General features: G+C 46.4%; 4 protein-coding genes across 18 annotated transcripts; 2 read left to right on the top strand and 2 right to left on the bottom strand.

The window, feature by feature from the left end:
- Window positions 1–161,459: 161,459 nt before the first annotated feature.
- On the bottom strand, window positions 161,460–163,357 carry LOC119456603 (serine--tRNA synthetase-like protein Slimp). The gene has a single exon (XM_037718434.2). The coding sequence runs from the start codon at window positions 162,960–162,962 to the stop codon at window positions 161,523–161,525; it is 1,440 nt and encodes a 479-aa protein (XP_037574362.1). The 5' UTR covers window positions 162,963–163,357; the 3' UTR covers window positions 161,460–161,522.
- A 24,529-nt stretch (window positions 163,358–187,886) lies between these two features.
- Window positions 187,887–402,185, bottom strand: LOC119456537 (WW domain-containing adapter protein with coiled-coil homolog). 8 transcript variants are annotated; one of them, XM_037718372.2, is made up of 16 exons: window positions 402,001–402,184; window positions 401,783–401,816; window positions 400,619–400,799; window positions 355,654–355,701; window positions 347,891–348,048; window positions 332,612–332,835; window positions 323,985–324,163; window positions 288,778–288,957; window positions 276,495–276,695; window positions 236,292–236,342; window positions 226,648–226,716; window positions 220,713–220,890; window positions 213,458–213,635; window positions 194,531–194,658; window positions 191,648–191,732; window positions 187,887–189,158 (listed from the first exon to the last, which is right to left on the bottom strand). In XM_037718372.2, the coding sequence occupies exons 1-15, from the start codon at window positions 402,039–402,041 to the stop codon at window positions 191,657–191,659; spliced, it is 1,926 nt and encodes a 641-aa protein (XP_037574300.1). In that variant the 5' UTR covers window positions 402,042–402,184; the 3' UTR covers window positions 187,887–189,158; window positions 191,648–191,656. The 8 variants fall into 8 exon arrangements, with proteins under 8 accessions (XP_037574300.1, XP_037574305.1, XP_037574309.1 ...); XM_037718377.2 differs by having other exon boundaries at window positions 220,716–220,890; XM_037718381.2 differs by having other exon boundaries at window positions 332,612–332,829.
- LOC119456594 (piggyBac transposable element-derived protein 4-like) lies at window positions 297,824–298,624 on the top strand. The gene is made up of 2 exons (XM_037718427.2): window positions 297,824–298,050; window positions 298,191–298,624. Exons 1-2 carry the CDS (start codon window positions 297,847–297,849, stop codon window positions 298,578–298,580), a joined length of 594 nt encoding a protein of 197 aa, XP_037574355.2. The 5' UTR covers window positions 297,824–297,846; the 3' UTR covers window positions 298,581–298,624.
- An 18,253-nt stretch (window positions 402,186–420,438) lies between the features above and the next one.
- On the top strand, window positions 420,439–552,753 carry LOC119456501 (TGF-beta receptor type-1-like). 8 transcript variants are annotated; one of them, XM_049664791.1, is made up of 9 exons: window positions 420,439–420,696; window positions 487,521–487,638; window positions 500,290–500,450; window positions 522,101–522,334; window positions 533,491–533,721; window positions 535,730–535,897; window positions 541,811–542,092; window positions 550,510–550,628; window positions 550,692–552,753. In XM_049664791.1, exons 1-9 carry the CDS (start codon window positions 420,651–420,653, stop codon window positions 550,815–550,817), a joined length of 1,485 nt encoding a protein of 494 aa, XP_049520748.1. In that variant the 5' UTR covers window positions 420,439–420,650; the 3' UTR covers window positions 550,818–552,753. The 8 variants fall into 8 exon arrangements, with proteins under 8 accessions (XP_049520748.1, XP_037574252.1, XP_037574261.1 ...); XM_037718324.2 differs by having other exon boundaries at window positions 420,440–420,696; window positions 550,498–550,628; XM_037718333.2 differs by lacking the exon at window positions 500,290–500,450 and adding an exon at window positions 499,821–499,978 and having other exon boundaries at window positions 420,442–420,696; window positions 550,498–550,628.
- The last annotated feature ends 23,963 nt before the right edge of the window (window positions 552,754–576,716 follow it).

Raw genomic sequence — 576,716 nt, 5'->3', positions numbered from 1 at the left:
TTTTAAGTGCCTCTTGAAGTGCTGAATCACTTCCTCTTCTCTCCTGGTTTCTTTCTCAGGGTACTTTATGCCTAGATTTTCAATATCCCAGAAATGGCTGAGTTCTGTCTGCATGTCGCAGTTATCCACGTTCACGTTAAGTACTATTACGGTTGACTTCTCCATTATTGTTGCTGATATCTTTGCTTGACCCTGTAATGTCCAGCCGAATATGGTTTCTGCTGCTGTCAACCTTTCTTCTAGTCTTCGGATCCCACCTGTCATTACTTGCCAATACTGGTCTGATCCAATAAGTATTCCGATTTCCATGTATGATGTGCTTCTACATAAACCGTCAGCCAGCTTGAATCCGTCCTCTTCATACTTCTTTTGCAGTGAAATATGCAGGAACGTTAATCTTTCTTTTGAAATTATGTCTACCTCCAGTGCTTCCAGTACCACTTCTTCACTACTGGAGATACTTTTCAGTTTAACTTCAACTGAATTCATGACTCTTTCATTTTGACCTCCTCCGAATGAGCCTATCGTGAGTCTTTCTTTTTCTTTAACCTTACAGCCAAGTTTCTCAGATAGGCTTTTCAGTTTGAATGATCTTTGGCTGCCAGTATCCAATAACCCAGGTTCGAATCCTGGTCACGGCGCCATGTCGCAGAAACGAGACGTTACGATGCGAACGAAATCAAGCTTCTTCTTTTTCTTTTCTTCATTGCTTTTCTTAGCACGCGCGCCTTTGGAGCCCGCCGTCTTCTTCTTTCTCGTCTTGTCCACTGGACTGGACTGGACAAACTTTATTTGGGTCCTGCAGGACGCGCTTAGGGTGTAGTGGGCGTCTCTCACGTAGGGACCGACAGGGAATACCTGGCGGCCGCTTCGTGGGCCTGCTGGACGGTCCATTGCTGGTCGGCGAGAAGCGAGCTTCTGAGGGACTTCTCCCACTTGTCCGAGGTAGAGTCGGGATGAGCGTTTCTACACTCCCAGAGCATGTGTGTGAGTGTCGCCGTGTATCCGCACGAGGGGCACGTGTCGCTGGGGTACGCGTCAGGATAGAGTTTGGCGGGGTTTGGGTACGTGTCTGTTTGTAATGAGCGTAGGGTTAGCGCTTGCGGTCTGTTAAGTTTGGGGTTTGGGGGGCGGAAAGATGCGGCGTCCAAGGTAGAAGTGTTTGGTGATTTCATTATACGTAATGGGTGCATCCCGGTTGTTCTCTATCTCGGCGAGGTGGGCTTGCCCTGGGACGGCGCGGTCAGTAAGCGCACGCGCTGCGTCGTGGGCGATCTCGTTGAGGTTTGGCGGGGCACCCGGCACCCGTCCGAGATGGGCGGGGAACCAGATGACGGTGTGGTGCTTGAGGGTACTCTGATACGCGCTGCGGAGGATGCGGAACGCCTGGTCCGAGACAACGCCGCGTTCGAAGGCTTTAATGGCCGGTCTGGAGTCGCTGTAGATGACATCCCGTTAGCTGTCGAGCACAGCTAGGGCTATGGCTACTTGCTCAGCTACTTCGGGCTCTCGAGTGAGGACCGTGGCGGAGTTGAGGATACGCTGCGAGGATGAGACCATGATCGCGGCGAAGGCTCGGTTGTTGCGATAGGCAGCGGCGTCCACGAACGAGATATCGTCCGTTTTTCTGTATATGCGCCTGAGAAGGGCGGTCGCTCGCGCAAGGCGCCTGCCTCTGTTTAGGTCGGGATGCATATTTCGCGGAATGGGAGCGATCGTGATAAGATCTCGGATCTCGCGGGGGACCGGCGTCAAATCTGGGGGATCCCTGGTTATCGAGGAGAAAAAGCCGAGCTCGCGCAGAATGTGGCGGCCCGCCTTAGTGGTCGTGAGTCGGATCATCTGCTTTCGCTCCTGAGCCTCGGCGATCTCTTCTAGCGTGTTGTGCACGCCAAGCTCAACGAGTTTATACGTGGAAGTGGTGATAGGGAGGCCGAGGGCTCGTTTCACAACCTTTCGAATAAGGGCATTGAGTTTGTCGCGCTCCGCACGTAGCCAGTTGTGTACGGCGGCGACAAAGGTAAAGTGGCACAGAACAAACGCATGTACAAGACGCAGTAGGTTGTCTTCTTTCAGGCCGTGGTGCCGGTTGGCCACTCTACGTACGAGTCGTATTGCATTTTCAGTCTTAGTCATTAGTTTCTGCACCGTTAGGGTGTTGGTTCCGCGGGACTCGATGATCATACCCAGGACCCTGATGGAGTCTACCCTGGGAACTATACGACCGTCTCTTATGCGGAGTGTGATGTTGCGTTCGGCCAGAGGTTTCCACCCTTTGGGCTTGGCGCCACGGCGTTTGGGCAAGTACAGCAACAGCTCCGACTTGGTGGGGGAGCACTTGAGACTGGTGTGTTCAAGGTAGGACTCGGCAGTTTCAATGGCCTCCTGTAGGGCGAATTCGATGAAGCCATCCGACCCCGCGGAGCACCAGATCGTTATGTCGTCCGCATAGATGGTGTGATTTAGCCCGTCGATCCTCGAGAGTCGTTCGGAGAGCCCGATCATCACTAGGTTGAAGAGCGTCGGCGAGAGGACGGACCCCTGGGGAGTTCCCCGCTGTCCGAGGTCGACTTCTTCCGACACCAGGTCTCCTGCGCGGAGGACGGCCCTGCGCCGGGTCAGGAAGGAGCGGACAAAGTCGTAGAACCGACGCCCGAGCCCGAGGTCTGCGATCGCCTTCAGGATGGACGAGTGGGCGATCGTATCGAATGCCTTTTTTAAATCGAGGCCGAGTATGGCACGGATATCCCGAGTGTTTCCTCCGTTGAGAATTTGATGTTTTAAGAGTAACATGGCATCTTGAGTAGATAGCCCAGGTCGAAAGCCGATCATGTGGTGCGGGAAGCAGTTGTGGTCCTCGAGATAGCGACCGACCCTGTTGAGGACGACGTGCTCCGCCACCTTGCCCACGCACGACGTGAGCGAGATGGGCTGGAGGTGATCTAAGCTAGGCGCTTTTCCCGGTTTGGGAATAAGGATCGTGTGAGCGAGTTTCCAGGCGTTGGGTACCTCGCCCTTCTTCCACGTTACGTTGATAGTATCGGTGAGGTAAGTGACGGAGGGCTCATCCAAGTTGCGTAGGAGCTTGTTGGGGATGCCATCGGGGCCAGGGGTGGAGCGGCCATTCAGTTCGTGGAGAGCTCGGCGCACCTCTTCGACGGAAAAGTCGGCATCTAAGTGGGTGTTGTCGGTACCAGTGTATTCGATGTGAGGAATCGACGGGTCCGCGGGAAGCGGTAGATATTTCTTCACGAGGCTCTTGGCGACGTCTTCGGGTGGTGCGGTCCCTTTGGCCTAATGGAGTATCTTCGCAGAGAATGGTGCTGCTTGGTGCGGGTGTTGGTGTGGTCGAGCAGGTGTTGTCCAATCCCATGAGTTTCAATAGCTACTATCTCCACCGTTCTCAGAAGCGAGGTGGTGGTATTTCTATGCTGGTCTCGAGGGTAATGAATTCTGAACTGCTTTGATTTTACTTGAATTTCTCTTAATTACGAAGTTCTTGCAATTTAGTCTGGTGCGCTAATTTTTTGTGTGTGTTATCGGGCCCCTGGAAGTGAATTTTCAGGCTTTTTGTCGAATTTTTCTCAAAGTGACTGGGCAACTCATAATTACTTAATTATTAACGTTAATAAAACCAAAGCAATGCTTTTTCGTCCACGCAACAAATCTGTTAAGCTCCCTCCTGTTAAGTTAAATGACACTGAGATAGATCGAGTGTCATCTGCAAATACGCTGGGAGTTCTTTGATGAACACACGACTTGGGATGACCATGTTAGGTATGTTGTTGGTAAATTGTCTAGAATCGTGGGTATACTGGGACGCCACTCTTTTGATATTCCTATGTCAGTCAACATAATGCTATACAATATCCACTTCCTACCCCCAATTAATTATGGACTTCTCGTTTGGGGAACTACAACAAGCGATCACCTGAATAGAATTACACGCTGCCTCCGTCTCGTACGCAACATCGAACCAATACCGGGCAAGCGTCGCCAATACCTCAGAAGCCTTACCGCGTTTCGCCTTCTGAGAGGAAAATCATCGCCGAGCAGGGTCAAGAAATGTTGCGGAAAGAAGTCATACAAGAATCATGCAGTCCGTGGGCAGCTGCGGTGATTCTCGTCAAAAAGAAGAACAACTCGCGGCGGTTTTGCGTGGACTACCACCGTATCAACGCCGTCACGAAAAAGACGTGTACCCACTGCCACGTATTGACACGTATACATGTTTATCTTTCACCGGTGGCCGCTTTCGACCGGCTAAGAAATGTTAAACGTTATCGCTCGGCGCAGGTCGCGCCTGCATCGGAAGCTTCTCGAACGTTATCGATGCTTCTATCCATCGTCTGTGGTCACCGACGCTCATGTAATCTGATTGTATGAGCGACGCGAATTGTTTAGAACTTTCTAGAAGACACGCGGGCACCAGGGATTAATCTGGAACATTCGATGACTCACGTATAAAAGCCGACGCGTTTCACCACTGATCAGATTTTCGACGATCGCCAACTGTGTTCGCCGCTTTCGTTGTGCTTCGAGTGTAGCTTGCTTTTGTGGGCACAGGTTCGCCTAATAAAGAATCAGTTTCGTCATACACAGTTTTACGACTGTTTACTTCAGCGTCACTACTACGTGACAGTATAGATGACGCCGTCGACTGTCTGCACTCCGCGTCCTATTTTTCTTCCGTTGACTTGCGGCCAGGATACTGGCAAATTCCTATGCACCCCTTGGACAAGAAGAAGACAGCCTTCGTAGCACCCGACGGCCTCTTTGAGTTCAACGTTATGCCTTTCAGCTTGTGCAACGCTCCGGCGACATTCGAGAGGTTTATGGATACAGTGCTCCGCGGACTTAAATGGGAAATTTGTATGTGCTATCTAGATGACGTGATTATTTATGGTATGACGTTTCAAGAGCATAATCACCGCTTGTCGATCGTGCTTGACTGCATACGGCAAGCTGGCCTTATTTTAAATTCCAAAAAGTGTCACTTCGGTGAGCGTGAAGCTCTTGTACTAGGCTTTCTGGTCGACAACCAGGGAAAACGGCTAGATCCACAAAAGATTGCGGCGGTTCGTAACTTTCAGCAACCAAAGACGGTGAAAGAACTCCGAAGTTTCTTGGGCCTTTGTTCATAGTTCCGCCGATTTATCAAGAATTTCGCACAGCTTGCTTCTCCTTTGACGTCCCTTCTTAACAAGGACACACCATACGTGTGGACGGATTCCTGTGAGGCTGCATTTCAGCAACTGAAGTTTTTACTGACTTCCGGACCGGTCCTGATGCACTTCGATCCCGCTGCCTTCACTGAACTGCATACTGATGCTAGTGGTATTGGTGTTGGCGCTGTGCTCGTTCAGATCTGCAACGGTCGGCAGCATGTCACCGCTTATGCCAGTCGGACACTTACCAAAGCGGAGAAGAACTACACCGTCACTGAGCTGGAGTGCCTAGCAGTTGTCTTCACCATTCAGAAGTTCCGGCCGTATTTGCGCGGCCGCGAGTTCACCATAGTGACTGACCACCATTCACTGTGCTGGCTTGCTGGGCTCTGCGATCCGTCCGGCCGATTAGCCCGTTGGGCGTTGCGTCTTCAAGAATACAGCTTTTCAATTACCTACAAGAGCGGACGATGCCACACGGATGCCGACTGCCTCTCGCGCCTCCCGTCACCGTACGCAAACGCAGAGGACGATGACTTCGACGACTATTTAGTTTCTATTTCGTCCGACTTCCCAGACCTCAGTAGCTTCAAGAGTAAGTAACTTCGTGACCCTGCCTTGAAACATTTATTGGAATCTGCGCATGATTCACCAGGGCAGCCATTTACTATTTCTAATGGTGTGCTGTACAAGAAGAATTATTCAGCTGACGGCCCTCCATTGCTCTTAGTAGTGCCAGAAAACCTGCGCTCTGCGGTTCTTCGTTCGATACACGATGACATTACGTCCGGCCACCTTGGCTTCGCACGCACACTACACCGGCTCCACCAGTGGTTTTATTGGCCGAAACTCTGGAAAACAACGAAGCAGTACGTCGCCAGCTGTGCTGTTTGTCAGCGCCACAAGCAAACAACGACTGGCCCTGCAGGTGATTTGCAACCTGTCACGCCACTGACGTCGCCTTTTGAAAAAGTTGGCATTGACTTGCTCGGACTACTCCCGAAGACATCATCTGACCACCGGTAGATTATCGTGTGCGTGGATTGCTTAACTCGTTACACGGAAATAGCGGCACTTACATCTGCCACAGCAGCTGATGTCTCTTCCTTCCTGCTGCACCGCGTCATCTTATGTCACGGTGCTCCACGAGTTGTCATCAGTGATCGTGGACGGCAATTTACTGCCGATGTTGTTGAAGCGCTTCTGCGGCTTTGTGGCTCTTCTTATCGGCATTCCTCTCCTCACCACTCGCAAACTAATGGTCTCACTGAGCGGACGAATCGCACCCTTACCAACATGTCGTCCATGTATGTCGACGCTGAACTGGGCGGTTCATCGTACCGGACTGGTTTTCGCCTTCGGCTGCTCCCTTCATGTGGTTTCATGTATCATCACCTGTAAATAAACTCACACCTTCGTAACAATATCATTATTCTTTCTTTTCTGGGGTACAGGGTCGACCACATCTAAGGTGAACACCTCATTAGTATTCTAGACATCATAGAAGCTGATGTTCAGTACATGATTCTAAAAATCGTTATTGTGTTTATCGACACCATGATTACACATCGCATAACGAACATTTCACACGTGAAGTAGAATAAACGCTGTAGTTTTACCGGCTTGAATATTAATGAGGTGTTCACCTTAGATCTGGTTGACCCTGTACGTGCCCAAACCAGTTCTGATTATGAGGCACGCCGTAGTGAAGAGCTCCGGATTAAATTTGACCACCTGGGGTTCTTTAACGTGCACTACAACGCAAGCACACGGGAATTTTGCATTTCATCTCCATCGAAATGCGGTCGCCGCGGCCGGGATCCGATCCCGCGATGTGGTGCTCAGCAGCGCAACGCCTTAGCTGACTGAGCCACCGCGGCGGGTATTATTATTATTATTATTATTATTATTATTATTATTATTATTATTATTATTATTATTATTATTATTATTATTATTATTATTATTATTATTATTATTATTATTATTATTTCGCAAGGCGGCACGGCAGGTTTCATCTCTGAAGTATCTCTCACCTTCGCGACGGACACATCTGTTCGTGTTGACGAACGAGATCGTTAGGCACGCCGTTTTCCATACGTTTGCACGTGGTCCGGGCATGGCCGCTCTAAATGAATCGTAACAGACTGCACGTGGTTCGGGCATGGCCGCTCTAAGTGAATCGTAACAGACTGCCTCGCCGCCGAAGGAGATCCCGATGGGCAGGGGACGGCATCCGCTGGCCAGAGGGATGGCGCAAGTCGATGCTTGCAGTCGTCGTCGGTTGTCGCACAGCCCTCTTGAGCACGCAACACTGTGGGTGTTCTGCAACGTAGCTCAACATCCCGGTCAGAGTCTAGATGCCTCAGAAGGGTCCGCAACAGTTTCTCGTTCACCGCATGCGTCTACAGAACTTCACCGAGACTCAGCCGCTCAGTCAGCAAGTATGAGACAAATCCTTGCTGAGCTCTGCCAGGCTTATTTCCCCGCTCAAAAGTTAGTTTTACTAACTGACAGAAGCACTAAATTCATACATAAATTTGTTATACGCTTCACAAGACATGACTTAGCCCAACTGCGTAAACAAAAATAAAACCTTTCCAATCCTACGTCAGGAAAAAAAAACATGATTTTGATGAAACGATCGAGGCTAATTCTGGATCTAGGGACTTCGACCATCGGCATTGCCATTGAGAGTTCCCTTTTTATAGCGTATCTCGAAAGAATATTGCTGCAAAGCGAGACTCCAACGCGGCCGTTTTTGTAGGTCGTTGTCTGCAATCATTTGAGAGGACAATGATCCGTTTCGATGACGAACCTCGAGCCCTCAAGATAACAAGACAATTTTTGAACACCCCATACTAGACATGCGCACTCTTTCTCAGTACGCCTGTTCTCGACTAGTGAGTTTCCGACTGGCGTAAAGGACGGGCTGTTCCTCCCCGCTCTCTCCTTTTTGGCATAGTACCCCGCCCATGCCTCGCTCGCTCGCATCGCACTGAACCAGAAATCCCCTCGTGTAGTCTGGCGATCTTAGCGCGCTCTAAGACGTAGAAAGCCGATTCCTTTTTTTCGTCCCAGAGGACGCGCTGTGGCTCAGTTTTTCGAAGAGCATCAGTCAGAGCGCTAGCTAGTTCAGAATACCTCGGGATGTACCGCTGATAGTACCCTGCGACTCCTAAGAAAGATCGGATATCGGTCTTTGTACGGGGCTACGGGAAATCTCGTATCGCAGCCACCTTTAGCTCAGAGGTGGCTGCGATACCATAAACGCTTACCATAAACGTTCCGTGTAGCAGGTGTGAAGGCGGGGTTGCTAGTGTGCGGGCGGTAGTAGCAGCCATGGGGAGACCGAGGAAGAACCGCACTCCCGAGGTGCATTCCGGGAATCACGCCGCTTGGCCAAACAAGAATGCAATCGCCGGCGTCGACCTGATCCTGCACAGAGAGCAGAGGAAGCCCTAGCCAAGCGACGGCGCAGAGTCGAAGACCCCGAATACGCCAATCGGGAACGAAGGCGGATCGGTGTGCGGAACGTGAAAACCCAGACTACAGAGAAGCCGAGGCATCACGACGCCGAGCTCGTAAGTCTATCGGAGGAGCATACGGCCGTTTCGAGCACCAAAAACCTAGCAAAAACTCAGTAAAACTACAAGAAGTACATGATCGTCGCTCCGCTGTTCTTAAGCCTTTTTTCGAAAGGCCACCCGAATTTCAACAGCTTTCAGTTAGCAACGCCGAGAGGGTGTGCCTTTTTAATATCATGCATATTTAGGGCACTTATTAGTAACTGTCCTGCTGTGTTATAGCAGTGTTTTAATCCTCACCAAAACAGCGCTATAAAGCATCAATGACAGCAAATAAAAACAGCACAAGAAACCCAATACGACAAGCGAAACACCCAATACGACAGTCACCACCGGAACGTTCAGTTCTTTCCTCGTTTTTCTATGGTCTCCAAATCACCGCGTCGACCTGTCCGGGAAAGCGTTTCCATGCTATATCGACCCCTGCTAGATCTTACGAAGGCTTAGCAACGTTAATGCAGGGCCGGTATTTTGTAGCGAAGCCTTTAATGTCATAATGCCTTTTCGCGCTTATCGCGCTTTGTCAGTGGTCAGAGCGACGGTCCGCTCGCGTTATCAACGTTGATATCGTGAGCGGACCGTCGCTGTGACCAATGACAAAGCGCGATAAGCGCGAAAAGTCATTATTACTTTAAAGGCATCGCTACAAAATAGCTGCCCTGAATTCGCCCCCGTCGATGCTATCAAGTCGCCTTCCACGTTACAAAGTGATGCCGTCCACGTATCTCTTCCATTTAAATTGTAAAGCTAAGCGCTTTCTAGTGGCTCTCATGGGAACTGTTTTATTGCGATAGCAATTATATGGACACTCCAAAGCAGATTTCTGCCGTCGGCGTCGCCGTCGCCGTCGCCGTGAGGTTCCGTATGACGTCAATGGAGATGAAATCGTCGCCGCGCGCCGAACGCTGTATGTGCGAGTGAAAGGGCGCGAGGGACGCGCCCTTTCACGGGGAGTGAACGCACGGCGGAGAACAAACGCGCGTTCTGCGCCGTGCTCCCTTAAGGGCTGCAGAAGTAGGCGTCTCTTTCCTCCTCTACAATCACCATATATGTAGAACAACCGCCTCCACCATGCTCCTGATGGCAGAGGCCTGCTGCGTCGCCTCCAGTCCCGGCCTTCCTCAAGGATGGGTCAGCTGTGCCGCCTCTACGAAGAGGTGGTTGGCAACCCACCGCCGAATGCGGTACAGCTGCCCCCACCGCAGAGGCCTCCTGTCCCCATCGCCACGCAGCTGCCCGGGATTTCGAAGAGGCGCTCGCCCGCTTGCGCCCTGCAGCAGACGGCCGCCTGCCTCCTGGACGAGACCCTCGGAGACCACCTCCTGGTGTACGTCGACGGTTCGGTGGTACCGGACACCGGCTCTGCCACGGCGGCCTGCACGGCACCAGCCCTGCAGAAGAGCAGGCAGTGTCGACTGCCCAGACACGCCAGCTCGACTGCAGCGGAGGTGGCAGGCCTCCACCTGGCCGTCGACCTACTCTCCGAGGAGCTTCCTGGGGTACCAGCGGCCATCCTCTGCGACTCCAAGGCAGCCCTCCTCGGCCTGCAGAGGCCAGAAAGCGCCAGCCTTGGAGTCGCACTGCTGTCTACCCGGCTGACAGCGCTGCAGGACGCAGGCCACCCGGTGTCCCTGCACTGGATCCCCGCCCACGTAGGGATCCCGGGCAACGAGGCAGCCGACACCCTGGCGAAGGACGCCCACCACACCACTGTGCCCCTCAGTCGGGCCGTGACGGAGGGCGACTTCACTGAACTGAGGCTGCGGCGACACCTGGCGACCCACCACCCAGACAAACGGGTGGCACTGGGATGCCCCCCACGACCACTCCCCCAGCGAGGCCTGGCTCGCAGGGAGACCTCGCTCCTTCTCCGGCTCCGCATCGGCTGCAGCTGGACGGCAGCACGCAGCTACCGACTGGGACGAGCGACGTCCCCGGCCTGCAGCTCCTGCGGGGAGCCGGAGACGATCGAACATCTCCTGCTGGCCTGCCCGGCGTACCTCCAGCAGCGGGGCCCACTCCTGCAGGAGTTCCGCCGCCTGGGCCTCCCCTCTGGCAAGGAGGAAGATCTCCTCTTCCCCGGCCGACACCACCTTTCTGCACTTCGAGGCGTCGCGGAGTTCCTTGAGTCGTCAGGGCTCTCCGCACGCCTCTAAGGACATTTCTACAAGCGGGAAGGCCTCACGGCCTCCACCCCACCCCGGGCCTGACCGGCCTGGCACAACACCCCTGCAGACTCTGCAGCACACCAAGGCCTTCCATCTCGGCCTGATACGTGCCGCCTATGCCTGCCGGTTTTGCTTCGCCCAGCCATGGCGACTCCACTCTATCCCTTCTTTCGCTCCCACTTACCCCTCCCCGTTGGCGCTGAGCCGTGCTCCCTCAAGGGCTGCAGAAGATAGCGCCAACCTTTCCCTTTCCCTCAAGAACCACTTATCATAGAACAAACGCGCCTTCTTCCGACCCGCGAAAGGCCGCTGGGGGGGGGGGGGGAGGGGGAGGGAAGGGAGGCGCCGTTTAGCTGCGGCACCAAGTGCCTATTTATATCAGAGGCTCCGGCAACAGTCACCAACGCCGCACGCATTTTGTGCGAACGCGGGCAAAACGCCGACGGCGTCGACAATAGTTCTGCGTGTTGCCGGTGCTGCTGCATGTCCAAGTTTATACAGCTGATAAAGCTACTATCATTACTCCGTATAGCCCTCTACAAATTTGCTATCGCAATTGATGCTTCACCTTTAAGGTGAAACGCGACAACTTTTTTCCTGGGTTAATTTTCATTTCCCAGGTCTCGCACCATTTTTCCATGTGATTAAGAGTTTCATGTAATTGGACCTGGTCGGGAGGATTATCAATCTTGTGGTAAGTTATGCAGTCATCTGCAAACAGCTTAATATTTACTTATACTTGATTAACAATGCCATTTATAAATATCAAGAAAAATAGCGGTCCCAAGACCGACCCTTGGGGAACGCTCGACCCTACAGCTACAGGGGCCGAGCAGGCATCTTCTATTGATGCACACTGTTGCCGGGAGTACAAATAGTCTTCTATCCATGACACTAACATATCATTTTTTAGTATAGCCTTAACCTTTAACAAAAGTTTAGAATGCGAAACACAGTCAAGCGTTTTTTGAAATTCTAAAAAAAAATGGCATCTATTTGAGATTGAGCATAAATAGCAGCCGCGAAATCGTAAACAGTTTCAAGGAGTGTTGTCACTGTGGATTTTTTTTTTTTTGCGGAAATCGTGTTGCCTATTGTCAATTAGGTTGTTCATTTCATGGAATTCCGATATATGCTTGAGTATGCGCTAGAATTTTCGAACCTGATCGGCCTGTACGAGGTTATTCGACGCGAGTCGCCGCGTTTAGGTATAGGAATTATCTTACTGTACTTCCACTCTACTGGTAATTGAGCTTGGGATAATGAGTTTTTAAATATCAGACATACGTACTTCGAGCACCATTCAGCGTACCTAACAAGAAAAGTGTTGGGTGTGCCGTCAGCTCCCGGTGTTTTCTTTGGGTCCAAGTTTAGCAACTATGACAGCACACCTTGCTCAGATACGGAAATGTCACTAATAGGCGGAACATCAATCTTAGGAACAAAGTGCGCTTTGCTGCCATTGTCCTCAGTAAAGACTGAGCAGAAAAATCAATTAAAAGCCGATGCAAGCTGTGTTTTCGCACCCGCATTTTCACCATGAATGGAAAGACTGTACTGCGACTTTCGCCCAGAAGAAAACTGCAGCCATAACTTAGCCTTAATATTTTTGCAATAGAAACTTGCTCCTGGTTTCTACAGGAGATTTCAATATTAATGTGATGGAAGAAAGCAATGTCAGCTGTGATTTACGCACCCTGTTACTTTCCACTGGATTTACTAACTTATTTACTATGCCAACGCGTATGACATGCTCCACAGCATTGGCACTAGTAGATGTTATTGTGACAAATATTTACACCGTTATCTACAGCGCAGGTACTATCGTACCTGATATTAGTCACCACTGTCCTGTCTCATTAAATTACCAAATAACGAACCACTGGATAGAAATACGACAGGTACTGCTTATTATTTAACAAATTACAACTCAGAGTATTGAATTATTCAAAATCGACATAACGAATAAAGGCTGGTGAACTGTAAATAAGAAGAAAACTGAGAATGACGCTTATGATGATTTCGTGAAAATTTTTATGCGTGTTTACGCAGAACATCGGTTATCATTTATTTTTGCGCACATGCTCGATGGAAGTATTGAAAGAATTTAAGAAGCTTCGAAATCGAATAAATTCAAAACTTAGACGTCCTAAACAATCCTATTATATAATCTTTTGGTATAATGCTAGTCGACAACGACCTAAGGCTACATGGAAGCTCATCAATAATATACTCGGCCGCGAAAATAAAAACGCCCGGCCGGAATTCTTAACACTTGGCGGTCGCGAATTAACTGGCACATCACTCGCAAATCACATGAACGACCACTTTATGAACGCTGTTACTCCATGTAATCATCATGTAGGTTTGGTTACCGGATGCGGTAATGTGAAGCAGAGCATCTTTCTTGATCCAACTGATAAAAATGAATTACATCACACTTTTATGTGCTTCAATAATACTAAATCACTCGATGCCGATAGTTTGCTGATCTTTACAATAAAGAATGTTTTACACTTATTCACAGAAGTTCTTGCATATACCTTTAACTTAATTCTCGAATCTGCAGTTTTTCCAGAAACTATGAATAGAGCTAGGGTGTCAGTCATCTTTAACGGATGACATCGTAATATAGAAAGTAATTACAGACATATTTATGTCCTCCCTGTCCTCTCTAAATGCCTATAAAATTATCTTTTTTCGAATAATGCAGATCTTTCAACAAATTTAATGCACGAACAGATGCACAATTCGACTGCAGAAGCTGCAGTTCTACTGAAGCTGCATTGCTGACATTGCAAGAAGCTATAGTTCATAACACTAAAAAAACGAATTCACACTCGGTATTTTTTAGATATCAGCAAGGCCTTTGATTCTCTTGACCATAGTTTTTTTTTTTTTTTGCACAAGATAGAATCATATGGCATTCGTGGTATTTGCATATCTCTGCTTCAATCTTACCTTCAAAATAGATGCCAGTATGTACACATCAACAAATGCGTAGCTCGTCGTTCTTGCCTCTCACCTACGGTGTAACGCAAGGGAGTAATCTGGGCCCCCTAAGTTCAATGTTTATCTTCTTTCTTCTTTTATGAAAGTTCTGATTATGAGTCACGCCGTAGTGAAGGGCTCCGGATTAATTTTGACCCCCTAGGGTTCTTTAACGTGCACTACAACGCAAGCACACGGGCGTTTTTGCATTTCGCCTCAATCGAAATGCGGCCGCCGCGGCCGGGATCCGATCCCGCGATGTGGTGCTGAGCAGCGCACTTAGCTGACTGAGCCACCGCGGGGGGTATCAATGTTTATATCAATGATATTGTAAACACAGGCAGAACAGTTAAATACGCAATATACGCAGATGATTCAACAATACTTGTCTCTGATATTAACTTGCATCATTTAATATCCAAAGCTAACGATGTGCTTTCGGAGATTTCCTCTGTGTCAAAAAGGAATCGGCTTGAGATCAATCCAAACAAAACTAAAGCTGTTATATTTCGTGATAAAAATAAAACAGTCACTACTCACCATCCTTCAATTCACAGCGAATTGATATTGTTGATACGCATAAAAGGCTTAGGGTTTACTTTTCAACGAACTTAAGTTGGTATGCCCACGTTAAATACCTCTACCCGCCGTGGTTGCTTAGTGGTTATGTTCTTGGGCAGCTAAGCACGAGCTCGTGGGATCAAATCCCGGCTACGGCGGCCGCATTTCGATGGGGGCGAAATGCAGAAAACACCCGTTTAGCTAGATTTGGGTGCAGGTTAAAGAACCCCAGGTTGTGCAAATTAATACGGAGTCCGCCGCTACGACGTGCTCATAATCAGATGGTGGTTTTGGCGCGTAAAACGCCATAATTTAATTTTTTAATTACCTTTGTAAAATAGCGAGCAATAAATGGGAGGACGCCATCTGAGAGGATCTATTCATTTTTTCCCCACTTTGTTCAAGCAGACGCGATGCATCGTTGTGCTCATTTAAATACCTCATCTGGCCTGACAATAAACCAGTTGGTAGTTTCCGCTTCTTCGTGTCAGTTTGTATCTGCGTTCCCAGTCAGTGTTCCACTTATCCCCTCTAGTGCGTGTCATACATAGCGCAGCAAAAATGAATATTTTACTCGATTACTACCAAACAGAGCGTAGTTACCTGGCAAACCATAAAAGGATAAATAACTTTCTAATCCGTCACCCCGTCATTTCTGGCTATCACGTGCTTTTTTATTATACTGTATGGAAGTCGAGAGCAAAATTTAAATGTTACTCACACGTTATCCTAACGGTGAAATATGTAGTTAGTTTCGAAAGCATTGCGAAACCAAAGAAAAAACGCATAAAGATGTGTTACTCCACTTTAAGCTAATGGTTAAATATGTAATGTGCTCGGAAAGCATTGCGAAAAAAAAAGGTGGCTCTCCAGTAATCGAGAGTAGATGTAAGCATGAAATGGCTACCAGCAAAGCACACGGGTGCTGCGACGCAGGCCTGAAAGCTTACTGAGCCGAAATGAACCTGTTTTGAACTGAACCTCGTTGCAAGTCTCGTCTCGGCCAAACAACCATCCGCGGCGGCCTGGTCGTGTAATTCATTTTCCAGGGCAGCTGGGCCCTCGTGCTGTGGCGCCGCCGCACGGGAGAACGTGAATTATGGTGGTGCCTCGGGTTCTGTTTGTGCCTCGGTGGCCGCGGTGCCGGGCGCCGAAACGAAGCGGCGGTCATTGGGGTGTTGCGGTGCGCAGCGTAGCAACACCCCAAATAAGAAAATACTGCTCCAATCAGGTAGACTGCTCCCACCCTGACAGTGAGATTATATTTTGATCATCAAAACAGTGATACGTTTATTTAGGAATAGCCGAAGGACGGGAAAAGGCAGACCACTGTCACCTGCCAGACTTGTAGGCACAACTGTGGCTGCTGTTAAGGTATCGATGCTATTCCTAAATAAACGCATCGTGTTTTGATGATCCAAATATAATCTCACTATCAGGGAGGGAGCAGTCTACCTGACTGGAGCAGTATATTTTTATTTGGTGTGTTGCTACGCTGCGCTCCGCAACACCCCAACGACCGCCGCTTCGCGTCCACGCCCGGCACCGCGGCTTCCACCGCGGCACCGGGGCACAAACAGATCCGAGGCGCCGCCGTGGTTCACGTTCTCCCGTGAGGCGGCGCCACAGTCCGAGGGCCCAGCTACCCTGGAAAATTAATTGCGCGGCCTGGTCACGCAGCGTGGCGTCATCTCTCGAAGGAGGCGACGCAAAACTCGCGCCGTGGAACTCACGGACTGCTGGTGTTGAAAAGAGCACAGGCGCCACTGTCTCAGCGCCAAAAGATGACCGTCAAGTGTATGGGGCCCTGTATCTGCCTTTTGAGCGTCTGTATTAGAAATGACAAATAAAACTTCAGCGTACTAGAAGTTACAGCTTGAGTGATATTGTGAACAAACATTGGACAGAAATCGGAAGCAATATTTTTTTAACTTGCTTGGGGCAGTAACCAGCGTACGTAATGCAGTCCTGTACAAGGGGTTGGGGAGCAGAGACCGCATTTTCTTAAGTTTTGATCGGTTGCCCGGACGATCTCGTTTTGCTCTCGCAACGGGGCCCGGATGTTCGCGCAGGTTCTCGTGTCGTTCTCGCGCCCATTCTCGTATTGAGTGCCCGGATAACGGCTCTGGATTTTCGCTCAAGGTCTCTTGAAGGTCACCGATGACAAGAGCTAAAAGCATTTCATGCTTTAAAGAAAAGTAAGCAATTGTCAAACGTTTGTGAAAGGTGAAGGCGCAGTTTCGCCAAGGTCACCGCTAGGTCACCGCCAAGTCACCGCCAAGGGCAGCGCCAACACAGATACCTAAGGCTTTCGCCTTTGAAATCTTATCTGTAGCAGGAGTCATGTCTTGCTGCCGCAATCTGCTGCCGCTCAGGGCAAAACTGCAAACATATCAAGCGTTGGTTAACTCACATTTAAATTATTGTATGTTGATAATTGGTACAACAAAAAACAAATAAAATTCTTTCCTTCATTCATTCATTAAAAACATGCTTTTTGTTCTACTAAAAACATGAGTAGCGACACTGGAAACACTGAACGTTTGGGAACCACCTGGAAAGCGTTTGAATGACTCAACACAATACAGGTTCACAATTTACCCATATCGTGTGTTGAACACACTCCACTTTTTCCAACAGAGAACTCATGAACTTCATTACAGCCTTACCATCGATAGAGCGTCGTGTTGTTACAGTACCTACAAGAAATACCCATATATAGCTTGGTTTCGTACTTATTAGTACCAGACTTTCACATACGATACCAGGTCGATTCAAATGGGTCACCAAGCTTCGAGCGAGAAGCGGTTCATAACCAACTGTCACCGACACCAGCAAGGGCGTTTATGGGAGCAGCGATTGAAGCGCGACTAGCTGAGGAGAGAACACGCATTGCTACACAAAACTGTTTTTATTGCGATAGCAATTACATGGACACTCCAAGCGCATTCCTGCCATCGCCGTCGTCGTCGCCGTGAGGTTCCGCATAAAGTCCAACGGCGATAAAGCGCGGCGCCGTATGCTGTATGTGCGAGTGAAAGCGCGCGAGGGACGCGCGCTTTCACGGAGAGCGAACGCACGGCGGAGAGCAAACACGCCGTCTTCGGTCGTGCGAAAGGCCGTGGGGGGGATGGGAGGAAGAGAGGGGAGGCGACGTTTAGCTGCGGCACTAAATGCGTATCTTGCGACCGGGCGCAAGGGGAACTGGCGACTCAATCTCCCACGCGAAAGGAGGACAGCGGGAAGGCAGCGCGGGAGGGAGGGTGCGCGGCTTCTACTCTGCCTGGAACTGCGTACTTGTGTACTTTGCGTGGCTGAAGGCTGTCGCGCGCACCGTATCTTGGAAGCGATCTCCACACGGCTCTGACCTTTGAATGCGCTCTGCTTTCGTCGCTCAGTTTTCGTCGAAGCGATAGACCAACGAACCTTTGGTCACTGCTCCTGTCGCGCTTGCTCGCGCCAGCGTTTTTACAGTGCTTGTCTGCGGTCATCGAGTGTGATCTATTCATGTTTGCTTGAGCGCGCTGACACCATGCTTGTTATTCAGTTAGTAAGCGAATGTGTCCAAGTTTATGCAGCCCACAAAAAACTATACTGTGCTAGTAAATTTGCTATCGCAATTGATGCTCCGCCTTTCGGGCGTAACTGTGTCTTTTTTAATGAAAACCAAGACACAACTTCAATTTATTCAACGGAAATAAATTTTCTAATCAATTTTATATTGTCACGTACGAGTTTGTACCGCTGTGGACAAAATTACGTTGGTTGGTGAAGAGGAGGTTGAAGTGTTACCCTGGCCACTGAGCTACAACCTTCTAACTGTATATATTGTAAATACATATATTTTCTCCCCATAACAATATGATGTGGTGAAGAAAGAAAATTATTTTAGCTCTATTGTCAAGGAATGAACACCCGTTCTTTAGCGCTCACTAAAAAAAAAAGGGGGGGGGGGGCTGTTCACACCGCCAGCAGTTGCAATAATTCAGCTCGTGTAGTATGCAGAAAGGCACGCTCGTAAAGTTCCCCCTTCACATGTTTTGTTGCTTTGCTTGTCAACGTTTGCCAAAATTCTGGTGGCGTTGCACTTGCAAGTTGTGTTTCATCGTGGTCAACGTATCCAGTCAGAAGTAGTGAGTTACGGTAGCGCTATAATTTTTCACTTAGCTGCCTTCATGCGGCTGCGCTGGCCGACGGGGTTGGCGTGCGACGATGCGACGAGCACTAAGCACCGAAAGCCTTTCTTCAGCCCACAATGAAACAATGCTCCGTGCATGGGTGCAGTTGTGACCCCCGTACGGCTGGCGTGTCGCTGTATCGATTTCCGAGCGAAAAGCTCGAAACGGCCATCGTGTCGACTTGCGTGACATTTGAAAATATTGCCCAAAGGAAGGCCACGAAAATAAATTTCGCGCCTTTGATAACTAAATAGACGTCACATCCTTTTTTAACAGATATGGCGTCACTTTATTTTTTTTTTTTTGTTCCGTCGGAAGTATTTCCTCGTCACGCAGATGGCGCTAAGCACCATGGACCGCCAATGAACCGCCATGTTTTGAACGTATGGGCTTCTATGGAAGCTTCGCTACCAGGTATATTTACCTTACACAACGTCCCAACAACACTAAACACAAGATTCAGTATCTATACCTGATATCAACTATACTGCTTGCAAATTATTCATTGTTAATTTTACAGCGAAGCTGTTTATGGATAGTCTTCCGTGCATTTTTGTTGTGAGTGTGCAATAATGCGGGCCGATCTTGGTGATAGTGCAGAAAGGGTCCAAGCGCAATGGCACATACCCCTGTGTACTCCGGGTGGTGGGCTCCGGGGCCTGTAACGCGCCCTTGCACTACCCTTGTCACACCTGGGACCTCTTTAGCACAAGAACCGAGGTTTTTAGAAAATGTTTGTTACATTTTTTTTCAGAAATAACTGTTAATAAATGACACAAGACACTTCAGTTTTGGTGTTAGTTTTTCAGCAGGCATGAAGGTGCGTGTTCGTTTAGCGTTAACTATTTGTTGGAAGTTTTTGCGCTGGCATGGAGGTGTGTGTCAGTGTAGTGTGTGACTGCCTAGAGAAGTTTATTCACTTGGCGGCGATGTGCTTTGCGTAGACGTCGGGAGAGGCTGCGATGGTATCGCTGACTGCGAGACACTACGATCGGATCTTAGCCCAAAAGGGCTACCTGCGCCGGCCATGTCTACGTTCGCACCGCCCTCTCTTTGTCGGCGATACAAGCGCTTGCGTACCTAGTTTCCTTCCGCTCTCCTGTGGTGGCGGTGTCGTTAAAACGTCACGCGTGTCTAGTTTCCTCTGGCTCCTCCGGGCGGCGGCTCCGTTATTCACGCGATTGTATATAAAAACCAGAAAGACAAGTTGCCATTCTCCATTTTGAATTTCAATTTTCATCTGTCGTCGTAATGGGGAGGCCACGTATAGTCCGGACTCCCGAGGAGCAAAGAGTCTACGAAGAGCGACGTCCCGCATGCGCTTGGCGTTTTGTGCACGATTTTCATCGGTGGTGTTTGCCGCCCGTCGAGGACGATTGCATTCTCGTCTCTGTTCGTGCCGTCGCCTCTTCGTAGGCGCATTGCTCCCCGAAAGTCCGGACTATACGCGAATATGGTGGAATTAGTATGTTAAGGCGCAACCAAGAGTGGCGCCAAAGTCAGAAGACGACGGTCTGACGTGTCGAGGTCTAACCGGTCTCGACAGCCATCTTGCTGTACATCGTTGCCTTCCTTGTACATAGTGTAAATACACCTATACGTGTGACTTCCGCAACGTAACAAATTGGTTGAGGTGCTGGGAACCCATGAGAGACAACAACGGAGCTCCGCAGTGGTCTTCACCTCGGACAAAACAGCATCATGGACGAAACAGGTCCCGAAATGGCGCGACCCACTTCAACGCCTACAACACCGACAGTTGTCCTGGCTCAGCCGCGGGATCCAGGAACGTTCTGCGGCACCGACGTACGACCTCGACGTGGAACCCTCGATCGCCGCGTATGAGCGTGTATGTGCCCACAACAAATGGAATCCGACAATTATGTTGGCTAACTTGGTGTTCTACCTAAAAGGCACGGCGAAGGTGTGGTATGATAACCACGAGGAAGAACTTGACTAGGACACGTGCAAGCAGAAGCTGAGGGACTTGTTTGGCCGTCTCGCCGAGCGGAAGAGCGTCGCAAAGAAAGGACTAGAGACCCGCGTCCAAACGGCCACATAATCATATCTTTCTTACATTCAGGACGTGCTGGCTCTGTGTCGCAAGGCCGACAGCGATATGGCCGAGTCTGACAAGGTTGGACGTGTACTGAAGGGGATCCGCTGACGATGCTTTCAACCTGCTCATGTGCAAAAATTGTGAGATGGTACAGGACATCATAAAAGAGTGTCAACGCTTTGAGCAGGTCAAGGGAGGCCAAGAGCCGCCGCGTTGCAACGCCGTTGGCACGTCCTGCCGAACACAGCTGTGACATCCTCTTGGGACGACAGGCTAGGAATGGAGCGACCATCATCAGACGACCTGGCGCGGATAGTACGGCGAGAACTTGAAGACATGGCTCCTGCAGCCTTTCTTTCCCGCCCCAGTGAACCGAACAACGTGCCTACAGTACCATTTGTGCAGGCAATAGTCCGCAAAGAACTCGCTAATCTTGGAGTTGCTCGCCATTGTAACAACCGTACTGTCTTCTCCCATCAGTGACCGCCATTCCCCAGTTATTATCACCCTGACCAGATCCCGCGTCGTTACCAGCCTGCATTTGACGCCCAACAGCCCAAAAATGACCATCGTACCACTTGGAATAGTCACTCGACGTCATTTCGACGTCACCAGTCCCGTTCGCCACAAGCTCGTCGACCATCGGGACTATCGCCGCAGGCTTGTCGTCCACCCTCCCCGATGCAGCCCCGACGCCCGTCTCCGGAAAACTAAGCGATGCAGCTCGCGGGGGTGACGCTGCATTGACGACTCGACCGCAAAACTCTCTGATCACTTTGCCGACCAACCAGAACTTGATGAACGTTGTAGTCGATGGCACCAGTGTCCCAGCACTCATTGACAGTGGCGCGCACATATCCGTGATGAGTGCCCAATTGCGCCGACGGCTGAACAAAGTGCTCACAACTGCTGCACCAAGCCCCCTCCGCGTCGCCAACGGAGGAACGCCTACCGTGCTTGGTATCTGCACTGCTCGCATTGGCATCACGGGGCGCCTAACCACTGTGTTTGCCGTTTTGGAACAATGCCCTTACAACGTTATACTCGGCCTAGATTCTTATCGTCCCATACAGCCCTCTTTGACTTCGCGTCTAGCGTCATTCAGCTTGAGCTACCCCACGGCTGCTATAGTCCACCTGTCACACCGCCACGGTTATGCTCTGCCGAAGACATCCGTCTGTCCCCCCTAGCCACTACGTATATCACTCTAATGTCGTTTCCATCTGTTCCTGACGGGGTCTACGAGCTATGTCCCACCCCTGACATACTGTTTGAAAGGAATTTGGCCGTTCCCCATACCGTGCTCACTGTTACAGGCAATCAGACTTCGCTCCCTCTCCTCAATTTTAACTGCTCGACTCAAATGGTACCCAGAGGCATGTATTTGGGTGACATCTTGCCTGTGAACGATTGCGAGATATCAGCGCTTGACACCGATATTCCGCCGCTTTCTACAGGAACCTCTGATTCACCGACTCTCACAGACGAACTTAGCAAGATGACCGCCCCTGACCTTCTTCCTGCACAAGCTACTGACCTCCGCCGTTTCTTGTAAACTTACCGCAACATTTTTTTACCTTGACGGCCGCCCTTTAGCCCAGACATCGGTGGTCACCCATCGTATTTACAGCCGGAGACGCAATCCGATACGCCTCAGGCCGTACCGTGTTTCACATGCTGAACGACAAGTGACACAACAAGAAGTCGATAAGATATATATGTTGACTAAAGGCGTTATCGAGCCATCTTCCAGTCCGTGGGCGTCCCCTGTTGTCCTTGTCAAGAAGAAGGACGGCAGTTGGCGCTCTTGTGTCGATTACCGGCACCTCAAAAACATCATGCGCAAGAATGTCTACCCCTTGCCACGTATTGATGACGCTTTGGACTGCTTGCACGGAGCCGAGTACTTCTCTTTCATAGACCTTCGATCAGGCTATTGGCAAATCTCGGTAGATGACATGGACCGTGAGAAAACTGCCTTCGTAACACCTGACCGCCTCAATCAATCCAAGGTTACGCCTTTCAGCTTTCGTAATGCCCCGGCTACCTTCGAAAGAATGATGGACTCCTTACTACACGGCTATAAATGGTCTACATGTCTGTGTTATCTAGACGATGTGATAGTCCTTTCACCAACTTTTGCGAGTCATCTAAAGCGCCTGTCGCCTATTCTTGCTGTTTTTCGACGCGCCAGCCTGCAATTGAACTCATCCAAGCGCCACTTTGGGCGGCGTCAAATTACCGCTCTTGGCCATATCGTCAGTGCCGCTGGCGTTCAACCCGACCCGGACAAGATTCTCGCTGTCCAGAACTTTCCTCTGCCATCTTCTACCGCAGATGTAAGAAACTTTGTTGGACTATGCTCCTATTTCCGTCGTTTCATCAAGAATTTCGCCGACACCACTCGCCCACTCACCGACTTACTGAATAAGGACGTTGCATTCATGTGGGGCGCTGCTCAAACCAAAGCCTTCTTCGCCCTCGTACACTTGCTAACGACTCCCCCATTGCTGGCTCATTATGATCTATCTGCCGGCACTAAACTTCACACGGATACCAGTGGCCATGGCATTGGGGCTGTACTCGTTCAATTGCAGCGTAACAAAGCACGCGTTATTGCATACGCCAGACGCCTCCTGTCACCCGCCGAGAGAAATTTTTCAATTACTGAACGGGAGTGCCTGGCGTTAGTTTGGGCAGTAGCTAAATTCTGCCCTTACTTGTACGACCGCACATTTTCCGTAGTTAACGATCACCATGCCTTGTGCTGGCTCTCGTCACTGAACGACCCCACTGGACGATTGGGCAGATGGGCGCTACGGCACCAGGAATATTCATTTGTTGTCTTGTACAAATCATGCCGCTTGCACAAGGATGCTGACTGCCTGTCCCGTCATCCTGTTGACCACCCTGAATACGATGTGCATGACACCGGCGCTTGCGTCCTAGCCATTTCTGATCTGCGTGACATCTGCACTGAACAACGGCGTGATGACTGCTTACGTATTCTCAACGATCGTCTCGATGCTGGACATTCGGAGCCCACTCTGCGAACGTTCGTACTCCGCGACAACGTTCTCTACCGTCGCAGCTTACGCCCCAGAGGACCAAAATTTTTACTCCTTGTACCACGCCATCCCCGGACATCCATTCTTGAGCAGTTGCATGACGCCCCTACTGCAGGCCACCTCGGAGTTTCTCGTACTTACGACCGCGTACGGCGCCGCTTTACTGGCCAGGCCTGTACCGCTCCGTGCGCCGCTACGTTGCTGCCTGTGCGAGCGCCACAAAAAAAAAAGAAAGAAAAAAAACCTGCTGTGCTGCCCGCTGGACGCCTTCACCCCATGGATGTGCCCTCAGAACCTTTCTTTCACGTCGGCCTCGATCTTCTCGGGCCTTTTCCGACGTCCAAATCTGGCAATAAGTGGGTCGTTGTTGCGACTGACTACGCGACCCGCTACGCCATCACGCGAGCTTTGCCCACAAGCCGTGCAACTGATGTGGCGGATTTCCTTTTACATGATGTCATCCTCCATCAGGGCGCACCCCGGCAACTCCTCACTGATCGCGGCCGCACCTTCTTGTCCCGCGTCGTTGAAGACTTACTTCATTCCTGCTATGCCGAGCACAAGCTTTCCACCGCCTGCCACCCGCAGACAAACGGACTCACGGAGCGGCTCAATCGCACGTTGACAGAAATGCTCTCTATGTATGTTTCTGACGACCACAGTGATAGGGCCAACGCGTTACCCTTCGTGTCTTTCGCTTACAATTCGTCTCGTCGCGAGACCGCTGGCTTTTCATCCTTTTACCTTCTGTTCGGCCGCCACCCTACTTTGCCCTTTGACATACTGCTTCCTTCCTCGATGAGAACTCCCACTGAATATGTTCAAGACGTCTTCGCCCGGGCTCACACGGCGCGCCAGATTGCCGGTTCCCGGCTCACCAAATCTCAGGCCGCGCAGAAGATCCGGTATGACAGCCGACATCGGGACGTTCAGTTTTCCCCTGGCTCCGTTTTCCTCCTATGGACAACGGAGGGACCGAGCCAGCACAGTGAAAGTAAATAACCGGATGCGTGGGTGAGGCCGGCGTCTGCGATTGGTCCGCTTCCCTTTACTTAGCTTGAGGTGACTGGTCGAAAAACGTGGCGGCGTGCAACGGAAGGTTAAAAATGCCGATAAAACGGATCCTCAGCAAAGAAGAGTTGGCAAAGCGATGTCGTATATTTGCCGAAAGGGCTCGATAACGTTATACTGCCACGTAAAAATGTTATTACACGCAAATAAATCCATGCTCCCCGGCAGCTCCGAGTTGCCAGTGCCACAGCGATCGGCGGGCAGCCATCTTCTATTTTTTCGGAAAGGGGCTGTGTCCGGCTATTCAGAAAAAGTTCAGTTTTATTCGGCATATGAATGCGTTTTTAACGCGTGCAAGTTACTTTGACGCGGTGAGTTTTCGCAACATTGTGACGTCGCGTGACAGACCAGCGAAGTGGGCGCAGCCCGAAAACGTTTGACCAATAGCAGAGGGCTAATGGTGAAAAAGGCGTCTAATCAGAAATTATTATTTTTATTTCGTTTGGACTAATCATGCATAATCAGTGTTTATGTATCATATCAGATGGGGTGTTTTCGCTGTTTTCGTGACGTCGCGCGACAGACAAGCGAAGTGGGGGTGGCCCGAAAATTTTTTCACCAATCGTGGAGGGCTGACTGCAGAATTGGAATAGAAAGGTTTGGAATAGCTTTAAGTTATAGCGCCCAAAGTTAGACTCGGCATTGTGAGTTAGCAATGATAACCAAAATGATAATTTAATTACAGTGTGAATGACACCTATGACGACGTGCACGAATCAAAACTACCATTCTACCCGTAAAATAAATTATTCATTATGACTATTGACATCCTTATACCGGTTCCCAGAATGCCTCATTGTTTAACCACTCGTGTTACATTTCATTTTATATTCATGACATACTTGGTGCGTAAAACCAAGACAACTTAGTATAGTATGTTAGTAACTAGTAAGCACTAATGACTATAGACCGATTAGTTCGCTGCATTGTGTTTTTACTTAATTAATTGCTATGGGAAACAATGTATTAAATACATAATACCAACACTGTTAAATTACTATAATTAGGTCCGATTTGATCTTTTTACGTCATCATCCAGGGAACTAAAACTGATGCATAGGGTTTCGATGTAATATCTGGTAGCGTTATATGTATCTGTGTTTTTGCGTTTGTTTCTTAACAATAAGCAAAGTGTCAGTGAGAAACATGTCAGTGAAGCTATGTATGCAGCTATATATGTATGTATATGTGTGTATATGTATGTGCGCATGTGTTATGCTGCCTGCCTGCAGAAACAGGGATTGTAGGACACGTCAAGCTGTTGAAGGATAGCATTTTTTCTACAGTTCCCCCATCTGTAAATGTACAGGATGGCAAACAAACAATTTCAATTTCAATTTCAATTAATTCTGTGTATTTAATTATTGGTTTTTCTGGGTTAATGACGTAATGGACGTAATGTTTGCCTTTCTAAATGTCAAATAAAACATTTTACCATGCGCCGAAACGATAAAAATATGGCGCCCGCAGCCGGACTTCTTGCTTGGATGTCACCCCATAAAGCCATTCTGTCCGCTGCTTCTTTCAGAATCTGACAGTGGCATCATTCCTTATACGTCAAAGCGCGAATGTGCATCATAGCTGCACATTCGAGTCCATGAGTTTTAGCATGATCGACGAGCCCTTTCCCGTCAACGACGTACCCCTGTAGTGCTGTTGCGCATAATAGTAGCCGAGCAAAAGCGCCATAGGAAAGCATTTCAACCAGCGGAATAAAACCAAACTGAACCCACATAGAGGGAAACCTCGAGTATATTCCATTAGAGTGCAATTAGCGGATTAGTTCTCGCTGCGCTGCAATCAGCAATTAAAGTGTGCAGGGAAAAAATACGGCCTGCGGAATTAAACTAGAGGCGACATACAGCGTGACACCCTTGTCAGGATTAAGTGCCTAAAGTTCAATTTACGAAAAACGAGGCATTTATCAGCAATCAATTTTTTTAGTGCTTCCCATAGAGTCACGCCGACTGCATCACCTCAGGGTCGGCTTCGCCGCAGTAGTCGATGTCCCAGTTTCCAGTATACTTGTTTCAAAACCGAGATGTCAATATTGCTTTCCATGAGAATGGAAGATGCCCAGCTGCCCAGATAGCATTAAAGAGTGTGAGTAGTGGGATTTTTATGTCTCTGTGAACGTGTTTAAGTAGGTCGTACATAACTCCGTCGGGACCCGGAGCAGAGCTCTGACATGCGTTTAAGGAAGCTTTCAAAGCTGAAAGGACGGTTAAAAGGTTCGTTTGGGCTACATTTACGGTCGAGTGGTTTCTCTTCCTCCGTTTCATTTCATTTCAAAAAACGCTCGGAATAGTGCATAGAGCTAGAAACGCACTCAAAGTGCTCACCAAGAGCGTCGGCCTGGTCTTTCAGACTGTTTCCTTGTCCATTCACCAAGGACAATGAATGAATTTGCTGAACCTTCTTTGCCCGTTCCGTAGTTCCGCCTAATCCTGTGTGTACGAATGTATGCCGGAGAGAAACCTCTCTCAGCTTGCCCCCCTCGCTTGCCTTCGCATCCGCCTTCCCTGCGATTTGATGTGCTTGAATACGATGAGGTTGTCCGCATTTGGGTATCGACGGGAGTATGCCCCATGCTTTATTTTGTTTCATTTGCGCCGGCTTGCAGTCATCAGACTGCATCAGACAGGTGTTTAGAATACTTAATCCAACCTCATCAACAACTGCAGAACTGGCAGCTATTGATGTTGCTCTGAAGTGCGTACACGAAGAATTAAACGCATTGAAGGTCATCATTCTTACAGACTCCCGTGCTGCCCTCAGTAAACTGAGATAAGATGCCGATAGCCCAATTTTATGCAGTATCCTAGAATCTACCGGCAAAATTACTTCGCGTATAGTGTCCGTCATTGTCCAGTGGATACCCTCACACGTGGGCATCGCTGGAAATGAAGAGGCTTATCGCCTCGCTTCAAGTTGTGCCCACCCCGAATGTGACTGAGCTGACATTTCCTGTATGTTTGAAAACGATCGTCTTCCGATACACCGACACCTCCTAAAGCAGCACCCAGACCAGCGTGTTGCAAACGGATCGTTCCCTCCCCGTGTTCGTGGTCGAGGCTTGCCCCGTCGTGCTAAAGCACTGTTATATAAGTTAAGGGTTGGATCTGTGTTGGTGCTCGAACGCCTATACCGACAAGGACGTGTGGACAGCCCGTCGTGTACGTTTTGTGGCTCCTTTGAGACACTTGAACATCTCGTTTTAGAGTGTCGCGCATTCGTTGCGCAGCGCGCATTGCTAATTAAGGAATATAGACTTATTGGAATGCAACGTGCTACCCTTGACGATTGCCTGTTTCCAAGGGGGTGCGCTGCTCGACGCGACCAGGCCCATCGAACGCTGCTAACCAGTAGCGCACCCAGGATGTCTGCCAGGGGGGGTTGAATTTTTGTGGTGGGGGGGGGGAGCAAGCACTTTGCATAATATGCAATTTTCTTGCTTTAACCAGAGGAATCCAACAACAAATAAAATGCCTTATCATTACAATAAAAATGACACCAAGGATGATGACGATGTTTATTTCTGCAGCGTTTTACTCAAAATAATTTAAGAGTCAAGGAATAAATGCAAGACAGTGACAGAGTGTTTTTGTTAACAGAGCACTGAAGGTACACGTTGGACTGGCAGCGCTGGACGCGTGGGGTAACTCGGCCTCAGGGGGGGGGGGGGGGGGGGGGGGGGGGTTTACAGCACCCGAACCTCCCCCCCCCCCCCCCCCCGGTCGGTGCGCCACTGCTGCTAACATTTCTGAAGGATACTGACTTGACCTCCCGTTTATAGACATTATTTTTGTTTTGTTTTGCTCTGTCTGTGTCTCCGTTAGTTCTTTATTTCCTCTATTCCCTCCTCCTGAATGAGTAGGCGTTGTGCCCCTCTCGGTGGCAGTTGTCAGCTTGCACCCTCCCTATTTCCTTCGTGCCCTTGTGTATATATGTGTACATATACCAAATAATAATAATAATAATAATAATAATAATAATAATAATAATAATAATAATAATAATAATAATGATAATGATAATGATAATAATAATAATAATAATAATAATAATAATAATAATAATAATAATAATAATAATAATAATAATAAGTCATCATTCTGCCAAGAGAATCGTCTTTTGCATGAGTTACTGTTTGTTTGTGGAATCATTCTTCTGCGGGGTCTACTATAAAAGCTGTGAAATAAGCTACTGCGTCGTCTATACCAAATTCGGTGATCAAGTATCCTGGTAAATAGTTTGATTCATTAAAGCCATCCTAGTCGGCCAAGGCTAGTTCCAACGAAGCGACATGTGGAGGGCATTGGTGTTGCTTTGTTAGGTTCTGTGCAATCGGGAAGTGGTGCCTCCCAAATGAATTTTCGAATACGCTCCATTCTAGTTCAGAAAGAAACGTGGAAGATCCAAACACTAAATCTACAGAAGAATAGTAATTGTTTGCAAGATTGTAGTAAGTGGGCTTTTTCTTATTAAATAGGCACACGCCAGAGCTCACGAGAAATTTTTCGATCAGTCGACCTCTCGAGTCCCACGGGAGTCTCCCCACAGGCTGTTGGGAGCATGAAAGCTGCCGACGATAATATAAGATTCAGGAAGTTGGTCAATGAGGCCATAGAATTCCGTTTTGCTCAGATGATAGATGTAAATTGGCAACCAGAGATGGCAACCAATTTATTGAATAGAATTGCTCGCACTGCGACTGCCTCGAGTGGCGTCTGAAGGAGCAAGTGTTGGCAATCAAGTTTTATTGCGACAGCAATTACATGGACACTCCAAGCGCACTTCTGCCATCGCCGTGATATTCCGTACAAAAGTCCAAACACGATAAAATCGTCGCCGCACGTAGTAAACTGTACTATATGTGTGCAAGTGAAGGCTTGCGAGGGTCAGCCGACAATTGCGGCTCAATCTCGCGCGCGTGAGGGACGAAGGCGGGGCGGAAGCGTGCCGTCTTCCTTCGGGAGGGGGGGGGGAGCATCTTCAAAGCGATCTGCGATGTGGACAAAGTACGCCACGCCGAGTGCCGGTAGGTTTGTATGCGCTGCTTTCGACGTTTAGTTTGCGTTGGCGCGAGAGACAGCACGGAGGTCAATTCGCTCGCTGCTGCTGCCGTGCTTCCTAACTCCAGCGTTTGGACAGCGAGTTTCCGCGGTCATCGAGCGAGATATGTCCATGTTTACCTGTGCGCGCGTGACACCGTACTTGTTAATTTAGTTGGTAAGCGAATTTTTACTAGTTTATACGGCCGATAAAACTAACATCCTTACTTCGTATAGCTGTCTAATTTGCTATCGCAGTCGATGTTTTGCCTTTCGGGCGAAACTGCGAAATTTTTGTTCACACAGTCGGACGAGGCGTTAGCGTCGTCACGGTCTTTCGGGAAAATTGTGTACTGCCGTAGAATTTTTGTCTGTGTACGTTTTAAATGAGTCTCTTGAACACACAACATTCTGGATTATATTCCTTGACATCGCCCACGTTTTAGGTTGGGTTCTCGAACCACGCTTTGGCTTCCAATAAGAAAAGATCACAGCTATGACCGTGCTGCGTGTGCGCGGCACACCAGCACAGTCACAGCGTAAGCTGGTGGAGCGGCTCAAGAGTAGCTCCAATTTGGGCACCACGCACAACAGGGTCTTCGCGGCAGTCTGTTCGCCTCCTTTTGACGAGAACGATCTGAACTGTCCGCCCGGCGTCGACGGCGAGCTGCGGCTTGTAATGCTCTCTGCACAGCAATCTGCTGAGCCCGATCAAGCCTTACAACTGCAACTTACATGTAGGGCACGCTACGTTTGCAGGCATCTTAACTAGATGGCGCCACCATACTGGCGGAGGCTGGGGATCGTGTTTTTTTTTTTTTTTTATTTATTGCGCGTCTCTATTGAATGGCATCTCGTCGTCTGCGCCTGCGCACAATGCGCTTACAAGCGCCTTAACTAGATGGCGCCAACATACTGGCGGAGGCTCGGATCGTCTGCGCCTGCTTTAAAGGGACCCAGAAACGATTTTGACGATTTTGTACAAACGTACCGAGTCGTTAGAGTAGGTCCTTCTGATCATTTATTTATTTATTATTTATTACAAATACTTTCAGAGTCCGAAGGCATTACAGAAAGGAGTGGTTAATACATATACAAGTGTGCAATAATACAATTTATGAAAATACAAGTTAACAAAATAAGTAATCTTGAATGGCACTTCTGAACTTAGTGTCGATAATGGCAGTGATGGAGGCAGGAAGGTGGTTCCATTCTGCACTGGTTTTGGGAATAAAAGAATCATTATATAAGTTGGTTCGGCAAAATGGCACACCAACCTTAAACTTGTGGTCCACGCGCGATGAAATGTGCGTCGGTTGAAGAAAAAGGTTGCTTTTTAACACTTCATTTTGATGATAATATTTGTGAAAGCGGCAGAGACGAAGACATTTACGACGTAAGGACAGATCGGGCAGGTTTAGTGTGTTCTTCATTGTGGATACAGAAGCGTAGCGGGAATAATTTGAGAGAATAAACCGGGCTGCGCGATTCTGAACAGATTCGAGGGTAGCGATTAGTATGGATTTACTGGGGTCCCAGATGCTGGATGCATATTCTAGTTTTGGACGGACTAAAGTTTATATTATAAAGAATTAATTTTAAAGAAGATGGCGCTTTGGAAAAGTTACGGCGCAGGTAGAAAAGAGTGCGGTTAGCATTGCGGGTTACGTAATCAACGTGCATGTTCCAGGATAGGTCGTTAGTAATATTAATGCCAAGGTATTTCTAGGAGTTAACGGAATTCAAGGGGGCTCCTTTAAGGTAATAACTGTGGTTTGTACTGTGAAGGCGCCGGGTTATTCGCATAGATTTACATTTATAAACGTTTAATTGCATAAGCCATTTGTCACACCATAGAGATAATTGGTCTAGATCTTTTTGGATATTTAGTGGATCAGATGAGTTTGTTATTTTGTTGTAAATTACGCAGTCATCTGCAAAAAGCTTAATTGATGAAAAAACAATACTGTCAGAAAGATCATTTATATATACAAGAAACAAAAAAGGGCCCAGTACAGACCCCTGTGGTACACGGGACGTAACAGAAGAAAGAGCAGAAGAATAATCGTTAGCAGTAACATATTGAGCTCGGTTTGAAAGAAAGTCTTTAATCCAGTTAAATACGCTAGTGTCGATATTAAGTTTACTAAGCTTGAAAAGGAGTAAGTGATGAGGTACTGAGTCAAATGCTTTTGCGAAATTGAGAAAAATGCAGTCTATATCAACACCAAGGTCAGTAGCTATAAATAGATCATTAGTAAACGTTAGTAGTTGGGTCTCACATGAAAGCATTTTCCTAAATCCATGTTAAGAGTTATTGAAGAAAGAATTGTTCTCCAAAAATTCAATTAGATGAGAATCTATGATGTGTTCTATGATTTTGCATGGTGTGCTTGTCAGTGAGATCGGACGATAGTTATATGCTGAATGAGCATTACCTGATTTGAGGATAGGGACCACCTTCCCCCCCTTCCAGTGGCTGGGTAATGTGGAACACTGTAACGATTGTTCAAAAAGTTTTGAGAGGATGATTGGTGAGTACACTCCAGTTATCTTTAGCATCTTTGAGTTGAGTAGGTCAGCACCAGCGAAAGAGGAGATCTTCAGATTGTCAATGAGCTTGGTAACGCCAACCCAATCTATAACAATGGGTTCCAGAGGGGGAAAGTTTTGGTCAGGTAAACGTGGTAATAATGCAGGAGCAGCTGTACTGAAGAACGAAACAAATGCGTTGTTTAAGACTGTGCAAGACTGGCTAAGCGGAAGGATAGTGTCATCGCTATCAGATAACTGTACGGGTCGTGTTGTTGAACCGCTGACAATTAATGCTCCAAAATTTGCAAGGGTTTCTTTGAAGTACCGATGGCAGGGGTGTTATTAAGAAAAGAATCTTTTGCGCACTGAATCGCACAGGTATATTCTTTGTGAACTCGCTGATATGCTGCCCAGTGATCAGTATTGTTAGTTCGCTTTGCGCGACGGAACATTCTTTCCTTTTTATTTGATAGACGCTTTAAAGAAGAGTTGAACCATGGTGACCGGGGATTACAGGCTATTTTCTTTTTCGGAATATATCGTTCAATTAGATGTAGAATCTTTTCTTCATACATGGTCCAGTTTTCTTCTACAGAATGTTTGCCGAATTTGCTGATATAGCCTTCTGTAAGCAATTCTAACTCAGCTATTATTGAACTTCTATCAGCTCTGTTGTAGTCCCGTATTATTTTATATTTTTTTCGCAGAGGTGTGTCATGTTTTTAAGGTAAAGTTAATTAATGAACGATCACTTAATCCTGCGAGATACGTTAGCTCAGAAACTAACTCTGGAATCGTAGTAGATAGTAAGTCAAGAATACTGGAAGATGTTGCGGTTGTACGAGTCGGCTCATGAACGAGTTGAGTAAGGTTAAAGTCAGCACAAAGATTAAGGAATTGCATGCATTCGAAGGAAACATTCTTTATGGTAGTGGAATCGTTGCTCCATAGTATTCTAGGAAAGTTGAAGTCGCCTAAAATAAACAGAGGCGAATTGGGAAACCTAATTATAAGGCTATTAAGAACATCATAAAGATCGTTACAAAAAAGATGAGGCAGCTGGAGGACGGTACAATGCACAGAAAATAAATTCACGATTTTCAATAGATACATTAATACAAACAAGTTCCAAAGACGATACGACTGGAACAGCCGAGGATGCGAACATGTCACTAACAGCAATAAGTACACCGCCCCCAGATCAAACGTCATGGTCCCAGCGGTATATATTGTAATTCTTTTCACATTGGAATATTTCGGAGTCCTTTATCTTAGCAGAGAGCCAGGTCTCAGTTATAACTATATCAGCAGTGCAAGAATCTATGGCTGATGATAGCGCGACACGTTTGTAAAGAACGCTTCGTGCATTTGTAAACAGCAGCGATACATCGTTTCCGTCTTTCTTATCGGTTCTTAGCTATGATGAACTTGAAGTTGCGCCCCCATTGCCCCGCGCGTACGTCTTAGCAACAGGTTCAATTTCGCGCACTGAGTCAGTAACTGCGCAGTAAGCATGGGTTTTATTATTCATGATGAGTTTGTTATATCGCAGTGAAGCTGACTGGCCCTTCGGCTTAATAAATTCAATTAACAAAATGGGTTCCGAAAACAAAGAAGGTTAGAAGATAATCTGTTCTCATTGACACAGTGTATTGAAATAGCAGAAAAGGAACACAAGCCCCTATGGCTTGCCTTTCTGGATATCAAGGCAGCCTATGACAGTGTAATCCAAAAGGATTTGTGGGACATACTGGGCACTCTAGATGTGGAAGATGGAGTAAGAAATCTTTTAAAAGATATCTATAAAAGTAACAGGGTGCTTATAAAATGGGAAAACAAGGTATCTGGGCCTATAGAGATACAGCAGGGGCTTAGGCAGGGGTGCCCTCTGTCACCTCTGTTGTTCATGCTGTATTTACAAGGATTAGAGAAAAAATTAGAGAGGAGCGGACTTGGCTTCAACCTTTCCTATTTCAAGCAAGGAGAATGGATTAAACAGTCATTACCAGGACTGATGTATGCAGATGACATTGTACTTATGGCTGACAGCAAGGAAGACTTGCAGAGATTAATGGACATCTGTGGTAAAGAGGGAGATAGCTTAGGTTTGAAGTTTAGTAAAGAAAAATCGGCAGTCATGACTTTTAATGATAATCAGGGCAGCGAGCATAGGATACAGGAGGTTACGCTGGAGGTGGTGGATAAGTACAAATATCTTGGAGTGTGGATAAACAATGGGGCTGAGTACCTAACGGAACATGAAAAATATGTGACGGCTAAAGGTAGCAGAAATGCAGCTGTGATGAAAAATAGGGCACTGTGGAATTACAATAGGTACGAAATGGTGAGAGGAATTTGGAAAGGGGTGATGGTCCCTAGTTTGACTTTCGGCAATGCGGTCCTGTGCATGAGATCAGAGGTTCGAGCAAGGTTGGAAGTTAAGCAGCGAGGGGTAGGTAGACTGGCTCTGGGAGCACACGGAAATACACCAAATCAGGGTGTACAGGGGGACATGGGATGGACGTCATTCGAGGGCAGGGAAGCCAGCAGCAAGATAGAATTTGAGGAGCGATTGAGAGAGATGGCAGAAAAGCGGTGGGCAAGGAGAGTTTTCAGTTATTTGTACATGAGGAATGTTGATACAAAATGGAGGAAGCTGACCAGAAAACTGTCAATCAAATATTTGGACTGCAGGAGGGGTGCAAACCAGGAAACAGCGGTTAAGAAAAAGGTTAAGGAAACAGAGAGGGGTCTGTGGAAAACAGGGATGCAGACGAAATCAGCACTGGGCACATACCGAACTTTCAAGCAAGAAATTGCCAAAGAAAATATCTACGATAATTCTAGGGGAAGCTCTTTGTTGTTTGAAGCCAGGACGGGAGTATTGCGGACTAAGATGTACCGAGTCAAGTACCAAGGTATAGACACGTTGTGCTGTGCGTGTGGAGAAGAAGGGGAAACGACTGAACACCTCATACTTTTCTGTAAGGGGCTTAACCCTACAGTGCAAGGCAACGGGGCTGATTTTTTCAAAGCATTGGGTTTAGGGACAGTGAAGGCAAAATAGACTTTAAGCGGGTAGAAATAACCAAACAGAGGTTATCTGATTGGTGGATAAAATTAAGGCAGGGGTGAAATTTCACCCACCACAAAGTACAAATTATGTTAATAGCCATGGCTAGGTGGCGTATGCCCCCGCCCGATTTAAAGGGTTCAGCCTCATCCATCCATCCATCCATCCATCCATCCATCAGGCCGCTCACGTACGTCTACGAAGCTCCTTCATCACAGCGGTATGGAGGGGCTGTCGTTTAGGCCTCTGGCTGTCCGCCAAAACACCCAGATCGCCTGTGGTTACCGGAATACCGGACACGCTCGGCGCTGCGACAGAACGGTCGCAACGCACGCTGCTCGATCGCTCTCGCTGGGGATCGACCAAGGTGGTTATAAAAAAACTGCTGGAGTGGAGATCCCCTATGCGCGCCCATGCGACCGGCTGAAGCCTGGAAAACCGGTTGGCGGCCATCTTGCTCCAGGCAAGAACGAGCGCTGCTTGCGCGCTGGTAGCGTAACCAGTGCGATTTCGTGGTGGCGTTTTATGATGAAAGCGGGAGAATTACTATGATTCATTTAGCGCAGATGTTTTTTTTTTCTTTAATGCGACAGCCTTTTATGCATACCTCATGGTGGGGTGTCCGTCTCAAGGCCGTTTCAAAACCGTGCTGTTGACACGAAATGATCCTTAGGATAAGAGGTGATAGCGCGCGCAATACCACTATTAAGTATACAATATTAATTAAGCATGTGAACTGCAGTAACAATGAATAAAGATAGGTGAATGAAGTGTGTTGAGACTGTAATAATGTTAAATTAGGAGTAAATAATCGTGGATTAAAGGGGTTTAGCTGGGTGATAGGAGTTCAACGAAAGGTAATGATGGGAAGAACACGCGGTGCTGGGCTAATTGATGATGATGGGAAAGCCACATTTAACATTCTAAAAGTGATTACGCGATTGAACTGAGGCGATAATGCGTACACAGAGAGGTGAATTAGGCGAATTTAGAGTGACTTTTTGCTGAAAGAATTGTGACGAAATAAAGTGACGAAGAAGTGGAAAGCGGCCGTCGTATCATTGAATTAGCGACGCTAGGGCTTTCATGTCGCCTAGTTCTATGATCAGGAATCCCCGGTAATCTTTGTCATGTCAGGCTAAGGACAAATGCACAAGGCAGTTGTTAACGCAAGAATGCGTGGGCTGAAGCTGTAACGCGTTTCATGCGCATCAGCTTGCCACATTACCGAAGTGACACGAAGTACAAGGTGAAATCAGTAAAGTTGTAAATAAATTTTTATTATGTACTGGCTATTTTGATAAAAATAAGCATAAAACAACATGGTGGAAAAAATGAATAAAATATTGCATAACTACCTGGTGCATCACAGTGTATACTACAGGAAAACAATACCAAACAGGCATACATAAAATGCAAACACATGAAAACAAACTTATTTTTGGCTGCGCAAAAACAAAAAAATTGGACCAACGCCCAAAATTAAAGGCATGCTGATAATGTCACTTCTTAAGGCGCACGGTTCAGTAACTACGAATAATGGCTTTTAAATATTGTAAAGATCGTGAGTCCGCAATAGACGAATTTGTATGAACTCTGATTTGTATAGAGCTTTACACGACGGCATGCAACAGCAACTTGATCTCCGAAAACAGTAATATTCGCGATCCAGCCTAAGTTAAATTACGCCGAGATAGGATACCTATGGCTGCACAAGAACTGTTGTTGCTCCAGGCACATATCGTGTTGCTACACACACGATATGTGACTGGCAATACTCTTTATTTGGCAGTTAGGTCAGTTTTCTTGTTTTGATGCGAAACAGTTGCGTGCCACGCTTATAAACAGTCAACTTGTGAGACGCAGCTACGACGTCCGCCAGGTCTGTGAGCTGTATCATTTTATATAAATAAGTAGTAAATAATTCCTCTCGACATGCGGAATCTCATATGCAAGCGCACCGGAAATATATACGAACAGCAAGCATTTCTTACGAACACGCTTTTTATGCGGATGTGCGGAGAACACTAGAAAAATGATTGGAGTGCTGCCCTGTCGCAGCCTTGTCGTTTGACCAGACCTGTCAAAACAACCCTCTTCAAAGTGCACCGAGCAAAGAACATCCGAATCTTTAGGCGCCCAGCCATCTCTGCGAACAGCGGGCTGCCATGCGCCACGCAGCGCTTTCTCTTTCGGGAACCTGTCGCACAAACATGCAGAAAAAAGCTTGTTTCAGCCTATATTAGCCAATTAAAAGTAGATTTCATGTACAACAGCGCTCCTCGACGGAGATAGTGCACAGCAATGGTCGAGCGATCGAAGGCTTTCTCGCGCTACATATACACGTGAAACGTTACTCCTGACTTTTGCTTCGCACGATTCGTGCGACGCAGGCGTTCACCATCCCGTTCAGCAGAGCTTGGATGTTCCCTTACAAACGCACAACTACCGCTCAGTAGACCGTAACTAAGCACTATAAATGCCGCAACTGCCGAACTACCGCAAGGGCCCAAGTGGCGCAGCTGCGTTTTCTGCCCGGAGCAATATGGCGGTCGCCGGCGTCAGCCGCGGCGCGGCATCTCCACTCCAGAAGTTTTTTTATAACCTCCTTGGGATCGACGGCCAGGCGGCTAGCGGAGAGGTCGGAGAGCCTTCGCGCGCTGGCTCCAAGACAACCGGAAGTAGATGACAACACGTCACAACATGACGTAGAGCCAGCGAAGGCGGAGCTTAGCCCCGATCACTCAGCGAACGAGTTGAGGAGGAAATGCATGGCTAGGGAAGAGGGTAACTTGTAATCGTCCATAGCTCTCTTAATATGAGACGCTTCACTTAAATTGTGAGGCGAATGTTTTACTGTACCTCTACTCTACGCGTCTACAAAATTTGTCTGAACCATTTCAGGGACCCTTTAAAGGGAATTTTTCCGGCGCCCGATAGCCAGCGCTTGCGTGGTTCGGTGGTAGAGTATCTGGCTCCCACGCAGCGGGCGCGGGTTCGATCCCGGCGGGAACCGGGTACTTTTTTGGCATTTCCAGCGATAGCGGTTACGTTCGCCGGACGCCGTCGGCGGCAGCGGCGGCGGCAGCGACGTCGGACACCAGCGCGAACCGAAACGGCTATTGGAATGAGCCCATAAAAGCTTACGCTGTAAAAGACATGGCGCAGCTTGTCGCTGTTGTCAAATGTAGCGACCCTTTCGTACAGCCAGCTTTCCGGGTCCTCAAATGTTGATCCGTGGGACGTCAGTGGCTCCTTGGGGAGCACGATCGGTGTAGGCGGCAGTGGGGTTGTCAATCTTGCTAGTATCATGGCCGTGCACCTCCTTGTCTTCTTATGCTACGAAACCTGCCCACAGAGTACGGACAATTCTTTGAATAATTGGATTCCGCTTTCGACAGCGACCGACTAGCGTAGGACTCAGCGCTTTCATAGTCCAGAGGAAACACGGAATTGAAAGAGTCACATCTTACGCTAGTCGGTCGCTGTCGAAAGCGGAATCCAATTATTCAAAGAATTGTCCGTACTCTGTGGGCAGGTTTCGTAGCCTGATACTGGTGCGGGATGACGTTGGTGTTGTCTTCGCGGTTCGGGCTTGTTTCACGGCTTTGCAGGGACGTCCTGTACATGAACACAAATATACCTCCACCAGAATTCAAGGTCAAGCCATTTGGTCTTCGCTCGGCACCCGCAACTTTCCAGCGTGTAATGGACACGGTATTGGCTGGCGTGAAATGGCAGACCTGTTTAGTCTACCTTGATGACTCCGTTGTCTTTGTCTCAAACTTCGACGATCACGTTAAGCGCCTTTAGACAGTACTAGAGGCCATCAAGTCGTCTGTGCTGTCCCTGAAGCCGGAGAACTGCCGCTTCGCTTACAAAGAACTTCTGTTCCTGGGCCACGTCATCAGGAAGTCTGAAGTCCTTCCTGATCCGCAGAAAACAGCTGTCATTGCAAACTTTCCGCAGCCCATCGACAAAAGGACAGTGCGCAAGTTTCTTGGTCTGAGTGCCTATTATAGACGATTTGTCAAGAACTTCTCTAGCATCGCCACCCCTCTGACTCTTCTCAATAAATCCGACGTCGAATTTAAGTGGGAAACACCGCAAGTCAAGGCATTTGAGGAATTAAAACGACGCCTGCAGTCACCACCAGTACTCGCCCACTTCGACGAAGACGCCGATACCGAAATTCACACCGACGCAAGCACCGTAGGCCTCGGCGCTTTCATAGTCCAGAGGAAACACGGAATTGAAAGAGTCACATCTTACGCTAGTCGGTCGCTGTCGAAAGCGGAATCCAATTATTCAAAGATGTAAAGGGAATGCCTTGACATAATTTGGCATACCACAAAATTTTACCCTTATCCATGTGGCAGGCCGTTCAAAGGCGTAAGTGACCATCGCGCACTCTGTTGGCTAGTCAATTTAAAGGACTCTTCCGGACCCTCGCATGCATGGGGGAGCCTCCGACTGCAATAATTCGACATCCCCGTGATAAAGTACGGACGCAAACGCTCTGACGCCGACTGTCTCTCCTGCGCCCCTATTTACCCGCCGCGGCAAGACGACTAGGACCACAACTCTTGCCTAGGGACAATAAGTGATGACGACTTCGCCGAATAGCAGCGAGCAGACCCGGAGCTCTTTAAGGAGCCTTGTCGAGTTCTTGGAAGGGAATACCGACTTTGTCCCAAGGGTACTTTAAGCGTGGATTATCTTCGTTTTCGTTGCAAAACGACGTCCTAGCAAAGAAAGAAAAATCACCGACGATTACGATACTCCCTAATTTGAGCGCAGCTCTATGTGTGTTTTCATTTAGCGATGCACTGAGGCATCACACCGATCATCGCACCGATTGGCAGGGCCGCGACGCACGGTGCCACACATATATAGACCGAACACACAGTTGCAGCTTATGCAACCGTAATTACGGTTGCATAAGCTTCAATGCATAAAACGACGTTTTGTTAAGAAAGTAACTGGAACGCCAGGGCATTTCTCCGCAAAGTTCGGGAATTAATATTTCGAAACTGGCGTCCTCCTGAGAATTTGTTCCAGGTGGATCCGGATCGCCTTGCGAACTCCACGGACAGAATTTGTCAATTGCAATATGGGCCATAACGCAATTAGTTAAACTTCGTGAATTTTTGTTAATTAGGCGATTATGCATTTCAATTTTTTGTGCAAGTAATGTCCGCCTCTTCGAGTAGACCAGGTCATGAACTAGAATTGTGCAATCCGCCACAGGCAACATTTAATTTTTTTGAAAGTGTTCACTGAAACAACCTGCAGGCTCTTTAGGTGGGGACACTTCTCGGCTTGCTTGAGAGGTGCGATCGACCAGATAAAGTAGCAATAGCGCGCGTCCATCGGTCCGGTGACTGAAACGGATACCCATCGGCGGTACGACGCACCTTTAAGACAGAAAAGGTTTTATCTCTCATTGGTATAGCAACCGGCGCATCGCGGGAAATCCGAAATGATTGAGTGACGCGCGAGAGTAGGTCACCGTGGTAAGGGGCGTGAGGGGAGAGGTCATCGCCTCGATGGAGTAGATACGGCGATGCGAGGCCGCGGGCAGACACTGTTCTCTGGTTCCGCGCGTTCCTTGTCTGCGCAAGTTCTCATCTACGTTATAACTGAAGTTGCGTCGTTTCGCTGATAGGTATTCGCTGCCGTCACCGAACCGATGGACGCGCGCCGCTGCTACTTTATCTGGTCGATCGCGCCTCGCGAGTGTCCTCACCTAAAGAGTATATATCTTACATCGTGCTCTGGAGTCAAAGTCCACGCTGCAGCAATACCGAGCCTGGAATACGGACATCTGCTGCTCAGAGCCAATATACGACAACAGCGTTGGTAGCAGCCTGTTGTTCGAGGCGCGGGCAGGAGCCCTTAGATCTTACCGCAGGCGCTTCGACACCACTGTCGAATGCACACTGTGTAAGGCATGTGACAAGGCAGATCAGGACGTAGAACACATCGTCAGGCGATGTGCAAGCCTGCAAACACCCCCGCAGGAGGAGGCAGCACACCCGACCGCGCTAGGTTCAAGTCTGTGCAGATGGGAAGGGCACCGGGGCCTGGCAGCGGCAGTGGCAGTGACGATGCCTCGCGGAGTGGTGGATTCTAGTGCACCGACAGGCCAATAAGATAGGTGACGCGACAGTGAGCGCTACCTTTGGGCATTTATTGATGTGAAAGCATCAAATTGAGCGAAAAAGCCGGCGTCTGTATAGCAGCGAGACGGTACCTAAAAACCCATTGGATGCGACGTCACGTCACGTGCGCGCCTCAACGCGCCAGAGTGGGCGAAAGGGAACACCTTACGAAACCCTCAGGTGGACATTGCCGCGACGCACGTCACCCTCGCTCTCGGAAGCCTGTGTTATCCGCGCAAGCTCTCGCCTGCGTTATAACTTCGGCTCGGTAATCGCTATAAATTATTGTATAAAAAGATAATAAATTCCGAAGGAAACGCGCTAGCGAGTTTCGAACCTGCGACCCCACGCTCAAAAGCCGAGTGAGGCGAAGCGTCTCAACGCGCTTGCTTACCTGCCAGCAGTTCATAACTCGAAGGCCCGCTCAGCCATTCTCTGGCTCAGCGGCGTTCAATTGGACATTAATGCTTTCGCATTCACAACTCATAAGTGCTTAGCTGTCCTCAGAATTTTTATTACATTTATTTATCTGTTCAGACCAGGGTAACAGTTTACCCGCCGGTTACAAAGGGAATGGTCAGAAATCAGCAGCAGCAGCAGCAGCGGAAATATTTTTTTTTCTTTTTCAACGCAAAATCTAATATGGCTGCTTTTTACCGATAGCGTACTCTGTAAGCGCCGTGCTGGCCCTGCTGGCTTTGCAGCATGCCTCGGTGCCTTGGCTACCGCGTAGCTTGTGCGTTCTAATTGCCAGGAGACCAAAGAGCCCAAACAAACAAGTCACAAGCGAGTGAACTGGGCGTCCGGCTTTATTGACAGAATACAAGCAATGCACCTCCTCTTACAAGAGCAGAAATAAAGATTACATGTCGAGATATGCTGAAACCATTAACGCGAGCTCGTAAACGGCTCCCCTTCGTCGTCGCACATAGCGGAGCAGTCATGAGTGACAACCAGCAGCTCAAGCAGATTGTACAGAGTGTCCCACCTGTTAGCACCGACAATCACCATTGAAGATAAGCAACTTGCATTGCGAAGCAATCGGGTGACGCAGGCATCTGCTGCCGCAGCCAATACAGCAACATGGACTACCCGGCATTTGCGTTACCCCCTTTCCAACTTGCACGTTTCTTTTTGTTCTTTCGGGGGCCGCTAATGTGTCACTCACACTTGGTGCCCCACTTTGTCTCAATATGGACATGGTCTGTTTCGTGGGCATCATCTTCGGCAGCCACTTTTGCGAGCCTTTCCACCTACGTAGCTATCAACTTCATACACTTCGGACCATTTAAGCACGTATGCTGGTCTCCATTCACGCCAAATCACGGCCGAGGAAGGTCACAAGCACAATTTGCCAACGGCTGCAGCAGGAAAGGACGAACAGGCAGCTCCTATTACGGTGCGTGCAAAGTCATGTCGCTGTGCATACTGCAGGAGCAGGTGCTTACCTCGAGAGACTGCTTCTTAATGCAATCGACCAGGCCGCCACATCCAAGAAACGTAACCCGGCGACCACAACCAAGTGGAACAGCAGCGAAACCAGACTGCGATTAATCACTTCAGCGTACCTCGCGCAAAAACCGAGGCTAGGAATTAACTAGGAATTAGGAATAGGAACTAGGAACTAGTAACTAGGACTAGGAACTAGGAAAACTAGGAATTAAATGTGGGAATGAGAAAGCTTGCATTCAAGAAAGAGGTCACTCTGCTCTGCATGCATTGAAGGTCAAAAACATTAAGAAAAGTCAAACGCTGCATAGCATACGGTACAAAGGTATGCTGATGATAAGATACATGCTGATGGCGCATCAGCTGTTTCAGGAGAGGAATTGCACATGGCAACGTACGCTAGACAGTGACTGGTATTAAGGATGAGCAAAGAATCGGTTGACCTTTATGTTTGGGTGAGGAAGAAGAATGATCTCGAACAAGAATGGGAGAATGAAAAAGCTTGCATTCATAGAAAAAGAATTCATACTTGACACAAATGGAATAATCTGACAAGGCCAGGAAGCGGATTAAGGAAAGGAAACTGAAAACCACGAGTCGTTGAAGCGAAAAAGAAAGAAGTATTATGCTTAGTTTTGCAAGAAACTCCAACAGCTATCTCCTGCAGCTGTCTTTTGGCAGCGGATTGAGATGCTTTTGACGAGCTTAATTCGTGTTTTTTAAACCATAAATGCCAAAGAAGCGAAAGGTGGACATCAGGCCCATAGCCAGGAATTTTTTTTTTTTTTTGGGGGGGGGGGGGGGGGGGCACTTGCAGAAGGCCTTGACTATTTGAGGAAAGCACCTATTTTTCAGTAAATATTTCCGGTAAAAATCGCTGGACGCAAATAATGTGAATTTTTAAACACAATTTAATAATAGTAGTTTTATATTTTTAGTTTTGAGATGAATCTTCCGAATAGTATAATATTTTTATACGGACGATTCATCTCAATAGATTTCATCAATACAAATAAAACAGCGTTACCCACTAAATGAGACACTCACTTTTAGTAACAGCTAGCGTTGCTGAAATTTCGGGGGGGGGGGGGGGGGGGGGGGCCTAGCACCTCCCCCTGGCTACGGACCTGGTGGACATAGAGCTGCAGATGTTGCTGCTTGCAGTCTGAATTGCAAGATGGAGGATCGCCAGTCTCGTCTGCCGCAATGGAGAACAATTCACTTGTACCACCTTGATGGTGTGCAATAGCATTTATTGCATGAGTAAATTTGTCCTTCAGCCTCACGACATACTCATATGTGCCTCGATTGGCATTCTTAAATGGTCGAGGGCTTCGCCCTTTATTTCAACAGCTTTAAACATCATAAATAACTGGCTAGGTCTTGCAAGGTCCTGGCGACTTTCCCTCAGGAGGTCATGGAATGAGTTGCAGTGTCTTTTTTTTTTTTTTTTTTGGAATGTGTGTACCAAATGTCCCCACACATAGTAAACTGTTTGACTCAAGCACATCTTCAGTTGCTTCTTCACTACTGTCAGAGAGCTATTTTGTAAAAGCAGCACTCGTGGAGCTAGGAGCCCTTTCAGTTCCTCTGCTAAGGTTAGTCAGTGGAAGTGCCCTAAGCTGAGTTAAAAGAATACCCTTGTCCTCCTCGCAATTGCTGTTGTCAGGAAGCCTGAAAAGCTTTGACGCAATGTGCCCAAGTACGGCAGAAAACTGGCAGACATTTGGAGTTTCGTTGCAACCGTGCTGCTGCCGAATGAGCCCGAACATATTCTCAAAGTGATCCTGATTCAGTCACTGTGTCAGCAAGAATTCAAACTTAAAAGATTGCTGGAGGTCTTTCCACAGCAACAAGATTGCTTTGATTGTTACCCGCCATCCAAATATAGTCCTAAGTTGGCTAGGGCAATTGAACTTCCAGGATTTAATTCAAAGCTCGTAAGCCTTTAAAAACTGTGCTCTGTGGATGAGGCAAAGGCGTGTCTCATTTTCCACTCTTTTATGCGCACTGTTCAGCTATTCCAAGGCATCGATCAGCTTGTCCATCCTTTCTACAAAGCTGCCTGTGTGTGTGTGGCAGAAGAAGGCAGAACTTTAAAAGCAATGAAGCCTGCAATTGCCAAATTCACACTGATACTTAAGACTTCCGAGGCAAATTTTACCTTCCTGCTGCCGAAAGGAGTTTTGTACAAATGCCTTGGCAGTGATTTTTGGTAGATATATCAGTTTGAGGTGATGGATGGACTCGTGTATTTTGAGTATGTTTTTCCATGGAACAACATCCCTGCCAATGTGGAGGTCATATTTCCACAACTTGTTCGTAGTACATTTCAACAAGTGTGGCGGATCAGAAATAAGGTATATTTTTGTCCCATCCAGTTCAAAAAAAGGATCCTGTGGGGTTATTCCAAGTGTTGTCCCAAGTGCACAATTACATGTGCACTTTACATAGAGACCGCAGTCCTTCAGCTTACTTACTAGTTCTCTCAGTAAACTCAAAACGGGTCCAAAATGACCTGTGCCGTCACCTGCCATGGAAGCTACAGGCTGGAGCCACCGCTTCGCTATGCCTGACACCAGAAACAAGAGTGCTGTGTTTGCTACACGACCAGACCCTTCAGTGCCGCTGTCAACATAACCGACAACATCATGCTTAGAGTCATTCTACAGGTTTTGTTTGAGAGAAAATTCGTCAAAGATGAGGACGCATTCCCTGTATATCACTTCCCAATTTATTTTTATTTTACGAAATCCAGGGTCTCTGGCATCAATCCAGGTTTGAGTGATATTGCTGATAACCAGGTTCTTAACGTTTTTACTGCTGGAAGGCCCCGCGTTTTTGCCAGGTACCTAGCCAGTGTCGTCTCCGTGCTTGTTCAGAGGTTGCAGGTGCATCTGAACACAAAGAATTTTAGGAAGTATTTGTTGAGGTACCTGGATGACTCGGCTGGTGGAATGATGGCTGAGGCTCTTTTCAGTCTTGACACAGTCCTCCGTAGACTTCATATCCAAATACGTATGCATCCACTTCTTTGTTTGTGGTGTAAAAAGCTTGCAAATTCGGCTCCAGCCCCTTCCTGTTGTAGATGGGGGCTCCTGTGATGACGACCAAGACGTGCTTGGTGCAGACTCTATTGGGGCAGATTAGTAACACATAAGACAAGAACACAGGCTAGGAGGTCAGCAGTTCGTCACACACCATGCGTGCAACTGTTCAGTACATTGAAGGCCGTACTTTCACTTCAATTTACCAAAGGGTTATTTGGATTCGGGGACGAAAGAAGCTGCCAGCGGCAAAAGAAAAGTATAAAGCTACTCAGTCGGCCATACGTCTACAGCTACAAGATGAAAAATGTGACGCGCATTCCGATATCGCTCTCTCGTTCTTTCGTGATTGTGTGCTTATAATGACGGCCTGCTGCGAGTATGCGGAGTTTCTCACAACCACGGTGGTACGCAGTGTCCTTCATGTCAACAAACAGCGCAAAAAAGGAGGTCAAGAATTAGAAGACGACAAGCACTGACACTGACTCGCAACTAAAGGTTTATTTCGAAAACAGCACCCTAGGGTCCTGACTGCCCATATGTACTGCAGGATCTAGTTCGTTAGCTTGTTTGCGCCTGTAAGTTAACAAGACGAATATTACATAACGATTCAGGTAACAATGTTCGTCGACTCACCGGTATCGCCGTCCTCAGTCGCAGCAGAATCCGGCTCCCGTTTCGATGCAGACGTGTTACGCATGGCTCACGACAGAAACCTAGATTTCGGGCTTACATCTCCACTCGCAAATGCGTCACTTCACCTCAAATTAAATAACGCAATATAACAAAGCGCAATAAACTGGTTTTAGCACAGAATAAGTTACCAGCTGAAGTGTGCGAACCAATGAATCCGTGCCTGCCCTACACGCAAACGTAACGGTAAAAATTTTAAACTCAGTCCAGAGGACACGTGGGTGGTCGATGATGCTGAACGTTATTTTGCGTTTATGATCGCTAAAAAAACTTAGTACTCAAGAGTGCATTGTATAAATAGAAATAATAATTTTGTACTCTTTGTCATGTAATAAAAATGCTTCGATATGTGTGGAAGAAAGTAAGTTAAAACAGCGCCTCCTCTATTTTCTCGAAAATATAAAGGAGGCACTGGTTAAAATTGCGCTTATTACGGCGCCTCTAGCGGGAGATATTTTGCTTATAAGGGAATATTTTGAGTGGAGGTACCGTGCTTGTTTTATTAGCAGCACCATGGTTCGCCCTCTGTGGAGATTTATTGAACTTGAGAGTGTGCAACCCCTGGCAGCAGCTGGTGTCGAGAGTAGTGGCGCGGCAGACAGTCGCGCTACAGTTTAAAGTATGGTTGAAAGTGAAAAGAAGATAGGGGCACAATTTGAACAAAAAAAAAATACAGCATGCATATACGAGCTGCATACTTATCGGTCAACACGAAAACAACTGAAGACACAGAGGTAGAAGGACACACGACGAACACTGTCCTGTGATATATACAAGCTGAAACTAGTTTTTACTGGAAGCAGTATTCATTCCTAAAAGCTAACATATTCAGCTTTTTTTATAAGACCGGAGAAATGCAATGTGGCAATTGCTGCACTTCAATTGTTTGGTTATATTGTCAGGTATTTAAAGAAAATACAGTGTCAGATATATAATACTGCTGCGTAGCAGCTTTGTGGCGAGCCATATGAGATGTTGCCTCCACCCGAATAAGTAACAGTTAAATGATGTAGTTCTGGCATTCGCATTCGGTTGTTCAACAATTCCAGCACAAAAATACGGGAGCATGAAGGAACAGGTGGTGCATGAGACCTCTTCAGTTCTGTGTTTTATTTATTTATTTATTTATTTATTTATTTATTTATTTATTTATTTATTTATTTATTTATTTATTTATTTATTTATTTATTTATTTATTTATTTACTTATTTGTGTTGCGCTGTAGCCATAAATGCTGAACGACTTGCATAACTAAATATACTACTCACATTTTATGTTGTGCACTTGCTTTGGAACTCATGCGCAAAGCTTTAGTCAAGCATATTGTGCAAAGCATATTTCACATTGTTCCTTGCGTTGTTTCTTGTATTCGCTTCATACAAATGGTTACCTCAGTTCCCTGCCTGTTTGCTCCGTGCCACAACTCGGCCGTTCCGTAAGCCAACGAAGAAAGTGACATGCACTGTTGTGCCCGACTGCTCCTTACCAAATTTAAACACATCAAAGGCATGACACCACCATATAACAGACACATGTACAGCCATTTATGTTATTTAGTTAGTTTTGTGTTGTTTCACAGTTGTTCCGGTTGCTTCACATGCAGTACTGCGCGTATGGAGCAAGTTCACATGCGTGGATTATTTTTGTCGGCTCGGCAAGATAGCAGCCAGCACACACCCGTAGTGGCCCAAGCTAGTAGTCAACTTAGGTCACTGGGTGAAAGAGCTTAGATACAAACAGCTGACATACCGCAAAGTGGGTAAAGTTCCCAAAGAATGCTAACCACATTAAAACAAATATATTTCATCCTTTCTCATAAAATCACATTCTAATAGCCAATGGTTATTTAAGAACCTTAAATTACTCCTGAACTGCAAGAAATGCCTCTACAGACGAACCAAGATGAATAACAATGCTATAACCTGGCAGCATTACCACCTCTGTGTAAAGCATGTGGAATACCTAACGAACCTAAGCGAAGCGATAGCTGAATTCCTGTCATCAGCCTTGCTTTCCGTCCTTCAATTTGGGCCCCCAAGTAAGTCCTGGCGCAAGCTTTCAACAAAGTCTGGACCCAACCAAACCGACCTAGTAAGCTCTGCTGGTGCGCCAATCAACTCAGAAAATATAATGCTAAACGTTCACTTCTCTTCAATGCTTAGGTGAGACTAGCTACTGTAATTAACCAAACTTCTATCGAACAGCCATTTTACACTATCCCTCAGTTAATGGCAGAAAATGGCAGAAAATGAAGTTACTGCTGATGGTACAGCAGACCTCATTCACTCACTCACACAATCATCATCAGCTGGTTGTGATTAAATCAATAGCAAACTCCTTAAAAATATTGTCCTGTGATCAAGTCAGATAAGCCACCCCATATTCGTTCAGTCATTCGACATGGCCAATGTACCAGATGACTGGAGAAAGCTCAGGTAGTACCCATTTTTAAACCAGGAAACTGGCTTGACCCTTCTAATTATCGTCCCATATCACACACCAGTGTACCTTTAAAACGACTTAAACACATTATGGGATAATTCGTTCGATGAAGTGATGAATCCCAACGGGGAGTAGAATTAGGCTGGTTTATACTTTCAATGAATTGCAAGAGTAAAGTGCAGGAGTACAGTGCCAAAAAAAAAAAAACTTGTTGTTTGTTGTTCATTTATACTGTCAGCCCAATTAAGGGCCTTTACAGGAGTGAAAAAAAATAGAAGAAAAGATACAAAATTCTGCTACATCTCGAGCGAAAAAGAACTTACAAGGCAGTATAATGCCAGTATCTATAAAAAGTGACATGCAGTGAACAAAGACAAAATAACTAGTTTTATGCGCACCAGAAACAAAAATACATGCTAAGACGCATTCATATCGGAGAAGATAACATTCTCTAAACTAGCAGTAAAAGCACTGACTGAGGAAGATGTGATAACTGAATTTGGTAATTCATTCCATTCCTTAATCACCCTGGGAAAAACCTATACTTGAATGTATCATTTCGTGTAACTGGCGGCTGTATGTATAAGCTGTGCCTGTGTCTGAAGCGTTGATCCGGTGAAATTACACAGTATTCAGATAAATTTATTTTAACCTGGTTATAAATAATTAAAAACAAAATTTTAATCGGTCAAACTTAGTCCTTAATTCTAACGTGGAAAGGTTTGCACGACTGCATAGTTCAGTAGGAGAGTGCACGCGCTGATATTTATTAAATATAACTCTAGAAGCCAGTCGTTGAACTTTGTCCAATTTATGACGGTTAGTAGCAGTGTGTGGGTCCCAAACTATCCTAGCATATTCAATGATTGGCCATATTAGTATCTTATACGCCAGGCTTTTCACTTCAGGAGTTGCGCTATACAGTCTTCGCCTGAGGCCCCAAAGAACTTTATTTGTCCTTCCACAAACTTCATTGATGTGAATGTTCCACCTCAAGTCTGAGGCACATATTAATCCTAAATATTTGTGTTCTAAAAAATTAAATTAAATTATGGGGTTTTACGTGCCAAAACCACTTTCTGATTATGAGGCACGCCGTATTGGGGGACTCCGGAAATTTTGACCACCTGGGGTTCTTTAACGTGCACCTAAATCTAAGTACACGGGTGTTTTCTGTTACTCTGATTAGTTCATGAGGACCGATACTGTATTTATACCTCAGGGGCGTCTTTTTCCTTGTTATAGTCATAAAACGTTATTTTACTGAGTTCAGTGACATTTGCCATTCATTACACCATTGTCGAATTTTATTTAAATTATTGAGGTCTAACTGTTCATTTCAAAATTCAATTCTTTTATATATTACGCAGTCGTCTGCAAACAATCTTAGCAGGACGATTATATCAGTAGGCAAATCATTAATAAAAATAAGAAATAAAAGAGACCCCAAAACACTGCCTTGAGGTACTCCAGACAAAACTGTTTTGGACGTGGATTTCAGTTCATTTATTTCGACATACTGCTCACGAGAGTGAAGGTAGGTAAGTGGTTTCCACTTATAGTCGGATACAACTTTAGAAGACAGCGGCATTTGCCCCTCAAATGCGGTTGCACACGACCCGGCACCAATAGGCGCGCACTTCAGGTGACGTCATGAGCCGGACGGCCGGTGTCCCCGCCGACGGAGAACATGCCTAACCACGGCCGGGCTCGACTGGCGCGCGCGCTCGCTTTTTTTTTTTTTTTTTTTTTTTTTTTTTTTTGCGCCAGTCGAGCCCGGCCGTGGCCTAACATGGCCGCCCTCGCTTCGAACTGGGCCGAGTCGCGTCAGCTCTGTGCGTCTCCCTTCGTCAGAGAGAATTCGAATTGTTTGTGGTGGTCTGTCATGCCGGAAATATTACTGTGAGCTTACGATGCAAAATTTGTGCCGCGTGCGTTTGTTCTGAGCCGTGAGCCGGCGAAGAAAGCAGCGAACATCGGTGGCGCTGCGCTGCGCTTCGTGTGGAAACAGGGGCCGTATTCTGAAACATTCGCCTAGGCGAAATTTCTTTTTTCGCTTTCAGGCGTGCGCCGATTGGCTGTTTTAGCAAAATTGGATGAGCTGATTGGGTGGTTGAGCCCGACGTCATTCAATTTGCTCAACCAGCCAATCAGCGCGCATGCTGATTTCGCCTAGGCGAACGTTTCAGAATACGGCCCCAGGATCCCGCGGCGACATACCGCTGCAAACAAACATCGTACGTGTTTGTTCCGTGGTGTTTTGTTTTGCTCCTAAGTGAAGTTACGACGAGGAGAGTTCGCCAAAGTCTGGTACCTACTGTGAGCGGCGGGTGTGTTTGTGTACTGTGCCCCTGCGTTTCTCGTCGGACGTGGTGAAGTGATGGAGCAAAACCATTATCAGGATAAATGAGAAAAGCGTGCGCGGATGAAACCAACCTGCGAGTTTCTCAACAGAAAAGATTTGTGAAAGCAACCTCCAACGCAAAGATTCGTTGCTGCCAGCTCAGCGTGAAAACGACCGATCGTTGGCAGCAGTGTGATAAGATAGCCGAGCGTCTAGCAGCGTCGTTCGAGTGTTGTGTAGCACCGTCGATTGATTGCTTTCCACCAATGCTAACAATCAGTGACTAACACGCGCTGCTTGAGCGAATGTCATTGGATTGTTAACGGTCAGGCGTTTGGAAGCAGTGTTTGTTTCCTTAATGTCAGCCTGAATGCTAATATAGAATCATGACTGATACACTGGTGCCGTTGCAAGGCAGCTTGGCATGAATTCTCGTCGCTGTGTGGCTTAGAACTCTTCACTCACTGCACGCGCCAGCTGTAGAAAGCCTGCTGTGACAAAATCGCGCATAAGCTGTGCTGTCAGCGCTCGACTTGCTTTCCCACAACACAGCTTTGCGCTTTGTCGTGATATGTCGCTACTAAAAAAATTCCTATGACAGTGAAGGCAACAGAGTCAATATGTGCATTAAATAAAAGTACGACCAAGTAGGCACAGCTGCTTGTGAACTGACTCCTAATAGTTCTACTCGCGTCTGCGTTAAATGTGTGTGCGTGTTTTATTGTGTGTTTGTGTATATTTTTTTTTATTTGCCCCTTTTTTGTATTTTAGATCTTAATTTTCGCGTTTGTGTTCATGTGTGTGAATATGTGAGTTCTTCCGTGCGTGTATGTTTTTATTCCTATTTCTATCCTTTTATTTTTGCGTTTGTTCTTGTAAGCATGCTGCAGCCACATCTTTCTTTACAATTTCATTAACGTCTCATTCAAAGCACCAAGTCCTGTGAATAGCAGGGCTGGCCTCTTCAATGTCATTAAGGCCATTCTCTCGTGTCTACCTTGCCTCCTCAGTCTGTCACCTTGCTTTGTTTTCTCCTACTATTCTGACCTTGCTTCTTGTGCTGTTGCCGCAACGTGATTAACCAACTTGCACCAAAGAAAGTTCTATCAGCTGTGACAACAGAAACATTGACAGATACAAAATGTTAAAAGCATCACGTGGCTTGCGCAGTTACTTCGTCTCTTACCCCTGTTAATGTGTTTATGCATCAGTGCATACGGTAGCTGGCCAGAAGTGCACATGAAAAGGTGCCATATTGTGAAACAGCACCTTGCTATGGTGTTGCATTCAGTCTTAATAAACAAATGGTTTTGCTGCCCGTCAGATGTGATGGTACACACATATAACATTGTGCAGTGGGGTATCATTTCCTGTCTTGACGCTTTCATCATTAGAAATGCAGTTTTCTAGTGAATGGAGTCCAGCAAAGCAGTGCTGTGAGAACTTTTGCAACTTTCACCATTTATTACTTCCCCAATATTTATTACTTCCCCAACAGCACTCTGAATCTGTCCGTCACTTTGCCTATGGCTTGTAATGAACAAAGTGACTCACTAAAACACGTTCAACTTTACTGAGCATTTCTCCGGTACGTAAATATGACAAAAAAAATGCTAGCAAAGTTAATCACGTTAATAATTGTGCTTGCATTCGCATTACTTGCTCGAGTCAAATTAATAAATTGAAAATTGGATATGACAACACTTCAGTTTTCAGTGCAGACTGCTAACGGAGCCATAAAGCGTGCTCCGACTTCTGCTATTTCACTATGGGGCGCGTCAAACTCGACGGTAGCTGCCTGAATGAGCATTTTGGGCCTCACTAAGCTAATGATGTCTCATATTTGTTCTCTTAATTGCATTACTTGTGTGAGCCAGATAACAAAATAAACAATGCAACCACATGAATGTGCTTTGGCATTCAAGCTGCTGACTGTGGCTGTCAGTTTCGTGTTGTGTGCTGCTATTTCACCACCACTCGCTATGACATGACTGCGATTTCCAGTGCAGACTGCTAACAGCACCATAAAGCATGCTCCGATTGCAGCTATTTCACTATGAGGCACGTCAAACTCGACGGTGGCTGCCCGAATGAGCTTTTGAGCCCGCCAACGATAATCAGGGTTAACAATAGTGTTTCAATTCAGATATGCCAGCATTTAAATGTGTTTCTATGCCACTTCTTAAATCGAGCACAATGTGTGCAGGACGTTGTTCATCATAATTGAGCTTCTATTATAAGGAATATGCCATAAATGGAACTGCTTATTTATTTGAGAGGTCAAGGAATGGATGGTTGTTTGTTGCGAATCCACCAGCAAAATTTTCGTAGCCATAATAAGGGCTGTTCTTTTGTTAATAAGAAGCCTTTATGCTTCGTCGAGTGGCTCAATGCCAGACAGCTCACAGTCGGAGTCGCTTTCTTCAGTGTCATCTTCACCCAGCTGGATGATGATGGGTTGAATGTGCTCACTCCCAGACGTGTCAAGTCATGAACTTTGCCTCCAAGTCCATCACATACTGAATGCTCTTCCTCCAGTCTTCCGCCGTTACCTGCTTGATTTTCTCGCTCAAGATGACGTCGACCGTGGACAGCTTGAAGTCTCTGTTGTCCGCAGCGATGCCATTTTTGACCTTGGCCCACAGAATTTCAATGGGATTAAATTCGCAGTGGTACGGCGGGAGCCTGAGTACAATGCAACCGGCCCTTACAGCTGTGTTGTCTACGATGTAGCTCAGAAAGCGTGACTTTACAGATGCCACCAGCTCAAGCAGCTGCTTCTTTATCATCCTTTCACCGTAGGTGATGTTCTTGCTTGTGAGCCACTCCTGCACCTTTTCCTTCTTACAGGCCGTCGTCGGCAATTTCTCTTCTCGCCGGCTATGGTAAGGTGCATTGTCTAAAACAATGACGCTACCAGCTGGCAACTTCTGCAGAACGTCCTTGAACCAGCCCTCAAAGCGATTGCCGTCCATTTCTTCGTGGTAGTCGCCTGTCTTTTGGCCTCTGAATACATCCAAGCAGCCGTCGACGAAACCATCCTCGCTGCCGATGTGCGTCACGATCAGGCGATGACCTTTCCCAGAAGGTTGTTTTTTAGACCCGTCGTCAGGCCATTTGCTCGAGCGAACAGGCGTCCGCGCTTCTGCACCACGGTGTCTGTCCACACGATCGACCGAGTATGTCCCGCCGTCACCCATGTCTCGCCCAGGTAGAAGATATTTCGGCCTTCCGCCCGGTAGCGCTCCACGTCACGGAGGTAGCGATTCCGCCAATCGGTGATGTCATCCCGGTCGATAAGCAGCGAGTTGCGGCTTCTCTTTTCGTGCTTGAAGCCGATCTCGGCAAGCAGGCACGCACAGTATACCGCCTTAGTGATGGGAGTTCCATACGCTCCGAGAACTCTGTAGTTATCTTCTCGACCGTCGGTATCTCGTTGCGGCAAAAGAAATCGTGCACACATGACCTCAGCGCGCACAGCGTGAAGCTGTCAAACTTCGCGCTGCGTCTTCTCTTCTCCGCGCTGCGTCTTCTCTTCTCCGCATTGCGTGGGCGCTTTCGCGATGGCGTCGTCAGTTTGCCACCCGAAAAATGCGAAGCTTTAACTTCCTCCCTCACCCTTAACACAGTCCTTTCGCTGACACCGAGCATGTCGGCGACAAACTTGCTCGTGTCCTCCACGCTGCGTTCAGGCTGCCTGTTACGCCAAAACGTGTAGCAGTGGAAGGTCATGTTGCGTGAATCGCTGTTCAGGATGTGGCCGCTCTTGTTCTTGCCGAGGGTCCTTGGTGGTGTGGTCATCGAGGCGACACAAGGCTCGTTCGGCAACAAAGGATCGCGTTCCGATGTCACCTCGCTGGGCTCCATGGCCGAAAACTGGCACGGAATGCCGCGCGCGATCGTGCCCGAACTCATGAGATCGCAGGTTCGCAACCGCGAAAAAAAAAGAAAAAAAATTAGTTAAAAATAAGCCCAACACATTAAAACATGTCACAGTTTCGCCCTAAGGGCGAAGCAATGAATGCGATAGCAACACAGCAATGTCATACGAAGTAAGGTGAGCGGCTTTGGTAGCAATATGAATTGTAGTAAACATGAGCTGATTAAGTAAGCAGGTGTGCTGCGGCGTAAGTAGACCGACATGAAGAGACACTCGATACAAAAAGTATATATGAATCTTATGCTATTAAGCCAGCGACTGCTACGCCCGGTGCCGTCGATCTTGTTCCGTAGCAGACGACGCACAGCGTTGTAGAAGGCACGGAGTTATTTTTCTCTCGCGATCCGGCATGTGCGGTAGCATTTTCATCATGATAGTTTTACCAAAACCACTCGTCAAAATACACAAAGCTTATTTATAGCGACACATATGCGTTTTAGAAGCAGTCACAATTTTTTGAGCGTGACTATTTCTTTAGTCGCGGAGGAATTGGCTGCTGCGCTTCGGTCAACTGGGCGGGGCCTCCTCCTGTCTTCTAAAGTTGTACCCGACTATAGTAATGTTTGGATTTCTAAATACTTCAGCCTTCTTCTTCTTCTTTCTGGGGTTTTACGTGCCAAAACCAGTTCTGATTATGAGGCACGCCGTAGTGGAGGGCTCCGGAATACTTTTGACCACCTGGGGTTCTTTAACGTGCACTACAACGCAAGCACACGGGCGTTTTTGCATTTCGCCTCCACCGAAATGCGGCCGCCGAGGCCGGGATTTGATCCCGCGACCTCGTGCTCAGCAGCGCAACGCCTTAGCTGACTGAGCCACGCCGGCGGGTGATATTTCATCCATTTTTAGCAAGAGTTTAGGATGCAAGATTTTATCAAACGCTTTAGCGAAGTCTAAAAAAAAATAGGTCAATCTATCCTCGGCTATTTCTCGTTAGTGAAAGATCGTGGACGATCTGAACCAGATGAGTTATTGTAGACAACCGTTTACGAAAGTCATGTTGCACTGGTGGTAATAAATTGTTAGTTTCCAAATAATTTGAGAGATGTTTACTGATTATCTGTTCAAGAAGTTTAGAGCAGGTGCTCGTAAGAGAGATGGGCCGGTAGTTACGCACGTCTGATGTGCTCCCACTTTTGTGGACAGGCATTACTTTACCTTGTTTCCAGGCTATAGGAACTGTTCCCTGGGTAAGCGATGATTGAAAGATTATGGTGAGATATTTAGCGACCCACTGAGCATATCTATATAGGAACTCATTCTGGATGCGGTCGGGGCCAGGAGATGTCTTAGTGTTTGTGCGCAGAAATAGGTTCAGCACTCCTTCCTCGTTGATCAGACGCTGAAGGGTGATCGGAAGTGTCAGTAAAAGATGGAAGTGTAGCATCATCTTTGGTGAAAACGGAGGATAAAAAAAGGGATTGAAATGTTCTATACGTTCCTGGATATTTCTTTCATGATCAACTTTATGTTGTTTTTGTAGGGTTTACATTTCTCCAAAATTTACTAGGTGCTTCCTGAAGGAAGTTTTTCAGTGTTACATTAAATAATCTCTTCTTGCTTTCCTTGATAAGAGGATTCAAGTTAAGCTTCATGTTATGAAGTGAGGTCTTCTTCTGTACACTTGGATCTCGTGAACAAGCTTTCCTTTTCCTTTTCATCCTCCGTTTGACATGAATTATTGTCCTTGTAATCCAGGGGTTCTTTCTTTTGCACTTTTTTAAAGCTCTTAGGAACAAATCGCATAATACAATGCACGGTAATCTCGTAAATAAAGTCCCACACATTTTCAGTGACACCATTTGATTCATAAATAGACATGAAGTTATCAAACGATTCTTCAAGGTAATCCAAAATACTAACATCATCAGCAGCTTGAAAGTTTAGATAATGGATACTTGATTCCTGGTGCAAGGGATACGAGGACATGTTCGAGGACAGAATGACCATTTTATGGTCAGATAAACCTTCTTTACCAAGACAATCATTCACATACGTTGTCAAAGCACTGGAAATTAAAATAAGATGAAATACAGAAGAGCTTGTTGCACACATCCTCGTAAATTTCCTTAACTATCTGAGTTAAATTGTATGAAAATAATAAATCCAAAAATACCTCAGACGAAGTGACATCTTTGTCACCGGCCACATATGAAACCCAATCAATAGCTGGAAGATTCAAATCACCTAGTAACAGTATGCTGTCTTGCTCTTTCATGTACGTTTCCATGAATTGTCTAAGTTGCAAGATATGTTCGACAGGAGAGTTCGGAGCCCTGTATACCCCTCCCACAAGTACAGTTCGATTGTTCAATTTTGTTCTAATCCACACTGCCTCAATATCACTTGGTACTTCTAAAGGGGGGAAAAACGATGTTTCGCTTGACGAGAAGAGCCACGCCTCCGCCTCTTCCATCTCTATCCCTCCTAACCAACGTGTAACCAGGGGGCGCGATTTCGCTATCAGGTATATTTTCATGTAACCAAGTTTTCGTAATTATGGCAACATCAGGTTCATGATCATTAACTAGAGCTTCAAGCGCGTGTTTTGTTTAATATACATTCTCGCGTTTACGTTATTTTGACGCCTACATGTTGACCCGGCATATGTCAATTATCTCTTGTTCCTGAATGACTTCCCAACTTGCACCTTTCCTCACGCTCTTCATTCCAGCTGTACAACGTGTTGTTTACCTTCAACTTGTCAAAAAAAAGAGCTTTACTTTTTTCCTGCCTTCCTTTCATCACTTGCCGAGTCTATTAGCTTTTTTCTTATTTCCTGTACTCTTTTAGAGACATCCTCGCTGATACTGTGATCAGTATCCTTCAGTTTTGAGCAATTCTGCAGAACTTTCATTTTATCTCTATAGTCTGCCACCCTCAAGATGACAGGACGAGTTCTACCAGAAAGTTTCTTAATTAATCTGTGAATGTTATCAATAAAATTTACATTCACTTTCAGAGTAGTGTTGAAGATGTCGTCTTTCACTTTTCTTACAAGTGTTTCTTCATTTTCATTTTCATCTTCTGCTACTCCGCTGATGATAAGGTTATTTCGTCGAGAACGATTATCCAAGTCATCCACCTGTTTGACCAGACTAGACGTTTCGAGACTGCAGCCAGCCACAGTTACTTCAAGAGTTGCAGTCCTGTTCTGAGTCTCGTCTAAGCTTTGAACCTTATTTTCAATAACAAGAAGCCGGTTCTGCATGTCTAGGAATCTTGTTTCAAACGAGTCTTGGCTTTTCTTGAACCGCAGTAAGTTTAGACAAAATTTCTTTCTGATTCTGGAGCAATTCCCTGCACACATCGTCCATTATTGGTCATGTATTCTTCTCCACATCCCCAGACAGACCCCACAACAGGCCCGCAATGAAAAAACAGTCACATATACAGTCAAAGACAACTCGTGGGCACGGCAGCACTATAAGACCAAGAACATTACTATGAAAGCCATTTTTTGGTCACCAACCTGCATGAACACACCACGTCAGGCGACATTGTCACGGCGGTGCTGCCGTGTCCACTGAAGCCGGTAGGCGATGGACATGCATTTATAGCATGCAGATGATCCTTTGTGGGCATGTGTCGTGACGTCATCGTGCCCCCGGATGGAAAGTGGAAAAGGCCATCTACGTTTGGCAGTGATGGCAGTGGAACAGCGCATCGATCCTGGCCTTACGCACGATTCTTTACTGCGCAGTTATCCGTGTTTCGACGCATCGACAAGGACCCGTGGACGCCAGCCGCTTTATCGAGGAAGCGACCCTGCTGCACTGTCATCGACGACTCGTGTGGAGCTGCGGTCATCCATCTGTCTTCGCAATGCGGGGATAGTTGCTCTGCTGCTCCGCTAGGCACTTCACTTCGGCTGGCACCACCATATAAAGACACCGCGATCGACGGCTGGGCACATTTGGCAGTGACGACAGTGCAACAGCGCATCGTTCCTGGCCTTACCCACTATTCCTTAGTGCGCAGTTATCCGTGTTTCGACGCATCGACAAGGGCCCGTGGACGCCAGCCGCTTTATCGAGGAAGCGACCCTGCTGCACTGTCATCGACGACTCGTGTGGAGCTGCGGTCATCCATCTGTCTTCGCAATGCGGGGATAGTTGCTCTGCTGCTCCGCTAGGCACTTCACTTCGGCTGGCACCACCATATAAAGACACCGCGATCGACGGCTGGGCACATTTGGCAGTGACGACAGTGCAACAGCGCATCGTTCCTGGCCTTACCCACTATTCCTTAGTGCGCAGTTATCCGTGTTTCGACGCATCGACAAGGACCCGTGGACGCCAGCCGCTTTATCGAGGAAGCGACCCTGCTGCACTGTCATCGACGACTCGTGTGGAGCTGCGGTCATCCATCTGTCTTCGCAATGCGGGGATAGTTGCTCTGCTGCTCCGCTAGGCACTTCACTTCGGCTGGCACCACCATATAAAGACACCGCGATCGACGGCTGGGCACATTTGGCAGTGACGACAGTGCAACAGCGCATCGTTCCTGGCCTTACCCACTATTCCTTAGTGCGCAGTTATCCGTGTTTCGACGCATCGACAAGGACCCGTGGACGCCAGCCGCTTTATCGAGGAAGCGACCCTGCTGCACTGTCATCGACGACTCGTGTGGAGCTGCGGTCATCCATCTGTCTTCGCAATGCGGGGATAGTTGCTCTGCTGCTCCGCTAGGCACTTCACTTCGGCTGGCACCACCATATAAAGACACCGCGATCGACGGCTGGGCACATTTGGCAGTGACGACAGTGCAACAGCGCATCGTTCCTGGCCTTACCCACTATTCCTTAGTGCGCAGTTATCCGTGTTTCGACGCATCGACAAGGACCCGTGGACGCCAGCCGCTTTATCGAGGAAGCGACCCTGCTGCACTGTCATCGACGACTCGTGTGGAGCTGCGGTCATCCATCTGTCTTCGCAATGCGGGGATAGTTGCTCTGCTGCTCCGCTAGGCACTTCACTTCGGCTGGCACCACCATATAAAGACACCGCGATCGACGGCTGGGCACATTTGGCAGTGACGACAGTGCAACAGCGCATCGTTCCTGGCCTTACCCACTATTCCTTAGTGCGCAGTTATCCGTGTTTCGACGCATCGACAAGGGACCCGTGGACGCCAGCCGCTTTATCGAGGAAGCGACCCTGCTGCACTGTCATCGACGACTCGTGTGGAGCTGCGGTCATCCATCTGTCTTCGCAATGCGGGGATAGTTGCTCTGCTGCTCCGCTAGGCACTTCACTTCGGCTGGCACCACCATATAAAGACACCGCGATCGACGGCTGGGCACATTTGGCAGTGACGACAGTGCAACAGCGCATCGTTCCTGGCCTTACCCACTATTCCTTAGTGCGCAGTTATCCGTGTTTCGACGCATCGACAAGGACCCGTGGACGCCAGCCGCTTTATCGAGGAAGCGACCCTGCTGCACTGTCATCGACGACTCGTGTGGAGCTGCGGTCATCCATCTGTCTTCGCAATGCGGGGATAGTTGCTCTGCTGCTCCGCTAGGCACTTCACTTCGGCTGGCACCACCATATAAAGACACCGCGATCGACGGCTGGGCACATTTGGCAGTGACGACAGTGCAACAGCGCATCGTTCCTGGCCTTACCCACTATTCCTTAGTGCGCAGTTATCCGTGTTTCGACGCATCGACAAGGACCCGTGGACGCCAGCCGCTTTATCGAGGAAGCGACCCTGCTGCACTGTCATCGACGACTCGTGTGGAGCTGCGGTCATCCATCTGTCTTCGCAATGCGGGGATAGTTGCTCTGCTGCTCCGCTAGGCACTTCACTTCGGCTGGCACCACCATATAAAGACACCGCGATCGACGGCTGGGCACATTTGGCAGTGACGACAGTGCAACAGCGCATCGTTCCTGGCCTTACCCACTATTCCTTAGTGCGCAGTTATCCGTGTTTCGACGCATCGACAAGGGCCCGTGGACGCCAGCCGCTTTATCGAGGAAGCGACCCTGCTGCACTGTCATCGACGACTCGTGTGGAGCTGCGGTCATCCATCTGTCTTCGCAATGCGGGGATAGTTGCTCTGCTGCTCCGCTAGGCACTTCACTTCGGCTGGCACCACCATATAAAGACACCGCGATCGACGGCTGGGCACATTTGGCAGTGACGACAGTGCAACAGCGCATCGTTCCTGGCCTTACCCACTATTCCTTAGTGCGCAGTTATCCGTGTTTCGACGCATCGACAAGGACCCGTGGACGCCAGCCGCTTTATCGAGGAAGCGACCCTGCTGCACTGTCATCGACGACTCGTGTGGAGCTGCGGTCATCCATCTGTCTTCGCAATGCGGGGATAGTTGCTCTGCTGCTCCGCTAGGCACTTCACTTCGGCTGGCACCACCATATAAAGACACCGCGATCGACGGCTGGGCACATTTGGCAGTGACGACAGTGCAACAGCGCATCGTTCCTGGCCTTACCCACTATTCCTTAGTGCGCAGTTATCCGTGTTTCGACGCATCGACAAGGGCCCGTGGACGCCAGCCGCTTTATCGAGGAAGCGACCCTGCTGCACTGTCATCGACGACTCGTGTGGAGCTGCGGTCATCCATCTGTCTTCGCAATGCGGGGATAGTTGCTCTGCTGCTCCGCTAGGCACTTCACTTCGGCTGGCACCACCATATAAAGACACCGCGATCGACGGCTGGGCACATTTGGCAGTGACGACAGTGCAACAGCGCATCGTTCCTGGCCTTACCCACTATTCCTTAGTGCGCAGTTATCCGTGTTTCGACGCATCGACAAGGGCCCGTGGACGCCAGCCGCTTTATCGAGGAAGCGACCCTGCTGCACTGTCATCGACGACTCGTGTGGAGCTGCGGTCATCCATCTGTCTTCGCAATGCGGGGATAGTTGCTCTGCTGCTCCGCTAGGCACTTCACTTCGGCTGGCACCACCATATAAAGACACCGCGATCGACGGCTGGGCACATTTGGCAGTGACGACAGTGCAACAGCGCATCGTTCCTGGCCTTACCCACTATTCCTTAGTGCGCAGTTATCCGTGTTTCGACGCATCGACAAGGACCCGTGGACGCCAGCCGCTTTATCGAGGAAGCGACCCTGCTGCACTGTCATCGACGACTCGTGTGGAGCTGCGGTCATCCATCTGTCTTCGCAATGCGGGGATAGTTGCTCTGCTGCTCCGCTAGGCACTTCACTTCGGCTGGCACCACCATATAAAGACACCGCGATCGACGGCTGGGCACATTTGGCAGTGACGACAGTGCAACAGCGCATCGTTCCTGGCCTTACCCACTATTCCTTAGTGCGCAGTTATCCGTGTTTCGACGCATCGACAAGGACCCGTGGACGCCAGCCGCTTTATCGAGGAAGCGACCCTGCTGCACTGTCATCGACGACTCGTGTGGAGCTGCGGTCATCCATCTGTCTTCGCAATGCGGGGATAGTTGCTCTGCTGCTCCGCTAGGCACTTCACTTCGGCTGGCACCACCATATAAAGACACCGCGATCGACGGCTGGGCACATTTGGCAGTGACGACAGTGCAACAGCGCATCGTTCCTGGCCTTACCCACTATTCCTTAGTGCGCAGTTATCCGTGTTTCGACGCATCGACAAGGGCCCGTGGACGCCAGCCGCTTTATCGAGGAAGCGACCCTGCTGCACTGTCATCGACGACTCGTGTGGAGCTGCGGTCATCCATCTGTCTTCGCAATGCGGGGATAGTTGCTCTGCTGCTCCGCTAGGCACTTCACTTCGGCTGGCACCACCATATAAAGACACCGCGATCGACGGCTGGGCACATTTGGCAGTGACGACAGTGCAACAGCGCATCGTTCCTGGCCTTACCCACTATTCCTTAGTGCGCAGTTATCCGTGTTTCGACGCATCGACAAGGACCCGTGGACGCCAGCCGCTTTATCGAGGAAGCGACCCTGCTGCACTGTCATCGACGACTCGTGTGGAGCTGCGGTCATCCATCTGTCTTCGCAATGCGGGGATAGTTGCTCTGCTGCTCCGCTAGGCACTTCACTTCGGCTGGCACCACCATATAAAGACACCGCGATCGACGGCTGGGCACATTTGGCAGTGACGACAGTGCAACAGCGCATCGTTCCTGGCCTTACCCACTATTCCTTAGTGCGCAGTTATCCGTGTTTCGACGCATCGACAAGGACCCGTGGACGCCAGCCGCTTTATCGAGGAAGCGACCCTGCTGCACTGTCATCGACGACTCGTGTGGAGCTGCGGTCATCCATCTGTCTTCGCAATGCGGGGATAGTTGCTCTGCTGCTCCGCTAGGCACTTCACTTCGGCTGGCACCACCATATAAAGACACCGCGATCGACGGCTGGGCACATTTGGCAGTGACGACAGTGCAACAGCGCATCGTTCCTGGCCTTACCCACTATTCCTTAGTGCGCAGTTATCCGTGTTTCGACGCATCGACAAGGGCCCGTGGACGCCAGCCGCTTTATCGAGGAAGCGACCCTGCTGCACTGTCATCGACGACTCGTGTGGAGCTGCGGTCATCCATCTGTCTTCGCAATGCGGGGATAGTTGCTCTGCTGCTCCGCTAGGCACTTCACTTCGGCTGGCACCACCATATAAAGACACCGCGATCGACGGCTGGGCACATTTGGCAGTGACGACAGTGCAACAGCGCATCGTTCCTGGCCTTACCCACTATTCCTTAGTGCGCAGTTATCCGTGTTTCGACGCATCGACAAGGACCCGTGGACGCCAGCCGCTTTATCGAGGAAGCGACCCTGCTGCACTGTCATCGACGACTCGTGTGGAGCTGCGGTCATCCATCTGTCTTCGCAATGCGGGGATAGTTGCTCTGCTGCTCCGCTAGGCACTTCACTTCGGCTGGCACCACCATATAAAGACACCGCGATCGACGGCTGGGCACATTTGGCAGTGACGACAGTGCAACAGCGCATCGTTCCTGGCCTTACCCACTATTCCTTAGTGCGCAGTTATCCGTGTTTCGACGCATCGACAAGGACCCGTGGACGCCAGCCGCTTTATCGAGGAAGCGACCCTGCTGCACTGTCATCGACGACTCGTGTGTAGCTAGGGTCATCCATCTGTCTTCGCAATGCGGGGATAGTTGCTCTGCTGCTCCGCTAGGCACTTCACTTCGGCTGGCACCACCATATAAAGACACCGCGATCGACGGCTGGGCACATTTGGCAGTGACGACAGTGCAACAGCGCATCGTTCCTGGCCTTACCCACTATTCCTTAGTGCGCAGTTATCCGTGTTTCGACGCATCGACAAGGGCCCGTGGACGCCAGCCGCTTTATCGAGGAAGCGACCCTGCTGCACTGTCATCGACGACTCGTGTGGAGCTGCGGTCATCCATCTGTCTTCGCAATGCGGGGATAGTTGCTCTGCTGCTCCGCTAGGCACTTCACTTCGGCTGGCACCACCATATAAAGACACCGCGATCGACGGCTGGGCACATTTGGCAGTGACGACAGTGCAACAGCGCATCGTTCCTGGCCTTACCCACTATTCCTTAGTGCGCAGTTATCCGTGTTTCGACGCATCGACAAGGACCCGTGGACGCCAGCCGCTTTATCGAGGAAGCGACCCTGCTGCACTGTCATCGACGACTCGTGTGGAGCTGCGGTCATCCATCTGTCTTCGCAATGCGGGGATAGTTGCTCTGCTGCTCCGCTAGGCACTTCACTTCGGCTGGCACCACCATATAAAGACACCGCGATCGACGGCTGGGCACATTTGGCAGTGACGACAGTGCAACAGCGCATCGTTCCTGGCCTTACCCACTATTCCTTAGTGCGCAGTTATCCGTGTTTCGACGCATCGACAAGGGCCCGTGGACGCCAGCCGCTTTATCGAGGAAGCGACCCTGCTGCACTGTCATCGACGACTCGTGTGGAGCTGCGGTCATCCATCTGTCTTCGCAATGCGGGGATAGTTGCTCTGCTGCTCCGCTAGGCACTTCACTTCGGCTGGCACCACCATATAAAGACACCGCGATCGACGGCTGGGCACATTTGGCAGTGACGACAGTGCAACAGCGCATCGTTCCTGGCCTTACCCACTATTCCTTAGTGCGCAGTTATCCGTGTTTCGACGCATCGACAAGGGCCCGTGGACGCCAGCCGCTTTATCGAGGAAGCGAGCCTGCTGCACTGTCATCGACGACACGTGTGGAGCTGCGGTCATCCATCTGTCTTCGCAATGCGGGGATAGTTGCTCTGCTGCTCCGCTAGGCACTTCACTTCGGCTGGCACCACCATATAAAGACACCGCGATCGACGGCTGGGCACATTTGGCAGTGACGACAGTGCAACAGCGCATCGTTCCTGGCCTTACCCACTATTCCTTAGTGCGCAGTTATCCGTGTTTCGACGCATCGACAAGGGCCCGTGGACGCCAGCCGCTTTATCGAGGAAGCGAGCCTGCTGCACTGTCATCGACGACACGTGTGGAGCTGCGGTCATCCATCTGTCTTCGCAATGCGGGGATAGTTGCTCTGGTGCCCCGCTAGACGGCTTCACTTCGGCTGGCACAACCGTATAAAGACACCGTGACCGACGGCTGGGCACATTTGGCAATGTTACGATTGACGTGTGACACCCCGTTCAAAGAGGATGATGCTGTTAAGATTGACGTGTGACACTCGTGCGGAGGGGATTATCGGAGGACCATGCCTAAACTAACGAGGATGAATCCCTGATTTTCTATGGTTGTCTCGAGTGGTCCTCAATCTGGCGGGCGAGTCGCAGTAATTAATGGCCCCCTTTGTGTGCGTGCGCCCAGGAGGCGAGGGGGTCCACCTTCCCCGAACTGTGTACCACCGGGGCCTCGATTCGCAGTGTTTACTGGCCCTTTGTGTGCGTGCGCCCAGGAGCGAACGGTGTACGACAGGAGCCTCGAGTCGCCGCTAGCGGAGGCGGGCCCGGGAAACGTCACCTAGGAGAGAGGGAGCAGCCGCCGAACCCCCGACTGGACTCAGTACCTGTCACGTGACGTTGACGTGACCGAAATCCCGCCTACGATTTTAGCGGGCCTATTTAAGCGGTCCCGCCATGTATTTTCTAATTATTCTCTTCGTTTGTATCTTTCATCAACCATGAAATAAACTGCAAGTTTCGCACTAGAAATCGTCTTGCCCCTGCCTGGTCGCCATGGTCTACCGGACGCCTGCAGCCTGCCGACAACGCCACGCTACCCAGCAGTAACGCCAGTCGAGCTTGAAGGAACCGGCGTCGCAACATTGGTTCACAGCTAATGGGATCGACCACGCTTCATCCTGAAAAGAAGGTCTCGGAATAGCAACTTCAGAACGATCGTCGCAGGATTCATGATTGCAGCAGGTGAGTGCACGGCCTTTATTCACTGAGATATCACCAGGCTTTTCGTAATTTGGGGGGAAGTATACAAAAGCAGTGATAGTAGTAACCGTTGACGAGTGTTTTTAGAGTACGTCACGGTCGTGTAGAAGTGAAGAAATAGAAGCACTAGGGACAGCCATGAACCTGAAGGCGTTAAAGAAGCCGGTATTGCTAGAGTTGGCCAGTGAACTGAACATAGAAATTTCAGAGCGACAGATAAAGCCAGAGATAATTGAGGCGATTGAGGAAGTCGGGGCAGACGACGAGGAACTAGAAGAATCCTTAATTAGTATGAAGAAAAAGAAGACCGAATAGCACGTGAGGCCAAAGAGGAACGCGTAGCACGTGAGGCCAGAGAGGAACGCGAAAGACGTGATGCGCTCGAAATGAAGCGCATTGAGCTTGAGATTTTGAGGGCTCAGAATACCGGAGAAGCGACTTCCATCTCGAGAGAACGCGAGCAAAAAATGAAGGACTTGATGCAGTCATACCGAGTCGGGCAGGATGTGGGCGTCTTCTTGGTGAACTTTGAACTTTACTCCCATAATCATCTTCTCCATTGAATTGTTTTTTCTTGGATTACCACATAAGTTACATAATCTAATGAAATGGAGTGAACACTTCGTGAAAGGCTATGTTCATTATAAAGGTATCAGTCAATCAATCAATCAGTCAATTTATTATTACAATGGAGGTTAAATACAGCATATGGAACATACAGATGAGGGTCTGAAGGTACAAGACTGCAATGAGACTCTCGGTAAGTGCACTAATTCGAACTCCCCCGTCATTAATGTAACATCAGCTGTTCGTCAAGTCACGAGATTATCGGCATTATTATTCAATAAATGATCTACTGATTAACATTACATCAACTTTAGGTGTTCCTCAAGGAGCGAGACTACTGGCATTATTATTCTATAAACGATGTACTGACTAACATTACGTCAACTTTAGGGGTTCATCAAGGTCGATATATTGGCATTATTATTCTATAACCTACTGAATAACATTACGTCAACTTTATGACTCTTTCCCAATGACTGCGTCATTCACCATGCTATACTAATCAATGAAACCAATGCCCTCCGGTATGACCTGGAGATAATTACTATGTGGGGCAATACATGGTTCATGTTACGAAGTGATGCGATTGATTTTGATTTATTATTGGGTTTTTATGGTGCAAGGGCCAGTTCTGTCCAAGGAGCGCCAAACACATGGTGCAATGTGTTAAGAATGGTTCATGAAGTGAAAGATGTAACATGGCTGTAAAGGGGCCTAAAATTAGTCACTGTATAAATGCGTAAAGTATATATGCACTAAAAATATGACAATGACAAGTGAGGTGTGCTGTGACCATAAAATACAGGTTGCGAAGTGATCACTTCGCAAAATACAGGTTGCGAAGTGATCATAAGATAACCCGCCGGGCTGGCTCAGTCAGCTAAGGCGTTGCGCGCTGCTGAGCACGAGGTTGCGGGATCGAATCCCGGCCGCGGCGGCCGCATTTCGATGGAGGCGAAATGCAAAAACGCCCGTGTGCTTGCGTTGTAGTGCACGTTAAAGAACCCCAGGTGGCCAAAATTAATCCGGAGCCCTCCACTACGGCGTGCCTCATAATCAGAACTGGTTTTGGCACGTAAAACTCCAGGAAGAAGAAGAAGATCATAAGATAAAAATGTAAGAGTATGCAAGTAGCACTAATGCCTCACCTGGGCCCTTGAGCGCAAGGACCGGGAAGCACGTGCTCTTTCTTCCTTTCTTTCTTTCTTTGGGTTTATTAAAGGCAAATTCGGTAAGAAATGGCCTTGGGAGACACGGCTAAAGGCTGAGGAAATGCCTGACTTGGCCGTGCCACGCTGGCAGCAAAGCAGCGACATGATACAGTGAGAGAAAGAAAAAAAAACGCGTAATAAATGCATGCTTGTGCTGTACAGGTCAAAACAGAAAAACGAGTTGATTGTACATGCAAGTAATCGGTGTCCGCATGAGAGAAATCGCAGTACTAAAAAAAATTGTAAATGCACTATTAGCACTATTACACAGCTATAAGGTACAACATGTCAAAGTGTTAAGGTACGTCAAGTGTTTTAGACATCGTGAAAACGTTCGTATTCTTCAGCTAGTAGTTCTCTTCTTATTCTTTTAAATGCTTTAGATGAAGTTCCACACTCCAGTAGAGGTAGTATGGTTGGGTATTGATTTAGCATGTCTGGTATTTGATAAGTTAATCGTTGGACTCCGTAGCTTGTGCGTGATCGAGGTTTGTATATTAAGCTCTGGCGTAGTTCATACGGGGTTTGCTTCACATGATATGTATCCAATAAAAGTGATGAATTTAACCGATACTGACGTAGTATCTCCAAACATAGCTTGTGTCTGTATAACTGCTTGATAGGCAATATTTTATAGGTTTTGAAATATGGTCGTGTGCTTTCGCGGAGTGAAATGTTTGAAATTGCACGTATTGCACGCTTTTGAAGAATTAGAAGGGAATTAAGGTTTGTGTCAGTCGTTGTTAGCCACACCAAGGAACAGTATGTTAGGCGGGAACGAACTAGATCATAGTAAATTTGAAGCTTAACATTCGATTGAACGTAATACCTTAGTCTATTTAAAATACCGATTATCCTGGAAAGATCTTTTTATCGTGTCAATTTGGGGGGACCAAGAGAGATGTCCGTGGAAATGCACTCCTAAGAATTTTATTGTTGTCGATTGCTGAATCTCGCTACCTTGGAAGTAGATTGGTCTGTGTGGAATGTTTGTTACTCCTTTAGGTTTGAAAAGCGGGTACTTTGTTTTAGCTAGCTATGTTTAAATGAAGTTTGTTTGCATTTAACTACATATATAACTTGTTCATCCACACATTAGCCTCTTTATACAGTTCGCATACGTTTAGACCTGAGAAAAATACGTTTCTGTCATCAGCATACAATATTATTTTCTTATATCCCTCAATATTTACTATATCATTAATCAACAGCAAGAACAGGACAGGTCCAAGGATGGATCCTTGGGGGACACCATACTTAAATGAATTCAACTTGAGACTATATTATTTACTGAAGTGTATTGCTTTCTGAATCCTAGATAACTTTGCATCAGTTGCAACGAGGTACCGCGAATACCATAGAAGGGAATTTTCCGCAAAAGCGGGTCGTGCTGTATGCAGTCAAATGCCTTTCTGAAATCCAGAAATATCCCAAGTGTATATATTTTATTTTCAATGTTGTCGAGAATGTATTCTTTGATGATAAGTAAAGCGGTCTCTGTAGGCTTGTTTTTGAAGAATCCATACTGCTCTTTTGCGATAATACTGTTTCTCGTTAAAAAAACTGTAATCCTCTTATTTATAATGTGTTCAGCAATTTTTGCAAATACAGAAAGGACAGATATCGGTCTGTAGTTGAGTTCGTCAAACGACCCACCTTTAAAAATCGCAGACACTCTAACAAGTTTCATTTCATCGGCAAAAATGCCTGAAGTTATAGTATTAAGTTATAAATGTGCGTCAGAGGTACAGCTAAAATGTGACATAGCTTTTAATGGCTTCGGCTTGACGTCATCAGGGCCGCATGCACAGTTATCCTTTAATGACAAAATTAAATGTTGCACATCGTTATGGTCAGTAGGAAACAGGAAAACACTGATCTGTGGTTATATAGTTATCACAAGGCGTTTGTATGTTGTCATTTGTAAACCCTCCTACAGTTAGAAAGTGTTTATTGAAAGTATCGGCGATTTCTGCATCCCTCATGCCCGGCTTTTGAAACTTGACTCTTCTTGTGACTGCATTTTTGTTAATTAGCTCGTTAATTGTGTCCCACAAGAGGCGTGGATCTGCTGAATGAGCAACAAGTTTGCTAATATAGTATTCTGACTTAGCTATTTTCAGGTCTTTGTTCAGTTTATTACAAAATTTTTTGTAATTACGTAAATCATTTCCATCTCTGGAGGACAAAAATACTTGAAAAGGGCCATTTCTGAATTTAATTCTGCTGTAAAGTTCAGCTGTTATCCACGGCTTCCGACATTTTCTGTGTTTTTTGAGGGGCTTAGGAGGGAAACACTTTTCATAGATGGATGTAAAGTAGTCTAAGAATAGGTTGTAGGACTTATTGGGATCGGTTTCTTCGGTAATAGTGCTGCAATTAACACCAGTGACAAGGTTCTTGAAAATGTCTATATTATGCTCCGAGCAATTCCTAAATAATACTTCATCATTATTTTGGATTACACAGTTGCCTGGTAGGAAGCAATATATTGGGAAATGGTCACTAATGTCGGACATAATGGCGCCTGCTTTCACATCCTCAGGATCGAAGCTTGTGATACATAGATCTAACGTTGTTTCAGGTGTAGCGGTTATTCTTGTTGGTGTGTTTATTACATTTGTACAGCCGTATGTTTCGATTAATTCATTTAGGCGTACATAGCAGTGGTTATCTGGAGACACATTGATATTGAAATCACCAACTAAGACAGTTTGCAAGCGAGATTCAAGAGTTTTTTCCAGCAGTTTCTCAGTGAAATTCAGAAAACTTTCTATTGATCCAGAAGGAGGGCGATAAATAACAGAAAATAACATATCGAAACACTCTATCGTTATAACTCATAGCTATCATCTACGATCTTAAATTCTGGAATTAATCTATATGGCAGGCTTGTGCGGATATACATACAGACGCTACCACCACGCTTTCCTAATCGGCATGCAGAGACGCAGTCGTGATCGTCAAGCATGATACTATCATCATCTGATGAGAACCATGTTTCACGAAATCAAACAGATAATTGAATTGAGATAATAAAATATTAATTTCTAGAAATTTGTTCCGTATGCTTCTCGCATTTAAATGAAAAGCAGAAAGTCTAGAGCCATTTCTTAAAACAGGGATATGGCGTAGGAATTCGGTAGTGGATTACGACATCAAGGTCACCAGTGACGTAGTACGTGCCGCCTTCGTGTCATACGCCCTCGCTTCCTCGCGAATGACCGTCGCCCTCGCTCGCCTAACACTTTACCGTTTGTATGCCATACGAATGCACAACCTGATTTCGTCGCCCATTCCTTGGCCATTGAGAGCAGCTCGCGTGCCTGTCGAGTCATGTTCTCGCATATGTATGTACTGCTGTTTTCGCTTCTGAGCAGTCACCTTTTTGAGAGCCACTTGTCTCTTTATTCCTGGTTAGCAAATCGCACAATAACACCGCGTGTCCTGCCTGGTTTAGCGGGTAGCCGATGGACGCTTTCAAGCTCACATTCGGGACACGGGAGGAAGTGACATTTGTTTCGCAATTTCGTTCACTTTTGTCATGAGATCCTCATTTTCAGTTTTCTAGATTCAAACGCCGGCTGCGGTATTCTAGCTTATCTAAATCCTGCGCTATCAGAGCTAGATATTTATTTACCTTGGTTTCCTCTAGCTTATCGACTCTTTTCGTTAAATCTTTCGTAGCTGCTTCTTGGGCGTGCAGCCGTTCGCGAAATTCGTCAAATTTATTTAACAGAAGCTGCACAGATGTTTCCATAGCTTCAATTTTGCCCGGTAAAGCAAGGAGTGCGTCGATTTTGCGTTCGAGCGAGTGGAGCTGCTGCGCAACAATTCTGTCGGTCAACGCCCCTTCCGTTTCGGCCCCTGATTTCTGGCCACCGCTCTTGCACTTATCACACTTCCATGGCTTTTTCCCTTGGTTTTTGTACGCTTCTTCCGAAACGCCTGAGCATGCATCTAAGTGGAATGCGAATTTATAGTGAGTAAATCGGCTGGGAGCGTCCTTCTTCTAATTCAAGACGGCACGCACAACAACGTAATTGTGACATATCACTGCGACTACAGTGTCATCAACAATGCACCAACGCTTGGCAGCAGCGGCATAGTCTATTTTTTCGGTGAAAGAATGGCGCCACACAGGTGTCCAGGAGCACCGGCCAGGTACGGCAGTCGATGTCTAGCGTCCCAGCCTTTTTCTTGATGCAGCTGTAAAATACGGAGCAAAATCTCAGACCTTTGCACGCTGGCCGCTGCCGCTGCTGCCAAATGGTGGGTCACGACAAGAGGCTGTGCTAGAGATCGCTTGGGTGTATAGCATGTAATACACCAACATCACTTTAAAAAGCTAAGACTAATTTACTGTCAAAGAACGGGTCACTGACGTGCTTCCCTAGGCAGTGACGTTCATTTTGGCAGCAGCGGCAACAGTACCGTGACGACGTACTCACAACCGTATGGTTCTTCCACGCAGGCCTGTGCCGCATCAAGTTCTTCGGCTTAACTTACCTTATCACCTAGCTGTGCGCTCGTCGTATCAGCAAAAGCCTCGTCACCTGGCCGTCTGACACGTGCTGCTAGAGGCCTGTGACGTCAACTAGCCTGTCATTTCCAATGGCTCTTCGAAGAGAAGACCACTACAAAAGCGGCGAGCGCTCCCACTCAAGGTTTCATTTTGGCAGCAGCGGCAACAGTACAGCGACGACGTACTCACAACCGTGTGCTTCTTCCACACAGGTTTGTGCTGCTCTATTTTACTGAAATTATTTTTTGTTAGGTTTCCTGCTGTTGCAGCAGCTGCTACAGTGTAATTCCACAGTGTATTTGCATTGTAACGTCTAAAAAAAATCGGGGTTCTTTTTGAGGAATTGAAACGTGAACTTCATGCAGAGTTTAAAGGTTTTAGAGACACATTTGACTGAAATTATCGGAAATAAATGAGGGAGGTGAAGGCCAGCCTCACAGTCATTAGTAATGAGTATGATAAAATGAAAGTGGAGAACCAAGAACTGAAGGAGGCGAACGTTCAACTTGAAAATCGTTGCAGTGACCTTGCGCAGCAGTTGAAGGCTCGTGAAAGTCGTCTCCTCCATGCCGAACACAAATGTTGAAATTAAAGGTGTTCCTTGCAGCATGCCAGAGAACCTAACCGACATTATAGGTAGAATTGCTGCAAAAGTGAATGGCCTCTATTTTGCTAACTGACGTTGACGTAATTTACCGTGTCCCGACAGCAAACTCAGCAGTAAAATATATACTGGTGCAGTTCAATCGGAGACAGGTCCGTGACGCTTTTCTTCAGAAAGCGCGCGCTGCAAAATTGGTATGCTCTGACATTGGTTTCGATTCTGAAATGTGAATTTTTGTTAAGGAGCACCTTTGCCCTGAACTCAAGCGCCTTCTGGGTCAGGCAACTGCACAGAAGCGCCCAGCCAAATGGAGGGCATGTTTGGGTGCGCAATGGCAAAATCTTCGCACGTCAAACCGATGATACGCCCACACTCAGAATTACATGCAGAGAGGACATTACGAGGCTCACTGCATCGTCAGATAGTGTCTAAAGCAAGAGGTGTTACTTGCGCGGAAATAGTAACATTTGGAAGCATGGCACATGTCTATGCTTCCGAAACCAAGCGCACTTGCAGTGCGACTTCTGTATTCTGTGTAAAGTCCATCAGTGTAGACATTTGGGCTTGTTCGTGTAAGTGTAACATGTTTGCAGATTTTCTTCTTGTAGCGCAAAAACACACGGACGTAGAAGAAGAACGGAGACACACACAGGCGCTAACACAAATACACAGCGCCTGTATGTGTCACCGTTCTTCTTCTACGTCCATGTGTTTTTGTGATACAAGAAAATATTCTGTATAAGTTTTGCCATGTCCTCGTATATTGCTTGTAAGGATATTATACCCAAAACAAATTGCGTCATATATTACGTTGCTGTAGCCCTGTGTTTACGGTAATGGCAGTGAACAGTTTCAGTTGTGATGAAACACCCAGTTTGATTGCCTAATTTTATCTCGTATAATTTGACAGCCTCACGTGGTTATTGTTACTGTATCAGAGATATCTGCGTGTGTCAGCAAGAACTCTGCTTCGCAGTTACACATGTTGCGCTTGTCAACCATTTTCCGTATGTTCACATACTTTATTCTTGTTATCATTTCTTGATGACAGTCAATCGGTATTTTAAACGTGTTCGCCCCTGTCAAGAGGATCCAGTATATAAAAAAGGCTTGTTCTCAGCTGTAGTATATCAGTTTGTTTGCCCTTACACGCCACCAGTGGCGCCAGTGTTGTCATCTGTATATACAGGGTGCAAGGTCGATCCACATAGGTGGCGAAGCTTCGGGCGAAAAGCGGTTCAAAACCAATTGTCACCGACGTCAGCAAGGGTGGTTATGGGAGAAGCGATTGAAGCGCGACTATGTTTGGAGGGAATAAACACTGGGAAGGAAAAAAGCGTTGCTTAATTAAAGCGAGACGCAGTTAGATTCATTCAACGAAAATAAAATTCCTAATCCGTTTTATATACGCATGGCGAGAAAAGAAGATACAACTCTATTTTACTTGATCATTATCAGTAAATGCCTTTTTTCAGCGCCCACCGTGAGAGCGCCCATCGATAGCGGCGGGCGTTGACGCCGCTATCACTGGTAATGTAATACAGCTCTTGCAGTGCGTGGAAAGGCGCGCTCGTAAAGTTCACCTGTTACAATACGCCCCCCTCACATGTTCTGTTGTTTTGCATGTCGACGTTTGTCTGAACTAGGTGACGCGGGTAGTTTTATTGTTTCTTAACGTGTGCAGTCAAAAGTAGTGAGTTGCGCCTGTCAGATACTTGTTTACTTTAGTTGTTTTCGTGCGACAGCGCTGGCCGACGTGCTTGGCGTCCGACGAAAGAACGAGCACTCTACGCAATCTACGCCCAAAGTGTTCGTCGGTCTCCAAAGAAAGTATGTTCTGTGCAGCGATGCGATTTCGACACCCGTACGGCTGACCTTTTCCTGCATCGCTTTCCGTGCTGAAAACTCGGAACGCCCATCAAGTCGAATGGCGGGGCATTTGAATATACAGCTCTAATGTCAGGCCTCCGAAAACAAATTTCGCGCCTATGAGAACAAAATGACCATGGACACTTCTGTTTTTAACGGATATGACGTCTAATTTTTTCTTCCGCCGGAAGTGTTCCCCCTCACACAGATGGCGCTAAGCCCCATGAACCGCCGATAAGCCGCCATGTTTTGAACGTATTGGCTTCTATGGAAGCTTCGCTACCAGGTGTATTTACCTTGCAGGGTGTTTCAGCGAACACTTTCAACATTTATTCAAGGTTGCCTGTGGCAGATAGCCCTATTCTAGTTAATGAGCTCGTCTACTCGAAGATGCGGACATTACTTGCACAAAAAGTTGAAATGCATACTCGACTAATTAACACAAATTCGCTAATTAAGCTTGTTTTTAACTAATTACCTGATGGCTCATATTGCAATTTACAAATTGTAGCCGTGGAGTTCGCAAGGTGGATCCACTTGGAACAAATTATCGGGATGACACCAATTTCGATATATTAATTCCCGAACTTTGCGGAGAAATGCATTGGCGTTCCAGTTAATTTCGTGCATCAGTGAATAAAGCGACGTTTTGTTAAGAACCTAACTGGAACGCCAATGCATTTCTCGGTAAAGTTCGGGAATTAATATCTCTAAACTGGCGTCATCCCGAGAGTTCGTTCCGAGTGGATCCGCCTTGCGAACTCCACGGCTACAATTTGTAAATTGCAAAATGAGCCATCAGGTAATTAGTTAAAACTTAATTAGTGAATTTCTGTTAATTATTCGATTATGCATTTCAATTTCTTGTGCAAGTAATGTCCGCCTCTTCGAGTAGACCAGCTCATGAACTAGAATTGTGCTATCTGCCCCAGGCAACCTTTAAGAATTTTTGAAAGTGTTCGCTGAAACACCCTGTATACATGCCTCTGAACAAACAGGGGGCCTTGTTCCGTTGCGGCCGTGACTATGTTTGTGGTTCTTCTGCGGCTTCCGCCGAAACACAACAATGGTGACGAAGATGGGATCTTTTCGAGGGCCGCAACCGCGCCTGAACTTTTTTTTTTTTTTTTTTTTTTTTTGCCAAGAGCTGTATTGGGCTCGCTCCACCGCCCCCATTCCTGCCTGTACCCGGCCGCCCTCCTGTTCCCTGGCCGCAATGGCACCGAATAACTTCCTACTGGCATCAGGAGCGTCCGACTTCAAGCCCGAACGTCGCAAGGCCCTGCTGATACACAGCCTCGGCGTTGAGGGTCAACGTGCACGTCTTCTCCAGTCTACTGCTTACATCGGATGCCGCCCACAGCGGTGAGTCAACTGCCGGCGGTAAACGTAGTGAGGATAGCGCGGACGCCGCTCAGCCTTCCGTTTACGACGAAGCTATCGAAACCTTAAAGCAACATTTCACAAGCACAAGCAATGTCGTCGCAGAAAGGCATCGGTTTCAGCCGTCGTATTCAGCAACCGGGGGAGTCTGTACAGAAGTATGTTGCTGCATTACGTGCGCTCGCCGTAGCATGTTCTTTTGCGTCTCTGGAAGACTCGCTTCGTGACCAGTTCGTGGAAGGGGTCGCGTCACAGCAACTTCGCGAACGCCTTCTTCTTGAGGGCTCGACCCTCTCGTTCTGCCGAGCAGTGGCATTGGCTTCACAAGTCGAACAGGCCAATGAGGACATTCGAGAATTTGCTTCCGGCAACGTGCAGCGCATATCAGGGCACTCTCGCTTGGCGTTAAACGACCATAGAGGCACTGGAACCCGCCACCCTTCTTCGCGTGACGACGCGCCCCTGCGTGCACCTCGTACCGAAGCGAGCCTGCAGCACGACAGCCGCCAACCTGCCTCGTACCTGTGCCCATACAACTCATCCTCTCACTGCTATCGTTGTGGTTCGCGCCGCATCACCCTCGCTGCCCAGCCCAAGGTCAACGTTGCTATCATTGTGGTCTCATTGGTCATTTCAGCGCGGTTTGCAAAAAGAAGCAACGGGCCGTTACTGTTCGTGACCTTAGCGACCAGACATTACCCGACAACTGAAACTGACAATGAAGCTGTGAACATTCTATGTGTGACCGCGTCCGGCCGCGCCTGAATTCTAGTCGAGGTAGCCAGGGGCGTAGCCAGGGGGGGAGGGGGGCGTTGGGGGGGTTCCAACCTCCCCGAAATTTTTTCCGCCGCACCCCCCCCCCCCGCCCCACTTACCCACCCTTTGTTCTCGTCGCTTCGCGCTGACATAATTCAAGGAACCGGTGCTACTATCACAATTTCATTCCTGGGCGCTTCCGTTTGGGGTGGTAAATTACAGCGAATCATTTCTGCATATGGAAAAAAAACTATCACGGTGTTTGTCAAGGCTTTGACACTCTCTGAGGTTTTGGGCGAGAATGTGGCGGCCGCATCCTGAAGCAACAAATGCGGCAGCCGCATTTTAGATGAAGGCGAAAATGCTAGAGGCCCGTTTACTTAGATTTAGGTGCACGTTAAAGACCCCAGGTGGTCGAAATTTCCGGTATACATTTCCGCCGCTTCCCTTCAGGTGCCGGTTAAGCCGCGCTCGCGCAGGATCTTAGGCTACGTTCACATTTGGTCTCGGAGCTGTCTGAAGCGGCAAAATCTTGCAAAAATCCACCCGCCTAGGCGGCAAAATAGGCAGAAAAACAAGCGGCGAGCCAAATTGGTCTCGGACGAATTTTTTCGCTATGGCGAAACGGAAACGTGGCGGAAAGTCGTTCTGCTCGACCGGAAGCTACACTAGCATGTAAACAACCTGTCCTAAAATTGAACATGGCACCAAAAGTGTAGGCTGCAATGCTGATCGACGCGATCGAGAACCACCCCTTGCTCTACGACAGGAGTGGTACTAAAACGTATTGTCAGCAATACTCGCGATAGTATTCAATGTCGCGCGACCGGAGGTGCGGCAACGAAGCCTTGGCGTGACCCAACTTCTCGCGCTTTTGCAAAGCCAGGCAAACCCACCACCACCGTTTCCGAGGTGTCCGCGTCTTCCGTTTATTCATTGTCCATTTCTAGAAAACAAGTAGGTAGAAGTATAAAAGCCACTTCCATGGCAGACAATAGTTGGGCAGATTCCTCGTTGGCGCTCCATAATTCGTGCACGTGCACGTTATGTTGCAGAAGTCGCGGGGTGCTTTTCTCGTCGCGACGATAGATTGGGAGCGTAGGTCTCGCGTAGGACGCGCAGGCATTGGCGAGCACCAACACAAGGGCCAGCCCGGGCTTTAGCTTTGGTGTTCCCGTTGCCGCTTTGGTGTCCTGGAGGCGCCGACAATAATACGAAATGATGACACATTATTAGAATTAGTAAATAAAAGCTATTAAAGAAATATAATCACACCTAGGCACCAACCTGTACATGTGACTCAGCGCTACCGCGCCCGTGTGCGGAGAATTACGGAACGCCAACGAGGAATTTACCGAAGGTCGCAGATGACACGCGAAGTTGCGTAAAATGATCAATTTTGATGACGGGTGGGTCAATGAATGAACATACCGCTCGAAATAATGCGATAATGAGCGCCACCACGCCGACAAATGTACGCAGACTAGATGGATGTGGACGAAAGCGGCAGCGGCGGTAGCAAAACAAATATGAATAACTTGGACATGCGCGGAAAAGATTTTCCGGCCGCTTTGGCCTTTCCGCCCGCTTGCCGCTTCCCAAGTGTGAACGTAGCCAGTCTGCGCGCGAAACGTCTCTTCTATGCGATTGCGCCCCTACGGAAGGCTGGTTGTTACTGTTGTGTTGTTGATCCCAAACCAGCAATTACGCAAGGCTGGTAGTTGCTGTTGTGTTGTGGAATCCCAAACCAGCAATGTACACACGAAGGGGTTGATGCCAGCAGTGAAATTCCACCGACTCGCAACAGAATGCACGAAACAGACAGCCAACAAGCATGGATTACTGCTGTGCGCAGTACAGCGTAAGTAAACTCTTGTTGCAGGCGCTGACAGTTCTCGTCGGAGTTCACGTGTCCTGAGAAATTGATTATGTGCACTATGCACTGAACAAGACCGGAGTTCATTCCTGCATCACTAGTACACCGAGTCGAGATTCTGTGAGGTACGAGGCCGCTTCCTGTTTGCACCGGCGTAAGTGAAGCAGAAATGAGTTGCACGCACTACTTAAAATGCGTAACACATGTCATATCTATGCTGTGCGGTGAAATATTCTATACAATTCTGAATCTGTTGACGTAAAGGCAAATGACGGCTGCACACTCGCACACAGCGGAAGACACAGCGGCCCATGCACTTGCCGCAGGAAATGCAACCCTCTCGTATGAGGGAGCAGGGCGACGAAAGCTTCGAGAAAAAAAAAAAGCCTTCCCCGTTTTTGCGCGTACTTAAGTTTTCTAGCGCAAAGACGCAGCGAAAGAGCTATTGCTATGGGAGTAGGTATAGCCTGGTCACGCATGCATTTTCACGTGTATAGCCGGCCTTGACTTGTGAAACGCACTTCGCCCCGACGAGGACGACGCCATCTACACTTAACGAAGATGAACAATTAATGATGGCTTCTCCGATCGGGCGGGTCGTCTCAATGATGCGTTTTCGAAGACTGGACCATTCAGTGGCGCGATGAGAGACCGTTGCTCCAAACGCCCACTCTACCTGTCGTACTTACTGCAATTTACTGAGCTTACTTTACTTCTTACTTAATGTCCCCACAAGCACACGCACACGTGAGGGGGGGGGGGGGGGGGGGTCCTATGTTTTTGATATACATGTAGAGAGTCTGCTTAAACTACCGACAGTTATTATCGATCACGTCGCGTAGCGGAACGCAGACGCTTGCCCCCCCCCCCGCGAAAAAATTTCTGGCTACGCCCCTGGAGGTAGCAGTTGGTCACGCGACTTAAACATTCCTTATCGACTCGGTAACTTCAGTCTCCATTCTAGCCGGTGATATTTTTGATAGGCATTTTGCCGGAAAGGTGCTGCTGTTCGCGCCCCGTGTGAAGCTGTTAGATTATTCGAAAAAGCCTATCCCAGTGCGAGGATCCTTTCTTTCGAAAGTGTTATACACGGAACGCGAAGCGTCGATTCTGTTCGACGTTGTCTCGCAAGGCACATCGCTTCTGGGTGTCGACGCCATTATGGCTCTTGACTTCCAGATTGATGGCTCGTCCCTCCGCTGCCTTGAGACTACTACGTCAACTAGCAGTACTACCAACGTACAGGTTCCAGATCAAGAACCAGTTTCATCTGCACTTCTTCCAGCACAATTGCGCAATGGATTTGCATGCCTTTTCGACTCCACCCTCGGCTTAGCCAATCGGTTTGTGCATCGTGTCAAAGTACGGCTCTCGATTCTGCCCGTTGTAGCAAAACTTCGCCGCCTTCCTCTTTCGCTCCGAGCTCAGGTATCTGAAGAACTTCGTCGGCTAGAGCAGTTGGGCGTGATAGAGCGCATTAACGCTTCAGAATGGGTGTCTCCGATTGTTGTTGTTCAAAAGAAGGATGGAGGCATTCGTGTTTGTGTTGACTTACGAGAGCCTAACAAAGCTGTCGTGACGGATAGCTTCACTCTTCCACACACCGAAGAACTCCTCCAGTCTCGTTGGGGCAACGCATTTTTCTAAGTTAGATCTCGCATCGGCCTACTACTAGGTTTTGCTCGATCCTGAAAGCCGTGACTTGACCGCTTTCATAACTCACGATGGCCTCTTCCGCTTCAAACGCGTCTGCTTCGGGCTGGCATCCGCCCCCACTGCATTTCAACAAATGATGTCGAAAATCCTTCAAGGATGCTCTGGTGTTTTGTTCTATATCGACATCATTGTTTTTGGGAAGAGCGAACAGGAACACTTGACCAACCTGACCGCTGTACTGCGGGGCATTAAGGAAGCAGGGCTCAATTGAATGACAAGTGCGTATTTGGCGTACAAGAACCTTCCTTCTTGGGACACAGGATCACACTGCAAGGTATCTCTCCTTTGCAAGAGAAAATGGCTTCCATTATGAATACTCCAACGCCCACTGATAGTACTAGTCTGCGCTCTTTCCTCGGACTGATCGAGTATTATGCCAAGTTCGTTCCCATGCTTGCTGACGTGGTAGAACCTATGCGAGCTCTTCTCCGGAAGAACCAGGCATTCATTTGGAATGATGCTGTAGACGCCAGTTTCGCCCGGTGAAGTTTCTGCTCTCTTCCAGCAAAGTTCTGCACATGTTTGATGCGTCCCTTCCGGTTGTAGTGTCCACTGACGCGTCTGACTGCGGACTGGGTGCTGTTCTCCAGCAAGTGGATGGCCACAGGCTGCGAACTGTTGCCTTTGCTTCACGCACACTTTCACCAGCAGAGAAGAATAACAGAGTAGGAGAGCGTGAGGCGCTGGCGTGTGTTTGGGCCTGTGAGCATTGGCATACGTACTTGTGGGGACGGCATTTCACGTTGCGCACGGACCACCGAGCTTTGGTCTCGCTACTCTCTTCTCAAGGCACTGGGCGCCGCCTCCTTCGCATTGCACGCTGGTCGGAACGGCTGCTTCGCTACAATTATACTGTAGAGTATCGGAAGGAGTCTGAAAACCAGGTGGCCGATGCCCTGTCCCGCCTTCCAGTTCCGTCTCCGCAGGAAAATGTCTCATTTGATGAGGTTGTGTCCTTTGTTGAGTTACCGTGCCTCACTAAAGAGCAGTTTCAACAGGCCCTTCGTGAAGACTGCATGTTAGAACAAGTCAAGACCTATGTCGCCACATCTTGGCCTGCACATAAGAAGCTCTCGAGCGAACTTCGGCCTTTCTTCTTGGTACGTGAAGAATTGTCCGTCGTTGACAACCTGCTCCTGCGCGGCGAACGAATCGTCGTTCCCTTGTCTCTCACACCGCAAGTAATCGCTGCTGCCCATGAAGCTCACCCTGGTATAGTTCGAACAAAGGCTTGGCTACGAGAACAGTTCTGGTGGCCAGGCAAGTGGAGCTTTCCATCCAGAACTGCAGCATCTGCGAGATGACCGACAAAAGTGCGAAGACTGCTGCTACTCCCTTGCAGCCAGTACCCCTGCCAGAACGTCCATGGCAGAAGCTTGCCGTTGACATCGTCGAGAGAGCACCACATGACTGCAGATACGCCATTACGCTCATCGACTATTTTTCCAAATGGCCAGAGGTTCAATTCTGCAGTGAAGTATCATCCCGCACCGTCATAAACTTTTTGCTTTCTGTGTTCTCCCGTGAAGGCTATCCGGAAGTGGTAGTCTGCGACAACGGGCTCCAGTTCTCATCTGTGGAGTTCATTAAGTTCCTCAAAGATCGCGCCATCCGCATTGCGCACTATTCCGTTTACTACCCGCAAGCGAACGGGCTTCTCGAGCGGTTTAACCGTGTCTTCAAGAATTTTGTGCAGGTCGCCATGCTGGAACAGCGTCCGCTTCGCCAAGCAGTAACCGAGTATTTGGGCATATATCGCTGCACGCCACATGCCACTACGGGAGTTGCACCGTCTGTTGTCCTACACGGACGGCGACCGAGAACACGCCTTGACGTTGTGGGTCACCCGTCACCAGTTTTCTTCAGCGATCCTGTTTCCGAACTTCATCGTCTGCACCAACGAGTTAAGAGCAGGCAAGACTACAGCAAAGAGTACACAGACCGTCGCAGGGCCGCGAAGAAGACAACAGTGTCTGTCGGTGATTACGTTAGAATTAAGAAACCTGGAATATCGCTTAAGGGAGACCTCACGTTTAGCCAACCGCGGAAGGTAGTCCGCCAGCAAGGTCCATCATCGTTTCGGCTTGATGATGGACGAACCTGGAACGCGTCGAAGCTATCCGGGTACCTGCAGCTTCAGCCACATGGAATCTGCAGCATAATGCTGTGTCTGAACCCGCGACTTCGTCGTAGGCATCTCGGCAATCCAACGACTACGCCTCAACAACTCGACCCGAATCCTCGCCAGCTACACCCACGCTTCGAGCTCCAGCGCCAGCTGTGTCGGAGGACCCTGTGTTTCAACGTCGGGTCCAACCACCGAGGAACAGAAGGCCTCCAGATCGATACCGGGACCACATGTAGCTTGTGCGCTAGGTGCAGACGGGTGCAGTGCCATGAACTGTGTGCAGACGGTTGCGTGTCTCTGCGAGCGTTTATTTGTTCGTATTTTTGTTGTGTATTGCTTGTTCTAGGCCTTGTTGTTCCATACAGTATTATAGTGAAGAGCACATGCCATTTATGGTTGCAGATATTTCTAAAATTTTGTAAATACTGTATATCTGTATATCAATACTAACTACTATTACTTACCTTGTTCTTGTAAGGAGGGGAATATGTAGTATATCAGTTTGTTTTTCTTTGCCCTTACACGCCGCCAGTGGCGCCAGTGTTGTCACCTGTATATATACATGCCTCTGAATAAACAGGGGATCTTGTTCCGTTGCGGCTATAGTGATCTAGATAGGGGTAGTGGGACGAGGGCGACCCGGGAGCCGAGGTCGTTTGCACGGAAACCGGCAGGCGGCGCTACTGCGCCTTTCACCTAGGGTGCCTCGATGTCCTCCTCGCCCGCCGCTCCGTACAGGGTGGAGACAACTGCGTCGTCTGCTACGGCGTCCGCCATGTTCTTGCCCGCTGCGAGCGGCGCGTTGTAGGCGCGCGTGTGATGAGCGGTTTGACGGAAGCAATGCGCTGTTTTTGTCGACGACAGCACTTCAAACAGGCACTAACGCGTCATGACAGTAAAGTAGCAATATATTTTATGGCATCCGATTTAACGGAACAGCTAAATAATCTTCGTCACGTTATTTGAAGGGACACTTACGAGAAACCGGAAGTTGAGCTGTATACTGGTGGATTGCAGTCCTGTTACGATTACAGTCGTGTCATTCTTACTGCGAACAGAGCTTTAATAAGCGAGTAAACAGCAAAGAACTGAAGGATCCTACAATACTGAATCAGGGACGACAGAAATTGAGGAAGAGATATTTGAACTTCGATTACGAATTTCTCCACTAATAAGACATCGTTTTGCACCGAACAAAAACTGTGCGCATTCCGTAAGACCCCTCTTTTATTCCAGCTGAACTTCCAGTTTCTGTTTAGTGGCGCTTTAATGCTGTCGTCTGGAAATACCCTCGTAAAACGCGTTGCAACCGCTCATCAGCGTGGCGTGTTTTGTTTACGAGCTGTAAATACAGAAGTTAGGTTGCGCGGCAATCACTGACTTTGTTTCAGAGTGGGAAATAATGCTTTTAACACAAGCGTTCGTAGAGGAATGCAAAAATTGCTACGTTGCCAGCATTGCTGTTATTCGGGCGCAGTTACGCGGTGAACCTGTGTTGCTGTGTTGTTGTTGTGTTGCGGCCGGACAGCAATTTCACAAGTGCACTCCGCTGGCATCTACCCCACATAACAACAGGTTATGCCCTTCCATATCACCCCGTCCAACCACCGTGGGTGATGGTTCAACCTTCGGTATGCGTGCATGTCCCCGACATACTAAAGAAATCATTAGTTCCCGTTAGCGGACTATACAACAACTTGCTCTGGCATACACCTGGTCAGAATACCAGACCTATGTTCATGTTTACACAGACGGGTCCGCGTCACCAAATGCATCGACAGCACCTGTGGTGATACCAGCCCAGCAGATGACTCGAGGCTTCATTATAGATCACAATTGAACATCAACCGCTGCAGAGCTTGTGGCTATTCGGGAAGCGATTCGCCACATCTGCGGGGAAAGACCTCAAGAATGGTGCATTTCACGGACTCAAAACCCGCGCTGCAAATTTTGGGATGCTACCTGCGCCACACCGCATATCAAGTTCTGGCACTACAGATTACCGAGCTACTTTCATGCGCTCAAGAAAAACACCACCGCATAGTGTTCCAATGGATCCCGGGACACTGTGGGCTCAATGATAATGAGATGGCCGATGCTGAAGCAAAGCGCGCCCTCAGCAATGGCCTACGAACTGTAGTGCCGTTCTCTAGACCGGACATCACATGCCTCCTGTCAAAATTAATGAGTGCGACGACACAACTAGACGCTCGTCACGTCCGCCTTAAAAGGCTGGATCCCGATATGCAATTTCCTGTTCTGCGTGGAATTCTACGCCCTCATACATGCCTAATACACAGACTGCGATTAGGCGTCGCTTTCACGCGCAAATACTTGCACATCATTGGACGGACAGACTCCCCGGACTGTTCAGTGTGTGGTGTTATAGAGACTATACACCATGTGCTCGTGGTGTGCCCTGAGTATGCGCGCGCAAGACTGACACTGGCAGCTACCTTGAGGCATTTATACAATGGACCACTGTCGGAAGACCTCTTGCTGGGCGCATGGCCACAGACTTGGCAGACGATAGAGACAATGCGTGCTATTTCACGTTTCTTAGGCGACACGGGCCTGGACTCACGATTGTGATAAAATTTATGCAATGTATCCTTTCACCTCGTTCCTCCCATTGTCATCCCCCAATGTGACCCTCTTTCTTTCCCTCTTCCCCTTCCTTTACGTAGAGTAGCAGGCCAGATGTTCCATTTTCCGGCCGACCTCTCTACATTTTCAAATCATTAAACTACTTCTTCTTCTGTGTTGCTTGTCAGCATGTTCTTATGCAGCCCTGGAAATTCCTTACATAAAAAAAATGCCGGTGCTAAAGAAAAGAGGTCAATAAGTGACGAGTAGACACGTGATTTCTGTCATGACGTTTCAGTCGCCATGCAGGTTTTTATTATGTCAGCTGTCAGGAGGTGTCAATTGCCACATGTCTTTCGTAGATCTTAGACCAGGCATTTTGTACCGACGACACCCAGCGAACTCGTCGCAGCGATGTCCTACCACCTGCACCGGGCAGCGTGCGCGGCGGGCATGAACATGGCGGCGGCGGCTGGAACGAACCGGTTCTGGCGGCACCAACGCCGTCAAAGAATGTCTCCACCCTGTACGGAGCGGCGGGCGAGGAGGACATCGAGGCACCCTATTTCACCTGAACCGCCCCGCAGTGCGCGCTTATTCGCCGCGCACTCATCGGAAGAGTATGATAGATCTGAAGCTCATGCTTGACTCCTGAATGCTTACATTGCTCACAATGTCAGCAAAAGGAGAATAAATATATTTCTATAGTGTTGTTTATAGTGAATAAACAGTAAAAAATGATGTACAGCGTGTAGGACAAGGGCTGAGATGACACACACACAGCGCAGTGCGTTTCGTCTCTCTCAGTTCCTGTCTTTCGCGCTGGATATCGTTTTTTACCATGGATACCAACTAGCCCAAGCAACCACCTTTGTGTAAATAAATATTTTTGTAGGAAAAGCTCCCAGCCATGGGATTTTAGGTACAAATCCGCCTATGATAAAGTTCGCTGAACTACGCGTGGCTACTCGAAATGAACGGGTGTACCAGTACATCGAAAGGGGACCGCCGGGCCGTGATTGCAAAAAAAGAATAGAAAAAGAGAGAGAGAGAGAGAAAGCTCTGAAGGAAGGTACTAAACCATTTTATTCAGGGCAAACGCTTAGATCACAAAAGCGGCGTCAAGTAAAACAATTCCCCGCAGGGGCGTCTGCGTCAGCAGGCGTTTGGTGAGTTGCGCCACCACGTACCCGAGCACATGAGGGTTGGACCCTCCCGCGTGTAGCCGTGCGTGGCTTAGCCGTGTCTGGGGAAAGGGGGATCCTGGAGGTTGAGCTGATGCCGGGTGTTCGGACCTTTAAGGCCCCCCGGCGGAGGCAACACACCTCTTCGGCCTCTGCTTCACATAGACGGCACCCCTGGGCTGACCCACCCAGGGGAAATCGGCAGTTGCCTTTTCCTGTCCTCCTCTTAAATCTTCGTCTTTCTCTCTCGCTTTCAATCTATCCTGTCTTCTTTTCACTTCCCTTTTACTTCCGTTTTCCCAGGCAGCTAGGGTTAACCTTGTGTGGGTAGCCAACCTTGGATACTCCATATTTGGTTATAGTAGTGGCGTACAGCTGGCGTTTGCAGGACCTGGCTTTTCCAGTTTCTGCAGCGTCCCCTCGTGGGGCTCCATGGTGGGTGGCTGGCGTCGCTGCCGAAAAATGCACCAATACTTATGGCTGAACCTTTCCCCCCACTCCATGATCGCCGTCAGAAAAGAGGGCGCACCGAAGATGTTTTCCAATTTTTTGGGCGCCAAACGCATAACTTCCCCCGCTTTCATGTTATTCACTCTGAAACCTCAAACAAATCGGTACGAACAATGTCACCATTCCTTGTCTCAAAGTCTTTGACTGATATTTTTGGACCAGGCTTTAAAGCATCCAGGATGGCAAGCGGAGATCTCCTCTTGGAGCTCCGTGATGTCAAACAATATGAGAAACTGCCCAATCTAGTATCATTTGGGGACACCCAAGTAACAGTAACCCCGCACCGTACCATGAATACCACCCGTGGCGTTGTATCAGATGATGACCTGTTGCAGCTGAGCGAAGCTGAACTCCTAGAGGGCTTCAGTGAGCAAAATGTAATCAAAATGTAATCAATGTTAAACGGATCAAGATGAGGCGCGACGGCAAGGAAATCCAGACCAAGCACCTGATACTAACTTTTAACTCAAGTGTTCTGCCCGAAACCATCGAGGCCGGATACATCAAGCTTCGTGTCAGGCCATACGTGCCAAACCCTCTACGATGTTTCAAATGCCAGCGGTTCGGCCACAGTTCACAGAACTGCCGAGGCCGACAAACATGTGCTAAATGTAGTTCCGGTGACCATGCCTCTGAAACATGCGAAAACACTCCACACTGTGTCAACTGTGATGGCGAGCATGCCGCATACTCGCGGTCATGCCCATCTTGGAAGAAAGAAAAAGAAATAGTCACGATCAAAGTAAAAGAAAACTTAACTTTCAAGGAGGCACGCAGGCGGGTATCGTACCTGCCAAAAACCAGCTTTGCCGAAGTGGCGCGACAGGGGGCAGCGCCACATCGGCCCCTGGCGGCTGTCTGGCACACGCGCAGTGGGCCGGCGGCGACGCCATCCGCCCCCTCGGCGGGTGCAGCTAGTGCTGCTCTGCCAACTCACAAGAAGGGGCCATCGACCTCCGGGCTGTTGGCCTCGAGGGCCTCGTCTCTCGAGGCGAGGCCTTCTAGTCAAACCAACCGCTCGCAAGAGCGCGTGTCCAGCGCCTCGCAAGAGGCTATGGACACAACAACCAGCCAGACGGCGCCACTTGCGCCTAAGGAGCCGCGAGAGTCTCGCGATCGCTCCAAACAAGAAAAACACCGCATCACAGCGCCCGGAAAGGGCTCTGTGAAGTAATTCCTCTTTCTTAACACACAGCACAAAACCCACATTCAACATGGATACACAAATATTACAGTGGAATGTCCGAGGACTCCTCCACAATCTCGATGACATCAAAGAACTCCTACATAAGTATAATCCAAAGGTGCTGTGTGTCCAAGAAACACACCTCAAACACACGCAAACAGATTTTCTCCGACAATACGCCATTTTTCGTAAGGACCGCGATGACACAGTCGTGTCTTCCGGTGGTGTGGCTATTGTAGTCGACAGAGGTATTGCCTGCCGGGAACTAAAACTTCGTACGCCCCTAGAGGCAGTTGCTGTCCGAGGGGTGTTGTTTGACAAGCTGGTCACTGTCAGCTCTATATACATCCCTCCCAATTATCAACTACATAAAACCGAATTCCAAAACTACATAAATGAACTTCCGGAGCCATACATAGTTGTCGGAGATTTCAACGCACATAACACTTTGTGGGGAGACTCACGTTGCGATGCGAGAGGTCGCCTGATAGAAAATTTTCTGTTTTCTTCAGGCGCATCATTACTTAACAAGAAAGAGCCTACGTATTACAACGTTACACACGACACATATTCATCCATTGACTTAAGTATAGCATCGGGTACACTAATGCCATACCTGGAGTGGTCTGTTCTCAAGAACCCCTTTGGGAGCGACCACTTCCCAATTATGCTAGGCTTAACAGAACACGATAGATGCTCGCCACACGTTCCCCGATGGAAAGTTGACTCGGCTAACTGGGAACTTTTCCGACAAATAACATATTTAAGCCGTGATGACATCGCCTCTTTTAACATAGACGATGCTGTGGCGTATATAACAGGTTTTATCATTGACGCATCTGAAAGGTGCATACAACAAACTAATGGACTAGCTAATAAACGTCGCCTGCCTTGGTGGAATGATGAATGCCAGAAAGCACGTAAAAAGCAAAACAAAGCCTGGGGATTGTTTCGCAACTCCCCAACAGCTGAAAACCTGATAAATTTTAAACACACAAAGTCACAGGCCAGAAGAACGCGTCGACGTGCAAAGAGAGAGAGTTGGGAAAGGTACATTTCCAGTATAAATTCATACACCGACGAAACAAAAGTCTGGAATAGGGTAAATAAACTAATAGGCCTGGAGTCACATCCTCTACCCTTAGTAAGTAGCCAAGGTGATAGCCTGGAAGACCAGGCGGATTGTCTAGGTGAACACTTTCAATATGTGTCAAGTGAATCGCATTATACAGACACTTTCCTGAAGCTCAAAGAACGCGAAGAGCGGCAGCCTCTTAACCGCAAAGGTTCTTCGAGTGAGGCTTACAATCAACCATTTAGCTTAGCCGAACTTAAAGCATCTCTCGCTTGTTGTAACAACTCGGCGCCAGGTGGCGATCGTATCATGTATGAAATGGTTAGATACCTACACCCTGAAACACTGAAAACACTCTTATCTCTGTTTAATGCCATGTGGGCGGCTGGTTGTATCCCGTCCTCATGGAAAGAAGCCATAGTCATCCCTATACTTAAACAAGGCAAAGACCCGTCCTTAGCCAGCAGCTACAGGCCAATAGCTCTAACGAGCTGCCTGTGCAAGCTGTATGAAAAAATGATAAACCGGCGTTTAATCAGTTTCCTAGAAAATAACAAAATACTAGACCCCTTCCAGTGTGGCTTCCGAGAAGGTAGGTCGACGATAGACCACCTTGTTCGCATCGAGGCAAACATCAGAGATGCATTTATTCATAAACAGTTTTTACTTTCTGTATTTATAGATTTAGAGAAAGCGTACGACACGACATGGCGCTTCGGAATTCTGCGAGATCTTTCTGCGATGGGGGTCCGCGGAAATATGTTAAAAACAGTCGAAAGCTACTTGTCTAACCGCACGTTTCGCGTAAGAGTGGGCAATGTTTTATCTAGAACATTCACTCAGGAGGCTGGCGTGCCGCAAGGTGGTGTACTTAGTTGCACACTCTTCATTGTAAAAATGAACTCCCTGCATACAGTGATTCCACGCAGCATGTTTTATTCTGTGTACGTCGATGATGTACAGATAGGTTTCAAATCATGTAACATCGCTATCTGTGAACGACAGGTGCAGCTTGGATTAAACAAATTGTCTAAATGGGCGGATGTTAATGGGTTCAAAATAAACGCACAGAAAAGTACATGCATACTCTTCTCAAACAAAAGAGGCGTGACACCGGTACCAAATCTCACGATCAATCGAGAGGAACTATCCATGAGCAGTGAACACAAATTCCTGGGCATAATTCTGGACTCTAAGCTTACCTTCATCCCCCATCTTAAATATCTGAAGACAAAGTGTCTGAAGACTATGAACCTTTTAAAAATTATCTCGCACACAACATGGGGTAGTGATCGAAAATGCCTCCTAAACTTGTACAACAGTCTTGTCCGCTCGCGCCTTGATTACGGAGCTATAGTTTATAACTCCGCAACGCCAAGTGCATTAAAAATACTAGACCCCATTCACCATTTGGGTATCCGCCTCGCGACCGGTGCTTTCCGAACAAGCCCGATCCAGAGTCTCTATGTAGAGTCGAACCAGTGGTCACTCCATCTGCAGCGCTCATATAGCAGTTTCGTATATTTTCTGACAGTACAAGCAAACAACGAACATCCTTCTTATTCCACCATAAACGATATGACCGCCGCTGCACTCTTCCATAACCGACCTGCAGCGAGGAAACCGTTCTCTTTACGTGTAAGAAATCTTAGTGAGCAAATGGGTGTTCCAGTGCTTGAACATCGTCCTATGGCTCCTGCTAAATTGTTACCGCCGTGGCAGTGGCAGATCTTAGAGTGCGACACATCGTTCGTAGAGGTCACGAAAGACGCTCCAGAGGCGCACATTAAAATGCATTTCCTAGAGCTTCAATCCAAGTACTCGTGTACAGAGTTTTACACGGACGCTTCTAGGTCACATGCCGGGGTTTATTATGCAGCCATCGGTCCATCGTTTTCGGAAACCGGTGTACTGCACCCGGAGACAAGTATCTTTACGGCTGAGGCCTATGCAATATTATCGGCTGTAAAGTTTATAATGAAATCAAAACTCAAAAAGACTATCATATTTACGGACTCGCAAAGTGTTGTGAAAGCATTGCAATCACTCTGTAAACACAAAAACCCTGTACTTAATGAGCTCTATTCCATTTTGTGTAAAGCGTATATATCTAACCAACATGTGATTTTATGCTGGGTACCGGGTCATAGAGGCATTGAGGGTAATGTTCGAGCAGATCAAATGGCCACATCAGTTACATCTCAGGCTATTAACCCTACAACTGCTGCTCCTGCAACAGACTTGAAACCTTTCTTGCGAAAGAAGGTACGAAGCCACTGGCAACACTTGTGGGACGCTGAAACAAATAATAAACTTCACATGATTAAACCACAGTTAGGTTTCTGGCCCTCAGCTACGAAAACACGACGAATTGATGTCCTATTCTGTCGTCTCAGAATAGGACACACGTACGGCACCCACAATTTTTTGCTCACTGGTGATGAACCACCAACCTGTGGTAGATGTGGTGAGAGGCTGACCGTGCTCCACGTCCTGCTGGAGTGTCGGGAAGCCGAAACGGAGAGAAGAAAATATTTTCCTGTAGCATACCGCTATCATATCCCTCTTCATCCCATGATGTTTATTGGTGAAGAACCACTTTTTAACGCCAAAGCAATCCTCGGCTTTTTGAACGATGTTGTGCGACGTGTTATCAGCCCAATAAATTCATAGCGCATCCTCCCTCCAGAGGATGCTGCTGTGATAGTAGTTTTGTATAAGCACATGCCTCCAGGCCCTTGTGGTTCAAGGGCTCTGTTTAGGCCGTAGTGCTTCTTTCCAATTACTACATCTTCAATATTTTAAATATCGTGTCATTCTTTCTCAATGCATTCTCCATTTCATAGTACACCTCATTAGTCATTGCCATGATTTTAGTGCATGTATATTTTACGCATTTTACAGCGATTATTTTTAGGCCCCTTTACAGCCACACTTCATCTATTTCTCAGAATTCATCGCTCCACTGCACACTCACAAACAATGGCATGGCGCTCTTTGGCCATAACTGGCCCTTGCGCCATGAAACACCACACATCATCAAGTAAAACAAAACCAGGCCCCTAGGTCGTCCTGCTCAGCTTAAGGTGCTTAGCTCTCTGTGGCTTTGGGCTTCTCGAGCTGTTAATACCTTTGACTAAGAAGTGGAGTCTCGTGACGACATAAAAAGAAGCAATTCTCATGCTTACTTATTCATTGTGAGCGTCGCATCCAACACCATTGGAGCAGAGCCGCAACATCGCAGATGCTGTTCGTGTGCAGCTCTAAAATGCTTAAGCATTCTGTAAATATGTTCTCAAGAGCTTCAATAAATGAGTACAAATCTTGCGACGGATACAAAAGTCCTCCCCAGTCACACTGCTCAGTGTACTCTGAGGGTAACAGGTGTGGCTTCTGTTCGCCTGACGAGGAGGATGTGCTCACATAAAAAACAGTCAAGTTTTAGGACGCACTTTCTTGCTACGTAGCCTGCTACGTAATATATTAGCCGCGACTGACTCCTCGCCATTACTAATTATGAGTGGCTAGCACGGGGAGCTTCTGCTATGGCTAGAGACTCTTCAGCTTCTTCTAACCTCACTTGGGCGAGCAGATCATCAACACTGAAGAAATGTTGGGAGTTTTGTCGTCCACGATGAGAAGTGTATTTATGATATCAGGGGTGCCATTTTCACCGTCCACACTCCTTGCCATGTTGTAAAATGACAAACATGTTTGTCATTTTACAACATGGCAACATGAACTGCAGTTCACTGCGATGAGAAACTGATCTGGCGATGGGTGGGCATTACAGTCGCTGGACTGGTGGATTATGCCAAACATGTGCTCTACGGAGTCGGTGCTGGGACGAGCAGTCATCAAGTACTTAAACCCTACATTCTCTGCCAAGTACTTCAGGAGAGACAATGTACTGGCAATAGTGATTCTCAGCCCTGTCGCCGTGGAGTTCCAACCTGCCTGCTCCCTTGCAATGAATGTGCTATACCTCCAGCACCTGCTTTGCCTCGTCCATCGTCCGTGACACACTCTCACATACAAACGTCTTTCGTATGTACAGTACGTGCGGCAAATTACTGCACTGGCCGCTCTCGCCGTGGTTCATCAGCACAGTCTTCTCAACGCCGACAGTCTTTTTCTCACTGTCCAACGAAGCCAAAACAAACCCAACACCATCATAGTCCGGAAACGTGAGCAGTTCCTAATGCTCAGTGGGGTTTGGGAATTTCACTCAGCACAAAGGCGCGATTTTCAGCGCCGTCAACTATGTCCACAGTTTCACTGGTCTGCAGGTCATCTTCTTGCAGGCACCGCCTTTTTGTCTGGTCGGCATGGAGTTGTAAGGCAGCCCTTTTCCTTGTGGGCCGTTCGAGCGATGGATTTTGCGAAAGGTACATGGGGAGATTAGGCAGAATCGTGGGCACGGCTTCTGTAGAGAGAGAGGGCTTTAAGCGTGGTGTACCCCGCAGGGGCGTCTGCGTGGGCAGGCGTTTGGTGTGTTGCGACACCACGGACCCGAGCACATGAGGGTTGGACCCTCCCGCGTGTAGCCGTGCGTGGCTTAGCCGTGCCTGGGGAAAGGGGGATCCTGGAGGCTGAGCCGATGCTGGGTGTTCGGACCTTTATGGCCCCCCGGCGGAGGCAACACACCTCTTCGGCCTCTGCTTCACATAGACGGCACCCCCGGACTGACCCGCCCAGGGGAAATCGGCAGTCGCCTTTTCCTGTCTTCCTCTCCAATCTTCGTCTTTTTCTCCCGCTTTTCATCTTTCCTGTCATCTCATCTTTTCTATTCACTTCCACTTTTCCTGGCGGCAAGGGTTAACCTGGTGTGGCTGTCCTACCTTGGGTATACCATATTGGGTTATAGTAACGGCAAACTGCTGGCGCTGTGCAGACTTGTTTATATGTTCTGCCACGTCCCCTTGTTGGGCTCCGTGGTGGGTGGCAGACGCCGTTGCCGAATAAATCACTTCTTTCCATGGGATCCTCAAACCCCTTTTCTACCGATCGTGCCTCGAAAAGGGTACGCACCGACGCAACCTCGCTATTCCTGGCCCAAAAACAAAGAAACTTTCCCCAAATTCCACGTCCTTCACTGTGAGCGGTCATCTACGAAAGCTAGAGCAATTTCCCCATTTCTTGTGGCCAAGTGCCTAAAAGAGACCATTGGAGCTGGTTATAAGGTAACAAAGATGTCAAGTGGAGATTTGCTCCTCGAACTAAAAGACAAGGAACAACACAACAAACTCGCACACCTCGTAGCTTTTGGTAACATACCTGTTTCTGTGAGTGCACATCGAACTATGAACACAGTGAAAGGCGTGGTATCAGATGAAGACTTAATGACTTTGAATGAAGAAGAACTCCTGGATGGATGGAAGGACCAAGGCGTAATCCACGTGCAGCGCATCAAAATCAGGCGGAATGACATCGAAATCCCAACAAAGCACTTAATACCCACTTTCAACTCAACTACTTTACCTGAGACTCTCGAAACCGGCTATGTAAAACTTCATGTTCGAGCTTATATTCCAAACCCGCGACGTTGTTTCAAATGTCAGAGATTTGGTCACGCATCCCAGAGCTGCAGAGGGCAGCTTATTTGCGCAAAGTGCGGCACAACCGCTCACTCTGCTGACGACTGCAATAATGATTAGCTACATTGTGCGAACTGCGACGGCAGTCACCCTGCATACTCCAGAGCTTGTCCAGCCTGGAAGAAAGAAAAGGAAATAATTACAGTAAAAGTTAAGGAGAATATAACATTCCGTGAAGCTCGACAACGGATCTCATCATTATTCTCACTGAAAACATCCTTCGCCGAAGTGGTGCAACGGGGGGGCGGCACCACAACGGCTTCTGGCGGCAGCCCGGACCACGCCTAGCGTGCCGAGGTCAACGCCATCCGCCCCTACGGTGGGAGCAGCCAACGCTGCCCTGCCATCTCTCAGTCTCCACACCAGTGGCATCTACAAGCTCCGGCAGCAGCAAGGGCACCGCAGAGGCCACAGGGGTCCTTTCGACCTCCGGCCCGGCGGGGACAAAGACTTCGTCGCTCGAGATGAAGTCTACGCGACGCACACATCGCTCTCTGGAGCGGGTGTCCAGTGCCTCGCAAGAGGCTATGGACACCAGTCCAAGCCAAACGGCGCAGGTAGCGTTGAAGGAGCGGCGAGGTTCTCTCGACCGCTCCAAAAAAGACAAAACACCAATTAGAGGGCCTAACAAAGGCCCTGTAAAGTAAAGTCACTCTCCTCCCTTTCGAGACACACAGCACCTTTTATTTTTCTCCAACATGAACACTATAATGCAGTGGAATGTTAGTGGACTAATCCACAACCTAGACGACATCCAAGAACTTATCAATAAATTTAATCCAAAGGTGCTGTGTGTTCAAGAAACGCACCTAAACTCCAGAAACATCAACTTCCTACGTCATAATATTGTTTTCCGAAGAGATCGCGAGGATTCTGCCGCATCATCTGGTGATGTGGCCATCATACTCGACAGAAGTGTAGCCTGTCAGCAACTTCCCCTCAATACGGCACTTGAGGCGGTAGCCGTTCGTGCTGTACTTCTGGGTAAGCTCATAACCATTTGCTCGCTCTACATACCCCCACATTATCCTTTACACAAACATGAATTTCAGTCATTTATAGATGAATTACCAGAACCTTACCTCGTTCTTGGCAATTTCAATGCACACAGCAGCTTCTGGGGCGACACGCGTACCGATGCGCGAGGACGCCTAATCGAACAATTTCTTTTCTCCTCTGGTGCGTGTCTCCTGAATAAAAAGGAACCCACCTACTACAATCTCGCAAACAAAACGTTTTCTTCCATTGATCTCAGTGTAGCTTCCCCGTCTATATTTGCTGAACTTAAATGGGAAGTTATAAAAAATCCTTACGGGAGTGACCACTTCCCAATAGTGCTGAGATCACCACTACAAAACGAACCTCCACCACAGGCACCCCGCTGGAAGTTGGATACGGCAGATTGGGAGAAATTCCAAAGTCTTACAAGTAGTATCTCGTGGTCTGACATATCTTCGCTGGGAATTGATGCTGCTGTCGAGTATCTTACATCTTTTATAATCATTGCCGCTTCTCGATGTATACCTGAAATAAGTGGTGCGACCTGCAAATGCCGTGTCCCATGGTGGAACGACGAATGTCGGAACGCTCGTAGGAAACAGAACAAAGCGTGGGGGTTGCTACGCGACTCCCCAACTGCGGAGAATCTTGACAATTTTAAGAATATAAAATCGCAGGGCAGAAGAACGCGTCGACAGGCCAGAAGAGAGAGTTGGGAGAAGTTTTTGTCAGGCATCAACTCGTATACAGATGAGGGCAGAGTCTGGAAGAAAGTTAATAAGATAAAAGGGCTACAAACTCATTCACTCCCGTTGGTAAATACACAAGGCGACAGTCTGGAAGACCAAGCTAACTGCCTGGGAGCACATTTTGAACATGTGGCCAGCTCATCCCATTATTCGCAAACATTTAAAAGACACAGGGCTGCAATAAAAAAACAGAAACTAGAAAGAAAATGTACCGGACACGAGGCATACAACCAGCCATTCTGCATTGCTGAGCTGTATGCATCGCTTAGTTGCTGCAACAAGTCTGCCCCAGGCCCTGACCGCATAGCTTATCAAATGCTGAAACACCTTCCGCATGAAACAAAGAAAACTCTGCTCTCCCTATACAATGCTATATGGACCTCCGGCGAAATTCCCTCTGCCTGGAAAGAGGTCATTGTCATTCCTATACTGAAGCAGGGCAAAGACCCATCGTCTGCTTCAAGTTACCGGCCTATAGCACTAACCAGCTGTCTCTGCAAACTGTTCGAAAAAATGATAAACCGACGACTAATACATTTCCTTGAATCAAACAAACTGCTTGACCCGTACCAATGCGGGTTTCGAGAGGGTAGATCCACCGCCGACCATCTGATACGTATTGAGACGCAAATTCTTGAAGCTTTTGTCCATAAACAGTTCTTTTTGTCTGTATTCCTTGATATGGAAAAAGCCTACGATACCGCGTGGCGGTTTGAAGTACTTAGAGACCTCTCACACGTTGGTATACGTGGTAACATGTTAAATGTCATAGAAAGTTATTTATCTAATCGCACATTCCGCGTTCGTGTGGGAAATGCTGTATCAAGACCATTTGTGCAGGAAACTGGAGTGCCACAGGGCGGGGTGCTCAGTTGCATTCTCTTTATCGTAAAAATGAGTTTTTTGCGTCTGTATATCCCAAGAAACATGTTTTATTCTGCATACGTCGATGATGTACAGATAGGTTTCGCCTCGTGCAATCTCGCAATCTGTGAGCGGCAGATTCAGCTTGGTCTGAACAAGGTTTCTAAGTGGGCAGACGAGAATGGATTTAGCCTTAACCCACAAAAGACCACCTGCGTCCTGTTCTCCAGGAAGAGGGGTCTGCACCCCGATCCTGACATTGAGTTGCAGGGACAACGTGTGGCCGTAAAAACAGAACATAAATTTTTAGGTGTGATTCTAGATACGAAACTTACGTTTGTGGCACACATACAGTATATAAGAAACAAGTGCATAAAAACAATGAATATTCTAAAAGTGTTGTCACGCACCGTTTGGGGTAGTGACACAAAGTGCCTTTTAAATCTGTATAAGAGCCTCATACTCACACGACTAGATTACGGCGCCATAGTGTACCATTCCGCTACGCCAAGCGCCCAAAGGATGCTGGATCCTGTACACCATCTAGGCATCCGCCTAGCCACTGGTGCCTTCAGGACAAGTCCTGTGTCAAGCTTGTACGTAGAAGCGGACGTGTGGTCGCTTGACATGCAACGTTCATACTTAAGCCTTACCTATTTCCTGAAAGTAAATTCGAACTCGGAACATCCGTCCTTCTCAATCATAAATGATATGACCAGTGCCACACTCTTTAATAACCGGCCCACAGTAAGAGAACCCTTCTCACTACGTATAAGAAAAATTAGTGCAGAAATGGATATCCGACTAGAAAATAATTTGATGGCCCCAGCAAATCCAGTGCCACCGTGGCAGTGGCAACTCATAGAGTGTGATACTTCGTTTGTAGAGGTCACAAAAGACGCTCCAGAGGCACATATCTAGATGCATTTTCTAGAAATCCAGTTCAAGTACTCGTCCTGCACTCAGTTTTACACTGACGCTTCCAAGTCACATGCAGGGGTTTCTTATGCAGTAGTCGGCCCATCGTTCTCCGAGTCCGATGTACTGCACCCGGAAACAAGCATTTTTACGGCTGAAGTCTATGCACTTTTATCAGCCGTGAAGAGTCACTTTTATGCACTTTTATCAGCCGGCAAGTCAAAACTCAAACGATCAATAATATTTACAGACTCCCTAAGCGTTGTGAAAGCTATCATGACTCTACATAGACACAAAAACCCTGTACTCATTGAACTGTATTCTGCTCTGTGCAAAGCATACATGTCTAACCAGCATATTATTTTGTGCTGGGTGCCTGGCCATAGAGGCATCGAGGGCAATGTTCTGGCTGATCAAATGGCCTCATCAACTACATCGCGAGCCCTTAACCCTACCGCTTCTATCCCTGCCGCAGACCTCAAGCCCTACTTGAGAAAGAAACTTCGAAGCCACTGGCAGCGCTTGTGGGCTGCCGAAACGAACAATAAGCTCCACTTAGTTAAGCCACAGATAGATCCCTGGCATCCCGTTACGAAAATACGAACAACTAATGTCCTATTCTCTCGTTTGAGAATAGGACATACATACGGCACCCACAATTTTCTTTTAACTGGAAATGACCCACCAACCTGTGGTAGATGTGGAGAGAGGCTTACCGTGCTCCACGCCCTCGTGGTGTGCAGGGAAGCCGAAACAGAGAGAAAAAGGCACTTTCCTCTAGCGTACCGGTACTGTCTCCCTCTCCATCCCGCTATGTTTCTGGGTGACAAACCCCTCTTTAACACCAAAGCTGTCCTGGGTTTTCTTAGCGATGTTATATTGCATGTCATTTGCCCAATAGTTTCATAGCGCATCCTCTCTCCAGAGGATGCCGCTGCGATAGTAGTTTTGTATAGCACGCGTCTCCAGGCCCTTGCATTTCAAAGGGCCTGTGAAGGCAGTAGTGTTTTTTGAAAAGACTTATCAGTGATAAATTCTCATTTATCATGATTATCTTGCAAATGCATTAGCCATTGCCATAATTTTATTACATATATATTTTACGCATTTTACAGCGATTGTTTTTAGGCCCTTTTACAGCCACGACACATCTATCTTTCGCAATTCATTGCTCCATTGTCAACCTATTAACACTGGCCTGGCGCTCTTTGGCCATACCTGGCCCTTGCGCCATTAAACACCATACATCATCATTAAGCGTGGTGTACGTACCTCTTTGCCTTCGATCACGTGTACGTAATCTCTCAGTACATACTTTCCTTCAAAATGTAGCTCGCATACGGCGTTAGTGGCATCCAGCGGCTTGTTCTTGCGGTGTAGATTCCGCTCCCATGTCAGGCGCATTTCTTCATCCTCGGGGGCACTGAACAGAGACAACTTCGGGGCATCTTTCACTCTGCTGAACCCAGTCTTAAAACCAGGCGCAAATGAACAGTTCTTTCGACGAGGTATCCCTATCTCATAATTCAGTATTTCAGCCAACTCAACGCGCACACGCCACCAACAAAACCGCGCACGTGCAACTACAATCACACGTCGGGGCCTGTCCGAACGCGTGCGGCGGGGATGCGGCTTCAAATGAAAGGCGCAGTGGCGCCACCACACAGCGCGCAAATATTTCCGTGTGTTTCGCCTAGCCGGCGCGGCCCCTACCCGCTCTCCCTCGACCCACTACCCCTATCTAGTTCACTATTGACCCTTTTCGCGAAGCAGTTTGTTTTAGAGAAACGAGATGGCGCTCACGGCGGCGCGCCATACCTCTCCTCAGCGACCGTGCACGAATACGAAACCATTACCGCTTCTACCTTGCTTCTGTGCGATCAGCTGTCGGAAATGCAACTGAGTTTTCGCTAACACACTGCGCTCAAATCATGCTAGATTGAATAATGTGGATTGAAGACGTGAGAAGTAGTTGGCTGCAAAAATAGTGACTGGCATGTTAAGGAATAGAATGAATCTGTGTGGCCAAGTTCGCGGACCGCTGCTGCAACTGTCCGAAAGTGTTACCGGCACTTCGTGATGTACGGCTTTCCTCGAGGATACAGAAATTTGCTCATCCGCCAGCCTTGTATCGCTAACCTTTAAAAGAAAGGGCGTCATCCCCAGAACGTCGGCAAGAGCACTAAGTAACACTCGTTAAACAATGACAAAGGGAGTAGCGCCGCTTCCTGTCATAGTAAGTTTCGCACACGTTATCTATAGACATCTATCCCAAATGGCAGGAAAACTTACGCCCACTCTACCGCCGACGTATCAAGAATAAGTGAATGGGCGCACACTTGAATATATGCGCACTGTATACGCACAATAAATGACAAACTACACCTATGGCGCACGAATAGTCGAAGCTGAATGTTTCGTGACGGTCCACAAGAGTAAGCGAGTTACTAGCTGTAATATATATTTGCTACAAGGTATTACAATGCACAAAATAGCTACGTTTCAAGCCTTGTGCGCAGCAAGAACAAATCTATCGGAACTGAGCACACCCGCGAGCGCTTAGGCAGAAAATAATGATATAGTGGCCGCACCGAGGAACTTCACTGAGTGAAACTGACAAGCCACTGCTTCAAAATATTTGCCGAATAAAGACAAAGAGCAAAACATACTAATCCTGACTGAATTCACAATCGGAAAGCTTGAATAGCTTGGAATACATATTTAGCCCGCTTTTAGAACAAGCACCATATACGCTGCTTGCGCCGTTTGGACATAGCTTAATAAGCTCCGAAAGCGCTTTTGCATGTTCTCTGAAGCTGTGATCAAAGCTTCGTGTCGTCCACCTAGTCACCGTCTACGATATCTCCGAAAACAGCTTTTCTAAGCCGCGCCGGCGTCATACACTTCCATTGTAAACAAGGAGGCGACGGAGGCAGTTGAGGCAAGCAATGGACGCGTCACCACGTGATCAAACATGGCAGCGCCCACGGGATTGCCGCGAAAAGGGTCAATAGTTGCGGCCGTGACTGTGTTTGTGGTTCTTCTGCGGCTTCCGCCGAAACACATCAACGTTGCATTTAAACATTCACTCCATGAGGCATAAACACGAGCAACTAGATCAGCTCATTCATAACCTTCCAGTATCCTTTGATTGTTTCATGTTTACTGAAACATGGTACGCACAAGAAAATGATCTCATATCGATGGAATCATTCTCGTGCTTTTTCTGGAACAGGGGGACCCGAGGGGGCTGTCTGGCAATCTACATTAAATCTCGTTACGCATTCGAACTTGTTGATGAATTTTCACTTATAACAAATGACTATAAAAATTCTAAAATTACGTCATAACCGTCCCATCGGTAGTTTATAGGCCCCCAAGAGGAAACAGGGACCAGTTTCTGAATTATGTTAACAAATTTCTAGACTTTTGTTCTATTACCCGTTATATTGTGATCTTTGGTGGCGATTTCAATATAAATATGGCTGAAGATAATTACACGTCACTTAGTCTTGTCAATCTAATTGAATCAAATGGTTTTACAAAAGTGATAGTGTCTCCCACAAGAATTACTGCTTCCAGCCAGACAACTCTAGATCTGTACGTCGGGAACGCAGACACTACTGTCGATTGTGCTGGTACATTGTCGTCCAGCCTTAGCGATCACTGTCCAATTTTTGTGTCGGTTGTAGAAACACCTTCCACTTGCACTAGAAAAGCCGTTACTACCCATCAATCGTTTAATGACGCAAATCTTAATAAATTTAGAGAAATGATAAACAGTGCTGACTGGTCCAAAATTTATACTTATAGCAGTGTAGATGAAGCGTATTATACTTTTATAAATAAATTTCGTAAAACATATGATGCATGTTTTCCGTGCACCACAAAGCGCCAATCTAAAAAAAATTAAAAAACTATGGATTACGCCGTCTCTTTATAAACAGATAAAAGGAAAGACAAAATGTATCAAATTTTTATCCAGTGGAGATTTGGCCGACCTGACTGCATTCAAACACTACAGAAATAAATTAAACATCGAGTTGCGTAAGGCGCGTGAGGAATATTATACGAATATATTTGAAAAAAAAAGGCAGCCGCTGTGATGCGAAATTAGTTTGGAAAACAATAAACGCAGTCAGTAACATGCCCAAGCTCTCTCATTCTATAGGAGGTCTTAGAATTAACGGTGTAACCTTAATGAGTACTGAACTAGTGAATAACTTTAATAAACACTTTATTGATCTCCCTAAAACAGACTACAACAAAGATGCTACCTGCCTGATTTCTGTACAGACACCTGACACCTTTTTCCTCCGCCCTACCGTGACGCCAGCCTTGGCAATGGAAATTTTGGGCCAGGTAGCATGACGTCATAGATCGGAGTGCGTAGGCCTGTGCTATCTATAGGTGCTGTTGGCCCTACCCACCCATTCGAAGTTCTTGCTACACTAATGGCCTTTAAGAATAGCTCGACTGCCTTGACGCAGAAGTTCTTTCAATAAAACCAATTAAATTTGTAGCAGACCTTCTTGCACCTCACTTATTGTATATATTTAACCTATCGAAATCCTCGAACCGTTTTCCCAAACAGTTTTGGAAAACACTAAAAGCTGACGAACCGCGAGAAATCGTACTCACCAGTGATGTGAATGAAGCGATTAGTGACGTGGATTGTGCCAACTTGTTCAATACCACGTTCGCTACAGTATTTTCCGATGAACTGACCGCACCCTCCCGTTTACCTTTACTTCACTTTGATTACGGCATGTCAGCGATCACTTTCTGTGAAAATGGAATTTCATCCATAATAGAAAATAATAAATTGTCATCCTCAGCTGGAATGGACGAAATTAATTCCAAAATCTTGAAAAACACCAAACACAATGTCTCACTTTCTCTCACCCTAATTTTTTCACAATCACTTTCTTCAGGAGTCATTCCAGTCGACTGGAGGGCAGGGAAGGTCATTCCGGTCTTCAAGTCAGCTGGCAGAAATTCCCCACTTAATTACCACCCTATATCTCTAACAAGCGTCCCCTGTAAAATCATGGAGCATGTGATCTACTCCCACATTAATTTCCTTCACAGCAATCACTTTTTTCATCCTTCACAACATGGCTTCCGCAGGGGATTGTCATGTGAAACACAGCTTGCCGTTTTTCTACATGACATCCACACTAACCTGGATGGTAACGTACAGACTGACGCGATCTTTCTTGATTATGCGAAAGCGTTTGATAAAGTTCCTCACCAACGATTGCTTGCGAAGCTCTCCCAGCTAAATTTACATCCTACTGTCTTAACATGCATTACAGAATTTCTTACTAATCGATCGCAATATGTTGTTATAAATAACCACCTCTCCACTCCGGTTTCAGTAATGTCAGGCATCCCCCAGGGATCGGTTCTTGGCCCGCTCCTATTTCTAATCTATATCAACGACTTACCTTTGCATGTATCCTGTAATATACGCGCATGTTCGCCGATGACTGTGTTATCTACCGCGCCGTAATAAACACTCCGGATCAGCTAACCCTACAAAGTGACCTTGCTTACATTTCAGAATGGTGTACCACTTGGTTAATGACATTAAACGTTGACAAATGCAAAAGCATGTCGTTCACCCGCAGCCATAACCCTCGGAGGTTTGCGTACACAATTAATAATTTGGTTCTAGAATCAACTAACACTTATAAATACCTCGGTGTCACTGTGTCAAGCGATCTGATTTGACGTACGCATGTGCATAACATCATTTCAGCTTCTAACAAAACTTTAGGTTTTTTAAAACGTCATTTGCGGAACGCGCCAAATCACGTAAGATTACTTGCTTATACATCACTTGTGCGACCGAAACTTGATTATGCCTCCGCAGTCTGGAATCCGCATCAAGCATATCTCATCGATGCTCTTGAAGCTGTACAAAACCGCACCGCTCGATTCGTCCATTCTTCATATTCATATGACATCAGCGTCACGTCACTGAAATTACTATCTGGGCTTCCAGACCTCGCTTTACGTCGGCGCATCGCTTCCCCTCTGTCTTTATCACAAATTCTTTTACAGTCCTACCCTTCAACAAGCACCTTATATCACGTCCGCATCGCGCATATCATACCGAACCAGCCACTCGAAACAGGTTTCACGACCACGTTCACGAACATCAACATTTTTAGCCTCGTTTTTTCTCCGCATGGCGGCAGACTGGAACGACCTCCCTCCTGCCATTGTCGAAATAATCTGCCCATCCGTATTTTTACGAGAGGTCACTGACCATCTGCAACTACGTTGTACTTGAATTTTCATTATATATGTTGTTTGTATTTACATGCGTGTATGTATATGTACATATATAAGCGTTAATATGTGTATACATGTGTGCATGTACTTGAATATGTATATGTGTACACATTTGTGTGTGCATATGTTACTTGAACAAGTGTAAAATCAAATGTTGTACCCACCCCTCATGTAATACCCCTGAAGTCAGGGGTCTTTAAGGTAAATAAACTGAACTGAACTGAACTCGCCGTGGTTGCTCAGTGGTTATGGTGTTGGGCTGCTGAGCAGAAGGTCGCGGGATCGAATCCCGACCACGGCGGCCGCATTTCGATGGGGGCGAAATGCAGAAAACACCCGTGTACTTAGATTTAGGTGCACGTTAAAGAACCCCTGGTGGTCCAAATTAATCCGGAGTCCCCCCATTACGACGTGCCTCATAATCAGATAGTGGTTTTGGCACGTAAAATCCCATAACTTTTATTATCGATATCCTCCTCTGCCTTCCCAGACAGACTAGCCAAAGTAATTGTTATCCACAAATCTGCGATGACACAAGACATGGGCAAACTATCGACCAATATCAACTCTGCCAATTTTCTCCAAACCTCTAGAAAAAATTTAGCTTAAGCGTATGGAAATTTTCTTCAATGATAATCGCCTATTTACAGATTCCCAATTCGGTTTTAGACAAGGCTTATCTACAGAATCTGCGCTACCCCAAGCAACCACGGATATTTGTGGGACGTCCGCCAGAAGTCCGAGTGTCTATCCATCTAAATATCCATCATGGACGTCCATAGACATATATGGACAAGAAATGCCCATATTTCGTTCAGATATCCAGGGGACCTCCTGTTTTGAACGTTCCCTGGCTGTACATAAATGGGAATGCCTAGGACATAAGCTGGCACATATATATGGAAAAAATGTGTCCTAATATCGAAAAAAATATAGTTGGAAATTGTAAAGGTTTGTAATTCATTTTACATTTTCATGTTGCTGCACTCTATTGAACACATAATCTCAGTTATTAAGGCGGAAGCCTTAAGTGGCTCATTGATCGAAAAATGCGATGTCCGGCGGTATGGCATTAAAATTCAATGGCACCAAAATTGAGGGAAGTCCAACCCACGACCATTGGTGGTAGTCGAGCCAATGACCTTTGGTGTTAATTAAGGTGGAATTAACACAAAGTTAATTAAGATATAGATAATTAAGGCTCTCGAACCCACGACCTTTGATGGGACCAAAATTCAATGCCACTAAGATTAATGGTGCTACCATTAATGGTCGAACGCACGACCATTGGTGGGGGTCGAATCCACGGCATCAGGTTTTAATTAAGGCACAGTTAATTAAGATAGAGTTTAAAATTAAGGCACTCGAACCCATGACCATTGGTGGGAGGAAACAGGAAGTAACAACGCATTCGAATAGAATGTCAAGTAATATAATGAATGTCTCTTGAGCGCGCAGGCGTTCGTCTTCATCCTTCTTAGCGTATTCTAAAGTGACTGTCAACTTTTTTTGCAAGAGAAAAAGAGTAGCTGACACATTCTTGCAACTTAAGACAGCAGTTATGCAGATTTTAATATTTGGGTAAACCCACTGTAGCCTGCAGTGTAACAGATCTCAAAGGCTATGCTTTCACTGACTGCATGTACAATTACAGAAACAAAAAAATACATCATAGACGCCATGTAGTGGTACACTATCTCTAAGGCTATGCTTTTCCCATGGAGGAAGAAATATAATTTTGCGATTTGAATTCAGCGGAAACGATTTCGGGAGCCGGACATACATCATAGACGTTTGGTTTTTGGACACCACTTATTTTCAAAACAAATAGTTATTTCACTGCCTAATTTTATATATAATAAATATGTTTCAAGAAACCTATTTATATTTGCGTTCATGTGTCAGAAAGCTTTGGCAACGCATTGTGTTATAAGTTATTGCCAGCGTTCGTAACGCTGGCACGAACGCTGGCTATTTTTTTCATGCATTTTTCAGAACGATCGGATGGCTATTTAGAAACTTTTGATGCAAAATTGACGATGTCCTACGGTGTCCTACCATACTGATGGACGCTCGGAATCACGTTGCTTACGCGCCTCGTCTGAATCGCATCTCGTCGTCTGCGCATGCGCTCCTGCATAGCTAGGGTAGCAACATGAAAGCTTCCTTGCGGTTCCCGATTTCAATACATGGGCGCTATGGGGAGCTTTTCCCTTAGAGTTTGTTATATTAACTACAATGTACTAGATTGCAATCTAGTACACTCTATATTAACTGTATGCCGACCGTCCGGCTCATTACGTGAGTCGATAGCGCGCGCCCATTGGTGGAGGTTCATGTGCATACTATAGTCGGAGTATCGGTTCGTTTGCCATTTTCACAGCCTACCCGAAGTCACCTGCTCAGCTAATGAGGTGTGACAGCTACATCTATCTCTATTTGAGCCATTAGAGTATCGAACATGTTTTGTTCACGGCCGTGACTGATGCAATCGGGTCACAGCAGACAAAAAGGGCCCAAAACGTCTACGTTTACCCATGACGTCACGTCCGCTATAACCCATGATGTCACATCCGGCCAGTTGCATGGCGTGTGTCTTGCGGAACCGGTCGCATTGTGAAGCGGTCCGCATTCCGTGCCCTCTTAAAGCGTAATTCATTTTTCCATTCTAAATGTGTGTAATGAAAGGTTGGGGCTGTCAGCTGCTTGATGCGTTACCGTTAGTTATCTTGCGCGCATATTTTGCCTCGTGGCCGCGCCAAATTGCAGCCGGCCTGTGGAGTGGGCCATGGCGTCCCATATAAAGCTGATTGTGTGAGTGGTATTGCCTCCGTCAGGATCGTTAGTGCGTGCACAGAACCATCCAGTAGTCTGGTTCAGTGAATGATGCATGAAAGAACGAGGACGTAAGAAAACCCTGGCATGGTGAGCTGTTCCGCCATATCGTGTTTAATCGCGCTTTTAGACCATGGTCGAACAGCTTTGCTACGGCTTTTCTACAGCTTTGCTGCAGCTAATTTAATCATCACTTCTTTTTAATATGACAAATGGCATTACTGCGCGAAAGAGCGCCTCGAAGTTTCCCAACAACAGCCGGTGCCGCCGTGCCTGTTGCATGCACGCTTACCAGCTGCACGCTGTCCTGATACAGTTAAAACGATTATGACGCGGTATCAGCATGCTACTGCGGGATGCAGGGTCACTATGACAATACAATAAAACAGAACAAAAGAAATGAATGCACTGTGATGTTCAAACGTTGCCAAGCGTGATAAGCGGACCTGCCTCGTAAAATGCGTTGAATTAATCGGCTTCCTAAAGTGAGCTTCGCCGCAGTAGACTTGTGTTACGCGGTGAAGCTTACCCAAAATTATTGCCGTGAAGCATACAACCAACACGCCGGTGCCGGCTCCTGCTGGGGAAGGACCATGGCAATCAAACGTAGGGCGACAGTGGGTAAGCTTAAGAACACAGAAACTCAGATAGAGGAGATTAAACAAGCGCTGGATGCAGTGACGGAGAAAATCAAGAGGGTGGCAGACAGTGTAGCTAGCCTCACGGTAAGCGTTAGGCAGATACAGACTGTGCTCAACGACCCCGTCAAGGGGCTAGGAGCTCGAAAATCGCGCCAAAATGCATAAATCTGGATCGCAGGGAGCGTCGGCAAGCAACGTGAAAATGACCACGCCCGGGTCCGTCGATAGACCAGGGGTCCCCCAGGCAGAGGGACAGAATCTTCAAGCCCTACTGACCTCCTAGAAGGGAGATGAAAGTCGAATTAATAATGGACAGCGATAAAGGGAAATCTCCGCATTTGGCAATGGAACTGCAGGCGGTACGCTGGTAAAAGAGCAATCCTGCCGCAGTGCTTTAGAACATTGATGGATAAACCTCAAATTATAGCACTGCAAGAGACCCTGGCCTCTGCAGCGTGCCTCACTGGTTACATGGCAGTCCCCGGACAGCCAGACGGATGAGGGATCTGCACACTTATAGATAAGAAGCTAACACACCTCTCGCACGACCTGAAGCTGACGAGCTGCAAGGTCGAACAGGTGATGGTGGAGATCCTCCTTAACACACCGTGGCACAACCAACGCAGAAACAGTGTCTTTGTGCTGAACGTTTACAGTAATCCCAAACACAGGCGCCAGCAGTTCAAAACGCTGCTCGAGAAGGCAGTGTAACTGGCAGGCCCCCGCCCCCTCATCATAGTCGGAGACTTCAATGCCCCGCATGGCTTATGGGGATACGTGTACGAGTCAAGCAAGGGTCGGGACCTCTGGCAAGACGCCAATGAACTAGACCTAACCCTAATCACAGATAAAGCTTTCCCTGCGCGGATAGGAAATTCGGTGACCAAAGACACGACGCCAGAGCTCACTTTCATCAAGAATGTTGAAAGGACTACAGGGACCAACACCGCCATGGATTTTGGTAGCGACCACTACGTATTGGAGATCTCAATAATGGTGGATCGCAGCAGGATCCGTGAGTTCACGGTGATTGACTGGGATCTCTTTCGCAACATCCGTAGTACAAGGGCCGATGCTCCCGACAATTTAGAGGAATGGTGTGAGGGCATCCGCAAAGATACCACCGCTGCCACCAAAAAGGTAAAATCGGACCTAAACGTGGAGAAGATGGACAGCAGACTTGCCCACCTGCTGGAAGCCAAGGAAGCCCTATTACAAAGATGGAAGGAGCAGAAGCACAATCGTAGGCTGCGGAAGAAGATATCAACGTTGAAAAAGAAAATAGAGGAACATTGCAACACATTGTGCAAACAGCAGTGGGACGAGCTCTGAGTCCGTCGACGGGAAAATCAGAAATGGCAAATCCTGGAACCTTCTGAAGCACCTCTTGGACGGACACAGCACTAAGGCCAACCAGAGACACATCCTAGCCCGTGCCCTACATGACGCCACCAAAAGGCAGGCGGTAGAGGAGCTTGTTGCTCGATTCGATTAGTATCCAAGTGCCTTCCGGTCGAACATGAGGGCGAAGACGACGTGTTCCCAGAATACGGCGGCCCCCCTCTACAAGAACTAGACGTAGGCTTTTCAGAGACCGAAATTTGGTGAGTGGTTCAAACTCTCAATCGTAAGTCGGCTCCAGGGCCAGACGGAATCACCAACAGGACCCTCAGAAACCTCGACGACGCGTCCATAGAAAGACTAACCAATTTCATCAACGAAGCATGGAAAACGGGTGAAGTCCTGGAGGAATAGAAAGTAGCCGACACCGTGTTGATCCCCGAGCCAGGGAAGTCGCCTAGCGTCGAGAACCTTCACGCCATATCCCTCACGTCCTGTGTGGGTAAGGTGGCAGAGTACGCGATCCTCAACAGACTTAACGACTACCTGGAGGGAAACGACATTTGTACACATAACATGATCGGTTTTCGGGCCAGCCTTTCAACGAAGGACACAATGAGGCTCATTAACCACCAAGTCATCGATGGGTACTCCAGGGATACCAAGGCCATTCTTGGCTTAGACCTGGAGAAGGCCCTTCGACAACATCAAGCACGAATTCATCCTGGAGACGGTGGCGAACCTCAAGCTTGGGCCCAGGCTATACGACTACATCAGATCATTCCTGTCTGGGAGAAGAACGAGGCTGCGCATCGGGAACTTCTTCTCTGAATACGTACCGCTAGGACATCGAGGCACGTCCCAGGGATCTGTGATTTCTCCGGTGCTTTTTAATCTTTGCATGATTGGACTGTCCAAGAGGCTGGCCAGCATAGACGGCATAAAGCATACCATCTACGCCGATGACGTCACGCTCTAATGCGTTGGAGGCAGCGAAGGCCGGGTACAAGATGCCATGCAGGAGGCAATCGTTGGGGTGGAATCGTGCTTGCGCCCAACGGGACTCAGATGCTCATCCACCAAGTCGGAGCTTCTACTCTACAGGAAGGAATGGGGCTCCAGACCAAAGATATGGAAATCCGTGGAAGAATGTGACACATCTTTACACCAGAGACGGAAAGGAAATTCCGAGGGTAGACACCATCAGGGTCCTCGGCATGTTTATCGAAGCAAAGGGTGGCAATGCACCGCTCTGCGCAAGATAGTCGCCAAGACAGATAACGCTTTTCGGCTCGTCAAAAGGCTCTCCGGGAGACACCGGGGCCTTAGGGAGGAAAATTTGCTAAGGTTCATCAATGCATTCGTGCTCTGCCACTTTGTCTACACCGTCGCCATGCACAATTGGCTCAGGTAGGAATGGGACAAGCTCGACGCTATCATCAGGAAGATTGTCGAGAAAGCATTGGGGCTTCACGTACGCACACACACCAAGAATCTACTCAAGCTTGGTGTGCACAACTTTGCGGCCGAGATAGCGGAAGCACAGCAACGCTGTCAGCTGGCCAGATTGTCCACCACGACGACCGGTCGACACATACTTGCCTAATTGGGGTTCAGTCCGATGCAGTTGGAAACAAACAGCGAGCGTATATCCAAAAATGTACGAGAAAACGTCACCGTTGCTCCCATACCGCGCAACGTTCACCCCATGGACAACGAAGGACGGCGTCGGGCGAGAGCGACCGAGAGCGACGGCACTATACTCAAGCAACTGGGAATGGGTAGTAGAAGTGCAAGCTTCGTCGACGCTGCAGCATATCGAGACGGCAATAAGTTCATGGCGGTGGTCGTCGACCAGACTGGCTCGACTACGAACTGCGCCACAGTACGCACAACAAACCCGCAGGTGGCCGAACAAGTGGCCATCGCACTCGCTCTGATAGATGGTCGGTGGGGAGAGGTGTACAGCAACTCAAAGGGCGGCAGTCAGAACTTTTCAAAAGGGTCGCATATCAATACAAGCGGCCAAGATCTTGAACACCAGCGATGGGATTGTCCCTCACACCTTTTACTGGTTTCCCGCGCACGTAGACTCAGTAAAGGGCGTCGCCCTGAACCCCAACGAGTCGGCCCACGCAGCAGCGCGCGCGCTCACCGGCCGCGCTGTTGTAGAGATGGGTGACGGCTACAGCGCCGACGACGACGCAGCATATAAAAATACTCCAACCACACACAACGAAATTACCAAATATTACTACATGGCGAGGAGGGTTTTTCCGCCCCCACACTCAAAACTAAACAAAGCACAGGCCGTCTCACTGCGCTTACTCCAAACCCATTCGTATCCGTCATTAGCATATTTAAATGAAATCTATCCGACAAATTCCCTGACGCCGCCTGCACCACTTGCGGGCAGACCGCTACGTTAGCACATATGCTCTGGAAGTGCGGGTCGCTCGGCCCGACTTGCAGAAAGACCGAGTGGCATGCGCTTCTGCACAGCACAAACCTTCAAGACCATATCCTGGCCGTCCAGCGCGCCCGCGACAGGGCCGGTAGGCTAGACCTGCCGATCCCCACGTGGGAGTAGCCGGGTGGCGCGGGGCAACCTCCGCGTCTGCACTGGGCCCTAATAAAGTTATACTCACTCACTCACGCGACATGTAGTATGTGTTCCTTAACTATGTACGCGCGCACTCGCCGTCTCCCATCACATTACACACACAGAGGAGCGTAATAAGTGTACTAGTAGGTGTACTCACATATATGAAAACTGCCAAGAAAAGCAGTGCCCTGACCATAGGCGGAAAGTTTTCTTTTTCCCAGGGAGGGGAGGGGGGGGGGGGGGGGGGGCTGACCAGCTTTCCGAACCCCACCCATGTATGCATATATATTGTGACGTCACAGTAAGGTCGGACCTTTATTGAGCCCGAGAGACGACACGGCGAAGAAGGGCGGCGTCCACAACCAGCCTGAACAGCCTTCGACAGACCACGCTGATGATGATGCGCCCGCATGCGCGATGAAGATGAGAGGCACACGCATGATGATGATAATGTACAGATGATGAAGAAGTGCACAATAAATGCCCACACTAATTTCCCTCGCGCGAAAGCGGACATCCTGGCCGCTGCCTAAAGGTACGGGGAACGCCGCGTGAAGGGCTTCATACGAGAAACGTGGACCACTTCGGTAGAGCGGCAACGGCGGTCAGTTGAGGAAACAACAGGGGTCACTCGATAATTAACTGGAGAAGTCATTTCCAGGACCGTGTAGGGGCCAATAAACTGGCACTGAAACTTCTCGCACAACCCAGGAGTGCGAACTGGTGTCCAGAGCAGCACTTCATCGCCAGGCTGGTAGAATACTACGCGATGATATGCGTCATAATGATCCTTGCGATCCCGCTGTCTGGCTGAGGTGTTGACGCGGCCATGCTGGCTACAATGGACGAGGTGGGAAACATATTCTTCGCAGGAAGATCGAGATGGACTGGCAGGGGCAGAGTGGATACGGCGGTATACAGCACGAAGTTTTCAAGCTTAAATTGTGTTAGCTGTCGACGAAGCCGGGCGTTAGGCGGGTGCGAAGCTCCACGAAGGTGGTCTATAATACAGCGACAGTACGAGTCAGCGAGTTGTTGAGACGAAAATGATTCATGGTCGTGCGAAGTGAGATGATCAAGAGTGGCGAAGGACAAAACCGCCGTAGAAGAGACGTCAGTGAGTGCGTCACTGGAGGCGGTGGCGGAACCATTGATGAGTGCGGCTGTAGGAAGCGGGCAGCGAGAAAGAGCGTCTGCGTCTTGGTGCTTCTTACAAGACTTGTAGATGATTTCAAAGTCATATTCTTGGAGACGAAGAATCCAGCGGCCAAGACGGCCTGACAAGTTCTTGGGTGTGGAAAGCCAGCATATGGCGTGGTGATCCGTCACGATGGTAAAATGGCGACCGTGGAGATAAGGGCGAAATTTCTGGACGGACCAAACGACAGCGAGGCACTCCTGCTCGGTGATGGTATAGTTTTTCTCGGCAGGTGTGAACACGCGGCTGGCATACGCAACGACTCTCTCACGCGAAGAGTTGTCTCGCTGGAGGAGCACAGCACCGATGCCATGGCCGCTAGCATCCGTGTGCAATAGTGTGGGAGCAGTCTCATCAAAATGACACGAGACAGGTTCAGATGTGAGGGCGTCCTTTAGCTGGTCAAAGGCAGATTCACATTCAGTTGACCACACGAAGGGAGCACCAGAACGAAGTAAGTGGTGTAAAGGTGCAGCTATAGAGGCGAAATCGCGAATACATCGGCCAAAATAGGAAGCGATGCCGAGGAAACTGCGTAGGTCCTTGGTCTTTTCTGAACGAGGAAAGTGAAGCACCACCGAAATCTTGTCAGGATCAGGTCGAATACCATCCTTGCTTACAATATGACGTAAGACCTTGATCATCTTGCTTGCAAAATGACAATTTTTGGTGTTGAGCTGAAGACCAGCACTGGCTATGCACGTGAGAACCTCGTCGAGACGTTTCAGGTGCTGTGAAAATGTCGACGAGAAAATAATGATATTGCTACAGAACAGTATTTGCCTTGACGAAGAGGCGAGCAGTGTAAAGACGACGACGAAGATTAGAGGCTACTGCGGGCTGTGGCTTCTTGGCCAAGTGCGGCGCATTTATTTGTAAATATACTTGTATATAGCTTTTCGTCTGCGTCTTCCTACGTAACATATCTGGTGGAGGTGGACGTTCCCTGTACCTCCTCACGGAGCTTCGCAGTGGACGGTACGTCGAGCCTTCCGTCATGGCTCCCGCCGACGACAGCTCGACTCAGCCGGCTCCGACACCTGCTGCCACTTCGACGACCTACATCGCTCTCCCCGCTTCCCGCGATCCTGGCGTATTCTCGGGCAAAGATGGGGAAGACGTCGACGACTGGATCAGCCTGTACGAACACGTCAGCCGCAATAACCGGTGGGACCCTACTATCATGCTCGCCAACGCACTCTTTTACCTCGGTGAAACACCTCGAGTTCGGACACACGAAGATGAGATCACCAGTTGGGATTCGCTTAAACAAAAGCTCCGAGACTTGTTCGGCAACCCCTACGGTCACCAACTTGCCGCGCAGAGGGCGTTATCCGGCCGTGTGCAGACGTCCACAGAGCCCTACGTCACGTACATTCAGGACGTCTTGGCTCTGTGCCGCAAAGTTGACGCACACATGACTGAGCCAGACAAGGTTTCCCACATCCTCAAAGGCATTGCCGATGACGCCTTCAGCTTGCTCGTATTCAACAACGTGGCGGTGCAGTTATCAAAGAGTGTCGCCGCCTGGAACTCGCTAAAAGCCGACGTATCGACCAGCAGTTTGCCCGTCTGCCCAACACCCTAGCGACATCTTCCTGTGCCGACGCTCCTCGTCCCAACAACACTGTTGATGTTACCAGGATCGTCCGGCGTGAGATTGAGGCTGCCTATCCGGCTGCCTTCGACTCCAGCTCCTCCAACGCACCTGCAGTCTCGGTTTCCCTGATCCAGGCAGTTGTCCGCCAGGAGTTCGCGAACATGGGTCTTCACACCGTCTGCTCGGCCCATCGCCCTGATACCCATCCGGCTTCTTCGATTACGCCCCGTCCCACATCTTATTACCCACCACGTTTCCGCAACCCATCTGAATGGCGCACTGCTGACGACAAGCCCATTTGTTTTCACTGCCGTAGAATCGGTCACATTTCTCGCCACTGTCGCAGTCGCTGGAGTTCCCCGACCCGGTCTCCTTATACTGCCTACTCTCGCCCAGGTGGCCCTTCTCGACCCTATGCCGCACGCTTCGATAATGCCGCCACTGATTCTCCTACGCCGAACCGCCACTATTCTCGTTCGCCTTCGCCCCAACGACGACAATCTCGCTCTCCTCAGCCCCGTCGCTCCTATTCGCCGACTCCCTTCGGCCGCCGCTCCCAGCCGGAAAACTAGACGATGCAGCGCCTCGAGGTGACGCTGCATTGCTCCCTGCGCCGCCAAATCCTCTACTGACGTTGCCCACTCATCTGAACCTTCTTGACGTGCAAGTCGACGGTGTTTCTGTATCTGCTCTTATAGACACTGGGCCGCATGTATCCGTAATGAGTGCTGACCTTCGTAACCGGCTGAAGAAGATACTCACACCCCCCACGACGCCTGTTGTCCGTGTCGCCGCTGGCGGAACAGCCCCCGTAATTGGTATGTGTGCCGCCCGCGTCTCCTTCGCCGATCGCTCCACTATCGTGCTATTCACAGTCATCGCCCACTGTCCCCACGACATCATCCTCGGCTTGGACTTCCTCTCCGCGCATTCTGCTCTCATCGACTGTTCCGCCAGTACTCTCCGCCTTGACCTGCCTGTTCTGGATCCCTCTGAACCACACCCTAGTCGCCTCAGTTCCGTCGACTTCGTTCGCTTGCCACCTTCGGCACTGACCTACGTTGACTTAGTGTCATCCCCACCAGTGCCCGACGGTCACTACATCGCGGCTCCCATGCAAGACGTCCTGCTTACACACGGGATCACTGTGCCTCATACAGTTTTATCTGTTACGGCGAATTGCGTCTGCCTGCCAGTGGTCAATTTTGGCTTGATGGCACAAGTGCTGCCACGCGGGATGTCTCTGGCCCAGCTTTACTCATTCGAGGATCACTCAGTAGCATCTATTGCAGTAGACGACAATTCAGCCGATCCTTCTCTACCATCGCAGTCGGCAACTTGTGCCATTGCCGACTTACAGAAAATGATTGCGCCCGACATGCCGTCCGAGCACGCTTGTGAGCTCTATCGCGTTCTGTTATCCTACCACGATATTTTTGACTTTAACAATCGTCCCTTGGCCCAAACTACAGCTGTTAAACATCGCATTAATACCGGCGATGCCCCTCCTATTCATCGCCGCCCGTATCGAGTGTCCCCAGCTGAGCGTCAAGTTATTCACTCTGAAGTTCGCAAAATGCTTGCCAAGAACATTATTGAACCGTCGTGTAGTCCATGGGCGTCACCTGTTGTACTGGTAAAAAAGAAGGATGGCTCATGGCGCTTTTGCGTGGATTATCGGCACCTGAACAGGGTTACCAAAAAGGACGTGTATCCCCTACCTCGGATTGATGACGCCCTTGACTGCCTCCACGGTGCTCGCTATTTCTCCTCTATTGACCTTCGCTCCGGCTACTGGCAGATTGCCGTGGACGATCTAGACCGCGAGAAGACTGATTTTGTAACACCCGACGGTCTTTATCAATTCAAAGTGATGCCTTTCGGTCTATGTAATGCTCCTGCCACTTTTGAACGCATGATGGACTCCCTTCTTCATGGCTTCAAATGGTCCACGTGCCTGTGCTACTTAGACGACGTTATAGTATTCTCCCCAACGTTCGCTACACACTTGGAGCGCCTCTCAGCAGTCCTGGACGTTTTTCGTCGAGCCGGTCTACAACTCAATGCATCGAAGTGCCAATTCGGCCGTCGCCAGATTACTGTCCTTGGACATCTCGCTGACGCGCACGGAGTGCAACCGGACCCAGGCAAGATCCATGCTGTTACGCACTTCCCTGTTCCGAAGTGTGTCAAAGATGTGCGGAGCTTCGTCGGCCTTTGTTCGTACTTCCGCCGTTTCGTGAAAAATTTCGCGGCAATAGCACGACCACTAACGGAGCTTTTGAAAAAAGACCCCTTTCCAGTGGGGCGATAACGAGGCCTCTGCGTTCTCGCATCTAATCGACCTCCTCACAACGCCACCCGTTCTGGCCCATTTCGATCCTTCTGCGCCTACCGAAGTCCGTACTGATGCCAGCGGCCGCGGAATTGGCGCAGTACCGGCACAACGCCAGCGCGGCAGCGACCGTGTTATCGCTTACGCCAGCAGGCTCCTTTCACCCTCCGAGCGCAACTATTCCATCACTGAGCGTGAGTGTCTGGCCCTAGTTTGGGCGGTTGCGAAGTTCCGTCCATACTTATATGGCCGGCCCTTTTCCGTTGTCACAGACCACCACGCGCTTTGCTGGTTATGTTCACTGAAAGATCCTACAGGAAGACTTGGTCGCTGGGCCTTACGCCTCCAAGAATATTCGTATACTGTTACCTACAAATCCGGCCGACTACACAAGGATGCTGACTGCCGGTCTCGCTACCCGGTAGACGAGCCTGACGACGCCGACAGTAGTAACGCCAACGGTATTTTCTCTGTGTCTGACTTCGCACACATCGCCGATGAGCAGTACCGGGACCTATCGCTGCGAGCACTCATCGAGCGTCTGCGCTCTACGCCTACCGATGCCTCCGTTCGCCGATATGTCCTCCACGGCGGCATTCTGTACCGAAGGAACTTCCTCCCTGATGGATCTGATCTTCTTGTCGTGCCAAAACATCTACGACGGACTGTGCTCTTTGAGATGCATGACGCACCCACTGCAGGTCATCTTGGAGTAACCCACACGTACGACCGCGTCCGGCGCCGCTTCTATTGGCCTGGTCTCGCTCGCTCCGTCCGACGCTATGTTGCGGCCTGTGATCCCTGCCAGCGTCGGAAAACACCTCAGGTGCTACCTGCCGGTCATCTCCAGCCGATCACCGTCCCTGTGGAACCGTTCTTTCGTGTTGGATTAGACCTCCTCGGCCCCTTTCCCACGTCATCTTCGGGGAACAAATGGGTAGCCGTCGCAACTGATTACGCCACCCGATACGCTATCACGCGGGCTCTCCCTACCAGTTGCGCCACTGACGTCGCGGACTTTCTCTTGCGTGACATTATCTTGGTTCATGGCGCCCCGCGACAGCTGCTTACTGACCGTGGTCGCAACTTCCTGTCGAAAGTTATCGCCGACGTGTGCGTTCCTGCTCCACTCAACACAAGCTGACTACCTCCTACCATCCTCAAACGAATGGCCTGACGGAGCGGTTAAACCGTACCCTTACCGATATGCTGTCCAAGTACGTTTCCAAGGACCACCACGACTGGGACATTGCCCTTCCTTACGTCACATTTGCGTACAATTCTTCCCGGCACGACACCGCCGGATTTTCTCCATTTTATTTACTGTACGGTCGCGAACCGACCTTGCCCCTTCATACAGCACTTCCTCCTGCTGCGATCTCAACAAGCGAGTATGCGCGCGGCGCCATCGCCCTCGCCGACCATGCACGCCAACTTGCCCGTACTCGACTGACGGCCTCGCAAACCACTCAGCAGCGTCAGTACAACGCCCGCCACCGTGACGTACAGTTTTCGCCTGGTGCGCTCGTGCTGCGCTCGTGCTGCGCTCGTGCTGCGCTCGTGCTCCTGTGGTCGCCCTCTCGTCACGTCGGACTATCAGAGAAGCTGCTTTCGCGATACACAGGGCCCTACCGCGTGCTGCGCCAGGTGACGCCTGTGACGTACGAAATTGAACCTGTGAGTTCGACCTCGTCGTCTACTCTGGCATCTAGTGATATCGTGCACGTCAGTAGGCTCAAGGCCTACTGCACTGCTTCCGAGTCCGGCCTTTAATCGCTCCGGGACAGCGCTTTTGCCGCCGAGGGTAGTGCTACGGAACAGTATTTGCCTTGACGAAGAGGCGAGCAGTGTGAAGACGACGACGAAGATTAGAGGCTACTGCGGGCTGTGGCTTCTTGGCCAAGTGCGGCGCATTTATTTGTACATATACTTGTATATAGCTTTTCGTCTGCGTCTTCCCTACGTAACAATATCATCCAGATAGCACAAACAGGTCTTCCGCTTCAGGCCACGCAGAACGTTCTCGATCATGCGCTCAAAAGTTGCGGGAGCATTGCAGAGGCCGAAGGGCATGACGTTGAACTCGTAAAGACCATCTGGGGTTGCAAACACTGTTTTTTCTTTGTCGGCTTCGTGCATCGGAATTTGCCAGAACCTGAACGCAGATCAAGACTGGAGAAGTACTCGGCACCTTGCAGGGAATCGAGGGCATCGTCAATGCGAGGCATGGGGTACACATCCTTGCGCGTGATCATGTTGAGCGCTCGGTAATCTACACAGAAACGCACGGAGCCATCTTTTTTCGGACCAAAACAATGGGAGACGACCAAGGGCTACCAGAGGGGCGAATTATCTCACGTTGCAGCATGTCGGCGACGTTTTGCTCAATAATTTTGCGCTCAGCTAGAGAGACGCGATACGGCCGGCGACGCACGATGGATCTGCCGTCTGTCTGAATCATATGCGCTGTGACGGTCGTCTGTACCAATGTCGAAGAATGGGCGTCAAATGAACCTTCATGCTTCTTCACCAAGGCAAGGAGCTGTTGCGTCTGCGAAGGGGTCAAGTCCGAGCTGATTACAGCAGCAAGAGCGGAGGTAAAGGCAGAATGTCCAGCAGGAGGGATTTCAGAGGGAGCAGCCTTGAGGGAAACGAAAGAAAGAGGCTCTGAATCAGCAACGCAAGCCAAAGTGGTGCCTTTAGGAAGTAGAATTTTCTCAGGTGTTGTGTTCCTTGCTTCGAGAAGCGCAGAACCATTATCAAACCTAACTAGGCCTGAAACAATGGCTATCCCTTGTGTGAGCCAACGCGCACAAGGTAACGTTAACACATCGCCATGGTCGACGGCGTCGGACGTGATGGTCAGAATTTGCGGACAGCCTGGAGGTAGCTCGGTATCTTTTGCAGCGAGTGGACGAAGTGGCTGGTACGGTTCATCGCTGAGCGAATAGTCGGTGTCGGGCATATGTACGACGCCTTGCCCACAACATATAGCAGCAGAAGCAGAGGCAAGGAAATCCCATCCTAAAATGAGCTGGTGAGCGCAGGGCGACAGCACAGCAAATTGTATGTAGTGGACGATACCATCGATGGATACACGCACTGTACAAAACGCGGAAGGGCGGATTGTTTTCCCTTGAGCTGCAACAAGCGCGGGTCCATCATAAGGCGTCGTAACTTTCCTGAGACGCCTACACAAATCGGAATGCATAACAGATAAAGTCGCACCGGTGTCCACCAAAGCTTCACCGTGCACACCTTCAACAAACACGGACATCATATTACAAGGGCGCGCTGGAGGAATTGTAGTCCTGTCGGTGAATGCAGTTTTTCCTCCGAAAACTGCATTACTTAGTTTTCCGGGCGGCGGTCAGAGGTGAAAGAGGCAGGCCGAAGCGGTGACGAGGAGCGGCGGAAGGGTGAAGGTGATCGGCGTCTGGTTGTACGATAACCATTCAGCGTCTCGGTCGTTGCGGGCGGAGATGGGGAACGGCGCGGAGGGGAAGTGTAACGACGGCTTTGGTAAGAGGCCCCACCAGAATACGCGTCGCGTTCACACAGGTCGTACCCGCGACGCTCATCTTGTTGGCGCTGGCGGCAAAAACGTGATATATGGCCGCGATAACCACAGTAATAACAGGTATGACGAGACGGTCGCCAAGGCGGGTTAGTAAGGGGCGCTCGGTGCGCTGTGAGATAGTGCGGTCAGATGGGGCGATGACGGCTCAATTGGTATTGAGGGGACATAGGCCGGAGGAGCCACACCAACCTGCGTGTATGTGGGTCGAGGCAACGTTGGACGTACACTAGTTGGAGGCGCGGCAGCAACCTGCGCGTATGTTGGTACGGTGCGAGGGGCCGAAGGGTCCACATTCGCAGAGCAGGTCATTGACGCAAGTTCCTCTCTGATGACGTCGCGCAATGCTGCACCAGAAGGCTGAGCAGGAATCATCAACGGAGATGACAAGCCAAGTGATTGCCGTTCTTCGTGTATGACCGCCCGGATCATCATGCGCAAGTCGGGGTCTGCCGCAGAACGGTGTTCGCTGAAGTCCTGCTGCAAGCGTACGGACTCGAGCTCGTCGAGGCGCTGGCACGTCAAGACGATGTCAGCGACGGTAGCCGGGTTCTTGACGGCGAGCGCGTTGAAGGCCACAGTCCCAATACCTTTAAGCATGTGGCGTATCCTGTCTGACTCAGCCATGGCAACATTGACACGGCGACAGAGTGCAAGCACATCCTCGATGTACGATGTGTAGGACTCGCCGGAGTGTTTGCGAGCATCCAGAGTTTTCTTCGCAAGGGCGGAGCGAACCGCCGGCGAGCCGAAAACTTGCCGTAGTTGCTGCTTGAAGTTCGTAAAATCGGTGAAATCAACCTCATGGTTGAAAAACCAGGTCTTCGCCACACCGGTCAGGTAGAACGAGACATGGCGGAGCTTGTGTGGATCATCCCACCGATTAGCAGAGCTTACGCGCTCGTAATCATCCAGCCAGTTCTCAGCATCTTCACCGCGAAGACCAGCGAACAGATGGGGATCGCGCTGGTGGCCGCTGATGATCGCAGAAGGTGCGGCTTGTGGAGGCGGGATGGTTAGGGTAGAAGCGCCAGGCTGCTCGTCCTGCGGCATGCTGATGGACAGTGGGCACAAGTGGTGACCCGAACGAAGCTCCAGGGAGTAGGCCAGGGGCGTAGAGGACGGGGAACCAAGAAGCACTTCCACCACTTGTGACGTCACAGTAAGGTCGGACCTTTGTTGAGCCCGAGAGACGACACGGCGAAGAAGGGCGGCGTCCACAACCAGCCTGAAAAGCCTTCGACAGTCCACGCTGATGATGATGCGCCCGCACGCGCGATGAAGATGAGGGGCACACGCATGATGATGATAATGTACAGATGATGAGGTGCATAATAAATGCCCATAATATATATATGCATGCGACCTCGAAAGATTGTTCACTGCAGTGACGAGCTTATATGAGTATTTGCAAGACCTCAGAGCAGGAGACAGTTCAGTTTTACAGCCTTAGTCCCCTCGCACCGCCAAGAGACTGGCGTCTCTTGGTTGAGCCATGCGACAAGCGGATTCAGTTAAACACGTTAGGGAGATACAAGTGCGTATTAAGTCGCACAAGTTGTGAGGACTGAGGGAGGCGCCGGCGCCATTGCGCGGGCTTTACCTGTTCTGCCGTCCCTCGCCTTTCCCCGTCCGCTCCCAACCGCTTCTAGCAGTGATGCTCCACTCGCGGTGGTTTGCAGTGAGGGCGGTGCGCTGACGTCACGGCGCGGCCGCGTTTCGGCTGCTAGCGGCGGAGCGTGGCTCTCTTATCTCCGGGACCGGCGCAAGCTACGTACATGCGTTCCTCTCGTCCGCCGGCACCTTTGTGACTAGGACTGGAGCTCGCGCACGGTGCCTTTGCCCGTGCGGGGGGCGCGTACTTTGTTCTGATCCTTTCCCGACGCTAAGCCGACGATCGGTGCCTAGTACTCGCGCGAGGTCGTACCACGCCGAACCGCACTTGCCGAAAGCCTAAGCCGAAGGATATTGCCCGTGCTCTCGGGAGTTGACCCATTGGTTATCGCCAGAGCAAGTAGCATAGCCGCCGGGACTTTTCCTAGCGGCGTGTCCCAGCTTGAGCCTGTGCTCTCGCCGCGACGTGCTATATAGGCACCTGTTATTGTATTTTCGCCCTTGGTGCGGGACCCCTTTGGTTCCCCGCCGCGCGTGCGTTTGTGCAGTGCTGGTGCCGACGGATTCAGTAAACGGTTTCCGTCAACTCAGGGCTTTACTGTATTTTTGCGTGCGTCGCTCGGTAGCCCCTTGCGGCCTCTGAGCTCGCGCGCTAGCGGTGCTGGAGGCGACGGCTGACGCGGCCCTGTGGCTCGTTAAGCTTGAACCCGCGGTGGTTGGTCTCCTGCGAGACACTAAGAACCCACGAAGTACACATCTATGAAAAAGCAATGTAGCGCCTTGTAAAAGATTTAATACAAAAGATACAATCAAGAAATCTTTTCCTGATGAAAGGTCAGTAATTGAAAAGATTATACATAACATATATAAACACTAAACGATATATAAGAATTTCTGAACACAACTTATGACTAGATTTATTAGCATAAGTATACGAGAAGAAAGGGAACCGAGGGGCCCGATTTTTATTATCATAACATAAGAAGCCAACAAAAAATGACACGAAGGACAACATAGGGGAAATTAGTTGTACTTACTAATTGAATTAAAGAAATGATAAATTAATGGAAATGAAAACGGATGAAAACAACTGTCCGCAGGTGGGGAACGAACTCACGTCTTCGCATTACGCGTGCGATACTCTCACCATTGAGCTACCGCGGAGCCGTTTTTCCATCCACTTACTGGGGTATTTGTTTTTTACAAGTAGAACTAACCCTGAGAGTGTTAGCCAGCGCCACCACTCACAAACCTAGGGGCGGATGTGGAACATCCTTTCTGCCGCAGGCGTCACGTGCTCGTGACGCCTGCGGCAGAAAGGATCCTCCCATCGCACTATGGCTCTACACGAACCACAAAAATTGCCAAATATCGTTCGGAAACAGGACGCACAGGCACTCCGGGCGGCTGGAGCGGCCGGATAACTACAAGTACCAGCATGCACCGCGGCAGCGGTGGCGTTGTAAAAATGGTCGGTGGGATCGGTCTATTAACAAGCGTGGTGTCAGCGCGCACAAGCAAACATGAATAGATCACACTGAATGACCGCAGACAACGACTGTCAAAACGCTGGCAGCAAGCGCAGCCACCGCAGCGGACGAAGGTTCTTGCAGTCTATCGCTTCAACGGAAACTGAGTGGCGAATGCACAGCGCATACAAAGGTCAGAGCCGTGTGGAGATGAGACGGTGCGGGCGACCACCACAGCCGGGCAAAGTACTACTACTAAGTGGTTCATTTGGAAAAGGAAAGGTTGGCGCTATCTTCTGCAGCCCTTGAGGGAGCACGGCTCAGCGCCAAAGCAAAGTACGAGCGCAGTTGTTGGCAGAGTAGAAGCTGCGCCCCCCCCTCCCTCCCGCGCTGCCTTCCCGCTTTCTTGCTTTCGCGTGAGAGATTGAGTGGCAAGTTCCCCTTTCGCCCGGTTGCAAGATACGCCTTTGGTGCCGGAGCACAGCGTCGCCCCGCCTCCCTACCTCCTTCCCATATCCCCACGCCTTTCGCGCGACGGTCGCGTTTGCTTTCCGCCGTGCGTTCGCTCTCCGTGATAGCGCGCGTCCCCCGCGCGCTTTCGCTCGCGCATAGGGCGCGCGGCGACGATTTTATCGCCCTTGTTGCGTCTCAAATCGGCAGGGCGCCTTCTTTCGTTGTTTCCCATCGAGGCAGGCCCTTTCATCAGCGTCGCCCAGACGGCGACAGTGCCCGACACCGACGAGACGGGCAAACAAGCGCCCCAACTGGCAGAGCGCATTCTTTGGGTGCTTCCCCCGATGCCACCTCCTTCATCAGCAACCTGGCGACGGGGCCCGACACCGGCAGTGACGCGATGACAAAGAAGCTCACTTAGAAGCGACCGACCACAACCGCCACCCTTCGTTAGAAGCGGGGATTAGCGCGAAGGCCATTCTCCCGACCCTGGCAAGATGACTGTCGGAGGGCAAGAAACTAAGCCATCGACTTTCGTTGAATGAGTGTGAACCCCCTGTTTCCGGATTGCCTCGTCCTTGCTTCGAAGGTGCAACAATAGAGGCGGAGTTTAGTGAACAATACGACCCCTCTGATTGGCCGCATCAAGGCCATCTGATTCCCTAGTCGGGTCAACTAGGGAAGACGAATGTTTTATAAGGAGACACCTTGCGTGCAGTGGTGGGTCCTGACGTGTTCTGATATGCGCTCAGACATGTAGTGAGCCGAGACTTTCAAAGTGCTCCTTCATGGAGTGGGCTTCCATATTTGGAACCACTGTAAATATGTAGAATAATCCCCTTTTTTATCGCTCTTACTCCCGGACGTACTCATCCCTTTGACTGAAGGATCACCGGCCTAAACGCTACCCGAGTCTCAACAAACTGGTAGCAACGGCGGGATAAATCCTAACCCCGAGGCGCAACACCCTTGGACTTTATACGGAACCTCACGGCGACGGCGACGCCGATGGCAGAAATCCGGTTGAAGTGTCCATATAATTGCTATCGTAATAAAAAGGAAAGTCACAGTTTCGCCCTAAGGGCGAAGCAATGAATGCGATAGCAACACAGCAATGTCATACGATGTAAGGTGAGCGGCTTTGGTAGCAATATCAATTGTAGTAAACATGAGCTGATTAAGTAAGCAGGTGTGCTGCGGCGTAAGTAGACCGACATGAAGAGAGACTCGATGACCACGAGAAGGCGCGTGTGAAACGGTGGTGTTGATGAGAAGCGCTTCCCGTGGGCAGCGCGTGCGAAGGGACACACCTGTAGCGCTGCACTGCCGATCCGGGCAGCATTACATGTGTAGCGTGCGTTGGAAAATGTGGCCCGACTATTTCTAACTGAATGAACAAGCGTGGTGTGAGCGCGCACAAACAAACATGAATAGATCACACCGAATGACTGCAGACAACGACTGTCAAAACGCTGGCAGCAAGCCCAGACGCTGCAGCGGGCGAAGGTACGTGCGGTCTATCGCTTCATCGCTTCAACAGAAACTGAGCGGCGAATGCACAGTGCATAAAGGTCAGAGCCGTGTGGAGATAAGAGACGGTGCGGCGAGCGACGAGCGCGGTTGTTGGCAGAGTAGAAATGCGCCCCCCCCCCCCCACTCCCTCCGGCGCTGGCTTCCCGCTTCCTTGCTTGCGCGTGGGAGAGATAAGAGACTGTGCGGACGAGCGACGAGCGCGGTTGTTGGCAGAGAAGTGCCCCCCCCCCCCTCCTGCTCCCTCCGGCGCTGGCTTTCCGCTTCCTTGCTTGCGCGTGGGAGATTGAGTGCGTTCGCTCTCCGTGATAGCGCGCGTCCCCGCACGCTTCCGCTGGGGCATACGGCGCGCGGCGAAGATTTTATCTATACGGAACCTCACGGCGACGGCGACGGCGACGGCAGAAATCCGGTTGAAGTGTCCATATAATTGCTATCGCAATAAAACATAAATACCCTGGAAAGTGGATGGGAAAACGGCTCCCCGGTAGCTCAATGGTGAGAGCATCGCACGCGTAATGCGAAGACGTGGGTTCGTTCCCCACCTGCGGACAGTTGTTTTTTTCATCCGTTATCTTTTCTATTAATTTATCATTTCTTTAATTCAATTAGTAAGTACAAATAATTTCCCCTGTGTTGTCCTTGGTGTCATTGTTTGTTGGCTTCTTATGATATGATAATAAAAATCGGGCCCCTCGGTTCCCTTTCTTCTCGTTCATTACATAACGAGGGCTCGAATCCGGCAACATTGATGCCTTCAAGTAGCATATGTGGTTTTATTGACCAGTTGCCCTCACCCAAAAAGTTCATGTGCTCGTGACGCCTGCGGCAGAAAGGATGTTCCACATCCACCCCTAGGTTTGTTAGTGGTGGCGCTGGCTAACACTCCCAGGGTCAGTTCTAGTTGTAAAAACCATAAATACCCCAGAAAGTGGATGGGAAAACGGCTCCGCGGTAGCTCAATGGTAAGAGCATCGTACGCGTAATGCGAAGACGTGGGTTCGTTCCCCACCTGCGGACAGTTGTTTTTTCATCCGTTTTCATTTCCATTAATTTATTATTTCTTTAATTCAATTAGTAAGTACAAGTAATTTCCCCTATGTTGTACTTGGTGTCATTGTTTGTTGGCTTCTTATGATAGCATAAGTATAATGCGATTCCATAACGCCATAGTTTTATTACATGTCAAAGCAGTCCTTATGCCACTAGTTTCGTTTATTTTCCGGAGGCAGAACAAAGGATTATAGAGTAAGAATTGTCAGGCGCCCAAATAAATAAGACAGCGATATCTCAAAAGCGCAAAAGGTCTCGATAGCAAATATGGGAACAACGTGGATTGTGTTATTGAGAGGAAAATGCAGCATACTACGAATAAAAATTAATAAGGAAAATGCACAGATAGACTAGGGAGTTTTACAAATAGTGCAACCACACGTCTTTTCTTACCCAAATGCCCTCACTCTGCTTGCGCTGTTATGGACCCCCATTTTCGTTCCTTTGTATAACTGTTTGCGTTGTTTTCTAAACCAGGTGGTTTGCTTTGACTTGTAAGTTGGTGCCTTTCTCTCTCCTATTAGAGACATCAGTTCGTTGTCTGATGCGATGATTTCACTATCATTGAAAAAGTGTTCGTTCGGGCACTTGATCTGCAAATGAAGACGTCGGCAATCTTATTCAAATTGATTTTGCGGGATAGTTCTTTGTGGGCGTGCAAAATTGCCAGATGGTTCAAACGGGCTTGTCCAGTCGTCGACCGCAAGTACATTTTCAGTCGCCGAAGGCAAGAAAAAGACCTCTCGGATGTGGCCGACGAGGCCGGTATGGCCAACGCAATTTTTTAGCTTGGCCATTTCCGGCAAAAGGTTTCGCAGGTGTTCGTCCTTGCCCCCCGTAAACATGTGCACGACGTCCTCAAATGTGTGCAATGATGCCGACCTTTGCTGGCTTAAAATGTCATTCAGCATATCTCTGTGCAAAATCAGGCGTCCTAGTTCAAGGTCGTCACCGTAGAACTATGTTATATATGCTTCGTATTCCTTCCCTGTGGCAAGCTGCTCAATGTGGGACTTATGCTGCCACATATCAGGTGGATACCTGTTGTTTAACGAAGACCGCACTGTGTCAAGTACTTCATAGAACCTCTGGCGGTACATGTCACTCACTGATTGAAACACGTGAGCTGAGGAACCTTCTTGATAGTGGCGTGGAGTCTTCTTTCGCCTAGCAGCTAGAACACACGGGTCCTCAACTTCTACTTTTCCTGCCTCTGCCATACATATGTGGGTCACGCGCTTCATTTTGGAGACCATCCGAGATGGCTGGTCCCTTCGCATGCGCTGTCTCCCCGCGCGCCTAGTGTTATGTTTCCGCTGGTGCTTATACGATGGAAAATGCGCTTCCTTTTCAGCGTCAGACGGGTTCTGGCGAAGTACCGATAAGCGAGGTGCCCACTATTGGTTTTGTCGTTGGTGATCATGCCGTGTTTGTAGCCGGTGCACATTGCAACGTCCGCGGCCGCGTAGAAGCGAGCTCGACGCCTGTTTTCTATTTCTCCTTTTATTGGGACAGAAATTGTATCGACACTCCAGGCAAATTTTCGCTGTCGTCGTCGCCGTGATATTCCGTATAAAGTCCAAAAGTCATATGAGTGAGCGACCCATACACTACGGGTGCGAGAAAAAGCCCGTAACGCTGAGCCGTAACACTTGATGGACATTCGCACGCGCACAATATTCGGGTCAGTTGGAGGTCACGTGATCAAATGCGCACATGCGGAGGAGAGCACGCGTGTTCTCAGCTAGCCCTGCCGCAGCTGCAAATTACTGTGTGCGGTTGACGCTTACGCGGCCCGCGTGCCGTATCCAATTGTTGGTAATCTTTGGAGGGTGCAATGATCAAGGGCGAGCAGGGATGGCTGCTAACTTCATGCGCGCTGTCTTCCTTCTTAAGCCCAGACCACACGTACGCTTGCAAACGCGCGCAAGCTCGCGTCCGCGCGCCCACGCATGCGCAGACGGTGCGGCACGGCTCTTACGCGTCGAAACGCAGCGCGATCTCGATGATCAGCTTCTCTCAGTTATCGCGCGCCTGGGCTGCCTCGCGTCGGCGCGCCTGGCTGCGCAGCGACGGCGCGGTACATTCAACTCTCAGTTAAGCAGATTTATACCATGCAAGAAAGTGCTTTTTCTTTACTTTTTCTGCTGATATAACAGCTCTAAAAATATAACAATTACGTTTATAGATATCGAAGCATTTTGAAACACTATCAACAACGAAATACGAAGTGGCGTCTGCCAAGGCGTCAACGAGTGGGCCAGTGGCGCGCGCTATCGCGCGTATTTGTGGATGCGAACCGCCATTCCTCGCTAGGCGCGGCAGGTGCAAGGCGCGTAGACGCGAGCTTAGGCGCGTCCGCAAGCGTACGTGTGGTCTGGGCTTTAGGTTGTTTTTCCGCGCCCCAAGTGTTGCAGATCGCATAGCCTGAGTTAAGAGACAGGGGTAATTGGAGATCGCTGACTGAAGCTGTCCTGTAGTGGGCATAAAGATATGCAGATGATGATGATGAATCTAATTTTCGGAGTCACGGTGAATCGCATATGACTCTACGCACCGTAAGCCCCCGCTGCTGGCGTTCATCATAATGGCAGCGTTGTGATAGCGACTGCTCGTGGTCATCATGCGGGATATTTACAGGTTTACATGGACCGTGCATTGCACGATGTTTGTTATTTTAATTAGTGAGTAAATGTTACTACAATTCATATAGGGGATATAACCAACGTACAGACTCGTGTGAGGGCCGCACTTTTTTGCCGCAATTTTGACGAGCATTACGAGGGACCCGGGCCATTTTATCTAATTTTTTCAACTACGAGTATGAAATCCGCCGTAAACCTCCGCGATCGCCTCCTCTCGCCATCTATAGTCGTGTACAACTTTAGCAGGCAGCGGCATTTGCCCCTCAAAGGTGGATGCACATGAGCATGCATCCACCAATGGGCGCGCACTCTAGACTGACGTAATGAGCCGGACGGCCGGTGACCCCGCCGACGGAGGACATGGCAGCCCGCGCTTCGAGCTGGGCCGAGTCGCCTCAGCGGGACTATTTCTTTAGTCGCGGTGGAAATCGGCTGCTGCGCTTCAATGGCTGCTAACTTCATGCGCGCTGTCTTCCTTCTTAAGCCCAGACCACACGTACGCTTGCAAACGCGCGCAAGCTCGCGTCCGCGCGCCCACGCATGCGCAGACGGTGCGGCACGGCACGATTTTTTTTTTTTTTTTTGAAATCCAACCGAGAAGCAATCGCGTTCAGCGCGATTCCGATCCCGCTCCACTGCGAATTTTCTCGTGCAGGGTACTTTTGCGCGTCGCAACTATAGAAAAATTACTCCATCTCCTGCTAAAGGGAACCATGTGTGGATGCGAAGCCGCGGGGAGATGGTTAGCTTGAGCGGGAGATGGTTTCGCGGCAGCGGTCCGAGCGCTCGTCGCGGCGCTGCACAGGAGAGAGAATGAGGCGCGCGCGCTCCGTCATTTTCATACCGCGGAACTACTGTGGCGCCCCCAGCGGAGTATGCAGCTGTCGCACCACCTGTCGAGCGCGCCGCTCCGGATTCCTAGAGGAGAGAAAGGGGGAGCGTAAGAGAGGAGAGAGGGGGAGGGGACGCGCATGCGCTGTGGGGGTGTGGCACGCGGGCGCCACTCCGTAGAGTATTCCTAGAGGAGAGAAAGGGGGAGCGTATGAGAGGAGAGAGAGGGGGTGTGGGACGCGGGACAACAGACAGAGCCGCCGGCAAAAAAACTCTCATTGGCCGTATGCTGTATGTGCGAGTGAAAGCGAGCAATCGAGGGCGAGGGACGCGCGCTTTCGCGGGGAGCGAACGCACGGCGGAGAGAGATTGTGGTTGTGAAGTGCGCCGCTTCCTCGCTCGCTTTCACTCGCACATGCAGCATACGGCCAATGAGATTTTTTTTTCCTTTTTTTTTATTGCGGAGGCGACGATCGAAAGGTGAGCCGTTAACAGCTTCGCTGTAATATTTGCTTTCAAGTTGAAGGTGCGGCTCTTACGCGGATTTATACGGGAAGAATCTTTTTCGTGTAATTGTCTTATGCTTCGCTTTCGCCTTTCCGGCAAAACTGCAGCCTCTTTTTTTTTCTGAGTCCTAGTAGAAGCTCTGCTGCGCATGACTGCTATTGATTCTGATTTCGAGTGAATCCGGCTTGGCCTCACTTCGGTTACTAAATTAAGTAAATATATTGCTACATGCATATTGCGTGTTTGTTCTGGACGATGCATGCGGGCGCCTAGACGAAGAAGACGAACTGCTCTGGGCTCGCAAGCTATCGGCTGATCTGACCAGTGCTGCAGCTATTTTTTGTAAATATACTTGTAAATAGTCTCCAGTACTTAATCCTTCGTTCGCGTAACATTTTGGTGGAGGTGCGGGGTAGACGTCTTGTTTGGTAATGCGGTTTAGATGACGATAATCGATGCAGAAGCGCCACGTGCCATCTTTCTTTTTAACAAGCACAACGGGTGACGCCCAAGGGCTCGACGAGGGTTCAACAATGCCTTTGGCAAGCATCTTGTGCACTTCATCTTGAATAACTTTACGCTCTGAAACGGAAACTCTATATAGCCGACGATGAATAGGACTGGCATCACTGCAGTATTGGCATCACCTGCGGAAATGGTGAAGAATCGGAGCAGCCGTCCACTGAAAACGCCGTGACCTGGTCATCTCCTACTGCACGCAGCGTTGGAACCGATATGCCTTGGGGTAGAACTTGCTTTGTTAGGCCAAAATTGACGACGGGGAGGCATGTCCGGTTATCGGCGACGGATTACGACGGAGTGGGGCACAGCATGGCATCTGCGTGCACGTTGCGATATTTCCATCCCCAATAAATGTCGTAAATTATTATAAGTTTTTTTTTTCATGCGTCGCTAGCATTACCTACAGGAAAGAGAAGCAATGCTGAGACACATATCATTCACGTGCATTTCGCACACCGTTGATAAAAGACTCCGCCGAAGGGGTCACTGAAGTCTGCAGGTCTTTTTCAGTGTCAAAAAAGTGCGCAAAGCAATTTGTAGCGAGTTGAACATACAGCAACATATTGATTCTCTAGACATAGCAGTGGCGCACCCAAGGAGGTTTTTTTATAACCTCCTTGGGCGCACCGACGGGGGGGAATTCGGGGGTTGTAACCCCCCCCCCCCCCCCCCGCCTTTTTTTTAACCCCTTTTCTTTCCTTACGCATTTGAGTGCTGCAACTAACATGTAAGACGCGCAATCGTCTGCACACTCGCAAAAAGCGAATTTTTTTGCCAATTTCCCGTGAAGAAATCGAAATTAGTGCTGTATAGATGGTACTGGCAAACTGTCAACCTGCAGAGATCCTGAGTGCGCTACTGAGACATAGGCTATCCATATCATTAGACATAATTGTTAGTTGGCTACCAGGTAACTCAAAAGAAACCATAAACGGTTTGGGTAACAGGACTCTGGTAATGACATTTTAGCTAGGCAGCAGGGGGCTTCGGCATCGCGGGGGGGGGGGGGGGGGCAGAGCCCCCCTCCCCCCCCCCCCCCCCCCTTCCATAGTCGGCGCCTATGGCTCTTATGAAGGCAAGCTCTCTTGTCGAAACGTTTGCACCAGCCTGTTCGGCCACTGTTATAGGCACCGGGCGGCCGTTGTAAGGCGCCAGCAGCGCGCCGGCGTTATGCTGGGGAACAGCTTCGCGAGCGGCAGCTGTCGGAGCATTGGCATGTGAAGCAGACGACGGGACGAAGGCGCTCGGTGCTTCCAGTGATTTGGCACTGCGGGTTTTAAGGGCTGACACACCGGAAAACGCATTTTCGTGTGTCTGCTTTTGAGAAAGGTCGTCACTTGTACGAGGCAGATCACATTCGTGGCGTCAAGTAGTATATAAAGCAGAAAACGAGCTCCAATTGTGATGGAAATGCACCACGCGAACGGAGCTCTGCGGCAAGCTAAGACGTGGAAATCCCGCAGTTATATTGCACATGTTATTTTGCTGTGCGCGTTAACATTCTCGCGTATTTAATCATGTAAATAGGCGAAGAACACAAAAATTATGGACAGAAAAAACAGGAGACATACGTCTTCCTTATTCTGTTTCTTGAGCTGCTTCGCCGATCGCACATGTGTCAGTAAGTTCCCGTTCTCTGTCCGTTGTAGTTCTTTTATCTTTGCAATGATTCCCCATTCTTAATTGCTTATAAACTAGCCCAATCTTCAGTCACGGCTCATTTTATATAGCTTAGCGCGACGGGAGCCGTCGGTGGCGGTGAGTGTGAACACGCCACTGCGTTGGCGTTCGCCGTCGATGCACAGCACAGTCATGTGCCGGACGCAAACAGAGTTGGGAATTGCTAGAAAGGAAAACGTACATTAAAAGGAACACTGATACACTGATAAGACGGCAAAATGACTACAAATCTGAGTGTTCGCCTTCGGTGCCCACACTCCGGAGCCGTTACACTGCGGAGGCGAAGACAGGCAAGTTGGTCACGAAGCTCTTGCGTATGAACGGCTATTTTATTAACGTTAGAACAACTAGACCATAGCAAATCAGGGTCGGGAATGACAGTGCCCAGCGATTGAAGCGCTGGCAGCGCGGAGCTGCCGCCGTTTTTTTTTTTTTTTTTTTTTTTTTTCGCCACAGGTGAGCGCAGTGGGACCAAATGCAGTCATAATGCGTTACGAAGGTTCTCGCTTTCACTATACACCACAATGCATCAGTTAGGCGTCCCCAGCGCTTACAGGCAGTGCAAAAAGCGCTGGCGACCATGCGATTCGAGTATCGCGTTTCAATTGCTGAGCACTGCCCACGAAACACAAAACGTCTTGAAAACTTCTCGGAACGGCTACAAACGGCTATAGACGTCTTGGTCTACGCGAAGACGTTAAAAAGATGTTCTTGGAAACATTATGTAGAGGAATTACGGTTAATCAAATATGCTATTGTGTTTCAGCTGTGGTAACAGCCCACCTCTGGCGTCACCGGAGCATATTTTGATGAACGTCTTGAGAGCGTATAACTCAAGAACTTTTTTAGATGTTTTTGTTGGAAAATATGCGACATGCTTGGGCGTGCGCGTGAAAGTGAAAAAGATTTGAAATGCGCGTGCCCGACGTGCAGCGTTACATTACGTGCGACTTTAACAAGCCATATGCAATCCATTAACGTCGCATCATATAGCCTTTCGCTGCTTTCTCCCTTTGGGTGAACAAGCAGAAAATGCCTGCGGGGTTATTTGATTCCTTTCCGATTTTTTCAATGGATGAGCCCGTCACGACAGTCAAAGTTTAGACAAAAGAAAGCGGCCGGGCACACTACGTGCGCGCCCGTTCAGCGTCCTTATCAGAGCCGTGCCTTCCTTTCCCTTTGCGTGAACAAGCGGTGAAGAAGCCGGAATTGCGATACCAGCTATCGTCACCAACAGATCTAGCCGCGCGCAGTCGCAAACGTGCGCTCCGTTTGAGCGAACTGCTATCTGCTCTTGGACTGCACATGACCGCACCAGGGGGGAGCGCTGAAGTTTCCGCGAGTAAAGCCCCTATATAGGGTCTTTATCCGCGAGCGATTCAAAGGGTCGTGCTCATGCTCGCAAGCGTTCGCTCGCCAGTGCTCATGCTTCTCTTCCCAAGTCTTTTTCTCACGTTCAAGCCTTGACCAGCGCCTGCAGATACGGTGCAGTTCCTTACGGTACGTATACGTTTACCTGCTATAACTTGCACGCCACTTTTGTTTTGGCGGGCCCGTGCTGGCGCGAAGTTTAGACTCGAATATATTTGCATGCGCGGTATGTAGCAGAACGTTCTTTTGTCATCTCGGAAGCTGGAGTTTCACATAATTGGTTGAATTATTACAGGAATTCTAGCTGCGTGTGGCCTTTAAGATGGCAGCAGCGTGCTGCATTGCGTAGTATACCGGGGCTTTGCTGTCTTGGATAGCTTCCAGCACGCTAGCAGGCAGGAAAATAGTCTTGCATTGGTGTGGTAACTTCACTTATAGTTGAAGGATTGGAAAACTTTTGCGGCATGAGATTCGTGAGACGACGTCCTTTAATAGTGAGGCCATTCTATAATTATTTAAGTGTTAAGGGTCCCTTTAGGAAGAGAATGGTTTTGTTGACATGTGGTACAATACCGCAGTGATATTGTAAGAGACACCCGGAAGGAGCAGTTGCCGGCCTTGATTGTCAGGCTATAAGCCCACCTGTTGCTACAACACACCAACACCACTACTTAAATAAAAGTAGCATACTCTTGTAAGAGATTTGTTTGCAAACCATCCAACTGCTAATGACCTACTGCAAGTCCTGTGTGGATCAAACCATTTGCCAGTTTAATTTCACTATACAGTAGCTTTTTCATAGCATATCTGCAACATAATTCTGAACGTCATCGTACAGCATAAGATTTTGAGAGAAAGTATTGCTTACTTTTATAAAGTAAATGTGACTGAGGTAAAACATCGGCACATATTTTGCTATTTGAAATACCGAATTGCACATCTTTACTGTAAATCAAGTGTGGCTTACTCACTTTTTTCTTCACTGTTGTATTACAGAGCAAACTTCTGTGGGCAGCCAGTGGTATCCAAGAGGGAAGGGACCTGGATTGCTGTGGTTACTGCAGCTACGTGTTATTTTATGTGGTCACCTTTTCCACTGTATTTAAAAATGTTGTAAAATCATTCTGCATATCCTTTAATTTATTAGTCAATAAAGCCGCTTTCTCACTAAGGTCAGGTAATTTTTCTGCATGTTGTTATGCACATTTGCTTTGGATGTGTATTGCACACTTGACATATGTTAATCAATTTTATGCAAGTTACTATAAATAATATAATGTAATGCTTCAATTTAATTTTCAGTTCTATATAGTAACATGTGTACTATGAAGCTAGCATACGGATGCATGGTATGCTGAAGAAGTGCAGGCTTTTATAGCTTAATTAAGAATTTTGTTAGATGTCCCCAGAGTTCTGTTATAATTTATAACATAATTCTGGGAACGTCTAATACAATTCATAACTTGTTCTTGTCAAGATGTTTTGTAAAAGCCTGCATAATGTTTTCGAAGCCATTATTACAGATTTCTGGGAACGTCTAATACAATTCTTGAAGTTGTTCTTGTCGAGATGTTTATTAGCCAACTTTTAGCGTAACGTTAGCAGGGCTTACCGAAGTACCTGTAGCCGTCCACGGCTAGAAAATGTCTTGACCAGGACAGATATTAGACTTTTGAATTATCCGTTCAAGACGCCTTTTAGACATCAAATAGCTGCTTGTGCGTTTCGTGGGTGTACGCGCTGTTGCCTACACACCGCACATATACAGACTTTCCGCCTGATAAACGCGATGCCGCGATGAACAACGATTGAATTGAATGGCCTAACGAGCTTCAGTCATGTTTCAGTAACTGTTAGTGCACCTAAAAACGCAACATGTTTGATCAGACTTGGTTTCACGGCAGCGCCTGCTGCGCGCGGCCCGGCCGCCACATGCCATTACATTCGCTGGGCCGCCGCATGAAGGCGCCACCGGTCCAAATTCATCCCGCGCCCGGTGCCTATAGCACCGCAACATATTTGTGTATTGCGGTGAAGCATACCGATAGTGGGAAGGATTCACGCGAATAAGGAGTGTAGGGTTTCAGTCAGCAACAAACCCTACAAGTCTCAACGTTCTAGTCTCAACAAAGCATATTTTCGCGGCAGGATGATGTCTCGACAACTTTTGTTGCCTAAATCTTTACATGCCAAGTTAGCTCTTGTCACTATCAATATGCTTTACCGCAATACAGAAGAAGCCTCACCACAGGACACGTCCACCGTAGTTTGCCAAAACCCTGCGTAGGTTCACCCTTGCCGCTATTAGTATGCTTCACTGCAAAGCACATTGTGTATTACGGTGAAACATACTAAAGCACATTTGTCAGCTCAGAATGCAAGGACCCTTGCCCTTTCGCTTTTGTTATATTATGACATTCATTATAATGACATATTGCACTGCTAAAAACATCCACATTGAAATGGAGACATGAAAATTGATGGCAGCATGTGTGATGTTTTATCCTTTGCTTTGTTGTGTACCTGCCATACTGCTAATAAATGTTCCTGTACTTTGTAAGGTGCTTACGTACATCACATCGCAAGGAGTCAGTGTGTAATTAGTGGCCTTGTCATGTTCAAAAACCAGGCTCTTCTCAAGAGAGGGTGGGGTAAGTACCTGTGAAATTTTTTATTGCGATATTTTTATTGCGATAGCAATTATATGGACGCTCAAAAGCAGATTTCTGCCATCGCCTTCACCGTCGCCGTGAGGTTCCGTATGACGTCAATGGAGATGAAATCGTCGCCGCGCGCCGAACGCTGTATGTGCGAGTGAAAGGGCGCGAGGGGCGCGCGCTTTCACGGGGAGTGAACGCACGGCGGAGAACAAACGCGCGTTCTGCGCCGTGCTCCCTTAAGGGCTGCAGAAGTAGGCGTCTCTTTCCTCCTTTACAATCACCATATATGTAGAGCAAACGCGCCTTCTTCCGACGCGCGAGAGGCCGTGGGGGAGGGGGGAGGAGGGGGGAAGGGAGGCGTCGTTTAGCTGCGGCACCAATTACGTATTTATATCGGAGGCTCCGGCAACAGTCACCAACGCCGCACGCATTTTGAGCGAACGCGGGCAAAACGCCGACGGCGTCGACAACAGTTCTGCGTGTTGCCGGTGCTGCTGCATGTGCAAGTTTATACATCTGATAAAGCTAATATCATTACTCCGCATAGCTCTCTACAAATTTGCTATCGCAATTGATGCTTCGCCTTTCAGGTGAAACTGCGACAACTTTTTTTAGAGGGTTTGTTTTCTGAGAAGAAATCAGATGCCAAAAACAGACCTGTGGTATCCTGGGTACGTATCCAGATTTAATAGTGGAAATGATACGAAATACATTATATTTCTTGCCCGAAACCAAGAAGTAACTGAAATATGTAAAATATATTAAATAGCGTCCATGAACAACTACAAGCTGTGCACACCTAGACCCAAAACGCACTTCTCTTGCTCCAATACATGCAGGCTCTCAGCTGCTTTGTTGAAGCCTCTGGTACATTCTCAGTGACGCAGTAATTTCCGTCCGCATTTTGCTCAAGTGTGCCCTAGACATAATTGAGTGATTTGCAGTTGCAACTGGACTGCAGCCTCAGCTTGGGAGACCAGTGGTAGGGCACATTTTGTAAAACTAAACTACACGTAGCATTACCAGTTTGAGCAGAGACCTGTTTATATATGTGTCACCTTTAACATCTAGATTTTTTACCATGAATTCAGAAAAATCTCCAACACATTGAGTTCCTAGATTTGAAATGCTGTACAAGTTTTCTTCTTGTTCACTGCAGTTGCGCTTGGCTTCTGTCCAAATGGGAAAGCACTTCTGCATAGCACATCAGGGGCCATTCTTATTTACATGCCTTCCTTTTATTTATCTTACCTACGATCAAGAGCAAACGTATATAGCACATGAATGTGCTGTGCGTGAACTTAACTTACATTATCATGTTTAGCAGCACAGTGCATGTAGCTGGTGTTGGTTCATTCAAGCTAAGCATTACTACAACCTTTAACTGTAAGTATTATGGTTTGAGAGCAGAGAAATGGATATGCAAAGACAGTTGGGCACGTTAAGACGACATCTTCTTGTGTGTGAAAAGGTGAAAGATACACAAAATGGCACAGGACACATGCACTTTCATCTTTTCTCACACACAAAAAATGCCGGAGGAATAAGGTTTCTTCACTGTGCCATAGAAACTATTTGTTTGCTCTCAAAGGTAATTCTGATTCGTTGGATTTGTTCTTGTGCTGTGTTTATTTTATTGAGTGTGCTTTACTTTTTACATGTTAATGTTTCAAATTCGTTTTTATTTTCACAGAATGAACATCCTACGTCTTGGTTTGACTACCTGGTACAGGATACTTGCACTTGGCATGGAGTGATGAAGCAGCACGGTGTACCTTTATTAAAAGCACGGATTTCACCAGTATAGAAGCAGTTCATCAAAAAAACACGTGTGCTGAAAATAAAGTGTTCCTACCCACATTCCTCTTTGTCTAATTATGCTTGTATCCCTGTATTCTCTTCAGCATATGGGGAATTGATTGTGATAAGTGCTTGTGAGAGTTTTCAGGAAGAGCTTTGAACTGCTTGGGTTTACAGTGCCTTACTTTTACATACCTATTGAAGCGTTGAGTTATTCGAAGATTGATTAAGGTGACCAACATACTGAACAAGTAGTTTACTGAGTAAATTACATGGGGAAGGGCAAAAAGATAGGACAGAGCACAGGAGGTGTATTCTGTAAGTGTCCACCGAGTGGACATATCTATTTCAACTGCTGCTTAAGTTACTGGTGCACTGGTAAAATGTGTACATGCTGTAAAATTGAAACACAAGGTCGAATAGCAAACACCAATGCTTGATGCGGCATTTGTCGGACTTGTATGTCGGCAATTTTTCCATACAACAATATACTCTAGGGCAGAGCATGCCAGCACTACAAAGCACCCATCTTTTATGTTAGGTATACATTACTACAAGCTCTTTACAGATGGTCACAAGAGAAATGCTGGCTTTAATGAGAAACTAGAGATGAAGGAAGCTGTGAAAATGTATTGAGAAATTATGCAATCTGTAGCGTTTACTCAGTTCAGATAACGTCCAAAGGTGCCATAAGGCCTTGATAGCTGTGGGTGAGGGAAAAGTTCTAGCCCTATTTGGAGCATGAGAAATAAATTAAGATGGAAACCTGAGTAACAACTTGTAATGCAATTAAAGAATCTTGCTACACTCCTAAATATGAGGCAGTGAAACGAAATTAGTGTCGCAATTCCTTTTTTATTTTACTTCATTTGGGTTGAATATACCGATTTTAGCAACAACAAAAAGTGGAGGGGGCGGTGCACATTAGAGAAATGTTAGTCTGTTTTTATATTCTGCCTTCTCTACATTCGAAGCTCAGTAAAGTTAACATAGAAAGCTACAGTGAAGCCATTGGTTGAGCCTGTATGGTAGCAATCACCAACCTAACTGCTTGGGTTTACAGTGCCTTACTTTTACATACCTATTGAAGCGTTGAGCTATTCGAAGATTGATTAAGGTGACCAACATACTGAACAAGTAGTTTACTGAGTAAATTATATGGGAAAGGGTGAAAAGATAGGACAGAGCACAGGAGGTGTATTCTGTAAGTGTCCACCGAGTGGACATATCCATTTCAACTGCTGCTTAAGTTCCGATTGGCCGGGCTGGGGCACGCGTGAGAAGGAGACAGGTGCCCCCAGCCAATCAACACTTCAGCAGCAGATGAAATGGGCATGTCCACTAGGTGAATACTTTCAGAAAATGCCCCGCAGTTCTGTCTGTGACCAACATGCCTGGTATGCCACTCTTGCTTTCAATGTCCGTCTTTATAAGCAAAAGTGTGAAAGAACCAGGTTTGTACTGCATGAAAAGATTTCCTGAGGGTGTCTGCCTTGAAGCCCATGGTGGTAATCACAGGTAACAGGGGTGAATCCAGAGTAGCACCAAAGGAGAAGCCTTCATCGAAACAAATATGGAGGGGGGTTACTGCATGCTCAAATTTGTGGGCTCACAAGTTTGCCAAGACCAAGTCTGTCAGAAGTTGATGAAGCCTACATGGTTAATGAATAACCACATAGGCTAAAATTATTTAGGTACTGTTTATGAGGACTACATATTTGCTGGAAATCTCTGAAAATAATTTCGTAAGTGCAGAATAACACCCTCCACTAGTGGTGACGTCCTTGAAAGAATGAAAATGTATGAGTTGTATCTCATACAACTCATACATTGTATGAGAATGAAGTTCCATTAAAAAAAAAACTCTCGGCAATGGAAACAAAATTCGAAGAGTAGTACTCCAAATATATTGCCTCTTCTTTAGGACTAGATGAATGCAATTAATTATAATAATCAATTGAAAATTGAACACTAATCACAAAAATAAAAAATATGACATGTTTCAGCTCCTACATGAGAGCCATGATTGCGTTCACAATGATTGTGAACAAAGCACCAGTTGAACCATCTCTAATTTTTCATTTTTGTGGTTGGCGTCCAATCTTAAACTACTTACCATGCCTCTTTCGACCAGACCAGACGAGCTTCCGTCAAACTTTTCACTTTCAATGCAAATAATTAGAGGTTGGCAAATATCAAATTTTTCTAATGGGAATATTAAGTATCAAATAGTCGAATACAGATGCATAGATTTACAGCAGGCATATTTCTCTTGGTATAATTAAGCACCATGCTTGTACTGACTAGAAAAAAAAAATACGGCTAACTATCAGGGAAGATTAGGATTATTTTTAAACACAACATCACAAATTGTCATTTAAAAAACTGCACAAACACCTCTCAAAATATTTAGAGCCTGTTGGCAAACAAGGTTTCTAAGAATGAATAGCTGCTGTATGACTAGCTGTAAAAAAGTACTAAATAAATGGTTGCCGAAAAAAAAATCAGAAGTGACGAAAACGGAAGACAAAAACTGCTGAAGGACTTGTTTGTTGTAAAGACATGTAAAAGGACTTGTTTCAAGAAAAAAATCACTGGTTATAAGAAATTTACATGACTAGAGTGTCAATAATATTAAATGATAGACTATAAGCAACAATCGGGGGTTGTCATGTAGCCTTCCACCATGAAACCAAAAACAAAGCTTGCATTACCCATTTTGTTTCTGCATTGCTTCGAAAACTTTTGTTGTTTCACTTGTGATACATTATTAGCAGACGGAGAACAGTAACAACCTTAACATTCGGTTACTGCGAAATATTTGGCTAGTTTTACTTAATCAAAAATTCCTAATAGTCATAATTATTTCAGAATATGAACAGTTAGCATGTAAAATTCGATCCATATTCATAACTTCAAATATTCTTCCACCCCAACAAATAATACTTCCTTTACCAGTGTGCATGCTAAAGGTGCCCCCCCCCCCCCCCTCCACCCTACTTAATATGTACTCGGCATCCACCTCTACAATCCTGAGGCATACTGACGTTATGCCGTGTGGCAACCCAAGCAAATAAAAAAAAAATCCTGAGGCATGATAAGATTTGCATTGTGTGGCAAGTACCAGTCTGCAATAGCTTGGATCTGTCTGCTGTGCTGAGTAATACGTCACACACTTGTGAAAGTCTATATATAGTGCTGCTCAAGAATCGTGTTCCAACTGCACACACTAAAACATAAGCTGGGATATTCAAAAAGACAAGTACGTGTTTTGCTCGCCAAGTGACTTTTAGTATGCTCATTTACGTAAGGTGTGCTATTATATGATTATTGTAATTTGCTGATGCAAAGAAAAAGCAAGCCAGCATCTCTTGCTTTATATTCAGGGTGTTTTAGTGAACACTTTCAAAATTTATTTAAGGTTGCCTGTGGCAGATAGACCAATTCTAGTAATGAGCTGGTCTACTCGAAGAGGCGGACATTATTTCCACGAAAAATTGAAATGCATAATTGCCTAATTAACAGAAATTCACTAATTAAGTTTTTAACTAATTACCTGATGGCCCATATTGCAATTTACAAATTGTAGCAGTGGAGTTCGCAAGGCAGATCCACTTGGAAATAATTCTCAAGATGACACCAGTTTCGAGATATTAATTCCCGAATTTTGTGAAGAAATGCATTGGTGTTCTAGTTTATTTTGTGCTTCAATGTATGAAGCGACGTTTTGTTAAGAAACTAACTGCAACGCCGATGCATTTCTCTACAAAGCTCGGGAATTAATATCTCGAAATTGGTGTCATCCCGAGAATTCGTTCCAAGTGGATCCATCTTGCGAACTCCACGGCTACAATTTGTAACTTGCAATATGGGCCATCAGGTAATTAATTTTATTTATTTATTTATTTATTTATTTATTTATTTATTTATTTATTTATTTATTTATTTCAAAATACTGTCAATCCTCTCGCGAAGATTGTTACAGGAGTGGGAACAAAACATTACAAAAGCATAGGAAACAACTCACTCAAGCAAAACTTTCACAATCATGCGCAACTGTCGCTTATGCATACTTTCAAGGGACCATTTGTAATATATATACATATAATATACAAACATTAGTACACAGTGGTTTTAAATGAGAAGAACACAAGACGGACAAAGAAAAGAAGCGTTAAATGCAAAGCCTACAAATGGACGAAAATGTATTAGTATTAGGAGCTTGGGAGCTTTGGGATATCCTCAATTCTTTCTAGAAACCTTTCTAGTTTTGTCTGGGCTACAGTAAGTGGGTCAAGCGCATTCCATTCCCTTATTACTTGAGGAAAAAATGAAAAACTGAATGTATTGTTTTTACAAAAATATTCTTTAAACATTTGGTCATGTTTCTGGCGCATTTTCACTTTTTCTTTAGCAGTAGTGAAGGCTGTGGCATTGATTTTAAAGTGACCGTTTAACAATTGATAAATGAACTTCAGACGATGTATTTTGGCTCTGTCACAAAGTGTGGGCAACTCTGCTCGGCGCAGTAGCTCAGTAGGAGAATCAGTTCGCTTGTAGCTGTTAAAGATAAACCTTGCTGCCTTGCGCTGAATGGCTTCTAGCATATAAATGCAGGTTTTTGTGTGGGGGAACCACACTATATTCGCGTATTCCAGCATCGGCCTAACAAAAGTGATGTACGATAAGCGCTTTGTATCTGTAGTAGCGTAACGTAGTGTTCATTTGAGGAAAAAGAACTTATTCATTCAGAAACTTCAGAAAATTCAGAATCTTAATTAGTGAATTTTTGTTAATTATTAAATTATGCATTTCAATTTTTTGTGCAAATAATGTCCGCCTCTTCGAGCAGACCAGCTCATGAACTAGAATTGTGCTATCTGCCACAGGCAACCTTTAAGAATTTTTGAAAGTGTTCGCTGAAACACCCTGTATGCACTGAACCAAGAAAGTAATTAAGGAAGACAAACATCAGAAATAAACACACATATTTGTGCACCTACTGGCCTAAAATAATTATCAATGCAATATTTGAATGAGGCACGTAGCTTGAATTAAAGCCACGTAACATGCTTTCCAAAGCATTCCCTAACGTACCTGTGTTGCTCAGCACCATTCAAGGTTTCACCAGATTAATTTTTCATTTGAATAAATTAGACAATTCCGTCCCATAATAGGTCGTGCAGTTAACTTCATTTTTGAAGTCACATGTCAAGAAATCAGTGCTAGAAGAGAGTATAGCATTATGCACAGCTGCATAACATCAAGGCTTTCTAAAAACACACGACTCATGATAATTCACTATGTTAGTAACTATACCTTCTACTGAAGCAGACTGAGAACACATCTGGGCATTAATGCATTCAATAGCTGATGTAAAATGAGAAAATTGCTGCTTGTATGTATGAATGAACCAAGTGAATAAGTAATATAGGTTCTCAAGCTTCTAGTATTGAGTGTGGCAGCATTTAAGAAAAACACATTGCAACTGAAAGTTGTAAAACATGTGCTGAAATAATTGATATAGCCAGAGTTTAATAGACCAATAAATAAGAACTGCAAATTCACAAAATTTCTGAATACTTTTCCTCACACTCACCTCATAAAGATGGCTTCCCTTAATTGCTCACACCTCTTCCTTAATTCCATAATTCCTTGCTCACGCTGCTTTTCCCATGCTGACTGACACCTTGCACAAAGGTTAGGGCAAAAGCGGCTTGTGTTATGAGGCAAGCTGTCCACGTCTGGTAGCCACATGTCAGTTTCTCAGAGTAAATGAAAGGGAAGCCATAAGGATAAGCCATAGAGAAGACGGATACCTTGGTTCAATGATAAATGAAAACGCCAAAATGGAACTATTGGACAGCCCAGAGAATCAGAAAAATTGACATAGATTAGAATAACTGAAAAGATACATCATGGTGTATATTTATGTTACGCAGGTCCCAGTCAACATGAAAGATTTTCACTGCATGTCTAATAAACTTATAAGACCTCATAGACCTCATAGGTTAGTGAGGTCTAGGATTTCTCTCAATTTGAAGAGAGAAAGAGTAAAATTAGTCAAGAAGAAACAGGCCAACCTAGACACAGTAAGGGTAAAAGCAGACCAATTCAGGCTGGTACTCGCCAACAAATATGCAGCTTTAGAACAGGAAGATGAAAACAACATAGAGGTAATGAATGAAACCGTAACTAGGTTGATCTCAGAAGCAGCAATTGGAGTGGGAGGTAAGGCGTAAGGCACCAAGGCAACCAGTAGGTAAGCTCTCCCAAGTAACAAAGGACCTAATAAAGAAACAACTAAACATGAAAGTGTCAAACTTGAGAGATCAGATAGAATTCGCTGAACTGTCGAAACTGATCAACAAGAAGAAAGTAAGGGATATCCGAAATTATAACGTGGAAAAGATTGAGGTAGCAGTAAAATATGGACGCAGCATGAAATTAGAAGAAAACTGCATAGGACAAGGCAAGATGAATGCACTGAAAGATAAGCAGCGTAATATCATCAGCAATTTCGATGACATAGTAAAATCAGCGGAAGAATTCTATACTGACCTGTACAGTGCCCATAACAGCCAAGCTACTTTCATTCGAAGTAGTGATGAGCAGAATACAGAGGTGCCTTTATAACTAGTGATGAAGTTAGAAGGGTCTTGCGAGACCTGACCAGGGGAAAAGCTGCTGGAGAAGATGGAATAACAGTCGATTTAATCAAAGATGGAGGAGATATCATGCTTGAAAAGCTTGCGGCCCTTTATACGCAATGCCTCATGACTTCAAGTGTTCCAGAGAGCTGGAAGAACGCCAACATTATAATACTAATCTATAAGAAGGGAGACGTTAAATAATTACAGACCCATTAGCTTGCTTTCAGTATTCTGTAAAATATTCACCAAGATAATTTCCAGTAGAATCAGGGCAACACTTGACTTCAGTCAATCAAAAGAACAGGCTGGCTTCAGGAAGGGATATTCTACGATGGATCATATTCATGTCATCAATTAGGTAATCGAGAAATCTGAGGAGTACAATCAACCTCTCTATATGTATTTCATAGATTATGAAAAGGCATTTGATTCAGTAGAGATGCCAGCAGTCATAGAGGTATTGCGTAATCAAGGAGCACAGGAGGCATACATGAATATCTTGGCAAATATCTACAAAGATTCCACAGTTACCTTGGTTCTCCACAAGAAAAGTAGAAAGTTACCTATCAAGGAAGGGGTCAGGCAAGGAGACACAATCTCTCCAACGCTATTCACTGCATGCTTAGAAGTATTCAGGCTCTTAGACTGGGAAGGCTTAGGAGTGAGGATCAACGGCAAATATCTCAGGCAACCTTCAGTTTGCAGATGACATTGTCCTATTCAGCAACAATGGGGACGAATTACAAGAAATTATTGAGGACCTTAACCGAGAAAGTGTAAGAGTGGGGTTGAAGATTAATATGCAGAAGACAAAGATAATGTTCAATAGCCTGGCAAGGGAACAAGAATTCAGGATAGCCAGTCAGCTTATACAGTCTGTAAAGGAGTATTTTTATCTAGGTTAATTACTCATAGGGGACCCTGATCATGAGAAGGAAATTTACAGAATAATAAAAATGGGTTGGAGTGCATACGGCAGGCATTGCCAAATCCTGACTGGGTGCTTACCACTGTCGTTGAAAAGAAAAGTGTGCAATCATTGCATTCTACCGGTGCTAACATATATATATATATATATATATATATATATATATATAAAGAAGCTCAAGAACAAGTTAAGGACCCCACAAAGAGCGATGGAACGAAAAATGTTAGGCCTAACGTTAAAAGACAGGAAGAGAGCAGCGTGGATCAGAGAGCAAACGGGGATAGCTGATATTCTAGCAGACATTAATAGAAAAAAATGGAGCTGGGCAGGCCATGCAATGCGTAGGATGGATAACTGGTGGACCATTAGAGTTACAGAATCGATACCAAGAGAAGGGAAGCGTAGTCTAGGACGGCAGAAAACTAGGTGAGGTGATAAAGTTAGGAAATTTGCAAGTGCAAGTTGTAATCAGCTAGCGCAACACAGGGGTAATTGGAGATCGCAGGGAGAGGCCTTCGTCCTGCAGTGGACATAAATATAGGCTGATGATGATGATGAAACTTATAAGACAATACATGACCAGCAATACTGTATAGAACTGAAACAATTTTAATAAAGTCATCTAGAAGTCAGGATAGAGAAGTGACTGAACTGAGGACGCTAAGGTGGATGAAGCGGAGGCAGAATGTGAAGATACGTCTTAAAAAATGACATCCAACACACTCATAAAGGTGGCAAAGGTTGCACTCAATGTTCGAGAAGAAATTGACTAAGATAATTTATTGGTATACACACGAGAGAGCAGCAGCAATACAGCAGAGATAACTGTCATGCAAGAGGAAAGGACGTTAGTCTAAAAATTAACAGTTGATCAGAAGAATGATTAAGCATGGACACAGGCAATGATGCAGGCTTATGTAGAATTTCATATGGTATGCATGATGTGAGAGCTGCACCTCATAAAGAACCGTGGCCTTACACTCCTCGAATATGAAATGATTTGGGCTAAGATGAGTCTATCAAGAATAGCATCAAGATGAGGCCTCCTCCAAAAAGATAACAAGAGGGGGAGAAAGACATTTTCTCCGTTACAGGTACACATCATACGTGTCACAAAAATTTCCGACATGTCTCAGGGAAGACACAAACTTCCAGGGCCCTCCACCTGAATCTGCCAATGGTGTAGGCAAAAGTGGTATATATATATATATATATATATATATATATATATATATATATATATATATATATATATATATATATATATATATATATATATTCCAGTGTGATAGGCATAAAGTACTATATTTTTGTCATACTGTGTTTTCCTTTAAACTTAGGCCATTGTTGTTTTAATATAGCAGTTGCCAACTGGCAGATAAAAACGTCAATCTGCACAACTGAGTCTTCGACTGGAATATAATAATATAGCCGTTTGCTGCTTATAATTAATAACCACATCTTTCATTTTTGCATGCAAATAGTGTGCTCATATTTCCGAAAGAGCATCATACAGTAACTTAATGGTGCTTAGTTAAATAGGGCACAAAAAATGCTTTACTCAAACCTGCATACTGCAATTGTTTATATGAATGATTAGTTGTCGAACTTGTCGATGAGGACTTTATATTTACTATTGCAGCAAGATATTGGCAATATTACATGACTGAAATGTTGCGATCTCACTCAGCATGTACATGGCCCCTTCGTACATGAATTATGGTGCACTGTCAATAAATGTGTTGAAGTCCAGCTCCATGGAATTTTATTCCATGGAGCTGGAGACTCTCTTGAAAGGATGCAGAGATGGCAGGAATATCCTTTCTGCATTGTTTAGGGAGTCCTTGTTTAATACGGAGTAATAAAATTTTGACTTGATGTACAGTCAGTATAATGCCACATTTTTTCATAAAAAGATTCAAATTAGTGGCCCGAACCACATGAACAAGTTAATTACTAGCTGCAGGCATAACAAGGATTAAGAAAAGTGATACTTCACCATAGCTGACAGAACAAAGCATTGAACATGCGCCGAAAATTGCCTTTCCGTGGTCCCTTAATTTTTTTAGTACAGCTGTCATGTGTAGCAGTACTCTGCAGTCTGATTGAATGAACTGGAGTAACATTGGGTAAGCAGCATCAACTGACCCGAGCTTAGTTTCTGTGTTTCTTGGCACTATATTAGACAGAATTGGCAAAAAGAATTTGCACCAACAAATTATGTGGACACAATGACTCAAGAAGCAGCACAACAAGGTATACACATTCATATATCGATATAATGAAATTTTCTACTCTCTACAAAGGTGGCGATGTAGGCTTGTTGGTTGATCATCATGGAATAGCACGCAGCGTAGTGCAGCAAAAGCAAGGATACCTGAAGAAACGAAACACAAGCACCTAATTATGTCTGCGTTCCGTTTCTTCTCGTATCCTAGTTTTCGCTGTGCTACACTACATGCCATTTTATACTCTAGCTGTCCCATTCATGAGCACTGGAAACCTAGAATCAACTAACGTCTTGCCTGATTTACCATAATTAAAAAGCAGAATATGGGTATACTAGGTCTAATTGAGTTCTGGTGATTTTAGCATCATTTAAGAATGTTTAATTGTTTCTCCCGTGAAGGCAGAGTGCATGCTCAACTGCTACACTTAGTGTGAACATAGGCAAAAATGACATATTTTTGGCTCTTTCATAAATTTTATAGTATGTTGCATGATCTAATCAAGTTGTTTCGATTTAAAGAAGTTCTCGATTATAAAACCTCCGATATACACCAATAAAATTTGTTAACTAGACTTACTGTACTTTATAACCAAAGTACTGTAAAATCAAAGCATCTACAGCCGCTGCGGTGGCACGCAATATTGAAATGACATTGCTTAAGCAATTTGCAGTAAGCATTAAGCAATGAGTAAATTTAGTCAAAACACGCCAAGCTCTGCTGCGCAAGAACACGCCACATGCATTGGTCGAGAAAAGATCTGCGGGGGCAGCAGTACCGCGCACATTCATTCAAAGCACATAAATGTGCCGTGGGCTTGATATGCATTCGGAAGCAGTCTTTCAATTACTCATTATTACTATCAGCCATACGTGCGCGTAACATGGCCACGTGGCAAACGCAACCGTGCGGACCCTTCACTGTGCGCGGATCGGCTGGTTGCGACATTAGGGTACTCCACGGGTGCATGTTTAAAGCTCAGCTTATTTTGCCTATCACCTGATCTTTGCGGGTGCTCCATGGCTGCGTGTGTTGCACGGTACGGAATTGGCCGCGGTACCGAAAGTATGCAGATCGGGCAGTGCGCATAGACGAAGCGCAAACGTTAGCTTAATATAAACACGTCGCCATCGTTATTCTGTTGCGATTATTGGTGCGAAAGCATCAAATGGCCCATTGAGCGAAAAAGCCGGCGTCTGTCGTCTCAGCGCAACGGCATCTAAATTCCCATAGGCTGCGACGCCACGTCACGAACGCGCTTCCACGGAGCAGAGCGGGCGAAAGGGTACACCTGCTGTAGCTCTAGCGCACCAGGTACTGCGGGAGGGGAGAGGGCATCGCCGCGACGCCACGTCATCCTCACTCTCGCAAGTCGGCGCGCCATCCGTATCTCTCTTTCTCACCCCCACTGGGCTCAGCTGCTGCACGCACCTGCCGTCTTTGACCTCTGCTGCATCCTCGGCCTTCATGCCGTGTCGCAGATCACGCAATCGTCATGCATGCAGTCGTCATCCCACAGTCGTTATGCCTCCCCAGTCAAAAACAAAACAAAAAACAATTGACTCCAATTAGCTTTTCCATTAGGAATCAACTGGAACCAATAGGAACCAATTGGATAATCCTTACTTCCAACCGGTTACGATTGGGTCAGAAGAGAAACCAACTGGAGTTACCAATTGAAATGAACTGGACCCAATTGGAACCAATTGGAAAATCCCTAGTTCCAACTGGTTAGGATGGAGTCAAAGTGAAACCACTTGAGTCAGATTGGACTTGCCAATTGGAATCAACGGGGCCCATTAGGAAATCCTTACCTCCAATTAGTTATGATTGAGTCAGCTGGGATGCAACCAATTGAGTCCAATTGGCCTTGCCAGTTTGAACCATGAAATGAAATGTGGTTTTGGCACAACAAAACTAAGAGGAAAGAAGAAGGGACAGAAAGAGCACCAACTTGCAAATGTTTTATTACATAGAAACACCCATATTTTATACAGACAGGATTGACATGCGCAGAACCATGCGTGAACCACCAGCATGAACCAACTAGCCCAACATCAGGTAATTTTATTCCATGGAGCTGGAGACCCTCTTGAAAGGATGCAGAGATGGCAGGAATATCCTTTCTGCATTGTTTAGGGAGTCCTTGTTTAATACGGAGTAATAAAATTTGGCTTGATGTACAGTCAGTATAATGCCACGTTTTTTCATAAAAAGATTCAAATTACTGGCCCAAACCACATGAACAAGTTAATTACTAGCTGCAGGCGATTTGCTGGTCAATGTAACTTAAAAAGATATTACTGAGCACAGGCACAACACAGGAACCTATGCAGATGCCAGCTTTCTGGACAAATATTTTACCCTCCTACCCGACCAAAATTGTCTTTAAATAGAAATCAAGGAGCTACAAAAAGTTTGCAACTGGAATTTTACACCTTTCAACAAATTCCAGTTCATCTGTTTGATTGTGTATGCAGTCCTTAACAAACTGCAGGAGACGCACATGCGGCAAAGGATAGTATAGATCTTCTACATCTATATTAAAGCCTGTGCATATCCCCAGATTATGCTCCTGCAGGATGTGTACAACACTCAGAGAGCTGGGAGCAAGGAATGGGTCCTCGATACTCAGCCTCCGCTCGCAGAGTGCGGTCTTCCACCGCCAGCCTCCGCTCGCGTTGGAAGACCGCACTGCTCAGCTCGAACCTGGCAGTACAACTCCGGGCCGTCCAGCAAGCTGAGGAAGCCGCTTCGAAACAAGGTCTTGGAACCGGGTCCGTGGCGGGTGCCTAGACCCACTAAAAAGACGCCGGACTCAAATCTGATTGATTTGATAATAAAGTTTACGTTATTCTTCTATACAAATACAGATTGCACTTTACTTGCACAAGTACTGTATAATTATTGTCACACATTAATGAAACTCTTTGACTAGTAATTTACAATTACTGACAAACTGCATTCTTCCATTTTTAATCAGTTTGGTTTGTTATTGTTTTTTTATTGTGTTAATTCTCTGAGCTATTTAAAGAAAAGTTAATGCCTCCCCACATGTAATGCCTTCTGGCCCTTAAGGTGGAAATAAATAGAATGAAATCACACTTGTCTTCTCGATTTTTTCATTAATGTTCGTGTGTTTTATTGTTTTCCCCTAAGATATGCAGTTCTTCACACTGCTGGCCTTAACTATGATGAATGGCATTGCTGATGTGTGTTGTGACACGACAGCTGTGTGACGAAAGTGACTAACCTGCTGTCATAAATATTTAGTGATGGCTGTAAGAAAGATATCCGAGTGTGAAAAAAATGCACGAGAACTTTCAGAGTTTTCAGTGTTTTTATTCCTGTGTTGATCTTGCTCAGATGTTATGAAGCTCAACGATGTGACAAGTGCAACCTTTCTCGGGTGGAGGAAGTCTCTTCAAAGACTTTGGGCAGGGGCGTTCCTTACATCAGCCATCACTTAATGTGCTTGGGATCAACCATGCGACGATGAAGTCCAGTGTCCGAAGTGCTCTGCTCCCGTGTCTTCAGCGGTTGCCCGCCACTTACTTTGGACATGCCCTGGGACAAAGGCAATCAGCGAAAGTGTACTTGGAGGTGTGAAGTTGAGGTATGACCAACCTGAAGACTATGAATGATGGATCATGGACAAGACATACTATAAGTTGCTTTTGCAGTAACTGCATGAAACGGGCCTACATGCCTATATAGTTTTTAATTTCTTCCTGAAGTTATGCCGCGTGGCAACCAAAGCAAATAAAAAATAAAGAGAAAGTTCAAGTTGCCGGAGATTGCTTTGCATGGCGTGATAAATGAGCTTCAGCCCTTACCCCTAATTGAAAGCACCATTTCTGGTAAACGTGGCTCATTTGTAATTTTACAGATCGGCTCAACGGTATTGTTCTTCAGCATGGACTATCTGCTAGTGTTGTAGTGTTGGTAGATTGTCGAGCTTGCACAAACTTGTATACATGCACATATGAAGTACCAAGGCAGGTTTGAAAATTAATGTGCAGGAAACTATAGTTCGACAGCCTCACAAGGAACAAGAGTTGGTGATTGGTAGTCGGTATCTTGAAGCTATGAAAGTGTACATTTATATTGTAAACCAGCTAATCACAGAGGGTCATGCGAAGCAGATTTCCAGATGAATGAAAATGGGTTGGAGTACATATGACAGGCACTGCCATGTCACGAGTGGCAGCTTACCAATATTCTTGAAACGTACGCAATCAGTGCATTCCACCAAAACCAGCTGACAATAAGAAAGATGAAACAGAAAGTGATAGGTGTAAAATTAGGACACTGGAATATGCAATAGAGAGCAAACTTGGGCAGCTGATGTGAGAGCGGAGTTTGTGGTGTACAGAGCAGATAACCTATTAGAGCAACAGAACGGGTGCCATAAGAAGAGAAACATAGCCATGAAGACTAGGGCCGGTATTTTGTAGCGATGCCTTTCCGGTGCTAATGCCTTTTCATGCTTATTGCGATTTGTCAGTGGTCAGAGCGACGGTCCGCTCGCGTTATCAACGGGATCAGCCAGCCATGAGCGGTGGATGATAAGACTAGTATGGAATAAGTCATAAGGCATCACTACAAAATACCGGCCTAGGTGGTGCGTCTCTTCTGGCATAGTCTGCTCATACAAGACAGGAGTGATTGGAGATGGCTGGGAAAGGCTTTCATCTTGCGGTGGACCTACTATATAGGCTAATGATGACAAACTTTTACATTCCTGTTTCATCTTTTCAGTGATATATTTATGTCCTTTATGCAATCTAACAGGGCGCGCTCAAAACAGTGCTCCATGTGATGCAACTAGAGTACTTACTTGATCCACTGTACTGCATAACATTTGTAGCCGTTAAGACGAAACATTAGCTCGAGGCCAACTCCCATTTGCCTATTCAAATATACATGTAAAATGCAGAAATATTTTTGCGAGACTGATTTAAATTAATTTTGTTGCATTTAATGAAGATAAATTCTAGCAGCCCGAGGAAGCAGAATTTTGATTTAGGACATCAAATTTTTTACAAAAGCTGCCAAAAATTGGTAAAACTTGGGAAAAAAATAATAGAAGCACGAAGTTTACACATCCGTAATGCTGCACCAAAAACAGATATAACAGTTCTGTAAGCTGTATCTGTAGAAAATCTGAAGTAGACAAATCTGATATATAAATTTACAGCTTACGAGAGATTGGAACGAAGTTTACAAAGGTTTTACAAAAGTCCTATTAAAAATTAGTGGTATATTTCAGAGCAGTGTCTAATACATCAATTTTGACCACTTTAGATTTATGATTAGGAGCAGTTTACAGAATTGTGATATCATTTTTCATTGCCGAGTTGTAAACTTGATATTTTTGAAAATTTAGAATTTTCAAAAGCTTTAAAAATTGACAGACTAATCTGCTTCGTACAGTCAGTAGATTTTAACTTTTAAGTGCAACAAACCTAATCAATATCGGTTCAGTGGTTGCCAAGAAAAACAATTTCTCCCTTCCCATATATTTAGGTAAGACCTCCGAGCTAAAGCTTCCTCTTAGGGCCAGAATTCAGCAATATAGAGGGGAGCAATAGAAGCACATAATCATATGTACGAAATCAACACATGAATGCGTGCGAGGCTTCAGAAAGCTGTGACTTCAATATCAACATATCTTGGCAAACAAGCCTCAAGATCTAGCCAGAAAAATGTGCACTGGCTGCATTTAGCTAAAAGCCAACGACTTTGTACGCCATATTTATCGCCAAACAAAATTTCTCATATGTCAGAACGCACAGATTCTTAGGAGTAATCATTGATCATGACCTCTATTGGTGCCCCATGTGGCCCACGTGAAAAAGCACCCAATGGCCATTTCTCATTTCAAATTTCTTGGAGGGAAAACTTGGGTTACTTCAGTACACACAATGATGCAACTGTACAGGACACATTTTTCTCAGGTATCTGTGATACAGTTTGCCAGAACTAACATTCCTACCATAAAAAGTGCTCAAGCCGGGGCACTTAAGGTTTGTCGTGTGTTCCCACGGTGTGCGTCAACAGTAGAAATCACTGCAATTGTGCACGACTACCCAGCTGACTCGCATGGCTAGGGGCACATGTCAGGCACCTTGCTCGCGCCTCTCCCCACCATCTCGTCTCATTGCCAAGAGACCGATCACGTGCCTATTTTTCTCAGACAATATTGTCTTATCATGTGCACCTTCTGTCAGGTTACGCAGCTGCTGCGATAGTTCTGGTTCCCCCTTGGTACTTGGCTCAGCCACAAGTTCGACCGGCAGTATCAGGAACTCAGACGCAGGCACAACTCTCATCACCAGCTTTCTGCTCCTGCTGTATGAGGCACACAATGACCACCATCATCTTAGTGAACTGATGGTTCAACCACAAAGGATGAGTCTGTGGGATCAGTGCTTTTCACTGTGAAAACCGCTACTCTAAAGTTTAAGGCATCCCACCAGACAATATCGACAGCTGTGAAGCTTGCTGCTTTTTGTAGTGCACGTCATGTTATTTGGGAGGAGCTACCCCAAAAATGCAGTTTTCTGACTCTAGGGCAGCTCTACATTGTTTTCTATCCTCATTATGTTGTGGAACATACAAGCAACTATTTATTCAAACTCGATAGTTCCTTCCCCACCTTGTTAGGCTAGCATACAATGTCACGTTTCAGAGGCTTTCAAGCCCTTTTGCATAATGAGGAACAAGCACGCCGATGAAGTTGCTCGATATGCTCATAAAGACGGCATGCAGGAAGCCATCCCACTGTCAAGAACAGATACAGCAGTGAAACTTCACGTATTTGTGAATGATGCCATACAATACTTATGGAACACACCAATTCCCCAGCACACGTCTGCATTGCCTTGACCCCTCTCTTCCGAGTCCATCCTCCTTGACTTTCCCAAACAAAGACAACAGTACTTTGCAGACTGTGGCTTGGCATTGCTTTCATAAAAACCTTTGTTTTCTGCATGAGAAGGGATGACATTGATGACTGTGTGACAGTGCTGATTGTGATGACTGCAGCAGCGAAAAAACGAACTATTGAACATAATTTTTTATGTTTTCCTTGCTACAGAGCATACAGACAGTCACTCAAGACCACGTTGGCCTGTCTCAACGACTGACGGCTTTCGGAGCAGACAATCCTGGAATGGCCGGCCTATACAGTCGTCACATCAAGGCGCTATTGAAGTTTCTGCATTCGAGTGGCCTAATAAAGACTTTGATACTCCCAGGCATTCCCCACCCATGTATTTTTCAAACATTTGCTTTCTTTCTCTGCTATTCCTTCCATCTTTCATTCTCCACTTGCACTTCCCCCAGTGTACGGCAGCAAACCAGAAGCTTCTCTTTCTCCCTGCCCTTTCCCATCACCTTAAAAGAGGTGATCGACTGAATGCTTCTAACTGCCGACCAATTTCATTACCATTCTCCGTCTCCAAGCATTTGGTTGCCAATTACATTCTTCTTTTCTAGATAAAAACAAAATTCTTTCTTTCTTTCAACACGGCTTCAGGAAACGTTTATCTACCATCACCCAACTAGTCACAACTATTCATGAATTGGAACTAGCACTTCATAAAGGCGAACAAATTGATGTCGTATTTTTAGATTTCAGTAAGGCATTTGATTGCGTTTTGCACAGCAAACTTGTACTAAAACTGCAGAATATTGGCCTTCCCTCTGTGGATCTATTTCCACATGCGTGACCGCATTCAAAGCATCGGTTGTAACTCTTGTCAAATAGATTCATTCTTACCTCTCAAACCGATTTCAGTTTGTTCAAGTGCAGTGCCCTCGAGGTATCATCTGGTGTTCCCCAGGGGAGTGTTCTTGGCCCTGTACTGTTCCTCATTTGCATAGATGATATTATCACAACACTCGACACATCATGCGTAGGCAGCAGGTCGTATTTGCAGACAACTAAAATCTCATTAAAGCTATCACTTCCCTGAGCGACCAAGAATGCTAACAGATTAGCCTTAATGCTGTTCAAGAGTGGTGCCAGGTTTGGTTGATGAAATTAAACGACACAAAATCTGTTTTTCTTGAGGTCTCTAGAAAGAAAAATACTGTCATTTGATTATAAACTTAACGAGCGCTTACTAAACCAAGCTCATGGGTTTAAATATTTAGGGGTTACTATCACTGACAATCTATCATGGTCCTGTCACACAAATAAAATTTGTGCGTCCGCCTCAAAAAAACTTTGGTTTATTCGACAGAAACTAAAAGCTGCCCCATCTCACATAAAAATGCTCGCGTACCCAACTAGAATGCGCTGGCATAGCTTGGGATCCATACTTGAAAAAAGACATTTACAAGCTTGAAATGATTCCAAGAAAGGCAGTTTGTTTCATTTTTAACTCCTTATCACCGCAAGGATTCACCAACTCGGTTCATGGCTAACAACATTTTGTCTTTAGGAAAGAAGAGAGCTGTCGCTAGAATAAAATGTTTGTTGTTATTGCTCGCTAATTAATTTAACATCAACCCCAACTCATACGTTCACCCCCGTTTATCACGACCAACACGTCACGCTCATAATCTTTAGGGAGCACCATATTTTGCTTGCACTACGCTTTTTCAGCATTCATTTTTTCCTCGCAATATTCTCCAATAGAACGCGCTGCCTGAAAGTGTGCTAATGATTGATGATGTGAAAGCATTTGAAAGTGTGTTATTGAACCATTTTTCTTTATATTGATGCTGTATTTTAACGCATTTCTGTGTTTTCTAGGGTTACCACTCTTCCTTTTTTTTTTCACGTCTTTGAATTTTGTTTTACACTGTGTGCTTTCGTGTCTTGTTGTATGCCCACCTGCTTGGTCCTGGGACTGCAGTATATCTTCAATAAAAATTAAAAATAATCTTAGCACATGAACAGAGTCCAATACATCCAGTGACATGTCAACATGGTTCACAAAATAGAAAGAGGAAAAAAAAAACAAGAAAACAACACTTGTGGCACAAAAGCACAGGTTCTTGGCATAATTACATAAGGCCACTAAAGTGAATACTTAAACCTGATCTAAACTTATCAGGAATAAAAACCATCAACTGACGAAGCCACCCCCCCGTTCCACTCATTCATCATTTATGGTAGGAACAAATAATAGAATGTCTTTGTGTTGCAGAAAACTGGCACAAGCTTAAGATGATCTATGTGCCGTGATGTCTACAGTGGGCTAGACAAAAGCAAGTTGCCAAGTACATCACAATGAAAAATTTTGTGAAGCAGGCATAAATATTGTATTTCAATTTGAGATGAAAAATTTGGTAGAAGACTTGACTTTGCTGGCAATTCAGTGATAGTTGGCAAGAATAAATCGAGAAGCACGGTTCCGTAAGCATTCATCCGTGAAAGTTGGTTATTCAGAGTTGGGATCCCACACAGAAGCTGCACATTCAAGTTTTGAGTGGTCAAGCATCTTTAAAGGGACACTAAAGAACTTCTAAATCAGTTTACACTGATAAAGTATTCTTTGAATTTACATTACTTTAGTGATAAGAGGCTGATTATTACAAAAGAAAATGAAGGCGAAATTTCGCATGAAATCAGTGTCGGTACACAAGTGTGAAGTCACAAAAGTATTTTTTTGCAGTTGGGCTGCCTTGGCTCGATAGTTCCTGAAACTTGTCATGTTCAATCTTCAGAACACAATATAGTCCCTATAGATAACTAGAACTAGTAGACGTCGTCAAAATGCACGGCAATCTCGTGCAGGAAGGCACCTGTTTGTCCTTTATCAGCTTACGAAGCCTTTTCTCATGGTAAGAGTGGCGTTTTGGTATTGTAGAAGTGTAATTTACTAATACAGGTGAAATCATTTTTCCCTTTAGTGTCCCTCTAAGGCTGCAGTTATATGAGACAATGTGAAGGAAATTTTGCGTTTTAAATGCCCAAGCGTGCGGCTGTGCGTGGCTCTGGGAAGCATGTTGGGAGACCATGCAAGAAGGCTGCTGAAGTATTTTTGACAACTTCGTGCAAAAATGCAGCCCAACTTACTATTGGTATACCATAACATAAGCACACATATTTGCCTTGGTACCTAGTCGTGCTACCCTAGCCAAGTGAAAACCACTTTTCACTCCTGCCTACCGACAGAGGCTCTGCACTAGAGCTGGCCAGCTAGTCAAGTGGAACTGAAAGCACCGAAATCACGCAAACATCTTGGCTCTGGGCCATCACAGCTGATTGTCAAAGCTCTAACTCGTGACCCATATCATCACTGGTGCATTGGCTTTAAAGGGGCCCTGAAACATTTTTCAAGCCACCCTATTTCTGAGGTCGTGTAGACTGACGGTTGGAGCTGCTTCTAGCATAGGTCAAAGCAGCAATATCAAAATATTTAACATTTTAATCACCCAAACAAATAACTACATCGTTGCCAACCGCATCATCACCCAATGATGCTTGCCAGACCCATCATCGACATCACAGCTCGCGCTGCTCCGTGATTGGTAAAAAACTAAGTTGAAGATCACCATTGCATTGCAGCAATAGCGTAATAAATTAACAATTTATTTTATTTTTATTTGCTGTAATCTTTATATTGACGCAAACAGTAAAAAAAAAAAAAAAAATCACTACAACTACAAAACTAGGTAGGGGCGCTGGCTGTTCTTTCACCTCTGGTTTGGTGGCATTCCTCTGGCCTCTGAACACAAAAGCTTTTCTTCTCGCTTTTGTGCACTCATGAGCAACCTGGTCGCCTCACTGCGTTTTGCATGTTGTTCTTGTGGTGCAGGTTTCTTACCTCGGTGCATTGTTGCCGCACCCTTTTGTTGTTCGCGGTGCTTCACTGAACTAAAGCTGAACTGAAGAAAAGAGGCATTGCGCAGTCCCAGGCTGCTCGACCACCATTATCAGCCCTCCGGAGTAACCGGAATCCGAGAACATAGAACATGTATGCAACTATGGAGTGCGAACTTCCACTACGTAGGCGTTGCAAGCTCTTACCATTGGCAGCAAGGGGTTACGTCAGTGGGTGAGAGAAATGGAGAAAGGCTGTGCATAATTTGATTTGAGGGCATGCATTTTTTTTCCTCGTATTTTGAAATTTCTCGGCTGAATAACTTCAGACCCCTATCGCTGCCATTCTTGTTGCAATCATCTCCCCGACCGTCAATCTACGTAACGTGCGACCGATAAACAGTGGCTTGAAACGTGTTCAAGGGCCCCTTTAACAACAGCTAAGCAAGTTTTCAGCCACACGTGGCGGGTGCTTCAAGGGTTGGAGTGGTAAACAGTGGCCTGGCAAGCAGCGAAGAGAAGCTTGTGAGCCTGCCATAACAACAGTGCACAAGAGCATAACAGCATTCCCGCCAAACAAGTCATCAGACCGGGAAGCATGACTAAAGTGTTGCCACAAGTACTCTTTCTATGCCTGACACCAAAAATGGCACTTCTTCCATTGGCAACTGTGCTGGGCAGCCACCATGGTGTTCTCACCAAGAAGTCTATTTTGCTGCATATTTGTGCAGGAGCATCAAGCACCATCAAGAAACCGAACATGCCTACAGTAGTCCACATATCCTAATCCTGATTGGAGAGACGTAAGGCATTTCCCAGAACAGGTATGCTACCGTTGCGCCACCGTGTGATATTTCCCAAAACAGAAAAGGCAAACCTAGGTGACTTATGACCCCCCCCCCCCCTTGGTTGACTCAACCATATCAAAACGTAGAAAAGCTTGATCACACTTTTACAATAGCTGATTAAAGCAGAGAAGCAGAAGGGGGCAGACTAATACAGACATTAGACAAGCTGGTTATATAGTACAATTTATGCGACTTTATTCTGGCTCTTAATCTTGAATGCTGCTTTGGTACCCCTATGGTTCAGCCATGAGAAGTAAATGAGCTTCCATAGGTATCCTTGAGATTTGCTGGAAATGTGAATGCCTTTTCCTTTGTCTGTGTATTTTCCATAATGCATGCCACTAAGGCATGCACATTGGCAATGCAAGCATAGGCGGTGTGTAAAAATTCTGCATCTGATGCTTTGGTTCCAGAAACCATAATGAGCCTTCTGCTCACAAAGTCATCGTGTAGGCTGAGGAAGCCACTAGGTATATACCGGTTTTGTGCAGACGACCAAACTTCAATGGACACGCGTAGGCTTTCAATGAAGCCCAGCTCTGGTGGCTCAGCAAGAACAAGGCGAAAGGGCAGTTCCAGTTCTTGATACCACTGCTTGGCAGCTACCAACAGCTTCTCAAATGCAGGCATCAACTCTTCGCGACGGCAAGCCACAAAAGCAGCCACCTTCGTAGATTGGGTGAGCGAAAAGAGACCAGGCAGGCGTGCATCGCACTTAGCTATGTAACGGCGGCCGACTGTGTGGAAACTCAATGGCACGTCTTTGGGCTGGCGCCTCGTCAGGTAGGCTGCAAACGACTCTAGTGCTGACGATCCAACCAGGTGCATCTGGTGACCTCCGCTGTGTTCCTTGTTTTCAATGGCCATGGTGTGGTCTAGGTTGTTTGGATCGGTGCCACAGCCCTCTAACACGGTGTCCACGACCCAGTCTGGTCCGCTCATTGGTGTGCTGTCCAGTGACAGCAAACGTTCACTAAAGAACCTGCATAGCTGAAGATGAAGCAGTGCCGGCGCACCCTTTAAGTAGCACAGCCGAGGCTCATGCCGCAGGATGATGTCAGTGCTGCCAATATCGACATGCGATGCTGGGTGAAATGGAAATGTGGGTCGAATGCCGTATTCCGAGCACTCCAACTTGATCACCTCACTTGGCGGTTGGACAAAGTTGGGCAGCCGCAGTATTAAGGGGATGACTTCTTCCTCCTTTGCATACAAAGACTGCTTTACTTCTCGCTCGGTCATGTAGTGGGTTTGAAGCCGTGTTTTGAGTTCCGATTCACTATTGTGCTCCTGGTCTTCAGTACTCGCCTTCCAGTAGTCTGCCAATGCTCGCGTCAACTGTACAATCTCCACTTGGACTCTTTTTAATTCATTCTTCACAATCCTTAAAGAAGGCAGTTTTGTACCCAAAGGAGATATGTCCAAACCGATGTTCCTCAACTGCAGAGTCTTCTGCAGTGCTGGAAGATCGTTAACTATTTTGTCTATTTCAATGTATGGTAGGAGGAGCGCTCGTCTGTTTCGCGCTTCCTTACCACGAATGTACAGTGCCGACGTCCGCATATCTGTCAAAGCTCTTGCCGGCAATGCGCACAACTCTGGCAGGGAGCTCCGCCGGCCAGGCAGCCGCATAAGCTCCCGGACACAGCCCCGGTAATTCACGACTAGTCCTACTGCCATTTTCCGCGTTTGCTAGAGGTACATCTTCTGCATAAACAGTTCCCGCTACTTACGCACCAAGGCAGCCGCACGTGCCGCGCACACGCGTAGCTTTACAAATGCGCAGTGGCTACGAGTAGCCGCGACTTGTCGTTCCAAATAAATGTTCTTGTTACGACACTGTGTAGTCTCGCCGCTGTCAACGTTGTCGCCGTAGGATCGTTGGAACTGTTACCACTGAACACCTACTGCCGACACGTGCTACTTCTCCAGCCACTGGATGGAACAAGCGGCATTGAAATTAACCACGGCGCTAAAATAACGAAGCCACGGAAGCCACCTTAACACAGAAGCACTGAACACCCATACAGAAGTAGATTGTACTAGTCGAGTGGGCCGAACGGCGCTCTCCTCCCGCTGAGGCATGGAGGACGGGGCGCTGAGGCGCCCCGTGTGGAAAAATTGTGTGAGGGCGCTGCGAACGAACTGGAAATAACCAAACAGAGGTTATCTGATTGGTGGATAAAATCAAGGCAGGGGTGAAATTTCACCCACCACAAAGTACAAAATATGTTCATAGTCATGGCTAGGTGGCGTATGCCACCGCCCGATTTAAAGGGTTCAGCCTCATCCATCCATCCATTGGGGCGGAGACGCACTCCGCGGCATAATCAACGTACTTTCGCTGCGGGCGCCGAGGCCGATTGCGCATAGTACGCTCTTAAAATAGTACTTTATTTCAACTGCAAATTTATGTTTACACCATTTTCCCAAACATATATATTTGAGGCATGGATTATACAACACGACGTCTTCAATTTTGCTGTCGTTGTCAAGCGCGTCGTCTGATAGCGAGCGCGCGTTCGCTACGCGTACGCTGGCGGACGCCCAGTTTTTCTCGCAGAACGTCTGTGCAGAACATTTTTTTTTTTTTTCAGTTGCTTTGGTGCGCCCATGACTCTTGACGGCCGGTACCAAATGTAGTTTCAGCCAGGTGAACTGCTATTTTTAACACTGTCTTCCAAAAGTAACTGGTAATAAGTCTCATATCTGCAACATGAAGCTGTACGTAAGAAACTTTTATTGATATCGTGTCATTTTACGCGCGCTTCTTGTTGGTGGATATTGATGAAGGACAATGATCGAAGAAAACAATATTAGAGTGAAATAAACCAGGTTTATTAACTCTGTGGCGCGAAGAACGACCAATGCGTTTCTTGGTAATTAAATCAAAAGGTACATAGACATATACAGGGTGTTTCATTTTAGCTGCGCCAAATTTTTTTTAAGATTGCCTGTGGCAGATAGCACAGTTATAATCCTTGATCTAAACTACTCGATGAGGCGGCCATTACTTCCAAGAGAAATCAAAACGCCTAATTGAATAATTAAGATAATTACGCTAACTAACGTTTTAATTAATTATTTTACGGCAGATCTTTCAATCTACGAATTACAGCCACTGAGTTGGCAAAGTGTATACACTTGGAACGAATTCTCAGGGTTGAACCAGTTTCGAGATATTAATTTTCAAAGTGTCCGACGAAATGCATTGGTGTTCCAGTTACTTCTGTGCTACAATGCATAGAACAGCGTTTTCCTCAAAAAGTTAACATGGAGCATGGAGGAAGAAAGCTTTTTTCCTTCCTCCGTGATGGCTAGGGAGTGGCTAGGGAGGGGGGTAACTTCTAATCGTCCGTAGCTCTCTCAATATGAGACGCTTCACTTATGGCGCTTTTCACTGGTCGAATCCAAACTTCTCTGGTCGAGCTGGAGCGGGTTCGCGCTTTCCACTGGTCGTTTCCGCTAGAGTTCTAGGTCACTCTAGTTACGGATCAACTCGCTCCGCGCCGGATCGCTCTCACTTGCTCCGCTGCCGAGGCGCGGATTCGGGCGGAAATAGGACGAGAAAATACGTCACATCCGCTCGCTGAGGGACGGCGATTTTGGTGGCCATGGAAACACACAGAGCGGAAGTCGAGTTTTGTGACGTGTGCGCACAGACTTCAAGTACAGTGTACAGAAGTACACTGTACTTCTGGTATGATCCAGCGCGGAGCATTTTCGCTCTCCGCTGGCAGATTAGGATTCGTGAAATGCGAGCACTCGCTCCAGGATTTCGGCGGCCGCTCCAGATCGACCAGTGAAAAACACCATTAAATTGTGACGCGAATGTTTTACTGTAGCTGTACCCTACGCGTCTACAAAATTTGTCCTAACCGTTTCAGGGACCCTTTAACGCAAACAGCAATTGAACGCCGTAACAGCCGTGGGAACGGAACGGTGATGGCTGCGCTCACACGGCACTTCGGTTCACTTCCATTTGGACGATTTATCACGTGACTCTTAAAATATTTACCTCGCGAACTCGAAAAAATTTTGTTTCTCTAATTATTTACTAGGTTACATGCTGTAGAGTGTCTTTTTTTTAACTATTTGCAAGAGTTGTTTGCAACGCTGTCCAGGCAAAGAGTTTTTGCGCCGGCGCGCTCGCCTGCAGTGAGGACACGTTATGGTGGCTCGACCCCATGGAGGAAGAAAAATATTTTCCTTCCTCCATGCTCGACCACCTCACACGAGGGGTCTACAAGCAAGCACATGGCCTCCCGCATTACACCAGTACTGAACTCTTCAACCAACTAGGAGTTCACAACACCCTTGCCGAACTCACTGAAGCACAACAACGCTCTCAGCTTGAACGGCTCACCCTTACTGAAACGGGACGCTTTATTCTATTCACGCTTGGCTTCACTTACCATCAGCAAGAGGGCCCCAAACAATCGATCCCGACTGACATCCGTAGCTGATCCACATAGATCCTATCCCTATAAACATGCACCCTGAATATAACAGGGCCCGGCGCCAAGCTCGGGCCTGAGCTATCATAAAAGACGTACCTTTCTCATGCACCTGGCGCCACATTTGTTGATGTAGCCCAATATTCCCATGGCACACGATTTGTGGCCGTCGCCACACGCGATGGAGTCCTATACCACACCTCCAGCGTCACTACCCCCACTGCCGAAACGTCTGAAGAAGTAGCCATCACCCTGGCCACTCTAGATCCCACCTGTCACACCATCGTGTGTGACTCTCGCTCAGCCGTCACTAACTTCAGCAAAGGCCGTATTTCTCCTCAAGCTCTTCGTATCCTCCGCCAGGCACCACACTCTAAAGACAGCATGATCTCCCTGACATGGATCCCGGCCCATGCGGGCCCCCACAACTCCCCAACCTCAACGAGGTCACCCACTCCATTGCGCGAGGCCTAGTCAACCGCGCCGGAGACACTGGAGACGAGTTGGACACCAGGGACAATCTGACTACTTATAACGATCTCGTTATATATAAGGCATTTTACCTTAGTCGCCGAACCTTCCCCCCACCCCACCCCAAGTTCAGCCGGGCGCAGGCTATAACCCTGCGTCTGCTACAAACAAATACGTACCCTTCACCCGCCCGCTTCCACCTTATATTCCCTGAAGTTTACAGTACCCCCAACTGCCGGTGCTGTGGCACTCAACCGGCTACGCTTCCGCATATGCTGTGGGAGTGCCCAACACAGTACACACAAATTAACACCACGACCCTCTCGTCGAGGTTGCGTGAGGCTCTGTGGAGCTCCGCGCCTCCGCCCTCGACGACCAAACCTGGGCGACCCTGCACGCCCGTGAGGCGGCGGCGAGGCAAGCCCTCGATCGTCCCCTCATGGGAGGCTTAGGCCCGGCCATCATAAAGTGCTGGTTCCACAATAAAAGTTTATTCCTCCTCCTCCTCCTCCTCCATCCTAGACCCTGCAGTCTCTGCAGCACTCTATGGCCTACCACCTCGGCCGATACGTGCCGCCTCAGCCTGCCGGTTTGCCCCGTCCAGCCATGGTGACGACTCCACACTACCCCCCTTTCTCTCCCACTTTCCCCTCCCCGTTGGTGCTGAGCCGTGCTCCCTCAAGGGCTGCAGAAGATAGCGCCAACATTTCCCTTTCCCACACGAACCACTTACTACTACTAGAATAGGGGTAGCTGGGCACGGGCTCAGCGGCGCCGGGCGCTTGATGCCGCTGATGTCACCTTGAAAACGGAGCCGCGTGGTGGCGCTGCTTGCGAATGCAATGATGACAATAAGTTAATGACAATATGTTAATAGTCATGGCTAGGTGGCGTATGCCACCGCCCGGTTTAAAGGGTTCAGCCTCATCCATCCATCCATGATGCAATGTAGAGTGCATCGATGCGCGCGCCGAGGAGCGCATCGAGCACTCGATGCACTGGAACGGGGGAACGGCGAGGCACCAGCAGCGTATGTACAGCGTTCGTCCTTTAATATTAATTTTTCGACAGGAAAACGAACTGAAGTGACAATCATATTGTTTTTTCTGCATGCCAAGGGTGGGCCGAATCACGGCGGCATCGCGTTTTGCACTGACACGCAAGTTTCGGGCATCTATTGCGCGAAAAGTTCGGCAATTTGAGGAGATACGTCGAAAGAACCCTTAACCAAAGTAAGCGTGCGGTGTTTTCCTGCTGAGGTTCTGTTTCGATATACTAAGTCCTTGTGCTTTGATCAAGCTGAAACAAAGCCCTCTGAACACTTACAATGCTCGCACCTAACTGCAATTTCATTCCCGAAATGGGCCTGTTCACCCGCCGTGGTTGCTTAGTGGCTATGGTGTTGGGCTGCTAAACAAATTTGCCGGAGTCCTCCACTATGGCGTGCCTCACAATCGTATCGTGGTTTTGGCACGTAAAACCTCATAATTTTTTTTAATTCCCGAAATGGGCATATTCGAGTGCGCGCGATTGAGTCAAAGCTGATTGAACTTAATCCAGATCAAATGCTGTTACACGGTGGCTTACACATGTGTTTGACTACGAATCTCATTTTGCTTTGCTCAAGAGCGCTCGGAAAGTTCTTCAATCCAAATTGACTTCAAGCGCCACTTAAAGTACCAATGTGACAGCAATATTACTATTGTCCTGGAATTCTCAGTGGTCTTTTCTTGGGCACTTTCTTCGAGAGATAGTCAGGCAGGTTTGGCAAGAGCGTCGGAACAGCGTTAATGTCCAGCGCTGGCTTCCCACGAGGGAGACGAATTTCCTGACCCTGTATAAAATGCGCGTTATCTCCAAGCACGAAATGTGGCTCAACGTGCAGCTCGCATACAGCGCTGGTGTCATCCAAGGGCTTGTCCTATCGTCGAAGCTTTTTTTTTCCCCCATTCTCTTCTTAACTACTCCCATGGCCAGTTAAAGAGACGAAGGCCCGATCTCGGCCTTCTGGGTCGGGCTGGGCTCGGTTTTTGCACGTGGCCAATCTGTTTGCCGACGTCATGGCCTCCGGTTACTTCATTAATTGTGATCGTGGTTGGCCGCCGTACGGGCCGACTTCCGCACGACGGTCAGAACGTGGCTTGTCCACGGCCAGCATTCTTTTGCCGGCATTTATATGTAGGCTTTTCTTTTTTCTTATGTCGATTTTTTAAGGCCCCTGGTGCTGATACCAAATAGTCCTCTTGTTCAGCAGAGTTACCTTAACTGCAGACATTACATTCTGGATAACTTGCAAGTGCAGCTGCATTTAATTGAAAGATCGAGTCGTACTAATTATATTTTTAATTAATCGCTTTAGGCTACATGTGGTAATGGCGGAATTAGAGGCCGTAGTGCACAGGACCTATTCAATCGGAACCAATTTTGTAACCAGCACCAATTTCGAGGTATACGAAGTCGAAGTCAGCAAAATGAGTTGGTGTCCTGAATACTACCCTCGAGCATTGCATATATTCACAGTGCAGCAAGAAAATACAGATGACACCAAGGCATTTGTGCCCCATACTTTGACGTATACCTTGAAACTGGTACTATAGTTACAAAATTGGTTTCCAACTGAATAGGCCCTGTATGTTAACGGGCTCATTTCCACCATTCCAACATGTGCACTAAAGTTAATCATTAAAAAGATAATTGGCCCGATTTTGTCAATTAGCAGCCTGTGCACTATACTTTTAGAAAGTAATGTCCACCTGTTAAATGTAACCCAGACGAAGAAACGGAGTGCTGGTATCTGAAACAAGAATAAAAAAATGAGTTTGACATAAGAAAGGACACGTATAATTCGCTATTTAATTCATGCACACGTTTGTGTCCTTAAGCGCGCTATATAAAGAAGGCGAGCGCTTTGTAGACAAACTATCACTACAGTTGATTTTGTCGAATTTTATTGAACTATTTAGATACAAACACAACAGAAACTGGAATACTGTGTGGTGAAATGTGTGGAGATGGGTTGCACAAGATGGGTTTGCCTACGAGCGACGGTCTGGAAAAGGGCACGACGCTCCTCCACTCCGTAACGCACAAAGGCGCTACGGCAGGGTTCGTCGACCCTCCGACACGGCGCAGAGAAGGCTCCGGAGTCAGATCGCCAACAAACACGGGTTTATTCACCCAAGATACAGCGCAGTGCGACAGTCACGGCGCTTACGGGCTAAGGCTCACCGCAAGACCGATCGAGTACGCGCGCCCGCTGCGCTAGGGCTAACCGGGTAGCGGTCCGCCAAGCGCGAGAACGAGGAGTCGCGAGAACAAAGGTCTCACGTAACCACCTCGTTGAGGGCCTGTGAGCATCTGCCGCGGCGAGGTCTTTATTCTATGAGTCTTTATTCTATGAGGGAGCGCTCAGCGCACGAGAGCTCGGGCGGAGAGAGTGCCTGGGGGCCGCCGCGCGGGAGGCCAATCAGGGCAACGTTTATAGATACTATAGTATCTATGAACGTTGAATCAGGGCGCGTCCCGGTGACGTGTTCTCGCGGGGTAAGTCCAATCCCGGGGGGAGAAGCACGGTTTGCGCGGGAAAGTAGCTCCAGCACGCTAGCCGTGTCCGCCATGTTGCCGTTACGGCGGCGGTTCCCGGAGATCGAGCTAAAGCGCCACGCGCGAGCTGCGGGACGAGGCGTGGGAAGGCACCTCGATGCTGTAATAGTAGGTTAGTGGTTGCGGCAAACATAAAATGGGCATTAATCAATGACAGTCTTGTATGGGTACTTGAAAATGTCCTTCTTTGAATTGCGTAAGCCCATTTACCAGAGAACTGTGCAGCCAGGTCACTTGAGTGATTCTGCTATGGTCCCGCTCTGGTATCTGAAATACAGACATGTACAACGTAAGTTTCAGAAATCGGACATGTATAACTATTGTTTGGGTGCTGAATATTGGACCAGATGCTTCGTGGCCTCTCAATAACTCTTTAAGCATTGTACTTAATTATAAACAGGTTCTGACAAATCCATGATTTTTCCTGACAAACCCTAAATACGCATCACACGTGCAGACGCAGTCTCACATTATTTATCCTCAAAACAAGCGTCGCGAAATCTGATGCTAGCGCGGGACGAAATTCGCCTTTTTTCAGATTACCTTCACCACGATTTCAACGCAGTACATACATCGTGCGCATGGCATATATACTAGTATAGGGTGTCCCAACTATCATGCACCAAGATTTTAAAATATGCAAATTCCACGTAGCTGGACAAAACCAAGGTAATGTTGTTTGCCGTCGCTTGGAGATACTCAGATTATTTTTTGCATTCCGCCTAATTACATATCTAGTTCTAATTAATTAATCAACTTCTCAAATATTATCATTAGATGAAAAGTGTGAACGAGAAAATTGTAGACCAACATGAAAAACTCCCCATACAGTTTTCTGTTGCTGAATACGTGTTACATAAAAGTGTTTTTCCGAGCGTTAAAGAAGCCCGCGAATACACGCAAAATTCGCTGCTCGAGGCACTTTGCGTGTATTCGCAGGCTTCTTTCACACTCGGAAAACACTTTTATGTCGCACGTATTAATTGCAACAGAAAGCTGTATCGGGAGTTTTTCATGTTTCTCTACAATTTTCTCATTGACACTTTCATAATATTTGATAAGTTTAATAATTAATTAGGCCTAATTATGTGATTAGGCGGAATGCAAAAAATAATGACTATCTTCAAGCGACGACAGACATTACCTTGGTTCTGTCCAACTACGTGTCATTTGCATATTTTAAAATCTTGGTGCATGATAGTTCGGACCCCCTGTATATATAGTATAGGCTACGGGCACTGCATGCACACATCGGTGCTCCATGCATATCACGACGCACCCAGTCTCTTAATTCGCTTTGGCATATATGCCAATCTTAACAAGCTTTGGCATATATGTGAACTCTTGCACATTGAGTGCAGCTCCGTAAACCACAAGACATGACATTTTGGCCGCGCTAATATAATGCCGCTTTCAACAGATCGAAAAGCGCAGACGAGCTCTCGAAACAAAGAAACGCAGCCTTACGCGCTCTCCTTCCAAATTAACGCTACAAAAGATAGCCTCTAATAGCATAAATAATACGTGCAACTTACGAGTAAATGTGGACGTCCGTAGGAGGTGAAAATCCGCAGGCTGGAAATGTCCAATTTTCGCGAACAAGAAGTGCAGCGCCATAGAAACCGTGTGAAGCTGCGCCGTCCAAGCAGCCACTGAACGTCTCTGCCCGCCAAAAGCTCCCCCGAACAGCCACCATCTACGCGCCTGCCTCTTGCCCGTTCCTCCCCGTGAATGCTGTAGTAAGTGGTTCGTATGGAAAAGGAAAGGTTGACGCTATCTTCTGCAGCCCTTGAGGGAGCACGGCTCAGTGCCAATGTGAATGCTGCCTCAACCGACTGCCACAGACGGTTGAGGCGACCTCCTTCTCTATTCTTTCGCTCCCCAATCCCGTCCCCCCAAGTCGGAAGTCGACGCCGACTAGGCGGCGGGCGGGGGCATCCTATATGGTCGGCCAGCATCGTCAGGCCAGCGTGAAGCCGACGTCTCTTGCCAGCCAAAACTTTCGTGCTAGGCATTATGCAGCCCTACGCATCCGGGGCAGCATCCGTGACCGAGTCAGCGCCGACGGGGTCGGCAACATAAGTCGGCCACATAAGTCGGCCTTATTACGGCCTAAGCTACGCAAGCCGACATGATCGGCTCCCAGCGAGCTGCCGAGCACCACCCGATGGTCGGCCCTCGGCCTATTTTGCTCGGGCCAGCATACCCCATTTATCTCACCGAACAGGCCGTACCTCTCCCTCCTTCGATGAGATCCAAAATTACAGTAGCTCAAATTCCCAAGAACATGCATCCCGAGTACAACGGAAAGGCGCAAAGCACGCGCACAACATATTCAATCGATGTACTCCAATAACTCGCTAGGTACAATACGTACTGCGTATGCAGAGGCGACCGGGCAGCGCTACCAAAGGAGGTACGTCCTGGCAGTCGTGAACGTGATCTGCCAGCAGCAAATAACCGCATCGGCCACGGCGGAATCCCCCACCTCGGCCGAAATGTTAGCAGTGGCGATCGCCCTAGCTCACGCGGAGCATTCGGAAAGGGACTCGGTCGTGGTCACGGACTCCCGGGAGACATGTCGCATGTTTCTCAAGGGGCACGTGACTGCGGCTAGCCTCGCAATAATCCCCAAATCGTTCAACCACCGCCATCGCCTACTCTGGTGCCCGGGACACGCGGGGGTACAGGGGAATGAACAGGCTAACGCGTTAGCTCGAGGGTCTACTAACCGAGCGGTGGCGTCCTCTTCTAACCCCAACCCTTCACACTTTCTCTCACAAAATCCCATCAATTTAAATGCCAAAGATATCCTTGCTCATTAGCGCGGAGTCCACAGAAAATACCCGCCGCCTCACCCACAACTTAGCGGGGAAGAGGCCGCCGATCGGCGCAAAATACAGACCGGAGTATTCCCCCATCCAAAAATGCTAAACGCCACGTATCGCCAAGTGCCCTTGGTGCGGTGGCATACCGCACCAAGGGCACGGGTAAGCCACTACATGTAACCTGGGAGTGCACTAAGCACCCACATAGGCCAACTAACGATATCACCATGGAGCAGTGGAAGGCACCGCTCGCCCGTTCTGAGTTGGCAGGACAAAAGTCCTTATTAGCCAGGTCAGGCAGGCGGCAGAGGCCAGTGGACCCGGGCCCTGGACTGAGGCGTTTCGACCACCGCTCCTTAGAATGTTTGCCCGCGCAGACGAGCAGACGATTGTACGACAATATATATATATATATATATATATATATATATATATATATATATATATATATATACGTACGTTCTGGGTGGACGGGCAATTAGTGGTGTTGCGTTGTTAGCTGCACCAACTTCAGCACTCGCCAGCCGCACACACAGTTTGAGCCGATACCGATCGCGTTCAGGGGCCGTATTCTGAAACGTTCCACTTCGGCGAAATTTCTTTTTTCGCTTTCAGGCGCGCGCTGATTGGCTGGTTTAGCAAAACTGAATGACGTCGGGCTCAACCATGCAATTAGCTCATCCAATTTTGCTAAAACAGCCAATTATCGCGCGCCTGAAAGCGACAAAGAAATTTCTCCGAAGTGGAACGTTTCAGAATACGGCCCCTGCCCAGGTTAGGCTTATCACAGTATACAACCAGCGGACCTGAGCGACTGACCTCGCTGAAGCTGAAGTCCCTAGATAATTTGAAAGTACCGCCACTCTTTGAACTCTGCCGCCGCCGCACGACCTCCTCGCCCCTTGCGCGCCCCCTCCGCGGGAACCGGTTCTGCGCCCGTTTTTCTGGAAGACGATTGGTCTCCCTGCCGTCGCCCTTGGAAACGCACGGATCTTGCGTTTTTCTTTTTCGTTGGCGCCATTTTTCTCCTTAGCTCGGCTCAGCGAACGCTGAATGCTGTTTCCTGCGGTATTGTGCTAGCGCTATGCCGTGCTGTAGCGCTTATAACTGCAGCAAGTAGCCTGAATATGGTTATATAATTTTTGTGATACCACAAGGAAAGTGTGACGGCTTGCGCAAGAAGCAGTGGCTGCACAACTTTGGCCGAAAGAACTTTGTTCCGACAAAGAACAGTAGTGTTTGCGACTGAAGGCGCCCTTATTGCTCGTATCAAAGCATCCCCTAAAGCTACATTTTTTAAATTCTTCCGACCCGCTCATAAACGTTTTTGCGGCGACAATTTGTACGTTGCATAAAAATGCGATTGTCCTCAGTATGCTGAATATTCTGCTGCTACTCCATCCCCTCGCACGTCTTCAACTGTTATTCAGTCGGAAATGCAGCACTGTTTTTCTCTGTGAACAATTATGTGCGAAGATAAAGCCTCTCGATCGCACTTTTCGTGACTATTAGGATCCGTTGCCTGTTTTACTGAAAATCGAAGTAATGGCTTGAAGAGGAGTTTTTTCCAGCTTACTTCGATGTGTGCGTCAGTCACTGTATTCAAACCCTGAAAAAAATTAATGGCAATAGCTAGTCCACATTGCGATTTTTTTTTGGTCTTGAATTTGCTTTCAATTGGGCTGCCAGGCACGCATGAGTGAGTGACGATTATTATTTGGTTTTCTCACGGATACAGGCAATGTGCAGGGGGGTGTTCACATGATTGCGCACGCTTGTTCAAAAGTTACTTTCACATTGAGAAGACAAGCACATGGACGGACGGTGCACTCGTGACTAATTTATTATAAGAAGGCACGCTGAATGTAATAAACTGCGGTGCACAAGCGCACACAGACAAGAAAAAAAAAAGCCAAACACAGAGGGATGTGCCACAAACAATACGAGATCAGATGCACAAAGGGAAGCACCTTATCATGCGGCAGAAATAACGTCTGGAGTAGAGAACTCGCCTCCAAGCCCTTTTTACATTTCTTCTTTCTGGGGTTTTACGTGGCAAAACCAGTTCTGATTATGAGACACGCCGTAGTGGAGGGCTCCGGATTAATTTTGGCCACCTGGGGTTCTTGAACGTGCACTACAACGCAAGCACACGGGCGTTTTTGCATTTCGCCTCCATAGAAATGCGGCCACCGCGGCCGGGATTCGATCCCATGATCCCTTTTACATTTTAAATTATGGGGTTTTACGCGCCAAATCCACGATCTGATTGTGAGGCACGCGGTAGTGGGGGACTCTGGAATAATTTGGACCACCTGGGGTTATTTAACGTGCACCTAAATCAGGTGTTTTTGCATTTCGCCCCCATCGAAATGCGGCCGCCGTGGCCGGGATTCGATTCCACCACCTCATGCTTAGCAGCACAACACTATAGCCACGGAGCAACCACGGCGAGTGTCTACTTTGACATCAGTATGGCCCATTCATTCTGCTCTAAGAAACCAACCTCCTCATAAACGGTACTTTCAGCATGCTGGATGCGATCACCATTTTTCAAAATTTCCTACACCACTGGGGCGCGCAACTGGCTCGAAATCATGCGCCTCCATCGAATGCTGCGGCCCGTCCGCGGGAGCCAAGGAGAAAAAGCGTGCCGTGCGCATCCGGAGAGCGATGAGAATCGAGGAGGAAAACGCCACGGGGAGGCGAGTGTCGCTACTTTCAAATTATCAAGGGGCTTTAGCTGAACCTAATTAACCCATCGGGATGAAGGAAACTGCTTTTGCGGTTCAGTTTTGACCATACGGATTTGAAATAACATTTCATTTCGTACAGTGCATTTAAAAAGCGAGAAGTCACGACACGACGCACTATCAACATCGGTACGTTGCCGTTCTCGACAGAACTAGAGTGACCTAGAATATGGGAGAGTGTCCAAAGCGCCGGCTCCGGCGAGGGCCTTTTTCTGTGAACTGCCGCGCCGTGCCGCTGCTGATCCGGACCCGTGGGCAAGGAGAATTTGAGGAGCGATTGAGAGAAATGGCAGAAAAGCGGTGGGCAAGGAGAGTTTTCAGTTATTTGTACATGAGGAATGTTGATACAAAGTGGAGGAAGCTGACCAGAAAACTGTCAATCAAATATTTGGACTGCGGGAGGGGTGCAAACCAGGAAACAGCGGTTAAGAAAAAGGTTAAGGAAACATAGAGGGGTCTGTGGAAAACAGGGATGCAGACGAAATCAGCACTGGGAACATACAGAACTTTGAAGCAAGAAATTGCCAAAGAAAATATCTATGATAATTCTAGGGGAAGCTCTTTGTTGTTTGAAGCCAGGACGGGAGTATTGCGGACTACGATGTACCGAGTCAAGTACCAAGGTATAGACACGTTGTGTTGTGCGTGTGGAGAAGAAGAGGAAAGGGCTGCATGAACACCTCATACTTTTCTGTAAAGGGCTTAACCCTACAGTGCAAAGCAACGGGGCTGATTTTTTCAAAGCATTGGGGTTTAGGGACAGTGAAGGCAAAATAGACTTTAAGCGGTATTGCGACTCGGGGTCCGGGACGAGAGACGGAGTCTTGAAGCAGGCGAAGAGGAGACGAAAGCTTTATACAATATGTACAAATATGTACAGATATAGCAGGAATAGCAGCTAATAGCTGAATAGCTGGTAATAGCTGCCCTTAGCGGGTGATAGCTAGTAAAAGCAGTAAGAGCTGGTAAGAGCGCACCAGACCGACGGGGCGGCCGGTGGCGACTCTCTGGCTTAACAATGGGCCGGTTCTTCCTTAAATCCCCTTGGCGGCGGCTCCTCGTCGACAGGAGCCAGACGGGACGGCTGCTGACGTCGCCCGCGCCGTATTGTGTCGTCGCGTCCCCTTGGCGACTCGTCGAGAGGGCCCAGACGGGCGGCTGCTGACGCACCCCTGTCGTATTGTGTCGTCGCGTCCCCTTGGCGACTCGTCGACCGGGCCCAGAGGGACGGGTGGCGATGATGGCAGGTGCTGCTTGCAATTACCCGCGACGTTTCCATTCGACGCAGATAAATCGGAGTTCCTGTCGCCTCCATGATAGGGTTGGCATGTACTATGGCACAACAGCGGGTAGAAATAACCAAACGGAGGTTATCTGATTGGTGGCTAAAATCAAGGCAGGGGTGAAATTTCACCCACCACAAAGTACAAAATATGTTAATAGTCATGGCTAGGTGGTGTATGCCACTGCCCGATTTAAAGGGTTCAGCCTCATCCATCCATCCATCCATCCATCCATCCATCCATCCATCCATCCATCCTTGGGCTTTTCGCGCTCGCGAAGCGCGCGGGAAGCGAGGGTCGTCTGCTACGCGCTGTAGTTTTTTGCGTTCATTTTCCACGTAAAGCACTTAAACTCTATTTAACTTCAACAGTGTGGTGCTGCATGGAGCTCACCAATCTTTGAGCGTTTCTTTGTGCTTGGGCAGCAATATAATGCAAAAACTAACGTATCAAACTCACCAGCGCGGCCTAGCTCCAGTGCTAGAGTTCGGGAACGGTATTACGGTAACTGTGCGTGCGTAGAAACGCGCTAAATGAGCCCGCGCAAGGAAGGAACGTAAAAAAGAAACGTTATTCGCATGGTTACGCGGGCAATAGCACCATGCTTGCAAGAATAAGAGTAAGAAAAAAGTAAATTACTCGCGCAGTCAAGTGAAATACTTGCGTGCGTGCAGTGACCGCTTCGCTCACCATTACGCGCTTTTCACTCACGGTTAGTAGTGGTTTACAGCTATATGCATATGTATTTATTCGAATATTTTTTAGCCACGGCAATATTTTATTATGAACAGAGCAGGGTGAGAAGGTGTAAGAGAAGCAAGAGAAAGAGCAAACACGGCCCTAACGCCGCAATATTGTTGGCTTATTTCGCTTCAGAGATTGCGTACACAAACAATTCTTGCTGTGCGCTATCTCTTCAATACAAACTTCGCGCATGATGTACCTTAAGGTTCACCGTGAGCGAAGGTTTTTTCAAATTCAGAAATTCGAAAGAAAAGCCATTCGTTCCAGCCAATATAGCTAAACAAATATATTTATTTTTCGACATTGAAATGAATAGATATAGCTACTACTGGCCTAGCCATTTACTAATTTGTTATGTAAAAGTTATTACTGCAATAGCCTTGTTTTAATATTCCGTGAATCCTCTCTGAAATTACCAACATGTAACTTCTCATTATATCATAGTTATTGCGTAACGTGTGATTTTTTACGTAAACTAACAAGCCTTCATGGCGCGTGACGATGTTTGTGCTTGCATTATATTGAGTGGAAAATCGTCTTGAAAATTACTGTCTTTGATGCACTACAAATATCGCTATTGATTCTACATATCCCTACAATAGTTACCTTCAATAACAGCAAAAAATTAAAAAGTTTATGTTCTGGTGATTTGTTGCCTCTTTCATTACGTAACTACAAGTACGTAGTTAGTGATCAGTAAGTATATTTGCTGTGTACGAACCAGCGAGCATACGCAATAAATATTCCTATAGTTACTTTCGTGTTAAAATTCACTTAGTGTTTGCGCTCTTGCAACACAAGAAGGCGAAAGACGAGTTGCACATACGTAATCCATCATCTTCGTTTTCTGACGCTTGCTCGTAATTATGAAATGAGGCATACATATACAATGTTGCACTGTTAGCGTTTCATTTATTTCGGTTTGTCTTGTTTTTGCCGCGTATATGTCTCGCGTACCCTTTACCTATACATGCCGTGCTATAGCTTATTAGTGGCTTTGGTAGGTTGTACTGCTAAGCTCGAGGACGTGGGTTCGATTCCCGGCCACGGCGGCTTACATTTCGCGAAATGCATAAAACACCCGTGTACCGAGATTTAGGTGCACGTTAAAGAACCCCAGGTGGTCGAAATTAACAGAGCCCTCCGCTGCGGCGTTTCTCATAGCCATGTTGTGATTTTTGGGTGTAAAACCCCAGAAATAATCATTACTATTATTACCCTTTACCTGTGCTCTCAGTTCTTCATGATATATGGGCAAGTTCGACACGTTGAGATCGAGATTGGCATTCAACACGTTTTTATCGTCACACCCACAGCATCAGAGGGATTTCTGGACGTCGTCATATGACCACACGTCATATTGTTATCGTTAATCGTGACGTGAGTGCAAGTATGTCAAGTTACTAATGCCATGACCCATCAGTCATCTGATGGTGACTAATGCCACACATTAGTGCCTTTCCACACTATACTTTGGTACATATACCAAGCCACGAGAGTTACACGGTTTGTATTTATTTTTGGTACCGCGATATCGGCCAACAGACACATTCCGCTTCCCAAGAGCCCAGTTAAGGATTTCGCCTTAATAAAGAAACAACAGAGCACGGGATGCAGTCTTGTAAAGCAAATCGAATGCAATAAATAAATGAAAGGAAACGATAGGGTGTAAAAAGCGTTAGCATGAGCTAGCCATATCTGCTACGTTCTCTTGGTTATTATCGCGGTCTCCAGCTTATTTTCTTCTGCAGCACGTTCACGTTGCTCATTCCACGCATAACTAAATGAAGTAAGCGCGCGGAATGCGTTACTCAAACAGCTGCGTAAGCGCGGACCAAGCGAGCTAGAAGGAAGTAGACGAAATACCCGTATTCACAGCCGGCAAACGCGTTCTCTGTGCGGTAAGTCACTGCGGTATTACCTTGCGGTGACGTGGTACTTAATATATCCCAAATTATCGCGATGTTGGCTAATAGCAACGAAATACTCGTAGCAGACGCCCACCGCCTTGGCGCGGCTTCCGCAGCGGAGAAAGCCCACGATGGATGGATGGATGGATGGATGGATGGATGGATGGATGGATGGATGGATGGATGAGGCTGAACCCTTTAAATCGGGCGGTGGCATACGCCACCTTGCCATGACTATGAACATATTTTGTACTTTGTGGTGGGTGAAATTTCACCCCTGCCTTGATTTTATCCACCAATCAGATAACCTCTGTTTGGTTATTTCTACCCGCTTAAAGTCTATTTTGCCTTCACTGTCCCTAAACCCCAATGCTTTGAAAAAATCAGCCCCGTTGCTTTGCACTGTAGGGTTAAGCCCTTTACAGAAAAGTATGAGGTGTTCAGCCCTTTCCTCTTCTTCTCCACACGCACAACACAACGTGTCTATACCTTGGTACTTGACTCGGTACATCTTAGTCCGCAATACTCCCGTCCTGGCTTCAAACAACAAAGAGCTTCCCCTAGAATTATCATAGATATTTTCTTTGGCAATTTCTTGCTTCAAAGTTCTGTATGTTCCCAGTGCTGATTTCGTCTGCACCCCTGTTTTCCACAGACCCCTCAATGTTTCCTTAACCTTTTTCTTAACCGCTGTTTCCTGGTTAGCACCCCTCCCGCAGTCCAAGTATTTGATTGACAGTTTTCTGGTCAGCTTCCTCCATTTTGTATCAACATTCCTCATGTACAAATAACTAAAAACTCTCCTTGCCCACCGCTTTTCTGCCATTTCTCTCAATCGCTCCTCAAATTCTATCTTGCTGCTGGCCGGCTTCCCTGCCCTCGAATGACGTCCATCCCATGTCATCCTGTACTCCCTGATTTGGTGTATTTCCTTGTGCTCCCAGAGCCAGTCTACCTACCCCTCGCTGCTTAACTTCCAACCTTGCTCGAACCTCTGATATCATGCACAGGACCGCATTGCCGAAAGTCAAACTAGGGACCATCACCCCTTTCCTAATCCCTCTCACCACTTCGTACCTATTGTAATTCCACAGTGCCCTATTTTTCATCACAGCTGCATTTCTGCTACCTTTAGCCGATACATATTTTTCATGTTCCGTTAGGTACTCAGCCCCATTGTTTATCCACACTCCAAGATATTTGTACTTATCCACCACATCCAGCGTAACCTCCTGTATCCTCCCACGAAACACAAAAGCAGCTATTTGTTGTCTAAAAGATGTCTTGAACGGATAATTGAAAAGTCTAATAGCTGTCCTGGTCAAGACATTTCCTAGCCGTGGACGTCTACAGGTACGCCCTGCTAACGTTACGCTAAAAAGTTGGCTAATAAACATCTCGACAAGAACAACTTCAAGAATTGTATTAGACGTTCCCAGAATTCTGTAATTATGGCTGTGGAAACAATATGCAGGCTTTTATATAACATCTTGACAAGACCAAGTTAATAATTTTATTAGACGTTCCCAGAATTCTGTTATAAATTGTAACAGAATTCTGGGGATGTCTAACAAAATTCTTAATTAAGCTATAAAAGCCTGCATATTGTTTCCGAAGTCATAACGTATAATGGCTTCAGAAACAATATGCAGGCTTTTATAGCCGTCTTTAAAGCAATATTTATAGATTGTCATTCTACAGTGACGTGGTAAGCAAAATTATTGGCCACTTCTTCCGCATACCATGCATCCGTATGCTAGCTTCATAGTACACATGTTGCTATATAGAACTGAAAATTAAATTGAAGCATTACATTATATTATTTATAATAACTTGCATAAAATTGTTTAACGTATATCAAATGTGCAATACACATCCAAAGCAAATGAGCATAACAACATGCAGAAAAAAATTGCCTGACCTTGTGAGAAAGCGGATTTCTTGAGCAATAAATTAAAGGACATGCAGAATTATTTTACAATTTTTTTTAATACAGTAGAAAAGGTGACCACCGAAAATAAGACGTAGCTGCAGTAACCACAGCAATCCAGGTCCCTTCCCTCTTGGATACCGCTGGCTGCCCACAGAAGTTCACTCTGTAATACAACAGTGAAGAAAAAAAGTGAGTAAGCCACACTTGATTTACAATAAAGACGCGCGATTCGGTATTTCAAATAGCAACATATGTGCCGTTGTTTTACCTCGGTCACATTTACTTCATAAATTAAGCAATACTTTCTCTCAAAATCTTATGCGGTACGATGACGTTCAGAATTATGTTGCAGATATGATATGAAAAAGCTACTGTAGAGTGAAATTAAACTGGCAAATGATTTGATGCACACACGACTTGCAGTGAGTCATTAGCAGTTAGATGGTTTGCAAACAAATCTCTTACAAGAGTACGCTACTTTTATTTAAGTAGTGGTGTTGGTGAGTTGTAGCAACAGGTGGGCTTAGCCTGAAAATCAAGGCCGGCAACTGCTCCTTCCGAGTGTCTCTTACAATATCCCTGGGGTATTGTACCACATGTCAAATAAGACCATTCTCTTTCTGAAGGGACCATAAACACTTAACTAATCATAGAATGGCCTCACTATATTAAAGGACGTCGTCTCACGAATCTCATGCCGCAAAAAAGTTTTCCAATCCTCCAACTAGAAGTGAAGTTTCCACACCAATGCAATACTACTTTCCTGCCTGCTAGCGTGCTGGAAGCTACACAGAGGAGAAGCCAAGAGAGCTTAGTCCCGGTATACTACGCAATGCAGCACGCTGCTGCCATCTTAAAGGCCGCACGCAGCTAGAATTTCTGTAATCATTCAACCAATTATGTGAAACGCCGGCTTTACCTCCCAGATCACAAAAGAACGTTCTGCTACATACCGTGCATGCAAATATATTCGAGTGTAAACTTCGCGCCAGCACGGGCCCGCCAAAACAAAAGTGGCGTGCAAGTTGTAGCAGGTAAACGTTTACGTACCGTAAGGAACTGCACCGTATCTGCAGGCGCTGGTCAAGGCTTGAACGTGAGCAAAAGACTTGGGAAGAGAAGCATGAGCACTGGCGAGCGAGCATGAGCACGGCTCTTTGAATCGCTCGCGGAAACTTCAGCGCGCCACAAGTCACGTGGTCCAAGAGCAGATAGCAGTTCGCTCAAACGGAGCGCACGTCTGCGACTGCGCGCGGCCAGATCTGTTGGTGACGATAGCTGGTATCGCAATTCCGGCTTCACCGCTTGTTCACGCAAAGGGAAAGGAAAGGACGCTGAACGGGTGCGCACGTGTGCGCCCGGCGGCCCCCGGCCGTTTTCTTTTTTCTAAACTTTGACTGTCGTGACGGGCTCATCCATTGAAAAAATCGGAAAGGAATCAAATAACCCCGCAGGCATTTTCTGCTTGTTCACCCAAAGGGAGAAAGCAGCGAAAGGCTATATGATGCGACGTTAACTGATTACATATGGCTTGTTAAAGTCGCACGGAATGTAACGCTGCGTGTCGGGCACGCGCATTTTAAATCTGTTTCACTTTCATGCGCACGCCCAAGCATGTCGCACATTTTCCGACAAAAACACCTAAAAAAGTTCTTGAGTTATACGCTCTCAAGGCGTTCACCAAAGCATACTCCGGTGACGCCAGAGGTGGGCTGTTACCACAGCTGAAACACAATAGCATATTTGATTAACCGTGCTTCCTGCTACATAATGTTACCAGCAACATCTGTTTAACGTCTTCGCGTAGACCAACACATCTATAGCCGTTTGTAGCCGTTCCGAGAAGTTTTCCAGACGTTTTGTGTTTCGTGGGCTATGCTCGCTGCCCTGATTATCATTAAAAATCATGACTGCCGATTTTTCTTTACTAAACTTCAAACCTAAGCTATCTCCCTCTTTACCACAGATGTCCATTAATCTCTGCAAGTCTTCCTTGCTTCAGCCATGAGTACAATGTCATCCGCATACATCAGTCCTGGTAATGACTGTTTAATCCATTCTCCTTGCTTGAAAAAGGAAAGGTTGAAGCTAAGTTCGCTCCTCTATAATTTTTTCTCTAATCCTTGTAAATACAGCATGAACAACAGAGGTGACAGAGGGCACCCCTGCCTAAGCCCCTGCTGTATCTCTATAGGCCGGCCCAGATACGTTGTTTTCCCATTTTATAAGCACCTTGTTACTTTTATAGATATCTTTTAAAAGATGTTCCACATCTAGAGTGCCCAGTATGTCCCACAAATCCTTTTGGATTACACTGTCATAGGCTCCCTAGATATCCAGAAATGCAAGCCATAGGGGCCTGTGTTCCTTTTCTGCTATTTCAATACATTGTGTCAATGAGAACAGATTATCTTCTAACCTTCTTTGTTTCCAGAACCCATTTTGTAGTTCCCCCAGCACCTCCTCGCTCTCCACCCATGCTTGCAGTCTGTCCTTTATAATCTGCATCACAACCCTGTAAACCACTGACGTCACTGTTATGGGACGGTAGTTGTTTATGTCGGCTTTGTCCTCCTTTCCCTTATATATCATGCTCATCCTGCTCAGTCTCCATCCGTCGGGGGCTTTACCGTCCATTATCGTTTTGCTCACTGCCTCTCTTAATGCTTTCTTAGATTTTGGGCCCAATGTCTTTATCAACATAATTGGGATGCCATCAGGACCTGTCGACGTGCTACTAGGAACCCTCTTCTCTGCCCTTTCCCACTCGCTTTGTGCCAGTGGAGCCACTGCACTGACTAGTCCATCCTCACCTGATTGAGCACATGCTATGTTTCGTTCTTTAAATTTTTCTGTCATCATTGTTCTTATATGTTCCACTGCCTCATCTCCCTCTAGTCTAACACCTTGAGCTGTAACTATAAACCTCTGCTCTAGGCTAGTCTTATTACTCAAGGAGTTGAGATGTTTCCAAAATTTCTTCGCTGCTTTTCTATCCTTTTTGTTTACTTCTGACAACCATTGGCTCCCCTTTCTTCTGATCTTCTCATTGATCAAATGGGATGCTTCCCTTCTACAGTTTAAAAAGTTATTCCATTTTCTGCCTACATCAGCTTCTGGTTCACCCCTCTGCTTTGAATATCTGCGTTCCCTGGATGCTTCCTGACGTTTCTCTATGGCCTTCTTAATCTCCTCATCCCACCAGCTCTTGGGTTTAAGTCTTCTGTTCCCTTTTGTCCCGACCTTAGTAAGCTCTAGCTCAAATAGCCCTGTTAAATTTGCATATGTCCATTGTTTTTGCATTCTCTGAAATTACTTCCTCAATTTGCTGGGTTGCTATTTCAAGCTGTTTTTCCGAGTAAAATATCCCACCTGGCTGTTCATCTTGCCTCCTACCTACTTTCATTTCCCTTCTAAAACTCACCTTAATACGTTTGTGATCACTACCTAGACTTCTGGAGCCATATTCATCTATGCTCATTACATTTAGCCTATTGTGCATCCTATGTGACATTAGTGCATAATCTATCGTCGACTGCAGGCTCCCTACCTCCCATGTTATGTGCCCTTTACACTTCTCAGTACTGTTGCATACAACTAAGTCATGCATTTCACACATATCCAGCATCATGTTGCCTGTTGAGTCTGTGTACCCATCCATGTCTTTTATGTGTGCGTTCATATCTCCTAGTATAATAATCTCGCACCCTTCTCCTAGCTCATTAATGTCACTTGATATGCATTCCAGCATTTTTTTTTTTTGTTTTCCTCCTTGGCATTTGCTCCTGTCCACAGGTATACAAAGCCAAGGAATGTCTGCTCTCCTGCAACTTTCCCTTTTAGCCATAAGTGCTCCTTGCATTCCTGTTTGACCCTTTGCCAATTCATACTTTTATGAATGAATGCACTAATTCCACCCCCTTTTCTGCTGCCCTCTGTTCTATTGCAATATTCCTATGCATAGTCAGGATTACAGGGAGGTTGCTCCATGTCCCTAAGATGAGTCTCCACAAAACCGTATACCATCAGCTTTTCCTGCCTTAGTTGCTCGTCTATCTCCTCCCACTTCAGCCTATTCCTGCCACCTTGCACGTTAATGTACCCTATGTCAGAATGACCTTGCCCCTGGTGCTTACGTCTATTTCTTCTCCTACCGATTCTACGTTTCTTGAATCTTGGGGCCTCTCTGGGTCCGTCTTTGTCTACACTGGTGGTCTTAGGGCTCTGGGTCCCCCCAAAAAAGCCGTAGCTTGGCGCCCTATCCTACTACCTACCCTCCCGCCCGTGGCACCACTGTAGTGAATGCCATCCTGTGCAAAAGGGTGGTGCAGCAAAAGGGTCCGGTACAGCAGCGCCGCGGCGCGGGAGTTCACACAAAAAAGGCCCTTGCTCCTCCCATGCATTCGCGTGGCGCTTTGGACACTCTCCCATATTCTAGGTCACTCTAACAGAACACTGCCAGTCGCCTTCGCCGGCACTTCCCTAAATTGACTACGCACATGGGTGTATTTTCATGTATTGTTATGCGGACTCATTATTAAGCTTCCGAGGTGCACTATTTGTCTCTTATCCCAAATGGGCAACAAGCGCGGAGGCACCTTCGATACAGACGTGTAAACCACAGTGTTCAGCTGCCAACGGTGTCACTACTGGCATCGGCGTTTCCGCGCAAAAACTACCTTACGCGTTATCTAAATGAGTGATCGTAGGCGCAAAGTCTTAATCTATGTCTACTTTATGAAACACATGAATTGCGTACATGAAAGGAGTACGAAGAACGTGCACTAAGGTCTCCCGCTCGCTGTTTTCGAAGGTGTCCAGTCGCTCATAGCAGCGCGACTAGAGAGCGACTAAAGAGTGCACAAAATCTTCGTGTTCCGCTATGTTCTGACATGATTTGATGTCACTGATGCGTGGCTTGTATTATATTTCAAGCGCACGACGAGCGGTCGCCTGTAACATGCCGATATAAACAACTGAACCGGCCAGTGCTTTGGACTCACCGGTGTTCCGGGGAAAATTGTGCGCTATATAAATCGACATACAAATGCGGAAAGCAGCGCTCCAGAACATCTTATAGGGAGTGTGCCAAACGGTTCCCTGAGAAAGGATAAAATACCTAAAATAGCAAACAGCACGTAACAAATCAATGGTTAGGGCTACCCTTGGTCTTTATGTTGCAGCGCGATATGGCACGCTGGGCGCTGTCTCTTGTGGCAGCTGGTCGGATGCGAACGGCGATTCATATTTACTGAATTCGTCGGAATAGTAGCCATCACTGTTTGACAGCTCCGAAGAGCTGGTGCAGTTGACATTTTCAGCCATAGACGTTGTGCCAATGGTCCACCGCGGTCACGAATCAGCCGAGCGTCTGCTCTTCACCGCTTTCGTTTTCCACGCTCCATTGGTATGCCGCTTGTGACGTCACACAAAGATGTTCGCTCGGATGCTCGGTCAGGTTTCAATTTCGTTTTGGCGCTTTTTTGCTTATTATTGCGATAGCAATTATACGGACACTTCAACCGGATTTCTGCCGTCGGCATCGCCGTGAGGTCCCATATAGATAAAATCTTTGCCGCGCGCCGTATGCCCGAGCAGAAGTGTGCGGGGACGCGTGCTATCACGGAGAGCGAACGCACTCAATCTCCCACGCGCAAGCAAGGAAGCGGGAAGCCAGCGCCGGAGGGAGCAAGGGGGGGGGGGGGGGGCGCACTTCTACTCTGCCAACCGCACTCGTCGCTCGCCCGCACCATCTCTTATCTCCACACGGCTCTGACCTTTATGCGCTGTGCATTCGCTGCTCAGTTTCCGTTGAAGCGATAGACCGCACGTACCTTCGCCCGCTGCGGTGTATGCGCTTGCTGCCAGCATTTTGACAGTCGTTGTCTGCAGTCATTCAGTGTGATCTATTCATGTTTGTTTGTGCGCACTCACACCACGCTTGTTCATTCAGTTAGTAATAGTCGGGCCACAATTTCCAACGCACGCTACACATGCAATGCTGCCCGGATCGGCAGTGCAGCGCTACAGGTGTGTCCCTTCGCACGCGCTGCCCACGGGAAGCGCTTCTCATCAACACCACCTTTCACACGCGCCTTCTCATGGTCATCGAGTGTCTCTTCATGTCGGTCTACTCACGCCGCAGCACACCTGCTTACTTAATCAGCTCATGTTTACTACAATTCATATTGCTACCAAAGCCGCTTACCTTACTTCGTACGACATTGCTGTGTTGCTATCGCATTCATTGCTTCGCCTTTAGGGCGATAATTTTCGAATTTATGGAATAAATCTATCAGAAGCGTGACAGGGGGGCCTCGGGAATCAAAAAAATGCCATGACCTTGAAAGGGTAAAAAAAATGCCGTAGTTGTCCTTTACGCAAGCTGCGTTCACTTGCACAACAGATGCAAGCATGACTCCCTACTTTGTTTTACACCACAGGTCTGCTTACGAACAATGCTACAAACTTGCAGGTAAACAAGCGGAGAGGTGCAGTACGCATTGCAGGCAGTGCACTGTCATGTGTGCACTGTCATGCTGGAGCCGGCCCCAGGGCTAACTCACCAACCAGCACACATGCGGCAGCAAGCCAAGTGCATACAAACAGTTTGACTCAAAGCTGCGCAACAAACTCGGTTTATTACACTCCTTTTGAAGCATTGTATATTTTTCATAAATGTCACCTAGGCGAGAAAAGGAAAGATGTATGGACACCAGGAAAATAAAAGTACCCCTGCTTTCAATCCCATTAGCAGTATGTCACAAATCTGTGGTGTGGGCACTTGAAGAAAACAGAAGGAAAGACAGGTCATTCGGCATTTCTTGACATTTGTAAAGCAGCGCTACTCCATTTGTCCAACAAAAGAGGCCCAACACGGAAGAAATGGAAAGCACTAATCTTTTACAGCAGTGGCTTACTGCACCTCTGAACACAACACAGCTTCAGGCTAAACAGTAATGGAGCCCATCAACAAAGTGCACAGAGCAAGAAAACTGGTTGTTGGGCTGTCTCTTTGGACGCACACCTGGTTGCAACGTAAAACAACTGGCTAGCAGAATCAAAGTGCTGGTGTGTTGTGCAATGTTTTTAAGTTGCCAACCACAGCCCGACCAGCTTTGCACAGCATGGACACGCAGAGGAAGAGAAGGTGTGCACTGTACGCCAGCATCCCACACATGGGACAAGCTCAAGTATCAGAATTGAGAAAGCATTGCACACGTCAGTTTATTAAATGTCCATTCCTTCAACCGCATACCTCCAGTATGAAAAACCATGTAGTACAGTTACCCCAATGCGCAGTGATGAAAAAACACACACACACAGAGCAGAGACAGAGATGTTATGTACACTGCAAGTGCTGGTTTCAGCCAAGGACTGAAACCCCTTTTCAAGATGCTATCGAAATATACAACAAAGGAAACAGAGAAACCCGGGAGAGTGGTCGTGCATGACCGGGGTTGCGCATTATATGTACAACACACACATGGCAGCCAGACAGATGTGCCAGCCTTTTGTCAAAATTACCAAAATGTCCACAAGCGTGCAAGGCACACGGAAGGCTATGCACATCCAGACCACTCCTTGCATCACCGAGTGGCTATTCACCGCGCATGCGGCCACGAGGCTAATTTTTATTTGAGAACATTTTTCTCCCGTCAAGTGTGTTATGTACAGAACTCGGCGCTCGTGACCGATGACGACGAACTCGGCATAATGGCGAGCATGCCGACCGCCCCGCTGTGACGGCAGGACTGGTTGGGGAGGGCGCACTGCTCGAAACCGGGCGCTGTGTAAAAAAGAGGTGGTGTGGCTCGGCAGGCTGCTGCTGGTGCTGCACGCCGGGTCCGGCCGGCGTTGCTCCATGTGGCAACTTGGTTCCTTAAAACTTGACCTGTGCACACGGACAGGATGGGACCTTGTTTGATTCAGCACATTGGTCTCTGCAAGCAGAGCTCGTACCAAATATAGAGTCAAAAAGACAACACCCAGGGGAACTACAGTGTGATCCACTTATGGTAATAACAAAACCAAAAATTTGTTGCTACAACTAGAGTTAACTGCACTCAGGTTGACACTCTACATTCAGGATAATGGGTGGAAGCAGCACATGCATCTTTCGAGCAAGCATGAGCAAGTGAGATCGCAAGGGGCACTCGCTTGATGCTCGCCTAATGGTGAGGCTAAACATGGGCATCTACAATGGGCGTGAGAGTTACGCTCCTTGCCACATTAGTTTCAATTTTTTTTTAAATTGGCGGGAATTAATTACGCTGTAAAAATTAATAGCATCAACTGTCTGAAAACAGTCACAAGCTCCTCAGATGACGGGCTTCCATTGCGGTCAATTGTCTGGCTCTTGTGGCTAAAAGGTTAATTAATCTCATATTTATTTGTCGAACATTGACAGATTAAGCAATGTGGGCGTTATATAATTTAACATGGCAAAATCATGAAAGCATATTTAGTTCTGCATGGCGGCAACAGGAAGGTGTCTGGGATTTTGGTTGAATAAGATGTTGTTCTGTGTTCAAACATTTAATGATACGACCAGAAAGGACCATTTTAGGTAACTGTCTTATAGAAACATTCTAATTTACGATAAAAAAGTTAGGCTACTAGCAATACACTAAACCGTTCATAAATGTAAGTGGGGTGGCAATCATAAGGAACATAAGCAATACTAGTGTGTAGCTTTTACTTTTGCAATGCGAGAAGTTTTTAAGTTATTCACGCAGCACCACTGCCTCAAACAGGTAGAATTTATATCATGGGTGCAACAGTTAAAATGGGATTTGGAGCAGGTTATGCCGAAAGAAAACTCCATTTTGGAGCACCAAATTCCAAATTTGGAGCAGTTTAACTGAGAAGAAATTATGCATAAACCATCGACAATAATTCTCACTGTAAGCGAATAACCTGAACAAACATCCCCTCTCTTCACACTCAGCTGCCTGAGAGGACGTGTCTTTTTCCTTGACGTGTTTCCTCGCCTTCCCTTCCCCAAGTTTGACCACAGCCGTACTACTGACCTACCATGAAAACGGCCAGAACAGCCAATGAAAGCCATTCGCTTTAAAAGCTGCGTTGCAACCAGAAAGCAGTAGTGCAAGAACAACTCTCTGGGCACCCAACACCAAGCACGCCCATGCAACTACTAGTACACTCTACCCGCGTCTTTCTGTTGCTGCGTCTCCATTACTGGATTGGAATGGCAACATCTGACACAAAAATGATGATAATGGCAGCAGGGTGCTAATATGGCTTTTATTTTCTGCTAAATCAAGCGCGACTGAGAACTTTTGCAACTAGGCTGGGCATTTTGGCGCAGCATGGTGCAATTTCAGCATATTTCACGCTTTTGGTGCTACTTGGCGCAGAGACATGCAATGTATCAAACAGCACAATTGGCGTAGCTGCTGCACCCCTGATTTATATCTATTACGAATGTATCTTTTATAAATATACCCATGCACTCAGGAGCAAATGGCAGAAGGCTTTGCATAATGCATTGTGAATGTTCAGTGCCATTACACTTTCAGCAGTCCGCTTTCATACAGAGTTGCGACGGCTCACTGCAGTTCCATCAAATCGGGGTCATGGCAAAAGCATTTGACAAGACAAAAAGGAAAATTGTTGAAGCTTTTTTCATGAGGCAACATAGGGACAAGTGCGTAAGCTCACCTTCAATTTTACTCTCAGACAGGGAAGTTGCTTTTCTCGATGGCCATACATAAGTTTTAAAGTTTTTTGCACTCCTTTGGTCATGTTTTCATCATCATGTGCTTTTCTGTTCGTACTGGCGTCAGATATTGTTAACTTCGCATATGCTTTTTGTCAATTGTTCTTGTTAGTTTTTTTGTTTTTACTATGTATCTGTTTTCGTTATCTTTTTCTTTCATCTTCTTTTTTTCGGTTTTGCTGTTGATCTGTTTTTAATATGGCCTTGAGGATGAGCTTTCCCCTGTCGTATCAATTTTTTTCACTAGTGACAGATAGCGTGCACACTTCATTTGGTAGTCGCAATCTGGTTGTCTAGTTTTGCACATCCGGGTGGCATATTGCTTATATAAAGGCTACCTGTTGTTTCATACAATAAAGTTGGTAGTCTGTGCTGGTAGACTGCAGCATCTCTGGGATCTGCCCACAAAAGAGGCTGGAAACAGGCACATAATTTATGGAAAAGTGGGGCAGCTTGCCAAGGAAAACACTGTCTTGAAAAGTATGCCTTTGTAACAGCATGTATCAATATCTGCTCCTTTTAGCACATCAGTTCCACCACTGAAGCGGGCCATTTGACCCAATCAATGAACATAGTACATACACCATATGCCTGCATGACCACAATGCCCTGTTCAAGACAAGTCTGAAGGTGGCACTCACCTAAACTCACTATGAGTCAGACATAAAGTTCACCTGGCTTTTCAGCTCCTCCAGCTCCTTAATTAGTTGTCGTAAAAATAGGGACCTGCAAGAAAAGCAAATCAAAACAAGGACTCCATTTTGCCCAACAGGTATGCTATCAAAATGCAATCGATGGCTGTAGCTGCTTGCTAGAACTAACCTCCATTGCCAAGTAACCATACTGTACAAAACAAGTGCACATGTGTCAAACACCTTCCTGTACTTTCACAATTATTACAAACAAGGCATGATACAACTTAGCTGCATTCTAGCTAGTGCCTCCCTGCACGAAGTAGTACTATGAAAAACGAAGGCCAAAGTTGCTTAAAAAGAGAAGCTGCACTCCTTTCTGCAACAATTCCTGCACAGCACAAATGCAACTGCTTTGCAGGCAGAAAGATGAACACCATCAAAATCTATGCTGCATCTTGAGTCATTCTCTCATTCCTCTGTGCAGATGCCAATATTGGTAAGGCAATAAGCCAATACATGGTCAACATATGCAACCCAAGTTGCTAAGCCTTTTCCGTGGCTCATTAGACACCCAGGACAAAATGCTGAGGAGCAACTAAAGTAAAGCAAAAATGTCAGCACAGTGCACTCAGCAGATCACTGCTGCTGACCAATGCTTTCACCTACAGCCAAGGTGTGAGAGCTCTCATCGCTGTCGATGGGTTGTCTACTATTCATTCACAGACTAGTTTGCAAACCCATCTCACATGGCAGGTCTGTGCACTGCTTTGCTGCACTGCAAGATGTTTACACACAGCAGTGCAAAGGAGATAGAACAGGGGATAACACAAGTACATCTTGTATCCCAACACCTGCTTGCTTCAGTGCTTAATACAAAAGCTCATGCTTGTAACATGTGTAACCTTACTATTATGCATTCTAGGAAGTTAATTTGAACAAGCAGGAATAAAATGGTGGTGTTGCAACAGTCTGATAACCTCAATTTTTCATTTCACAGTATCCCCAGAAGTGCAAGATCACTTGGGTTAGTTCTTTGCACGGATAGGTAGTCTCTTAAAAACAGAGGAACTGACACATTGTCATAACATGAATGTCAACTCACCAGTTTTAACCAATTTAACACACACAAAAAACATTCACTGAGAAAACAACTACCAACTGAACTGATACCACGAACTGTTTGATTTGAAAAACTTTTGTCCAGTAGGCAGGATGTGATGCTATTACCATGGCCGCCACCATGTACATATTTCGAGAAGTAATTAATGGCTGTATCTGTTCGTTTTGATAAGTTCAGTGGTAGGCTGCAGAAAAACAGCTGTTCCATCAAAAAAACAGCTGCAGAAGTATCACTTTTCTTGTCAGTACATACCCCTGCACTGCACTGGCAAGAGTAACACACTTAAGGAGAACTGCATGTCGAAAAGAGGCAATTTTCTAAAAGAAATTGATTTCTGAGTTTTATACCATTCTAATTAGACTTTTAAGGGTAACAATGTCAAACCAACATTTGGACACTCTTCTCTTGCCCAACGTTTAGAATGCTCTCAGTCTTGACTCAAGGAACCGTTAATTTTGTTGTGTTGCAATGCCTTTTGACACACAGGTATCATCTGCCACAAAGCTATCATCGATTCAATTTCTAAACATTCTTATTAGCAAAATGGTTCTTTGCATCACAACTCCTCTTTATCAGTATTGCATGTGAGAACAGTCTTGTTTACAAAGGAAAATGAAACAAGTGAAATTATATTGGGCAAAAGCAATTTATATCTTCAGCTTTCAAACTCCCAGAGAATACTGTTTATTTAAAAATAGCAATAAAAGACCTGTTTGCAAGATCTTGTGTGTGTGGCAAGTTGTGGTGCTTCCTCTTGCATGCAGGAACATTCTTGTGCACGGCTGTGGCAGCAGGCATTATGAGAAGCATCACAAATTGTTTGTCAGATGGGTGTTCGTGGAACAGGAAGAAGTTACTTGAGTGCCTACTGACCGAAGCAATTTCTTCATCACAGTTCACTCATCAGTTCAATTTCTTCATCAAGCTTGCTTTCTCTCAAGCCATTCATAGAAAGAGTTTTACAGCAAAGCTGCTATTGCAGCTTTTTAGGAAATTCATTCAGAGAACCACTGCAGCTGTCCTAAAGGGACACTAAAGGCAAATATTAAAGTCATGTTAAAGCGATAGATTAATGCTCGAGAATGTCTAAGGCCTGTTCATCCATTGCACAAGACCCGGGTCTTCATCCGAGCAGACATGCTTTTCCCTATCATCCCGCTTACTTTTTTGTCAGTGAGATATCCAACTGCATTTGTTTTTGCTGTACGTTCATGCAGTGTTATGGAATGCATTTAGTAAAAGCGAAATGCTTGTGCACCGCTTACTCTCGATGCAGTCTGGATCGCACCTATTTAGACACCTAAATAGATGACACCTGAAGAGACACTCGAGCTAAGTTTATTGCCACAATCTTGGCACCTGCTTGTTCCTGTGTTCACGCCTTGCCTTTTGCTTGTGTTACATGCAGCTCTAAATTTGTACCAACTATTCCACTTGGCAACACCTGTCATGACCTACACTGCAATGTGCCTTGATTCACATGCCATGGACCAAGAAAACTTAAGTGTGACGAAAATGTCATCAGGCAGGCATGACTTTCCGAAAGAATCAATATAAAACTGCACCAATGTACAGAGACAAGAATAAGCAAAACATCATGCTGACTCATGCGGAAAACAGACTGTGTGCTGATGGTACGCAAGGGCGCTGCACATTCCAGCCAAAGTTTCAGCATTGCTCCTTGTGGGATGCAAGCACCAGCTTCATTTACTCCCCCATCATTACAAAAAAAAAAAAAAAAAAAGGACACGAGTGAAAGCCCTCCTTACCTCTGTTCTTGTACTGTTGCTTGAATTTCAGACAATCGAACAAGAGAGCGGGCCATTTTGAGCTCAGCCGAAACTCGTGTGCAGTTTAAACTTCCTAAGCTGTGCGCTTCCTCGCTGTACCGGTTTGCCTGCAAAAAAAAAATTGCAGGAAAATAAGCATGATCACACTTATTAGGTCTATTATAGGCAGCGTTAGCCAAAAATTTTCAAGGGGTTAACATCTTGTACGAAAGGGGAGGGGGGGGCAGTACACTCGCACAAATAAGCGTTCATTACTTCTTCCTGGGGGTTTTACATGCCAAAACTAGTTCTGATTATGAGGCACACCATAGTGGAGGGCTCTGGATTAAATTTCGACCACCTGGAGTTCTTTAACGTGCACTACAATGCATGCTTTCTGTGCCTCCTGTTCGCACTTGTACAACAGCTTGGGTCACTGGGTAGCTGCCCAAATAGACGAGTAGAACAAGAGGCATTAACAGACGGCAACAGAAGTAGCTAAGTGCGAAGAAAGAAGTGAACAAAACGAAACCATGATGATATATGGGGTTTTATGGCACAAGGGCCAGGCATGGCCAAAGAGTGCCAGGCTAGTATTAATGAGTTAGCAATATAGTAGTGAATTGCAAGAGGTAGATATGATGCGGCTGTAAACGGGCCCTAAGACAGCCATTGTAAAACCTGCAAAATGCATATGTGATAAGATTATGGCAATGACTAATGATGTATACCATGAACACGAAAGATACATTCTATAAATAAAACATATATTAAATATATCAGTAAACGACAGTGCACTTGTAAGAAGCACTACTGCCTTGACAGAACCCTTGCAACCCAAGAGCTTGGAGGCACGTGCTACAAATTTCTTGGGCTTATAAAATATAATACGTCGCTTAACTCTTTCCTTACCACGGCACCAGGCATCGGTCACCAGTGACCGACGTTTTTTAGCGCCTATTCTGTGCTCCTGGACTCGGTGATCGCCATATCGCCATATCGGCGATCGTATACAAAGTAGAGTTTCCGTTTCTGCGCGGTTCACACTTTTACCGCGCGGCGGAGATTTTTAAAGGGTGCGCGGGCTCAAAGGTTGAGGCGCACTCGAGCGGCGTGAAGGCGTAGACATTCGGTACTGCGCACGCTCGAAAGAAAGCAGTTTTGCTTGATCCCGACGATCCTAGAAACGGACTTTTGGACTTTTCGAGCAGTGGTGACTCGGACATCGATGTCGCATCGTTGGAGTTTAGTTCCGATGAGAAAACTTCAGCAGATCAGCAGGGAATATCAGGAGGGCTATTCTGTAAGAGTCGACCTAGTAGACTGTCCCCTTCGGCTGTTGCGACTGGCTCCAGCAGCACGAGCGAGAAGGAGCTAGCCAGTCTCCTTCTTGCTTGTTCAGCAAGAGCCAATCGGCGACAGCCAAAGTGGGCAGTTCACTAGATGGACTCTTATAGAATACCCCCCTAGCTCTTACCTGCCGGCAAGTTTTGTTTTCGTCTCCCGTTTTGTTTATTGATATCTACAGCTGGTTCAATTGCCCTGTTGGTGTCCAAACTATTATTTTCTTTATTTATGGTGCATCCACTTCATTTGCACAAGACATGCTGCCACCAGTTTTGGCCCCAGAGAGATTTGGGCATTGACCTCGGGATGACTCTCCATAGGGGTTCGAAGCGGTTGGCGAGAGCTCTTGATTTTTTTTTGCTTGTCCTTTACGGCGGAGGTCGTTCATGCTATATGTATAAACACCAACAAATATGCACGGACGCATATCCTTGACAAACCGACGTAGAGAAATTTTTTCTCTGAAGATGTCTATCATTAGGAAAGTTTGATGTGAATTTCATTATTTACTTGTGTTTGGTAATTTTTATTACATATTTTATAATCACTATTTCTGTTCCGAAATGTACTTTTGAAATATGCATTTAGTACTCGTGTTTTTGTATATATTATTATGCTGTAAATTAATATTTTTCTTTAAAAAGAAATCGCAAGTAGGACCAACCAAGAACTTGAATGTTTCACTATGCGTCATGTAATTTTTCTTAACTCAGAGTACTTTATCTATGGGTATAATTCTTTAAAGAAATGTTGCCAAGGGATATATCAACAATTTGTATATTTTGGACATCTAAAAAGTTTTTTGCCAGAGATGTTACTTCTTACTAAAATTGTTTTTGAAAATTTTTTGGGTTTTTTTTGTTTAGGAATTTTTTAATGCAAATTGACATGTCGCGCTAGAAGAAGACGACAACGAAGTGCGCGTGCAAATGCACGGGACGAGATGGCTCGAGCGCGAGCTAGGCATTGAACGCTGTCTAGTTGTTGACTCCAACGCCTAAGCTTTGCCGCTTAACGTGCTCATGTTTCCTTATTTGTAATAAATCGTCGGCAGCCACAACCTGCTGCACAGACGTAACACAAATAACATTTTTTGTATTCTTTAAAAATAAATATTATTTGAAAGCACGCTCATTTACCTTCACTTTTATATACTACATGACACTGTAACCTTATTGACTGTTGCACAAAAAATTCCCAAGTCAAACACACAAAAAACAGCCACTTTCCCCATGGTAAGGAAAGAGTTAAGAAATCTAGAACTGCTTTGGTGTCAAAAACGGTTCTGCACCAAGAAACATTACAGGATGGAGAGGGATGTGTTTAATAGAAAAGTGTTTCTTTCTCTCAGCTTCTGCTTCCTGACACTCCAAGAGGACGGGTCAGCCTCTCACTACATCTGCCACAGGTTGGAGGTTCATTACCAGTCGGCAGAAATTTGTGGGTGCCATACCTTTGTCCAATCCCGAGTTGACAGAATAGGACTTCAGTTCATCGTGTTTTAGTTGTGGAGGGCCAGAAACCTAATAATAATACGTACATGGTGTTTATCGGCGCAAAGGCCAGATATGGCCAAAGAGCACCATGACATATGGTGATGGGTTCTCAATGTACAGTAGAATCTCGATAAACGGAACTTCAAGGGACCGAAAAAATTAGTTCCATTTAACAGGAGTTCTGTTTACTGAGAGAGATGTGCAAAAATGCAGATTTATGTGAGTATACTCTTTTCATACCATTTTATGGAACTCTAAGCTCATACCTCATAACAGAACTCATACCATTTACGGAACTCTAATGCACCTGATAATTTTTCAGAACGCAAGAAAACTGCAAGAGACAAAGTTTATTTGGCAACAATTAGTCACTGTGCACTAAAAAGTGCACCAATTTTGCTTTGTTTAAGTCCTTGGAACCGCATCTTTAGGATAGTTTTTTCCATGGCACTTAAGCTTTGGACAAACGTTTCAGATCCTGGTTCCTTCCGAAATTTTGAGATTCCTCTTCCAGCTCACTTTCCTTTTCATCACACACCTCAGCAACAATGCTCTCCACCGTGTTCTCAGGGCAAGTTGCACCATCACTGTCGATGTGCACGTACTCATCAAAGTCCAGATGGATTTCCTTTAAAGCACACTGCTCTATTACCTCCTGCCTCTCAAAGGCATCTTCACTGTCACATTCAGGCAAATCCTGCAAGTCGGATGACTGGTCACTTGAAAAAAATCCTGCATGCCTAAAGCAATTTGCTATCGTATTAGCAGTCAGCTGCCTCCGGGTATCGGCAATAAGGTGAATGGCGCCAAGAATGTCCACCTTGTATTCCTTATTCTGGTTCATACAAACAAGCATCCTCTGCAGGAGACCCTTACGGAAGGGGGCTTTCAGGGCTTGAATAACTCCCTGATCCATGGGCTGCAACAGTGCCGTGGTGTTGGCCGGGAGAAACTCCAACTGAATCGAGTTCAGTCCTGTTACAGTCCCATGTCCAGGGCAGTTATCAATAAGGAAAAGTACTTTCCTCTTCTGCAGCGAAAATCGCGCATCCTTGGTGTGCAGCCATTTGCTGAAGAGGGCTTGCTTCATCCACGCTGTTGAGTTTGAATCGTAAGTCACGGCCATATTAGTTATGCCCTTAAAACAGCGAGGATTTTTCGATTTGCCAATCACAAGCAGCTGCAACTTGTCACTGCCCGACATGTTCGCTCCTACAAGAACAGTTATTCTTTCTTTGCTCAGTTTGCCACCTGTGCATTTCTCACCTTTGAAAGTGATCGATTTCGTTGGCAGGAGCTTAAAAAAAAAGCGCCGTTTCATCTACGTTGTAGACGTCATCGTCCTTGAATTGACGCATGATCTCCGGAAGCCGCCCTGCACGCCAGCCGCGACACGCTGTCGCATCAGCTGCTGCAGCTTCTCCTGCAATGGTGCGGAAAACGAGGCTATTTCTGTCTTTAAACCTTGTCAACCAGCCCTCACTGCACAAGAAGACGGATTAGTGGTCCGTTGATGGGAATGTTCTGGCTCCGGACTCTCCTAAGCCACAACACGAGACATTTCTCCAGTCCTTCGTGGTCGCCTTGTCGCAGACGCTTCCTCTGGGGCCTGAATCGCGAACGTTCGAAGGCATCCCGAAGCTTCTCCTTGCCGTGCAGGATCCTCATTAGGCTGCTTTTTGGGACGCCGTGCTTCGTCGCGAGCGCCGACTTCGTGTAAGAGCCGCTTTCGAAGTCAAGAATGATGTCCATCTTTTTTTCTAACGTAAGCGCATGGTGTGCACGCTTCTGTGCCGCCATTGAAACAACAGAGGCTAGGCCTCAACTTCGTGAGCGCTTACAAGCCACCGATGTTAGAAGAGGCCAACATGGCAATGAAGCACGAATGGCACCACGACGGCACGAACGAGGCGGTGAGGGCTAAGCCCTGTAACCTTGGCGACTTGAACCAAGACCAAACGACTAGAACAAGAACGGCGCTAACACAACTAACACAAGAACTGCGCATTCGTTACGCTAACACGGCTGACTAGCAACGAGATGAAGCTTACGACTAACAACAAATAACAGCCTGTAACCAGAATAAACTGATGCTCATGGCAATGGGTTTGACAAGAAATTTCATTTTCGGTTCCGTTTACATGGTGACGCGAAAATTTTAGTTCCGATTACCAAAAGTTTTTTTACGCTATCTGAATACAAAACCAACCAAATTACAGGCGACTGTTCCGTTTAAGCGATTTCCATTTATCGAAATTCTACTGTATTATAAATGGAGTAGACAATGAGTTGCAAATGGTAGATTAAACGTGCCTGTAGGAAAGCTTTTACGCCTTCCTACAGTCGCTGTATATTGCGTAAAATATATGAGTATCAAAATAATGATAATGGGTAATGATGTGAGCTATGACCATAAACATTCCGCTATGCAGAGATGATATAATGAAACGTCTACAATAGCACTAGTGCCTCACGAGGGTCCTTGAAGTCAAGGGCTGAGAGGCACATGCTGTGAAAATTTTTGCACTGCAGCTGCAGCCTGCAAGGCGAGGCTGCGCTACAGATAACCTGCCAGATGATTTGCACAGTGTTTACGTCTGCTAAAAATCAAAAAGCGGCTTATGGCTCATAATCCTGGGTGAGAAGGGATGTGCTCACAATATGCAGAATAAAAGTACTTTTTACGCTGGGCTTTTACTTCAGGGCACTGGACAAGAACATGGAGGACTGTAAGAATGTTGCCACACCTATCACATGTCGGAGGATCACTTCCAGTAAGGAGGTAAGAATGTGTTCCATAGGTATGTCCTATCCGTAACCTGCAAAAGAAGTACTTTCTTGTGTCTTGTTGTTTTCTTGGATATCTATTTTCCTATTCTTGGTTTGATCTTATTTGACTAGCTTATTTGACTTATTTGGTAGCTTATTTGACACTTCAGTATCCCACTGCCTTTGCCAATATTTCCCCCATTCATGGTGCAAGAAAGGATTTAGGCCTGTGCGACGGATAGCTATGTTTGTGCCTGTATATATTCCAAAAACTACTGCTTTCGTCTGCAGCTACATTGCCTTTTATGCCTCTATAGCCAGGATGCCCAGGTTAAGCTCAGCTCACATGGGCAACCAAGAGAAGAGAACGCACAAGCTTCCGTACTCCCAGGCAGCCGCACTGTAACCGGTATTTCGTGTCCCACAACTGCACTATAAGCGATTCGCGTATACATAGAGTGCTATGAGAAAATTAACGGGAGTCTGAAAAGACCTTATTATATCAGGTCCTGCACTATAAGCGGTTACGTTGTAAGTGGTCTATACTGTAAGTAGCCAACCAATATTTAACCTCAGTATAGCTACCGACTCCAAAGAATCAACTTGTATGTTGGTTCGACGATCGCGAAACTTCGGAGCGCGCTTAAATATCACCACCTCATGGGAAAAAAGCAAACTGCTTAGAAATCTAAAGTATAGTTCTCCTCCTTCACGTCCGATAGCACAGTATGTCCATGAGCGGCGCGGAAAGTCTCCAAAGCGGCGTTTCAAACCACCGATAGAGAGCTAACCATGCCCAATGGGCGCGGTAAGGAAAGAGTTAAAGTGAAGCTTTATTAGCAGCGTCCGATGGGTTTTGATGTTGTATTGGTTGGACTGTATTGTGAGCAGTTTGCTGAGGTGAACACAGCACCTCCATTATTGCCCTACTCGGGGCAACAATGTTGGCAACCTGTAGCGTCAAAGGAGACATGAAAGCTTCGCTTACACCAATGTGTAGTTGAGCATTGTTTTCGGCTTTCCGAGTGCCGCACAGCCATTGTGAAGCGCTGACACACCATCAAACCGAAACTCAAATTCAATTAAAAATATATGTTTTTGTATTGAAATTTTTATATTTTTTTTTACTGCCTGATTTTATGTGCTGATGTTTTTTATGCCCCTTTCATGTAAAAAAATCAGTCAACCACTGTACTTCATTGGATGCAAGGTCGAACTTCGAAGGAGCGAAATTCTTATATGGCAATGTAAAATGCTGATTTTACCAACTTTGCTATATTGAAATTAATGGCATGATATTTTTAGATTTTTTAAAAGCCTATGACTGCATTCCTCATGCTAAACTTTCTTATAAATAAATGGATAAAAACCCGCTGGATTGCAAACTACCTTTCAGGCTGTTATAAGTTAATTCAATTACAAGAAATACACTTCCAGCACTGTTGAGGTCTTGTTGGGTGTTCCACAGGGCTGTTATGGCTCCTTTCCCGATTTTATTTTAACAAAACTACAGTTGATGTCAAAATTATGCTACACACTGATCACTGCATGATATACAAAGAAATAAATTAGCAAAGCGACCAAATTGCCCTTAATAATAACTCTGTGATGTTGATATTGGCAGATGATGGTCGACGCAGACAAAACAGTTTCAATGTTGATCGCTAGGAAAAAGCAGACATTAACATTTCTCTACAGTTTCAATAATGTCAACCTAAACGAGTACTGATCCGGTAGACCTTGTATTAATTTGACTCCAGTTAATTCAATTTCTTAATTAATTCAATCTTGACCAAAGGTCCTGGCCTGCACACATACAACGATATGGGTCCAAACTTTCATTATTTTGATCTTAGATTGGCCTTCGCAGGATAATTCGAACTTGATTTGTCAGCACGCGCGCACCTGACCCCAATGGTTCAGCCCAATCACTAACCCTCTAGCTGCAGCGTCTGTCTTGGTCGAGCTTAGGGGACAGTGAATATGTTGAACACATGTCAACTCTGCCGAAAACGCATACTTTCAGCCTGCCATAGGAAAGTTTTCAAGCTAAAATGGTAGCTCACAATGAATGCTTACATTATTTACCCGATTCTAACGAGCCTTTCTTTTTTCCCAATAAAATTTTTACCAGAATTACCTGCGCAGTCCAATTGGATACGAAACCAAAACCAAGTTTTTTTCTACCTCTTGCTTAATTTGACCTGCCGGATAATGGCACCAATTTCATTGGTCACGTCAGAGTCGAATTACCGGAAGTAGACTGTACTTAGGAATTCTAATATCGCCTGAACGAACGCACTTTTGAACCTGTGAAACCCGCCGGCTGCCCTAGCAGCATTTCCTCAGGAGGGGTTCCAGGACTGTTTCAGTAAGTGCAAAGAGTGTGGCACTCCGTCTGTAGAAGCAGGAGGAAACAACTTTGAAAGGGACTAGGACGACAAAAACTCTAGGCGACGCTTCCATTTTCCCGGGAGCATGGTCGTATACCTTTCAGACAGGCCTTGTAAAAATCAGACAGGCCTTGTAAAAATGCTTCCTTTTCTTTGTGCAGCAGCGGCTGCAGAATCGGTATTATTTTGCAGTGATGTACAGTGCAGTCCACTGTTAAAGGGAACACTTGAGTGTAGAACACGCAAGTGTACAATTCCCTGGCTATGCAGCAGATGACTTGTGGTTATAGTGGTGCTGGCACCTTTCTACACACCTGTGCAGTGCACTGACATAGCTTCAGCAGGCACTGCAAGTACAGCGCCGCCAGAGTGAGGGCTGCACATAAGAATGTTCCCTTTAACAGTGGATCGCACTGTACCCCCCAACAGAGCGTATGTTACTCAGTGTGTGCAGATGCCTGCCACTTCCCAAGTAGAGGCACCCGTGGGTTTTGCACAGCAGTGCCTCTGGCGGTTGCTAACCACAAAAGTTTCCCCGCTCCTCCATCTATTTGCCCGCCGCTTTGGCCACTGTTCCAGTATTCTAGGTCACTCTAACCTAGCAATGGCGGACGTGCTAGTGGAACGGACCAGCAGTGGCGTGCATACAAACTATGTATCTCCTTTTGTACTAATATGTTATTTCTCGTTACATGGGTCAATATTTTTGCCGTAAAATCAACTTATAGCACGCCTCTGAGGTGAATTAGAGCCAAAATTCATGCTAAAATACTTTTTCTGCGATGTGCAGATGCCATTGCACACATGTTATCGTGGTGATCCAGGTCTCATTTGAAAGAGTGGGCCCTCATCTGCATTTTCTTACCACCACTGGCTGCCCTTGCTCATTGGCTTTCTACCCCAAAAAATGCATCATCAAGATGCACCAACGTGCAATCGTATCAGCTACTTGGTGGACGTGACAGCAGCATACCACCCGAGTGGCCAAGCAACGTTATGTTGTCTGTGTGTAGGGTGTCGGTGCACACGTTTTATTTTGGTGTAGTTACAAACGTGTGCAGCTAGGGAAGAAGTTCGGCATTAAGCACAAATTTGGGGATTTAGAAAATGCCTGAGGTGGTCGCTCGCCGATAACTTCAAGAAGCGCCCCAGAACAACTCAAGACATTCAGGACGCTGGGTGGTGTAGTCGCAGGGCATGCTGCAATAGGCCTAACACTGGACCAGTTAAACTGCCAGCTGCCAACAGCATTGCTGACAGCAGCCACGTGTGTCACGACATGCAAATCTTGCAGCCACATCAGCTAGAACATGACCGGAAAAAGGCAGAAGTGAGACTACAGTATACGCCCGTTCCAGCACGCATTCCGGCAACAGAATGAAAACGAAACTTTCTCCTCGCCGAATTCGCCAATGCCGCGGACCTACCGTTCAATGGAAAACTGTTCCCCATTGTGTTTAGAGGTGACAAGTGCCTTGCTAGCAGTTGCAAAGTATGTAACAGCGAAGTAGAAGATGGACAAAGAAGAGTGGGAGTACAGCTGCTTGTGTGTGCGAACTGCGGTGAGTTGCCTGAGCGAGTTTACCGTGTATCCTTGGGGAGATCAGGTCAACCCGTTTATCGGTTGGTGTCGGACTTGCTGCCAATACAAGCGCGCAGATGGAAAGGGCGAGTGCTCTCACACAACATAGCGACCGAGATGCTGGTATGAATGTGCTCACCACAGGCTCACCATATGAATGACTAGCAAATCGCTACAGGCTGACTGGTATTGCGGCCTGGCACCACCTCGCAGAGCTAATGTCTCCTCGAGGCTGCCTGTTGTGCCATTTTGGGTGATTTTTTTTTGGATGTCGGTTGTTGTCAGGGTAGCGACGCATTAGGCCTAAGGCTTTACGAAGCCGCCTGTCGCACGTTGAGGGATACAACCTGGTGTACCGTGGTGTTGAGGTGTCGCACTTTGCTTCCCTCATTCTAGTTAGCCTCGCATTAATTGAAATTACTCGTTTGACTCAAGAAAGTGAGCTTTGTTCACGTGAACTTAGCATCTGAAATGCCGCCTAAAGTTTTGCTAGCCGAATTGGACATCGTACCACGTGGGCGATGCATATGCCGAATTCCTCTCCCTTGCACTACTTACTTTAGTGTTTTTCGAGTGCGTTGAGTGTACGCAGCGTGAGCGGAGTCACCCCTGGTTTGCTGTCACCTGCACATCGTCAGCGCTGCTGCCCTGGACTACAATCGAGCTACCCCAGGCAGTACAGATGCCTGTGGCCAGTTCGGCGCAGCGATTTCGGCGGCCGCCTGTGTCCGGCTAGCAACCCTCGGCGGCTGGGAAAAGAACCGGCAGTCACCAACGGCTACAGCGGCTCTCGCCGGCAGGGCGCGCTGGCGCGAGTGATGCTTGCTCGTGCCGACTTCTGCGTCGCTGTTTCCGGAGTCCTGGGCTGGAGTCGTGCCATCGAATCTGCAGACGTGGTGTTGTGACCAACGGACGCCAGCGGTGAACCCCAGAGACAATGTCGGCTCGCATGTTGTGGATAACGTGTGGAAAATTCCTCGGCGCGGCCACTGTCGCATGTACTAACTTTTGTTCGCGACGCGCGCGTTGATAGACCATGTGACATGTTTCGCCGGAGTATGTGTAGTGATTTAAGGTTGGGGGGATGTGGGGATGCGAGACTCTCGCGTGTCTCCTGTAATCCAGCTTTTCCGCGTGGCTAAGCGCCGGCGGCAGTCGTAGTGGTTGCGGCGCATTGCGAGAGATGGCGCGAGTGTCGCGATGCTAACGCCACCGAACGGCGGGGTGACTTGGGAGAAAAAGGTCGAAGGCGCTTCCTCTTGGGGTTGGGATCGGTGAGCGATGCGGACGTCCCGCGCGTGCGCCGATCCATGCTTCGCGAGACCGTCTCGCGTGGCTAGGAGCTGGACACCGGTATGGACGAACACGGATCGTTCGAACGCGCCACCGTTCGCGTGACCGTACATGTGAATGACTAGGCGATGGTGTCATAGAGTATGAAAGGCGCAATAAATGCCCTTTTATTTATTTGCACTACCGTGTTGTCGTTCCTTTGTCCCAAGAGCCTGTGTGAGAGCCCACAAGAGAGAGCGGGAAAGGGCCAAGAAGGTCAAGACAAACCCTAAAGAATGGCTCCGATGGTACGTCAAGGGGTTGAAGGCGGCCATCTGGGAGTACTGCTGGTTTCTTGCGGTGCTGGCATTTTTCACAGGAAGTGACGTAACGGCAGACGAAGCAGTAAATGCCAGGCCAAAAGAAGCTATGTCGAACACGGTCATACGTCTTAGAGACTCCGAGGCGACCGGCGGTAGGAGTGTCATGTAGCTGTGTGAGGACAGTTCGACGCATGTGTGCAGGAATAACCAAGAGCAGTTCAGGACCATCAGGGTGCATGTTGTAGCGGTACAAGACGCCATCCTGCAGCACAAACGTACGCAGAGAAGGGGAAGGTGTTTCTTTCTTTCTTTATTTGTTTCCATTGCTCAAAATACAATGGCAGGGGCTAAGATAAAAGCTGCAGTGAGGCAGCTTGAGGTGCCCTTAGCCCCCGTGTTACATGGTGGCAGTGAGTCGCCGTGTTATGGTGGCAGTTTCAGAAGTCAGCCAGAGAATGAAGTCTCGCAAGTAGGGGTCACGGCGTTGCTCATCTCCGATGTTCTGAAATGCCGTAAGCGACAGCACACAGGTATACTCGCAACTGTTGGGAAGCTCTGGTGGGTCTACTGGATGGCGAGACAAGGAATCAGCATCTTCATGCAATCGGCCGCTCTTATGCACAACTGTGTATGAGTACTCTTGGAGTCGTAGAGCCCACCGACCGAGACGACCAGTAGGATCCTTTAGGGATGAAAGCCATCATAAGTCATGATGGTCTGTGATAACTGTGAACCGCCGGCCGTACAAGTAGGGGCGAAATTTACCCACTGCCCAAACGAGGGCAAGGCACTCGTGTTCAGTAATGGAATAATTACGCTCCGCTTGGGACAGAAGACGGCTAGCATACGCAATAACACGGTCGCAACCTTGCTGGCGCTGAGCCAAAACAGCGCCGATTCCATGACCGCTGGCATCGGTTCGAACTTCCATTGGAGCAGTCACGTTAAAATGGGCTAGAACTGGCGGTGAAGTGAGCCGCACGATAAGCTCAGCGAACGCAGTAGCTTGTTCCGGGCCCCAGACAAAAACCGCGTCTTTCTTGAGAAGTTCTCTGAGAGGACATGCAACGTTAGTGAAATTGCGTACGAACCGGCGGAAGTATGAGCAGAGGCCCACAAAGCTTCAACGTCGGTGGCACAAGTCGGCAAGGGGAAAAAGAGGTTTAAATTATATTCACAGAACATTTACAACTTGCATAGTAGGCATACAAGATGCAAAACCAGTCCGCGCAACATCAGAGAGCATCGTCGTCTTCTGTGTTGTCCTCAGCGTTGTCTCGAGCATTGCCTGGTAACAATATGACGGACACTGTATCTTCGTCCGCTGTCGATTCTCACAGCCTGCGCTTCGTCGCGTGTACAGACTGTTTCATTCCCCCGGGCAGTGAGCATATTCTAACATTGACTTCCGACACGATTGTAAATGGTGATGTGTTCCTTGCACTGAGCGGTCGCTGCATATCTAGTGGCTTAGCATTGCTCCTAGCCTGGTGCGGTTTCAGGACGGTAGAGCGTTGATCGCTGTTCGTAACCCTCCTTCTTCGCCAGTTGTGCTCTCCCAGGGCACCGCTGTGACTTGCTTTACTGACACCGAACCTCTTTCGCTGGTACCCCTTCACACCGAATCACGACCTTTGTCTACCACAACTGATGATCATGCTGTGACCGCTGCTTTAATGGCCGTGATAAATGATGATCTGACTGCTGCGCAGAAAGAAGATCTTATGGCCCTACTGCAAAAACACAGCACTTTATTTGACGTTTACTCCAAGCTTCTGGGGCGCACTTCCGTCGCAGTGCATCGCATCAAAACTGAAGGCAGTTCGATTGTCCACCGCCGCCCGTATTGCTTGTCTTCCGCAGAACGAAAAATCATTGCAAACAACGTTGACGACATGCTTAAAAAGGACATCATTCGGCCATCGTCCAGTTCTTGGTCGTCTCCTGTTGTGCTGGTCCGCAAGAAAGACGGCTCTGTGCGATTTTGCATCGATTATCGGGCACTTAATAAGATCACGCGCAAAGACGTATATCCGATGCCAAGAATCAACCATACCATTGACTCCCTCCAGGTACTGGCAAATACCCATCACGAAACAGACAAGGACAAGCCAGCCTTTGCAACACCTGACGGACTTTACGAGTTCAACGTAATGCCCTTCGGTTTATGTAATGCTCCTGCAACATTTGAACGCATGATCGACACAGTTTTTTTTTACGCGGCCTTAAGTGGAAGACCTGTCTGCATTATTTAGATGACATCGTTATTTTTTTTACAATTTTTCATTAGCACCTTGAGCGTTTGGACGTGCATTTCTAATGCTGGACTCCAACTCAACACAAAGAAATTCCATTTTGCCCGAAAGAACATCGAAGTGTTGGGCCATCTCATCAGTAAAGATGGCGTTCGATCGGATCCTGACAAGGTTGCTGCCATGATTCGCTTCCCTCGCCTTAAAGATCAAAAATAATTAAGAAGTTTCTTGGGCCTGGCTTCCTACTTCCGCCGCTTCATCAGTCATTTTGTTGCCATGGCGTCGCCGCTGCACAAGTTGCCAACGCCGGGCACTGCTCTCACTTGGACAGACGACTGCAAACGTTCTTTCCAAGCCCTCAAGCAAGCCTTCACATCCGACCCCGTCCTCCATCACTTCAATGAGAACGCACCAACTTGTTTGCACACCGACGCTAGTGGCCATGGGATTGGTGCTGTCCTTCTACAGCGTGATACCACTGCACGAGAGAGAGTTGTTGCTTATGCCAGTTGCGCATTAAGAGAATTACTCGATCACAGAGGAGGAATGCCTTGCAGTAGTTTGGGCCATACAAAAATTTCGACTCCTATCTTTATGGACCCCACTTCACTGTCATAACCGACCATCACGCCTTGTGCTGGTTGGCATCACTGAAAAATTTGTCTGGACGCCTTGATCGCTGGGTGGTCCGATTACAAGAGTACAGTTTTGACAGTGTGTACAAGTCTGGCAAAAAACACCGAGATGCCGATGCTCTGTCTCGCTGCCCCCTGCCACTATTATCTTCAAGCACGTCTCTCCATTCTGCGCCACTTGATGGTGAGACTATGTCTCTACTTAAGTTATTACCGCTAGCGGTTACTGACATGCCATCTTCTAATCGCGCCACTCAGTTTGCCTCGTGTCAACGTTCTGATCCCTACTGCAGCAGCATCATCCAACGCCTGTGCGGTACTATTTCTGCACCGAATGCCGAATTACGTCGACAACTGCGACTATTTAAGCTCGACAACGATGTGCTGCACCGCTACATTTACAAAACCGACGGACACCGCTGGGTACCTGCTCTTCCCTGTTTGCTGCGCATACAAATCCTTGAAGCCTTTCACTACGACCCATCTCCTGGCCACTTGGGTTTCCACAAAACATACCACCGCGATAGGAGCCATTTCTTTTGGTCAGGCATGTCTACCTTTGTGACCATCTACGTCACTTCTTGCATCCAGTGGCAACAGTGGAAACGACCGACTTCGCCTCCTGCTGGCCTTTTACAGCCCATCCCATGTCCCGAGACCCCTTTTGCCATTGTCGGAATCGACCTGGTCGGACCTCTGCCCATAACGCCAGCAGGTTTTCGATGGATCGTGACAGCTGTCAACCACTTCACACGGTATGCAGAGACCGCACCTCTATGCTCTAGTTCGGCCTCAGAAGTTGCCAACTTCTTTCTGGATGCCATTGTGCTGCGTCATGGTGCACCTCGTGTACTGTTGAGTGATCGCGGCAAGACTTTCATGTCACAAATGATCGAAGAAGTACTCAGAGCTTGTGGCACAGTTCATAAAATGACATCCGCATACCACCCCTCAAACAAATGGCTTAACAGAGTGATTTCATCGCACGCTAACAGATATATCAAAGTATATTGGGCCAAGCCACGACAACTGGGACAAATTTACCTTTTGTGACGTTTGCTCACAACACTGCTATCCAGCGAACTACAGGCTACTCACCCTTTTACCTCGTTTACGGCCATTCGCTGACATTCACCATTGACGCCGCTTTCTTAACTGCCCCAACTAACACCTCGGCCAGTATACCCAAACAGTTCGTCTCGCGACTTCACGAATGTCGTAACCGTGCTCGATTCAACACAGAAGTCAGTCAACTAGACTGCAAGCAACGTTACAACATCTCTCGTCGAGACGTCTCCTTTCGTCTCGACCCCTGGTTTGTGTGAGAAGTTTGAATCGCGCTTCCTTGGCTGCTACATTATTAATGAACAAACATCCCCAATGAACTATCGTGTTACTCCCGTCGAGGTTTCTTCATACCATCATTGTCGTGGTTCAGAGATCGTTCACGTTTCGCGTCTCAAACGATTCGTTCGGCGTTTCCCTCCTGGCTAAGTCGCGGCCTGCCTGGCCGTTCGCGCGCAAGGAAATTAGTGTGACCATTATTCATACGCTTCATATTCTCATCTGTACATACTCATCATCACCATTTTGGGCCTGGTGGTGGGGCTCTCGCTTAGGAGAATACAGAGTGTGACGGCCTAAACAAACTAAACAAGACAGTGCAGCTTCATCAAATTTGGTCAAGAAATAAAATTAACTCCATCAGACCATATCCCATGTTCCCTCTATCTTGATTTGTATTTTGCAATTTTTTCACAATGAATTTTTCGGACTTACTAGCAATCATCTGCCTGCCTTGATATCTCGGTACCCAGAGAAGATCGAATAAAATTTATTTTTTTGCAACAGAAAGCTGCATGCATGAGTGGTATAGCTGCAAGCCAATTTTCAAATTTTGGCTTCAAATATTAATTATTTTACCCCATTTCTTGCTAATTTATTCCCACACTGACAAAAGTAAAATTCAGTGTATTTTAACGGCACTTATATTGACCACTTAAAAAAAAAATGCTAGCATCATTGCAATCTTCACCTTTCGGGCCACTGACCCAGTGATATAATCTCGACCGGGTGAGGTGGGTCGTCACCGCAGGAATCAGGAGACGACGATGAAGGCGGGCATCAGGATGATGAAAAATAGAAAAGACTGTATTCACTTCATTGGTATTGGGTTTTGACTCTATCCGAGTCTCGAGCGGTTCTGTCTAACACGGGGGCCAGGACGGCCTTAAATCCCCTCGTGGTGGCCGATGTTTCCTTCGGGGAAGTCCTCTCTCCGGTGGTCAAGTTGACGACCTCCTCTCCCTCGGGTCCTCCTCCTTGGTAGCTCGCCGTTTTCGTCTGCTCCGGTCGTAGAGGTGAGACGCCTTCTCGGGGATGAAGGGGATTATCTCGTCACGGGAAAAGCGCTGGGGCTTGCTTCCCACATTTGAGAGATACCGATTCCAGGAAGATCATAACCTGCCGATGACTCCTTCGGGGAACCTGTGGAAGTGTCAGACCTCTGTCGGGCGGTCAAGTTGACGACCTCCTCTCCCTCGGGTCCTCTTCTTTGGTAGCTCGCCCTTTGCGTCTACTCAGGTCGTAGAGGTGTGACGCTTTCTCGGGGATGAAAGAGGATTATCTCGTCACGGGAATGTGCGCGGGTTTGGTTTCCCACAACTGAGATGCGGAGTTCCAAGCCGATCATAACACCAGCATTAAAATTAAATTTTTATTTTGCCATTTTCTCACGCCTGAAGCAATGGTATGGGATTTTCAATTATTTGTGGAAATAATTGACCTTCACAAAGAACTAAATAATATTTGAAATTAGCATGAAAGGATGAAAAGTACTGTATACATAATTTCATCAAGATTGACTAAAAATAAAAGTTCACTTTGAAAACGCAGGCTCCTCCCCCCTTAGAGCAATCTGCACTCTAATTTCCCACTAGTTTTTAAACATCTTTTATGAATGGTATGTATTTAATATTGAGAGAATCTTGTCGCAGATGCCAGATTTCAGGTGCTGCCACACCCTTATGGCTTTCCTTTTCATTATTTCTGTTGCACTCAAAACTGTGCACCATCCCCATCTGCCACAGTGCCAAGCTCTTGTTCTAGCATGACCAAGTTTAGCACGCACAACCCTTCATCCTTCTGCTACCGATCTCAGAATCCATGCTATCGATCCCGTGGTATTATTCTCTGCTATCAGATGACACTACCACATTATCAGTGATGAAAATTTTCCAGTTTTGCTGGAGGCACTGCTTAGTCGACATTTAAATAAAACCACTTGGTTTAAAAGTAGGCCACATTTTGAGCAAAATTGTGGGCTGCCTGCTGGCACAGTTGCCTGTTAAATGTGCAACTTTATTTACCACGTTCAGAACACAGAAGGTGCAACGTGAGGCACCATGACAATATGAACACAAGTAACATTCTCCTCTCCCAACGGACACAGCAAAGAATGTAACTGCCCTCCGGTGAAACAAGGTGGCAGATGAGAATTCAAGAAGTCATGCCATGCTGCACAATTAATATAGATGCTATTGTGTTCTGTTGCCTGCATTCCGTCGTCATTCCTCTACCATATCTAAAAGCAAAACCATTCAGCTAATAGTTGGTACTTCTGTCAACTGTTACTTAGAACCTTAATAGTTTCTTCGCGCTGCAGTTTACAAGTCCAAAATATCAGCGTGCCCATCTTTAGCGTGTAAAATTTTTATTACTACAGTCGATACCGTCAAAATTCAACAAAGTGTTTCAAACAGCAGCTACTCTGACCACCACTATAAAGATACTTTAATTACTTTGTGCAGTCAATTAGATATAATCATGCAATAACCATACCTGCCAACCTGTGAACATTGCAAAGGAGGGGGGGGGGGATTTTAAATTAATCTAATTATAGGGTTTTAGTGCAAATAGGATTGGCTAGCGCAAGACAGGGTTAATTGGAGATCGCAGGGAGAGGCCTTTGTCCTATAGGCTGATGATGATGATGAGTGCCAAAACCACAATCTGATTATGAGGCACGCCGTGGTGGGGGACTCCGGAATAATTTGGACCGCCTGGGGTTCTTTAACGTGCACCTAAATCTAAGTACACAAGGGGGGGGGGGGGGGGGGGGTGAAAGCCAGCGTTTTATGAAGTTTGCTCTGAGCACACACACCTTTACGGGATAGACACGCACTATATTATAGATCATCTACCTTTAGACTGACTAGCAACACATAATTTTTAGGTCACAGTGACTTTTTCAGCAACATTGTTGTTGCCTATTTTGCCTGCTTCAGGAACTTCTCTGAATAAACTTGCTTGAAGCAGGTACCACTCTAGTATATGGCGACTACAGTGCTGCCACAAAAGGCCGACATATATATCACAAATTCTTTCCTGTACGCATATGTTTTTTCGTGATCTTGCGCCGCCCCATCCTTCGCCACCTATAAATTTATTTTTTGCAAACTGAACCTATCTTTCATAAAACTTGATGCAACCTTTGTAAAATCATAAAACGAGTTCAAGTTCGTAGACCTTACGAAAAATTCGGGAGAGTTGCCAGGTATGAAAAATTATGCAAATTTATCTGTATGAAGCTAAGCAAGATAATGAAATGCATAGTTTGGATGTGACATCTTCAAATGGTTATTTCAATGCTCTGGAAGTGCTATAAGTCATGAAAGACAGCTTTATTGCCATATTATGCCAATTTAGTAATGATAACCTGGCTTCATCATTGCCCCTCCACTTTGCTAATACTAAAGTGTAGTTGCTCTTGTACAGAATACTTGTAGCACACTGCCAGAGAAACAGTGTGCCGCCAATATGCAAGTGCACTCTATAGGTTCAACACAAGACGCACCTGTCGCTCAGCATGGTCGGCCTGCCAGCCTGTGACATGTTCAATGAGTGACTCGTTGTAGTAGTTCGCCAATGATGGGGTCAGGCTGGGGGCCGAGGGCTTGAGCACAGCAGATACAAGCGAGCCTGTGCCGCTGAGGCTGTGTAGACTGCTCACGCTGGAGGTTGGGCTGTCTCTCCTGCACACACACCATTGGAATGTGTCACATGGCCATCAAAAGAGACATTCCATACATTGGTCGTCCAGTGTATATCGCCTGTTGAGTGAAGCAACCAAGTCGGCAATGGGCGGGGCATTCACACTATGGGCATGGCCACCAGTAAAAGAAGTCCCATTTTGGTGTACCCCACCCAACCTGCCCTCCAAATTATGGCACTTGGAGAATGACATGTCATATAGACAAGTCGCACTCACACGGTGGCGTGCAACCTGAAAGTGGGACTATCAGAAACACTGCTAGAAAAGGCAGCTATGGCCTCCGAGGGCAGCATAACTTCCTGATCACTCAAAAACATGCCTGCAAATGGGCAGTTCCTTATTCTGCCACTCTTCTTAATGAAGGCATCATGGCATCCTCCAGCAGGAGGTCGCAACTGATGGAGTTGTAAATTTAATGCACTTGCTGGTGCAAATAAGAAGAGGATGGTGGTATTGCTCATGGGTATCATCATCTGTGGCCTTCATCAACTGGATTTCTCATCAGATGTGGTCCCACAGACTACTTCTGGTGCTGTGAAACTTGGGAGATGCTTGCCATCCTGGACAGCTGATGGAGCACATGGCATGCTTGACGAGATCACTGCCTGCTATGGAACAGCCACTGGTAGAAATGCGCAAGCTTGCTTGCCTCGAAGTGATCTCCATCATTGTGGCCTGTGCCTTGCAGCACTGGCTTCGTCAGAGCTACTGTGTACAAGCAAAGTGCTCTCACATTAAAGAGCAGTTTTGAAGTGCATTGACGGGCAGGTGCGAGACCATACATTTGATGACAGCTACCAATTAGAGACTTCAACAAGGCGTTTGAGTAGAAGGTGAGCCCATAATCTCACTCTCATTCGACTCATGGCAGGACCATACAAGCACCCTGTTGAAGCAAATGCAATGATACAGAACTTCTGTGCCGATTTTGTCGTTAATGTGCAATGAAGAAGCTCCCATCTCAGCAGCTGTGTATGAAAAATGGGCAGAGAAACAACATTGTAACAGGATGCTCCACATGGATCAAGAAAGAAGAGGACCTGCCGCTATACTGTTTCAGTAGTTCTGTGCAGCATTGTGGAAGCTACAGGCTGTTTCGACCAACCAGGGGAACAATCCCATCTTAATGATGCCCTTCCGTGCCCTGTCATCTGCTAGTGGTGAGCGCTGCAGTGCAAGCGGTGGCAGCATCTACTAAGACTGCAACTGCGCAGCGAGATCAGCTGATGTGATAGCAGTGGTAGAAAATTCATTCCATATTGGCTTTGACAACACAAAGGCCTGCGTATTAAAGATATTTCGAGATACAGAGTAGGGTTACAGACATGGCGGAAGCGGAGGGCTCAGATGAACCACCCGGCCAGTGTGTCACACAGGATCGTGGTGCCATCTCTTGAGCCCTCTTGTAACGTCAACTTGCACATGGTGCGCTTGCTGACATTCTTAAGTGCAGCTGTTTCTTAATTAGAATTCGTACATGTTTACGCACTGTTCCAACCATGTTCAATGCCAACTTATTCGTTCCTTTTGCGTAACAGAGCAGCTTGGAACGATACCACACAAGCAAGTCTGTGGGCGTCATTTTTGCAAAGGGCAAAACACTACCTAGGAACGATTCCTCCGCAGTGTTGTGGCTGTGCAGACTACAAGTATGAATTTAGCCACTGTCAAATGAATTAAATGTTCGTATTTTTAAAATGCAAATTAATGTCTTTATGGCAGCATTGCATTAATTTTATTGTTCTCTGCATGTTTTCATTCAAACAAGTGGAGAACTCTATTTTCAGTATCTTTCAACCTCAGTAATTATTTTATTAAAGAATGAAGCAAAATTGTGCAATAAACCGCCCTGGGACCCTGCAGAGAAGCTTTCAAGTAAACACCTGCCAACAAGACCACTTGTCGAGGCCATTTAGTTGTCCCACAGGTTTCAAACTGTAGCACCACATCTGGCTGTGCAAGAATCTGCGCACATGGGTCACATAACCTTGGCTCTGCTGCACGGAAATACTTAAACAGAGTATAGCATCAATGACAGATTGGGCCACAGGAAAGGGCACTTCTAGTTGGCCATGCCATTTACATCTGCTGCTGTGTCGAGAGATCTGGTCGAGGGAGCATCCAGCACCAGCCGACAGCCAAGACAAGGTGCGGCTTGCACTGACATTCCTAAAAAATCAAAAGGACCGCGCCTTGCAGCACTGCGCCTTGAAACCGTGCGCAAGGCATACTACCACCTCAGCTCTTGAAAGGCTCATACTGGCATGCATCTGGATTGGCAACCCAGAAACCCAAAGAAGAGTGATGTTTCTGTGAAAATCAAGAGTACAGGAAACGAGAAAAAGGAATGAGTCACTGCCTGCAGGGCACTGCCTTCAGAATTACCAGAAGGCTAGAAGAAAGAAGCTACAACACAATAACAGACTGGAAAGCTGAAAGAGCGCGAGAGGTCCTCTTACCAAGACAATGCAACAACACAGCAATATAATTTGATTGGGTCTATAACTCAGTCCCTGTACAAGACTGTTAGAAGGAATCTGCACAGATGCTTGAAGTAACGTCTGAGAAGGAAGTGCTTACACACATCAGAAGCTGACCTTAAGCACCGAGAGATGAAGGACATTCTAGGGAGCTCATCGAAGGAAATAGGGAGGTAGAAGACTTCTATGTATCCTTTCCACGCACTTTTATGATTGCTGGTGTGTGGTTATGTTAGACGTGACAACTGGAAACTTAAGTGCAAGGTATTAGATGCAATGTAAATGCAATGGCCGTTGACCATGAATGGAAACTGGCACGCACACTTTAAGAGGCCACACCTCGGACAACATTGGCTCCGTCTATATGGCAAAAGGCCATCAAGCAGCTGCAGCACATTGTGTGCAACCGCGAGTTGTAGACAGTTGGACAAGGCGGTAGAAGACACACCTGTGTACAGAAGACTGTGGACAATCTCACAGCATCATCATGGGCATTGTTGTTGGTTCAATTACACCAGCAATGGCCTTCCTCGACCAGATTTCTCATCTGTCGTGGCCCCCTCTGCGACACTTGTCTAATAACGTACAGTGCTTGTGGGTACTTGCTTGATGCACAGCAAGATTAGCGTAACTTCTTTTGTCTGGTTGCCTCCCATAGTTAATGCACTTGTCAATACACTTATGCTCAGACTTCCAGGAGGAATAAAACTTAGAAGGAAACAAAATAAAATGAAAAGGTAAACAGTTCGGTATTACAACAAGCCGATGAAGAGCTTAAGTAGCTAAGAATTGACACGCTTGAGACAATTCAGTTGTCTGGTTTGTGTACCGTGAACGCCCAAGAAAGGGTTTGCAATGCAGATATAATGTGCCAATTTAGAAAGAACCGGTGGGGAGGTCAAGCCAGCAGCTGGCACCGTGCGAGAAAAAGTGGCTGTGCCAGCGGAAAACCGGCCATGCTTTCATAAAGGTTGTTGTGGTTTCGATGAATGTGTGCGTTAATAAACCCATGAAAGATCAGACGCTGTGTAACGACTGGCTGATAAACGGCAGTCACGCTTTCATGCCAGGCCGAAATGTGCATCTGTAGACGAACTGGCTAAGTGGCTAGTCAAGGTTTGGGCGACCATCCCATCCACGATGGTTGTGAAACCATTCAAAAAATGTATGGCAGGGAGGACGACATGGTCTAGTCAGTCGAGAGTGACAAGGAGCTCTTCGACAGTGATGATCGGAATTGCGAATACAACATTTCCTTTCTGTGAAGGTAAATTCTGTACGTCTCATTTCTTTCTGATCACGAACGTGGCGGGGCATGCCATATTTTTTATTTTACAAATTACATACATTTACATTCAGGAGCACTTTTATTTTTTTACTTGGAAGCTGCGAAAATTGGGTGCACGTTAGATAAGGGAGTACGTAAGAACCAAGTAAATATGGTACTTGTGGAAATGCACAACTAAATTATCATAAAACAGGAATGCCATTAGGAAACTATCTGGGCAAATGTGTGTTTTTACTCCTTCAGTTGGTTGGTAGGTTGAAAAACTTTATTGTTTACTCCTTCAGTGACACGATAAAATGCAGACCTCCAGTACAATGGACATCTGGACTAGGAGTTTCTGTAAGGTGTTGGTTCGCCAAGCGTGCCTTGGCTGCTGAACTATAACCACGATTGCCAAGAAGCTGCTGAACTCATTATCAGCAGGGGTTTGCAGAAAGCAAGTGGTCCTTGCAAGGCTACCTACTTGCCTTCTGAGATCACTGCTCTAAGTGCAAACTTTTCACCCGTTGAAGGCAGGAAAACCTTTTTGATCATTTCTCAGCAGCTGCCCTCAAAGCTGAAATATACATCAAGTAAATCCCAGTGATCAGTAAATAGAACAAAGATGTGTTGAGAGAACTGTTGTTCAAACTCTTAGTCACATGAACTCTTCTGTTAGCTTTTTACATGATTTCTAGCAGCAATCACAAGAAAATTACATTAAAAATAAGGTATCAGAGAGGCAGTGCCAACGCACAACAAATGGATCCCCCCGCACCATTACAATGTTAGGATGAATGCAACATTGTTTTCTCTCTCAGTCTCTCTTTCTGTGTGTGTGCAGGGAGGGGATGCAAATGGTTGAACGTCTGCCTCGTATGTGGGAGTTGCTCGGATTGAATCCCCAGTGCCGCCGGGAACCCACCAGTTTTCCCATGGAGGAAAGAAACAAAATAGGAGAGGCCCTAATGTCACGTTTTTTGAAGCAGGAAGTGCAGCCATGTTGGTGTGCCATCTGCCTTTGCACCTCCATTCAGTTCGCCGGAGCAGATAGGCGTGAGCTCTGAACTTGCATTGCTATGAGCCACTGGAAGTGTGTGCTGCTGACGCACGTCAGAACAAAGCCTACGAAACTTCTGTAACAGTTTTAGTGAAGCAGAGGCGCTGCTGTGTTTTTCTGTGGCACGTTGAAGAAGACGACGAAGACTGTAGCCATGTAGCTTGAGTGTCTCTGTTGCTGGCTGACACTGACATCACAGACACAAAATACAACTTTCAAGCTTACACATCGCACTACAAAGTCAGCTTGTCTCGTTAACAGAATGTGATGAGAGAAAGACACCGGCCAAAAAATCTTATGTCACTTTTCAGAGGCCGAGAGCAGCAGCAAGCGCTTCAGGAGCGCAGTTGCTATGGCAACATTGATATTTGGCACACCAGTCCCAGTTGAAAAACACCCACGTGACTTCTGCCCCACTCTCGAACTGATCTGGGCTAGCCGGGGCCTCTCCTACTCTTTCCTTCCTCCATGAGTTTTTCGAATGGGTAGAAATGGAACTCTGCTGCTTGTAGGGGTTCTCATCTGGAAAGGGGGCCCTATAGAGATTTACAAAGGATTGCTGCCAGTTCGCCAGTTCCATTCTGGCTATTTCTCATCAGGGGGAAGTCCTTCCCAAGCATTGGGGTCCCGTATTGGCCAAGCACCTGGCCAGGAACGCGCCTGTACCTATTTTACCGGTAGGTACCCAGCGGCAGCTTTTATCTGCCTCCCACCGCTGCGGCGTATGCTATACAGTCTACGCTGGTTACAATGGACCCACATACAACAGACTTTCTTTCGGATATAACGGACTACATTTCAACCTTAATTTGCTCTACCTATTTTAGTAATACAACGAAGTTCGCTTTTAACGGATTGCGCTACGACGGAATGACAGACTATCGGCTAAAGCGGACGAAATTAGCGGCAATTTTTTTTCAAATTCGTGGACGATCGTGGAAATCAAATCATGATCGTGGATGATCATGGCTCAATCTCGCGCGCGCGACGGAGGAAGATGGGCTGGCAGCTCGCCGTCTCTTTCGCGCACAAGGCACGTGGGGGGGAGGGGGGGAGGCAAGGGAGAGGGAGGGGGGCGTACACCGGCGGGAAAGCGATCTTATCTTGAAAGGACAAAGTGCGCTCAGTGCAGGTAGCTTCAGATGCGCTGTGCTTTCGACGTTTAATTCACTCGCTGCTGCTGCTGCGCTTCCTGACTGCAGCGTTTTGACAGCGACTTTCTGCGGCCATCAAGCAAGATGTGCTGATGTTTACCTGTGCGCGCATGACACCGTGCTTGTTAATTTAGTTAGTAAGCGAATGTTATACTTTATACGGCCGATAAAACTAATATCTTTACTTCGTATAGCTGTCTACTAATCTGCTATCGTAATTGATGCTTTGCCTTTCGGGAAAAACTGCGACTTTTTTTTTTCTTACTTCGATGTTCGTCACTCACTCATTGCATAATAGCGTTGTTAGACAGCACGTTTAAAGTTTCGGAAGTTAGGCGTTTCGGATATTACGGACTTCGACTAAAACAGACCTTTTTGTCCGAATTATGAGGGTCCGTTATAACGAGAGTTGACTGTAGTAGAAAGCCATCTGTGGTTGGACAAGGGGTGCCCAGAGACCACGCAGAATCCCCCCTTTGGAGATGCAAAAACATCACAAGTAGCAGAGCACCAGGTCGGGGGCCATCTTATTAGAAAAACTGGTGGGTGGTACCGTGATTCGAACCCAGTACCTCCCACATACGAGGCGGATGCTCTACCTATAGGTGTGTGTATGTGTGTGTGTTTGTTACAAACTTGGGAAGGAATTTCACATTTACATCGTTTGAAACCATGCTTCAAATATAATTGGAAAATTTTCTTCTAGTTTTATGGTTATAATTTCAGACATGCTCAGCTACGTCCTGTCAACAGTGGTGTGCACTGCTTTGAAATCACACTGTACTAATTATTTGCACATAACCTGCACTTTGTCTTTAAAAAGATTCTTTTGGTGTGAGTTATGCAGACATACAGTGCAATCACCAGCATCCCTTGTTCTAGTTTTCCCAGGAGAGGTCTGTCACAGCAGTGTTGACCTAGCACTGGTCACACTTCCTATGCATTCCGCAGATTGCATCTATCGATTCTACACCTATGTCCTAGCCTTAGCCTGCCTGACCCGCATCTAACCCCAGCTGTGCTGGCTGTGGCTAACTACTGCTAACAAATTCCTGAGGACAAAGGGTGACACTGATAGGACTGGGTGAATAGCAGCGACCTGGCAGAGTGAGCACTGTAGTCAGAGCCAGGTGAAGCACCACGTCGGTCTGCATCTACCAGGAGCTTGTCAGCTGGCACCAGTTGCTGCTGCAGGGGTGGTAGGCTGCGGCCAGGGTGCAAACCCTGGTAAGGTGATGAACTGGCAGCCTCCTTGGTCGATTCCACCTGAGCCGCTGTGTGCACATCAGTCACCATCAGTCCCTATTTTAACAACATTTGCGCCTTTATTTACTGTATCCACTAGTACCTTTAACAAGAACATTTAAAATTTTGAGGTTTCCATACAAGCTAGATGGACCAGCACAAAACTTGCTCAGTGCAACCTACAAGAATCCTGTTCTAACGGTATAGGTTCAATAAAAATACTCGATTTTTACTGCTCCACACACATCAACAAGTGGCAAGATATGCATCTAAACTGGTTAATAATAGTTTTTGATCACTGCATTGCACTGTTAGCAAACTGAATTCCTTCAAAAAATATTCCCAAGGCAAATATCAGTTTGATTCGTGTGCACCTCCTGCACCAGTTCATGGAGTGCCACACTACAATCTCTGGTGTGAAAGCATGTGTATGCAGTACAAAGTCTTGCAGGTGACCCTCAACAAGGTCATGCTTGCCTACACAGCAGACATTTCGAGATCATGCATGAAAGCTTCCTGAACTCTGAAAATATTTCTAAATTGCCAAACTAGCCATGGTCACTTTAAAGCTTGTTTCAGGCACCTCATATTAATATGATTTCCATCTGCTATCAGGTTCTTTCAATTATCCACGCCGTCAAATTGAGCAAGATTTGTGACATCTGCCACAAGGTTATCTTGAATCCACCACATTGCCCTTTTGCAAGGGACAATACACGCATTATTGCAAGCATGTCAAAACATCAACACCACTGCTGTTCTTGCAATGTAAGAGTTCCTTTCTATTGGCCTTCCTACCGTACAGTCTACAATTTTATAACTGTGCTCTAGGTGAGGACAGTGCAAGTTTTGGTGACTAGTATACCCACAACAATGCAGGATGCACAGTCAAGTTTTGCCTTCGTCCACACACACAATGCACATGTTATTCTTCTGTACACTTGGACACTTACAATTGAGTATGAATGGCAAAGAAAAGTTGGAACCCACCATATGGATGCCAAAATAGAGCACCTCACAACACAGACATTAATGAAGCATCAGTGAATATGTATGCCTAATATCTAGAGAGAAATGTGACAAACAAATGTTGGCGCATGTGCATCAGAAAAGCTTGTTGGTATAGTTGGCACTTGATGCAGCACATATTTTCCACTAGAAGAAAACACATATGCAGAAATGGGTGTACAGATCTAACCTAAAAAGAAAAACATAAAAATCTAATCTCCAATTGAAACACAGAATAAATGAGTCAATTATGCAGCCGTCCTTTCTTGTGTCATATGCTTCCATTAATTCATGTAAACTTTGATCCCTGCTCTTGGCAAGTATCTTTAGCTCATGAAAATGCAGCTTACACAAACATTCATCACAATGTGCATGCAAGTCTGCTGAGTTTGCTTTTAGGTTTAGAGCATGTTCCCCAGCTCATTCATTCGGGCAACCGTCCGTGTGAAGTACGACAAAAAAACTTTTGTTTCCGGTGCACAGTAAGCATATTATAGTTTTTAGGCAATTCTTGTAATAATTAGAGGCCCTAAATGAAGATCCTGCTTACACCTGAATTTCATTCAAATTGTTTCAGCTGTTGTCTAATGACAGAGCCTTTGTTGTGTTTCCCGTGAATGGGGCCGCCTTAAAAAAATGCCATCCACCACCTTGATGTGTGTAGGATGCACACATTTTAGCACAGGAAAGGCTTTCCTTAACAGAGCAGCATTGAAGACAGGGTCTAACTTTTCTTCTGACATGAAAGTGACTTGCGGTGAGTTTGTGCATTAACTAGAAGTGTGGAAATATTTGAGTTTTACATTCAAATTGAATGGAACATCCCTGTATAATTTTATTTAATTTTCAAATGCCTAGCATTCAAACTACTGATTCAAATTGCCCCAGATGGCTATTGCAAGGTCACAGCTACAGTGACTTTACACTAACCAAAGTTCCCTTATTAAACACAAAGGCTCACAGGTGATTACCACACTATCACTGCATCAGACATTCAAATGTGGTGGTGAATGCTGAGCGAAAAAAAGTCGCAATAGAAACAAGGTGCCTGAGCAGGCATAACTTGTCACATGCATGCGAAAGATGGGCAGCTAGTGTTTAGGTATTGGTAGAGAAAAAGTGTTGACACACAGTGGAAGTAAGTAGCAAGCTAGGAAGCAAGTAGCATACCTTAAACAATGAGGAGAATGCAGATGCTGAACACAAGGATATAGTAGGGAGAATATTGGAGCCCACTTAACATGTTTTGTAAGTATTCATCCAGAGGGTGCAACTGACATGATCAGATTTGCTGTAACCCGTGAAAAGGTAGCAGTGGAAAAGTTGTCTTGTGGAATCCAGTGAAGGACTACTGGAGGATTTTTGGCAGAAATATGCATGGAGGAAACACAGAAAGCACTGTACAAGCCAAACTCAATCTCAACATTCCTGGTAGCCAGTTTCCCCACATTAGATATAGTTTGACGAAAAAAAGAGCATGGTGGCCATGGTGTAATGTCTCAAAACGGCAATGAGCATTCTTTGGATGCTTCTCACGAAGAGATTCCTTCACCAGCGCCCAGATAGATGACGACAGGGCCCAGCAGTAATAATTATTCACGGGTAAACAAACCAGCTCCCTTCGAGGTGACATCTGCCACCGCATTCTGTGGAAATGGTAACAACCGTCAAGACCAGGCTTCTCAGACCACTACAAGCCGACCATTATGGAGAGCTCACTAATTGATGCAAGGGGTGAATGACGATGACTTACGTGGTAACAGTGTCTAGATTCCCTATTGCCTCATGGCTGCGTTGTAAGCGGGGGCGGGGCGACTGTGAAACATCAGAGGTGTAGTCCAGCAAGTTGGTGTGACATAATGGTCAGAGTCCTGTGAACACTTCAACCCTTCTGATTGGCCGAGACAGAGTAATCGAATTTCCTCCTCTAGTGACCAAGGGGAAACGATGGCTTAAAAAGCGGATCTTTGGCGCAATGTAGTGTGCTCACACATGTAAAGTGCCCGACATGCAGCCAATTGCGAGTTTTAAATATGTAAAATAAACCAATTCGTTTCCTTCATCCTCCTGCCCTCATCTCCTCACCAACCAGCAACTCTCGGCAATAGAGACAGACGACTGCGTGGGTCCGCTTAGTTGGCTTAGTGCGATCCATCAGTACAGCGCAGGCCAGTTTCCATGATTTAGGCGCTCCAGTGGCGTAGGTAAACACTGAACCCCAGATCAGGATCTTAACAATGGTGACTATCCCATTCGAAAGCGTTCATAGCATCCACTTACACAGATAGAAACATCATGACTAGAGAATGAAGTGTTTGTCCATTAAACTCCATTTTGGTGATTTGCGCAGTTGCTGATCCTAATTTTGAAGTCTTTCAGGGTGAAAAAAGCTAGGTCTAAATGCACAAGTAGATTTGCTCTCATGAATGCACAAGGCCCACTACACTTGTCAAGATGCTGATGTTAAACCTTTGAGGATCAAAGACGTAAATATACGGCGCCGCGAACAACTCCCAAATGGTCAATGCCATATATTTAGAGCGCTGTCTGCATATTCGAAAAAAAGCACCAATTTTTCAACTCTTTGTTGCTCAGCAAGTGCGGCCACCCTGTGTCAATACAAGGAATTTTCTTTTTTTGCTTCGTAGTCTTGATTTTTCATTCCATGGCTTCTTTATGCTGGCGTTTCAGATGCGTGTGTGCGGGTGCACAGCGGTTAGTTTTGGTTTCCGTCTCACAAGCTGTTTCCGTTCGTTGCACTATTAAAAACTGATGCTGTCGTTGGCGATGGGACGAAGGATTACTGCAAGTTTCTGACTCGTTTGATATTTCCGACGGGCACACAACCACAGAGTTTTCTTGCAAACGCTCACATAGCGTGGCTTGATTATGCTGTGGGTGTGCGCGCTGGTTCTTCTGCTGCAAGCGAGTTGAGCGGCGATTATTCCAATGCAATTCTGACAAGTGCCGAATTTTAATATAGCTATTCCAGTGTATCTACATTTTTATTCTTATAATAAGTATCTATGCAAGCCCATCTGTATTCATGAATAAACAATGCATGTTTACTAAGATAAATTTTTTTTGTCACTTTATGGTGACACAAAAAATTGCACTACATTTTTTTCGAAATAGGTCAGTCGGAAGATTTCAAATCTGCAATTAAAAAAATTCGACCTTGGGGGGGTTGCATTTGGCGAAAAAAAATTTACCCTCAAAGGGTTAATGGTGTAGCCACATTTCTGTCATGCATACTTATAATGTTCGAGAAGAAAGGGAACCGAGGGGCCCGATTTTTATGAATCATATCATAAGAAGCCAACAAACAATGACACCAAGGACAACATTGGGGAAATTACTAGTACTTACTAATTGAATTAAAGAAATGGCAAATTAATGGAAATGAAAACGGATGAAAAAAACAACTGTCCGCAGGTGGGGAACGAACCCACGTCTTCGCATTACGCGTGCGAGAGCATAATTTATCATTTCTTTAATTCAATTAGTAAGTACAAGTAATTTCCCCTATGCTGTCTTTGGTAATTGTTTGTTGGCTTCTTATGATATGATTAATACTTATAATGTTGAGGCAGAAGTTAATTTAAGCTGTTCTAAAACATGTTGCAGTTTCGCCTGAAAGGTGAAGCACTGATTGCGACAGCAAATTATTAGACAGCTATACAAAGTAAGGATAGTAGTTTTGTCGGCTGTGTAGACTAGTAAACATTCGCTTACTAACTAATTTAATAAGCATGGTGTCACGCGCGCTCAGGCAAACATGAACACATCTCACTTGATGACCGCGGACACTCGCTGACAAAACTGTGGCGTGAGGAAGAGCAGCAGCGAGCACATTGCTCTTCGTGCTGCCTCTTGCTGCAACGCGAACTAAGCAGTGAGAAGACAGCACACATGAAGCCCTTAGCGCACCTAGACTCTGCACTGGCTGCAGATTGCTTTCAAGATAGGGGCCGCGCGTCCGCACTCAGCCACGCCATATGCAGCCGCCGCAGGAGTAGACCCCCCCCTGCTGCCTTGCGTGTGATGGAAGACGGCGCACTTCCTCCCAACATTTCTCCCTTGCGCGCTCGAGATCAAGCCACCACCCTTCTCGACTCACCTTTGCATGCTTTCACTCACACCCAAAGCATATGGCACGTGGCCACAATGTTATCGCACTTGTACTTTATATTGAACATCACGGCGACAGCGGAAATGCACCTGCAGTGTCCATATAATTGCTACCACAATAAAATATTGCTGGATGAATGCACACACAATTAACAAAAACTACGGAAAAAGGCACCATGGTTTTCAATAGTGCTTGTCCTGTGGCGCATGTTATCTCCCGCTTAAATTAAGAGTTTTATGTTTCAATGTATAGTGAAGATGGACCAACTAGCTGTCACCAAGGCATCAAGATGTTGGTAGATATGTGCTATTATACAGGTTGTCCTTTCCACACAGTTTCTCAAGGACCTTGGAGGCACACTTTGTGTGGCAATGCATGCAACACCATGCTAACAAAATCATAGCCGAACATGTCTTTCCAAGACTGTTCATGGTTTCTTATACTGCAGCTTGTTATTACACACACGCACGCGTACACACAGCAGTATGTATGGAGGGACACTGAACAAGCAAATAAATTTAATGAGACTGTCCTTCTCCAAATTTTCTCTAAGCCGTATTTTACTCTCGATAAACTGACACCAGTTTCATATCATTAAATTATATTTCATTTAATCTTAATGTTTCTTATTTTATCTTTTACATACTCATTCCAGCCACTCCAGTTCCTCCGTCATGCCTTTGCCCTGAGCTGATGAATAAACACTTTATTTTTTCTGGAAAAAAAAAACAAAACAATCTGTATGTGATTTGTTTTTCTACTTTTTACACCATTATCTGAGATTCTTTTGTTCAAATTTGATTTGAGAAGGAATTTACCATTTGCACACCACTAGCACATGGCACGCAACACAGCAGTGGCGGACGTGGCAGTCACCTTTGCATGCACAGTGCAACTTTCACAGCTGGTGGCAGCTTCATGCAGCATCTCCTTGCACAAATGATGCAATGAACAATCTCTGTTGATTGGGGTGACCAAAGCTGGTGTCTGACATTATTACTGTTTCAAATATATTGGGGGAACGAAAAGGAGAGCAAAAAAAGTCATAAAATGGGATAGAATTGGCTGCACAAGTCTAGCACAGTGTACATTACATGCTTCTTGCATTAGCCTCGGATCTGACAACCTCTGGAAGTCATCACATCCCTGTCTTTTTGTCAGCCTTGTCTAGTATTAGCTAAGACAAGTTTGAACAACTCACCCTAGCTATGAACCAACTAGCTCAGTTGAATACTATTCCGATGTTGCCTGGTATTGTTAGTATTTTTTTGTGTTCTTCTCAAAGGTAGAACAAGTGGAATTAAGACAGTGGCACAAAATGCGGCGGTTATTCTGACGGTCAAAAGGTTTTGTACACTGCCTGTTAAGTTCATCTTCTGTTTTGAGCTGTCCCCCCTACCTCACAGGAATGCAATGGAAGACGTAATGTCTGGACTAGGATGATTACAGAGTAAACTTTTGTTTAAATTTATACTCAGTAGATATGCAGCAGAAAGACAGGCCAAGCTATGATTTCCTAAGCAAATACTTGCAAAAAAGCATGAATCCACTGGTGCACAGCACAAAAGCAATTACGCTCACGTTGTGATATCTTGCACCTTGCTACTAAGCAGTTCTGTGCTAATGAAGCGACAGGCTATGCTTGCAGTATTCACAATTCTTAAGTGTTTTATAGAGGCGCATTCATGCTAAAGATTCTTCTTGGCTATTGCATTCTTAGCTACGCAACAAATGCCATCCAAGAGCAATGCAATGAACTTCTCCAGATGCCCACACATTTCAGCAACATTGTGATTATCCTAACATCCACAATGCCACACTACAGTCCATACATGACAAGCGAAATCTGCATAAGAAAGACGACAGTATGTGGGCCCCTTGTTCTTACTGTCGCTTTTGTTCACCCATGGCCTCAGTATGTGTTCCTTATTAGATGCCATGGTTCATACAGTCTGTGTACAAAATGCTGGTGATGTTCTCCAAAATGCCATCTCTGAAGATGATTGCTGCGCAGTTCCAAATGGAAACCAGGCAACAGTGCGAGACTTCCACACAAGCAGAGAAAAACGTGGTTTGCAACGCTGCCACCTCAGAAGCTTTTCAAGGCACTGATAATTGCACTGCCAATTGGTTTTTACCAGGGCTGGACAAAGATACCTTAAAATTATTTTATGATACAAGATACTAGCGGATTGTGTCCAATACAGTACTCACCATTTCTGTACTTTCATACATTTGTTGATTCCTCGTTCCATGGCAATGTAGGCTGGTTTACAGTAGCTGGCTTGCCAATTTTGTAGCTTCCCGTTTTTTGTGAATTCCATTTATTAACATGCAAATTTTGTTCAATGCTCTTACAAAGTACTACGTATCACCATTCCACAACAGTCTATGCAAGGCAGTAGTATAAGTACACCATGGTAATTCAGCGAGTCCATTCACAGCTCCTGTTCACCTCCCACCGCTCCGACTCACTGCTGAGGGGCACTCAGCAGTGAGAATGGTCAATTTGATCAAATTCTTTTTTTTTCGCGATTCCCAGGTGTCCCTTTGTAGCATGGGGAAATATTAAAAAGAAATCTAAAAGTTGAGAAAATTGCATTTTGCTAGTGTGCAGCCGCCTATATAATCAAGTACAAAACAGGAATTTTGGTGTTTCTATCGAACTGTGGATTGCGCAGCTTTTTGCTGCCACAACGCCGCCATCTTGGTACCATCGTAAAGAGGAGAGAAGATGGTGAGATAGCCACAGCGCCGTATTTAGCAAAACTAAAGGCAAAAAAAGCAAAGGAAAGGAGGAAGAACTGGCATTGCAATTATGGCTGTCACGTGCTCACTGGAAGCATTCTTATTGGCTGACACGGATTTGAATTGCTGATGCGGATGTCGTATGCATATTGAGCATTCCGTGCGCATTTTGACAGCAGTGAGCTGTGCATTTCTTTAACCCAGCGACACTTGGAGATTGCGGTAGGCTGTGTCGCTGGCTCAAGGACACTCAAAGGTGATCACTTTTTTTTTTGTGCTACAGGTGTATGCAGGGAGTGTGCATAGTACAAGATGCGATTGTTGCGTGTAAAATTCCTTTTTAAGGTCACCACGGTAACAAGAAAGAACCTGCTGGAAAAAAACGCCCTTAGTATAAACCAATCAGAAGGAGACAAGCGTTACTGGACAACATACGAGTTGACACTGCAGCTTGAGAAGCAGGGCCATTTCTCACGGCTATCCTCCCGAGACCCAAAGAGAGCTCAAGAATGCTTTTCAAGTTGGTTCTTGTTACCAATGCGAAAAAACTTATTTTTTCTTCATTTAAATAAATGCTGAAAGCAGCATCTCCGTGTACAAAGTGACCGCCACGTTTGTTACATTTAGTACTGCTTCTCATTGTCTAAACATTGCGTACCTGCCAAACTGCGAGCTGTGAAAATTCATAAAAATATCCACGGACAGGGGGGCCCCCAACATGCATTCTTAAAAACTGTGCCTCGAGCACACACCTTTTGTGGCATACGTACACACTTTAGATGCAGCAGCAAAACTTGGCACAGCAGAGACTTACAAGCAAAACATTGTCTTTAGATCGCACTGACTTTTCCAGAGACTTTACGATTGCCAATTTCGCCAACTATAGATCAGAATTTTTAATGCTTCTAGGGAGCACTTTGGATCTTTGGAGGAGACTGTGAAAACTGGCAGAAAGAACAAAAGAGCAACTGCAGAAATGCTCAGCCTGATCTTATTGCATGCTCACCACCAATGTTCACTCACCATGGCTTTGTCGTCAGCTGGCCTATCATCAGCTGATGAGTTGGGGTTGAGATTAAGTGTGCTTGCCCTAAACAGGTGTGCGCCTATATTAATAATCCCCCTGCATCTTGCACTGCCACGAGAAGGTGGGGCAAGTACCATCCCAGTTTTTTTGCAGCCTCGCGCCATTCCATTTTTAAGAACCTTTAAAACTTTTTCGCAAACAGAAGTTTTTTCACTAAAACATAATGCAGCATTCATAAAATCGTAAAAAGAGCCCAAATTCGTTAAGTTCATGAAAAAATAGGGAGCGTTGGCAAGTAAACCAACGAGATGAAAGTGTGTTGGGTTGCGATGTTGATGCTGCCGAAATGAACTTCCCGGTTGCTTTCTGCTGTTTGTGACAACAAAGCGGACTAAATCAAATTGCTGTTAATTTTCTCAAAAGCCGACAACAAAAATATGACCAAACCATTTTGACGCAGTTCCACATGCATGCAACTTCATATCTGGGATGAATATACACTCAAACCTTGTTATAATGACGTTGAAGGGGAGCCATAATTATTTCGTTATATCCATTATTTTGTTATATCAATTATAACAGTTTACAGCAATGTATGCTCAGTTGGGTGCACAACTACAGTAGAACACCAGTGTTACGTTCCCGGGTGCTACGTTTTCCCGGCTGTTAACGTCGTTTTCGGCCAGTCCCGGCATACCTCCCATAGGACCCAATGCATTGGCAACCCCGCTGTTGCGTTGCAACAGTGAGACCATTCCCGCATCATGCGTTGCGAACTGCCGCCCCGCGGCCGCCCGAGCAGCCATGTTGACTTTTCATGTCGCTTGGCTTGGTGGCTTGACGATGAGATTGGCCGCCCAAAGTGCCGGGAGGCAACACCTATGACGTATTTTTGGTTTCCACAAGCAAAACCATGGCCTTATAGATGCGTATTTGCCACCTAAAGCTGGTGACTATGACGCATTGGGGCGCAAAAATTTTTTTCGCCGCATAACAGTTTCGTATAAAGTCCAAGAGCGATAACGCCGTCACTGCGCGCCGTATGCTGTATGTGCAAGTGAAGGCGTGCGAGGGTCAGTCGACGATTGCGGTTCAATCTCGCACGTGTGAAGCAGAAAGGCGGGGCGGGGCGGAAGCGCGCGTCTTCTGTTGCTCGCGAGGCATGGGGGAAGGGAGCGGGGTTACTCCGGCGCCGTATCTTGAAAGCGATCTGTGTTGGGGGCAGAGTCTAGGCAGTGTAGGTGCATCGGCGGCTCGTAGCTTTGTGCGTGCCGTGTGTTCTCGGCGATTAGTTTGCGTTGAAGCAATACACAGCACAAAGGTCACTTTGCTCGCTGCTGCTGTGGCGCTGCACCGCTTGGCCACTTCTCACTGACGTCACGTGGCCCACCCGCTCGCCTGCTCATTTTGCCCCGCTGGTTGAGCGAAGAGGATGGCTTGCTCGGCCGCGCGTGGCGTGGATGCGCATGGCCGCGAGGTCGACGCGGGAGTTTTAAAACAGCCACGCCGAACGAGTGTCGAACTCCACGGAATACTTCACGCACCGTGGTCATTTTTTTTTGTAGAATAATATAGTTTTTATATCTATTTACAGGTCAATTTTACTTTGTTACAATGAGGTTTCAAATGCATGGTTCTCTATGGAGATTTCAAGGGGAATTTCATTTACTTCGTTATATCCATTATTTCGTTATATTCCGTTATGTTATAACGAGGTTTGAGTGTATTACACAGTTGCTTCTGAGTTAATTTTGTAAATAATTGAATGTGCAATACAACATAACCTCAGTGTGCTATATCATGTAATGTACGCCTCTTATAAGTACAGCCTCCAACAATTGCCTGGCAAACATGTCATTTCTTTTGCCGAGTATTCAAATAAAGAGTGCTGTGGCATGCACGGGACGTGTCTGCATAATGTGCGGACATTATTCTGTGCTCTTGCATGCCTGCGATCCTCCTCTTTCCTATGCAAGGAGCCAGCCAACCAGAATAAATGCTCTCTGAGTGTACATGCGGTTGTTGTATGTAAACTGTTTCCTAGAACCTGAACTGGACCGCGGCACATGGAGTGCCCAAGCGTATCTGTACTTCTTGTTGGGCTATTAGATAAGGGGCGGAAATTAAAACATACACAGACGACGTGGGCAGGACAGGTGCCACGAAAGTGCACTCATCCCGACTACATCATCTTTAAATGGAAAATGAGACATCCACCCAAGCGTAGCAATTGCTACAAAGGAAACCCATACGGGCTCCTCGAAAGAAAAGCCTCGCAGTTGAAGAAAAAAGCAATTGTAGCAATTGCCACACTTGGTTGGATGTCTCATTTTTCATTTAATTACTTCTCTCCCCCCCTAGTGGGTTTCCGCTGAACAATTACGTCAACTACATAGTCTGTGTACATCTTAATTTGCACCCCTTGTCTAACAACCAAGCTTCTAGCACGCCCGTATCACAAAATTATTGGTGTCCAGCATGGGGCCCCAAAAATGATACATCTAAATATTCTGAGCACTGTGGTTGCCGCACGCCTGCTCTAGTCAGCTCTAGGAAACAATGGAAACAACCACATGTACACTCAGAAAGCATTTATATTATGCTTTTAACTAATACAATGAGCAGGCCAGCTAGTTTATGGCACTGAGGGATTCCTGGAAGAGGATATGCATAGTAAGGAGGGGTTTCTGAACTACTGGTTGGGGTATGTATGGGTGGCCTCAGCATCTGCCGTGGCAAAACATGGATTAGAAGAAGGAGCGGTGTAGAATTGCACACTCGAGACCAAACTGAATTTGGGGCTGTTTTCACTTCCTGTGACAGAAGTCTCACCCCGAACTTGCTAGCCTTGGGATACAAGGATTCCCACAAGTGTCACAGAAGACTGACCACGTATAAGCCCCATGCATAGATGCTTTCACATGCAGTAGTAAGCCTGCTACACTGTGTCTTTGCATACTTGGAAGACAATGTGGTCCTCTTCAAGTCCTTGTTCTGTGTTTGCGTGCCTTGCTGTATTATGTTGTAATACTCATAAGCAGACAGCCATTTTCAAGCGTGTTTTCTCGTATGCTCAATTTACAGCACGTTTATTTTAAACTCTTTTCCTACTGTGAGAAAAGTGGCCGCATTTTGTAGGTTACACAATTTTTTTTTTCTGAAGCAACCATTAACAAAAAATTTTATGCAATACATGAAAAGAAAACTGAATAAATGTGCTTTTCAAGCACATGAGTTTTATAAACGAGTTCTATATTGGAAAACAAAATTTTAATTGCTAAAAAGGTGATTGTAGAACAAAATTGAAAAAAAAAAGCTAAAATATGCTTGTAGCTAAAAAGAAAAAATATGCGATAAAGATTGTGAAATATACAAAATGATTCACCATCCAATAGCCCCTATCTGTGAAGAAATCAAAATTTTGTTTGGGACAGTACTGCCACTAGAAAAAATCTGCTGGATGCTCTATAGTTGCATGTGCCATGTGGCAAAGCAGTTTCTTGATGTAAAACACAGGAGAATGTTGCAAGTCTTGCAGTAAATTGTTGTTTTAAAAGTGAAGCTTTTCTTTGCGAACCTCACTGGGTTTCGTGACAGTGGCTGTGACCTGGCAGTTCTCTGGCCGAATATGCCAACCAATCACAGTGGAGTATGCACGCTGCTTGGTTCCTTGAAATACCCCCAGATGGCGCTCACCTCTGCGCATCCACAGAGGTGAGCATATCTGTGTGTTTTCTCAAAAATGTAGGTAGGAAATTAGGCAAAATAATAAGAGTTTGGTGGCACAACCCACAACCTGGTTTTAAAGGGGACGCTCATAGCATTCATCCATCCATTTGCGGCACCGGAGGCGCGGGGGACACAAAAAAACAGAAAGCTCGCCTTCGCGCATCCGTGGCTGCGCAGTAATGAGGAAGTAAATGTTTCTTGTGGATATAATGGGTCTGAATTGCACTACGTAAGTATCCGCATGCTTGCTGTGAAACCATGACTTTGTTTGTTTGTGTATGTGTGCATGTGCATGCGTGTACTCATGTTTCGACCCTATGCACTCACACAAACCTTCGCTGTATATAGACTAACTCATTGGATCTGCTGCATATTTTTTTGTGGGTTTTGCCGACACTGCATTTCTTAAAATTCTGGTGTGTATCCATTTTAGCTAGCTGGTGCTGAATGGCTTGAGATGGTGGAGGAGTCCGAACTTGCGATGCACCTGCCGTCATCATTCTCCAAATTAAATTCTTACAAAAAGGCAGCATCCTCTGACTCATTGCAGCGCAGGCCATTGAAAAAATTAACCGCAGACATAACAGAATTGCGAAATTAGCAATTATCCGGAGCATGCGCGATGCTGTTGTGTGGGCCGGCCATTTTCGCTTTCAAACTCCCCCATCTTCCGAGCCCGTTCAAAAATCGCTTGTGCATGCAGTATGCTTCCGCATGCCACGCATGCCACGCATGCCACGGAAGGTCTTGAAAACGGTGCTCAATACCATTGCTAGTGGGCTAGTGATGCCGAATGGGCACACACAGTAGAAAAAGAGAAAATGCACATCCTTCCTTAATCGCATGTATGTACCAGGTGTTTTACGTAACTTGAGCCAAGGATTTTGAATAAAGCGGTGAACCACACTTGGATGAAACCAACGACATATTGTTTGCCGTCATGTGGAACTCTTCGTATTATTATTAACATTCTGCTTTATTTGGTTTAAATGACTAAGCTGAATTATGCAAAACATTTTAATATTTGCTTTATGACCTAGTACATCTCGTTGCATTGTAGAGGGGGTTCAGTAGCAATTAATCCAGTTTTTTGTGGCAGCGGAACTTTTTGCGTGGTGCTTTTTTCCAGCATTTAAAAAAATATATGAAAATGAAAAAGAGAGAGAGAAAAAAAAAAGGAAGCACGACGGCGCTTATGCAATATCATATTGCAGGGCTCTCAACAGTGTTTCAAGCAACGAAGCATGCACGTCGACCGTGGTGAAGCGAGAGGCCATTGCTCCGCAAATTCCATGATGGTGCACAAAGGACGTGCCGTAAGCGATAGCCATGCTTCATTCACCCGAAACACGGTTGAAAGCACTGCAATATAAAAACGCAAAAAAAAAAAAAAAAAAAAAACAGGATCGGTTGCTTCTGACTTCGCTTTACAACGTAGTGAAACGCACTTGGTCCTAAAGTGAATAGTAAAAATTAGTCCATAATTCATCTTAAACCCCCCCCCCCCAATTAGGTGGAATACAAAACAATACTCTTAGGAGCACCACATGATGGCAAACAATATGTCATTGGTTTCACTTAGCTGCAGCTAACCACTTTTTTTTTAATATCCTTGGCTCAAGTTATGGGAAACACCCGGTACAATTTCTCATTTATTTTAAGACAAAAAGTGATTCATAAAATTGTAATTAGCTGCAAACAAGGATAGAAAATCTGCAGGATTCTGTATTAGCACAGTACTGTGGCTTGCCATTGTGTTTTTTTCCTGTACAGCCAAATGAATTCTCTTCTGCATGCAACAAGCCATTGTGAAGGAAGAATAGCAATCCTTGTTTAAAGCTTGGTGCAGAAGGAAGGTGGTAGTTGTCCACTGCATGTACTGCATCCACCTGATGAACGTCACAAAAGTGTGCCTATGTCACAGGTTGCCTGGGCCGGTATTTTGTAGCAATGCCTTTCCGATGCTAATGCCTTTTCGTGCTTGGTCAGTGGTCAAAGCGACGGTCCGCTCAGGTTATCAACGGAATCAGCCGGCCGTGAGCAGTGGATGATAAGACTAGTATAGAATAAAGCATAACGCATCGCTACAAAATACCGGCCCTGCATGCCGCATTGATGTCGATGCTGTGAGGTGCTGTAGTTCCAAGTCAGCTGCCTGCAGTGTCCTGAAATGGCCTGTTCACAACTAACGTGTATTTCAACTCCACATTGTGTAAGCACCATTTTTTCTCATGATGTGTGTGCAGATTGGGCACTAATTTATGGTGTACCATTGTCATAAATTGAAATGTTAAAAAAAAAAGATTGCCTTATGTTCATGATCACTTCAGGTGGTAACATAACACAGGTAGTTTCTAAATACGCTCTAGCCCCAGAGATAGTCATCACAGTCTGCATCCCATCAATGCCAAGCCACTAATGCTGGCAAGTGCAGAAATGAAAACATTGCAAAAAATTTTTGACTTGTTTACAATTATGCTTATGGCTTACTGCATCGAGACAGTATGCAAGTCAAGTATGTACTATAGAGAGTGTCTGCACATGCGCAGTAAAATTTCGATACAAAAGTATACAAAGGATGAAATATTGGTGGATTAGTGGATTAACTATTTTTGTACTTAATACCAAAAAAATTATAACACTGAAATATTCTGAATAGCACAATTGATGGCCTTAACATGTCACAACAAATTTCCATTCAAAGCCGCTGTATGTAAACTGTGCCCAATATATACACTTTGAATTTATATGTTAATGGAGGAAGGTAAGCTTGAAAGTATACTCACTACTTTGTGCCTGTTTTGTCAACTGGATAGCTTGCTGTATGGTTCTAAATGCTGGAAAAAAGGAGAAGCAAAGATTAAGCTTTATATAAAGTTACCTGTGGAGACCTTTTCAAGCAACACGTGTACATTTTTTTTGTCATTAGCTGACAGGCACTCACTAACTAAATGCAACACACTTGGAGTCTTTTACCAGGCCTTGTTAGAAATTTTGATTATACAAGACAAGTTGCAGAGCACCAACCAGGTACCACGAGATTTTCTTAAGGTGGTAGGTGAGACAAATGAAATGCAGCAAGGCCATGGTGCAAAAAGGTAACCATCTAATCAACAGCCACCTTTACTGTCTTGCTGCATATGTGCTCTCTGCTGGCAGCTCCAAGAAGAGTTACGTTTTTTATAGTGGCCTTCATCGATAGAATACTTTGCAGACACAATCCTCACTGTGTAATCTTAACACCCCACTAAACCTGGTGGGGGGCCACCATGTGACCATGAAAAAAGAAATTTCGGCAGACACACATAAGACTGCTTATATGTGGGAATGCGAAAGCATTATAGTTGCTTTGGTGAATGTTTTTTTCTGTGTGCTTCTTGTCTGCACAAGCTCTCGCCTGTGTTTTAACTTTGCCTCGGTAAGGCCAAATGAAAACACCCCAAGCGTTTCAACGCGCTCGCTTGCCCGCGGGGAGTTCATAACTCGCAGGACCGCTCAGCGGCATTCAATTCGGCATTAATGCTGTATATTTTATACACTCATGACGTGGCCCCACCTCCCACCCATTGGCTGCACTGTCTTGTGCCCAACGACGCACCATACTCTGTCTGGCACCTTGTTTGTAGGAAAATTTCTCAACAATTATTTCTGAAATTCATTCACCTTCTTCGGTGCTCTTTGTATTTTTTTGTCTGCGTGGAACTTTCATAATGAGCTCATTGTTTGTGTTTTCTCGTCTGTCATTCTGCTGATTATGATGTAATTCTACAGATGGCGCTACCATACTCAAAAGGAATCTACATAAGGCTATGCCTCGGCACATGCAACAGGGTGTTTGTTCCATGTGTTTTCAACTGATATAACAACTACCACTGCACAAATGTAGGTATTTAGTTTGTAGCCAAGCATGCTCGAGCATTGCAGACAGTGCATAGAACAATCACTCTTTGCTGGTGTTGCACCAAGTCAAGCATAAAGTTTTGCTTTCCTATGTTACCCTAAAGAAGAAAATGTGCAAGAAAGATGCATGACACATGGGTGATTTTTTTATTGACGCGAAGGCAATGTACACCAAGTGTGTCAGGAAAAATTTAGGCAACAATTAAACTGAACAGTGCAAACTGAACACTGCAGAAAAAGGAAATTTTTTTCTGTCAACACATGGTTTGTGGTGGTGGCATGTGGTGGTGGCATGTGGTGGTGGCATATACAGGGAGTCGCAGCTAACTTTAGCCAAGGTTTAACAATATGCCAAAGTACTCGAGGACGCAACGCATGGTGTTGGCTCTTGCATGGAGCAAGTCACGCTATTTTTGGTTTTCTACTTAATTGCATCATTGGTCAAGATTAACCCTTCCAGTGCCAGGTTTTTTCGGAGGTGACACACCTCCAGCATTGTTTTTTTTTCTCCGATATTATAAAATGACCACCAGTGTATCTTTGGTTATGCAGAAGAGAAAAAAAATGACATGGTTAATGAAAAATTCACTCTTAGTACCCAGGGGGAGAGTGTGGAGAACATAAAGGTATGTCAGTGACATCGCGGGAGAGAAACGCGGAAATCTATCAGCACGCTAGTGATGTCGCAAATAACAAGGTCAAAACTTCCAATAAGAAAGTTGTGGTGTTCTAGAAAGCATCCAATTCAGCAGCTTTGAACTTCCTACTTGTTACACAATAACTTATTCTGCATACTAAAGAAAACCCGCAAAATATGGGGGGGTATGTTGCGTGCCGCCATTGCAGTGCTCTCAAATGTGCCACGTATGAATGATGAATAGCACATTGAGCCTGGTGTGCTGCCTGGTCTGCTTATTGCTATCATGAACCAGCACAAGGAAAGCACATCATTGGCGTAAATCCACAGCCAACGCCACTGCCCTGCCACTTTGTAAGTGGCAGCACACCATGCTTAACTGCTGCCCAGACAGGAGCATGAGAGTAAGATGACGCCGTATTTGACTACATCAGCCCCACCTTACACAAATGCCTATGAGCGTAAATGGACTTGCCAACTTACAGAAACAATGAAGGATGTATAAATTTTATACCAATAACAACCCATAAATTTACCCTTGACCAAGCCAGCTATAAGAACAACTAAAGTGCTGTTAAATTCAAGCGCAGTTGGCACCACATTGGGTAATATTTGATGCGAATTGCAACATCACAGAACATGCCAGCGCAAGTGTGCCCTTGGAGCTGAACGCTGTGCAATTACATTGTGGAAGTGCAGCCCACAAGTCTATAAAGAGCATAAACATAAATCAAATCCCCGCAGCTAGAGCATGTAAGACAGTTGACACTGTGCGGCAGGCAGCGATTGAAACACGGAGCGCACTGCAGCGGCGAAGGTTCACCTAAATGATCACATGATTTAAACAGTGACACACTTCCAAGATTCACAGCATAGACAATTGAGTCACTGACTTGCAATATATGCTTTGCTTTTACATACCCAAGTAAAAATGTTCAACATGCATTCCAAGAGGTAGCTTCCAGATTAAATTATTTGGAAGTGTTTCCAGTACATCAGACTCACACTTGTAACTGGTCCTAGCTACAACTGGAAATAATACCCCTGTCACACTGGCAAATTTACTGTCACTTTGAGCAAGTGCACTTTGGCAGCGCACTGCTACACGAGAAAGAGAAGTGCACTTTGAAAATGATGGTGATGGCGATGAGTGAGTCAGTAGCACAGCAAATATTTGTTATTTTAGGCAATACTTGCTAAGTAATAATGTATTATAAATATGAACAAAATTTAGAATAAAATTTAGGTGGAAATAAAGTGAATCATTGCAATCACATTAGCGCCATCGATCATCATGAGCCAAGACAAGACGGCATCGTATCTGAGGCGAGTGCATTCAAAATGGCGGGTTTCGTTGCAGATGACACGGAAAGTAGTGACGGGCGTTTGGAGTGTCATTTGGCAGCACTTATTTGATCCCGAATGAGGCGCTCGCGGCTAACGTTGCTCGCGGCGGACACGGCCATTGCACGGCATGTGCTCTGGCATGCCGCCGGCGGCCGTGGCCGTCAACAGCCTGAGAGCGAGAATAGTAAACCAGTAATTTTTGTTGTAAAGTACGTTTTAATACGTACTAGTATTCCTAATAATGAAAATAATAGTTAAAAAAAGACTACTGACTCAGCTTTTGATATTAGTTTATTTATTTCTGAGCCCCTGCTGCTGAGACTACGCACTTCGGCGGAGCGAAGTGAGTTGGCGAATGCACTCGCCAGCGAGTGCGCTTTGCAGCAAGTGTCACTACGCGTTCCCCTGTGACAGCTTGCGAATGACACTTGGCACACCACCCCTCGGTCAGGCGGCTGACCCTGCCTACCCTGTCTGATGGCCACTCACAGCATGGAGGTCACTCGGGACGCTGACCCTCCCTCTCATCCAGAGAATCAGCGCCAACTCCACCACTGAGCCCACATCCGAAGAGGCATCCACGCAGGTCAGAGAACTCACGACCGCTGCCTTTTCCCTTTGACGACTTGAAGATAGTCATATGCCCAAACAACGGCCTCCGCATCGGCGAGTGGCCAAAACATTTCGTGGCCCGTGCGATTGGGATCGGGGCTGGGCTACCCATCAACGAGGCCAACAAACTTTTCCCAAGCATCCACTCTGAACAAAACATAGCTACCATGAGCACTCCCGACGAGACGCTAGCCATGAAGCTGAGCACCATCACCTCGGTGTCCCTCGGCGTACACGTGTATCCGGTCACACCTACGTTGCAGTGTCGGATGACTCGTGCAAAGCAATCATGACTGGACCCGACAAGGGCACTACCGTTGACCGAGCTTCTCGACCACCTGAATGCACCCGGCTACGAAACACTCTATGCCCGGATGATGGGAAAGACCAATAAAGCACTGATAACCTTCACCTAATTGCGAGTTCCCTATTATGTCAGATACTATGGGGCGGAACACCGATGTTATATCCATGTGCCTTGCCATCAAGTGTGCAATGCCTGCCTACAAGTCGGTTATTGAGCCGACGTATGCCCCACGCCTGAAACCAAGCGCCACAGTGAAAAGAGTGCAAGTGCTTGGACTATGTACAAGCAGACGGCGGGGTGAATCACAGTTTCATCCTAGAAAAACAAGCAGATCAAATAATGGCCATGATACAATGCATTAGTAATCGAAGATCTGGCCTCAAGGAATGCAATCTCCTTAGGATCACTGAGGCATGTATCTTAAGCCAAATTACATACCACCTTACCACCGGCTCATCCAATCACAAGAGAATAAAATCAACGCCATCATACGCAAGGCAATAAAACTAACTCTGGGAATCCCTATCTACGCCTCAACTGAGCGGCTCCTGGCACTCGGAGTGCATAACACTTTGACTGAGCTACTCGAACACGATCTGTTAGTCAAATGCAACGGCTCGTACTCATGCCCCCGGACAGGCACCTCCTAGGACGGCTAGGGTACTCCCAGCATTACCACCCCCACCGAACCACGCATGAACTACCTGCCCCTCTATTACCCTTAAGTGGGGGACACACAGTCCGATTTGGCATCCGACACACGCTGGAACGGCATCCGGAACCGAGGCGTCGAATTGGATGCACAGCGTGCGACAAACTGGACAGATTTTCACCGTCTGACGCGTCTGACAACCGCACCGTCATTTGGCTGCAGCCAATGACAGCGCTCCTGGCATGTGACATTCTCTGATGTTCCCTCGACAGAGGCGGCGCCAGCGGGCCAATTTCTCTCCATTTTTTTTTTCTTGCCGGCTACAATGGCATTGCTACAATTCCTGCCTGTTCTGCAAAGCAGTGCCTAGTACACTAGTACTCTGCTACTGGCGAGATCGGCCGAGAGCCGCGATGCGAGAGCATTTCGCAGGTAGACGGCACACACCGGTTGTCTGAGTGAGGCTGGTTGCTAAGCTTGCACGCTTGCCCTTCGCATCGGCATCGAGTAATCCAGTTGTATTTAATTACGAGTAACCTAAGTGTACAGTGTTGATCGTGTTGGCAAAAATAAGCGCACTTCGATGAGCTCGGGCTGAATCGCTAAAGCCGTCGGCCGTGGTTTGCACCGAGCTAGGCCTACCGGCCCTATCGCTGGCTGTCAGCGGAGCCGTCAGTGAACACACCGTTGCGAATTGTTCTGTCACTCACAAAGTCATAATTTTAGTGACATTGTTAGCGTAAAGCGAAGCGCATTGCCCAGTGTTGTTTATTTTGTATTTCTCGATGAGGATATGAAGTCTTCTGAGCGTACAAGCTGGGGCGCAGGATCTGGGCGGAGCTTATACGCCGCTCGCTCGTTCAGATGCACGTCCCGTGTGCCCCAAATGGTCGTATGTCGCATGCCGGAGCATGCAGCGCCGCACGTCGGATCGGACACAGAATCAAACCGTGTGTCTCCTGCTTTACTCCAGGTAGCACCGATCCCGCGAAACATGCACTCTGATAACCATGAAGGAAGACGAAAGGGCTGCGTCAAATACCTTCGTAAGCTCATTGAGTCCTAACCTCCGGGTACGGTTTACTACACAGACACTGCCTCCGACCAGAATAGGCAGGTGGCTGTAGTTATAGATGACAAACACAATGTCACATCATCAGTCAGTCGTTAACACGAGCCCCAGTGAGGGTGAAGAGGTGACCATAGCAACCGCCATTTTGCACATCCTAAACAATAGTCCCGACGTGCACCTCATAATTAAAGATTCGCAGGATGCCTGTAGGGCGTACCTACGGGGCACTAACCTCCGCCACGCCACACACCCCGTGCAGTGAGACAGCCAACCTAGACCCTGAATTGTGCAACATTTCACACACGATCAGAGACACTCATTATTATTATAGACGGAGCCGTTTCATCAGATACAAGCCACCTCCCAGATCCTTTACCCATGAAGAAGCTGTTTCCTTGAGACGCCTTCAAACTATTCCTTTCCGAACCTACTGACTCTACAACACTTCTCCCCTACCTCCTATCCCAATAGATGTCCAAGCTGTGGCGCCCCACCGACTTTTCATGTCACGGTGGAGTGCCAACACCCATCTAGTGGCATAAATCCTCCAAACATCCCTACCCCAAGCCATCTGCAGTGAGAGGCCGTCTTGTGCCACAGCGACCCTCGGGACCTGCTGGAGCTCATCCAGCGGGCCAATGACGTGGCGGTGGCCATCGGGACCCTGGAACAGGGGCTCCGACCAAAATAACTGAACCCTGAATAAATGTTTTTTTCTCTCTCGGTAAGAGCGCCAGTATGAACACTGTCATAAAGAGAAGCACGTTCCTTACAAACACCAGCGAACGCTCCCTGTACCAGTGGGTTTCTGAACATCAAAGAAACGGCAAGGTGGCGTCCGTGAAGAGGTTTTCCCGTGGTGGCAGAGATTGTGAACGGAAAAAGATTTCGACTTGAGTGTGCTGCAACAGGTAGTGCTTGACTATTTCAAGAGGAACGAAATTCCCACGGTGCCAAAGCTTGCCTCTCGCTTCAACGAGGATGAAACGCTAACTTCAGTTTCACCCACAACAATGCATCACATGCTCATGAAGATAGGTTTCCGCTTTTTTAAGAAACAGTCCCACAACGCCCTCCTTATTAAGGCTACTCACATAGTTCAGTGCCGCCGCAAGTACTTGCGGCAAATTACAAAATTGCGGAGGCCCATTTTCTACACTGACGAAACATGGGTTAACATAGGGCACACGATAGATAAGGTGTGAGTCGACGAGAGTGTAAAAACTGCTGAACAAGCAAAAAGGGCTGCACTCTCAGTTGGCCTGCAGACCCCAAGTGCTAAGAGGGCCCGATTGATTGTGACACACTGCTGAAATGAGAATAGCTTTGTGCAAGGTGCTGGAGAAATACTTCAAGTGAAAAAGAGCAAAGGTGACTCCCACGAATAGATAGACGGGCCCCACTATGACAAGTGGTTCCAAGAAACGCTAGTACCACGCCTTCCCCGGACAGTGCAATAGTCCTGAACAACGCGCCGTACCCATCGGTGAGGCAAGAAAAATTTGCCGTGGTGGAACGCGGTTAAACCAAGTTTGTCAAGCGATAGCATGGTTTTGCTTGGTTTGGGAAAGGACACAGACGCTGCTCGGCGCCGTCAGAAGCCCGTGAATACACGCAAAATTGCTGCACGACTGGCCGCTCGAGGCACTTTGCATGTATACACAGGCATCTTTCACGCTCGGAAACACTTTTATGTAGCACGTATTGAGCAACAGAAAGTCGGGAGTTTTGTCATGTTGCTCTAAAATTTTATCATTCACACTTTTCACCTAAATGTAATACTTGAGAAGGTGATTAATTTTCAAGACTAATTATGTAATTAGGCAGAATGCTGAAAATAATCTGTATCTCCAAGCGACGGCAAACATTACCTTGGTTCTGTCCAGCTACGTGGCATATACATATTTTTAAAGTTTGGGCCAAGTTAAGTGAAACACCCTGTATGTCCTGTGACATAGCATTGTGATGTGAGCTGGCGCAGGAGACTACTTGGTGCAACAAGCCTCAAACGGCAAAGGTCGATTTTTTTTCCCACCGCGGCAAGTTGGTTCCGCTAATGTAGATGGCACTGCCGTGCCCCCACAAGCCAGATAAAGAAACACCTTATTAAATCCAGCAGGCTAGGTGACTATATGACACCGCCTCGTTTCCAAGGGGATGCCATTAAATCATAATCATCATCAACAAGTTGTCATTGCAGGACGTATGGGCCAAGTGTGGAGGAAGGAAAAAGATAGGAGGGAGCATCGTGCAATGCGATTGAAACTGAGTGTGGTGGCCAGAGAACAGAGGACACGTCAGAGCGCGCGGTAGGTTTTAGTACTCCCGGTTGATTTTTTAAGCGAAGCTTTATTGGAACACTGGTGTTGGGGTTGGTGTACGCGGAAAACTATCATCAGCACTGGCTCGAGCGTCGTCGCCGTCTTTCACAGCTGGCTGAATCGCAAGCGGTAATGGCGGGCGAATGCTGCTAACCACGCGCTGTCGAGCAAACTCGAGACATCGAATGCAAGTGACAACAGCGACGACCAGAGAATCGTACAAGGCAACGGAAGAAAAAGGAAGGACAAGTAGTATGAAAGGGAAGGAAAAGTAGTAGGTCAGGTACACACATGACAAGCTTCGCTTACCCCCATTTTTTCGACAGGGGAAGGGCTGGTGATTTCTTTTTTTTTTTTTTTTCAATACCCATTCGAATCCATTTAAAGCTCTTCAAATGAACAAAAACATGTTTACCTTCAAGTAAACAAAAAAAATGAACAAACCGCGGCACTTTCGCTTAATGCTGTGCCCAAGTTTCTGGATTGTGGCGTTGAATCACGGTGTTGCGCTATGTATGTCTGTTCGGCGAGCTGAATCAGAGAGAAAAGAACGCATTTCAAGCGAGTCAAAAGTTGAAGAAGGCAAATGTTGCAGGCCTCTCCGAAAGGTGCACAGTGTTGCTTCACTGCTACACTGACTGCTTTTGCGTTAACTGTGCGCTGCGGCTCGTGTTGCAGTAAATTGCATAGTAATGTCTGTTGTCATTGCAGAAGTTAAGCACGCATACCCTTCAGTTATAAAGGGAGGCTAAAATCTGTTTTGTAAACTGGTCAGTTCTCTTGTGAAGGATAAAGCAAAGTTTAGTTTATGAGTTTGAGTGCGCCTCTCTCTTTCGTTCGCCGATAAATGTTATAAGTTTTACCCGCTGTGGTTGCTTAGTGGCTATGGTGTCGAACTGCTGAGCATAACTTTAGCAGAAAGCGTTCTAATACACCCACAAATGTTGTGTACGCAGCCTGGGCCGGTATTTTGTAGCGATGCCTTTAAAGTAATAATGCCTTTTCGCGCTTATCGCGCTTTGTCAGCGGTCAGAGCGACGGTCCGCTCGCTTTATCAACGGGATCAGCCGGCCGTGGGCGGTGGATGATAAGACTATTCCAAAATAAGTCATAAGGCATCGCTACAAAATTGCGGCCCTGATGTGGCTTTCCCGATCATGACTTCTCCCTGCACACACTGCACAAATATTCCACTGACTGAGAGAGAGAGAAAACTTTATTCAGAACAGCCCACAGCTCAGTCTCGAGGCAACCAGCCGCTGAGCTAAAAAGTGCAAGATCTGATATCGCCGCTCCCCTGCGCTTTGCTTTTATCGTAAGCTTAAAGGCCCGGGCGCTGCGTTGAAAGAACAGAAAAAATCTAACAGCAGATACGCAGCACGTCAGTAACAAATGCAACTCACCTTCACATTTGAAGACAACAGAAAAAAAGAATCGGAGCACCAACACGGAAATGTTGGTGCACCAAGAAGGTACTCTATTTTGTGCACACATCATTCTTCATTTCGATATGTGGCGAATGCGAATTGCCAATTATCCAGCGGCAATGCAAATCAATAATGCTTGCATAACAGGGCAAAATACACATGGGCAAGGCTTCGGTCAAAAATGTGACGAATGCATATCGCTTATCATCGCTCACAACGGTCTATTTACTTTGGCCGAAGTATACCTGTAGCGTAAATGTGCTGACATTAAGTGAACTTCTCACAACTCACCCAATGCGTGGAAAATATGCCTCATAGGAAACGACCGAAGCGGAACAAGCATTCAGAGAAAAAAGTCGCAGTTTCGCCCGAAAGGCAAAGCATCCATTGCGATAGCAAAGTAATGGACAGCTATATGAAGCAAGGATAGTAGTTTTATCGGCCATATAAGCTTGTCAATATAGGCATGCCAACTAAATTAACATGCATGTTATCACACGCACAAGCAAACATGAACGCATCTCACTCGATGACCGTGTAAACACTCTGTCAAAACGCTGGAGTGAGCCAGCGCGCAGCGAGCTAATTGAGCTTTGTGCCGGCGCTCGCATCAACGGGAAGCTGCGACAACACACAGCGCAGGGAGGAAGGACTTTGCCCCCGCCGCCGCAGATAGCTTTCAAGATACAGACGCCTGGGTAGAAGGCGGCCTCGCCTCCCCCACCTTCCCCCTGGAGCCTTGCCACCCCGACGGGCACGGAAATGAGGCCCCCCTCCTCCTCGTGTACGTTGTGCGTGACTGGAAGACTGCGCGCTTCCTTCCCGCCCTTGCATGCGCGAGATTCAGCCGCGATCGCCGGTTCACCCTCGCACCGCTTTCACCCGCACATAGAGCATACAGTGCATGGCGAAGATTTTATCGCCCGCGGACTAGATACGGAACCTCACGGCGATGGCAGTAATGCACCTGGAGTGTCCATATAATTGCGCAATAAATGCGACCAGAGATACAGGCAGAGCCGCTGCCGGTCAAGCGCGCATCGATTAAAAACTACCGGGCACCAAACGTCTCCGCAAATCTCGATTCTCTGTGACCTCGACGCAAGAGGTCACGTGTTGGGCTACCACTGCGCAAAGGGACTGGCTTCACGGAGCGTTCGCTTGCCAAGGCTGGCTGCGTGACGTAATGCTCTCTCCTAACCTTTTCCTTTCTCCAGGAGCCAAGGCACGGTGGTAAAATAGGAGAGGTGGACAAACGAGCGCCGCACACCTCAGTCGCCAGGTGGCGAAAGGGGTTTTATGGGCTCAAGGACGCGCATCGCAAGCTTTCGCTGTGTTTTTTGCACGACCTCCTCTATAAATTTATAGAGGAGGTCGTGTTTTTTTGTGGCTTTAAAACGTTGTATATAATATTAATAGCTTGGGCAAGGCCCAAAATAAGTGTACCAGGCTCTATGGAGCTTAAACATTTCTAATCGGCGCGGGTAATCTCGACAAGACTGACACGGTGCGGCGATCGCAAGGGAAGGAGGAGGAGGAGGAAAAAACTATTAAATAGGTAAAAGGTTTAACGGCAGGTCTGGGTGGGGCCCTCAGTCCAGGGCTCCACTGGCTCTAGCGGCTCGCTGAGCTTGGTCCAGGAGGGCCAGTTGGCTCTCCCGGTCCTCGCTTGCGAGCAGTGCCTCCCACTGCCGTACGAAGTCTGTCAGCAAGGGAAGCACGTGTATTCTTCTGGAAGCGTGAAAATTATTACCGGCAAGTGTACAGCGTAAAAAAAAAAAAAAAAATGGTTTGCACGTCATTGTGGGTACCATTGGGTTTCAGTGTTTCAGGCGCCTGCGCCAGTAGCATCAGATGGCGAGTGCAAGCGCTGCGCACGTGCCTACGAAATGCTCGAGACTGCAAGCGACGGGAGTAGACGCCATGCTGTCTAGACAGAGCGGCGTCGCCGAGCCTTCGTGTTCGCGGACGACCTTGGCCGACCACTCTGAGCAACAACGAACAAACGGCGTGTAAGACCCAGTAAGTGAAGCCGCGGTGGCCGTTGTAGCCGCAGCGAAGTGGACTTCACTTGTGATGCACACTGCAGACAGATCGCACACGCTGAAGCTTCTACAAGGAATATCACGGTGTCGCAGAAAGCGTCGATGAACTTTGCTTTTCAAGTCAGCCTGTCCTCCCAGTGATTTAATCTTTCAGTAACGTGCTTGGAAACTATTTCACCACCCAACGTTGTTCACTATATATATATATATATATATATATAAAAATAAAAGGATTTCTTCGGATCCTTTGTTTAATAAATTCAAAAAAGGTCAGGCGCACGTAGAAAAGCAAAAGCATTTAATTTGACGTTTCGGCCGGGGTCGGGTATATATATATATATATATATATATATATATGTGTGTGTGTGTGTGTGTGTGTGTGTGTGTATTACAGGTTAACACGCCAACAGTAGATTTGGGAAAACAGTAAAACTGTTTCTGCATAGTCGCACATGCTCACAATTGAATGATTTCTTATTACTATTGTAATGAAGAAGAAACATGTCCTTGATCATTAACATAACAAAACGATCTAGGCAATGACGCATTAGTCCCCATATAAACCAATCTGTATCCCGCAAAATAAATAAATAAAACACATAAACAAGCAATAAACGACGCGTCTGAAGTCACGCTGCTAGCGTAAATCCGCGCGAAAAGTCCATTTTAAGCGACGGTAACTATTCAGTGTTATTAGACAGTTTTAGTTTAGCGTTAACGTAATAGCGGGGTTACGGGAAATAGCGTTACCGTTCCGCAAAGGAACTTTGCAGAAAGAGAGTTTTAGTATAGCGTGACTAGCGTAGTTTACGTGCGGGACGCTATTCCATTACGCTTTGAATTTCGCATACACAGGGCACCTAATTCTATGTGTGTGTGCGTCCGGAAAGTGCGATAGGCAGCGCAATGGAAGCCAGGAGCGCGTTGTATTTTTACTTCACATGTCCGTTGATCTGCAACGAAACAGACAAGCAGTACAAGCTGTCTACCATAGCCTCCGAAATCCTCCCATCTCAGAGGCCATATGCCGTCGTCGCGCCTATCTCCCGACTTTAGCGACAGATGGCACTCGGATCTCAGAAAAAAAATTCTCTCGTTAGGCTTAGGCGCGTTCGAAACGAGAAGCGATCTCGAAAATTCCTCAAGATTAGCCATAACACTCTCTCGGCGAAGCGGCATGAGACTAAGCAAAAGCCGTTTACGCAGTCATTTGCTACGAACGAAGTGAATTCTACAAATACAACGCCAAATTCAGTTCGAAGCGGGCGGCCGGGACCGCCGCCATGTTTTACGTACACTACGTACACCACCAGGAGGCACTGACAGAGGAGGAGGCACTGACACCACGCTAACACGGTAACGTTAACTCTGAGAAATAGCGTGCGCACGGTAAACGGTATGGGTCGGTTAGCGTTCTGCGCATGCGCACTTCGATCCCGCTATTCCGGTACGCCCGCTATTCCGGTAACCACGCTAAACTAAAACTGTCTATTGAAGACCTCTCTGGTGTACGGCACGACGACGCGAAGCTCTTTCTCGAAAGTCAGAGACGTAAAAATACAGTTTGAATGCTCGCGATGCCCGCCGGCTACGTACTTTCAAGTACTGCGGGGCGAAGTAATCAACCCAGCCTACCCCTGGAGTAATGAGCCCAAGGCTACTCCTACTGCCACCTTACGCAAAGCGGCAGCAACTCGCAAGCCACATCGCGAAGCGCCGCCGTTTGTCCACCTATATTATTCTACCACCGTAGGCCAAGGTACTATAAGTAGAGTGTACTAGATAGGGAGAGTGGGTTCAGCGCGGGCTCCCCGCCGAGGCATTTTTTATTGAAACGTTGATGGCGCCACCGTCGCCTTCACCTGAATGAGCGGCCCCGAGGGCCAGCTGCACGCTTGTCGCGTAGGAGACGCTATACCCTACCGCAGCTGCATGGATCTTTGACAGGTGTTTCACCCTGCTGCATCAATACTCCATCTCACAAGCTGTTTGCAGCACTGGGGAAGCTACAAAATTCTTAGCCAATAGGAACGCCGAGCGCCCCTCCAGACGTGGTCATCAGCGCCGCATCGTCTGCTCAGCGTCTGCTCACCATATAGCGCATCTTCCTCTTCGCAACCACAATCTCTCTCACCATGGTTGGTGATTGATGAAAAAAAAAATGTTTTGACGCCGTAAGCACGAGCTGCGTTTACATGCATGGGACAGCAGAGCTTCACTTTCCCTGCAGTTATCTTGCAGCCTCCTTAACATGTAATAAGGACGAACGCCCTCATAAATGTTCACATGCGGCACAGCGTCTGCTCGGCGTATAATACTTGGCGGTTGCTCGCTATCGTCATCCAGTACCATGCTAGAGCGGGGTAGTAAATTAAATAATTATGCATTGAACAAGTAGGCCTTTATAGCATTCCGCATCGCCAATGCATCACCAGTGCTAGTCCTGTGGCGCCATCTCCTAACTAAAATCAAACCAGTTTAAAGGCTAGGCGTCATGCCCGCAGTCCTAGCAGCGTGAAAACAGCCGATCTCAATAATTACGACAAAACAAACCTAATGCTTTGACCTCAGCTTGAGAGGAGACTGCGATGACAGATTTTGACACATGTTTCTTGCTGACAGGGCGGAGAGCCAGTAACAAGCGCGAACTCGGATCGAAGCGGGTGGTCGGCGCTGTATGGGTGCTGCAATGTTGCTATATATGTGATCACGGTTAGGGGTGGCTATTACGGTCACCGGCGGTAACTGTCAGAGTACTTTCGATACACGACGTTCGTGCGCAAAGGCCATAACGTGTCACATATCGCTGTACCGTATCGTGTAGCGAGCAAAAATAAAACTATATGTAGCCAACAATCGGCCAGTTACGCCCGGAACTATATACCGCTGCGCAAGGATATTGCCCGAGTACGCCTCCTACCTTCCACAGTGCAAACAGCTTGCGAGATGGAGTATAGCGTTGATACTCGGTGGCGGAAACGGTGATTTTATTCCCCACCAACCTGTAGTCGATGAAATGAAGAGCGATGGAAACGAACAAACGACGGCGCATCGAGCAGCCGACAGCTATTCAGCCCCGAGTTCGCCTCAGCCTGTGGGCGGTGCCTAAAAAGCCGGAGCTTCAGGATAAGGCGACGGCAGCGCCGCCGCAATTTCGGCGTTTTTCGCTTCACCCTCGGCACTTGCCAAGGGGTCCGCTGTACCCACTCCCCCATTCTAGTACACTCTAGTATATGTACTATCAGCGTCAAATGAAACTTGAACAGCAGAGCGCTTGGCCCAAGAATAAGTGAAGGTATAGTGCGCGCCGTCCAGTCATCACCATTGACAGGTGCGCACATCCGGTTTGGCCGCACTGCGCTCGTTCGTTCGCAAGTCAAACGGCCAAACGCGCTCGGCATGCCTGAAGTCCCTAGATTTTTTTTTTTTTTTTTCAGGAAATCTAGGTACTTTAGGTATGCCCACGCCGGCCACCGTCGCCTGCAAGCGATACCGAGCTGCTCAAGTTCGCCGATCGAAAGAATGAATGTGGTGCCAAAGCGGCAATCTGCATGCTCGAATCTATCTTTAATGATGACGGTGCAAACTGCACTACGCGCACCGCTGTTCGCGTTTCGTTTGACGCCGATAGCACTTATGGTTTCGGAGAACTGTGCGACAATAATCGCCGTAAACTGCAGTATTTTAGCTTGTTTCTTTTATTTTTATGTTCTACCTTTGAAATATAGTACCCAGCAGTGGCGCACCGACGGGGGCGGTTTGGGGGTTGTAACCTCCCCCCCCCCCCCCTCCCTGAGGGTGACTCCCTTTTGTTTAACCCCTTTTCTTTCCTTGAGCCTTCGAGTACTGCAGCTAAGATGTAAGACGCGCAATCGTCTGCACACTCGCAGACTTGCGCAAAAAGGGAATTTTTTCGACAATTTCCCGTGAAGAAATTAAAATTAGTGCTGTTTAGATGGTATTGGCAAACGGTCAAAACGGTTTTTTTGTCAGCGGTGGTGCGTCGTTGGGTGTCGTGCATGGGGCCGTATTCTGAAACGGTCGCCTAGGCGAAATTTCTTTTTTCGCTTTCAGGCGTGCGTCGATTGGCTGTTTTAGCAAAATTGGATGAGCTGATTGGGTGGTTGAGCCCGACGTCATTAAATTTTGCTCAACCAGCCAATCAGCGCGCACGCTGATTTCGCCTAGGCGAACGTTTCAGAATACGGTCCCCGGTGTCGTGTTTTCTATTGTTCAACGAACGTGTCTTCAAACAATGGGAAGAAAGTGCTTTGTGCAGCGTTGTAACACCTTCTTAGTGCCAAAACCAGTTCTGATTATGAGGCACGCCGTAGTGGAGGGCTCCGGATTAATTTTGACCACTGAGATTCTTTAACGTGCACTACAATGCAAGCACACGGGCGTTCTTGCATTTCGCCTCCATCGAAATGCGGCCGCAGCGGCCGGGATTCGATCCCGCGATCTCGTGCTTAGCAGCGCAACGCCTTAGCCGTAACACCGGCTACAAGTCACGCCAGCAAGAGTTTTCGCTATTTTCGGCCTCGAAAGACGAAACACGCCTGAAACTGTGGAGGCACACCATTTTGCAGAAGGACATGATCCTTCAATCGTCGGATCATGTCTGCGAGACATTTCGAGCCTCGTTTTGTCTCGAAGACTTGGACTGCTGAGTAGAACGGCAACGTCCTTGCAAGTACTGCACGTTTTTGTACAGAAAACTCCTGAGGCACACGACATGTTCAGCGTGCAAGCACGTGCTTGTCTCACCGACGCAGTTCTCACAAATGCCTGAATCAGCATTTGTTAACAGCAAGATCTGTGGAAAACTCCTGCATCCCACTACCAATGTATTTAATCTCGTTTCTGCCACAGAAACTTCCTTTCAGAAGCACTCTGAAAGCAAGTTCGCTTACGAGCGAACTCAGGATGAGGTCATGGACACCTTTCATTTCTCGTTCCCCTGCGCCACTCATAAGATTGACATACAAGCAGTCTGGTACTACTATATCTCAATGAGAATGAGGCAATACTGCGAGCAGCAAACGCGTGAGAAGGCAAAAAAAAAAAAAAAAAAAAAAAAAACACGAGAGCTGAGAAAACAGTCTAAGCGGGTCTAATGAGCAATTTTCGCAGAGATGACTCATTGTGCCAGGGATAAACAGTATTTCAAACGGAAGTACAGGATATATATTGTGCCAGGGAAACCAGTACTCCAAATACAAGTAATAATAATTTCTGTGGTTTACATGCCAAAACCACGCTATGATTATGAGGCACACCCTAGTGAGGGACTCTGGTAATTTTGACCACCTGGGCTTCTCTACCATCCACCTAAATCTAGATAAACGGGTGTTTCTGCTTTTCACCCCCATCAAAATGCAGCCGCCGTGGCCGGGAATCGAACCCACGCCTTCGAGCTTAGCAGTCTAACACCATAGCCGCTGATCTGCCACAAAATAAAAGTTGTTGTAATATATGTATTATACCAGGGATGAGCAGAATTTCCACGGGTGCACAGTATTCAATGGCCTTCGGGTATTTCTTTGTTTCATTGCACATTAGGGGATGAAGTGGGTGATTGCATCCAAACACTGAAAATGCAAAAAGAAGCGAGATACCTTTCCTATATGGGCCGGGACTTTTCTCGTGTAAAAAAAGTATTTAGAAATAAACATGTCTTAGTTGTGTTTACATTATAATTAAGACATCTTTCAATATTGCATATGATACATGCATATTATACATCTTGCCAAAGTGGTTCATGTTCTACCACATTTCTGCACATATTTCCCATGCCTGTTTCATACCTTCAGTTTCATTTCCCTGCGCTTTAGACTATTCTTAGTTTTGCCATTTATCGGAGCCCACCGCTGTGTGTATTCAAAATAAAACTTGTGTTCGCTTGTTTGAACTACTTCTTAAATTGTAATGGGACAGCAAGAATAAGGAGCCAGATCAGCCTACTTCTACTTCAAAAACCTACTTAGATTAGCCTACTTAGAAAACAAGCCAGGAAAGTGCATGCCAATAATATCTCGCTATTGCCAACGATAAATGACGGGTTGCATTGTTTTTTATTTTTCTACTAACCTGCAATACGTTCTGGAGACGTTAACAACCGCAATGCTAACGTACTTGTTGTGTAGGAATCCTTGCATTGATATGCGAACACGGCACATCGCGACTGATCTCGCCTTACAGTACAGCCGCTTTAGTTCCCCTGCCCCCCCCAAAAAAACACATAAGTATTGAAATGTTTCGTTCGTAATGCATAGCACGGTTGCTTTTTTGCCTATTTGCACGAATGAAGTTCAATTAATGGGCCTGTCCGCTAGAAAATGTGTATTCTTCAACCACTGGCACCCACGCTGCGCTTTCGCCTCCTAGCTCACAGCGTGTAGCCATGGCCCGCAGTACGCTAGCGCCATTTGCCGAGTAAACCTGGAAACCGAGTGTTAACTCGACACGCTTGCAGCCTCCGTTGACTCACCTCTCCTATCTTACACCACGCTCGTGGCAATGCGTGCTGAGATATGCTGAAATTGTATTACCATATTTAAAACTCTAGTGTCATCAAAACTCTCTCATGCAGTAATAGCAAAAGTAATAGCAATATATATAGTATTAACCTTATAAGATTTGATCAGTAACTTTATTTTTTACCTGCCTTTTCACTAAATAATATGTCTTAGCTATGTCTTCAGTGCCAGAGAAAAACAACACGTGGCACGTGTGCTGTTAGTGAAGGTTGAAGTTTGGTGTTTGCGAATTACCTCAATGTAATGTTGATTTTATCGTAACACCGAAATAACAGGTTTGTGTTGGTGCTAAGAACACATGTATGACTTAGGTCACAATTTGTGTGGGTCCATTGCTCTGAATTCATGCAATACTCTCAAGGCTCACGGGTATAACACCTGCCATTACGGAATGAGGGCTATATATACATATGGGTATATTCACAGAGCTAATTAATGAAACCGTAACTAGGCTGATCTCAGAAGCAGCAATTGAAGTGGGAGGTAAGGCACCAAAGCAACCTGTAGGGAAGCTCTCCCAAGAAACAAAGGACCTAATAAAGAAACGACAAAACATGAAAGTGTCCAACTCAAGAGATCAGATAGAATTCGCTGAACTGTCAAAACTGATCAACAAGAAGAAAGTAAGGAATATTCGAAATTATAACGTGGGAAAAATTGAGGAAGCCGTAAAATATGGACGCAGCATGAAATCAGTAAGAAGAAATGTAGGCATAGGACAAGGCAAGATGTATGCACTGAAAGATAAGCATGGTAATATCACCAGCAATTTCGATGACATAGTAAAAGCAGCAGAAGAATTCTATACTGACCTGTACAGTAGCCAAAACAGCCAAGCTACTTTCATTCGAAATAGTGATGAACCGGATACAGAAGCTCCTTCTATAACTAGCGATGAAGTTAGAAGGGCCTTGAAAGACATGACCAGGGGAAAAGCGCCTGGAGAAGATGGAATAACAGTAGATTTAATCAAAGATGGAGGAGATATCGTGCTTGAAAAGCTTGCGGCCCTTTATACGCAATGCCTCACAACTTCAAGTGTACCAGAGAGCTGGAAGAACGCCAACATTATACTTATCCATAAGAAGGCAGCCGTTAAAGAATTTAAGAATTACAGACCCATTAGCTTGCTTTCAGTATTGTATAAAATATTCACCAAGATAATTTCCAATAGAATCAGGACAACACTTGACTTCAGTCAACCAAAAGAACAGGCTGGCTTCAGGAAAGGATATTCTACAATGGACCATATCCATGCCATCAATCAGGTAATCGAGAAATCTGCGGAGTACAATCAACCTCGCTATATGGCTTTCATAGATGATGAACAGGCATTCGATTCAGTAGAGATACCAGCAGTCATAGAGGCATTGCGTAATCAAGGAGTAGAGGAGGCATATGTGAATATCTTAGCAAATATCTACAAGGATTCCACAGCTACCTTGGTTCTCCACAAGAAAAGTAGAAAGATACCTATCAAGAAAGGGGTAAGGCAAGGAGACACAATCTCTCCAATGCTATTCACTGCATGCTTAGAAGAAGTATTCAAGCTCTTAGACTGTGAAGGATTAGGAGTGAGGATCGACGGCGAATATCTCAGCAACCTTCGGTTTGCAGATGACATTGTCCTATTAGCAACAATGGAGAGGAATTACAACAAATGATTGAGGACCTTCATCGAGAAAGTGCAAGAATTGGGTTGAAGATGAATATGCAGAAGACAAAGATAATGTTCAATAGCCTGGCAAGGGAACAAGAATTCAGGATCGCCAGTCAGCCTCTAGAGTCTGTAAAAGAATATGTTTATCTAGGTCAATTACTCACAGGGGACCCTGATCATGAGAAAGAAATTTACAGAAGAATAAAATTGGGTTGGAGCGCATACGGCAGGCATTGCCAAATCCTGACTGGGAGCTTACCACTGTCGTTGAAAAGAAAAGCGTACAATCATTGCATTCTACCGGTGCTAACATATGGGGCAGAAACTTGGAGGTTAACAAAGAAGCTCGAGAACAAGTTAAGGACCGCACAAAGAGCGATGGAATGAAAAATCTTAGAAGTAACGTTAAGAGACAGGAAGAGAGCGGTGTGGATCAGAGAACAAACGGGGGTAGACGATATTCTAGTTGACAATAAGCGGAAGAAATGGAGCTGGGCAGGCCATGTAATGCGTAGGATGGATAACCGGTGGACCATTAGGGTTACAGAATGGATACAAAGAGAAAAGAAGCGCAGTCGAGGACGGCAGAAAGTCAGGTGGGATGATGAGGTTAGGAAATTCGCAGGCGCAAGTTGGAATACGCTAGCGCAAGACAGGGGTAATTGGAGATCGCAGGGAGAGGCCTTCGTCCTGCAGTGGACATAAATATAAGCTGATGATGATGATGATATTCACATGTCGTGGTGAAGCGATGAAGTGGCGAATATTCTCACTTACGCTTCATGTCTACTGTTGTGTGTTATACGTATGTGATGCGATACGAGCTGGCGCAGTAGACTTCGCGCAGCAAGCATGGCAAACATTATTTTTTTTTTCACCGAGAAGTCTGCCCTGCGACATGTAGATGGCGGCGCTGCCGTGGCTGCAGAATTAAAGCCCCTCAATTTTACCAAAGTAGCGTCATTCTTCTATCTTGCCGCCACTGCGCTCGCCCCGGCGTTTTCTCCTCTCCGCCTCTCGTCGCCCCAGCCTCCTCCGCTCCCCCATTGGCCAATCCGTGTCACGTGGAAGCACGCATTGCGCTTTTGTATATATATTTTTTTCTATCCAGCGCGCTCCGACCGCCATTCTCGGACCTGTGTGAGGAAAGTGCTGTACACGCAAATGGATCAAAATTGTGAGGGATGGTGTGCTGCTGCGCCTTCAGTTGCCGCAACCAGCTTTCTGCGGATTTCGTCGGGTAGCGCGCTGGCCGTCTGCTACGGCAGGGTTGACATTGGCAGCGCCACTGTCGAGATCGCGCTGGCCGTGCCAAGCGGGACAGGTGAACGAAGGAGGAGGGAAGTGTTTGGCGCTACTTTTACATTGAGGGATTTATCCACAATGAGAGTCACTGTATATTCTCCCTTTCGGGAGCAGAGTTGCCCATCTGATTGAACTTGTGCCCCTATTCGCCAAATCTGGTGGCATGCGCAAAAAGCATCCTTTTTGAGGGAAAGCCAACTTCACGGCTGCGCCTGCACCATATAGTTTCTATGGCCTGCGTTGCCGCCAGCCACGCCATCGCGGAGTGAATGAGCAATCACACTCGGCAGCTGAGCCGCGCCGTATCCTACATTCAAGAGGAGTTGCATTTCAGCTTAACACGGATGCACCGGTGGACAATGTGGCGGACCTATGCACAACTCTGCTCCCCGTAGGGCGCATATAAAGTAACTCTATCCACAATTAGGGTGCTTCGATGTCCTCCTCGCCCACTGCTTCGTACAGGGTGGAGACATTCCTTGACGGAGCTCTCACCGCCAAAACCGCCATTGCCATGGCCAGCTCGCGTGTCTGTCGAGACGTGAACGCTTGCCACTTTTCAGAGGGCATAAGAATGGCGGCGGTTGTCTCCACCCTGTACGGAGCGGCGGGCGAGGTGGACATCGAGGCACCATATCCACAATCCGCCATTGCAGGACGTATGGACTTCTATGGGAGCTTCGCTACCATGCGTACCATGGCCCATCAGTCCAGCAATGGCGGCTTATGGAGCATGGCAACGCCATCTACATTTGGCGGGGCAAACTTCCCAGTGGAAAAAAATCAACGCTTGCGTTCGAGGCTTGTTGCGCCAAGTTGTCTACTGCGGCAGCTCACATCACATCACATGCAAAGAGCAAACAACAGTAGAAATGAAGCGTAGGTTATAAGATTCGCCAGAACATCGCGTCACAATCGATTTATGAATTTATAGATCTCATTCTATAACGGCAGGCATTACACCGGTGAGCCTTGAGAGTTTTGCAGAGCAATGGGCTCACACAAATGTTGACCACATGCATCTCTTATTTCGGTGTTAAGATAAATCAACACAAATACCACAATTCAACCTTCACTAACACAGCACACCTGCCACCTGTAATTTTTCTCTGCTACTGAACACATAGCTAAAAAAATATTCTTTAGTGAAAAGGCAGTTAAAAAATAAAGCTACTGATCAACTATTATAAGATTACTGCAATACATATTGCCATTACTTTTCATTCATGGCTACGCATAAGAGAGTTTTAATGCTATTACAGTGTTAAATACAGCAATACCAACTTGGCATATCTCAGCACGCATCGCCACGAGCAAACTTCATTAAGCCAGCACAGTTTTGTACTCATAATTATTTGGGGATGAAAGTAAATAGCCTGTGACGTTCGCGTCGGGCGCATGCGCGCCAGGCAGGGTAGGAAGAGGGGAAGTTTTCCTTTCGCGAGCGGCGCACGGGAATCGCAAGTGCTATCGGCACCACCGGGTGTGTCACGTGAGATCCCGCTGACATCGCCCAGCTCTCTTTGGTCCCCAGCAAGCGGCGATAGCGGAAGTCTCCACCGCCACTCGCATTTTCCAGCACGTGGTTAGTCAACTGCATTCTTGCCGAGGCAATCGCCGCAGCTGCCTGTATTCCCCAGTTGGTAAGTCAGAAGCCCTTCTTTACCTAGTGTATTTTTCTGTTCGAGGGAACCCTCAGCGATGACAACTATAGCTAGCTGGCCTGCTGGAAGTGTTAGTAGCAGTCTTAAGAAATGCCGTCCGAGTGTACACGTGGTTGTCGTCTATTGCTTCCTCGAGCTTGTACCAGACCGCGGTTGATGGGCAGGCATGTGCCAACCGCGGGGCTCGGTGTGTCGAGGCAGAGCCCGTTGCCCCCCATAGCTCGACGCGTATTTCCAATTGCTAGTAGATACAGCACTCGACCGCTGGGGCCACGCTGCGCCGCTCGCGTGTACCATGTTTCTAGCCGCCGCCGTTGGAACGGAGGAGGCGTTGACGGAGAAAACGCTGGCCTGTTGTTGGGATCGGTGGTATTATAAACGCATCACTGTTTTGATGATCCAAATATAATCTCACTATCAGGGAGGGAGCAGTCTACGTGACTGGAGCAGCATTTTTTTATTTGGGGTGTTGCTACACTGCGCTCCGCAACACCCCAACGACCGCCGCGTGCCACAGCGGCAGCCGTGGTGCCGGGCGCCAACGCGAAGCGGCGGTCGTTGGGGTGTTGCTACACTGTGCTCCGCAACACCCCAACGACCGCCGCTTCGCGTCGGCGCCCGGCACCACGGCTGCCGCTGTGGCACCGAGGTTCAAGCGACTGCGCTGGCAAACAGAAAGGGAAAAAAAAAAGGAAAAGCGTGATATTAAGAAAAAAAATTCTAGCCAGGGCGGTATTCGAACCCGCGTACCCATGATCCCCGAAGCGAGCGCCGTAACCACTCAGCCATACAGGCACGCTTCGAAGGCTTGCATTCATGCGAACCATATGATTGCGTTCGAGCGCCCTCGGCGAAAGAAACCACCTAGAAACGCAGTACGCGCGAGTGGCGCAGCGTGGCGCCAGCAGTCGAGCGCTGTATCTACTAGCAATTGGAGTGTTGCTAGCTCGACGCTGGGCTGTTCCATGCTCAGGAACAGTACACCTTATGGCAAAAAAGTAAAGCCCATGGCGGCGTTATCCTAATTGATGCGGTAGTTTGATTATGAAGATCCTTGGCAAAAGCGCTTGACGCTTTCTTGTTCTTGGAGCGCTCTGATCTTTGAGAATTTGCCCGTTTCACCGATGTAGTGCAGTTGCAGTCAGCACATGGTACCTTATACACCATGCTGGGATAATCCTTGCTTTCAAAAACCCCGAGACTTCTGCAGCACCAGCAGGAACCTTGCCAAATTTTCAACTCCACCGAATGCACTAAAATTTTGCTAGCTTGCTGTACAATGAATATGGTTTCACATCAAATGCATGATTCAAGCTCAAAAACTTGGTATCATGGCCCATTCTCATCACATCAGAAAGCTGACAAATGCACAACCTTTAAAGCATGTCTTGCGCCAACTTTTGTGCCAATGTTACGCGTCAACTTTTGTAGTACTGGATACCCATGAAAAAGGATGCTAGGTACAAAAGGTGCTGAATACACTCAAAGGAAATGCATGAAACATGTGCTGCTTGTATAGTGTAGTACGCAGGTAGCCATTATTGTGGGTGTGTCGCAAAGACAGACACAAGGACTGAGGCTCGGCACATTTAATCCCAAACAAACAAGTGCCGCCTCTTTATTCAAAGGCCAACATATATATACAAGGAATCCAGCAGCCAGGGAGCACCACGGACTGGTTACAGTGGCTAGAAGGGGGAAGTGCGACAAGCGGCACACAGCGCCTACGGCGCATTGAAGCCACCGGTAGGGAACCGCGAGGGGGCGCGCACTCTCACTGACACGTCGCCCGATGCGAGTCGCGCCGGCTCTGCTGCTTCAGTGACGCCGTGCGCCCTGACCTGTGGAAAGTTACGTTCATTTCTTTTTGTGTTACAGCGAGTCTATGTGTACTAATGGTGCGAAAACATTGTTTCGTGTCTGAATGCTACTATCGTACTGCGGCCCAATTTTTGCTCACCGTGAACTGCCTTAGTTAATTTCTACGATTTGGTCAAAGCTCCCAGCAGTGGCAACTGTGAAGGGGGCGATCTGACACTTCAGCATTGAGGATGCAAACCATGAACTGGACGCACTGCTGGATAGTGGGAAGGTTGAAGCAGCTTCTCACATTATAAAGAAGTCCACAATGCTTTATTTACGAAGTCTATAGCGCAGAAGCACACGGACGGTGAAAGCAACAAACGGAACACAGCTCTAACAACCGAGTGTTTATTGGACGAGAGCAGATATATATAGCCACACAAAAGGAATGTACAAGAAAGACACATAAACACTCAGTTCTTAGTGCTGTGTCCCATCTGTTTCTTTCGCCGTCTGTGTGCTTCTGCACTACTGTGTAAATAATGTCATACCAACTAGCCCACCAGTGTGTCGTTTTGAATCCGCAATGCTACCCTACCATGATTACCCTGAAAAGATGAGCGACTCGCGGCTAGTCTTCTGCATGACAGGGTAAATACCCTGTAGTCTGTGTGCAAGCAATGTTTTGACGAGCTCCTTGTTGCCACCGGCAAAGCCATCGAACAGGTGGTGATGTTAACCAAGTTCTGCGTCAAATGGGGCCTCATTCATCATTCGGAGAAGCTCTTCTCATTTGTATAGACGCCCTTGAAACCACTGTTTTTGATGTGGTTCAGTTACAACGAGCTGCACAGTGACAGCTTGGAAGAGCTTGTCTACTGTCTGCACAAAAACGACGTCATATTGGGCTGTGCACCACATGGGCCCCAGCCTTACCAACCAGTTACAAAATTATTTTTGGTCATCCGTTTTCCCTTCTGCACGAAGGCACTCAACAAAGAGTCTTCCCGTGAAAAGAAGAAGCACCTGAAGCTCAGTCGCGTCACTTAGCAGAGAATAACATAAGGCTGACAACGTTCTGTTTCAACTGTTTGTCAACAATTTAAAAACATTTGTTTTTCTCGTGAGAAAAAAAAGCACCAGCTCAGGTGCGTTGCGTAGCAAAAAATAATCGATGATGGAGAATGGTTTGTTTTAAACGGATTGTGAGCCACTCTTCAAAAATTAGTTGTTTGCGTAAACAGTGCGTCAAAAAATAAAATGTTTGTTTCCGAGTTACCACTGGGAATTTTCTTGCTTTGCGTTCGACAAGGTGTCAGCCGGAGTAAATCGTCTAAAGCAAGCTACATTCTACCATCGACGCGCGCTCAATCGGATTGTTACCTTGGCGCCTTTCAATTACGAAAGGGCTAGCATAGCCACTCTACCGCCATTTGCCGCCATGCACGAGCGAGAATATATATTACGAAGCTTTCTTTTTTTGTTATTGCATATTCAGCTACGCGGGTGGACGATCGCATTCCACGCAGTGCCCTTGCACTGTGGCTGCTAGCCGCCGTCGCGGGCGAAGTGTAAGCGTGCGTCAGCGCCACCTGGCGGTTTCCTCCCAAAGCACCATGTGCGAGCCGGTGCATTCAAGACACTTCCCCATTCTAGCCACTGTAGACTGGTGGCATCCTAAACAGTGGCGACCTCTACAGCCATGAGGAGGTAAAGTGGAAAGTGCATAAGTACGGCTTGATGGATAGTGAGACACTCAAGTTCCACTTTTTATACAAAAAGTTTCTTTGCTTGTCCTTTTGTGAACATTTGATTTAGAAACAATTCATTGTGTCTGATGCAATTTATCCTCTTGTCTTTGGCACTTATGAAGTGAGAAATGGTGTCACCATGCAGGATGGCAGAGTGCAATGGTCTAACAAAGAGCTGCAATGCAAAATTACTAGCTACAAGCTGTACATCTTCTCAAGGAGCCTTTGTGTTGCTGCAATACAGTCAAACTTTCTAACAACAAGCAGGACATAATGAACTATGAATATAATAAAGATCCCTTCAAGAAACTCACATGCATCATGAGACAGAGCATAGATTGCATGTGCAATATCCAACATATGACTGGAAGTGAAGGATAATGTTATCAAACTGCAGTGCTAGTTCGGGGAACACAAGAATGGTTTCAACGATTTGGCCAAGGAAGATTTTTTCTCATGTTGGGAGTTTTTAAAATCTACTGCAGACTGCAAAGCACAGTTAAAGAATGGCAGCCAGGTTACGCATTCATTTGTTACGTTTGTACTGCAATAATAAATAGTCACGTACCAATCCTTTAAATACAGTGGCAATCATGGCCGCAATGTACAAAAAGAAAATGCGGGCAATAAAAAAAATTGCAGCAATAAAGTATTTACTGCAGTTTAGTTCCCTAACACCTCAAAAGCAATCGATAATTATTGCAGTGTTGCATGGTCTTCCATTTTGCTGACAAGTCATGACATAACATGGTGGCACGAAGTAGTCGCGTGCAAACTGGCTGTGTGTGTCTGGAACCTGTGTGGCCAGCATCCTTTCCACTTTCCAATTAGCACACAGAGCAAAGGATGCAGCGCTTGTCACTATTATTGAGGTGGTTGGCTACAGTTGAGCTGAAGTGTTGCTTGTTAGCAAACTATGGCTGCACAATCTCAGGTTTGACTGCACTGGCACATTGTGCCAATGCAGCTGCAGTACTTCCAGCTTACAGAGCATGAATGCTATATCCGCGCATGTTGCAGCAACTGGAGTAAGACATTTAAAGCTTAGCTGCTGTTTAGATTGTTTCAAGTTCAGCAACTTGTAGCGAAAAAGTAAAGCCCACTGCCAACAACAGCCAACTGGCCTTTATTTAAGATAGGTTGTACATAAAATCAATGCTGATGCTTACTATCCTAAAAAAACTGCACACAGCAACAACATTACCGACATGGTATGTACAGGGTTCGTACACTATTCGACTCCAAATTCATAGGACAATTCAAGGATGCTGAAGGCCAAATTTCAGAGAAGAGGTAACAAGCCTTATTCATGCACATGAACAAATATTAAAATATTTTGCATGGCTACAATTTCTTGCAGCTAAGCAGCTGCAAAGTTGGACACGTGCTTCAAGGTCTTCAGGTGGCTTTTGATAAGACTTTCCAACTGCAGCAATATCAATCACCTTCTGGCCCATTGCACATTTCATTTGATGAGGGTTACTAGTATCGGTCTGCACCCGGTTATGATGATCGTCATGTTAAACCAAATAGTTAAAACCTCCAACCATTCCTAAAGCCCAGGGCTCAAGAACCCAGCCACGATGGCCGTGATCTGAAGCAACAAACAACGAAAATGGTGACCCAGCTTGGTTGTTTGGCCTGGTTTTGTACAGCTGCACAATGGCAGTGGTTATGCAGCCCTATCCTTCCGAACTACCATGTTTATTCGTCCAAGGCCCACCCTTGTATAAGGCCTGCACACCCACATTGGAGCTCGAAAATTTTGTAAAAAAATTCCGGCAGAACCAACATTGGGTTGATATCTTTGTAAGCACCTCTCAGCACTCTTTCTTACTTAATGGGATTAAGCAGTTTGTACATAAGGAGGTTGCGCACAAGCTTTTCCTTGTACCCTTGATGCTGCCCCATCTATGCTGCCGCCCTCAATACAGTGCATCGTTCAAGAGCAAGTTTCTGAGGCGCTACCCACACCCCTGCAATAGCGGTGACTGCTCCGCTCACCTGCGCCAGATCCGTGGTCACGCCACGGTCTCCACTTACCTACGCCGAAGCCGTGGTCACAGCTCAGGCTCTACCCAACGCCAACTCCTAAGTGACAACACGCACCTTTCTTGCGTCACCTCAATCTGTGCACCAGGCTGTTCGTCCATTCTCACGACCGGCACCACGTTTTCAAAACCCGTGGCGCACCCCTTACAACTGCTCCATACGCTAATCGTGCAGTATCCCAGGTTACGCATGTAGCGTGGTGTTGCCACCGGCATGGATTTCTCCCTCTTGTGAGGACGTACGTCCATGTAACTACGCTTTTGCACCGACACCGCAGAATGCTTTGTCTGGTCTTTTTGCTGGCTCCTTCAACTCTCTGAGACTTCCAACGCATGCCGGTCGCCTTCACCACGTCCCCGTTCCCTTTCCCTTTCACCAATTATGCAATGCCCTCAGCCTGCCCCCGAAGAAAACTAGAAGCCAGAGTTGCGGGGGCAAGAACTGCACAGCTTTCTAACTTTTCAAGACCTCGTTTGTACCCCTCCAATGTTGTTGCCATCTGCGTAGAAGGTGTGCCCGTTCTAGCCCTTGTTGACACGGGAGCAGCAGTGTCTGTAATGACTGAAAAACTGAATTGCCATAAACTCCGAAAAGTAACGATGCTGCGTTTTGACTTTTATATTTAGCACTGCAAGCTCACAACGAATCCGACTTTTCGCGGCGTTATTAAAGATGTTTTGTACACCGCCGAGTTTGTTACGCTGTCGCAATGCTCCCACGACATCATACTGGGCTGGGACTTCCTCTGCCTTCACCACGCCGTCATCGACCGCATTCGCGTCAGTCGTGTTTTCGCCGTTGTGCGACTTCGCTTTTGTTGACTTGCTCACTGCCTCTGCCTGCAAAAGTGTTTGTTGCCGCCAACCCAGCAAAACCCTCTTTCTCATCTGCTCTAGTACCTCTTTCTTGCGATGTCCCTACTGGCTCAACTGTACTTTTACAGCGTAAGCTGTTATGGGCTAATTCCAATAGCCGTTTCGGGTCGCGATGATGCCGCCGTTGGCAGCCATGTAACCTTTATCGCCGGAAAAGCGAAAAAAGTACCCGATTTTCGCCAGGATCGAACCCGCGCCCACTACGTGGGAGCCAGATACTCTACCACAGAGCCACACAAGCGCTTGCTATCGGGCTGAGGTAAATACCCTAGGCAAATGCAGGTTGAGACGACGCAGCGTCCGCAGGCGACGATATGCGATTCAGACGAGGCACGCAATCAACGCACTCCCGAGCCTCCGCCAGTATAGTGGCGCCATCTAGTTAAGGTGCCTGCAAACGTGGCACGCCTGACATGTAAGTTGCAGTTGTAAGGCTTGATCGGGCTCAGCGACTGCTGTGAAGAGAGCATTACAAGCCGCAGCTCGCCGCCGACGCCGGGCAGACAGTTCAGATCATTCTCGTCAAAACTAGGCGAACAGACTGCCGCGAGGACCCTGTTGAGCATGGTGCCCAAATTTGAGCTACTCTTGAGCCGCTCCACCAGCTTACGCTGTGACTGTGCTGCGTGTGCCGCGCAGGCCTGTGACTTTTGCCCCTCGCAAGTGCTTTCTGGTTCCTTTCGCCGTAATGACAACTGACAATACTTCCATTGCCATCTACGTTGCCAATCCGTTTCCCTGCTCTTCCACTTCACTGCGGGGCAAGTGGCTTGGCAGTGTTGACAAACTCAATCCCTTTACTACCTACATCGTTCCGCATTACCCGTCTTCTTTTCAACTTGACGCCATTGAAGCTTCCGTTCTACCCTCTCGACCATTCTTTACCGACGCCCTTTCTCGATATGTCGACGCCCACCTTGCACAGCAGCGTGCACAGCTCATCTCCTTAAAGCTTTCATGCCAGCTTCGATTACCTACAACCATCTTTGGTTTGTATTACAACTGTAGCTCACCACATCGACACTGGTCTCCAAGCTCCGTTATGTCAGCGCCTATATTGTGTGTCAGCCTGAGTGCCACATCATCACAGAACAAGTTAATGACATGCTTCAGGGCAGCATCACACAGCCCTTGAATAGCCCATGAGCTTCACCAGTTGTTCTCGTAAAGAAAAAGGACGGCTCAATAAGGTTCTATGTTGAATACCGCCGGCTGAACAAGATCACATGCAAGGACGTCCATTCGCTGCCTTGCACAGATGACGCCCTGAACTGCTTACAAGGAGCTGAATTCTTTTCTTTGTCAGACCGATGGCTCAGGCAGACCCCCCCTAAAGCATCCTTTGTTACTCCTGATAGCTTATATGAATTGAATGTGATGCCATTCGGGCTCTGCAATGTGCCTACCACTCTTAAGCGTTATGATCGACAACATCCTTTACGGCCTGGCCTCAAGTTACCTGGATGATATTGTAATTTTTTTCACATGACTTCGGGACTCATCAACAACGCCTAGAAACTGTTCTCACTTGCCTCGGTTCCGCTGACCTACAACTAAATCTAAATAAGTGTTGCTTTGGTGCTCGGAAGCTGCTTATTCTTAGACATGTCTGTATCACAAGATGGCGTCCTTCCGGATCCAACAAAACTATGTGCCGTTTCCGAGTTTCCTAAACTGAAGACAATGAAAGAACATCGCAGCCTTTTCGACCTTTCTTCCCCATAACAATATTTTCATTACATCCATATCTTTATCTCCATCATAGCACCTTTCACTGATGTTCCCCGCAGCAGCCGCAACCTTTTGGCATAGTCACCAGCATGCAACGATGTATTCAACACACTCCGCCACCTATGATCCTGCGAAATTTTGATCCACTCGGCCCGATTGAAATTCACACAGACGCTAGTGGGGTTGGCCTCAACGCTGTGCTTGCCCAGTGTAAACCTAGATTTTATGACTACGTTGTTGCTTACACACACCGTTTGCTCACTTAAGCCGAAGCCAATTATTCAGTTACAGAAAAAGAGTGTCTAGCCATCATAGGGGCCATAAAGTTTTGCCCTTACCTTTACGGACACTTATTCGACGTGGTTACAGACCATCAAGCATTACGTTGGCTCTCCTCCTTGAAAGATCCATCTGGTGGGCTTGCCTGTTGGGCATTAGAGCTCCAGGAGTAGGACATGCACATCATTTACCAATTGGGACACAAACATTCTAATGCAGACAACACCCTGTCTCGCTCACCTCTCCCACCTGGTGTTGAGACACCACCTGTGTACATCTACGACGTGTCCTCCTTAGCCATCACCGACATGCTTCTGGAGCAAAGAAAGGACCCCTGGCTTGCTTCCCTTATCGACTTGTTGATTCACCCTTTGTCGTGTCCCGTGTCACGGGAAATACGTCGTCAAGGGTTTGCTATACCTTCACAACTATCTTTCCGAAGGACGGCAATGGCTCTTGTTAATTCCCCATCATCTATGCTCAGACATATGCACCACCTTCCACGCTGACCCACAATGTGCACCTGCCGGAGTATTGAAGACTTAGACCCACCTTCGCCTCCACTACTATTGGCGTGGAGTGTACTGCTTTGTTCACTGCTACGTCCATTCTTGTCTTGCTTGCCAGCAATGTAAGAGGCCTCCGTGCCGTTCAACCGCTCCACTACAGCCGCTGCCTTATCCTGCGCGCCCCTTTGATCGCGTCGGCATCAACTTGTACGGACCTCTTCCCATCACTCCTGCTGGCAACCGCTAGATAATCACTGCCATCGATCACCTCATGCAATACACAGAGACTTCACCATTGCCATCTGCATCAGCAAGTCATGTTGCCTCTTTAATTTTAGAACACATCATTCTACGGCATGGTGCACAATGTGAGCTGCTTAGCGACTGAGGACATGCCTTTCTGTGGGACGTTGTCGAAGTGATACTAAAGCAATGCCACGTTCACTGAACCACCACTGCTACCATCCTCAAATGAATTGACAGAACGATTTAATTGAACATTGGGCGACATGCTGGCGATGGACGCGACTCTGACCACTCAAACTGGGGCCGTGTTCCTCCCTTTGTAATGTACGCCCATAATACTGCCACGCAGACCACCACTGGATTCTCCCTGTACTTCGCCAGTGAATTATGTCATTGAGCCACTTGAGCCATCTTGAGATCAACGACACCAGGGGGTGAGACCGTGCTTACGAGCTGCTGCCCTGATGTCGTCGTGTCCTGTCCCTAAGTCGCCAGGATGGCTCTTTTCCGGAGGGGAAGTAAATTTAGTCGAGAAAAATACCTCTATTTGGAGAAGCAGAGTGCGCTGCTCATGCAGGAAGAGGACGATGATTCAGAAGTTCGAGACTCGCTGTTTTCTGATGATTCACTTACTGCAACTGCTTATAAAGAGTGCTAATCCCAAACATCCCATTACAGTGGCGTTAAAAAAAGACTTCTTGAAAAATATACAGGCATGCTGGAAAGCCAATGGTAGCCAAAGTGCGTGCCATGAAAAAAAAAAAAGGCGCAGCAGAAGCATCAGCAACCTCATGCTGCTATTTCTGTGCAAGACAAGGCACCTTGATCATGTTCACCGATAACAAACAAGAGCTAGTCACTGTTCTAGAGAGTCTTGAAAACAAAACCAAGAAATTCACCTAAGGAATGATGTAATTTTTTTGTCATCCTTTATGATGTTTGTCCTCACGGTTTCCTATTTGTTATGCAAGGTTTGTTATGGTTTGTTATAGGTTTGTTATTTGTTATGCAAATAAAAAACAGAATACAGTCCGCTGTATTTATCAACAAATTCTAATACTGTAAAAGAGCATAGAAAAAGAGATAAATAAATATTGCTCTCCTGAGCAAAGATCACAGATACATATGGCGGGGAGCGGGGGGCATGCATCTCTGTTCTTTTCAAGGCACACCGTTTGAAAAGGTGCCATTTTACAATTGGGACACTGCTGTGCAGCTCAACATGATAACTAAAAAGTCTGGCAAGTACAAAACATTCTGCATGGGAAGCACGCGTGTCATAAACAGAGTAATAGTGTATACAATATTTAAAGCAAAAACTTTACACCATAGTAACCTAGTAGGAAAAAAACCTTAAAAGGACCCTGAAACGATTTTGATGATATTGTACAAATGTACTGAGTCGTTAGAGTAGGTCCTTCTGACCATTAATTGACGCATCTAAGAACTCCATGCAAAGCGTGTAATTTATTATAAGGTTTTAAAAAGGTACATCGCTACCGATCGCAGCATGCCAATCGGCTGAGTTTTCAGCCGCCCCTGAACAAGTGAAGCGATTTGACCATATGACGTCAGTAGGGCGAGCTATCCAATTGGCTGCCCAGGATGCGTCCTCAATAATTTTTCCAACATTATGGTGAACAAATGTTTGTAATAGTCCCTACGTGTCTACTAAATTTGTCCGAACTGTTTCTGGGACCCTTTAATTCTGGTGAGTATTTGCGAGCTTTCTCATTCAAATAAAAATATATTCAACTTAGATTTCCTCGAATACTTGTCTCAAAGAAAATTGCATTGGCCCTGTACAGTCTCACAACCCTGTCAGTGTAAGTGCACTTCAGCATTAGTGTCATTAGCAGGCTGTCACATGTAAAGGTTGAGTGGCACTTGCCAACAAGTGTGATTAATTGTGAACAAATTAAACAAGCTTTTCTTCATATCAGATATACCTTAAGAAGCCCCAAGTTTCTAAAAAATGCATGATTGCAATTTAATTAGCAAGAGTAGTCGCGCATCATGCAGTTACAGGTGTATTTTGTGACAATACAGAACTGCCAACGTTAAAATTTGAAAAACAACACAGCGGAAGCCAAGAAGTACTAAAATTCGTTGAAACATACTAAAATTATTTGATTATTCAATACGTTGAGTGTTCATTAAAGATTAACAGACTTTGTTCTCTAGGGATGCTGTGAACAGGCACTCTGCTCCATATAGTCACAGCAACAATGATCTGTGCTGCAGACAAGCCAAAATATTTAGAAGTTTAGTAATACAATATTAACGAAACAGCTGTTGAAAATTTGATGTCATTATACATTGGTTCTATCAGTTGATTTTGCTGCCACACAGGTACGCCCGTATAATCAACGGGTCCAAAAACATGGTTCGTAAAGAAACCACGCTGCAGCTGTATTTGGCTTCTTTTTTTTGAAAATGGTTTTGCCCTAAACCATACGTAAAACAAAAAAAAAAATCGTAAAATAACTGTGTCAATATGACAATCGCAAACAAATGGAAGAAACCAGGCATTTTACGATGACATCGTAAAAGTTAGCAGGTATGAGAAGGGCATTTGTATTTTACAAAACCTGCAAAAATATTCTGACGGGGATAAGAATAGGCAAAACAAAAGGGAGAGAGCGAAGCCGAGATTGCGGAACAACCACCACACGAGCGCTTCTTCGATCGTCGTCTTCCTCCACTTGCTGGTGCCTTCTCAAATGTATGGGAATGGTTTATAATATATGACCCCTACTGGTGGGAGCGCCATCTCGGTGCTTAGGGAAGGAAAGGGTTAATGTCGAAGAAGTAGGGCTAGGGCCTCTGACGGGTGACGTGAACGAAATCACTAGGTGGTATGGACGATGACGAGCTACCATCCAACGGAGAACACTGTAGGGGCTAGAGCGGCTAGTCAGAAACTTCGAAGACAGGCCCATGTGGCGGGACGGCGTCCAAGGAAGGACCAAAGAGCCTGAAGAGAAGTGAACGGTTCTGTGGTGGCTGTAATAGCAGGCCTTTTGGGAGATCTGCGAGGCAGAGACGATCGCGTGCAATCTGGCGAGTGGTTCGAGCCCTAGCAGCAGTATCGCGAGTGTACTCTGTAGGACTGTCGGCAGCTGATGGCAGGAAAGTCTCAAATAACAGTGTTGGGTGGCGGCCAAACAGGCAGAACGAAGAAAAGCCGGTGGTGTTGTAGCAGGACGAGTTGTAAGCGAATGTCACATAAGGCAAAGTGATGTCCCAATCACGATGATCGCACAAGTTTTTTGGTTGCTAGATTTAACAAACAATAAAACACACGAGGCGCGTGCAATCATAAACAGTAGCCATTTGCCACAGCAGCTTCCCCACGATACACACCCGCTCGTGTGAAGATGCTGGCACACACTCAATTTCTTATTCCGGTACCAGCAACCACCTCCCGGGTCGCTGCACGCCCCACTGACAACAACTGCCACCAACCCTATTGCAATAACCATCTTCAGCTATTTCACAGTGCGTGAGGCGTAGTGCCATTGGAAGCCTACTGGACGCTTTTATTGGCAGTAACTAAAACCGCTTGCCGTTCCCTGCTACACGTGGCACGAAGTGTGCATCATATTTCGCTCTGGCGGAATCATAGGCATCATATTTTGGTGTCTCCCACCAGCTGGATTTCATTTCCGTTTTCCGTCGCCGTCTTAAAACACTCGCAACAGGAAAACGACAATGTGCGTCTCCGGTCAATGGGGCCTCACCAGCTAGACGTGCATTGGCATCTCGTGACACAACGATTTGCTCGGTGTGGGCATGTGAAAACTTCTGGCCAAAATTCCCCCCTTGAAGAGGTGGCTGACCCAGGCCGAATTCGAAAAGTGCAAAAGTAAGCTTGCCAAAGCCGTAAGAATGCGCATCTCTGGTTGCTTGGGCCCTACCAGCTCTGTGCATGTTGGCGTCTTGTGCTGCAAATGATTTGTGCAATGCTTCGCATTACGTAGATGTTCCCTTAAGTCTGGCAAATTTTTAAGTGACTTTGGATTATGCATTTCCCCGGTTAGTGCATATTTTCTCGCCTATCCTACTAAGGTTAACAGAGGAAGACTCATCATCAGTGTGCCCTCCCTATCAGATAAGGATTTATTTGAGCAATATTCATGACAGAAGCTGCATGGGCCCTGTACAGATTATAGTAAAGGCCAGCTGGCTGTTACCATCAATGACCGATAGGCTTTACATTGTTGTACCTGAATAAATGTTTTAAGTCGTGCCTTGGTGTGTCTTTCCCTCTGCCTTTCAGGGCAAAAAAGACACCGGACAACAACATTATTAAGCAACCCAAACCACCTTATATGCCACATATGTTGGATATAATTAAACAAGACAGAGTATTGTCGCAAGGGCAATTCAGCAGTGAAGAAGGTGCAGATAACTGGTGTTGGATGAGGGCAAGGAAGTCAATGTGACCAACGGCACCGCCAGCAATGCGTGTGTAGCTTTGATGCTGCATGAGTACAGCCCTGCACAAATGTACCACTCGTCATTGGCAACGTTAATAGAACTCCGCCTTTTTTCTAGTGCATGCATTGCCAAAGCAGTGTAAAATGAATATATCGATGTGCATAGGCACCTTGCACAACAACAGCAAGCAGATTTATTTATTCAGTTAAATTGGGTAACATAACAAAAGCTATAAGCATCGTTCATGTGGCAGTTGTGCTGGATGAACCATTCCACCGATGCTGCATCAAGCCATTTATCACCTGTTACCCAGCGCATGGCTTGTAGCTGGCAGATAAGTCATCAAAAGGACAATGGTCAACTTAATGTGGAGGCCATCAAACAGCCAAAATGCAATAGCATCTCCAACTAATCACTTCGGAGCACTCCAGCAGAGCCACAAATATGCAACACTGTGCAGGCCAGAAACATCAATCTTGAATTACTAAACAAGCACAATTTTAGTGATCATAAGCATGTGCTGTAGGCATAAAAGTGCAGAGACGTTATCACATTAGCCCAAATAGATATGTTTTTTTTTTTTTGCAAAAACGTGTGCACACCTCTGCACCACGCGGCCAATGAGATCAGGACCCTTTGCACATGAGGGGAAATTTGATTGTAGCGCCCCTAGCTAAAGAAAGCACTTAGTGCTTGAGGTCCACTTATTCAAACAGTGTTCAAAAGTACCTAACTGTTCATAATTTTCATGCAAATCCTGAATATCTTTCCTACAGTATTTCTGAGTTAGTTCGCACTGTCAGTTTTTATGTTGCTTATATATTACGGAAGGTATGTATCAAATTCTCATTTCACAATGAACAAACATTTCTAACATATGGACTCAAAAAGCAAAATAGTAGTGTAGTACAGTCAACGACCGATTTTCCGGATGCCCGATAATTCGGACGCCTTTGCGTAACCGCCACATACCCCATAGAGTCAATGTACAAAAATGTAAAATTTCGAATGTAAAAAACCTTCGCCGTCCAATTTTCCGGACTTTTTGCTAAGACCACAGGCCTGAAACGGCATTAATTATAGCCACCACTGCTGCCATTTTGATTATCTCGCCTCCTCGAACTGGCGCTCTGGCACGCAAATCCGCTGGCAGCCGTAGCCCCCACTGCAGCAGCGCTATGCCTAGCTACTTCTGACGTTCGCTACCAAGCTTCTTGCTGTTCGGTGCCGTGTTTTTTATTGAAACAATTTGCTACTGTTAGCAATGACGGCGACTCCGCCTTTGTAATCCTCGCCAGTCTTGGAAGCTCGGAAAGCACAAAGCGTTGCATAATGCTGGTTCCCGATAGCTTCGCCTCAATACAGCAGTGTTACGCAGTGAAGCATACCAAGAGTGGGAAGGGGGGGGGGGGGGGAATTGTCACGGGACTCGTTTTGTATTCCTTAATTATACATGCGTGCACCCGCCATCTTCGATCGCAGTACGAGCTACGATACGCCTAATACATGTACTGGCAGGCCTTCAGAGCTATTTCGGACGTGCCAGTGGTGATTTGAGCCCTTGGGGGCAGTAAAAGGCATGCATTAGTTTTTTTGGACTGCCTAATTTTTTGGACATTTTCGCGGCCCCTAGGGAGTCCGAAAAATCGAACGTTGACTGTATTTCTGAGGGACAGATAGCTGTACTTTTTTTTACTGGTTGCAGGCTAAAACTGTGCAGAAATTCATTGTTATTGCAGAACCCACGTCCTGCAAACACATTGCCACGCATGCAACTTTCTGCAAATGATTGGTTTAACATTATCCTCACTATTGCTCTTGTACACAATGCACTTGCTTTACCTGAAGCTCTGTGGGGGTTGTCAACCAATTTGATAGTGAGACAAACACTAGTGATAACTCTGGAATGATGTATAAATAGCCGACAGATGTGAGCAGAGCAATTTGACAGTGTGATCACCTGAGTTCTGTTTTCCTTTCTGGGCACAAGTTCGTCCAATACAGAGTTTTACTTCTCTATTCACCTTCCTGCCTCTTCAAAGTCGCTACACTGCGCTGGTACTAAGTGGATGTGTTACCACAAGCACCACAGTATCTTTCCTTCGGTCACTGCAGTCTTTGCACGCCAAGCCGTGTAAAAAGTGGTTAGAGTAGTCAAATTGTGCACCCAAGTAAAGATATTTTCCTAATACGCATAGATACCCAAATGTGCCTAGATATGATATTACCTAATAATTACGCAATTGTTACAAAGATAACTGCAGAAACCACAACACGAAAAACAGAGGAACACATAAAACAATGCAGCTGCTTTGCTACTGAATGTATCCATGAAGGCTATGACACAAGAGGTGAATAAGCTACAGAAAAGAAGCAAGCAGGAAAGAACACAGTAGCATGATGTGCAAGTTGCCATCTTCAAGAGTTCAAATACTATTCCATTTGCTTTCACAAAGCTGTTTCTGTAATGCTAACTATGAGCAGTCCTCAAAACTGTTCATACACTATGCATAACAATGCACATGAGCAGAGCAAAGGCAATGCAAGCAATTCGGGCCACGCAATGGCGTGCAAATTTCACATATTTTGCTACAGCATTAAGGCAGTGTTCCAGTTATGCAATTTGGCAAGCACACTTTACAAAATGGGTGCCAGGCAGTGGCAGCTCCTTCCGAGTTAAGTGAACTTCCAACAATATTGATGCTGCGACAACCACACAGATGCACTCTTCACTTTTAATAGGTTTGGTCAAAGTGCTGTTCTCTTTGTCATGCTTTTTCCAGGCTACACTGGTTTTCATCCAAGTATCAAAATCGGCTCCCAAACCACCTGAACAACATCTCAGCTACCCAAGGGAATATTTATGGATCCCAGCAGGTAAGCACAGCATGTAGTGCATGAATTTTGCTTCACTTCACAGTTCCAGAGAACCTGGACAGACTGGTTCACAGGAGAACCTGGACTAATCACCTAAGTTATTAATGTTACAGCACCAGAGCTGTATATGAAGTACAAATCCATAATATTGCATGCTCCACAGTTGAATTCCTTGGCTACAGTTTCTTGGCTACTTTGTGGGCTACAGCCCACAATGTCTTTACACTTGTGCGTCATAAGCAAATGTAGGATTAAGAACCACATCAAAGTGTGCTGTAAGCACTAAATGAGGAAATGGTGTACACCTGTAAGTGTTGTAACAAACTTAGCGTCAAAATGCTATTTCAACAACACTGAAGATAATGGTAAAGATGAAATACAAAGATGATTTCACATGTGCAAGTATTGGAACATGTACGCATATGTCGGTGCTTAATATATGAAGTGATTGATGGCCACGATTTTAACACTATCTCTCATATATAGAGCAGCCTTTTAATGCAAAGATGTACTCACAGTAATCACAAGGAGTCATTAAACACAAACAAGCTTTGCCAGCTGTATTATTGGAAGCACCAATTCAGGTGACTGCAGGCCCAAACCTTAATTAGAGGAAGGAAGAACATGCGACAAATAATATACACAACTAAGTGAAATGCCTTTATAGCATGCAAGGACTACAGCAGTCAAAGCGGCAGTTGTGAGAATGTCCTGGTACGTGGCAGCAACCCTTCTACCAACCCTGTGACTTCACTTAGTAGCCACTACGAACAGGCACTGCAGCCATGCCAGCTGGCAGTGCATGCACTCTTCCCTCATGCACCATAGGCACCGCTGTGTGCAGCCCAGACAAGCACATGCATGTGCAATGAGCCAGTCACCAAGCTGCGTGCAGTGCCAAGCAGAGAGAGCAATGTCGACTGGTCTTTGCTGACCTTCCTGCGGCGACATGTCATCCAGCTTGGGGAGTCCACGTGTGCCAGCCAGCTGCGACATCATCTTGGGCAGCTGGGCAAGCGTCACTGGCGACTGAGGCAGAAGCATCGGGGGTGCTGCGCGGGCTGGATCAGGTGTACTGTTTGGCGTGTTCCCACCTCCCCCTGGTGGAGAAATGTCCATGTCCTGTGTCTGCGCATCTGCAGGGCAAAGGCTATGAGCATGCCGCAACACAGGTCACAATACATTGCATTTTCTTGGAAGCTCTGCTGTCATTCACGACTTGGCTCCGAGAGAGGGTGACACAAGAATGTTGGATGCCATTCCCTCAAACAATTGAAAGTGGCTGTGACCAACAACCACAACAGCCACCAACATTTGAGCACAGTCAGTAGTCCGACCCTGGAGCCGATAGAGATAAGGCACTCAATTGTACCTTTCCTTTATTCCCCTTCTCAATTAAGGCCCACGCACCAGACAAACGTGGGATCATTCCTGTGCCACTTTTGGCAATAACGAGTTGTGAGAGTTGCTACAAGGACATCTAATGCAGCACTTCCAAGTCAAAGAAACAAGTAATATAGCAGGAGAAAGGAGGTACCAATGAAACCATTCTTGGCAGAGTTCGCCTGTCTGATTCTGCCTTATCTCCTGTTTACAGTGGAGGCAGGGGTGCAAAACAAGAGCCACCAGGGGACAGTAAGAAGCCAGCGTATTAGACAAATGAATTCTGAAGATTTTGCGACCCAGTCATGACAACAACATTGACAAGTGGAAATCAAGTTCCATGACATGCAGTGGCTAGAACAACTGGTGATCATCATCAGCAAGGACCACAACCTGCACCAAGATGTTACAGGAAGATTTAAGAGATTTACTCACACTGTTTACATGGGGAGACAGCAAGCAGGGTGACAACATGGTGCACTGAGATACCACCTCACCCTTTTTCTCATATGCTACACGGTAAGAGCTTCCTCTTGATCTGCACTGGCTCATAATATTATAGAGAAGTGCCTGAGCACATTAGAAGCCCAAAGACTGTTCTCCACATCAGTGCCAAAGAAGCACTTGAATTCATGGCTTCACATCAAGCTGTCTCAAACATTTTTTAGACGAAAATGGAAGGTGACCGAGAATTTTTTCAAAAGTTCCAAGAACCTAACGAACAATTCGGCCAATTCACAAGTTTACATAAGGGTCCAAAAATGTGTGTAGAACTGTGTGTGTGTTGCCTTTTTTCTCTGTCTTTGTCTAGGTGTGGTGCGCAATCTAATCAATAATAAATGAGGCCGACTGTATTTGAAAGGTACCTGACAGTATGTCAGGTACCTTTATAGATTACATCCTTTGTAGCAATTGCTACATTTGGGTGGATGTCTCATTTTCCCTTTAATTTATAGATTACACTCGAATACTACAGAGTGAACACAATTCTGTGCATAGCAAGAATTTCTTCCTTCTTATTTTGTGGCCCACAGACACAAAATGTGTGCAAAAAAGCTTAGCAAGCAAAATAGCTACTCAGAGAAGTGCCCGTGAGTGCGACCAGCTGATTCATAAAGCAGCAGCTAATGAAACCATATGGCATCGGTGCTGTCCACAATTTGTGTGCATTCCCCATGGTGCAAAGAATGATTTGAAATTATGACAAAACGTTAACTCTGAAGAAACTTGTTCTACATAAAATTACCTATTCTGACAATAAAGTGACTGTTGTGTGTGCACAAATTCGGCAAGTGCTACATGTAACCTTCACACAACAGGGGCATTGTTGTCAACTGTTGTGCGACAACCATGCATATCAGTCACTCTGTCTGTCAATGGCTCGGTTGATTGCTGATATATTAGGTCACACTGGCATCAGTCTTGTGTTTGCCTCGCATGACCAATGCTGATAACTGAAATCAATACATTTTTGAACAAATTACAGTCAAACGCCTTCATAACAAAGTGCTTGGGACCTCCAAAACCCTTCTTTATACAGGTCACTTCGTTGTAATGATTGCACACCATTTCTCACAATTGAGCAAGTTAAGCATGTCCAACTAGACAAAACCTTTATTGGACATTCAAGAGAGACTTAGTGAAATAGATAGCTTATTTTTTGTGCACACTTCGTCTGACAGGATGCGAGACTGCAGTCAACTTTGCTGCACCGAGGTTCATAGCATGCTCCACAGCAAAACATGGCAATGACGTCAGGTAAAACTACGGATCTTGGCTCGCTTGCAGGCTCTTCATGCCTATTGCTTTCACATCCATTTCACATACATGCGTGTCCTTTCCACCCTAGATGGATTCGAAGACTACGTTGGTTGCCAGTTACGATTGCATCATCATATCGTCATCAACTGCGATGTATTCATCAGACATCACACCTGCTACAGTGTACCAATTCAGCGATTCCTGCAGCAATGCAGCAGGACTGTAGCACTCGCTGACATCACAAATTTATCAAGTGCGTCGCTAGTGTTGGCGTTAGCGCTAGCGCAGCTCAAGAGCATGTGTAGAGGTAACAAACACCGTTATGTGGCGTTCGTCGTAAAGCAATAAATCAGCAATCGAGGATGCCTAAATTCCTTTGTTACATAGGCAAATTCGTTGTAGTAGTATTCACAAAACATATGAAAGACAGGAATTCGGCCAGGAAATGATTTCAACTCGTCATTATATAGGTCATTTCATTTTAATTGCAATCTGTTACATTGGTGCCAACCCCCAAAAGGCAAGAGCACAGCAGTGGGCCTCTTCGATTTTCGGAGTTGTGGCAGCCAGACGGCAGCCAGCTAGTTTCCGTCCCGATAGGAAGTCACGTGGGCTGAGATCCCAAGACAACCCGAAGCTGCTCGAACTTTGCAAAATCGAACGCTGTGACAGCTGGCCGCGGGATAAACGTAAACATCCTACCAGCATAGCAGTGGCCGGCATGGCCGGCGCGCACTCGGCATAGTCGGCCCATTTATGCATTGCCAGCTTGAAAATATATAGTTGAATTCGGTAATACGATCAGTTTTCCGTCATTTTGCACGTCTCGGCAGAGGACGTGCACTAGGCACCTCACTTTGCACAGCGCAACAAACGGCCTCCAACGCGTTGGACCCCAAGACGCAAAATCGCGCATATGGGATCGCGAAAGTGACCGCTCTAGGATGCCTCCTCACGGCGATCTTGTCAGCCACCAGCAACATTGATGAGTTGGCGTTTTGTCATCATTTTAAAAGACAGGAAAAAGCAGGATATTGGGTACGCGTCTTATACGCATAAAATTTCGTGCCGACATGTTTGAATTTGATTTCAGAAAGTTTGTTTCGGCGGATAGGGCTTCTCTTCTGCCCCTGTGCTGAAGGAGCTGGGGCTGCAGTTGGCACATGAAAATGCACACTGCCTGTGACCAGCGAGAAGTTTCACAAGAAAAATAGTACTGGTCGATCATGAGAGCAATAAGCTAATATACGTGTGGCCATTAGTCAACCAGTACATTCCTTTAACATCAACGGCCTATAGTTAGAACACATCGGTTTCAATCTGACAACCCAAGCATACGACGGGAGAGATGGAGCGAACACGGGTTAGCTGGAATGCCTTCGCAAACTATAGAAAAAGGAGATATCACCGCACATGCGCGAGAGTTGTGAAAAGGCATACCACCACTAAAACAAACCCAGAAGACACCGCAATGGGCGGGAATGAGCGTCTACAACTTCGCGGACTACAACTTGCTCGGAACATGATGCAGATAGCATGCACGCATTAACGAGAGCATGACACGCTGTTCATGGCCGGGAAGAAGCCTTCACAGTGGGACACACACACATAAGAAAGCTTCAAATGATTCGCCGCCATTTGAATGACAATACCTCGCAAGGCAGAACAGTGCGTTAGAACCTTAGAAAGATAACGCTAGAAGTAATGCGATGTGAAGGTGACGCGATGCGAAGGTGACCAAAGCCAGCTGGCTGAGCTAGGTAAAAGTCCTCAAGCGGCTGCGTTGCAATCCGTCAAGTCCCCACAAAGACGGCGACGAGCGCGCATCACCTCTTTTCGTCGTCTGCTAGCCAGAGCACTTCCAGAGAGAAGCCAGACCAAAATCGTCCTGGCTGCTTCTGGCAGCCCGTGGGTAGCGTTATAACCTGCTTGGCATTCAGTTACCATCTACAACAGGGCACTTTCGTGCTATTTTTTAATTACCTCATATACTGGACTAAGGGCCGGTGCGGCCCTTAGTCCAACATGGCAATTTATTTAAAAACATGGCAGTTATTTCAAAAATTGTTAAAACAAAACTGGCTTTGGGGCTCTTGCATGTTCTCGTGCAACAAATTTATGCTGGTTTTAAGAGGAAGTTTAGCTTGAGGGGCCTCCTTCTAAACACATGAGAAAGGAGAAATCGTTTTCCTCGGCAACCATTGCACTAAATTTGATGAGGTTTGTTGAATATAAAGAAAAAGTTAAAATCTAGTGACTGCTGGTTATGAATTTTTTATTTAGGTCGTCAATTTTTTAATAAAAATTGACAAAAATTGCAAATTTTCAGAAAACTAAACTATCATGTTTACAACTAACTCAGCAATAAAAATTATATCACAATTCTGTAAACTGCACCTAGTACATCTAAAGCAGATAAAATTTATATATTATAAATAGCTACTAAATAGACCACTAATTTATGGATAGAACTTTTGCAGAACCCTTGTAAACAATGCAACAAATTCACATAAAATATAAATTGACATAGATTAGTCCGCTTTGGATGCTCTAATGGAAGCAGTTTACAGAGCTGTGATATCTGTTCTAGGTGCAGAGCTACGAATTTGTCGACTTCGTGCTTTTTTTTTTTTTCAAACTTACCAATTTTTGAAAATTCCACTAAAACATTAACCCTAAATCGAAACTCCGCTTCCAACAGTCACTAGAATTTAACTTTCTCTCTCAAATGCTACAAATTTAATTAAAATCTGCCCAGTGGTTATCTCAGAAAAGTGTTTCTGCATTTTACATGTATTTGAATAGGCAGCATTGGAGTTGGGCCCGAGTGAAAGCCTCCTCTTAAGAATTTAAAAGAGTGATACCTTGTAGAAATACAAGGAGTCTGCACATGGCAACCACGGTGGCATAACAAAGCATTGCCTATGTGAAAAAAAAATTGTGTGCGTGAACAGTTAATGTAAGTTTAGGGAATTCAAATGGCCTGACAGATTGCGTCACTGGCAATTTCTAAAATCTTGCATGAGAATTTGCGTGTTCTTAAAGTTTCATCCTGATGGGAGCCTCATGACAAATCAGCAAAAGTGGATCTGTCTTGAATGTCGAACCCATTTATAACGAGCTCGAAAGTTCCGCAAAAAATGGCTATATCCAGCGTTCGTTATATATGGACTCGCTCTTAAAAATGCTCAAAAATAAACAGCACTGAAGCTGGCGTCAGCAGTTACAATTCTGCAGCACTTTGGTCCGAAAACCAGATTTTCAGTGTCATTCTTGTTCCATGTGCGTTACCGCACGCAGCTGTAAACTTCCATTATTGGAAACGTCCATCTAAAGAACGAAATGCGGCGCCATGTAGCTCTTTCAAAACGGCACCCGGTTCCCATCACCTGTAATTTCAGAACTGCAAGTGAAGCCGCCATTTTTTTATTCAAGAGCTTGATACATTTTACTACCAGCGGGACATGACTGTATTCTGCACACGAGAGCAAAGCGTGATGAGGCAGCAGTCACTTTTTTTACTCTTGTTGGGGGATTCACAGCGCTATGAAATATAGAGCACGCCGAGTACGCAAACGCGCAGCTGCTAATAAGCGTTGGAGTCGAGAGTAAGCACGCGGATTCCGCAAACGGCGCTCCGGCTGTGGGAATGCGACCTAACTCGGCTGTGCCGGATTCAAGTGATCACGTGACTGTTTGGCCCACGGAGCAGGCGGGATTTTGCCCTCGCATGTGTATCCACCTTAAGGGGGGATGTGGGTTTTAGAAAAAAAAATTTTTACTCTTCAAGATATGGTGCTGAAAAGTTGTACCTATATGCAATGATGCGCGCTTATGTTGAATATGTAGTACATTTTTGGTTATCTCCCCTGGTTCTAATTTTATATGAGCTTCCTTGAAATAATTTTTTCCGTAGGTTTGCAAAATATCTTATGCTTAGATTTCTCAAAATAGGGTATCTATAGCTTCTGTATGATTCAAGGAGTGCCGTAAGACCAGCCTTATTGCTCTGCCTTAACTAGAACACGAGTTGCGAGACTTCAAAGTTAAGCACCAGAAAAACACTCCTTCGAGTTTCAGCTTCAAAGCCACACAACTCGTGTTCTAGGTAAGGTAGAGCAATAAGGTTGGTCTTACGGCATTCCTTGAATCATACAAAAGCCATTGATACCCTATTTTGAGAAACATAAGCATCAGATATTTTGCAAATCTGTGCAGAAAATATTTAAAGGACACGCATGAAATTGCAACCAAAGGAGATAAACAAAAATGGACCTCATATTTGAAATAAGCACAAAGAATTACATATACATACGAGTTTCCAGTGCTATACCTCAAAGAATAAAGATTTTAAAAAATCTTCGGTCAAAGGCCCACATGTCCCCTTAATGGGACGAAATTTGTAGTGAAGAGGGACCAAAGCGCGCTAAGTTGGCTGATGCGGCTCCGTGAGCCTGTGGGCCAGCTGGTGCGCTGGGCTCTCCTGATACAGCATTACGACTTTTCAGTGCAGTATGGAAAGGGGAGCACCGACGTGGTAGCTGAGGTATCTCACGCCCCACTGTCTACCCGGAGCCTTCCTCCAGGTGCGACAGCCGCTACCGGGAGCTTTTGCGCCAGCAGGCGTCGGGGGCAAAACGAGCGGACCTGTTATTCCACTCTCCAGGCAAGCAGCGCACCCCAAAGCAGGCAAGTGGGGGAGCTTCTTGAACGCAAACAAATGATGCCGATGGCTACAGTCCCGAGCGGGACGAGACCAGACTCCCCTGGGAGAACTGGGATCGCCTTCAGCAGGCAAGAGCTACTGAAGGCCCAGCAAATTGATCCATTTTGTCGCGGACTGAGTGGCAGTCTCAGGGAGAGGGAGCACCAAGACGCTGCTGGTAGTGCAGCAGGCTGCCCAGGGGACCGGAACCAGTGTGTGTCACTGAGTCCCCTGCGGATTCATGTTTGCTGGACTCTGTGGACCCGTTTAAGGTGGTTATCCCCAAAAGTCTGAGAAGCACACTGTTGCAATCCTCTCATGACGAACCCTTTGCCGGTCATTTGAGTGGCTCCAAAGTTTTTGCAAAACTGAGCCAAATGGTGACCTGGCCTGCATAAAGCATGACATTTTTCGCTATTGTCGTTATTGCCGAATCTGTCAAACAGTGAAATCAAGAGGTGGCAAGCCACCCGGGCTGATGAAACCAATTGACAGTGAGCATCCGTGGCAGGTGGCCACCTGCAATCTTATAGGGCTTTTCCCCGGGATGAAGCTGGGGTTCACACACCTGATGGTAGTCTATCATTTTTCCAAGTGGGTAGAGTTGTTTTCACAACGGAAAGTGACAGCACAAGCGGTACTGGTGAGGCTACAGAAAGTGTTTTGTGGGTTCGGCTTTCCGAAAAGTCTGATTATGGACAACGCGTCCTATTACACCGCTTGGGTGTTTGGGGCTAACTGCGATTCCCTGGGAATTAATCACTGCACCCCTTCGCCCTACCATACCCAGTCCAATTAGACGGAGAGACTCACAAGAACTCTTAAACCAATCGAGCAGACCACTTGAATGAGCTCGCGTTCGCAATCTCAACCGCCGAGAATCGCTCGTCTAGTTTCTCTGCTGCCTTCCTCAATTTTGGAAAGGAGTTGGCCAATCCCATGACCAGTGTCATTCAACGCCAGCTTGGGGACGAGGAGACGTCGGCAGACTGTTCTGCTTACGCTTCAGCACTTTGAGACAGGCTTTGTCGGGCTCTCAGTAGAGCAAGGCAGAGTTTGGCGTCGGCCAGGGCCCAGCAGAAGGCTCAGTACGACCGGAAGCATTGCCATCTTTCATTTAAGGTAGGTGATCTCGTCCTGAAGCGCAACCACGCTCTTAGCGACGCAAGCAATGGGTTCTCGCGCCTCGCTCGCTCCTAAGAGTAGAGAAAGTTTGGTCTCTGCACGCGTACTTGCTGAAGGACCCCCTTCAAGGGAACTCAGCAGTGCCCATGTGGCCGTCCTGAAAGCCTTTGCCTCACGGTCCAACGAGCGCGTACTAGTGCCCAGTGGCATTATGCGCAAGCAACGGCGTACACCTGGGGTGTCGGACGACATTCGGACCACGCACTGGTACAATCTGAGGAAGCGGTCACCTGTGTGATTTCACGCCAGACGGCGGACTCTTTTGTGCAACCAAAGGCCCTCAGTATCATGCTTAGCCTAAGTGGGCTAGCTTCTTTAGGGCCAGTACACAAAAAGAAGCCAGTCCTAGCCCAGCTTGCTGGTAGTCTTGGTTATGTAGTATTTTAACAGTGTGCATTTTTTTTTTCGAGGATGCATGCTCAGTGCAATTATTGTTTGAATATTTGAAAGTGTGTTTAATTTACGCGTGTACAGCTTATATAGTTAAACTTATGTTCTTTTTTTTACTTGTAAGTAGGGTGGCCACAATTGTTTTTTTTTTCCCCCTTTCTTTCTCTTTTTTTTTTTTTCTTTGCCGAGAAGGGGGTAGGTAATTTGCACAGTCGTGAAGCACAGGGGGGACAATGGTCCCTTTGACTCGGTGGCGCACGGGGACGAAGGACGCTTTGTGCCTTCTATTGCACGGCACATTGTGGACGGCAATCAGCATTGCGGGGTTTCAGAGTGTTGCACAGTGGTGGCTGATACACTGAGGAATGTGTGTGCATGCGTGCATGGGGCCTATTGCTCATTGAAGCAACCAAAAGTTGCACCAACTGCTACATCAGATCATGGAAGGTGGACGAGGTCACTGACCCTTTGACGTTAGACCTAGAGCTTGGCTCTCTGCAGTAGCCACCGAAGTGCAAACGCCTTGCAACCGCGGTTGTGGCTGCCCCGACTACAGCAGCGTGGCCAGCTGACCTGGCAATGTCCTGTCCCATACGGCTGGAGTTCGTGACCGCCACCACCATGAAAGCAGCACTAGTCGGGCTCGCGAACAACTCCAATGTAGCAACGGTGAGCCCGTTCCTGTATTAAGTGGCCTGCAATCAAGCCTTCCCTCGAAACTCCTACGTCTTCAACCACCACCACAGCCCCAGACCTTTACGCGCAGTGTTCTCTTCGCACCCTGGACACTGACCCACACGAGCAGCAGATATTATGAATATTTCTCTCTCTCCCACACCCCCCCATTCACAGCGTCATTTTCTTTTGTTATAGAACCTATTATTTTTTTATTTTGCCACTATCCTTCTATGTATTTTTTTTTGCATATATAGTGCAAGAAAGGCTCAAATGTCTTAGGCACATAGCCCCTACCAACCGCTTTGACAGACTGGTAGGAGGGCAATTAAAGAGAGAAGGATGTGGGGATTGAGGTATGCACCGACGCCTTTGTGCGGGCATTCACCTGTTCTGCTGTCCTTAAAGCCAAACTACATGTACATGTGCCGCGGGCGCGACCACGCGCCTCACGCATGCGCAAATGATGCAGGAATGATCGGACACGTCAAAGCGCGGCGCGAGCACAGATATCTCGCGTTTACGCACGCTAAGAAATAGCGTGGTCCAACATGGTGGCACCCATGGCTCCCGCTTCAGTGTGAAATCTCGTGATGGCTATGTTCTCACTCACTTTGATCGCCATTAACTATTGAAATGAGCTTTCGCTTTCTCTAAACTCACCTGAAACGTTATGAGCGCACAGCGCGTCCAACTTATGAGATTGATCTGCGATTGCGGCGTCCGTAGGCCTAAAGAGACACGTCCGCATAGCAACAACAAAACAGTTGCAAATGGATTTTCTTGGCTTACGTATGTTTGGCCAGAGGATCCAGGCGAAACGATACAAAACGATGTCTAACCAAGGAGAAAATGTGAACCAAGTGGACGGGCGCTGGCTTGCGTATTGTAGGTTCAAACCACCATAAATCGCGAGGCGCAGCAAACGCAAGGCGCACGGGCACGAGCTTTCACACGCCAGCACGAGTACGTGTAGTTTGGCCTTTACACAACTCCCTGTTCCACTCACAACTGCTTTGCGGTGGGGGCGCTCACGTAGCGGCCCGGCTGCTGTTGGCTGCTCACGGCTGAGTGCGGGTCACTTACCTCTGGGACAGCACTGGATACATACATGCTTTCCTCTTGTCCGCCGACAACTTTGTGTCTAGGACTTGAGCTTGCGCACGTTGCCTTTGCCCGCGTGGTGAGCGCATACCTTGTGTTGATCCTATCCGGATGCTAAGCTAAAGAGCTCGCGCAAGGTTGTACCACGCCGGGCCACACTTCTCGAATGCCCAAGCCGAAGGGGATTACCCGAGCTCTCGCAAGTTGGCCCGTTGGTTATCACGAGAGCAAGTAGCATAGCCGTCGAGACTTTCCCTAGCGGCATGTCCCAGCTGGAGCCTGCTCCTTTACTCTCGTAGTGACCTGCTATAGGTGTCCCTGTCTGTATTTTCACCCTTAGTGTGGGACCCTTTTGGTTCCCGTGGCGCCCCGGGACTGGGCATTTGTGCAGTGTTGGGTGCCGCCGGAGACAAACGATCTTCGCTAACTCAGGGCAATACTGTGTTCTCGCTGTGCGTAGCACTCGATAGCCCCTTTGCTGCCTGTGCAGCGCGCGCTAGAGGCGACGGCTGACTCGTCCCTGTGGCTAAGCTCAAACCCGCGGTGTTCGGTACCCTGTGACACCGTAAGACCCCACAAGCTGCAGTTTTTTCCTGCAAACTGCACATCTCTAATTCAGCCCTTACACAAAGGGGTCATTAACAACTTAAGTGCTGCAATCACCATCGCTTGATAGACAAGATTCTACTGGATTTCCATTTCGAATGGCAGACGAAGCTCGACATCTACCCAGCTATCGAGATGCTTGCTGCGTCCTCAAGAAGTTAAGCAGAGACCGTCTCTAATTGCTTTGTGAAGGCCCAGATATCTACGGTTACCCAAGCTGGAGTCTCCGAAGACGAAGAGGAACCTTGAAACCCACCTGATGTCGCCGTACTGTGGGAGGCACTGCGCGTGAACGGTGAAGTGCCCAACGACTTCGGACTTGGCGACTTTTTGTATGCAGATAATGGCTCTGTATCTACAGGAGAGATCTTGAATGCGGCACTTGTGGAAACCATTCAAGATTGCGGTGATGGTAACGGTTTGTCTGACAAAGATGCACTGTTTACGTTGCCTACCGCGAGGAAGGTTATGGACGCGTGGGACGTTTTGCACCGTCATGTGAGCTTACAGGACGATGAGGCAATTTCAGATGCTTTACAGTCAACGACCAATTTTCCAGACACTCGATTTTTCAAACATTTCCAATAATTCAGACACCTTGGCGGCACCGCCACATACCCCTTAGAGTCAATGCATAAGAACGTCGGAAATTTCGGACGCAAAAAACCTTCGCCATTTGATTTTGCGGACTTTTTGCCATCCGAAACTGCATAAATTGAAAACGCCACCACCACCTCCATTTAGATTAGGTCACTGATTTCGGACCCTAGGGAGTCTAAAATTGGAGGTTGACTGTAGTTTCATTAGGGGGCCGCGTAACGTCATCCCTTGAGCGGAAACAGCAATAAAAAATCATGTTTTTTTTTTTTTTGCTAAATAAATATTTCAAAGGTGCGTTGACCAGGATTGACATCAGTCGCATTTTGTTTTTGCATGATCTATACAACTCTTTATTCGAAAACTGCATGTAATGAAAACATGGTTACAACGAAAAATTGAACTTTTTCAATTTCGTTTCATCCAGGTTTAACTATATTTGGAATTTCAGGTGGTCCCCGTCGTGACTTCATTATCAGTTGGAAACTCTGCTATTCCATATCACTAAAATGACAGAAATAAATTGGTATGTACAGGAAAGTGCTTATGAATGGCTAGTAGAGATGCCAGAACAACATCCTTCCACCTGTGTTGACTACAGCTCCCGATTTGTAGGATGGATGTAGCAGCATTTTGCCACTGCATCATTGTCACTGCGTGTCCACGCACTTGTTTGAAACTCGCAAACCAGGTGGAGGGCTTGCTGGGCTACGCAGCCATGCTCGGCATTAGCCAAAGGCCAGCATGAGCGACTACAGCCGATTTTGGGCAAAGGCTCCTGTGCTGACAATAAAAACCCAAAGACCACACACCTTTTCGAGGATCCACGTTGCGCTGCTGCAAACACTTGCGGGTGTCATTCTGTTGCCTTGTTGCTGGCTGCTGGTAAGCTCGGGTCGAACTAGACACCACAGAGTTGCTACTGCTGCTGCTGCTGCTGCTGCTACTGCTACTACTGCTACTGCTGCTGCCAGTGGAATGCTTCTCGTTCTCTGTAAAGGTACAGAAAAATAGGCTGCCTCAAAGGATTATTAACACTTTCCTGTCCATGCCTTTACCCATCGACACTTATGTTGTCGATGGTTTTCAACTTGAATTTTACCGCATTCGGAGCACTTATAGACAGCTAGCGCCATCCAGCGCATAAAAGAACTATTTTTCAAGTTTTGCTATTGCGTTTCCTTTTTTCACTGCGGGGGGATTTTTAAAGTGCCTTTTATTCGTGCTTGACGAGCGCACATAGTTTCCGACATGGCGTCAACATCGCGCGCAGCTGCTCCCCGGAAACGGAATTCTGCATCAGAATTTTGTGATTGCGGTAGCAGCGGAGACTCTGAAGATGATTTTGATTCATCCGACTAGCCCCGTAGTAGCCGAGTAGCCCCGGATCGTCGACAGGTATCTGCTGGTAAGTTCCGCTTTCAACTTCGAACTGTTTCACCGCGGATGCAATCAGATCTAAAGACATCCGGTGTGTTCTAAAGGTCGCGGTTCTAATCTGCAGGGTGTCAACGTCGTTTGGACAGGACCACTTGGCGGCGGCACAAAGATGTAGAGTTTTGCGCGAGAAAACGGCCGGGAGTTGACCTCAGCATCGCACTCCGCAGTGCCGCTTGGCGCTTCGTAACAGCCGTCGACTTCTTCACGCTGTTCTTCACGTCAGAGATAATCGCAGAGATATGCAACATGACTAATAAATATGCGTGGATGCATATTTTGGAGAAGCAGTCGTATAGTGAGAGAGACGGATCATGGAAAGAAGTGACTCCCGATGAGATGGAGAAGTTTATCGGACTTCTCATTTGCATGGGTATCGTACAAGTGCCGCGCTTGCACTGCTACTGGAACACGCGGAAATTATTTTCTGGTCTTCTTCCGCCTTCGGTAATGCTAAGAAATCCATTCAAAAAATTGCTTGCATTCCTCAATGTGTCCGACCCTGACAAGACAACTGCCGCATCCCATGGCAAGCTGCATCGCGTAGCTTCGCTGCTGAAGCACATCAACGCCTCCTCCGCTCAATTTTTCAGCCTGATCGAAGCCTCTCCGCTGACGAGAGGATGGTGAAGTCCAAAGGCAGATCCGGAATTCGACAGCACATGCGGGACAAAGTTATCAAATGGGGATATAAATTGTGGGTTTTGGCGGATTCCAAATCTGGTTACACTGTTCAATTCAGTGTATACACGGGAAAGCGTGAAGCACCAAGCGCACGTGGGCTGGCATTCGATGTTGTGACGCGGCTGGCAGAGAACTACCTGGATCAAGGCTACATAATTTATTTGGATAACTTTTACACGTCGACATGCTTGTTTGTACACTTGTTGGAGCGCAAGATGCTTCCTTGTGGCACAACACGCTTGCTTGTGTGTGGCACAACACGCAAGGATCGTCGGGGCTTTCCAACCGAGCTGAAGGACACTCAATGGGAGAGAAAAAGCAAAAAGAGATGTTCAGTGGCTACGGGAGCAGGACGTTCTATACTTACAATGGAAGGACAAGCGTGTTGTTCACATGATGTCGACAGCCCGCAAAGCCAACAAATTCGTACTTGCCAAGCGCAGAACGAAAGTGAACAATAAGTGGGAAAAAGTATCCGTGAAAAAGCCGAAGCTGATTGACAAGTACAATGTGGGCATGCTCGGCGTCGATAAATCAGACCAGCTAATTGGGACCTACAATGTTCTGATGAAGTGTGTGCGCTGGTGGAAAACGCTGTTTTTCCCCTGTATAGATATTGCTGTTGTAAACAGCTTTATTCTATTTGATGAGAACCGTCGGAAGCATCCCGAAGTGCCTGAATTGTCTATAAAACTTGAGGCTTGGCTAGCACCAACGTTATACACACCTAGGCTGATTTTAGTGTCACTTTCTAGCTTTTCAAGAAGCAATGGCTGATGCAAGCCAGGCTGTTCACGCAACACTTTTTGGGCATAGGGTCATTCCACACCAAATCAACCAGTATATTTTCGAACATAGCAGATATCGGTGAAAAAATTTTCACATGTTCGTTGCACTTCAGAACTATTTCTCCAAATATTTGAAGCTTTGAAGGTTCAGCCAATCGCCTCAAAAAAAAAAAAAAAAACTGTGGAGTTCTAATCTTTTTGTAAGAAGCTTCCTGTTCCAAAGACAAAAAAGTTGCTTTTGGTGGTCGGCCTAAAAATATATGTGATACATCATTAGATAGACTTGATAGTTATACATGTCTGCTATGCACGTGAGAAGTTACAAAAAGGTATTTTTAAATGAGAAAAAAAATTTTTTTGAATCTGCGTGTCAGCACCGGCTTTTCTCCTACGTGTGCCCAAGCTTGTCGGCCTGGGATGCAGACGACGAAGCTGGCTTTGTCTGCAACGCAGGTGACAGGAAGACAGTGTCATAGTCACCGTTTTATTGCCAAGAAATGCACGCTATAACACATTGCGACTTGTGCTTAGTGTGTGTCAGGAGAAACCATACAGTCATTGCACATGGAATATCACAACGTGTTATATTCGTCAAGGAGTCCTGCAGAGGTAAAAGGTACAGTTATCAATATGAAAAGGAACAGCAACTTTTTTTAAACAACAATAACTTGTGGTCCATTAGTTAAAATCTAGGAACTTGATACATAATAGGGTTTCCTGTTGAACTTTTAGTATCACTGAAGACTTTTATGCAGGGCATGTGTGTTTAGCCCTTCACTCTTTCTGTACCGTGCCCATTGGGCATCGTTAGCCTGCTATCGATGGTTTGGAACGCCACTTTCGAGACCTTCCGCGCGGTAAATTCCTCGCTGGCATAACCTATTTCTCATTGCCCATACTCCTTCTCTCTTTTCCTTCTACTCTACCCTTCACCACCAAGCCGCAGGGTATCCAAGGCCGACGCCGCGGTGCGCGCTAGGCGGGGTCATGCACCACACACTGTGGGGTCATGCGCCAGACGGCAACCAGATAGTTCCGGTTCTGATAGGAAGTCACGTGGGCTGGGATCCCAAGACAACCCGAAGCTGCCCCAAGTTTGCAAAATCGAATGCCGTGGGAGAAATGTAAACAGGCTACCAGCATGGCAGCGACTGGCGTGGGCGGCGCGCGCGCGGCGTAGTCGGCCCATTACTGCGTTGGCACCTTGGAAATATATAGTTGCATTCAGGAATACGATCACTTTTGTGAGATTTCGCGCGACTGGGCACAGGACGCGCACTGTGCAGCTCACTTAACACAGTGCAATAAACGGCGTGCGACGTGCCCGATTCCAAGACGCGAAATCGCACCTAAGTGATCGCTCGCTCGAGGATGCGTGTTCGTATGGCGATCACGTCGGCCACCGGCGACATTTGACATCATTTGACAAGACACGAAAAAGCAGGATATCGGGTACGTCTTATACGCATAAAATTCTGACATGCTTGAATTCGATTTCAGAAAGTTTGTTTCACCTGATGGTGCTCCTCTTAATTCTGCTACTGTGCTGAAGGAGCTGGGGCTGCGGCTGGCGCGTGAAAATGCATGCCGCTTGTAACCCGCGAAAAACTTCACACGAAAAATCGTATTGTTCGATCATGAGAGCAATAATAAAGCTAATGTACGTGTGTCGTCTCATCTCAGCCAGTGCATTCCTTTAACATCAACGGCCTAGATATATATATATATAGGTAGAAAGCATCAGTTGCAAGCTGCCACCCAAGATACGACGGAGAGACGGAGCGAACACGGATTAGCTGCGATGCCTTAGCTAACTTCAGAAAAAAGACATATCACCGCATATACGCGAGCAATGTGAAAAGGGATACCACCAGAAAAAGACATGAACCGAAGAGGCACCGCAATGCGCGGGAATGAGCGTCTACAACTTCAACAACTTGCGCGGAACACGATGAAGATACCATGCAAGCATGATCGAGAGCGCAGCACGGTGTTCGCGTTCGAGAAGAAGCATTCACGGAACACAAACAAAAGAAAGCTTCAAATGGTTCGCCGCCGCTCGTACGGCACCGCCTCGCAACGCAGAACGGTGCGTCAGAACCCTAGTAAGATAACGCTAGAAGTAATGCAATCAGCGATCCACGCAACGCGCCGACATCGGGAATCTCTCCGAGAAGTACGTGAATTCAAAACCACGCCAGCCGGGGGTGGCGCGCGCTCGCGCTGCAATCCGTCTAGTCCCCACAAAGATAGCGGCGAGCGCTCATCGCCTCTTTTTGTCGTCTGCTAGCCAGAGAACTTCCAGAGAGCTACCAGACCAAAATCGTCCTGGCTGGTTCTGGCAGCCCGTGGGTAGCCAGAAGCTTCCAGCCCGAGTAAAACGAACGCGCGGCGGAAGCGCGTCACGCGGTGGGCGGAGCAACTCGAGAATAACGAAGGCGCTCTGGCTGGCTCTGGCAGCTCACGGGTAACCAGAAGTGGAAAATCGAAGAAGCCCACTCATTCACTCCATCATAATGACCTTGAGCCACCGGCGTCGTAACTGCGCTCGCTCAGCCGCTACTGTACCGCGTGACTAGTAGGCGAGGGTTTAACAGCTGCTTCGCCGGCGCTTGGTCGCCGAGTCTCGCGGCGCGCCGGCCGGGCAGTCTGTGCGTCCACTTCAGCACAAGCGACAGGCTGAATCCAATCATCCAGTACAGATATCACTAGACGTCAGGCTATGAAATCTCAAGCAAAACTGGCTGCTGAAACACCGGAGCAAAGGCGCAGTGTGTCCGCGGTGCTCACGGACACACTGCGCCATCGGACGTGAAGGAGGAGAACTACACTCGAACCTCGTTATAACAAAGTTGAAGGGGGGACCCAAAATTACTTCGTTATATCCATTACATTGTTATATCCATGATTTTCATTTGCTACAAAATGTGCCCAATGGGGTGCATAATTGTAAATATGGAAATAATAAGGCGGCTTTGCCGCACGCGAAACGCTACACGGCCACGCGTGCAATGAAATTTGAATAAAACAACAAAAGAATCTTCAGAGTGTGCAACACGTGAAGCGAACGCCTTTAGATAGCTGCCTTCTGTTCCATTGGGATGATCTTTCGCGCCCGCTTTCCACTTGGCTCGTCGTGGTCGAGCAGCACGTGGCACCAAACACAGCGCTCCTCTGTGTGATCGAGGCAAGTGAACTTCGCCACCCGGTTTGGCTCGGCCGAGATTGCACAAATGCGATCTCGGAGGGCACGTGCAGCTATCAGCCCGCACGGCACACTGCAGGAAGAAGTGAATGCACGGCCTGAGCATGACCCCCAAGATTGGGCCGGTGAGGTCTCCGAGGCCAGGCTCAGCTGCGGCTGCCTGCTCGCCGCGTAAATGCATCAAGTGAATGCACCAATTTCGCGCGACCACGCGTAGCCACGCAGCATGACGCCACTCACGCAGGCTTTTTGCATGGCCCCCCCCGAGATTGCGCTGGGGAGATCTTGGAGGGTGTGTCCAGCTGCGCCTGCCAGCGCGGTGGCGCAGAAGTGAATGCACGAATAGACCGTTTTATTTAACGTTAGCATAATAGAGGGGTTAAGGGAAGTAGCGTTACCATTGTGTGCATCCGGAAAATGCGAGAGGCAGCGCAATGAAAGCCACGAGCACGTTGCATTTGTACTTTCCATGCTCGTTGATCTGCGGCAAAACAGTACAAGTGGTCAACCCCCATAGCCTCCAAATTTTGCTATCTCAGAGGCCATATGCCGTCATCGCACCTATTTCCGGACTTCACTGACAGGTGGCGCTGACATCTCCGAGTGACAGGTGGCGCTGACATCGAGTGGCGCTGACATCTCCGACTCTCTCGAGTGAAGCCTACGGGAGTGGACGTGCCGAGTTGAGGTGCCGTTTCAGCGCAGCAGGAGCAGTGTGCCAAAGAGATAAGTTTTCTTATTTTATAGTTCCTCTTTGTTTTGTTTATTGTAGGAGGGTTAGCCTAGCCAAGCAATCTTTATAACTTATTTTCATGCTTTTTCACTTTCTTGGTCTTCGAGCTTAGGTAAAACTAGGTAACAAATTGTTGTTGTTTTTTTTTTGGTCACATCCACGCCTTGATAGTACGAGATGATGGTTGGTACTCGGGGAAACCCACTCGTGCGTTGTTCTGAGTGCGAGCATTCTTACGCGTTGGAAGAAACGCGGTTTAAGTCTGCCCGCGAAGCGAACGGTGCCAATTTTATCTGTAGGATGTGTGTGCTAGGGTCGCGGCTAGACCGTCTCGAGCAAGAGAAAGATAAGCTAGCTAAGCGGGTTGGAAAGCTTGAAAAGTGAGCAGAAACAGAGGGAGGAGGTAGAAGAAAAGCTAGTTAACGTAGAGATGCAGCTGAGGGCCACCATTCAGCAAAGCAATGGTGAACCCATCGAGGCGAGCACCGTGAATGGAGCTGGCTCCGACGCGAGTGCAGAGACAGCCGAACCCGCCACGCCGGGAGGCAGTGGCGGAACCATCAGTGATAGTCACGAGGGGGATACCACTGACACAGCCGCGGAAGAGAACAAAGCCAAGGGCAAGGATAAGACAGGAGGGGAGGGCATTGTGACCTCGGAGGCAGCTTTCGGCGTTGAAGCGGAAGAAAAGCGTCGAGTAGTCTTTGTTGGGGATTCCAACATGCATAGAGTAGAACCGGCAACAACAGAGAGGGTAGGTGCAGGCGAACGAGTCCAGGTAAGCGCGCTCCTGGGAAAGCCGATTAGAGAGGTGATAGCGAAGGCCAAGGAACGCATGTGGGACACAATTGAGGAGAGACACCTAGTGGTGATAATGGGTGGAGTGATTGATGTACTGCACGGATGAGGAGCAGGGATCACAAAGCAAACAGCCAAAGGGGTCACCGACCTGCGGAATGTTTCAAAGGAAGTGCAAATCGCGGTGTGCACGGTGCCAGAGGTTGCAAGGCAGGGCTATGAAATTGAAAGGGCAATTCTTGCAGTAAACAGGGAAATTTGGACTCTAGCTAAAGCAATGAAATTTACGGTCATTGACATCAACCGAGAAGTGCACCGAGCAGGCCGCGAAGGCGCTTTTGTGCGTGACGGGATACATTTTAGCGAAAGGGTAGCAACACCGGTCGGGTGTCGATTCGCAGCGCGAGCTGTAGCTTTTTTAGGCGGGCCCCAGGCAATCAGGAAGCACAGGAAGCAGGATTAAGCATTGAACGTAGCGAAACACCAGTAAAGGACAGAATTACACGACCAGGAGTCAGGAAAAGACGCAGAAAGGATAAGAATAGAGAAGGTAAAATTTGCTACAATAACATGCAGGGTGGTCGCAAGCAGGAAAAATGGCTGGAAATTCAAGCGCAGCTGAATGATGAAGCGATTAGCGTGTACGCCTTGACCGAAACGCATCTAAGAGATTTGGAGCAGCCACCTGTTATTCACAATTTTGTATGGGAAGGGTGCAATAGAATGACCGGGTCAAGGAAAGGCGGAGGCGTAGGCCTACTAATTAGGCGAGGTCTGAAGTGGCAAAGGGTAAACGAGACATGTAAAGAGCATTAACCCCTTAAGTGCTTTGGACGAGCAGAGCTCGTCCTGCCCAAACTGTCCCCAAACTGCTTTGGACGAGCAGAGCTCGTCCTAGCGGAATAGGTACACCCCTATAGCGTTCAGGACGAGAAGCGCTCGTGTACTGCTTAAATTGCGTGTAATCCGCCAGATGGCAGCATTTACTCGATGATTTAGTTTTGTTCTGCGGTAGGAGCACGGTTTTTGTATAAAAAGATGGCGTGCGGTGGCGGCGACCCATGCATAGCTGGTCCGTCAACGCGAAAAAGAAGCTTTTCATTTTTGTCATCTTCTTTGAGTGATGATGATTCGGATACAGATGTTTATCTTGTGTCCGGAAGTGATGACAGCGATGACGGTGAATTGAGCAGCTCCTCCGGTGATGATGAAGACAGCTCGGAAACGAACATTGCGAGTGCTCGCCAGTGGATCCTGCTTGATGTGGACAATCCTCCTGTGAAGCCTCCTCGCTTTCCCTTCTTGGCCATTCCAGGCAAGACTTTCAACTTGTCATCGTCAGATGACCTTATGGAATATATTCAGCAGTTTCTGGACGATGAACTCATATCACTAGTGGTAGACGAAACCAATCGCAAAGCGGTTGAAACGTTGAAACGCTCTCCTCAGAGTGAACACTCCCGCCTCAAAAAATGGGTGCCGGTTACAAAGGAAGAGATGTGGGTATTCCTTGCACTCCTGCTACTGCAGGGAATAGCTCACAAGCCTCGACAGCAGTGGTACTGGTCCAAGAACAAGTTGTTGTCTACACCTGTTTTCGGAGAGGTTATGTCTTGCCACCGGTTTCTGCTAATTATGCGAATGTTGCACTTTGTGGACAATGCCAGCATCACCGATCTTAGTAGCCATCCACAGCCGAAGCTGTGCAAGATATGGCCATTTTTGGAGCGATTGTTGAAGAACTACCGCTCGGCATATATACCAGAAAGAGACATATCAATAGACGAAAGTCTAATGCTCTTCAAAGGAAGACTTGGATGGGTGCAATACATCCCGCTCAAAAGAGCAAGATTTAGCTTGAAATTTTTCTTGCTTTGTAAGGCATCTTCGGGATATGTGTGGGATGTCTTGATCTATACAGGAAAAGGCACAAATCTAGGCACGCCAGCAAATCTTCAACCTTGTTCACCAATGGGTACCAAAGTTGTTATGAAGCTCATCGAGCCTTTCCTAGGCAAGGGGTACTGCCTGACCAATAGACAACTTCTATACTTCGCCAGAACTCGTCGACCTCCTCATCCAGCACCGCACGGATGTGTATGGCAACGTGAGACCAAACAAAAAAGACATGCCTCCAGATTTCCAGACGAAGAAGCTGAAGAAGGGAGAGGTGCAAGCCTACCAGCGTGGTAAATATATTGCTCTCCAATGGCGAGACAAAAAAGTAGTCTCCGTCATGAGCACAGTGCACACTGCAAGCATGGAGACTTTCAAAGATTCTAAAGGGCGAGACGTCACAAAGCCCAGCATCGTGCGTGATTATAATCACACGATGGGCGGTGTGGACAAGTCAGATCAGATGCTGTCCGACTACCCTGTCCCTAGAAAACAGCAGAAGATCTACTACAAGAAGATCTTTAGACACTTGGGGCGCGATCTTGTACGCGTTCCAAAATGGAACGGAGGCGTTCCGTTCCATCGAGCCGCACACGATTGGTCAATTTCAACCACGAAAATTGACCAATCGTGTGCGGCTCGATGGAACGGAACGCCTCCGTTCCATTTTGGAACGCGTACAAGATTGCGCCCTTGATCGATGAAGCGACGTTTAACTCTTTTGTCTTGTACCAAATAGACGGAGGGAAGATGAGCCACCTTGACTACCGCCTCGCCCTAATTGAGGCGATCCTGACTAGGTACCTTGATCCTTCAAAAAAGACAAAGCGCAGCCGACCGTCTGATGTGCTTGACGCTGTGCGTCTCAAGGAACGGCACTTTGCTTCTTACATCCCGCCAAGCGACACCACAGCAGCGCCAACAAGAAAATGCTTCATTTGCTGTCGGAAGCGAGGAGAAAACGGGAAAAAGTTGAGAAAAGAAACTCGCTTTTGGTGCAGGAGCTGCAACAAGCCGCTTTGCGTTATTCCATGTTTCGAAATTTTCCACACAGTCCCGAAGCTTCTCGAGTGAAATAGCCCAAGGGTACTTAGCCTACACAAGGGAACAAAGATGTGACGTCTGTAACTGTTTTTTATAAGGTTTTTATTTATATTAGCAGCAGGTAGCTGGTCTCCTATGTATTGTTCCAAAATACACTTTATTGTGTTGATTTGACTAAGTATGTGGTGCAAATATTTTTTCAACATCGGCTAGCTGCTTTTTAGTACAATCAGATTCGAAATCAGCAATAAAAAAAATAGGCACTTTTGGTTCGGAAATTGTCAAAAAAATAGAGCACTAAAGGGGTTAATGGATTAGTGGCACATGGCAAGGTAAAAAGACGTGGCTGGGAGTAGCTTACCTATGGACAGGTAGTGATAGCAGAGAAAAAAATAAGGAATTGGTTGATTGCATTAGAAGCGATATTAATGAGTTCTGTAAATCGGGCCAGGTGATATTAGTGGGAGATATTAACGCACACATGGACGATTTAGACGGATATACTGATTACAACGGCTCTCTAGTGCTGGATCTGTGTGATGAACAGAACCTTATAGTAGTTAACAGGGAGAATAAGTGTCATGGACAGGTAACGTGGCAATGCGGAAACAGGCAGTCATGTATCGACTACGCCTTAGTCTCGGAAATGGTCTACGAACACAACTAGACCAAATGATAATAGACGAAAATGGAAAAAATAGCCTGGGAAGCGATCATAGACGTTTAGCATTAAAGTTTGGGCGAGATACTAGCGCAGAACATGAACCCATAGCCTCAGAGTTCTTAAAAATGAATGACAAGCAAATAACAGAGATCACAAACAATATAGAGAAGAAAATGGAGGATTTTCCTACAGCAGTCTGGGAATATAAGGAACTGGTGGACGTTATGCAGCATGAAATAAGGCGGGCACGGCAAAATAATTGTTGGATTGGCAAGAGGAAACCACGTAAGTGGTGGAACAAGGAAATAAAACAAGCTATAGAAGAGCATAAACAGGCATCTAGGGCTCATCGAGAAGCCAAAAAGTTGGGATTACAAGAAGAAGAGGTGCTCCTTAGATGGAATACATACCGAGAAAAGAAAAGGGTTGCGAGTGAGCTCGTGTAAGAGAAAATTAAATGCGCAAGTGAACGTTGGGTGCATAACATTCACAAAAGAGACAAAGGCGCTCCAAAAAGATTCTGGAACCATCTAAAAGCACTCGGAGCTCCAACTAAAAACTCGCAAACGGCTATAAGGGATGAAGATGGTAACATCTACGAAGGAGATGATGCAATGCGGTACATCACAGACGTTACTAGGGATAACTTCGGCACGAGAAAAAGCGTAGTTCAGACAACAGATCCAGCAACAGCAGAGAGGCCACAGAGATCAAAATTTAGCAGAGAAAGCTTTTATTAGAAAAAGGCAACAGAAAACGTCCCTAACAACACGGCAGCAGGACCCGATGAAATCCCAATACAGCTAATCAAAAACCTCGGTCCAAAAAGCAAGACACTGCTGACTAATGCCATAGAGCAAGTGATTAGAACAAAGAATATTCCTGTTGGATGGTGTGAAAGCAAGATGAATCTCATCTACAAAGGCAAAGGAGATAAGGATAAGACGAGCTCGTACAGGCCAGTTACAGTAACATCGGTGCTATACAGAATGGCAATGCAAGCCATAAAATTAGAACTGTCGAAGTGGGTGGAAAAAAACGATGTATTGGGGGAACTGCAGAATGGGTTCAGGCCAGGCAAACGCTTAGAAGACAATATGTTTGTACTAACTCAGTGCATAGAGATTTCAGTAGCTCAGAAAAGACCTTTATGGATAGCATTTCTAGATATTAAAGGAGCTTATGACAACGTAGACAGGGAATTGTTGTGGGATATTCTTCAATACGAAGGCATAGATGGCGATTTCGTGGAGCTGCTGAGGGAGATATATAGAGACAACCAAGTACAAGTGGTATGGGAAGGTAGAAAAGAAAATGAAATGGTGGGAATTCACCAAGGATTGAAGCAAGGATGCCCTCTGTCACCATTGTTGTTCACGCTTTACGTCAAGGGTATAGAAAGACGACTGGAAAACAGCGAATTAGGTTTTGATTTATCCTACATGCGTAATGGACAAATGGTGCAACAGAAGGTCCCAAGACTGATGTACGCAGACGACATTGTGCTACTAGCGGACAATAAAAAAGATTTACAGATACTTGCGAATATCTGTGGGAATGCAGCGACAAATATAGGCCTGAAGTTTAGCACAGAGAAATCAGGAATTGTGATCTTTAATGAACACATGAGTAACTTCGTGGTGTCAATTCAACAGCAAGTAATACCTATAGTGAAGCAATATAAGTACCTCGGCGTAGACATAAACGAAGGAAAGAATTACTCAAGCAACCACCAAGGTAATCTGAAAATAAAGGGGAAGCGGAATGCAGCAATAATGAAACACAGAGCACTGTGGGGCCACAATAAGTATGAGGTGGTGCGTGGAATCTGGAAAGGAGTAATGGTGCCAGCGCTAACATTCGCAAATGCCATTATATGCTTAAAATCGGATATATTGGCGGGTTTGGAAGTTAACCAAAGATCAGTAGGCCGGTTGGCTTTGGGAGCCCACGGTAATACCACAAATGAGGCAGTGCAGGGTGACATGGGTTGGGCCTCTTTTGAAGTCAGAGAAGCACAGAGCAAAATTAGTTTTGAAGAAAGGCTCAGGAACATGGATGAAAATAAATGGGCGGCTAAAGTGCACAAGTATCTCTACATGAAAAGCGTGGACAGAGAATGGAGGAAGAGGTTTCAAAGAGAAGAGGTTTCAAAGTGGAAGGAAACAAACAGATCAGCCGTAGAGATCAGCAAGAGACGATTGGAGTACTGGTGGAAAAAAAGCAGGGAAAAGATGGATACGACCTTATCTCTTAAAATCATAGGCAGCGGCACAAGGTAAATTTTTGAAAAAGAAAAATAATAATGAGAGGTATACAAAAATGCTAGATAAAGAACATGTATAGTATACCTGATTAAATCAAGCAGGCTAGGTGACTTTGTCGCCGCCCCGGTTTCAAAGGGTATGCCAATAAATCATCATCATCATTTCCCTGATTAGGCTTGGACATGTTCTCAAGGTTATCCTTGATATCTCAACGTTATCCATAGCACTGTCGTCGAAGCCGCCCGAGACTAAGCAAAAGCCGTTTACACAGTGATTTGCTACGAACGAAGTGGATTCAACAAAAACAACGCGAAATTCAGTTCGAAGCGGGCGGCCGGGACCATGTTTTACGTAAACTATGTAAACTACGCAAAGATGTTAACGTTAAATCTGAGAAATAGCATGCGTACACTAAACGGTATGGGTAGGGTAATTTAGCGTTCTGCACATGCACAATTCAATCCCGCTATCCCGCTAAGCCCGCTAAACTAACTGAACAAGTAACTTGATGCAATAAAAAACACAGACACAAGAGAGAGAAACAAAGGCACGCACTACTCACAACCATTTATTGGAAGGAAAGGATTGTATATATATATACACACACACACACATATCCTGTCACGCATGCGCATACCGAACATTAAGAACGGGCACGTGCACATCAAAGGCGGTTGTGCTAGAAGCCAAATTCAGCCTCAAGTAAAGAGATAGATAGCTCACTTATGCGCCGATCTCTGTTCTTCTTGATAAAGAAGGCCTCCAGTGTAAGTTGAGAAGCGGCATTGCCGCTTCTGCCCAGAATGGTAGCCTCACAAAATCGAGCGTCACACCTACATGCGGTAACATGGGCCTCCAAATGTGCGTCCTTATCCTCCGTTTTGGTAATTTTTTTCGCATCTTCCCTTAAGCGGTCGTTCACGCAACGTTCGGTTTGGCCGATATACAACTACCCACAAGGGTGCAAGGGGATGGTTTAGACAACCCCTCTGGAGCACTTGACAAAGGGCTTCTCATGCCTAGTGCGGCAGCCCCGCCTGCCCTCACAGCAAACTCGAGAGCACAGCTTGGAAAGCTTGTTGGGTGCAGTAAAAAAGAAGAGGTATACAATAAAGGTTAGCAACCTTTTTAAGGTTGTGTGACACTTTGTGCACATAGGGTATTACCTCCGGCCTCAACTTCGGTCGTGTATCCTCTGCTGTTGCCCTTCGTGCACCTAGCTTTACTTTTTGCAACAGAGGCTCAGCTACAGTATTGACGACCTCAAAGGGAGACCTGCTGACAAAAGGCGGCCTACTTTGTTTGAGAAACTAGACCGCATTTGGTGCTCACACGATTTTCGCAGAGCTGATTCTAAGCGCAGACTGCCACCTGCTCGCTTGACCAGCCTGGAATGCGCGGAATTAAAAGGCAATAAACGCTTCAGGGCATGCGGTTGATACGCCCAGCAGACATGGCCAACACCAAAGGACAGCTTTAAATCAAGAACTGCAGGCCTGTGGTGTCAGGAAGTTCATGCGTAAAAACGAGCCCTTGGCCTTTGTTGTTAAAAGCTTCTAAAATGATAGCAGGGGATGTAAGGTCACCCTTTTTGTTTAAAAGCACTAAAAAATCGTCAACATACCTAAAAACCTTTAAAACTTCCCCCCATTAAAAACATGCTCCAAAGACTTGTCAACAAAGGACAAAAATATATCGGATAAGATAGGAGTGACACATGAGCCTATACAGACTCACCGGCGTTGTAGATATGGCTGCTCGTTGAAAAGAATAAAAGTGACACTTAAATAAAACTCAAGTAATGTTAAAAAGTTGTCCACTGACAGGCCCGCCGAGTTCTGGAAGTCTACCACATCATTATACTCAATACATTCCCTTAAAGGCCAACTCCGGCGATTTTTTTACTATGTCAAGCTAATAAAATATTTACATTCCCGAGACCCTCCTGTGACGCACCCGATAGGAGAATTGTTCCGCAAATTCGAAAATAATTTTAAATAAACAAAAAAGCGTAAAAACGAAACCGGAACCTGAGCAAGCAGACGAGCGAACCTCTGCGTCTGACATCACGAGTGTAACCCCGGCGGGGAAGGCGCGCAACGCATGCCGGTCTCGCCTGCGGGGTGAACAAAACCGGCGAAGAGCAGACGCTCAGCTTATTCGTGACCACGCCGGACCTTCGGGGACCTTCGGGTGACATTGTAAATGCACCACCTATTCGGATCTGTCAAACAGTGACAGTTATGATTAAGACGAATTCAATAGCCACGAATCGATGTCCTCCACCACTAGAGCCAGCACCCATGCGCAACATATCGCGCTGCAACATGAAGGCCAAGGGTAGCCCTAACCACTGATACGTATACGTGCTGCTTGCTATTTTAAGTGTTTTATCTCTCTCAGGGAACCACTTCGCATGCTCACTGTAAGATGTGGAGCACGACTTTCCGCATTAGTATCCCACAAGAATGCCGCTGACAGTCCAAAGCACCGACTGGTGCATTTGTTTACATCGGCAGGTACAGAGACCACTCGTACATCTTTCACTTGAGATAGCCGCTCATCGGTGACATCAATTAATGTCAGAACATATCAAAACACGCAGATTTTGTGCATGTAAGCACCATTACATCACTCTGGGTTGCGCTGATACGTGCGGCCACACACCTTCGGAAACGGCAAGCGGGAGACCGTAGTAGGGAAGCGTTGTGCAACCTGCTTATCATTCTTCGTATTCTCTTCATGCACACAATTAGTGTTCCGTAAAGTAGACATAGATTAGGACATTGGGCATATGATCGTTCATTTAGAGCATGGGTTCTCAAAGTGGGTTCCGCAGGCCCCTGCTCGGGGTTCCGCGAGCCACTGATAAATTTTCCCTGGTCCCGCTCCCGACAAGTGTCTAAAACGGCGAACACGAGGTGCGCTTGATCCAAAGAACCTCCATTACCCATGCCCGAGTGTCAAAAAGCACATCACAGTGCGTAACAGCAACGCGCAATAAATACGCAAGCAGCTTGTAGCCACCCAACCTCTGAGAACGGGCAGCGCGCCTAAGCTTTCGCACTTGAATCTCGGAGGCCGTAACTTACCACCATGTGCCTTTCTCCTATTTGTAGATAGGGTAGGTGCCGATAGCGTGCGCACTGACCTATACGTTGAAGGAAAAAAAAAAAAAAAAAAAAAAACGCGGAGCTCCGCAAATGCGCGCCGCAGAAGAGCAAGAACGGCGTAGCGTCCAACCGAAACGAAGCGACGCAGTCCGCATCGCCGTGGTCCTCAGCGGCAATCGTACGCGGCACGTGACTGACAGCAACGCCGAAGTGCTTCGTGCCTAATTGTGCCTTTAAAGCCTTTATTCTTGCGTTTATCGCCGCGCGTAACATCGCGTTGGCCGCTAGCCGCGTGCCTCCGTAAGTGCGTAGTCGCTATCTCTGATAGCGTCGATAACCACCGCAGTTTCGTCCGCAGCGGTTGCGGCAAATAGTAGTTTCGTTTTCACTCGATGCGCGCGTCGGCTGCGTGCCTTCACAACTGCGTAGTCGCCTCCCATGGCAGCGTCGATAGCGACCGCAGTTTCGTCCGCACTTCTTGCAGCGAAAGGTAGTTTCGTTTTGACTTGGTGCGTGCGTCAGCCGCCTGCCTTCTGAACCGCAAGATCGCCGTCCATGATCGCGTCGATAGCGGCCGCGGTTTCGTCGACAGCGGTTGCGGCAAGCAGTAGTTTCGCTTTTACTCAGTGCAAAGCTGTCAAAGATAAAAAGCACCGGCTACATCGCGATGGACGGACAATTTGATGGCGAGCAGCTGAGTGGCGAAAAAATAATCGAGATGTGCGCCCGTTGGTGCAAAGCGCGTCTCAGATGAAAACGCGCGCGGCGAAGGATGTCGCGAGGCCTTCGCCGCTGCTAGCGCTAATCAGTCATGAGATGAAGAGAATTTCAGCTTCCGCACTGGTCTTGTGCTAAATAGAAACAAGATTTGACGATTCATTGAGTAAATAAAAGCGTGTTGACGTAGTGCAGCATTTGTTTGTTTTCTGGATACCCTCGATAATTCGGTTAAATCGGGGGGAGGGGGGGGGGGGGGGGTTCCTTGGCACTTTATATGGAGCTTAGCAGGGTTCCCTGGGATGAACGTACCTGAGAACCCCTGATTTAGAGAATGCATAGTTTTCTCGCGGAAACGCCGATGTCATGAAATATGCAATCGTTGGCAGCTGAACGAGATGGTTGTTTACGCATGCTGTATCGAAGGGGCCTCCGCTTGCTGCCCATTTGGGATACGAGGCAAACAGTGCACCTCGTAAGCTAAATAATGAGTCAGCTTAACAATAGGTAATAATACACCCATGGATGTGCGTAGTCACATTTCATTTAGGGAAGCGCCGGCGAGTGCCACTGGCTGCATTCGAGAACGGCAACGTATACGGATGTTGATTGCGCGTCGTGTTGTCGCTTCTAGCTTTTTCTGTGTGCAATGTACGAAATGAGGAATGGTTTATTTCAAATCCGTATGGTCAAAACTGAACTACAGAAGCAGCTTTCCTCATCCTATTAGCTTAATTAGCTTCATATCAGTTGGTCTGGTCCACCCAGCAGCAGACGCGCGAACTCAGCCACTGTGATAGGCTTAACCTCGACTGAATGCGATCGGCATGGGCGCAAACTGTGTTTGCGGATGGTGAGGGCTGAAGTTCATGCAGCCAACAACGCACCACCGCTTGCCACCCCGCTTCACTTGCCCGTCAACAGGGAATGCAACTTCGTGTGACAGCAACATCTCACGCCAAGCGCTCGCTCATGATCGTCGGCTCCTGCACGCTCTCGTCGTTGTCGTCTGCATGATGCCGGCATGCTCTGCGTGGACCATTCCTGACGTCATACACAATGTGGCCTGTAACTGAGGAGGAGGTAAGGTAGGGTGCTCGAGGCAATAAATTAAATTCATTTGTAAAAAATCTGTGCAACTCCCAAGCCTGCTTTTTTTAGGACATGACGGAGGTATTCAGAGGAACAGACCCAGTGAATTTCATCGACATCCGTTGACATCGAAAAATCGCCGGAGTTGCCCTTTAAGGAAACTAAAAGCTTATCCCGAGGAATTGAGTAGAAAAGATCTATGTCAACAGAGAAACCATACTTAACGCCATCATTACACTTAACAAAATTGCGCAACCTCCGAAGAACTTTTCCCACGGAAAAGATCGTCCACATCAAGCTTCTTTAGCTTTTTCAAAAGAAAAAGGCTGACGCAGTGCTGCCACGCACTCGCTAACAATAGTTCTGAAAAGAATCTTGGGCTTGTGCGTTTTCACGGTAAAGAAAACCGTCGAGCTGTTTTCTTTGCTGTTCCTGATTTCTTTAGCAAGGGTGGTCAAGTCCAAGCTTTTGCAGAACTCAATGAACTTGACCCTAACGGCACTCTTTCTGATAGGGACGAAATTCTTATTCACTGCTGCCAGCGCTTTCTCATTGAACCGGACTTTTGGCAACACAACAAAACCAACTTGCTTATCTGACTGCAAAAACATAAGCTCGTTATGTCAGAAGAACTTCACCACACCTTCACCACAAGCTAAACTAAAACTGCATAATCCTTCGCACAGCCGCGTGTAGCTGTGCCGCGTGGCTCACGCAGCCAGGGGCATGCGCAGAGAGAGAGAGGTCAGCGGCAAAGTGCGATAGTGAGCTGCTGCTTGTACGCGGATGTGCAGCTACACGGGGCGGTGAGAAACACCAGTGTTGCTGGATGTATTCGACGCAGAGAAGCGGGAGTTTTGCACTGCAGCCGCGAATGAGTGCTGAACCCCACGGAGAGTGATTTATGTACACGGTGCACCAAGGTTAGGTATTTTTCGCTTTCGGAGACTAATCTAGTTCATTATATCTATTGGCAGGATAATTTCACTTTGTTAAAACGAGGTTGTATATACATGGATCTCTATGGCAATTTCAAGGGGAATTTTATTTCCTTTTGTTGGAACAACAGCGACAAAGAAGAGGACGGAGCGCTTGTGCTTCGGACAACGTGCAACAGCAGCTATACCCACGGAGTCGTTCCTCGGTTTATTCTTAATAAATAAAGCCCTTTTCCTATGGTCTATGGTCTTGATTTCCTTCAAGTGGTGCCGAAACTCATCGGAACAGTGAGCCACATCGATGGTACCAAGGTAATCACCTTCCTGCCTACCGATTCATCGTACCAGCCTTTGGCTGCTCACCACGGAGTCAAAAGCATAGAATGGCTAAAGCTCAAGCCGAGAGATCACAGCTAACACGGCTTAATAACGACATCGAATCAACGCTTAGCCAAGACAGTGTTACGGAAGAGCAGCTTTGCATCCTTAGTGAACGCCTCAATCATCTGCACACCGACTAGAGGGCAACTGACTGCGACATCGTACCTCTGCTGTCTACCATGGAAGCTGAAGCAGAGTTTGATCGGGTTGTCGACTACAATGATCGAGCCACAGCGACGTTCGCGAAGCTCAAATACCGTATACGTCAGATTCATGAATCACTCAACCGTACATCACCGTTGACGTCAACGAACCCGTTCAACGTATGCAGCAACCCGGTGTTCATCTTCCGAAGATCGAACTTATAAAGTTTGATGGTCCACCATCAATGTGGCCGCCTTTTTGGGAACAGTTCAACCAAGTGATCCGCAACAACGGTGGCCTCACCGACGTCGACAAGTTCATCTATCTACACTCAGTCTTGACCGGCGACGCAGCGTTAGCGATCGCAGGACTTCCAGCAACCGCAAGCTGCTACAGTGATGCCCTGAACATTCTAAAGAGGCGCTTTGCTACGGACGACTTGATCATTCAGGATCACATGCAGCGACTCATCAACTTGCAACCCGTTCGATCACCCCAATGACTTTCGTGAACTTCGAAGCCTTTACGACACTGTGCAGTCCCAGACACGTGCCCTCAAGACTCTCGGGATATCGGAAGATAATTATTCTTCAATGCTCTACCCAATTCTCCTGAAATCGCTTCCTCACGATATTGTCCTCGATTTCAACAAGACCATCGCACGCCAAAGTTCCGAGGAAAGGGGAGGAGTTGGAAGCACTGGCGAACAAGCACAGCGCACCCAGCAACAGAAGGTGAGCATTAAGTCTTTGCTGCTTTTTATTCAAACAGAAATAGAGTCTTGAGAACAAACAGTTCTGCATGTTTCTGTACAAGAGGACGCGTTGATGAGCAAAGATAAAGCCCAAACCGCATTCACGCGATTTTGTGCGCAACGGCGACGAGCGACGGCTTCGAGTGACGGCTTCGAGCGACGAAACGGGCCGTCGCGTGAACAGATCGCTTGGTCTTTTCGCTCAATCGCTCGGTTCTAAAAATCTAGAATTCGTCGCTCGTCGTCCGGAAGTGCTATGAGCGACTAGCCAATAGCGCGAAGCCGGAACTGGATATACATCAGTCAAGTACTACCGATTGTCGCACAGAACGAGCAAACGACTAGATTTTGATACGTGCAAGGATAATAACGTAGTGCAAGACCTTTAGAAATATTTATGCTGCTCGTTACACTAAAACACATCAACTTAAATTAATAAAGCAAGCGTCACGCCAGTTTCGGCGAGTATTTTCTGCCCTAATACCGGCAAAACCGGAGAGACGTCGCTCAAAGTCGTCGCTTGTCTCGTCGCTTGCATGCGGTATGAGTTTTAGGCGACGAGCGAACGCGACAGCCTTCTCCATCGCGTCGCTTGTCGCTGTCGCGCGCAAGATCGCGTGAATGCGGTTTATACTTAAAGAATTCGCACTACCGCGACATCCACATCGCGACCTTTATCCTTAACGAAACAGCTGTGCCATCAACACTCAACCTTTCCTCACTCAGTCTTTGACCTCATCCACTAAACCCGTTCGTCAAAAAAGGACTGCTTTTTCTGTGAATCAACGACCCATTGTACAGAGCAGTGCGACTCGGCAATTCCTCTTGAGGAAAAGAACAAACGCCTTCTAGGTGCACGTCGCTCCTTCCGTTGTACCCTGGAGCATCATGTAGCAAAAAATTGCATAAGAAAGGTAAAATATGGAAAGTGCAATCGGCGCCATGCGGAAACAATATGTGACCCAAGGTTGATGAAATCGACCGCCGGACCCCAGAAATTCCTTAAACAGGTATAACTCGAGATGACTGGAACTGGCACCTCTAAACGGCTCATATATCTTCAAACAGCTGTTGCTTGGGCAGCCGGCCAGGATAGTAAAGTGCTGGTTCGCATTTTATTGGATGGAGGCAGCCAGCGCACTTTTGTGACCAAGCAATTCGCTGAGAAACTTAATTGTCAAGTACTCGATCACGAGTGTCTTACGCTGGGACATTTTGGAGGGAATCATGACGAGAAGACTTTCCGGCGAGTGTCTGTCACTCTGAGTTCAGTGCATAGTTGCAAGACAATGTTGATGGAAGCTCTCGTCATGACCAAGATCTGCGACCAATCCGTTCCGCGACCGAGTGGAGACTGTACTGAGAAGCTAGAGAACCAAAGTTATTACTTCCCCGATAACGATCAAGCTGAAAGCCGAAAAGCTGTCGATGCATTAATCGGCAGTGACTATTACTGGTCGTTTGTCACGGGCAACGTACGGAATTTGGAGAACGGACTTAAAGCTGTCGAGACTTCCTTAGGCTGGACTCTGCACGGACCAGTAGCCTCTTGTGCTACCGTAACACACTGCAACGAGGCAATTGTACTGAAAGCGGCAGTGGAAGAATTTAGGATCACCACAGATAATTAATGGGACCTAGAAATTATGGGGATGAAACCCGATGGACATATCAAGACACAAGACGCAGACCAAGTTTTGGACTTTTTCAACAGCACAGTCAAGATGGAGAATCAAGATGGAGACGGAAATGTTGACATTTTAACAGGAGTGGACTCCCTCGAAGACGCGTCCAAGCTGCGGTCAGAAGCCACCGAGATAATCGCAAGTGCCTCTATGAAACTACACAAGTGGGCTTCGAACGACCCACACGTTCTTGGTACTCACTCGACGCAACCTCAGGAGTTACCTCTCGGACAACTGCCAGGAGTGCTGAAAGTCCCGGGATTGGTATGGCATCCTGACACCAACGTACTGTCGTTTAGTCCGGGAAACGCTATAGAGTTTGTTCAACAAAGAACTGATACCAAGCGGTTCATGCTACAGACGACCTCTCGCCTATACGACCCTCTTGGTATGCTGACTCCTTTTACAATAAGGATGAAGATGTTTTCAAAACCTTTGGAGAAAAGGCGTTAACTGGGACGAACAGTTGCCACTGGACGCTCTACGCGAATGGAAGAGTTGGTGCAATGAACTTCTACAGCTCTGTGCCATTGAAATTCCTCGGTACTACCAACAGGGCGCACATGGGCTTGGCAACAAATACGAACTCAATTTTTTGGCTGACGCCAGTAAATCAGCCTACGATGCCGTTTGCTACATTTTCACAGCAGGAAGTACAAACGCCAAAAGCTCAACGATAGTCTTGTGCAAGTCCAGGGTGGCCCCAATGAAAGAGACAAGCCTTGCCAGACTCGCTACTAGCCTGTCTCGTCTCGGCACGAATGTACGAGTACGTGTGTCAACAGATAACCGAGGACATTACATCAGTGCAGTTTTGGACTGAATAATTGGACTGTACTGGATTACCAGCAATCCTAACAGATGGAAAGACTTCATTCGCCATAGGGTAACCGAGATTCAGAGTAAAACGGACATCACATTGTGGAGACACTGCCCTCGAGAGCAAAATCCTGCCGATTTTTTGACAAAAGGAGTTTCGGCCCGTGAATTAACAACAAACTCAGCCTGGTGGACAGCACCCCATCGGCTTACTTGTGAAGAAAATGAATGGCCACCACACTGTAGACCAAACTCAACCAATCTTCCACCGAGTGTCACGGAGGAGCGTACTAATCGGGTACCATGCTAGCAAGTAGCCATGCAAACCGAACCACCTATTATGGACATTCACAACTACAACTCTCTTACCCGACTACACCGTGTTACAGCTTGGATATTGCGATTTACCTTGAATGTGAAGCGGAAAAGTGTGTCCCAGGGAGCCCTGAATGCAGAAGAAGTACAAGCCTGCGAACTACACTGGATAAAGAAGGTTCAAAGTTCAGCCTTTTCTCCTGAAATTGAACACGTCTCCGCAGGAGCTTAACATATAAAGGATTCTAAATTGCGGGACGCGACATGCTTCCTCAACAATGGAGTTCTTTGAGTAGCAGGACACCTACAATACAGTAAGAAATCCCATACGAAGAAAAACAACCAATCGTCCTACCAAAGGACGACTATTACTGCGAGCTCCTCGTCATGCAGCACCATCGGCAAACTTCTCCATGCAGGAGTTCGGGATACACTTGTACAAATAAGGGAAAGATTTTGGATATTACGAGGACTGCAGCTAGTCAAGAAGGTCTTCAGAGGATGCATCTTGTACCAATGCTACAACGTCAAACCTTTCTCCGAAGTGACTGCACCGTTACCACCTGAAAGAGTGACCGCTTCAGAACCCTTTCAAGTAACAAGACTAGATTTCGCCGGTCCCCTCTACGTTAAACATCCACATGACTACGCCAAAGTGTATATGTGCCTGTTCACGTGCGCCGTGATTAGAGCTGTTCACCTCGAACTAGAAGAAGACATGACTTGTGTTGCGGCGGGGAATTCCTTCTGTTATAAATTCCAACAACGCCTTAGCATTCAAGAGGAGCAAGAGAGAGCTTTATAGAGATTGTGGCTGTCATTGAGAAACGAAGAAGTTTGTAACTTCATCGCGAACCATCACATAAAATGGAAATTTATCGCCGATCATGCACCGTGGTGGGGCGGTTTTTGCGAGAGACTTATCAGGTCGGTCAAGCTCACGTTGAAGAAGCGCATCGGCAAGGGATATCTTACGGAGAAACATCTACAAACAACTTTCACTGAAGTAGAAGCTGTGATCAATTCCCGGCCAATCACATACGTTTATAGCGACTGTCGAGATCTGGAACCTCTCTCCCCAGCTCACTTTCTCATTGGAAAGCGAATATCTGCACTTCCCGACCTAACACGCGGCGAGATCACAGCCGATGGTCACCATATACTACCTATGTGGGAACAACGCGAAAGAACTCTAAGAACTTTCTGGGAACGGTGGTCTAAAGAATACCTCTCGGAGTTAAGAACAATGTCAAGCTCCAAGTCAACGACATCGTTCCACAGAATTAAGAAAGGCGACCACGTCCTTCTACAAGAGCCCAACAAGCCCCAGCAACTATGGAGCATTTTTCGAATAGAGGAGCTCCATAAAGAAAGGGATGGCAAGACAAGAACCTGTACCTTGAGACTACCGGGCAGAACTACTGTTAAACGGGTCGTTCAACACCTGTACCCGCTGGAATCAAACTTTTTGTGAACTTCTGCGCGCGGGGCAGTTTGTTGGAACAAGAGCGACAAAGAGGAGGACGGAGCGCTTGTGCTTCGGACCACACGCAACAGCAGCTAATACCCACGGAGTCATTTCTCGGTTTATTCTTAATAAACCCCTTTTTCTATGGAACGGGAGGCTTTAGTTCCTTCAACTTCGTTATATCCAGTATTTCTTGACTTCCCAAATACTTGACTTCAGCCAACCAAGAGAACAGGCTGGCTTCAGGAAGAAATCTTCTACGATGGATCATATACATGTCATCAATCAGGTAATCGAGAAATCTGCGGAATACAATCAACCTCTCTATATGGCTTTCATAGATTATGAAAAGGCATTAGATTCAGTCTAAATACCAGCAATCATGGAAGCATATAGCGTAATCAAGGAGTACAGGAGGCATACATGAATATCTTAGCAAATATCCACAAGGATTCCACAGCTACCTTGGTTCTCCACAAGTAGAAAATTACCTATCAAGAAAGGTGTCAGGCAAGGAGACAAAATCTCTCCAATGCTATTCACTGCATGCTTAGAAGAAGTATTCAAGCTCAAGGATCAGCGGCGAATATCTCAGCAACCTTCGGTTTGCAGATGACATTGTCCTATTCAGCAACAACGGCGACAAATTGCAACAAATGATTGAGGACCTTAACCAAGAAAGTGTAAGAGTGGGGTTGATGATTAATATGCAAAAGACAAAGATAATGTTCAATAGCCTGGCAAGAGAACAAGAATTCAGGGTCGCCAGTCAGCCTCTACAGTCTGTAAAGGAACGTTTATCTGTAAAGGAACATTTATCTAGGTCAATTACTCACAGGGGACCGTGATCATGAGAAAGAAATTTATAGAAGAATAAAATTGGGCTGGAGTGCATGTGGCAGGCATTATCAAATCCTGACTGGGAGCTTACCACTGTCGCTGAAAAGAAAAGTACAATCATTGCATTCTACCGGTGCTAGCATATGGGGCAGAAACTTGGAGGCTAACAAAGAAGCTCAAGAACAAGTTTAGGACCCCACAAAGAGCGATGGAACAAAAAATGTTAGGCCTAACGTTATGAGACAGGAAGAGAGCGGTGTGGATCAGAGAGCAAATGGGGATAGCTGATATTCTAGTTGACATTAGGAGAAAAAAATAGAGCTGGGCAGGCCATGTAATGCATAGGAAGGATAACCAGTGGACCATTAGAGTTACAGAATGGATACCAAGAGAAGGGAAGCGCAGTCGAGGACGGCAGAAAACTAGGTGGGGTGATGAAGTTAGAAAATTTGCAGGCGCAAGTTCGAATCGGCTAGCGTAAGACAGGGGTAATTGGAGATCGCAGGGAGAGGACTTCATCCTGCAGTGGACATAAATATAGGCTAATGATGATCATCCATTATTTCGTTATATCTCGTTTCGTTACGAGGTTCGAGTGTATATTTTTGTTTGCTAAGCAGTTCGCTTTTGTCCCGCCAGGCGGTGATATTTAAGTTCCGCAATGGTAAAAGTAGAAAACGAAAATGGCTGCCTCCGAGAGCGGCGCGCCTGCTTCAAGCGATCGCAGATCTTGTGATTCCGTTACGTCTGCGGTTAATTTTATCGATGGATCAAGCAGCAGCAAGTCTGAGGATGGTGCTTTTTCGTCGGACTTTGAGAGCGATGACGACGCAATCCAGCCTGAAACATCGGCGGCCGCAGCCCGGCACACCTAACTGTAGTGCGTGCAGTTAAATGTTTTGTAGCGGAATACCTGTTCAATGAAACAGGAGACAGTGCCTATTAGACGGCAATGCATTTTGTATATCTCATAATTTTCATTACATTTTTTTCTGAGTAGATACAAGCGTGTCTTTACAATCTTTGTTGAAATTTTATCCCACAATCTTGATTTTGAACGAGAAGAAAGGGAACCAAGGGGCCCGATTTATATTATCATATCATAAGAAGCCAACAAACAATGACACCAAGGACAACATAGGGGAAATTACTTGTACTTCCTGATTGAATTAAAGAAATGATAAATTAATGGAAATGAAAACGGATGAAAAAACAACTGTCCACAGGTGGGGAACGAACCCACGTCTTCGCATTACGCGTGCGATGCTCTCACCATTGAGCTACTGCGGAGCCGGTTTCCCATCCACTTTCTGGGGTATTTATGTTTTACAACTAGAATTAACCCTGGGAGTGTTAGCCAGCGCCACCACTCACAAACCTAGGGACGGATGTGGAACATCCTTTCTGCCGCAGGCGTCACGGGCACGTGATCTTTTTGGGTGATGGCAACTGGTCAATAAACCCACATATGCTACCTGAAGGCATGAATGTTGCCGGATTCGAGCCCTCGTAAGTAATGAACGAGAAGAAAGGGAACCGAGGGGCCCGATTTTTATTATCATATCATAAGAAGCCAACAAACAATGACACCAAGGACAACATAGGGGAAATTACTTCTATTTACTGATTGAATTAAAGAATCTTGATTTTGGCAATTTATAACTTTTTCATGACATACATCTCGTTAATAAAAGCTTTATACGTGAACAATGCATTCATTCTGCTTTTTGTTTATGTATTACATAAAATATTTGGTGCAGTAAAAAAAAAAATGGGGCGTAACCTAAAAAACCGCTTATTTTCCCCATGGTATGGAGGAGTTAAGGGGGTTTGAAAATGATTAGGTGTTCCCTTTCATATTGATGACTATGTTTTGCGTAGTTAATAAAAAGAAACATTTGCCCCTAAGTACCCATTAAATTCATAATGAGTGCCGATATCATTCACGCAAACCATTTTAAAAGACAGGTCGCACTGCAATACAGTGCGACATACAGGGAGCAGGAAACTGTGCCTTGATGCTCCCTGGAATCCAATGATTATAAGACGACGATGCAAGTAGAAAACATTCATGTGTGCCCTGTTCAGGCTGAGGTGCTCAGACGAGGTTGACTTCACTTTTTCGCATTCATGAAAAGAAAAACAAAATATGAATCGAGGCTGCGGCACTTGACGTCGCTTGTCTTCATATTGGTAAAAAAAATATAATCACAGTTTGTTGAATAGTTTCTGAAGCCCACATTATTATTAATCTCTCCTTGCTAGAAGGCAAGGCTTCATATATTTATGCTGTCTGTGCGATCCACAAATGAACATTTCAAAAAATTATTTTAAAAATTAAATTATGGGGTTTTACATGCCAAAAAACCACGATCTGATATGAGGCACACCGTAGTGGGGGATGCCGGATTAATTTGCACCACCTGGGGTTCTTTAACGTGCACCTAAATCTAATTACATGGGTGTTTTCGCATTTCGCCCCCATCGAAATGCGACCGCCGTGGCTGGGATTCGATCCTTTTTCACCTTTGAAAAGTAATACCTTTTTGTAACTTCTCACATGCACACCAAACATGTAGAGCTATCCAGTGATGTATCACATATAATTTTAAGCCTACCAACAAAGCAACTATTTTTTCACCTTGAACACGAAGCTTTACGCAAAAATTTAGATCCCTAGTTTTTTTTTTTCCTCAACTGATAGGCTGAACCTTCAAAGCATCGAATATTTTTGCCGTATCTTGAAAGCGATCTGCGTTGGTGCCAGAGTCTACGCAGTGTAGGTGCGTCGGCGGCTTGTAGCTTTGTGCATGCTGTGTGTTTCTCGGCACTCAGTATGTGTTGAAGCGATAGACAACAGCACGAAGGTCACTTCGCTCGCTTCTGCAGCGGCGCTTAAATTCCTCATGCCAACGTTTGACAGCGCGTGTCCGCGCTCATCAAGCGTGACGTGTTCATGCTTGCGTGTGGGCACTGACACTATGCTTGTTAATATAGTTAATAAGCGAATGTTTACAAGTTTATACGGACGATAAAACTACTATTCTTCTTTTGTATAGCCGTCTAGTGATTTGCTATCACAATCGATACTTCGGCTGTCGGGCGAAACTACAACTTTTTTCACACGTCAGAATTAAAATAATATTGTGTGCAGTTCAACACTACTCCCATTTCTAAATTTTTCCTGTTTCCCGGGTCTTGCGTTGTTTTTTTACGGTCCCGTGAAAAACGTATCAGCGGGGTTCTACTGTAATTAATGCTGATGAAACGGCACTGTCTTTTAAGGCATTGCCCAACAAAACTGACTATGAAAGGAGATCCGTGCATCGGGGGGAAACGAAGTAAAAAAAGAGTGACCATGCTTTTAGCCGCCAACAACAGCGCGATGTTGAGGCCAAACGTCAGCGAAAAGCCACCAACCCCGAGCTTAGGGCAAACGAAGTAGCACGGCTGCGACAGCATCGTCTTGCCAGACGCTTTGCTTACTCACATTTTAACGCGACAGCGTTAAGGGCCCCGTGTCGCAGAAAACCCGGCGTCAACGTGCATGTTGGCGTTCGTGGCGGAGAAAATCATTCGCAGCCACCCCGACCACACAGGCCCTCCGCGTGGCGCAAGGTGTTAGTGCAGAAGTAAATCATTCCGAACCACCCTGACCGCGCAGGCCCTTCGTCGGGGTGCAAGGTGTTAGTGAACAAAAATTGAACTTCTCACAGTGAAATCCATCAGAAAAATGGCAAAGTACAATTTAAGCATAACCTACAGACATGGTGGCGTCACACTGTTATTTGAATTTACGAGAAAACAATTCTCTTACGAGGAAACTTAAACACAAGCCTGTTTTGCCAGCATTTCTACCACACCAACACCGGCTCACTCGGGGAGCCTACTGAAAACCTTATCCAGATGGCGCTGGCATCCTCGGCAAGTCAAATTTGGACTTGGCCTAAGAAATGCCTTTTGGACATGCGTATACGTCGGGGCAATAGCAAACAATTATAAAGTAATGAAAAAAAGTCCCAGGACCTTCATATTTTGATATAAGACGAGTTATATTGCCCCTGGAAAAACGTCTTCCCAGCAATGCATTTCTGTTTAAAAGTGAACCCGACTCGGTGTAAGCTTGGTCTTTGTAAGCTGGCTTTCCTATGTTCTGTGTTGCAGTGAATGAAGCCTACTTGGCGGGTCCTACTTGCGAACGGGTCCCGATAACACTATCATGTTCTACTCTTAAAGGCGAAGCTTAAGCGTCCTCCACTTTTTCTCAACAGGGAAAGGGCTGGTGATTTTTTTATCAAGCATCTGTGTATACATATCTTTAATCTTTTTTTTTTTTTTTTTCCACCTTAAAAATCTACCTTGTACTGCTACCTATAACTGCAAGAGATCCGGTCGCATCAATTTTTTCAGTTTTTTTTCCACCAGTACTCTAAACGTATCTTGCTTATCTTGACTGCCGACCGGTTGACGGTTCTGTCCACTTAAAACCCAAGATCTTCTGGAAGGTGTAAGTTACCTACGGTTCTCACTGGGTGAATCCCTTCGCATTCCCTTAGGATGTGCTGAGTGGTCTCCAGATTTTGGCTGCAGCATCCACATGCCTAATCTAGTTCCGAATATTTGCTCCAGTATGGTTTTGTCCTTAGGCAACCGGCTTGAGCCTCAAATAGCAAGGCACTACCCTTTGTGTTATCGTACAAATTTTCCCTTCTAATTACTGTCTTCTCCAATTAACTGTCTCTGTTTCTCTCTCTTTCTGATGACTCCTTGGTTGTCTATTTACACTTTCAATTACCCTGTACTAGGTTGCCAACTTTCTTGACCTCTTCCTCCATTCTGTGTCCACGCTTTTCAAGTACAGATACTTGTGCACTTTAGCCGCCCATTTATTTTCATTCATGTTCCTGAGTCTAAGACTCAGGAACATGAAGGAACTAAACTTAGAGACTCAGATAAAATATCAGGCACAGCCGCCAAGCACATGGCTGTGTTGGGCAACGTCCTTTTCTTGTAAGTTTGGAGAAACCGATACCTGGCTTCGCTACAGGCGTTACACTAGCCGTATAAGAGGCGGATTTATCGTGAGTAGAAACAGTGAATTTCGGCAAATAAGAAAGGCTACTATCATCATCATCATTATTGACAGAGGCTGACCCCCCCCCCCTCGGAAGAAAGCTGGATCCGTCCCTGCATAAACAACCTGAAGGCGATCGACATAAGTGTTTTTTCCGCCAAATACTGCAAGTGTATTGCAGCCAATGGACCAGGGCGTGATTAAGGGGGGACGTGGGGACCAGATCGCGAAAATCTTGAGAAAAATCGATTTTTGGAAACCACATATTTCGGTATCTGCAACGCCTAATCTATGCTGTATCAAAATGGTTTGGCTGAAAACACACTAAAAGTGCCCGAAAAAAATTATTTTGTCAGTGTGCAGGGCGAGAAAACAGCTAAAAATCACGCAAAATCACCGCAGTTCACGGAGCCATACCTCGTCTTTCCCACCACCGAGCGCCGCCATCTTGGTATCGTTCGAAATCTCAAAGTTTCGCCGTTTCACTTCTCAATTCGTCGGTCGTCTCCATCTTCAAATGCACAAACACAAAAGTGCGGGTCTGCTGGAGGTAGACACACGGGCCATCCAATGAAAGCGGGCCTCCGATTAGCTGCCGTGCTGGTTATTGCAGCGGCTGCAGGCAAGATGGCAACCGCAGTTGTCTGCTTTGCAAACCACGCCGGTGTCTTCACTTGACACGCAGAATTCGGATTTCTTGAGAGCTCCCAGGTTAGTGATGGATCGGTGCTCGTTCGAGAAGAAATTTTGGACGAAGCACGCCATCGCAATACGGAAGCGCGAGCCTCCTATGGCGAGAAAAATACGGCGATTAGCTTGAGAAGCGGAGGAGCACCCGACTGAACGTGCCGCGCTATCTTGCACCGTGCGACTCCAGCAGCGAAACCGACAATCGCCCTGTGCCATCAGCACCAATAACGCAGTCGACGAAAGACGCGCCAACAGAGGCTCCCGCGCCTCTGCGTACGGCCACGCGAATCAGTAGCCGAGATCGCATCGTTAGAGGCGACGCGGGTCGAAGATCACCATCACCGGCAAAGACGGTGTACTTAGTTTCTGATGCATCGTGCGACACGGACACACCGCCTCCGAGCGAGCCCCAATTGTCGACAAGCTACAGTGTAATAACCAAAGATTCACCGGACAAACAGTCGCCCAAACGGCGCACCATTCAGACGCGCCTCGAGCTGCGTTTCCTGTCAGCGGTGATGGCAGAAGTGCGAGCAGGCAGCGTTGGAGACTCCCTTCGTGCGGTGTCCGCAACTGAACGGAAGTTCAATTTGATGGACTAGCCAGGCTATGAAATTTTCAAAGCCCACCACACGAAGAGGCAAAGGTGCAAGAAGATGCCCGACAGCAATGATGCCAAAAATTAGAAATGCATTCTAATAAACCTGCACTGCTTGCAAAACTTTGCAGCCCGTTTTCTCAATAGTGATTTTTTTTTTTTTTTTTTTTTGTCGGTCACCTCGCTCGTGCAAAGCATAGCACAACAATGGCTGGACCGATTTTGATCCAGTTTGTTTTGCTGTGATCCATAAACTGTGTTGCACATCAATACAGTCTTAAAATGTTCATTTAGCTTTCCATTATTTAATTAGTTCAGAATAACTACATGGCTCTATGCAGTGAAACACAAGTCACATGCATGTCATGTTGGGCAAGAAATTATGAGGGAACTAAAAAACAATCTAACACTGTCTTGATGTAGATTAGACATTTAGGCAAACATACAAAGTGTTCCCTGTTCCATACCATGTTTCGTTACTGTGCCAGGCTTTCCATGAGCAAGGAACTTGGAAACTTTTGTAAATTCTCATAAAACAAAAACTAATGAAATATCTTAATGAAATTTTAGATTTGCCTCCCTATTGCAATGTAAAGTGTGTGTGCCAAATTTCAGCCCTTTCTGCCAAGAAACAAAAAAAGTTATTTTTCATCCCTTAAGAACTTGAAGGTTGACTACCGACCGCGCCTTTTGAATCGTGTGCTCTTGTGTGTGGACCGCGGCAAGAACTAAGCTGTCGATGTGCTCTCAGCCATCAGCATCCTGTCTGATGCTCGAAAGGCAGTGATGGTGAACACAATCCACAATTGCTTTCGCCATGCAGGATTTGTCCTTGATAGTGAGGACAGTGCCACAGGCCAGGAGCCCCGCGCGGCTGAGATGCCGCCTGATGCGAACATTATCGACAACCTCGGTGCCAGTGGCGTCGATATCCCTGCTGTTACGTTTGAACAGTTTGCGAACTTCGACAGTGCCGTCCTGCCTTGTTGGATGATGAGGAGTTCGTCCGTCAGGTTCTGGAGCCATCGCAAGTGGACAGCGACTCTGATGACGACGCACCACCCACACCACAGCCATCGAGTGCGGACTTAGCGCAGGCCTTGATGACGCTCTTGTCTACTTATAGCGATGGTCAGACACTGTTGAATATACAGACTGACCAGATCGCGCAAAAGCGTGCATGTGTACAGTCGCGCATTGACAATTTTTTCCGACCACTGGGACCATAAATGTACTTTTTTCTGGCGAATCCTTTTATCCGGACTCAATTATTCGGACTTTCAGCCGGTTCCTGTTGAGTCCGAATAAACGATCGGCGACTGTAGCTCTAAAGAGCTGCCAGTACACATATTAGGCGTATCGGTGCTCGTTATGTGACAGGAAACGGCGGGTGCATGCCTGTGTAATTAAGGTACCGTATTTACACGATTGTAGGTCGACCCATTTTTTCAAATTTGGCAATCCAAAGTTGGGGGGGGGGGGTCGACTTAGAATCGAAACAGAACCGTGTACCGCTAGTAACGGCAAGAGAAACGAGAAATCAGGGGTGCTACGGCGTGGTTACAACTTTGCACCTACGTTTTTATGGTTACGGTAGAAGCGTAGCGTAATAATTTACTTTATTGCATACATTTTGATTGCGCGCACCACAAGCGCAGGGCTCTTGTGGGAGCATCGATCATGGAAGAGCCGCCGTTTAGGGGGTATTGGTAGATGGCGGAAGAGCCGCCGTTTGGGGGGTATTGGTAGCTGGTGGAAGAGCCGCCATTAGGGGGTATTGGTAGTTGGCGGAAGAGCCGTCGTTTGGGGGGTATTAGTAGTTGGCGGAAGATCTTTTCTTTGAGATACGATTGTTTTCGACGTCCGCGCGCATCTGTCACTTCTGCTGTCGTGCTGAATCGTCGGGCCTGTCATGAGTGCCAAGAACTTTCGGCGCTCATTCTCAGCAGCGTTCAAACGGGCTGCTATCCTCCAAGTTGAGAAAACTAACAACTGCGCAGCGGGACGCAAGTCTGGAGTCAGTGAACGTGTGGTGCGGCAGTGGCGGATTCAGCGCGAGAAAATTTGGCCTCACTGGCTACTGTGTGTGGGTGGGTCTTCTCTGCGTGGGGGGCTGTACCGCGCGATGTCGTGGTGCGGTCGATCGCGAAGTGTGGACTCACTTTTGATGACGACGTGCTGTGGGACCGCAGCAGCTATAACGGCAGCAGTACCAGTGACGTCAACTCTAGTGACGATGAGTAGTCTTAGCAACCCCATCAATAAATTTCCCTTGTGTGAAATGCACTCGCGTGGTTTTTCTCCCCCCCCCCCCCCCCAATTTTTTTTTTTTTTTTTGAGACATGCAATTTTGGGGGGGGTCGACCTACATTCGAGTCGACTTACAATCGTGTAAATACGGTATACTACTGTGTCCTGTGACAATTGCCCTTCTTACTCTTGGTACGCTTCACCGCATAAACTGCTGTTTCGAGGCGAAGATGACTTTAAGGAACCGGCATTATGCATTGCATCGTGCTTCCTGAGCTTCAATGCCTTGCCAAGGATTACAAAGGCGGAGTCATCATCATTGCTGACAGTGGCTAATACATTCAAGGAGAAACTTAGCATTGAACAGCAAGCAGCTTGGTAGCGAACGTCGAAACTGGTAGGCCTAGCATTGCTGCGGTGGTGGACACAGCTGTAAGCGGATCTAAGTGCGAGAGAGCCGTTTTGAGACGGTGAGATATAAAGCTGTTTTGGACCTGTGGCCATGGCAAAAAGTCCGGAAAATCGGATGGCAAAGGTTTTTTGCGTCCAAAATTTCAGACGTTCAGACTCTATGGGGTATGTACGCCGCTGCCGAAAATTTACACCAGCAGAGAAGTAGAATACACTTGGGTTACAGCAAAAGTAGCTCATCCAGCTCATCCAAGGCAGAGTAGGGGTTGATATGTCTGCGAATGTGGCGCTACCACAGAGTACCACTGGCTTCAATTCATTTGTGACCGCGCAGGCACTGAAAAAATACAGGATGCAATGCTTGAACACAAAGCCCATATCGTGGAGGAAGCAGAAGGCCAATATGCGCGACTGGTATGGCTCAACAAGTTGGGAAGCAGTGCAACTGGAGTTTCGGTTTCGTCACTAATACATGTTAGCCTATTATGCATAAGGGGAAAGGCGTGTGTGGCACAGGAAAGGCTTTTTGAAGCGCGTGCATCAATACCCACAAAAAGCAGAATTACGCGCACCATGTAGCAGCTTTTCCTTTACTGTGGTTTGGTGAAAGGTGCAGCACTTGTATAACTGCAAATGCAAAAACTGCAGTCACCACGATCCATAAAAGTGAAATGTGAATGCTAAGTCAGCATGTGTACATATCTCAGTCCCGAAAAATAATGTGCAAAATTGCTTCACATAAAACAGCCACTACGTACATCTTTTGCGGTCTATTCAAAGATGGAAGCACCTTTGAGAGGCCAAGACATTGCTGAGGTGAATGGCAAGTCTCTATTGCGTCCCATTACGCCAGGTCACACTTGAAATACGTTTTTAGCTTTTTCTGAAGGCTGTACCTCCCCCTGAAAACCGATGCCTTGTAGGAACATCATTAACTCTGTTCACAGGAATATGTACAGTCACGGACAATTGAAATACGAACAAGCTAGGGCTAGCTAGAGTACATTCCTTTTTTTTTACTACGGCAATATGTCTAATATAATCATGGTTACGGTTTCTATGCCTGTTGTGGGGCTTATACTATCTTTGGCAACCGTATAACTAGCTGTGTGAAATCGTGCTCTCGAGTTAGTACTTGCGGAAGTTGTTCTACTTTATAATTTCTTGTTTTTGGTTCAATTGTCCATGACTGTACATATGGTCTGCACACTCACGCTGGATGTTGCTGTTGGAAGTAGTGACAGTAGCTGTGGTAGCACCCGAAGCTGTTGTGGGTGCTGGAGAAGCCACGGAAGTCGGTGTCCGTTGCTGTGTGCGCGACTTAGGCCGCCCCCCACCTGGGTCAGTGGGTGTAGGCTGGCTGGCTCCACTGCTATTGCTGCCAGGCTGTTGTCTGCACATGAAACGGTGAAATCAGCCCTTTGGAGCAATTTATCTGTCAGAAAAAATGCATGTATTACACTTAAACCTTGATACAAAAAATTTAGCAAAATCAGCACTTTCCTTTATTATATCAAAATTTTGCTTCACTGAAGTTCGACCTCGCATTCAAGAAGTACAGTCGCCGACCGGCTTTTCTTACACGGATGAGGCATTAAAACAAATGGCCAAATAATGGGGCAGTATATAACTAAATTAGTTTCAATCACATAAAAAGGTATCGTAGAATTTGAGTGATGGCGATCAATGTATGATGCTGTGCCGACAAAGCTCTCGACACAGCGGCCGTGTGGCACTCGGAAAGGTGAAAGAAATGCAAGGCACTCTCACGACTAGTGCCAGCGAAGTTTTCGTGCCCACTCCTCCGTTTGCTGACACAATGTGCCTCCACAAAGTTGAATGACACCGAGCGTACACCTCAGAGAACCACCCTCCACACAGTTTGACCAACACAGCCCCATCACATTGTGATGTTTTTTCATAAACAACTTCCACAATGAAACAAAATATATTGAACAATAGGCATGTACGAACATTCAAAATTTTGAATACAAATCAAATATACTCTACTATTCAATTCATATTCCATGTGAGAATGTTGAAACTTTCGAACATACGGCACTGGAAGTAGACATAACGATGGCAGGAGAAGTCCTAATGATTCTGCGACAAAGAGAGCTGCACAGAGGCACCAGCTGAAAAGTGAGTGCACAGGGATTTCTGCTAAACAATTTCCAGTGTTTCAATAAGAATGGCTTTATTTAGGCAGCTTGTATACACATTTGTCCTCTATTTGTTATTCGGCCAATGTGCAGTGCTATAGTATCAAACTGCTCTCACTCAACGATGTGCATCGGGAGATGTACATAGTGTCCCACTACTGCCATTCTCATGGTGCTCAAGATAACTGAACATTGTTTTTTCTCATTTACAAGCTCATCAGTTGTCCCAACAGCTAACTGCAAACGGTATGACATACATGTTTAAATATGTATAAGCCTGACTTTTTTACCAAAATAGACTCTGCACAAACTTTATATTTCACCAACTTTGTTAAGAAATAAAAAAAATATTTTTTATTCGGAGGAAATGTTTCTCAAATATACGTATTAGATTCAATTGGGAAATTTCGCTGTTAGAATATCCCCTTAATGTATGCATAATGGATTTTAGTCAAGTGAACTGAAAAATATTCTAAATAATACAATTGCGAGCAATATGCCAGTAAATGGACCCGAAAAAGATTGTGACAATTTTGTGCAAACGTACAGAGTCATTAATGCAAGTCCTTCTCATCATTAAGTTACATTTAAGCACTCCGTGGAAAGCGTGTAATTTATTATAAGGGTTTAAAAATGTGCATCGCTACCGATCGCAGAGGTGCCGCTCCGGTAAGTTTTCAGCCGCCCCATTCCCTGCTAAATAGCAGGAATGCGTGACATCAGTAGGGCTACCCATGTTGCATTTTCGGGATTGCTTAAAACATGCGGCTGCATTAACCCTTCCAGACGCCAATTAGTTGTGTTGATTGAAAACTTACTTTTACCGCATTTCTCACATCTTCATAATTATAAAAAGCTTTCAGCTGCAGTATAGAGTAACAGTTTTCAGTTTTTTAGTGAGTTTTGTCAAGTTTACGGAATGTGGACTCCATGCGAAAACTCACGGCAGGACCATCAGGTATGCGAACATTAACTATTTCATGTCTACGAGGCTTGAAAAGCACCTATCCAGCCACTCGAAAATTATGACTAGCGTAACACATTATGAAAAACAATGAAAGAAGTGAACCCACTACATTCAATGACATACTCACACCACGCAAAATACCCAACCATCTACCTTCATGCTCGATTTACTAAAACAATTTGCCTGTGCAGTTCAAACTTGCAGCACTATTTCAATCAGAAGCGTTTCAAGATGCATGGGACACATTTTAAATATCCTTACTTTAATCAATGCTTTTGCGGACAATTGCAATATCTTAATGTGCACAATTGTGTACATAGCGTGTACAAGCTAATAATATTTATTAGCATGTGTATGCATACTAATTTGTTCCCACTTTTGCCTGAGAATGCAAATCGTCTGCAAAAGCTCTGGCAATGGGGCAGCCAATAGGACGTGGATCAGTTGTCCTATGAAAATAGCAGCAGCGATTAAGCTAGTACGAGCGAATAGTACGCTCGTTTTGCACTGCGGGTGTGTGCCGGGAGAAAAATGGACCGACTACACACTGTCAGCACCAATGTCAATGTCAGCACCAACCTCGTTGGTCAACACAGCTGTCGCCCGCAGTTTTTACACTCTCAACGGTAACCGCAGGTTCTGTATTTATCAGAGAGCCAAGTTTTGTATATAATTTGGACAGAATGATAGCAGAAAAATATCCTAACAAGCCAAGGAGTTGGAAATAAAAGTGCTGCAAAAGAAACAACGTGCTTTACCAAAATGTCAAAACATCCATCAGAAAGCCGCCATCTTGAGTTAGACTTTGGTGTAGACGTACTGTCTCCGCCTCCCACGCAGGAAATGTGGGTTCGATTCCCAATAAATGTTCTTTTTTAGATTCTAGAGTAGCGAGAATGTTATCAATAGCCCATTTCACCACATTCACAAGTTAGTGGCAGCGCTATCGTTTTCTGCTGAGGGCCACAAGAAATCTGACGAGTGTAATGTAGAGGCAATCGTAAACATACTTATTCAACATTTTCATGTTATCAGGCAATAATCAAACCGAAATACTGTATGCAGCTACTTTGTAGCTTGTACATTACACATACGCTCAAAGCAATACTGCGAGCACCCATGGCAACACCCTTCTATTTTCGCGTTATGTAGCCTTCAAAAAAAAAAAAAAGCCAGCGAGCACTGCGCGCAGTGGCGCCGCGTCTACATCTGCTGTGCGCAGTTCGTCTTAAAATTTTGCTGCATGTAGCTCAGGCTTGATAATAAAAACTGCGTATAAAAGAGACGTGGGCAGGCACTCGGTTCAAATCAACCGGAAGTAGACAACACTTACATCACCGCTTGAAGGAGGGGGGACTTAGCGATGGCCGCACGGTGTAAAGGTTGAGGGAAATGGTCGTGGCTTAGGGAAAGGTAATGTTTAACCACTCGTACCTGATGTTATAGTGCGGTCACACAAAATTCTAGAAAGAAAGCATTCCTTGAGAGATACCCTCTGTATCTAGGAGTACGACAAACACTGTTTCAGGGACGCTCTACTTGCGTCAAACCTTTTCAAAGAACTGTCAAACCTTTTAAAGAACACATCATTAATAAATGTTTCACACATAAAACTTTGAAATGTCCCCACCACATTCCCCTATACAGTTCATACCACTTATAATACAACCCCCTTACAGTGCAGGACCAGCTATAACGCGGTTTTTTCTGACTAACCTACAACAAATTTTTGACGGGTGGATATATTGCAACCGGGTGGAGGAGAGGGGGGGGGGGGGGGGGTGCACGTACCATCTAAGCCTTTCTCTTTTTCTCTTTTTTTCTTCTTTGATGCAAGCTTTCTGCCACACGAAATTGTAAATTCACAAATTTTGCATTTTGTAAGTAACATCAGCTAGCAACACATACTAACACGATCCAGCGACGCATACTACTGCGATCAGCAAACTTCGTCGGGGCAAAAATGTACAGCACGACACTATCAAAATGCACGTAAACCACGTGCCAGTGATTCAAATCTGCGTCAGCCAATAGAAGCACTTTCTGTGTCTGCAAGGCAGCAGTAATGAATCGCGATGTTAGTACTTTCATTTTTCATTCACTTCCTTTGCTTTATTTCAGCACGGCGAAATATGTCGTTCTGACCATTTGAAGGTCAGATCTTTCCTCTTTACGATGGTTCCAAAACCCCGGTGTTGCGTCAACGGAAAGTAGCGTGCTCCATGGTCCTCCCGACACCCAATTTGCAACAAAATTTTTGTCGACAGCGCACTGTAAAATTGGTATTTTCTTAACTTCTACGTCACTTTCCCTTCTAATATTTCCCCACGTGATAAAGGAACACCCAAGGATCGCGAAAAAAGACGAATTGGAAATTCTGACTTGTCAACAAGAGCGGTGGGCAGCATTCCACCCCTCACCCTGCGTCCCATAGAATTCAATATATGCAGTGGAATCTCGATGATACGGTCACGGCTAATACGAATTTCATGATATGAATTTTTCTGTGGTCCCGGCCGAGCCCCATTACTTTGCAACGTGCTAGAGAACGGTTGTTACGAATTGATTTTCAAACCGCGTCGGTAGATACGAATAAACGCCGCCCCACCGACGGCCGCGAAAAAAATGCGCCGTCACGCGCTTTTTCCCTTTCTCTTTTCATGCGGAGGCCGCGGGCGCGAAGAGTTTGAAGCAGTGGCGCTTTTGTTACTTTCGTGCTTTTCCCCACGCAGGCGTGGGGAAGCGCGGCCGCCGCAGCAAGCGAAGGTTTGTGTGGTCTATCGCTTCAACGGAAACTGAGCAGTGTAAGCACAGCGCATACAAAGGTCAGAGCCATGTGGAGATCACTTTCAAGACACGGTGCGCGCGACAACACTGACAGCCGGCACAAGCGTAAAGTACAAGAACGCATTTGTTGGCAGAGTAGAATCCGAACTTGCAAAATTGTCCATAAATCAGGCAAACTGAAAGAAAAAAAAATTTATACTGTAAATTCATAAGTTTATTTTTAAAACTCCACCATTGCGAAAAAGATCATTTACAGAATTGTGCTTTATGTTGCACTTTATTGAAACAATACCTTCGCCGAGGATGCAGGTGCGTTTCACATTCGCCCATCGTGAAGTGCAGATATCGTGCATATGACCTTGACAAGTATGCGCACATGCATATGCAGTAGTAGCGAACTGATCGCCTGAACACAAACTCCACTTCACACGTACTGGAGTACGTGTGACTCACGCCCAATCTCCATGTAATCATCTGCGAGTAGAAATATATCAAGGGCGAGCTTCCTACAACGGCACGCCTCCCGACACCCCCGCTGGCTAGACCCAACCAGCACCACCTCATTGAGAGTCGCTGACCATAAAGTCGCGGTTCTGTGCGAAGTCGATGAAACTCTTCTAAGCAGTTGTACGGCCTCGGAAAATCAAAAGGAATTTCCTGGCCTCAACTTGGAGAAAGATGCCGTGTTCATCAGCACTGAAAATGCTGCACGGCTCGTACCCTGTGAGGCACACAGGGAGAACCTCAATTTTCCAATCATCTACAAGCCACCTTTTCCCACTTGGTATACTTCACCGCATAACAAAGCTGTATTATGGCGAAGCTAACTTTAAAGGCAAATACTGTCAAGTGAATCAATGTTATGTTCAGCGTTATTTCTGACTTTTGTTTAATTCAACCCACCAGATAATTTAATTATAGTTTCATCAATTCCATTAGGGTTGAATTAACAGAATTCGACTGTACCTACTTGTCCTAGGATAAAAATTTAATTTTTGGAATCAGCACATCAAAAATACACACGGTTTGCAAATATGGCTAAGATTTATCCATAAATAAGGAAGTGATTTCAAGTGTACCATATCCCCCCCCCCCTCCTTAAACTTGATTAATTCAAGCTTCACGAGTGCAACATACCGTTGATTTCTAAACTCCCTAATTTCACTAGTCATCATTTGTAGTTGTAGCTGTGGTCTGGTCAGCAGGAATTGGGTTTGTTACAGCCGTTTCCTTATGCGCGACTTCAGCTTAGAAACTGTCTGTGTGATCTTTATGTTGTATTCTACATTTTTTTCTACATTATTCCACATTGTACTTTTTCGGTCTCAGGCCGGGTTCGGGCCAGTTTCGAGCCGGGCTTGAGCCTAAGGTAAAGGGGTGGCGGGCCAGGCCGGGCAGGTAACATAGATTATTTCCGGGCTCGGGCCAGGCCCGGGTCTCGCCATAAAGCTTTTGGTCAGGCTCGAGCGGGCAGCCCAACGTAAAAACGGGCCCGGGCTGAAAAAAAATCGGCCCATGCAGTGCTCTAGTTTGGTCATTTTTATTACGTATTTTGTAATTACTGTTTCTTTTTCAAAATGTACTTTTGAAATGTGCGTTTAGTATTCATGTTTATGTATATAATATTATGCTGTAAATTGATTTTTTTCTTGAAAAAAAAATCATAAGTAGGACCAATCAAGAACTTGAATGTTTCACTATGCGTCATGTAATTTTTCTTAACTCAAAGAGTACTTTATCTATGGGTATAATTTTTTAAACAAATGTTGCCAAGGTATATATAAACTATTTGTACATTTTTGAATTTCTCTAAAAAATTTTTTGCCAGAGATGTTACTTCTTACCGAATTCCTTTTTGAAATTTTTGGGGTTGTTTTTGTTTAAGAATTTGCTATGCAAATTAATTTTTTGTATTTTTTTACAATATTATTTGAAAGCACATTCATTTACCTGCACTTTTATATACTGCATGACACTGTAAACTTATTGACTGTTGCACAAAAAATTCCTAACACAAACATACAAAAAACAGCCAATTTCCCCGTGGTAAGGAAAGAGTTAAGCTTGCTGCTGATAATTCAATGAAACTCCAATTCCTAAGAACACGCATTATCTTACTGAATAAATCAGTAAATCCTGTTTCTACTTTGCACAAGATCAGTGTGGAAGGGGCAATTCTCGCCATCTTGTCATTGATTAGTGCTTGCAACGGCAAAGGCTTCACGACTTCCTTCATAGTGCAGCTCTGTCGAGAGCCAACATCTTCATCAGAGACATGCTTTTCAATGCAACGGACACATCCCAATTTTTTAGCCGGTGAGGTGGTCGGCAACAGATCGTAGAATCGCTGTTCATCTTCAACAGCTGTTGCCATGTTTGTGACAAGGCGCATACATTGCATTGAGTCAAAGCGAAACTACTGTTTGCCACCACCGCTGCGGAAAAAACATTGATTGCTATCGATGTGATTATGATGAATAGTGACTACACAGTTCAAAAGGCACAAGGCCAATGCACACATTGATTCAAACCAAAACTACTGTTTACCGCAACCACTGTGGGCAAAACAGTGATTGCTATCAAAGCAATCATGATGGATGGTGACTAAGTAGTTCTAAAGGCACGCAGTTTCATGTGCAGCATTAGAATCGTTGCGGCGTTCCTTTTGTTTTGGTATAGTTTTCGTTGACTATGGTGATACAGACTCCGCCGCTTCGTTTTGATTGGACGATAATCGCTTTTGCTCTTTGGCATAGCTCTAGATTCAAAAGGTTGTCCGAATTAATCGGTGTGTGGCCAAATATGTCTGAACTAACAAGAGTTTCGTGCCATTAAATAATGCATACGCCTGCCAGGACCACAGGATGAGCCCGAATTATCCAATTTTCCGACTTAACGAGGGTTGAATTAATAAGTTAATATGCCACAAAATATGGAACTTATATGGAAGTATATAAGCTGGTCAGAATTGCACTGCATGGTTCATAACATCTAATTACAACTGGCACAGAAATATTGCCACCACTAATGACACCAATTTGAAAATGCAACTTTACCCAAAAATTTTTTTCGCCTCAGTTGATGTGCCATTCATTGAAACATATTTTGCAGCAAAAGTCATGCTCCTGCGTTTTTATGCCCACACTTGCGACACTGTGGTATTGGTTTCAAGGGCAAGTTTAAAATGGCCGCATTGTGTGTTTAGTATTTTCAAGTTTTCTTTTTTTTATTTAATATTCAAACAAGTAATGAAAAGCATTTGCAGCAACTTAACCAGATTGCAGAGCACTAACTTTGCTCTGTAATCTGGTTAGTGCTGCTGGTATAAAGTGACCGCCCCAGAAAGGCATAACAAACTTTTCTTCAACTGCGACGCTTTGTTTCTCAGAAACCTGTGCTACAGTCGGGTGAATAACAATTTTCCCTATCAAGCACTTTTTTGCATTTATTCCATGTGGTCCGCTATTCGAAAGAGGAAGCCAGGAGGTGCTCAATGACGGTGCAGTTGTGTTCAAAAATGGCAGCAGCCATGAAGCAGCACTGTAAATAGTCTTAAGTGTGTCTTGTACAAGCACATCAATGAAAAGGAGAGGTGAGGGATTCCACAGCACTCTGGGAATGAGACGATCCCCATAGCCCGTAGGAGCCAGAGCCACTGGATTAGTAAAATGTTTCATGTTTAGGTGCAAAGCTTTTTATTCAACCCTAGAGTGTTTAATATTGCATGTCAACAAGACATGATGAATGTGCATGCGTGCTGGCTGATTAATTGGAGCCTCTTTCTCAGCAACATTCAGCTCTTGCTCCTGGTTACAGAAAAGAACTCAGAGTTAAGGCAAGAGCTCCTGTAGCTCCGAGATTCAAGCCTTCACTCAACTGCAGGAGTCCACATGCATAAGAAAGGTATGAATGATGCAGTACTCACTTTTCCCAATCAATCCACTCCTTGGGCTTCTCCCACTGAGAGACCTCAGTCCTGCAGTTGTAGTAGTACTTCTTCCCAGATGAGCTGACATGCTCTGACCAGTCCCCCACCTGCTGACGCCTGTCCTTACACTCCGCTGGCTGTTCCTGCTGCAGCTGTGGCTGTTGTTGCAGCAGCTGCGGCTGCTGCTGCTGCTGCTGCTGCTGTTGCTGCTGCTGCTGTTGCTGCAGCCACATGACAAGACCTATGTGTCACACACTCAATGGAAGGTACGTCTGTCGTATCATGATAAATGCAGCCACAAATGTTAGAGGCAACAATGAAGACAACATTGTGCACTTGGACAGATGTAAAAAGAGTTGGTGTCGATGATCAGCAGCATGTTGTTAAATACATGTTAGAGGGGACCCTACTCTTCAAGCTACACAACACTCCATTTCAAACAAACTAGAAGGTAACACAGTGGATATAGCATCTTTTCGCACTATGTATCTCTACCAGTCCGAACCCGCTTATAACGAACTCAATAGTTCCACGAAAAGTGATCGTTATATCAGAAGATAATTATATATGGACTCGCCCTAAAGAATGCTCAAAAATAAACAGCACTGAAGCTGGCGTCGGCAGTTACAATTCGGCAGCACTCTGGTCCAAAAACCAAATTTTCAGTGTCATTCTTGTTCCAAGTGCGTTACTGCACGTAGCTGCAAACTTTCATTATTAGAAACGTCCATCTAAAGAACGAAACGCGGCATCATATAGCTCTTTCAAAACGGCACCCGCTTCTGATCACATGTCATTTTGAAACTGCAAGTGCAGCCGCTATTTTATATTCGAGAGCTTGTGATATATTTTACTACCAGCTGGACATGACTGTATTCTCCACATGAGAGCAAAGTGTTCTAGCTGGCCAGAAGCGTCAACTTCAGAAACTACTGTGGCATGCCGCCATTGTGCGAAGGTCTCAGACATCATGGTCTCAGCATTACGACTGTGCGTCAGCCACACAAGAGCGGTAAAATTACGTTATCTATGTCGCTTCTCGCGAAAAAAAAAAAGTGATGTTCGAAAGGTAAAACGTCACCGCGAAACATTATCAGCAATCAGCAACGCATAAAGGACGCGCCGCCGAGCCGTGATCTCCTGGTAATGGCGTAGTATCCGTTGACCCTTTAGAATAATGTGTGGCAGCAGCACGTCGTGCAACGTTCTTGCCGGCTCGGACCACGTCAACAGGAACGCTTCAGCGGCCATTGTTCCCATGATGGAAAGACGGAGATGGTCGTTCTAAATTGTTGAAACAGGCGTAATGCACATGGTGCCGCACGGGCAATTGCACGAAAACAAGTGACGCTGTCGTGTCATCCGATATTGCACCAGCACACACCCAGTGCCATGCTGTCTATGCTGTACACAGCACGCCATTGTACTGGAGGCGTGCCTTAAAAACACGTGACCACACATAACCTTCTTGGCAGCTTTTGAAATCCATCGCGAGGCCGTCGCTCACTCATCTTGAAGGCTGTATCATTGTCACGGTTGGACGAGAGCAGGGCGCGCGCCGCCGTGTGCCCAGTTTGGTTGCACTTCCGTGCTTTGGCACTTTGCGTGTGCTCTCTTTTTACCGTGACCGGGTTTGAAGCGTTCGTTGTATCAGTACGGCGATTTAAAGAACGTTCTGTTATATCTGGAAGCAGTTTCCATAGGGAGGGTCGGAAAATCGTTAGTACACTGAAATGTGTTCATTATAACCGATAGATCGTTATTTATTTATTTATTATCATACCCTCAGGGCATAATGAGCATTACAGAGGGGGTGGGTACACGGTTTACAAACAACCAAAAACATTCGAACCTATAAGTTGTGAAGATGGGTTTGCACAAGGCTCACCCTACGAGCGACGGTCAGGAAAGAGCCCGACGCTCCTCCCCTCCGCAACACACAAAGGCAGGGTTCGTCGACTCTCCGACACGGCGCAGAGAAGGCTCCAGAGTCAGTTCACAAAACAGACAAGGATTTATTCACCCAAGAAACAGCACAGTGCGACTGTCACGGCGCTTACGGGCAAAGGCTCACCGTAAAACCGATCAAATACGCACGCCCGCTGCACTAGGGCTAACCGGGTAGCGGTCCGTCAAGCACGAGAATGAGGAGTCACGAGAGAAAAGGTCCCACGTAACAAATTCGTTGAGGGCCTGTGAGCATCTGCAGGGGCGATGGGTCGCTCAGCGGAAGAGAGTTCGGGTGGAGAGGGCACCCAGGGGCCAGCCCTGGGGAGGCCAATAAGGGCGCGTCCTGGTGACATTTGCATGGGCGGCAACTCAAACCCAGGAGGGAGAGAGAGAGAGAGAAAAGACTTTATTCCAGGTCAGACTAAGACCTATAGATATTCCTCCGCCAGGAGGACCATGGCCAGCTGGTCGAGAAGGCCGTCGACGCCATCCACACCCGCCAGTGGGGAGGTGGGGGGTTAGGGTACTGAGGGGATTGTAGGGCTGTGGGGCAAGAGAAAAGGATGTGCTCTACATTTGCATACGTAGAGGGGCAGTTGGGACATGAGGGGTCCGAGCGGTAACAATAAAGGTATAGGCGTGCTGGAGTGATCAAGGTGTTGAGTTGGATGGCCCTGAGGGTGCATACTTGGGCAGTGGAGAGACGAGGGTGTGGTGGCGGAAGCAACTGCAATGAATGCCGGAGGTGTTTCTAGTGCTGCTTCAGAGTTTTCTTATAAAAGTGTGCCTCGTCCGCTATGGGCGGGCAAGGCCAGGGGATCGTTGACGCCCGGCTATTAATCTCGCGGGCAAGCTCATGAGCGAGCTGATTGACGATAATCCCCGTATGACCTGGACCCCACACCACAGTGACCAAAGCAGGGGAGAGAAGGGAGAGAGCGTCAGAAAGATTGTCATGAAGATTATCAGGAAGCCTGTTGTCGCGAAGAGCCCTGATTGCCGCCATGGAGTCCGAGCAAATGCGATACCGAGGAGAGGGAGGAAGAAAAGTTAGTTCGTGCGTCGCGTGAACGATCGTGGCCAATTCAAGGGATAGAGAAGAAGTAGGAAGTGAGAAGGGGCCAGCAGTGGAAGTGATCGGAATGCCAAGGGGGGTCGGCATTGTCACACAAGCAGTGGAGCCATGAGCCATGAATGGGCCGGATGCCAGCCCGCTGAAGTAACCAATGACCCTGCGCAGAGGTGGATAGGCAGCCAAGTTGTCGATCCCTATGGAGGCGCAAGAGCTCCGCAAGGGGAAGAAATAGGCCTGTTGCGTATAGTTTGGCTGTGGATGCGTGTGTCGGAAGATGTAGGGCAGCTTTATAGAGACTGTTTAAAGCCGACTGAATGCGATGCATTTGCAGTAAGTGTGCAGTATGGCAGGGAATAAAGGATTTTGTTCAAGGCAAAAGCTGTTACAAGTTGATTGGCTCTGCATTCGTCGAGGCCGCCGCGCCGCTTGACCACTCGTCGGCCTAAGTGAGTTACTTGGTGGCATGTGGTGATCGTGGACTGTATTGCGCGGGTGAGAGTGGTCTTGGAGGGGAAAGCCTAAAACCCGGCAGGATGACGTGCGGTGGATGGGAGTACCGGCGAGAGTGAGATTAAGGAGGGGGTTTACAGACCGTTGGTACTTAGTAGCGGAAAGGAGCAGCAGCTCAGATTTCTCTGGAGCCGCTTGCATACCAGAGCAGGAAAGGAATTCAGAAATGAGGTTGAGGCCGGATCGTAATGTAAATTCCACCCCTCCCCCCCCCGGTGAGCCGTGAGAACACCAAAGGGTTATATCATCAGCATAGAGAATTGACTGTAGGTGCAGAATCGCAGACAAGGATTTTGCGAGAGGGGCTAGCCCGAGATTAAAGAGGGTTGGAGAGAGCACGGCACCTTGAGGTGTTCCACGGGTGAGCGCGATGGGCGGGGACAACATGGTCCCGAGTCGGAAGTGAGCTTGTCGAGAACGGAGAAAAGAAGCGTAACAGTATAGACGGGATCCACAGCCGGTGTCTTGGAGGAGGGAGAGGACAGCATCATGAAGTAGGGTATCAAAGGCCTTGCGCACGTCCACAGTGACAAGTGCATGAACTTGACACCTCGAAGGTTGAAAGAAAGTTTCCTGTAGAAGGAGAAAGAGGTCTTGAGTAGACATGTGGGGGCGGAAACCAATCTGATTGTGCGGAAGGAAGTGAGTATCGTCGAGAAGATCCGTAAGACGTGTGAGTACCATGCATTCCATGGTTTTCCCGACACGGGAAGTAAGTGAAATGGGTCGCAGGTTGGAGAGTGTGGCGGGCTTGCCGGGCTTTGGTATTAGAGTAATGATGGAAGAGGTCCATTCATCGGGATGAGGTCCATTCACCCAAGTGAAGGGGCTGTCCAAACCGCTATTGGGAGGCCCTGTGTACTCAGGGTACAGGGAAGGACGTGGGGGAGGGATGTACATATCCGTGACCTGTTGAAGGAGGGAAGTAGCACCATGCTCGGAGAGATGCTTTTGGATTGTGGGGAAAGGAGCAGGTTGAGGGCCAAGGAGGGACCGGAGGATCAACCAGGCTGATTTAGTGTGGAGGGAAGAGTTCATAGAATCGCATATGCGATTCCAATTTGTTGTCTCAAGGATGGAGCAGGGTTTTAGTATGTCAGTGTTGAGTGTGTCTAACGTGTGTCTAGGCTGGATGTTATAGGGTTGGTTACGGATGCGACTAAGGAGGCGTTTACGGAACGGGACGGAGACACGGTTTGCACGGAAAACTAGCTCCGGCACGCTAGCCATGTCCGCCAAGTTGGCGTTACGGCGGCAGTAGTCGGAGATCGAGCTAAGCACAACGCGCGAGCCACGGGAGGAGGCGTGGGAGGGCACATCAATCCCACATTCCCCCATCCTAAAGACCGAGGCCAGCCTCCAAAGTTGGCTGACTGAGGCCAAGTAGCAAGTTTGACTCAGCCAAAGAGGGTTTAGTCAACAGCAAAGTCCAAGAGGGTGTCGTCGTCTTCCTCAGGACCAGGTCAGGGAGAAGGGGCCCCAGCAGTCTGAAAAGGCGAAGGTGTCGCTTCTCTTGATACGAAGCCAGTGACCTGCCCAGGCCACCAATGTTCCACACACCAGGAAGAGCCCGCTGCTAGAAGGAAGGATCAGCAGCCCAGGAAAGACGGGGCGGGACAGCACCAAGGGTCGGCCAGCAACGCTTGAGGTAGGAGCTGCCAGGAACGCGCAAGGCATGGCTACCATTTTGGCACAACAGCCACCACAAAAGTCACTGGGCTCCCTCGATTGTGATTGACAGGAACAGCAGGCCGGGATGACCGGCAGCCAGGTTAGCAACAGAAGCCGGAGTGACCATCCTCGGCCAGGGGTCAGCGCTTGATTGGGTGGACCAGCCGCAGTTTGCGGAAGCCTAGGCAGCAGGAGGCAAGGCTGGCACGGGTTTGTGGCCCTCAAAGCGGGAGTCAGTCAAGTAGGAAGGACCAGGAGCAGCAGGCCTTGTGAGCAACAGACTGGCATGGTAGGACCAGGGACAGCTGGCGTCGTGGAGAGAAAGACTGGCAGCACAGTGGAGCCAGGCACAAGGAGAAGACTAGACGATGCAAGGGAAAGGACAGGAAAGCGCCCCCGGCATAGCTGGCGTGCCAAGAAAGCTGCCCACCCAGCTGATTGCCCAAGAAGGGGCGTTTGCCAAGCTGAGGCTTGGGCAACACATAAGAGGGTATACTAGGCCACATGGGCCTGTCACCGCTTCGATGTGCGCCCCCTCGCACCGTAGCTACATTTCTCCATTCACCGGCGTGTAAGGAAATAAAGTCCAGCTACTTGCTAGTGGGAGAAAGCTGACCAGGCGCGCCAAAAGGCGCGTGAGCACGAGAGGGTATTTTAGGCCAAAAGGACCTGTCGCCACTTCAACGTGCGCTCTCGCACCTTAGCTGTGTTTCTCCGTCAACCAGCGTGGTAGGGAATAAAGTCTGGCTACGAGCTGGTAGGATAAAGGCTGCCTAGGTGAGTTTCCACAGGTTGTACTGGTGGCATGGCCTGGGGCCAGCCATGTCACTGTTTGCCTGCGGTTTGTTCACCGCCTCCCCCTCTCCCCAGTCGCTGCTCCTGGCAATGAAAGGTTTGAGGTCCGAGACGTGAACTGGACCACGGAGATGGTCCAGTTCCCTTGGGAGTCAGCCAGCTTGTATACCAGAGGGGACATTTTGGTCTCTACTTGGTACAGGCCCAACCATTTGGCCAACAGGGAGGCAGAGATGCCTTTGGTGACGTCACTCAAGACATGGTTGCGTCTGAGGACGAGATCACCGACACCGTAGTGCATGTCCTGATGTGACTGGTTGTATGGGGCCTTTTGTCCAGTTCACGCTTTTGCCAGGTTGGAACGGGCCAGGTCAAGCGCCGCATCCATCCGTGAGCGCAGTTCCGCCATGTAGCCGGAAAGGCCAGCTTTCGTGGCGCACGCCCTGCTGCCGGGCCGCAGAACGTGGTCCATGGGGTTAGGCAGCTCTCTCCCGAAACTGTGGAAAGCGGGCGTGTACCCGATCGAATGGTTCACCGTGGACCACAAGGAGAAGCCTATCTCTTTAAGACAGACATCCCAATCCCTGTGTTGCTGGGCAAAGGCCGTGATAGGATTTCCTGTCATGAGCAGAGCCACAGGGTTCCCGTTCTCGTACGGGTCAAGAGCACGATGAGAAAGGTCATGCGCATCTCGGTACTCTCTCGCGGCCTCGTATTTCGGGAGATCACAGAATAACGAGTCACCACCTGCCCTCGCGCAACGAGGTTCGACAGAGGCGGAGGGCGGCGGCGGCGGGCAGTAAGCTCTCGCTGCCAGTATGTCGCCCTGAATACACTTCGCATCGGAGGCCAACTCATTTAGGTCACGATAACAGCCGCTCCAAAGGTAAGTGGTGAAGGTCAGGTGGGCTTGACGGATGGCCCGCTACACCTTCTCGGCATCAGAATCAGATGCCCTAGGGTCAGAAAGATAAGAGCTCCTGCATAGCCCTGACATACTCGAGCAGAGATTAGTTGGAGTGTTGGGTTAGAAGCTCTAGCTCGCGACGCATGCGGCGCTCATAAGTCAGGAGGGAGGAATTCGCTGAGGAAAAGCGTTCTAAACTCCTCCATCGAACAAGCTTGGTGGTCGACAAGTCGGTATCATCGTGCCGCGTGGGCTGTTAGCGAGGCGGGCAATACAGTTCCTAGCATCACACTGTCGTCCAGCCGCACTGTCTGTTGATAGCAGTGCAGTGCCTCGAGGTACTCTATAGCACTCATGCGGTCCGAATAACCGCCGTACTCCGGGAATGGTACCCGTAACTGCTCGGCACAACTGGCTGAGGGGACTTCAGCTCTCCCTTTAGAGCACTGGGCTGCGAGCGCTCTGCTCCCATCAAGACTTGGAGAAGCTAAGCGGCTGCAGTGTGCAGTGGCACTTGCTCCGTGCCAGGCGCGGCGGTCTGAGAAGGGCCAACCTGCGCCTGTTCTCCAAAATGTACGCTCGACTCAAAGGGGCCAGTAAACGCCACGGAGGAGAGCTGGGTTGCCGCTCCAACAGGTGCACGAGGCCTCACGCGACCGGCGAATGGATCGACAGCTGAGCAGGGTGGCTCACACACGTCGAAAATGACGCTACGCAGAAGGCAAGCGGTAGTTGGAAAGCGTGGTGACTTTGTTGGCTGAGCAGGGCGGCGGCTCATGCTCGACATTGCCTCCCAGCTGCGCCCAGGACAAGGAGAAGCCAGCGAGTGGTTTTGCACCAACAGCGAGGCAGGGAGGCTCATCTGCAGCACACCAGACACCGAACTGCACTCGGGACAAAGAGAGGCCAGCAAGTGAGCTCACGCCCACGGCAGGGCTGGAAGGCTGCACCGCGGCGCATTCGTCCGAGAAAGGCGCTCGGGACAAAGTTAGGCCAGCCAGCGTATGCATGCCAGCACCTAAGCAGGGTGGTTCCGAGGCGACACACGGCGTACTCCGCTGCGCTCGGGACAAAAAGTGGGCCAGCGTGCGGGAACAGTACGTCAGAGGGGCAATAGGCACCTGCTCCGCACGCGTCGCAAACAGTTGAGGAAACCCAAAACTGGCATGGTGATAGAGCCCGATCTGGATGAACCTTCTCAGTCGCGATTGGCTTCTTTGCTCAATCTGCAGAAAGGAGCCAATCGCGGTCAAATATTCCGATCCAGATCGGGCTCGATCATGATCAAAAGTGGCCGTGTGACACCGGTATAAGAGAAATTGAAGCATTCTGCAAAGAACTAGTCGGTAAATACACCTCGCAACGATCTGGAAAACTAGTGTCCTATGGAAGATGTATGCAGCCCCTGTGTACGCCAAAACATTGTCTCAGGAATTCGCACGCGCCCTGCACGGCCCTGCAGATAAAGGTAATTTCGAAATGTAGCACCTGGGATGTATCACCAGACCCACTGAGCGTTCACGTTGGGCGGTTATATGAAAGATACATTTATTAGACAAGGTTTGTTGTTCTCATATTGCTGGCAATATAAAACTAACACTAGGAAAAAATACAGATGGTAATTCAAGAGCGCTATACTACGTGAGCACCCAGTCAGAGCGCGAGAAAACGCATGAAAATGAAGCTATTCTAGCCGAGGCGTAGCAGACGACAAAGGCGAGTCCTCCCTCTAACGTTACGAGAGTGCCGTTCACAGCGATACCATCGGTAGCGCACGAGGCCAATAGACAGCATCCAAGGCATAGTCTCTATGCGGAGTTTGTTACTCTGAATGTGCAAAAGTTGCCCTCAACCCAGAGTCTTAAGCAATTCAAGTAGCATATTTATTAGGGAGCTTTAAGGGCTTGTGAATCTCCATTTCCAAACTTAAGGGTGTTCAAGGATTTCAAGAAGGTGTAAGAACCCTGAACATAACATATGCTGTGGGATGCTTACGAAGGTTCTACCGTAAATGTTTTCGTGTATAACCATATTGAGCCCTCTAGTCTCAGTTTTAATGATAAACTGAGAATAGTTAGACAACTGTGTTGTGGCCCCTTCAATGTGGCAAAATCTAAAACTATATATAACAAAATGACATGATATTGGGATATAGTTTGCGATCCTGAGAACTGAACATGTTGGGCATCAAACAGATCCTAAAGAAGATGGAAAACAAGGGAGCGCACCACTGTTTGTCTTCTTTATCGTGTTAGTTCTACGCCCAAAATGTTCAATTCTAGAGCAATACTTTATTTGTAAGAAACTTGGTTTTAAAAAATTTAATTGCCATGCCAAAACCATGATACAATTATGAGGCACGCCGTAGTGGGGACTCCGGAATAATTTGGACCACCTAGGGTTCTTTAACGTTCACCTAAATCTAAGTACACGGGTGTTTTCGCATTTCGCCGCCATCGAAATGCGGCCGCCATGGCCGGGATTTGGTCCCGCGATCTCGTGCTTAGCAGCGATACACCATAGCCACTAAGCAACCACGGTTGGTAAATGTGCTTTTTGGTTTAACATTATGTGATGAAAGTGGCCCAAGCATAGTCCCAACCTCGTCAAGCCTCCATCCCAATGAATGGATGAATTTGGGGCAGCCAGCATCCCATGCAGTGATGCTCGCTGCATACCTGCACATTTTCATGCCAGTGCGGGCAAATCATGTACACAATCAGCCAAGCAGTATCAGTGAGACATCATGGGAAATGGATGTGCCATATCAATTGTGTGTCACTGTGCGTGAATTATGGCACGCCTGTACCATGACTGCAGATCTCACACTTGCACTATAAAGGATTGTGTACCTACACATAAAGTTTCAGTGTGTTTAAATCAGAGTGTCAAACCGAAAAAACCAGTTCGATTCGATTTCGTTCCAGTTAAGTTCTGGTTTGGAGAAATGGATATATTTATAACAGTTCGCAAACTGGTTCTGCAATCTGTCCCAAAAGAAATTCTGGCTACCGCCACTGTTGACAATAAGTCATGCAGCTGAACTCTAGTTGAACTATGTTCAACTAGAGCCGGTAACTTCGTATACGCTGTGTTTTCGACGTTTAGTTCGCTTTGAAGCGAGAGGCGGCACGAAGGTCAATTCGCTCGTGGCTATAAGCTGCGCCTCCTTCAGCGTTCTGACAGTGATTTCCCGCGATCATCGAACAAGATGCGTTCATGTTTACCTGTGCGCGTGTGACACTGTGCTTGCCTATTTAGTTAGTATAGGTGAATGTTTACAAGTTTATACGGCCCATTAAACTACTATCCTTGCTTCGTATAGCTCTCTACTAATTTGCTATCGCAATCGAAGCTTCACTGCACTCACTCGCACTGGCAGCCACATTTTCTTTAATACGCCAGGGAATATCTATGGGGTGGAGCGCTGATGGCAGACATATCCAAATGTGACTGGCAAATTTTGCCATGACTTCCACTGAGTGAAGATGCTTAATACCGTGTGATTTGCTACACCTTCGCTGGTCACCCGCGTTCAGAGGGTGGAATGGCTCTTTTTCTTCGTGCTTCCCTCCTAAGCGTACACGTACAGGCTCCTTATATAAACAGGCAGAGCAGAAGAGAGACTAGCCAAGTTAGCACAGAGTAACAGACACGCACACTCGCATACATGTCGAAAAAGTGAAGATGCAATGATAGATACCGCTTTGTTCTCCCTTTTGTGTTTGTTTCGGCGTTAAGTGGTTGACTAAGTATACGGACAATCAATCTCTCCCACTATTTCCCGCTCTCTTGGCTCAATCCGACCGAAGGAGAGCTTAGTGAGCATGGGTGGCAAGCATGCACACGTCTAATGCCAATGACACAGAGATGGACAAAGAGAGGTTGGGGCTGACGTCAATGTTTATGTCACCATGAATAAATTGAAACGAAAACTTTAGTCGTGCTAGTTTTGCTCTACCTTTCAGTGTTAATAAACCAGCTCTCTTTAATAATTCAGTCAATGAAGCCGTTAACTTGTACTTATTAAAACAGAACCTTATTGCCTTTCTTTGCACCCCTTCCATTCTTGCAGTGAGTTTATTTGTGTACAGCACTGTTCGAACAAGCATTTCGTAGGCCAGCAAATTTTATCTGGGGGCGCAAGATGAAGGTGTCATCTCAGAAAGAAGAGTCGCCTTAGTGCTCAGCATGTACATTGATTTCCACTTGAGGTTATTTTGTTAACATGGCTTTCCCATCGGAGAACGTATATTAAAGTGACACCTAAATATTTACACTGAAATGCACAAGTGAGAGGTGTGTCATTAATAATGTAAGTAAACTCAGATATCTGTTTCTTTTTTAATATTAGCGTTACAGATTTTTGTGCATTTAGAGTCATCTGCCACTCCTGACACCAAGAAAAGGCAGAATTTTGTATATGGTGATTATCACTGTGATTAATTTCGCGGTACGAAATACAATAGTTGGCGAATAGACGGATGTTACCATGTAATCGGGAAGGCAAATCTGTTATGAATATTAAAAATAAAACTGGGTCCAACACACTGCCTTGGCGCACTCCCGATGCAACAAGTGCTAAATTGGAAGCTTTGTTATGAATATACACGAATTGTGAGCGGTATAGTTCGGCACAGTGACTCATGAGTGCACTCACTCACACTCGTACTCATTTCAAAGGGGTGAGTGCGAGTGAGTGCCAGTGAGTGTGAGTGCAGGTGAGTGCGAGGGAGTGCCAGTGAATGTGAGTGCAGGTGAGTGCGAGTGAGTGCCAATGAGTGTGAGTGCAAGTGAGTGCGAGTGGAGGTGAGTGCGAATGAGTGCAAGTGAGTGTGAGTGGGGATGAGTGAGTGTGAGTGGGGATGAGTGAGAGTGAGTGGGGGTGAGTGCGAGTGAGTGTCTGTGAGTGCGAGTGAGTGTCTGTGAGTGCGAGTGAGTGTGAGTGGAAGTGAGTGCGAGTGAGTGAGTGTCAGTGGAGGTGAGTGCGAGTGAGTGCTGTGAGTGTGAGTGGAGGTGACTGTGAACGTGAGTGAGTGCCTGTCCCAGAAAAAATTATGGTGAGTGAGTGTGAGTGAGTATTCTCCCACACAGCTGACCTATGGTTACTAAATCTAGATAAACTGGATGAATACGGAGTGCTGCATAAGATGATGTCCTCGGGGAGGGATTTCAACGAGTTTCATCTACATAAATGATTTGCCGTCCAACATAAAATCAACAATCAGATTATTTGCTGATGATTGCGTAGTTTATCGCCAAATTAAGACACCCGACGACCACATCGCTCTTCAAAAAGATCTAGATGAAATTACAAACTGGTGCACGCTATGGCAAATGTCACTAAATACAGAAAAATGCAAATTAATGACCATCAGCCGAAAGAAAACAAACTCTCTTTACACTTACTCGCTTAATAACAGTGTTGTCACTGTCACCCCCTTGTACAAATATCTCGGTATCCATATTACAACAAACCTATCATGGAAAGCACATATAAAACATGTTACAGCAAAAGCATCTAGCACACTTGGTTACCTAAAACGAAACCTACGTGAAACCCCTTCAGCAACTCGTGAAATAGCGTACAGAACCTTTGTTCGTCCTCAGCTCGAATTTGCTTCCGCCATCTGGTCGCCACATCAGGTATATTTAATAAATTCTCTCGAATCTGTTCAAAACCGTGCCGCACGTTTCATCGCGAAAGATTACAGTAGGCATTCTAGCGTTACTGCTATAAAGAAATCACTATCACTCCCATCTCTTGATAGCTCTGCTTTGCTTACTGCACAAAATCGCTCACAGTCAACACGCAACTACATTACCCCTTTCCCGCCCACTTCGCACATCTCGCCGCTTATATAACACACACAGTTTCACACGTGTGTTTGGCCACACAAATGCATTTAACAAATCTGCATTACCTCTGGCCATAGCAGCTTGGAACGAACTTCCAAGCCACATTGTTGAAATTAATAATCTGGAATCATTAAGAGAAACATTAAAAAAATGATGCCTTAGTCATGCGCACACGTTTGTTTCATTTGTACCATATGACCTAACTGTCCTCATTTCTCGCTTCTTGCAAGCAGTTTATAGGTTACATGCGTTTGCAGTTCTTTGCCATGAGTTTGATGAGCCGTGCGCGCTTCTGATCGTCCAGAGTGCTGTTGTTTTTCGTTTGCTTGATGTTAAACAGCATCTTTTCTTCAGTTGTTTTATTTGCTGTTAGCTATGTTCTCCTGTTTTCGCTACATGTTGTTTCTCTTACCCCCCTCACGCAATACTCCAGTTGGAGCCTGTGAGGTATGTGTATAAATAAATAAATAAATTCACGTCGCAAATCGATTTGAAGAGGAGGCCCGCGCGGGCGCGCACTTTTCCACGTCGCAGATCGCTTTCGAGATACGATACCCACGCGGCCGCCGCCAGAGCAAGACGACCCTACCCCCCCTTCTTGCCCCGTGCCTGACGCGCGACAGTGCAACAGAAGCAGCGCGCTTCCACCCCGGAAAAGCTTCCACCCCGCATTTTGCCTCGCGCGCGCGAGATTGAGCAGCAGGTGTCGGCTGACCCTTGCAAGTTTGCACTTGCATACGCAGCGTACCGCCGGCACGCAGCAACGATTTTACCGTGTTTGGATTTTATACTGAACCTCACAACGACGTCCACGACCACGGCAGAAGTTCGCTTGGAGTGTCCATATAATTGCTATCGCAATATAATATATCCACTCATTTCATTATACATTGTCTTACTCGTACCTGAACCTTGGATTATTACAACCTTAGTGAGCGGTTTCTATCTTGGCGTGCACAATCTGCTAGCACGATAAGTCATCACCGCGGGTGAGCTTGTACACACAACGCGCCTCCATTTTTCCACAAGCAAGGTGAACCGATATCACCTCTGCTTATCGTTCAAGCACTCACCACGTTCACACTCACTTCCACTCACAAGCACTCACTCATGTTCACACTCACCTGCACTCACACTCACGTTCACACACCTCTATACACCCAGAAGCACTCACCCACGTTCACACTCGCAGCACTCAGTCATGTTCACACAGCACTCAGTCAAGTTCACACTCATCTCCACTTACACTCACAGGCACTCACCACGTTCACACTCACTTCCACTCACACTCATTGGCTCTCACCTCCACTCACACTCACTGGCACTCACCTCTACTCACTGGCTCTCATCTCCACTCACTCAGACTCACTGGCACTCACCTCCACTCACTCACACTCACCTGCACTCACACTCACTGGCACTCACTCACACTCACCGGCACTCACTCCCACTCACATTTACTGGTACTCACGCGCACTCGCACTCACTTCCACTCACAGTCACTGGCACTTACTCGCACTCACCTGCATTCACACTCACTGGCACTCACCTGCACTCACACTCACTGGCACTCACTCGCACTCGCCTGCACTCACACTCACTGGTACTCACTCACACTCGCACTCAGCTACACTCACACTCACTGGCACTCACTCGCACTCACACTCACCTGCACTCACACTCACTGGCGCTCACTCTCACTCGCACTCACCTGCACTCACACTCACCTGCACTCACACTCACCTGCACTCACACTCACCTGCACTCACACTCACCTGCACTCACACTCACTGGCACTCACACTCACTGGCACTCACTCGCACTCACACCTTTGAAATGAGTGTGAGTGAGTGTGAGTGAGTGCACCGACCTATGTTCGTAACACATTGACCTAACGGCCGAACTGGGAGCATCACCAGAGCCCCTGAAACAACTTTTCGGCAGCTGAACACAACTGGCGTGGCCAACTTAAGAAGTGGTAGCATCTTGGCCAAGAAGGTCGCAGTTACACACATTCTCACACACAAAGCAACTCGCGAGTCCTAACAATCTGCTAGTAGTGTGCACCGATTGGAGAATAGTTAATCAAAGAATAGTGCAAACTACTGAGCACTCATTGTTGCCTTATATGCTTTAACCGTTTCATGCCGAACAGGTAACCAGTATTCTCTTTGGTTCAGGTTTGGTTCGGGTTCCGTCACGTTCCAAAATATTGGTTCGGGTTCGGGTTGAGTTTCCACCCAAAATTGCAGTTCGGGTACGGTTTTCGGTTCGGGTTTGGTTGGACACCCTGGTTTAAACTTAGCCCACCAAACAGGTATAAGCTGCATCTCAAGCCTGTTTACAATAGAGTATTTTTCAAAATGTTACCGTTCTACTGCAGCTGTCCTATTAAATACAGCGATATGAATATAAGACATTTCTACAGTCTGTGGAAGTAAGGAAAGCCTTGTTGCACCAGACGATGCAATCACTCCTCCTATCCCCAAAGTCAACAGTAAGCTCTTACCTCAACATGGCTTTTCTCGTGATTGGTACGATGGGTAGTGGTGTCCACTGGCCGAGGTTTGGACAAGTGCACATCTTTTGCACTGGTGCTTGAACTGCTGCCCAATGCTGCTGAATTCTTGCTGAATCGGTCCTTGTAGGCTGGTGACTTGCTTGACCCTGTGTAGATCATGGCCACTGATCATCCTCCCCCTTCAGTACAGTATCTGAATGTGTCATGAAATAAGTGTTTATGCAAACGAAATAAACACAAATGAGTGGAGCACACTGCCAAACTTGGCACATGTCAAAAACACAAGAGGCATCCCATCCTGCCCATCTCCAGTGTCGTGTCTCATGCCTTTCCATACTTCCACAGCACAAAATTAATGCTCAGAAAACAGTCCTCCCCAACAAAATGACTACCTTCTGTGAGCACACGCTATTGAGGGCAAGCTCCACCACTCAAAAGGCTGGTGCCACTGTCAGCGTGACGTGGTATGCGGGATCACGTGGACACAGCGGCCGCGTCAGCTGCTTTGGATGCGCTGAAGCAAGCTGAAAACGAAAGTTTAAAGTTCCACCTGCGCTGCGGTTCTCATTAAGAGGGGAGGTTTTCCCGCTTCAGGTGTCTGCTTGACAACACTTGAAAGCACTATAATAGGTAGTGGACTGCCTTTGAAGGCGCGCAACATCGTAGGCCAATGCTCAGTGCCGCAGACATACAACAGAGCTTTGCGTCAGCCTTCACACATACCCACAGGACAAAAAGCACATTAAAAAAAAAGGCTTATAGCATATGCTCATGTTTGTGTTAGCACCAAATTATGAATGTACTGGATTAAGAAAAAGAAGCTGCGGGAAATTGCTCGCTGAGAAGACCGATAAACATACAGTACGATGCAACTTGAGAAATAATGTTATTGAAACGTCCAAGAATTTAGAAGAAAAAAAGATTCAATTGTCGCGACGGCATATCACATGATGTCGTAGGCCTCGAAGTATAGTTATAACGAAATTATTTTTGAACAGCTCTGATAGCATCCACGCAACCATGGTTGCTACTGTACTGTCAAATGCTCATATACTGGGCCTAAAGCTCACGGCATGGTGCGAAAATGCACTCGCAGCGAATGAGAAACATTATGCGCGGACATGCATGCCGACGCGCAGTCGGTTGCTGAGAAATCATGTGATCGCTGCATTGAAGCTTCATTCTGTTATTCTGCATTTGGTTATATATACAAACAGCCCACTATAAGAGCATATTTCACATAGTTTGCTTCTAAAGGGACACTAAAGGAAAAAATTATTTCTGTATCAGTAGATTACCCTTCCACAATGCCGAAGACACCACTCTTACCGCGAGAAGCAGAGCGAGTGGCGACGTCAACTTGAAGTTCCCGCACCAGCTCACCGTGACGGCATGGATTTTGACAGCGTCTTCTAGGTCTCAGTTAATTCTTTCGCGGTAAAGATTGCCTACATTGTATTCTAGAGGAGCCAATGACTGAATATGGCAAGTTTCACGAACTTTTTCTGAGCCAACGTGGCCCAAATACGAAAAATAACTTTAGAAGTCGTGACGTCACACTGAAGTGCTGACGTCGGGGTTTCCGCGCGAAATTCAAAATATTTAACTTTGAGCTTCATTTTTTCTTCTAATAATTGACCTATTGCAGTGTAATTAATGACAGCAGAGTTTTAGAAGTATATTTTATCAGTCTAAGTTGAATTATTGTTTTGCTTTAGTTTCCCTTTAACAATTGCCTACTTTTCAGGCAAGTAACCGTTTTGGGGAACTCCGTTGCGGCGACCACGCGCAGTGAGCTCTAACTGCATGTACGTATTCGGTAAAGAGATATATCGCCTGTAAACCAGTCGGTGCTTTCTGTTTGCCAAAGATTATTATTCTGACAGTAAAAAACGTCTGTCGTTTCTCGCAAGTACCAACAGAAATGTCCAGGAGTGCTCCCGCGTGGTGTTTTTATTGAGTGCCGACAGCCAAACCTATGAGGAGCACGCCGCGTTATCCCTTATACTACGCAAGCGAGGCACTTCCGACAGATGGTGACTCCGTAAGTCCTTGCTGCCAATAGGCAGCAGCAGGCACATTTCGGGGGATGAACAGTTTGTATAGAAACAGGGACACGTCCTATCTGTGTCACCTGGTACAAAGCATCGAGGTAGACCCCAGAAAGCTGAAGCATCATTAGCCTTTATTTCTGGCCATGAAGACTACAAAAAACAACAATGCATTTGCCTTATATATTAATCAATCTAGCTTTTATTAATTGGTTTGTTAAACTATACACAACTGAAATCACACGACTTTCCCTTAAGCTTATAAACTGAATTTTCCGGTATCAAATTTAGCTTACCAAAAATGATACTAAGCTGGGCTTTGTGGGAGGGATCAGGTAAAACATATTTCTCGGTCAATACTCTGTTTACAGATTCTTGTCCCACATTAGAAGTGAAAATAAATTTAGCTTGTTAAAATGAAAACTGGGCCAGCTGGTTTTCAAAAGAACAAAAGGCACATCTGCACAAAATCAGTGGGAAAAATACATTAAGCGAAGTAAATTTGGTTATACCCTAGGAGTTGTAAGGGGCTCTCCAGGGAGCACTCCACCACAAGAACAGGGCTTTAGTAATAGCTGAGAAAGAAAGAAGCTCTCTCCAGTTACCTCAACCAACAAGCAGCACCCCTCCCACCTCTATTTTCTTGTTGCGTAGTGCATTCCTGACTCCAGAAAAGCATCAATGTGCAGACTGTCATTGTAGGGTCTATTCAACACTGTTTGCAACAATGCCCAAACATGGCGAGAAGGTGGAAACCAAGAGGTCAACATTTCTCTGTCGGCATCAAATACACGGAGACCAGCTCTGCCAAACAACAATAAAGAAATGCGAGAGCCTGAAAATGTCGGGCCTATGTCAAGTTGATTGGATATCAAAAATTAATCGAGAATGCAGAATAAGTGCTTTCAAAATTGAAACACAGGAAAAATTGCTGAAGCAGTAATGTACCATAAAATGAGCAACAAAAAATTAAATTACGGGGTTTTATGTGCCAGAACCACTATATGATTATGAGGCATGCCGTAGGAGGGGACTCTGGAATAATTTGGACCACCTCCTTAATTGTGCACTTAAATCTAAATACACGGGTGTTTTCACATTTCGCCCCCATCGAAATACGGCAGCCGTGGCCCGGATTTGATCCCGCAACCTCGTGCGTAGCAGCTCAACACCATAGCAGCTAAGCAACCACCGAGGGTAATCAGCAACAAGATGACTTGGCATTGGCTGAAACAAGATGTACACACCCAATGATACTCCGACCATCATAGACGCCAACATAATACTAACGAACATGACAGGAGATATCACAGATGTGAAGAATTGTATATCCCTGACACATGGGGACTTGAAAGGCCTTTTGGACATTTGCACAGGGCAACACAAGGCAAAGTAGTATTTTCTTTTTGGCAGGGTGCCTTGTGGAAGGAGAAATATCCTGTCTCCTTTAGCATGAAGGGGCAGCCTTGTGAGCAGCTCATCAACGGAAGTTTGCCAAAACACATCGGTGCCTTATAGTTTTATAATTTGCAAAATTTTTTATACTAAGCAGCTGCACAATTTCTCTGTCACTGAACTTTTATTGCAGTGATACTCTCAATCACATGCACTATCATAACCACTATGGTCGCCACCATCGTATACCAAGAGTGCGGGAATCCTGTTGTCCCTCGACAGTCACATCCAGGGCAAACATCGCGTTGAGCACAAGTGCCAGCAGACTTGGGGTGTGGGGATAAACCTTTCTTTCACAGGCGGTACATGAGAATTGCAAGCACTATCAGCATCACCTGGCATGTCACGTGAGATGCCTCAGACATCACCCGAGTCTCCTCGGTCTCCAGCAAGCAGCGAGTGCAGAAGGCTTCGCCGCCACTTTTTATTTTCTCGCACGTGGTTAGTCAACTATGTTCCTGCCGCGGCAGCCGCCGCGCGACCGCCTTTATCCCAGCTGGTCAGTCGGAAGCTCCTCTTTACCTGGCATATTCTCTTCGAGAGAACCCTCAGTTATGTAAACTATAGCTAGATGGCTTGCTCGAAGTGTTAGTTACAAGCGTAATTAACGCTTTCCAAGTGCACAAGTGGTTCTCGTCTGCTATTTCCTCGAACTTGTACCGGATCGTGGTTGATGGGCAGGCGTGCACCAACTGTGACACTCGGTCTGCCAAGGCACAGTGCCATCGGCACCCCCAATGGCGCTATGTTGCGGATGCCAGGAAAAACCCGAGCACTTGGATGCAACTCATCCGTCGCCATGCATAAAAAATGGCTAACAGTAACAGGAATAGATGTAGTAAACATACACAAATACTCAAGAAAGTGGACGAATTGACAGCCCCCATCGTATCTCAATTGCTAAAGCATGCCAAATATGAAAATCCGCAAGGTGGACGAAGATTCCAAAAGGGAAAAATGTCAACTAGTAGCACAAAGCTACAAAGAAATACTGTATTTGAGTTTCTCAAGAAAAACCTCCACCCGCAAAGCTTTCTTTCTGAGAAACCCACTTAGGTTTTCCTTGCAGCAATTGGTAGAGCATTGCACGTGGTATAGCATTCCCCCTTCTTCATTACTTGTACATATCAATAACAAATTATTCCCACTGTGCCTTCCTTGGCTTCATATGACACTTTCCTGATCAAAGTTTTTATTTTGCAGTGAAAAATGTCAGCTGGAATGGCAATATACTTTGCTACTCATTGAGTATGTATTCCTAAAAAATGCCAAAAGGTTGGGTGGTTCAATAATGCAATATAGCTGGCTTTTAATCATGCATAAACACACCCCAAAGCTTTTTTAATTACAAATCAGTAATTCCGTTATTCCTTCCAACCGTTACTGGTTATCACAGAGTAGTTGCCCCTACAAATGATTTGTTGCCATTGGCTCAATTTTAATTTTAATTTTTGTTACGACATGAATCCCATTGTTAAATGCTGTATGCCTGAAAAGCAGATTTATTCTGCTTTGTTTTCATGTCTTACATAAATTTGAGTGCAATAATTTCTTCAGAAAAAAAAAATTTTGTGTGGCCTACAAAACCAGGCCATTTTTCCCACGGTAGAGAGAGAGTTAAAAACACTATGAAGTCCATGCTCTGCTGCTGTCATTAGGCGATCACTTTTCTTTTATCTGCTATCAGAGACATAGCTTTCCCCCCAAACAAGTTATTTTCTTTTTCATCATATGCTCCCGAATATTGCTTTTATTTGCCGAGCAAGCACGGTGCAGTCGCAGTAATCATCTCATCTACGGTATCCTACAAAAGGAGGACCAACCTTAACTGTCGTTGGTAGAACTGTGAATCAGTTTGGACAAAAATAGTCGCCAATGCCATCAAGCACTAAGAATACCAATATTGGCTGCATCTATCGTTCACCATCATCATAATTTTGTAATGAGTTAAAATACAGTCCTTCGCACTTTGGCTGCAGGAGATAAAAACATACGTCATCATGGGAGACATCAACATCAACCTTTACTAATATGGTACTTCTGATTACATGCATTACACTAACTGCTTCTTTCGTTACAGTTATGAACCTGTCATAACACTTCAAACAAAATGTGTTCCTGGTACTTCATAAAACCCTCATTGATCACACTAATTTTGTCTCATGTGATGACTGTGGTGTTCAAGTTCGCATAACTGATCCCTACCCTATTTTCTTTCGGCTTCCATACAGTTACTTTAGGCAAAATTAAACTTTCCACAGGGACTAAACTGACAGAAAATGTTTCATTGACTGCATCAGCAAAATAGATTGGTCACCGGTTATTTCACTTACGGATGCTAACTTGGCTTATACTGAGTTTTTGTTCATTATATAAAAAAAAAAGTCTATAGGGGTCATCCACTGCTGTAAAGTGCACAAAAAAATGCACCCTGCCCAGCACAATCCTTGGCTGACTAGTACGCTGTCAAGTTTGATGTGGGGGGGGGGGGGGGGGGGAGAGTTCGAAAACACCTGATTCCAAATGGAATCACAAAGACTGACAGGTTTAATTAATGCTAAACTAACACACTTACTAAAGTATTAAGAGTAGCCAAAAGATAGTACTATTATAACAAGATCCATCAAGCGAGTAATAATGCGAAGGAGCAATGAAAGCTACTAATTTCTTTCTTGAATTCTTTAGGTGCAGTGTGATGGCGAGCCTCTTAAACATCCATTCCCAATGCACTTAGTTACTTTTTCACTGATAATTCTGCAAATCATCTCAATAAATTAAACAGGTAATTTAATCAATGTGCCCAATCATTCTTCCCCTTTCCCACATGTCTTAAGGAAATCGACACCATTATCACACAGCTTAAACTAATGCCAGCCTTGATGATATTCACCTAGCAAATATAAAACCAGCTGCACACATAATCTCTTACACTCTTTCCCATATAGCAAACCTCATGTTCAAGAGAGGTGTATTTCCAGAAGAACAAAAAAAAAAGCAGAAATAATCCCAATTAACACACACACACACACACACAAAAAAAAAGCAGACCCCACGCTCATTTCAACCTATCACCCGATTTCTATCCTACCTTACTAATGCAAGCTACCTGAAAAATTAATAGAAAGTCATTTAATTAAATACCTATCAAAATTTGACTTGCTATCATCCCATCAATAATGATTCAACCCAGGTTTTTCAAATAACCTAGCAATGCTTTTGTTTACGGACCAGATTAAGTTTGCAATCAACTCAGGCTTATATGTAGGTGGCAAATCCATTCAGCCATCAAGCATATGCCATCAGCTTTATATGTAGGTGCACTGTTCCTTGACCTTACTAAAGCAATTTATTCCATCAGTCATAAAATTTTTGAAACTTACCAGTTTAGGAACTGTTGAACCTGCACTAGCATTTATGAAATGTTACTTATCGGACAGACGACAAACTGTTTATATTTCTAGAGTATTCTCTAACAATAATATTACCACAAAAGGTGCACCTCAAGGCTCTATGATTGCACTGCTTTTATTTCTGATCTATATTAACGATATCTCTACGTCTTCACAAACCTGTGCCTTTTTTCTATGCAGATGGCACTGCAATAATAGTAATAAATTTATCAATTGAGTCTTGTAACTACAAAAGCTTAGTAATGAGTAATGACCTCACAAACTTACAGAGTGGTGTGAACTCAACTCTCCTGATTAACCCATCTAAAACTACCCCCCCCCCCCCCCCCCCAGTTATGATTTTTTAATTTTACTTCCAAGACTCCCACCTACTCTCTACAAATACATTTCAATCCCTTTGCCTTCATTTCGGTCCCTTTGCCTTGAACTATGGGAAGTTCAACAATAAATATTGATTATCAGTATGGTCAACAAAAATACTATGGTTTAAAATCAACCACATTCCCATGGTTTGCAGCCATCCACATCAGCACTGATGTCCCTTCTTTCTGCTTTTTATACGTTTGAACTTGGGGTCCCAAGCATAACAGTGGCCTATACAGTAGCCTAAAAGGTGGTGATACATTGTCGAAATAAAACCGGCTTAAGGTTCATTTTATTTCCTTTCAAACCTTGGGCGAGTGCCTGTTTCATTTCAACAATGACCTATACAATGTGCTCAACATGTAAAACCTCACTTTTGTGACCCTTCAAAAGGATTACCATGATCTTGTCACCATCCCCACCCCTTTGAGAGACCCAAAACAGGTCAAGCATGAAGTAAATAAATGCATACCTGATGAGGAATTCTTGTACTTGCTTTCGTGAACGTACCTAATGTACCCTGAAATTAAAACAGCAAAAACGGGAACAGATGTACAATTAATGAGGTGAAAACATAAGACTGAGGAAAGGTTGGGCGCAGTCTGGACAACAATCATGCCAACTAATCACGCTTTCTATGTGGTTATGGTGCTTTACCAGAATGCAACAAACTACTTGAGAAGCAGGACATCGAGGCTACTGATAATAATAAGACTTCACACACAAGGTATACTTGGAATATTAACCCTTCCACTGTCAGTAAAGTACCGGTACATTTTTGCATTTCTGTCACGTCATGACGTCAAATAGGAATGTGGAGACCATACCAGAGAACCATTTGCCATTATCCATGTCATGTTTTCCCCTTCTGCATAACTAAAAATAAACTGTTGTGTTTGTTTTATAATATCCGAAAATACACCCAACCTTGCAGGTGCATCACCTCCAAAAAAACCTGACACTGAAAGGGTAAAAGACATTGAAGTGCAAGGCTGCAGATTAATTTTATTCAGCTGGTAATATTTTCCATTTTGCACCCACTAACGTGTGACTACCACGGAAAGGAATTGAACCTGTGACTTCATGCCTACAAGCAGAACGGTTAGGTTACATAGACTTGGACAATACAGGGGTTAATAAAGTGGTACTACTAAAAGTCTTAAGGCACAGCCAGGCCACAATGGGAAAACAGACTGCGCACAGCAACAAACCTGACAATGAGCTGTTTGACGGCTTAACGGCTTAACGTGAAGGTCATGTCCCTACCTGTCTTCTAAAAAAGTGACAAAGAGTGCTATTGTCAGTCTAGTTGAATCATACGATTCAAGAAATAAGTTCATTAACCCATTGGCTTCCGCAGACAGCGATCCCCCGGCCGTTACGTCCGAGGCCAAAAGTGCTTTGACCGGCGAACCGTCGGCCGCTTAGAAAATGATTGTTTTTGATGATCTTTCATAGATGGCAACACATTTTTTTGGTGTTTGTCTTTGCTTGATAAGTTCTCCACTAGATAGACATAGTTGTCCGCTGTTGGAGCTGTTTGTGCGTTTTTTTTTTTTTTTTTTTTTTTTTGCGGCGAAGGGATCGCGTTCCTGTTTTGTTCAAAACATGCCGTCGTGGAAAAAACGTGGTTTAACAGAAGAAGAAATTTTTAAACTTGTGTTTCACAGTGACGCCAGAAGTGACATCTGTGATGACGACGATGTTCTGCTAGACGATGGGGAGTACCAAAGTGATGAAACTAGTAGTGATGAAGAGGAGAATGTGTGTTCAGCAGGAGCTCCGATGGATACTTAGCCACCATCTCCAAAGAAGCGAAGGATGAAGACTGGCAATGGGAAGAAGATGACAGTGTGGAAAAAATTGTCAAGCACCCCTTCAGCGGTCAGCCAGGCATGAAGAGATCCATAGAGCTTCAAGTAGGTGCAAGTCCCAATGCTCTTGGAGTGTTCAACGCGCTTCTTGGAGAGGAGATTTGGAACATCGTCGCGTTGCACACAAACGCCTTTGCAAGCGAGAGGCTACACCAATGCGCCTGCAAGCTGCCGAGTGGGCTCATTTTCCTCGTCAGGTCCTGCCAAACAAAGTAAAAAAGAATCCCCTCAAGGCTGTACTTAGTTTCCAAGGCACACGGCAAAAAGTCCCGAGAGCCAATGCGAGTGCAAAAAATGTGCAGTTCTGCTTGACATGCCTGTGTGCTTCAAAGCTTTTCACATACGAAAAGCGTACTAAAAGAGTTGATGCAGCGAAGCATTGCGAACAGAATAAAGCAAGATTTGTTCTTCTATGACGTTTCTTGCGGACTTTATTGCCAAGTGACAGCAATGTTCGGTATCTGGTACTCATGCACTCAAGGCATGGCACATATGTTTCTGCCCCAATCAGCATGGAGCCCGGAAACGAACCCATGACCTCTGTTCAGCAGCCAGGACACATGCAGCACAGTTTTGCATACCTGCCAAGTTCGGAAAAAGCAAATCTGGGAGCTTTTTCCGACTGGGGAGGGGACCGGTTCCCTCCCTCCCCCGATTTTAAAATAAATTCGTGCTACGCGACTCGGCCAGATGTGCACACCAACTGTTTCATAACTTGCAGCCTAACTGACAAACATTATTTGCAATATGATCCCACCTACTGCCACACTGAAACTCACCCACATGGCACTTGTCTAACAACTCGCATCAGAATGAACAATGCAGTGTCTGTTGTACAGCTATCACTATAAAAATAACGGCATGCCTGAAATGAGCAATTTTAGATCACACATGGAGACCCACTCAACAGCTAGGCATACCCATTACAACCGACCCATTTACAACAAGTAACATTTCTCTCTTTGTGTGATCAGCTAAACTAGCATCACTTTTAATGGACCCAAACTTCTTTTGACGGAGGTATATACAGCCAACTTTGCTGCAATGTTTGCTTGCTTACTTGAGTTACCTTACATATGAACAAAAAATATGTCTAGAAGCAATGATAATTGTACCTGTCCAAAGCCATTCCCACCAAGCCTCCAGCAATGCTACTGAGATATGCACATAACACAGCTGCTGGATCAAAACAGACAAGGTGCAACCTGCCGCGTTGCATGTCCGTCAATGGGAAAGGCCGTTGAGGCAGAGTTTACAGTTGTCACCACATTTCCCACCGAAAGAGCTAGTGGTTTCGAACATCCGTACCAGACACTGGCAGCAAAGGAGTGAGCATTTGATATACGAGGTGTGTTCAAAAAGAAACCAAACTTTTGCTATAACATCTTTATTGCTTATTGTACAACAATTTGGGCGCTGTCCCCCTCAAAGCAGTCCCCTCTACTGGCAATGCACTGTTCCCCTTGTTTCTTCCATTTCTGAAAAGCCTCCTGGAACGCCCTTTCTGGGATGGCGTGCAGGTCTCTTGTTGAATTGTCCTGAATCTCTTCTATGGTTTGGAAACGACGTCCTTTCAACGTGGTTTCAAGTTTGGGAAACAGAAAAAAGTCTGCTGGGGCTAGGTCCGGAGAATACGGTGGATGGGGCACAACGGGAGTGTGATGTTTCGCTAGATAGCTGTGGACAAGGAGCGATGCGTGAGCCAGCGCATTGTCATGATGCAACATCCCAGTCTGGTTTTCCCACAATTCAGTCCTCTTACTGCGCACAGCTACCCTCAAACGCGGTGGAATTCCCTGGTAGACTTCCTTGTTTACAATCTGCCCCCGTGGCACAAATTCATGATGGACAATGCCTTTAGTCAAAAAACACAACCAACATCCCCTTGAGCTTTGACCGACTCATGCGTGCTCTTTTTTGGATGAGGAGACCCTCTGCCCGCCCATTGCGACTGCACCTTCGTTTCAATATCATAGCCATAAACCCACGTTTCATCACCTGCTATGATGTTCTTGAAGAAGTTTTAATTCTCACTGGCAGTGGCAAGCAGTTCCTGGCTGATTTCAACATGGGTCTGCTTCTGATCGTCAGTCAACAAACGCGGCACGAATTTCCCACAGGCACAAGGCATCTCAAGTTAGTCACTCAAAATTTCATTTCATGATCCTACGCTGACGCCCACTTCGTCAGCAACTTCTCAAACAGTTAAACGATTTCCACGAATCACAGCATGAGCACTCTCAACACGTTCATCTGTTGATGTGGAAAGTCATACAGGCTAGGGATCGTCACCGATCGACATTCTGCTGTGATCAAAACGCCTAAACCACTCATAGCACTGCATGCGACTCAGACAGTCCTCCCCGTATGCTTAGCTAAGCAAGTGAAATGTCTGTGAAAGTCTTGCCAAGTTTGTAGCAAAATTTCACACACAAGCGTTGTTCTTCAAGCTCTTTCATTGTCACTTTGGCACTAATCCGACGAACAGCTTGTGCACGTGCTCACTTCAGAGGCTGTAGCTCGCCAACTAACGGTCAGAGCTAAATGCGGCAAATGGCAGTTTGTTGTCTAAACCTTGTGGGAATCCTCGGGTCCCATAACCGCCACACGGGCAGCGAACGTCGCATCAAGCGCATGCGTGCCAGGGAGAGTTGGGAGAGGGGAAACTTTCCTTCCGCGGGCGGCGCGCGGGAATCGCAAGCGCTATCAGCGCCACCGGGTGGGTCACATGAGATCCCACTGATATCGCACGGGTCTCTTTGGTCAGGCCCCGAAAACTCACGAGTTCACCAAATGGCCACAGAGGGCGAAAAAATCGCTGCTAACAAAACAAGCATAGTACATCCCCTCGAAAATATGCCTAAGTGAGTTCAGTAGCTCCCGCTAGAGGCGCCGTAATAAGCGCAATTTTAACCTACAAACTATCTCCTGCGCTTATCAAAGCGTTTTTGTTAATTGACAAAGAGTACAAAGCTATTATTCTTAATTAGAGATCGTACTATTGAGCACTAACTTTGTTCTTTTTTTGCCATTGTAAACGCAAAATAACGCTCAGCATCATCAATCTCTCACGTGACCTCTGGCCTGAATTTCAAATTTTTACCGGTGTTTTCGCGTACACGGCAAGCATGGATTCATTGGTTCATACACTTATGTGGGTTGCTTATTTTGAGCTAAAACCAGTTTATTGCGCTTCGACACCTCGCGTTATTTAACTTGGGGTGAAGTGACGGCTTTGTAAGCGGAGATGTAAGCCCGAAAGCTAGGTTTTGATCGTGAGCCATGCAGAACAAGTATGCATCAAAACGGGAGCCGGATTCTGCTGCGACTGAGGATGGCAATACCGGTAAGTCGTTTAACACCGCTGCTGCTTGAATCGTTATGTAATATTCGTCTTGTTAACTTACAGGCGGAGACAAGTTGACGAACTAGATCCTGCATTACATATGGGCAGTCAGGACCCTGCGTTGCTGTTTCCGAAGTAAACCTTTAGTGCGAGGCCGTCGTTATGCAAACACAATCACGAAAAAAAGAGAGCGATATCGGAACGCCCGTCACATTTTTCATCTCGTTGTATCCGTGGCCGTAGGCGACTGAGTAGCCTTATCAACACATATATATATCTTTTTTTTTCGATTCCGCCGGCAACTTCTTTCGTCCACAAAACCGGATAACCCTTTGGTAAATTGATGTGAAAGTACTGAATTTAATGTATTAAACAGTTGCACGCATGATCATTTACCCATATTTCGTACTTGTTGGTTCCAAGTGTTCTTGCTGTTCCGTTTGATTTACCTTGGGGCATTTATTTTTGCATTAATGAAGTGGTGCATCAGGTTCGTGCAGAAAAAGAATGCAGCAGTTCTAATAGCTTCATGTTTGTCTTGCATTTGCTTGTGAAACCAGCAGTGTGATCTCTTCTAGTGTATAAATGGGCACAAAAATGTTCTCATTTGTGATCCTAATAATACTTAAGATGTTGACACGCATTGTATTTAAGCAGACAAATTTTATGGACAGTACCAATATTTAATTAACATGCTGATGAAGCACCCTATAGAACAAACAGTGTACATTTGCATGTGTTCTGCAGTCTAAAACCATTACAATATATATGTCTCACCTTCTTGCATTTCATATTGCGAAATTGTGCTTTTTCAATTTCTGATGCAGTCAAAATTTCTGTTCCAGACATGCAGTAAAGAGGATGGCACCAGTGTAAAGCAACACACTCCACACACCAAAGACAAGCTATTTCCTGCTACAACAAGGCCATTGTGTGGACTTTGGCTGTTACTACAAGGTAAACACCAAGTTCAGAAATAAATATGCTTAATATATACTGTATTGGCTCGCTAGTCTTGAGATGCATGTCATTTGTTTGTAGCAGATGATATGAATGTTTTTCCACATTTACGGTTCAGCATAATTGGTTCAAACGCAAAGAAAACACTACATGAGTTTGGCTAATGTGTGCTGTATCTCATGTGTTACTGTTCTGCCCAACAGAATCTGCCCCAAGCACACCATGGTCCTCATCACAGGAGCCCCCATCTACCCTGACAGGAAGGGGCTGGAGCTGAATTTACAAGGATTTTACACCACAAACAAAGAAGCAGACGCAGAAGTATTTGGATGAAATATCAAGTCTACGGAGGACTGTGTCAAGACTGAAAAGAGCCTCAGCCATCATTCCACCAGCACGGATATTGGCCGAGTCATCCAGGTACTTCAACAAAGACTTTCTAGAAATTCATGTTGAGATGCACCTGCAACCATTGAACAAGCACGGACGACGCTGGCCAATAGAGTTCCATCAGTATGCCCTTCCTTATCAGCTTCCTGGTCATGTCAAATTCCATTTGTGCCAAGTATACATTTTTTTCTATACATGCAAGCTTTTTCATTCCCCACTCTTGTTAGGGATAATTCTTCTTCCTCATCCAAACATAAAGGTCAGCCGATTCTTTGCTCATACTTAATGCCATTCACTGTCTAGTAGCATACCATATCTGTAGCAGTATTTCTTAGTGTATGTTGCCATGTGCAATTCCTCTCCAGAAATAGCCAATGCAGCATTGGCATGCGTCTTGCATTAACCGTTGCACCGTGTGCTATGTAGCATTCGACTTTTCTTAATGTTTTTGGCCTTCAGTGCTTGCAGAGCCGAGTGGCTTCTTTCATGAACCCAAGCTTTCCGATTGCCATATTTAATTCCTAGTCTCATTCAGCATTGCTCTTCTTGCTCGATAGCCTGGGTGTAGCCTTGCCTTGTTCGATAACCTTCAGTGTAGCACAAGCTAGCTACACTGAAGTGATTGATTACAGAGTCTGGTTTCGCTGCTGTCCCACTTGGTCGTGGTCACCGTGTTACGTTTCTCGGATGTGGGGACCTGGTAAGTTGCATTGGGAAGCAGTCTCTCGAGGTAAGCACCTGCTCCTGCAGTTCGCACAGCAACATAGACTCCCAATTTACACGCACCGTGATTGGTGCTCCCCGTTCTGTCCTTTCCTGCTGTAGCCATGTGCAAATTTTGCTTGTGGCTTTCGTCAGCTGCAATTTGGCATGAACATAGACCAGCATATGTGCTTACATGATCTGAGGTGTATGAAGTTGATAGCCACCTGGGTGGAGTGGCCCGCAAAAGTGGCTGCCGAAGGTGATGCCCACGAAACCGACTTGTCCATAATGAGACAAATTGGGGCACCAAGTGTGAGCCATACATTAGCGGCCCTCCAAAGAAAAGAAACGTGCAGGCTGGAAAGGAAGTTAATGCTAAAATGCTGGGTAGTCCATGTTGCTGTGTTGACTGCGGCAGTAGATGCCTGCGTCACCTGATTGCTTCGCAGTGCAAGTTGCTAATATTCAACAGTGACTGTCGGTGCAAATAGGTGGGACACGCCGCCCAATCTGTTTGCACTGCTTGTTGTCGCTCATTACCAGACCACCATGTGTGACAGAGGCAAGCACTATGCCTGTATTCGGACAGCTGAATGTGCCCTAAGCGACCCTTGTACGTGAATGCTCACTGTTGCCATATGGATCTCCACCAATGTATAATGTATTGTGTGGACCTTATGCAGTCATTGATTGCAGAGTCTCATTTCACTGTTATCTGACTTGGTTATGGTTGCCGTGTTACGTTTCTTGGATGTGGCGGCCTGGTCAGCTGCATTGGGAAGCAGTCTCTCGTGGTAAGCATTCGCTCCTGCAGTCCACACAATGACAGACTCCCAATTTACATGCTCCGTGATTGGTGCTCCCCGTTCTGTCCTTTCCTGCTGCAGCCGTGGACAAATTCTGCATGTGGCCTTCCTCGGCCGCGATTTGGCGTGAACGTAGACCAGCATTTAGAAGAGTGTGGGTGTAGGCCAGTTGGTGATTCATGATTTGGGAAGGTACCGCAAATAACACACCAGAAAAAGAACGAGACAACACAAAGCGGTACTGACGACTGTTTATCTAATGAAATGATTGCCGAGCTGATACAGATCCGACACACGTGTGCACCCGAAAAGCAACGAGAAAACCAATAATAAATAACACAGAGCGACCTTCAAGAGGGGTGCGATACAAATGCTAAGATACACGCTGAGGCACCTAACACGTGTGTATCACGTGGAAAGAAATAAAAGTTCTTTCTGGGTAACAGCAGATTATCGGCAGAAAAAATGGCCAGCCGAAAAGAGGTTGTAGAGGCAGTAGCCATGCGACGCTTTAAGGATGGTGGTTGTTAGTTTTCAGTCAGTTGCTGTTACCCAGAAGGAACTTTTGTATTTTTCTACGTGATACTCACGTGTTAAGTGCCTCGATAGTCTACAAGCGTTTATCTTAGCATTTGTATCGCACCCCTCTTGAAGGTCACTCTAGTGTTTTTATTGGATTTCTCGTTGCTTTTCGGGTGCACACGTGTGTCTGATCTAAATAAGTTCGGCGTTCGTTTCATTAAATAAACAGTTGTCAGTACAGCTTCGTGTTATTTCTTCTTCTCGTGTTTTTTTGCAGTAGTCCTAGACCAGCATACATGCTTACATGGTCCGATGTGTGTGAAGTTGAAAGGCCTGCAAAAAGGCTGCCGAAGGCGATGCCCACGAAACCGACCATGTCCATATTGAAAGATAGAGGGGCACCAAGTGTGATCTACACATTCACGGCCCCCGAAATAACAAAAAAGAAACGTGCAGGTTGGAACGGAGGTAACGTTAAATTTCCGGGTAGTCCATGTCGCTGTGTTGGCTGCGGCAGCAGATGCCTGCGTCACCCGATTGCTTCGCAATGCAAGTTGCTCATCTTCAACGGCGACTGTCGGTGCAAACGGGTGGGACACTGTCCAATCTGCTTGCACTGCTTCTTGTCGCTCGTTACCAGACCGCCATGTGCGACAACGAAAGTGAGCCGTTTACGAGGTCGCATTAATGATTCCAGCGTATCTCGACATGCAATTTTTATTTCTGCTCTTGTACGAGAAGGTGCACTGCTTGTCTTCTGCCAATGAAGTCTTACGTTCCGTTCACTCACTTGTGGCTTGTTTTTATGGGCGTCAGTAGGAGGCTCTTTGGTCTCCTGGCAATTAGAACGCAAACACTACGAGGCAGCCAAGGAAATGAGGCGTGCCGCAACGCCAACCGGGCAAGCGCAGCGCGTACCAGCGTACGCGACCGGTAAAAAGCGGCCATATTGAATTTTGCTCAAAAAAAAAAAAACTACATTTTCGCTTCCTGTCTGAGCAGTGCCATCTGTCTTACGCCTAAGTAAGTTCCATGCGCTGCCACTTCTTATTTTCGTACCACTGTGGAAGGTACAGTTTCTTCTCTAAAGTTGGTTCTTTATTCTATGCTTTGGTCTCCAGCAAGCGGCGACGGCGGAAGTCTCTGCCGCTGCTCCCGTATTCCCGCACGTGGTTAGTTCAACCGCGTTCTTGCCGGGACACCCCCCCCCCCCCTCCGTTTTCTCCAGTTCGTAAGTCGGAAGCCCGTCTTTACCTAGTGTATTATTCTCTTCGAGGGAACCCTCAGCGATGTCAACTATAGCTAGCTGGCCTACTCGAAGTGTTAGTTGCAGTCGTAATAAATGCTTTCCGAGTGTACACGTGGTTGTCGTCTTTTGTTTTCTCGAGCTTGTACCAGACCGCGGTTGATGCGCAGGCATGCGCCAACCGCGGGGCTCGTGTCGAGGCAGAGAGCAGTGGGCAACCCCCCATATCCCGACAACCTGCCACTACGTGCGCTCAGTGGCAGTAGCGCACTCCCTCTGCCGGTTGGCGCACTACTTTAAAAGTTCGGTTTCTTTTTGAACATTACTCGCATATCCCGATAAACATCCACTTAGAGAAAGTGAGTTCAGAAACAAGCACACGACCTCACTTTCACTGTCAATGTAAGGAGGACAGCCGCACCGGCACCATTCCGAGAGAATGTGATGAGCACGGAAGAGGCCGAAAAAGCTGCTTTGCTACTTATTGCTGTAAAAAATGTTGGCCACTCTATGGGTGAAAAATGGCTTCATAATAAAAGAGCAGCTGTGTGTCCACTTTAAAGGTCTAAGCATTAAAGGCCGTTTCCTCCCTTATCATCGACGCCCAGCAGAGGGACCAACAGGTAGGCAAGCATTTCGGCAGTCCTTTTATACCTTTTTTTTTTCTGGTGTCAAAACTTCAGGCAAAGTTTGCTATAAGGACAGGAGCTTCCACCAGCGGCACCACTGCAGACAAGGAGGCTACGATAGCCAACGGTGTCGTCTACTTTCTTTGATGGCATCCGTTGCGAAGAGTTGCTCACATAGTTTTGTGGTCACCTTTTAAAGCTTTTTCCCATTTTGGTCTTCGTGGATATTGTATAGGGCGCTAATGAGTACACTTGTGTATATAAAAGACGGAGCGAATAAAGGCGCGGTCTATCACCATTCAACGTGGGTCGTGCTCGCATCTCTATCAGGATCTCGGCCCATGCAGTAGTTTCTGTCCTCCTCCTCTCCACAGATATGAGCAAAGCTTTGCAGTGAAATAGCTTGCAGAGCACTTGAGTGACCAGTGGGTGCTCTTTTGTGACGATGTATTGGCAGTGTGGCAGTGTGAAGGAATCCTTGTCCTGAAGTGGTCTACTGCGAGACACCCAAAATTTGATTTGATGTTACAATTTACCTTCGGGTACCTTATGGCATCACAACTAAGATCGGAGTAGTAACCACTGCGCTCGAACATGCCACTGAAAGCAACTGCACAGGCGCATGCAATGCCCTCACAGCATAGCTCTGCATCAGAGCATGGCTATAGATTTACACTTGAAGGTCTCTGACAAATAGCACCCCGTATGCTGCTATCAGTAAGGTGTGGGTGGCAAAGAAATTTCTATCAGGGCTTTACAAAAATGTCGCAGTTTCACCCGAAAGGCGAAGCATCAATTGCGATAGCAACTTAGTAGAGAGCTATACGGAGTAAGGACGGTAGTTTTATCAGCTGTATAAACTTGGACATGCAGCAGCACCAGCAACACGCAGAAATGGTGTCGACGCCGTCGCCGTTTTGCCCGTGTTCGCACCGAATGCGCAGGGTGTTGGTGACTGTTGCCAGGGCCTCTGGGGGCGGCTCGGAGGTTTTCGACGAGATCAGAACGGGAAACTCGTCGAGCAGCATCGGAAGTCTTTACCACCTTCTCGCCTCCCAACGTTTTTATATAAATACACATTTGGTGCCGCAGCTAAACACGTCGCCTCGCCTTGCCTCCCTCCCTCCCTCCCTCACTCACTCACTCACTCCGGTCCCCCCACGGCCTTTCGCGCGACGGAAGAGGTCGCGTTTGCTATATATATATATATATATATATATATATATATATATATGGTGATTGTAAAGGAGGAAAGACGTTTAATTCTGCAGCCATTCAGCACGGCATCGTTCGCTCTCTGTGAAAGCGCGCGTCCCTCGCACCCTTTCACTCTCACACACAGCGTGCGGCGACGATTTCATTGCCGTTGACGTCATGCAGAACCTCACGGCGACGGCAGAAATCCTCTTTGAGTGTCCATATAATTGCTATCGCAATAAAACAACCATGCGCATGTCACTAGTCATGCTATTATCTCCCATAGTTTACGTAATTATTACAGCTCTGAATCCCAGCACAGAATATTTTTTGTAGCGTGAGCCACACTGGCCGAGGTTGGTCAGTTTCGCGTGGCTCCTGGAAAGGCGTGCTGCGCATGCGCGAGGAGCAGTGACGTCACACGGCGCACAGCTGGCGCATCGGGCGTTTGCCCAGCGTTTGCGCTGGGCGTTTGCCAGTGTGGTACAGCCATGGAGAAGGAGAGCGAAATTGCTGCTCAGCGGCGCAGAAGAGCGGAGAGCTTAACTCATCGGATCCCAAAGTTGTTGCCTGGCAATAAGCGGTTGAGCGTAGGAAGAACGAACAGAAGAAGGCTAAACAAGCTGCGGAGACACCGGAGCAAAGGGATGAACAACGTCTAGCAAAGCGGCGGCGCCAGGAAGCTGAGCAACATGCCCGACCATCTCAGCAGCAGCAACAACAAGAGGCCGTCGATGACGTCAAGGCTCACCGATTGACTGACTATACGGTGGAGCTTAACGAAAGCGGCAGTACGACTTGTACCTTCGAGACGGACTTCGTAAACAATCCCTTTGGGTATGTGTGCGATGTGTGTGAAAGACTGTGGCACATAAGACTTGACGCCGATAAGTAGTGCCAAGCGTGAAACGTTGAGTTTAGCGGCGCCACCTGAGTGGGGTGAAACCGTGGCCGGGTGTTTGTACAACGTGCAAGAACTTTCTCGTTAAGCAGAAGATTCCACTCTTTAGCGTTACCAATGGGTATCATTACCCGCCCATGCCACCAGGTCTAACGGTTCTGAACGATCTGGCCGATTTAGCTCGCGCTACGTATATCCTGGCATAGCCGAGCTAAGCCACTGCTAATTTTTTTACCAGAAATTGAACTGGTACTGGCTGAACTTGATTGAACAGTTGAACAGAAATTGAACTGGCTGAACAGTTTAACGAATTAAGAGCTGCAGAATGTGGCTACTACCACGCAATGCACCCAACGATTTCTCCAGCTGCACACATCACTCCAACAAATAATCGATAATTGCAGCATTGTGCGGTTGTCATTGACAAGGAGCCGCTTTATGCAAACTGGCATGATTGAGGCTGCATGCAAAGCACTTAACTGATTACTTTGGCTTTATCCTAACGTAAACAGTCCCCTGTTTATGCGCAGAAATGAATGGAAAACTGAATTTCAAAGCCCTAGCATTTTGTGCATATTGTGCATGACCCATGGCCAATGCAATCACAAGGACCAGCACAAGAAACCTTTCTTCACAATAGAGGATAAGCCATCTTGAATAAAAGTAGACTTTATTATACAGTTAGAACATTGTCTGCAAATCAAGATGCAGAATCACAAAAGAAACGTACAAGGCAACAATTGCAACAACTAGATCAACAGTAGCACTAATTGAGTACCCTCTCGACCACATAAAGTGAGTGCAATTTTTACGCCTTCTTATAACAGCATTGTGCCCCAAAATTAATAATGTTCAATGCAATTACTTTTTTCTGCAGCTTCCACTATGTTCCAACTAGGAGCATAAACATCGACCCCATGGAATCATTGTTCAGCCGCTTCATGCAACGCAAAACAGTGGGAATGACAGAGTCCGGGCACATGTTTCCGTTTTGTCAAAAGCACAGACACGCGAGAGAGATGCGCTGCATTTTCCTGACCCGCGTGCGCATGCGCGAGTTGCGAGATAAAAATGTGGGGACTGCGCCTAGGTACTACAGACGCGGATGCATTTTCGCCCATTTGTCCCTAGTCGAGCTGCACTAGGTGACCATGAATAAATACTCCGGAATAAGCTCTCCCTCTGGTTGTCTGTCGTGGCATAGCGGTCACAGCACTGCGCTCGTGATTGGGAGGTCTGTAGTTCGAATGAGTGTTTGAAGGGCATTTTTTATTTCTCTTTTTTTTATCAGCATTATATAATTTCCTCCACTCCCTTCTGCAGAAGTTGCTTCTGACCTATGCTTCACCACCACATCTGATGCGTATGGCTCTTGCCAAGGGGAGCGAAGCGAACCAGCGCGAAGCACGGAGGTCGGGGCTTAGGTACATGCCACTTTAGCGGCTGCAGACCAACGGATAATGACATGTTACTGCAAATTTGTTGCTTTGTACGCTTCCCCATTACGAACTCTGTATCGGCCGCTGTGATCCCATTTGAACGGAAGTGAAATGCCGGTTCTCTCATAGTGCCCACTGCCATCAGCTAGGGACGAACAGAGCAAAGCGTGTACTGCTACGTAGTATCTAGGCGCCGTCCCCAAATTGATTTCTCATAACTCACATGCGCAACAGCGTTGGGCAAAGGTAGCGCAGCTCTCGCTTGTCTGCGCCATTGACAAAGCAGAAATGCGCAGCCCGGACAGCAGTTTTTACAGCAGAGAAACCTATAAACTGGATTAAATTATCAGAGGAAGGAAATAATGCACACACAAATTCACTCAGCTTTAAGAGATCATATAAATGTAGCATTCGGTGAGAAAAAAATTTAAGAAATACCTTCGCACAACAATTTTATTTATACTTGCTGTCACCATGGTCTCTGTTAGCTCTTTGTCACAATAAGGCAAGGGTGTGTGTGTGTGTGTTTTTTACATACACTGGCTATATGTGGAGGTAGTGTAGGAGGTCACCATTCTTTAATCGGTGCAGAAAAAGTAGCTCCGCCCACCTACACGCAGCCATATTTTATAGCTGAAGTGTAGCATGCAAATTACACTTTCTCCACCGCAGTTTCAATATGTGCAGAATCAGACGACAGACAAACAGGCTGGCATTGCAAACGCATGGCGCCATTCTGTCCGAGAGTGTCAGTGCTGTCGATATACATATTATGTGGCGACGACAGTGAACTCGTACATTGGCTTTGAGTATCAAGCAAAGGCACATACGCAGCCAGTTGGTGTAAGTCGGGCGAAGTGTGAAGGCAAGCGCTTTTTGTCTGCTAAAGGAGAAGACAACACACAGACTGCTCTTATTGGCTGCAATTCAGCCAGCCAAGTGCAGCCCATGTTTGATATTCCTTATTTATTTTATGACTTTGTAATTATTGCAAATGTGAAGCTCGAGACAAAGCAGTTTCATTTTTTTGCCACTGAATGCAAGTGATGGCCACCGTATCTCTATGGAGTTGTGTGCAGCCAGTTTAGCGAGTGCAGACTAGTGTCCATCTTTTGTGGCTCCTTATCCCACCAGTAGAGTAATAATTATGGCAGAACCCATCTCAGGATGAATATTGACGTTAATGTGATTAGCATAGAAGCAATGCAAATACGGTGTGCTTCATGGATGAGGTGTGTATGCAGTTGGGCTCCTCTCCGTCGCGCAATGCACGGAGACGCTGCACCATCTAACAGCACCGCCGCAATGTCCGCATGATAATATGTACAGATGAGGTTGCCTGAATATATATAGCACGAGCTCATTTGCACATAGCACCACAGAAATCTTTTTTTTTTTTTTTGTCATTGCAGAGCACCCAGTATCCACACCCAGTGACCCAAGTTGGTTCGATGGTTGGTTTTGAACCCAGTATCCTCAGCACAGCAGCCTAATGCTCTACCCATTAATTAGACCACAGCCTGCCCAGTGACCGAAATAAGAAGGGAAATGGTTAAAGTGCCCCTCACCAGGCCACATAGTATATTTTGGTTATATGCTAGAACTCCTTACGTGCCCTCTAAGCAGTGTTCAAATTTTAAGCAGAATTTTTAAAATTTAGTTCATTAATAGCAGAGATGGAAATATTTGAAGTGGCGCGAACCCATGATTTCAGGAGGCAAGGGTCACCACCAACATAGAGACTCTGTCCACTTGCCCCCGTCTAGCCCACGCAAGCGAATTTCCTTCCCTGCATTGTCCCATACCGGAGACGGAGGATCGCGTGACGGATACGCCACGAGCCTCGCCTTCTTTTCTTTCACGTTTTTGCCAGGTGGCGCACTTCGGGTTACAGTCTCGCGCGCGAGCTGTTGCATTTGGCTTGTTTTTTGAAGAGCACAATTTTGCGCGCTCTGCACGAGAACACCTGATTAGTAGTATAAATCAGTGCCACAACCACGAGCCCTGAGGCAGGCGCAAGAGAATGAAAGAGCATGATCGCGGCACTGAAACACTATAGAAAATCATTTTCTGCGCGTACGACTGCACGACATGAAGTACATCTCTTGTTAGGGCACGGAGTAAAATGAAGACTCGCAGACATTCGGTTCGTAAGTTCTATTATTTCTCTAAACTTCAAATCGTCAACTGAAGCAACAGATGAAACAAATAACTGATGTTGCTTTGAATAATTCTTGAAGTCACATGTCACTGTGAGTGAAGTCACAGCACTACAATTTACATAGGCGCACTTTTGCAATTGATGACTCTCCAGCTGGGAGCATGTCACCTGCGAAGAGTAGGGTGCATGGCGTTTGGTTTGATATTTCAGCTCTTTTCACAGTGCGTAGCGGTGTAATACTTGTCAGACACAATCGTTAGTGCGCATTGTATGCACTGCACTTGTAAGCTCAAAATGGCCAGACCTGGTGAGGGGCCCTTTAAAGAGAGTGTCATAAGTGTCCTAAGAATGCTAATCACATTATTACAATTGTATTTGTTACTCTTAGGTTGGAATACTGCAAGCTGCAAAGAATGGGAAGACCCTTATCAGTTCAGAGGCCGCAGCATCCATTAAGAAGGTTGGAAAAGATTACTGCATTGCTGCCATGCCATCAGGTCTTGTGCTTGCTATGAGAGAGCTGTCCAGTTAACTTGAACTCTTTGGTGGCTGGTCCGAGACCCAAGCTGATCTTGGCAACTCCAGAATCCGTTACTTATGCTGGCAACGCTGTCCAAATAAACGAAGATGGCTACAATATCTACGTCCATGGCGGCTCTTTCGCTTGGTGCTGTGCTCAGATTTCTCGTTTGCGACGTAGAATCCAGGTGTTTTTGTTGAAGCCGATTACCTTACTTAAATTTTATCGGTCTCAAGGATTTCAGTGACACAACTGCAGAAATCATTGTACTGTGTGTGCAGACGTGCGGCCTGCCTAGTGAGCCAAATCATAAACACAAAAAGCCTTTCAAGCGAGCAGCAGGTTAAAAAAGGAGTTTGTGCGTAGCGGGCCTCCAAAAGGTGCAAGCGCTTGTTCGCGGCATTGCATCACTGCTACAGGTACGATACTGGACATTTTTCAACCTTCATCGCATTGAGACTCATGTTGCACGTATATAACATAGCATCCCACAATATTTATGCTGTAACGTCTGTCATACTTTGAGAAGGTAAATATGGATATTGTGTACTGATAGCATGAGTCTGATAGCAAGAACTGTTCCCTGGTCAGTGCATCATGGGATAAAAACAAATGTGAGTTCAGTTTGTGAGTCGGGGTGCACCGTTCTCTTTAGAGGTAGGTCATCTATGTGACAAGATAGTCTGCGTATGATCACTGGCACTTATTAGTGCTCGCAGTACGCAGTGCTTGAGGTAGGGTCCAGGCTTGAGAGCACAGCAGAAACGCACCAGCCCGTAGGAATTCTCAAACCCCAGTGAAACGTGAGAAGTAAATAACAACCAATCGAACCAAGTTGCACTTCTTGCAATAGGTTTCCGAAATTTAGCGAGGCGTTTCTTTTGAGCAATGTCACTTGTATTAGTTACTGTAAATTCATGACTTTGAAACGAATCAAACCAGTTATAATGGAATTTGGCTGTGTGCATAGTGTTGGAAAGTAAACAAGCGGTGCTGTGGCCAGGCCGAATGCTCCGAATCTGGAACCAGCAATGTCTGTAGTTGCTTCTAAAATTCTTGCGAGCAAATCAACTGACAACTGATGGACCACGCTGAATGAGAAAACGGCATCTTTTGCTTACACCGTTAAACTAAAGCATGCTATCAAAACGATATGTAGCCTCGCAGCATAACATGTGTCAAGATCAACTTCAGACCTTCCGAGCTATAGTTATTGTTCCGCTACCGGTGGCTGCGAACAAAAGTACATTAGCGAGAATATTCCTGCTGCTTAAGGCATTAGTAACACTAAAGCTGGGGTAGAAAACTAAACTAACCAAACCAAGTTAAGTTTAAGCGTACATCACTAGTTTAATAAAGTGCCTGCCTAAACAAAGTACACTCTGCGATTTGAAGCGCCAGCAACGTACTTAAAGTATATAAAAGAAAAACAATGATCTACTCGCCGGGAATAAAGAAGTCGTCCCAAGTGAAGTGTTTCGAACAAACCAGCATAGTGTCAGCCACCTGTTTCCCAATGCGGAAGTTTCTTATCCATGTCGTTCTTTGTTGTGTATCGTCTGCTATTTTTGGGAAACGGTGAATTAATGAACTGCTGTCTTTCCAGCGCAATGACGCAATATAAGGTACACAGCAAAATTTTTTCAACATCCATCTTTTTTTTCTCTTTTTCGGGTTTGTGCATGGCGGCATCAGAACAATTTGAGAACTTCGTGGCAACGTTGCAGCGCACACGCTGTAATGTGAGAACCTGTGGCTGAACCTAGATGTCGGCAGGTTCTTGGTGCGGCCGCTAGGGAGCGAGCGTTTAGTTGGAGTTGCAAACAGAATAAGTTAGAACTGCCTACTTGGCTGGGTACCTTATGTGTGCTTGCGAAAAGAAGGCAAGGGCTTCTCGTTTTGCATAAGAATTGAGGATCTCATAACCATCTTTCTGCACTCCATCTGTAATAGGCACAGTTCTTGAGGAGGATCCTTTTGAGAATATGTTCTTGAAATGCCTTTATAAACACAGTGCAAGGCATGCAAGGCTCAGCTGCAGCTTAAGTCGCACTGTACAGGCTAAGTGAGAACGTTGACAAACTAAAGTACCCGAGGATGGAAATCACTGGAATTTGCAAACTGATATGTATCTTTATATAAAAAAAATGGAATGATTCCAGAAGAACTGCCAAAATTTGCAGCCATGTCAGCACTTCTTCCATACCTCTTTAATGGGCCCCCCACCAGGCCCCATTGCAAATTTTGGTCATCACTGGAAGTTGCAAGTGGTGTTCTACCAAACGAATTTTTCAGATTAGTTCATTTTGGAGGACGTAGAAGAAAGTGAATTGTCCTTTTACCACATTACCAGTAGGCAAGTGCGATTGCCAATAGACACTCTATTTGCCACAACTAACGTCTTCAAGCCACGTTCCTTCCGTTTTCTCCCATACCGCAGCCAAAGGATCGCATCTTGATGACCTGACGAGCCCCGCCTCCTTTTTTTTCTCTTCCTTTTTAACGAGATAGCGTTAAAGGCTCCGTGTCGCAGAAAATCCGGTGTCGGCAGCTAAGAAAATAATCCCGAACCACCTCAACCTCGCAGGCCCTCCGCGTGGCGCAGAGGCGCCAGTGAACTAATTGAACTTTTCAAAGTAAAATCCCTCAGGAAAATCGTAAAGTATGACTTAACCACCAACCTACAGACATGAGAGTGTCGGACTGTAATTTGAATATACGAGAAAACATAATTCTGTTATGAGGAAAATTAAACACAAACTCCTTTTCCAGCATTTCTACCATTCATACAGCGGTGCGCGCGCCCAGGTAGGTTACTTGCAAAAACGCCATCCAGATGGCGCTCGCCTCGGCAGCGGCGCACAGAGGCAAAGGTGTAGAAAAAAAGGTGCAGTTGCCGGGAAGCCCGACAAACATTCATGGATCTTTGAATGCTATCGTGTTCCACTTTTAAAGGCAAAGCTTAAGCCATTTCATAATTTGCAGACACAATCGACCATGTGATCTACCCTTGTTGGTTTGCAATGTGCAACCTCGTATATTTAGTGTCCATATATATGTAGTGTCCCTTTAAGGGTAGGTAAAAGAAAATACGTCGAGCTAGAGTGAAAGATCAGGCCCCCTTCTGTAATAACGAATACGTCCTTCTTAGCAAGAACAGAGTGAGAAAATGACGTAAATGGAAAATCGGAGCTGCACCACCTGTTGCGGACAATGGTACCTCTCATGTGACGTCAGCACTGGGCAATTTACAGAGAGCAGCATAGAGGGAGGTCAAGTGGAGATTACGTCAATTCTTCCATTCTGGCACAGTTGAGGAGGTTCAATGTGAGGACCAGCAGTGGGGCCTTCGGTGGCAATTTTTACACAACAAATGGACATGTTGGTACATAGAAATCCATGATGGATTTCTCGACAAGTAATATTTCGATCTAGCTCAACTTGATATTTCCCTTAGGTTCCCTTTAAGAAAGCCCTCAGAAACTTGGCAGGAAATGTCTGTAGAGAGACTTGTATGCCTGGCCCAAAAACTGTCAAATATTGTGCCTGCAATTTTGACAAGCGTATTGTTTATCCAAGCAAATTGCTCTCATTTTTCTGCAAATGAGGTCTCCCCCAACTAATTTACAATTAAAATCGCAATTCTGCAGTAAGTAAAAGCAGATTTGCACCGCTGGCACATTTCTCAATCGAGTGGCCATGCTGTTGCGACAACGAACTCACTAATAGAGAGGTATAGCTCAGCGAGTTTACGGGCCAGCGGAATGAGCGGGAGAGTGGAGACGGCAGTGAAGCGCCGCACGAAAGCAAGAGTAGCTCAGCAAGCCCTCGCTCGGTTGAGTGTGAGCTGAGCGCTTTGCTGCACCACCTGTTGAACAAGGTTGGAGTCTGCGTCAGCTCGCGGCCAAGCACTGGCTTCAGGTTTTCAGTCGCGGTCATCCACTTTAAATCGTCGCCATATAGCCTCGTTGCTGAAACCTTTTGCAGGATACAGAGGTCCTCTTCAGTGGTGAAACACCTCCAAGGCTTTTTCGCTTGCAGGGGAGCGAGCGCCACGTTTGAAGACAATGACAACGACATGCCACCGATCATGCTGGTGGTCACAATGTTTGTTTCGCAACAACGCTGGTTCACTGTGCGTGCTCCGCTGGGGTAAGGAAACCAGCAGAGCAAGTAGCCTGCTCCGTAAACACGCTGGCCGCCCCAGCATACCGTAAACCAGCTGAGCTACAACTCATTAATATGTAGTACAAGCATTGCTGCCCCTACACTTTAGTTAGCCACAGACTAATACTCACAATTAAGGTGACTTACTAATAGTACTCATGATTATTACTCACAATCAACTAACAAAGTATAATGTGACTCACTGATGAGCTCATGCGCACTATCATACCATGAACCGCTGCAATTATCTCCGGCCACTGTCCCAGACCCGTGGTGGCACGGCAACAACCCAGAATACTAAGCTTTCTAAACCAGCTCTAGGGCATACAGCATTTTTCCATCATTTATCACAGCTGGGAATGTGAGCAGTGAGAATGCAGTCAGCATTTTTGGCCTCCTTAGGCCACTTTGTGTCTATATCTATTTAGCCTCTTTTTCTCACTCTTCAATTTATAAAACGCCTTTAAAATTTCTCTGGTGCTGACAGGATTCAAACCCGCGTCACATGGCTTGCTAAAGCACAGCGGCCCGATACTTTAGCACTGCACCACAAATGCCAGCGGAAAGCAAGGAATTCATTCTCACCGTTAGCACACACCGACATGCCACTGATGCACTCTCGATGCAAAAAGGGGGGCTTCAGAGGATCAGAGTGATGTGTCCAGAGGATCATCATCAAGCATGACAGAGGAGCCCTACTGCATTACACAGCTCATACACGATGTGTTTTCGCAGTGGTAATACAGCGTGTTGCAACATTGCTTGAATGCTATCGCATTAACATCAACAGTCACCGTTAGATGGGTTCTGCCAGTTTTTTTTTTTTTTTTATTAGAAGACTTACATATTCACAGATACCGAATGCCACTTAAATATCCGTCAAAGATGTACTTAAATACTTTTAAGGCCAATATAAAATTAGTAACAATGACCATCCACAGTCGCAGTTAGCTCAAGGCTCAACATATGAGATATGCCTAGAGACACGCCCATCATTCATCAGACCAAGGCAACCACCACCAAGATTGGAATAAGAAGCTAGGAGAGACAAAAGAAAAACGCTTGCATAGGTCTAAGTCATATTAACGCATGCTTAAAGCATAAACATCACTTGGCACCATTTGAGAGACATGACTTAATAGCCTTCAAGGTTCTGAAGGCTATTCTGAACCGCTCTGGGTAGCCCAGTGGCTATGCCGTTGCCACAATTTTTCTTGCATCTGTACTGTCCTTTTATCTTTAATTTTTCACTTCACATATCTCTTGCCTATTATCTGGCATGCAAATGTCACGACCACATGCAATTTATAACAAGAGATATTATTTCAGCCCTGCTGTTTCTGTACCCTGCCCTGGTGGCTTAGTGGCTCTATGGTGCTGCACTGCTAAGCACGAGGTTGCTGGACCAAATCCCAGCTGCGGCAGCCGCATTCCGATGGGGGCGGAATGCAAAAACGCTCGTGTACCGTGCTTGAGTGCACGTTAAGGAACTCCAAATGGCCAAAATTAATCCAGAATCCCCCACTAAGGCATGACTTAAAATCAGACCGTGGCTTCAGCCTGTAAAACCCCAGAGTATAAATAATTTCTCATCTGCTGCGACAAAAGCAAACTGATAGCTGACATGTTTCAATGTTTTCACCCTTAGCTACCTATTCCTGAAAACAAAAAGCCATGATGACAACGAACCTAACGATGCAAATAAACATTCCTCATTGCAACAGAATCTTTCAGTGCTGTCGATACCTTTATCGCAATGCCTACACACACGAGTTGGAAAGAGACCTTCTGACATCAGTTATCGCATCAGTTTTAACTGTCATTCGCAGCAGTAGCACTATACAATCACCGCGTGCAGATGCATAGATTAAAAAGTATTTTAAATACACACGCACATTTTATGTTTAGCCCATTTTACGATTCCCCCATGCAGAGACTAAACTGTCTGGCTCTTTTCGGAGCCGGCCAATCGCGGCCCATAAGAGAAACCGTTGCAGTTGCCAGCTCACAAATGACCGTCTGCATGGCACTGCTTAAAAGGCCTTGCTGCTTTCCGTACGGTTTGAGCAGTCGGGTGCACTACACCCCACCCCATTGAAACACAAGTTGTGTCAAATATGACATGGTTCATACCACTACACTGTGCCACTATCGATACCATAGCCAATGGATGAAATTCACACTAGCTTCTCACCAGCGCCGGATCACGATGTCAATACACTGAAGTATTTTTAGCACCTAGCAGACTCACATATCAAGCCCAATATTCGTAATGGTAGAATTACATTTTTGTATAAAGAATGTGATAGATGCTCTACTTCGCCCCCAATTTTTTGTCAAGGTTAAAAATATTCTTAGGTAAAATAAAAAGTTATAACCTACAACAGTTACGCAAAATTGCCGTCTGCAAATTTAAAAAAAAAAGGTTTTCAGTAATAGGTCAAAGTGGTAATAGTATATAAACTCCTCTGCACGACATATTTTTACTTGTGTGCATAAAGTTATAAGAAGCCTCACAGCATCGGAAGATTTTTTGCGGGAAAAAAAAAATCACTCATACCATTACTTCTCAGTTTGAGATAAAATGCCATGATTTTTTTTAGCTGAGTCAGAGGTGGTCGAAAAAACACCTGGTACACGAGATAGAAAGAGAGGGGGGTTGAGTGGGGGAGGCAAAGAAGCAAAAGTTCTTAAATTTGCAACTTGACACATTCAAATTAGCAGAGCGTTTATGAAACCATAGTGCACTTAAACCATTGGAGCTCCGATCGTTCACATTCCTTAATTACTCAGGTCACACTTCCTGCATTGTGCACCTGCTATGTTGCTTCTTAATTTAAAATACTGTGGCAAAATTTTGTGCAAGAACTGAAGGCCGACCCACATGGAGCGAACTTTCCTGAAGAACTTTTGGTAGCGAGTACCGGTGCAGCGACAGTGGCATGCCTTCGTCGTGCTGCACACATGCAACGAAAAACAGGCCGCCGCCGCCATGATTTCAGTGTTGCTAAAAGCATTGTGGTTCATTACACAATAAAATGATTACACAATAAAATGATTACACAAATGATTACACAATAAATTACACAAAACAAAAACAGTTTTGTTTTTACAGACGAACCTTTATCATTTAGTGGCGACATCAAGAACTTATTGTTTAGCTTTCATGTTAATTTAAAAATTCTAACTTTTTTTTAAAATCAGAACCTAGACTGCAGAAGGCAGAAAAATCACTCAAGTTGCTCACATTGTGCAGTGGTAATCGTAATCGGATGTAGTGGTGGCAAAGTTCCATGCACGTGAACAATCCCATAATATTGGTCGCATCTGGATGGCTGTTATTAACCTGTCATTATACGCGACGCATGCAGCTTTCGTGGCCATATTCATTTTATGGCTAGACTGCGTCAAATTTTGGCTGCCCAAAGTCGGATGCAGTCGAGCCCTGATTGGTCTGCACTGCCTGCCTGCATTCGCCACCGGCTGACAATATGAAGCGCCGCTTGATCAGCGACTAACAGCTACGTTTTGGCTGGCAGCCTCCGGGCGGACGCCATCCGACGGCATCTGCCTGCTTTTTTGCCGGAAGATCGCTCCACGTGGGTTGGCCTTTCGACAGTCTATACAATGCAAATATCCCTCACTTTCAATGAGCCGCTGATCGACTTGGCATCTTTCTTCACTATAGAGATCTTTGAATGGAACTCAAAATTAAGAAAAATGAAATCTGGGGGTTTTGCGTGCCAAAACCACAATATAGTTACGAGGCACGCCATAGTGTCTTCACACCGATTTGGACCATCTGAGGTTTTTTAACGTGCACCCAATGCAGGGTACATGGGTGTTTTCGCATTTCGCCCCCATTAAAATATGGCCGCCTCAGCTGGAATTTGATCCCGCGACCTCAGGGGCTTAGCAGCGTAATGCCAAAGCCACTATGCCACCACGACTGGTATGGAACTCGAAGTGGCTTTGTGGCCAGTCAGCACTCTCAGTAATCCTAATCGCGCGACGCGACACTTATCATTAATTGATCACACTCGAGAATAAATGATGCCAGCAAAGCTAATAAGAGCTACTTTTTGAGTTAGAAGATGTCTTTGTCAAAATTACGGCATCAAATTGTCGTCATCATGCTTGACACATTCTTGACACAGTTCTTGACACATTCAAATAAGCAGAGACCTTCTGGCATCAGTTATCACATCAGTTTTTTTCACAGCAGTTGCACTATACAATCATCGCGCGCAGATGCATAGAGCGATGGAACTAGTTCAGCTAAGTTCATCAAAACCGAAGACGCCTTGACTTCATTCACGAAAGTGCTCGCTGCCTTCATTTTGATTCGAGCGTTGCTTGTCCTTCTAGGGACAAGTTTCACCTTCCGTACAACGCAACAATATCAATGTCAAAGCCATCATTCAGCGCTGCCTTACATGAAGTGGTTCAGGTGATAACAGTCACAAGCCAGCAGTCATAAGCCAGTCATGCCAAAGGCCAAAATTTAGGGAGAATAAACATTCAGACACACTAGAAAAAAAGTTGTCTTCTTAGCTGCAATTTCTTGCTGCTAAGCAGCCGCTAAGTTGAAGACACTCGTCAAGGGGCTTTTCAAAGTTGAATTCCCCATTGTAATGGTGTCAATCACCTTCCAGCATAATCCACACAGCATTCTAGCATGTCCAGCTAAGGCCAAAAATACTCATCACATTGAAGCCAAATGGTTGAAACTTACTTTACTGCAGGCATTTCTAGAACCTAAAGGGTCAAAAATGGACCCATAATGGTGGTGCGAGCCAACTAGCAAAAGAACAAAAAGTGGTAAGGATTCGTCGTTTGATCTGCCTTCATCTAGCTCCACAACCACGATGGTAATTTAAACAAGCTTGCTGTTGGTGGCTGGGGACACGCCACATTGCATTGCTTAGCGACGCTCTGAAAAGAAAATATCTAGGATAGTTTCCCGATAGAGTGGCAGAGCCTCGATGCAAAGATTGGTACATAAATTAAAATGTTCAAAGGTCACCCCCAACCGTAGTTACAAGGAATTCAAAGAGTGCATTTATTTTGAAGGAGTTTGAAGCATCCTTGAGTTTCTTTTTCCATGTTCAAGGGTTTACGAACCCTGCTCAAGTCTCATTCCCCCCCAAGAAGCGTTGCCAGCACACTGCTTTGATCAAAAGTTATTGACTCTTTGACAGCACTGTAGATGGTGTTCCATGCTTCTTTTCAAGAAGCCACAACTAGCTTTAGACCAGCAAAACATGGCCACGTCCAAGCAGGCACTGGCTGCTGAAGAGCTCAAACTTTTTTAAGGCAAGAAAATTGTGGAACAGGGAGGCAGAAAACACCCAGAGAACACTGTGGCAACAAGACGCTATAACTAGTTACCACCATAACAATGCACCAGACGTGCAAGAGCAATGGAACTAGTTCAGCCAAGTGCATCAAAACCGAAGAAGCCTTGACTTGATTCATGACAGTGCTCTCTGCCTGCATTTCGATTCGAGTGTTGCTTGTCCTTCTAGGGGCAAACTTCACCTTCCCTACAGCGCAACAACATCAATGTCAAAGCCATCATTCAGCGCTGCCTTACATGAAGTGGTTCAGGCGATAACAGTCATAAGCAAGCAGCAGTGCTTTCTGCTTGCAACTGACAGCAAGCCCAGCACCAAGACAGCTTTCTCATGCCACTGCCATTTTCCAGGTGTCCTTGCTATAAGGACCGAGCCCAGCCCAGCGCGACTTTCAAAATAAGGATGTTAATTAAAGGGACACTAAAGGCACATACTAAGTCGACGTGGACTGTTCAAATACCTTTCCAGAAACTTCAAAATGCTTGTTTTGTACCAAGAAATGACTTAGTTTACGAGGAAATTGCACCTGAAGGGCCCGAATACATTTATCGCAATTCAAATCTCCCGCCACCCAACCGGGGAGTGGTGACGTTGCATACGCCATCACCGCCCTTTGCTGCCGTCGGTAAAACGGCACCCGACAGAGACGGTACAATTTTTTGTACAAAACGCAAGTGCACGACCATGGAGAAACCAAGCCAAGACAGAGTGGTGGATTCACCGCTGCAGCTGCTTTTGGTCAAGTGACGTGAACCATCCAGGCATCCCGCAACATCACACAGAAGTGAAATTATCTGCTCCTTGCAGTTTGTGCAAGTTTCATGAGCCAGCAAAACCAACGCAGCACTACGCGATAACGAAACTACTGAAACACGAAAGCGCGAAATGAGGAGTGCCTTCATCATCAGGCAAGTACTTGAATGTCCCTTTGGAGTCTCTAATCGTGTCCTGCATTTACCTCAATTTCTCGACTACTAAGGCTCTGTTCGCGATAATATTGACGACTTAAGAGATTCTTGAGCACTAATCTATCAATTTAGCTTGACTCGATATTTTAATTTAGTGTCCCTTTCAAAATGACCACATGATGGAAGAGCAGATGACATGCAAACATGCAGTAGGAAATGACACTGAAGCAGACGACAAAAGACACGGCCCATGTGCGATGCCACCTAATGGCTAAAGAAAAAGAACGAGGCTAATAAATTGTTTTAACTTTCATGCACAAGTTTTGCAATGCAGATTATATGTTGCAAAAGTAAATTAGTATATAACCAGAAATGTCCCCAAACAAAGCACAAATTCACGCAATCCTTCTCCAAGGCTGCGCTCGCTCATCTGTGCCCTCCCTTGTGTTCTCAGAGACATAGGAGGCGAAGCAAACCTTAGGTAATTCACCACAGAGCTCTGCTCCTTTGAAACTTTCTCAAGGTGGATAGAGATGGAGCCACAACGAGTCAGATCAGAAGCAACAAGAATTTTTCCACTCTGTCGATTTCTAGCAAAGATAGCACTTGCGCGCTGCAGGAAAGCCATGCACAGTGGGCATAACTGCCGTGACCCACCGACGACCGCAGTCAACGTGTTAACGAAACAGCCATGTTCACACAGTACACTGCAGCTGCCCGCTCAATGTGAAAATTTGCAGTGATAACTAGCAAACACATTATGAACTGAACATATTTATCAAGTTGCTATGTTCAATAAAACAAACAAATACCCCGGCCAAGACAGCTAACAACATGTTCATACACAAACCACATTTCTGTACTCAACTCAAAAATAAACTAGCAGAGCAGCAGAACCTACGGGGCGCGCGAGCCAGAAGCAAACAAGTAGATGGTGCCAGCCAGCGAAATATCAATGCCGCTGTCCTTGAAAGAACGGAACAGATGACGTGGCAAGCAAGTGGTGCTCTTGATCATCCACAATAGTGTTTGTCACAATGGATGTGTACAAGTAATTAGCATATGTGCAGTGCCGTTGACAATGCTGGTGGAGGGGAATTTCCTTGGAAATATCATGCAGGTCCCGCATACTGTGGCACCTGCATGATATTTCATGCAGGTGCCACATGCATTTCTGAGCATTCTGATCACGGTTACCTGCATTTCATGCAGGTGACCGCGATCAGAATGTGTCGGTGGAAAAAAAATCCAATTATTACGAGAAGGCCTGCAGACCAACCTTCAATTTATTGCAAGTTTTCTGATATTTTTGGATATTTGGGCCTTCTTGTGCAGAGATATAGCTGAAAGCTTTTTAGCCGACTCACTCCTTATGCAATGCAATCACTATAAATGAAAAATTAAGTAGTTCCCAAGCTAAAGCTTTCAAAGTAAGCAAAAGGTGCGTGTCACCACTAATCTTTCATTTCTGCATGCTTTCTGCATCACCAAGCCCCTAATACTTCCTTGTTGTTACTCACACTAATATATTGCCACACTTGCCGTTTTGGTGATGGCAATAGCCTCAGTGTTTCAGCAAGTGCTCATTGTTAATGGCCAAATCATGCATCCAGAGCGTAAAAAAAAATCACAGAGCACACTGTCAGGTGCCCAAATTTTGTCGTGATGCATTAGTACACCCATAAGACGAGTGGTGGTGGTGGTGGTAACATGCATACCTGCCAACCTAGCAATATAAAAATTCGGGTGACCGCCGCACAAGGGGGGGGGGGGGGGGGATCAAAAAAAATTTTGACACCATGCGAAACGGTGCACGTGGTACAGAGTCCACACTTGTCACCTCTCCGCGAAGTGACAAAGCACGGAAACTCAGTCGTGTATCATCATAAAGCGCCATCTATCGCTCTAACTAAACTCTGGGAAACAAACAGTAGTTTGGCATTCCGCACTTCCTGCGACAACCTGACAAAGCCAAAAGCGTAGCGCACTCACAATCCTATAACAACTGAATTGCTAAAGCGTGAGCCAGGCAGAGCCATGCCAATCCAGAAAATCCAATATGGCAGCACCCGTCGGTTGCTCGCATTCGTGGTAGTGCCAGCGGCCGTTACCACAACTCGAGGTGCATGCTGGTGACTAACTGCTCCCGCGCTGCTTTCTCGCATGGTTATATTACAGGGTGTAATATAATTATAGCGATAGTGCGTTAAAAAAAAAAGCTGTGCTGTGGCAATTACTTTTCAGAAGATTTGAGGTCGCATCCGTACAATCGGGAGATGTGGGTAAAATTCGGGAGGCTCCCGGAAAATTCGGGAGAGTTGGCAGGTATGAACATGTCTTAACAATTCAGCATGTCCAACTTTTCAGCATCCAAAACTTGGGCCTGCGACAGTACAACACGAGGCCATATTGTGGTGCTCCTCTGCCAATACTGTGGTAATTAAAGTCGCTGCAAATGGTAACAATAGCTTAAACAACTTTGACCAGTCTTCATTTGTAACAACAGGCCTTTAACCCACTAACTGTTAGGAAATATTTTTATGGCTTGATATGAAAAACTGCAAAGTTGACAATGCAGACCAGCATACAAATAGGCACCATATTGTATGCATGCCCCTTGTGAATTTCTCAAAAACTCGGGACAGATGCAAGCTTCCATCCATCCAGATTTTTCACACAACTGCACAAACCCCATGTCATCATCAACACAAGTGCTGCAACACCAGCTTGCCCAGTTCTCCATAATGTACGATTTATGAATGTCCTGTCAACACACGCACCTATACTCTTTACCGTTGTCTTTCTTAAGTAAATGCAGACAGCAAGGGTGACCCTGGTATATCATGGTGGAAAAAAGCATGCTTAAAATGTAAAGCTTTATTGTCGTGCTCCCTATATTCCTGAAAGGTGTACCAGGTAAAAAGGACATCACCTGGGGACGTATTCTGCGACAATAACTTTCGGCAACAGTGTCGCCGAGGTATCGCCATTAGGCATTGGCTAGTTGAGCAAAATCGGATGAGCTGATTAGCTGGTTGAGTACTACATCCGATTTTGCCCAACCAGCCAGTCAGCGCGCACGGCTGATGGCCAAAACGTGGGCAAGGCGATAGTATCGCCGAAGTATCATCGCAGAATACATCCCCATGTCTACATAGCAGTGATCTTAATCATGTTTCTAAAGAACTAAGCTCACAAGAGCATCATAAAAAAAATTCAGAGCCCTTCCACTACTGTGAAGATGAAAGCTAGCGAAGCTGTGACTATGGTGGGTATGCTGTAGTGAATATTGCTATAGTGAATTTATATATTGTCACTATTGACTATATTGAGCGTCTTCAGGATGTTCGTCAAAGAGCAAGGACACCGGCGTCTTGTTTTCGCCCGGCGCGATGGCCAAGTAATGTGTTTGCTGCACCAAGTCCGCCCCATCACCATAGACTAGTGTACGAGTCACAGCGTTCATAGCCACGGCACACTGCACGACACCGTCAGGATCGTGGAAGATGTGGTTAAACAAGCGTTCGTCTTATAGTGAGTCCAAAGAATAATCTCTCATAACAGCGCTAGCATGATCTCTACGTCACGAGACAAAGGGGCAGAGCGATTGGGAGGACGTGCCGCCGCCAAGTATCGCGACACTTGTGAAAGAAGCATCGGCGCTGGCGAGGAGTATATCAATGGGCCATCCATCATCTGTTTTCACACCTGTGCATTCATAAGCTTGACCGCAAAAATGCTGATCTTGAAAATAGATCCCGCAGGAACAACTTGATTATTTACGGTTTCAAAGAACCATCAGATGAAACTTCTGAGGCATTGTTAGCTTCTGTAACGGACTTGCTGTCTTCCAAGCTTAGTATCCAATGTGAGTCCATTGAACGCTGCCACAGACTTGGCACACGAAGTAATGAAAAGAAGCGGCCTGTAATCTTCAAGTTGCTGGACTTCAGAGCTAAGCTTGAAATACTTGGAAATGCCAGAAAACTGAAAGGATCTAATATATACATGAACGAAGACTTTTCTGCACGTGTATGGCAAATCCCCAAGGATTTGTGGGATCACTCAGTTGGTATCCGTAAGCAAGCAGGCAAATATAGATTACAGTATGATTCATCGATAGTCGACAATGTTCGCAAAACAATCGTTCAGGCTCCTCATGCCACCGTTTCTAGGCGCACAGAGTGACTTGATAATGAACAGAAACTTACACTTTTGAACATAAATTCTCTACGCTTGCTTAACAAGGTTGATTTCAATTGGCTAGCAGAATGTCACAATCCGTCAGTAATCTGCGTAACTGAAACATGGCTAAACAACTCCATATCGGATTCTGAAATTTTGCCTCCAGCTTATTCGGTCGTAAGAAACGACAGGTGACTTTAAAGGTCCCCAGGGGGCCTAGCTCTCTTTATTAAAAAAGGCACTGAATTTTTAGTACTCCCAGAACTTCCGAATGCCGAGTCTGTTTGGTGCCGGATAAAGGTTTCCGGTATTGTGACAGTAGTTGGCGCTGTTTATCGACCGCCTGGTTCTGAAAATGTAATTTCCCATATTACAGAATACATAGCCCAAAACAGAATTTATACTCGTAAAATGATCATTACAAGTGATTTAAATACTCCTTGTATTGATCGGGCCTTATTAACTTCAACAGGTCGAGGAAAGGCAGTTTGTGACTCCCCGATTATTATGGCTGTTTCATTTTATTTAACAAGTGGTTGAACGTCCAACTACAGTAAACTCTGTTCTTAACCTTGTTTTTATTAATGAACAACTGCTATAGTACGGTTTTGAGTGTGACATAGTTGATTGTTTATCAGATCACAAGGGTGTTTTAGTACAAATTAACGTGGTCTGCAAAATTTGTAACCCGAAATTCAACGTTGTTACCGACTTCGCCGATGCTAACGATCATGATATTGTTGAACTGTTAGAATCCTCCTTTGGTGATTTCGTGGCAAGCAGTGAAACATGCAATGTTGATGCTTTGTTAGAACAGTTTTATAATATAGTGCATACCTGTGTGCTGCAGTTTGTTCCACAAAAGTGTGTAAAACATAACCCGAAGCATCAATGGTACACACGTGACATAATCCAGCTCATACGACGCATTAAACACATGCACAAGCGTAACCGCCTTCGCAGCGAAAGTCACGATTCACTCCTTTTCTCGCTCAAGTCTGAACTAAAGACAAAGATGATAGAAGCTAAAAACGTTTACTTTAACACGACATTAACAAAGTTCATGAAAGAAAACCCATCGAAATTTCGGTAAACAATACTTCCCTCCTACAACAAAAAGACGCAACGACCGGTATCTTACAGTAATTTTCAATAAATCGCTGGACATCCCAGTATCCCAATCATCCCAGTATTTAAATCTGGCGATAAACAACTAACAGCTAATTACCAGATCAATATCTCTTATTTCCACTTGCTGCAAGCTTCTTGAACCCATTATTCATAAGCACATGGTTTAGTATCTAACCTGTCACAATCTACTATCCGAAAACCAGCATGGCTTTCTAAACGGTTTTTCCACTGTCAAGCAGCTCATTCAATTTACGCATGGCATAGCTTCTGCACTCAATAACCGCGATCAAATGGACGCAATTTTTATTGATTATTCAAACACATTTGACTAAGTCTGCAATAAAAAGCTTTTGTGTAAACTGCGTGCAATATTCAATGGGTCTAAATTATTAGACTGGATTACTGACTATTCCCCCTTTACAATTAAGAACTCAATTCGTCACTTTTAATCGCGCACAGTGTTCATCAGTCACAGTCACGTCAGGCGTGCCTCAGGGTTCGGTGCTTGGACCTCTGTTATATGCAATTTACATTAATGATGTAGTAAATGTTACTAGTAACACCGCCATCAAGTTGCGTCTCTATGTTGATTGACTGTGTCCTATACCGCACTAATGCTAATGAGCAACAGGAATTAAACTATGTTTTTTCATTGTTTGTGAATGGAGTAACACTTCGCAAATGAAAATTAATTTCACTGAAACAGTCGCAATGACCTTTGGTAACAAAAAGAAGTCACTGCATTTCTCTTACAATGCCAATGGTAGTTACTTGTCCCATGTTAATGACTTCAAATACCTGGGTGTGATTTTTTCACATAATTTAAAATGACGTGCTCACATTAATCACACCTCTGGGAAAGCACTTCAGAAACTGGATTACCTTAAAAAACTTTAAAAAATGCAACAAAGGAATGTAAACTAACTGCTTACAAATCACTAGTTCGCCCAATGCTGGAATACGCGTCAACTGTTTGGTCCCCTCACTGTGCTTGCGATATTGACCTTTTGGAATCAGTTCAGGAAAAAGCAATCAAATTCATCTACGGTCGTTATGAACGCAACTTTTCACCTTCATCACATGCTCACATCTCATCATTGCAGACTTTCAAACATAGGCGCACACGGGAAAGAATCGTCTTGCTTCACAAGATCATTCACACGTCATCCGGCATTCAGGCACCCTTCTCTTTTAGATCTCCTAGCGCATGCGCAACCCGACATAGCCATGCACTAAACATCGTTCCTTTCAAGACACCTATAGACTGTTTTAAATTTTATTTTTTTCCACTCACAGTTGAAATATGGAACAACTTGAATGGTTCACTACGTGCATTGGCTTTTGCAGAGTTCATTGAGCAATTACCTAACCATATCGCCTGTTAATCTGTTTGTATAATCTTAGTGTTTGTTCTTTTGTATGAACTAAAATCTTGCACCCACTCCTGCTATGTCTCAAAATAGAGACAGCAGTATTTGTAAATAAAAAAAAAATTTTTTAATAAAAAGAACTTGTGAAAAAGTCAGTTTCGCCCAAAAGGCCAAGCACCAATTGTGATAGCAAATTAGTAGAGAGCTATACGGAGCAAGCATAGTAGTTTTATCGGCTGTATAAACTTGGAACACATTCGCTTACTAAGTGAACTAACAAGCATGGTGTCAGCGCGCACAAGCAATCATGAATAGATCACACTCGATGACCACACACAACCACTGTGAAAACACTGGCGTGAGCAAGCGCGCCAGCAGCAGCGAGCGAAGGCTCGTGCGGTCTATCGCTTCAACGGAAACTGAGCGGCGAAAGCACAGCGCATACAAAGCTAGGAGCCGTGTTGCAGAACACTTTCAAGATACAGTGCGCGCGACCGCCTGCCGCCGTGCAATGTACAAGTACGCAGTTGTTCACAGAGCAGAAGCTGCACCCCCTCCCTCCCACGCTGCCTTCCCGCTTTCCTCCTTTCGCCTGCGAGATTCCAGTTGCCCTTGCGCCCTGTCGCAACATACGCATTTGGTGCCGCAGCTAAACGACGCCTCCCCTCCCTCTCTCCCATCCCCCCACGGCCTTTCACGCGAAGGAGATGTCGTGTTTGCTCTCCGCCGTGCATTCTCTCTCCGGAAAGCGCGCGTCCCTCGCGCGCTTTCACTTGCACATACATCATACAGCGCGCGGCAATGATTTTATCGTCGTTGGACTTTATATGGAACCTCACGGCGACGGTAGAAATGAGCTTGGGAGTGTCCATACAATTGCTATCGCAATAAAAGGCACAGATGCACTATTGTGTGAGGAGAGGCAAGCGCAGGAAGATGAAGCATGTGATTTTAGGGCAGTAACACTGGCGTGGTAGGTGTAGCTAGAGAATAAATATGCAGGCACGGTTCTGGAACATTTCTAACATGTTAAGTTAGCTTAGCGAGGATCAAAAATGAAACTAGCATACTCAAGCTTAGGTTGGACAAGTGCCATATAGGTGAGTAGCTTGACAGAAAGTGATGCAAAGGGTAGTTTACAGCTTAAGTAGCCTAGTACACGATCTGCAGAACTGCTGATTTGGATAATACGCTTGAACCAAGTAAGATCGCAAGAAAGTTGTATGCCAAGGTATTTAACTGAGTCCGTATCGTAAAGATGTGTAGTTTTGGCAACAGTTTTGTTAGTATTTAGACACAAGTGAGTTATCGCACCATTCCTGTATTGTTCTGTAGGGTAGAGACATTGTAAGTATTAAATACAATGCAATCATCAGCAATGAGTGTTAGATTGAACACACAGGGGTTAGTCATTAATATGGCTAAGGCGTCTTGGTTCCGCTGCACCCTCCTCCTTGCACTCTCTTCGCTATCGCCGTTTTTCACCGCGCTTTGCACTCCGCATTCGCCCTTTCATTCTTTGCTGTGCTCATTCGCTCGGTTACACCGAGCGACAACGTCGACACTCAACTCGGGATTGGGCACCTACGAGCTGTGCTCTATAACAAACTGCTGCCATTTTCCATCTAAGTTAACTTGAGCAAAAGGGGATGGTAAGGGACTTCATTAAAAACTCTCTCAAAGTCGAGAAATAAAGCATCAACAGTAATGTCAAAGTGCGAGAGAACGTCTTTTAAAAGAAGAGCAAGTTAGATTTCGTAAGTGGTCATGACAGAGTCCATGTTGATGCGGATGAAAAAAGTTCACAGATGATTAAAATGGCTGTTAACATTTCTACATTTGAACTAAGCACAAGTAATTTACCCTATGCTTTCCTTGGATTCATTGCCTGCTGGCTTCATATGATTGTGACAAACAAAAATTGGGCCCCGCGGTTCCCCTTCTCATTCACTCAGTAGAAAATATTCGATATGTTAGATTCACCTCTTCATTTTAAATGAACATAATCTATTCTAGGACTTCCAGTGCAAGCAGCGAAAGTACCAATCAATGAAAATTTCATTTCTAACAGAGACCAAAATAACATAAGCTAGACAACGACTGATTTTCCGGACACCCGATTTTTCGCACATGCCCGAGAACGCCTTCGTGGCACCGCGAAGAGTCATTGTATATGAACATTTAAAATTTCGGACGCAAAAACACCTTCGCCGTCTGATTTTCTGGACTTTTTGCAATATAACTGCGGGTCTGAAACAGCAATAATCGAATCCACCACCACCACCGCCATTTTGATTATCTCGCCGCCTCAAACACAGATCCGTCGGCAGCCGTAGCCACCACAGTGTCAACGCTAAGCCTACCGACTTCCGACGTTCACTACCAAGCTTCTGGCTGTTTGCAGCCATGTTTTTCATTGAAACAACTCGCCGCTGTTGGCAATGGCGTCGACTCCGCCTTGGTAATCCTCACCAATGGCTTCAAAACTTGAAAAGCATGGCGAATTGCATAATGCCGGTTTTCGAAAGTAAGCTTCGCCTTAATACAGAAGTGTTACACAGTGAAGCATACGCAAAGTATTACGGTAAAGCATACCAAGAGTGAGAAGGGGCAACTGTCATAGGATACGATATGTATTCCTAAATTATACAAGCGTGCACCCACCGTCTCCTACCCCAGTACGAGCACTGATGCGCCTAGCAAGTGTACCAGCAGGCCTTTGGAGCTATTTCGAACATGCCTGTGACGATTTGAGCCCTTGGAGGCAGTACAAGCGTGCACTCATTTTTTCGGACCGCCCAATTTTTCGGACGTTCTCACGGCCCTTAGGGAGTCCGAAAAATCGTACGTTGACTGAAGCTTACAAAAAAATGTATGATAAGCAAGCGTGCAGCTATTTTTTTTTAGTATTTCATCTCATCGTCATTTTTTAATGAAAGCTTCATAGATATGGCACCCATGTATAGTAGCCATTAAGTTATTAGAATCAAGCATTAAATGTGATGCATTAACATAAAAGATGAACATCTTGACTGCAAAAGCACAGACAATGCAAAATTTTAGTGTACTGATGATGGTCTCATCTGTGATTAAATTGCAGTTACAGGTGGCACTGCGATAGAAGCAATATCAGAGCAGCTCAGAATGGTTGAGAATCCCTCTCCTTGAACCAATGACATGATAAATGTCAATGTGGTAAGTACCCCTTACAAATGTCTTCCAGTTCAAGCTTGTAATTTATTTACAAACTTTGATAGAGTAGTACCAGGGAGGGTATTGTCCAGTGCTTCATTATTTTTGCGGACTGAATCATCACACTGTTTACACTGAGCACGATCGTTTACATGCATTTCATGGTGCAGGAATTAATGTGGTTTTCTTGGCTGTGGGTCTGCTTTCTACAGCTAGCCATTGCTGTTAACTGGTACCACTTGTACTGCCAATGGCAAAACATTTTCACACCTCGGCTACTTGTATTACAGGTGACAATTTGAAAGGTGGTTTGCTGCATGCATTCACGAGACTGCCAGGTGTGCGAATGAGTGTTCATCAAAGAGCCCACTCAAGCTGAGGTTAATTGTCATCGCACCACTTCTATGGACAAAAACAACTCGTCATCCACTACAACCACTTGGATGCTATTCAACTTAGGTGTTGCAAAAGCTTTCATTGCATGCTATATACAATGCCTGACATCAGCAGAGCATGGGCTGCAGTGCCCTGAAAGATCATCGCAGGGGAAACTAGACGTAAAAATATCAACGAGATATCTTCAAAGCACAGACGAAAACAAAAAAAGAACATGGAGTAGACAAAGAGCACTGCCAATGTTTACCAACTGGAAGTGCAAAGTTGGATAAGGCCAGTGACACTGAATTTTTGTGTCCTTCCAAATATGCTTGATGCTATGATGCTATGCTACAGGGCCCACTCGATGCAATCTCAACAGTTGGAGACATAGTATTTTATCAATAAAAATATATAGTTGTGCAAAATAAAAGCTCACAGCTTAATAAACTCCTCTGGACCTAAATGCAAGCAATCTTAATATTTGAAATGTCCCTTTTGATATTTCTTTTACTGTGTTACCATGGTTACTGCTGCCGGCTTTGGAATGACGCAGCATCTACTTTAGTGAGCAGTGGCTGTCACCGTGCTGTCTGCCCTCACCGTGACATATTGTCTGCATGAAGAGCAAGAGACAGCTGCCATTGCATGTGTGCCGGTATGCTGTGGACCAAGACAGTTTTGCAGCAGCAATAGATCAGCAAACTTTTTTTTTTTTTGTCTGCAGACCTATTGGGAATTTTGTGCCTCGCCGTGTACTTTAGGACGAATTCAACCGTAAGCGCAAATAGAAACCATTCTGCCTGACTGCTCCCAGTGATGCAAAGTGATAGGAAAGAATTTCTTCCAAATTAGAAAGACAAAAGGTTCGCCATCGTATTTCTTATAGTCTTCACTTAATGTGCATGAGAAAACTACTACTATGTTGCAGTATCAGGCAAAGAATCGAATTATATTGTTTGAAAGTAGACGAAAGTAGAACCAGTTTGAGCTGTGTTTTCTAAGCAGGTGGCTGGACTGCATCATGCAGTCGAGGGTATTAACAGTGTTGCCAAGGAATTTTTCAATAAGACCCTACGCGGCATCCAAAAATACTGTTTATTAGCCTATGCAGACTTCCCCAAGACCCTATGTTTTACCCCATGCTGTAATTTTGTGTTAACATCATAAAATACATTATTTAAGTTGGAAGAATGTTAATAAATAATGGAGCGCCAATATAATGAACCAAAACCATAAAGTAATCGAGACAATTTTGTGTAACTTACGTCACACAAGTTTGCCAAGCAGTCTTTAATAGCTAAAATTGAATCTTCGGTGAAACCGCTGCAATACTGCCTGAGATAATGTTTTGCAGACTGTAATAAAAGAAAAAAAAAAGACTAATATTTTAGTGTGGCAACAAATGGCAGGGGCAAATAGGTGATTTAGTAGCACTTTTGTCCTAAAATTGTGTTGTCTTGCACAGCTATAATGAACTCAAACATAACAAAAGCGAAAACATCTGTTAAAACAATACCAAGTTCCTCTGTTCCGTACATTTCCTTTAGGTGCAGTCAGGATTCTCCCCATGGTGGGCGTTGGTGGAAATGTTGCAGACCGCTTCAGTTTACTGCCCACTGCTTCGATTTACCACCTACTGCTTTGGTTTATCGCCCATCGCTTCGGTTTACCTCCCACCACACTGTGTTTACCGGTCACTGCACTGGGTTTATCGCCCACTGCTCCGGTTGACTGGTCATAATTTTCTATTCTTTTTTTTTTGCGATCCTCGGGTGTTTTTTTATGTGGATAAATATTAGAAACAAAAGTGATGTAGAAGATGAGAAAATAGCACTTTTCTAGTGCATGGTTGTAAAGAAATAAGATAGGAAATCAAGCGTGAGGAGCTGCCATCGCACCGTGGTGCGCATGGATTTCCGTTGACGCAATGCCGCCACTTCGTAACCATCGTACAGACAAGAGATCTGACCTTCCAACAGTCATAGTGCAGTAATTCGCCGTGCATAAATAAAGCAAAAGTAGAGAATGAAAAATAAAAGAACTAGCGTCGCAATTCGATATTGCTGCCGCACGAACCCAAAGAGCGCTCCTATTGGCTGATGCAGATTTGAATTGCCGGTGTGTGTTCTACATTCATTTTGACTGCGGCGAGCTCTGCATTTTTTACTTTTTTTTTGACGAAATGTAATGATCGCAGTAGGATACGTCGGTGGCTTGATGGTCATACCGGGGGAAAAACAAAAGGAAGTGAGACAGGCTCATTCGAGTGTATACCACTGACACCAAGCAAAAACACCCCACCATCTAACTTCCCACTAATCTTACTAAAACATTTCGCACATGTTATCCAAAATTGCAGCAAATTCCAATCATGAGTGTTTCAAGATGTGTGTGACACATTTTAAATATCATTACTTTCATCAGTTCTTTTGCTGTTGATGGACTATCTTGAATTGTGTAAGCCCAAGCCTGGCCCGACCCCGGCAGAAATCGCTCTTCCCAGCACAGCCTGCAGGCCAGGTACATGCAGTGCTTTAAACCGCCTTTCTCTCTCCTTTTGTCTCGCTAGCGCGCTGGAGGCTACACAGCAGAGAAGCCAAGAGGGCAAAACTCCGGCCAAAAATTTTGTGTCGTGGTGAAAGAAAGGGCTCGTCACGGCACCCCGTGGCGGCTGCAGTAGACTACGCAGCACGCCACTGCCATCTCGGAGGCTATGCGCAGCAGAAGCAGCTACACACAGTGCCAAGACAAAATGTTTCTCCTGTGCTTCTGAGATCAGAGACATATATATAATTTTCCTTTATTTAACTAAAATTAGCAATTGCGTATTACTGAGAATGCTCTCACGATCACGAAATCAGCTGATCACTAAATCAGGCAATCAGCCTATTTAAGCTTACGAAGCTTAAATAGGCATCAGTGATGTAGTTCATGTCACTCAGGATCTTCTCGACCACAAAAACATGATCCCTTACGGCTGCTTCTTGGAAGACAGTCTCAGCATATCCCATGCTTCTAATAGACGCTCAATGCATTTGTGAAAGACGAAGCATCGTGTCTGACACGGAAGCAGAATTTTTTAGTTTTTTTCTCCTTTTTGAGATATTCCTGAAAAGCGGCCAGCTGAGCTTGTCACTTGCTGCTATGGCCGAAGTAACCCGCAATATTGCACAAGATATCTTCAACCTACCTTGGTAGCTTAATTCATTGCAGCTTTTCTCACAGCAATGGGAGCCGCGATACACATGCAGCGTATGACTATGAAACTTTGGTCTGCCTTTTCCTGCAATTGCTGCATCAACTGAATTGTGTTGGCCAACCATTACACTGTCACAGGCAAGGCCAACTGGGTTTTTAAGAGGGATGTTCCTGTGTGGAACACTTTTCAACAGCTGATGCAAGTACCTCGGCAGAATAACTACTGTCGTCCAAGGCAACCACTTCGAAGAGCTGAGTCTTTACCTTTCATTTTTCGATTCAAAAGTACCGCACAATACATCCGTGTTTTGCCTCTCTCTATTAAAAGGGCCTTGAACCCCCTTGATTTGAAGCCTAGAAATAATCAATTTAGATCTATCTTATGCAGCATCACAGACGGCCTCACAAAGCACCTCACCGGACTTTTGAATAAAGAATGCTTCAGCAATCTCCCGCGCAGTCCTATCTTTGTGCCTTACAACACTTTAGTTCCATTCAGAATTGGTTTGCACTTGCACTCTTTGCAATGTAGGCACAAATTAGATGGCTGCCCTTTCAACGAAACCCTGTGGTCCATTAATCGGTTATTTAAACAACGTCTGGTTTGGCCATGTACCACTTCCCGCAGGACAGGGGAATGCGATGCTGCATAAACTAGAAATTAATTATTTCGCCGCTAATCTTTAAGCTTTTACATGTCTATGTACCATGGTATACATTTGCGTTTCCGACAATGAACAGTTGCTAGTCTGCGCTTGTATTGTGCCTCTTCCTCGTCCCTTGTTTTTTCGCACTTTTTACGTGTCAGCATGAAATAGCAACTTGCCCAGCATTTAGTACTTCTAAGATCCAAACATCCTCGTTGATTGATTCTGCCTATCAGCCAATAGCAGCCATCCATGGGAATCTTGCATATGACAACATATACAAGTTGCCAACAGCTTTGAAACGGGCTAGGTGAACGCCTGTTTGAGGAGAGTGTGTTTGAGAAAAAGGTAACCGCACTCTACGCACTGCACACAACTGCAAAATTTGGCCGAGCTGTTCACCGCAGCTTATGCTGCCCGCAGAATGCGTTTTTCACCAAGCCCAAGGGGTGGTTCTGGGCCCCTCTAGGCGTGTTTTATTTGTATAGAATTTATTACAAGGAGCCTTTGAAATTCTTGCAAAGGTGAACACATGCTGTCCTGTAAATGCTTCCTGTCACATTTATTAAACAAATGAGAAATTATCTGCTGTCTTTCTTAAACATTTCTGTATCTGCCTGCTGGTACAGAGCGACATCCAAGACCAAAAGGTGAAAATTAATTTTGCCGCCTGCTCAAATAAAATGGTATCGCCCTATGAGTATTCTGTGTCGCCATCTTTGCTTTAGTAGTGCCTCCAAACACCAGGGCACTCATGTAACACTGCGAACACTGATCTCGGGGACTATGGTGGTATAGGAAGTATCATCAGCCTGGTCGCCATAGCTGCAGAACGGCTGCCCCAAAGAAGCTTGGCATAAAGCTCATCATACTGAGACAGGGTGTGCGATATGCACAAAGAAGGGCACTTTCACGTCTTGAGTGTTTCTCATCATTTCGGAATTTTCCACGCACACCAGACAAAGCCAGCCCTGACACCTGCCACCACAAGCCGAGACAGCACAATCATGTGAAAGAAAATACAAATACACTTTAAAAGATGAGAGTTTACACTGCTGCTGGCAGCTGCCACTAAAAAGGCAGCTCACAAGATGACAGCACTGCTGCTACAATATGATGCTATGAACAGTTTAACGAAATCTGTTCAAGAGCATGAAGTGCACACGTCAACTTTTGTAGATACCATGCATTGCGGGAATCGGTGTATGCAAAGCTTTCATGAGCCAATTACGCAAAAATGGCGCATCACAACAAGAGACGTGCTGCAGATTGCAGTGACAAACGTGTCCCTCAGTCACCATAGTGGACCTTGCAGAGAAAGAGCAACTTTTATTCAGCATTAAAAAGTGTTAAATCAAAAGACATGACGTGCTTGACCTTGAACAAGTGTGCCACAGTGCGGTGAATGACGTGCAGCAAATTTCAGCGACGAACACGTCCCTAACTTCTACCTTTACCTTCAGGTAAAATATGTATGCGCTTACTTTTTATAAGTAAATTGTCAGATTACAGCTCCTAAGTGCAAGAGGCTACACAACCTGCAGTGACACAGAATGTACAATTTTGTTGAGATCCATGCAGCGCAGCTCTCTGCAAAGCTGAGATGCCACTTGCTTCCTCTACTAAATATCTTTTTGCGAATCCTACCTTATTTGCTGTCCTTGCATTAACGACCATTGATTACTATCAAGTCTGCCATAAAATGGATCGCTTACTATACATTCTTTCCTCACAAATTTGTAACAGAATAAAACCAGGCAGAGCTTTGGCATATTCCCACAGTTCGAGTATACATACTGTTTCAGATAATCATTAAAGTACAACATGCCTACTGTAATGAAGGCACTAAACAACAAGAACTTGTGCATAGCTGTGAGCGTGTAAAACTGTTGGTATCCTATGTTAATTTTAAGTGTCAAATGCAGCTAATTTTGACATACAATAACGTAATGCCAGTAATTTAGCAGCAAGGAGGCCCCTGGGGAATAAAAGGATGTGAGCATGGCCTACCCTCCTGCACTTTAGAATACACTCACTCACTCTACAAGCTTGCCCAGATGCCTCTCAAGCTGCAAGCATACATAAATGGAGGTCTAAATAAGAGGTAGCAACGAAGTGGCTACGCAGGCCTTGTTTTGCTAAAGCTGAATGGGCCTCACACTACTTGCTAGCAGCAGGCCTCCTGACCCATATAAAACACTGTAAAAGCATCATCAGAATGGAGTCTCTTGAGCTATTTAACAAAGTGCTGGTGGACAGTGCAGCACAACCTCTTCACTGTCACAGAGCTGGCTTCATACCAGTGCACCCATCACGCATTGCACCATTCTCTGATCATATTTCCTGAACTCCATGGCATGAGAGTATGGTGCGGATGCCCCTACAGGGAAATAAGTTCCCTCATGCCATAAATTCATTGTCGAAAGAGAGAAGAAATTATCCCGATTGCTCCTTGAATCATTCTGCATACAATCTACTACTAACACAATAAACCAGACACGGGGCCCCCTCCCCAAGTTGTACGCAAGCGCATTACGTCTTCCGACGCATATATAATAAAGACCATCATGCATTCGTTCATTGTGAACAAGGCACCCGTACTGGGCACCAAAACGTCAATCTGTTGTTTTGTGTTCTTCAGTTGGTGAGTGTACGTTTATTCAGCCATTATACAACATAACCGTAGAATGTAAACAATCCATTAACAGCTTTCAAATGCTAAGGTGGCCTTGCCAAAAAAGGGGAAAAGTGGCATTGATGACAACTCATTAGCAGCAGCAACAACCCTTCATTACTTACTGCTACAATGTATTGCCAAGTTTCACATTTCCTATGATCCAAGTAATCTCTGCATGATATCTCAACTTTTCTCTTTGAGCTCTACCCATTTAACCTATGCTCCAGAAAATGTTGACACATCAGCTACTTACAGACATGAGCTTTCAAGCAAAGTGAAGAATCTCATCACATTCATTCTACCAGTTTTTATAGCCCCAATGGCCTTTTTTTTTTTACCTGTGTAATACCCCAGTCAGGCAGGGCACATTCAGTTCCAATTTGAGCAAGTGCACTGCAGCAAGTGCAACTTTGGCAAAGGTGAGCTATCAGATGGGAAAGTGTCATTTGGGATTGATGGCAGTGTTGATCCATAAATCAGCCAGAACATTATATATTAGTTGATGTAGGCAATATTTGCAAAATAACATTAACATGATCAATCATCACGAGCATTGCATCCAACACCCAAGCTGCACATTTGGTAGTGCTGAGAGCGGTGAAGTGCCATTGCCTAAAAAATGTGACTGCTTTTGTCGACAGAGGAAGTACGAGTTTTGATATGCTTAGAACTTATGAAATCACAAAAAAGTGGTTTCAGAATTAGTGCCGACGCTGCACTGAGTATTTAATTTTGAAGAAACACTTCGACATGTGCATTCGCTGGTGAGTAGATTCTACAATAAGTGCTACTCAAACTTTTAGTGTGAGACAGCCTACAAATGACACTAACAGCAAAGTGCGCTTGCTGAAAGTGACACCAAATTTGCCCATCTGACTGAGGTATGCCATCAGATTTGCAGGCTTCAATGGCACTTGTGAAACACGGTTTTCTGTGAGAAAGTTCATATACACCTAGGTTCAACTGAGTGGTTCATTAGGGTAACCTGACCTTTTGAAAAATTTATAATCAAAAATAAATACCAAAACCAAGGTAAAAAGCACTGAACCACTTCTTTTATGCGCTATAATGCAGAATGGAAGCAAAAAAGGTGAGTTCTCTGTTTGCATTGGTACGGTCATGGAACAAACAGACGCTGTCCAAACCCCTTCAAGTGAGCCAGACGCTGAGCCAGGATAACTTACTGATTGTTCCATGGCACATCATTAGTCAAAATACACAGTGGCACCCCTAAAATGCTACCAAATCTGCCCCTTCCAGTGTGCCCTCACTTATACTCACTTAATGATTGACTAAAATGTACTGGCACAACTGCAAGCTCTTGAGAACCACCTGCCCTGTAGAACCACATGGTCACCCAGCAATATTTAACGTGTAGTGTCTGTATCAAACACACTAACTACAATTAATGTTCTAGATGGTGAAGGACACTCCGAATTTTCACACAAAACGGATGCTGCACAATCTCACTATGTTTGTCCCTCCCCTCCTTGTAAATCAAAAGTAGTGCAAGAGCATACAATGTACACACCTCTTTCATGGTCTTTCTCTCGATCTTTGAGCCTCTGGTTGTACGATGATTTGTGGTAGCGTGGGCTGTGTCGGCTGTCTGGGCTACCCATCCGGCTATGGCTACCATTTGAAGGCGACTCACGGACTTTGTCGTTGTATCGACTTCCAAGGTTAGACTTTGAGCTGTACTTGCTCGAGTTCTGCACAGACGCAAGACAAAAGCTCTAGCACAGTACTGTAGCATGGATGGCTTAACAGTCAGGTCACCACCCAACAAACTTTCCAACAAACGTCCTGTCTATTTGAAAATGCTACGAGAAAAGTCAAAGATTCCCACACTTTGATCATCTAAGGCAACAAGCGACCGTTTCTGCAATTGGAGACAATTTTGACACCAGCCCTTTGGGAATTGATCGGGCCAGAAACTTTGGTCGCCAATCGCCGCGCTGAAGGCGAGAGGATGCTCCGTGCAGACTCGGCTGGCCTCATCTCTACACACGGTTCCCTGTGTACTACGCATTCATCATCAGGTGTCCGGTGCACTAGAACCAAGCAACGCAGCCGCTTTAAGGTGCACCGACTGTCAAAGACGCTGTACCGACAGCACCAACACGGTTTATGAAATTCACCATGATGCAAAAAAGAAAAAACGCTTCACTATACTTAGGCCTAGCAATAAATTCCGGAAATTTGTGACGCGGTTCAAATATTTACATGTCAACTTCACCGACAAGCTAAACACGAGCGGTACATGGCGTGGTGCTCGTAATTCGGGGCTGCGTGCTTTTCGATTAACGAAAACAATGAGAGACAAAAACAAAAAGCTCATCGGGCTTCCATAACCTTGCAGCTGATGGACTCTGCGCGCCTCACGTACAGAAATGCTCAGCGCAGGGTGAAAAAAACGCATCGAGTCGGACGTTAAGAAGTCCAGCAGATCCCAAAAACAGACTGTTACGCTCAAGAAATGTGGTAACGTAGGCATCTCGCCATCTAGAGCTAATATATAAAGAAAACAGTCTCTGCGGAGGCTGGCACGAATACGGCCCAACTACAGCTTACTTGCCGTTGGAACATTCACGTGCAAGAAATAATCAAGTGATACGGTACGGAAAGCACATGAATGTCTCTAAGAAATAATTCAACATTATGAACGAAAGGCTGCAGCCAAGCAGATACTAACCTCGTACGGATGGGCCTGAGTTCTGTCAAAATACCTGAAAAAGCGTAAGTCAGCGACGTTACAACACAAGTCACTGTGATGTTCCACAGTCTATGCGACACAAAATATCAAACATCATCGCACAAGTCGCGCAATACGAGCAAATATTTTGACAACAAATGAACATGGCGCCGCACAGAACACATCACTTCATGGAGGCAAAGTGAATCCATTCCTACCCATCGCTGAGCCTTGGAAGTTTCCTTGCATGCATTACCATTAATACTAGGCCGATGTAGAACTGTATGGTCAGCAAATTGACGTATTTTAAAGCCTATATAGAAGTTTATCGGGACCATAAGAGCACTAGAACGTCAGGCACATAATTGGACGCCATGACACATCCGGGGCCAATGCTTTTGATTACGCGGAAGAACGTCATCGCAAAGAAAGCACAAAGTCACCACTGGGGTTACTTTTTTATTATTATTATAACAATTTTTAACGTAATTACAATTATATAAAATTGTGAACAGGTAAAATAACAGCTTTTTGTCTGCCGTAGCTTTTTGTTCAGAACAGCGCTACGGTGGCTACATGGGTAGGTGTGCCGACCGGCGCGTCTGGAGCGTAGTTCACCACTTCTCCGCGTCATGACGCCAAGTTGGCGCTGCGTTCAGTATAACGGTTCCGCAGCGCGCATCGTCTGCTACAGGTGGCAGACAACACGCAAAATATAAAGCCTGTATTGGAATAGCCGTATGTCGTCTGTTCGTGTCAGTTTGAAAGGTGAAGAGCTCCCGGTATTTCTTACTGATTGAAAGTTCCTACGAGATGTGGAATGTTCCTGGTCCGAAAAATGACCTACGAGATTTAGCGGCGGTATTGCTCCACCAAAGAAGACCACCAAGGACACTTACTGCTTCGCTCCGAACTGCAAGTCGGGTTCTAAATCTCTGAGAAAGAGGCCTAAAATAGCCATGTTTTCGGAGCCAAAAGAACCTTCCCAGTGAACCACAAATATCCATTGGATGTACCACAAAAGACCAAATATCCAAGAGATTTAACGACGTCCAGTTTACATCTATAGTACGTTCGACTGGTACGTGGCAGTCAAAGGTTATCCAGAGGACGTCGAATGTCCTTATGATTTGGACATCTCTTGCACATTCAAAGCTCTCGTGCATTGATCGTACATAGTGCGTTATGAGTAGATGCACGCACTATGCCGCAGAAATACAAGCAAATTGTCTCTAATGCCTAACAATGGGAAGCTAGGAGAGCAAAAGCATTTAATTAATTATTTTGCAATTTAGCACGACCTTTGCTCGCACTGTTGGAGGTCTAGTAACGTTGCTGCCGGACACCGCGCGCAAAAGCCAATACTTTCGCCATTTTTTCGCTATGCTTTCGGTCTCGGTTACGTCATTTTCTTTCTCATACAAAGATGCTTTATTTTTCAGTTATATCTATTAGTACACTGTTGAAAATACGTAACCTTTAACTTGCTGATGTATTACGACAATTTATAAAGAAAAAAAGAAGCTTGAACCAGCTTGAACTCGCAATAGCTCTGACTTCGCATCGCCACTGATATCAATTCAGCAACACGCGCCTCGATGCAAGTGCGCAGCAATGTTCCGGGCGTGAGCAGCGTGTGCTTTATTTGTGTCTTTTCGACTTTTGTGCGGTTGACCATGGCCCAAGTACGTGTATACTAGGCAGAACTGTACAGTTGCGTGCTGAAATTTCGAGCTGTGCTTCTGACTGCTATTTGTGGTACGTTTGTTCGCCTTGCGGAGCGCTTACGGGAATACTCGGGAGGCAATGTTTTGATGGTTAATTTTCGCACATGTTTGTATCGCTTGGTTTCCTGCGTTCCTCTTCAAGTGTCAGGGATATTTCTCATTTGCAATGCCTATCTCTAAGTCTCTGGCAGCATTATGTTATTGGCACTTTTGTGATCTGAGAAGCTGCCTGACCAAGTTGCCTATCAAGATGAACATTCCATCTCTGGATTCTGCTTGCGTGGAATTTATTTCACCATATATTTTTCAATGCAGCTAGAAAGTACTGGCTTTCTTTCTTGAATCCGGTGGCCCCAGAAGCAAGTGCTGGCAAGCAGGCCATGCGCTTTTGGTCATTAATTGGTATGTTATACTACCTCTTACTAATCAGTTTTATTCTTTTTAATTATAATTGTGGCACTGTGCCTGTCAGTCATTTTGTGCCTACTCGTTACTTGTGTTCTAATGAAGTTTAATTTTCAAGAATCTGTTTTTGATTACGTTTTTTTCTTTTAGATCCGCGTTTAACCTGTTTGTATACAGCGAGAACATGTAATGAATAATTTCATACATGTGCGTGGCTGGGGGCCGATCATTTTTGTAATAAAGCTTTATCAGTTGTATAAATAAAAAAGTAACATTGGTATGACATTGTGAGTTTCACTGGTGTGCTTTACCTAGTGCTTACTGAACTCACTATTTTTCATTTATCCATTGCAGGATTTGCAATGATGCATAATGATCAAAATGCGGATTTACGGTTTTGTTAGCACAGTTTTCGCATTTTGATGAGCGCTAGAACTATATATAAAAGTTGACAGTCACTTTAGCGAACACTGAAGAGGATGAAGGCAGAAGCCTGCGCACTCACGAAGCATTAATTAAATTATTTGTCATTCTCATTCGCATGCGTTGTTACTTCTATTGTTTTCTCCTAGCAAAGTTGTGGGCTCGAGTGCCTTAACTTCGTCATAACACCAATGGTTGCGGGCTCTACTCCCACCAAAGCCTTGCCTAATTGTATCTTAATTAACTTTGCCTTAATTAACACCAAAAGTCGTGGGTATGACTTCCACCCAAGGTCGAGTGTTCGAGTGCCTTAATTAACTCTGCCCTAATTAACTTGCCTTAAGTAACTTCCCTCTAATGAACACCCAAGGTAGTGGGTTCGACTCTACCTTCACCATGTCAATTGGAATCCAACTTGGAGATAATTTGGAGATGTGGCCGATTCGCCCATCTCTCCAAGTGGTTTTGACTCCCAACAAAGGCCGTGGGTTAGAGTGCCTCAATTAACTCTATCTTAATGAACTATGCCTTAATTTGCTTCGACCTAATTAACACCAAAGGTCGAAGGTTCAATCCCCAATTTTGGTGCCATTACATTTTGGTGCTGCAACACTGGACATCGGATTTTTCGACCATTGAGCCATCTAAGGATTTCACCTTAATAAGTGTTGCAATTTATATTTTCACATTCACACGTTTACACGTTAACAAAACATTTCAAGCAAAGTCACCAGCTACATGCCGACAATGGGGGTAACTGTGCCATTAGTGTGCCTCAGTAGATGTACCATCGAGGACAAATTAAATGCGAACAGCGGAGTGTGTGGCCGAAGCATAACTAAAGGTATACTGTGCATGTCGTGGGTCAGTCGTTGTGCACGTGCGTGGGGATGTAGTTCTCGAGGAAGAGTGCAGCGCTGCTCGCCCTATTGCGATAAACGTCACCCGTATTTTGTCCGAAAGTTGTTTTCTCATCTCTCCTCGACAGTGCCATACCCACCTGGCAGTACAGTGTTATGGTGACTAGCACCATCGCTACATCTGTAGTGTGATATAGCTGGCATGCTACCCAGCTTGCTAACGTACATTGCTTTGCTTTTGTTACCACCATCAAAGCTGACAGTGTCTAATCGTAATTTGAATAGCACGAAAAATGTATTGCATTGGATGCGCAACAACAGTGCTAGCCACCTTAAAAGTAATCATAGATAGGAATGGCACTGCAATAGTGGGGTGAGAATACAAGCTTCAAACAAAATACAGGTGACGTAATACGCACTAGGACAAGCAGCCCCGCACTCCGCATCGAAACCACATGCATGTACATGTGGTACATGTGGTTGTACATGTAACCACATGCGTGTAAAATGATCGCTGGCCGACGCCGCAGACTGTGCTTTTAGTTACGTTTTGGCCACACACTCTGCTGTTCCCATTTCATTTGTATTCAATAGTACATCTGCTGTGGCACTCGCAGGTATGCAGCTCAGTATAGCGTCAGCAGGAAATATCCACTAGATGTTCTATGAACCTCCTGCATCCCCAAAAAGAACATCTATTAGAGGTTACTTATGTCCAGCTGCGACATCCTTTCAACGTTAGAGCAACGTGATCTGGATGGGACTTAGATTATCCATGGTACGTATTTGTAATGTTGTTTGGATAAATATAGATATCTATAGGATGTGTGCAATGTCTCAAACATTATGTTCTATGGACATCTATGGTACATTAATGGTTCACTGGGTTTTTAGGGAAGGGTAACTGGCCCTTCATCGAGCAGACAAGCAACTGCAGCCTGCATAAGTTGTGTGAGAGCGACACTTTCAAGAACAATTCATAAAGCGCGATTTCAACCATGTGGCCAACAGAGAGATTGTTCTGATTCCATGGGAGCGTCCACGGCTTACCAGCGATGCAGTACAAGCCATCAATTCTGCCAGGTGGACCCGCCTACCTCTCTGAAGTGATGCCGAAGAAAAAGGAAAAAGAGGAATTCTTTAGGACTGCGCTCACAGCAGGTGATTAAGACAGCAAGCTGTTCTGAGAATGCAGAGAGATCCCAGGAACGAGATGTTAATGAAGCCTGCATGCGCAAATGGCGACGACAACTTTAAGTTTTCTACACCTAGCTACGCTTGCTGAGATCGTCAGCTCGTGAATTCTGCCTCACGGCCGCTGGACACGGCATTCAGTGGAAGGTACAACGGTTGCCGCGTTTTCCGTTTGCGTGAAAAACGGAAACAACATCACCCTCACTAAAGTCATCCTCCTGGAGCGTGTGATCATATGTGCGAGCAAATGTTTCTCTCCAGGGAACGGTGCATGGTGCAACGACTGCTAATTAAATCTGCAGATGAAGTGAGCTCCTTCCTTGTGGAAGTAGACAAAATGCTGTCGTGCCAAGGCAGTAAAGCCATGCATAAATGCTGTCATGCGAAGCAATAAAACACAATAGCTGGATTTCACGAAATTTAAACATTAGAACGCGCTAAATATCGCGTAAACACGTTTCCATATACCGTATAAAACCACTGCACTAATGCATTAAAAAAATGTATCTACGCGTCCTTAATGCAATGGGCTGGAACGCCGCGTTTTTACCAATAAATGTGACCAGTCGCCAAGCTAGAAAATTGACTTCAGCATTTCGTGTTTTTGACTAGACGACAATAACAAATTCCTCATTCTGGCTTTACCTAAACTGCTCAGAACGATATTATAACGCGTGCTTCAAAGCTAAAATACCTAAGAGGCAGCAATACAAATACGCTGCTGGTCAAATCACGTCAAACGGTCACGGGCGGCTTAAAATTCATTCGAGTGGCGTGCTGCTCGTCTACACGAAGCGTTGGTCTACACAGCGCAGTCGACGTTGCGCGTAGCTGCACTGTTATACTGTCCGCAGCGCCACTTGTGCGTTATGGTGAGAAGTGGTGAACTAACAGCGCTTTGCTTTTGTACCTGCGACGTACCTTTTTAAAACCTTATAATAAATTACACGCTTTACGTGAGGGACCCTGAAACGATTTTGACGATTTTGTACAAAGGTACTTAGTCATTAGGGTAGGTCCTTCTGATCATTAACTGACGCATCTAAGTGCTCTGCGTAAAGCATGTAATTTCTTACAAGGTTTTAAAAAGGCACATCGCTACCGATCGCAGCACGCCACTCGAATGAATTTTAAGCCGCCCGTGACCGTTTGACGCGATTTGACCATTATCCATCACGTCCGTAGGGCTAGCATCCGATTGGCTGCCCAAAGCGCTTCATCGGTCATTTTTTCAACATCATAGAGAACAAATGCTGTTCGTAATAGTTGAAATGTTAGTTAATTTGTTTCTATAAAAAGAAAGTAACAGAAACAGAATGCACAAGGACAGTGTATCACTACACTCTTGAAAGCACTCCCTGTATCACTAAACTCTTGAGAGCACTTCCGGCACACAGCAAGTGTCGTCTGCTTGTCTTACAACATACGCTCCGTGTTGACGCGATCGAGCTGCGCGGTCTGTGTGGGTACGACTGTTTTCACAACAAATCTGTTCAGGGGTGGGGCCTTGCCTCAATGATGTATCACCATTTTCTTTTTCTTTTTTTCGATGAAGACAACGACGTTCGAACGCAATCATGTCGTTCGCATGAATGCTTATCAGGCTAGCCTTATTTTGGGATGTTATCCATAGAAATTTGCAAAAATATTTTGATCTAAATTCTCACAGTACCCGATATCTTGTTGCACCGTATGAAGATGTTCCATTCGATATGTTTTTACTGATAGGCCTTCATATCCTATGGAAATCTCGTATGCAAGACCGAAATGCAGAAAAAACAATTTCCTCGAGATCACATTTCGTTCAGATGATCATACACTTAAAGGACATTTACGACCAAGAAGAATGTCAGCCGGCTGGGTATCCACTTTTGATTAGGTGTTTAACTTCCCCTTACAAGTTTTTGCTGTGAAGGACGGTGTTGCTGTGTGTGACGTTATCTTCATATGGACTGCTCGTTGACGTTTGATTAGTTATGTCCACCTGATGCTCATATTATTGTAAATAGTTCCTGTAAATACAACATTTCATTCATTGTAATAAAGAAAGTGGTTGCATAGCCTAGTGGTTACGACGCTCGCTTTCAGACCGCGGTGGTATGCGGGTTCGAATCCCTATACGCAGCAAGAAGCTTTTTCTTTATTGGTATCACCATTTTCTTCTCTTTTTTTCTCCTCTGTTTGGCGGCGCAGTCGGTTGTGCCGCGGCGGAAGCCGCAGGGCCGGGCGCCGACGCGAAGCGGCGGTCGTTGGGGTGCTGCGGAGCACAGCGTAGCAACACCCCAAATAAAAAAATACTGCTCCAGTCAGGTAGACTGCTCCTTCCCTGATAGTGAGATTATATTCGGATCATCAAAACAGTGATGCGTTTATTTAGAATAGCATCGAGAACTTAATAGCAGCCACAGTTGTGCCTAGTCACCACCAGCCCAGCATGTTCTTCGTTCGACGCCGCCAAACAGAGAGGAAGAAAAAAAAAGAGAGAGAGAATGGTGATACGTCATCGAGGCGAGGCCCTGTCCCTGCACGGATTTGTTGTGAAAACAGTCGCACCCGGTCTGTGTTGGTCTCAATCTGTCCTTTCGCGAGCACCATGGTTCACCCTCGCGTTGTGGACTGCGGCTGCGCAGAGTGACTTTCAACATGGCTGCTTCTGCGCCATGCTCCCCGATGGGCTGCAGAATTAAGCGTCTCTTCCTTATGTATAATAAACACCAGTAGTAGTGAGACGGAAAAAAACAAAATATAAAGAAGTGAAAGCGCGCGCTATCATCGTCAAATCGGAGATACAGGAGAGAGAAGCGGCGTTGATCAAAGGATGGCGGTACTTTTCCTATATAGGGATTTTAGTAAACGTTATTAAAGTACCACCATTTACTCTTTCCTCCGCCGTCTCCTCTCCTAAAGCGCTTCTTTTTTAAATGCGAAGCATTTCTTGGCGAACATTTACCACTTTCACAGTATCTATCTATCTAGCCATGCACCTACGTCTTGGTGCTCTCATGTTCGTATCGTTAACTTGATATTTACCAAAATTAGTATACTATGACAAGGGCGTATGACGAACATAAATGATAGGTCATGAAACAGCTGCCTACATCTTGGTGCTCTCATGGTCGTTTGGTGAACTTGGTAGGTACCAAAATTGGCATACTATGACAACAGTGTATGACGAACATAAATGATAGGTCATGACATGCGTGTCATGCACGTCATAAAACAGCCACCTAAAATGATAATGACTCAGCGAAAAAACATTAACACTCAAAAAACACTGAAATGGGTTCTGGCGTGGGTACTAAGTGAAGGAAACACTGAAGGATGGTGGTGGAAGTCATAATCGTGGGCATGACAGCGAAAATGACAATGACTCAGCAAAAAAAGTTAAACACTTAAGAACCACTGGAATGGGTTTGGACGTGGGCACTAAGTGAAGGAAACACTAACGGATGCTGGTAGAAGTCATAGTCATGAGCATTACTCAGCAAAAATGACAATGACTCAGCGAAAAAAGATTAACACTCAGAAACCACTGAAATGGCTTCTGACGTGGGTACTAAGGGAAGGAAACACTAAAGGATGGTGGTGCAAGTCATAGTCATGAGCATGACTGGGTAAAAATGACAATGACTCACCGGAAAAAGATTAACACTTAAAAACCAATGGAATGGGATGGAATGGTTGAAGTCATAGTCATGAGCATGGCTAAGGCTTTCGCCGTAAGGTCTCCTAGGCGTTGCTAAAGGGACTCCTGAGGACTCATGACGTGAATGTAATGACATGCATGTCATGTAGGTCATGAAAAAGCCGCCTACATCTTGGTGCTCTCATGGTTTTTTCGTTAACTTGGTTAGGTTAGATATGCGGTGTGGTAACTCATTAACTGCTTCGCATAACATCGATATCCACAGGGCGTGGGATCTGCCAGTTTTAGGGGCTAAGCACCTTAATTAGGGCCGAGCCTTGTCCCTCGTAGTTGTCTGTTGTCCGTAGCTCTGGTTTGCATGTATACTGTGTATACCAGAGCATGTACATGCGTACTGCACACATGTACAGTATATATATATATATATATATATATATATATATATATATATATATATATGTGTGTGTGTGTGTGTGTGCGTGTGCGTGTGTGTGTGTGTGTGTGTGTGTGTGTGTGCAGCATATGTATGCTAAGCTCCGGCTTCCGGAGAACACTTCCGGCGTTTTGCCCGAATGATCCCCCGGTGCTTTCGTCCACTCATCATCATTCACTTCGCGGATATGCGGTGTTTTTTTTTTTTTTTTTCTTAACTTTTTGCTTGCGAAAGCAAGTCGACGGTGGCGCTCCTCGAAAGCCCCCGTTGAAGCTTTCAGGCCGGGCGCGCGCCGCCGGTTACGGCGGCCGCGCAGAGTGACCTTCAACATGGCTCTAATATATATATATATATATATATATATATATCAAGAAGTGAAAGCGCGCGCTATCATCGTCCAATCGGAGATACAGGAGAGAGAGAAGCGGCACTGATCAAAGGATGGCAGTACTTTTCCAAAGGTATAGGGACTTTAGACCAATCAGAGCCGCTATTAGAGTGACCTAGAATATCTACCGCTATTCTGGACATTCCGCCATTTTCTTCGAGGCGTGACGTAGGCGTGACGCTTACAAAATGGCGCTGATAGCCCCTATTTGCTTTCGTAACGTGACGGAAATTTGACGTTTCGCCAAAGAAACTGTAAAGGAGGCATTGAACCTAGCATTCTTGCTAAAGCAAAACAGTTTTCCTCCCCAGTAAAAATAAAGCAGCAAACTCAAAGCGAACGATTATTCCATCAAAATCATTTCTCGCTTCCGTCGTCTGCATGCGCACAAGCTGTCGTCTGCTTCATTAGCTAGGATACGCGTACTCGGGAAACAGAATGAGTCATCGTATATTGGCGCCCACGCGCTTCCTTTGTCCGAACCATTTCAGGGACCCTTTAAGTGGACGGAACCGTCAACCGGTCAGCAGTCGAGATAAGCAAGAGACGTTTAAACTATTGGTGTAAGAAAAGCCGGGGAAGAGCTAGATTAATATGCCCGGATCTCTTGCAGTTATTATATTTACCCTTTTCGCGGCGATCCCGTGGGCGCTGCCATGTTTCATCACGTGGTGACGCGTCCATTGCTTGCCTCAACTGCCTCCGTTGTCTCCTTGTTTACAATGGAAGTGTATGACGCCGGCGCGGCTTCGAAAACCTCTGTTTTCGGAGATATCGTAGACGGTGACTAGATGGACGACACGAACCTTTGATCACAGCTTCCGAAAACATGCAAAAGCGATTTCGGAGCTGATTAAGCTATGTCCAAAAGGCGCAAGCAGCGTATATGGTGCTTGTTCTAAAATCGGGGCTAAATATGCATTCCAAGCTATCCAAGCTTTCCGATTATAAATTCAGTCAGGATTAGTGTGTTTTGATCTTTGTTCTTTATTCGGCAAATATTTTGAAGCAGTGGCTTGTCAGTTTCTAACTCAGTGAAGTTCCTCGGTGCGACCACTATCTGATTATTTTCTGCCTAATCGCCCGCGGGTGTGCTCAGTTCCGATAGATTTGTTCTTGCTGCACACAAGGCTTGAAACGTAACTGTTTTGTACATTGTAATACCTTGTAGCAAATGTATATTACAGCTATAGTAACTCGCTTACTCTTGTGGACCGTCACGAAACATTCAGCTTCGACCATTCGTGCGCCATATGTGTAGTCCGTCATTTATTGTGCGTATACAGTGCGCATATATTCAAGTGTGCGCCCACTCACTTATTCTTGATACGTCGGCAATCATCATCATCATCATCATCATCAGCCTATATTTATGTCCACTGCAGGACGAAGGCCTCTCCCTGCGATCTCCAATTACCCCTGTCTTGCGCTAGCGTATTCCAACTTGCGCCTGCGAATTTCCTAACCTCATCATCCCACCTGACCTTCTGCCGTCCTCGACTGCGCTTCCCTTCTTTCGTCGGCAATAGAGCAGCGTAACTTTTCCTGCCATTTGGGACAGATGTGTATAGATAACGTGCGCGAAACTATGACAGGAAGCGGCGCTACTCCCTTTGTCATTGTTTAACGAGTGGTACTCACTATTGCCGAAGTTCTGGGGATGAAGCCCTTTTATTGAAGGTTAGCGATAGAAGGCTGGCGGATGAGCAAATTTCTGTATCCTCGAGGAAAGCCGTACATCACGAAGTGCCGGTAACACGTTCGGAAGTTGCAGCAGCGGTTCGCGAACTTGGCCACACAGATCCATTCTATTCCTAACCGTGCTAGTCACTAATTTTGCAGCTAACTACTGCACACGTCGTCAATCCACATGATTCAATCTAGCATGATTGGAGCACAGTGTGTTAGCGAAAACTCGGTTGCATTTCCGACAGCTGACCGCACAGAAGCAAGGTATAGACGCGGTAATGGTTTCGTATTCGTGCGCGGTCGATGAGGAGAGGTATATGGCGCGTAAAGCCCCTATATATAAAAAGTAGCGCCATTCTTAGATCTTGCCGCCACCGCGCTCACCCCGGCGTTCCCTCCTCGCCGCCTCCTCCGCTCCCCCATTGGCCAATCCGTGTCACGTGGAAGCACGCGTTGAGCTTTTGTATATTTTTTTTCTTTCCAGCGTGCTCCGACTGCCATTCTCGGGCCTGTGCAACGAAAGTGCTGTACGCACAAACGGATCAAACGTGTTAGGGACCATAACTTCGTTGTGATGGCATGCTGCTGCGCCTTAAAGGGACACTAAAGAGAAACAGGAAGTTCAGCTGGAATAAAAGAGGGACCTTCAGGAATGCATGCAGTTTTTGTTGGGTGCAAAAATATGAGTTATTAGCGGAAAAATTCGTAAAGACCAAATATCTCTTCCTCAATTTCTCTCACCCCAGATTTGGCGCTGAAGCAGTGTCGTCACAGATTTCATTGCTCTCAGCGAATCAGAATGCGCCATGATGCGTCACCGCTTGCGTAAACGGCCGAGGCGCTGGATGCATCATGGCTGCATGAATAGTCGCTGCGTTTGCGTTCGCCGCGATGGATACCGTTGCTGCCTCTGAACCTTGCAACGAGAAGCTCGCCAGGGAAGCAGGACTGCATTTCAGCAATATTCAGTGAAACGGAGCGCGAAATGATCCTCCGCGCTCGAGCGGTAGGTGTTTCCGCGTGCGATGGCGGTGAGCCGCAGGCCTCGCCGGCGGAAGGCGTGTGTCCGGTCCGCCAGGCGACGATGTTCCCGACGGAACAAGCGTAGAAAGTTGCGCACGTACTCGGTATGGTTATTTAGTGGCTTTATTTAATGACATTCAGCACTCACCGAGCCGCCAGTTTGCTGCTGCAGGGGCACCGGTAGGGGGTTTTAATGAAGGCCGCATTGAGGGAACAGCTGCTCGAGAAAGGACTGGCCTCTGGGGCACACCAAGATACTTTCCGAGGGCAGGATTATACACATAATCCGAGGGCGAGAAATGCAGAGAGCACACCATCGGTTTCTCTGGCTCTTTTGCCGTTTTATCATCGGCAGAGCACTGAGCCATTGCGAACGCCGGGGAGCCGGGGCTCACCGCGCGGCACCACATGAAAGGACACAATCGAGTCAACACTGCCGCTGCCCCTGAGCAAGCGCCTTGGGCCATTTATACAGCCCTCAACACTACACCCACGAGGCATTCTCTGGCTGTTTCCCGCGAAATCAACGTTTTTCGAGCCACGCAACACGCAACCAAACACTGTAGAGCGGAACAGGCGCGCGCGATGATGCATGGACCAAAAACGAAACTACGAAACTATCACGACCGGATGTATCGCAATGCCATTTTTTCTTATTTAATTTTGCGCTAAACTTGTACTTCCTCGCTTGAAACGGTTTAAAAAGTTGGCAAATGTTGTTTATGTACGTTTAAGGTGTATTTCATTTTGCGTTTTATTAACAGCGATAAATCGCTCTCGACCAATAGCGACCGGCCTGCGTTTGTAATCTCCGACGTCACGAGCGTGTAGTGCGGGAAATTCGAAGGGGCGTCAGCACCTATCCTTCAGTTTTTCGCTATTTTCTCGCTTATTAAACATCTGTTCGCCGTAAGAATGGTATGACTGTGATTGTGATAGGATAATCTACCATTAAAGCTCAACTTCCGGTTTCTCTTTAGTGTCCCTTTAAGACCAGTTACTGACTGGCGAAGCAAAATCGCGCCTCAAAAACTTCTCCGCAGGGCGCGATCGAAGTTTTCCTCGGATTTCCTCTAGTAGCGCGTTAGCTGTCGTCTGCCACGGCAGGCCCGACGCAGGCGGCGCCACTGTCGATATCGCGCCTCGATCGCGCTGGTCGCGCCGAGCGCGATAGTGGAACGGGGGAGGAGGGAAGTGGATGGCGCTACTTTTTATAATGGCGCGCCGCCGTGAGCGCCATCTCGTTTCTCTAAAACAAACTGCTCCGCGAAAAGGGTCAATAGGTAGTGGTACAAGGTTCCAGATGTTCCTTCTCCCCCTGCTCCCTCACACTTGGCGCACTCCCCGCAGGCTGCGCTACATCACACCCACGCTGCGAAAGAACCAGACGTTTCCTTTCCTCTTGCTGCCTCACACTTGGCGCGTGTGCACTCCACGCCGACGCTGCGAGGGTGTATGTACTGAGCAGTCCACTGTTAAAGGGAACACCGACGCGCGTGACCTCTGCTCGGAGCCACCGCCGGCCGGCGGCTGCAACGAGTTTCGCGCAGGTGCAGTGAGCGCTATGGGCGGTGCTCTTTCGTCGTCTGCAACTGTGTTCTGCCGCGCTTCGGATAGCAGCGAAGCAAGCCGATGACGCTTTTTTAATGTTGGCCGGTGACTGCATGCTCACGCAGTGACAGCCAGCCGTTGCAAAGCTGAAAGAAAATTAGACGAGGCAAAATATTAACTCGCAGATATTTTTGCCGTTTCAACTTACAAGACCAATATGATAATTTTGTTTTACGGACGTCTCTTTGTGGTGCACATATATATTAGACAGTTTTAGTTTAGCGTTAGCGTAATAGCGGGGTTACGGGAAATAGCGTTACCGTTCCGCAAACGAACTTTGCAGAAAGAGAGTTTTAGTATAGCGTGATAGCGTAGTTTACGTGCGGGACGCTATTCCATTACGCTTTGAATTTCGCATACACAGGGCACCTAATTCTATGTGTGTGTGCGTCCGGAAAGTGCGAGAGGCAGCGCAATGGAAGCCAGGAGCGCGTTGTATTTTTACTTCACATGTCCGTCGATCTGCAACGAAACAGACAAGCAGTACAAGCTGTCTACCATAGCCTCCGAAATCCTCCCATCTCAGAGGCCATATCCCGTCGTCGCGCCTATCTCCCGACTTTAGCGACAGATGGCGCTCGCATCTCAGAAAAAAATTCTCTCGTTAGGCTTAGGCGCGTTCGAAACGAGAAGCGATCTCGAAAATTCCTCAAGATTAGCCATAACACTCTCTCGGCGAAGCGGCATGAGACTAAGCAAAAGCCGTTTACGCAGTCATTTGCTACGAACGAAGTGAATTCTATAAAAACAACGCCAAATTCAGTTCGAAGCGGGCGACCGGGACTGCCGCCATGTTTTACGTACACTACGTACACCACGCTAACACGGTAACGTTAACTCTGAGAAATAGCGTGCGCACGGTAAACGGTATGGGTCGGTTAGCGTTCTGCGCATGCGCACTTCGATCCCGCTATTCCGGTACGCCCGCTATTCCGGTAACCACGCTAAACTAAAACTGTCTATTAAAGAATATTTCTCCGTGTGTAGTGCCCATCTCATTTGTACTAATGCACATTCGAGTCGCTGCAGTGCGTAGGCTGAACAAAGAATTCACAGACGCCTTTAAAGAACACATTACTTTATAAACAGTTATCACTCGAGCTATCGTTGAATCATTGGGATCGACGCGCACAGTAAAAAAAAAAAAAAAAAAAATTGAAGCGGGCAAATCCTTATGAAACGAGAAGGCGAACAAAAGACGGCAGTGCCAATGCTGCTGACATTTAGGGCATTTATCTGATTACAAATCTATCCAGTCACTTTCCTTCGAGCTGGAAGGAAAGTCGCTGCTTTAAATACGAATTACGCGAGCTGCTTGCTTCGCGACGATCCGAAGCGCGGCAGCCGACGGTAGCAGACGACGAAAAAGCACCTCACTGCGCCTGCGCGACACTCGTTGCAGCCGCCGCCACGCGCTCCGGTGTTCCCTTTAACAGTGGACCGCTCTGTACGTTACCAACACGTGTTACTCCGAAGTAAAAAACCCAGACATTGCCTCTTCTCTTCCTCCTAACTCCTTTCCAACACATTTTTTTTTTTCGCGCATGTGCACTGGTTCCTGCGGAGGACCCTCCTGGGCACGGACGGACGTTTTGCCTAGGCATATACAGCTTCGCTGTAAAACATGTAAAGCATACCTGATTAAATCAAGCAGGCTAGGTAACTTTTTGTCACCGCCCCGTTTCAGAGGGGATGCCATTAGATCATCATCATCACGTGAAGTTTCTCCGGCGCGAGCGACTGCAGACAGTGACGTTCTTCCTCGGACTCACGGTCCTACGACGCACAAGTTCTCCGCTTTTGCACGGTCCCGCTTCCATTGTCTGTGTTCACGATGTCTGTATTCACATTGCTGCTGTCGACGCCTCTGCGCTTTGTTAGCTTTCTTTCTCCGGCGTGAACGCGCTACGCCGCACCCCTGTCTTTTCCAGGCAACGGTAAGAGGCAACCGATGACACCCCGAGGGGGATCTAAGTTAATCAGGCGCAATGGCGCTTGCGCGGACATGGGCGTGCTTGACAAAAGGGACGTCCCCTCGTTCGCTCGCCGCCGCCGTCCCGCGTCAGGAGGTCCAAGGTGTTCATGAGAAAAAATAACTACGGCAACTTAGCGACACCACACCCCTAGAAATCAGCTAAGCTTATGAGCGATCGATCGAGCTAGCTTTACTTCTACACGGCTGCTACCACTGGTACTTCCAAAAAATACTTTTGTAGCCACATTTTTTGCGACAGGGCCATCACCCTGTCAGCGAGGGGCGATGCAGAAATCTCAGGGGAATCTCAAGGGGGGAGGGGGGGAGGAGGGGGGGGGAGGTCAGCAGGACATCCGGACATTCCCCCTGGATTTGCGCCTGCTCTCGAGCGTGAAAGTATAGTGAAAGGGTTTGACCCTTTTCGCGGCGATCCCGTGGGCACTGCCATGTTTGATCACGTGGTGACGCGTTCATTGCTTGCCTCAACTGCCTCCGTTGCCTCCTTGATTACAATGGAAGTGTATGACGCCGGCGCGGCTTACAAAACCTCTGTTTTCGGAGATATCGTAGACGGTGAGGTGACTAGGTGGACGACACGAAGCTTTGATCACAGCTTCATAGAACATGCAAAAGCGATTTCGGAGCTGATTAAGCTATGTCCAAAAGGCGCAAGCAGCGTATATGGTGCTTGTTCTAAAAGCGGGGCTAAATATGCATTCCAAGCTATCCACGCTTTCCGATTATAAATTCAGTCAGGATTAGTGTGTTTTGCTCTTTGTTCTTTATTCGGCAAATATTTTGAAGCAGTGCCTTGTCAGTTTCTGACTCAGTGAAGTTCCTCGGTGCGGCCACTATCTGATTATTTTCTGCCTAATCGCTCGCGGGTGTGCTCAGTTGCGATATATTTAATTGTTCTTGCTGCGCACAAGGCTTGAAACGTAGCAGTTTTGTACATTGGGTACCTCGTAGCAAATATATACTACAGCTAGTAACTCGCTTACTCTTGTGGACCGTCACGGAACATTCAGCTTCGACCATTCGTGGGCCATAGGTGTAGTCCGTCATTTATTGTGCGTATACAGTGCGCATATATTCAAGTGTGCGCCCATTCACTTATTCTTGATACGTCGGCGATAGAGTGGGCGTAAGTTTTTCTGCCATCTGGGAAAGATGTGTATAGATAACGTGCGCGAAACTTACTATGACAGGAAGCGGCGCTACTCCCTTTGTCATTGTTTAACGAGTGGTACTCACTCTTGACGACGTTCTGGGGATGAAGCCCTTTCTTTGAAGGTTAGCGATACAAGGCTGGCGGATGAGCAAAGTTCTGTATCCTCGAGGAAAGCCGTACATCACGAAGTGCCGGTAACACGTTCGGACAGTTGCAGCAGCGGTCCGCAAACTTGGTCACACAGATTCATTCTATTCCTTGACATGCCAGTCACTATTTTTGCAGCCAACTACTGCACACGTCTTCAATCCACATGATTAAATCTAGCATAATTGGAGCACAGCGAAAACTCAGTTGCATTTCCGGCAGCTAATCGCACAGAAGCAAGGTAGAAGCGGTAATGGTTTCGTATTCGTGCGCGGTCGCTGAGGAGAGGTATGGCGCGCCGCCGTGAGCGCCATCTCGTTTCTCTAAAACAAACTGCTCCGCGAAAAGGGTCAATCACGAAAAGGGTCAATATCACGCCGCACTAACAATACTGATACACGCATGTATTTTCTCAATAGCGCTCCTCTCTGTCAAGATAATTTTTATAAGTATCTCGGCCTTTATATCACTCACGATCTATCATGGCACAAGCATGTTGAATATATAACTTCTAACGCTAATCGCACGCTATAGGCTATCTGCGCAGAAACTTCTACGCCGTTCCTGCATCTTTAAAACTGACGCTCTGCAAAACACTTGTTCGATCAAAATTAGAATATGCCTCGGCCATCTGGGATCCCCTCAAGTATCACTAACCTTCTCCCTCGAAGCCATTCAGAACCGCGCGTCCCGCTTTATTCTATCTAATCACTCTCGTCATGCTAGCGTTACACTCATGAAGCAAACCCTTTAACCTACCGGATCTTTCAGTACGTCGTGCATACAGTCGCCTCTGCCTTTTCCACAAGATTTACCACAACCCGGTATTAAAAGATAAACTTTTAACTCCTCCTTCTTACGTTTCATCCCGCAGCGATCACATTCATAAAGTTTTCGTGCCATCTTGTCGTACGAATGCGTACTATCACTCTTTTTTACCTCGCACCTGTAATGACTGGAACCACCTTCCCGCATCGGTCGCCACTATTACAGACGCATCGAGGTTCAAGACTGCTGTTTTCCATGCCATCTAACAATTATTTTACTCATTGTTCTGCATCCTTTTTCTCTGTATGTACCACTCCTTTCTGTAGCGCCTACGGGCCTTGAAAGTATGTAAAATAAATAAATAAATAAATAAATAAATAAATAAATAAATAAATAATAAATAAATAAATACTTATCCCAGCGAATATACCCCGACCCATTTTAGTCCATGTACTCCTTAGAATTAAATGCGAGCGAAAATCACAGTCCATGTACTCCTTAGAATTAAATGCGAGCGAAAATCACAGTATATACCCGCCGTGGTTGCTCAGTGGCTATGGTGTTGGGCTGCTGAGCACGAGGTCGCGGGATCGAATCCCGGCCACGGCGGCCGCATTTCGATGGGGGCGAAATGCGAAAACACCCGTGTACTTAGATTTAGGTGCACGTTAAAGAACCCCAGGTGGTCGAAATTTCCGCAGTCCCCCACTACGGCGTGCCTCATAATCAGAACTGGTTTTGGCACGTAAAACCCCATAATTTATTTTTTAAAATCACAGTATATGAAACAAAGGCAAACAACCACTCTGCGAAATAATAAAAGCCTACATGTCACATACCCCCTTCCCCATAGGCTAATATATAGACATCATAGGGCATTGCCCCCCCCCCCCCCCTTTTTTTTTTTTTTTTTTTTTTTGCTTATAACGGTCCCGACGTGGGAGCGGCCCGCGACGTGCTGTGCTAATACGCGTTCTGCAGGACTGAAAAAAAAAAAAAAGTTATTCAATCAATCAATAACGACCATGAAGCGAAACCCAAGAGTAGCCGGAGCAGCTTGCTCGGCTTCCTCACTTCCTCCCAGCTCGGGAAGTGAACGCTATCGCATGCTATCGATTGACGCCATCCATGCTCCTGACTGAACACGAGATGGCGCGCGCATAGCGATTGGTCTGCTTTTCCTTTGGGACAGCTGGGAGTAGTTGCGTAGTTGCTGGTAGTTGGTTGGCAGACGACTGATTTGTGTGCGGCAGTCCACCACGTGGGTGTCAACGATACCGCAAGTTGTGGTCGGCGCAAGACCATGCAAACGACTCGCGAACATCGTTGGCTTCCTCGACTGTGGGAAATGCGCGCCTTCATGTAGAGTTATGTTGGTGTGTTCGACTCCAACAAGGCGAGGATAATCATGTTGCGAAAGGTGCTACTACTACTGAGCATCGGAACAGCCTCAGGTAACTTTTCAGACATTTCAGTTGCTGATTTCTTGCAAAAATAAACGTTGACAGCAGCCACACCTTACCTGCTGCTCGATCTTGACAATCTCCCGTGATCGGCGGTCGTGTTCTGGAGGTGTCGGAGCGGCCGCGCTCTGAAATAAGTAGCGTACGTATTACGTGCCGGGTTTCACGTGCGCAAAAGGCACGCCGTAGTGGGGTCGTCGGGATTAATTTTGACCGCCTGAGGATCTTTGACGTGTACCAAATGTATGGCACACAGCGGCCGCATCGAAATGCGGCCGCTGCGCTCTGCCTAGTCTGTCCGTTGCAGGCAGCGTTACTAGATTACACTACAGGCTGAGCGAAAATCGTGCACAACTGCACGAGGCTCACGCGAAAAAGGACACTTGTGACGTTTATGCAAAAAACTTCTTGGAATCGTGTTCGAACGAAATGCGTGCACCCATTCCTGTATTACGGGTCCACGTTACGAGGTTGGATTGTGCAGTTTCCCTTAGAACAGCAGGTGCTTTAACATTCTTGCTAGCGAAAATGCGTAAAATCAATTTCTTGTGACGAGTGTGCTTCGTGTGCCCATTATGGGTTCAATAAAATATGGGTTCAAGTATCTTGAAATCACGAACAGTGCTCGGCGATTGAAGCGCGTAGCTGCCGCTGTTTTCCGCGCCACCGGTGGGCGCTGGGTGATCGCTGGTGGACCAAATGCAGTGTTGCAAAGGCTCTCGCTTTCATCACGATGCATCAGCTCGGTGTCCCAAGCCCCCACAGGTGGCGAAAAAAGCACCGGCAGCCAATGCGTTTCAATCGCCGAGCACTGCACACAAAGACACACTTTGACATGTTGGATCGTGCAGCGAATCTTGCCGTGTACCCCCGGCTGAAAGTTTTCGCAACGCGAGATCCGGGAAAAACGAAATCGGATTGAAAGGTGCAGAGGCTACCTCCCCATACGACCAAAGCTAAATTGCAGACGAGCGGCGTAGTAGCGAGGTAATTTTTAACTTTTAATGCATTAGCATTAGGAGTGTCAAAGTGGAAAAAAAGTATATGCGTGCGAAGCATTATTATGTTATGAAAGTTATTATGCATTAATAAACTGCAAGTAACGATGCAATTACCACCACATATTGGATACAACGATGGAATTCTAGTTTTGAAGAAGCAGGTTTTTTTTTTTGTGAAAGGGGGGTATTGGGTTGAATGAAACAAAAAAAAAAGTGAAATTTCCCCAAACAGAAGATGCTGATGCGGGCAGTAGTTGCGCGCAGTTTCCTACAAGGGGAATCTCTGGTGTCTATGGGAACTGCAAGCATGGAAATTCAGCCAGCTTGCTTTGTACTTGACTAAACTTTGTCCTTCTGGCTTCAAACAGCATGCATCCTGATCATTTTCACCAGAATACTGCGCTGTAAGCACAACAATTCTCAGCGATTATGCATTTGCACCGAGTTTTATTGCCCCTACGGGAAGAAAAAATATAATTTCTTCAAAATTGAGGCCAGTAAGAACGTCTGCAGTCACAAGCAGGAAGATGAGGCAAGTAACCATCATTGCCATGGAAACTGAACGATTGCAGTACCAGAGTTCCCTCTATTAATTTTAGTAGTAGACTGTGGTCACGCAGAACGCGTCGAGTGCTCCGCACTTCGGCGGATGATGCCATGTAGTCCAACAGACCTCTATCCGTCCATGACTATTGCACCCTGCGTCGTCAAGAATAGAAACAAGCACAGATTTCGCCTAACCTACTAAGCACCTTTCCAGGAGTGCTGCTGCTGTTGTTTCAATGCTGATATATCAAGGGGATTTATTAGTTTAGTTGTTTCAACTAGGTGGTTTCTTCAACGCTGAGGTACCGTGGTTGGGGGGCTGGAGGATAACTTCTAACAGACTTAAAAACCACCTATGACTGTGCAATAGCATTTGCACGTATGGAGTGAGGTGAACATTACTTTGAGGACAACGGTGTTCATTTATAACCTGACAAAAGGGACGCAGAAATTGATAAACCTTAGGGGAGAAGTGTCAGCTGTATGTTTCAACAAGCGTCGGGGCCTACTCCCCTTTTTGAATTGGCTCTAAGATAAGGCTACCTTTGTTCATTCATTGCTGACCAGTGTTACGTAATTAAATAATACAATTATCTTGTTGTAATTGTTAAATGTGGAAGTACGTGCCACAGTTGTGGTATTAAAACCTGGCGACGAACATCATGTCCACTTAACAGAAACACCAAGTCTAGCACCAATTTTAAGATAGTTTCAAAGTGTGCTATGAAATATCATCGCTTTCCAGCTTTGCCAGCAGTGTGTGAGGGAGACATTCGGCATACTTTTTACTGAAACATCAATGTAATTTATCACAAATTTTGGGACAGGTATCTTGAGAAACTAGCGTAGCGTGTCTCAGTCTTTCTGGTAAATGAAGAACGACTTGATTTCTGCCCAGCTTTAGTTTTGCATCTGGAACATGTGCTCTATACTAAATGTTTATAAATTTAAATTTGTAAATTAGCTAACTGAAAATTGATATCTTGTGCAAGTAATTATCTGGCTCTTAATAGTGTCGTGCCTGGCAAATTGTGCTATCTGTTTGAGATGATCAAAATAACCTCATTCAAACTAAAGAAAGAGAAAGTGGTATTCATAATGTGCACATACTGCTTGTGTCATCTAGCTGCTTTTACACTGCACCACACCAAGATTGCCAAGACAGTTTTGCCTTTACAGGAGTACAAATATATTTCTCAGTGGCAGTTTTGATGTCTATCCAGAGGCAACAATAACTTGTGATAATGATTGGAATTTGTGGTTTGTGAATATTGTAAGCGAGTGACACTGTATATGCCTTTGGTATTAATGTGATTAGCATTTTTTGGGAACTTCACACACTTTCAGGAAACTATCTATCTCTCTTTGTCTGTAACCATTTTCCTGCAAACTTGGGTCACTGGGTTGTCCGTGGTCTAATGGGTGTCCTGAGGGATCAGGGTTCGAAACCAACCGCCGAACCAACATAGGTCACTGGGTGTGCACGGCTCTTCAGTGTAACTCCTTGATGGCAACCACTGGGTATGGCCCACTTGTCAATGACAAATTTAATTGACCACACAATGCTGTCCTGCATTTTTTCTTCCTTATAGTATCTGCATCGTTTGCGCTGCCCCATCAAGGTATTCAACAAAAAAATGCCTTGAAGTTTCTTCGGTGCCGGGCGGAATCAAACGCGCAACTTGTTTATTCAGATGGGAGCCACACGCGGAATTTTGCGATGGTGCAGCATGTTCAGTGGGAAGTGAGAGAGAGGAACCCGGCTGCATCATACATGACATGTTTCGGTGGTGGCAATACAATGTGTTGCTGCATTGCATCAGTGCTAATTGCATTAAGGGACACGAAAGGAAAAAATTATTTCACCTGCATTTGTACATTACCCTTTTACATTACCAAAAATGCCACTCTTACCGCGAGACGACGCTCGGTAAACCAGAAAGCATGCAATAACTAAGGACGGGGGGCGATGCCGCCTTGGAGTTCCCGCACCAGCCTGCCATGATGTCGGGAATTTTGATTGTCTCCTGCTTTGACTGAGCCCAACGTGGTCCAAATACGAAAATAACTTTTAAATCCATGACGTCAACTGATGCTTTGTAGTTTCAGCGCGAAGTTCAAAATCTTGAACTTTGACCTTGATTTCCTTTTCTGATAATTAACCTCTTATTGTGAAATTAACAATAGAGTTATCAAACAATACTTCATCAGTCTAAACTGATTTAGTGTTTTGCTTTAGTGTCCCTTTAACATTGACATTTATTGTGAGATGACAAATTTTTTTTCTCTTGAAAACAATTTGAGCACAATGTGTGCATCCTAGTTTTGTTCTTATGTTGCCTTGTACATAATTTTTCTGGTGGGTCCCCAGCTCGTTGAAGTGCGTTAAGGTGCATTTGTCTCGGGAATGCAAGTCATGTCGTTCTTATGTTCATGATAGCAGTTCAGCTTACTGAGACCAGGAAATGAAAATATTGACAGAATGGAAGGGACATGAAAGGTGTTATTGTGCGTCACCTGCTGAGGAAGCTACGCAAGCATTCAGCTCCTGCCTGAGAGCTGTAGTGTGCTTTGCCTGAGTAAACAAACAAGGTGTCGAGTGCTCGGAGGGCTCATCTTATGTCTTTTTGGCTTGGACTAGGGCAAAGCAGCATACATGTGAATGTGCATTTCCATGTGTGCTACTTGCAGCTTGAAGGGGGTAGAGCTGGTTTGGTTCCTCTACACACTGTTTGCCTTCACACTATTTCGATGTGCTGTTGTGCTTGCTAAGCATGGGAACGATCACATCCTTTTCAAGCTAGATTCTAGCATGTATTTCATGGTGTTTTAGAGAAGCATGGTTGTCATTTGGACAAGTGGTAAGGATTCATGAGTCAGAATAGCGTTACGGATGGGAACTCAGGGGAGGAAACACAACGAAATGCCTACTTACACCTAAAGCTTTAAGATTATCACTATTATTTAAGAAAAATACAGGAAAAATACCAACTAGAGAATTCCTAAGCCATGCTACACTTAGAAATTTCATCTTGCAAACCATCATCAAAAGATCACTGAGTGGAATTCGCTGCCGGCTGGTGCCTTTGCAGTTGAGTCTGCGAGTGCATTCGAGCATGTAGTTGCTTCATTCATTGATGTTTGATTTGCATACTTTCAACTAGTTACTGTCTTGTTGGCTACATTGTACTTTGCTTGTGTAACACATTGCACCAACTGGCCCAGCAGTAAATGATCCTGGAAATGTTTTTGTGTTCACGTTGTAGTCCATTTGTCACATTCTTTATTAGTTTTTTGTTTAATTTGTACACGATTTGTGTTGCTTTACAACAGCTTATATTGTTCTATGAAACTGCAAAGAAAATTTCTTTGTATCTATGTAACCTGACCTGCATACTCTTTTCGACTGCAGTATATTCTAAATAAATAAAATAAAATTGAAAAGAAAGAGTCAGTTGTGCATAATATTTATACAGAATGTTTCCTGGCAATCGATCGTTTTGTGCCACAAAAACCCACAAATGGTAGGCTTACTGATACACAACTGACAGGTTTTATGAATGTAAAATGATTCCATCTATTCTTGCGTTTAAGCAAGAGTTGCATTATGAAGTATATAGTTAACCACAAAATTTCATGAGCCACGGGATCTCAGGAAACATTGAATTTCTGAACAGCCTCTAACAGTAGCCTGTAAAACCGTACATCACAATGTTCAGATTAATGAATCAATAATACAATTTACACAGCATGTTCCCATGCAATTCATCGTTTTGTGCCACAAAAACCCACAAAAGGTAGGCTCACTGATGCACAATTGACAGGTTTTATGAATGCAAAATGATTCCATCTGTTCTTGTGTTTAAACAAGAGTTGCATTGTGAAATTTAGATGTGTATAGTCAATCACAAAATTTCACTGACCACAGGATCTCATAAAACATTGAATTTTTGAACAGCCTGTAACAGTAGGCAGTAAAAGCATACATCACAATGTTCGCAGAAATGAATTACAATGTTGTTTGCATATACTATTAAAGGCTGGAGATGCGAATACCAGGCTGTGTTGTGAGACTGCAGAGATATTAAGATTTTTCTCTGATCCCGTGGTCTGTAAACGTTTGTGGTTGACTATATATTTATGAGGTCAATTACTCACAGGGGACCCTGATCACGAGAAAGAAATTTACAGAAGAATAAAATTGGGTTGGAGTGCATACGGCAGGCATTACCAAATCCTGACTGGGAGCTTACCACTGTCGTTGAAAAGAAAAGTGTACAATCATTGCATTCTACCAGTGCTAACATATGGGGCAGAAACTTGGAGGTTAACAAAGAAGCTCGAGAACAAGTTAAGGACCGCACAAAGAGCGATGGAACGAAAAATCTTAGGACTAACGTTAAGAGACAGGAAGAGAGCGGTGTGGATCAGAGAACAAACGGGGATAGCCGATATTCTCGTTGACATTAAGCGGAAGAAATGGAGCTGGGCAGGCCATGTAATGCGTAGGATGGATAACCGGTGGACCATTAGGGTTACAGAATGGATACCAAGGGAAGGGAAGCGCAGTCGAGGTCGGCAGAAAACCAGATGGGATGATAAAGTTAGGAAATTTGCAGGCGCAAGTTGGAATGCGCTAGCGCAAGACAGGGGTAATTGGAGATCGCAGGGAGAGGCCTTCGTCCTGCAGTGGACATAAAATACAGGCTGATGATGATGATGATATATTTGCAAGAGCTGCAGTGGGCAACAAGATGAGGACCATAATCTGCGTGTTCAACACCCGGCTTTGCGTCTACAATTGTGGATACCAAGATAACATCTCAGAATCACAAGTAATTAGAAAACTAATGTTTTAAACGCTGCACAATTTGCTTGTAAGTGAAGTGCTTATTAAAAAAAAAGAAAAAAAAAGATGCTTGAAGATTGATGTCTGGGCTGATGGTGGCATGCAATGGGTGGCTGTGCTTAGTAAGCGTGTTCATGATTGATGGGGTTTAACGGCCCGACACAGATGAGGCTATGAGGGACGCCATGGTGAACGGCTCCGGATTACTTTTGACCACCTTAAATTATTTGATGTGCACCTAAATTTAAGTACATGACCATATAATTGGTAATAATAATTATGTGGACTTTACAGCTGCACTCGCGATGTTGGCGTCATTTCCCGGAATTCCGGATGCATTCATATGAATGAATTCGGTTAACTCGATATTTCGGTTAATTCGATCCCAATCGAAGGTTCCAGCTGGTACCCATATATTTCTGTGGGCCAAAGCTTTTGTTTTATTTTGATCTTGATAATGTCCTCGGCGGATAATTCGAATTTACCTACTCGGAACGCATAGGTCTGATGATGACCCCAACGGCTGCAGCGTTTTTCGGCCTGCCTGGCCAGAGTTTCAAACGAAAACGGCAGCTCAGAATGAATATGATTGCTGTATTTACCCGCTTCGAATGCACACCTTTTTTTCCCCCCCAATGGGTCCACAAATTTTCTGCGCGTTGCAATAAACCTAAATCGTGTTCGCGCCGTCGTCAACAGCCTACTGTCTCTTAAAGCCAACTTTATCACCATAATAAGAAGTGGCGACATGAATTTTTGATAGTTTTTGCGTAGGATAGTGACGAGGATTGTATGATTCGAGCGGTTTTGTTCAATCAGCCAATCAGCTCAACCGGTTTTGCTCTACCAGCCAATCAGCGTGCTCTGAAAGTGATATCCTCGAAAGTTACCGACCGAGAATACGTCCCCAGAAAAATCGGGAGGAGCGCCGCTGTGAAAGGCCAGCAGGCACTCGAGCAGCATGCGTTGCAGACGAATATGGGGGCGAGGACCCTTTGACCGCCAGGGGCGCCAGCTTCTGACGCTCCCTAAACGCTCCCGCTCGTTCTCGAGCGTTGGAGGTTTCAAGTACGGTGCGCACGGTTTATGTCGCTGGCTCCGTGTTTCCACGGTAAATTGAAGTTATTTCTCAGCTCACATCACGAGAGGCATGGTTAAAGGCTCCAAATGATTCACACATCACAGCGTCGTAGCGTAGCCGTAAGGTGTTTTTTGTAGCGACAGCTACATTACGCCAGGTTTTCGCCTCTTCGCCGTCGCCGCACTTTGAGCCGTGGCCGCACTGTGACGTCACACCAGGGCACTCATAGAGTTAATAAACTGACTCGAGAGGTAAAGCTGAGCCGAAAAAGGGGGACCGCTAGGGCGCCGCCATCTTGTCGGCGCCATCTTGTAACTTGTCAATGTGGCCAGCGCAATTATTTTTGAGAGATAAAAACAAGTATAGGTCGGCTTATGCTGTGTCATAAAAAACGAATACCTGATGGCTGTATGAAGGTGATGTGTGAATATTAAGCTTACAGGAAGCGCTTGCTAACGTAATTTATGCAGTTCACGATGTACTCATTCATTCAATAACGCATAACGCAAGTTTCGGTTTCGGATATTTTTTCTGTTTTCGGATGCGGGGTGGTAGTTTCGTTTGGTATAGTTTAGCTCTGACATGTGATCGCGTGACGACATCGGTTGACGCGATGACACCTTCGTGCCTTTTGTGCAAGACTAAAGCTCCAAAGGGCTCTGGCATTTCCCTTCACACGTAAGTAAACGTGCCTGATTTGTTCAGAACGTCACGCGAGTAGACAGCTTTCGTGATTCATCGCAATCGTTCGAGAAGCATCACAGTACAGGATTTTTTTTTTTACGTATTGCTCGTCAAGTGACACTTGCGACAGCAAACAGGGAAGCCTTAACAGCTATACGGTATTTTCGCTAGTGCGTGACCGTTGGAAACCACAAATCGCCGGAAATTTTAACAGGGTTATTCTTGGGTTGCGTAAATGCCAGCTGCACGGCCAACACCTCCCACACCCACGCGCACACGGCTGCACACACGCTACAAGCTATAAGTTGCGAGATTATAACTGATTACTATCGCCAAGTCTAGCTAGCGTTTCAGGAGCTGGCAACATCAGCGTATCATAATAGCGGCGCTCTTGCGGTGACCGATTTGAATGCATGGGCCCTATGGGCAGCTTGTCCTCTAGAGTCAGTATTTTAATTTTTAACTCTATGATGGCCCTCGATTCTCCAGCAACTCGGCTCGTCGCGGTCGCCCCGCGGCCACCGCTCCTGCCGTTGGTAAAACCCCTTGATGTTAGAAAGTAGCGACACGCTTTGATCTACGCCGCAACACCCTCGCCCGCGCGGTCAACCTCCTCTTTTTCTCCCCCTCTTTCGCGGAAGCAGCGCATCCGCCACGCTGAATGGCTGCGGCGCTCGAGACTACCCCGTCAGGTGAACCTGACGTCGCAAAAACGGCGCGAAACTTGCTTTCGCGCGCCTTTAGTTTCTCCCGCTCGGCATGAGCAGTCCAAGTGGTGGTCGCCCTGCCGCTCCGAGCGTGCGTTTCCCAAGTTTTTCCATCCTTTCGTAGGAATCTGAGATTCGTTCTCCGTGAAAATGCCTTGCTGCTGCGCGTTTCAATGCAGCAGCAGGCCAGAGAAAGGGCAAGCCTTATTTTATATCCCCCGAGGTGAACGGAATGTCGTGCGTCGGAAGCAGTGGCTCCATAACATCGGGAGAAGGGATTTCGCCCCTTCTAAGCACGCCATTCTTTGCGAGGTGAATGTTGCAGCTTTCCTCATATTTGTGGATGAAGTTGCATGGAGATGCTCTTCGCATAGCCGGACTCTTCGTTCAGTTTAATACTCTAATAATCTCCCTCAATTCTGATAAACTTGGCAACTTGAAGTCTGTAAGTTAATTATCAAGTGCCAGTCTTAGCAGTTTCCGTGTAAGCAATCAGCCTTTTTTTTTTTGAGAGAGAGACTTAGGTTACTCCCAGAGGTGATGGAATGTAATTTCTCGTCGTTTCATAGTGACGGAATACAGGCGCGTGTGTAAAGTCCTATGTTGGCTGTTTCGCAAACACAGCACCTATTTTGCACAGTGGCATTGGTACAAAGGCTTTTGGCCCACTCATTTTGGCGAATTCACTTTAAGTAAACTATCACATTTCTTCTTGGTCACCTTCTCTGAGCTTTTTAAGAGCGATGATTGTGAACCAAATTCTCGTTTATACTCTACGCTGCTTATATTGTATGCACCCAATACACCTCCGCGTTACGGACAACCCAAGTGGCGACGTAGAGGTAAACAGCTCAGCCACTGCTTGGTACTCATTTTTTCGGAGCGCTTCCGGTTGTATTTATCGAAGCGTCCCCAAAAAAATTTAAAAATGTCACGACGTTCTATCGGAAACGTACTTTCGTCATGACAGTTTCACAAGGGATAAATTCCCATACAACGCTTCAAAGGGCCGAATAAACAAGCGCGCGCATTGATTCTAATGCGGCTGCAGCGAGCCACTGGAGGGTTCAGCGCCGCGCCGGCCCGGTGAGGGGGAGAAATCCGAGGAGAATTGAGGAGGAAAGCGCGTGCGTGGGGGAGAGTGTCGCGAGGAGGAAAGCGCGTGCGTGGGGGAGAGTGTCGCTACTAGCGACACTCCCCCACGCACGCGCTTTCCTCCTCAATTCTCCTCGGATTTCTCCCCCTCACCGGGCCGGCGCGGCGCTGAACCCTCCAGTGGCTCGCTGCAGCCGCATTAGAATCAATGCGCGCGCTTGTTTATTCGGCCCTTTGAAGCGTTGTATGGGAATTTATCCCTTGTGAAACTGTCATGACGAAAGTACGTTTCCGATAGAACGTCGTGACATTTTTAAATTTTTTTGAGGACGCTTCGATAAATACAACCGGAAGCGCTCCGAAAAAATGAGTACCAAGCAGTGGCTGAGCTGTTTACCTCTACGTCGCCACTTGGGTTGTCCGTAACGCGGAGGTGTATTGGGTGCATACAATATAAGCAGCGTAGAGTATAAACGAGAATTTGGTTCACAATCATCGCTCTTAAAAAGCTCAGAGAAGGTGACCAAGAAGAAATGTGATAGTTTACTTAAAGTGAATTCGCCAAAATGAGTGGGCCAAAAGCCTTTGTACCAATGCCACTGTGCAAAATAGGTGCTGTGTTTGCGAAACAGCCAACATAGGACTTTACACACGCGCCTGTATTCCGTCACTATGAAACGACGAGAAATTACATTCCATCACCTCTGGGAGTAACCTAAGTCTCTCTCTCAAAAAAAAAAAAAAAAGGCTGATTGCTTACACGGAAACTGCTAAGACTGGCACTTGATAATTAACTTACAGACTTCAAGTTGTCAAGTTTATCAGAATTGAGGGAGATTATCAGAAGCGCGTGGCTTGTACTTAATGAGCATGCGCGAATAATACATAATACCACTTATCTACCTATATATTGCGGTTCATGCCTTCGCAACATAAAGTACATAAAGAAAAAAATGCTCGCAGTACAGAAACTTTGCAAAGATACAATAAGCACGCAATAAGAGTAAAATAGTTCCTTGGCTTCACAAGTATCAGGCGCAAGGATCACACACACACGCGCGCACACACTTACATGCACACACATTCACGCACACAAGCACGCACATACACAAACACGCACACACACACGCACACAACTACAAAATATGAGTTACAAGCATTAACTCACAAATTACATACATTTGAAAACTAACACACGCGCGAAAACACAAAAAGCTTTGTCACGGCTCGAAGAGTCAACGAAAATTTCAGCCGACTCACTTTAAAAAAAAAGTATATGCAGTTATCGGTGTTTGCGAAACAGCCAACATAGGACTTTACACACGCGCCTGTATTCCGTCACTATGAAACGACGAGAAATTACATTCCATCACCTCTGGGAGTAACCTAAGTCTCTCTCTCAAAAAAAAAAAAAAAAAAGGCTGATTGCTTACACGGAAACTGCTAAGACTGGCACTTGATAATTAACTTACAGACTTCAAGTTGCCAAGTTTATCAGAATTGAGGGAGATTATTAGAGCATTAAACTGAACGAAGAGTCCGGCTATGCGAAGAGCATCTCCATGCAACTTCATCCACAAATATGAGGAAAGCTGCAACATTCACCTCGCAAAGAATGGCGTGCTTAGAAGGGGCGAAATCCCTTCTCCCGATGTTATGGAGCCACTGCTTCCGACGCACGACATTCCGTTCACCTCGGGGGATATAAAATAAGGCTTGCCCTTTCTCTGGCCTGCTGCTGCATTGAAACGCGCAGCAGCAAGGCATTTTCACGGAGAACGAATCTCAGATTCCTACGAAAGGATGGAAAAACTTGGGAAACGCACGCTCGGAGCGGCAGGGCGACCACCACTTGGACTGCTCATGCCGAGCGGGAGAAACTAAAGGCGCGCGAAAGCAAGTTTCGCGCCGTTTTTGCGACGTCAGGTTCACCTGACGGGGTAGTCTCGAGCGCCGCAGCCATTCAGCGTGGCGGATGCGCTGCTTCCGCGAAAGAGGGGGAGAAAAAGAGGAGGTTGACCGCGCCGGCGAGGGTGTTGCGGCGTAGATCAAAGCGTGTCGCTACTTTCTAACATCAAGGGGCTTTAGCCGTTGGGCGCTCGCCCCGTCCTCTGTGTGACGTCACACCACGGGCCTCGATTCTCCGGCGACTCGGCTCGTCGCGGTCGCCGCGCGGCCACCGCTCCTACAGGCGCGCGTCCGCGTTGCCTGGCAACCGCCACAGCTGGAGCGCTCGGCGCGCCGTCTGTATGACGTCACACCCCGCGCTCCGCAGCTGTGATAGAGTGTACTAGAATATGGTCTAGTACACTCTAGCTGTGATAACCGGGAGTATAGAAGGGGAAAGCTCGCGTCGCCGCAGCCATAGTTGAGGCCGCAGTATGGATGGTGAGAAGTCGGCCAGCCTGAAGGAGGCCAGGGATCGCCGTAGAAATGAAGAGGAGACAGCACGCTGAAGAGACTCGAGAGGAGTGTGCCGAATGGTTGGCCAACCGTTCTGCTTTACGGGTCATACATGCCTTACGAATCATAGAAGCGTATTCATTGGTGTGAAAAATACAGTTTTACCCGTTGGTTGACCACAACGTCTCTCCTTTCTTAGTCTAGTGGGAAACCACTAAGTTTAATAACATGTCTAACTACAAGCGAAGCCTAAGCGCTGCTCGGGGTCTGTAGCTATCGCTACTCGACTAGGTTTAACTAGAGCTAAACCACAGCCAATTTTTTTTTTTTATTTTATGGAGTACGCTCAGAAGACAAGATATTCTTGCTCTTCGCAAAAATGTAAGTTCAGCCGAGCAAAGGATTACCTTCATGATGCTGTTCGTTATTTCGAGTTTGTGCTGCTCAACACCGACCAGTTCTGTATGCTTGAGCTATGGAGAAAGGAAGAAACATCTGCCAGGTGCATGCTGCAGTCGTTTTCTTGTGAACCGCGGCCGCAGCACTTTAAGCTAGCTGAATTTTCTGCTGATATGTTGATATTTGTCGTCGTATACTTGGCAAAACTTGTTCTAGCTTGATTCTGACGAAGAATCATTGTGTCGGCCTTCTTTCAACAGGTTCACTTCCTCACATTTCTACAAATACTTATTCACCTGTGTATACAACACGCGTAATTTTCATTCGCATCCTATTTGCTTGAAGCGTGTGCAAGTGTGGCTCGATCGCCGTCTCTTCAGGATTATTTGAGCAGCCGGCATCCCGTCGGAGTCTAGCTTGTTCTTTTGGTGGGAGTCTTCTTCGATATGTAAGCCGTCAGGTAGCATGAAGGAACTGAGCCGCAGATACATAATCGAAATCTGCGCAATCTTGCAGCCTGTCCACCATACGCTCAATAAATTATACTCCTCGGCGTTTGCACACGACTGACGCGTTTGAAACATTTCCTTAGCCTGGCGAAGTATATATACAAGCTCACATATCTCGGAAAGTTCTGGGTCTTGCGGCGTCCAAACCAGTGCAATGTTGGCCCGTGGCTGGCATATGTTTGTCGCCCAACTTGCTATTCGACGCAAAGCAAGTGATGCTCCTGCGGCTAGTTTTCTTCTTTGCAGGAACTCTGTCTCGGAGCCTCAGGAGCTTGGTATTCACGAACGTTACTCACAGTATTCACTTCGCTCCTTAGACATCTAATTACGGGAACTCGGAAAACTGTCGTGACTGCGAGCGCACCGTGCCGTCTACGTGTGAACTGACGATATACATAATCGCTTTTCAGAATGACTCATTGCAGCAAGAAACGTCAGACTTTTATACACTCTCTCACCATAAGTTAACATCTTTCTTTCAAGTTTTAGTGTGAAAGCAATTTATTTTAAATATTACAAGCGCCAAATAACAGACTGAGTAGCAGACGACACGCGCTTGGCGACAGGCCTCAGACCGCCGCGCCACTCCTGCTGTCATGAGAATAGAGAAGCACATAGGTATGTTTCTAGGTATGCTTGTGGTCATGATGTGGAGAAGCAGTGAGCTACGCCGGTCGGCACATATGGCCTTCAAGATTTGCGTGCGCCGGCAGCTCTTGCTCTCATTCGCAGAGAGAAAGCGTAATTTCAGTGGTGGGCGTGACCAGCTCCCTCGCGGCGCTCGCACCCGAGCGCTTTTCATGCGTCGAGGAGGCTTTCGCGCGCTCCTTCACACTGCGGCTTGGATGAGGCGAGAAAAACGCGCGATTTTGCGCTGCTGTGTGTGTGTGGTCCCTGACTGATTAGGTGATGATGATGATGATGATGATCTATTGGCATCCCCTTTGAAACGGGGCGGCGACAAATAGTCACCTAGCCTGATTGATTTAATCAGGTATACTATACATGTTCTTTATCTTGCATTTTTGTATACCTATCATTATTTTTCTTTTTCAAAAATTTACCTTGTACCGCTGCCTATGATTTTAAGAGATCAGGTCGCATCCATCTTTTCCCTACTTTTTTTCCACCAGTACTCTAATCGTCTCTTGCTGATCTCTACGGCTGATCTGTTTATGTTTCCTTCCACTTTAAACCCAAGCGCTTCTGGGAGTTGCACGTTACCTACGGTTCTCGCTGGGTGGATCCCGTCGCATTCCATTAGGATGTGCTGAGTGGTCTCTGGATCTTTACTGCAGCATACACATGTCTCATCTAATTCCGAATATTTGTTCCGATATGTTTTCGTCCTTAGGCAACCGGCTCGAGCCTCAAATAGCAAGGCACTGCCCTTTGTGTTATCGTACAGATTTTCCCTTCTAATTTCTTTCTTCTCATTCTTGTAAATCTCCATTGTCCTTTTCGTTTCCATTCTTTGCATCCAATTCACGGTCTCTATTTCTCTCACTTTCTTTCTGATGACCCCTGGTTGTCTATTTACAGTTTCGATTATCCTGTACTTGGTTGCCAACTTCCTTGACCTCTTCCTCCATTCTGTGTCCACGCTTTTCACGTAGAGATACTTGTGCACTTTAGCCGCCCATTTATTTTCATCCATGTTCCTGAGCCTTTCTTCAAAACTAATTTTGCTTTGTGCTTCTCTGACTTCAAAAGAGGCCCAACCCATGTCTCCATGCACTGCCTCATTTGTCGTATTACCGTGTGCTCCCAAAGCCAACCGGCCTACTGATCTTTGGTTAACTTCCAAACCCGCCAATATATCCGATTTTAAGCATATAATGGCATTTGCGAATGTTAGCGCTGGCACCATTACTCCTTTCCAGATTCCACGCACCACCTCATACTTATTGTGGCCCCACAGTGCTCTGTGTTTCATTAATGCTGCATTCCGCTTCCCCTTTATTTTCAGATTATCTTGGTGGTTGCTTGAGTAATTCTTTCCTTCGTTTATGTGTACGCCGAGGTACTTATATTGCTTCACTATGGGTATTACTTGCTGTTGAATTGACACCACGAAGTTACTCGTGTGCTCATTAAAGATCATAATCCCTGATTTCTCTGTGCTAAACTTAAGGCCTAGATTTGTCGCTGCGTTCCCACAGATATTCGCAAGTATCTGTAAATCTTTTTTATTGTCCGCTAGTAGCACAATGTCGTCTGCGTACATCAGTCCAGGGATCTTCTGTTGCACCATTTGTCCATTACGCATGTAGGATAAATCAAAACCTAATTCGCTGTTTTCCAGTCGTCTTTCTATGCCCTTGACGTAAAGCGTGAACAACAATGGTGACAGAGGGCATCCTTGCTTCAATCCTTGGTGAATTCCCACCATTTCATTTCCTTTTCGGCCTTCCCATGCCACTTGTACTTGGTTGTCTCGATATATCTCCCTCAGCAGCTCCACGAAATCGTCATCTATGCCTTCGTATTGAAGAATATCCCACAACAATTCCCTGTCTACGTTGTCATAAGCTCCTTTAATATCTAGAAATGCTATCCATAAAGGAAATGGCGGCTGAAGCGCCCGCTGGCGGCTATTCTAGAATGCGTTAATTTTGCTTTGTTCACGCATAATCCCACAGATAGAATTCGCTGAACTGTCAAAACTGATCAGCAAGAAGAAAGTAAGGGATATTGGAAATTATAACGTGGAAAACATTGAGGGAAGCCGTAAAATATGGATGCAGCATCAAATCAGTGAGAAGAAAACTTGGCATAGGACAAGGCAAAATGTATGCACTGAAAGATAAACAGGGTAATCTCATCGGCAATTTCGATGACATAGTAAAAGCAGCGGAATAATTCTATACAGACCTGTACAGTACCCAGAGCAGGGCCAAGCTACTTTCATTCGAAGTAGAGATGAACCGGATACAGAGGCTCCTTCTATAACTAGCGATGAAGTTAGAAGGGCCTTGCAAGACATGACTAGGGGAAAAGCTGCTGTAAAAGATGGAATAACAGTCGATTTAATCAAGGATGGAGGAGATATCATTCTTGAAAAGCTTGCGGCCCTTTATACACAATGCCTCACGACTTCAAGTGTACCAGAGAACTGGAAGAATGCCAACAATATACTAATCCACAAGAAGGGAGACGTTATAGAATTGAAGAATTATGCACCCATTAGCTTGCTTTTAGTATTCTATAAGATATTCACCTAGATAACCCGCCATGGTTGCTCAGTGGCCATGGTGTTGGGCTGCTGAGCACGAGGTCGCGGGATCGAATCCCGGCCACCGCGGCCGCATTTCGAAGGGGGCGAAATGCGAAAACACCCGTGTACTTAGATTTAGGTGCACGTTAAAGAACCCCAGGTGGTCCAAATTTCCGGTGTCCCCCACTACGGCGTGCCTCATAATCAGATCGTGGTTTTGGCACGTAAAACCCCATATATTTTTTTTTCACTTAGATAATTTCCAATAGAATCAGGGCAACACTTCAGTCAACCAAGAGAACAGGCCGACTTCGGGAAGGCATACTCTACAATGGATCACATCCATGTCGTTAATCAGGTAATCGAGAAATCTGCGGAGTACAATCAACCTTTCTATATGGCTTTCGACGAAGATAGATCCTCCTATCGAAACATTGGCCAGCCTTTCTGAGGCACCTTATCCCTGTTTATAATCCTTATTCCTCGTGTGCTACTCCATTAGTCAGCCATCTTTTTTGATAGATTATGAAAAGGCATTTGATTCAGTAGAGATACCAGCAGTTATATATCGAGACATTGCGCAATCAAGGAGTACAGGAGGCATACGTGAATATCTTGGCAAATATGTACAAAGATTGCACATCAACCTTGGTTCTCCACAAGAAAAGTAGAAAGTTACCTATCAAGAAAGGGGTCAGGCAAGGAGACACATTCTCTCCAATGCTATTCACTGCATGCTTAGAAGAAGTATTCAAGCTCTTAGACTGGGAAGGCTTAGGAGTGAGGATTAACGGCGAATATCTCAGCAACATACGGTTTGCAGATGACATTGTGCTATTCAGCAACAGTGCGGACGAATTACAACAAATGATTGAGGACCTTAACCGAGAAAGTGTAAGAGTGGGGTTGAAGATTAATATGGAGAAGACAAAGATAATTTTCAATAGCCTGGTAAGGGAACACGAATTCAGGATCGCCAGTCAGCCTCTAGAGTCGGTAAAGGAGTACGTTTATCTTGGTCAATTACTCACAGGGGACCCTGATCATGAGAAGGAAATTTACAGAAGAATAAAATTGGGTTGGAGTGCATACGGCAGACATTGCGAAATCCTGACTGGGAGCTTACCACTGTCGTTGAAAAGAAAAGTATACAATCACTGCATTCTACCGGTGCTAACATATGGGACAGAAACTTGGAGGTTAACAAATTTAGAAGCTCTAGAACAAGTTAAGGACAACACAAAGAGCGATGGAACGAAAAATCTTAGGACTAACGTTAAGAGACAGGAAGAGAGCGGTGTGGATCAGAGGACAAACGGGGATAGCCGATATTCTAGTTGACATTAAGCGGAAGAAATGGAGCTGGGCAGGCCATGTAATGCGTAGGATGGATAACCGGTGGACCATCAGAGTTACAGAGTGGATACCAAGAGAAGGGAAGCACAGTCGAGGATGGCAGAAAACTAGGTGGGGTGATGATGTTGGGAAATTTGCAGGCGCAAGTTGGAATCAGCTAGTGCAAGACAGGGGTAATTGGAGATCACATTTAGAGGCCTTCGTCCTGCAGTGGACATAAATACAGGCTGATGATGATGATGAATAGCATGACACATCGTGTCTTATTGCATAATGTCTAGTGCAGACGCTGCTACATTGGCCAAACAGGCCCATGTTTTATAATGACCGGCTCAGAGAGCATGCATACTCACTGAAAGGGTCTGTACGCACTCATTTAGCCCAACACTGCAAAGAATGCGACTGCCAACCTATCTTTGATAAATGCGCAATATTAGGTAGATATAAAGAGCACGTGAGCTTTGCGAAGCGTTTTGTATCTCATGAAAACTTCTGCGTCAGTGTACCCTCTGTTTCTGTGCACAGCCTGTGACATTAAATATTTGTTCAAAACGTGACAGTCTGCTATGATGACGCACGTGATGTGATGATTTCATTCCTATTCCGGCGCAGATACCATGTTTTTGTTGGTCTTCTGCGCTGAGCCTGTGTATTGTATACATATTGCATTACCCGCAATAAACCAGTGGTTGTTAGTTCAGCGCCTTGTCTGTCGTACTCACTTCCCCCGTCCAAGCGCTGTTTGTTCCCGTCCTAATGATGTACCAACCACCCCAGACCAGCACACTTCTTTTGAACTCGGTTATTTAACTAACTAAGCGGAATAGAAAAACATTTTGAGGAGCGCCACATGACTGCAAACCATATGTCGTTGGTTTCACTCAGCTGCTGTTAACCACTTATTTTAAATCCTTGGTTCAAGTTACGTGCAACACAATGTATATTTTAGTTGATGAAACACTAATGACATATGTGAGCTACTGATTCTAGCTGAATGTCTCAGCTATGATGAACAACTGTTCCTGAAGTCAATTGCCCCTAAGATGGCTTACTCACCTTCAGTCATGCATTTTAGCTATATCATACACAGAGTATGTAATAATGTGAGCATTACATAAAAGTTATAGAGGAGCACTAAAACAAATGCATATGTTAAATCTGGTTCGAAATCAAGTTTCTTGCATAAGATTGCAATCACCATAGCAATGTGCAAGCACGTAGTTTTATTAGTGTGGAAACCGGAAATTAGAGCGGGAACTTTTTTTGTGGAAACCGAAAGCTGACTAGCTAGCCAGCCTCGTACGCTGACCCAGTGGTGGTACTTGCTTGGGTCAATGTGGGTTGTGATGCCGTCGTGGTCATTGCATCGTCATGATTCCGGCATTCTCGTCAAGCCATTGTCGTCGTACAATCGTCCTTGTCACACGTGACAAGGAGCTTCAACTCTCGTCATTCACGCCTTCTACCCTCACGCCTTCTACCCTGACCCAGTGACCCAAGTTATCTAAAAGCTTCGGCTAGTATAGCTCGCGGTCGTTGCTTCGTCGACATTACAGCTTTCTCATCCCACTCATGCCATCGTCCTGCATTCGATGTCACACCACCGCTGTGATGCTGGCGTGGTTAATCCAGATTCGTCATCGAAATCTCGCCATGCCGCGTTGTCAGATGATCGTCGTCGTGGTGCCGTCGCGGTCGTTGTTGCAACGTCATCATTGTATTGTACTAATGCCATCGTCGTCGTCACTTCAGCAACGTACGTCATCCCATTGTCGTCATCAAGTCATGCCGTCGTCATTTCAGCTTCTTGGTCGTCCCGCCATCGTCAGTCGTTATCTCGTTGTGCGAATATCAAAATTTTCGTTAATGTTAAAAAACTAGGTAGTAAACCGTTATACTAAAACATTGCAACTTGGAAAATTTTATAATTCCTCCTAGCCTGTCGTCGTCAGCGGGTGCCTTATTATACCGCATCAAATGCCCGTAAACTCGGAGGCATTTGACCCTGTGCCAATCGTCACTCATCGCACTTGCTGTCAAGCAAAAAAGCGAACCCTCGCTCATCATAGAATGGTGTTTGGATAGCGCTGTCCGCATACCCGTGCCACATACCCGTGCCACTTGCTACTGAGGGGCTAGCTCTTCCGCAAAGTTCCGACGTTTAGTGGGAAAGTGTGCTTTACTGGCGAAATTTTGCTAGCAGCAATAAATCATCACAAAATTCAGCACAAAGTCGCCCGAATATTCTTAGATTAGATAGAAACAAATGCTAAGAACCGTGTTTGCTCCCGCACAGCCAGCAATATATTCCTATTTGTTTCGAAAATTCGTATCCAACCGAATATTCCAACATTTTCGAATATCTATTTTTCGAATCGAAAACGAATACTAAAAATAGAATATTCGATAATATTCGAACTTTTCGAACATTCGCACAACCCTACCCATAACACAAGAATCGACATTTCATTTTCCTCATGCCGTCGACGTTATACCGCCTTTGTCGTTCTATCGATGTCGTTTCTTCCTCATTCCATTGTCACGGCGTCTTACTGTCATGTAGAGTGTGCTAGAATGGGGGAGTGGGTCCAGCGGACCCTTTGCAAGCGCCGAGGGGGAAGCAGTAAGCGTGGAAATTGTGGCGCCGCTGCCGTCGCCTTAATCTGAATCTCCGGCCAATAAACGTTGGCTCCGGCTGTTTCGGCAGCGCTCATTGGCTGAGGCGAGCCCACGGGCTGAGTAGCTGTCGTCTGCTCGACGCACCGTCGTTGCCGCCACCGAGTATCCGCCTGTCAAAGCTCCATGCAGCTCCACGCGACAAGCGTCCGGCCGGCGCGCGGGGACGCTCGTTCGGAAGCAAGTGGCGGTGGCGCCACCAACTTTTCAATAAAGAAAGCCTCAGCGGGGAGCCTGCGTTGGACCCCTATCTAGTACTCTACTATCATGCCACCATGCTCATGGGCGACCGTAGCCAAGTGAGACGATATTGGAGGATGTGGCATATAGCCGAAGCAACGAAGAATTACCACTGCACATGTTAAATAAACGTCACTTCAGCAGCAGCTCTGTCGTTACACTGCTCGAGTGCTCTTCGCATTACCATCGTGAGATGAGTTCTGCCGTATTTTAATTGCGATAACAATTATATGGACATTCAAAGAGGATTTCTGCTGTCGCCGTCGTCGTGGCCGTCGCCGTGAGGTTCCGTATGACGTCAACGGCGATGAAATCGTCGCCGCGCGCCGGACGCTGTATGTGCGAGTGAAAGGGCGCGAGGGACGCGCGCTTTCACGGGGAGCGAACGCACGGCCGAGAGGAAACGCGCGTTCTGCTCCGTGCTCTATGAAGGGCTGCAGAATTAAGCGTCTTTCCTCCTTTACAATCATCATATATATAGAGAAAACGCGACTTCTTTTGTCGCGCGAAAGGCCGTGGGGGGACGGGAGAGAGAGAGGGAGGGAGGGGAGGCGACGTTTAGCTGCGGCACCAAATGCGTGTTTATATTGACCCTTTTCGCGGCGATCCCGTGGGCGCTGCCATGTTTGATCACGTGGTGACGCGTCCATTGCTTGCCTCAACTGCCTCCGTTGCCTCCTTGTTTACAATGGAAGTATATGACGCCGGCGCGGCTTAGAAAACCTCTGTTTTCGGAGATATCGTAGACGGTGACTAGGTGGACGACACGAAGCTTTGATCACAGCTTCAGAGAACATGCAAAGGCGCTTTCGGATCTGATTAAGCTATGTCCAAACGGCGAAAGCAGCGTATATGGTGCTTGTTCTACAAGCGGGGCTAAATATGTATTCCAAGCTATCCAAGCTTTCCGATTATGAATTCAGTCAGGATTAATGTGTTTTGCTCTTTGTTCTTTATTTGGCAAATATTTGGAAGCAGTGGCTTGTCAGTTTCCGACTCGGTGACGTACCTCGGTGTGGCCACTATCTGATTATTTTCTGCCTAATCGCTCGCGGATGGGCTCAGTTCCGATTGATTTGTTCTTGCTGCGCACAAGGCTTGAAACGTAGCTGTTTTGTACATTGTAATACCTTGTAGCAAATATATATTACAGCTAGTAACTCGCTTACTCTTGTGGACCGTCACGATCGAATCATTCAGCTTCGACCATTCGTGCACCATCGGTGTAGTCCGTCATTTATTGTGCGTATACAGTGCGCATATATTCAAGTGTTCGCCCATTCACTTATTCTTGATACGTCGGCGATAGAGTGGGCGTAAGTTTTCCTGCCATTTGGGACAGATGTGTATAGATAACGTGCGCGAAACTTACTATGACAGGAAGCGGCGCTACTCCCTTTGTCATTGTTTAACGAGTGGTACTCACTCTTGACGACGTTCTGGGGATGAAGCCCTTTCTTTGAAGGTTAGCGATACAAGGCTGGCGGATGAGCAAATTTCTGTATCCTCGAGGAAAGCCGTACATCACGAAGTGCCGGTAACACGTTCGGACAGTTTCAGCACCGGTCCTCGAACTTGGCGACACAGATTCATTCTATTTCTTAACATTCCAGTCACTATTTTTGCAGCCAACTACTGCACACGTCTTCAATCCACATGATTCAATCTAGCATGATTGGAGCACAGTGTGTTAGCGAAAACCCAGTTGCATTTCCGACAGCTGACCGCACAGAGGCAAGGTAGAAGCAGTAATGGTTTCGTATTCGTGCGCGGTCGCTGAGGAGAGATATGGCGCGCCGCCGTGAGCGCCATCTCGTTTCTCTAAAACAAACTGCTCCGCGAAAAGGGTCAATAAAAACGTTGCGAGGCGAGAAGGTGGTAAAGACTCCCGACGCTGCTCGACGAGTGTCCTGTTCTGATTTCGTCGAAAACCTCCCAGCCGCCCCCAGAGGCACCGGCAACAGTCAGCAACGCCGCACGCATTTTGAGCGAACGCGGGCAAAACGCCGACGGCGGGGACAACAGTTCTGCGCGTTGCTGGTGGTGCTGCATGTCCAAGTTTATACAGCTGATAAAACTACTATCCTTACTCCGTATAGCTCTCTACTAATTTGCTATCGCAATTGATGCTTCGCCTTTCGGGTGTTTTTCTCCTAATGTCAACTGGAATATTGGCTATTCCCGTTTGTTCTCTGATCCACACCGCTCTCTTCCTGTCTCTTAACGTTAGTCCTATGATTTTTCGTTCCATCGCTCTTTGTGCTGTCCTTAACTTGTTCTCGAGCTTCTTTGTTAACCTCCAAGTTTCTGCCCCATATGTTAGCACCGGTAGAATGCAGTGATTGTATACTTTTCTTTTCAACGACAGTGGTAAGCTCCCAGTCAGGATTTCGCAATGTCTGCCGTATGCACTCCAACCCAATTTTATTCTTCTGTAAATTTCCTTCTCATGATCAGGGTCCCCTGTGAGTAATTGACCAAGATAAACGTACTCCTTTACCGACTCTAGAGGCTGACTGGCGATCCTGAATTCTTGTTCCCTTGCCAGGCTATGGAACATTATCTTTGTCTTCTCCATATTAATCTTCAACCCCACTCTTACACTTTCCGGTTAAGGTCCTCAATCATTTGTTGTAATTCGTCCGCACTGTTGCTGAATAGCACAATGTCATCTGCAAACCGTAGGTTGCTGAGATATTCGCCGTTGATCCTCACTCCTAAGCCTTCCCAGTCTAAGAGCTTTAATACTTCTTCTAAGCATGCCGTGAATAGCATTGGAGAGATTGTGTCTCCTTGCCTGACCCCTTTCTTGATAGGTAACTTTCTACTTTTCTTGTGGAGAATCAAGGTAGCTGTGGAATCCTTGTAGATACTTGCTAAGATATTTACGGATGCCTCCTCTACTCCTTGATTACGCAATGCCTCTATGACTGCTGGTATCTCTACTGAATCGAATGCCTTTTCATAATCTATAAAAGCCATATAGAGAGGTTGATTGTACTCCGCAGATTTCTCGATTACCTTATTGACGACATGGATGTGATCCATTGTAGAGTATGCCTTTCCGAAGCCGGCCTGTTCTCTTGGTTGACTGAAGTGTTGCCCTGACACTATCGGAAATTAGCTTGGTGAATATCTTATACAATACTAAAAGCAAGATAATAGGTGTATAATTTTTCAATTATATAACGTCTCCCTTCTTGTGGATTAGTATAATGTTGGCATTCTTCCAGTTCTCTGGTACACTTGAAGTCGTGAGGCATTGCATATAAAGGGCCGCAAGCTTTTCAAGCATGATATCTCCTCCACCTTTGATTAAATCGACTGTCATTCCATCTTCTCCAGCAACTTTTCCCTTGCAAGGCTCTTCTAACTACATCGCTAGTTATAGAAGGAGCCTCTGTATCCTGGTCATCGCTACTTCGAATGAAGGTAGCGTGGCTGTTCTGGGTGCTGTACAGGTCAGTATAAAATATACGTGCTCACTGATCAATGCGTTTCATTCATTCCCGCCTGTACAAAAATGACGGGCCCTGAAGTTGTGTCGAAGCCTAATCACTGGGATCACGCGTCGCAAATGCAACATTTTCGCAAACGAGATGCATTGCTAATACGCACTCGCTCGCTCCCTCACTCACTCACTCACTCACTCACTCACTCACTCACTCACTCACTCACTCACTCACTCACTCACTCACTCACTCACTCACTCACTCACTCACTCACTCACTCACTCACTCAAAGCATTGACAGTCACTTTAGCATACGCAAAAGAGGGCGAGCCTGCGTGCTCAAGAGACATTAATTACTTTACATACTCATTCGAATGCATTGTTACTTCTTATTACTTGCTTTTCCCACCAAAGTCGTGAGTTCGAGTGCCTTAATTGACCCTACCTAATTGACTGTTCCTTAATTAATTTCACCCTAATTAACACCAAAGGTCGAGGGTGCGACTCCCACCAAAGGTCGCAATGTACGATACAATATCACCTCACGCTTACATGTTCATGCGAAGCACATCAAAGTTGAAGCTTTCTCATCCAAACACTATTAGGCGTGTTTGTGCTGCATACAGCATTAGCCCTTCATTGGAGCAACAAGATGAATTGTACTTGTCTATGCAAAAAAAAAAAAAAAAAAAAAATTGCATTGCCATTGAAGCACCATGAACGGACTGTGACGCTCATGATAGACGAAATTCATTTAAAGTCTTACTTCGAATATAAAGGTGGTTTTGTCACAGGTGCAGCCACAAACAGTAACATTGCTGGAAGAACAGCATACGTCTTTATGATTCAGAACCTCTTGTCGCCGGACAAAGACGTTGTGCATATTCTACCTGTTGCAAAACTTGACGCAAAGGACTTGCATTGCTTCCTCAGACACCTCATTAAAGAGCTAGAAGATGCCTGGCTTCGTGTGATCGCAGTCATTTCTGATAATAATTCCATAAACCGGAAAGCCATGTCCTTTTTTTTGTGATCCCCCAAAATTTAATATTGCCTATACACACCAATCTGGTCCACCAAGACCTTTGTTCTTTGTATTGGACAGCGTTCACATTTTAAAGTGCATACGTAACAACTGGCTTAATCAACGTAATCCAGGGATCTGCATGTTTTTTCCTGATATAACTGAGCTTTCCAGTAATGGGTAGGTGTTAACAGCATCATTTGGTACTCTGAGGAAGTCACATGAAGAGGAAAGCAATGAAGTCTTGCGGTTGGCCCCGACATTATCTTTAAAAGCATTAAATCCATCCAACTTGGATCGCCAACATGTCAAGCTCATACTGAAGATTTTTAACCTTTTGGTAATGAAGCGGACGCGCCTCGTGTTTCCGATAGCAGCTCAGAGACGACGACCGCGTGCTGTGATTTGCAAGAGAGCTAGGACTGTTCGCTGCTGCTAGGCTGCTGTTTACCTGCTGCTTCTCACCTTTAATTAAACATCATTACACTTTCTACTATTGCAGCACTGACCATTTCCAAATTAGCTAAACTTCAACATGCCTAAGGCACATCTGACTTTATTCGCATAATCTTTGACATGGTGGAACATTGTAAACGTCAAGACAAAGGACAGCGCTTGCGCGACACCTTTCAAGAGCCTTTCAGAAGTCTGTCTTCCCCTCAGATAGACTTTCTGAACATTGTAAATTGACTGGTTAGATTATTGGGAAAGTAAAGCACGATGCAGGTCACCTGACACGCGAAACACACAGTGTGCATTCCGCCACACTTCTCATGCACTTGTGGAGGTAACACGCTACTGCATTGAAGAGCTTGGATTTTCATACGTTTTACTGGGGAAATTCCAAACCGATTTCCTTGAAGACCGATTTGGAAAATATCGGCAATTATTAGGCGCGCAGTACCACGTGTCTATATGTCAGATATACGAATCTGAGCACAAGCTCAGATTGCAGAAAGTGCTCGAGCTCCCCGAACTCCCTTAGCTAGATGTGCTCACTCCTTGTGGTTCTGTTAACGACCTACAAGATTTGAAGCAGTTTCATGTTGCTGTAAGAGAGCAAGATATTGCAAAGAAGCAGCCGATGCTCCCCGCCATTACGTATGTGGCTGGCTACTGCGCATATGCAGCTACAAAGAAGCTTGCATATAAATTTTACAAAGAGAACCTGGTACCAGAAAACCGAAGTTTTGACAACAATGATTTCGCACTTACTGCTTCTGCCACGAGAGGTGGCCTCATATTTCCCCAGCCTGTGGTTGTGCATGTAGTGTTCACGATGGACATCGTCCTTGAGCAGCTTGTAAGTGAAAAAAATGCCACCGAGTTCTACGATTGTCCAAAACAAAAAGAGATTGTTGCCTTATTGATATCGTCCCTTATTGAGAGCAACGAAGACTTTGACACGTGTGGTTATGGACATTCACCACAACTTGTCATGACGTACCCGAGCACATGAGGGTTGGACCCTCCTCGGTGTAGCCGTGCGCGGCTGGGCCGTGTCTGGGGAAAGGGGGATCCTGGGGGTTGAACCGATGCCGGGTGCTTGGACCTTTAAGGCCCCCCGGCAGAGGCAACACACCTCTTCGGCCTCTGCTTCACATAGACGGCACCCCTGGGCTGACCCACCCAGGGGAAATCGGCAGTTGCCTTTTCCTGTCCTCCTCTTAAACCTTCATCTTTCTCTCTCACTTTCAATCTATCCTGTCTTCTTTTCACTTCCTTTTACTCCCAATTTCCCAGGCAGCTAGGGTTTACCTTGTGTGGGTAGCCAACCTTGGATATTCCATATTTGGTTATAGTGGTGGCGTACAGTTGGCGATTGCAGGACCTGCCCTTGACAGATTTTGCAGCGTCTCCTTGTTGGGCTCCATGGTGGGTGGCTGGCGCCACCGCCGAAACACATTCCGCATACATTCCGCATCCCGCACTTCCTGATCGCCGCCATAAACGGGGGCGCACCGAAGCGTTTCAATTTTTTGGCCACAAAACAGAAATTTTTCCGCGCTTTCACGTTATTCATAGTGAGAAGCCAGACAAGAGCGTAAGAGTTGCATCGACTTTTCTCATTGCAAAATGTTTGACCGAGACCGTAGGACCAGGCTACAAGGCTACAAAGCTGGCAAGTGGAGATCTCCTGCTGGAACTCCGCGACAAAAAACATGAAAAGTTACATACCTTAGTGTCTTTTGGCGAAATACCGATAACAGTGACCCCGCACCGCACGATGAACACCACTCGTGGTGTCGTCTCAGATGATGATCTCATGGACCTAACCGAAGCTGAACTTCCAGAAGGCTGGAAAAATGAAAATGTGATCAATGTAAAACGAATTAAGATGAGGCGAGATGGCAAAAGGTCCAAACGAAACACAATAATTATTCTCACATTCGGTACAAGTGTTCTGTCCGAGACCATAGAGACAGGATACATAAAGATCAAAGTCAGACCCTACATTCCAAATCCTCTCCGTTGCTTTAAGTGTCAAAGATTTGGCCACAGTTCGCAGAACTGTCGTGGCCGCCTCACCTGTGCGAAATGTGCCCACGAACATGCATCCGAATCCTGTGAAAAACTGCAATGTGTCAACTGCGACGCCGAGCGGCGCCTACTCGCGGTCCTGCCCGTCGTGGAAAAAGGAAAAAAGAAATTGTCACAATCAAAGTCAAAGAACATATTTCGTTCAAAGAGGCACGAAGGCGGGAATCATACCTGCCAAAGAACACCTTTGCCGAAGTGGCGCGTCAGGGGGCAGCGTCGCAACGGCTTCCGGCGGCTGTCCGGCCCACACACAGTGAGCCGGCAGTGACGCCATCCGCCCCCTCGGCGGCTGCAGCTAGTGCTGCTCCGCCAACTCACAAGAAGGGGCCATCGACCTCCGGGCTGGTGGCCTCCAGGGCCTCGTCCCTTGAGGCGAGGCCTTCCCGTCAAACCAACCGCTCGCAAGAGCGCGTGTCCAGCAAGAGGCGATGGACACAACAACCGGCCAGACGGCGCTGCCACCGCCTAAGGAGCGGCGAGATTCTCGCGATCATTCCAAAAAAGAAAAAGTCCGCATCACAGGGCCCGACAAGGGCTCTGTAAGTTTAGTTAGTCTCTTTTACACACAGCACAAAAAACACTTTCAACATGAATACACAAATAATACAATGGAACGTCAGAGGACTCCTACACAACCTCGATGACGTCAAAGAAATCCTACACAGGTTTAATCCTAAAGTGCTGTGTGTTCAAGAGACACACCTTAAATCTACACAATCCAACTTTCTCCGGCAATACGCCATTTTTCGTAAAGACCGCGATGACACAGTCGTGTCTTCCGGTGGTGTGGCTATTGTAGTCGACAGAGGTATTGTCCACCGGGAATTGAAACTTCGTACGCCCCTAGAGGCAGTTGCTGTCCGAGGGGTGTTGTTTGACAAGCTGGTCACTGTCAGCTCTATATACATCCCTCCCAATTATCAACTACATAAAACCGAATTCCAAAACTACGTAAATGAACTTCCGGAGCCATACAGAGTTGTAGGAGATTTAAACGCACATAACACTTTGTGGGGAGACTCGCGTTGTGATGCAAGAGGCCGCCTAATTGAAAACTTTCTTTTTTCCTCAGGAGCATGTTTACTTAATAAGAAAGAGCCAACGTACTACAGCGTGGCGCATAATTCATACTCCTCCATAGATTTAAGTATCGTGTCGAGTACACTGATTCCGTACCTGGAGTGTTCCGTTCTGAAGAACCTCTTTGGGAGCGACCACTTTCCAATTATGCTAAGCTTAACAAAACATGATGGATGTTCGCCACATGTTCCCCGATGGAAGGTTGACTCTGCTAACGGGCAACTTTTCCGAGAAATAGCATATTTAAGCCGGGATGACATTGCCTCTTTTAACATAGACGATGCTGTGGCGTATATAACAGGTTTTATCGTTGACGCTGCAGAAAGGTGCATACAAAAATCGAATGGACTGGCTAATAAGCGTCGCCTGCCTTAGTGGAACGAGGAATTCCAAAAAGCACGTAAAAAGCAAAACAAAGCCTGGGCATTGCTTCGCAACTCCCCAACCGCCGAAAACCTTATAAATTTTAAACAAGCAAAGTCCCAGGGCAGAAGAACGCGTCGACGTGCAAAGAGAGAGAGAGTTGAGAAAGGTACATTTCCAGTATTAATTCTTACACGGACGAGACCAAAGTTTGGAATAGGGTAAATAAATTAATAGGACGGGAATCATATCCTCTACCCTTAGTAAGTAGGCAAGGCAATAGCCTGGAAGACCAGGCGGATTGTCTAGGAGAACACTTTGAAAATGTCTCGAGTGCATCGCACTATACACAAACTTCCCTGATGTTCAAAGAACGCGAAGAGCGGCGACCCCTAAATCGTAAAGGCTCATTGAGTGAGGCCTACAATTGCCCATTTAGCCCTGCTGAACAACAGGCATCCCTCACTTGTTGCAACAACTCGGCACCAGGTGGCGATTGTATCATATATGATATGATTAGATACCTACATCCTGAAGCACTTAAAACAGCCTTGTCTCTTTTTAATGCCATGTGGGCGGCTGGGTGTATTCCGTCCTCATGGAAAGAAGCCATAGTCATCCCTATACTTAAACAAGGCAAAGGCCCGTCCTTAGCCAGCAGCTACAGGCCAATAGCTCTAACAAGCTGCCTGTGCAAACTGTATGAAAAAATGATAAACCGGCGCTTAATCTGTTTCCTAGAAAATAACAAAATACTAGACCCCTTCCAGTGTGGCTTCCGTGAAGGTATGTCTACAACAGACCACCTTGTCCGCATTGAGGCTGTCACGGAGCGGCATATTTTCGAATGGTTTGGACGCTGATTAACGACACGCCGAATTACGAGCGTCAAAAACGTGGGCTCCTGACTGTGCAGCGTATAATGCATTCGACATCGACACGCCGAATTACGGGCGTCAAAAGCGTCGTGGCCGCTCGGGCTGCCATCTCGATTCCAGACGCGACACGCCGATTACGGACCCCGAAGTGTGCGTGTACGGCCACGTGGTAGTGCCGGGCTCGACCTTGGCCCTTGACATTGGGAGAGAGGATAATCTGCGGTTCTTCGTCCATGGTGAAAGGGCGCGGCCAAGATTGTTGGTAGCTAAGAGCGCTGAATTCGGAGAACGCTACATAGCGGCAGTTTCCCTACCTAGGGAACTAGGGAAAGGAGGGGCTATTTAAGCGAATGTTTTGGGCCCTGCTGATTAGTCTAGAAGCTGAACCCATGCGCTGCTGAGAAGCCGTTGGGGGGCTAGTGCCGTCCAGTATCGCCTGGGCCGCCTGGCCACGTCGGAACTCCAAGGAACTTGTTGACGTACGAGACGTCAAACCAGCGTCTGCAACGAAGCTCACGGTAGTTCTCCTCAATTTAGCTCAACCTGCTTGAGAGAAGACGTCCAATCTATAGACTCCCGGGAAACCCAGCCCAGCAATTCGCATCCACCTCGACAAGATCGGCCACCAGCATTCTTCGGGAAAGCTTTGTGCGTCGACTTCATGGTTTATGGACTTGCTGCTGCTGCCCGGCCACGCGTATGATATCGTTTGTTTCTTTTTGTTTTCATTGGAACTTTGCTTTAGTCAATTACTGTTAAGTGTTATTCTTGTATATTTGATCCGAGCCCTGTTTCTTATGTATATATACTGTTAATTGCTCGTATTTAGTTGTCTTCATCATTGTGTAATATTAAGTTCAGGTGTGTTAGTCTCTCTTGTGTTTTTCTTATTATGTTATTTTATTAACTTGTGTATATTTATCAGTCGATAAATATCTTGTTTTTTTGTTTACTCCCGACTCTGACTCTCTTCACTGTGTTCGCTTGCGTACGGAACGACCAACCAGCTTGTCTTCCCCGTCGATCGACTTCGCGCCGACGACGAATCGGGGACAGCTGTGACAGAGGCATATATTAGAGATGCTTTCATACATACGCAATTCTGTCTCTGGACCTCGAGAAAGCTTACGACACCACATGGCGCTTTGGAATACTTTCGAGATCTTTCGGCGATGGGTGTTCGTGGCAATAGCTTAACACAATCGAAAGTTACCTCACTAATCGCACATTTCGCGTAAGGGTGGGCAAAGCTTTGTCTAGGTCATTCACACAAGAAACTGGTGTGCTGCAGGGTGGTGTGCTTAGCTGCACACTATTTATTGTAAAAATGAATTCCCTGCGTACAGTCATCCCACGCACAATTCGGTTTATGTCGACGATGTGCAGATAGCCTTTAAGTCATGTAATATTGCCATCTGCGAACAAGTACAGCTGGGAATAAACAGATTGTCCAAATGGGCAGATGAAAATGGTTTCAAAGTTAATTCACAGAAGAGCACTTGCGTACCCTTTACAAACGAGAGGGGTGTAACGCCAGACCCAACTATTGAAATCAAAGGAGATGTGCTCTCTGTGAGCAGCGAGCCTAAGTTTCTAGGAATCATTTTAGATTCCAAGCTGGCGTTTATTACTCATCTTAAGTATCTGAGGACAAAGTGCCTGAAGACAATGAACCTCCTAAAGCTTCTATCGCGCACAACATGGGGCAGGGATCGAAAGTGTCTCCTGAACTTGCATAACAGTCTTGTCCTCTCACGCCTTGATTATGGGTCTATAATTTATAATTCTGCAACGCCAAGTGCATTAACAATACTAGACCCCGTTCACCATCTGGGTATCCGTCTCGCCACCGGGGCTTTCAGAACAAGTCTTATCCAGAGCCTATATGTAGAGTCGAATCAGTGGTCACTTCATCTCCAGCGATCATATAGCAGTTTTACATATCTGAATATACACGCGAACATCGAAGATCCTTCTTATTCAACAATAAACGATGTGACCACTGCCACACTCTTCCATAACCGACCTGCAGCAAGAAAGCCATTCTCTTTGCGTGTGAGGAACCTCAGTGAGGAAATGGGTGTCCCAGTTCTTGAGTAGTGAGTGCCCTATGGCTCCAGCGGAACTGTTACCTCCATGACAGTGGCAGCTCATAGATTGTGACACGTCGTTTATAGAGGTCACGAAACACGCGCCAGAGGCACACATTAAAATGCATTTCCTAGAACTTCAGTCCAAGTACTCGTGCAAAGAGTTTTACACAGACGCCTCTAAATCACATGCCGGGGTGTCTTATGCAGCTGTCGGCCCATCCTTCTCAGAATCCGGTGTACTCCACCCGGAAACAAGTATCTTTACGGCTGAGGCCTACGCACTATTGTCAGCTCTAAAACACACAATTAAGTCAGAACTTCAAAAAGCCATTACATTTACAGATTCCCAAAGCGTTGTAAAAGCCCTGAAATCGCTCCGTAAGCACAAAAATCCTGTCCTCATTGAGCTGTATTCTGTTCTGTGTAGAGCGTACATATCTAACCAGCATGTCATTATATGCTGGGTACCTGGCCATAGAGGCATCGAGGGTAATGTTCTAGCTGATGAAATGGCCACATCAACTACATCGCGAACCCTTAACCCTACCGCTTTAATCCCTGCCAGAGATCTCAAGCCCTACTTGAGAAAGAAACTTCAAAGCCACTGGCAGCGCTTGTGGGACGCCGAAACGAACAATAAGCTCCACTTAGTTAAGCCACAGATAGGTCCCTGGCATCCCGTTACGAAAATACGAACAACTAATGTCCTCTTCTCTCGTCTGAGAATAGGACATACATACGGCACCCACAATTTTCTCTTAACGGGAAATGACCCGCCAACCTGTGGTAGATGTGGGGAGAGGCTTACCGTGCTCCACGTTCTCGTGGAGTGCAGGGAAGCCGGAAGAGAGAGAAAACGGCACTTTCCTCTAGCGTACCGGTACCGTCTCCCTCTCCATCCCGCTATGTTTCTCGGCGACGAACCTCTCTTTAACACTAAAGCTGTCCTGGATTTTCTGAGTGATGTAGTATTGCATGTTATTTGCCCAATAGTTGCGTAGCGCATCCTCTCTCCAGAGGATGTCGCCGCGATAGTAGTTTTGCATAGCACGCGCCTCCAGGCCCTTGCGTTTCAAAGGGTCTGGTCAAGGCAGTAGCGCTTTTTGAAAGTTTTATCTGTGATATATTTTCATTTATCTCCGTTATCTTGCAATTGGTTCTTTCGTGTTCATAGTGCACCTCATTAGCCATTGCCATATTTTTATTATATATGTATTTTACGCATTTTACAGCGATTGTTTTTTAGGCCCTTTTACAGCCATGACACATCTACCTTTCGCAATTCATTGCTCCATTGTCAACTCATTAACACTGGCCTGGCGCTTTTTGGCCATACCTGGCCCTTGCGCCATTAAACACCATACATCATCACAGCTTGTCATGAAATACATTTTATTGCGATAGCAATTATATGGACACTTCAACCGGATTTCTGCCGTCGGCGTCGCCGTCGCCGTGAGGTTCCGTATAGATAAAATCTTCGCCGCGCGCCGTATGCCCGAGCGGAAGCGTGCGGGGACGCGCCTATCACGGAGAGCGAACGCACTATATCTCCCACGCGCAAGCAAGGAAGCGGGAAGTCAGCGCCGGAGGGAGCGGGGGGGGGGGGGGCACTTCTACTCTGCCAACAACCGCGCTCGTCGCTCGCCCGCACCGTCTCTTATCTCCACACGGCTCTGACCTTTGTATGCGCTGTGCATTCGCCGCTCAGTTTCCGTTGAAGCGACAGACCGCACGTACCTTCGCCCGCTGCGGCGTATGCGCTTGCTGCCAGCGTTTTGACAGTCGTTGTCTGCAGTCATTCAGTGTGATCTATTCATGTTTGTTTGTGCGCGCTCACACCACGCTTGTTCATTCAGTTAGTAATAGTCGGGCCACATTTTCCAATGCACGCTACACATGCAATGCTGCCCGGATCGGCAGTGCAGCGCTACAGGTGTGTCCCTTCGCACACGCTGCCCACGGGAAGCGCTTCTCATCAACACCACCGTTTCACACGCGCCTTCTCGTGGTCATCGAGTCCCTCTTCATGTCGGCCTACTTACGCCGCAGCACACCTGCTTACTTAATCAGCTCATGTTTACTACAATTCATATTGCTACCAAAGCCGCTCACCTTACTTCGTATGACATTGCTGTGTTGCTATCGCATTCATTGCTTCGCCCTTAGGGCGAAACTGTGACATTTTTTTAGTGCAGCTGCTGATGTTTTATTAAGCAATCTGTGTAAGCAGAAAAATGACATGCTTACGGCCAGCAAACAAGAAAAGAAGCGAAAGCTGAAAACGCTGGAATCCTTACCTTTTTTAATTACGTTTGCGGGCCATGTTTATATTGATATGTTGGTTTGTAATATTTGACAATAACTTCTTTGTATTTGGGAATGCATGACACTGTAGTTTACGCGTGAAATGATTTGTTTGTACATATTTCTATGCAATGCTCATTTTAAATTTGTGCTTGTTGGTAGCTCACAGTGTCATATGTTAGAATGAAAAATCATTTGTTCGTACATATTTGCATACCATGTTCATTTTGAAATAAAATGACACTACATTCGTATGAACGAAAAAGTATATTTCATTTGTATTTTAGAGTTAAGTTAAATTATCATATTAGAGATTGCAGCATTAGACAAGTTCAGGGGCGCTATAACGTAAAATGATTCCAATTTCTGCAATCAGCCTCCACGATTGGTCAAAACATTTTCGGGCCCCTCCCAACTTCGCCTGTCAGTCACGCGACGTCACGAAAACCGTGATAGCTCCCCATCTGATATAACGTGTGCACACTGATTATGCATGATTAAACCGCACAAAAGAAAAAATCATTCCTGATTCGACGCCTTTTCACCATTAGCCCTCTGCTATTGGTCGAATGTTTTCTGGCTATGCCCACTTCGCCTGTCTGTCACGCGACCTCACAAAACCGCGAAAACTCATCACGTCAAAGTGACGTGTACGCGAAAAAAATGCATTAATATGCCGAACAAAACTGAAAAATTTTCTGAATAGCCACAGACTGCCCCGTTCCGAAAGGAATAGAAGATAGCTGCCCGCCGATCGCTCAGGCCCTCGCTACTCGCACCTGCCGGTGAGCATGTATTTATTTGCGCACGATAAACATTTTTGCGTGGCAGTAAAACGTTATCGAGCCCTTTCGACATGCATACGACATCGCTCTGCCAACTTTTCCTTGCTGAGGATCCGTTTTAGCGGCATTCTTATCCTTCCGTTGCACGCCGCCGCGATTTTCGACCAGCCACCGCAAGCTGAGTAAGGCGAAGCGGACCAATGGGAGAAGCCGGCACCACCCTCTTCATGCGGTTATCTATTTTCACTGTGCTGGCTCGGCCCCATCGAAACCCTCTCCACTAGAGCGTGCTCCTCGCCTCTTGTCAGCCAATTAGATAAGAAAACCTGCTGGGTGCAGACAATGTTATTGGTTTTGAAAGCGAACAAAGGTGACCTCCTATAAACGAGGAGAGTATTGATTGGGTTGTTCAGACAACGCTGCGGGTCACCGCCCGATGTTTGCGTCGGTGCATGGTTACGTAAATTTGACGTCAGGAGTTTGGAATCAAACAGTTTGGAATGATTTTACGTTATAGCGCCCCAGAATACTTTCCTGCATCCAGTCACGAAGTCATACCAGCAATGCACGCGTTCTGAAAAAAAAAAAATTAAAAAAAAAATAGGATGGTGGTTTGGCTCCGCGGATGTACTTTTTACTCATCCGAGAGGAAACAAAATGAGTGAAATTGGGTTTACTTAAAACCTATAGTACAGTATACTAGATTGGGAAATTGTGGCGGCGCTGCCGTCGCCTTATTCTGAATAATAATATTCTGAAATAAACATTGGCTCTGGCTGTTTCGGCAGCGCTCATTGGCTGAGGTACAGTGTACTGTAGCTGAGGCGAGCTCACGGGCTGAGTAGCTGTTGTCTGCTTGATGCACCGTCGTTGTTGTGTCGTTTGCATTCTTTCCGCTGCTGTTTTTCTATGTTATTTACAAAAGATCGGTGGGGAATTACACCAGTGTTGCCGCCACTGAGTATCCGCCTGTAAAAGCTCAATGCAGCTGCGGTAGGGTCTCCGACGCGACAAGCGTTCGGCCGGCGTGCGGGCCGCTCATTCGGGAGAAAGCGACGGTGGCGCCACCAACTTTTCAATAAAAAAGCCTCAGCGGGAAGCCTTCGTTGGACCCACTCCCCCAATCTAGTACACTCTACCTATAGCCTGTTACGTCTCAACCTGGGCCAGCGTATAACTTGAACGTTTCCAACAAGGCAGCCCGTTTCATCAGCGTCGCCCATACGGCGACAGTGCTCGACACCGACGGGACGGGCAGACAAGCGTCCCAAATGGGCAGTGCGCATCCTTTGGTGTTGCCCCGAGGCCGCCCCTTTCATCAGCGTCGCCCAGACGGCGACAGCGCGTGACACCGACCCTGAAAAGCTGACCGTCACGAAGATGCCACGGATTGAGGCGAGAGGTCAACTTCGAGGAATTGCCACCGTGGGAACTGTAACGATATCGGTTTCCGAGTTGACCACTGTAGTCTCCGGGTTCTCTCAAGCCGCCTTTGTCGTAAGGCTTAGGCTTGACGGCCAACTCCCTTGTGCTTGCCTTGTACTACCGGGGTTCGGCGGTACAAAGACAGGCAGAAACACGACAACACACGATAGTGTAACAAGTATAAAAAGGGTTTATTGCTCCATGGGAATTCGCGTGGAAGCAGGCTATAGAGTCGACCTCGACGTTTGTCGGGGTCGATAGTGGTCGAACGAGGTAGGGCACGACATAGGAAGGGAACAAGATGGTTACCTGAGCTCCGTCCTTCGTCGCGGCTCGCAGTCGTCTCTCATTTCTCCGGCGTGCGCCGGTCGCGCCGATCGCGACCGCCCCGCCTCGTTCTGGGCTCGGTCCAATGAGCGCGGGGCTCCGCGTACACGCCACCGCTGCGTTTGCAACCGGTTTCCAAGAGGTTCGCGCCACCGCCCGAAAAGCCGTTTGGCTCCCCGAACGGGAAGAGGGAAAAAGGCGTCTGCTCTCCTCACTTCCGTGGCGCGCGTAAGGACGCGGGTAAATATGAACCTTCATTATTCCCACATCCCTCCCCCCTTAAGACCGAACGCCCCCTTGACTCCAGTGGCGCAATGTTATGGCGGTCTCGCCACAACTAACCTACTCGCTGTCGCTGTTCCCTCAATGCAGTCGGCGGGTCGATGTCTTCAGATTCCTTCTCACCAGAACCCGTTGTCTCGTGACATCCCCCGAAGTCAGCCACACCAGGGTCAGCCGACAATTAAGGGCATTGTGTACTTGTTGAGTTGTCCATCGTCGACCTCTGATCAGATGGCTTGTGCCACTCCAGCCCCGCAGTAGCACGGCGCAGGCACAAAGGTGCACTCCTTAACGGGTCCTCCGAAGGTTGGCTCTCCATGCCGACACTCGTCTCTTGCGCCCAGTGGGCCCAGGGAGTGCATGAGCGCGGCTATCTTCTGGAAGGCTAGTTGGTGGCTTGTCTTCTTGATCAGCTGAGGTGCAGCCGTGGCTCCGTGCTGTATGCCCTCGCTGACTTCTATGGCCAGCTTTAGCTGCTGCTCCATAGGTGTGGTTCTGCTGCCTCGGGTGGGTCCGGACTGGCTACGGTCTGTTCTGCCGAATGCGGGTATTGTAGGGGTGCGCCACGGGGGTCGATGGACATTCGCTTGCCTGCCCACGGGTTCGCGGCGCAGGCGCCGCAGCTTCCACAGTGCCTTCCCTCCGGAAGTACCGCTTCAGCTCACCGACATGAATTGGTCCGCTGATACGACCGGTGTTCAGATCCCTCAGCTTGTAGTTAAGTCGCGAGAGCTTCTCAGCAACTTCGAAGGGTCCAACCCATTTGGGTGCTAAACCAGCAGCAAACCCTGTGCTCGCGTCGCTGAGCGCGTGGTTGCGTTTCAGGACTAGGTCTCCCATTTGGAATTCCATGTCCCGATGCGCTCGGTCATAGGAGGCCTTTTGACTCGCCCTTGCCCCTGCGCGGTTGCAATTCGCTTCTATCATGGCGTTTGCCAGGCGATCACGCAGCCGCCGTGCATAGTCGGCAATTGGTGTTTATGCGCCGGCTGAATCTGTCCGTTTGTATAAGATTGTGTCCGTTGGCGTCTGGAGGTCTCTCCCGAACATCAGGAAAGCTGGCGTGAAACCCGTCGAACGGTTTTCACTCGTTCTTAGGGCGAAGGAGATCGCATCTAGGTGCTCGTCCCAGTCATTGTGCGCTTGGGCGTATGCCCCAAGTAGTGGCTTCACATCTCGATTCCGGCGCTCCGTCACATTCGACTGAGGATGGTAGGACGTTGTCTTCACCTGCCGGACACCCATCGCTGCGCATGTATCTCCGAAGATTTTCGACGTGAAATACGGCGCGGCAGAAGGTCTCCGATAGTTTTTTCAGGACCTCCTTCGTTGTCGCTGCTCGTAGCGGGTAGAGTTCAGCGATTCCACTGAAGTGGCAAGTGATGACTAGCACAAATTTGTGCCCTCTCTTACTGCGCCGCAGCGGCCCGATCAAATCGCACGCCACAAGTTCCCATGGCTTTGTGCTCACAATCGGTTGCAGCAAGCCGGGCGGCTTCCCGCCTCTCGGCTTTCTTGCTTGGTAGACGTGGCAGGTTTTCACGTATTTACATACATCACGCTTCATGCCAGGCCAGGTTGCGAATCGACATAGTTTCTTCCATGTCTTTGGGGCGCTCCCGTGGCCATCTATGTCGTGGTAATGCTGCAATGCCGCTCGTCTGAGCTGGCGCGGGATGACGGCTTTGAATCTCTCATTTGAGTCTTCTTTGCCTGGCACGTATTTCAGCAAAACTCCGTCTGCATCAAGCAGATAGCTCTCCAGCTCAGTCTCAGCTGCCCTAGAGTCCGCACCCACCGTCGTACCGGCGGTTTCCGTGCGCTCTCCGACTCTTCTCTCTGGGTCCGTCTCTTCCCTGAGGCTGGCGACCAGGTTTTGACAGTGAGTATCGTCCTTTTGAGCCCTGATGAGCTGATCTCTGCTGAATGCAATCTCGAGGGGCGGTCTCACTCTAACGAGATGCACGTGCTCTTGGTTTTGTGCCGGCGGGGTTTTCCCTTCTCCCCGGCTTCCCCGCGATGAGAGCGGCTCGGCTGCCCCCTCCTCCTCCTCGTGACCGGCTGGCAGGGTGTCCTTCACCGGCGCTCGTGACAGCGCATCGGCGACCACGTTTGTGGTTCCTTTGCGATAGCGGATCTCGAACTCGAAGCGCTGTAAGGTCAGGGCCCAACGCGCAAGCCTCCCGCTTGGCTCACGGAGGCGGGTCAGCCAAGTCAAGGCCACGTGATCGGTCTCAACTGTGAACCTTGTTCCTTCTACGTACATCTCGAATTTTCGGAGTGCATAGATCACTGCCAAACATTCCTTCTCCGTCACTGAATAGTTGCGCTCTGCCGGCGTCATCGCGCGGCTTGCGAATGCCACCGGGCGTAGCTCAGTCCCTTCTGCCTGAAGGAGCACTGCACCAATTCCGAAATCGCAGGCATCTGTCTGGATCACGAAATGCCTGCTTAGGTCCGGTAGTTTCAGTGAGGCTGTGTCTGCGATGGCCTGAGCGAGATGGCGGAAGCTTTGCCGTTGCTCCTGCCCCCATTCCCAAGCCATGCCCTTTTTCAACAGTTTTGTTAACGGGGCTTGCATGTGTACGCAGTTAGGAATGAACTGTCGGTAGTAGCCTACCATCCCAAGAAAGCGGCGTACACCACTCACGTCTTGCGGTTCTGGAAACTCGACGATTGCTCGAAGTTTCTCCGGGTCCGGGGACACCTGCCCTCGTTCCACCCGGTAACCGAGCAAGCTCACTTCTGCTCTGCAGATTTGCGCCTTGGCCGGGTTGAGTGTGAGGCCGGCTGTCCGGAGTTTTCCCAGGACGTCTCGGAGATAATTCAAGTGCTCTTCAAAGGTGTGCGAGTACACGACGATATCGTCGAGATAGGCAAGCGCGTGATGCCATTTGGCGTCCCCAAGTACGCGGTCTATCAGCCGTTGAAACGTGCTCGGACTTCCGGAGAGACCGAAGGGCAACCGCACGAATTCGTAGAGGCCCCTGTGGCAAGTAAATGCCGTTTTGCACTCGTCGCCTGGTCGCATATCTACTTGGAGATAACCTTTGCTAGCATCCAACGTAGAGAAGTACTTCGCTCCGCCGAGGTTGGAAACTATCTCGTCCACCCTTGGGAAGGGATACGCATCCTTCTTCGTGACTGTATTCAGCCGCCGGTAGTCCACACAGAGACGGGAACTCCCATCCTTTTTGGGGACGAGCACGACTGGGAAACCCCAGGGGTTCGTGGACCGCCGGACGATACCAGCCTCGAGCAGCTCCTGTAGCGCCGCGCCTCCCGTTTGGCAGGACTGACCGGTCTAGGGTTGGATTTCCAAGGCTGCGCGTCGCCCGTCTCGATGCGGTGTTGTACCAACTTCGTGCATCCTGGGCGGTCTGTAAACATCTCATCGAAGTCGTTTAACAACGATAAGACGCGGTCTCGCTCGTGCTCTGTCAGATCACCGACGTCTGCCAGGAGATCGCACCTTTTCCGATCCGGTCTCGGCGAAAATCCGTGTTGACAGGCCGCCGCCAGCGGTTTCGGCAGCGCGCGGGACGCGTTGCTCTCTTCGAAAAGATTCCTCCTTTCCACTTCGGCGAATGCCGGTGCGGCGAAATGCGCGAGCGGCGCCAACGAGTGTTCCCGGTAACCACCGTTGCCGAAGTCGATCACAATGCCACTCTTCGCCAAGGAATCTCGGCCGAGGATTACTGGGACCGTGAGGTCCGTCAGATGAATGAATCGCTGCCTCTGCCGCCGCTGATTCCAGCGCACGACGAGTCGCACATCGCCGTTCGAGCAGGCCTCTCCGCACGCCAATTGAAGAGGTAGTTTTCGCTGCCGTAACTTGACCCCTCTCCGTTCGAGGTGGGAGGCGACCTCGTCTCCGATCATCGATGCACTTGCACCGGTATCGAGTAGTGCTTTGAAGGTAGTCCCCGCGATTGCGAGATCTATGAAAGGGGCATTCACGTTGTTCGGCGCTCCGACTCGAAAGACTGAAGATGCCGCGATGGTGTTTGCCTCGCAGGCTGTTGCCGTGGCCGCCGGCAGTGTTACCGGCGGCCCGCCTCGTTTCCCTGCTGGTTAGAGCACTCACGCGCGATGTGTCCCGTCTGGGCACAGTTGAAACAGCGCACGGTGTTCCTCGCCGTGGCTTGAGCGAAGCGGGGCTGCTCCGCCGATCCCCAATCGTCGGGGTGAGGTCGGCCGTACGTGATCGCGTTTCTATCGGGTCCGCCTAGCTGCGTCACTGGTCTGCGATCGTCTGATCGGGCGTGATGTTGCGCGCCGGACAAGCCTCCTGACTGTCTTGCTTGCGCGGTACTCCACCCGTATGAGTAGGGATCGAGGGCGCGGTCCGAGATTTCGAACGGCACGGGTGCACCCGAGGACCGACCCGGCATCGCAGCGTGTTCGCTGCTCGTGCGCCCGCTGCCGTGCCAAGCGCAGCTTGGTTCCAAGGACTCCGATGGAGGCGGCGGTGGTCGATACGCGCGGGCTGCCGAGATTTCGGCTTGCACCCGGCGTGATTTTGCGGCCAGCTCGTTCAGGTCTCTGCAACGTGAACCGCGCAGGTAAAGTGCAAAGGTAGGATGACTTTGTCGAATTACTCGTTCCACTCGCTCCGTGTTCGAAGCACTCGGATCCGCGTACTCGAAAAGCTCCTGCATCGCTCGGACATACTCCACCAACGATTCGACCGGGGCTTGCGTGCGTAGCTCCAACTCCCTCCGCGTCTGCAGTCGGTAGTCGTACGGAAGCAATTCGTCTCTGAATAGCCTACGAAACTCGTCCATGCTGCTCGCCGTGTGGCCAACCAAACGGTACCACCGGGCGGCCTGGCCGACTAGAGCAACCGGGAGAACTCTCTCCAACACCGCACTCTCGGGCATGCCAGTCGCTTGCTCGTACTGTCGCAACGCCAGTAAAAAAAAAAATTGGCGCTCATCCGATCGCCGTAACCACTGTACGCCGGTATCGGTACTCCGATCCGAGGCCCGGGTGAAATCACGGTTTGCAACACCTGTTGCAAAGCGCTCGCCAGCATGTGCACGGGGTTTGCCGCGTCTGCCGGCATTCCTCCGCTATTGGAACCGCCAGCACTGTCCGGCCCGATTGCGGAGGCCCCCGTGTTTACTGGGCACCGGTCACTATCGGGCTCCGTGATATTGTGAGTATGCGCAGCCACAAGTCCCTGCGCGAAGGCACGGCAAGCAGCCTGTGAGTCTGTCACTATGGGGACAGGGGCGTCCTGTGACGGTAATGTCGAGGCGTGGACAATGGCCAGAGCAATAGCTCCCTCCTCTGCCGAACCACTGTCCGTAGTGCGAAGTGTGGCAGACGCCACGAGCGCGTCTGTGTTGTCGATCACTGCTAGGCACATGGCGGGCTTTTCTGGGTAGCGTGCCGCATCAGTGTAAAGAACTTGTAAGTCTGTAGTGCCACCGCCAAAGATGCGTGTCATGGCCTGAACTCGGGCACGTCGACGGCCGGCATGGCGGTGGGGATTCATGTTGCGTGGAATCGGAGCCACATTAATGAGAGCGCGAATATTAGGAGCGAGTTTATGTTGCGGTACCTGTATGGGTTTTTCAGGAATGGGGTAGCCAAGACGAGAGAGGATGTCGCAACCCTGACGGGTTCGCCTAAGACGCTGGAGCTGACTGTTGTGCTGGGCCTCGAGCAGTTCGGTTATGGTGTTGTGGACACCAAGCTGAAGAAGGCGTCGTGTAGAAGCGTGTGGAGGCAAGCCGAGAGCCGCCTTCACCGCCGTCCGTAGAAGGACGTCCATCTTTTCGGTTTGAGTAAGCGTGAGATTATGATAGGGAAGGTGATAGGTGAACCGACTAACTATGAGAGCTTGTACTATGCGGAGGACATCCTTCTCGCGAATGCCTCTCCTGCGATTGGTGATGCGGTGGATCATGTGTGTAATTTGTGTTATCTGCTGAGTCAGAAGGTGCGTAGTGTGGGAGGCCTTGCCATCAGCCTGAATGTGGAGGCCTAAAATGCGGAGTCGAGGTACCTGAGGGATAGGACGGCCATCAAGGAACAGTGAAATATCAGAAGAATCGTTGGTTCTGCGGCGCCGCTTGTGTACCACTAACAACTCTGACTTTTCGACTGAGCACGTGAGGCTCCCGGTGGCAGCATAGTCTTGTACAACAGATGCAGCTTCCTGGAGAGCATCCTGAATGGTTCCGTCTGATCCTTTGTTTGCCCAGATTGTAATGTCATCTGCGTAAATGGCATGCTGGATGTTGGGGATCTTGTGTAATAATGGGGGGAGTTGAGCCATAGCCACATTAAACAGGGTGGGAGAGAGGACCGAGCCCTGTGGCGTTCCTCTGCCTGCGAGACTTTTAACGTCCGACCGGAGGTCTCCAATCCCAATAGTGGCCGTGCGGTCAGAAAGAAAGGCCCTGACGTAATTGTAGATACGTGCGCCGCACTGGGAGGAAGCGAGATTGTCGAGAATTAAGTCGTGGGAGACGTTGTCAAAAGCCCCCTTGAGATCCAGGGTCAGGATTGTCCTTACCTGATTTGAAGTGGGGCTATCCAACACGTCTTCCTTAAGTTGTATCAGAACGTCTTGTGTAGAAATACGGGGACGGTAGCCGAAGAGTGTATCCGAAAAAAAAATGTCACAGTATGCGATAGCAACACAGCAATGTCATACGAAGTAAGGTGAGCGGCTTTGGTAGCAATATGAATTGTAGTAAACATGAGCTGATTAAGTAAGCAGGTGTGCTGCGGCGTAAGTAGGCCGACATGAAGAGAGACTCGATGACCACGAGAAGGCGCGTGTGAAACGGTGGTGTTGATGAGAAGCGCTTCCCGTGGGCAGCGTGTGCGAAGGGACACACCTGTAGCGCTGCACTGCCGATCCGGGCAGCATTGCATGTGTAGCGTGCGTTGGAAAATGTGGCCCGACTATTACTAACTGAATGAACAAGCGTGGTGTGAGCGCACACAAACAAACATGAATAGATCACACTGAATGACTGCAGACAACGACTGTCAAAACGCTGGCAGCAAGCGCATACGCCGCAGCGGGCGAAGGTACGTGCGTTCTATCGCTACAACGGAAACTGAGCGGCGAATGCACAGCGCATACAAAGGTCAGAGCCGTGTGGAGATAAGAGACGGTGCGGGCGAGCGACGAGCGCGGTTGGCAGAGTAGAAGTGCCCCCCCCCCTTCCCCCCCCGCTCCCTCCGGCGCTGGCTACCCGCTTCCTTGCTTGCGCGTGGGAGATTGAGTGCGTTCGCTCTCGGTGATAGCGCGCGTCCCCGCACGCTTCCGCTCGGGCATACGGCGCGCGGCGAAGATTTTATCTATACGGAACCTAACGGTGACGGCGACGGTGACGCCGACGGCAGAAACGCCGGTTGCGTATTTACAAATGCTAGAAGGTACAGCGGGGGCGTGGCACTGCGAGTCATGTGACTTCCGCTTAACACGGGTTGTCATGGCAATCGTGAAGCTCCTAGGTGCCTAGGGACGTAATCGCTTAGGGACTTTTGAGGCACTGGTCTGGCCCACGCCGACCGCAATTCCTTGGTAGTGACGAGTTGGTTCTTTATTCTATGGTGACGCCGTGTCCGCCCTTGGACGTAACCATGTGCACTTGCTTGACGGAGTTCGAGGGATGTACTGCATGCTACAAGTCACATATCGGCGATTGCGTCGACGGCGCGCTTCACAACGCGAAATGTGTGGTTTGTGTACTGTGCTTCTTGAAACGAGTGGTGCAGTAATTCCTTGGTAGTGACGATCGAAATATTCATGTGGCTCGCCGTGTCCGCCCTTGGACGTAACCATGTGCACTTGCTTGACGGAGTTCGAGGGATATGTACTGCATCCTACAAGTCACATATCGGCGATTGCGTCGACGGCGCGCTTCACAACGCGAAATGTGTGGTTTGTGTACTGTGCTTCTTGAAACGAGTGGTGCAGCCGTGCAGCTCATTGCGTCGACCTCGTGCTGTACAACGCGAAACGTGTGGTTTGTGTGCTGTGCTTCTTGAAACGAGTGGTGCAGCCGTGCAGAGGGGGTGGTGGAGAAGCTTCGGCGCTAGTACAAGGGCAAGTCGAATGTAAAAGATACGCTGTATTGGTGCCCCTTTGTGCCATAGATGTAGCCAGCGAATATTATGTTACTCAGTTGATCACCACAAGCCCCTCTGCACCAGCATGCACCAGACGGGTGGTGGTGGTGAATTCTTTATTTCGCTCAAAAAGAGGGGATCAGTCCAAGGACTGGTTGCGCTGGCTTAAAGGAGGTCGACGGGGATCCCTTGGAATTCCGTGGCCTCTACCGCACGCTGGATGAGCCGGCGTTGGTCTGCTGCACCAGACGGGCTGCGCTGTACAATATCAGGTGCACGCCGAAGTGTCAAACTTCGCGGAAAGCGCGTAGTTATTTCAGGTGCGAAGAGCCCCGCGCTCAGAAGGAGTTGGGTGTTGGATAGACTAGTTAGAGCTCCGTTAGGTTCACTGCACTACGCGATAATTGTAGTAAAGCCAGCGATAAAAGTAAATCGTGTGAAGTCGCGGGCAAGTACTGAACGCGATTGAAAACATGCGCTGCCTCATGTTAACGACGCGTAAACGGGTGAACGAAAACACCACCTTAAGCATTATATTACTTACGTGACATAAGTCGTGGCCTCCAGGAACACGTACAATACCTCCGCCTTCGACGTCCATGTGCATGTGCGATGTGATGACGCTGGCGAAAAGGGCGGACACGGCGACGTTGCTACACAGCGCCGGCTCGCAAACTGCGTTGCCGAGGCGCTAAGCCACGTGAATATTTCGAACGTCAGCACCACCGAATTGTTCAGAAATACGGGTCTTACACCACCAGATTAGAATAAACACTAGAATAAAGCGCGGTCGGCGTGGCACAGACACCGTCAGACATTCAACGCGCCCTAAACGATTCGCTCCCTACGCACGTCGGATGCAAGGTCGCTGCGCCCGGTCCTGGCGATAAGCGAGCCGCGCTCAGTGGAGACCAGTGCCTCAAAAGTCCCTAAGCGATTACGTCCCTAGGCACCTAGGAGCTTCACGATTGCCATGACAACCCGTGTTAAGCGGAAGTCACATGACCCGCAGTGCCACGCCCCCGCTGTGCCTACTAGCATTTGTAAACACGCAACCCGGTTGAGGTGTCCATATAATTGCTATCGCAATAAAAGTGAGTGTCTTCGAGAAATGGGTGGAGTCGGGAGAGTACAACGTGTTCGAAGAGTTCAGCTACACATGAAGTCAAAGATATAGGTCGGAGATTCTGGAGGGATAGCGGCTTGCCAGGCTTAGGAATAAGTATGATCTCCGCGTGTCGCCAGTCCTGTGGTAGCGTGCCGTTATTCCAGTGTTCGTTGTAAAAAGCAGTTAAATGCTGGATGGCCTGGTCATCTAAATTACGTAGAAGTGTGTATGTAATCCCATCAGTCACGGGTGTTGTATTACGCTTAATGCTCTGCAAGGCCGCCCTCACCTCTGCTTCTGTAATGTTGACATCTAGGGGTGTATTGTGTACTTGTGGATAATCGCGGTAGGTGGGACAGGCGCCCGTGGCTATGTGGCGTTGCTGTAAGGTGCGCAGTAGGGTGGTATCGTCGAGCCCTGATTTGTGGAGGATGGTGCGGATTGTGTTAGCAGTGTGTGTTTTTGTTTGCGTGGCATTTAACAATGCGCGGGGTATACGCCACGTTCGAGGTGTGCTTAGTGTGCCGTTGAGGCGATCGCAGAAGTTATGCCAGTTGTTACTAGTGAGGGTGTTCGCGTAGTCATTTGCCTCAGCGGCTAGGTTGGCGATGCGGAGACGAAGTTTTCGGTTAGGCTTCTGCCGTCGCCACCGCCGTGTCAAGCCCCTGTGGGCATCCCAGAGGTGGAGCAGATGCCGATCCACATCCGGCGTCTCTGTCGTCGCAGTGATGCATTTCGTTGCTGTTTTCAAATCGGACTGGAGCTGCTTCATCCAAGTCTCAAGGGAGGGAGAGTCTTGAGGGGTAGTGGATGTTCGGTTACGCCTAAATGCATCCCAATTTGTTATCTTTATGATACGTTCTGGGGCGCGCGTGGCTGCTACCTGAAGCTCTGTAGTTAGTATATGATGATCGCTGCCCAGATTCACCATGAGGTTGCACCAAGAGTGATGACTAACCCCTCTGACTAACGTGAGATCGAGGCATGTGTCCCTGCTGACGCTATTACCTAATCGAGTGAGTTCATCATGTTCCGTCAGCAGGGTCATGCGATGAACTGCGAGAGCTTTAGCCAGTCGGCGGCCTTTGGCTGTTTCCGTTGCATATCCCCAGGCCGTTGAAGGCATTGAAGTCACCTACAATCAATATATGTTTACCCTGTTTGCATAGTTGTGCGAATAGATGACCAAAGTCGTCCTGCCTTGCGTTCGGTGCACTGTAGATTTTAAGCACGGACAGGCTGCTATTGGAGTGAGAGCACGGGACCACGCAACTCGAGAAGTATACATGCGAGATGGAGGAGCTTTGGAGGGTGTGTTCGATGACGGTGATATGTTTAGAAACTAATGTAGCTGTACGATGCGGTGTATTGTTTGTTACGCCCGTGTATGTATGGTAGCCTGGAAGTGTAGGAGTACATTACACTTCTTGTAACGCTATTACATCAGGAGAATTCGGCTGTGTAGCAATGAATTGCGTTAGAGCTCCACATTTCCTACGGTAGCTCCTGCAATTCCACTGCCATACGCGTAGGAGTTGGGGGGTAGCACGCGTTGACTTTTGGTTTCTGGCCATGATCATCCAATACTGGGGCCTCGTTGCTACACGGAGGCACTTCTGACGGCTCTAAATCTTAGGTGGCGGGAAGTGGGATTGCCGTAGCTGTGGTTGGTGGGGCGGTTTTTCGAGACGCTGACAGCAAACGGGATGGGCGGGTGTAACGATGTGTTCGTTGTGTGTCGCGTGTGGGAGACCACGCTCGTTTGGGTGCAGGTGGAGCAATAGGCAGTTGGCCAAGGGCATCCGCTATCTGTTGTTTAACGTCTGTTACTATCTGCTGGACGGCAGGTTGCAGGGCCTGTTGGATTAGCTGTTGGAGCGGAGCTGTTAGTTCGGCCATAATGCCATCCTTCATTTTCTGCATTTCGACCTGCATCATAGCGGCGAATTCTTTCCCGAGTGAAAATGCCATTTCGTTTAACGCCTCTCGTGTGCAGTAGTCTGTGCGGACCGTAGGTGGAGGGTTGTGAAGGCGATGCTGTGTGTCGGCTGACATGGGTTGCGGAGTGGGTTGTCGTGTTGATGTTTGCGTGAGAGTGTGGGAAAGGAGTGGAGAGGGGGGTAGAGGGGGGAACTGCTCTGCCCAGCTTACCGTTTGTTCTTTGTTGTGGGCACCTTTTTGCTGGCCATGATCCTTCGGATGGCCACTACCAGCAGCGCGCTCCTTGGAGGGGTTGCCTGGACGGCCCCGGTCTATCTGTCGATCATGTCCAGGTGGGTCATGAGTACTGCTGCGTTCACTAGTTGGGGGTTGCTCAGCGGAGTTCACTGGTGTCTTTGTCGGTTGGTCCGGATTCCGCAGAGAGCCCGCAGTCGTCTTAGGCTGACTATGTGCTGATCCAGCTGGGGGACACAGCTTTTCGCGTTTGAGACGTTCCTGGAGCACATACGACTTATTGAACGGCCGTTGTTGACGCGATGGACACCGAGGGTCCGTGGCGGGATGATCGCCTCCACAATGTATGAATTTAGGTGTGCACTCATGTTCTGGTAGTGGGTTGGAGGTACCGCAGGCTACACAGCGGGGTTTGTCGGACATGGGGCACACGTCCGCTCGATGACCCATGGACAGGCACACACTGCATATCTGTTGGCGGGGTTGGTATATGTAACAGCGGAGCTCTGCTCCGTACAAGCGAACGTGACGGGTATACCTGGATGCCCGAGAAAGTGACGAGGGCCTGATTTGTAGATCCCATCATGCGGGCGTGAAGGATGGAAGCCTCTGAGTAGCGCAAGTTTTCTAGTAGCGTCTTCACAGTGGTGTTCGGTTCAATGCCTGGCACTACCCCTTTGCAAGAGTTGTCAGGTGCAGCTACGTAGGCTTGGACGGCGTGTTGGTTGAGGCCCAAACTTATAGATTGGACTTTCTGAAGTTCGGTCGCGAGGTTCTCATCCGATGTGCTAATCACCGCAAGGTTTTGGTCAGTGCGGATTCGGATAATGAGCAGCATCAAGCCCAGCTGCTACACCAATGGCTTGGGCAACGGAAGGTTGGGGCCACGCACCGAGGTTCAGACCATCTCTCGGGCGGAATACTACCTTGTAGTGGTCACGAAGGGATTAAAAGCAGAGAACTGTGGTGCAGTGGGGTGGTGTTGACGTGAACTGATACGAACTGAGACGTTGAATATGCCCCTGATGGAGTGGGCTTCCGTACCAGGGGCCAGTGTAAATAATGTTTCCTTATTCCTACTACTGAATGTATTCATCGACGGGCTTGGTGGATTCTTGGCCCAAACGCCACCTCGCGCCGCCACAAGCCTGTCACACGAGCACGCAACAACTCTTTTACGCAAGCGGTCTTGAAGAGGTGCTGCGCAGCAGACACACGGCGCCGACGATCGCCTTTTACTGTTTCCTTCTGGACACGCTACCGAAAGCGTGGCGCTAGCGTTCGAAACAATATATGTATCTCGAAATATAAAGTGAAAACTTATTGTTTACCGTTTTTCAAATAAATATAACATAAGCAACGTTAATATAAAGATTTATTTTAGTAGTTTAAAGAGCGTCATCACGTGACATCCCCAGCCCGTTCGACCTGCTTACGAGAGTACAGAAGAAAAGGAGCATTACTGGGTTTACTACACCTTCTGCGAGACATAAAATAATTTTTTATGATGAGCCTAGGCGACAGAAAATTAAGCATTCGACTATTTTCTTTAATATCTGATAATTGCTGGTGCCCACTGGTTTCGAGGCTACTCCTTTTCGGCCGTTAAGGAGATCGGCGAACTCCTCTTCCAGAAAAGACCGCTTCTGAAAAAGAGATCGCTCCCCGTCGTGTGTCTGCGGGCGAAACTCTTTTTCGGGAGAAGTCTTTTTGCTCAAAAGACTTTCGAGTGCCCGTGTGACAGGGGTATAAGAGGCATTTCGAGGAGTAAATTTAGGTAACGGGCTGTTTGCGCGCGAAGGAACAGCTATGTAGCTCGATACGCGCATCTCGGCGCAGTGAAGCCGACCACCAGGGTGAACTCACTTCTGTGACGTCACTCTGGCGTGGGGAGGCCTTCAGTAATCTAGGTGGTGTTGGTACCGCCTGCCGCTACCCGCCGTTAAGGGGATAGGGCATGTATTTTGGGGCATATTGTGGTGCACTTTTTTCAGTAACTAATAAAGATATCGTCCAGAGGTTGATGTCATTTTGTTCAGTACTTTGTCTTCTATCTACTGAACCAATTTTTGCCAATTATCTTCTTATTTCACAAAAGCTATTCATTGTACAGCCTTAATTTTGGTGCAGCATATTGCCGTATAACCATTTATTATGCACACAAAAAATCAGCATGCTAGCTTTTGTCATATTGAAAACAATGGTACCGACATAACGAAAACTCTTGTTTTGAGAAAACTGAGTTTAAAGTAAACTAACTCAACACATGAAAAACGCGTGAAAGGCAGGAAGCAGCGTCTCAGGCTTCTCTTGGCTAACAACTTGAACACTGTTGCCAGACAGCGTTTTCTTTCAGCTAAAATTGGGAAAACAGTTTTTTTTTTTTTGCATAATAACGCTGAAACAAAGCTACGAGAACACAGCGTGCGTAAAAAGGGGCGTGTTGCTGGTCGCTTTGCTTTGAGAACGCTTTTTGGGATGATATAAATTGCGCAAAATGAAGTGTGATACTGAAAAAGATGCAGAACAGAATGTACTTTCATATTTTAAAAAAATCGTTTTTTTTGGTAATATTCGCTTGCCCTATTCCCTTAAAGCCCCTTGATCTCCGCGCGCACGCTTTCCTCCTCAATTCTCCTTGGATTTCTCCCATCCCCGGGCCGGCGCGGTGCGCACGGCATGCTGAACACTCCAGTGGCTCGCTGCCGCCGCATTAGAATCAATGCGCGCGCTTGTTTATTCGGCCCTTTGAAGCGTTGTATGATGAAAGTACGCTTCCGATAGAACGTCGTAACACACACACACACACACACACACACACACACACACACACACACACACACACACACACACACACACACACACACACACACACACACACACACACACACACACGCACGCACGCACGCGCACACGCACACGCACACGCACACGCACGCACACACACACTATCGCGATGGAAAGAAACGCGAACAGCGGAGTGCTTGGCCCGAAGCATAACTGAAGTTATAGCGCGCGCCTTCCAGTCATCACCATTGAGGGGCGCGCCGCATGTCCGGTTCGATTGCGCTGTGTGATGATGCACCCCATATACTGCGATATTTTTTGCGCTGTCATCATTACTGCGCCGTCACCTTTTCTCGTTTTCAAGTAAAAGAGAAGTAGAATAGAAACACAAATATCGTGGTATATGAGGTGCATCATCGCACAGCGCAATCAAACAGGACATGCGCGCCTGTCAATGGTGGTGACTGGACGGCGCACACTGTATACCTTCAGTTATGCTTCGGCCACGCGCTCCGCTGTTGGCGTTTCTTTCCATCGCGATAGTACGCACAATTACATAATAGGAGTTACAGGCATTAACTTATAAATTACATACATTTGAAAACTAACGCACACGCGAGAACACAAAAAAGCTTTGTCACGGCACGGAGAGTCAACAAAAAAGTTCAGCGACTCACTTGAAAAAAAAAAAAAATATGCACAGTTATAGGTGCTTTGTATTGAACTGAACGAAGAGTCCGGCTATGCAGAGAGCATTAACATCTCCATGCAACTTCACCTACAAATATATAGAAAGCTGTAACACCTCGCAAAGAACGACGTGCTTAGAAAGCACGAAAACCTTTCTCCCGATGTTACGGAGCCACTGCTTCTGACGCACGACATTCCGTTCTCCTCGGGGGATAGAAAATAATGCTAGCTCTTTCTCTGACCTGTTGCTGCATTGAAACGCGCAGCAGCAAGGAATTTCCACGGAGAACGAAGCTCAGATTCTTACGGAAAGGCGGAAGAACTTGGGAAACGCACGTTCGGAGCGGCAGGGCGATCACCGCTTGGCAAGCGCATGGCGGCGGGAGGAAATTGAAGTGCGCGAAAGCAAGTTTCGCGCTCTTTTCGTGACGTCAGGGTCACCGAACAGGGTAGTATCGCGTGCCGCAGCCATTCAGCGTGGCGGATGCGCTGGCTCCGTGAAACAGCTAGGGGGGAGAAAAAGATGAGGTTGACAGCGCCGGCGAGGGTGTCGCGGCGTATATCAAAGAGTGCCGCTACTTTCCAATATCAAGGGGCTTTACCCGATGATGATGGTGATGATGATGATGATAATGATGACGATGATTTATTGGCATCCCCTTTGAAACGGGGCGGCGACAAATAGTCACCTAGCCTGCTTGATTTAATCAGGTATACTATACATGTTCTTTATCTAGCATTTTTGTATACCTCTCATTGTTATTTTTCTTTTTCAAAAATTTACCTTGCACCGCTACCTATGATTTTAAGAGATCAGGTCGTATCCAATTTTTCCCTGCTTTTTTTCCCACCAGTACTCTAATCGTCTCTTGCTTATCTCTACGGCTGATCTGTTGATGTTTCCTTCCACTTTAAACCCAAGAGCTTCTGGGAGTTGCACGTTACCTACGGTTCTCTCTGGGTGGATCCCGTCGCATTCCATTGGGATGTGCTGAGTGGTCTCTGGATCTTTACTGCAGCATACACATGTCTCATCTAGTTCCGAATATTTGTTCCGATATGTTTTCGTCCTTAGGCAACCGGCTCGAGCCTCAAATAGCAAGGCACTGCCCTTTGTGTTATCGTACATATTTTCCCTTCTAATTTCTTTCTTTTCGTTCTTGTAAATCTCCATTGTCCTTTTTGTTTCCATTCTTTGCATCCTATTCACGGTCTCTATTTCTCTCATTTTCTTTGTGATGACTCCTGGTTGTCTATTTACAGTTTCGATTATCCTGTACTTGGTTGTCAACTTCCTCGACCTCTTCCTCCATTCTGTGTCCACGCTTTCATGTAGAAATACGTGTGCACTTCAGCCGCCCATTTATTTTCATCCATGTTCCTGAGCCTTTCTTCAAAACTAATTTTGCTCTGTGCTTCTCTGACTTCAAAAGAGGCCCAACCTATGTCACCCTGCACTGCCTCATTTGTGGTATTACCGTGGGCTCCCAAAGCCAACCGGCCTATAGTGATCTTTGGTTAACTTCCAAACCTGCAAATATATCCGATTTTAAGCATATAATGCCATTTGCGAATGTTAGCGCTGGCACCATTACTCCTTTCCAGATTCCACGCACCACCTCATACTTATTGTGGCCCCACAGTGCTCTGTGTTTCATTATTGCTGCATTACGCTTCCCCTCTATTTTCAGATTATCGTGGTGGTTGCTTGAGTAATTCTTTCCTTCGTTTATGTGTACCCGCCGTTCGTCGCGAACGCCACCTCGCGACGCTTGTTCACAACTGAGAGCAGGCCCGTGTCGCTGGGAGTGCGAGCCATTGCGCAGGCATCTAGTAAAGAAGGCCATTGTATAGCCGCACTATCCCCGTCGTTTGAGGCCATGAAAACCTTTTGTTCATAACGCGTCCTCATAGCATTTGCATCGCTTTGGGGTGGTGTTTCTTTACAACGAAGCTGTTAGCCGTCTAGTTGGTCTGGATTTTTCGTGGCGCGCTCCCCCAAAATATACGGTAGCTAGAAAAGGGGTTTGTGCTTGAATTTCCGCGTAATAGAATTATGTTTTCTCGTATATTTGAATTACAGTCCGATGCTATCATGTCTACAGGTTGTGTGTAAGTCGTACTTTACGAATTTTCTGACGCATTTTCCTTTGGGAAATTCAGTTAGTTCAATATAAGAATATGTATGCTGCATTTCCGGACACGGGCGTGCGTGCGTGACTGACGTCGCTTGTGGTGGTGGCGCTTGTGTTACGTCGTCTAACGCCAGTTGCGGTGGGGGCACTTGTCTAACGTCTGTCTGCTTCGCTGTACGTCCACTTTCACAGGGTGGAATGGAGGCGGGTATTACAGCGAAGCTGTCTATGGCTAGGGTTCTATGCATTTTTCGTGTCCGTCAACAGATCTGCGTGTGCAAAAACCCAGTTCCCGAATTTGATGCAAAATCGCTTCATTATATGCAAAAGCTTATATGTCTCATCACTTGGATATGCATTTTCAGTACAATATTTATCAATAGTCACCATATTTAAAATCAATAGACTCTGAGGTAGGTAATAAGGGTTTCTCAAAGATTTGCTGCTGTGCGACCCGCGTCGGCCATGTGTACACTCGCATCGCCCTGTCTTTGTCGTCGTTCCAAGTTTCCTTCCGCTCTCCCGGCGTGGCGGTCCCGTCGCGCGTGTTTAGTTTCCTCCAGCTCCCCGGGGTGGCTGTAGTCTTGCACGCGAATGTATGCCGGCGATCAAGACCGCCGATCAAAATTAAAGTGTGTGCGCGTGTCTTCCTTCGCGATGACTGCCGTCACCGCCCAAGAGAAATAAAATTTGCTCATACCTTTGATCTAAATTATGTGTAACCTCTATGTCGTGTGCTAAACCACTTCGCTTGTAATCCACCTTCAAAGCAGTGGTACGACGCGTGATTAAAAAAAATAAAAACGCGTTTATTTGAAATAATATTGGTTGAACATGACAAACCTTCTGCGACTTTTTGTACTTTTCTCGGCTGCGTTCGTATTGTAATCAAGATTAATGTTTTTTCACGTCATCGGAGGTTATGACAACGGCGTTTTTTTCTAATTTATAAAAATAAACGTACGCAAGGCGGCGCCTTAAAGTTTCCTCATGTAAAACCCCTCTATTCTGGAAAGTAGTGACACTACTCCGCGCGCATGCTTTCCTCCTAAATACGCTCTCCCACGGGCCGGCGCGCTGCGCACGGCACGCTTTGCCTGCCAGCGGCCGCTGCGGAAGAGTCAAATGTGCGCGCATGTTGTTTCAGCCGTGTGAAGTGTTATTGAGGAACTCATCGCCTAATGACACTGGTGCGACTATGGTAAACTTCCTATAGGTCGTGATGACGAATATTTTCGAGAATGACTCCGAGATTAACTTGCGGAAGCGCTCTAAAAATGGATATCGAGCAGTAGTTGAGCGGTTTGCTCACTATGGCTTCGCCGCTTGGGCCATCCGTTCCGCGGCGGAACGGATGGCCCATGTGCGATGGAAAGTTCACCGGTCAGAGTGTCTAATCATGAAGTGGTAATTGCGAAAACGCCGTGGAACAATTTTAGAGCGTAGCTCTTAGGCGCCCGTTCTCTCGCTGAGCGTCCCTCGGCGTAACCGAGCGAACAAGCACAGCGAAGGATGAAAGGGCGAACGCGGAGCGCAGCGGGGGATGAAAGACGGTGATAGCGAAGGGAGCGCGAGGAGGAAAGCGGAGTGCCGCGGTGGCGACCAGGGGCGCGATCTTGTACGCGTTCCAAAATGGAACGGAGGCGGTCCGTTCCATCGAGCCGCACACGATTGGTCAATTTGATCGTCACGGTTCAAATTGACCAATCGTGTGCGGCTCGATGGAACGGACCGCCTCCGTTCCATTTTGGAACGCGTACAAGATCGCGCCCCAGGTGAGCGCTTTGGACCCACTGCGCCTGCGCCGCTAGAGAATGCGCTCCGCGCGAGCCACGCGTTCCCGTGTTCACGCTTTCTTTCTGAACAGTGAGCGACGCAACCGGTGGAAATGCTTCGTCTGCCACTGCTGCTAAACGAGCTGCCCGAGCAGAGGCTCAGCGCTGCCGCAGAGAGGACCCTGTCGTTCAGAATCAAGTTCTTAGCCACAGTATATCGCCAATTCAAAACGTTAAACAGCCGCACTCAAAATTCGCATTATGGAGTATCGTAATCATCGGCGAATTTTTTATCAGAATTTTTCCATCTGCAGTGAGGATGTAGTCGTTCACTGGAAGCATGCACACTGATAGGTGAGCTCGATACCGATTATACGACGGTATTGGTTGGAGGCAGACGACAAGTGCGGCCGTAGCTGTGAGAAAGCATTTTGTTTATCAAGCCGATAATTCCTGCGAATCATGTTTTCCCAAGTGTTAAATTATTGCTACGATAATAGCTACATGTTTTCGTGGTTTCCTATCCAACTGATTTGGTCATTCGCCAGTCAAGAGTGTTTTTTAACCAAGCCATGCCATGTTCTGGTAAGCGAAACGACGTTTTTACACGTGTTACACAGTTCAGCGCGTTGCCGTAGCCACGCGTGTACTAATATTTTAGTGCTGGCACCCATTTGTAGTACAACTAGTCGATGACATTTTGCATCTCACTGGCTAGGAGACCACACAGTTCTGGGTATATACTTACTCGCAAACTTGCGCGCGTACAACAGCATATGCGCCGCTGTGCATTGTGGGTGCATTGTAAATGTTTTCTGCAGTTCATACGTGTTTGTATAGTATTTCTGACTGATGTTTCAGTTGTGGAGTGTGTTACAATTAGTTCTAGACGGGATGGATGAGTGGCACCAATTTTTCGGAGCACATATGAAATACAGGGTGTTTCATTTTAGCTGCACCAAATTCTTAAAAATTGCCTGTCGCAGATAGCACAATTATAATCGTTGATCTAAACTACTCGATGAGGCGGCCATTACTTCCACGAGAAATCAACACGCCTAATTGAAGAATTAGCATAATTACGCTAATTAACTTTTTAATTAATTATTTTATGGCACATCTTTCAATCTACGAATTATTTAGCCACTGAGTTCGCAAGGCATATCGACTTGGAACGAATTCTCAGGACTGAACCAGTTTCGAGATGTTAATTTTCAAAGTGTCCGACGAAATGCATGGGCGTTCCAGTTAACTTTTTGAGGAAAACGCTGTTTTATGCATTGAAGGACAAAGTTACCTGGAACGCCCATGCATTTCGTCGGACACTTTGAAAATTAATATCTCGAAACTGGTTCAGTCCTGAGAATTCGTTCCAAGTGGATATGCCTTGCGAACAAAGCGGCTATATTTCGTAGATTGAAAGATGTGCCGTAAAATAATTAATTAAAAAGTTAATTAGCGTAATTATCTTATTTCTTCAATTAGGCGTGTTGATTTTTCGTGGAAGTAATGGCCGCCTCATCGAGTAGTTTAGATCAACGATTATAATTGTGCTATCTGCCACAGGCAATTTTTCAAAATTTGGTGCAGCTAAAATGAAACACCCTGTATAGGCACCGGGCGCGGGATGAATTTGGACCGGTGGCGCCTTCGTGCGACGGCGCCGTGAATTAATGGCATGTGGCGGCCGGGCCGCGCGTAGCAGGCACTGCCGTGAAACCAAGTCTGATCGAACATGTTGCGTTTTTAGGTGCACCAACAGTTACTGAAACATGACTGAAGCTGGTTAGGCCATTCAATTCAACGTTGTTCATCGCGACATCGCGTTTTTCAGGCGGAAAGTCTGTATATGTGCGGTGTGTAGGCAACAGCACGTACAGTGCTCAGCAATTGAAACGCGATACTCGAATCGCATGGTCGCCAGCGCTTTTTGCACTGATTGTAAGCGCTGGGGACGCCAAACTGATGCATTGTGGTGTATAGTGAAAGCGAGAACCTTCGTAACGCATTATGACTGCATTTGGTCCCACGGCGCTCACCTGTGGCGCGAAAAGGAAAAAAAAAAATCAAGAAAAAAAAAACGGCGGCAGCCGCGCGCTCCCAGTGCTTCAATCGCTGGGCACTGTACATTTCCGATGCTGATTTGCTATGGTCTAGTTCTAACGTTAATAAAAGAGCCGTTCATACGCAAGAGCTTCGTGTCCCACTTGCGTGTCTTCGCCTCCGCATGCAGTGTAACGGCTCCGGAGTGTTGGCACCGAAGGTGAACACTCAGATTTGTAGTCATTTTGCCGTCTTATCAGTGTATCAGTCTTCTTCTTAATGTACATTTTCCTTTCTAGCAATTCCTAACTCTGGTTGCGTCCGGCACATGACTGTGCTGTGCATCGACGGCGAACGCCAACGCAGTGGCGTGTTCACACTCACCGCCACCGACGGCTCCCGTCGCGCTAAGCTATATAAAATGAGCCGTGACTGAAGATTGGGCTAGTTTATAAGCAATTAAGAATGGGGAATCATTGCAAAGATAAAAGAACTACAACGGACAGAGAACTGGAACTTACTGACACATGTGCGATCGGCGAAGCAGCTCAAGAAACAGAATAAGGAAGACATATGTCTCCTTTTTTTTCTGTCCATAGTTTTTGTGTTCTTCGCCTATTTACATGATTAAATACGCGAGAATGTTAACGCGCACAGCAAAATAACATCTGCAATATAACTGCTGGAGTTCCACGTCTTAGCTTGCCGCGGAGCTCCGTTCGCGTGGTGCATTTGCATCACAATTTGCGCTCGTTTTCTGCTTTATATACTACTTGATGCCACGAATGTGATCTGCCTCGTACAAGTGACGACCTTTCTCAAAAGCAGACACACGAAAATGCGTTTTCCGGTGCGTCAGCCCTTAAAACCCGCAGTGCCAAATCACTGGAAGCACCGAGCGCCTTCGTCCCGTCGTCTGCTTCACATGCCAGTGCTCCGACAGCTGCCGCTCGCGGCGCTGTTCCCCAGCATACCGGCGCGCCGCTGGCGCCTTACAACGGCCGCCCGGTGCCTATAGAAGAACGTACACAGTGAAGTTCGTGACGCAAGCTTTGGCTTCAGCTTATGACTAGCAAATTGTTCAGGATGCTAAGTACATAGCTTGCGGTGCCTTCTGTAAAGCTGCTCGGTAATGTGTACTAAAATAGAGTGTAATTACCGTATTTGCACGTAAATAACTCGACCGTGAATATATCGGGAGAGGGACTTTCGGTCTCAAAAAAGAAAAAAAAAATGCTTACTATAGAAATTACTTTACTCACAGAAATTATTACTATAAAACAGGAAACAACGCAAAAAGCGGATGCCGGAAGGCTTTATTCATCGTTACTCCGAACTGCCGTCGCAAAGTAAAGTGGAAGGGCGTGTGCTGACGTATTTATCCCTGTCGGCGAGAACGGCGTCTTCGTCCATAACATCCACCAAGGTTATTTGACGTGCATCGATCACTTCAGAAATGCCCGCGACACAATTGAACACGGCAAAGCTTTACCCAGATTGCGCGGTGATGCATCGTGCGACTTCGAAGACCGTTCACTTGAAGCGCCGCACAGCAGCGCCTATCGTATATTTCACGTAAACAGTGAAGAATGTTCATTACGCACTCACTTCACACACGCTTAGTTTGTATGGAGAGACCAAGCGAGGAGGAACTAAGCGAGGAAGCTTTTCTCAAAGCTTGCGGCAATAAATCGACGCAGGAATATTTTTTATCGACATCAGCGACACGCAAGTGCGGGCTGATATACTTGCTAAAGGGGTTTCTTTTTTTAATTTTTCATCGCGGGACCGTAAACACAGGGAGCGCCGCTGGAGCCGCACTCATTTGCCTCTAGCAAAATGGCCGCCGCCGGCTTCACTCGCTCTCGTAGGCGGCGGCTGGGACTGTCACTCCAGAAGTTTTATACAACCTCCTTGGCTGTGAGCGGATTTCGTCTGTCGCGGCACTATTTCACGGTAGAAGTATAGGCAAACTCTGTCTTCATCTTTGCTGGTTAGAAATTTGCGTTGGCTTCCACTCCAGCAATTTTTTTAAACCTCATTGCTCGTGGGTATGGAGTGCAAAGGGATTCACCCAGTGCTGTACGCATCTTCTGGGTATGACATGCGTAGGGTGTAGAAAAATACAGAACAGAAAAGAAGCGGGGACCGTCTTCGGCAGAAGGCGCGAGAACAACCCCGGGAACGAAGAGTGTATTCCACAAAATACGACATGGTGCCGAAACCCGGGATTGTTCTCGCGCCTTCTGCCGAAGACGGTCCCGGGTTTCGGCACCATGTCGTATTTTGTGGAATACACTTTGTTGACGGAAACTCGTCAGGAAGTCACACGAGAAATCTTTGGTAACAAAGGCAACATGTAACTATATTCACAGCATCAATACAAAAACGTCTTCTTTCACTGTCCCTTGGTCCGCTCTGGGCCTTGGAATGTCCAACCGAATGTTTGCGTTTTGAAGATCGGCGTTGATACTGCAGATGGGGTGGAAACGACGCTGCAGAAGTTTTGGGAATTAGACGTCATCGGCATCTCAGATAAACCCCAGAATCACAAGACCGAGCATTCAGACATTGCCAAAATAACAAAGAAAGCCGTGCGATATGAGGTAGCGTTGCCGTGGAAGGAAGAAGCAACAGATCTGGCTGACAACCGAAATATGGCAGTGCAACGGCTAAGAAAATTGACAAAGAAATTGTCCCGTAACAAAGAACTGACTGAGGAATATGACAAAGCAATCCGAGGATACCTGGAATCGGGGCATGCAGAGCGCATGACGGAGTCGGCGACACTCAACCCGGTGTATTATATGCCGCACCAGCCAGTAATTAGAAATGACTCTACTAGTACGAGACTACGAGTGGTGTTCGATGCCTCATCACATACGCCGGGGAAATCTTCATTGAATGAGCATCTCGAAAAAGGCCCAAATCTCATCAGTGACTTGGGGCGAATTCTGTTGCGGTTTCGTCTACACAGGGTGGCGCTCGTAGCAGATGTCGAAAAGACATTTCTGCAAATCGAAGTGCAACCTGAAGACAGAGATGCACTAAGATTTTTGTGGCACAGTCGCCCACCACTCGACGCTACCGACTTGCCAGATATTGAAGAATGGAGGATGACGAGAGTACCATTTGGCACGACGGCAAGCCCGTACTTACTGACGGCCACCCTACTCCAACATATCGATGAACAGACGGGTGAGCTTCAAGAGACAGCTTCTATACTGAAAAGTTCATTTTACGTTGACGACTTGGTTACCGGCGCTGGCACAGTAAAAGAAGCATTAAAGATAGCCACAGACGCTAAGAAAATAATGAAGGATGCTGGTATGAACCTGAGAAAGTGGTCGTCAAATTCAGGAGTGGTTCGTGAGGAACTTCGGGAGGACAATTCCTAAGCCCAAGATAAAGTACAGAAAGTGTTGGGGTTGCTATGGATGACAATATGACAATATCGATGGGTGCAGTGCTTAATGCCGTCAATACGGGTGTCAGCACGAAACGGGTGGTGATACAGGCGTCCGCACGAGTATTTGATCCTTTGGGCTTATTCGCCCCGTTCGTGGTTACAGCTAAGATGCTTTTCCCAAAAACTTTGGGAAAGAGGACTAGGATGGGATCAACAGCTTCCAGAAGACCTGGCGGCAGAATGGAAAGCTTGGTGTTTGGATATCCCCAGCCTACGAGAGTACTGGTTCCCGCGTTGCCTTGCGCCCAGTCAAACAGCTTCATGGCAAGTGCACATCTTTTGTGATGCAAGCCCGAGAGCATACGGTGCCTGCCCTTATCTGCGAACAGAGAGTGACATCGAGGAGGTGAGTGCAAATCTTTTTGCTAAGTCCCGTGTGGCTCCACTGAAGACTATATCTCTGCCGCGACTTGAGCTGATGGCTGCGTTAATTGGGACTCGAATGGCTGCTTACCTTCAGAGTGTAATAGGCCAGCCCATACCAGTGTGCCTGTGGTCAGACTCCACCATAACACTCTTTTGGATAAAGAGCACAGCTAAAGAGTAGAAACCATTCGTAGAGAACCGCGTGAGGGAAATACAAAGCTTGAGCAGTCCGGAGAAATGGAGGCATTGTCCAGGAAAAGATAACCCCGCTGATTGCCTAACAAGGGGTATGAGGGCGAATTCCCTGCGTGAAAGCGTGCTGTGGTGGAACGGACCAAATTGGTTGGTCGAGACGCCGGATGTATGGCCTGTAATGAATGAGGACACTACTTGCTTTAATTCGCTAATCTATGGAGAGAAGAGAAAGCACATTGTGGGGATGCTTACAGAAGTATCCCAAATGACGCCGTTGCTGCCGGCAGAGCAGTACAGCAGCTACGCACGACTATTGAGAACAAGTGCATGGATAATGAGATTTATAAGCAACTGTCGGAAACGAGCACGTAGCACCGATGCAAATCTCACCTCAAGTGAACTGCACGAAGCTGAAAACTATTGGATTCGCCACGTTCAGGAGATGAGTTTCGCGCAGGAGATTGCTGCCCTTAATCGAAAGAAGAGCTTACCTCTAAACAGCAAAGTCACTATGTTTCAGCCTTTCCTCGACACTGAGGGGCTTCTGCGTGTGAAAGGTCGCCTGCAGTTCTATCGGTGCCTCACGAGACAAGGCACCCTGTGCTATCCAAAAGAGCACGCTGTCACCAAGCTTCTTGTAAACGACGCTCACCTCAGGACACTGCATGGATGTGTGCAGGCAACCATAACAGAGCTGCGAGAACGTTTTTGGATACAAAGTTACAGGCCCCTTCTAGTACACTGTAACAAAGTTGCCGCCAGCTTGTGAAAAAAGTCATCTCGGGTTGCCGGATATGCCTGCGGCACCGACTTCAGCCGGCTATACTGCACCAACGGCGCCCCTTCCTAGTGAAAGAGTGAACTGCAATCAGGCCTTTGGAGTAGTCGGCATTGATTTCGCCGGCCCCCTGTATACAAGGACGAGAAGCGACAGTGCTGCATTGCTCTCTTCACCTATGCCACGACGAGAGCAATTCACCTAGAATTGGTGTCAAGTTTATCCTCTGAATGTTTTCTACTGGCACTCAGGCGCTTCATCGCTCGCAGATGGCTGCCAACAACAATATACAGTGACAATGCATTGACATTCAAGAGAGCTTCGAAAGATATCCAGAGACTGTGGAACATCCTACGAAGTCGCGAAGCGCAGGACTACTGCAGTTTGCAGCGAATCACCTGGAAGTTCATCATAGAAAAAGCCGCCTGGTTGGTGTGAACGGATGGTGAGATCCGTCAAAGTTGCCTTGCGGAAAATTCTCGGCCTCCAAAGCCTCACTTTTGAGGAACTTCTTACAGTGCTGGCTGCCATAGAAGCTACGATCAACTCGCGTCCACTGACATATGATGGACAAGAGCCTGGCGAGGAATCAATTCTGACTCCATCTCACCTGTTGACAGGGAGTCGAGTGATAAGTTTGCCTGAAGCAAGAGCCCTAGCCGTCCCTTCTTCCTCAAGAACCGACATTGGTCGACGTTGGAAGTACCGTCGATCACTAACAAATGCCTTCTGGAAACGGTGGCGAAGGGAATATCTGCTACAACTGCGGTCCGCGCACTGCATATCATCGAGTGAAACCAACGCCCTCAGGACTGGCGACCTCGTCATCTTGCAGGAAGATCACTCACCACCACATATGTGGAAAACTGGCCGCATTGCTGAGTTGTTCAAAGGGAGGGACGGAGCCGTGCGGTCTTGCGTCGTCAAGTTGCCCTCCGGCAAGGTCGTTCGGCGACCGGTACAGCTTCTGTATCCACTGGAGACTGACCTAAAATGAGCGACGCTCATTTGGGGGGGAGGATGTAGAAAAAAAATGTGGTTGATCCCTCTTATATAGGAATCGGTATAGAACACGAAAGTGAAACGTGTCTTCACAGAAGTAGTGTAATGTTTATTGCACATTGATATATAATGTCTATTGGTGTTTTGTGGCTAAAGCGCCCTTAGGCGTTGATGCACCCACGCTGACGCCTGGTGGCACGTCTCCTCCATCACGACTACCAACGTCGATGACCATGAGCAACCGTCGTGCATATGGAAGCTGCACTACGCTGCACACGCTAGCACAACGCGAAAGACGAAGCACGTAACTGACACACTAATACAACGCGCAAGACAAAGCACGTAACTGAATCGTCACCGAGTCAAATCAGCGCGTACAGCGCGTCGTAATTGCAGCCTCCGCGATCAACTTCAGAAACATTTTCAGAGCTAATTGCGGAGGCCACGCTCCGCTGTGCTGAGTACGGTGAACGCCACCTAGGTGGCGTTGGTAGTGCTTCTTGATGCCAGCGTCCCTTCGAATGCTGGCATCGAGGCGTCGTAGTGCTGAGACCACCGAAGCGTTCACTGTCGGTGCGCGTTAGTGTCATAATGCAGTACTTCTCTTTTCTGCTCGTAGGCGGCGGCACCGCCCCGAGCAAGAGCGCGGGTACACGGAGGAGTGTTAGATATATAAGGCGCGTCTGTGTAGCTCTCTGCAAATGCGTTTGTGGCGCAATGGGTTAAACGCTCGGCGATCTATCGTCGCGGACCGAGAGGTCGTGGGTTAGATTTCCAAATTTTGCATGTTTGTGGAACTTTTTCTTCTGGTTTCTTTCTTTGTATTATGTTCGTGTACATTGTAAGCTGACGTATTTCCGTGACGGAAATACGTCAGTGAAGTCTTGGTGGACCCCGGCATAAAACACTTTCGTGTTAAAATACAGAACAGAAAAGAAGCGGGCACCGTCTTCGGCAGAAGGCGCGAGAACAACCCCGGGAACGAAGAGGGGTCCGAAGAAAGAAAACCGCAAGCGAGGAGGAAACCCTCTCCCCAACTGGAACGGAGCGACGGCGGCTCGGACTGACAGCCCAGAGCTGACCAAGGGACAGTGAAAAGAAGACGTTTTTGTATTGATGCTGTGAATATAGTTACATGTTGCCTTTGTTACCAAAGATTTCTCGTGTGACTTCCTGACGAGTTTCCGTCAACAAAGTGTATTCCACAAGATACGACATAGGGATTCACCCAGTGAGACCCGTAGGTAACGCACAGCTTCCAGTAGCGCTTGAATTTAAAGTGGACGGAAGCATCAACCGGTCAGCAGTCGAGATAAGCAAGAGACGTTTAAAGTATTGGTGAAAAAAAAAAAAAAAAAAAGCAGGGAAGAGATTAATACGACTAGATCCGTTACAGGCTTGTGGAGAGAGAGAGAGAGTACATGTGGTTGTGAAGAGGAAGGGGCGCTATTTTCTGCAGTCCTTTAGGGACCATGACTTAGCGCTAAGGTAGATAGAGAAGTTTTGAGTAGAGTGTACTAGATTCTAGCACATTCTAGTTTTGAGGAAGGGAAACACGATTAAGGAGATGTATACAAAATGCTAGAATGAAAACTCAAGGGAATATTTGTCACAGCCCCCGTTTGAAAGGGGATGGGATGCCAATAGATCATCATCATCACCAACACCACCGCGCGCACGCGCGCACGCACGCACGCACGCACACGCGCGCACACGCGCGCACGCACACGCGCACACACGCACACACACGCACACACGCACACACACGCACACACGCGCACACACGCACACACGCACACACACGCACACGCACACGCACGCACACACACACACACACACACACACACACACACACACACACACACACACACACACACACACACACACACACACTTCGCGCGCGCGCGCGCGAAGTCGACGCCAGTGGCTTTAACCGCGTTTTTTTTCTGTTCTTTTTTTCTCTAAGCACATACTACCCTGGCCACAGGGTAGTATGCCACAGGGTAGTATTTTCTCTAAGCACATACCCTGGCCACACATTAGGGGTGTGCGAATAGTAATTTTTGAGCGAATAAAATACTTATCGAATAGTTTTTGAATAATGAACAGCTGTTTTCACCGTTATCATAAGACAATGTTCACATCCTAGTGTTATAAAAGTTAGCACGTTATGAAGCCTTGCTTTTAGCAAAATGGTAAATGGAGCATTAGGCATTCAGCCTGCTCCACTACGTAAATTATGTTTTATGCCTACTGTGGCCACGGTGAAGAAATTTATTGTACCAGTTTTATGTTTGATTGACAGTTGACGTTTCTCAAATATTCAAAAGCTATTCGTGTTTACGAACAGTGACTATTCGATTCGAAGACCGAATTGAATAGGACAATATTCGATTCGTTATTCGAAACTTTCGAATATTACCCCTAGTAACCTTTGCTAGAACTGCTGATTAAATGATAGAGAGAGAGAGACAGAGAGAGAAAGCTGTCTTCGGACTCCGTGGCGGTCCGGTAGCCGCATCGCCGCGCGTATCATCTCCTAGGGATCGATGCTGTCCGTTTTTTTTTTTTTGTGTGTGGTCGCTGGGTGCATTTTCAGTTAGTCTCCTTCGTAGTGGTGCTTGAGATCGTAGCCGTCACATGTAGGTGTCAACGACTTTCACAAGACTGCTTTCGGGATTCGGGTGCGAAATTGAAACCATGGAGCGGGGCCACCGTAAGTGTAATTTGCGTGCTATTCCCGAGTTGCTTGTTAGGTTTATAAAAGCGCACAGCCGGGCTACTGCCGTTGCTCGCCGTCGAATTGGCGAAGGCTCTTTTGCACGTATGCGATGCCAGTCCGCGTCGCCATGCTGCCCCGTTCTTCTTGCAGGCCTCAAGTGTTACTGTGATATCTGCGGTGAGGATACCAATCACACCTGTGTAACCGATGGCATCTGTTTCGCCACCACTACAAAATCCAAGACGGGCGCCCTCAAGCACGAATACAGGTGAGCTTGTTTTCTCCGGGTCGACTCATCATCCTTGGCGGTGACGCTTTTTATGTCATCATTAAGGCTGAAAACGAGCGTACACCTACTTTTGTTCAGTGTTTGAAACTGTTTCATTCTTACTCTACGAGCAAATTATTTCATAGGCAGAGAATCTGTGCATTCAAAGTACAGGATCGCATTTTGCGGCTAGCGTTTGTGGTTGCTCAAGAAAGTTTAAAGCCGAAGGATTGTTGTTGAACTAGGTCTTGCAGCGTATATATATATATATATATATATATAACGCTTATTTATTAGTAGTCTACTCTGGTAGTGTTGTGTGTGTAACACATTGATGTGGTGACTTTTCGTTTTTTGATGCGGCTACATGTCATTCTATCTACTGTGCGTTTGTGAGAACTGCAGGGAAGTTATAGGTGCATGTTCTTGACTATAGGCTGGTGACTTGCATGCAGGGTGCCTAAGTAAAACGCTTATTGGTTCTGTTCAAGTTGTGGCTCAAGCATTTTTCCTCGGTTAAGGTTCAACTCCAGAAGGAAAAATATAACCATTCAGACTGGTTGAAACTAGGGGTGTGCAAATATTTGAATACAAATCCAACAGTCATTCCTATTTGATTTAGATTTGTTAGAGAATTCACAAGTTGTTGAATATTCGTTTCTGTTCAAATATCAGAGACTGGAGCCTCGAGAGAGACTGATGCAAGTGGTGATGTGAATTCGATTTAGGTGAACTGTGGTTGTGCACCTTAATTAAATGAAATTTTGTTAAACAATTTGTACTGGCTACTTATTGTGCAAATTCTCATGTCTGTCACTACTAAGTGCCTCACGAATGCATAGGAAAGATAGCTTGTGCGCAATAATTTCCCAATAATTTTTCATGATAGCCCCACTTTTAGGCAGCTTATGAATGTGTTGTCTCAGTTAAGACAAAGCAATTTTTTGGCTACTCTCACCATGTGTGCATTGCTGTAATATCACAGTTACCTACTTCATCGAACTGGTGATGTGCTGTTTCATTTACTCAGTTGCATGCATCAAATAATGTAAATGAGCCTTTTTTTTTTTTACCAAAGGGACTGCATGCAAACCTTCAAAATCAAATCAAATTATGGGTTCCCAAAGGCTACAAGAGTCGCTGTAATAATGGTGGGCTTAATGTTGACCACTTGACCTTCTTACATAGGAATGCGGCTGGGAGGCGAATCCTGTGACCTCCACTGAGCCACCGTGGCAGGGATATATTTTACTTTGGAATATATTCAGTAGTCAATTCGATATTCAGAAGTTCGTTTTATTGTATATGGTGTTAAGTTAAACTACAAAATTTCTCTATTGTAACATGTTTCAACCAGTTCATTATGGTTAACGATGGTTAAATAGTTGCTTTTTGCCAACTTTTTAATTGACAAGTTGATTATATAATAAAGAGAGCCAAATCTATCTACATCGGTGCAAGATTAATTTGATAGAAAGATGTGTTTGTACCCTTTTCTGTTTTTTTTTTTAGCACTTATGCATGAACCCCATTTCTTTTTGTAATGCAGTTGCATAAGAAAAAAGTGCATGTCACTGATTCTGCATTTTCAGCTTGGTTATGTAAACGGAACACAAATTTCTCTGAAAATTACAGCTGTCAATTGTTATGGAATTCTGCTAATCAGTTACTGTGTGCAACTTCAAGCTGCCTGTTCTTGGTTTTGTACTGTCCTCTTCAAGTGTTGGAGATGCTGGCACTGTCTGCGATCTTGGTAGGAACCACGTTCAGCGAGACGAAGCTGAAAACAAACATTTGTCATCATTAACTATAGCTAATTTAGCTGTTTGAATACATGAGAAGGAAGTTGTCTCTTGAACTGGGGTGTTTACTATTTGGAAAGTCAGATGTGTCGTGCATGTTCCAAGCCTTCATCAGGTCAGGTCTGATGTCAAGTCTGACATGAGCTGACTTTTGCCTGGAAGTTTTCTAATCTGAACACACAATTCTCTCGACTGTGCTTGGCACCCATTCTGTTACCCTACACGTCACATGACCGGCCCAACTTCACTTGTTTCGTTTAATCCCAACTAGACTATCGCCCTCTTCATCTTCTATTGTATCGTTCATTTTTTTCTTTCATTTCTTTGTTATCCACCAAGTTTCAGCCCCATGGTTATTGATACAATGCACCTATTGTGTGCACTTTCCATAAGCTGGCATTCATGACTTGAGGATGCCTGCCGTATGCACGCAAGCCTGGATATATTCTTTTTATCATCCCAGTCCTCTACTTGGCCTGTGTAAACACACTTCTGCACAGATCTTCACCAGTCACCAGCTCATGTTATCTCTCCAGGCTGCAGAACCTTTTGTATAATATTCCTCAAAACTATCCTGGAAATTTTATTGTTGCAAGTGTTCAATAATGTGTTACAAGTTCTCTGCAACATTGCTGGATCTTGTCTTGCTGAAGTATTTGCCCTGCCCATAATGTGCCTCAATCTGAATACTTATGACAAACATGCTGTGAAGCGCCCTGGGTGATTTATGAAAAATACAGCCGAAACTCTTTTATGGTGCAAAGCATTATACAGGGGCTGCTCCTTATGTGCGCGAGCTAAATGTTCTCACTTCTCGTCTTCCATCAGATTATGGTAGCGCTGCCTATCTGGCTGTTCTGGCGCATAACATAGAAGCAACACTTACCTTTTTTGGTCGAGGCATGTTTGCAGTCCTCACGAGAGCAGCTGTGGCGCTTGTGTGCAATTATTGCACTAATGAGCGTGTACGCCTTCACGACGGTTGCATGCCAGTTGAGTGGTAGCTGGGCACGGGAAGGGGGTTGGGCTTCGGACTTGCAGGTGATGTCGCCTTTGTGCCCAAGGACCCAGTACCCCCAAATTATTGTATGGTCACATGACTCATCTTAAATGAACCCTTACTACATAGAAAACATAGATTGGCTATTTTCAAGTGATAGTTTTTCACATTGAATAAAAACTGGAGCGATACTGTAGCATGCATTGGTTATGAAAGTGCCTCATACTGTGTCAAAGCATAGCCACTTTGCCTGTTGAGTTTTATTTATTTATTAATACTGTCAACCCTCATAGAGGGTCGTAACAGAGAGGACAATACAATTACATACATGAAATATGGACAATGTCAGTGTACGCAAAGTTTCTTAACACTGTCAATTCACAGTGAATAAGATGTTCACTTGAATACTACTCAGCACACTTATGTGATTTATCAAAATACGTACAATGAACATCAAGTTGCACATATCACTTGGCACTTCAAACTAAATTGTTAACTCCCGTAAATACGCCTCAGCAGCATTTTCAAAGTCGGTGACATCTTTTAGGCTAACAATAGCGTTTGGCAATTGGTTCCACATTTCTATCGCATCCGGGGAAAATGAGTATCGAAATGTATCACTGTTAGTTTGGTAGGGCTTTATGACGTAGTCGTGGTTAGTTCGCGGGTTTCTTTTGCCTGGAGCATGTAGATATTTGAGCTTATCAATCTTAAGTTGATCCTGCATTATTTGATAAAGTACCTTCAGCCTAAATTTATTTCGACGTACCTCAAGAAGATCCAAGTTGCAACGCTGTAACATCAGCGTGACCGATTCCTTCCTTCGGTACGTCGAACAAATAAAACGTGCTGCCAGTCTCTGTATCCTTTCTAACTTCCTCTTAAGCGTCACTTGATGGGGGCTCCAAACAACGGCTGAATATTCTAGTATCGTCCTAATGAAGGTGGTGTAGGCAATAAGTTTTACATTACGCGATGCATGTTCTAGTTTTTCTCTCAGAAAGTATAACTTTTGATAGGCTGTCATGCAGACATTATCTATATGTTGGTTCCATGTCAAATTTCGTGTTATTGTTTTCACTACTTTGTCACATACCAGAATGTACATAAGCGGCAAAGGAAAATGGGATAAAAGCTGTGTTACGGCAGCTTTTATACCACCTAGTTGTAGCATTTTTGCGTAACGTGTTTTTTATGCTTCCAAATTGGAAATTTATCAAAGACAAAGCTTTGTTGGAATTAATAACAAATAGAGTTTGCTGGTGCCAAACAAGGCATGTCACTTTTTCTTGTAACTTTTTGGTCGGCGTTGTGTGTCTGCAGTTTTAAATGTGAAGTATTTCTTTGCCTATTGGGAGCCAAGGTAACAGAGTTTGTTGCTTATGCGCACGCACCCCCATACGGCAGTGAGCATGCCCGCTCGCTGGCTACTATTGGCTCGGCACTTCCTTGCTCCACACGCATGCACTGCCACGCACCTGCTCGCATGCCGCTAGTGGCATGGCGCGTTGCTTGGTACCTCCCGACTCCTCTTGTCAGTACTTGCGTTCCACAGATAAACGTGGCTTGGTCATGCTAGGTGCGCTGTGTTGCGCATAGGCCTCTACTTGCAGATACAACAGTGGGCCTTCGAAAGTATCAAACAGAAGAGGAGCGTAAGAGTGCAAAGGCTCTGCAGATACTACTGAGGTATGCGATGCATACCAAAGTGGTGAGGCAGCGGTCGAAGCGAGAGGCTGACGAAATACGTGCGGCTGAAGAACAGCGGCACGCCAAGCGAACGGCTGCTGAACAGGCCGCCAAGACCAAGTGGCGCTGATTAGAGGACCGGAATTTGTGGGACACAGACATATACTTTCAAAAGCACTTTGTCGAAGACAAATTTGTTGTGGCGTATAGCGCCTGTGACCGCCTCCGCTTCTGATAGTATCTTGTGAGGGTGCCGCGGCCCGTGCATGCGGCATTGCTCGAGCAAGCATTTTCTCAGGCGCACACGAGTTCCTTTGTGCTTTGCGCCAGGGGCAGGAAAGAAATACTTTGCATTGACTTTGATAATTGTCGAATATGGTTTCTGCTGTAACTTTTTTATTTTGGAAACGCATGTAAGTGTGCCCTGTCAATGAACATACAAGCAGCTGCAATGCGCAGATGTGCAGCATTCTTGCTGTGTACATTTGTTGAATCAGGAAGTCTCCTTTCATTTCTTGTTCATACTGCCAGTGTCCATATTGACATGCACTTTTGTGTGCTTCCATTGTCCAGACAACTTTTCATATTATTGAGGCACAAATACACTGAAAAGTTTGGTTCCTGCAAAAATTGTCAATAATTTGAACCGTCCGTATTAACGAGGATCATAATGAGACGAAATAATTGTACTGCCACTGTATAGCTTAAATTAAAAAAAAAAATTGTTTCTATTCCACTGTGAACTTCTTCAATAGCTATAAATTGAAAAGAGATGTGAATTAAGGTGAATCTAGAATTAATGGCAGGCTTTGTGACCAATTTTACAGTTAAATTTTTGTTACTGAAAAGTGTCATTTTTGTTATTGGGAAGCAGAGACAGAACATTGTGTGAACTTTGATATGTGAAAGATAAGCTTATCATGTAACCCTTTTACATCGGAGGTACATTGCATTGGAGTCAGTCATCTTGACTTTGATGTGCCTGATAGGTGAAAGAATTTCAAGGCAATGATGTGTTAGATCCTTTGACTTTCGTATATCTTTCTCATTTTTTTTAAGTGCACCTAAACTATTTGCTTTAAATATATTGTGGTGCAGTTAGATTTTTGTAAAACATTTTGTGACAACAGCATTAACTTGCAGTGTGAAGTAATTGTAACTACAGTAAAAAGAAGAAAAAAAAAAGCAGCTAGTTTGCTGCGGTAGCCCAGTAGCTCTGGCATTGCGCTGCCAAGCTCAAGGTCGCGTGTTTGATGAGGGCGGAATGCAAAGTTGCTCATGTACTGTGTATTTGGTGCATGTTAAATAATCCAAAGTATAATAGATTAATCCAAAGTCTCCCACTACGGCTTGGCTCGTAATCAGATCATGCTTTTGCCACATAAAACCCCAGAATTTAATTCATTGAGGCCAAGAAAATTTTGAAAAAAAAAATGATTTTTTTGGCAATTTTATTGTTGAAATCTACAGCTACTCTTGTACATGTATACTTCATTTTTTACTGATAAGATCACTATTTTAGCCACAATGTAATTTTATGCTATATATGCGTGTTGAATCTGAGGCGAAGTTGACGCTGAAACCGCTTTTGCTCAAAACATGTTTTTTTGTGGTCACTTTACTAGTTTGTCAGAGTGATATCTCATGATCTAGAGCAGCTAGAGCTGTACCTTTTTTAACATAAAGCACAATCAGTGCATCAGATAGTACTGGGAGCAGATTTTTAATTTGTGCCCATATATTTTTAAGATTTGTTTTTATTTTTTGCTGTCAGTGGTAATGGCACAGATACTGAGCTTTGATCATCTGCAGAATGACTAATTACAATTTGATTTGAAAACTACTTTCAGCACTGCATTTATTGTATATTCCAGTGTCTACATATCCAATAATATTGGCTTTCTGCTGAGCAGTTTTTCCCTATTGTCTCCAGAAACAATAGAGTGATAGCTTTATCTATCTCCTAAACTAATTGACCTACAAGAAACATTACAATTTATCACATATTTAAAATCAGCAGGAAAAACTAAAGTCTGTGTACTTTCATTGTTTGGCTATAAAATACATAAAATATCATAAAATACATAAAATACAGGAACAACAACTAGTTATTAGGTCCAGCTCAAGCTAAGGCTTGGCCAGCCTGCTTTGTCAAACTTATTGTATCCCTACAAAATTTTGGCATTTACTAGTAAATTTGATATCAACATTTTAATTTTCACTACTGGAAGCTAGACCTGAATGGTTCTTGCTTGACTATGGAATGGCTTGCATGCCAAGTCAGTGGGATTAAAAATGTTGTGTTCTTTAACCCATGAAGTCCTTGCATGGCCATGTCATGCAACTCCATGCAATTCAAGAAACCATGACAGAGTTAATAGTTGCAGTGTTTGAAAGCTTATGGGCTACTTTGTGTGCACTTTCATAGAACAGAAACTAAGAAACTTGGTTACTGGAGCATTTCCTGTATTGCTGTTTGCAGCTGTTGCTTTTGTTATCGCTTTCTTTGTAATACAGTGTGTTTGAGGGGCTTTTCTGTTCAGCAGCTTGTGCAAATGCGCTGGTATTAACGTCTTGCTTTGCGTGTGCCTGGGGCAAAAGCATGCTGTGCCCTTCCTTGTCGTGACATGCCACAGCACCAAAGGTGGGCCTCAGTCTAATCATTGGGGATGATGTTTGGTGCTCATCCCACTGTTTGTATGAACACCTTTGCAAACAGCACCATGCTTCATAGAAACACTTGTTCTGCAAGAGGTTTGACCTGCAGAAGGCATGTTCTGGCTTTGGTGAACTGCACTTAACTGTAGATGCAAGTGCTGCACCCAAGTGGTTTTAGAAGACTAACTGTGCAGCCCTCGATCTCACTCAGACATGAGGTTGAGGTGAAACCAACCCAGACTGTGAGGCTGTCCACCTTTGAGCAGGTGTGCTGCATATGGGGGGGTTTTGCATTTCAGCTAACTTCGAGCAAGCAACTGTATCAGTGAGACTTTCGTTCTTGTTCAGCCACCCTGTCTTCTTGTGAACATTTTTAGCAATACTTTGCCGTGACATAACATCCACCACATTACCTCAGTGCAATGAATGGTATTCGTTGATGCTGCAGCATATATTTTTCTTTCTTACTTTTTTTCAGGCATAAACAGACTCTAATTATGGGGCTGCTTTTATATCTGTCAATGCACGCCACAACTATGGGAAATAAAAATGCTAGCAGATTGAGTGTTTGTCAAAAAACTGTATTGCTGCATGCTATAAATGATAGTTGTAATGACTCAAAATGATTTTTCAACCCTTATCAGTCCACTGAGAAAGAATCCGTGGAGGCACCACCTCCTACAGCTTCTTCCAGTGTGCTAATGTCAGTGATGGTGTTACTAGTTAAAGAAGAAGCTGCTGTTGCTGTAACTTGGCAAATTGCATGGGCCCCCATGCGACTAAGGCATGAAATTCTCAATTTTCTAAAATGCAGAATGCAAAATGCTAGTGTTCCTCGATTTGGGTGCACCTATCAGCACATGAATATACTGATAAATATACTTTTTGCAGTTTTTATCCTCACCCCCAATTTTTTTTTCTCAGTGAATGTACTTTTCCAGATGAACTTTCACCATCTTTTGTTGCAGGATAATTTTTGCATCGAGCTTACTGGTTTTCGGTGAATATCTGGACCACAGAGTAAGATATACAGGAGAGGCGACTCGCCAATGCGTTTGCTCAGTTCTCTTAGCGATGCTGCGACTGCGCGCAGCATGCGACCGTGCTCTCTGTTTTCGCTGCTCACCCTCTCCACTACAGCCCTTTACTAGTGCTTTCCCCTACTTCTCATCTGCAGGCTGCTAGCACAAATACCATGATCTTTGAAATTGGATATTAAAGCCAGCTCTAGAAGTGGCTCTTACGCGGGCAAAGACGGCTGCATAGCAGGCAACAAGCAGACAAGAAAAAAATGCAGCTGCGTGCCAGTCCGATTGCAAACACGAGCTATGCATTGCTCTGTTCTTTGATAAGTGTTGCAACACAAATAGATTATTTTCACTTGATACCGACTTGTCTCAAGCGGTTGTCATGCTACTCAGTTGTTGTGGTATGCTGTATCGTTTCAGTCGAGGTTTGAGTATTCAGCTAGGGCACATTAGTTTTCCTGTGTTTGTTGAACTTGTTTGAATTCAACAAACACAGGAAAACCAATGTGCCCTAGCTATGTTATTAAACAACAAAAACTATGTTGTTAACAACATAGCTGCAAAATGAGATGCACATTAATGTTCAGTTTCCGGTAGTAGCGCTATTATAGTCCTGTTTCTTTACTCTTTTAACTGCTGTTCTCTGCAAGGTTAACCATCTATACTTTTTTTCAACAATCACAGTGGCATGATTACAATAGAACCTTACTAATACGTTTTCTAACTAAACGTGGGAAAGAACATACTAACTGGGAAAACGTACAACTCAAAGTCACTAAAGAGATTCGGCAGACTCGACTGTAGTTGACATCTAAGTTGTCCAAAGCGTGTGAATCGTTGCAACACGAGATGCCGACGTGTGCCGAGCTTGTGGGTTCCCAGTGGCCCGAAACGCACGTGTCGCCTTTGCGGCTTTGGTAAGCTTATGTTTGTGATCCTCGAATTCGGCCTGAATCAGCAGCTTCTTAGGACAGGTCATTTTATCGTTGGGGTGCCTTAAGGTGGTCCGGCCCCAGCAGTTCGAGACACACATTATTGTTTTCCTGTTGCATAACAGGAAACAAAAACAAAATTGAGCTGGTGGCTGGCACCGGAATATGATGCCACCAGAGCGAAACATGACACTCATTTCACGCCGCCTGCAGCAGGGAACGTCAGCGCATTTGGGTTATTGCCTATTAAGCGTTTGGGTTATCCTCTATTAAGAGTGCAGTATGCTTCCAACGGCACTACCCCACACGCTCTGTGAAACAGATAGTTGATGCTTATTGTAATAGCGTTGGTGGTGATAGCTGTGAATGCGACGTGCGACGGCCCACGTGGACATTTGCTAGTATCGGAGAAGGAAACTGAGTGTGTGCCGGCATTTTCATGTGACACGGTTGGGCGAGCACTGTGTGGCGAGCCCCTCTTGCTCTGGATCATGCGTGCCCAGGGCCTTTTCTTGTTCACATGGGACCTAGTGGCCAGAAGGCACATCATACGATCACAGTTTAGTAATGTACTGAACATTGATACCAAAAGATCGTGTTTTCCGGTATCTTATTAGTTGGTAAAATAGCAGTGTAACTGTATTAAGTCTTTTTTTCGATCGTGAATGTTGGCGCCGGGAAATCGTACAAAACAATCGTATCAGCTAGGTTCTGCTGTACATGCACAAAATCTAGCAAAAGCCTAGATATCCCCTGTGGTATGTTTACTAATAGTGTGAACAGGCTGTGGGGTGGAGACAGTGAGAGCTTCATGTGAATAGTTTTCGGGGATTGAAATGTAACCAGCTTCTGCCATAAACAAATTGGAATTTTTTGAACAGTTGTCTAGCGAAAACGGTTATCCACGATCATCGTGGCAAACGAGTGTAAGCACATGAGCTGAAGCAGGTGAGAAAGATTTATTCACTCTGATATGCAACAAGTGACATGCAGCGCATGTGTCTGTAGAGGGAGCTGAAGCAGACAACAGACGCGGCAGATTTGGTGACTGCACTTGGTGACACAGCAGCGAAAGAAACGCGCCAAATCTAGTAACTGGTGTGGAGTAACTGCGAAATGTTGCCATCTGTACCACAAGTGACAAAACTGCTTCCTCACCGCCCTAAGAAGGGAACACTGGATGAGTCAGCTCTCCTGTTTATCTTACTTCGTGATCTGAAACGTGCTCTATCAATGCACATGCCACTTTTCAGCATTGTAGGTGTATCCACTACACAGGATAACATAGGTTAGGGTAGTTTTCAAGAAGCAGTGAACTTGCCCAGTTCATCCACCGCACTGGCAGCAATTAAATGCTTGCAAGGCTCCGTCAGCGTACCTCTTGCTTCTCTTCCGAGTGGCAGGCAAAACAGATGCAAATAAGTAAAGATAGCTTGGGTGGCAGGCTGGCGTGTGATCTTGACCTTGCCAGGCTCATTGTAGCTGCTTGCTTTTTGATCACCATCAGTGCAGTGAATGTGCTTTCACTGACCCTTTTTGGCTAAAACTGAACGAGCAAGAAATTTGGCACGCATCCCCCCCCCCCTTCGGTTTAAGCCAAAAACGCTGAACTATACCTAGTGCACAAAGGAACAGTTACTTGCATCCACAACTGGTGAACCTGTTACATGAGCCCTATGAGCACTTGATTCCCTTACAGCTAAGGAGCCAAGGCAAAGTATGGTGCATTGGTTCAACAGACAGCTGAAATTGCATTAATCTCAAATATGTTGTCGAGACAGCTTATGCTCATGTTTTGCTTCCAGTAACGGACTTTTCACATTGCTCTGGCAGTGTTAACAATGTGTTTTTAGGAAGCAAGTGTTAGTGCTCGTGGCTAGAGATACCAGGTTACCACTTACATTGACAGGAATTAGTCAGGCGTGAATTTTTCTGACAGTTTGCTGCTCAATCCAGTGGTACTTCCAAATTTCAAAAAATGATGGTTTTGTAAAATGCCTCTAAATTTGTTTTGTAAATGACTTTTCAAATGTTAAGCTATGGGTGAGAGCTACTCATGAGAAAGCGGGAATAGGAGGAACTACATTGCGCACAACAGTTGTTGCAAAAGCTTGTTTACAATGTACCATATTTTCCAGTCTATAAGTCGCACCTTTGTACAAGTCGCACCCCGCTCAGCACTGCAATTTTTCCGATAAACGTATATAAGTCGCACCGGTGTATAAGACGCATCTGTTCATTCGATAAGCGATTAAAACAAGTTAGTGACGTTTCACTTCGTCAACGCGGATCACGCGCAAGCGTATGAGTGCCATTCCTATATAATTGCGGTAGCAATGATATGGACACTCCAGGCGCATTTCTGCCGTCGTGGTCACCGCAATGTTCCGTATGGAGTCCAAGGGTGATAACGTCGTTCCCACGCGCCGTATGCTGTACGTGCGAGTGAAAGCGTGCGATGGTGAGCCGAATCGCATACAACGGAGGAAAGCGAGAAGGCAGCGCGGGAGGGAGGCGGGTGGCTCGTACTCTGGTACCCACTGCGTAGTTTGCGCAGTGGCGCGCGCCGTATCTTGAAAGCGATCTGCCGATGCGACGACTTCGGGGTCGGTCGCCTCACGGTCGGCCTACCGGCGATTGCGTTGCTGCTTCGTCCTTCTCGCACGGTGCACGCCAACTCGATCATGAGAAGAACCTGGTAACTCCATAGCGCACACACAACCTGTAGCAACAGCCCAAGGATGCCAACCCAGCGCGCGGCCATAGTATCCAATCCGATTTTGACGGCAGTATTAAAAAAAAAAAAACGTATATAAGTTGCACCGTTCTATAAGACGCACTGACGAAAAATTAAGAAAGAAACCGCGACTTATACACCAGAAAATACGGTAGCTTGATGACTTGTGTTTCTAGAGCAATATAATATGGATTGAGCACTGATAACCTTTTCTCGAGGCATGGTGTCTAGGAAGAGGCCAGCACATATGTGGCTTGGGGAATGCTTCTGTGTGTGTTCGCCTTGTGTTTTGACCTGTGTATATGTTGTGGCTTGGCCTGTTTCTTCTCGTCCCAGGTGCATTCCAAAGGAAGAACTCACTCCCCCCGACAACCCAATCTCTTGCCATCACTCAAACACTGTAGACGATCACTTTGCCATAGAGTGCTGCCGAGGTGCCGACTATTGCAATCTTAACATCGTGCCGACGCTCTCCCCGTCCAGTGTGCAAATAGGTAAGGTATGAGAGAGAGAGAGGCGTGCCATGGGGTGGAGGGAAGGGGGTGGTCTTTTGCACACACACACACACACACTCACCACCCCTTCCGCCTGTGTGTCTTGTGGCCCAGTCTAACCTGCAGCTCTTCTCTCTCTCTTCCCTCGTCCGAGTGGTCGTCTGGCTACCAGCTGCAGGAAAGCGTTTGTGTGCTGGTGTATTTTTACAAGTTTTGAAAGTGCCCCGAGAAGCGTCAGCACATGAGTAACCTGCATTGTCTCTCTTTTTTTTTCCTCCCTGTGTGTCTTTTTTTCTCTCTTTTTGTGCCAGGTGTCTCGACAAAAAAAAGATGTTCCCTCCTGACAATCCAGTGGCGTGTTCAAAGTCTGGCTCGCACAATCCTACCCATATGGTCATAAACTGCTGCTCCAATTATGACTTTTGTAACCGCGATCTCCGTCCAACCTTTCCTGCGGCCACAGAGGCTTCAGGTGGGTCCTGCTGGAAGGGCAACAGAAAAATAAGCCACGAAAAGCTCTACTGAGCAAGAAGCTTCCAGATTTTGTTGATATTAGTACTAGTTGATCTTTTACTCCTGTCATTGACTTTTGCCTCTTCTCTTGTCCTTACTCACCCTTTGCCTTGCCCCACTTTTGTTACTGCTGCCTGCTTTTTTTTTTTCTCAGCACTAACTTGCCACAAGTAGCTCACTGCAGCTCGGTTTGAGCTGAAGAGTGCAGTTTTTGCGCACTCATGAACAGCCATTGCTCGACTGCACTTAATTTGATTAGTGATTGCTTGAGGGAAAATACTCTTGACACACCCCATAAATGCCAATGCAAGAAAAACCTTGTAAACATGGTTTAAAGCTGTCTGGAATTGCTTAACTGAATAATGCTAAGCAACCATGATCTGAAGTGTGGAGGGAGACTGCTCTTTGGAGCCCAGATAATTTTTTGCATTCCCTTGCTCCAGTTTGGTGTAGAGCATTTATTTTTGCATGATTGGATGCCTGTATCAGTCTTGATCGATTTAGCCTTTGCCATAATCGCCATGAATATGTCGAGAAGTGTTTTTCTTTATTTTCGCTATACAGCATTGATGATGGTGTTGCAGTTTTGGAGTAATACCTCTGGTTCTACTTATCACATCGCAATAGGTATTTTTTTTTCTTTTTTTTTGTCAGAAAGGTAGACAATTTGAGAGTGCAGTAGGCCTATCATATAAACAAATATTATTACAGGAAACTTCAAAAAGTAATAATTTGTCCTGGTTGTTACTATGGGTTCTTACTTTAAAAAGTTTGCCATGCTCTCACTTGATATAAAATTGGCTTAGAACACTGTTCTTGCTGTTTTGTGCTCTTTGTTGGTTCCAGATAATTTTTCTTTGTCAATCTTTATTACACCATGTACAGGGTGTTTCACTTTAGCTGCACCAAATTTTTAATAATTGCCTGTGGCAGATAGCAGAATTACAATCCTTGATCTAAACTACTTGATGAGGCTGCCAGTACTTCCACGAGAAACCAAAACGCCTAATTGAATAATTAACATAACATAATAGCCGCTGAGTTCGTAAGGCATATCCACTGGGAACGAATTCTCAGGACTGAACCAGTTTCCGAGATATTAATTTTCAACGTGTCCGACGAAATGCATGGGCATTCCAGTTAACTTTGTGCTTCAGTGCATAAAACAGTGTTGCCATAAAACAGATGTGCGTTAAAAATAAATAATTAAAAGGTTAATGAGCGTTATTATGTTGATTATTAAATTAGCCATTTTGATCTCTCGTGGAAGTAATGGCCGCCTCATGGAGTAGTTTAGATCAAGCATTATAATTGTGCTATCTGCCACAGGCAATTTTTTAAAATTTGGTGCAGCTAAAATGAAACACCCCTGTATAGTTTAGTAAATAGCTCACCTTAAAGCAAGTTGGGTGAAAAACTGAATTTTCCGCATTTCTAAACAGTAATTCACTTTACATGAAAGGGGAAAGTATATCTTAAATTAGCACATTGAAATACATAAACTCTGCAAGTTTCATCAAAATCTACCTGGAAAGAAATAAAAAAAGAAAGAATTGGAAGTGCGGGGTCCGCTTAAATATTGGGCAGAACTTGTACTTCTGTGTTCTTTGCGAGCTTTAATTGCGATATCAATTATATGGACACTCCAAGCAAATTTTAGTCGTCACCGTGGGGCTCCCCATATATTTAGGTATACTAGTACGTGCTTATCCATGCCATATAGTATATGGGTTATATGACTACACTATGTAAACACTAAAGTTGTTCATACCAGGTCATACTTAATTATTCTTCAGAATGTTGAGAATGGCAGCCTGAAAACAAATTTTATGAGACATAGCATTCACAGTGCATGCCTCTTATCCTAAAATTCCTCAGACCATCATTAAAAGTGCAAAACGATATCAGTGCTCAAACCTGAAAGTGATGTAATTTTACTGCCGCGGCTCTTTACAGGCAGCGTAGTGGCGTCCGTCCAATGTCAATACAGTCCCTAACGGCGTGTTAAAGCTTTTTAAGGATGCCAGAGATTTTGGCGCACCTGCAGATGCCGCAGATGCCGCGTCTGCGTTAGTTGGACCCACGTATAGTTAGAACACCGTGTGAGAAGTTCAAACGGAATGCTCAGCCTAGCTATCGCAGTCAATGCTGCCAATTTTTTAGCATTCTAAAGCCATATTTGCTGTACTGAAACATTTGAACTGAGGGAAAATGCAGCAGTAAAACCTTAGACTACGTAAACTTGTACATTGGTTTTGCACCACTTGCCATCGTAATCTGGTGTTATATGTACGAGGCACAGTCAAAGAGTAACCACAATTTTTTATGTGCATAATGAGAGAGATAAGATTAAAACACTAGGGTTTCCAACATATGCCCCCCTCGTTCGGAATTGTGTGCAAACACATTAGCAATGTGTAGATCTCATAGAACTTGAGTGCTATAATCAGGTTAGAAATGTATTACTACTTACAACCCATCAGTGCCACTCTTTTTTTTTTCCCAAGAGCTGCTTAAAGGACTTTTATACTAGTGAAAATCGTTCTGTGCCAGGTGCAGATTGTGTTCAGAATGCAGACCCTTGATTTTTTCACTGTGGTGTGCACTATGTGAGTGCGTCTAGAGCTTTTAACCTTATCTTAGGTATTTTAACCTTAGGTATTTTAACCTTATCTTCTTTGAGGATGCCATGGTATTGCACGTTTGGGCCATTTAACATTTCACTATTCGCTCTTTATGGTTCCAGAAGACATCGGTTCACTACATATCGGTACTGCTCAGAACTTGACTGGTCTGATGATGCGCCTCTGCTTGCTTGCTTGCTCGCTCTCTGGCTGAACATAATGATCCCTGTTGGCAGTATTGGCTTGCCCAAGCTTTACAGCGTTGGTAAAAATATCCTAGAGACATGCTGCCTTATTGTGCTGATGTACTGAATATGCTGGCGGGCTTTGACATGATAGTTGTACATGGCAAATGAACACTGGACGTTGCCCGCCTGCTTCCCAATTTAGTGCATATCAACAATGTGGTGAACCAAGTTTTATGTTCCATGTCAGTTATGGTTGTGCAAGAGGCAATAAATTGTGGCCCTCACTTCATATCCCGCTTGTTCCACTGTACTGGCACTTGAGTGCGACATCCTAGGGTGCATGCTTCCAAGTAGGTGACCATGTTGAGAGGGCTGTGTGACATCAGGATGTGTGTGCACGCGTCCAGTGAAGAGCAGTTTTGAAGCATAGCAGGATGTTCGGATTGTCTTTCATAGCTGAGCTGTGGTTACTTTATGACTGTGCTTTGCATTTGTCATGACCCATTGACTGTATTTTTTAAATTTCTGCTTTCGAGCTGTGTTAGTGGCTGTGTCAACCACAAAGGAAACCAGTGAGCGAGTATTAAATGTGGGGATTGTAATTTCCCAGTCTGTGTTATTGGATTCACTTGAGGCTCAAAATACTGATGTCTTCTTCACTATTGCCATAGCATTACTGGTGCCCTGCAGTAATGTGGGATGCACTGTGGCGCTCGATAAGCCCAGACTTGGCAAGGTTGTGAGTGACAGGCTTCTGGGGGGTTTCTAGCTAGCCCAATTTCTTGCTACAGTGAGAGCCCTCTGCTGTCACTGTAAATGAGTGCCAGAGGACTGCTAGTGTAGCGAGGGTGTAACAAGTCATAGCGTGGAGAACAAAGGTGTGGCCTTGCTCTAGATGTAAACGAAAGCACATTTTGTCTTGTGACTCTTCTGTCCCTGGCCATGCGGGGAGCATTAACCCGGCTCTCAGTTTAGTAGGTGGACTGCAGTGAGCTCTTCTGCCAGTCTTGGGCATGCTGCCTGACCTGTGCCATCCCTGCTCTGTGTGTGCGAGCGGTGGAAACCTCCACTGCCATGCCTCATGTGGTTAGATGCTGCATGCTCGGTTATAGATGTGTAGACCCTGCTTGCAGTGAATCTGTCTGTTGGTGCTACTCTAGTGTTGTTGCTTTTAATTGTGCTACCATGCATTAATGAAGCACATGTGGGAAGAAGAGAACCCCTGTTATGCCGGACTACTTGAAGTTACTGTGTGCGAGTCGGCTGTAACATGGTGATAAATGTGTTCTAGCCCCAAAACTTAAGCGTTTTTCAATTAATCACACCAGTGTTTTGCACATTGGCAAATGTTGAAATGGAAATGCGCCTTCCCATTTTGTTTCATTCTGTTGTCACAGCACATGTTAAGGTTTGGAGGCTATCAGTCCTGCCGTGAAGTTAGACATGCCAGCATGTGATACTTTCTTCAATATGTCAGTTTATGGGTGATCAAAATTTAACTGACGTTCCTGTGCAACCCTCAGATTGCTGGTAAGGGCTGGTACTATTAATAGAATTTATGTAGGGTCTCTACTTGCACAAAGCTCATAAGATGTAGTTGGTAGCAAAGCTTCGGCTAAACACAGTTGCCAGTTCTTGGAGTCCTTGATTATGAATCTTTTGATTGGTCTATCTCCTTCACAATCATGTAAATGTAGGGCTCAGCGTGTTCAGTTACTTTATGAAAATTCAACAAAGCTTTATTAGTTTTTGTGACAAGCATACAATTTTTGCCTCACCTTTAGTGACCTTCAGTCGCATGAACGCTTACTATATTTTTTGGTGACTGTTTTGTTCATGTGTAGGTTAATGGTATTTTTCTTTACTATTTACATGACAGTTTACTTGTTTTCTTGTAATACATATTTCACACATGTTGTGACCACTAGTTACTTCAGTGTTAATGTATACACTGAAAGCTTGGTTGGGGCAGTGCCGTCATTAGGAATCTAAAAAACCGTGGCATGTTCTGACCATAAAACAAGCTAATGTGCTTAAATATAGAGGGACAGGCGCTACCAAGTAGTTATCAGTTAATAAGAGGTACATATGCTTGATAAATATCTCGCACCAATATGTTGGCAGGTTTGGAAAGGGTGAAGAAAACCAAAACCGTTCATTTTGGTGAACCTGTTACCCACAAAGTGAAGCAAGCAACTTTGTGGCAGTGAGGGTGATTAGGCATTAGTACCATCTTAGCGAAGGCTTGTTGGATCATCTTTAAAACTGTGCTCAAACTGCGTGACTGTAGCAAGGACACACTGTGGGTGTTTCTCTTTTTCTGTGTGTCCTTGTCTCAGACGTGCTGTTTGAGCATAGTTCTAAAGGTGATTAGCACATTGGCAGTTGTAGAACAGAATAATGCAGTCTTTATTCGCAGTAATTCGGCTATCTAGGTGGATTGAGAATTGACTGCTTGCAGTGTGTACAATTCGATAAGACAACAGCACTCTTAATGGAAGAATGATCTTGTGCTGCAAGCCCATTTTGCACAAGAGTGGAAACAACACTAGTGTGACACGCCATTACCGAAGGCATGGCTAAAGAATAACATTCTTTTTCACATAATCTTTATTCTTGTTGAGTCTAATTTATGGTTGTTGCAAGTGCATGTGTACTTTTTATGCTTTGGTTCTTAATGTTCATCAACACTGTGCTAATTCTACAATGCTTCTGTGTAGTGGAACTTGCAGATTTGTATATTTCCCAAGTATAATATGCTGTTATACCCCCATTTTTTTGTTTTAACTACAAATGTGGAACCTGCGCTGGGACTGCCACCTGATGAGAGCAGCTCAGTTAACTAACATTATCTGTGTGCACACAGCTTGTAACACTTTCATTGAATGGCAGCATTTAAATGGAAACTAGCAGTGTGTTATGCTTTCATGGATGTCTTGTCGTTGACGCTACAACAGTTGAAGGACGTTCCTGCAGGAGCAATGGCTGTTCATTGTATGGGTTCCTGCTGTTTTAATGCTAGCTTGATGGATGATCTTTAGAAAGGGGCTGTTTCTTAAAAAGCTCCAGAGGTGCTGATTACTTGGCATGCTTGTTCAGCCAGGTGCTACATTGCTGTAGCTTGCTTGAGGGAATGCCAGACAGTTTGGGGAGGCCTTGCGTTTTTGAAGCACTGTGCTGTTGCTTTAACATTCTTGTTGTGTCCACGTCTTGCAATTGCAGCTGCTTGAATGCAGTCAAGTTGAGCCATCTGCAGCCCAAGGTACTTTACTCGGGATGGTTTTCCTCTCTCCAAAAACACATGGAGGACAATTAAAACAGCATGACTTGAATTCTCAGCACCGCAATGTGGCAGCGGTCCACCAGGCATGGCCACAGTTTGGCGGTGCCTTCTTCTTTTTTTCCTTTCCTGCTTTTCATTTTCGCCAGTGTTACTGTGCAACCCACATATAATGATGCAAAAATAAACTGCATATTTTGATATAAAAGGAGCTCTAAAGTGGTACAGAAACACAGCTTGGGAAATGGACAGGAGAGACTTTGTTGACTGGAGAACATTGACACATTGGAGGAGTGTATGTGCTGACTATGAAGAGAGATGGGGTGCAGCAACCAGTCAACTTGTAAAGCTTTAAATGCCTTGGGAACGACCATGTATATGTTTCACACAATCTCACTTTGTTTCATGCGGGCTTTTGGATAGCCTGAAGTTGTTTATTTTGTTTTAGAGCTATTCTCCATCCAACTAGTTCTTGACAAGAACGACTGAAATGTTGGTAATCGTTAATGGCCGCAAAGGGCTAGTAACGATATATTGTTTTGGCAAATGAAAAGAAGGAAACACTGGTAGACTTTTTTTGCCCCACTTTTTTTAGAAAGGCTATCCTCAAATAATTGGTTGGATTCATGTGGTCCGCTTTAGTAGAATTTAATTTGACTTGATGGTACAACTTCTAATATTTATATTAAGCTGCTCAGCACCTTAACCGCACCATAATGCCTTCACGTGTAGATAGTAATTGAAGAAATGTACTGTTTTCCTTAGTAAGCCATTTTGCTAAGAAGGGCCTTGCCGAGATGACTACATAGTGGTCTTTTGTCAGCTGCGTGATGTCTTTGATCTACTCGCCGCTAAACTTGGAGAAGTGTCTATTATTGCAGGTACTGCTGTGTGCGCACCTTCTTAATTTTTTGCCATGCTTAATATATGCTTCTCGAAGCTCACTTTTGTGTCCAAATTTTAGAAAAGAATGGCATAAATTATGTATTCATGGCACTCCGTATACAGTGCATCTCGTCATACGAAAATGAATGCAGGTGTACTTTATAAAGTACGCTGGGCCTATGTCTATACTGAGGCGTTAGCTTGTTCTCGATGCACAAAGGGTGGTATTTTACCTGTATTTCATCAAAATATTTTTTGCTGGCTACCAATATTTCGGAGACAGTTGTAGCTATAAAAAAAAAGAAAAAGATAAGGATCACGTCAACGTTGTCATTATTCCTCTCGGTCCCTCTCTAGCCACTGATAAAGATGACAAAACTATGGTGATGTATATTTCTCTGCCAAACAAGATTATGCAATAAAATGAGGGTAACCTGCATTGGAGAACCAGAGGCGGACCCCATCTCTTAGGTCAAAATGTCACCAAGCAAGTCCTACAGCAGGAATCTAACGCAAGAAACCGATTGTCATCGGAGAAGAGGCCATCAGTATGTTGAATGTTTCAACCACCTTTGAGCCAAATGATGAATGCTTTAGTCTTGTATGCCTGCATCCATCATAAAATAGGAATAATGCATTAATAATATGTCAATCATGTATTAGCACTGCTTCCGTCTCTGAAAGCAACACTAAAGCCCTTCCCCGTTACCTGCTGCAATGCACACTTGAATAGTAAAAATGAGGCTCGGAAGTCCTCAGCAGATGGACGAGAGAGAAGCAAAACGGCGTGTTGCGCGAAACTCGCAGCAAACGGTTGCAGCGTGCAGCCGTTGGCTGCGGTTGGACGATTTGTGGCAACTTCGTGCAGTTGCAGAATGTAGCTCAAATGCAGTTCCAATCCAGCTTAAACCTTGCTCAAATTGAGCGCATAATGTAGCTCCAATTATGCTCAAATTCTGCGCTTGTGTAGTTCAAATCCAGCACTAATGCAGCTCCACTAACGTGAAACCTGGGGAAGTGCAAAGCAGTGATGCGCCGGTGCTGGTGTAGCGCTGGAGGGAGGAGCAATCGAGCGCTTGTGGGGTGGTGGCACCCTCTCTTGCGCGGCCCTGGTACCAGTCTGGCGTTTCGGAACCAATTTTAACGAGTTTCTGCTAATTAATGCACTTAATGCTTAATTATTCCTGTCTTTTAAATTATTCTGAATAATTTAACCGGTTTTGATCAGTTGTGCACTTGTTTTGACCCTGTTTTGAGCACTTGTTTGTGAGCGTGCTTCAAACTTGAAAACACATGCCTACCAAAAAATAATTGCCACTAAAATGCTAATTTTGCCATCAGAAGGGTAAGTGGTCTTGCGTAATGTTACATTTGACTCTTAGCTGGAAGCCTTTTTGTTTTAGGAATTTCCAAAATAAGACCCGCATCGGGTTATGCTCCCATAATGTACACCATTGTAGCGTTTGAAAGGATAAAGTGCTGTTCGTGAAACTTTTAACAGTGCAGTTAGAGTGTGAAAAGATCGTTTGGTACCAAAATTGATGAAATCTAGCTGCTACATTTTTCTTGTGCCTTAAAGGGACCAACAACCGATTTTCAAGCACAGCCCTTTTCTTGGCGCAATGGAAAGCCCGCTGTCTGAATTATCTATGCCCGCAGCAGTTCACTCTGGAAACATCTGGAAATTTTTAAAACAATTTTTCATTGTGCAACATCTTCCAAATACACAGGTAAATAGACGTAGTTTGCAATATTGGGAAACGAACATTTTTGTAAATTTATAGCTGTAGCATTCGAAATGAACAGAGGCCTATACATTTATTTAGAATTGGATACGGTTTTCAAGTCCCTGTGTCACGTTTTACCGCAGAGTCGCCCTGGGTAATTTTTACGTGACTCAGTGCCAATTTAAAAATATAATTTCATGCTTAAGGGACGCTTGTTCGTATGATTGGAAGCCTCAATCTTTTCATCGGCACAATAATCTCGAGACATATTCTTGGTAGTTGTCGGTCCCTTTCGTGGGTTAACATGAGTAAAATTTGGCTGAGAAAGCTTTGCTATATGGGCCGTCACATCATTGTGAGCTTTGGTGTGTGGCTTTAATTCTTGAGGGTCAAATTTTTCTCTGGAAAAGCATCCTCCACAGGGTCCCATCTTTTTCTTTTTCTAGATGTATTCTTCAGAGCAGCTTATTTCAAGAAAAAAAACACTGCAAATAATTTTTAGGTGACAATAAAGTAACAATATTTTTTAATGTGTTCAGTTTTTTACGTGGTAGACTTGCATAATAGAGAACAGATGCTATAACAATTGCAGAAGTTATTTTTGTTTTATTGGTTTTGGACCACTATGGCTTGCATTTTAAGACATTCTATGTGATCATGTGTCATTCCGAGGGCATGAACCCAGCAAAGATGGCGGAGTGACGACCCCTGAACAACGTCCGAACCAAGGGCGAGAAGAATGAAGGAGACTCTAAGACACACGGCCATACCGAAAGAAAGACTGGGCATGTCAGTGCCCACAAGCATGTAGTGGAGCATACTCATCGGAAAAACAAAGAGAGCGAAAAACTTGCAATAATCAATGGTTAGATCACAAGACAAGATTCAATTGGATCTTGTGCATTTCGCAAAAGGGATACCAGCCTTTAAACAAAGTACACCTATGGGAGAGCGATGCGGGTGAGCATCTCTGTGTCTCGCGGTAATGCTTTGAGGAATAAAAGACGAGGTAGAAATAATTTTACCTGATGCTCGTTACTCAAAACAACATGTGAGAATACCGATTATAAAGTGCAAAAGCGCGGGCGTGAGTACTCATACAGGGAACTAGCCGAAGTGGGAATACTCCCAAACTACCATGGTGGCAGCCATCTTAGAGTGAAGTGAGTAATTGGTTTTGGTGGAAGCCGAGGGGTGACAGCACATTTAGGATTTTTTTCTACGTTTCACAGAAGGTTGCAGCACCTCCAGTGCAACACTAGGTGGCATTTCGTTCCAAAAAAACATATTTTTTCAGACATTTCGTTGCTGCCGTAATGTATGACAGTGACCCCCAAAGGGTTGAGAAGGCTGGGTTGGCCTCATGTGTTTTTTTTTTTCGAAGGTACACCGAGCACAATTTGATTATTCATCTGAATACTTTGTCGTTTGAGCTGGTGGTGAATGAGGAGGTGTATGAAGGAGAGCTGGAATTATTTTGAGTTTTGCATATGGCTTGCATGAAAGCAGTACTGAAAGAACACCAGGCTCGTGTCAAATTGATGATCAGCGCGCTATTTGAGAGGGCTAGTGCCAAGGCTTGTAGACTTTTATTTTTAAGCATCAGGTGTACACATATTGACATGAGAAGGCCTTCTTTAAAAAAATAATTGAATTGTGATTGCAATGCATTTGGTGAGCAAAATGCAAGGGTATAAACCATGTGCGCCTGCTCATTTTATGCTGCAGTTCGTGTGAGCATATCATGGTCGTTGCATGTCTGCTGTTACCACTGTATTTTTTAATGGGAAATGGCACCTTTGCAACTTGGGGTACAACTTCCATTGACAATTATCATGAAAATTATCTTGCCAAGATAGCAAAATGCCTATGCCCATTTGTTGCAAGTATTCCTTGTTGATCTGGATATAAAAGAAGCCAGCCACTGATGACTGTCATTATAAGTGGATTGCACTGTGTTCCACCTATACCCCTCTTTTTTTTTTATTGTCTAATCAGTTCTGTAATTGCTATTGTTTACTTTCTTTTCTCTTTGCACATCATTTGTTTCAAAACCCCATTGAAATGACATGGAGAAGAAATTAGAATTACTGAAGCCTGGAGTGGCATTCGTTTGATAGGCAATGTTGGCATTGTAAGGAATGAGTGTAGCTGGATCAGCCTGCAGGACTCGACTGCTTGTCATTTGTAAGTGTTTGCGGTATCTTCTCTTGTCTTCATATGCACCTTGGGCCCTTGGTGAGTCGTCGTTGGTTTGGTCTGGTAGGGTGTTGCTCCGATTTTGGGACTTCTGTTTGGACTTGGAAATCATGCCTTGAATTTCTAGAGCAGTGTACATAGAGTTGAAATGGTTAGGAGTTTGTGCTAGTTGTAATGAATCCTGATCTATATTACATGTCTTGGAAAAGAGTAACCGGTCATGCTTTAACACTCAAACTATTAGGTTTAAGCCTGCATGCTATCTGAAGATTTTTTCAGAATCGTCGCAGAGCGCCTCACCTTGAGATCTACATCATTGGTTGTTAGGGTATTACCACCATCGTGTCCCTTATCTGAGGCCTAGCAAGACACATTTTATAGGGTGCTGTGCAGTCTGTCCTGTGCGTCTGCGTGTGTGTGTGTGTGCGTGTAAAGGCTTGTGTGCTTTACTCAGGGCCCAAGAGGTAAGTGTTGCCTTTCTAAAGATTTGCGCTTCTGAAAACAGCATATATCAGTGGGGCAAGTGTCCACAGGCTACAAGGAGGTCATGGTTCTATATATTACTTTAATGGATGCTTTTCTCAAGATGGGTTATGTGCACTGCATGCCTTGTTTTACTTTGGATTGAAGGCAAAGCTATTGAGCTTTGTTGGTTGTCACCTTTTATTGACATATTTGGCATGGGGTGTGTGTGCATCTAAAACATGCCAGAGAATGCCCTGCTCTTCTCCCCTCCTTGTGTCCCTCCCTCCCTCCCACTTCCCTCGTGTTGTTATTTTAGAAGCTCAATGTGTGTGGTGTGCAGTATTGTAGCTGAGCTTAACCTTGAGTCATCAAGGGGGTCCAGGTGGGAAATGCAGTTTTAGCAGAACTCGTCTGCCTTACGTAATGTCTGAATGAAGCACGGATAAACGAAACTTGTGAACAACATGAGCAGCTTTGCCGCACATTTTGAAAGCACATGATGTGCATTTCTATATTTTTGTACTACAGTTGATGCAGGTCTGACATTGGAAAAGCATAGTTTGGTAAGGGGTACTGTAGCGTTTAACGATCCCAGTGGCCAGCATGCTGTGCTGTGCTAATGTAGGCTTCTCCTCTTGCAAGCTCGACTGAATTGCTTCAGTGCAGGTTTATTGATGGCCATCTTGCTACACTGCAGCTCTTGCTAGGAAAGTGACAGGGTGTGAACAATGTGGACTGCATCCCTTGCTTGGCTATGGGGACTTCTTTGCATTTGCTGATAATCTTCATTCCAAGCAAGTACCATCTCGCTGGACTTCATTGCATAGTTTAGGGACGTTGGCTAATCATGAGCGATCGTCACTTCTTGGCCCATAAAACAAGCCCACCTCGTCATGGGTATTTCGCCACTTTCTGAATGGCTTTTGGTGAGCAGAGGCCGCCAAAGGTGTTTTTCCATTTGCAACATAAATGCCAGTAGCCGTTTTGAATGCTGTCCTTCTATAGAATAAGATTTTTCCCGCGAGAAGATGGGGATTTTCGCATGAGATTTTCCCACGCACGCAAACAAAGTTTGCATTATCCGTACGCCATGTTGGTGTAGTAGATTGCTATCCGTCGGATGATGATAGCGAGAGTGGGGAGGACTTGGTGTTTCATTCTTTAATAAGAGAGGAAGACTGCTGTGATGATGAAAGCACGGAGGAGACTGCTCACTGGGCTCTGTGCGTGGAGTGCCGTGTTGTTTTGAGCACTACCACATCATTCGTAGTCTCCAGTAGTTTGAATGGCATTAATCATGGACCATTCCATTTCAAAACAATTGAATATACTTCTGGTATTCAGACCAACCTTTTGTTTTTGTTGGGGTCCCAAGAGTGAAATGAGCATAATAGTAAATAAGCAATTATTCTTTTTCCTACAATGTTTCCAAAGTTACTTTTGCATTTTAATCATGTTATTGAAGCATTTCGTGTTGTAAAAAAATTGGGACATTTTGGTATCGTGATTTTTAAAAAAATAGGCCCTTACAGATTAAGGGACCACTTTAGACACAAGCTTTTATGCTATAGGAAGTACTTTTTTAGCACCTTGTGGTATGAGCATTTTGGACCCACAACTAAAAATGCTGGCACTTCCATAATTTTTACATTTAATGTTGGATTATGTGACACTGCTGTGTTGCATTCAACTTTGAGTAGGATTGGGCTGCATTGTTTTAGGCATTTGTAGCATTCTGCCCACAAATTGTGCAATGTTGCTGACTAGAATTGACTGTCACCTCAGCTGTGAAGAAGTGTGGCTTTGAAACCTTCGAGTTGTTTTTGTTTTTCTAGTTTAGTTGCGCTGTATCGAGGTCGAGGTACTTCCTTGCTTTGTCCAAAGTTTTTGTTGAGAAAGTGGTAGAGTCCTATGCAGAAGTAAACTGGCTAGGTCTCTTATTTTCCATCCTGAAGGTGTTACTTTCCTCAGTGCGGTGGTGGCAATGAATGGTATGCTGTGCCATTTCGTTGCTGCTACGTCCATGCTACAAACTGTGCTCAACACAGGTGGTGGGAGGGTATGCAAAAGATTGCATCTCTTCTCACCATTGATTAGCTAAAGGGTCGCAACTGACATGCTTATAAATGCATTTACACTGATTGATATTTTATTGATTTAGTGATAAGGGCTAGTATTATTGTTTGTTACGGCTGCCAGAGGATTCAAGCTTTATCACTGCTGTTGGCTACTGATCCTTTAAATGCCTTGATTTGTTATTCGACCTGCTCCATTATGTGGACGTCGCAACAGCACTGCCACTTGCTCTACAGATTTATATGTAAGGGTGATTGAAGTTTCATAACCTGTGCAGTTTCTTGCTGGATTTTTACGACATATGATCGTGTGCGTGATGTTGCAAAAATGGCAGCTGTGAGCGAAGCTGTTACTATTCAGGTTATGGCCCTTGCCCTTGTCTCTAGGTTAGGGCAGTTTCTTCCGCATGCCACTTGGGTGCTGCAGTTGTCGACTTGGTACCAGACATGTCACTAACTTCAGGTGAAACAGTGCTCATTCGGCCTAGCTATGTAGCATGACTGTGCTGTAAATTAGCCTCCAGCCAGCTAATGGCAGGTGGGAAGGTTGCTGCCACTTTCCACTGTATATTCACTTAAGGGATGATGATCAATGGCCTTTGGGCCAGGTATTCCTTTTTAAGTATGAAATGCGTTTAGCTCCCGTTGTGGGCAACCTTCAACTGACCTTGAGCCAAAAGCCAGAGCCGTTATCCAGGCACTTTAACGAGATCATCCGGGCACTCAATACGAGAACATGCCAGCAAGTTACGAGAGCAAAACGAGATCATCCGGGCAACAAGTCAAAACTTAAGAAAATGCGGACTCTGGCCCCCAACCTTTCATACAGGACCGCATTACATACGCTAGTTACTCTCCAAACAAGTTACAAGAAATATTGCGTCCGAGTTCTTTCTAATGCTTCTTTGCAATATCACTAAAGCTGTAACTTCTAGCATGCTGAAGTTTTGTCATTTCCAATAGCAATGTTCAAAAGGCAGATACAGGGGACCTAAGGCCGCACATTTGCAGCCGACCACTTCGATGTGACAAGAAGTGGCGACAGACGCGGTTGAAGGTGGCGGCACCACAGGTATGCAAAAGACGCCGTATGGTAGCCATTTCATGCTGACATCTACTCTCGATTACAGGAGAGCCAGCAATTTTTTTTCTCTTTATTTGAAACTGCCTGCAGTAAAGAGCAGCTTTAGTGCTCCGTTTCCGCAAATTTTGGTTGGCGACATTATTTATAGTTTAGCTTATATGGCGATGTTTATGCTAGTTGTTTATTCTCTATATTCTGGTTTCTTTGGTGCCTCTAAAGAAGCATGCCGTTGTTTATTCAACTCCATTGCTGATAGCAGCAGTTCCAGTAATGAGAACTGGTTTTGGCACGTAAAACCCTAAAAAGAAGAAGAAAAAGAAAAACAGTTTTTATTTCTATTCTGCACATCATTGCAAATTCTTCTGGTATAGTTTCACAGTTGTGCTGTGACATCAGTATGCTAACCAGTTTCTGTTTTGTGCTGCTGTTGACAGTAAAAGATTTCTGTTTGTGCAGGCGAGCAATGTTTTTAACTGCGCTGTCAGTGTGGCAGTTCTTTTCTGTCAGTTTGGTGATAGTGCATAACTGTTTGCTACTCATGTACTCTTTCCTTACTGCTAGAAATCTGCTCATTTTCTATGCTTTTATGTTTTAACATTTTATTTCAAGACGTATTAGTCGCAATGCTTACCGTGATACGTGGAATTGTATCCCGATCTTTGGGTCTTGGAGTGAAAGTAGAGTAGAAATAATTGCTCAGATAGTTTTTGAGAATTCTTATCAAAAAGCATGAGTAAAAGTAATAATTTCCTCTTTTTAGTGTAAGTACTGGGAGTAAAAAAAAATCCAAAATATACAAAATATGTGCCTTGCTCCCAGTTCCCAAATTTACCATGGTAGACAACGCAAAAAAAAAAAAAAAGAAAAAGCCAACATATTATTCAGGCTTGTTCACATGAATATTGGCCATAGTGATGCCCATGCTATGTGGAACAGCTGTGGCTTTGCAAATGTGAGAACGGGTAGGAGTCTATGGTGAGGGGAGCATTTTTTTTTGTGCTAATTGCAGCAAGCACCAAAGTCTTTTCTTACTGCATTCTTTAGGCTCTTGAAGCAAAGGTTGTCTTGTTGGGGAGCATGTACAAGCCTCTTCATACTTGAATATTCTATTCGACCAGCTTATCTGTGCAAGCAAGCTGGTCTATTTGTGTGCCTTGAACTGGCACTGGAGCCTTCATGTGCTTTGTGCTGTTTAGTGCTGTACAGTAATGCACAGTGTTGCAAAGTATTGTTCTTCTTCTTTCTAGGGTTTTACGTGCCAAAACCTGTTCTGATTATGAGGCATGCAGTAGTGGAGAGCTCCAAATTAATTTTGACTAGCTGGGGTTCTTTAACGTGCACTACAACACAAGCACATGGGCACTTTTGCATTTCACCTCCATCAAAATGTGGCTGCTGCGGCCGGGATTCGATCCCGCGATCTCATGCTCAGCAGCTGCAACGCCTTAGCTGACTGAGCCACTGCGGCGGGTCCACAGTATTGTACAGTAATTAATGAGGGCATTTGCACAGATGGTGTTCAAAAAGGAAGTGATTAGATTGCTGGTCAAGCTTCTGCCGAAGGTCAATCTGAAATCGACTACGTGCTCTTGTACAAGTGAAAACTCCACAATCAATGTTGGCAATGCGCACATGAAATAACACACATGTGTGTAAGTTCTATTTTTCATCCTTAGTAAAACAGTCTAGCGCAGTCAACAGAAGGAGAACTCCACACGGCGAGAAAGATAGCTCGTAATAAGTTGACATACTGATGGATAAAAGCAACCTGTGGTGGGAAAAAATAAAGTAGGACTTGATATTAGTCAAACAGTATCATCAAAACAGCATGCACTACTGAGCATGTGTTGATGTTTGAGACATTAAAACGGCATTGACGTCTGATCGGAAAATTGGACAACCTGACAGAAGCTTCTGTGGCTTTACTGCTGTTGTAACTTGTGTAACTTATGTTAGTTATGTTGCCGAGTCGACCAAAGTGTAAATTTTGCGTTGTTTGGTTAGGAGCTCTGGAGACTAGTTTCGACGATACCTTCGGCAAAGTTCTATTTTTCCAGACTCTCCAATGTGCAGAAAATTGTCAAATCTCACGAATGGTTAAAGTGCAGTCGTCATTTCTAGGGGTATGAGAATGGTAATTCTGGAGACCGAATCAAATATAGAATATTTTTTGAACGGTTTTCAAGTAATGGCCAGTGTTTGATTTCCGTGAATATAAGACAATGTTGACATCCCAGTATTCACTACATTAGCAAGTTTCTGCCATTATATTGATAATATATATTGAGTGACAGAATTCCCATGTGCCGTTAGCAGCGGCCGAAAGGCAGTATTGGAAGTCGGAGCGCCTGCCGCCACAGCCACCGGAGACTTACTTGCCTGCAGTGTGCCAGCCATGCGTTGCCCAGCGTTTCCTTCTTACACAATGCCTTGCGCCTAACCACCAGTGGAGGGAGCGCCTCCGCTGGTGGTCTTAGGTGCCCATCTATGTCATTTCATGTTCTGCATGTTTGCGCTGCACAAACTGTTTTTAAGAACAATGTACCAACTAGCCCATGAACAAATTCTCTTAGCTAAGGTGCAGAATTTTAGAATTCCTTGTTAGGCACAGCATGCCTCTAGGGGGTGTCCTCATTATCCGAGTACTTGGAACAATTGTCTACTCGACTGTAGGTTTCTTGTATGCAAGATGGCACTAGGTATATGGTGTTTAGTTCAAAATGACTCCGGCTTAGGTTGTAGCTGAAACTCCAAGCAGAGCACTTGTGAGGTCTGCAGATACAGCTTTACTTGGAGAGTTCTGCCTTGGTGATATGCTTTTCAGCCAACTCTGCAGGAGGCATTGGCCAGCCTTAGTCTCCTGTCACTCCAGCAATCTATTGTAACTTGCATGGTCTATTGTCCTAGTGTGTCTCGGAAAGCTTGAAATATCATGCAGGTATTCGTCATACAAAATTTGTAATGTAAAGCAGATGTGTGCACCTGTGCCACAGCTTTTGATCAGGTGGATCTGTTGCTATCATGTCAGCTTTAGTTGCCTGTTTTGTTCTTGTATGTTGCCTTACTTGTGCAGAGGGACTCCCAAGTATGTGAATATAACAGTTGGCTGGATGGGCTCACTGGCAAGTTTACTTGGGCTTTCTTGTGTTCGAGGCTGCCAGTGATGTTTCGGAAGAAGGCTATTTGTCAACTCCCATATCGGAGGCTTTTTGCATAATGGAAATCGTTTCTTTAGTGTTAGTATTTGCTTCTTGAGAGTCCACCCATAGTCTGCATGCAGTTGCGGGACTATGCAGCTCCCTGTGGACATTTTGAAATGTGTGGGGTTGCTTGGTGCCCGAGCTCTACTTCAAGTTTAAAAGTATGGCTTTTTGGGCTAGTTGGTTAGATACATCAGAGGTGGTCATAGCGCTAGAAGACACGGACCTGAACGAGAGAACAGGACGAGCGGTAACTTTCAACTGAGTGTTTACGGTTGTTTCTCGAAACGAACATTCAGTTGAAAGTTAGCGCTCGTCCTGTTCTCTCGTTCTTGTCAGTGTCTTCTAGCGCTATGACCACCTCTGATCTACTTGAAGGTTCAGGAAACCTCTGGCACTGGAGAAGTGACATATTGGCACGAGAGTTGTTCGAGGCCTTCCATATAACAACAACAACAAAAAAAGCATGAACTGCATTAGTAAGACACTTTCATTTATCTTTTGCACATGCACATTTGTTGTGTTCTTTTGACACCACTCTCAGAATAAACAGTTGAAGTTTAGCGCTTGCTCTGTTCCTTTCTACTCTCTCCTTCTTAAGTCTTTCTTTCCTTGTCGCACTGTTATGTATTCCTTAGCTTTTGCTATGTTTATATGGATGACATAATCACTTTCTAGACGACAAAAGATCAGAACAAAAGTCGCAATTCCCGAGTTCCTCATGCCCTCAGCCATGCACACCTCAAAGTAAACTTCAAGAAAAGTGCGTTCTTTCAAGGAAAAGTGTTATTTCCAGGTAGGGTATTTGACGGCTGTACCAAAAGAAGAAAACATGAATTCTTTGGAACAATTTAAATGTTGGTGAAGCCTTACGACATGTAAGCCATGCATGTCTTTCTAGGTTTAGAGCCTTTATAAGACTATGCAGTCAAGACGAGATGCCTCACGTGATTGAGGCAGAAAGACATGCCATTACGGTAAAGTGACGAGTGTAAAAGCGCCTTCCATGAACTAGTAAGCAAATATCGGACCCTATTTTCTGCATTCCGGACTTTACCATTTGTGTTGAACACTGATGCATCGAAGTATACTTTCAGAAACTCTCAAACCAACCTGACAGCCAGAGGCGCCATGTGGTGGGCTACTACAGCTATACATTGAAGCCTGCAGAAGTGAACTATACCACCACAGAAATTACAGTATTTCCTACTTGCCTAGAAGGAGCGAAATTCACACTTCCCAATAACACACCTTGATATTGCACAACCCCTAGGATGCATGTGGATTTCGTGAATGTGAATTCGATTTCGTCGTTTCGCATTGCCCTGGTTCACTGCTCACTGTTGCAGATGCATTGTCTCGGGAACAAGCGAAGACCTGGAACAGATAAATTACATGAAGCTGTGGGAGGCGCAAAGGAAATGAAACGCATTGATGAAAAGTACCATGTGCCGCAGACAATGGTTTCGAATATCCTTCACCTTTACCATGATATGCCAAAGTCATCTAGGCAAGATGGATTTTGAAGCACGTACAACAAGCTCCTGAAGCAATTTACGTGGCCAGTTATGAAAGACATAAGGAACTATGTATGGGCATGCCACTCATGTCAAGTAAACAAAGTGAAGTTCAGACAGGCGACACATTATGAAAATCCTGCAACATTCTCAAGTCCCCTGTGAAGTTGTTCACTTTGATTTTGCGAACCTAAGGAAAGCGGGCGAAGGTGTCAGAAAAACTCAAGCTTTTCTACTTCCCATGAATGCACCATGTCACGGCTAAGGCAGAAGATGAAGACGCCAACAGCGTCGTTGGTCTTCTTCAAGCTGAGTGTTTCAGACACACACATATTTTATAATGAAGCTGTTAGCCTTTCTTTGGACGGGATGTTTCGGGGGGTGTTCACCCAAAAAAATAGGTGGCCACTCAGACAGACATCAAGCGGCAACTGGAAAAGGGGTTTGTGTTTCCACGCTACAGAATTATGTTTTCTCGTATATTCGTATTACAATCTGACGTTATCTTTTCTGCAGCTTAAGTGTAAGTCATACTTTGTGCATTTTCTGACGCAATTTACTTTTAAACATAAATTTAGTTCGATAGGGCACTTGCCCTTGTGGAGGGCCTAGAAGAATGAGGATGTATGCTGCACTTCCGTACACATGCGTGCGTGACGTACGTCGCTTGTGGTGGTGGTGCTTGTGTGGTGGTGGTAGTACTTTTCTAACATCAGTTGTACTCGTCTAACGTCTGCACCAGCTTTGCTGTACATCCAATTTCACTGGGTGCAATGGAGGCACATTTTCTTTAGAGTCAGGACACCCACCAAGAAAGAATTTTAAAAGTAGTTTTAGCGTTTCAGCTCCCCCATGGGAGCCCTGTGAACAAAGCTCCTGTGGGGGAGCCGAAACGTTTTCTTCAGAAAACGTCATTTTATGCATTGAAGCACCGAAGTAACTGAAACGCCAATGCATTTCTCTGCAAAGTTCGGGAATTAATATCTCGAAACTAGTGTCATCCTGAGAATTCATTCCAAGTGGATCGCCTTGCGAACTCCACGGCTAGAATTTGTAAATTGCAATATGGGCCATAAGATAATTAGTTAAAAACTCAATTATTCAACTTTTGTTTATTAGTCGATTATGAATTTCAATTTTTTGTGCAAGTAATGTCCGCCTCTTCGAGTAGACCAGCTCATGAACTAAAATTGGGCTATCTGCCACAAGCAAGCTTTAAAAATTTTTGAAAGTGTTCGCTGAAACACTTGGGTATAAAATAGGCAGCAGACATCCATCTGTATTAAGCTGTGTGTTCCTTCAGTTTTGTGTTTCTTGGGGATGCCACAACATTTTCGAATGCTTTTCTGACATTGACTGCCGCCAAAGCTGAGGTATTTTGTGCCGCATTTATTTATTAAAATTCAAGAGGCGGTGCAGGTTGTCATGAGTGCCCAAGCCACACTGGAAACCATTCTGCTCTGCTTTGTAGTGAGCAGTTTGAGGCCCCCGCAAAAAGTATAGATGGAACAAGAGATCCTGATTACGTCTTCCCGAGTATTGGGTACAGTACTTGCACCTGTGTGGGAGGTTATAGGCGGTACCTCAGGCCTTTATTACTGCATTTGAGTTAATCTGAGATGACTGATAATAGGGGGCAGCTCATCCTGAATTCAACAGAAAAAAAATTTTGCTTTTGCTGAGTTGCTTTGCTGAGTTGCCTTCACTTTAGTAGATAACTGTACAGGTTGCAGAATCCTATAGCAATATCCACTGTCCACAATTCTTATGCAAAACAAATTTTATTGCACGAAACTGTTGGGGTTGTGAAACTTATCCTGAATTGAGAGTTTGCTTGCTGGATTTACTATTCCAGGTGGCCTGTTGACATTGCCACACAATATTTGAAAAAAAAAAAAAGTGCTTCATTCAGATATTAGGGTATAGAGCAGACTGTTCTTAAAGCAAAAGTTATTGTACACTTCAGAGGGTCAAAATTTCTTGGAACGTTCATACGTAATAATATACTGTGCATACATGTAGCACATGTTATATGCACATCTGCGTGATGTTGAGGCAAGCATTTCTGGTAAGTGAATTTGGCTGCTGATTGTGCTGTTTTAACGTTAGTCATTGCAGCATAAAGCAATGAATGGATGAATGCAAAATTGTGAATGACTAAATTGCAATTACATGAAAGAGGTGGTTAGAAGATAGAAGTACAAATATTTCTACTTTGAAACATGGCAGTACCAAGCATCTCGCCATAAAAACAAAAGTTCCAACATGAGAAAGGGTTCTCATTGTGTATTGACAGTGATTCGCTACTGCACTTGGTACGTAGTGCCTTTGTTGGTGTGCCTAACAGTGCATGGGACTGTGGCAGGCGACACAGCGGTGGGTTCGTCATGGCCAAGTACACATGAGCTGGCCTTTGCCATTGGAGGCCCCATATGCCTTGTGTGCGTGGTGCTCATGGTGGTGTACCAGCTGTGGCAGCAGCGGAGGCGCCATTTTCGCTATGAGATGGAGACAAGCTTGGAGAGTGAGCCCATCTTGCTTCCACCTGGGCAGACCATCAAGGATATGATTGAGATGACCACCTCTGGCTCGGGCTCAGGTCAGTGCCTCAGCTTGTGTTACATCAGAGCAGATTGTGGGCAATTTGATGATTAGAGTAGGACGCAGTGAAATGGCTGTTACAGCTGTTAGAACCTGGTGAAGAGGTCTATTATTGAAACCATTACACCATGGATGCATGGGCAAGTGGAACCGCTGCAGTTAGCAGTGATTATGCATGTTTGCTTACCTTCTGCATTTAAAGAAATCTATAGATTGCCTTGAAATTTATGCCAATGAAAGCAGATAATGCGTAGTAAACGAAACCACAAGAACGTCTGAAGCCACAAACACGAAGCTCAGACAAATCCATGTACTAACCATCAATCCCATAGCGACTGAATGATTGCAGCACCAGAGCTCTCTCTGGTGCTGAGATGATCAGCATTGCCACAGAGGGGGGCCGCAGCAGAGTGGCTGGCCAAAAGATGCGACGCAGAAAAAAATGTTGGTGTTCTTGTGTGCAGTAATATCTGCAGGATTTTTTTTTTTCGAGGGTTCTGCAATTAAATGTGTAGGATATATGTAGAGGCAGATTATATTATGCTAAAAAATATGATAGGTCACAATTTCATTTTTACCCTTTCGAAACATGGGGGAGGTATAATTTATGCATATCAAATGTTTGTGAAACATATAAGTACAGAGAAGTACAACACGAGGACAATTACTGGAGCATGTGATTAAGCTTTTAGGGATAAACAGGAATAGATGTGAGCTAAAATTATTATAGTCAATAAATAAACAGTGCATATGATTGAGCTGAGTAGCGTGGTCAGTCACAGTAATGATCTGTACTCATTAGTCTGTATCATTGAATTGATCAACAAAGTCATTGTGGTTGATTATATATATTGGCCACAAAGCTCAGACGGTGGCACCTTTCAATATTTTCAAGGTTAAAGGAAAGAAAAATGGATTTGTTTGGTGGGAACAAGAAGTCAGCCAGCTTTGAATTATTGGTCAATGTATGGAAATAAGTTTTGAGCTGGGGTTATTTTTGCTTCAGTGTAAGTAGTTTGTAACACTCATAATAGAAAAAGGTGTTGAAATATTCTTGTTGTACAAGACCACGGTGAGCTTTGATATTCGATAAGCTTGGATATTGAGTAATCTTGGACTGTAAATCTAGCAGCTTTGTTCTGTAGGGATTCAAGCTTTGATCAGATTGTGCTGTGCATCTTCACTCTATGGAAATCACTGTTGTAACTGTGATTAACCCTTTGAGGGCCACTGCCATACATCTACGGTGGCAGAGAAAGAATGTTTGGGAAAAAAAAAAAGACGTAGGAATGAAGCGCCGCCTCGAATCGATAATTGACAAATAATCAATAAATTCAGGGAAATGCTGGGGATGACTTGGTAGTGCTTAAGCCTAGCTCATATACATGGCGAATACATTGTGATAGCCAATCGATAGCCAATCAAAAGCTAATCGATAATCGGCAAATAATCAATAAATTCTGGGAAATGCTGGGGATGACTTGGTAGTGCTTAGCCTAACCCAAAAGCCAGGACTAGTAGGTGCCCATCAGCTCTACTCTCTCTTTAGCATTGCGCCTCCAGTGCAAGCTACGCTAATTTTTCATTTGCATTTAAGCGAATGGTACGCTTGCTGCTTCAAAAACGCCGACTGCGTGGCGTGAGGCGAGCGTCCCATCTTTTGCGCACGTGAAGATGCGCTGCTATCCATTATGAGCAGCTGCGATAAACTTTAATCAGTGATTCGTACTGGTCGATTAAGCCGTTTAAGATAGTATCATCGCAGTCGCTGCTAGCGATGGCTGAGACCCTCTTGCTCATGTTGGGGTGGCACAGTTGAGCTCCCGGGAACTTCAGGCTGGCAGGTGAAAATAAAAAAAGAAAGCGACGTGTATCAGTCTTACAAGTTTGTTTTGATTACAAAAAAATTAAACATAAACAGCAGTAAATATACATATTGTTACGATGGGATGCGTTTATTTAAAGATGAATCGATGAAAAGGGTTGCAGCGCCGATACCGAGCCGCTCCAAAGACAAGCGCACTTCGTTCTCTTCTTCCACCGACCTTGCTGTCGCCTTAGCGTAACACTCCTCCCTTCACAGACGAAGCCCGCTGGGCGAGTAACTGTTACGTCCACTCTCAGTCACGAGGATGACATCGTTTCAGGCGGGCGACGTGAACAAGCTGCGTCTTCTTAGACCGGTAGCCATTAGACACGAGACTAGCAATGGAATAAGTCACATCACTTAGGCGATCAGCGATGACAAAAGGCCCGGTGTAACGAGCCAGAAACTTCTGGCACAGGCCGCGTTTTCGAACTGGTGTCCAAAGCCATACTATGTCCCCTTTGTTGTACGAGACAGTCTTATGTCGTGAATCTTAGCTGACCTTGGAGCGGTCCTGTTACGCCAACGTACGGAGATGAGCTATGTGGCGTGCTTCCTCAGCGCGGCAGAGAGTCTGGGTGATAAAAGAGTCCACATGAGGAGTAAAAGGTAGAATGGTGTCAAGGAAGCTGCGGGGTGGTCTGACATAAAGAAGATAGAAAGGGCTGTAGCCGGTTGTTTCATGCTTTGCAGTGTTTTAGGCGTATGTGATAAAAGGCAAGATGTCATCCAAATTTTTGTGCCTTGGATTGACGTGCATTGAAAGCATGTTGGTCAAAGTTCTGTTAGTGCGCTCGCCGAGACCAGTTGTCTGCGGGTGATACGGGGTTGTGTGGCGAAACTGGCAAGCAAACAGCTCTTCGACTACGTCGGCCACGAACTGGCGACCACGATCGCTCGCAATAACACGAGGGGGTCCATGACGCAGTATAATGGAGGAGAGGAGGAAGCTCAAAACATCAAGAGCCGTGGCTGTTGGGATCGCTGCGGTTTCAGCATAACGCATCAGGTGGTCGACGCAGACCAGATCCAACGGTTGTCGTTTGGTGATCGCGGAAATGGGCCGAGAAGATCCACTCCAACTATTTCGAAAGGAGATGATGGTGGCGCCACAGGGTGAAGGAGTCCGACCGGCGCAGTATTAGGGTGCTTGAATTGCTGGCACTTGTTACAGCTGGCCACATACTTTTCTATATCCCGTCGCATACTAGACCAGTAGAATCTGCCCTGAATGCGGTGGTATGTTCTGGTGAAACCCAGTTGTCTAGCGGTCGAGTCGTGCATAGCACGGAGTACGTGGGTTCTCAAATTCTTAGGGACCACAAAGAGAAGGCGGGCACCCTCAGCCGCGTAGTTCTTGTAGAGCAGGCGATCTTGGATGACAAAGCCATTGGTACCTGTCGGCTGAGCAGCTGAGGTGAAGAGGCCATCCAGGCTGCGGTCATTACGCTGCTCTTCCCGGAAGGTGGCCAGATCGGGAAAAAGAATGTCGTCGATGGCGGCCAGAAACTCATCGAAATTGTCGGCGTCACATTCACTTGTCGGTAGAGGGAGCCTCGAAAGACAGTCGGCGTCCGCATGATGTCGGCCACTCTTAAAACGGTCTGCAAAGTCAAATTCCTGCAAACGTAGCGCCCATTGAGCAAGGCGGCCAGACGGGTCGCAGAGACCAACCAACCAACGTAGTGAATGGTGATCAGTAACGATCGTAAAGCGGTGCCTGTAGAGATATGGGCGGAACTTCTGGACTGCAAAAACGACAGCGAGAGGCACTCTTGCTCAGTGACGTTGTAATTCTGTTCGGCCTTGCTCAACGAACGGCTGGCGTAGGCAATGGCATGCTCGGCGTTGCCAAAACGCTGGACGAGGACGGCGCCGAGGCCGATTCCACTCGCGTCGGTGTGCAATTCTGTTGTGGCAGAGGGGTCAAAATGGCGAAGTATGGGTCCGGAAGAGAGCAGGAATTTCAGTTGATGAAACGAGGAATCACAATCTGCTGTTCAGGTGAAAGGGTTATCCTTGCGCAGCAATGAAGTGAGAGGGTAGGCAGTATCGGCAAAGTTGGGCACAAAACGTCGGAAGTACGAGCAAAGACCCAAGAAGCTCCTCAGCTTTCGTTGTGACTGCGGTTGTTTAAAGCCCCTAACTGCAGCGACCTTCTGTGGGTCTGGTCGCATCCCCTGCTTGTCCAGTAGATGTCCAAGTACTAGCGCCTCTCGTTGGCCAAAGTGACATTTCTTTGAGTTGAGGGTAAGGGCAGCTTGTCCAAGGCACGTCAATGTAACATCCAGTCGATGGTTGTGCTCTGCAAAGGTGCGGCCAAAAATGACGTCGTCAAGATAACACAAACAAATCTCCCATTTCAGGCCGCGCATTACCGTGTCCATAAACCTTTCAAATGTTGTAGGTGCGTTGCACAAACCAAACGGCATGACGTTGAATTCAAACAAGCCGTATGGGGTCAGAAAAGCGGTTTTATCTTTGTCAGTTGAATGCATGGGTATCTGCCAGTAGCCCGATCGGAGGTCCACAGATGAAAAGTAGGATGCGGAATGAAGGCAGTCGATAACGTCATCGATTCGGGGAAGTGAATGCACATCCTTTTTCGTCACAGAATTGAGACGCCGGTTGTCGACACAAAACCTCCATGACCCATCTTTTTTTTTTTCACGAGGATGACCGACGCAGCCAAAGGGCTAGAGGTATCTTGGATGACGCCCTTGGCTAGCATGTCGTCTACCTGTTGAGCAATGATCTTGTGCTCTGACGCGGACACACGGTAAGGCCTTATGGGATGCGCGGGCCCCGTGTCGATCCTGTGGCGAGCCCGCGTAGTTGGAACGCGAACTTTGTTAGTGTTCTGCGCGAAATCAAACAATGACACATGCTTGCTAAGGACGCTGACCAGGGCTTGACGCTTCTCTGACGACAATGACTTGTTGATCATTTTTAGAAACGGCAACGAGTCTTCAGCCCCATGCTCTCAGGATTCATGGGACGTGTCATGAGTTAAAGCGCCTATGCTGAGACTGGTATCCACTTCAAAAGAGGCAAGTCGATTACCGCTGGGTAGCACAACAGACTGGGAGGCTAAATTTGACACCCATAGTGTAGTTGTTCCGCAGGCCACAGAGAGGACGCATTGAGGTACGAGCACACTTTTGTTCACAACCATCGAAGGTACAGGCTGAACAACTGCATCAAATGTATCGGTGTCGACACCGCAACCAGCAACTCGTACTCTGGATAAGGAACGTGCCAGTAAGACATGATCATCTTCAATGACGGCGAGAGTGCGTGAACATGTAGCAGGTTGGTCAGCAACAGGAGAGAAGAAAAGCTCGCCGGTACCGCAGTCAACAGTGGTACCGCACTGTTGTAGGAAATCGAGGCCAAGAATTACGTCGTGAGTGGATTTAGCAAGCACTGCAAATTTGGCTTGATTCACGTTATCGGAGAAATAAACGTTCGCGGTACACACACCAATAGGTCGGAGCAACTTGCCACTCACAGCACGAAATGTATTAAGAGGTGTCCCAGTGAAACATCACTTTATGGCCTAGTCGGGTTTTGAAATCCAGGCTGATAACGGAGACACTCGCTCCAGTGTCCACTAAGGCCAAAGTAATAACATTGTCCACTAAAACACGAATCTTGTTATGAGACATGGTGACTGGCGAAGGCATAGGGGCATGTAGCTGAAGATGACTGGCGACCGCACCTGCATTTGTCACGCCGCCTAGTTTCCCAGCGGCGGTGACGTGAGACGTCGTCACGGAAATGGCGACCTGTGCTGGCGTGAAGGCGGCGGCGTCAAGCTCCACACAGAAGCTGGTGAGTCGCTACGGTAATTTGCCTGGTGGAGCGTCCTACTATCAGAATCAAAGGGCCAACGTTTCTCATCACTGTGCCGGTTGCCCCGCCAATAAAAAGTATGCGGTCGTTCATAGCACGGTGGTGACGTGCGACGGCGGTGAGGACAAAATCGGGCGAAGTGGCCGCGAATTCCGCATTGAAGCAGATGGGGCGGGGCGGGGGCGTTCACGGGACGCACTGAAGTTGTCAGTAGGAGAAAGGCTCTCGAACCCGTGAAGTCGAGAGGGAAACCGCCTGGCGTCGGTCAAGCTCTTCGCGCACCACTTGCCGAATCGCTGAGGCGAGTTCGGATGGAGCTGGGACCATGTCAACACTGGCAACGTTAGTCACGTTGGCCAGGCGGCCGAACTTCGGTGTGTAACGCTGAGCTTTGAGTGCTTCAAATGTGCGGCAGTGCAGAACGACGTCCCTTACAGACTCCAGACGGTCTTTTCCCATGAGGAACAGGTACACGTCCTCAGCGATCCATTTTAGCAGATGACCAACTTTGTCTTCTTCTGTCATCTGAGGGTCCAGGGCCTTGCACAACTTAAGCACTTCCTCGATGTACGTAGTGCAATTTTCGCCGGGGACTTCAGCTCGCTACATTAGCGTTTGCTCTGCACGCCTCTTTTTAGCTGTCGGATCTCCAAAACACTTCTTGATTTCGTCTATGAACTTCTCCCAAGTTGTCAAGCTTTCTTCATGGTTTTCAAGCCACACAGACGCAGTTCCCCTGAGGAAGAAGGCGACGTTGTTAAGCTGGGCGGTGGCATTCCAGCCGTTGAACCGACTTGCTCGTTGGTAGAAGCTGAGCCATCCGTCCACGTCTTCTCCGTCTCCCCCCCCCCCCCCCCTCCTCCCCATCGAAATGCGGCCGCTATTCGTCCCCTTGGTTCTTCTCGCGCTGTGTATTATCAGAACAACCTAATATTTCGTTGGATTCACGGCTCTCGAAGCTTTTGCTCTTTAGGAAACGCACAGAATCCGAAGCCTTTGTCCCTTGTGTGGTTGTTGTAGTACCCAGGAACGCAGCAGGTGAATCTTCCCATCGCATGATGGCTCTACATGAACCATAAAAATTGCCAAAAATCGTTCGCAGACAGGACGCACAGGCACTCTGGGCGGCTGGAGCGGCCGGATGACTACAAGTACCAGCATGCACCGCGGCAGCTGTGGCATTGTGAAACTGGCCAGTGGGATCGGTCTATTGTCGGGTACTCGGTAAAAGCAAACTTTAATGAGAAAAATAATAATTCTGTTGAATTTGAGAGTTGGCAACGAAAGGTATGGTTTCATGCCGTGTCAACAATATCGTCACATCGGCCGTACGAAGCGAAGTTAGCCTTGCTTCTACTCCGCCCCCGCGTCTCATAGTTCTCGTCCGCAGTAGATACTACCATGAAAAGCGCCGCCAGTAGGAAGCTAATGCTTAGTCTGCATCTTGCTTCAATGCGTCTCTGAAACTTGAGATCACGTAACCTCCAGCATTAAATGCGCAAGAACACAGCGCACAGAGCCACGCCATCTCAGCTCACCCAGTCTTTGCACACGCAGCTGATTACCTCTAAAACAGGGCACTCAGCCATGCTGATAGCCATGTACAGCCACACTTGCAAACGAGACACGCGCCAACCTGCCTCCCCCTTCTCTTTCTTCTTGCTCATGCGGAAAGCAGGAACTCGTCAAGCCACCATCCTTCTTGACTCACCCTCGCACTGTTTCACTCGCACCTAAAGCATACTGTGCCCGGGGCACATTAAGATCATATCACACTTAGACTTTGTACGGAACAAGCTCTGCTTCGGCAGTCACAAGCTGCTGCCAGTAATTGAGTCATTTCACCATCTGCTTCAGCGGAAGTTTCCATTTATTGTCTCTGTATTTCCTTCATATTCATTCGTGGCTGCAATGATGTTTCATTTTATTGAAATTGTGTATAAACACACTTCGTTGAATTGAGGTTCAAAATGCATGGTGTTCTGAGGACAAGAAGTTATAAAACATAAAATACTTTGTTATATCAAGAATTTCGTTATATTGAATTTTATCTGTAAGTAAGTTAATAAAAAAATTGGGTGCTTGCTACGCACTACAGTCGAACCCGGATACATCGAACCCACATGGAACGAATTATTGTGTGTAAGGAACAGTAAAATACCCTTGAAAATTTTTGTTTAAAATTTTTATTTTATATATCGAATTACCTATATATCGAACTTTTTTGTGATCCCCTTGAGATTTGATCTACAGTCAACCCTCGTTAATACATACCTGCTTAATGTGTAATTGCGGTTTAAACGTAGTTGCGAAGATTCCCCCACCCAGCCCCCATTGAACCCCATGTATCGGCTGACCGCTTAAGCCGTATTCGCTCATTGCCCACCATTAGTGCATACTATTTTTCTTTCTTGTTCTACACGCACAGGCACAAAATCGGCAAAATCTCACGTGCGCAGACGTTCGATTCTCGAGTTGCGACGCCCGAACTACAGTCGCCAGCGATAGTGAACTTAAAACATGGCCACCGTGATGTATTTCCTGCTCATACAGCTGCTGCCGATTGCCACGCACAAAAGCATGGTCTTTGAGATTAGCTCCCGGTTACGCGGAGAAGCTGCCGGTAGGAGGTCCGAATTTGGCTGTCACTGTCGAATCCAATTCAAGTAGTAAACCGCGCAGAAGCATTTCTGCCGTCACCGTGGACGTCGCTTTGAGGTTCCGTATAAAGTCCAAACACGGCAACATCGTTGCTGCGCACCGTACTCTGTGTGGGCGAATGAAAGCTTGCGAGGGACAGCCGACTCAATCTCGCGCGCGTGAGGGAGAAAGGCGGGGTGGAAGCGCGCTTCTGTCGCGTGCGAGGCACGGCGGGGGGAGGCGAGAAAGGGAGGAGTTTACTTCGGTGGCGGCCACCATATCTTGGAAAGCATGGAGGAAGGAAAAAACTGAGGAGTGGCCCTGACGTCACTCTTTGTAAGGCCAAGTGCCGCCGGAAGTTGGCGTTACTCCGCCATCTTGTCGTGGCAGACTCTCCTCTCCTTTTAACATTTCTCGTGAAACCATGCCACGCTACACGCTCCACAGTGATCCTAAACCAGAAGATGTAATCGCGATGTGTCATCGCATTACTGTTCATAATGAATTCGACTGTGCGGTCAAATTCAAACGACCTCGTGCTGTCGTGAGTACTGCGAGAAACAAGTAGCAGTTGAGCAACATGTGTTTTAATATGTACAAAAGCAAGTTGTTACTGAACACAAAGTTCTAAATGCAGGAATATGCATTCTTGCATAACATTCTACGTTATCATCGTTACTTATCACGCGCTGTCAAAAGCAGGAATACTGCACGACTGTCACTACTGACCTGCAAGGCGTTCATTGTACGGATTCTGAAACAGTGGTTTCGGTCTACAATGGCACGTTAGTATGATTCCGCCGAAGAGGGCAAAATTTCCTGCAGATATTCCTTAGTCCGTGGCCATTGCCGTGGCACAGTACATTGTGTACAGCGTTGCATGCGCATTCATCTCACGCGTTTGAATTCCTTCAGTCCCAGCTGAGCACAGCAACATCCGGGAGAGCACGGTCCAGATAAAATAGCGGAACAAAACACAGAGACTAACACAAACCTGCCTACATGATGCCTTTGTGATGGTACGAAACCTACAGCACAACACGTGTGTCCACACACACCATAACGAAGCCGCGATTGTGCCATGACAACATGGCCGCTACAGTGCAAAAATCGTGAAAAAATAAAGAAAAATACCATGACTACGTCACTTCCTCCAAACTTTTCTCCTAGCGCGCGGAGGGGGTAGGACCTCTCCTCGGTTTTTTCCTTCCTCCATGCTTGAAAGTGTTCTGCGACGTGGAAAAAGTGCACGCCTCCACGGGCCTCATCTTCAAAGCGATCTGCAGACAAAGTGAAACTAGTGCCAGTAGCTTCGTACGCGCTGTGCTTTCGATGTCTAGTTCGCGTTGAAGCGAAACACGGCGCGCTTGCGTTTTGAGAGTGAATTTCTGCGCTCATTGAGCGAAACGTGTTCATGTTTACCAGTGCGTGCTTTACACCGTGCTTGTTAATTTAGTTAGTAAGCGGGGCCTCATGGACAAACTGGCTTGCGGCCTTATCGAGTTCGAAGATGCCACGGCGGCAAGTGAAGATTACCGATTTTTTGCTGCCTACTCGCAAATAAAGCCTGTCTGAGTGCGTGTGTTTGAGAGCATCGTGATATAGTTCTTTTCCGGCCGTTAAGTAGCTACTAAACTGGCATTGGCAGTTAATTCGTACATCGTTTAGTGCATACCTAAACGTTGTTCCCGGCCGACTACGTATTAACGAGGTTTGACTGTACCCGGGTTCAACTGTATTTATTTATTTATTTGTGTATCGAAAAAGCGGGCATGCGAGCTGTAATTAAAACTGAAAGAAAACTCTGCAGAAAATTCACACATCATGCATTCATGAGCATTTATTGTTTAGGTCAGCATAAACACTGTACCTAAGCAGCACTAGTATCGGTGAGCACTTTGTAAACATTAACCCCGGAGATCGTGTTGAGAGCTTCTCCTCCCTTAACATAGTTCAGATGTGCCCTCCTTGAGGGAGAAAGTTATGTGCTTGTGACAAGGTGGCACATTCCTCTTGCAATATGCGCCGTTAATCAATTTCAGAGAACTGGAGCTAAAAAGGCTGCGGCAGTAAACGTGAGTTGAATGTTGGCAGCAGCAGACAATGAAGCAGACTACATGCAGAGCAATAGTCGCTTCAACTGGGCACATCGCGATCCCAGCACCGCCACTTTTTGGGCAACAGCCAGGGGCCACCTTGCTGCTATGGCGAGCCCACAAAGTTCCCAACTGCCCACTTCTAGTAGTGATGACTGTGGCAGGCCTCTGTTTCCTTGGTGCAGATAGCAGTGTGAAGAGATAAGCACTAGCCTAGCACCTGGCGATGATGCTTCCATGCAAATAGGGGCTCTCGAGCACATGTTTGGCTTGACCTTCAGATGCAGCCTTCATCTTGCAGCTCAAAAAAAAAAAAAAAAAGGAAACCAGTGTCGTAGACAACACTGTGAATAGGGTATCATTCTCTTGTAGCAGTACCGACAGCCACCAGTGCCTGTGGTTTGTGCCACCTGCATTCAATTTGCTGCTGCAGTCTGACAAGCTTTTCCCAACGGAACTGCCATGTTTAAGCAAACTTCACTTCTAGTCTAGTGTGGTCTACATACAGTTTGTATACTTTGTGCTGCTCTGCCTGACTTGCATTCCACCTTAGTTTGTCTCTCAGTGGTTTTTGACACCATGTGTGCTGAGGGATGATGCTCATGTGACAGTATTGGACAGCTGTACCTAATCCATTTATTCTTTGCAGCGATTTTTTAATGCAGAACTGCCAGTACTGTTTTTCTGTGCTTGCAGGCCTGCCACTACTGGTGCAAAGGAGCATAGCGCGTCAGATACAACTGGTGGAGGTCATTGGCAAAGGCCGTTACGGTGAAGTATGGCGAGGCCGGTGGCGTGGTGAATCGGTGGCAGTGAAAATATTCTCATCACGGGATGAGCGGTCATGGTTTCGTGAGGTGGAGATCTACCAAACAGTGATGCTGAGGCACGACAACATCCTTGGCTTCATAGCTGCTGACAACAAAGGTAACATTTATTTTGCTCATTGGGAGCAAAACTGGCCTGAGAGGCTCTTTTTTCTGGATAGTCCAAATTCACTTGTGACACTGATAAGTACTTTGCATGCAATAATTAGAGAAGCAATAGAATTGCATTGTTGTACAGAATCTGAATTTTCTAGCACAAATCACTGCCTTGTCAAGTTTGAACATGGCCTGTTGTAGACAAACTTGCTAAAAAGCCTTGTGCATGTGCAGACTGATCTTGTGGCTTGAGTGATGCTGTTTGCGAGTGGCATGGTCACTCCTCCTCTCGAATTTTTAATTTAACTGCACAAATACCAAGAAAAAGTATGGAAAGACAGCTCCATCGGTATAACATATCATACGAAGGTTGTGGGTTCGGCCCACAATCCCACTTTCATATCTCTTTTTATTTATTCAGAATATGAAACTTAAAGTAAATTTCATTCTCTGCATTTCACTTTAAAAAAAATAGTTAAAGGGACTGTCTACAGTTCTTCAAGGACCTCCTAATTTCTGGCCTAGTACAAAGCCTGCCAGTCGGGGTGTCTAAATGTGCAGTATTCTAGTTTATCTAATTTGTTTACTACGCTTCTTGCATTGAAAGAGACGAAGCAGAGCTGACATGTTTTTGCCATATAGACTCGTGTAAGAGCCGCACTTTTTTTCTCACAATTTTGACGAGGTGCGTCCCTTACACGGGGCCGAACCTCTTGGTCAAAATGGTGCTGGCCCAGCCGGTGAATTGTGCACACCCTAGATCTTGTGCACACCCCGGCTCTCGCCATCTAGTAGCAGCATGCGGAACTACACAGCGCACGTAAATTTGCCGGGGCACCGAACGCGATTGCCTTTCCATTGCAAATTGTTTTCTCCAAATTTTGGGCTGCCAAGCTTGGGGTGCGGCCCTTACACAGGTGCGGCTCTTCCACGAGTCTATACGGTAACTGCTGACTTTGTAAGCACTGCTTTTCAGTTCCCGCCGTTCCTTTTCACAAATAAGATGTGTTGTCCTAAACGAAACATTGGCTGTCAGCTCTTGTCATTCACCAGCAAAACATTCGTTCCAGATTCTCTGTCTGCTTTTGCGTTTTGCCAGAGCAATCTTAGTTTCTGAGCAATCTTAGTTTCTGAACTGTGTCTGCACAGTAGTTGCCTTCTAAATGTATGCGTGATGCCTGCTTGCATTTCTGAGGACTGCTTGTTTTTCTGCGTAGTCTTGAAAATGAGTGATCGGGCGATAAGAAGAAGCCTTTCCAATTCTATGGATACGAGCAACAGACCTGCATGCAATGCCTATTTGGCCCTCGAACAATTTGTTGATGCTGTAACTGCCAATGACAAGATAACTGGCTATCACAACGAGCATCCTCTGGTGCTGATGACGAGTTAACTTGTCGCAAATGTTCGGCAATTTTTGCACGTGTACATGTTCAGTTTCTTGTAATTTTGACAAGAAAGTAATGCACAATGACTTTCAGCATTTTCTTGTTGCATTTCTACAAAATTTTTCAACATTTGTCTCAGAAGTTAAGGGGTTAATCACTTTTGTCCATAATTCTGATTCAGACTCATTGCCACTACCAGGAATACCAAAAAAACTATCTTCCAGGTCTATAAGCTTTGCCTGCTGTGTTTGAAGAAGCTTTTGCACATTTGGAATATCATGAAAAGTGCTGATTTTCTATGAGATTTGAATATCATAGATAAGCAAAAAAAAAAAAAATTTGTCCTGGCATTTTTTTTTTTTTTTTGCAGAGTGTATATTTTGCTTTTCTCATATTGTGTTTTTTTATGCAGAGCTTTTGACCCAGTAATGATGGTCTGAAACCTCATGAGCACGGCTATTATAATGACAAGTGCAGTGTGTTGTGGGAAGTATAGCAAAGTTTTGAGCATATTATGCCATAGAGTCGATAGGGGGCCAGATGGCAAGTTTCAAAGTTGTGAAATGTATTGCTGGTGCAGTATGCACGATTATCTCATGCATTTGTAATTTTGGCATCTCCCAGATAATGGAACCTGGACGCAATTGTGGCTCATCACGGACTACCATGAAAATGGGTCGCTCTTTGACTACTTGATGAGGATTCCAGTGGATACAGCAACAATGTGCAAGATGGCTTACTCCATTGCCAATGGCCTGGCACATTTGCATATGGAGATCCTTGGCACCCAAGGTATGTCAGTATGTTCTCCAAGATGTGAGGCATTACCAAAAGGGGTCCTGAAACACTTTTTGAACATAGTTGCTGATAGGCTTCTGTGCACATAAGAACCAAAGATTATTGAACTGCATGCAGGAGGGAATTTACAATCGAGTCTCAAAAGCAGTGAAAAAGAACGCTTGCTCTCGCTTCTGCACAATGTTTTCGTGCAAACAGCTGGACCCACAAATAGCTATTGCCTCATTTTGTGATCATGAGTACATTCTCAGTAATACTATAATTGCTAATGTTTAGTTCAATAAATGAAACATACAGTACAGACCACTTATAGTGTAACCGCTTACAGTGCTGGGGTGGCTTTATAATAAAGCGCAGTCAGTTTTCTGGCTCCCGTTGACCCTCCCCATAAAAAAACTCCATGTAATGCACACGCCGCTTATTGACACTTTTTGCGGTGATCCCGTGGGCGCTGCCATGTTTGATCACGTGGTGACTCGTCCATTGCTTGCCTCAACTGCCTCTGTTGCCTCCTTGTTTACAATGGAAGTGTATGACGCCGGCACGGTTTAGAAAACCTCTGTTTTCGGAGATATCATAGACGGTGACTAAATGGCTGACACGAAGCTTTGATCACAGCTTCAGAGAACATGCAAAAGCGCTTTCGGAGCTGGTTAAGCTATGTCCAAACGGTGCAAGCAGCGTATATGGTGCTTGTTCTAAAAGCGGGGCTAAATATGTATTCCAAGCTATCCAAGCTTTCCGATTATGAATTCAGTCAGGATTAGTGTGTTTTGCTCTTTGTTCTTTATTCGGCAAATATTTTGAAGCAGTGGCTTGTCAATTTCTGACTCAGTGAAGTTCCTCGGTGCGGCCACTATCTGATTATTTTCTACCTAATCGCTCGCGGGTGTGCTCAGTTCCGATAGATTTGTTCTTGCTGCGTACAAGGCTTGAAACGTAGCTGTTTTGTACATTGTAATACCTTGTAGCAAATATATATTACAGCTAGTAATTCGCTTACTCTTGTAGACCGTCACGAAACATTCAGCTTCGACCATTCGTGCGTCATAGGTGCAATCTGTCATTTATTGTGCGTATACAGTGTGCATGTATTCAAGTGTGCGCCCGTTCACTTATTCTTGATTCGTTGGCGATAGAGTGGGCGTAAGTTTTCCTGCCATTTGGGACAGATGTGTGCAGATAACGTGCGCGAAACTTACTATGACAGGAAGCGGCGCTAACCTTTTTGTCATTGTTTAACGAGTGGTACTCACTCTTGCCGACGTTCTGGGGATGAAGCCCTTTCTTTGGAGGTTAGCGATACAAGGCTGGCGGATGAGCAAATTTCTGTATCCTCGAGGAAAGCCGTACATCACGAAGTGCCGGTAACACGTCCGGACAGTTGCAGCAGCGGTCCGCGAATTCGGCCACACAGATTCATTCTATTACTTAACATGCCAGTCACTATTTTTGCAGCCAACTACTGCACACGTCTTCAATCCACATGATTCAATCTAGCATGATTGGAGCACAGTGTGTTAGCGAAAACTCATTTGCATTTCCGTCAGCTGATCGCACAGAAGCAAGGCAGAAGCAGTAATGGTTTCGCATTCGTGCGCGGTCGCTGAGGAGAGTCATGACGCGCCGCTGTGAGCGCCATCTCGTTTCTCTAAAACAAACTGCTCCGCAAAAAGGGTCAATAGCGCAGCTGCGAGATACGAACAACAGGTTTTAATGCGGCTGCCGGAAAATCCCGCAGGCAAAAGGCGAGGCAGCACCGAGGTGCGCCGATTGACAAAGGCAATGCAGAGGAGGAGACGTGGAATGGGAAAAAATGAATGAAATGCGCTCTGTGCGGTTTCTAGGTGACGGAGAAGCCTTTGCTCCAGCCGCTTGTCAGCAGCTCCGCACCGAACATGTGCACATTGTTGCTCTTTAGTTCATGTTCAGAAAGTCAGTACAGTCGCCAACCGATTTTTTTCTAGCTTGCTTTGCAGTATTACAAGTATTTGCCGTATGTCTCCAGGTCCGTCACCTTGTACTGATTGCCGACAAACTTTAATTTTGTGCGTCTTTGCGCTCTAAACTTCCCCATTCTGTGGCTGCCAGTAAGAAAAAGTAAGCGACAGAGAGTAAACACATCCATCAAATGATCCGCTGCTCCTTTAACGCGTGCACCCTCCAGAACGTAAACAACACGTGCAAAACATTGCACGTCCACCTGGTTAGGCGTTTATTATTTTAATTGATAAATAAAATGTTGAAAATGCTATTATGGCATTGCTGCACTTTTTACGTGATACGATTCTTAAATAATCAGCAAAAAACTGCAAACCAGGGCATTTTTTCTGTTCCACAGAAAACTGGCACTTTCGGTTTCGTAGACGCCGGGTGGGTTTACATTTTGTTATGTATCCTTTGAAAGAAACTGCATAGGAAGATACTTTTTTCAGCAAAATGATGGAGAATAAATTCCTCATCTAACAAAGCGGAAAACAAAAAATTGACATTTTGAAAAAAAATTGCGATTTTGACTTGGCCTCACAGCTTAATGCAATGGGCTGGAGCGCCGCGTTTATATCAATGAATGTGACCAATCGCCAAGCTAGAAAATTGACTTCAACAATTCGTGTTTTCAGACTAGACAACAATAAATTCCTCATTCTGGCTTTGCCTACATTGCTCAGAACGGTATTATAACGCGTTCTTCAAAGCTAAAATCGGAGGCAGCAATACTATCAAACACGCTGCTTGTCTACACAGCGATGCCGACGTTGTGCACAGCTGAACCGTTATACTGTCCGCAGCGCCACTTCTACGTCATGATATGGAGAAGTGGTGAACTACACTCGGTCGGCACACCTACCCATCTAGCCACCATAATTCAGATGTTGGCGCTCGGGACGGCTCACCACGTGCCTGGAGCCACGCCACCCACAGAGACCACTCGGAGCACACGGTGGTCCGCAGCGAAGTGCAGGGGGCTCTGCGAGCTATTGTTTGAGGGGCTTTTCTGCAAGTGGGCTCATCGCGGCACACTGCAGCAGGCGCGGTATCTGCACTATGTAGCAGACACAACTGTGCACTGTTTTCTACGTGCATGCCAGTGCTGGAGTGTGCGCTCATGCTCAGTGTGCTTGTCTGGCCGTGCTACGTGGTGCAGAGAATGGCTTTGTCCTGCACCAGCTTGACCGACGGATAGTAGCTACATCCAAATTGTGCATTTTGAAGCGCCGCCAATAGATCAATATGAAGCGATGTCTGCCCCAAGGTGTTTAGCCAGGAGTGGCCAGTGGTGAGCGTGCACTGGCAATTGTACATGTGGTCTGACTTTAAGTTTCTTATGGATCGAGGCTAGTTGAGTGTTCACAACTCATCAACATTAGCAAGACCCGACGGCTACGACAGCGATAAGCAGTGTGGCCAAAGTTTTAATTCTTATTCGGGTGGCCACAACTGAGCGTGAGCAGACAAAAGCTGGCTTTTTCGAGAAGTGCGTAATTCTTATCGAAATTTTAAACTGAAGATTTTTGCTTCAGCCTGTCTAGTGAGCTGCGTCAATAAAGATCTACAGTCAGCATAAAGAAGTGCGCGTTCGATTTCTACTTTTTTAGGAGCTCTAATGTCATTTTTACATTCATTCGCAACTTTGAACCCATAAAAAGTGGGCTTGCATTCGATTCAGGGACGTGTTAGAATCAGGGAAATCAGCCAAATAAATCAGCTGTGTGTTTCTTGTGTTTTTCCTGTCTCTTACTTAATTCGGCCAATTTCGTCAATCCTGTCAGGGTTGAAGTAACGATAGTCATCTGTACTAAGTTGTTGTTGATGGGGACTGCAGCTCTGATGGGATTTACAGTGCCTGTGACTGTGCACTAAGAAGTTACATGAAGTTACAGTGAGATATCGTTGATACGATTCTGCACAATAAGTTTTTCGGGATGATACGTTTTGTTTCTTTTCCCATAGCCAACGACCCATAGGAGCAATGTATTTTCATACGGTTATTGCGATCGCGTTTTCACCTGAAATAAATAATACGACTGCAGAAGTGGGCTTTTACTGGTATTTGTAAAACTCATAGATTTATATTCATGATTAGCTTAAATAACAATCCAACGACCCATGAACAAACGTGTTAAGCTCCAGCCACACTGAAGTAAAAACGCACGCTGCATGCCGCCGGAGGCAAAACGCTGCTGGTGGCAGTGTGGCGCTCACCGACTGATGGTGCACCACTGCTCAGTTGAGTGAGGAAATTCTTTTTTTTACCTTCTGAAGAACTTTTTATGTTCATTGAAAAGAAGGAAGTTTAGCGCAAAGCTGTTTTAACGTTGCTGAATAAAAGGGCATTGGCTGCGGTTTTTGTGGCTTCGAGTGATGCATAACACGTTATGCGGAGCAGTATAACTCGACGCCACACGAACCTTTGCTATTGAGTTTGTCACCGAGTACGCCTGTTTTCATACCCGCCGTGGTTGCTTAGTGGCTATAGTTGTGAGCTGCTAAGTGCGAGGTTGTGGGATCGAATCCTGGCCATGGCGGCCACATTTTGATGGGGGCGAAATGCAAGAACATCCAGGTACTTAAATTTAGGTGCTCGTTAAAGAACCCCAGGTGGTCAAAATTAATCCGGAATCCCCCACTATGGCGGGTCTCATAATCAGATCGTGGTTTTGGCACGTAAAAGCTTCATAATTTATTAATTTTTTTTCCTATTTTCATACTTTTTGAGCTTGCTTTGGATACTACAATTTTCAGATGATACATTTCATTTTCTGGTTCCCGTGAATCGTATCAATGAGATTCCACTGTATAATTGCATGGCTCATTGATATTACCTACAGCCAAACCTTATCATCACGGTCTTCTACAACGAAATAACTGCTATGGCAAACTAATTTTTGAAAGGCATCGCATTTAGCATTTGTTGTTTCAGTAAAGTATCCGGATATATTCTGTTAGGGCGTGGAACTGACCATATTATTGTTAGAGGCCTCGAACTCGTTGCTCCTAAAATATTTGCACTCTCCTGAGTATGCACAACACAGTTCAGCAAAGTTGCCTAGGCTTCTCTGCTTTTTTTCTCTAAGAACGCACAGTGCAGCCTGGGCTTAGTGCGTGAAATGAGAATGTGCGCCGTGATATTTGACGACTCGCACTCAAGATTCTGGTTTCAGCCTCACTGGCTGTTCGTTCGCACCACGTGCCCTTCTCCTCCACTTCGTCTCTCTTTCTTCCTCGAGCACTCCTTGGGGCGCCCGTTTAAGGGGAGCGTTCGCCGTCTCTGCTGGCTTCCGTACTCCCAGGCAGCCGCACTGTAGCCGGTATTTCGTTTCCCGCTACTGCACTATAAGCGATACGTGTATACATGGAGTGCTATGGGAAAATTAACGGGAGTCTGAAAAGACCGCACTATATCCGGTCCTGCACTATAAGCGGTTACGTTATAAGTGGTCTGTACTGTATTCTAAAGGAGCCGACTGAACCTGGCAAGTGCTTTTACTGAACCGCATCGGCCCAAATATGAAAACAGTCGTTTGAATGGCATGGATGCCGTACTGGGGTTTCGCGCAAATTTGAGATGATGAAACTTCAATATTTATTTTATTTTCTTATAAGCTCATACCGCAAATCCACATTAATCAAATTTTGAAGGAATACTATGTCAGTTTAAAATTGATTTAGCATTTTTTTTGTGTCCCTTCAAGAAAGCAGAGATATATATGTGAAGTGAAATGGTATCCAATAGAACAAACAATTTGACCGAGTTTAGCATTGGGCACTTCTGGTGAGAGTGCATTCTCTTGGGGAGTAGTGTAAAAGTAAAATAATAAACTGAGTGAACCAAGGGAATAGCAACGGTACAGACTGTCAAGTGTCTGGAACAGATACGAGGATGATGCTTAACCTTTGTATCTGCAGGAAAACCAGCCATTGCTCATCGTGACATCAAAAGCAAGAATATTTTGGTGAAGAGCAGCGGGGCGTGTGCCATTGCTGATCTGGGACTGGCTGTGCGTTATGACTCGGCCACCAACTCGGTTGACATCCCACCAAATCCGCGTGTGGGCACCAAGCGCTACCTGGCACCCGAGGTGTTGGATGAAAGCATCAACATGAACCACTTTGACTCGTTCAAGCGTGCTGACATTTATGCCCTGGGATTGGTACTTTGGGAGATTGCCCGTCGCTGCAACATTGGAGGTGGGTCAGCCACATTTCGTCTGGTTCTATGAAATGCTGCATGTAGAATTGAATTGACTTGAATTGAATTAGTCTCAACTATTGAGACCTGGCACACATATATGTCATCCTATCCCAACCATATCTAGTTAGCTCTTGTCAGCCGACTATGCTTGCAAATTGCCTGATCTCACCACCTCGTTCTCTGCCGTCCTCAAATGCATTTCCCTTCTTTTGGCAATCTTGTGGGAAGGATAAATCTGTTCTTTTTACTCTAATGTGGTACTCTACTTTAATACAGTCGAACAGGGGTTCTCAAGCGTGTTGGTCCTAGGGAACCCTGCTAAACTCCATGAAGTGCCAAGGAACTCTCACCCTTCACTAGAGAGGCTAGGCTTAGCGTCCAACATGTTTAGGGCCAACAGTGGTGTTCGGCAGGTTTCTTTGATGGCGATGTGCAACACACATGGTCCAAACTGGGTGCAATCGTTATGAGTAAAGAGAAGACAGCATCGCAACCAAGACATGCCGAGAAAGAATGGCAGTTTTCAGTACTTATTGCACAGGTACACTTAATTATAACATTTTATCACAAGAGGACCTTGCGTACAGTGAAACCTCATTAATTCGGATTTCACGGGACCGAAATAAAAATGTCCAAATTAACCGAATGTCGAATTATTGAGGTTATCAATAAAACAATAAAATGTTTACTACGTCAACACACTTTTGTTTATTGAATGAATCGGCAAATTATGTTTATATTTTGCACAAGAGCAGTGCGGAAGCTGCAATTCTCGTTATCTTGTGACCGATTATATAGCACTTGCAGCGAGGCCGCGGCGCGCGTCTTTATCTGAGAGACGCTTTTCACTAAAACTCGCACATGCTGATTATTTTGCCGCCCGTGAGCTGGGTGGCAAACAACAAATCGGGCGCGCCCGTCAACAAATCCATCCAGCACGATGTAGCCGGTGCGCTTGATCTTCGGCATCTTTGCACTGAATCAAAGCGAAACTACTGTTTGCTGCAACCACTATGGACGAAACCGTGGCCGCTATAGCCGCGATCATGGACGGCGACTACGCAGTTGTCGCCATACATGTTCAAGTCTACGCAGTTGTGAAGGCACACGGCCAATGCACGCACCGAGTCAAAATGAAACTACTGTGCTGCAACCGTGGTGGCTATCGACGTGATCATGGGGTCGTAGTCTGAAACGTTCCCACTTTGGCGATATTTCTTTTTCGCTTTCAGGCGCGCGCTGATTGGCTGGTTGAGCAAAATTGAATGACGTCGGGCTCCACCAGCCAATCAGTTCATCCAATTTTGCTAAAACAGCCAATCATCGTGTGCCTGAAAGCAAAAAAAAAAAGAAAAAAATATCGCCGACGTGGAACGTTTCAGAATACGGCCCATGGATGGCGACTACACACTTATGAAGGCACGCGGCCAGCCGCCAACGCGTTGTTATGCACGGCGATAATCGCAAGAATACAGGCTTTAACTTTTAAGGGCTCATTTAACAAAACAAAAAATATGTTCCAAAATTGCCAAATTTTTATGACGCGAAACGCTTCAGTAATATGATCAAAACAAAAAAAAATATATTTGCAAAAACTTTTTTCGGCAGGTAATAATAATTCCTCGCTCCATCATGTATTACCCTATAATATACGGGGCATTTGAGGTGTATTCTGAAATAAATTTCTGCAACTCTAGAAAGTAAGGGTTGGAATTGAATTGCCACGCAGAACATGCACTATTCCTCGTTAGTTCGAATTTTCGAGGGTCGCGTTGTCAACAAAGTGCAGCATTCTCATGATGAGTTGGAACCGGTTTCTGGGCATTATCTCGCCAAAAGCAGGAGTCTCAATCAGCCGGTTTCTCGACCAGTACATCCTTTCATTTGGTTTCTGTACAATTCCCTGCAGCAACAAGAGGCTGAGAAACAGGAAGTTCTCTCGCGTAAGTGCAGACCATTTTCGGAACGGAGAATGTTGGCTCAGGTTACTCGAATTCAATAGCTGAGAGGCGTACCGGTTTGTCTCGACTACGATAACATCAATTAGTTCATCATCAAAGTAAGCCTCAAAAAGCTCAAGTGCTTGAGGAGGGGGAGAGCTCACTGTGATCGTCACTCCCGGAGAACCCTTGAATTCAAACCGTGGAGGTCTGGCTGGGATGGTTCGGGGTCTATCCGGTACCATTTGTGGGCGCTGGCCATTGTATCATCACTGCTTTCTTCCGCTTCAGAGTCGCCGTCCGTAAAATCGTCATCACTATCTTCTTCACTTGAAGAATCAAACATGACAACCACATCCTCATCACTCGCGCTTTCATCATGTGAGGGAGAAAGATTTCCCACGCGAGTACGTCGCGCGGATGTGGCCATGTTTGTTTATAACGCGCGGGAAACACAAGGCATGCATTCCGCCAACTATTGCGCAAACGCTCATTCAACAAAATCGCCAATGACGGAACCCGTGCTGCCATGTATGTTGTAAATAGAAAAGCACCATTTGTCGAGCTGGGCTCGTCAAAAACCGCTATGACGTGCGGGAAACACAAGGCGCGCATTCCGCCAACTAGTGCGCTAACGCTCATTCAACAAAAATGCCAATTACGGCACCCGTGCTGCCATCTATGTTGTAAAAAGAAAAGCACCATTTGACGAGCCCAGCTCATCAAAAGCCTCTTGGAACATTGCGGAAGACCCATGACGACCACAGGTCGTCATAAGCAAAAAAGTGGCGACTGCTCATGACGAGCTTAGGTCGTCATAAGCCCTTAAGGGGTTAAGGGCCCAATTAGGCACGAAGCGTTCCGGCGTTGCTGTCAGGCACGTTTCACGTACGATTTCCGCTCATGACAAATGGTGATGCGGATTGCGCTGCTTTGTTTCGATTGGACGCTAGCGACGTTTTTGCTCTTTTGCATCGCGCATTTGCAGTGCTCCGTGCATTTATCTTTGTAATCCTCCGACGTATAGATCAAGGTGCACGCTATTGGCCCCTATATACAAAGGGGAGAAATGCGCATGGTGGTAAGTTAGGGCCTCCGAGATTTAAGTGCAAAAGCTTAGCCATGCTGCCCGTTTTCGGAGGCTGGGTGGCTACAAGCTGCTGGCGGACTTAGGCCACATGGCGAGCACAGAACCAGGGAAAATTTATCAGTGGCTCGCGGAGCCCCGAGGAGGGGCCTGCGGAACCCTTGCGTTCCGCGGAACTCACTTTGAGAACCCGTGCAGTAGAACATCATTTTTAGTTTCTTATGGGAGCATGGAAAAAGAACGCATGATGCGGGAAAACTTAACATCTAATAACAATTTTGCAGGGGAGATACACAAACAGGACTGATGTTTTAGAGCATAAGAACTGGAAAAACGTAACCAACAGGAATGTATCAACGAGGTTACACTCCGATTACAGTAAAATCTCAGTGATACAAATCTCGCGGGGTCGCGTGAAATATTCGTATCACCCGAAATTCGTATCATCAGAACACACAAAATCAAGAAAAAATGAATTTATTTTTTACCAGAAAAGATTTCTAATAGTGGAACCCCATTGATACCTTCCTCGCTGCTGCATTTTCCCGGCTGCTACGTTGCGTTTTTGCGGTCCCGACCTAAATCCCATTGACTTCCATGTATTAAGTTCCCCGAGATATGTCGCCAATCTGTAATGTTCCTGCATCTTGCGTTGCGCTTGAATGTGGCGTAAATTCACGTAAATTTAGCGGTGCAGCCAGCTTGTATGTTGTCACAAGCGACCGGCACGTTGCAGATACAACGCAGCCGCGCGGGTGCCGTATCTTGAAAGCGATCCGCAAAGTGCGCGCCCACGCGGACCTCATCGTCAAAACGATCTGCGATGTTGACAAAGTGCACCTAGTGCCAGTAGCTTCGTATGTGCTGTGCTTTCGACGTTTATTGCGTTGAAGTGAGAGACAGCGCAAAGGTCAATTCGTTTGCTGCTGCTTTTGCGCTTCCTCATGCCAGCGTTTCAATAGCGAGTGTCCGCAGTCATTGAGCAAGATATGTTCATGTTTACATGTGCGGCGTGACACCGTGCTTGTCTATTTAGCTAGTAAGCGAATGTTTACAACTTTATACGGCCCATTAAACTACTATCCTTGCTTCGTATATAGCTCTCTAGTAATTTGCTATTGCAATTGATGCTTCCCCTTTCGGGCGGAACCGCGACTTTTTTTTTTTTTTTTATCAGCACCCACTTCTGAGCTTATTGCTTGACAGCAAGTGCGATGAGTGACGACTGGCAAGGGCTCAAATGCCTTCGAGTTTATGGTCATTTGATGCGGTATAATAAGGCACAAGCTGGGGAGGACAGCTAGTGGAAATTTTTCAAGGTAACATGACCGAAATGCTCAATGTTTTAGTATAATGGCACACTAGTCCAGTTTTGTAACACTAACAATGTAATTGCAATGTTGCAACATATCAGATTAACCCAACTTGCTAATAAATGCACGCACGTATTATTATTCGATATTCAATTCAATATTCGAAGCTTAAGTATTTGTATTTGAAGATTTTGATATTTACACACCCTTAAAAAAAAGAAAGAAAAAAAAATGCACTTTTTTTTGGAGGTCAGGTAGGCTTGACTCATTCCCAGTTCTGGGACACGCTCCCGGAACTACAGAAGCAATCTGCACAAGATAAGAAAAAAATAAGAGACTTGCCAATTTTATTAGTCGAACAGAAAAACCTTTGACTCCCTTCCCCCGCCTCGTCACTACAAGGGGTCTCCCATCGCTTCCACTGGTTCACAAGGGCTCCCTGACACATTCATCTGGGTTTACCTGTCAGAACATGCGAATTTGTGAGGCTGCCGTGTGGCATGATCTTGGGCATTCTACTGTAGTAGTCGCCGAATTCAGGTGCTGAAAGTTGCGTCACTTGTTACAGCTTGTCTCGTCAATAAAGTAACTGGTCACATGTAATTGGTTACATGTCGTCTAGTTATTGGTTACAAGTCTAGCCTGTGCGCATGATCTGGGGCCCGATCACTGATGAGCGAAAAACTTACTGCTGCTCCTGCCTTGGCGGCCTAACCAGCGCTGTTTAGTGCCTCGTCATTGGCTTAGGCTTAGTGCCGCGTCAATGAAAATTTATTCACAGTGGTCGTACAGCTATCAGGAAGCAGTATGACCACTGCGAATATGTTTGACTAATCAAGTAGTTGCAGAAATGAGTCATCATCGTCATCATCAGTTTATTGTTATGTCCACTGTAGGACGAAGGCCCCTCCCAGTGATCTCCAGTTACACCTGTCTTGCCCTAGCCGATTCTAACTTGTGCCTGCAAATTTTCCAATTTCATCACCCTGCCTAATTTTCTGCCAGCTTCAACTGGGCACCCATCCTGTAACTCTAATGGTCCACCAGCTATCTGCCCTGTGCATTACATAGCCTGCCCGGCTCCATTTTTAAAGCAAAGCTTTCTTTCCATCTTCCTTCGACTTTTCCACTGCTGCTGCGGTTGCTGCCTTGCATGCTGCGTCGGGGAGGTAGTTCAAAGAGGGAGCATGGCAGAGAGAAAAGGCGATGCGAGAAACTTGTTTAGGCCTTGCCATTGCACCGGAACAATGCCCTCGGGAGCTCCCTGGGCATCGCCACGATATCCTCTCAACTGATAGAATTATCTGTGACCCCCCTCAAAAGCATTGCCGAAACTGCAGCACTTTCTACTAATGTACAACAGTCCGGAGGGGAGATAGAATGGTAGAGAGGAGGCAGAGAATGGGTAGAACTGATGCTGTCACGAGACAAGTGAATAACAGCTTTGCCGCTCTTTGCTCGCATTCATGGGAGGAAGGCGGGAGAGGGAAAAGGTGACATACGAAGGCAAGGAAATGCTACTACTAGACACGGTAGCATTGCGGACAAGCTGAATAAATTCAAATTCAAGGTACGCTATGGTACGTTGCTACTATTTCTGAAAAATAAAGCCCGTGCAGATTTGTTAAGCAGACAATGGATGACACTACGGAAGCTGCCGCACATCAAATCAACACTTCCGTGCCCGCTGCGGTAGTTTTGTGGCAGTGGCGTTGCTCGAGGTCACGGGTTCGATCCCATTTCGACGGGGGTGAAATGCAAAAACGCTAGTGTACTCAGATGCATGTTAAAGAATCACAGGTGATCAAAATTAGAACGGAGTCTCCCCCTGCCTCATAATTAGTTTGTGGGCTTGGCATGTAAAATCCCATAAGTTAATTAATGTTTCACCCTTTGAGGGTCAAGTTTTTTCGCCAAATGCGACCCCCCAGGGTCGAATTTCTTTATTGAGAATTTAAAATCTTCAGACTGACCTATTTCGAAAAAACATTTACCGTGATGTTTTTAAAGTGACCATAAAGTGACAAAAATTATTTTCTGTAGGTAAACATGCATTTTTTATTCATTAATACAGATGGGCTTCCGTAAATACTTGCACTGAAATAGATATATTTTGATTCGGGGGGGGGGGGGGGCACTTGGGTAGTAGTCGGCATTGGAGGAATTGCTGCCCGACTCGGTTGCAGCAGAACAACCAGTGCACATGCCCATAGCATAATTGCACCGTGTATGTGACGGCACTCAAGAAAAGTCGATGGTTGTGTGCCTGTCAGAAAAACCAGACAAGTCAGACAATTGCAGTAATGCTTCGTTCCGTCGCCAACGAGGGGCAGTCGGTTTTCATGAGCCGAGTCTCTACAAAAGAAGTGCAGGCATGGCAGCATCGTTTGTATATACCAGTGCTCGCCTGTGAACAGATGTAATCGCAAGCAACAGATGAGTGAGCATCTAGCGGTGACCCTTTGAGGGATTAGTAACCAGATAGACATCAGTTTTTAGAAGTGCAAAGAACGGAAACAGCCCGCGAGACGAAACCAAAACTAACTGCTGTGCACCCTCGCACGCACATCCACGCGAGCGGTGAACGGAAACAGCCTGCGAGACGAAACCAAAACTAACCGCTGTGCACCCTCGCATACACATCCACGCGAGCAGTGGCTGAAATGCAAGCGTAAAAAAAAAGTGGAATGAAAGCCAACCGACTACAGTGCAAAAGAAATATCATTGTATAGCAGCACTTGCTGGGCAAGAAATAGTTGAAAATTTCGTTTTTTTAATATAGAGATGGCATCATTTGGGACTTGTTCGCGGCGTCGTATATTTACGGCATTGACCCTCAAAGGGTTAACACATCTGCCATGATGTGTTGCGTCGTATGAGGCATTGGCAGTGCTAACCTTCTCGCCAGCTATGAACAATGGTGCACCAGAACACCTCAAGTAAATGCGCCTCGCTGTGTGTTCTATGTACTACGTAGACAAATGCAAGTGGTCAACGCAAGTACCGTTTAACATCAACTCACCACTCTACTGTTGCACTAAATGCTGATGAACTCAAACATTCGCCGTAAAGGTCACCGCCAATTATCGTCAATCAACACAAGCAGCACAGCAAGCTTCGCTTACATTGATTCCCACAGTGCATGGGATCCGCATAATTTGTTTTCTCTTAATGTCAACTAGAATATTGGCTATCGTCGTTTGCTTTCCGATACATGCCGCTTTTTTCCTCTCTTTTAACGTTATGCCTAACATTTTTCGTTCCATCGCTCTTTGTGCAATTCTTAACTTGTTCTTGAGCTTCTTTGTTAACCTCCAAGTTCCTGCCCCATATGTTAGCATTGGTAGAATACAATGATTGTGCACTTTTCAATGACAGTGGTAAGATTCCAGTCAAGATTTGGTAATGCTTGCCGTATGCATTCCAATGCCTTTTTATTCTTCTATAAATTTTCTTCTCATGATCAGAGTCCTCTGTGAGTAAAATTGACCTAGATGAACCTACAATAATGCATGCAAAAAGTAATTTATCAATTACAAGATTAAAGAACATTGTAATTGATGACAAGTAAATAATTATGTACAAGTGTGGTGGTCTCTTTGTTCCTTGGTATAGAGAAGAACATAGGTAAACTATTCTAAGCCTTGTACCAGCTCTCCAGTATTTTAATAATCTCGCAGGAGTGTCTAGCAGGTCGTCGATCAGCACTGTGTCACGAAGCACACCTGTGAAAGTAGCGAGGTCAGGCACAACCTGGTGCCTGTGCATCATCTGCTTGGCTGTTCCGATGAATCCGGCATAGCTGTTTACCAGCACATATGCAGCTGCTGATTGCAACCATTGTATGTAGAACGTGAAGCTTACTGAACAGCACATACTTGGACAAGAGTAGGCTCACTACACATGCATCTGCTGTCGCTACTTTCGTAGCTGCGCTCTGTGACACGACACTCCTGTGGGATCATTGACCTCTTGGAGAGCTTTTCTGTGCACTTGCAAGTACTATGTTGGGAGAAAGACTGTTGTTGCATGTAGTAGTGACATGCGGTGCCTGCGTGCAGGCATCTATGAAGACTACCAGCTGCCCTACTATGACCTGGTGCCAGCTGACCCAACTATTGAGGAGATGCGCAAGGTGGTTTGCACAGATCGGCAGAGGCCGGCTCTCCCTAACCGCTGGCAGTCATGTGAGGTGAGTAAGAGCGTTGCTATAGCAACGGCACTTGAGGTGGTGCATGATGCCCTTCCTGTCCAGGCGCTGCGGGTCATGTCCAAGATCATGAAGGAGTGCTGGTACCATAATTCGGCTGCCCGGCTTACGGCTCTTCGCATCAAGAAGACCATTGCCAACCTTGGAGCTCAGGAGGACCTGAAAATCTGAAGGAGGAGGACCACAGACCGTTTCTTTCCTGTGCCTTTTGCCACTCCACGCCAGGGGTGACGTTCTTCGACAGTGTCTCCTGCCCTCCCTTTTTGGCATCTTGTTGTTGTGTGAGCCAGAGACATCAAAATACAGCCTTTTGAGGCTTGGCTCAGTGAGTGGTGACAATGTGACTGATGGATAGCCGCTGCTGGTTTTAAAAGTGTCTGCATGTTGTGAGTTTTCATTTTTTAGCCTCAAGTAATTTAAGTTGCACGTGATAGTTGGCATCATCCCATTGGAACTGCTCAGTTTTTGTGTGTGGGATCAAGGCACATGTACCAGTGTTTGTGAGCAAACAGCACTGTTTTCCTGGAGCTCATGGTGCTTCTGTGGGCAATTGATGGGGGAACTGGTTTGTTCCTTCTTGCCTGGTGGCTGCATGTTGGCTTCTCATGAAATACTCCTGTTTGTGATGACAGCAGCTGGGTTGCACCAGCTAAGCCGCTGGGTAGGTGAGTGCATTTGCGCCCCTATATTTCTACCTGGCCATTGTGCAGGGCATTGCTGCCCAAGCCACATAGCAGTGTTATTCGCTGTGTCATGGTAAATTCATTATCAATATCTTGGCTCGAATTCCATGGGCAAGATTTTAGGTACTAATTTTTTACCAATGAAAAGTTAGTGCTAACTTATTTTAAGTTGGAGGAGTACTGACAAAAAAATTTGGTGTCCGGCTTTTCTTGCTTTTTTGGGTAGCTGTCAACTCCATAGTTACGGAACGAAGCCTCGATTTCTAGAGAGCGTCACAAATGAAAACTGCAGCACTTTTAGTATGGCCCGTCCAAAATGCTCTTTAAGTGCAGCCTGGTCTCCTACCTGAAAAAGGTTACTTAAGTCGCCAAAAGTCGATGTGGCGAGACGGGGTGGTTGAAGGCCATAGAATGACTGTGTCGCCGAAAGCTGTTAAACTGGCCGTGCCGGGTTGTTCGCTTCTCTTAGAAACGCAGAGGGACACACTTCCCTCTTGTCCCATGGAGTGCTGAAAGGACTCTGCTTTAGCCACCACGGCCAGTGTGTATGTAGTGTCTGGTACCACGAGACCGCCCCAACATGTTAACGCGATAGCATTAAGGGCCCCTTGTCGCAAAAAAATGTGGTGTCTGCACCAATCGTCTTTGGCGAAAAATCATTCCGAACCACATTCACGCGAGCCTTCCGCGTGGTGCAGAGGGGTTAGTGAAGTAACTGAATTTCTTAAAAGTAAAATGCGTCGGAAAAATCGTAAAGTACGACTTAACCACAACCTACAGACATGATAGCGTCAGATTGTAATTTGAATATACGATAAAACATAATTCTGTTATGGTGGAAACTCAAACACAAGCCCCTTTTCCAGCATTTCTACCATTCATACAGCAGTGTGCCTCGATCGGTTCCTTGCAACAACGCCATTTAGATGGCGCTCGCCTCCTCGGCAGCGGCGTGCAGAGGCGAAGGAGGAGAAAAAAGAAAGCTGCAGTTGCTGGCAAGTGGGACAAGCAGTCGGGGATCTTTGTATGCTATTTTCACTAGTTTCACGATTTCACTATTAAAGGTGAAATTTAAGCGTCCTCCAAATTTTTTTCGGTCATAAAATGGGTGACGGTGAATTGACGTGATGCATGACGAAATGGGTGAGCAGTGTGTTTTCGGACAAAAAACTGGAGCCACGCTGCTCTTGGCATGCATTTTGAAATGGTCGTAATAAAAGGTAATGTAATTGATTATTTCTTAAAGGCTCTCGGGGAATCAAGACTGCATAACATAGGGCTATCCAGTAAAGTAATAAAAACGGGACAAACATTTTCTGCAGTACTCCTTTAAGCCTTTACAGGTAGCATTGTTGTAGGATCACTTGTTAAAAGTTCTTATTCTTGATGTGCATTTTGCTATTAAAGGGATGCTGAAGAAAAAATTGACAGTTGTGTTGGAATGCATTGAACTAGTACAGCCTTTGTTAAGATGTGACCTGCTCACCTCGTGGGTGGGTCCTGTTGCATTTTCAGCATTGTGGTTAGCCAGAATAATGCTCCCAAGTCAACACTTGGCAAGTGTACAGCCTCCCTTCTGCACTTTTAGCTATATCACTATGATATGCTCGTACGTCGTCCTGAAGGGAACATTGCATTAGACGACTCTTGCACAGGAGAGTGCTTAGTGCACTTGAGGGTACATACTTCTGCCGGTCTCGCTGATTATCGCCGCTTAAAGGCGCTAAAATGACGCGTGATGGACGCTCGCACGATATAGCTAAAATTGCGGGAGGCTGTACATTTAGGTAAAGGCTGTGCATACAGCATGGTCCATTGTCAAAGGGAACACAAGCATTTAAGGGGCTTTTGGTATCAGTGAAGGCTGTGTGCAGGGATGAACCAGAATCACAAGTTGTTTGCTGCAGGGAGAGATTTGCTCAGGCACTGACATCTTCCCTTCAACTGTGGCCCTTATGGGGGCAAGTAAGTGCTCTACATAAGGCCTGCAACTTGCCAACACACATTTAAGGTTGCACATCTCTCCCATTCACCACCGAGGTGCCACTGTCTATTCACTCGATGGTTGATGTCATGCAAACTAGCTTCCCACATAATGCTGTCTGTAATAGCTTAGGCCGGTCTATGCACAAATGTTTTCATTAACAGTGTGCTAGCACTTGGTCTTATGTGTAAAAAACAAAAACAGAAAGAGCAAACCCAAGTATGATTGCTTATTAAAGCAGTGATGCACTTATAGCTTGGTGTGAAAGGGAGGAAAGAGGAGGGGCAAGTGTGAAGAGTCTTGGGCAATGCAGCTTACATGCAGTACAGGTGTTGCATAGTGCACAGGATGACCATGCATCACCACCAGAACAGCAATGAACATGTCAAAATGAGCTGGTCCTTGCCAGAGACATTGGAGGGCACTCTGTCAAAGTGACTAGGAGGTGATCTTAGGGGGGAAGGACTAATTTGAATTGCTCTTTTAACATAGTGCACTGTGATAATATTTTTGTGAGAAAGCAATTATTGATAACCTTCTTGGATTCAGAAAAACAATTATTTCAGCGACCCTTTCGAAAAGTGTATTGTAGACCAGCTTCTATCCTTGCTCAAGATTATCTGTAAGCGGGCACTGGTACTTAATGAAGGCAGCCCGACACTGTATTGCCAACACTGCTTGCATTTCAACCAGCTTTCATGTGGTGCATATGTCAAACCTGTGGGCAGTGCCCAGCATAGCTATTGTGGCATGGCAGTGATGAATGAATTTATTTCTCCTGTTTACATACAGAAAAGAGATCGCATAAGACATAAAGTTTAGTAGATTTCATTAATGTTTCAGGTTGGTGGCAGTGACTACGATGGTGATTGCAACTGTGCAGCAGTAGGTGTTCTATCACTCGCACAATGATATAAGCTGTGGCATTTGTTCTTTTGTCAACTGTAGGACTGGTTGTTTGACAAGTCTGGCAGTGCCACAATGCCTGTGCAAGACTACAACTAAGCTTGGCTGCAACGTTAAGTGAGTAGCTCTAATGAAGCCTGATTATCACTGTCCCTCTTGTAGCACAGTTTGAATGCCATCTTACACAAGCTTTCTAGCACTTCTAAAGGACTATAGCTGAATGTGCCATTATTTTTAGCAGTCCGTGAGATTTCTACGCATGTTTGCCCATCTTCTCAGTGTGTGCTGTGCCAGTGTGTGCTGTGCCTCTGTGTTTGTGCTCGCCTGCCTTGGCTGCACTCAGCCTTGTTGTTTTGTGGTCTTGTTAGCTGTTTAAGGAAGGTATGAATATCCTTGTGTGTTATCTTAGACTGGGCACATGCAAGCTCGTTGAACATGGCTGGCCGTTGGCATTCACTTACAGCAGGCACATGCTGGCAGAGCATTGAAGCACTTAACAACCCAGGATTTGTGTCACTGCTACACACCACTCTTGACAGCTGTGGTTGTTACATTGTGCAACATTGCAAGTCCTGAAAGCTATACAGATTTCGCTACCTCTGTTTTGTTGTTCCCCCTGGTTAAGTCGCTGATGCATTGGAATATGAGTATAGTACTTTCCTAGTCACTGAGGTCAGCATTGTGTAAACTGGATCTGGTTTGTACAGTTGCTATTTACAGTTGTGAGGCTAGTGTAATGAACTGTTTGGTGCAAGTTAGTACTGTAAGGAATTTGACGCTGGGGTTGTGCTAAATTGTTGGTTGCAAGCAGCACTCCCAACTGCAAAAGGTTTTGGAGCATGAGAGTGAGAAAAAAAGTGAAATTTCATCACAGCCACTACGTCGACTTTCAATATGAAAAGTGCATTGGATGCTTCTCAGTAAGACCACCATGTTGCTCATTTGAATGCTAGGCACAGGAGTGTCGCAATGTGACAAGATTACTTTCTTCGAGACTTTTGTGCTCTAAACACTTTTGTGTTCAGCTGTAAATGTTGCATACGTGGCACGTGTCCACATGTGCAGATTTGCCAGTACTGTGTAATAATGTGCACAGTGTGTAGGTCAGTGGTTCGGGCCTTTTCAGTTCAGTAGCATCAGTGCCCTGGCAATGTGCCAATTCATCAACTGTTCGATGTAACTGCTCAGCTTTAATCGTCAAAAAAAGCAAGAACTGGCATGAGACTTCTTAACAACCCTCACTTGAATGTGCAACCCTGCCAACCTTAGAATTTGGGAAATACAACAGTCAAGCCAAATAATGCTAAAATGTAGTGAGGAATACTAAAAGCTGTATGGTTATTAAGGTTGCTGACTGTTTATTAAAGATTTGCAGACTTTGTTTTGTAGGGGACACTGTGAATGGCACATTGCTGTGCAGTCACAATAACAATGATTTGTGTCAGACAAGCAGTAATGTTTAGGAAGTGTATTCATGAAATGTTCATGTAACGACAGCCAAAATTTCAGTTGGTATTATACATTGGTTCTATAGGTTGCTGTCGTCACTACGCAGGTGGGTCCATATAATTGGCAGTTAAGTGGCTGTATTGTGCTCTTTTGTAATAATTTTTGTGCTAAAATAGATTCAAATGAAAAGCTAAAATTATTGGTGTTACTATGACAATGGAAAACAAGCTCTAACTTGGCATTTTACGATAAAATCGTAAAAGTTGGCTGGTAGAGCTACGACAGAGAAAGCATTATGCAGAAACTAGTGGAACTGAAAGTGCTTGTCATAAAATTCTTAGCGATTTCCTTGAAATTAACAATTGTACTGTAGCATGAGCAGAAAGAGACAGTGCAAAGAACAGGATGTAAGGAAGGGACAGACACTATCACTAAATGTAGAGATTAGCTTTATATGGTAGCAATGGCAAGCAAATTGATGGCGTTCCAGTGACTAACACAGGAAAGACATAAAGGACTGAAAAGTGATTACTAAATGAACTACACAAATGTACAGCTGCCTGTATGCTAGATTTATGGTACATTAGCATACAAAGTTTAATGAAAGAATTTCTAGCATTGAACCTTACACATTTGGGCCGCTTGGTTCATGACGAGCGGGAAAAAAAAACAGCAAAAACAAGGAAGGGGCAGACAGCAAAGGTGTCCCTTGTTTCTTTCTGCCTAAGTCACGCTAGCACAGCTTTGCAACCTTCTGCTCTGTTATTGCTGTGCCCATAATTACTTAGTTTTTGTGTTGGCAGGGCTTCTGAGACAAGTGTGTCATTCTGCCCATTCTTGAATGCCATAGTAACAAGAGACTGGGATTGCTTTCTACCACTGGGTGGCACCATATCAGGCATGAAATTTCATTTTAGAGCGCAGCTATTAGGCGCCCGTACCTGCAGCGAGAGTTGGCATTCCCGGTGTAACCGAGCGAACGAGCACAGCAAAAGATCAGAGCGAAAGCGGAGGGCAGCCAGAGATGAAAAAAAGCAGTGAGAGGAAAGAGGTACGAGGTGGAAAGTGGAGAGGAGGGTGCAGTGGAACCATGAGGCGAAAAGCGGGGAGGGTATGGCGAAAGCGTGAAAAGAAGAGTGCAGTGCGGCGACTATGAACGAGATGGCGCCAGAGTAGCGCACGTCGTCTGGGAGGTCTCGGTGGCGGCTGCTGTGAATCGCGCCCACGCGTCACCTACGCACCGGCCTTATGCGCTGGCCCTACGCGCTGGCTCTCGCGATCTCCAAATTAGCGAGGCAGTCTCGCTACACTTCGCTTCGTTCAGTGTGCCGCACGAGACAGATTGTCCGCGCCAGCCAATATATCACGAAATGAAAACGCGTATAGAGCTGCGCTCAAATTTTGCATTAGGGAGTATCATTATCATTGGTGAATTTCTTTTTGGAAGGGCATTCGTTGAGTTGGTATACATTCATGACTGCATGACTGAAGACAAGGATTGCTGCTAAAGGCAGGATCAAAAATGAAAGGAATGAAACTATCTGCAGTGTTTGGCTCACCTGTTGATGCAAGCTTTATTGAATAACTAGGCTGGTTTACTTACCATGTTCAGAAAGTCTTGCTTTAAAGCTTTTAATATATATATATATATATATATATATATATATATATATATATATATATATATAAGTACCTTTCTGTGGAAAAACTGCAAATGTTATTTGAAAATTTCTTGTGTGGCTGTCTGACCTCTAGTGAGTGAGCCTGCCTGCAGCCTGCATAGGAGCATACTCTTGCACCAGCCAGGAGAGGAGCTTGAAATGTGAAGTGTATTGTAGTAACAAATTTCATAGCTGCAACTGTTTTAAAAATGCCATCACATGCATTTATCTCGTCTATGTCCAGATCTTGCTGCAAAAGAAAAATGACATGTCTTGTACATCCGCCACATTCATTATGGGCTGAAAACTGTACCAAAGCTATTCACGCTTGAAATGTGTCCATGCTTGGCACCTGAGTGTTCTATTAGACATGGTCGAATAATGGCGACCCAGTATTGACATCTGCAATCCACTGCAAGAGCCACTGTGCCTCCTCAGCATGGTAAGAAGCCCATTTTGCCTCAACAGATGAGCCCTTGAGATTCTGCAGTGGGAACACCTAATAAGACAATGGCACTTACATTCTTGAGGCCCCGCCCAGCAAACCATCCTTCTGGCATTCACCTTGGCAAGGTTGGGAGCGGCTGTCCAAAGCGCTTTTTCCCAGCAGTGTATGCATTCCTGTTGCCATCTGTAGGAAGTGACTGATGTGCACAACTAATTTAAATATATTGGTGTTAGCAATAATTATGCTGCAAATAAAAAAAATTGCAGTTTTGCTTTGAATAGGGTTGTGTGAATAGAAATTCTTTAGACTGAATTGAATATAAGTTGAATTGTACCACAAGCACATAGAATCGAATATTGAATAGTTTTTGAATAGTGAACGGCCTTTTTCATTATCCTAAAACAGTGCACAATCCTAGTATTTGCAACAATAGAGAGTCCGGTGTTCCGGTAAACGCAAGCACACTGGGCGTTTTGCCGAATGAGCGGAGGTGCAAACGTGAATGGCCTGCACGGTGCAGCCATCTGGTGATGCCGAGCTCAATTTATTGTACCATCCCCATGTAATGCCCTACGGGCCTTTAGGGTACTTGAATAAAAAAAAAACAGATAAACACAGCTAATATTGCAGTAACCAAGTGTATTTTATTTTGCTGCTGGTGCAAATTTTTGGCAGCAACTTGATTACTCCGCTGTCGAAAACTTACACCAGCAGCGAAGTAGAATACACTTGGTTACTGCAATATTAGCTGTGTTTTTCTGGTTGAGCTCTGCGCCACCAGGTGGCTGCACCGTGCAAGTCATTTACATTTGCATTAACCAGACTAGCAGATGCGCTAAAACTCTCTAATAGTAATTTTGTCATTTAACTTCACAATATGAAGCCTATTTAATAAATGCGCTATGTGTGCACGCTCTTGAGTTTACAAAGCTCTGAGAATCAAGTTTTAAAAGGCAGCCTTGTTTGGCTTGTGTATGCAGTCATGCCTCATTAGTATGCCCCTCATTAATAGTATTGACAACTGGAAGACAATTTTCACGCGCACCAAACTTTTTCAATGCATTTTTGCCTCGTTAACGTGGAAGCAGACAGTGCAAAAGCACAAAGCTTGCTCTAGTCCTGTCAAAGTGGACAGTGTCATTATGAATCCTCACTTGATAGCTTCGGCTCTCAGATGTCTGGGTAGTCTTTCAGCTGTTCTTTTTGGCAACAAGCTGTATCGTTCCTGTTGGATGCACCTTCTTTGAGCTCTACCGTTCGCAACCATTACAAAGACTGCCATCACAATTCTTGTGGCCCATGAGGCACTTCAAACTACACTGCAGTTTTTTTAAGATAACCTGGAAGAATCCACATCAGCATGCTCTTTTTTTTTGTCAGATTTCAATGCTAGTGTTCATTGCCATGTGCAGAAACGAACTTCATATACTGCATGTCTGTCTGGATTAATGTTGTTTAGTTTCCATCAAGACTCCTTATTGTGAACAGTATTCATCAGGAACCAAGGTACAGTCTACACTCGTTACAATGGACCCATGTACAATAGACTTTCATATATAATGGACCATATTTCAACCTTAGTTTGCTCTACCTATTTTATTACTGCAACGAAGTTCGCCTTTAACGGACTGCGCTACAACGGGCTATCGGCTACAGCAGATGAAATTAGTTGCAATTTTCCTCAAAATCCGTCGTATATAACATAGTTTTGCCATGTTGACACAGCCTGTCAACAGTCTTGCGAGGGTCAGCCGACGATCGCGGCTCAATCCCGCGCACCCGAGGGAAGAAGGCGGGCGGAAGTGCGCTGCCTTCAGGCGAGAGAGAAGGGGGGCGGTTCTACTCTGGTGGCGGTGGCTAACGGCGCGGGTGCCGTAACTCGAAAGCAATCTGCGATGTGGACAAAGTGCGTGCCTGCGTGGTCCTCATCTTCAAAGCGATCTACAATGTGGACAAAGTTCGTCCCAAGTGTCGGTAGCTTTGTGTGCGCTGTGCTTGCGACATTTAGTTTGCGTTGAAGCGAGATACAGCACGAAGGTCAATTGGCTCGATGCTGTTGCCGTGCTTCCTCACTCCAGCATTTTGACAGCGACTGTCAACAGTCATGGAGCGAGATGTGCTCATGTTTACCTGTGCGTGTGACACTGTGCTTGTTAATTTAGTTAGTAAGCGAATGTTTACAACTTTATACGGCCGATAAAACTACTATTCTTACTTCATATAGCTGTCTACTAATTTGCTATAACAATCGATGCTTCACCTTTCAGGCGAAACTGCGACTTTTTCTGTTTGTTTTTTACTTAGGACATTTGTCACTCACATTGCGACCAAAGTTTTGGAAGTGAGGTGTTTCGGATATTACGGACATTTTTTGTTGGATTATCAGGGTCCGTTTTAATGAGAGTTGACTGTATCCATATTAACGAGACATCACTTCATACCTTTGAGGTCTGATGTGATAGGTGGAAAAACTTTCTTCTCTAGTTAGAATGATCGTAGCAGATGGTGGCACTTTTAATCAAATAATGCTTTAACGCAGGTGCTGCCATGCATAATATCTAATAATGCCCTGTACTGAATGTCAGTGCCATCTATTAGCAAAATTTGAATGCAAGTGACCACGGTTTAGCTGGCAAAATCTGGCTCCCTGAGCAGTGAAGAATTCTAACAATTTTATTTTTTATGTCCATATGACCGCATAATTTCTGTGTTTTATGTGCACTATGGCCAGGTTGAAAGTTGCATTTTTGCTTTGGTTTTCATGGTTTCGTTGTGCAAACTATTCAGAAATTATTGGAAACAGTTTGAATTTGCTAATGATGGCTATTCGATTTGAGGACCAAACTGAATAGGACAATATTTGATTTCTTATTTGAAAGTTTCAAATGTTTGCACACCCAAACCATTGAACATTCCTTATACATTTTCAGCATTGTGCTTGATTTGGGGCATTGAAAAAAAAGGAATGTTTAGAACAGCCAATTTTGGAGGCCCCCCCTCCCTGCAAATATTGTCTTTGCTTTGCAGTCAGTTCAAACCTGTATTTAAACCCATTAAAAGGGCTGCTTTCCTCACTATTTCTGACAACTGTTCTTTAGCAGGTCTGGCAGGATGCTTAGCTGGTTGTCTCAATAGCCTGCCAGTATTGACTCGTCCTTGGTGCTCGTATGCATGCACATTGTCGGGCAACACAGTCTGCGTTTTCTCGCCTCTGATGCAGCACACAATTTCTCTCACTGCAGTAGCCACTAGGCTGTGGCCATGAGGGCAGAAATGCTTGTTTATGAGTAAAGAACCCCAGGGGTGACAATTTATTTTCCGGAGCTATGCCGTCTTTGGTAGCTCTGTGTTGCGTCAAAGGGCCCCTCACCAGGCCCCATTGCGAATTTTGGTTAACTCGCCGTGGTGGTGTAGTGGCTTTGGCGTTGTGCTGCTAAGGCGAGGGCATGCGGTCTAATCCCAGCCACAGCGGCTGCATTTTGATGGGGGCGAAAGGCAAAAGCCCCCGTGCACTGTGCATTGAGTGCACGTTAAAGAACCTCGTAAGGTCCAAATTAATCCGGAGTCTCCCACTATGGCGTGCCTCATAATCATCATGGTTTTGGCATGTAAAACCCTAGAATTTAAGAAATTTAAGATATTGGTTATACATTCGATCAATCAATCAATCAAACATTTATTTATCTTTTCAAAGTACAATTACAACAAGAAGGATATGCAGAAGAGGATCCCAAGGTCACAAGTTTGTACCGGAACCCTCAAGAAGACAGGGAAGCTGTATTGGAAGCTGTAAAGCACCGTCTAAGAAGCATTCTACTGAAATAATTTTTCGAATCGGTTCATTATTGGAGGAGATAGAAGAAATGAAGTGTCTTGTTACCATGCCGCCAGGAGACGAGTGTCCCAGCCAACGAAGACACTCTCTGCCTCTAGTAGCGCTTCGAAGCAGTGTTCTTTCCCCGTCTTCTTTCATACCGGATCAAAGGGACGTGCTGCGGTTTAAGCCCGCCTCCTTTTTTGTTGCGTTGCACCTTTCGCATTGGATGATTAGTCATGGTAAGTGAGGAAACACTCACTGTCAAGAGGAATTTGTTGTGTGATTGCGGCTCCTGGCCGAGAGTACGCTGCCTCAAGATTGAAGGAGCATGCACTCGATTTTAAATTTCAGCTGTGTATGCAGCGCACAGCACCGTAATACTTTGCTTATGCAATTCTCAGTATGTCATGTATACACTGCATTTGTTTGTTATAAGTGGGTCGAACCTGGTGAGGGGCCCTTTAAAGGGGCCCTTGAACACTTTTTAAGCCACTATTTTTTAGTTGCGGGATGCGTAGATTGATGGTCGGAGAGATAAATGCAACAAGAATGGCAGCGATAGGGGTATGCAGCCCGAAGTTATTCAGTCGAGAAATGTCAAAATACAAGAGAAAAAATGGATGCCCTCAACTCAAATTTTCCGCAGTCTTCTGTTCCCATATTTCTCGCCCGCTCACATAACCCCTCACTGCCATTGGTAGGAGTCCAAGCGCCTACATAGCACATGTTCGCGCTCCGTGGTTGCCTACATGTTCTATGTTCACAGACTTCGATTACTCCAGCGCGCTACAGACTGTGCAACGTCTCTTTTCTTCAGTTCAGTTATATTAGCTTGTGGCAACGATGCACTGAGGTTAGGAACCTGCGCCACGTGAACGGCATGCACGTGCAAAATGAGACAGCAAGGTGACAAGGGTGCTCGCGAGCGTGCACTAGAGAGAAGAGAAACTTTTGTGCTCAGTGGCCAGAAGTATGACACCGTACCAGAGGCGAAAGAACAGCCAAGCATCCCTGCTGTGTTTTGTGGTGGTAGTGATGTTTGTTTTAACGACTGTGTCTATTTGCAATAATATAAAAAGTACATCAAACAAAAATAAATGAAATCTTAATTTGTCATGTTTTTGTTGCAGTTGAGTGGTTATCTGCCACTTTGTTTTTAACCAATCATAGAGGAGCGAGTGTTGAGGTCGATGATGCTTATGGAGAGCACCACTGGGCGATAAAGTGGTCAGCAGCAATGTAGGGATTAGTTTCAGTGATTAAAATATTAAATAATTCTATATCGGTGCTTTGACCTATGCAGGAAGTGTCTCCAACCGTCGGTCTACTGAAACTGCAACAGAAAGACTGTGGCTTGAAAAGTGTTCGAGGGCCCTTTTAAACCTCGTCAATCAAATGAGTTAATGAATCAGTGAAACTTGTGGATAAATGAGTAAGACAAGCAAGTAATGCATCACACTGCTGCTGCAAGCATCGTATTATTTAATAACAAGATTAGCACTTCATGTAGTGGCATTTTGAGATTTACAGTAGAGAATGTGTTATGAATTTTTTTTAGAACAAACTGTCTGTATTGCTGCTTGTTAAACAACCACTTGAATTACATGGTGTATGCTGCCAAGCAGCTCCAAGATTTGCAAATACACTCGTGTAGCAAGTGACAAAGCATATTTTAAGCAGTTGCACTTATTTTATTTTTATACTGCAAGAGGCTCTTGGATTGGGAACAGAACGAGGACTGACACACACACGGCATGAGTGCTTGCTGTCAACTGGGGGTTTATTGGATGAACTGAAATATGTATAAGGAACAAGATAGCGTGCGTCACATAAACAACTACGATTGCGAGTTTGAGGCACCAAAAGAGGCAAGAGCTATGGCCGGCTGGCAACTAACGCAAGCTACACATATCACATGGGCATAATGGACGTATTTGTAAACAAAGCAAAAAGCACACACAAGGAAAGATAACAGACAACACACATGAGCAAGTAAAAACCAAGAAGACAACAAAAACAAAAGTAAAGGTCACTATGGTAAAAAAGAAACGTGATAATCTATGTAAAAATAAAAAAAGAGGATTAGAAAATGTCAGTGAGACAAAAAACTGCTTTTGTCAATGTGCCACAGGTACGGTCTAATCACTAAGGCGTTGAACTGCTATGACGTGCAATGTATTTTCTGGTTAGGCTGATAGTGTGCTAATGCAACAATTGACATTTAAAAGAATTTCATGTGCTTAAAACACCAAACATGCATAAGAATCCTTAAGACTTCAGCATTGTGCAGTTTTTACAATTTGGTATACACCTACAGGTATTGCAGTGAATGCAGTCCTTTGTTTTTTGTGCTGTCCCCACTACAAGATGCAATACCAGTTAGCCCAGTGTCACACCCTTTTGACGAGGAAGAGGCTTGAAGATAAAGGCAGCATGCGGTCTAATCCCAGCCACAGCGGCTGCATTTTGATGGGGGCGAAATGCAAAAGCCCCCGTGTACTGTGCATTGAGTGCACGTTAAAGAACCTCGTAAGGTCCAAATTAATCCGGAGTCTCCCACTATGGCGTGCCTCATAATCATCATGGTTTTGGCATGTAAAACCCTAGAATTTAAGAAATTTAAGATATTGGTTATACATTCGATCAATCAATCAATCAAACATTTATTTATCTTTTCAAAGTACAATTACAACAAGAAGGATATGCAGAAGAGGATCCCTTGTTGTAAGGCGCATGAACGCCACATTCCAGTTCCCGCACCAGCTTCTCGCAGATTTTGACAGTGCCGGTTCGGGCCGTGGACTTTCACTGAGCCACAACAGCCCACATGGTGGGAGCAGTTTCTATGACTGCATTAGTCTTTCGCATGGTCATTTTGTTGTCAGTGAGAGAACCAACAAATAAGTGCTGTATGCACCAGAATTGACCATGCCACTGGTGTCCTAAATTTTCGCTAATTTTTTGGCAGCTTGGCAATGCACTTGTGTGACAGTTAAATTATTGGTAGCAAATTTCTTGGGTGCTCAACTTTTCTTCCGCAGAGAAATTGTCTCAAAATGGTTGTTTTCTGACAGTGTCTAGTTATTTGTGGCAGCATACAAGCTAACACACAGGCCTAGCATATTATGCATGTTTGGAAAAGCAACATCTTAAAATGTGCATATTGAATTGTCCATACTGCATGTATGTTACTCTCATCATGACTACTACAGCACAAGATGCTGTTTAGGTGTTTAAGGGACCCTGAAAGGGTTTTCATATTAGATACCTCCTCAAAATATCAACTATAAGCAATTGCCCTTCAGCTTCCTGTCACCTGGTGGGGCCAGTGTTGTTTACAGCGTTCCTTTTTGTCAGTGGTGGGTAAACAGAGCGGTCGTGTCTTTACCTGTGTGCTGAAGGTGGAGCACTTGCATGTGAGGCTTGTGAGAAGGCAGCCCTGCTGCACCTACGCTTTTCCTAGAGTGCAGACCAAACGTTCATGTGGGGTAATTGCTTCTTGGCCTGTGATGCATCCCCTTCCTCCATGCTACCTGACATGTCTCGTACAAAGCCCAGCTTTTGTGAGTAAATAACTGCACCCTCCCACTAATGTCTACATATGCAGCAGCTACTGTAGGCGGTCCCTGTTCTTGTCCACAAGTCCACCATTGCTCCGTGTTTGCCCTTCGTGAAACCCTTTGCAGAACTATGTATTGCAGTACAGTTGACTCCCATTAATTTGGCCCTTGTGGCACTGCAAGATTTGGTTGAATTAAACTACGGCAAAAGGAATGCATTGAAATGTTTTTTGTTGCTCGAGGCAGTCTGTAATGCCCTTTTGCTTGTGCTCTTGAAGCACGATTCGACCTCCATGTTTAAACGCTGCCTAAGCATTGAACTCAAAAGTTTAGAAAATAAAAGTAAAGTAAAGCAGCCCCACACCGAGGGAATTATGCTTTGTGCTGAATTTTTTGTTTTTCAAGCCTTAGGCTACTGCGCACATGAGGGGACGCCGGCGGGGGCCAAATGGCATGTTTTCGTGCTCGAACTAAATGAGTTATTCTTCCATAGCAATCTATGGGATTCTCGCTAGGACTTTCTAGTGCGTTTGGATTTAGCGAAAGGTCTAATTACCGAGGTCAAATTAACTAGTCGACTGTGCTATTAGAAAGAAGATTTGTGCATTGCCATGTTGAAAGTATTGCAGATCACATTACGCAGGAAGCCAGTCATATTGGTCACTTGAGTGATGTCACACACTTATTCTTTGTGAGATGGGCAGATAGGGAGAAAATGAGCAGATAGTAGTCGCTGTAGTTGACATTAATGTCAAGTCACTCATAGTTATGTAAATTGTGTTGAAGCACTCAAAATTGTTATAAAGGCCACACATGGTTTCGGGTTCCTTGAACCTAAAGAAAAGGCTTGGCCACCAAGAAGTCCACTGCTAAAGCTGCTTCTCTTGGTCATTAATGGTCATTAAAGCAGGCCACACTTATTTAATTTTTGGCTCTGGCCTTGGGGCTGCTGCTGGAAAGGACATCCAGACGGTGCATGCAGAAATGCAGTGTGCAGTCAACAGATATGTATTGAAAACCGAATTTTTCGTGTAGGTAAAGGATTCTACTTCAGAAGCAAGCCTTGTGCCTAGAAATTTTATTTCTGCACCTACCTTAGGAGTTCACTTTTTGCCACCCAAAATGAAAGAATGGGTGCAGGAACATTGAGAATTCTTCATGATAACATTGTTTCCTGCCAATAGAAATATCACAAGTCTACGCTTACTGCAGAAGAAATGCTTCAGAGGCGACTGGGCCAGTGCTTTGCACTAACCATTTCTGCAGTTGCCTCTGGCATGGTTGCCACTACTAAGCAGAACTTGAGCACAGTACCAAAAAAAGGCTTGTTGTAAGGCGCATGAACGCCACATTCCAGTTCCCGCACCAGCTTCTCGCAGATTTTGACAGTGCCGGTTCGGGCCGTGGACTTTCACTGAGCCACAACAGCCCACATGGTATGAGAAAAGTGTTTTGAAGTCCTTGACGTTGGGGTTTCAGTTTACAAAGCGTGCCAAAGCGTTGCTTACTTTTTGCACTTTGCTTAGCATGTTTTACATATCAGTATGTGTTTCACTTCATTCTTTAACTGGTATAACTGGTAATTTTTGCTCAACAAAACTAAATGATGAGGAATGCAAGTGACCAGCTTGTGTGCAGCTGACAGGCTTGCATTGTTTTTTTCTTCTTGGGATGCTTGTGTCATTGTTTGCCTCAAAGTAATACAGCTGCAGATGGGATGCCTTTTCATGCACAATGCTTTAGTGTGCGTTGCGGCTCTATTCTCTGGTGCTGTGGCGGTAGTGAGGTGCAGAGATTATTTTTTATGTCACGGTTGGTGATGGCAGTAATGTGCATTTCTTTATGGACTGTCTCATTCAGTTGTCTCCTCTGGTCCTAACTGCTGGTCAGTGGAAGCTTGCATCTCTGTACCAAATGGGTGCACCTAAATTGGACCAGAAATATGGAAGAGCTCTTTTGCTAGTGTGGCGTTTCCACATCTCCAGAGTCCTGGCCTTCACAGTGGCACATGTGCCAGCTGTAAGGTGAGGTTATTCCAAACATTTGAGAACGAATTTTGCGCTTGCATTCATCTAAAAATCTGTCGGACCAGGCAGAGTGTCTGTCTGCATAGCTTTTCTTTGGGTTGTTCACACCTGTTTCACCTGGAAAAGGCTTCTCAGTTTAGCAGAGGCACTCTTCAGATTACAGATGGTAGTGAAATGGTGATGTGGAGTGGCTTCCTTCAGAGGTGAACCTCTTCATGCTGTTGGCATCTCTTGTGTCACGCTTAATTGCTAAACAGTGGGGAATGCTAGTACGAAAATGTTGCTCAGGTTGTGACAGTGCTCCGAATACCATAACAATGTTCTACTTAGACTGCCTACTAAATTGGTGGGTTATAGCTGCATTTTTATGGAGACTAGAGAAAGAAACAGTTGTGATAGTGGGCACCTGTTAGGTCACTATTGCTTTGTCTGAAGTGACAAGAACGCAAGACCCATGTACACGAATCCTCTCTTGATCGCATCATCGTGGGCCAGTGTACTTGGGTAACAAGGCAGGTCTCCCTTGCTCTACACAAAGGCCATTGTCAGTCATTGCTGCTGAAAAGATATCTGTAGGTGTAGGATAAGTCTGCACATTGTGTACAGGCATGTTTTTTAGTGTTGGAGATGGAGAAAATCTGGGGAATTGAGACAATCTAGAAACATTTCTGGATGCTTGCCAATTTAGGGTAGTGAAGTTGATAAAGAGCAGGTGGGAATTATTTATTAGATAATTTGCCTAGTGGTAGCCAATGCTGTGATAAGAACATTTTACAAAATTTGGACATGTCCCAGTAATCTAAGCTTTAGCAATTATGCATTAAAGGATACATATGAGTGCAAAGTTAAGATATGACACACACAAAGTGTGAGGACTGAAATGTGTCCTAACTAGTGCGTGCAGTGTAGTTTCTGTGATCTGAATGTACTGGCATGAATGAATTGATGTGGCACTGGTGTCGTATGAGAACATGATGCCTTGTAAACCGCATGTACACTTATGTTGGAATCATGTTCTTTGCACACAATATGTGGCCATGCTGGCAGCTGCAATGCTTGCAGTTTGACCATACAAATAAGTCAAACAGGAAAGTGCTGTTATTGTTGTAACTCTTGATAGTTACCATGTGATTATGTTCGCATCACCTTAACCTTGTAGTTCCTCTTGTGTTACATTTGGTGCACCACATTTTCAACCTAAAAGTGACCTAATAGCCTTCCAAGTTATTGCATGGGGGGGGGCTACAAAAAATGCACAATTTAAATTCAATGAGACACATATGGACCGTATTGTGTTTACCTAGTTGTGACCAATTGATTCTAATTGGACACAGTTGTGGTAGTTCCAATTGATTCCATTATGGGTCACTGTGGTTTCAGTTAGTATTAGCACAGTTCCAAGTGCACCATCATGTGTTATATTTGTATTAAGGCACTTCCAATTTGATATCATTGGGTTCAGCTGGGATTAAGGCAGTTCCAGTTGGGTCTCATTGTGTTTTATTGGTGCATTCTTGGAGCCAAAAGGTCGCTACTTCAATGTATGTTGGCCAAATATGTTTTTCAGCCTTGCCTGAGGTTGGAGTCTATGAATGTCAATTGGTCATAATAGGACCTCTAAATACAATCAGTTTTGATGGGGCTTGATATGCCAATCGGTTTCATTTGGGTGCACTGGATGCCGTGAAACAACAAAATTGTGAATAATAATAGTATAATAGTCCTGAAATAAAAGATTTTGGTATGATTAATAGAGAGTAGCATTTAGCTTTTGTTAAGAATCTGCCATAAAACGTCGCCTATTTTTATTGTGCCACTGGCACTACATAATGACCCAAATTTTGCTTCCAATATCGAGTGTTTTAGCAATGACTGTGTCAGATTATTAAAAATAAGGCATTCGTGACACAATAATGCTTTTTGCTGACTACGATTCGCTACAAAGCCAGACAAAAGAAAGTCCCTTGATGGACCATTTAGTTGCCTAGTTAATTAAGATTTGGTAATTAACTTATTTATTAGTGTTGTGCCACCAATGTAAATTTGGATGTTTGTTGCCAATGGTGAGCTTCTGTCAGAATGGATCAAAAGCCTTCCTTTAAATCATGCTTGCACTAGGAGTTCCAACTCCTATACAGGAGTGTGTGTCTTCAAGTTATGTTGCATGTCCCCAAGGCCAAGCCATAAAACAAAAACAAGAAAACCTTGCAGCTGCTGATGACATTGGCTGAAGAAGCAGGCCCTTGATGCACAGCTATGTTAATCTACTGTCGAGCAGCACGAATGATTGTTGTTTTCTTTTTTTTTTGAGTGACTGAATTTTAATTAATATTGATGGTTAGGTTAGTTAATTATCAAATTTTATTTCATTGGGCTATGAAATTATCCATCAGGGAGTTTTATTTTGTCAGCTCTTGTTGCAAACCTTAAACAGCAAAAGGTATTATGGTCATGAATCCCATATTGTTAATTAAAGGCAGCTTAGCTGAAATGCCTGGTATAGCATGTGACAGTAGTGAAATGAATTGTCATTGTGTGTTTGTGCATTAGTAAGCATCTTGAATACAGTGTCAAACATTTGTGTTGCAAGCATTAAAGGGCCCCTGAACCACATTTCTTTAAAGCCTCAAAAATGCCTTAGAACGAGTACGGCACCCCGTAGGAATATATAGTGAAATAATTTTTTTTAAAGACATAGTACGAGCGTAGATACTTTGAGCGCAATATTTACCTTTCCCATTTTCCCTCAACGTCCTCCGTTTTGGTAGAGTGGCTATGCCCCGCATACGTCATTACGGCGAGAGGGCTCGTTGCGGCACCCTTTGACCCTTTGGCGGCCGTGGTATTTGCGCAGCAGACGCACCCAACTGTAAGTGCAGGGCAAGGATGGAGTGCACACTCATGTGGCCTAGCCTGGCCGTGCTGCGAACCAGCCTTGTCCGGCACGAATAGTGATAAAGCAATATTGTGCACTTTGTAGTGCTCAATACGAAGCATGTCTGGACAGGAGTGGCTGGGAGTGAGCCCACACTAGAGCGCGTGCCTTGTATGTGCTAACCACCTTTTTTGCGAGGCACGGCAGGCATAGCGCATGTGTGGTCTGAACTGAAGTTAGCGCTGATTGAGGCTAGTTGAGTTTTCCAGACTGAAATTTGTGACCGAAACGTGTGAGGAGAAGGCGTCTGTTGAAAAGAGTGTTCGAGAAAGAGGTGACTTTGTGCTCCACTCCTGCGCCCCGTGCGCCGCGCACAAGTGCACAATTTGGCTGAGATATTCACAGCAGCCTATGCTATCTGTGGAATGTTTTTTCACCATGCTCAATGTGTGGTTCAGGACCCCTTTCCTTCATTAGCTCAATGGAGACAATTGCAGCCATTGGACCAACTGGGGCTATTGGGTCCAATTGTGTTTCGAAAAAGCTAATTGGTCCACTTGGAAGTTCCAATGTTGCAGGTTGACACCCTTAGCACATGCACCAAAGTTCAGTATTAATGTGTGTCAAGTACTATGCGCATGTCAAGTTGAGAATATGGTACTCTGTGTTAAAAAAAAAGGGGGGGGGGGGGCAAGTCTCCAAGGCATTTAGTAGGTTACAGAATACAGTCGAACCCACTTATAACGATACCGGTTTTTACAATATATCGGTTATAACAATGTCAACTTGTGTATGTTTTCTATGGTGAAATAACCTGCGTTCTACAATGCCCCCATGCCGCATTATCGGCTATAACGATGAAGTCTGGCTCCTGGGTGTCCGTGCCGAAAGGGAATGCAGTGCGAACTCCTTGAAAAGGGAAAAAAGAAATTTGAGCCGTTGCACGCCGCCGCGCGCTGTTTTCCACCCGCATCGCCAATCTCGCGCACCTCTGTCCCGTTTCCCTTTCACCCCTCCGAACACGAATGCGCTGCGCCCACAGCTCTACGCCGCGCCACCCTCCGAAACACGAATGGACCGCGCCTACTGCGCTGATAGCGCTGGGCTGGCGGAGCGCTGCGAATGTGCGACGCAAGAGCCAAAGAGGTGTTAGCGCCCACGGAAGCGAAGTGACGGAGTTCGCATCGCCATAGTCATGAGTGAAAATCGTACTGGAATGACATTGACTCCGGAGCGCTTCGTGCCTATTTGTGCCTTTAAAGCCTTTATTCTTGCGTTTACCGCCGCGCATAGCACCGCGTTGGCCGCGTGCCTTGATGACTGCGTAGTAATTGTCCACGATTTCGTCCGCAGCGGTTGTGGCAAACAGTAGTTTCGTTTTGACTCGGTACGCGCGTCGGCCGCGTCCCTTCATAACCGAGTAGTCGCCATCCACGATCGCGTCGATAGCGGCCGCGATTTCGTCCGCAGTGGTTGTGGCAAATAGTAGTTTCGTTTTGACTCGGTACGCGCGTCGGCCGCGTCCCTTCATAACCGAGTAGTCGCCATCCATGATCGCGTCGATAGCGACCGCGGTTTCGTCGGCAGTTTCGTCGGCAGGGCGCACTTCTACTCTGCCAACAACCGCGCTCGTTGCTCGTCCGCACCGTCTCTTATCTTCACACGGCTCTGACCTTTATGCGCCGTGCATTCGCCGCTCAGTTTCCGTTGAAGCGATAGACCGCACGTACCTTCGCCCGCTGCGGCGTATGCTTGCTGCCAGCGTTTTGACAGTCGTTGTCTGCAGTCATTCAGTGTGATCTATTCGTGTTTGTTTGTGCGCGCTCACACCACGCTTGTTCATTCAGTTAGTAATAGTCGGGCCACATTTTCCAACGCACGCTACACATGCAATGCTGCCCGGATCGGCAGTGCAGCGCTACAGGTGTGTCCCTTCGCACGCGCTGCCCACGGGAAGCGCTTCTCATCAACACCACCGTTTCACACGCGCCTTTTCGTGGTCATCGAGTCTCTCTTCATGTCGGTCTACTTACGCCGCAGCACACCTGCTTACTTAATCAGTTCATGTTTACTACAATTCATATTGCTACCAAAGCCGCTCACCTTACTTCGTATGACATTGCTGTGTTGCTATCGCATTCATTGCTTCGCCCTTAGGGCGAAACTGTGACATTTTTTACTCAGTGCAAAGCTGTCGAGGATGAAGAGGACCGTCTACATCGCGATGGGCGGCGACCTGGCGACATGGGTAAAAAAAATAATTGGGATAATTGAGGGAAAAGCGTATCTCTGATGAAGACGCACGCTGCGGCCGCGCTGTGGCAGAAGTCGCGAGGCCTTCGCCGCCGCAAGCTAATCAGTCACGAGATGACGAGAATTGCAGCTTCCGCACTGCTTTTGTGCAAAATAGAAACAAGATTCTGCTGATTCATTCAGGAAATATACACGTGTTGACTTAGAAAGCATTTGTTTATTGTTTTCTTGATACCCTCAATAATTCGAGATTCGGTTAATGCGGACATCTTTTCCCCCGCGAAATCCGAATGAACGAGGTTTTACTATAGCAGTGCCATCCTTGAACGCCGACAGCTGCAAATTGTTACACGTGATAAGAGCACGCAGGCAGCAGAGTTAAACAGTTACACAATCAGCAGCCGGATGGAGGAAGGTGGTGGGGAAGGGCACTGCCCCCCCCCCACCATTGTAGTTTTCTCACAACAGCTCTGCCATTCCTCTACCTTGGTTTTTTTCATGCAACCCGGTTATAAATAACAATTATTGGTTATAACGGAATTTTCGTGGTACTTGAATATTGTTATAAGTGAGTTCGACTGTATGTACTCAAGTCTTAAAAGCTGGTACCCTGTCAAAACAGAAAAAAAAAATGTGGATTTTCAATTGGACAAATTGGTATGTTGAACACACTTGGACCCACCTGAACCCAGTTATTTGCTCAATTGCACCCGTTGGGACTAATTAAAGAAAAAACTGTATGGGTCATACAACTTGGATATACTGGAAACTCAATTCGAGAAGCCTAAGGCTTATGCACACATAAATGTACTTAAAGGGAAGATGACATCCACCGAATCATCCACCCAACCAGGCGGCTAGCAGATGGCAGGGCGAAGTCGAATTTATCGACACCTCGAGTTGTTGAATTTATCGAGTTGCCGATAAATTCGACTTCGCCCAGCCATTTGCTAGCCGCCTTGTTAGCTCAGATGGTAGAGCGGCTGCCCTGGAAAGGCTGTGGTTCCGGGTTCGAGTCCCGGACCAGGATGAATTTTTCTTCAACTGCGAGACTTTTCTTTCGAGGAACCCGTATGGGTTTCCTTTGTAGCAATTGCTACGATTGAGTGGATGTCTCATTTTCCCTTTAATTGCTTCTCTCCACCTAACGGGTTTCTGCTAAACTATTATGTCAAATAAATGTACTCTGACAATTCACTTCAATGACATACCCTGTATAGACTTTTTCTTTGTTTACAAACAGAGCTGCCCAAAGACTTCCAGTCAAGTGCTCTGCAACAACAGAACAGCCTTTAACTCTCCTGCTGGCGCCAGTTCTGCTGCAGAGTAAGAATTTTTGATAAGTGAGTTTTACTGCTAGGTACAACTAGAAAGCTACATACATGAGCCCGATGCATGGAGCACTTTCCTTATATTTGAACACATCAAGAACATCTCCCTACAGTCTATAATGAGAGAAACTACTTCTTCCTTGACTAATTTCACGGTCAAAAATGCATGACCAGAAGTTTTCTGGGGTCATGGATGCACTGCTGCCACAGCGCAGATAAAAAGGTGTATATGTAAGCAAAAATTTGGGTGAATAAGTGATGCCAGTGGTTCAAGACAAATTGATAAAGTTTCATGTCACATTGTTAACTTGACAATAGCTTAAATGCCTCTCTTCCAAGGATGACATCAAACTACAAAGATATATAATTTGAGAAGTCTCATTATAATTATGCCATTATTATCATCGACAGTAGACAGTTTTAGTGTAGCGTACCCAAGGCTGTGTGTACGCAACGTGGCGCGTGCCGCGTACGTTACGGTTGTCGCTGTCTCCCACAGCATTAGTTTACCGTGCGCAACAAGTGAAAGGTAGACTGTGCCTAAGCGTCAACAGCCTTGCCTTCAAGTGTTGCTGTGTGCCATCTATTTGCAAAGCAATAAACTGCAATAGCCGATATTGGTCGACGCAAGTCAAGCCGTTAGAAAAGCTAAAGTTTGTGAACAGACCAGCAGCCCCGCATTGTCTAGCGACGGACGAAACAATGCCGCCAAGCATTCTTTACAATCGCTGTCTGTTGGACACGCTTTCGTGGCAAGACATCGATGATTTGATCCTAACGAGAAGCAAGCGGTGGCTTTTGAAAGGCGGCTGCAGCATCGACGATATTGAATATCGCACGAGACGGGATCGTGAAGCAGAGCTAGTGCACCGGGTCAGCGAACTGGGTTCAAATTTCTCACATACGTAAGCAGCTCTAAATCAAGTGCAACGCAAAAATGCACACGACTTTTCGTATTAGCTGCCATATCCACTATGCTGCTGTTGCCCGTGGCCATCTTGTCTGTTGTGCTCTCGGCAGGTCGAGATCACGCGAGAGTGCCTCCGGTAAGGCACGCAACGGCTTTCGTGCGCGCAACGCAAGTGCAGGGATCTCGCATGCAGATCGCTCGCGTGCACAAGCGCACGCATCTCCTATACGTTCAGTGCATCGCAGTCTCGCTCTCGCTAGCGTCTTACGTACAGAAGGCCGATGTGTGCACTTAATTAAAACTGTAATTATTGTTGTTTCACAGATTACTCAGCCAGTGACCTATAGCTGGGTCCAAAATTGCCATACCGAGCCCCATCAAAACCAATCATAATACTAAGTGGGCCCACAATGATGCCCAAATGGAACAAATAAGAATTGTCTTAATACCAATTGGACTCACAATGATGTCTACTTGGAACCAATTAGAACTGTCTTGATACCTTCGGACTCACAGTGATGTCCATTTGGAATTAATTGTCTGGGTAGTGGCTTCCTTTTCTTTTTCAATACTGTGGAATAATGACCCACCTCATAGGGCCATATGAACGAAGATGGAGATTGAGGCTGTCTGTTTCATGCGAGCTCATCCAGGTGCCAATGGCTTTTAGAAAATGGTACTGATGCCACTGTGGTGTCTTAAAGCCTGTTCACAAACATTATGCTTGCTGTCAGAATGCTACTCATGTCGCTATACTTGTTGGTTGTAGCTGCCTTGTTTTGTCAGGTATGTTTCATGTTTTGTCGGGTATAATGGTGGGCAGTGACTGGCATCACTGGCTTGAGCAATCTGGAATAATGAAATAGCCACACTTAGTGTGGCTGGCTATTTCTGGCCACAGGTACCAAAGACCACAATTTTTGGGATTGACCTGCTTCCATCAGATGCCACAGGTGGGGTCAGAAATTGGCTCTGCAGAGTAAGCAGGTGGTGTGTTGCATTATCTACAGGGTGAAAGTTCAATGCAGGAACACCAATTGTTTAAAAAATAAAAGAAAAAAAAAACTTTGGTTTTATAATCTGCTCTCCAGGAACTTCAGGTTAGCATATTGGACAATCTTCGCAAGGAAATTTAACCCCATTAATTCGGAAGCTGCTGTGCAGTGTGGTCATATCATGGCAGATTCACCAGCATTGAACCTCATCGATTTTTTGTAACGTTTAGCAGCTTCAAAAGAAAAGTATTCCAAAAATAATTTGTGTCGGAACATTTTTTTTTTTGTCCGCCCGAGTGTCAATTGAATTCAACACTTAACAATGAATGTCACGTAGACGAAAAAAAAAATGGCAGAAGACGAATCTTAATTTAAAGAAAGCGGAACTTGGAAAGATTGGGCTCTTTCTTTGTAGGTCCCAACTTTATTTGTGATGTACTTATAATGTGTGCTAAATGGCCATTTTGGGGCATTTTTGAGATTTTAATGAAAACTTCAGATTTGTGTACAGTTGTTTTGTTATGTATTCTTGGCAGTCTTGGGTCCAAATAATTGACTAAAATGTTTTGGCATGCCCCAACCTCGAAATGTTGAATAAAAATCATCCCGAAGTTGCAAAAATTACATTTTGTCATGTTTTCAGCTGTAAATATTATTGAGGTTGTTCACCAAGTAATATGAAAAGTTTTGTATTTCATAGAAGAACATGTAACAATTTTTTGAGAAATAATAATCTGAGTAATTTTGTTTGAGGCAATAAAGTTTTTTTTTTTTTTTTTTGAAGTTCTCCGTTAACTAGCAGTGCATCTTCACTGCACTAAACACCTTGACGTGGTGGGAAACATTATGTATTGACAAGGTTTTTCTTGGGGGGAGCAAATGACGCTGGGCAGACATGTATTTTTTGCATAAAATATTTTGTGAATGGATTTATTTATACCCACAATCCGAGAGTTTCCAGCTGGTCCCATTTCAGAAGTACGAGCTCTATTGCTTGGCCCAAGAGGCTCTCAGCTCAAGTACAAAATGGTACGCTGTTGTACCTGAAGCATTCTGATGGGTTATGAATAGACCATTTTGTTGTTGTGCATAGTGCATAAAAAACAGCCAGCCTTGAGAGTTATATTCTGTTTTTCTTGACACCAACACAGATGCGCACACGTACACATAC

Source organism: Dermacentor silvarum, chromosome 1 (assembly GCF_013339745.2).
Source record: "Dermacentor silvarum isolate Dsil-2018 chromosome 1, BIME_Dsil_1.4, whole genome shotgun sequence".
Lineage (NCBI taxonomy): Eukaryota > Metazoa > Arthropoda > Arachnida > Ixodida > Ixodidae > Dermacentor > Dermacentor silvarum.
Note: the sequence above shows the minus strand (reverse complement) of the source record. Positions and strands in the feature narration are given on the sequence as shown.

Coding starts and splice junctions, on each gene's coding strand:
- LOC119456603 (XM_037718434.2), bottom strand. CDS start 162,962: ATGGCAGTAGGACTAGTCGTGAATTACCGGGGCTGTGTCCGGGAGCTT.
- LOC119456594 (XM_037718427.2), top strand. CDS start 297,847: ATGAGCACAGTGCACACTGCAAGCATGGAGACTTTCAAAGATTCTAAA. Junction 298,051..298,190: donor GACACTTGGGGCGCGATCTT/GTACGCGTTCCA, acceptor AACGCGTACAAG/ATTGCGCCCTTGATCGATGA.
- LOC119456537 (XM_037718372.2), bottom strand. CDS start 402,041: ATGGTAATGCATGCAAGGAAACTTCCAAGGCTCAGCGATGG. Junction 355,702..400,618: donor AGAGAAAGACCATGAAAGAG/GTGTGTACATTG, acceptor TTTTAATTTCAG/GGTACATTAGGTACGTTCAC. Junction 213,636..220,712: donor AGTGCTCACTCTGCCAGGTC/GCTGCTATTCAC, acceptor GTGTGTGTGCAG/GAGAGACAGCCCAACCTCCA.
- LOC119456501 (XM_037718324.2), top strand. CDS start 420,651: ATGTTGCGAAAGGTGCTACTACTACTGAGCATCGGAACAGCCTCAG. Junction 487,639..500,289: donor GCCCTCAAGCACGAATACAG/GTGAGCTTGTTT, acceptor TTTTTGTGCCAG/GTGTCTCGACAAAAAAAAGA. Junction 533,722..535,729: donor CATAGCTGCTGACAACAAAG/GTAACATTTATT, acceptor GGCATCTCCCAG/ATAATGGAACCTGGACGCAA.